The sequence below is a fragment of the Musca autumnalis genome, unplaced genomic scaffold (assembly GCF_047663935.1).
Source record: "Musca autumnalis isolate F117 unplaced genomic scaffold, ASM4766393v1 scaffold_2, whole genome shotgun sequence".
Taxonomy (NCBI): Eukaryota; Metazoa; Arthropoda; class Insecta; order Diptera; family Muscidae; genus Musca; species Musca autumnalis.
This window is the reverse complement of record NW_027411755.1, coordinates 155354097-155930812: the sequence shown is the minus strand read 5'-3', so window position 1 is coordinate 155930812 and position 576716 is coordinate 155354097. Positions and strand designations below refer to the sequence as shown.

The 576716-nt window shown below is 34.6% G+C and overlaps 2 protein-coding genes and 1 pseudogene across 8 annotated transcripts; all 3 read left to right on the top strand.

Moving 5' to 3' along the window:
* Positions 1 to 224573: 224573 nt before the first annotated feature.
* LOC141392435 (uncharacterized) lies at positions 224574 to 241485 on the top strand (annotated as a pseudogene).
* Positions 241486 to 252355: 10870 nt separating this feature from the next.
* Positions 252356 to 490835, top strand: LOC141394771 (uncharacterized). Of its 7 annotated transcripts, none has more exons than XM_073969652.1 (7): positions 252356 to 252365; positions 387474 to 387548; positions 457582 to 457812; positions 478025 to 478191; positions 478565 to 478701; positions 489444 to 489620; positions 490334 to 490835. In XM_073969652.1, exons 3-7 carry the CDS (start codon positions 457729 to 457731, stop codon positions 490444 to 490446), a joined length of 678 nt encoding a protein of 225 aa, XP_073825753.1. In that variant the 5' UTR covers positions 252356 to 252365; positions 387474 to 387548; positions 457582 to 457728; the 3' UTR covers positions 490447 to 490835. The 7 variants fall into 7 exon arrangements, with proteins under 7 accessions (XP_073825753.1, XP_073825751.1, XP_073825749.1 ...); XM_073969650.1 differs by lacking the exon at positions 252356 to 252365 and adding an exon at positions 401593 to 402349 and having other exon boundaries at positions 387016 to 387548; XM_073969651.1 differs by lacking the exon at positions 252356 to 252365 and adding an exon at positions 387260 to 387387 and having other exon boundaries at positions 387464 to 387548.
* LOC141394770 (uncharacterized) lies at positions 387290 to 426012 on the top strand. The gene is made up of 6 exons (XM_073969647.1): positions 387290 to 387380; positions 420948 to 421266; positions 421326 to 421688; positions 421746 to 421927; positions 424740 to 424977; positions 425031 to 426012. The coding sequence occupies exons 3-6, from the start codon at positions 421521 to 421523 to the stop codon at positions 425622 to 425624; spliced, it is 1182 nt and encodes a 393-aa protein (XP_073825748.1). The 5' UTR covers positions 387290 to 387380; positions 420948 to 421266; positions 421326 to 421520; the 3' UTR covers positions 425625 to 426012.
* Positions 490836 to 576716: the final 85881 nt, after the last annotated feature.

The window sequence follows — 576716 nt, the reverse complement described above, 5'->3', positions numbered from 1 at the left end:
ACTTTTTTACTTGTTTTATGACCAATACCAAAAAGTTATCTTGCATGACAAAGACATTTTTGTAGCAGGAAAGGAAAATTTAGTTCACACAAACTAAAATGTAATGAAACCCACTTATGTAGTACTACTACTTCCGTTGTTTAACCGCTACGTAATTGAAATTTTTACCAATTTCACACAAAAGTTTCAGACCATTTAACCCGCTAAGTATTATCTGATCTTCACGATGGTTTGTACGCTTCCTCTTCATCATAAACTCAAACTTTGTTTAAAATTTTGCGGGTTATTATTATGACCTACATAGCCGCTACAAAATTGGTTAAAATTTTGTTTTTGGTCCATTTCATTCCCTGAACATTTCACGATCTTCAGCAAAAACTAATCATTTCTATTCTGGCCCGAACCCAACCTCCTCAAAAAATTCTTTACAATCGGTCCATAATTGCGGCCTTAAGCTTGTTTACAATTTTTGATGGACGTACACACATCGCTAAATATGGGGTCTAGGACGAATATTTCGTGGTGTTACATAAACTGTTGGAGAGACAATATTTAGTATGGGATAAAAATGCGGTTCTCTACACAAACCCATTATATATTAGGCAGTAGGCCCGTTATCGAACAAACACTTTATTGCAATTTACATCAGAGGAAAGGTCAATATGTAGGCTACTTTGCGAAATAAATATGTCCTCAAGGAATTAAAATATCGACCAAAAATAAAATTTTTATATTTTTCATACAAAAGTAATGGTCCATTTCACCCGCTAAAAATATCAGATCATCATTCAAAATTGTAGGCATCTTTTTCGACCTATACTCTTACCCGGTGCAAAATTTCGTGACTATTGATGTATAATTGCGACTTCTAGCGAGTTTATTATTACACTACAAACAAATAACGGAATATATTAGGCTGTAACTCTGTTATCTGATCATGCACACCAACATAATTGGCATTAATTGAAAGGTCAAGCGTTCCACTTTCAAGTATATCTCACTTGTCCGGAATGTCACTTCCAGCAATTAAGATATAAGCTGTATATTAAAAATTTTCACAATTTTCACACAAAAGTTTTGGTCCATTTAACCCTCTAAATATTATCCGATCGCCATCTCAAATTGCAAGCTTCTCCTTTGTGATATACTCTTACCTTATTTAAAATTACGCGTTGATCGGACTATTATTGAGACCTACAGAGCCGCTAAAAAATTGGATAAATATTATGTTTTTGGTCCATTTCACCCGCTAAATATTTCACGATCATCACCAGTAAGAATAGGGATCTATTCTGATCTGAACCCGACCTCCATACAAAATTTCGTGACGATCGGTCCAGAAATGCGGCCTGGAGCGTGTTTACAATTTATAATGGACAGACGGACGGACGGACGGACGGACGGACTGACGGACGGACACACATCTCAAAATCGCTTTATCTCGTCGAGATATGAAGATTGGTATACCATATTGGGGGTCTCCGACGAATATTTCGCGGTGTTACATGAATTTTTACCAAAACAAACTTATAATACCCTTTTCCACATTGTGGTATAGGGTATAATAAAATTAGAATAATATGATTTTAATTTTTTCGTAATATTTTCTTCGTATTTTTGCAAATAACATGAATACTATAGCTCCGACCTTCACAACTTAGGTTTCATTTTATACCTCAAAATGTCTGGATGCTGTTATAATTTTTTTATATATTTTTCGTAACTATGAGCGCTATTGTTTCAAAAATATGTTTGTAAATACGTGAAATTATTTAACAAATTTGATTTTTCGCGAATCCATTGAGACTTTGCGATTATTTTTTGCATCATCGCAAAGGGTACGAATTCAGTTAACGATAATAGGATATAACAGCTAACTATATTAAGCCGCGATTTTTTTAGAATTTTTTCTAATTATCATAATTAAAACGGTCATATCTTTTGCGCGCAACGATCAAAGTTAGTAACGAAAACAGATTTGGAATGCTGATTTTTTTCTTAATCAATGTACCAAAAATCATTGATGTAGTATCAAAAAATTTTTTTGATTTTTTTAAAATGGAAAAGACAATTTTAGACATTTTTCCTGATATATTGTTACCGAATGTTGTCTGTTAACACAATTTGTTGACAGCTTTCTATGGAGAACTTGCAAGAGAAATTTCTGTAGCAAAAACTTGTAAGTGATCGGTAGATATCGGAATCCTGTGCAAATGCATATACGCTTAGGATGGTCATAGAGAAAATCTGATTAGTCAGAAACCAGTTTTATCGCAAAATAAAACAAATTAGCCACAGAAATTTTTGCGTAACCATATGCAAGAATTTGTGACTTCAATAGCCCACCAAAATGGTAAATTTGGTATTAACTCCACGTTTGGGGATATAACATTTTCCACCTGTAATTTGTCGGTATAGGTACATGCCTTCATATACGCATTCATATACAATACTTACCGATTTTCGGCATTTGGACGGTTGTGACTGTAGTTGTAGATTTCTCTATTTTAATGACTTGTCAATTCGGCCGGGCCCTCCACCACGAGTTGTATTGCAGTTTCTTTTCGTGTATGAAGAAGACTAAATGCCAAATTTCAGCAGTTTTGGTAAATTTCATTTCAGCAGTTCGATCAATATCCACAAATTTCTGGCGGAAAGAAGACTAAATACCAAATTTCCGATAATTCGGTAAGATAATGTGCCGAAATACCGAAAATCAAGAGGTACGCTTTTATGGGGGATATAGAAAGACGTGGACCTATACTGATATATCTCTTCTGGAATATTTTATAACCCCATGGAAGACTAAATAAATAATTTCAGTCATTTCAGTGGGATATTGACGTCACAACCTTCAAAAACCGAAACGTTCTATGGGGCTATATCGAAATGTGTACCTATACCGACAAATTTCAAAGGTGTTTACCTCCAACGTAGACTAAATATCAAATTTCAGCCATTTCGGTGGGTTGTTGGGGCCACAAACTTCAAAATACAGAAAATCGTGAGGTACCGTTCTAACGGGGCTGTATGAAGGCGTGGACCCGTAACGACAAACTTCTGGGGGAATGTTTTAAACACACAACGAAGACTAAATACCAAATTTGAGCTATTTCGGTGGAATATTGAGGCCGAAACCTTCAAAATACCGAAAATCGGGAGGTACCGTTCTAAGATATTATTGAAATATTTGTGGCATATGATAATTTATGCATTTTCCATATTTTTGCATATGTGATATGTTTCGGTTGCAACTTAATCAGAACCCACAAATATGCCCAGTCGTATCAAAAATAGCGATTGCATAAAATTCCGCTGTCTGGTGATCAGGCACACTTATGTATTTATTGAACATTTGCAAGTATTGTGGTGCGTATACTTATTGTTTTCTATGTAGGTAAGTTATACGACACCATAATGGCAAAGGTTAACAACAAGACAGACTGGAACTTCTTTTCAATGATTGTGAAAATTTAATTATCAAATATCAGAGATGAAATGTATATCACTTATGACCAAAACCAAAAAGTTATCTAGCTTGACAAAGACATTTTTGTAGCAGGAAAGGAAAATTTAGTTCACACAAACTAAAATGTAATGAAACCCACTTATGAAGTAGAGGTGGGCACGTGTCATCGCCGTGTTTGTGCGTGTCGTGCCGGAGTAAATTTTTGGCCGTGAGTGATCGTGCTTTTTTTAAAGGCACGATTTTGCACGACACGACCAAACACGATCTGCACTATGTGGCACGATCGTGCTAAATTCGTGGGCTCCTTTTAGAAGTCGTGCAAGAGACCATACTAATCACAAAAATCGAACAAGAATATAAAACCGACCAAAAAATTCACTAACTGTAGTTTACCAAAAATTATTTGCTTCGTTTTTGTAGTCTGGTACTTTTTGCCCTTTTGTTATGGAGAGGCCAGAACAAAAAGATGATGTTTGTTTGCCATTTGTTTTGTTCATGAGAGAGAATCAAATACAAAACAACTCAGCGGGTTAACGCAACATACTGTCTTTGAAAATCAGTTGTTTATCTTGCTAAATTTGATATTGAAGACAAGTTGTTTCGGATTTTAAAAGATTTAAACGTATACTTTGCGCTTGCCACAATTTGAACTTAGTTATGGATGATGTTGTTGAAAAAACCCCTTCCCGAATTGGGAAAACTAATTGACTGCTCAAAAAAGCTTGTAAGATATTTTAAACTCTCGGAGCTAAACAACAAATTGTCGAAAAAGTTAAAAAAAGATATAAGAACACTTTGGAATTCAACATATATTGTGCTTGAGAGCATATCCCAAGTCCGGAATGAGATTAAGAGTATTTTGCTAGAAAATAATGAGTTGGATCGTATTAAAGCTAGAACCTCTATTGAGTTTTCTCAAAATATGCAAAGAGTGTTCCGAAAAATAAAGCTCGGAAAAATACCCTACTATGCACATTTTTGCGCTTTAGTCTGAAACACTTTTGAAAGTTTGCACAATTGATACCATTGACTCTCAATTCATGAAAGATTTGAAAGCAATGGTTGTTTACATTGCTTAAACCAGCAATGACACATCTTATAGGGATGTTTTTATTTCCGAAATTTAAGGAGATGATTGTTTTATTAGAAGAAATAAGAAATGACGTAATAGCTAATGTAAAAGCAATGTTACTTGATATACTAAGTGAGAACATATAGTGTTCTAAGTATGAGCAGGAAATTATAATGCCACAATTACACGAATTTTCAGTGTTTTTGGATCCAAATTTTGCAAAAAGACGAAAACTGGACAAGTCTCTTATGACAAACAAATTGATACATATTTATCGAGTTCCGTATCTAGCCAGACTGATGTTTTAAACTTTTGGAAAGAGTATAATATAAAATTTTTAAAACAATTAGCCAGGAAAATTTTAGCTATACCCGTCAGCTCAGCAATGAGCGAGAGATTTTTTCCACATCTGGAAATAATGTTTTTAAATAAGAATATGTAAATATTAGTTTATAAGTAGTTTTGCAATATGTGTATTTTAGAAGTATATATAAATATTTTTTGAACAAATAATTGTACAACTATATGAATATCTCTTTTTTTGTAATTTCGTGCGTGAGTGTGCGTGTTCGTGCCTTCTTAAAAAACGCCGTGTTTGTGCGTGAATGTGCATAAAAATGTTGTTCCGTGTTCGTGCAAATTAGGCACGAGTCCATCTCTATTATGAAGTACTACTACTTCCGTTGTTTAACCGCTACGTTATTGAAATTTTTACCAATTTCACACAAAAGTTTCAGTCCATTTAACCCGCTAAGTATTATCTGATCTTCACGTTGGTTTGTACGCTTCTTCTTCATCATAAACTCAAACTTTGTTTAAAATTTTGCGGGTTATTATTTTGAACTACAGAGCCGCTACAAAATTGGGTAAACATTTTTTTGGTCCATTTCATCCCTTGAACATTTCACGATCATCACCAAAAACTAATCATTCCTATTCTGGCCCGAACCCAACCTCCTTTAAAAATTCGTTGATAGCGGTCCATAATTGCGGCCTGGAGCGTGTTTACAATTTATAATGGACAGACGGACGGACGTACGGACGGACAGACACACATCTCAAAATAGCTTTATCTCGTCGAGATATGAAGATTAGTATACCACATTGGGGGTCTCCGACGAATATTTCGCGGTGTTACATGAATTTTTACCAAAACAAACGGGCACTGGGGGCCCGTGCCCCCCCCGAAATGGTTTGGCTTCGACTACAATTTTTTGAGCTACTTATCAAATTATTACCATTTATGCTATAAAATATATTTTGTTTTTAAAATTTCAAATGATAACTGATATTGTTCTGAAGGTTCTGTACTGAAAATGTACTTTGTCATCAAGTTGTCTAAGAAATATTTAAAATTTTTTTGTTTGAATACTCTTTTTAGAGAAAGTTCCAGTGAAACTGGAACTGCCATGCCAGTGTTTTGGAGTTCTGTAATAAAGATTAAGGTCTTGAGGCTTTAAACTCATTTTGTATTCAAAATATTTACAAATTCAGTATTGTGCGGATTAAAAGTACATAAAATGAAATGTCTATTGGACAATATATACAACATATCAAAGGTTTTCCGTGGAGTATATCTCGATAAGCAGTTAGAACATTGTTTTACTGCCTTAATAAAAATGATGTATTCCTATTTTATATCAACTTGTTGCTAAACAGTGGGATAAAATAATGGAGAAAAATGTATTGTTGTGCATAATAAAGTGATAATATCTGCTATAAATAGCGTGCCCATCTGAATTTTTTCCTATCAGTAAAATTTGTAGCAGAAAACTACCATAAACGAAATTAATGCTCAACCTTTCGTTATATGGTTTTGTATTAAAATCTGCTGTTATTTGTATCGTATATTACGGTGCTCTTGAACCAACTTTAAATTAAAAAAGAAAATCAAAAAACAAAAAATTGCATTTTTAGGGTTTTTTAGGTTTTGACGGTTTTGCTGGGAAACCACAAGCCCTATCAAAATGGAACTAAAGAAAATGTTATAGCAGTACAAATTCTCTACAATATTGTTGATATATTGATAGGTATTTTCGTAGGTTTTACCATTTCTGAGATATAGAAGTTCAAATTTAAACAATTCACTGACTGTATCTCCTTATAAAAAAATTTCAGGACTATAATTTCCCAACTTAAGTTAAAAAAATGGTACAACCGAGTAAAAAAGTTACGAATCCCCATCTTGTAAAGAATTCGACAAGACTTACTGTTTTGAAGCAAATCGTGAAAACCTAACAAAAAACCCTTAAAATGTGACCTAAACTTCTATATCTCAAAAATGGTGAAACCTAGGAACAAATCAAACAAATTTTCAAAGTTACAACATTTTCTTTAGCCCCATTTCGATAGGAGTTGTGGTTTCCCAGCAAAATCGCGAAAACCTAAAATAAACCTAAAAATGTGAACTTATTTAAAAATCCCTCCATCGATTTTTTCTTGTTTTGGGATTTTTCTCATCTATGAACATTGCTGTTTCAGAATCCACAAAAACTTCCCAGTTGTAAGCTCCATTCATTTAACGTTGGTTGAAGAGCACCGTGATATTGAACCCGCAACCATTAGGCTAACGATAAAAATGTACCTCATCGAAATAATGTTCTTAGACTAATTTGGAGTAGATTTATCCCAGTTTGTCCGTCTGTCTGGCTCGGTCCCATTATAACTCTCGAACAGATCAACAGATTTGGTCCAAATTTTGGATCTCGCAATATTTTGTCCAACCTTCCTTTGGACATCAGACTTCAAAATGTTTCTCTAAAATCTTGAGCAAAATCCAATCCGATTTTTTCGAGACCTAGATTAGGTTCGAAAGTGGATTATATCGATTCACTCCTTCAGATACCTCCAACACAAAATTTCAATTATCCGATTTGACCGAAACATCCTAAATTCTGAAACTTCTTCGCTATACAATTCTTAGAAAAAAATTGGCTATCTTGCCCCTATTCGATCTGTCTATATATAAAAGTCTCAACTTACACAGGCTGAGGGTATATCTCTGTAGGCAAACCCGATTGTTACTTTTTACTTGTTTTACAGAAAACAAAAGTTATGAATTTTCATATGTTTGTCTCCGCTGTGCCGAAAGGAAAGTTGGAAAGTTTTTAAGGTCATCGAGTCCATAAACATCTAGTCATACAATTAAGATAGAAATGGAGAAATGGATGGAGTTTTTCGTCTTAAGCTATTTCTTCAGGATTTAGCTAAAATGTTGCCGATCTTTTTTGAGAGATATTTTTTCGACCATGTGTTTGCGTAGTCTCAAACAGTACTGCGAGTGGGATTCGGAGTCTATGAGTCGTAGATTGCATATCCCGGCTCCTGATATATTTTTCTTTTATTAATGTAATTTTCTGAATTATTAGTTGGCTTTCACGGACTCTATCACTTCTGGTAAAATAGTAAAGTTTTGGTGTTTTTATGCACTTAAAGAATATCATTTTCTTACAATAATACAAAACTTTTTTAATGGCACTGAAGTTAGTGTGTGATAAAGAAGAAACGGCGTTATGTTCAGATCGAACTGTTTATATCCTCCAAAAAATGTATATATCTATTCGACATATTCGCGAATGAAATCCCTGCGTTCGAACGTGGATATATTTTCACCACTTTTTGCATGGAAATCTCCCAACAAAATGATTTCCAAAATCCATATTACTGACGATATTTTTAAAAACTATGCCAATAGCCTCGAATATAGAAAATGTTTCGAAAGCTATTCGCTGCGGGATTTAGAACCCAAAATGTCAAATAAGAGCTAATGTGGTTGAAAATTCTGGGATACACCAAAACGTACATCTATATGGGTAATATCAAATTGAAAGATTGTTTAGTTATTACTTCAGTTCTGTTGGAGAATTTGGTTAAAAACTTTTGTAAGGAAACTATGCCGAACGTGGTCTGATATGGTTCATCCAAGGACTAATATATTATAATCAGTTCCAAATTTCAATCTTGTATCTAAAATATAGTGATCTCTCTCTTTCGAATGTATATATTTTGTGGCAATATTGAATATACTTAAAATCAATTAAAACCCCTTTAAAATACCTTTACGACACACAACATTTTTAATTTTCATGATTTTTGGTCAAGTTGGGCCCCCCCGAAATGAAATCCTGCGTACGTCCCTGGTAAACAAACCAACACATGGTCGTATGTCACACTGTTCTGAGTACGCTTAGGCTAAAAACTTTCAAACTTTCCAAAAAAAATGTCAAATGACACCTGGCGACACTGCGTGTTGCCCAGGCCAGAAGGTTTTCGAGTGACCCTCGTACCTTTTGAATTCCAACCGATTAAAAAACCTAGGATTCCTAATAGGTTTCACTCTTGCACTCATACCATAGATGGGGAAGATTGTCCCACAATAGTATTGGTGACAGGGAAAAATATTCTAATTTTCTTTGTGTTTTGATGGGGAGAGTGTAAAGTGATTTTCATTTACTTTATTGCCTTTTGAGTACTTGTAGAATTTTGGAACCTGACCGTACATATGTAGTGTTCCTGAAAACGGGATGAAAATATTACAGGTAGCATGTGAACCAAAGCTATCTGGAAAATGTATGTGCGAGTTGTACGGATGATATATACAAATATCAGGAAATGATTTTATGCAATAACAAAGCTTTTTATAAAAAATTTTTGGTCAGATTTGTGAACGTTTCTTGAGTATTCTCGTCACTTGGAATCGACGATAAAAAGGGAGATCCATCATCATTCATTGATATGAGCGCCCATGTCGTTCGAAAAAAAAGGAAGACTACTGTTGCTTTTTGTAAGAATATTTTTTCAGATTTGGATATAGATCCCATGCAAATTCTGTCCAACTTTGATAAATTTGGTATAAGTTTAATAAAGAAATAAGATTGCCAAATTAAATTGAAACGGGTTCAGATTTTGATATGGCGCCCATAAATATTTTCTGCCGATTTCTGGCATTTGACGCACAAAAAACTCTATATCTGTGTAATTTTGATGAAATATAGAAAATTTGACATAATTTAGCCTAAATTAAATATGAGGCAATATGGTCTAAAAAGTGGAAATCGTGGTTATATAGGGTCTCTTAAGGTCGGCCCTCCCGACTTTGATGTTTTCCTTACAGGAGTTAGTTTTATACAATGATTAAATTATTAAAGAACCCAAAGAACCCAAATTCTACAAAGCCTAAATAGGTGTTTTGTACGTCACCAGGCGACTAGCACATTATTAAAGATATTTCGTAACGAACAATTCTTATTTCACAGTATAGAGAATATTAAATTATAGTATTAATTTTAAAGACCCAGAATCTATATTTGGTAATTTAAATATTAATCTGTCAACATAAAGGAGGAAAGTTGTTTACTCTAATAAAACTCTCTGTAGTTTCTCTTGTTGTTTTCTTCAAATGTTATAATTGTCCGTAAACGAAAAAGTTTTTAAGCTATGCGACACGTGGCTGTTTTACATAAACACGTCTGTCTTTACACAAAATAATAATTTTTCATATAATTTAATTATCAATTTCTACATTGCATAGTCGCATTGTATAACTTAAGGCCATATTTCAGAGCACACAAAATAAAATACCTCAAACTACAAAAGCCAATTATTTGCGAAGATACTGTAACTTTAATGCAATGGTGGGCAAATTGCGAGAGACTCATGTATTTTTTACACTTTTGTGTATGAGGCCGAGCATTTCTGCCCAACAGTGCTTTAATGTAACTTTAATTTTGGTGCTTTACGATAATGAAAGCCAACATTGTAAATTTGAGTTCTTTGGCGAAAATTTTATTAAAATTAGAATCATAATAAAATCGCATGATATTTTACTGCGACAGTATACTTAGCAACGTAATGAAAGAATAATAACTTTCTTTGTTTTTAATTTGTATGAAAGAAATTGCAATAAAAAATCCTATGTAATTTTGCATTAATTTTCTGACTGCATAGGACAAGGCTGAATACAAATAAATTTCTTAAGGGATAAACATAAACAAATAAAATAAAGCAACATCATCGTCGTAAACCAACAATAACAGGGAGTTGTACTTATCTTAAATGAAAAAAGCACGGACAATTCCACGCGTTGTATGTAATGGAACGGCAGGAACAGAGGAGATGCTGAAACGTTTATAGAAGTTCCGCTGGACTCTCTACAAAAAAAAACACGATTGAGTTTGATGAATGATGCTGTAGATTTTTGGCAGTACCTTTGCCTGAAAAACACGGAAATGATCAGGTATCGTTATCGAAATTGCTACCTTTGTTTCTTCCGAGAACCGTTCCTGTACACCCTGTTGTCGTATTTCGTCAGCGGAGATCAATTTCCATTATTTTCTGTTTAGAAATTTGACTTAAAGTTGTTCTCTACATATTCGGCTTAAATTGGCTGTAATTTGTTTTGGTTATGTGGTCAAAAAATGTATTTAATAAAAAGTTTAGAATAAAAAATAATTAAAAGAATTAAGTTTCAGTGTTTTATTTATAAATGTACTTAAAACTAGAAACGAATTTGTCGCTTAGCCTCAGTAAGTATATTCTTCCTCATGATGGAATCTCTCAAATAAAACGCTTGCATTTAAATTAAAAATGGTGGCAAAATTAAACGGCAAGCATTTTATTTGAGAGATTCCATCATGAGGAAGAATATACTTATTGAGGCTAAGCTACAAATTATTTTCCAGTGTTAAGTGCATTTATAAATAAAACACTGAAACTTATTTTTTAATTTATGTTTCATTACTTGTTTCATCATAAGTTAATATTCCATGAAGAGATGACTATTCTGAAGCATAATGGGCAGTTTCACAAAGACGGATCGAATTCAAATTCGCTCGAACTACTACCAAACTTTTGTTTTTTTTTTTTTAAATATTTGATTCATTTTTGTTTTCGATCAAACTAACATTTTCTACAATAACAGGAGTTTGGTAGCAATTCGAACGAATTTGAATTCAAATCGTCTTATAGAAACAGGCCATAAACAAAAGTTTTTTTCTGTCGAATGACTGAACGGACTGGTGGAACAAACTACTTATTTGTTTTTCCCAAAATTCATGTAATATTGTTTGCGGTATACCATTTTTTACCATCCACCATAACATGAAGGGTATAATTGAGTTCGTCATTACCTTTGTAACACATCGAAATATGTATTCGTCGGAGACCCTATAAAGTATATGTGTATACACTTAATCAGCATAAAATTCTAGGTCGATATAACCATGTCCCTCCGTCTGTTGAAGCCAAGATATAGCTCGCAATATTTAATTTGGTGTAGAAGTTTCTAAGATGTTTGGTATTGAAAATGTTTTTTGAAGGATGTTGCCTGAATATCCCACCGAAATGACTTAAATTTGGCATTTAATCTTCTTCCGGTATTACAAAAATTTTCCAGAAATTTGTCATCATATGTCTAATAATTTGGCATATAGTCTTCTTTGTGGCTACAACATTCTCTTGCAGAAATTTGTCAGTAGAGGTCAGCGTTTTGATATAGGGTCCATAGTTCGGTACATCCCGGTTTTCAGTATTTTGTAGGTTTTATCTACATTATCCCACCGAAATGACTGACATTTGGTATTTAATCTCCTTTGAGGCTACAAAACGTTCCCTCAGAAATGTGTCAGTATAGGTCCACGTTTTGATATAGCCCCTATAGAACGCTATCTACCGATTTTATGTATTGTGAAGGTTTTAGCCATATTATCTTACCGAAATGTCTAAAATTTGGTATTTAGTCTCCTTTGAGGCTACAAAACTTTCTCCTATATATTTAACGTTTTGTTATAGCTCTCATTTAACGGTTCCAGGAATTTGTAAAATTTAAAAAAATAGTCATCGTTTGGCATATATAGCATTCCTGTAAAGAATTGACGAACAATAGAAGGGTACCCAAATGTCGGTATTTTCAAATATTTAGCCACATTATCCCACAGATATTGGTAAAATTCCAAGACCCATTGTTTAAAAGAAAACGTTATTCTTCATTTAGCGTGGCGGAATACCGTACTACTTTCATAAACAAAAGGGTACTAGGTATTTGTTCCATTTTACTTCAATACAACTCGTGGTGGAGGGTATAAAAAGATCGGTCTGTTTAAACTTAACGTCATTCTTACTTGTTTTTATATACAACTTAACCGGTTAAATAAATTAAATTATTCCAATTAACTTTTCGCCCTTTTTCATTTCATGTTTAAATAAAGTCATTTCACCCAGTTAATTGAAATAACATGACAAGAGACAAAAAATCTCGCAAGTGCTACCTGAACAACCTGAATGGTCAATGCCTTGCAATTCTTCCTTGACACAGACAGTGACTTTGACATTTAGATTTTCATTGAAAACCTCAAACTGTGTAGTTTCGTTTTTTTCTCGTTTACCATTTACATTCAGTTGCTTTGGTTGTACAATTGGTAGTTTTTGTTTATGTTCAACATATTCCTTTTCATCTAGGTTTTTGTTAACTCGTTGACAAAAAATTCTGTTTTACTACCATTTTTGTATTAGGTTGTTTAATACATATACATTCAATTCATGATCTTATATCTTGGCAGAAATTTGTAAAACCCTTTTAGTTGTGTATACGTGAATAGTGAACACACATATTTTTTTTTATGTTAAAGTTCATAAAACGACAATGTACCACCGTTTTTAAAGTTTGTGGAAAAATGTTTAAGTATATCAATGGGTAAGGCAAGGAAGACTATCTCTTTACAAATCCTCATAACCTCCTTATTGTTTGGTAAATCGTGCTACACCCTACATCACTTCATCGCACAGTGGTCGAAACCACTGATCTAGCGGCGCGAAATTAATAACTTGGAAACGAATGAAGATATCTTTCTGAAATTTTGCACAAACTCAATCTGTGTCTGTGGGTAATTATGGACTAAATATGAACAACATACCCCCCATACCATTGCTATCGCAAACGATTCGTTTTCGAATGTTTTTCGATAGTTTTGCGGGTATTTTGTTCGAAAACGGCACACGATAACGAATTGAAAACGATTCATTCGTCGATCAGTTTGTGGCAGGAAAACCTTCGAATTCGAATATCGTTAATAATATTATTAGCGAATGAAAGATGATAGTTTTTACGATAGTGCCGAAAAAGCATTTTTGGCGGACATGACATGTTTAACTTTATCTGACATCTCTTGATAGTTCTGTTATGTACCTTTTTTGTAATGTTTGCGATTCAATGTGTGTAACTGTTTATAAACATTGTTGTCTTGTATTTGTAACCTATCCATATGTTGGGTATATCATCACTTCTTGTTTATATTATACATAGCATTTATATCGAAAATATTTGAAAAAAGCAAATGGGAATTTTTCACGAACTACATAAAATTATTTTTTAAAACGTTAAAAATTTCCGAAGTAAAAAATGTTTCTCGAAACAATTTTTCTTGTGAAGAAAAAACATTCGCAAAATGTTCGAAAATGATATCGTTTTTAAACTTTTGACGAACAAAAGAACAACGTGCTTGTGTACACCCGAAAAACATTTGCCAATTCTTCGAATGTGATATCGCTTTCGAAAGTTGTGCCGAACATTCGAATAATATCCGCAATTGGTATGAGGGGTAGGCAAATATTTTGGTATAGCCCCCATATAACGGTACCTCCTGATATTCGATATTTTGAGGATTTAAGCCACCTTTTCCTTCCAAATTAGTTGTAATTTGGTACTTAGGGTTCCTAGTGATCACTAAACCTTTCCACCAAAAATTGTGGACATAGGTCCACGTTTGGGTATAGGCCCCTTTTAAGGTACCTCCCGACTTTCAGTAGTTTGGGGATTTAAAGCTACATTTTCCGACCAAATTAGGTGTAATTTGGTATTTGGGGTTCCCAGTGGACAGAAAAATTCTCCACCAAAAATTACGAACATAGGTTTACATTTTGATATAGCCCTCATATAACCGTACCGACAGATTTTGGGTATTTTGAGGATTTAAGCTATTTTTCAAGACCATTTATCATCAAGATTTGCAGCTAAATTTTGTTTATTCGGAATCTAGGGAGTCCAGTTTAATTATTAAAAAAATAACTGGACCGAACCTCGGTGGACCTTTGTAGTTACGCTCCATCCAACAAAAGTATATTGCACTAAAAACATACAAAAAATAATAATTTTTGAAAATTTATTGCTTTATAACTATGTAACTTTAGGCCCCAAACATTTTATTTTAATTTAACTTAAACCCTCCCCTATCAATAAAAAATAAACTTTGTTTAGTTTTATTACGAATTTATTTAACAATTAAACAAATATGAGATCAGGTTTTTAGCAACAATTTTATTAAAATCTGATCCGTCAAAATTTCTTGCACTTGACACTGAATAACTGAGTGAATATTTACAACAACAAAAAAGTAAAAACAAAATCTTAGTCAGCAGAGTGTCTGTAATCGATATAATGGAAAACATTTCGCAATTTTATACTTTGATTTTTTGACTTTCGCGCCGCTAGATCAATGATTTCGTCCTCTGTGCATCGGTGCAAAAGCTTTTTCTCTGGCAAACATTTATTTTAGGGAGATACTAAAGTCTTCAAACACCCTGGCTAAATAATACTAAAAAAATATGTGAATACGATCAACAGTCTACTTGTCACTTGTTGAAAGCTTTGCGGAAGAGAAGAAAAAGAGAAACAGATATATTTGATATTAAAATAAGTACTTCAAAATAATAAAATTGGGATAGCTATAGCTCACATGTCATTATCAACCTCTCCCCTTGGAATATGTTTAACAGAAGCAGAGATATCCACACTGGAAATTAAATTCCACAAAGGCACAGGTGGTATCAATTTAAAGTTGAGAATGTCTTGATTATTATAGGTAACTTTTTTTTGAAATGCACCCAACCAAATTGGAATATTCGTCGTTCTAAATCAAGTAAAAATATAGGTACGTCAACCTACTTTGCATCATTGAAAAGGTGATATTTTCTTCCTCCATTGGAATACCTTTTTTTTTGAATATCCTACTTTCTCGCCGGTGCTCCGATCAAACCCCAAAATTTGGTTACGATCCGACCAAAATTGCGAACCGGAGCGTGATTACAAAAAAAATGGATAATCGGGATTTATTATTGACTATTGAGATATTTCATTGTTTGACCACCACGCCAACGTACTTGCATCTTTGTACAAGTGAAATTTTCTTATTTTAGTGACAGCCATTGACGTAGTTTTTTGCGCATTCCGACCCCTGAATATTATCCCTCCTTCCCCACCAACACCCACAATTTCGTGAAGATCCGATACAAATAGCGATCTGTAACGTTAGTACAAGGTTTAGATGTCCTAGATGCTAGCTTTTTTGTAAACATAAGTGCCTTTTTATCGATTATTTTCCCTTATGCCAACTGACTAATTTTACAAGGCGATGAGCGCCTAAGTAGTCAGTATTGTCCAACGCCAGATAACTTTTCGACTGATTATAAACTAACTTTTTTTTGCCTAGTTGTAGTCAGTTTAAAACATAATGAGAAAAAAAACAATTTTTGTTTCTGTGTGTTTTTTATCTTTGACTGTTCATATTCTCTCTCTCCCTCTCTTTGTCTCTCTCTTTTTTGTTAGAGTAAAGAAGAGGCAAATTTTGTATATTTCCTTTGTGTTCCTTTTTAATTCCAGAATAATATGAGTAACATGTACGAATATGTTCACTCCATCAACACTGTATTCTATAATTGGATGCTGCATTTATACGAAGAATATTAAGAAAAAGCAAGTGTGAATTATTTATACATTTGTGCCTTATTTTTCGACAAACTCAAAAACTTTGCAGAAGGTACATGTTTTTGTTTTCAGAGTGGTTGATCTCTAGATAACTTTTCAACCAATATAAAGTTAGTTGAAAAGTAGTGCAGACATGGACAATTGTCGAAATTTTTTCTGTTCAAAGTGGTTGATCTCCAGATAACTTTTCTACCACTTTATAGTCAACCTACAAATAATCGATATATTATCAAACGAACATCAACTGGTTGATAAAAGTCCGACAGGGTGGACAGACAGACGGAAACACACACAGAGTCAGATCGACTCAGCTCGTCGAGACTTTCACTATGGTATATACTTATATATACCCTCCCCACATAGTGGTATACCCCACATTAAATTAAAAGTATACATAAATCGATATTCCACTGGACTGTATATATGAGTATATTTTTTAAGTGGTTGAAAACTAATTTAAATAGGAACCAATTTCATATTTTGTTCGACCTAACCTAATACAATATTCACCACCGAGAGTGTACTGAAACCAATTCATTTGTCAATTTGCTCAAATCTTAACATCAAGTGGTTGTTTTTTTTAATTTTCTTTTTAACATTTCATATTCAAGTATTTTTATCATTGGGCAAAAAAAGACGACAGTGCTGTCAAAGCAATGAGAAAAAACATCAGCAAAATAACTCGTTGAAATAGCAGACAAACAGATGTTAGAGGGGACAAAAGCCAATTTTCACTTAAAGAAGAGTAATCCAAATCTATTTTAGCTCAGAGGTAGGTTGCCTTACTTAACGACACCCTTGAAGAGATATTGAAGATAGCGGTAGTACTATGGAAACATAAGCCAACATTAAACTGATGTGTGCATTAGGGTTATGACTTGTTGAGCTTTTTTCTCAAAAAGGATTTCCTTTAGCGGAATGAATGAACTTTTGCTTTTTAATGACAAAATTAGCTTGCATTCTATTGAAGTATTAAAAATGATTACGCACTAATCACTATAAAAACTTTTTTTTAAATGGTATGAAATAAAAACTAGTTAGAACGGCGTTAAGTTCGGCCAGGCCGATCTTGTTATACCCTCCACGACGAGTTGTATTGAAGTAAACTGGAACAATTAATTTCATTTTGTTTATGAAGAAGACTAAATACCAAATTTGAGCAAGTTCGGTAAAACAATGTGGCTAACCTTCGGTAAAACAATGTGGCTACCGAAATTTGGAAGTACCGTTCCATGGGGCCTTATGAAGCGTGGGCCTATATCGACAAATTTCTGGGAGAAATCTTTATACCCCCAACGAAGACTAAGTACCAAATGTCAGCCATTTCGATGTGATAATGAGGCTAAAAACACCAAAATACCGAAAATCGGGTGGTATCGTTCTATGGGGGTAAATGAAGGCGTGGACCTATACCAACACATTTCATATGGAACGTTTAATACCCAAAATTATGACCAAATTCCAAATTTCAGCCATTTCGGTGGAATATTGAGGCCACAACCTTCAAACTACCGGAAATAGGGAGGTACCGTTCATATTTCATATGAAACGTTTTTACCCCAAATGAAGGCGAAATTCCAAATTTCAACCATTTCGGTGGAATATTGAGGCCACAACCTCCGAAATACCGGAAATAGTGTGAAACCGTTCTATTAGGGCTACACTAAGGCGTGGACCTGCACCGACAAGTTTATGGGAAAAGTTTTTTACTAAAGCTGAACCCGGTGCGCTTTGCTACCCCGACATAGATAAAATATAATGGAATGTTTTTTAATATTTTAACGTATAAATATAGGAGATATGAAGGTGTTCTCTACCCATTCAGGGCTGTTTTGGAGCTACTATGGTATTTTTGTATGTTTCAGGAGGTAACACTCCTCCTAAAGCCTTTTCGACTATAAATTAATTTGTCTTTATTTGTACAGATTGGATTTGGAGTGAATAAATTTATTTTATAAATTGGACTTATTATTTCCAGGTCATATACATATTAACATATTGTGATATCTTAAATTACTCTTAGGATAACTCCCACTCGTATTCACAATTTTTACTCAATATTGATTTAGTTATATCATATTATAACATTATTCTTAAGAAGTCTCTAAAAGATATAATATTTAAAGCTGTAGCGTTGGTCAATTCCTTCTCAACTATAAGTACTTGTGTATATAATGATGTCTTCTAAGTATCTTAAAAATTTCATTGTAATTGGACATACGTAACAAAAACATGAAAATATATATGGGAGCCATATTCCGATCTGAACAGATCTCTATATCATTTTGCACATTTATATTTACACCAAATCCCGTCTCACATTCCAAATTGCAATGAAATTGAACATACATGACGTGTTTGGTGCACAAAATGCAGGATATCGGCCGAAAATATATATGGGAGCTATATCCAATTATGAACCGATTTCGTTATAATTTGGCACATTTATGTCTAGACAAAACTGTGTTAGACATTCCAAATATTCGGCGAAATTTGACATACATAGTGTCCTTGGTGCATAAAATACAGGAAATGGGCCAAAAATATATATTGGAGCTATATTCAAATCTGAACCGATTGCGATATAATTTGGCACATTTATGTCTACACCAAATTCCGTCAGACGTTCCAAATTTCAACGAAATTGGACATACATAGCGTGTTTGGTGAATAAATTAAAGGAAATCGGCCGAAAATATATATAGGGACAATATCCAAATATGAACCGATTTGGATATAATTTGGCACATTCATTTCTAGACCAAATTCCGTCACACATTCCAAATTTCATTGAAATTGGACATACATAGCGTGTTTGGTGCATAAAATACAGCAAATCGGCCGAAAATATATATATATAGGGGCAATATCCAAATATGAACCGATTTCAATATAATTTCGCACATTTGTTTCTAGACTAAATTTCGTTACACATTCCAAATTCCAGCGAAATTGGACATATATAGCGTGTTTTGTGCATCAAATGCGGAAAATCGGCCGAAAATATATATGGGAGCTATATCCAAATCTGAACCGATTTCGATATAATTTGGCACATTTATTTCTAGACCAAGTTTTGTAACACATTCCAAATTTCAGCGAACTTGGACATATATAGCGTGTTTGGTGCATCAAATGCGGAAAATCGGCCGAAAATATATATGGGAGCTACATCCAAATCTGAACCGATTTCTATATAATTTGGCTCATGTATTTCTAGACCAAGTTCAGTCACACGTTCCAAATTTTATTGCAATTGGATATAAATAGCGTGTTTGGTGCCTAAAATACATGAAATCGGCAGTAAATATATATAGGAGCTATATCCAAATCTGAACCGATTTCGATATAAATTGGCAAATATATTTCTAGGCCAATATCCAACCAATCTCGATATAATTTGGCACATTTATTTCTAGAACAAATTCCGTCAGACATTCAAAATTTCAGAGAAATTGGACATATATAGCGTGTTTGGTACATAAAAAAAGGATGTCGGACGAAAATATATGTGTATGGGAGCTATATCCAAATCTGAACCGATTTTGATATAATTTGGCACGTTTATTTCCAGAACAAGTTCCGTCACACATTCCAAATTTTATTGGAATTGGACATAAATACCATGTTTGGTACATAAAATAAGGAAATCGGCCGAAAATATATGTATGTGGGAGCTATATCCAAATCTGAGCCGATTTGAATATAATTTGGTAAATTTATTTCTACATCAAATTCCATTACACATACAAAATTTGGAGATTGTATCAGTAACAATTCTAGAGATATTTGCATACAAAATCTAAATTTTTTGGAGGTACCTCCGGTTTTGATCCTATATCTCCAGATCAACGCGAAATTTCAAAAAATGATATAGCCTATTTTCATTCCAGGCCATGTAGCAATGTACCCTAAACATTTCAGTAAGATCTGTTCAGCGGTTTTCGAGTCTATGAGGCACAAACAAACAAACCAACAAACGTACAAACAAATTTCAATTTTATATATATAGATACCAAATTTCAACCATTCCAAAGGATTATTGAGGCCACAGCCTTCAAAACACTGAAAATCGGGAGGTACGTTAATTGGGGCTATATGAAGGCGTGGACCTATACCGACAAAGTTCATATGGAACGTTTAATACCCCAAACGAAGACCAAATAACAAATTTCTGCCATTTTGGTGGATTATTGTGGCCACAACCTTTAAAATACCGAAAATCGGGTGTTGCCGTTTTATGGGAGCTATATTAAAACGTGGACCGATATAGCCCATTTGCAATACCAAACATCCTAGGAGTAATAGAAACTTCAATACCAAATTACAAAGCTCTATCTTAAAAATTTCGAGCTGTATCTAGATTTAAACAGACGCACGGACGGACAGACGGACATGGTTATATCGACAAAGAATTTTACCCTGATTAAGAATATATATACTTTATAGGGTCTCCGATGCATATTTCGATGTGTTACAAATGACAAATTTAATTATACGCTCCATATTATGGTGGAGGGCATAGTAGAACAAAGAAGGTAAAGTAAATACTACAACAAATGCAACTCAACAAGAACCAAATAGAAATTTATTTAAATTAATTAAATTAATTAAAATCTCACAAATAATGGCATTCGCCCCTAAAAAGGCAAAAACCTAAAAATAAAAATTCAGCTGAGCTCGGCTGGGATTCGAACCTGGGTCGTCACCGACTAACAGACAATGTTGCTGACGTCTTAGCGTTCTAAACCACAATCCACTTAAAAAAATCTTTCGATGTGAAAGACATATACATTCTACGATGGAAAAACCCATGTAATATTGAAAAATTGATTTCTGGAATAGAAGGGGGACAAATGAGTCGTCTTTGGTAATAAAAAGCTTCAATTTGAATTTCACAAATGCAAACTTTCAATCTTGGATGTATAAATAGGGGCTCCAAATGGCGAAAATTGACTAGCAACAACAACATCTAATATGCCTGAGGATGTTAGCCTAACCAGCTAACGAAACGATCGTCGCAAAGCGGTTGATATGTGTTAGATATAAAATTTTCAATGTAATCTCCTTAGGTCATAGATCTCGATTAATTAAATTAATTAAAATCTCACAATTAATGGCCTTCTGCAAAAACTTAAAAAAAAAATTGTTTTTGTTTGTAACGTTAGTGTCACCGGTAAATTTAAACAAAACAGGGAAATGTCTATAAATTATTTGAATTTAAAAAACTAATATTTTTCACATTTAATTGCATATTTAAAAAAAACATGAATGAAAATTCGTTACATTTTCAATTTGAATCTTTCCATATAATTTCACATAATGCATAATTTCTCGCACAAAGTAGAATTCTTGCGAAACTGTTTGGTGTCGCTGAAAATTCATCGAAAAAGAGAAGCTGTTTGAATAGGATACATAATACGACAATATTATTGTCTAGGTGACGGTACTATCATGAAATTATGTGGTTTTAAGATTTGTAAGCATAAACATCTTTAGATAGGAAGTCCTGCAAGAATAGTTTTCAGGAAAAAGTCCTAATCAAAGGTTAGTTATGTTATGAACAATTAAAATAAAATAAATAAAAAGAGTTAAGTTTGGTTGGGCTCAACTTTTTATACCCTCCACAATGAAATATCACAAACTAAAGTGCAAGAATCAGTTTTCTTGCAGTGACGAAAGTGCCAATGCCCACAATCATAAATGTCAAATTGTAGTTAATTCGGTGTGCAAATGTGGGCAATAGCGTTGTATGGGGGCTATACCAAAACCCGGACCTATGCACATTATTTTGGTAGATAAGTTACTTGACTTATAGGGAACCATAATTACCAAAATATAGCTTATTCGGTCTGAAAATGTCACTAAAAACGTCAAAATACCGATATATGGAGGCTATACCAAAATCTGAACCTTAGTCCACCATTTTCGGTAGATGAGTTTTGTGGCCACTAGAACCCTCAAAATCAGGGTAAAAACGTCAAACTAAGACAAATCGAGGGGTACCGTAATTTTGTGGCATACTATAACGTGGACCGATAAGCCCATTTTCGAACTTGGACTGCCTGCAAATAAACAACGAATATTTCCAAATTTTCAGGGTCAAATTTATGTGGTTGCTAGATTTATTACCACGGAGGACAAACATAGATGGACTCAGAATTGTATCTACAAGTGGTGTTGTAAGACTCGTTGTTCGTTTACTTACGAGTATATAAAAAATGGATCCCTTATCATTGAGCTAATATGGATCTAGGGCATTCAGATGTTAAATAGCATTATTGGAAATAATTCATATTTTCTATTAAAGTGAAATAGCGAAAATTCCCACAAAGCTGAATTTTAGTGGAGAGCTAGGGTTTGCCATTAGAAGCAACGTCCTAAAAGTCCCCATCGATCCCATGTGTGCAAAAAAAATTATTCGGGGTCAAAGGTCAAAATTTAAGGGTTCGGATTTATTTTTTGAAAACTATTGATCTAATCAAAAAGTGACTAAAGTAAATATTGTAGACAGAAAAATTATCTACAAGTTTGACCCTTATAATTTTTTTCTTACAAGGAACCATTCTTGAGATATAGCTGTTCTAAAAAACACATGATTTTTATGCACTTATAAGGGAAATAAGCACATATTCAGACGAACCGGCTAAAATAAGCGAAGTAATTGGGTCTGTCCCCCAAAAAAATATACATTTTCTTGAAGAGCGAAATTATAGCTATCTTCTAAAAAAATTTCAACACAATCGGAGCGTGTTTAGTAGAGTTATTCAATGTTAGAGTCATTTTATGCAAAAATAGCCCATTTAACCCACATGTATAATCGAAAGCCCAACGGGAACGACCCCAACGAAAACTCTCCGATTTTTTTCAAGTTTTGTCCGAAGGTAGGGATTGTTGCGCTGATTACGGAAATGTATAATTTTCAACGGTTGCGGATCCGGTTCGCCGGTTATTCGACCAGAAAGGCCAAATTTAAAAACCGGGTTAGACCCGGTTCTACTGAACCGATTACTGCAAAGTGGATATCGTTTGAAAGCTTACGGAAGTATCTAACACATAGTGTCGTTACTTTAACCGGTTCGCCTCACAATGTACTTACGCGGCTAATTTTTTATTTGACCTTTAGATCGCGATATCTCGAAAATGGTAAGTCTTTTTTAAGAATCAAGACCGCTCTTGTAGAATCTACAACTTTTACTTTAGCCGGCTTTTGCTAAGTCTTACCGTTTTTGAGAAAAATTAAAAAAACTGAATAATGCCTCCAAAAATGACCTTTGACCCCGAATAACTTGTTTTGCACACATGGGATCGATGGGGACTTTTAGGACGTTGCTTCTAATGGCCAACCCTAGATCTCCACCAAAATTCAGCTTTGTGGGAATTTTTGCTATTTCCCCCTTATACGCATGTCTATTTTGACCGGAAAGCCTTGAAATATTACCCAAATAAAATTTTGATGCACATTTCTGGGCTTAAGTCACCCGTTTCATCTACCAGTATAGTAAATTGGAGAATGCAAATTTTTAAAAGATTTTGAACCTTTCTCTTTTCTTCTATTGCAGAGTTGTAAGTTAAGAGGATAACTCTTTCCTTATTAAACTTATGACCTAATGCCATTCTTTTACTAAGTGTTGGCCCGCAATACAACGGTACTAGTACATTTTATATTTAAATAACATCTTGCAACACTAAAAATGCAAGCGACTTCTAATATGCATTTTACATATTAAGACTACAAAAGCCCTCTCCTGTCAGATCCACCTCGGTTTAATGGCCTCATCTAAATCGGACCAAAAGTAAATTTTTCTGTATTTATCGGGACTTTATCTCAGAAACCAATAGGTATTTGCATATATTGCAGCGCTTAAAAGTATAACATACCTGTTAAATAGACTACATAAGAAAAACTCCATCTAGGCCATCAAAATCGGATATATATGGGGCCTATATAAAATCTAAACCGATATATCTCAGAATGTTGCAGGGATGGACAGAATGTTTTTACACATTTCGCTTCGGAAGAGATGTCCAATCAATGGCAATCAAGAGTCAAGGTGGCAATCAAAAGATATACTCTACAAAATATTAAGAATTTATATTTTTTATCAAATTTAAATTTGTAATTCTTGATAACGGTACTTTTCCCATGTCCAGTTGAAGTCAACTTATTGCACTATAATTTTATATCTGAAACGGATTTCGTCCAAACATACTTGGTGTCTAAAACCATTATTTCGATGAGACACATTTTGCCCGTATGGAAGTGTATATACCCTCGTTAGCATAAATGCTGAGGGTATAAAAATCGTAAAATTCGACAGGGACGAAATTTTTATACCCTGCACCGCAATAAAATTCTGAACCAAAGTGGAATCATTAGTTTTCTTTCTTGTCCACAATTTTAGGTGGAGATATTTTATAACAAATGCAAATTGCAAATGCATAACTTAGGTCAGAATATGTAACTATCAGCTAAACTATTGGGAGTTGAACCAATTGACCTTTTTCAAAAATTTTCCAAATAACGTTCGTAGCAAATTATCAGAACATTTTGAATCACGAAAATGCTTATTTCATGTTGTTTCAGCGGTATTTTTTATCATATCTTTCACAACGCGTATTTCAACACACATGTCGGAATATTCAGGAGTGGTCAACGCTTTGAGTGTTAGCCAAATCATTATTTGTTACGAATATCTAATGTCGCATACGCTTGCGATTAACCCAATTGAAGCGAATTACAAAAGATCTACATATGTACGATGAATTTGAGACAATTATACCAGTTTTACCACGATCTACATCTAAATAAAAGGAATCCTCGAAGGGAGCAACTTTTCTTTTCATAACAAGAAAACTGATACTTAATTGCAATTATATTCATTAATAGAATTAAAGTCTTTAATTTCAGTGTACAACAGACTGCGAGACGAAGTTCGCCGGGTCTTCTAGTATATATATATAAAAAAGAATGATGTTAGTTACTACGCTTATAACTCAAGAACGGCTGAACAGATTTTGACAATTCGCACCAATTTGGAATGGTCTCATGGCAGAAAAGGATAAAACCGAAAAAAATCGCGAAAATCTGCGAAAAATTTGCAAAAATATTTTTTGAAGAATGTGAATTTTTCCACACATTTCTCTCGAGCTTTTGCGTTCGGAGTATATCGTGTCACTTTTTTACAGGTTTTTGGCGAAAATGGTGTATGCAACACATGCTATTGACTTTTTAAAAGATCTCTATGTAAATTTTTAAAAGTTCTATAAAATCGTTTTATTTAATTTAATAAATTTGAGTTTTCATTTTATTCAAACAATTCTTTGTGCAAACAAATTGCGAAAAATAATTTAATAGATGTGAGTTTGGTCTTAATTTTAAGAGGTTATAAGCAGCTTCAATTGATGTTACCATTCTCTGGATTGTTATTTTTGAAAAATCTAATAGGAAGTACGCCAGCGTTCCAGCAGAATATAACGGATGTTTTCAAATGAATTCGAAGTTAATATTATTGAAGAACGCGGATTGAACCTGACATTTACTGGCCGTTCTCTTGATGTGGTTATTATTATTTATGTAACCCAAAATTGATTGTTGTGTTCGTTGTCATCGACCCCACATACCCACGGCCAAATTCACCATCGATTTGGATTTTTGTTAACACATTCTTATTTTCATCAACTCAACAACTTGCATTATTCACATCATTGCATAGAGTTCGTGCGTAATCAAGGGATCCATATCTATATATATAAAAAAAGGATGATGTTAGTTATTACGCTTATAACTCAAGAACGGCTGAACAGATTTTGACAATTCGCACCAATTCGGAATGGTCTCATGGCAGAAAAGGATAAAACCTTAAAAATAATCGCGAAAATTTGCGAACAATTTGCAAAAATATTTTTTCATGAAAGTCAATTTTTCCACAAATTTCTATCTAGATTCGAGTTTGGAGTACACCTTGAAACTTATTTGGACAATTTTGGCGAAAATTGTATATGCACCAAATGTGAGGGTCCATTGTACGCCTCTGTTTTGTCAATTTTTGAAAGTTGTTTAGAATTTTTTATTCACAATCAAATCGATTTTCATTTATTTCCAAGCGTCTTTTTAGGAAATTAACAGCGAAAAATGGTTAAAAGGAGAGGGCTTAGTTTAGATTTTGTAAAGATTAGTGGTGGTTTCGGTCAGATGCCGATTGAAAAGATGACGATGATAACGCTGAAAGTGGTTTCCACAGTTTTGAGGAAAAAAGTACAAATCCACAAAATTGGTGGGTTATTTGGAAAATCAAGAGCTCCGAGGTAATTTCATTGGAAGTGAGGTTGTGGCATATATGTATACTTTTAAACTGTAAGTAAAAACATCTTCGAAAGATCAACTTCCGATTTATGCGGTATAAAATTTACGCTGTACCAGATATGTATATATTGATACTGTTCAGATCCTGTCATGATACTAAAAAATTATATCCCTTTTCAATCAGTTTAGTTCCCGCAGAGCTGGAAGGCAATTACAAATGACCAAATACATACATGTATTACATCGTACATCGAAAAAGGATGATATTCAAAATTGGAAAGAAAAAAAAAACAAGTAATCGGAGGTACTGGAGATTTTTTTTGTTTTGGTCAAATTATCTGGCATATATTAATTTGATATTAATTTGACTATGTGCTATTTACGTCGAAATTAAATATAGGGTGACCAAGTAATCGACAACAGTCACGTGTTAGTGTGACAAGACTTCAAGCATCCGAAACACACAGAGAACGGCAACTAATAGAATAGCTCTGCTAACAAGGATCAATGTACCAAGTACTGGATAGTACAGTCTCAGTCAAAATTCAATTACCGCATTTGTCCGTGTTACCAGAGCCATTGCATCTAATTCGGAACTTGCAATGCAAGCAGAATTCGGGAGATCACGTTAACAGAGAAGTCAGAAAAAAGCTGACGAAGGTGGGTGATAACGATCGGATCTTTCTGCTCAAATTAGGTTAATTGATTAAAACGAAAACTTAAATAAACACTATATTCAGCATTAAATTCAAATTCCTACGATCGCATTCCTTCCTACGAATTCAATTACTTGAGTGAAATATCGTGTTCAGTGGTGAAAACAAGAATTGTAGAAAACCATCGATTATGAGACGAATAGGGGCGTTATGATATTATTTTGCTTCAACTATGCTACCGAATATTTTTATTTAAATCGCAAAATGTGTTATTTGCTTAAAAAATATATTTTTGTCCCGACTTACAGTTGCTAATTTTCTCGCAGCTATTGTCAGTTTATAGGAGAGAGAGTGGAAGAAACCAGAAACACTTTGCCTCTCAAACTGACAATTGTCGAAAGTACAATTATCTAATGTGCATCTGCTTCAAAGATCATCCTGCACAGTTCAAAACAAAGAAATATTTGCTACTGAACAAGGTGATAGCAACAATAGTATTATAGGTTTGAATCAAAGCCATCAAGTTCTGTACCTAACAAACTGCGAGACGAAGTTCGCCGGGTCTCCTAGTAAAGTCATAAACTAACTTTAAATTGTATTTTTCAACGATCAAAGTTTGTCCGAGTCTACTGGACAAGTTGCTTGCCGTCAACTTGGAACTCGGAAAAATGCGTCATACTCTTTTCGATAAAAAGTATGAAAAAGTATGAGCTGCAAATATAATAGGATGAGTTGAGAGACTACTTTTTTAGTACCTTCAGGAACTTTCTTCATATGTCGGCACGAAGTCTGATTGTATCATACCGTTATCAGATCTTTGCTTATAAACATTGAAGAAAAAATCGCGGTTTAGTTATTTGTTCTTCTAATCAATATCTTTTCTGGGTTTCACAACAACTGCTAACACAATTGTACTTGTGTGTTCTATAATTTATCATAAGTTTCTATAAATTCATGGCCAATACAAAACCATTTGAAGGAAACGTTGTCTCGACTCGACAATTTGACGCATGTGGCAATGACAATGACCATAAAATAGCATCGTCAATACTGCCTAGAAGAAACAAAAATAAATAATTAAATATGCAATTCTGTAAAATGTTTTTGCACATATTAGAGATCACACACACAGACATGCTGGAAAATTAGGATACATTAGGACGTATTAAAAAAAGAATAAGTAAAAATGTGCTCATGTTCATCATTATGTAAAACATTTTAATCAGAAACGAATTTAACATTAAAATGGCCATCAAAAAAACTTTTATATCTCTAAGAAACGCACAATAACGATGAGTAATTTTTTAAAGTTATAACCCTAATGTGTATATTTTTTATTTACAGTGTTCGACCTATTAAATTTTCTTTTGACACTTTAGATTACTATGCTGATTTTACACATAACATCAATCTCTTTGTTGCCATAGATGCATGTTCATAGTCACATGAGATAATGATAGTCTTTGGCTTAGAAAATTACGAAAACATACAAAATCATCAACAAGAAAAAATCCATGAACTTCAACAATATAGCCACAAGAATGAAAACGACTAAATAAAAGGGTAACTGTTTTTGTACGCTTAGTTCACGATGCAAGTGAATGTGCATCATCATTTGTTTTTGTACACAAGTCTTCCATGAAAAGCCGCATAACCTATAAACAAAACAAGTAAGAAAGTATCGGTCAGCTATGCTGACGGAGATGTACCCTCAAGCTACTTAATCATTGACATATCGTCGGTGTCATGCTTAAGTGTTCCATACGCCATTTGCCTGATTCGAGAAAAACGCAAGTTAATGTTTATGGCCATACAGGATAAAAATGGTGCAATAATCCAATACTTTAAGAGCTCAGTTCTACTTAACTAAACTCATAGAATATATCAGTAGTTTATTTTAGTCAGATATCTGTGATAGTCTAGAAGTTATGGCAATTTTTTATAATTGCAAAAAGTTGCTGAATTGTTCCATGGAATCTTTTTTTCATGTTTTTGGCAGTTTGTGTCACATGGAACACGTTTTGTCACATTTCAACCAAAACACTTTTTTAAATGGTTTTATTTAGGTCACCCCGTTTGTTTTATTATTTATTCTTGGGTCAAATTTAGTAATTCAAATTTGACCCTCTTCCTGTCAACCGATTAATCTGAAATTTTGTATACACTTTGGATTTTGGTGACAATACAATTATGTTATAAATTCATTATAAATTCAAGATGGCCGCCGCTACAAAATTGCGGATAACGTAGGTTTTATCAATCCCATCAATATGGGTATCAAATGAAAGGGCTCAACAAGCAGAATACAATATACTATAAAAAAATTGAAATCCAAGATGGCCGCCGCTACAAAACGGCGGATAACGTAGGTTTTATCAATCCCATCAATATGGATATCAAATGAAAGGGCTCAACAAGTAGAATACAATTTACTATGCAAAATTGAAATCTAAGATGGCCGCCGCTACCAAATGGCTGATAAAAATGTTTTATCAATCCCACCAATATGGGTATCAAATAAAAGGGCTTGACAAGAAGAATACAGTGCACTATAAAAATTGAAATCCAAGATGGCGGCCGCTACAAAATGGCCGGATAACGTAGGTTTCATCAATCCCATCAATATGGGTATCAAATTAAAGGGCTCAACAAGCAGAATACAATGTACTATAAAAATTGAAATCCAAGATGGCGGCCGCTACAAAATGTCGGATAACGTAGGTTTTATCAATCCCATCAATATTGGTATCAAAGCAACGAGGGCTCAACAAGCAGGATACAATATACTATAAAAAATTGAAATCCAAGATGACGGCCGCTACAAAATGGCGGATAACGTAGGTTTTATCAATCCCATCAATATGGGTATGAAATGAAAGTGTTCAACCAGTAGAATACAATGTACTATATAAAATTAAAATTCATGATGGCGGCCTCTACAAAATGGCGGATAACTTAGGTTTTATCAATCCCATCAACATGGGTATCAAATGAAAGGTCTCTAAAAGTAGAATACAATTTACTATGCAAAATTGAAATCTAAGATGGCCGCCGCTACCAAATGGCTGATAACAATTTTTTATCAATCCCACCAATATGGGTATCAAATAAAAGGGCTTGACAAGAAGAATACAGTGCACTATACAACCTCAATATTTAAGATGGGCGCAGCCACTAAATGGCGTATAATTAAGTTTTAAATTTAGAAATTGAATCTGTAATTTAGGTATCTGATTAATAGACTGCGGAATCCTATGCAAATGCATATTTGGTTAGGATGGTCGTAGAGAAAATCTGATTAGACAGAAATTCGTTTCATCACAAAATAAAACGAATTAGGCCCAGAAATTTTTGCATATTTTGCATATCGTGCATACTTTGACATATTTTGACATATCTGCATAAAATTGGCATATGCAAAACCATATGCAAAATTTTTCTGAGCCTTTTTTAGAGAACTTAATTTTTTTATGAAAATTTAATTTTTGTGGTCTTTCTAAGCATTTTTACCAAATAACTTTTTCCTCTATAACGTATAGCTTCCACTGAATCGGGACTTTCTCAAAAAAAATCATGCATTCATACGAAAATAACTTTTATCGTTATATATACTTTAAACCAAATCGAAAGATAAAATGTAGTTTGTTGTAAGTTGATTAAAATACGGACGAATTACATAAAGCTATTGGCCAAAATAAAAGACGAAACAATAGAAAACGTATATTACTTTAAAAAACGAATCAAGAATATTCGAAAATATCCGTGATTTTTTACCACATTTTGACGTCTTCGAAGAGGACAGATTTTTTAATCTAAAAGTCTCTTAATTTTACTAAATTTAATCATTTACATAAATGCTGAGCAAAATAATAAAAGAGTGTATTTAAGTGCCAAAAGTAAATTCTCAAATATCATTGAGTGTTTTTGTTAGTGCTGTATACGTAAATGGTAATGAGAATGAGTGAAAAAAACAAAACGGGTACAGAGAATGGTTTAAGAAAAAGTACGTACGTAAGCCAATGCTAAGTAAAATAAAAAATGAGAGTATTTAATGGAGAATCAATATTATAATAATTTGTTCTTTATGTTCCATAACTTTAATTTCTTAAAAACATAAATGTAGTCTAAATATTTTTCATAAGCAAATCAGAAAAGAAATAAAAGTGAACAAATTTGTCGTTTGCTATATGAAATATTTTTAGACAACATTTGTGTTTAAAAAATAAAGTAAATTAAGGAACATCAAGAACAGATTATTATATCTTCATTAAATACTCGCATTTATTATTTTGCTCAACTTCGGTTTACACCCGTACTTTTTCTTAAACCATTCTCTCAACCTGTTTTGTTGTTTCATTCACTCTCATTACTATTTATGTATGTATACATCACTAACAAAAACACTCAATTACATTTGACAATTTACTTTTTGCACTATTTCTGCATAGCAACAGCAAATTAATTTTTATGCAGGTTAGTTATTAAACTGCCTTTCATCAGAAAACGATCAAATAATCTGTTTTACGTTCGAACAAGTACAGAATAAGGCAATCGTATTATGTAACTATAATGAGACAAAATATAAAGCATGATTTAAACTACATATGATAAAATCGTCCAAAGAAAAAAAAACTAATATTTTATTAATGAACCAAATAACATTTTATCCAATAAGAAGTAAACATAAAAATTTAATATTTATAAAATAACATTATTCAACATGGTGTCAATAAGTCGTAGACGAATCTGGATTGAACAAGTACATAGAGGAGTATTTGAAATACATGAGAACTATGTACGCTGTATTATTTGTGATAAAATGGTAACTACAATTTTTGTATCATATAGACACCGGAATTTGCATATTTAAAAAAAATGAAATAGAAAAATTTTGACATTCTTATATTATTTTTCAACAGATTTTGCCATATTTGTACATCTTTTATAATATTATGTAGAAATATAAAAAAAAAAAAAAATTATTAAAAATAATTTCGAACAGTTTTATTTTATTATTAAACGTATGGAAGAAAAGGGCATGCCTTTAAATGAATATTTTAAACTATTTAATGATGCTGAGCATGTCATAGAAACAATATCCGGTGATTTGGGAGATGCACTACGTACAAAATTAAGTAAAATATTGGAAAGAAATCCCGATTTTCAGACAATTAAACATCTTAACAATATTATAAACAACAACTATGCTGCATTGGCTGATTTCGAAGATGTAAAAAAGGAAAATATTATGAAATACAAATTTGCACCAATGACTTCTTGTGATGTCGAACGAAGCTTTTCGGCTTACAAAATGATATTTTCAGAAAAACGGCGAAATTTAACCGTATACAATTTGGAAATGATCCTTGTTACATACTGCAATATCAATTATATTTCATAGTATTTTAATGAATAAAAAATAATTGCCTTTATGTAAATTTAAACTAGGTTTGATTTGTTTGAATTGAAGCTAGGTGGATTTTTAAAATTGAATCAAATTTGTAAGTACAACTAAAATGGTTGGAATCCTTTAGTTTTAAAATTATTTCCCATATATTTGGAGTAGAAACTAATTATCATATGTATTTTCAGTTAAATCATACATTTCTCTATTTTATTGATTTGTCTTATGAGAGTTTTAAACAGAAACATTTTATACCCAAACATTTTTTTTATCTATTATTGAAATATTTGTTGCATACGAAAACATGCAAAATGCATAAATTTTGCATATGCAAATTTTTATGCATTTTGCATAATTTTGCATATGTGATATGTTTCGATTGCAATGTAATCAGAAGCCAAAAATATGCCTAGTCCCAAAATTTGACATGAATCGGACCAAAAATAGGGGTTGCATAAAATTCCGCTGTCTACTGATTAATCCAGCCTGAATCCACCACCCAAGTCAAGATTTTTTATCGTGTTGAGGACTGTGTGGCGTTAGGGTGGATAAAAATGATATGTCGTTAGCGGTACACCACCCAAGATAAGGTGAAAGGTTAAAACGCGCCAAAAATTGTATGGCATTAGGGTGGATAAAAATGATATGTCGTTAGCGTTTTCCCCTCAAGACTTCCCTAAATGTCCATTACTCGTGGGAACAAGATGGCAAAAAAATATAAAAAATACAAATACAAATACAGTACTTTTTGCTTACCTGCACAATCAAAAATTGCACGACTTCTTGTGCAGCAATCCCCAAAATGCAGGAAGCTTAATTTCGCTTACCTGCCCAACAAGGCCGATATCTTCAATAATGCTTACGTGCATATGATGTGCAGCTATAAGCAATGTTGAAATAATAATGTGAGAGACATTTCAAGTTCGGGAGAGAAAACGTTACAATTTTTTACAATTCATTATCTCTTGTGTTGTATTTGTTTTGCGCACTTCTTATCAGTACAAAATCAGAGTGGTTGAATTTTATCCTTGTTTTGAGTTCGCAAAAAATTTAAAATTTTTTCTTGTGCAGATATATGTAAATTTGACAACAAAATTGAAGTAAAATCACCAAAGTTTTGATGCAGCTATGGAATGTGCACTAAATCATAATATATTGAACGGAATCTAGAGAATAGTTGCCTATAAACAGATTTTTGGTCAGGTAGCGCCAAAATGCAGCTATGAATAATGCAGGTAACCAGAAATTACTGTAAAACAGAAACTGCAACATAACGTAAACGAAGGCTTCAAAAAGCGAAAGAAAAGTATAAAGCAAAACGAGCTAAAGAAAGTGAAGGTGATAGAAATAGTCGATTACAGAAACGACGGGAACAATTAGCGTCAAAAACAACTGAGCAATATGAGGCCAGGTTAAAAAAGCAACGTCAGCGATATACACAAATGACGGCGTCAGAAACACCTAAAGAATATGAAGCCAGGTTAACAGAGCAACGTGAGTGATACACACAGATGATAGCGTCAGAAACACCTGAAGAATATGAAGCCAGGTTAACAAAGCAACGTGAGCGATACACACAGATATGTGTTGCCTTTAATACTATCATGGGATTCTACAATACATAAAATGCAGGGCAGCACTGTGGATCACGCAGTCGTATACTTAGGTGCGAAACTGTTTGAAGAAGGTCAAGCCTACGTGGCTCTTAGTAGAGTAAGATCTTTGCAGGGACTACGTATGGAGGAGTGGGACTGCAATAAACTAACGGGCAAGAAACCTTGCAATAATGAAGCACTAAATGAATTAAACAGAATGCGAAATAAAAACTAAAAACTAGATAATAAAAATAGGTAAAAAAAAACTTTTTAAGTTAAACGGTTTTATGTTAAACATACATTGCAATGTTTAAGATAAATGTACTAAAAACAAAAAAAATAATAAAATAGATACAGTCGTGGGAATTATAAACATATGCATAGACTAGACTAAAATAAAACCGTGGGGGACGTCAATTGTCTACAAATTATCGACTTATTGTGCGATAGAAGAATCGTTTAATTCGTCGTTAGGCAGTTGGCCCGCAGACGGTGAGGAAATTACTTACTATTTTCTTGCTCATGGAAATTCCAATAGTTATACACTCCATGTAAATAAAAGAGATGTTTCAACTAGTTTATCGTTGGACATTCACACTGCTGGCTGGCGAGGAATCGTTTCACTGCTCGTAGTTTGTCTTTAATCGACAAAGTACTACTCGCTCACCACTATGAAACCTTAAAACTCGCTTATAATCGAGCTTGCTAGCTTGTTTCCACATTCTAGCCCTACTTACAACACGTCCATCGTTGTCGGTTGAACAACTGCCTAATTATAGTGTAATATTACAAAACAAACATTTTAGTCAACGATTGTAAACAATTGACGTGCCCCACGGTTTTATTTTAGTCTAGTCTATGCATATGTTTATAATTCCCACGATTGTATCTATTTTATTATTTTTTTGTTTTTAATACATTTATCTTAAACATTGCAATGTATGTTTAACATAAAACCGTTTAACTTAAAAAGTTTTTTTACCTATTTTTATATCAATCGTGTTCCACCTCCCTTATATGAAGTGCTACTGTGGAGTTTAAAAATCAGGACTTTAAATGAAACATTTATTTTTCTCATATAAATACAATAAGGACCATTATTATAGGTTTCCTTAACATTTATTTAAGGAATTTCCTCCCCTTATCACTATTTTTTGTGATACAAATTTCGATCGGACAAAACAGATTGATATTTTGCATTTCTAAGGTAACATAAAACGTTTAAAGGCGGTTTTCTTATAATACCATTTTTGTAGTCGGTTAGCCTCAAGTCGAATGGACGTTTTTGCGTATAGTTTTGTGGACTTACATCAAAATTGTGTCTTTAAACTAGGGATTTTTTGTTTAAACGATTGCTAAATTTTCGTTGTCATATAACAATACAATATTCAAAAATATTTGGACTTAGAAACTATTATACTTCAGTTTTTAAACCAAGTCCTTTAAAACAATTTGTTCCATACGCCACACTTTTCCGTAACTTGGCTAAAATGGGCAATTTTTTGTTCCATCATTTTTGGTGCGGAACAATTCGTTTTTGTCTCTTTTTGTTCCATACGCCAAACGACATGGATATGGAACTAAAAAGTTTAAAGTTGTTTTGTTCCATACGCCAGGCTTTATGCATATGGAACAAAACTACAAGATTTTTTGTGTCACTTAAGCATGACACCGACGATATATCAAACATTTTATTAAGCAAACTTCTTGTCAATAGAGAACTCGGAATATTAAATTAAGTTAAACTAACTTTGGAAAACATTTTTGAAAACGTATTAAAGTTATCTTGCACTATAGCCATTTTAGTATGTGCCGGCAGGGTTTTTCGGAGGTTTTGGGTCATTATTTTAGGAAGTATGGACTTTATCCGAAACAAATTATACCGTTGTAAATGGGCCGCAAAGACAAAGCACTGAAAAAAGAATCAAAACAATCCGAGAAGATATCTTAAATATACATTTTTCCGAATTTTGTGTGGTAGGTACCCGCCGGAGTGGACTGATATAGTCCATATTCCAAGCTGATACATGACTGGATGAAATAGTACAATGTGCAAAATTTGGATCAATCAGAAACTCCCTGCTTGAATTATCTTGCGGATTTGCCATTTTGGTTGGTGACGGCAGGGTTTCTTAAAGCTTCTAGACCATTATCTCAGAAATTATGAACTTGCGCCCCAAAAAGGGGGCCACAAGGACAACCTGCTAAAAAAATTCAAAACAATCTGAGAGGTGCTCTTAAACTTCACTTTTTTCGAATTTTGTGTGGGAGGTACCTACCCGAAGTGGTGATTCATTTATTTATTTATTTAAAAACACGTGAGTAAAGGCTATAGTCGGGACGGGACTGACTATGCGATACCCTACACAACTTCTCCTGTACATAAGCTTTTCACTGGTAAACATTTCTTTTAGAGAGATACTAAAGTTTTCACCTACCTGGCTTTTATACCAAATGACTTAAGGCGAACTGAACCAAAATAATTAATATTTTATTTTAAATTTGAACCATAACCAACCTGACTTTGCTTCTCCCTCTCTGGGAGCCCTATTAACCACCAACATTTCGTGACGATCCTATCAAAACTGCGAACTGTAGCGTGATTACAAAAAATGAAAAAAAAAAAAAATGGAATGCATTACCGACTTTTGCGAAATTTCCGTTGTTTGAACACCTACCCAACACACTTTGCAACAATGTAAGGGAAATCTTATCTTCTTCCATTGACGGGCTTTCCTTTTGGAATTCGCCTACTAGAAGCGGAGATATTCGCATATAAATAAAACGCTGAATGTCCTCCACAAAAGTTTTTTGCACATTCCGTCCATCCATCCCAAAATCAATAGGCTACTTCCTCCATGGAAGATCTATTAACCCTCAAAATTTTGTGACGATTACATCTAAATTGGGATTAAAAAAAATGTGCGTGATTAAAAAAATGCAAAAATATGAGGTACCGACTATTGCGATATCACCGTTATTTGGCCACCTACGCCAACCTACTTTGAATCATTGTAAAGATATGATTTTTTACCTTTATAGTCAGACTTTGCTTTTGCAGGCCCCCAACCAAACTTGTGATATTTGTCATTGCAGTTAAAATGAAAAGTTTGGTTTTATTTGCGACTATTGTGAATCTTCGTTGTTTGACCACCTACGACAACCTACTTTACATCGTTACAAAGCAGATATTTTCTACATTCATTGTCAGGTTTTGCTTAGAAGCTTAGATAATCGCTTTGGAATAAAAAGTTGACTTTTTCTCCAAATAAGTTTTTTGGCCCATTTCGTCTCCTGAATATTATCCGACCATAACCAAACTCCATAGGCTTCATCCCTAGCGGGACCCCCATTATCCACCAAAATTTCGTGACTATCCGATCAAAATTGCGACCTGTAGCGTGATTACAAAGTTTAGATGGACGGACGGAGGGACAGACACACATAGCCAGATCGACTTAGGCCGTCGAGACATTCATTTGGTATGGGTCTACGACCATTATTTCGATGCGTTACTATCCTCCCCACATAGTGATTTAGGATATAATGAAATGATGATTAAAATATGTGGAAAAAAGTGGATTATAATATGTCATTCCCGTCCACAAAAACTTTAAAAATTTGTAAAGATGATTTCTTTTCACCTTTCATTTTGTATGATTTCCATAAATTGGATGTAACTTCGTCTATGATTGGTGCATACTCCTTAGTTATTTTTAATTAAAAAAATTTTAACAACTAGCGATGATTATATTGTCGACGCATGATTAAATTAAAAAGACAACATTTAGTATATGTAATACTCACGATGGGAAACAAATATATCAAGGGTACAAATTTTCCATTCCCAGCATGGCATATTTTGCATTGGTTCAAAGCAAGTCGTGAAAGATCCGATCTTTTCATTAGCATTTAAACCCATGCAAAGGAAGTCGTGAAAGATCCGGTCTTTTCGTCAGCATTTGAATCATTTGTACAGATCACTAGAAACAAACAAGTCGATTTGTACATCCCTACATGTAGCGACATCAAAACAAAAGAGTATACATTTCCAAAATTTTTGTTATAAAATTACAAAATTACAAATTAACTGTAGGTTCACGAACTAGAAATTCTTAAAGGAGTGCTGTTGGAGTCCATGTCGAAATCTGAACTGGTGATGAGAAAATAATAGAAAAGCTTTTGTAAGATGAAACAAAATCAGTGGCTGAGAGTGGACGAAGTAAACTCTGTTGCGGTGCAGCGGCGGTGATAAAATTGAAATTTTTGGTGTAAACTTTATGCTGATAAATTAGTTCGTTATTTCATGAATTTTGTTTGAATTAATAAAGAGTTTGGTTTGTCATGAAAATCATATTTCAATACAGAATTTTCCATTTTCCAAACAAGACATGAAAATGTCATGCCAAAGTGTAGGTGAAAATGACATGTCAAAGCATTGCTCAAAATGACATGCTTAGGATCCGACAATGAATGTCATCTTAAGATCCGAAAATGAATATCATCTTATGGTGGTCACGCTCATATAAAATTCATGAGTGAAAATGCTAAAAAGATGACATGCCAGATCACTTGCACCCATGATTCAATAGCATCCTTGGCATCGAAGATTTTGCTGGGTTGTAATTATTTATAACTATTCCAAGTTTGATAGAAATCTCTACATGTATCTATGTGTGTAGCTGTGTATCATAAGACAATTAATTTGATTAATGCTGTTTTCGCTTAATTTCAATCAAACTGTTAAAAGGAACCGACCCACCGATTTGAGATTGAATTAAATTAGAACGAAACAGAAGATAATGGAAATCTAATAGTGATTCATATTAAGACAATTAAATACATATTTTCATTTGTCTAAGGAAAGGGAATGAGGAAAATTCCCTTTGTCGTCTCCAACGAAACAAAGGACAAGATATTGATATTGAGACAAGATATTTATTACTTATTTTCAATGATTTTATTAATGATAAATGGTAAAAGAAGAAGAAGTGGTAAATTATTGTCTTGAGAAATTGAGTTATTGTTCATTGGGGATGGGAGTTAATCTATCATAGGAGTGACTTGAAAAGAAGTAATTCAATTCTGATTCTCAACGCGAAGTATATGCGTTTCAAAAATATCAAATTCTGTATTCTTTTTCTGATTTGCTCAAAATCATTATAGTAGTTTTTCTGGTACAATTGTTATTGCTATACCCTCCACCATATAAACGTTTGGCTACATTAATCTTTATATGTTGTATATTAAACAGGTTCGATAAATATTTAAGTAATCTGTTATGGCATAATCGGTCACTAAAATCGCATTCTCAACCACTGTGCGACGGAAAGATTAAATTTAATATGTAAATCAAAATCTGGTATCCAAAACGATGTGTAGAGACAAAGAAGAAATACGCCCCACTGACTTCCAATAAACCACACTGTGAAAACTAAATTTCGTAGAATAAGGATAACGAAATATTTCCACGAGTAAAGGCACCGGTACATAGCTGCATGGCATTCTGCTTAACCCAATCACAGCGGTGGTTCCATATGGAACCACTTTTAGCGTTTTGCGATTCAGCGAAAAAACACTACAAACATAATATTTTGATATTGTTGAAATTTTTTTCTAACAGTAAACACATGCAGCTAACTTTCTCTCTCTCACGATTCGGGCATTCGAGTTACAGGTGCAGTTCTAGAAGCAAGTTAAAAGTGTATAAAAAAGAATTGAACAAAAAAGTGAAAAAATTAGTTCTCGCAAGTGGCAAGTGAAAATTAAGCATATTTCTATATATTTTTCAAACAAAACATTAATACATAATGAAAGTAGACACAAAAGTCTAATATTTCTATTTTTTCGGGTTTTAAGTGTATAAAAAGTATTGTTCACATATTTTTTTGGACACTTATAAGGTTTTTATTAAGTTTTTATTTATTTTGGTTTATTTATGTATGACACTATATGATATTCAAGACTTTTTAGACTCTTTGAGCCCAAAGTCGAAAATCCAATATATCGCAGGTTCCATCGAAATAAATAAATATTCCGTCAAATATGCCAAACTTGAAGGACCAATTTAAATGGTCCAAGTCTGCATTTCATGCCTCGTGGCCTATTTTCCAGATGCAAGCTTTAGGGATTGCAGCCAGGAAGGTAATTTCTTATTTAAACAAAAGCGATTTGAACAAAAAGATGTCAAAACTAAAATTGCATACGTCGTTCACGTTCAACAAAATTTATTGAAAAACGTAATATTCGTTTTTTTCCTCTTTGTTTAATTTGAAAAATCGTTGAACTCAAACATTTGTACATAAACAATTTTTTTTATTTTATCAATAAAACTCTTTGATTTACGCAAACAAAATAAACATACATTTTATTTGAATCATTTTATAAGGAGTCCCTGCGGTGGTTCCATAACGGGTAAACGGATAACAATACAGCATTTTCATTGTGATTTTCGAATTAGGAGGTCAAAATTAGTTAATAAGAGAATAGTCACGAACAAAAATAAAAAAAAAAAAAGAAATTCTTCACAGGGATTTGGGTTAAGTTATTTCTGTAAAAAAACAGATGTGAACAAATGGTTTGCACAGAAAATGTAAATATATTGAAATTAATTATTTATTTCCTACAATAACAAATTCTAATCGCAGCAATTTATTTTATGTAAAATAGAACATGACCTTGTAAATAAATATTCCACATTTATAAACACGTTATTCAGGGAGCACAATGAATGAGATTAACAACACAGGGGATAATGAAAATTGTTGGCGTACCCATGGAATAAATATGTATTATTTATGCATGTTCAATATGTGAACACAATGGATTGTCAAAGTTTTCATATTTCCTATGTTGTAACACAGATTGTAATCACTTCCCAAAAATATTGAATTCGTATTGTCCACAACAATAAATCGATTGTCTATTCTAGTCACAAAGCATTGTTGTTGTCCTTGTTTATCAATAATAGCCTCTATCTGTGGTTAAATTATTTATAAAGATAGGCATTGTAGCTACAAACACACTCATCCACTGTTTGCTTTCCACAACAATAATATAAAACAATGTTTCCATTTCCAATATATATGGTAGAATGTTATCCAAGCATACCAAATTGACCACATGTGTCCTGATTGATTGTTATCGTTGATGGAATGTTTTAATTACATATCGTCTGCTCCGTCGGAAAAGGTCGTAAGTCCCTTTCAATAAATTTTTCAGGAGGAAGAAAAAACATTCCAGCGCTTTCGGTATTAAAGATTTTATTATGGTGGTAAAGGCAGTATTTTCGTTTATTTATTCCGCTGCAATTCCTGTACTTTATTTGATAAAATTCCGTCGCGTTTGGGAGATAATTGGATGTCTTGGACTTACGACCTTTTCCTTGTACAGTTTTGTTTTTTTGTAGGGACTTACGACCTTTTCCTACAATTTACGGACGTTTTTAAAATAAAATATTTATACTTTACAAAACAATGTGTAAAGGGTATTATAAGTTTGTTTTGTCCAATATTCGTGTAACATCGCGAAGTATTCGTCGTAGACCCCTTCCCTTGCCATTTTTTCATATCTTGACGAGATAAAGCGATCTAGCTATGTGTGTCCTCCCATCCATTAACAATTGTAATAAAACTACAAGCCTCAATTTTGGACCGATCGTCACGAAATTTTGTGGAGAGGTCGGGTTCCGACCTGAAGTGACCTTATTAGATGTTGGTTATGATCGAAAAGTGTGAAATGGACCAAACCCACAATTTTTACCCGACTTTGTAGCTGTTCTGTAGATCGCAGTAATATTCTGATCAGAGCGAAATTTTAAGAATGATTTGAGTTTAAGACAAATTATTAGCGGGTTTAATGGACCAAAACTTTTTTTGAAAATTTCAGAGAATATACAGGGAACAACCGAGGTGAAAATAGGCTTTATATATTTTGAATTTTTGGAGAGGGCGGGGGCAGGCCCTATTTTTCAAAAAACGCGTTTTTGTAAAAGTTATGAAAGTATGTCCCTTGGTGGAAGTAGGCTATATATTTTGTTGAATTTCGGAGGAGCGGGTTACATCTATGCCCTATGTTTTAAATGCGCTATATATAAAACTTACGAACGTTTCCCTTTCCCCAATCCTGGGTACATATTTTAGCAATAATACCCGACCAGAGTAAAATTCTAAGTCGGTATAGACATGACCGTCTGTCCGTCTTTTGAAATTAAGATACAGCTCGCAATTTTTAAGATAGATCTTCGTGATTTAGTATAGAAGTTTCTATTACTTCTAGGATGTTTGGTATTGACGTCATCAGAGCTTTCAGAATCACCCTGGAAACCATAGGGAACTAGACCCATGACACCATCGTCTAATTTCATTCCAAATTCATACTGATCTTTGTTAGCGAAAATCATGATGCGTTCTTAGTTTAATATTATTTCAATCAATTATTATTTTAGAATCATTTAATAATATAAACATTGCGCTTACCCGTCCGCTTTATTGAATTCAGAATACAAACTAATCACGTTATGTGAATAAATGTCCCTAGAGAAACCACAAATTACCAGTTGATAAAGTTAAGTAAGATATACGACAGTAAAAACAGTAAAAATTTTCATTTTTTTTTTACAAATTTTTCAATATATGAGGTATTTGAACACATACAGCATCCCAATTTGTATCAATGAAAAGGCCAGAAGTCCATCTTTCATAATTAGTTCGCTTATAGGGGAAAATAGATTTCAAATGTAAATTTTCGTTGCAATATAGAAATTATCACATTTTTGTTCAAAAGTTTGGTCCACAGGCTCCGCCAAAAATCATCCGATTATCATCCAAAGGTCTAGGCTAGTTCTTTACATTGTACCCCAACCATAGATGACGTTAAACATTATATCTGATCTACATTAGCTGTAGTATTCTTTCAAAGTTTACATATTCCTGTGGACTTACGACCTTTTCGTACTCAAATTTGTACGTTTTGTGGACTTACGACCTTTTCCGACATGGGCAAAACATATAGAAAAACGCGACATACTACCATTTTCTTTGTATCATACGACGTGTTTTGACTTGTACTATCATCCTGTAACAAAAACGCGATTTCCAAAAAAAGTGGACTTACGACCTTTTCCGACGGAGCAGACGATATATATTATTTTATATTATTTGTTTCGTCTGATATTCAGACATTGGGGTTGTTTTATGAATAAATCGTTAACAGAAATTTCAATAATTTCTCTTCACATTTATTCAAATTTCTAACAAACTTCGTGGGCCAAAAATAAGATCCGTATTGTATTTTGTTTATTGTGCGGTTTCCATTCTTTATATTGACAATTTGTTTTCTTTTGTTTGTTGGTCACTATGTACGACAGAGTCTGAGAAACATTTACTGGTCATTAACTATTTCATTCAATGTACTCGTAGCAGATAAAATATAACAAATGTATTTTTTATTGATAAATTAGTTCATCTAATCACAATAAATTGATTTACATATTTATATAAGAGTTAGTTGCAATGCATATCTTTTCTACTTAAACATATAAACGATCCGTATTTATACGAATATGTAACAATATTTTGGAGAAGTAAAAGAAATTAGTGTAAAGCATGATGCAAAACAGAGTGAGGCAGAGAGCATTTTTGGGTCTCTCTTGTGCTCTCAATGAGCGTAAATTTGTTGTTGTTCACAACGTGTTAGCATCTACACAGGCTGTGAGCGACAACAAATTTACGCTCACTTAGAGCACATGGGCTCTCTTGTGAGTCACAATGCCTCCTCCTGATGCAAAAAGATCTTCCGTGATTTTTTAGTACTTCTGCAACTAATTCAATAACAAATGACGAACCAGGAGGAAATTAAACATATTGTTACGCAATTAGGGTTTAACTTAATCACGTGTAGACATTGTTTAATTCCCCGATACGATTTGTACCAAATAAGACAGGGTTCGTTTTGGATTTCGATTCTACAATGCTTTATTGGCATTATTCACTTCAGTTATTCACGAAAGACTTTATTTCTTCTTTATTTCACAGCTAACTCTATTAACTAGTAAGCACACAGATTTACTTTATTCAGGTCACTTTTTTACTCTATAGATTACCCTGACGACTTAGTTTACGAATAGATTTATAACTAACTCTCCCACTCGCTACACACTCGTATTTATACCCGCTTGTGTATCTTAGACTGTTCAGCACCCTTCATCAAGGAGGTTCTTCAATGTTCAAATGAGATACATACTCGTATACAAACGGACGAATTAATGTAAACAACGCATCAGTCCGCCAGCGGCAATAAACACGAGAGAGTAAGAGGGGTTACACAGACGTCACAATATAGAACATTGATGTACATGCCTGTACGTTGTCGTAACAACAGAGAATAACGAAATCAAATGAGAGCCATGTCTGCCATTATTTAACAAAGGCACATTACTCTCCCAACAATTCTCTCTCATTTATTTTGGACATCATTGATATAGAAGCATAATTGAATAGTCAAAATGAATGAGAGAGAGAGAGAGAGAGAGTACAAAAGCAATTTAGCTAAGTTAAGTGTGTAAATAAGCATTCCGCTGCCCTTTACTCGCGAGCAAGCAAAAACAGCTTCTCTCTCTAACTCATTAAAACAACATGCACTGACACAGTGTTTGCTCAATTGCTATAAGTTGCCAATATTTCGAATACATTCACATTTTCTACGTTCTCTTTTTGGTCATGCCTGAACTAAATACTTAATAAAGATTTACGTTACAATTTATATTCTTAAATTAACTGAAATTCATCTAAATTTACTTAAGTCTACCAGTTATATTCGTAACTATATAACACCGGCTTGCGTATTAGGTATTTAATATGGTATCTGACAAAAAATATAGACGCCCTGATTTAACGCCCTACATTCATAGAACACAATGCCACCTCCCTACATATGGTTACATTAAAAAGGACACATCACCCAATTTATTTGAGTAAAATAAGTTTCGTATTTGGTCTTCGACCGGGTTTTAATTTAAGACTTTCACCCCTGGACGGATGTAAAGTTAGCTATGGGTATGGAATCTTCTTGACCCTATAATTAACTAAAAATCATCCACACGAAGTAAGTAGATGAAGTTTGGCCCACTGCAACTGAGAAGTCTTGAAGAACCCCCTCAGTTTTGTCATCATTAGATAGGTTGTGAAGGTTCAGGTTAGCTCTGATTTATACGGATTTTGATCGAAGCTTTGCATATGAATCTTTCTTGAACCCCCGTATCCCTTCCTGCACTGATAACCATGGGACCGCCAAATGAAACTGCCTATAGCACTGACTTGTGATAGCGACCTAATAACAATGAATAAGGCCAGTGTAAATGGTGTAGTAAAAGAACAAGAAATGAGCAACTCTTAAGCTGGGTACACATTGTCAGTTTTGGATGACAGCTTTGTTGTTGCTTGCTAGTGTGACCGTTAATTTTTGTCATTCATCATGCAACCACAAAATGTTTTGTGGTTGCTGGATGGTTTGACAGTTATCGATAATTGCGAAATATCGTCATTCAATTTAAGATCCCAACTTTTTTGCCTTCATTATTCCACCTGGGAACATAGGGCTTCCATAATACATTTTTTTACATATTAATTTTATTTGATCGAAAGATTAATTTACCTTGTGTAATTCGTTAGTAATGGTTCTCCTCCAAGTATTATCTGGAGTCTGGGTCGACGGCTACTCTGTGTGTTCCATTCCAAGGTAGTTTTGGTTGAAGTATTGAATATTTCTTTGTCTATACTTAGAGTCTGCAACAATATTAATCTTTGTAATGTAAAAGTGATTTATAGAGAAGAGGACCCGAACTCCCCAACCGACTAGTCCTAGTGAAAGATGGCTCCCGCAGTCCTAACTCTCTATAAATTCTAAGATGCACTCAAAAATCAAGCTCAGAATCACGAAATAATTCGTGGACTTTACAGAAAATTTATTTGAAAATTTTGCCTTTTTAGGCACATCGTGGTGGGTGTGTGGGTTCGAGTCGTCGGCTTTCTTTTCACTTGCATTATTGATCATTAAGCTTGATTCCAACGAGAAATTAATTAAAAAAATGTTTTTTGTTGTTGTATGTCTATCTTGACACTATTTCTTCTATGTGAGTGACATTAAACAGTGCCTAGCTATTCCACCTCTACACAAATTCTCCATCAATATTAGGAGCAAGGAAAGCGACATAAGTTACCTTGCCCGAAAAAGAATGTGTTTTCAAACACTTTCAACAATTGAATCGTGAATATTATTATTATTATTATTATTATTATTATTCTAATGGAGGCGAGCAACAGCATACTGCTGTACGGTTCGGAAATCTGGGCTACGGCTCTTAAAACTCATGTCAGGGCGAGTAAATTATTGTCGGAGTGGAGCGGTTTAGATTTCCAGTTTTCTATTGGTGGTTGTATATATGTTTGGCTTGTATTGGTATTATTTTTCAGGTTTAGTGGTGTGAGGTTGTCGTCGGCGCTTACGATGGCGTTATAGAGAGTTGATGTTGTGGCTTTCGTGTTGAAATATTTTGTTAAATTTAGGATTTGCCTATTGTGTAGGGTTTCAATATGTAAGAGTCTCTTCCTCCTAATTTTCGGGGTATTGTCAGCCTTTCCATACAGGCTTTGGGATGGTGGTGGTTGAATTTTGTGAGGGTTTTTCTGACTGTTCTGTCTAGATCAGCTAGGTCCGTGGGGGTCCAGGCTATTGTGCCAAATGTGTATGTTAATAGTGGTATTGCATACGTGTTGATGGCTTTGATTAGATTTCTGCCATTTAATTTGGTTTTGCAGATTGTGTATAACCTGTTGGTGAATTCCTTCTTTATTGCCTCCTTGTGGGCGATGTGATCGATTGTGATATTTTGTTTAATACCCAGATATTTGTAGTGCTCACCTCTAAGAAGTGGTGTAATTTGTTCACCATCGGACGTACTAAAAGTTTCTCCTGCGTTGTATTTACCCTTTGTTATATTTTGGGTCCTGCATTTATCGATTCCAAATGACATCTTTATATCTTTGGAGAATGTTTCTACTATTTGTAGTAGATGATTAAGATTGGGCTTAGTACTTGCGTATATCTTGAGATCATCCATGTAGAAACAGTGTGATACTCTGTACGAATCAGATTGTGTAAGTTTATAGCCGTATTGGCTTTGTCTTAGGAGTGAGGAAAGTGGGTTAAGTGCAATGCAGAATAGGAGTGGACTGAGGGAGATTTCTATTTGACCTGAAGTGATGTTCTCATTTCCGATGCAGAGGTTGAGGGTGGTTCTTCAATGTTTCATTATGTGGCCAATGCAGTTTACTATTGTTGGGTTAATTTTATAGATCTGTAAAGTTTCGAGAATCCAGGAGTGTGGGACCGAATCAAATGCTTTTTGGTAGTCTATAAATGCTGCATATAGGTTTTTCCGGTTTCGAATGGCTTGTTTTGTTATTGTGTTGTCTATGATTAGTTGGTCCTTGCATCCCTTGGTTCCCTGTCTGCATCCTTTTTGTTCTTCTGCTATAATGTTATGTAACTCGCAGTGGTTGGATATTTGCAGGCTGATGCAAGCTGTAAATATTTTGTATGCAGTATTTAGGCATGTGATGGGCCTGTACTGGGAGGGTGATACTGGGTTATCTGTTTTCGGTTTCAGGTATGTTATACCTGAGCACATGTTTTGTGGTATGTTTTGTGGGTTTGTAATGAATTGGTTGAATGTTTTGATGATGTGTGGATGTAATGTGGATAAGTATTTATAGTAGTAGTTGTGGATTTTATCAGGTCCAGGTTGTTTCCAGTTATGTAGTTTCTGTATAATTTTTTTGAATGAGGTCTCCGTGATGGCATGGCTGTCCATTACGCGGTTTGATATGGTTTCATCGTGTATTGTAGGCATCCAGTTAGCTGATGGGTTATGTTCTTCTTTATGACTCCAGATTGATTTCCAGAAGTTTTCTATATCTGTTATACTAGTGTTGGATTGTGTGTTGGTAATTGGGGGGGTGGTTAGAGAATTGTAGAATTGTTTCTGGTTTATTTGAAACAGTTTATTTTGTGTTTTTCTTTGATGGCTTTTCTTGTAGGTTCTGAGTCTACTTGTGTATTTAATTAGTTTTTGTTTTATAGTGTCGCGAATTTGTTCTATTGAGGAATTTGGTGGTTCGTATTGTGTGTGGTTCCTGTATTTTCTTTTTATGTTATTGATTTTATTGTTACATCTTCTACCAGTTTTTCCGTTAATATGGCTTGTAATGACGCCTATATCTCGACGGTACTCGTCTATTTTTCCTTGTATCCTTCTCTGCCACTGTGGAATTTTTGAGAATTGTTTCTTGGGTATTGTGTTTCTGTTTTGTACTGTGCCTGTTGTGTTTTCTCTGTTATGCGTTCTTGGCCGTCTTTCTGCATTCGGCTTTTGAATACCTTTAGTTAGGTGTGATATTGTGTATGCACTGCAGTAAATTAAGTCGTTTAGTTGGCTATAGTTTGGTTCTTGCACTATTTCATGCGGCAGGACTTGATTATTAAGGATTGAGGTGATTTTGCTTAATATTTTTGATTGGTGTGGCTTTGGAATGAATGGTCTATTTACGGGATTTGTTTCAGAAAATTTTATTCTTGCTTCGGCAAGGGTTTCTGCTATTTTTGTGGTTAGGTTGTGGGTTGTTGGTACATCAATAGATTGTGCCGGGGTTGGTGCAGGTATTTGTTCGTCTATTGTTTGTTGGTTATTGTTTGCCAAATGGTGTGGGTGCAGCGAGTTTATTTCTAGGTTTTCTGGTTGATGCTGAGTTGTGTTGTCGCGTTGTTCCTCTTGTTCGATACTTTGCTGTATGGTCTGTTGCACGGTGTTTGGTACAAGGTTATTCCTAATTATTGCAGCTCGTCTATCTGCGATATTTTGTTGTGTAAGATATGATAATTCAGGGTACTCCATAAGAAGGATTGAATGCATTTGCTGCCTATAACCTGTAAGGTTTCCGTCGCGTGTAGCTATATAGTAAGCCTTTAGGACTGACACGTTCATGTCTGTTGTCCATTTGATTCTGCGTCGCGGCAGCCCTGTAACAGCGGTCGTCTGTTCACGTGACACAGAAGAAGCGCGTGTTACAGGCGGACTTAAGGGGGTGGTTGTCCGTTGTTCGCTTGTGTTAGTTTGTTGATTTGTTATGTTGCTATTATTGTTACTTTGTGACTCCATATTTGTTTTTTGGGGTTTGGGTATTTTTGTTGACGTCTGCCTACCCGAAAGACGTGTGTTATACAGCCGCCCCTGACATGGGGAACAGACGCTGACCCGAGAGCCGCTCGATTCAAGGCAGACGCTCTGGGGATTCACATGGGGTCCGCGGGGTCGTTAAGCCCGTCATTCCTCTTGCGGCAAGGAATGCCCCTTATTATTATTATTATTATTATTATTATTATTATTATTATTATTATTATTATTATTATTATTATTATTATTATTATTATTATTATTATTATTATTATTATTATTATTATTATTATTATTATTATTATTATTATTATTATTATTATTATTATTATTATTATTATTATTATTATTATTATTATTATTATTATTATTATTATTATTATTATTATTATTATTATTATTATTATTATTATTATTATTATTATTATTATTATTATTATTATTATTATTATTATTATTATTATTATTATTATTATTATTATTATTATTATTATTATTATTATTATTATTATTATTATTATTATTATTATTATTATTATTATTATTATTATTATTATTATTATTATTATTATTATTATTATTATTATTATTATTATTATTATTATTATTATTATTATTATTATTATTATTATTATTATTATTATTATTATTATTATTATTATTATTATTATTATTATTATTATTATTATTATTATTATTATTATTATTATTATTATTATTATTATTATTATTATTATTATTATTATTATTATTATTATTATTATTATTATTATTATTATTATTATTATTATTATTATTATTATTATTATTATTATTATTATTATTATTATTATTATTATTATTATTATTATTATTATTATTATTATTATTATTATTATTATTATTATTATTATTATTATTATTATTATTATTATTATTATTATTATTATTATTATTATTATTATTATTATTATTATTATTATTATTATTATTATTATTATTATTATTATTATTATTATTATTATTATTATTATTATTATTATTATTATTATTATTATTATTATTATTATTATTATTATTATTATTATTATTATTATTATTATTATTATTATTATTATTATTATTATTATTATTATTATTATTATTATTATTATTATTATTATTATTATTATTATGATTATTATGATTATGATTATTATTATTATAATTATTGTTATTACTATGATTATTATTATTATTATTATTATTATAATTATTATTGTTATTACTATTATTATTATTATTAATATTATTATTATTATTATTATTATTATTATTATTATTATTATTATTAATATTATTATTGTTATTATTATTATTATATTAATTATATTAATATTTCTTAAAGTATTTGGTGACTATAACCATGATTTATTAAATAATTCTTTGTTGAAAGACTATCTATCAGGTTATATTCGAAGTTTTTTCACAATATTTCTTGAAAATCTATTAATTCTACAATTACAGGTCTCAAAGAACGAATCAGCCATCATGAAGACATATTGTTCCACGGTTTTTTTTTGGAATTTCATAAGCAACATTCGTTCGGTGTGTATTGCATTTGTATTAGAAATATGGCAACTTAAATTCTCTTCGAGAGCCAAAATGTGAAACTTTCCTTTTATTCTTTTGCACGCATTCACACACATAAACAAAAAAGATTTAAGAAAAAAACTAACAAACATGAAATTCTATTCCGCACCTATAGAAAGCTAAATTAGTATGTTCAGTTGTAATTTAAGTCGGTTCAAGTACAATCCTCGTTTAATTCACTTAATTTACATCGAATCAATTAAAATTAATAGGACTTTTTTTCAGGCCATTGACATAAAATAAACCCTATTTACTGGCCATAAATTGTAATAAATTAACAAAGTATGCAACATGCTTTAAAGGTGTGTGATGAAACTGTAATTATGAGAATGTGAAAATAATGTGAATAAACGTAATGTTTTCAATGTTTTGGCACGTGATTTCGCCGTCAACAAAGACTATTGATAAGATCATAAAATAGCTAGATGCATAAAAACTTTAAAAACTTGTAATTTTCGCTATAAGTTGTGTGCCATCAGACTCCGAAAATAAGCAGCTTCGCCTGCTTGCCTTGCTTTCTTCAATTCTCACATAATAAAAATAAAAGAATAAAGAATTCTTTTATCAGAAGCAAGCAAGGCAAGCAGGAGAGGCAGCGTATGCACCCAGGCCTTGAGGCGCCAAAAAGGACCGTGTTTTCCAAACCGTTAAGAATTTTGATTTACTAATGTTTACAAAACGCACTGACAGCCTGTAAAATTTACTGATCGCTACCAATATCACGATTTCATCCCGGCGAAGGGAATTATCAATTGGATTTTCAGTTTTTGAAATTATGATTTTTTAGTGAAAACCTGAACTCTTTAAGCATCGAGCATTCTCATGTTAATGAGAATGATGCTCACTTTTCGGCTTTCCCAAAAAAAAGCACCGGAACAAAATATTTGCAAACTGAAAATCCAATTAATAATTCCCTTCGCCTGGATGAAATCATGATATTGGTAGCGATCAGTAAATTTTGCAGGCTGTCAGTGCGTTTTGTAAACATTACTCTCAAAGGTAATGCTCAAGGAATACTCCAGACTTAAGCAATCATATGATTGAATCTTCAACTAAAACAAAACAAACAAATCAATTTTCTTTTTTGGTCTTCTAATATGAATATGGTTTCGTGTTGCACAATGCAATGTGACAAAAAGACCTTAGAAATACATAAAATCGAGCCGTACCATTATATTCTGTTACATTAAATTTAAGGAATTTCGATTCGATAATGTGGTAATATCCTTCAAAATACCGAAAATCAGTCGGTGCCGTTCTGACAGATTTTCGGTAAATCAAACGTTGCATTAAAACGTGGACCGATATAACCCATTTTTGAATACCAAAAATCTTAAGAGTTATGTAAACTTCTGTACAAACTTGTATGACACTATCTTAAATGATGCGAGCTTTTTCCTGATTTCAACATACAGATGGACTGATAGACAGACATCTTTATAGTTTCCGACGAATGTTTCCATGCGTTACAAACGGAATGACAAAGTTAGTATCTAATGGTGGAGAGTGTCCATTGTCTACCATAAGAATACAAGTAAAGCCAACGTTATGTTCGGCTTAGCCGAACAGACAATCGCAAATTATTAAATAGGCATAGAAATTAATATATCCACCATCCTGTAGATCTAAAGCCCATAATTTATCGTCTATTTGTTAAACATTTTTTCTTTCGGTCATTTCAGTTATAGCTCTACTATAAAACATACCTTTGCGCCTTCCTCAGCATAAATCTATTGACACATTTACCCCACACGCCTGATACGGCCATTACATTTAATCGAAAATTTATTTGATCTCTTCTCATCGAAGAACAAAAGGATTTCACATCGCATTCGAGTAGGCCCTTTCATAGAGAGATAAAAGGTCACGCAGGTTTTCTTACAGATGGCCACACTCTTCTGTTATATATAAAAAGCAGACTTCCTCATAAAAGACGCTTGGTTCTTCAGAAGAGCAATATTTCCTCATAACATATGAATAGGGTGTCTTTAGAAATGACAACAAGATCATCTTAAACAGACTGTAACTTTTCTCATACAAATTCAGCAAGAAGTTTAGAAGGATCAATGTCATTTCTATAAAAGTCCAGTTGCTCTTATGTATGATGTATCTAAAAGTACCCCAAGGTCTTTCTTAGAAGTCCGACAGGTCCTTTCACAGACGTCATTAATGACTTCTAATAGAAAACAAGGGGTGAAGACCAATGAGCCTTCTATGAGATGACCAGGAAATCTTCTGCTAGATCTTCCCCAAGAATATGTGGGATATGAAACCATTATTCCAAACTATATTGTCTATATAAATAAAAATCAAATGTCGTTCGTTGGTAATGGCATCGGTTGAAAACGGCTGGACCGATTTGGATAATTATTTTTTTTGAAATGTTTGTCATAAGCCAACTAATGTTTTTATGCAAAGAAAATTTGGCCACGACCAAGAAGCCTGTTGGTTTTGGGGAAGAAGCCTGTTGATTTTGGTGATGGTCGGATAATATTCAGGGGTCGGAATATCCAAAAAACTTATTTGGTGAAAAAGTTAACGTTTTTTCCAAAGCGAATATCTCCGCTTCTATTAGGAGTATTCCAAAAGAAAAACCTGATAATGAAAATGGAAAACTTAACCTTTACAACAACGCAATGTAGGTTGTTGAAGGTGGCCAAACAACAGAGATATCGCAATAGTCGCTAATCCAACCCATGTTTTCATTTTTGGAATTTCAGTTATAATGGCGAATATAACAGCTCTAGCTAGTGGTCTTTCAAAACCAAAGCCTGACTATGAAAGTAAAAAATCTAACTTTTTAATGATGCAATGTAGGTTGGCGTAAGTGGTCAAACAAAGGAAATATTGCAATAGTCGGTAATGCATCCCATTTTCCACTTTTTTTTGTAATCACTCGCTACAGGTCACAATTTTGATCGGATCTTCACGAACTTTTGAATTTGAAGATGGTCGGATAATATTCGGAGGTCGGATTGGGCAAAAAACGTATGTTCGGAAAAATACAATGTTTTATTCTAATGTGAATAGGGGCATTCAAAAAGCAAAACCTCTCAATGGAAGAATAAAATATCGCATTCCAAAAATCCTGTCAATGGAAAAAGAAAAGTACTCCGTCACAACTATGCTCAAACAATAGAGATGTCGTAATAGTTGGTATTACATCAGATGTTTTCATTTTTGGTAGTCACGCTACAGGTCGCAATTTTGATCGGATCGTAACAAGGTCGATCTTCCAAAACCAAAGTCTGACAATAGCTTTGCTATCACACTAGCAGCAGCGACCGGTATCGGATTATTTATGATCTGAATCGTAACATTTTTCTATGGCATCGATAGCTCAGCATCCACAGGACATGAATGCATAGTTTCTGATAGACAAGTTTCCCTTGTGGGTAAGAACAGATCACAATTTGACATAGTTTACAGGAAAACATTTTTCACAAAACAACGGGTTAGTTTTTATACCCTACACCACACTGTGGTAAGGGGTATTATGCCTTTGTGCATTTGGGGATATACATAGAATCACTTTCTGAGTCGATTTAGGCATGTCCGATTTCGATCAAACTTGGAGTTTGGAATTTAGAATGCTTGACGAAACTTGGTCTAGAAATAAATGTCCCAAATTATATCGAAATTGGCTCAGATTTAAAGATATATACATTCGCTCATTTACTCAAAGGATGTCATAACTCAGAAAATACGATTTTTGATTTACAAATTTCTATTTTTCTACGACTTCTACTTTAACTTTTGTCAATTTTTCATGTTCATATCACTTAAACTCAACGACTTACAGCTTAATTTTTAGGATTTTGGCATAAGTCAAGTTTAAAGTTTATTATACACTAAGCACTAAAGTACTGATATCTTGCTAACTCTTTACAAAAGATTATCAAAGTTATTATTAAATTTTTTGTGTAGTAATCTTTTTAAATTGATAAGTCAAATTTCAATCGCCAACTTAAAACACGTTTTCCTCTAAACTTGATTTTTTGAGATGTGTCACTCTTTGAGATAACGTGCGATATGTATATTTCCGACAAATTTGAGGAATTTGCTGCAGCGAACTCCCAATGTCCGCGCAATTTTGATGAAATTTGGAATGCATGACGGATTTTGGCCTAGAAATAAGTGTACCATACTTTACTGAAATCGATTCAGATTTAAATATATCTCTTATATATATTTTGCATATTCACAGGGCCCCGCCCGATGGAAAGGGTGTTTTTGCATTTCACTAGATCCGTCTACATCCATATACATGCTTCTCACAATCAATATAAAAAACTTATGTAAGACCGCTCACCGGATAATCCTCAGGCCTTGAAACAAAAACCGCAACGAAGCATTAGCAAGCATCCCATTTTTTCTATTCAACATTTGTTGTAATTTATTCCATAGTGTCCCGAATGATAAAAAAGATATGTTGGAATTATTTATTATACCTTCTTTTATAAACAAAAATATTTAAATTGGCTTAAATTTTTCTTCTTTATTCTTATACCGAAAAACACAAATTTCCAATTATCTTCTGTAAAGTTTTGGCATCCATAATCTTTTCCTTTTTACATGCACTTAAAACAAACTGGGTAGAGTTTTACTTCTAAGTTTATTTTCCTGTCCCTTCACTCTACATGAAGTCATTATTTGTTTTGTATTGTTTTAACTTATTGTCGCTTTATTGTCTCTCCATTTATTCTGTTTGTTTTTAATTTTGTTCGCCGGCATATCTTGGATTCACTTTCATTTATTTTCATATTTTTTGTTTTTGTGTTTTTTGCAGGTGTTGAGTGTACAACAACAGCAGGATGTATACTAATGTCCTTCGAAGGTAATGTCCGTTGTTTTTGTGGTTGTTTTACGTCATATTAAGCTTTACGCTTGTTAACAGAATTTTTTCAACTTCCTCCATTTTCCTCGGTATCCCAATGAGGCACTATGCGCCCACGATGTTGCGTAATAGCAACCCGCTTGGGCGATGGGCTAGTTCGGCATCGGAAACTCGTCGATTCTCAGCGTTACAGTAACTAGTTCCACTTCTGACCCCTCACAGTGCAATCAACTGTAAACTTTAACATGGGGATGTCATAGGAGGTAACCAATTGACACTCTATGCATTACCTGTAGGTGGTATTGTACTAGTTCCAGGTTTACAGTCATATACCAGTTTATTTATAAAAAAAAGTGGTGGGAAATAGTCACACAACTGACGCTTCGTCGTTTACTTGGGGATATATATGTGTCAATTGGTTCCCTTCGCATTACTTATGGGTCAATTGTGAACTAGTACCACTTACCTCTAGTTTAGGACTATTTAAATTGCGACAATTGGAATTTCTAGCGGGTAGAGAGAAGAAGAGGGCGATTTGCATATTTCCTTCGTATTCCTTTTTTATACCAGAACAATATGAATAATATGTACGAAGATATTCAGTCCATCAACACTAGCTTCTGTTATTGGATGCTTCATTTATATTAAAGTTATGAAGAAAATGTAAATGCGAATTATTTATACAATTCGTCGTTTAAGTTAAGTTAATTAAGTCGCAACTGACGCCTCCTCGTTTACTTGGGGATAAAAAGGTGACAATTGGTTCCCTTCGCATTACTTAGGGGCCAATATTTGTACTAGTACTGATTAGAACTAGTTCTGGACTACTTAAATTGCGACAATTGGAATTTTCGTCCCCACAGGGAATACATAATAAAATAAAAACCCAATGAGTGGTGCTCCAGTTCTTGTGTATGAATGAATGCGTGTCTGCGTGTTTGTGTAGATATACTTCTATTCTCATGTCTACATGTTTATTCCCAGCATGCATTTTCTATCGCACATTACCCGAAGCAGTCACTCCCAGGCGATAGAAACACACACCCGCGATCTTGCATTCTAATCGATGACGTCTAACCGTTAGGGAAGAAATGAACCACGTGCCCGGCACTACTTACAAATGCCGCTTTCGAGACTTTCTAGAAGTTCTTTTAGCGATAAAATTGGTGGGACGAAAAAAAAAATGTATTTTGTTTTTTATTTTTCTTTGTTGTTATTCTTTTAATTTTTATTATTTTTTTATTCAAATTATTTTTCCAAAGTACACAAGCTTTTAAAGAACTATTCTTATTTTAAATTGTCGACTACATTAATTTTGACATTTTAAAAATGTGATATTGCTTGGTCTGGGAATCAAACCCATGATATTAAGAATGCAAAGCGAACATGCTTACCACTGCACCACCGTACTATATAGTCATCAGATAGACTAATGTCTTATATTTGTTCAAGGTTGTACACGCTTTAAATGAACGCAAACAATCAAAGTGTCTTCATAGGCCAGAGAAAGGGTCTGCCCACGCAATAGTCGTAAGTAGTAGCATTGTTAGTTTCTGACAATAAGTAGTTATTCAAGAAGTTCAAAATGGGACAGCAATACATTTGTTATTGTAAAATGATAAAGGATCGCTATTTTATAAAAAAGAAGTACAGAATGCGATTGCTTCTGATATAGGAAGTGAGAAACTCACTCCCATATGCTGGCAGGGTTGTTAAGCTCATTGTCAAATAAATACTTCTGTTGTTTCCACGGACAAAGTTGATGCATCCATACACCCAGCCTTCTTGTTATTTTACGCCTTTGGACATAAAGAGGGTTTAACTAGAAGATCATATTACCTTCGACATTGCTTGTTATGTGTGGATACTAGATATAGAACGAATAATAATTGTATGTTAAAGTGGTTCGTGATCAAAAATTCGTCAAACTTTTTTTGTGCTGGTGTACTGGTAAACTGGTGTCTTTTATGACAACATATGCTGACTTCGTAAATACCACACGGCGCACAGTGTTGCCGCGTGGACAAAAATCAAAAAATGTGATGTTAACTTTTATATATGTTCATGTTTTTTTCTTACAGTAAAGCATCCGATACACCGAATCTGAAAGAAATTTGTTGATATGTGCATCCATAATGAAGTTATAGCTCTTTAAATATGAAAAATATTTCCCTGGTAAAGCGATAATCATATGAAAATTAGTCGACATTTAAAATAAAATTTTCTAAAAAAAGTTTTAGATGGGGATTTGATGGGTGGGCTATAAATATAAAATTTTAGTACAAAATTTGACATCAACTGCACATGGGCAAAGTACCGTTATCAAGAATAAAAAATTTAAATTTGATAGAAAAAATATAAATTCTTAATATGTCGGTGAGTATATCTCTTGATTGCCTATTGCCACCTTGGCTCTTGATTTCCGTTAATTGGACATATCTTCCGAAGCGAAATGTGTAAAAACATTCTGCCCATCCCTGCAATCTTCTGAGATATATCGGTTCAAATTTTCTCTAGCCCCCATATATATCTTTTCCCGATTTTGCTACAACTTGTTCAATTTTGATCGAATAGCCTTCAAATTTAATATGTGTTATTTTCTTAGGCCCCTGAATAGCTACACCGATTTTCACAAAAATCGGCTTAGATTTGGATATAGCCCCCATATATATCTTTCACCGATTTTGCTATAAGTCGGTCAATTTTAATCGAATAGCCTTCAAATTGTATATGTGACATTTTCTTAGACCCCTGAATAGATTCACTGATTTTCGTAAAAATCGGTTCAGATTTGGATATAGCCCCCATAAATATCTTCCCCCGATTTTGCTATAATTCGCTCAATTTTTGATGAATACCCTTCAAATTTAACATGGGATGTTCCTCAGGCCCCTGTTCAGTTTTACCGTTGACCTAGGTTGATGAATGTTTGCATAAGTACTTATGAGGGCACAGGCATGAAAAATATCAACTTTGGTCCATATCGGTTCAGTATTGAATATGACTTCCATATATAATTTCGCCCGATGTCACTCAATTACGGATAATTACATCATATTTTCCTAATTTAATAAATATCTCACATACATAGCGTGTTTAGTGCATCGAATACATAAAATCGGGCAAAATATTTGAGAACTATATCCAAATCTAAAACAATTTTTCTCAAAATCGGTGAAACTGAAAAAGGGCTTATGAAAACATTCCATGTTAAATTTGAAGGCAATTTTTTTCAAAAATTGTCGATTTATAGCAAAATCGGTGGAAGATATATGGAGGCTATATCCAAATCTGTATCGATTTTTGCGAAATCAAATCAAAAATCGGTAAAACTGAACAGTGGCCTGATGAAACATCCCATGTTAAATTTGAAGGCTATTCATCAAACATTGAGAGATTTATAGCAAGATCGGAGAAAGATATATATGGGAACTATATCCAAAACTGAAGCGATTTTAATGAAAATCGGTGAAACTACTCATGTGCCTAAGAAAATATCACATATAAAATTTGAAGGCTAGTCGATTCAAATCGACCGAGTTATAGCAAAATCGGTGAAAGATATATGGGGCTATATCCAAATCTGAACCGATATGGACCAAAGTTGAAATTTTTCATTCCTATGCCCTTACAAGTACTTGTGCAAAAATTCATCAACCTAAGTCAACTCCTGCTATTTTTGTCCACTTTTGTATGGAAGCGGCAACACTGTGCGACGCTGCTTAGTTTCTCACGATGTCGTTAGTATTTCTGTATATGCATCCTAAGTGCTGCCAGTTAAGGACATGGGACCTTGTACTACTTCTCATGTTGTCGCAGATGGGCAGTGTCATGAACATGATATCGAATGTGAACCCAAGTATCTTGGGATAGTAAGTAGTCGAAATTGTTCGTTCGTCAACCTGGATTTTCAGTGGCATTATCATCTATGCAGGTACATATATACTTTTAGGGCGGTAGAATCTATTAAATAGAGGTTCATCCTTTCACAACTAATTCGGCCATTCTTATTAGGGTTCGGGACTGACTTAATCATTGCTCACAATTTACGTGCTCCGGCTCCTGTGTTTCATTAATTATGTTCCCCACTTATGCAGACCGTCCAACCTGTTGACTTCTCTGTCACTTGCCTGAATTCTTTGTACTTATAAATCTTATGAATTCTTTGTACTTTTTTCAATAATTATTTCTATACTTTTAATGAAACATTCAGTTAAATTTTAGATTAGTTAATTAATGTCTGTAGTAAAGAAAGAAATATAAATATGTGACAATTTTACACCCAAACACAACTAGGCAGCCTACATCTCCCACAAAAATTTCTCAATAAGCCCAAAGAAGCAGAGACAGATTAACTTTTCGAAGGCGGACTTTTCCAATTAAAAACCCATATTAGTCAATTTCTGGAATTCTATGTAATTTAACTAAAGTTAAACGTGCAGTGAACGTGATTTTATTGCGCGTCGTAGTGACATTTACAAATTAAGGTCATTAAATTGCTCTTCTTTTGTCCTTCCTTTTGTTGTTTATGTTGCTGTTGTTATTGTGTCGTTAGTGGTTACTAGCAATCACCAATATGGTTGGCCACTAAAATGAACGAGAAGTGATGGTAAGGCGTAGAATATAACATAAAATATAAACCATGTTGAAATTTTGTTTAACTTTTTTATAGCATTGCCTTTTGTCTTTTCAATTTGTTAACGATAACATTGGCAGACATTTTTTGGGGGAGATTGTTAAAATAAAAGACTAATGACTTTTCCTTTTTAATTTTTGTATTTATTTATTTTTTTTGTGGACTACAAGCGCGGTTTGCTGGTTATTTCTCAATTTAAAATATGTAAATCGAAATACGTGCCTAAATTTGGTTTGTGGCATCAGTTTAACTTGCCGCCCAAGGGGTCATAAAAATTCTATTACTGGGTAATTTTTCCCAGTGTGGCTGGGCGAAGATGTGCTTAACAGCAATTTTATAGAGGATATTTCGGGAAGTAATTTTGTAATTTAAGTAAAATTTTTAATTTGGAAGTAATTGGTAATTTTATTGCCAGTGTTTTTACTGAAAACACTATCCGACATTTCGGTTCTAACTGCAATATAAATACATTTCTTGAAATTGTCTTTCCTTGGCTTATTTAGCAACATACTATGAAAGATTTTAAGTTTACTAAGTTTGCTACTATTCGCCAATTTTGGCTACTCTCAAAATTATGTTCACAATACAGGATAATGTCTGTTGGTGGCGAAAAAAGTGATTTTGTCTACATATATTTTCATTTCTGTTTATCATAGCCTTAACCAAATTAAATTTGTACAAGGACTTTTGTACCGAGCTTAGGTTAAGTTAGAATAAGAAAGGAGCGATGACGAACCCTTAAACCATAGTAGCCATGTTGTGCGCTCTGCTCTGGTGGAGGTTAGATGTAAATTGTTTTATTTTCAATCGCATACAAATTCTATGTCATAGTTTTTTCTCTGGCATGTTTCGTCAAATAATTTCTCTGAGAACCTCCTCTCAGGTACCTGTTTGCTGCATTTCCGATGATTCGGCCGGTAGACGTTTGGTATATGCTCCTGTTTCCTTGTTTTACTATAGTTGTTTAGGTATACACATATACACTCATATGTGTAAATGTATCACACAAGTAACCTTCTGTATAATTTTGTAATTTGAAATGTAATAAATTTGGTAAAACAGAACTCAAAATTTAAGATGCATTCATAACTTTACTTGATTGTTTGCATAGCTACATATTTTTACATCTTGCATTACATTCAAATGGATATTGTAATACTTCCTGGTGTTGTTTGCGGCAAAGGTTATTTGGAAGCATTTATATGAACGTTGTAATTTATTTATTTTTTACTATTTCAGACAGTAGGAGGAAATGATATGGTACGAGATGTAAGAAATGGAATAAATAATAGAGTGTGCAAATATTAAACTGTATGTATATTACCGAAACAAATGAAATTTTTCAAATAAGCGACATATGGGAACTTATACAATATATTGACGAAGAATAGAATTTGTAATTGGGAAGCTACTATTATTTCCATCGAAAATCTCCAAGAAGAATAAGGAAACTTCTCTCATATCAATGAGTGGAACCGTATTAAAATTTTTGCTCAATGATAATGGCGAGTGCGCTCGGCGCACATAAGGAAAATATGGGGTAAAATTTGTTCGAAATTCAAAATATTAAAATCTCGTTTCTGTCTCGTTTATTATACCCTATACCACAATGTGGAAAAGGGTATTATAAGTTTGTTTTGGTAAAAATTCATGTAACACCGCGAAATATTCGTCGGAGACCCCCAATGTGGTATACCAATCTTCATGTCTCGACGAGATAAAGCGATTTTGAGATGTGTGTCCGTCCGTCAGTCCGTCCGTCTGTCCATTATAAATTGTAAACACGCTCCAGGCCGCAATAATGGACCGATCATCACGAAATTTTGTATGGAGGTCGGGTTCAGATCAGAATAGATCCCTATTCTTATTGGTGATGATCGTGAAATATTTAGTGGGTGAAATGGACCAAAAACATAATATTTATCCAATTTTCTAGCGGCTCTGTAGGTCTCAATAATAGTCCGATCAACGCGTAATTTTAAATAAGGTAAGAGTATATCACAAAGGAGAAGCTTGTTATTTGAGATGGCGATAGGATAATATTTAGAGTGTTAAATGGACCAAAACTTTTGTGTGAAAATTGTGAAAATTTTTAATATACAGCTTATATCTTAATTCCTGGAAGTGACATTCCGGACAAGTGAGATATACTTGAAAGTGGAACTCTTGACCTTTCAATTGATGCCAATTATGTTGGTCTGCATGATCAGATAACAGATTTACAGCCCAATATATTCCGTTATTTGTTTGTGCTGCAATAATAAACTCGCTAGAAGTCGCAATTATACATCAATAGTCACGAAATTTTGCACCGGGTAAGAGTATAGGTCGAAAAAGATGCCTACAATTTTGAATGATGATCTGATATTCTTTAGCGGGTGAAATGGGCCATTACTTTTGTAAGAAATATATAAATATAAAAATTTTATTTTTGGTCGATTTTTAATTCCTTGAGGAAAAAACTACTGACCTATCCTCTGATGTAAATTGCAATAAAATGTTTGCTAGATTTTTATCCCATGCTACATATTGTCTCTCCAAAAGTTTATGTAACAACACGAAATATTCGTCCTAGACCCCATATTTGGTATGCCAAAATTCATATCTCGACGAGATAAAGCGATTAGCGATGTGTGTCCGTCCATTAAAAATTGTAAACAAACCTAAGGCCGCAATTATGGACCGATTGTAACGAATTTTTTAAGGAGGTTGGGTTCGGGCCAGAATAGAAATGATTAGTTTTTGGTGATGATCGTGAAATGTTCTGGGGATGAAATGGACCAAAAACAAAATTTTAACCTATTTTGTAGCGGCTCTGTAGGTCAAAATAATAACCCGCAAAATTTTGAACAAAGTTTGTGTTTATGATGAAGAAGAAGCGTACAAACCAACGTGAAGATCAGAGAATACTTAGCGGGTTAAATGGACTGAAACTTTTGTGTGAAATTGGTAAAAATTTCAATAACGTAGCGGTTAAATAACGGAAGTAGTAGTACTAAATAAGTGGGTTTCATTACATTTTAGTTTGTGTGAACTAAATTTCGTGTGGAGTTATTTTTTGTTCATTTTTTTTCTCCCATCGGACGCCTCCCCAGGTGGTGGATAGGGGAACGCTCATCAGATATGGCGGGTACCGCAAAAATAAAATATGCGGGGCGAACCAAAAAAAAAGGAAAACAAAGGCAGCGTCTGATCAACAGTTGGCGGCAGCAAACAGCGTCTGAATTCCAGGAGGAGCGGCTGAATTGAAGAAGGAAAACTACAAACCCTTTAGAAGGCAACGGGAAACCACTAAAGTAACATCCCTAGAAAATCATACAAATGCAATGGATATAAGAAATAACACACGGCCCTCAGTCTCCGGCCAATCGAGGGTGCTAAGAATCCCCGGAGGTAAAAATAAAACAAACATAAATATCGGAACTTGGAATGTAAGAAGTCTTTACGAACCAGGAAAACTAAACAATACCATACACGAAATGAAAAGAATGAAGATAGATATACTAGGAGTCAGTGAAACATGGTGGACCGAAAGTGGCGAATTTAGATCACAGAATACGAAAGTATATCATTCGGGAAACAACGAGGGTGTTCACAGGAGAGGTGTTGCAATCATTGTAGAGAATAAAATAGCCGATTGTGTAAATGGATACATCCCATTATCGGAAAGAGTGATGATGATAAAAATATGTGCCAAACCACTTAATATAAATATTATCCAGGTCTATGCACCTACGTGTGATGCAAATAACGATGAAATAGAAACATTTTACAACGATGTTGAACAACTTATGAAAATGACAAAGCCACATGAGATCACGATTATCCAAGGAGATTTCAACGCCAAAGTGGGACAAATAGAAACAACCGATGTTACGGGAAAATTCGGACTAGGCACCAGAAATGAAAGAGGGGACAGGCTTATACAATTTTGCCAAGAGCACAAAATGAAAATAGCCAATACTCTATTCTGCCATCACCAAAGACGACTGTATACATGGAGATCGCCACAAGACAGTAGAGAAAATCCTGTTAGAAATCAAATCGACTATATAATAATAAATCGACGATACTGTTCTTGTGTTTTGAAATGTTCCACATATCCCGGAGCTGACGTCCCCTCTGACCATAACCTCCTATTATGTAAAATTCGCATAAAGTTGGGAATGCCGAGAAAAAAGAACCAAAAAAGCAAACCTGATATAGAAAAACTGAAGGATCCATCAATAAAACAAAGGGTAAAAGAATATATGAACACCGAACTTAATAGTGTCAACAGAGAATACACTGAAGATTTGTGGGACAAAATGAAAACAATTTTTAAAACAACCACAAATATCCTAGGAACAAAAGCAAACCAAAAGGAAGAATCCTGGATCACAGCAGAGATTCTAGAACTCCGCGAAAAACGAAAAATATACAAAAACAGCAACTACGAAACTTATTGGGAAATAAACCAAGAAATTAAAAACGCCACAAGAGCTGCAAAGAACGCCCAGTTAAACAAACAATGCGAAGAAATTGAAAAGTTACAGAGATTACATGACGACTTCAACTTACACAAAAAATTAAAAGAAGAATCCGGAATATACCGGAAAACTCATCCCGCTCTACTCATAGATGAAAACAAAAAAGCTATTTTCGAGACGGAAGAAAGAAAGTGTGTTTGGTACAAATATATTAAAACGACATTTACTGATGATGAAAGACCAGAAAATAACAGTATCACCGAATCGGACATGACAGGAAACCCGATCACCGAAGACGAAATTAAATCGGCAATCCAATCAATGAAAGATAAAAAAGCCGCCGGCCCTGATGAAGTACCCGCTGAAATTCTGAAATTAATGGAAGATAACAACATTCAGCTACTGTTGAAACTCTGCAATCATATTTATGACACAGGACAATACCCAAATGACTGGCTAAAGTCCACGTTTATAGCTATACCAAAAAAAGCAAATGCCCGAACATGCGGTGATTACAGACTCATTAGTCTAATGTGCCATGTCCTAAAAATATTTATTAAAATACTACACAAAAGAATATACCCCAAGTGTGAGGCATATATGGGGAAGACACAATTCGGCTTTAAAGAAGGCATGGGAACGCGAGAAGCACTGTTAAGTATTCAAGTCCTTATCCAAAAATGCAGAGATGTCCAAAAAGATATTTTCTTATGTTTCGTCGACTACGAAAAAGCCTTCGACACGGTCAGGCATGAAAAATTGATGGAAATTTTGATTGATACCGGTATAGCAGAAAAGGAAATAAGATGCATAAAAAACCTTTATTGGCAGCAAACTGCAAATATTCAAGTCGATGGAGAACTTAGTGACACTGTATTAATATCCAAAGGCGTTAGACAAGGATGCATCCTTTCACCATTATTATTCAACATATATTCCAATAAAATATTTCAAGAAGCAGTAGAAAACGAACAATTTGGTATAAGGCTAAACTACTCTGAAGTAATAAATAATATACGATACGCTGACGACACAACATTAATTGCCAGTAGTCTACATGGCCTACAGAGACTAGTTACCTTACTCAATAAAAAAGCGAATTTTACGGTCTAAAAATAAATATTAAGAAGACGAAATATATGGTAATAAGTAGGAGAAATAACCAAAACAGCACATCGCTCATAATAAAAAATGATGAAATAGAACGGGTAAGGAACTTTAAATACCTCGGGGTCCTCATAAATGACCAATGGGATGCGTCAAAGGAAATAATGTGCCGAATTGAAGTAGCCAGACAAACTTTTTTCAAATGTTATAAAACATTAACAAGTCATGACATCAACATTGCAACGAAGATGCGATTTATTAAATGCTACATATGGTCCACTTTACTTTATGCTGCCGAAACATGGACATTAAAATCAACGGACGAAAATAAATTGAACGCGTTTGAAATATGGATTTATCGCAGAACTCTAAAAATTCCATGGACAGAGCGTGTACCAAATGAAGAAGTGCTACGAAGAATGCACACAGAACGACAGCTGCTTGCCACCATAAAAAACAGGAAAACATCTTATTTCGGACACATAATGAGAAACGAAAAATACTCAATCATCCAGAACATAATAAAATGCCAAATTGAGGGAAAAAGGCCAAGAGGAAGAAGAGAAATGTCATGGATAAAAAATATTCTAGATTGGACAAATACGCCAGATGAGAACAACCTTATAAATGCTGCGAGGAATAGAGAACTCACCATTGCAGAATAAATTTACACAATAGATATTAAATATACATCTAAAATATTCAATTTGTAATTGTATGATCGCCAAAATCCGAATACGGATCGGCAAATAAAGAAGAAGAAGAACAAAATTTTCCTTTCCTGCTACAAAAATGTCTTTGTCATTCTAGATAACTTTTTGGTTTTGGTCATAAGTATTATACATTACATCTGTGATATTTGATAATTAAATTTTCACAATCATTGAAAATAAGTTCCGTGGAGAGCGATTGTCCAGGGATAGTGGTATAGGGTATCCCATGGTCGGCTCCGTCTGACTATAGACTCTTCTTACTTGTTTTTTCTTATATTTGGTTATTTATATTCAGAATTTGCATATTGAAAATACTGAAAAATACAGCTTAGATTCAAAATACGTAAGATCGGAAGGTAACGTCATTTTGGATGTGTAACAAAAAACAATGGACGTGTGTTGATTATTTCGACGTGTAGGTTTTCTATCCATTGATAATCCGAATTATCAAGTTACACCCACTTTAATAGGAGAGTGCTACAACCAGGGGGGCCCGTGACCCCCCCCCCCCCCCCCCCCCCGAAATGGTTTGGCCGACTAAAATTTTTTGAGCTACTTATCAAATTATTACCATTTTTGCTATAAAATATATTTTGTTTTAAAAATTTCAAGTGATAACTGATATTTTTCTGAAGGTTCTGTACTGAAAATGTACTTTGTCATCAAGTTGTCTAAGAAATATTTAAAATTTTTTTGTTTGAATACTCTTTTTAGAGAAAGTTCCAGTGAAACTGGAACTGTCATGCCAGTGTTTTGGAGTTCTGTAATAAATATAAAGGTCTTGAGGCTTTAAACTCATTTTGTATTCAAAATATTTACAAATTCAGTATTGTGCGGATTAGAAGTACATAAAATGAAATGTCTATTGGACAATATATACGACATATCAAGGGTTTTCCGTGGAGTATATCTCGAAAAGCAGTTAGAAGATTGTTTTACTGCCTTAATAAAAACGTTGTATTCTTATTTTATATCAACTTGTTGCTAAACAGTGGGATAAAATAATGGAGAAAAATGTATTGCTGTGCATAATAAAGTATCAGTAACAAATTTGTAGCTGAAAACGACCGTAAACGACATTAATGCTCAAACTTTCGTTATATGGTATTGTATTAAAATCTGCTGTTATTTGTATTGTATATTACGGTGCTCTTGAACCAACTTTAAATGAAAGAAGAAAATCAAAAAACAAAAAATTCCATTTTTAGGGTTTTTTAGGTTTTGACGGTTTTGTTGGGAAACCACAAGCCCTATCAAAATGGAACTAAAGAAAATGTTATAGCAGTAAAAATTCTCTACAATATTGGTCTTATATGATATTTTCGTAGGTTTTACCATTTCTGAGATATAGAAGTTCAAATTTAGGGCCTGTTCATTGTCGATAAAAAAATGAATGCGCAAGAAAAACTACCAAATTTGAATGTGCTTTTCAAATTTGTTTTTTGTTTTGAAGGAAAAGCAAAGGAAAAAATATTTCCAAAACTAAAGTTTGGGTTGTTTCATGCGCACGCATTTTCTTTTCGAAATACATAAACTGGGGGTTAAACAATTCACTGACTGTATCGGCTCCTTATAAAACAATGTCAGGACTACAATTTCCCAACTTAAGCTCAAAAATGGTACAACCGAGTAAAAAAGTTACGAATCCCCATCTTGTAAAGAATTTTCACAGCTATACGATTTTCTGTAGTCCCATTTCGACAAGACTTACTGTTTTGAAGCAAATCGTGAAAACCTAACAAAAAACCCTAAAAATGTGACCTGAACTTCTATATCTCGAAAATGGTGAAACCTAGGAACAAATCAAACAAATTTTCAAAGTTACAACATTTTCTTTAGCCCCATTTCGATAGGAGTTGTGGTTTCCCAGCAAAATCGCGAAAACCTAAAATAAACCTAAAAATGTGAACTTATTTAAAATTCCCTCCATCGATTTTTTCTTGTTTTGGGATTTTTCTCATCTATGAACATTGCTGTTTCAGAATCCACAAAAACTTCCCAGTTAACGTTGGTTCAAGAGCACCGTGATATTGAACCCGCAACCATTAGGCTAACGATAAAAATGTACCTCATCTAAATAATGTTCTTAGACTAATCATATGTTTGGACGAAACACGCGTCAAACAATTTGGAGTCGATTTATCCCAGTTTGTCCGTCTGCTTGGCTCGTGCCCATTATAACTCTCGAACAGATCAACAGATTTGGTCCAAATTTTGGATCTCGCAATATTTTGTCCAACCTTCCTTTGGACACCAGACTTTAAATGTTTCCCTAAAATCATGAGCAAAGTCCAATCCGATTTTTTCGAGACCTAGAGTAGGTTCGAATGTGGATTATATCGATTCACTCCTTCAAATACCTCCAACACAAAATTTCAATTATCCGATTTGACCGAAACATCCTAAAATAACGTACATGTTAAATTCTGAAACTTCTTCGCTATACAATTCATAGGAAAAAATTGGCTATCTTGCCCGTATTCGATCTGTCTATATATAAAAGTCTCAACTCACACAGGCTGAGGGTATATGTCTGTAGGCAAACCCGATTGTTACTTTTTACTTGTTTTACAGAAAACAAAAGTTATGAATTTTCATAAGTTTGTCTCCGCTGTACCGACAGAAGTGATTGGTCGTTGGAAAGTTTTTAAGGTCATCGAGTCCATAAACATCTAGTCATACAATTAAGATAGAAATGGAGAAATGGACGGGGTTTTTCGTCTTAAGCTATTTTTTCAGGATTTAGCTAAAATGTTGCCGATCTTTTTTGAGAGATATTTTTTGGACCGTGTGTTTGCGTAGTCTCAAACAGTACTGCGAGTGGGATTCGGAGTCTATGAGTCGTAGATTGCATAGCCCGGCTCTTGATATTTTTTCTTTTATTAATGTCATTTTCTGAATTATTAGTTGGCTTTCACGGACTCTATCACTTCTTGTAAAATAGTAAAGTTTTGGTGTTTTTATGCACTTAAGGAATATCATTTTCATACAATAATACAAAACTTTTTTAATGGCACTGAAGTTAGTGTGTGATAAGGAAGAAACGGCGTTATGTTCAGATCGAACTGTTTATAACCTCCAAAAAATGTATATATCTATTCGACATATTCGCGAATGCAATCCCTGCGTTCGAACGTGGATCTATTTTCACCACTTTTTGCATGGAAATTTTCCCAACAAAATGATTTCCAAAATCCATATTACAGACGATATTTTTAAAAACTATGCCAATAGCCTCGAATATAGAAAATGTTTCGAAAGCTATTCGCTGCGGGATTTAGAACCCAAAATGTCAAATAAGAGATAATGTGGTTGAAAATTCTGGGATACACCAAAACGTATATCTATATGGGTAATATTAATTTGAAAGATTTTTTAGTTATTTCTTCAGTTCTGTTGGAGAATTTGGTTAAAAACTTTTGTAAGGAAACTAGGCCGAACGTGGTCTGATATGGTTCATCCAAGGACTAATATATTATAATCAGTTCCAAATTTCAATCTTGTATCTAAAATATTGTGATCTCTCTTTTGAATGTATATATTTTGTGGCAATATTGAATATACATAAAATCAATTAAAACGTAACGACACACAACATTTTTAATTTTTATGATTTTTGGTCAAGTTGGGCCCCCCGCCCCCCCGAAATGAAATTCTGCGTACGTCCCTGGCTACAACAACAACTGTAACTACTATAACAGAGCCATGATCTGCATTGAAAGTTTTTATTAAGAAAGTCTCAAAATTTCTTGAAATCAAATTTTCAATTAACAACGAATTCGTTAGAAAAATGTGTCTTAATCTTAAAATGTGGCTTAAATCGGATGCTATGCTTCTATGGGGGATAAACCAAACTGTGAACCTATATTTTCTACTCTACGGGAATACAAAATACCAATTTACAACTAATTTTTCCTGCGTCAAATCGGGTGATAGCATTATATGGGGGCTATAAAATATTATTTGGACGAAATCAGTTTCAGACAATTTGGAGTTGATTTATCCATGTCCGTCCGTCTGTCTGTCTGGCTGGCTGGATCGCACGATAACTCTCGAACGGATCAACCGATTCGGTCCAAAATTTGGCTTTCAAATTATTTTGTCCAAACTTAGTTTAAGTGCGAATATGGGTTATATCGGTCCTCTCCTTCCGGTACCTCCCCCACAAAAGTTCCAAAAGGTTCGGAAAATTTGTGCGGACGTAACTCTTGAAGGGAATAACCGATTTGGTCCATACTTTGAACATCGTGAAATTTCTATCACACTTAGATAAGGTTCCAATATGGACTCAATCGGACCACTCTTTCGGGTACTTCTCACAAAAAAACTCGGGAAAGTTGAGTTTAGTATCTGCTCTCGAATCGCTTTGATTTTTGTTGTAGCACCTTGTATTCACTGCCCCCCATACGATGGTACAAGTTTCATTAGGGTCAAGCCCACACTTCCTGAGAAAATAGTCTGAAAGTTGCAAAAAAAACCCTATAACAACGTGTGTAGTGGTTCGAGCTCATGATAACTCTCGAACGGTTTTGCCGATTTGGTCCAAAATTTGGCCTTCGTAATATTTTGTCCAAACGTAGTCTAAGTCCGAAGATAAGCCATACCGGTCCACTCCTTCAGGTCCCTCACCAACAAAAGTTCAAAAATGTTCGGAAAAATTGTGCGCACGATAACTCTTAAAGGGAATGACATATTTGGTCCATACATTTTACATTGTGGCATTTCTACCACACATAGATGAGGTTCCAATATGGATTCAATCGGACCACTCCTTGGGTTCCTCCTACACAAAATTTCGGAGAAGTTCAGTTTATGACCTGCTTGTGTTTTGCTGCCCCATTGTAACGGTACAAATTTTATAAGGGGCAAGTCCATACTTCCTGAGAAAATATTGCGAAAGTGCAAAAATTACCTATGGCAAAAATTTGGCCTTCGTATTATTTTGTCTAAACTTAGTTTAAGTTCGAAGATGGGCACTATCGTTGAATCTCCTAATATTTATCCCAAATGTAGTTTTACTTCAGAAATGATCTAAATCGGTCTTCTCCTTACGGTACCTCAGCCACAAAAATTCAACATTTTTGTTTATGTGCACTGTAGGATCAGTTCGAAGGTCCTTTTGATAATTTACCGATGTTACTCTTTGTGGTCCTGTTTAAGCGTTAATATATGTTTCCTGACATAATGTTTCAAAAGCTTTAAGTTATACGGTGACCAACTGAAATGACTGGTGGCCACAATATCTATCGAAGGGAATGACTACCAAAATAAGATCCGCTTCCAAAATGGACTATGTCGGTCCATTCTTTCAAGAACATCCTCCAAAAAAAAAACGCTTTTGAGTTCCAAATGAAAAAAGGGCCACAAAATCTGCGTAGCCTGTATTATATTGATGATTAAAGTTTCAACTCACACAGGCTGATGGTATACGTATTTTTTGAATATTTAAGCGTCAAAAACTATTGAACAATATAACCGAAGGCCTTATATCAACTTTTAAAAATGTGACTTTAAATAATTCCATCAATTCAAAATTTACGAAATTCCCCACCAAATACGTATACCGCTCTGTGATGAATATACATACATTTATGAGAATGACAATTTAATGACCGTTAAATACCAAAATAACCACAAAAAATTATTTAATATTCTTGGACGTTTTATGGGGTGTACTGCTTCTGCTATTTATCATGGAGGATAATAGAATTTTAAATGAAAATAATCTCAGTCTTTTTATATTCTATAATCATAAAACTGACAATCATTAATAAAGTTGGATCTAGTTTACCAGTGAATACCACCCAAATCCAAATAAATTTGAATGATTCTATCTTGTGTTCAAATGCAAATTATCATTCGTAAATTGTGCAGCAAATAAATAAATGTGAGTGCTATGTTGTGTTCCCTCCATTGTATTCATAGCTTTGTGGTAATTTAACAAAAAAAAGTTCTTCAGCTTAAACATTTAGTTTTTTTTTTTTTTTTTAATTTTACAGAAATTAAAGTTGTTAGAAGTATTTGAACAAATAAATGATGAAGTCTTGTAACCATTTTTATGGATGGCATGTAATTTGTATATTCCGAATATTCTTTAATTGTGATTGCAATGTTGCCTACTGTATAGTAAGGTGTTTAAATCGTTCGCATGGTCAGACGTGCGTGCGAAACTCAATACCATTGCTTGGTATCATTCGTTTCCTACTCTATATCGTTGTTAAAAACAATATCTGTAGAATATCTCCATTCTATGTCAAACAAACATTGTTCCAAACTTTCCCAAGAATTTCTGGTATTGTCACAATACAATATTTCGCTTGATTTGTGGTTTTCTTAATTTTGCTTTACAATTTTTCATGAAAAAACCTTTGGTTTTTTGATATGTACACTTAACAGGAAAAAGAGAACAACATAAAAAACTTTCAAGTTTATCCAGAAAAAGACAAAATGTTTTTCTTTCCAACACTTTTTGTTTGTGTTTCTTTACTAACTCAAACAAGTAAGCAGAGGCTATAGTCGGACGGGGCCGACCATGTGATATCCTACACCACAACCCGTAGGAATTAGCTACGTGCAATCGCCTTGCACGCTGAATGTCCGGGTTCGATTCAAATTGTCAACGGTGACAAAATAAACCTTAGTAATGTTGGCGATATTTCCTGAGTATTTCAGCCATGAAAAACGTCTCTACAAGTGGCAACTTAGGACACTCCGTTCGGACTCGGCGACAAAAACTAGGTCACATATCAATAACTTAATATGAATCCATTAATATAAGAGAAGCCTCCCTTGTCTTTACTAGGATGTTTGTGCAAAAATATATAAATTATACATTTCTGAAAAATATTCGAAAATTGGAAAATTCACATCTTCAAATTGTCTTTGAATATCAGGTTCCTTTTTGGAATACACCTAAATATATGTACCATGCAATTGGTATATTTGATAATTGGGAAAATTACGAGTTTACTGAAGATCTATCGTCCAAAATTGTGCACTTGTACCTCACATGTGCTTCGAAAATAATTCATTGTGGGCATATATTGTGAAATCTAAAATATATTTATACCGGTAGAAATAACTAACAATGAATAGAAATTCAAACATTTTGCATGCAAACAAATTCATAAATCCGAAAATTTTTCATATTCAATTACACAGCAAAGAAGATAGTATAAGTCAGCTGCACTAACGGTAATATATCCGCTGCCGTATAAAAATAAATTTATTTTGTAGCACGAGTTTGCTTCAACATACGTGGAATATGTAGGTATCGTAATATGGGGCTATACCAAATCAATTTTAGTAAGCTAACTTCTGAGTTTTGGAAAAGTTTGAGTATTATTTTTTCAGATTTGTAATTTTAGTTGGAGCCGGCTGGGGTTTTTGGAACTTCTGGGCTATTATCCCAGGAAGTACGACTTAACCCGGAAAAGGGATCAGAATAGCGACAGTGAAAAGAACCTTCTACAAAAAAAAAAAAAAAAATCAAATAAATCCGAATAAATAAACTGCACTTTTCCCAGATTTTGTGTGGGAAGTACTCGAAGGTGTGGCCCGATATAGTATTATCCGATCTATATCTAGGAGGAATAATAATATATGGAAAGTTTGGAGCAAATCGATTGCACACTTCGCCAGTTATCGTTCATACAATTTTTCGAAAATAATTTTGAACTTTTTTGGGGAAGTGTGGACGACATAGCCTACATTTAAACTTAAACAAAGTTTGGGCAAAATATTACGATGTATAAAATTTGTTTCTAATCGGTAGATCCGGTTGAGAGTTATCGTGCGCACCAGCCAGCTAGACATTAAGAGAGACAAATGAACGGACAGGGCTAAATAGACTCCAAATTGTCTGAAACGAATTTCGTCCAAATATACTTGAGGTCTAAAACCAATATTTCGATGAGACACATCTTTGGTCGTATTTTACCCTAAATCCTGAGGTATAAAATAGATGGCGAGGCGACCCCATGTTGCAATATTTGTTCTCTACACAAAACCCATTAAAAATTAAAATATGGACCAAAAATAAAATTTGTATATTTTTCATACAAAGGTAATAGTCTATGTCACCCGCTAAATAATATAAGATCATCACGCAAAATTATAGGCATTTTCTTCTACCTAAACTCTTACCTCGTGTAAAATTTCGTGACTATTGAGCTATAATTGCGACCTCTAGAGTGTTAATTGCTACACTACAAACAAAATCTGGATATATTAGGCTGTAGCTCTGTTATCACGTTATCATATTAGGCTGTAGCTCTGATCACGTACATCAACGTAATCGACATTAGTGCAAAGGTCAAGAGATCGTCTTCCAAATATAACCCACGAGGGAAGAATTTGTATTTCAGGAAGAAAGATATAATCTGTATATTAAAATTTTTCACAATTTTCACACAAGAGGTCTGGTCCATTTAACCCTCTAAATATTATCTGATCGGCATCTCAAATTGCATGCTAATTCTTTGTCATACACTCTTACCATATTTAAAATTTCGCGTTGATCGGACTATTATTGCGACCTACAGAGCCGCTACAAAATCGGATAAAAATTATGTTTTTGGTCCATTTCACCCCCTAAATATTTCACGATTATCTCCAACAAAAATAGGGATCTATTGTAGTCTGATCGCGACCTCCATGCAAAATTTCGTGACGATCGGTCCATAATTGAGGCCTGGAGTTTGATTACAATTTATAATGGACAGACGGACGGACGGACACACATCTCAAAATCGCTTTATCTCGTCGAGATATGTATGCATTTTTACCAAAACAAACTTATAATACCCTTTCCACATAGTGGTGTAGGGTATAATAACTTGGAAGTAAAACAGAGGACTAGATGATGAAATAGAAATAACTTCATATCAGTTGACAATAGTTTAGGGTCAATGTTGTATTTTGAAGGAGGAGGTAATAGCTTAATTACACCCTACACTGCTATGTGGAAAGGGTATTATAAGTTTCTTTTGGAAAAAAATCATGTAACACCGCGAAATATTCCTCGTAGACCCCCAATGTGGTATACCAATCTTCACATCTCGACGAGATAAAGCGATTTTAAGATGTGTGTCTGTCCGTCCGTCCGTCTGTCAATTATAAATTGTAATCAAACTCCAGGCCGCAATTATGGAGCGATCGTCACGAAATTTTGCATGGAGGTCGGGTTCAGACCAGAGTAGACGCCTATTGTTATTGGCGATGATCTTAAAATATTTAGCGTATGAAATGGATCAAAAACAAATTTTTCACAGATTTTGTAGCTGCTCCGTAGGTCGCAATAATAGCCCGATTGCCTCGAAATTTGAAATAAGGTAAGAGTATATTACAAAAAAGAAAGAACTACTGACTTTTCCCTGGATGCAAATTGCAATAATATGCCTGCTAGATAACAGGCCTGCTGCCTAATATATAATGGGTTTTGTGTAGAGAACCACATTTTCCTCCCATGCTACAAATTGTCCCTATCATGACAGAGAAAATCCAGGTTTTGCGTTATTGCAATTTAAGTGAAGGCACAGCGTATTAATTGTCTAATTGGATTTTTTTATACATTAATTGCAGCATGGGGTCGCTTCGCTTCTTTTAATTTTTCAGAATGTTCTCGATGTTGCTACCGTTAAAGTTTTATGTAGTATAAATTTTGGTGAAGGCAAAGGCAACCAATTTAATAAAATCTATCATTTTTTTTAAATTTTTGCAGTACCCCTTTCAGTCGTTCTAGTTGATGGATTTTCGCCATCTATGATTAATATGATCCGGAACTAAAACATCGCGGGGTACCAGTACACTGAAAGGAATATTATAAATACTATAGGACACGCCGTTCGTACGCGCCGATAAACCGTAGATCCCGTATCACTGAACCAATATGAATCGGGGTGCACTCATTGGTATGAGAGAAGAGTTTGTTCCACAAAGGAATTTTGATTTGGTGAAAGCTAATTCCCAGGGGCATTGGTGTAGGGTCGGTCCGACTATAGCCTTTGCTTACTTCTTTTTTTTAATTGTGTTTTAACGTATTGTGGAATTACTGTTAGCTGTATGTTTTCTTAGGGTATTTTGTAATGCCTATCATACGTACTTAAATTTGACCTCGGAAAACATTTTGCACTGAAGATCATGGGTTTAAGATTATACAGTATTAATATGAGCTGGCTTCTAGTGCCAGATTTTCAATTGTGTTTCGCGGACTAAAGCTACACTAGAATATGGTCTCTATGGTTATATTAAGGTATTATTCTGTTATCTGACCACGTACAAAATCGGCATCAATGGAAAGGTAAAATACGACTTAGGTCGGCGGTACGTGTCTTCCAGTAAAAAAGCTATAAAATCTATATTCAAAATTTTTACCAATTTTCAAACAAATATGTTGTTCTATTTGCATCAATACATAATCAGTGCTTTTTATCATGAACAAAAACAGGGTAAATGCACAAACGACCACGAAAAACAAAATCGATTTTTTTGTCAATTAGAGCCGTGCCTTAAATTTTCTGAGCGACATTTTTGCAGAACATTTCGAAGCTGAAAAACATCATATAGTAGTACTTTTATAGCGGCTCTTAAAATAAAGGGCGAAAAAGACATTGAAGGAAGCTAGTTAGAAGGTCGAAGTGGTCTACGAAAATAATCCTCATTCGATTTGACTGCAGACATGTCATCTCAAAAATAAGCTAAATCTACTGTGGACAAAGATATAACGATAATTCGTGATGCCTAACATAGTCCGGTCAAAATAGACATGCGTATAAGGGGGAAATAGCAAAAATTCCCACAAAGCTGAATTTTGGTGGAGAGCTAGGGTTAGCCATTAGAAGCAACGTCCTAAAAGTCCCCATCGATCCCATGTGTGCAAAACAAGTTATTCGGGGTCAAAGTTCATTTTTGGAGGCATTATTCAGTTTTTTTTAATTTTTCTCAAAAACGGTAAGACTTAGCAAAAGCCTGCTAAAGTAAAAGTTATAGATTCAATAATTGACTACAAGAGTGGTCTTTATGATTCTTAAAAAAGACTTACCATTTTCGAGATATCGCGATCTAAAGGTCAAATAAAGAATTAGCCGCGTAAGTACATTATGAGGCGAACCGGTTAAAGTAACGACACTATGTGTTAGATACTTCCGTAAGCTTTCAAACGATATCCACTCTGCAGTAATCGGTTCGGTAGAACCGGGTCTAACCCGGTTTTTAAATTTGGCCTTTCGGGTCGAATAACCGGCGAACCGGATCCGCAACCTTTGAAAATTATACATTTCCGTAATCAGCGCAACAAACCCTACCTTCGGATAAAACTTGAAAAAAGCGGAGAGTTTTCGTTAGGGTCGTTCCCGTTGGGCTTTCGATTATACATGTGGGTTAAATGGGCTATTTTCGCATAAAATAACTCTAACATTGAATAACTCTACTAAACACGCTCCGATTTTGTTGGATTATTTTTTAGAAGATAGCTGTAATTTCGCTCTTCAAGAAAATATATATTTTTTGGGAGACAGACCCGATTACTTCGCTTATTTTAGCCGGTTCGTCTGAATATGTGCATATTTCCCTTATAAGTGCATAAAAATCATGTGTTTTTTAGAACAGCTATATCTCAAGAATGGTTCCTCCTAGGAAAAACATTATAAAAGTCAAACTTGTAGATAATTTTCCTGTCTACAATATTTACTTTAGTCACTTTTTGATTAGATCAACCGTTTTCAAAAAATAAATCCGAAAACCTAAAAAACCCTTAAAATTTTACCTTTGACTCCGAATAATTTTTTTTTTTGCACACATGGGATCGATGGGGACTTTTAGGACGTTGCTTCTAATGGCAAACCCTAGCTCTCCACCAAAATTCAGCTCTGTGGAAATTTTTGCTATTTCAATGTCTATTTTGACCGGACTAACAGGGTCTCTAGCAAAAACTTCATCACGCCATAACGCGCAAGTTCGACTCACGGCGGATCTGTCCTTCGGGGTTCTTAATATACTCACCAAGGCCTTTCTTCCCCAAGATGCATTTTCCGTGCCCCAGACTTTTGCCATTTCCATTCAATTTTGTGGCACAGTGTTATGAAAAGACTTGCTTCTCAACACCAGGAATATTACCGGAAGCTACAGAGCTGGTGGTAAGAGTAATCTGTACAATTAAATAGACTTGTGACAAAGGAACTATATAGAATTATCTAGTTCACTTCGCAGTTCCAATGGCCCATATTTTTCCATGGAACACACTGCGTATACTTAATATCACACTTTTCATTTCACACGTTTTGTACCTAGTACAAGGAACAAGGAACTAGTTTACCCAACTCTACAATTAAACCCAGATAGTCAATTTGCCAAATATTGAGAATTATATGCGAAACAGATTAATATCAATTTATAAAAATATACTTGTTTTTAAATGTCATTCATTTAAATGTCATACTGTTCTTTTTACGTGGTAAACTACAGGAAATTGCTTTAGCAACAACATTTCATAGTTTAACAAAGAACAAGTGAAAGCGAGTTTCGAAAACTTTGAACATTGCTAAGTGTAAAATCCATTACTTGAGTAAATTTGGGCAAAGATTGTTGGTTTATGGCCAAATCTCTTCTAGTTATTCCTTTAATAAAATGAATTTTTTTCTTGAATGTGGATATTGCGCTAAAAGGAAAATTTTTCGTTTGCAACATAATTTACTTTGTTAAAAACCCATTAGTAGATGGTTTTCAAAAATAAGAAAGTTCAAGAATTTTTAAAGCAGCAAAATCCATGGATAAATTCTTTAAATTTCTTAATATTTCACACACTATGACATTGAAGAGAATGATTAAAATAGAATTCACAATAGTATATCAAGTAAAATAAATAAAAACAACGGGTCTGCAGTTGCTTGAGGCTCACAAATGATACGCTACGTTATTACTACGAGTACATCCAATTTTTTATTGTATTCAGCTCCAAGAGGATTTATATCTACGTATAGAAAAATATTAGTTTAATACAGGGAAGAGCAACCTAATGCGTCCACAAGATGTGATGGTGGAATATACAGAAAACATAATGGGTGTATGCAGGGTTTCGGAGTCGAGCAATTTTGTTGGAGTCGGAGACGAAAAAAATAACTCGACTCCGAATACGAAAAAAAAGTCCTACATTTATTAAAATTTTTCCTACATCCGTTTATTCATATAATAAAAAACAAATGAAAACATGTAGGCAAAACCTATATTATACTCAGTTAGAGAATGAGACATACGATATTTACTGTTATTTGAGCTCCACCTTAATCAATTTCTATGTCAATTTTGCCATGTCAGTATGTCTGTTAAATTTAGTAGAGAGTTTTAAGTTATATATTTTAAATTCATCACATAATTCTTATCAAGCTGAATTATTTGAATTTCAGAAATTGTTTCTTATAAAGGTCAATGTTTTTATATCCCCTTCAAACTGACTTATCATTTCAATGGGAAAAGTTCAGGATTTATATGCTAGTTTTGTAGTTGAGTATTATATTAGAACGAATGTTTCTCAAGAAATATCTAATGAAATACCCAACATATAGGAAAAAACTTGGAAACGTGTACATATGTATATTACTCATTTTGGGTGCTATTGAAAATTCCCTCGGAATCTGGGGTCGTAAAAAAGTCGACTCCAGAGTCGGAGTCGAACTAAAAATGGCTCGACTCCAAAACCCTGGTACCTATAAAAAGAAAATCTGTGAACAAACAGTATATACCGGGTAAACGCTATTAATATATGTAAGAGGATTGTTACACATACAAATTATTTATAATAAATATTGAGTGATGCATAACAGATCTGGTCTAAAGAAATCTCAGTTTTCTGACATATTAAAAGGAATCGGAGGTGGTAAACACAAATCGAGGACAGAAATTTTGCACAGGTTTCGTTTCGTTCGTGAATGAATAAAACAAAGAACACCATAAGTATGCTCTTCGCTAGACACAGTAATTCATTTCGTTAGTTGGTTCTTCCGCCAGGATTATTTTCATTTTCCGTTTTTGAAAATAAATGTGGTTTGTTTTCGACAATATTTCACAAATTACCGCTTAAATGAAATTTATATTGTTTTCGCCTGTTTTGTCCTTCTTCTTTCCAAATTACTTGTGTGTCTTTAAGTGTTAGTTTTCTTCCCCGAATAAGGATAATATCTTTTTTGTTTCTTCTACTTTAAATGTGCATGTTGTGGTAAATACGGAAATTGTTTAATACAGCACTTTCTTTGTCCGTTCTTATAACGAGCAATTAGTTAAATTTTGAACGCCTTAATGGGTGGAAATTTCATGCAAATCTTACTTTTTGAACAAGCTGTCTGTATAAGTTTCCTCTCTGGAAGTAATGTTTATTTAAAAAAGCGAATAAAGGAAGAATGAAATATGTCGGGATAAATAACGTATTTAAATTGTTATTTTTTTTCATTGTAAGGAACACAATATTCGTTGGAAAGAATAAAATCCGTATTCAAGCGAATTCATTGACATTAATCACTTACGATTATTTTACCCTCAAGAAAAGAGGAACGGATACTAATTAGTAATTCAAAAAAGGGATAAAGTTATTTGAGTTTTTATACGCTACACCACAATGTGAAAATGGTATTATTTTCTTCCCCGAATAAGGATAATATCTTTTTTGTTTCTTCTACTTTCATTCTTCTACCTAAAATTCATGTAACACTGCGAAATATTCTTCTAGACACCCCGGGTTCTGACAAGACTAGAAGCGATTAGTTTTTTGTAAAATATTTGTGGGTGAAATGGACCAAAAACAAATTTTTCGTCCGACTTTGAAGCGGCTCTGTAGGTCGCGATAATAGTCTGATTGCATCGAAATTTCAAGTAAATTTTGGGTTTACGACAAAGAAGAAGGTTGCAATTTAACATGACTAAATGGACTAAATTTTTGTGTAAAAATTGCGGAAATTTTTAGTGTAATGACTATATAATGACTTTATCTTTATTGCTGGAAGACATGTTCCATCCATAAATAGCAGAACTACTGTGGAACATTTATGTGGATTCCTTTAAAAACAAAAAAAAAAAAAACATTGTTCCACAACATCCCATACGGGACAAGGGAGACTTCTCTCATATCAATGAGTGCACCCCGATTCATATTTAGCTCAATGATATGGGACCTACTGTTTATCGCCGAGTCCGAACGGCGTGTCTTAAAACACTACATGTGAGAAGTGTTTCAAGGCTGCAATACTCAGGAAATGTCGCCAACATTACTGAGGGGTATTTTGCCACCGTTGAAAAATGTTTGAAAATATTCAATTCGAGAGTTATCATGTTAGCCTTTGGGTTATTATATCAGGAAATATGAATAATTTTCTCAAGAAAATTTTCCTCGCACTTAATGGAGAACTTTTGTAAGGGATACGCGAAGGATTAAAAATATGTTGAATATTTGTTCAAATCGCTTCCAGATTGCATGTAACGCAGGTTGTTATACCCTACACCACTATGTGGAAAGGGTATTATAAGTTTGTTTTGGTAAAAATTCATGTAACACCGCGAAATATTCGTCGGAGACCCCCAATGTGGTATACCAATCTTCATATCTCGGCGAGATAAAGCGATTGTGAGATATGTGTTTGTCCGTCCGTCCATTATAAATTTTAATCAAACTCTAGGCCGCAATTTTGGACCGATCGTCACGAAAATTGGTATGGAGGTCGGTTTCACATCACAGTAGATCGCTATTTTAATTGGTGATGATCGTGAAATTTTTAGCAGGTGAAATGGATCAAAAACATAATTAATAAGCAATAATAGTCAGATCGCCCCGAAATTTTAAATACGTTAAGAGTATATGACAAAGAAGTATCTTGCAATTTGAGATGGCGATCATATAATATTTAGAGGGTTAAATGGACCAAAACTTTTGTGTGAAAATTGTGAAAAATTTTAGTATACAGCTTATATCTTTATTCTTGGAAGAGACATTCCTGGCAAGTAAGCTATACTTGGAAGAGGAACGCTTGACCTTTCTATTGATGTCAATTGTTTTGGTCTACATGATAAGATAACAGAGTTACAACCTAATATACCCTGTTATTTGTGTGTAGTGTATTGATAAACACGCTAGAGGTCGCAATTATAGCCCAATAATCACGAAATTTTGCACGAGGTTGGGAGTTAGGTAGAGGAAGATGCCTACAATTTTGATTGATGATCTGATATTATTTAGCGGGTGAAATGGACCATTACTTTTTGAATAATAAAAAAAAAAATATTTTTGGTCTATATTTTATGTCCTGGAGGCAAAGAAGACTACATATGAAAATAGAACTTCTGATCTTCCCCCTGATGAAAATTGCAATAAAGTGTCTGCTAGATAACGGGCCAACTGCTTAATATAAAATGGGTTATGTGTAGAGAACCACATTTTCCCATTCCCAGTTGTTGCATTATTGCAAATTACATGGTGCCCTAACGTTTTAATTGTCCAACTGGATTTTTATACATACATTGCAGCATGGGTCGTTTTGCCACCTTTTTTCAAAACGATTCCCCAGGCAGGCAACAATCCACAAATTTATTTCTTACAATAAGTTTATTTGTTCCATAAAGAAATTTTGATATGTGGAGGGCTAATTCCCAGTGGTAAAGATGTAGGGTATTGCATGGTCGGCCCCGTCCGACTATAGCCTTGGCTTACTTGTTTTTTTTTTAAATTGATGCAATTTACAATGCTGTACGGGGTCTAAAGTTTGTGTACCTCCTTTGGTAAAAATCAATGCAATACCTTTGTATACATCAGCCTTTAGTCTAACAAGGCAAATATTCTTCTTCTTTATTTGCAAATCCGTTATCCGGATATAAGCGATCATACAATAGAATTTTAAATGTGTTAATATAATTTCATATTTATATTATAATGATTATTCAGGCATAAACAGCTCTCTATTTCTTGCAGCTGAAATCACATTTCCTTCATCTCGGCAGCCTGTCCAGTCTTGGATATTTTTCATCCAGTTCAGTTCTCTTCTACCTCTTCCTCTTTTTTCTTCTATTTTACCTTTTATAATGGTTTGCAGAAACTTATATTTGTCATTTCTCATGAGATGTTCTTAGAACCTCCTGGTTTGATACATGGTCGGTCCAGGGTATCTTTAAAATCCTTCGGTAGACCCATATTTCGAAGGATTCAAGCTTTTTCTCATCGGTAATTTTGATTGTCCACATCTCAACTGCGTAGAGTAGTACAGACCAGATATAGCATTTCACAAATCTGGCTTTTGTTGTGAGGCTTATGTCGTGGTTTGTTAATACTTTTTTATACTTGAAAAAGGCATCTCTGGCCATCTCTATACGTCGTTTTATTTCGTTTGACGAATCCCATTTTTCGTTTAATAATACCCCAAGATATGTAAAATTTGTGACTCGTTCAATATTATTATTTTTAATTTTTAGTGTGGTGTTATATTGATCGTTCTTCCTACTCACAAGCATGTATTTGGTTTTATTTAATGTTTATTTTTAGGCCATACATTTCGCTTCCACAAGTAACTTTGTCTATGAGGTTTTGTAGACCAGATATACTGTCAGCTATTATTGCAGTGTCATCTGCATAGCGTATGTTGTTGATATTACACCATGAACCATGAATAAATGTAGCTCTTAGCAAATGGAATTATGCGTAAGTATGTAAGTAGGCTTCTTGGATTCCGCTGAAGGTAAGTAAAAGGAGAACGGTAAGTAAACACAACTTCAACGAAATGACCAACAGATGAGAAGTGGACTGTATTTGGCGATTTAGCTTGATGAATTATTCCTCATAGGTAATGAGGAATAATTAGAGGAAAAGAGAAGAGATGAAATAAAACCAATTAGAAATTTTCTTAAAACGTTATAAAACGTACAACAATGGTTTTTATTAAATAGAGAGAATGAGGAGAGATGCTTACCAGTGCGAGTCGATCAAGAAAGTGATTTTATTACAATGATATTGGCACTTGGTAAGCTACGATTTCAAATTAGACAAGCTTCGTTAAAAAGAGAAGATGAGCGCAATAGAGACTTCCAATGGCTTCCTTAAATATTTTCTGGGAATAAATGAAGCGTTCAGAGCACACTTCGACTAACTCCATAAAACAAAAAGTTGAGAAAAGCAATGATGAAATGTATATTGTTTTTTAAAATTCCCCTGATAATATGGATTCAAATATATAATGTAGAATGCATAATAGCAGGTATAGCTTTCATCTAACGGTATATAAAATAAAATAAAAACAATAGTCAACAAACAATCGTTAGTAATGTTGTGGTAATGGTGGAGTTAATCGAAGTGTGCACTGAAAAAAGTAATAAAGTTAGGTTTTGAATTTTTTTATTAACGAAAAACTTAGTTTTATACACATATATTACAGATTTCACATAAAAATTAATGTTGGCAGTTCGGTTATAAAACAATATTTGTAATTAATTCATGTTAGCTTTATGTTAGCGTCATTCTTCATTGCTAGGTTTACGACGTTTTCGACGTATGTAATATACGTCAAAAATGTATGTTATATACGTCATAATTTTCTAAAGGCCATCTATGGTTTCAACAAAAGCCGAAAGAGTATTGCATGTACACGTTGCGAGCAGAGCTACATTTGAATGTGGAGTTAATCGAAGTGTGCACTGAAAAAAATTGCATATTATTCAGTGGTCAATAAAAACATGTTATTTAAAGGTGCTCATCTTTATTATTCAGGAAAAATATTATAATCATAAATAGATATGGCGATATCAAAGGCTTTGACACTAAAATCTCAAATATTTCAAAAAGTGGAGTTAGTCGAAGTGTGCACTGAGCGGCTCAAATGTTGAACAGCAAGGGGGACAATATGCATCCCTGTCTCACTCCTCTTGATATTTCAATTTCGTCTGTTGGTTCACTGTTTATCTCCATCCGAGCTTTTTGATTCTAATACAAGTTTTTTATGCATCTTATTTCTTTTTCCCCAACTCCAATGTCCTTCAATATTTTAATTAATTTGTCGTGCTGAACGGTGTCAAACGCCTTTTCGTAATCTATGAAGCAGAGGAAAGCATCTTTGTTGACATTTCTGCACCAGTATCAGCATGGACAGCAAAGCTTCTCTAGTCCCCATGCCTTCTTTGAACCCAAACTGTGAGTCTCCCATAGCTTTTTCACATGCAGGATATATTCTTGTGCGTATTATTCTCAGAAATATTTTAAGAATGTGGCACATAACGCTAATGAGCCTGTACTCACTGCATTTCCTTGCATTAGACTTCTTTGGTATTGCTACAAAGGTCGATAGTAACCAGTCATGTGGGTATTGACCAGTGTCATATATGTACATAATTAAAAAGTTTTACTACTATTGGTATATTGCGTTCCTCTACTAGTTTCAGCATTTCGGACGGGATTTGATCAGGTCCTGTTGATTTCTTGTCCTTTAGTGTTATAATTGCTTGTTCTACTTCAGACTCCGTTATTGGATTTCCAGCAATATCAATATTAATGTTTTCATTGCACGATCTGCTTTCATCAGTAAACAATTCTTTAATGTATTCTTTCCAATGGTTTTTTGTTTGTTCCATCTCAAAAATTGGCTGGTTGTTATTATGGAAAAGCGTCGTTTTGGTGGATTTTCTATAAATTCTGGCCGCTTCTTTCAATTTTTTATGAAGATTAAAATCATCATGCAAACTTTGTAGATGCTCAATTTCACGACATTTCCTATTTATAAGAGTATTTTTGGCAGCACGGGTTGCTGCTCGAATTTCTTTGTTGACTTCCCAGTAATTCTCATAATCGACATTTTTAAATTTACTGCGTTCTGCTCGAAGCTGCAAAATTTCATCCGTCATACATTCTTCATTATTTTCTCTAGCACAGTTTCCAAGCGAATTTTCTGTTATTTTGTATATTGTACCTTTCACATTATGCCAAAGAGTTTCCACATCGTTCAAGTCGATTCTCTCAAGTTCCTCATTTAAGTTATCCTTCACTTGGTTTTTAATCATTGGATCATTAAGTTTTTCACAATTAATTCGGAGCCGTTTCTTCTTTTTTTGAATTGTTGCAAGTTTTGTACGAATGTCTAGCATCAGAAGGTTGTGATCCGATGGCACATCTGCTCCCGGATATGTTGAGCATTTAGTCACGCATATCCTATATCTTTTATTAATCATAATATAGTCTATTTGATTACGCACTATATTATTTATGTTATCCTGCGGCGATTTCCACGTATAAAGCCTTCTAGGATGTAATTGGAATAATGTATTGGCGATAGTAAATCCATTTTCTTGACAGAATTGAATTAATCTGTCACCTCTTTCATTTCGTTCGCCGAGACCAAATCTTCCTGTAACTCTGCATACCTCTTGGCTTCCTACTTTGGCGTTGAAGTCACCTTGGATTATTGTAATTTCATGTGATTTCGTCATTTTTAGCAACTTATTGATTTCATCGTAGAATTTTTCAACCTCGTCTGTGTTTCCATCACATGTCGGAGCGTAAACTTGAATAATGTTTAAGTTAAGGCAAATATAAAACGAGCAAATATGTGCCTAATCGAAATAGCCCGAAATATGTTTGGAGGCTCTTAGTTCCAGACAATTTGGATTCGATTTAGCCCTGTCATCTGCCTGGCTGGCTGGTGCGCCCGATAACTCTTGAACGGTTCAACCAATTCCAACCTAATTTTGAACTTCGTAATATTTCCCCAAACTTAGTTTAAGTTCGAAGATGGACCATATCGGTCCACTCCTTCAGGTACCTCCAACACAAAAGTTAAAAAAATTTTCTGTAAAATGGTGTGAACGATAACTATCGAAGGGATCAATCGATTTGGTCCCAAATTAGCGCATCATATTATTCCTTCTAGATATAGATCGGATTCGAATAAGGACTACATCGGTCCACTACTTCGAATACCTTCCACACAAAATTCGGAGAAGATGAAGTTTAAGAGCTCCTCTCGGATCGTTTTGAATTTTTGTCAGCAGAATTTGCATGAGAAGTTTGCCTATTAAAAATTTTGGTATATGTCAGTGATTTGATATAGCTCCACATTACGGTACCTACAGATTCCACAAATTCAAATTTTAAAATAAGTCTCTCAAGACAATGTTCCTCGCAATTAATGTAGAACTTTTGTATGGGATACCCGAAGGATTGAAAAGATATATTCCATCACAGAACTTGATGTTGAAATATTTGTTCAAATCGCTTCCAGATTGTATGTAACGCAGGTTGTTATACCCTACACTACTATGTGGAAAGGGTATTATAAGTTTGTTTTGGTAAAAATTCATGTAACACCGCGAAATATTCGTCGGAGACCCCAATGTGGTATACCAATCTTCCTATCTCGGCGAGATAAAGCGATTGTGAGATGTGTGTCCGTCCGTCCGTCCGGCCGTGTATCCGTCTGTCCATTATAAATAGTAATCAAACTCCAGGCCGCAATTTTGGACCGATCGTCACGAAATTTGGTATGGAGGTCGGTTTCACATCAGAATAGATCGCTATTTTAATTGGTGATGATCATGAAAATTTTAGCGGGTGAAATGGACCAAAAACATAATTTTTATCCGATGTTGTATATGCTCTGTAGGTCGCAATAATAGTCAGATCGCCTCGAAATTTTAAATAAGGTAAGAGTATATGACAAAGAAGTAACTTGCAATTTGAGATGGCGATCAGATAATATTTAGAGTGTTAAATGGACCAAAACTTTTGTGTGAAAATTGTGAAAAATTTTAGTATACAGCTTATATCTTTATTCCTGGAAGAGACATTCCGGGCAAGTAAGCTATACTTGGAAGAGGAACGCTTGACCTTTCTATTGATGTCAACTGTGTTGGTGTACATGATAAGATAACAGAGTTACAGCCTAATATACCCTGTTATTTGTTTGTAGTGTAATGATAAACACACTAGAGGTCGCAATTATAGTTCAATAATGACGAAATTTTGCATGAGGTGAGAGTTTAGGTCGAAGAAGAGGCCTACAATTTTGGATGGTGATCTGATATTATTTAGCGGGGAAAATGGACCATTACATTTGTATGAAAACTACAAAAAAATATTTTTGGTCTAGTGGACAAAGTAGACTACATATGAAAATAGAACAACTGATCTTCCCCCCGATGAAAATTGCAATAAAGTGCCTGCTCGATAACGAGCCTACTGCTTAATATATAATGGGTTATGTGTAGAGAACCACATTTTCCCATTATCAGTTGTTGCATTGGTGCATATTACATGGTGCCCCAACGTTTTAATTGTCCAATTGGATTTTTGTACATACATTGCAGCATGATTCGCTTTGCCACCTTCTTTCAAAACGATTCCCCAGCCAGACAAAATCAAAATTTAAAACGGTTTTAATACGCGATGAGTTAATACATATATGTATTGGTGAAGGGTATCACATGGTCAGCCCGTCCAACTATAGCCCTCTCTTACTTGTCTTTAAATATGTTTGTGGAAAATAAAACCAATATTTCGATGAGTATGAGGGTATAACAATTAATGAATTGAAAAGAAAGACATATTTCGCTTTAGTTGATGATATGGACCTCAACGGCTATAATCGTTTTACATTTGTATATATAACACAATTTTTGTTATTTTCTTTTAAATCGTATTTATTTGTGTGTTATTTGACCTTTATTTATAAAGGGATAAATTTACTTTGTTCTCATTTAAATTTTTGGCACAAATACCTTGAAGTTAATACTATTAGACCATTTGTTCATAATAGCATTTGTAGTCTTGTTGTGTAATTTTAATAAAAACAGGAAATTCTAATGCCAGGTAATGCTCTCTACGTTACAAGGGCCAAACAACATCCCTTTGTTTATTTCATTTCAAATCAAATCACGTGTATTGGTTTTGGTTCTATAACAGTTAGCTATGTTTCTACTTCCTTCCTTGGTATAATACTGATTGAGTCTGTTTTTGGTTTTTCTTTGGGTTAGGAAATAATAAATAACATTTGGGGAAAACTCTTCATGCCATTTAATTGTTTTTTCTGCCATTTTGTGAAAAAGGCATACAATGTTTATCGATTTTAAATGAAATTATAAGTTCGAAGTAGAAGATAAAGAATCATAGGGAGTATTAGAAAATGTGTCCACATTGCTATCAATTAGCCTGTTTTTACAAAAACCCATATAGAAAAATATATATTTTTCTGTGCTTCGAAAATACTTTTGTCCGGTCACCAATAAAACAAATGCAATTTTTGTAACATAATAAAAATATTTTGTTATTCAAAGCAATAGTTTCGTAAACTTTCCATGTTTATAAGGAATTTTTGGAACAAATTCAATTCAAAAGATTTATAAATAAAGTCAGAAAATTTTTTAAAAAATTTCTTCACTTAGTATATCAAAGTGTGGACCTATGTTGACAATTTGTTGGTGGAGAAATTTTGTGACCACTGGGAACCTCAAATGTCAAATTACAGATAGTTTGGTCAGCATATGTAGCTAAACTCTTGACAATTGACGATTTTTTTTGGAGAAGTTGTGTGATGTATCAAATTACATATAGTTCATTAAACAGTAGTTCAAATTTGCAAAATACCTAAAATCGGGAAGTACCGTTATATGGGGGCTATACCAAAACATTGACCTATATTGACAACATTTCAGCGTAGACGTGGGACCACTAGGAACATCAAACGACAAATTACGGCAAGTTTAGTTAAACATTTTACCTAAAATAATCAAAATAACTAAAATCGGGAGGTACCGTTATACCTAAACATGGAGCTATGTTGACATTTTTTGGTGGAGAAGATTTGTGAGCACAGGGAACTTCAAATGTCAAATAAAAGGTAGTTCGGTCAAACAGTAGTTACAATTTTCAAAATGCCTATAATTAGGAGGTACCGTTATGAGGGTCAATACCAAAACATGGACCTATTTTCACATTTATTGGTGGCCACTGAGAATCTTAAATGGCAAATTACAGCTAGTTCGTTTAAAAATTTTAGCTAAAATCCTCAAACCTGGAGGTACCGTTATATGGGGGCTGAACCAAAACATGGGCTGTGTTGACAATTTTTGTGGAGAAGAATTGTGACCACTGGGAACCTCAAATGTCAAATAACAGGTAATTCGGCCAAAAAGTAGTTGAAATTCTCAAAATAAATAAAATCGGGAGGTGCCGTTATATTTGGGTCTAAACAAAAACATGAACCTATATTTAACATTTTAGTCGAGTAGTTTTGTGCTTACTGGAAACCTCAAACGTCAAATTTCAAGTACTTCCGTCAAAAAAGTTTCTGGGGGCCATACCAAAATATGGGCATATGATGAAAAATGTTTGTGGTGTATTTTTTTCACTACTAGGAATGGGCATATGATGAAAAATGTTTGTGGTGTATTTTTTTCACTACTAGGAACTTCAAAGGTTAAATGTAGCTATAACCCTCAAAACACCGAAAAAAGGTGCCGTTATATGGGGTATATACCAAAACATGGACCTATGTTGATAATTTTTGGTGGAGATATAAAAAATATAGTGTTCTACCTCAATTATTGCGGACGCTATATAGACTGCAATAGACGGCTGATAGGTCAACTCAGATTATTATTTCGATGAGTTACAAACAGAAAAGCAAACTTAATATACCCTCCTTCCCTTGAACTTCTGCGTGGCCGCCACCGGAAGGAGTGCACTGATATGGCCCACCTTCGAACGTAATCTAAGTTTCGACACAATTTTACGAGGACCAAATTTTTGATCAACACAGTTGATTCCAGACAGAAGGACATACAGTGTAAAATCGACTCCAAATTGTTCGAAATTAATGTCGTTGCTTAACCTAAACGATTAAGAAATGTATTATCCCTATTCCACTGCTGTTAAAAAAGATTCCGCACCGATTGCATACATGTTTTTCATTGCAGTTTTTTCTTATATGTTCTACATTAAAATAGCATACCGTTATTAAATAAGCTACTAAATATTGAAATTTGAATATAATCTTCAATATCGGAAATTTTTTTCTTTAACGCGCTTGTTTTAACATAAATAAAGCATATGTACGAGGGCAGTTCGGAAACTTCTTAGCCTAGCACAAAAAGCGCGGTATAAAAAGAAAAAAGTTAAGTGTTTTGGAAACTTCCATCTCTGATATGAACACATGTTAAACTAAAAATCTGGCAACTCTTTCATATAGAAACAGGTGTTCAAAAAAGACGCATCCGCAATTTTTTACAATGGAAAAATTAGAAATGCGTGCTGTCATTAAATATTTACATAAAAAAAGGTTTATCGGGACAAGAAATTCATAATGATATGGTGAATGTGTTAGGTGAAAGTGCTCCTTCATATGCAACAGTAAAAAATTGGGTTGCTGAATTTAAACGTGGTCGTACAAGCATTGAAGTTGAACCACGTAGTGGACGCCCAAAAACAGCAACAACAACAGAAGTTGTAGCCAAAGTGCATGATATGGTATTAAATGATCGACGAATAAAAGTGCGTGAAATTGCTATATCATGCGCATCTCAAATGATCGAGTCCATTTAATTTTGCATGAAGAACTACAGATGAAAAAGCTTTCTGTAAGATTGGTGCCGCATTTGTTAACAATCGATCAAAAACGCATAAGAATGAACATTTCTCAAGCTTGTTTGGATCGTTTTAAGCGAAATAAAATGGATTTTAAGCGTCGTTTCATAACTGTTGATGAGACATGGATCCACCACTATACTCCAGAGACAAAAGAACAATCCAAACAATGGACTGAAGCTGGAGGAAGTGCCCCAAAGAACAATTCAATCGGCTGGTAAGGTTATGGCAACGGTTTTTTGGGACTTCAAAGGTATTTATACCCTATACCACAATGTGGAAAAGGGTATTATAAGTTTGTTTTGGTAAAAATTCATGTAACACCGCGAAATATTCGTCGAAGACCCCCAATGTGGTATACCAATCTTCATATCTCGACGAGATAAAGCGATTTTGAGATGTGTGTCCGTTCGTCAGTCCGTCCGTCCGTCTGTCCATTATAAATTGTAAACTCGCTCCAGGCCGCAATTATGGACCGATCGTCACGAAATTTTGTATAGAGGTCGGGTTCAGATCAGAATAGATCCCTATTCTTATTGGTGATGATGGTGAAATATTTAGCGGGTGAAATGGACCAAAAACATAATATTTATCCAACCTACATATGGAAAAAAAACTACTGACCTTTCCTCTGATGTAAATTGCAATAAAGTGTTTGCTAGATAACGGGCCTACTGCCTAATATATAATGGGTTCTGTGTAGAGAACCACATTTTTATCCCATGCTACATATTGTCTCTCCAAAAGTTTATGTAACACCACGAAATATTCGTCCTAGACCCCTTATTTGGTATGCCAAAATTCATATCTCGACGAGATAAAGCGATTAAGCGATGTGTGTCCGTCTGTCCATTAAAAATTGTAAACAAGCTTAAGGCCGCAATTATGGACCGATTGTAACGAATTTTTTAAGGAGATTGGGTTCGGGCCAGAATAGAAATGATTAGTTTTTGGTGATGATGGTGAAATGTTCAGGGGATGAAATAGACCAAAAACAAAATTTTAATCAATTTTGTAGCGGCTCTGTAAGTCAAAATAATAACCCGCAAAATTTTAAACAAAGTTTGAGTTTATGATGAAGAAGAAGCGTACAAACCAACGTTTGTGTGAACTTATGGTTCTATCTTGTATTGCCACTAAACTTGAGTTGCGTTGTCAGTTGTCTGCGCGACTGAGACGAAATGTTGTACCATTAATGTCAACTCAACTGGGTGGTCGATAAACATGTTATCGGTCAGTGTTTTTTCAAACTTGTGACCTCTATTCGCAAAAAAGCATTTTAAAAATAATTGCGCTTTGGATAACTCTTTTTTGTGTTCTCTGGACAATATTTTAATATTTTGGCTGAGTTTTCGAGCAAATTTGGAAAACAACCCAAGATTGGAATATAACCTGCCCATTGAATCTTCGGATCGTCAAGTTTTATTTGCTGTCCCAAAAATTATAAGTTCGGTGGAATTATTTTTTGATGATGAAGAAAATGAACAGGACATTGCATCTATTAGAAGAAATTTGAGGGACAACTCGAATCCATTGGAATTGCCATCTGCACTGTAAGCTGATGATCATGTGGAAAGATCTGAAAATTATTTCAGGTTTAAGGCGTATTTTCGATGGCCAAACGATGCCGTAGTTTACGTTGTGGAAACGTTAAAGGATGACTTCAAAGTAAGTTACAGATCAACAGCAACACCCCCACTTTTAAAAGTGTGCGCAGCGTTGCGATTCTTGGAGGAAGGAAGTTTCCAAAAGTCCCATGGCAATGATTTCAACAATTGCATGGCTCAATCTACATTGTCGAGAGTATTGAAGGAAGTTGTCCACTTGATAGAGGACAAATTGTGCCAAAATTGGATCGTTTCGAAGTTGACAAAGGAGGAAAAAAGGCAAAATAAAACCATTTTTATTCAAAAACGAAATTCCCTGGTGTAGTTGGCTATATAGATGGAGGATGTTCGTCATTTGTACTTAAACTGAACCTACTGTATTTGTCACCAAATTCATTTGCAAAAGATTTGCTGCTGTCCGCTCCAAAGGCGATAAATTCACTTATTGTGATGGACCACCACCAGTGTCGTTTAAGTTTATTTTATTTTGAGGCATTTTCTTTTTCAACTTTGCTTTAAAGTGAATCCAGACTCTGCCACTCTTCAGGTGTTCGTGTTGGAGGTTCATGGCTGTTAAAACTGTCCGAAATGGACCTCCACGCTTCATCCGCTGTGGCTTTGGTTTCACCAAAACTCCCGAACTCCTCGGGCTAAGTTTGGATTTTCACTCAGTTTATCAATTAATATTTCGAACTGCTGCTTTGTCGTTATTTTCACCATATTGATACACAAAATTAATTAATGATGCAAAGAATCAATAATTGTTAACAAAATGTTTATTTTTCCTTCTATTTTACTTCTTGTTTCTTCGAAAATATTCACTGCAACTGGAAATAACTGGTTGCTGAAAAACAGTCGCTTCGTCAACTGAGATTCGCAACTTCAGTTGAGAGTTGCCATACGTGGATCAATTTTGACAACTAGCAACGCCACTCAACGATAATTGTTATCGATGATCGACCCCTAAATTTTCCTTTCCTGCTACAAAAATGTCTTTGTCATGCTAGATAACTTTTTGGTTTTGGTCATAAGTATTATACATTACATCTCTGATATTTGATAATTAAATTTTCACAATCATTGAAAAGAAGTTCCGTGGAGAGCGATTGTCCAGGGATAGTGGTATAGGGTATCCCATGGTCGGCTCCGTCCGACTATAGACTTTTCTTACTTGTTTATTAATTGACTATCTGCAAAAGGGTAAAGCAATAAATTCAGAGTACTATTGCAACCTTTTGAATCAATTAAATGTACAAATTCGAGAAAAACGTCCTGGCTTACAACAGAAAAAGATAATTTTTCATCAAGACAACGCACCAGCGCACAAGAGTGTTTTAACAATGGCTAGAATCAACGAATTAAAGTACGAGTTGCTTGACCACCCACCTTATTCTCCTGATTTGGCTCACAGTGACTTTTACTTGTTCCCAAATCTAAAAAAATTCCTTGCTGGCAAGCGCTTTACCTCAAATGAAGATGCAATTACAGTTGTAAAGCACTATTTTGAAGACCTTGAGGAAAACTATTTATATCAAGGGATAGAATTGCTAGAAAAGCGTTGGACTAAGTGTATTGAAGTTTCAGGAGATTATATTGAAAAATGAAAATATTTTTGAAAAACTAACTACTCTCTTTCATTGATAGGCTAAGAAGTTTCCGAACCGCCCTTGTAGTTTCTTAGTATTTTTGTTTGATACTGGCATTCCAACCAAAAGCACTGAGCGTCTATGAAGATTATTTATACCCTGATCATTTCTGCTAACGTGGGTATATCAAGCTTTTTGTAGAAAATTAACTTATGTTGAAACTGAGGTATGGGGTATTGTAACTCGCGATCAGTTTTACTATACCATAACTTTTGACCGCATTTCGGTAAAATAAACTGTTTTAGCCCGATTCACCGAGGGCTTTCATAAAATAAGAATTTGAGCGGAAGCTGTGGTCGTACTAATGTAAAACAAGTAAAAAAGCGTTAAGTTCGGCCGGGCCGAAATTTTCATACCCTCCACCATAAAATATTCTTAACTAAAATGGAATAATTAGTTTTTGTCCTGTCCCCAACTTTAAGTGGGTACCTTAAAATGGCAGATAATGTACATAAAATGCTTCATTCGGGAGTGACTATATCTAACTATGTATGTTGACAATTTTTGGTGGGCGAGAAATTGGGAAGTACCGTTATATAGGGGTTATAATAAAACATGGACCTATGTTGACAGTTTTTGATGGGAGCCTTTAATGTCAAATAACTCCTAATTCGGTTAAAAATTGTAGCTAGAATCCTCAAAATACCGAAAATCGGTACATAACGTGGGAACTTCAAATGTCATTAACAGCTATTTCGGAGGTATGTGGGCTATACGAAAATATGAACTTAAATGAAAAATTTTTTTGCAGAATTTTTGTTGGCTTTTAAATTTCAAATTACAGAAACTTCGTCCAAAAAATAAAGCTAAGGTACGGAAAATCGGGAGGTTTGTTTTGGGGCTATACCAAAACATGGATCTACGTGGTTAAACATTTTAAGTAAAACCCTCAACGTACCGAAAATCGAGAAGTATCGTTATATTGGGGCTAAGTTGAAAATTGTTGATGCAGATGTGTGGTGACCACTACAACCTTCAAATGTCAAATTACAGTTAGTTCGGTTAAAAATTGTAGATAAATTGCCAATTACTGAAAATTGGGAGGTACCGTTATATGGGGGCTATTACAAAACATGGACCTATGTCCACTAGTTATATAAGTTTATTGACATTTAAGAACTCTAAATGTCAATTGATAGCTAAATCGGTCTGAAAATGTAGATAAAAACGTCAAAATGACGTAAATCGGGGGTACCGTTATATGGGGGCAATACCAAAACGTGGACCTAGATCCACAACTTTTGTTATATAAGTTTAGTTACACTTAAGAACCCTAAATGTCAAATTATAGCTATATCGGTCTGAAAATGTAGCTAAAAACGTCAAAATACCGTAAATCGGGGGGTACCATTATATGGGGGCTATACCAAAACGTGGACCTATGTCCACAAGTTTTGTCACATAAGTTTATTGACATTTAAGAACTTCAAATGTCAAATTATAGCTTCATCGGTCTGAAAATGTAGCTAAAAACGTCAAAATACCGTAAATCGGGGGGTACCGTTATATGGGGGCTATACCAAAACGTGGACCTATGTCCACAACTTTTATTATATAAGTTTATTGATACTTAAGAACTCTAAATGTCAAATTATAGCTAAATCGGTCTGAAAATGTAGTTAAAAATGTCAAAATACCGTAAATCGGGGGGTACCGTTATATGGGGGCTATACCAATACGTGGACCTATGTCCACAACTTTTGTTATATAAGTTTATTGACTTTTAAGATCCCTAAATGTCAAATTATAGCTACATCGGTCTGAAAATGTAGCTAAAAACGTCAAAATACCGCAAATCGGGGGGTACCGTTATATGGGGGCTATACCAAAACGTGGACCTATGTCCACAACTTCTAGTATATAAGTTTATTAACACTTAAGAACCCTAAATGTCAAATTATAGCTGCATCGGTCTGATAATGTAGCTAAAAACGTCAAAATACCGTATATCGGGGGTACCGTTATATGGGGGCTATACTAAAACGTGGACCTATGTCCACAACTTTTGTTATATAAGTTTATTGACACTTAAGAACCCTAAATGTCAAATTATAGTCAAATCGGTCTGAAAATGTAGTTAAAAACGTCAAAAATACCGTAAATCGGGGGGTACCGTTATATGGGGGCTATACCAAAACGTGGACCGATATAGCCCATCATCGAACTTGACCTGCCTGCAAACAAAAGACGCATTTTCCCAAAATTTCAGCGTTCTATCTCCATTTTTGTGGATGCTAGAGTGATTACCACAGACGGACGGACGGACGGACGGACGGACGGACGGACGGACGTACGGACGGACGGACGTGCTCAGATCGACTTAGAATTTTACCCTGATCAAGAATATATATACTTTATAGGGTCGCAAATGAGTATTTCAATGCGTTACAAACGGAAAAACAAACTTAATATACCCTCCATACTATGGTGGAGGGTATAAAAAATTCAATAAATTCGTTCATTCCTCTTGAGCAACTTGAACTCTGTACATCAACCTCAGTGCTTCCTTAAGTAGTTGAAACTGATAGCAGAGCATCAACCGCAATATAGAGAGCGAATCAACCAAACAATCTACGAAAATCGTGATTGCTTTAAGTTTGTTTTTTTTCTGTTTGTAACACATCGAACTAATCATTTGCTACCATATTAAGTATACATATCAAGTTTTTTGTAGAAAATTTAGTTTTTTTAACGTTCTGAATGTAACAAGCCACGACGCGTACAAATCCACCCACTAGATCGGCGGATATGATACCCCTCAAATTTCGAAAATTTGCAAAAAATTATTTTGAAAATATCGCATATTAAAACGCGTTTTGGATGTGTCAGTTGTACTTAAATAAATAGATCGATACGCGTGTTTAAACTGCGCGAAAACAGATATTTAAAAACTCTCGTAAATCCAGAGATAAAATAGATTTTTTTCTAAAAATTGAGTGCGATGCTACATCCACGGTTCTTGATGGATCGCATTGAAACGGCATAGAATTATGTATTTTTTAATGGTGATTATTGAAATCGGATGCGCATAAAATGTAAATGAACTTCTCGGAAATTATGACCATTTTACTGTATTTTACTATTTACTAATTTACTAATATGCAGCAGATGCTACATCGTGGCCGCCAAATAGAATTTGACAAACTGTACATCAAATAAAAGGGATTGATTTGCTGTGTTGGAAAATCGTATGCGCATCATGTCATTTTCACAATTACGCGTTTTATATGAGCCTCAAATGTTGTAATATTCAATATATTTTACCGTTATTCCACAATTGGAATTCCTTGTGATTTAATATAAGGTTCTAATAATATTATCCAATAGGAAAACTATAAGCGAAAAATTTGTTACAACGGAATATCATCATTATTGCGTGACATTTTGACGAAAATGCCGAAGAACTCAAACATTTTTTCTCCAACTTTTCCTATAAAACCATAAAAAAATAAAATTAGAATAATATGATTTTAATTTTTTCGTAATATTTTCTTCGTATTTTTACAAATAACATGAATACTATAGCTCCAACCTTCACAACATAGGTTTCATTTTATTCCTCAAAATGTCTGGATGCTGTTATAATTTTTTTTATATATTTTTCGTAAATATGAGCGCTATTGTTTCAAAAATATGTTTGTAAATACGTGAAATTATTTAACAAATTTGATTTTTCGCGAATCCATCATCGCAAAGGTTCCGAATTCACTTAACGATAATACGATATAACAGCTAACTATATTTTTAGAATTTTTTCTAATTATCATAATTAAAACGGTCATATCTTTTGCGCGCAGCGACCAAAGTTAGTAACGAAAACAGATTTGGAATGCTGATTTTTTTCTTAATCTATGTACCAAAAATCATTGATGTAGTATCAAATTTCTTTTTTGATTTTTTTGTAATGGAAAAGACAATTTTAGACATTTTTCCTGATATACACTTTCATACGGACAAAATGTGTCTCATGGAAATAATGGTTTTAGACCCCAAGTATGTTTGGACGAAATCCGTTTCAGATTTAGCTATGTCCGTCCGTCTGTCTTTCTGGCTGGAGCGCACGATAACTCTCGAACGGAACAACCGATTCGGTCCAAAATTTTGCTTTCGTAATATTTTGTCCAGACTTAGTTCGAAGATGGGTTATATCAGTCCACTCCTTCCGGTACCTACCCCACAAAAGTTCGAAACTGGTTCATAATTTACACATCGTGAAGTTTCTTCCAGATTTAGATGAGGTTCCAATATTGATTCAATCGGTCCACTCCTTCGAGTACCTCCCTCACAAAAGATCAACATTTGTGTCTAAGTACAGTTTAGGGTCTGTTAGAAATTCCTTTGGAAACGTATACTGATGCTGTTCGTTGTGTCCTGTTGACAGCGATATTATGTTTTCCGTGGAAAAGTCCATACTTCCTGGCATACTGGTCCAAAAGTTATACGATGACCCACTGAAATGACTTCCCTAATGGACTATCAATTTCTTTAAGTAATTCCTCCGCAACACTTTTGAAGATTAATCCTAATTCACATTTTGGTCGGCAAGTTCAAATGTCCGAAAAGTGCCACCAAATTCTGAAAAGACTCTAAATACATTCGCTCTGTCCGTAGATGAATGTTTCAATTCATATAGGCTGAGGGATGCTAAAGTTATCGGTTTTCAGTCCGCAGAAACTAAAATAGAAAGAAGTGGCGGTAGAATCTGAGCAAAGAAACATAGACATATCTCAAATATTGTCAATTATTTCATATTCCATTTCAAAAAAGGATAATTTTTTTCGCGCTACATGAAAGATTTTTGGTATATAGGTAAAGAAAAAATGCCCAAGTTTGAATCTGCTCGCTTTATCTCGTCGAGATACGAAGATCGGTATACCACATCAGTTCGGTCAGTTTATGGGTTGTTTAAAATTGAACCGTATGTAGTTTTTGGGCCTCATAACAACGATAAAATTTTCTTGGTCGGAATTCCATGCTTCCTGACAACTCAAAAAAGCTTGCACATAGCTATATTTCGCTGAAATCAAATTCAAAGATGGATTTTACCAGGGAACTCCTTCGAGTATCTCCACCACAAAAAGTGAACATTTTAAGGATTACTCGAGGATTGCTTGGAAGTGTTTACTGAAAGTAGACCTTGTGGTAATTCTTTGAGTGATATGATATTTCTAAAGAGCAAGTCCACACTTCTTAAAAAATTACTTAAAAAGTTCTGGGAGACAACTGATTTCTGGAACTAAATTAAATAAAAAACACAGGAGTTTAAAAACAAAAGGGAAGAAATGAATTAAAAATTTAGACCTAACCTCCTCCAGAAAAATGCAGACTATAGCGCACAACAGACCACCACTAGATTAAGTGTACGTCCATACGGACATGTGGCGCTTTTACTAGCCGTCTTCTGAATCTAAACTATTTTCCCATTACAAAGTATGATGAGACGAGGAGACCATCGAAGTGTTTTCTATCTACCGGAACTTGTTTTTCTGTGAGTTGATCAGGTGATAGCCATCTGACCTTATGTTCATTGAGGAATTTAAATCGTGTCCTTCTAACACCGCAGTAGGATGTTTCGCGGTGAAGACTTCCAAAATCTCCTTCCAAAATCTCCTTGAGTAATTTTAATGTCTTGATCAGGCCATTGACCATATGCTCTTTCTAGGTAAAATATACACCAAGACCTCACTTTGCGTCGTTTCACTTTGCGTTGTTTTCGAAGTTGTGTCTTTGCCCAGTTAGTATATGGCGAAAACCAAAAATGTTTTGCAATCGATGAATCCGAGTTTCACCCATTCAGAATTCGCGAACTGTTAACATATTCTATATAGTATGATATACATTCTTTAAAATGAAGTGTTTTAGGAGGGATCCCATAATATCGACCATTAAAATTGATTTACGTGGAAGCTGTGTTAGCATCAATGTAGAACAAGTAAGAACGGCGTTAAGTTCGGCCGGGCCGAACTTGTTATACCCTCCACCACAAGTTGTATTGAAGTAAAATGGAATAATTAGTTTCCTTTCGTGTATGAAGAAGACTTAATACTAAATTTCAGCAATTTCGGTAAAACAATGTGAGGCACCATTCTATGGGGGCTATTTCAAAACGTCGATCTATACCGACAAATTTCTGACGGAAAGTTTTTAGGCTCAAAGAACACTAAATATCAAATTTCCTATATTTCGGTAAGAGAATCAAGAAGTACGCTTCTATGGGGATATAGGAAGAATATCTTATAACTCTTGGAAGACCAAATAACGAATTTCAGCCATTTCGGTTGGATATTGACGTAACACTCTTCAGTATTACGAAAATCGGGATGTACCGTTATATGGGGGCTATATCGAAACGTGGACCTATACCGACGAATTGCAGTCAGAAATGGGGCAATATGAAAGCGTGGACCTGTACAGACATATTTCTGGTGAACAGTTTTATATCACATTGAAGACTAAATACCAAATTTCAGCCATTTTATGTGGAATATTAAAGACACAACCTTCAAAATACGAAAAATCGGGATATACCTTTCCATGGGGGCTATATATAGGCGTGGACCGATACCGACAAATGTAAAGGGGAAGTTTGAGTACCCCCAACGAAGTCTAAATACCAAGTTTCAGACATTTCGGTGGAATATTCAGGTCACAACGTTCAAAATACCGAAAATCGGGAGGTACCTTCTATGGGGGCTATATGAAGGCATGGACCGATACCGAAAAAGTTCCGGGGGAAAGTTTTATACCACCAACGTAGAATAAGTGCCAAATTTCAGCCATTTCGGTGTGATAATGTAGCTAAAACCTTCAAAATACCGAAAATCGGGAGGTACCGTTCTATGGGGGCTATATGAAGGTGTGGACCGATACCGACGAAATTCTGGGGAATAGTTTTGTACACATAAAGAAGACTGCGTACCAAATTTCAGCCATTTTGGTAGGATAATTAAGCTAAAACCTTAAAAATACCGAAAATCGGGAGGTACCGTTCTATGGGGGCTATATGAAGGTGGGGACCGATACCGACAAAATTCTGGGGGAAAGTTTTATACCCCTAAAGAAGGATACGTACCAAATTTCAGCCATTTTGGTAGGATAATGAAGCTAAAACCTTAAAAATACCGAAAATCGGGAGGTACCGTTCTATGGGGGCTATATGAAGGTGTGGACCGATACCGACAAAATTCTGGGGAAAGTTGTATACCCCTAAAGAAGACTACGTACCAAATTTCAGCCATTTTGGTAGGATAATGAAGCTAAAACCTTAAAAATACCGAAAATCTGGAGGTACCGTTCTATGGGGGCTATATGAAGGTGTGGACCGATACCGACAAAATTCTGGGGGAAAGTTTTATACCCCTAAGGAAGACTACGTACCAAATTTCAGCCATTTTGGTAGGATAATGAGGCGAAAACCTTAAAAATACCGAAAATCGGGAGGTACCGTTCTATGGGGGCTATATCAAAACGTGGACCGATATATCCCATTTTCAATACCAACCATCCTGCAAGTAATAAAAACTTCTGTACCAAATTTTGACTCTCTATCTTTTAAATTGCGAGCTGTATCTTGATTTCAACAGACAGACAGACGGACGGACGGACGGACGGACAGACGGACATGGTCAAATCGACATAGAATTTTATGCTGATCAATAATATATATACTTTATAGGGTCTCCGACGAATATTTCGATGTGTTACAAACGGAATGACAAATTTAATTATACCCTCCATATGGTGGAGGGTATAAAAATAGGTAAAAATGTGTTGAAGCCAACAAGTTTTTTTATGCTCACTTCTGATTTCTGGCTTAACCTTACATTTTATAGACATATGCCAAAAGAAAAACTCAAAGATACTTCATGGGCAATATGATACTAGTGTATAGGGTTTTGGGTTTTCCCGGTTTTTGTCATTCCCGGGAAACGGGAATCAAAAAATCGCCTTTCCCGGGAATCCGGGATTTCCCGGGAAATTTTAAAATACGAGAGTGGATCAATATTTCCGTGATTTTTTTTATCTTCCCATAGTAACTTATATGAAATACAATATTTTCAAAGAGTGCGGGCTCAAAAATTAATGACACGTTTTCGCTCTATCGATTAAAAACGAAATAATATGGAAAAATGCACCATGTTGCCCGGATTTAGCCCACACTGACCATTTCCATTATCCAAAGCTAATGAAATCGCTCTATGGAAAGTGATTTGGCTCAAGTTATTGATCAGAAATTCCAATTTTATGGACCTCGAAAATCGTGTGTTTTATTCTTATGCTTAAGATTGCTTGAGACAAGTAAGAAAGTATCAGTCAGCTGTGCCGACAGAGATATACCCTAAGCCTCGGACCTAAAGAAGGAAGGAAGCAAACACAATACTTTAGACGGCTTCAGGGGCTTTTTTGAGTTTTTTAGCCAACTTCTAAGGAAGTATGGATTTGCCCCGAAAAAAAATTTGTAGCGTTTTAACTAGGGCCGCACACAAAACAAACTTTTAACTGCCAAACTTTTAAAAGAGAGAGTGTGGGAGATTTCTCCTTTCGACGGTTATCATAGGCAGGTTTTTTCAGATTTTGTGCTTTTACCTCAGGAAGAGTGGACTTGCCCTCCCAACAAAAGTTGCGCCGTCGTAACATGGCAATCAAGCAAGAACTTTTTGGAAAGAATTGCAAAACTATTCGAGATGAGTTGTTAAACTGCACTTTTCCTACATTTTGTGTTGGAGGTACCCGAAGGGCTGGACCGATATAGTCAATATTCCAACCAGATACATGACTAGATGAAATAATACGAAACTTCCTGCGGGAGTTATCTTGCCAATTTTTCATTTTAGTTGTTGCCGTCAAGGTTTCCTGTAGCTTTCAAGACATTATCAGGAAGTATAGACATGCCCCCGACAAATTTTGTACCGTCGTAAAGGGGGCCGTAAAGACAAATTGCTGAAAAAAATTCGAATCAATTCGAGAGGAGCTCTAAAACTTCACTTTTTCCGAATTTTGTGTGGAACCGGTTCTATGCCTGGAACTTATATTACCATATGCAAAATTATGACCGATTCGGTTATTCCCTTCGAGAGTTATCCTGTGCACCATTTTAGCGATAATTGTTGAACTTTTGTGGGGAAGGTACCGGAAGTAGTGGGCCACCGATATGGTCCATCTTCGAACTTAAAATAAGTTTGAAAAAAATCTCGAATTCCAAATTTTTGACCTGATTCGTTCGAAAGTTATCGTGCGCACAAGCCAGCAAGCCGGACCCTCTTTAGCCCAATGACTGAGGGTATAAAAATGGAACTTTAAAATAGAAACACACTTTTGAAAACACTTTTGTAGATCAAAGTTATTTCCAAATCTTGTCTAAATTATTGATTCTGTAAAATCTAATAGAATTCTGATTACATGGTATAAAAGTGATGGGTATAGTTTATTCATTCATTCAATGTTAGTGTGATAAATGTAAAAAGATATTTCCCGATTTGCCGGGAAATATGATTTTGTTTCCCGGGAAAATCCCGTAACCAAAAACCGAGAATTCCCGGGAATTCCCGGTGCGGGATTTCCCTACCCAAAACCCTACTAGTGTATCATGTTTCGATATATCCACTGCATCCACCTAAAATTGATACTGACATTTTGAAGCCGGAATTTCGGGGTTTTTTGAATTTTTTTAATAATTCGGACGCACAACAAGATAATATTCAAAACTCATAATAGGATTATAGAACTCGTGATTTTATGTCGTTTAATGCATATCTCATGAGTGTGCTCCTTGCAGCATCCTAGTAATTGGAGTCTAAAGGCCAATATTTGATGCGTGAATTTTTTTAAAAAACTTATTTTTTGCGTTTAAAATTTACAAGTGCCATTCAAATTTCCTTTGTAACCCGCGTGAATTTAGTTTTTTTACGCGACGGATCTAATGAGCCCATCCGCGATCGAATCCATCTACTAAAACCGCGGATATAGATACCCTGAAAATAGGAAAATAGGCAAAAATTTATTTTGACAAATCCGCGTACTAAACCGCGATTTTCTTTAAAAATTTTTACGTAAATGGAATCCTTTATACGCGACTACAATATTTGCGAAAACGCGTGTCATAAATTACAGAGATTCGCGAGTAATATGGGTTTTTTACCAAAAATTGAATGTGGTGGCACATCCGCGGTTCTTGAAGAATCTATTTGAAATATATATTGACGTATTTTTGATGGGTGCTACTGAAACCGGATGCGCATCAAAATCGTATGCAAATTGCGCGATTTTTACCCACTTAAATATTTTTTGCATTGTGTGATGCAACTGGTGGCACACTTTGACCGCAGAGTGAAACATTGAAATATGCATTGGTATTGAAAGAGATTGATTCGCTGTATCCAAAAACGGATGCGCATCAATTGATTTTAACTAATTCGCGAATAATAGGCTTTTTAATTTCCACATTTTTTGAATGATTGTAATTTCACTATTACTCTTAATTTCCTATCCTTATAAGTTATCACAGTAAGCAAATAAGCTTTCACGATGGTAAACAATATTTCTGGATGAAGTTTTAGCAGAACACATTAATTACTGTATGGGATTTTAGCCAAATAGTTAGAGAAATCCCAAATATTTTTTTCTAATTTTTCGAATGAAACCAAAAAATATATTTGCAACAATATTTTCCAACAATAAGTTTTTCTCTCTTGTTGTTGCTATAATATGCCATTTATGTACCCAATCTCTATAAATTTGGTGTCATATTTTTCTACGCATTGTCTAGATTCCGCATATATTTTTTAATTTAATTTTTGAGGGTTTGTACGGACACTGGGACAGAATAATTTGGATATTCTTCAAATTTTTTGTATTATTTGTTGATTTTCCGCGAAAATAATAATAAATTTAATAACTATTCAAACATCTACGAATAGATATGGAATGCTGTTAACGATTTGTACATACATTTTCTCATAACAACAAATAAGATATTTTTAAATATTTTTTCTTTATATGAGAATAAAAACCGCTATAACTTTTGCCCGCATCGTCCAATTTTGTGAACGCGAACAGATTTGAAACCAGAATTTTTTTCTTAACCTCTATTGCAAAAATTGTAGATGTGCTAGCAAAAAAAATTTTTAATTTTTTTCAAATGGAATTGCAAAGGATTTTTGTTTTTCGCCATATACAAATGTTCATTGTGCGTCGTTCGATATTCGATTTTGCGTTGTTTTGGGTTCGAAGCTACAATTTTGTTTTGAAAAACTTGTGATAAAATTATAAGTTTTCTTCCCAAATCGTATAAGTTGTAACCATCTTAAATGCATAGTGGCTAGCTGGCGCTAAGAAGATTCGTTCAATGGATATCTCTAAGGAACAATATTTTATCTCCAGACCTATTTTCAAAGACATGTGGACAGTGATAAATTTTAATAAATGCATTTTAGATTAGTTTTAATTTTTTATATGTTTAATCAAATTTTATAGTATAATTCTTTTAAAGATTACTATTTCAATTTTCTTTTCTAAAAAGGTAACGTACTGATTTCCGAAATTTTGCATTGTTGGTCAATGCGTAATGCAAAAACAACTTTCTCGTTGTTTTACCCCCGCTTATTGAAGCAACATTCCTATGTTCGTATTCTTTGCAAAGCAAAGACGACAAAAAACAGTGGTGGATATGAATTTCTTTAGTTCGACTCAAATTGTAGGGTAATCAGCTTTAGGGCCATACAGCAAATTTCTCATTTTGTTTAATTTGCTGGATGGGCTTATTGACCTGTTTATCGATACAGAGTCGGCGGAAAAGGGAACTAATGAAGTTGTTTGGTGACAATTGAAACTATGGTATTCCCTACCCTCCGCCCGCAACTAATCAATTTCATATCCACTGTAAAACATTTCAAAGGTTAAACCACTTTCAAATTATTTGTGAAAAAATACTATGAAATGAAAAAAAATTTTAAACTATTATTTTATGTTCCACCAATGAATGACCTTTTGCTTTTTTAAGACTAACATAAATTTTATTCCACTTTAATATTGAAAAAGGTCACGCAAACACCACTTTCAATTGATATGATATATGGAGTAAGGCTATATATGATATAAAATGTTATATATGTTATGATATGATGACAACATAAGTGAAAATCATAGGTTATGTCGTGTATCCTTAAAGATTGTTTGCATTGATATGTCTGCTTTCAGTGACTTCAAAGAATTGACCAAAGTTCTTAAAAATGAAAACTTTAAAAGCTTTTTGTACGGAAGCTTTTTTAAAGAATCACCTTATAATTTAGATTTGATCTAATGTTAGATAAAAGCTCATCAAAATATGATACTAGGTTATAAGGTTGTAAAAAAGTCATAACACTAGTGTACATTTGTGTGTGAAGAAATATGCTTGTATTTATTGGTATAACCCTCCTTATTAACCCGAACGGTACAATTGTCTTACCTTACCTGATCAAAATTGCCATCACCATGGCCACAATGTACCAAACAACGAAGCAAAAAATGAAAGTAATTATCGTTAGTCACACTTTCCCCTTTATATCCCATCAGAATGTCTAACACCTAACGAAACACTCAGCCACCACCGACCATCAATGATGCGTAGGTATGTATCATCATGGGTAAGGGTAAATATATAGCACACCATTTCTAATTTATATAAATGTGAATGTATGTTATGATAATTTGCAAAAGTAATAGAATATTCTTTGTGTTGTACTTATTCCCATGTTGTTGTTGAGAACCAACAACCATACAAAGACCGAAGAAGTTATTGGCGATTTAATTCAACAAGAAGGAGGAAATGGTTAAAAGTGCCACTTTTGTGTCGAAAAAAAAATACAATGCCCTAACAGGGACCCAAGTGTAAGTGTAAGAAGGCATCATTAGGTGTCAAACAGGGTATTCAGCTGACAACGACAACTCACTCTATGAATCATGGTGCTAAATTGCTTGGAAACCAGGACAGCAGCATGCTTATTAAAAACACCATTCATTATTTGCTTACGGAAAATGAGAAATGTTGCAAAAGAAGCACAGCTCAATTTGAATAACAAACAACTTAATATTTTACAGTAATAATGATATTGAGATTAATAAGATGAGATATAGTTGTTTATGTTTCTCCTCTCCTACCACCCTCTTGTACATGAAACGAACTATTATATTTTTTAAAGTTCATGCAGCTTGATTTTAATTAGACTTAAAGAAATAATTGTTAAGAACCCAGCTAGCAATTTTTGCCGAGGGCTCAGATATCAGATTTTTTCCGAAATTTTCTAACGTTTTTCCGATAATTTTCCGAGTAATCTGCACATACTCTAAAGGGAAATTTTGTGTTTGTTTTTTAATGTTGTGTTCAAAAACGAATGACAAGGGGAAATGGGTACACATTATTTAATAAGTTGTTTATAACAATTAATATTGTTAGTTCTCTTTTAGGTAAGTCTAATAAAAAACAACAGCGTGATGGCATACTGAGACTACGGTTATGTTTTATAAGTTTGTAGATATACAATGTCAGCGACAGCAGCAACGAATACTATTAAATCCACATTATAAAGTTTTACAAATAAATGAAGAAGTTAATTATTGACGTATTTACATCAAATCCCCAAAAAAAGATCTGTATTTCTGATTGAACATCCGATTTTTTCCCATTTTCCGATTTAAAATTCTGACCGAGTTTTTTTTTTGCGAATTCGTTTAGAATTCGGAAAGAAACTCTAATATTTCTACCGATTTTTTCCGACAAAACTTTTCGAATTCGTGGGCCCCTTCACACAATTTTGTTTCGATTTCGGAACGAATTTGGCATTAGATTCGGAAACTTGTGCAGAGTTACGTTCCGAATACGGAAAAAATGGTTAGCAAGGAAGGTAGTGGAGAGATAGTAATTTGATGATTCCAGCACGAAAGTTGTATTATTTATTTATCGTGGCTTCCATGTCATTTCATGTGGACTCATATCTTTCCGTAGTGTCATCTGGGGGGGCAATATCTAATTGATGTAAGCTAGCACATGCCTCGCGGTAACCCATAAGAAATATAGCAAACAACAAATAAAAGAGCGTTAAATTTTCTTTCTGTTACGAAACTGTCAACGCCAACAACTTTATGTGGAGAAGTTTTTGACCACCCCAAATAATTGTATTACGGTCAGTCACAGATGAAAAATAACGTGGGCCTATATACACAACATTGGGCAGAGAAGTTTTTTGGCCAATCGAAATTCTAAATGCTGAATTATAGCTAATTCGGGACGAAAACGTAGACCTATGTCTACAATTAGAGTAAATTCTGAAAAATAATGCAGATAAAATATTCGAGCCAGCAGAGTGGTACCGCTATCTGGGGCCTATACCACAACGTGAGCCTATGGCCACAACCTTTGGCGGGCACTTTTTTGAACATTACTGACCTTAAATGCTAAATTGCAGCCAATTTAGACCGAAATGAATACCTGAAATAAGTCAGTACCGGTTTATGGATACTATAGTTATATCCAAAATTTTAAATGGAATCCTCAATGCCAAATTACAGCCAATTTTGGCCGAAAATGTAGATAATAATTTCCAAATACCTGAAATCTGCGGTACCGTTATGTTTTGACCATTAGGAAACGTTTTATAACTACAGGGAAACTCGAAAGTTAAATTACGGGTAGACCCGTCAAACAATGTAGCTACGACCATCAAAATACCGAAATTTCGTGACCACTGAGAACATCAAATGCCAAATTACAGGAAGTTCGGTTAAAGATTGTAGCTTACTTACTTACTTACTTAGTTGGCCCATTACAGAACATATGTTCCATAGACCGAACTAAGAAAAGATCTCCAATTCTCTCTGTTTACTGCTTCCCTCTCTGGAATACCGCGCCTTGTCATCTCTTCATCCACTTGTTTGCGCCATCTATTCCTTGGCCTGCCAATTCTGCGTGCACCGCCATGTGGCTCGAATTTATACGCCTTTTTAGCGGGTTCATCATCGCTCATTCTTATGATATGGCCTAGCCAACGCAATCGCTGCATCTCGATACGTTTAACAATATTGATGTCGTTGTACAGCAGATACAGCTCGTGGTTCATACGACATCGATAGATATCAGTTACTTCTTTTACTGATCTTCCCATGATGTCTATATCATCAGCATAAGCAAGTAACATGTTACTATTGGTGTAGATTGTGTCACTTCTTTTGACGTTTGCCTCTCGTATAACCTTTTCCAGCATGATGTTGAATAGGTCACACGAAAGGCTGTCTCCTTGTCTGAAACCTCTTTTGGTACAAAATTCTTCGGAAAGGTTCTTTCCAATTTTAACTGAGGGCCCCGTATCAGTTAAAGTCATCTTACAAAGCCGGATGAGCTTTGCGGGGATACCAAATTCAGACATTGCGTGGAATACCTTTGATCGGAGGGGACTGTCGAATGCTGCTTTATAATCGACAAAAAGGTGAAATGTGTCGATCTGCATCTCTTGGGTCTTCTCGAGGATTTGCCGCAGGGTAAATATCTGGTCAATGGTGGACTTGCCAGGTCTAAAGCCACATTGGTATGGTCCAATTATTTCGTTGACCATTGGCGTTAGTCGTTCGCACAATATCCCTGACACTATCTTATAGGCAATAGGGAGAAGACTATGTCCCGTCCACAAGAAAGGAGATAAGACTGTATGCTCCAACTATAGGGGCATACTATAGTTGGAGCATACAGTCTTATCTCCTTTCTTGTGGACGGGACATAGGATGCTCAGGTTCCAATCGTCGGGTACGCGTTCTTCCTGCCAGATGGTGCTAACTAGCTGATGCATACACCTTATCAGCGCGTCGCCTCCGGTTTTAAACAGCTCGGCTGGTAAGCCATCGGCTCCTGTTGATTGCTGTTTTTACCTCATCTTGGCCGGGCGGTATACATTCTATACCATCTTCTGGGATTGGATCTGTGGTATCATCGTCTTCGCTACTATTGGGTACCAGCAGATTGGAGAAATGTTCCTTCCATATCCTGAGCACGCTGTCTGTATCTGTTACCAGATTACCTTGCTGGTCTCTACAGGAGGATGTGCCTGTACCAAAGCCATCTGTCTGATGTTTCACTCTTTGGTAGAATTTTCGGACTTCATTCTGGCTCCTGTACATCTCGATTTTTTCACACTCCCGCTTTTCCATTTCTCTCTTTTTCTTGCGGAAAAGACGTTTCTCTTCACTCCTTTTCTCCCGATATCTCTCTCGTGCGCTACGCGTTGCTACTGATTGTAAAGTAGCTCTATATGCCGCATTTTTCTCTTCGGTAGCAGCACGACACTCCTGGTCATACCATGAATTCCTTTGTGGAGGTCTTTGGAATCCAAGTATGGATTTTGCGGCTGTTTGCATGGAGTGGGCAATATGTTGCCATTGTGTTGTTATGTTATCGGGACAAGGAGTGCTCGCGTTAAGCAATTGGGCTAGTTGAGTGGAATATGCTGTGGCTATCTGTTGTGTTTGCAGCCTATCGATGTCCAACTTCCGCGTTGTGATTGTAGCTAAAACCCTCAAAATACCAAAAATCTGGAGGTACCGTCATATAGGGGTTATACCAAAACATGAACCTATGCCCATGATTTTTATACCCTACACCACTATGTGGGGTTTTGTCGGTTTTGGCCAAAAAAGTTTGTAACGCAACGAAATAATGGTAGTAGACCCATACTTATATATACCAAAATGAATGCCTTGACGATCTGGCTATGTGTGTCCGTCCGACTGTCGTCGCCAAATTTTGGGTGTTGATGAAGGTCCCGGAGGAGAAGAAGCTTATTGAGTTTGGTGATTCGGTACCGTTATACGGAGGATGTACCAAAACGTGGACCGATATAGGGCATCATGGAACTTGACCAGCCTGCAAACAAAATACGCATCTTTTCAAAATTTCAGCATCCTATCTCCATTTCTGCGGATGCTAGAGTGATTACCACAAACGGACGGACATGTATAGATTGACTCTGATCTATTTCAATGCGTTACAAACGATAAAACGATCTTTATATAGCTCAACGTGTGCCAATGTTCACAATTTTTGATAGAGAAGTGTTTAATCACTGAGAGCCGTAAATGCTAAAGGACATTCAATGCCTGAAATGTAGACAAAAACTAAAAAACTTGAAATCGTTTTATTGGGCCATACCAAGAAGTTGACATAAAATCGGGACGTACCGTTTTTTAGTATTCGGATCTGCACTTTGCTGCTGTTAGTATCGCTTACTTCAGTCGCCAGGCGCGTTAGATTGGTTTTGTCCAGAAAGCTGCTGATGATTGCAGCATACAGAGGAAAGAGTCAGGTTACTGTCTACCAACGGGTTTCGTTTTAATATTTTGAGTTTTGAGAAAATGTTGGCCTATTCATCTTGGTGAAATGGGCCATAAGTTAGTCATTTTAATTTTTTTTTTTTAACATTATAATTAGAGTATTCGATACTGTTACAGCAACATTAACAGTGAAAACCTACAGCAACATTACAGCAACATTAACAGTGAAATCCTCTGTTACTCATGGTCATTACAACAGAACGATAACAGCCGTAACCGCTTAACATTTCTGCATGGCTGCAAAAGGACAACTATCATCTGACTTCGCCAACAAACATTACCGCAATGTTAATTCACTGTTATGCTATGCAGAGTACAGATGAACTACTGAACAACAGAGAATTCACTGCATGACTGACTGAATGAATATTTGGTATAAACAAAGCTTATGTTAGAACACATGTTTTGGACTGATACCTCCTGAATGAGAGTGAGGAACATGCGTGTGTGTAAGGCTGACAACAATACAATATTAGAAATTATGTTCTACAGATGTTGTTCTTGTTATTGCTGTTGTTGTTTAAGATGTTGCGAGTAGTAGATTCCGAACTCTGTTTACTGATGTAAATCTCCTGTCGTACAATTCCATTCACAATTCAGTCACACGTGCATTTTTATGCGTTACACTACGAACACAAAACCTAAACAGAAAGTGAAACGCGCGAGAGAAAACAAAAAAGTGAAAGTAATTGTCAACACAAAGCAAAAGGCAAATTATTCCAGAAATGAAAAGCGAGAAAACTTGAAGCAAAAAATATAATCTAAGAAATATTAAAGTGGAAAATAAAGTGAAAGTGACGTTTTTTTTGTTGTTCACGTGTTTCTGTGTTTGCGTCTATTGGACCCATCAGATAAATATGGTTTAAAGCGTGAAAGTGACATTGAAATTAAGCCAGAAATCATAAAATCGAAAATTGGTAACATTATGCCAACATAATGATAAGTCACGCCATAGCTGTTTTTTAGATAATAAATATTAATCATACGCCTTTGTACCACAAGCACCAGTGGCTGTGGTAGTATTACTCTAAGAAATAACCAACAAAGAAAAGGAATTTAATTTAATTATAACCAATTTGCCTAAAAGGTTTTAAATTCATAAACATAGGCAGAAAAGGTAAAGTTTGCGATTCTCTCTACATATTTTTCTAATTTAAAGGTGAATTTTTGAATTTTAAATATTTGCAGCGTAACATTACCTTCCAAAATGTTAAAAGCAAATCCATTTGCTTCTTTGGTGTGGGATGATTCTTGTGATGTGTGTGTGAAATGTCTCATGTGACAAAATTATGCCTTTTTAATTTAAATAATGGAATATGTGTGCGTTTTTTTGATCTGTGAAAATAATTTCTCATAAGTGAAACGTAACAAACACAAACATCTAAGCCTAAGTGATGCAGAACTTTGTGTGCCCTAAATTGTTCAACAATCAATTTAAACACATTGATGGGGATTTAAGAATAAAAAGATTGAAACATATCATTAAGACATTTTTGTGATGAAGCACGCGTAAAAAATACGCACATAAATCTCGCAAATAGTGCTGCCAAATATATTTGTTATTATAAATCTCAGTGAAATGCGTATTACAAAATAATTTTTTTAATTATTTTAGATGTGCTTAATTCAATTTAATTTATTATATTTGTCAAATGTTCAAATTATCGGGTCATTTAATGTGTAGCTTCCTGATGTATTCAAAAATATTCAACAAAACAATATTTGGCTGCACAGCTCAGGACATTCAAAGAAGTAGTTTAATAAACAAGTAAGCAAAGGCTATAGTAGGACGGGGCCGACCATGTGATACCCTACACCACAACTTCTAGAAACTACTTATGTGCAACCACTTTGCACGCTGAATGTCCGGGTATGATTCCCACGCCTGGCCACATCAAATTTTCAACGGTAGCATAATACCCCTCTGTAATGCTGCCGACATTTCCTGAGTATTTCAGCCACGAAAAACTTCTCTACAAGCGGCAGCTTAGGACATGCCTTTTGGATTCGACGATAAAAAATACGTCACATATCAATGACATAACATGAATCCATTGGTATAAGATAAGCCTCCCTTGTCCCTACTGGGATATTTGTGGAACAATTATATAAATTATACATTTCTAAACAATATGCCAAAATTGGAAATTTCACATTGATTGTGGGTTTATTGAAGATCTATCGTCCTCTCATATGCTGGGTAATGCACGCAGTTTTGTGATTTTCATGCCATTTAGAAAATAGTTCATTGTGGTAAGATATTATAAGTCAGCTCCTCTAACGGTGATATACCATCTGACCAAAAAAGAAACAAACACAATAATTATGCCGTATAAAAAATATACATATTTTGTATTTGTAGGTATCGGAATGTAAGACTATACCAAATCAATTGTAGTAAGCTAACTTAAAAACTGAAAAAGTTTGAGAATATTTTTTTTGGAAATGTTGGACCATTATCTCAGGAAGTATGGACTTACTCCGGAAAAATTTACTCTTGCAATAGCTACCGTGAAAAGAATCTTCTTCAAAAAATTCAAATAGATCCGAGACTGGTCCTCAAACTGAACTTTTCCCAAATTTTGTGTAGGAGGAACTCAAAGTACGGGACCGATATAGTCTATATTCCAACCTGATACATTACTGGATGAATTAATGGGATGTGCAAAGTTTGGACCAATCAGAAAATCCCCTTGAGAGTTATCTTGCGGATTTGTCATTTTAGTTAGTTCCCTTGTTTGTTTTTCAGGGTTTCTTGGATCTTTTCGGCCATAATCTTTGGAGGTATGGACTTGCCCATGTAATTGTACCATCGTAAATGGCCCGCAAGGACAATCTGCTGAAAAAATTAAAACGATTCGATAGGACTCTTAAATTCACTTTTCCAAAGTTTGTGTGGGAGGTACTCGAAGGTGTGGACCGATATAGTCTTACCCGATCTATATCTGGAAGGAATAATAATATATGGAAATTTGGACCTAATCGATTTCGCGCTTCGAGAGTTATCGTTCACACAATTTTCACACAAATGTTGAACTTATGTGGGGGATGTGCCCCAAGGCAGTGAACCGATATAGCCCATATTCGAAATTAAACTAAGTTTGGGCAACAAATTACGTAGTGCAAAATTTTGTTCCAATCGGTAGATACGTTCGGGAGTTATTATGCGGACCAACCAGCTAGACAGTAAGAGAGACAGATGAACGGACAGGGCTAAATCGACTCCAAACTGTTAGAAACTAATTTCGTCCAAACATACTTGGGCTCTAAAACCATTTTTTCGATGGGCACATCATGGGTCGTATTTTGTATTAATCTAAAGGCTGAGGGTATAAAATAGGTGGCGAAGCGACCCATTCTGCAATATTTGTATAAAAGTTCAATTGGATAACTGAACTGAAAATTTCTCTGTCATGATTGAAACAATTTGTAGTATGAGAGGAAATTGTGGTTGTCTACACAAAACCCATTATATATTAGGCAGTAGGCCCGTTATCTAGCAGACACATTATTGCAATTTGCATCAGGGGAAATATCAGTATTTTTCCATATGTAGGCTATTTTGCCGGTATATGCCATGCATGAATAAAAATATGGACCAAAAATAGAATTTGTATATTTTCCATACAAAAGTAATGGTACATTTCACCCGCTAAATAATATCGGATCATCATCCAAAATTGTAGGCATCTTCTTCGACCTAAACCCTTACCTCGTGCAAAATTTCGTGACTATTGAGCTATATTTGCGACCTCTAGTGTGCTTATGATTACAATTCAAGCAAAAAACTGGATATATTAGGCTGTAACTCTGTTATCTGACAGCGTAAATCAATATAATTGGCATCAATGGAAAGGGCAAGAGTTGGTCTTCCAAATATTATTTACGTGGGTGGAATGTTTCTTCCAGGAATAAAGATATAACCGGTATATAGAAAATTTTCACAATTTTCACACAAAAGTTATCGTCCATTTAACCCTCTAAACATCATCCGATCACCATCTCAAATTGCAAGCATCTTCTTTGTCATATACTGTTACCTTGTTCGAATTCTCGAAGCCATCGGGCTATTATTGCGACCTACAGAGCAGCTACCAAATCGGATAAAAATTATGTTTTTGGTCCATTTCACCCGCTAAATATTTCACGATCATCACCAATTCGACACCTCCAAATAATAGTATGCTAAGTCTAAAAAGTGAGTTTTGCAGGAGAAGCTCTCAAAGTTTAGACATTTTTTTGAACTTCAGTATTATGCTAAGTCAATATTTGTTTATAACTTCTGTTCGGATTGACCGATCATTACCAAAATTAGACGGAATTTAAGTTAAAGGACGTTCGACACCTCCAAATAATAGTTTGCCAATTCTGAAAAGCGAGTTTTGCAGGACAAGCTCTAAAAGTTTGGAAAATTCTTTGACTTTCAGTACTATGCTAAGTAAATATTTGTTTATAACTTCTGTTCGGATTGTCCGATCTTTACCAAAATTTGACAGAATTTAAGTTAAAGGACGTTAAATATAAAAATGTAAAGAACTTGAAAACATGCTAAGTCGACTTAGCATACTATTGTTTGGAGGCGTCGAATTAAAATAGCGATCTATTCTGATGTGAGACCGACCTCCATACTAAATTTCGTGACGATCGGTCCATAATCGCGGCCTGGAGTTTGATTACAATTTATAATATACAGACGGACCGGACCAAAATTTTGGAAGTTCATGTTAGCAAAAATTTGTTATTTAATAATGATGTAAACCTTGTTTTAGACTTTTATTGCTTACGATGTATGACGATATTCATTAATTTTTTCTTGTTTTTAGAACACTATGCAAAATCATAAATCGATTTTAATTTATGAATGTTCAATTCAATAATAGTCACATATATTTTTGAGCATATCATTAATGACCGAAACTTAAGAAAGATAATGTAATCATAAAACCACATGAATATCTTAAAATATTTAAAATAATATTTTTTTGGCTTCGACATATTTATTTATTTGTGCATATTGAAATCGGTTCAGATTTGGATGTAATATATATGTTTTTTTATTGAAAGGCAGGATTCAGGAGTTATAAAAGTGATGGGAAACAATGATGAGACATCTTCTTTTTTATAACGCTGCGGTGTCAGAAAGTGGCTAAATTTCCATTACTCAAAAATTACACGCAGTGTTATTAGGGCTCCCACAGTAGGGCCTGTTATTATAAAACGTTCTTGCTTCAAGACAATTTCTGATTTCCAATCTTGTCTTTTAAGTAGACACATTCTGGTACATTAATAATTCTTAAAAGAATGATAGAAAATATGAAAATAAAAGAACTCTTAAGTCCTTGGACAAACAAAAGGGTTTCCTTGAAATAATTTCATGAAACCATGGGTTCCTAGGTCGTGTTCCATACTAGAGTATTATGATGAAGTTGCTGTAGTGGGGAACTCGATTTAAGACCACCTAAAAACTTTAATGAAACCACTATAGTGTGACCTTCGACCAAGCAATGTAAAGAATTCTTTTAGTAAAAACCAACGAACACAAATTTGCCCAATGTACATTTTTTTGACTTTTGAGGCACAATAATCTGTTTCAGCCATTTTTTCGTTTGTCTTCCCAAATTCCTATGCGTAAGAGACAATACGCACCTTGTTTTTGTTCAAAAGATAGGCCAAATGACATTTTAGCAGATAAAATACGGCTTACTCTTAAACGGATATACCTGGGAACTTATTCAAAATAAAGCATAGTTGGAGCAAGATACCAGTTTAAAATAATATCACTGTGTAACATTTTTAAGGTTATCTAGGGCAAACAATTCGAACTGAGAATTTTTTTAAAGTACAAAACCCAAACGACATGAAACCCTAGTTGAGTTTTGTTGTGTCAGATCCAGCTCGGATTTTATGGCCCCATCTAAACATGGTTAAATATTGAGTTTTAAAGAAATTCGGGGCTATATCTCTGAAACCAATGCCAATCTTCTTCTGACCTCTGAAGAAAATTTGTAGATAAGGACAAGAATAAAATATTTGGAGAAATAATGAACGCGAAAAACTACATTTATTGCCTCAAATTTCAAAATATATGCAAAAAATCCAAAATTTTATACATTTCGCACCGTATCTCCAAAACCGTTAATTGTTTCTGCCTGGAATGTAATACACAACTCTTCAGAACATGTAATTGTTGTAAAATGCCTCTATGCCGTTGTTTTCAGTACATTTTTCAACGACGATTTAATAAAAATTTCAGTAATGTAGTGAAATCCGAAATGTGAGAACAAACTGTTGGTGTGAACTGTGTTTAAAATACGTGTTGTAAAAGATATGATGCAAAATACCGCTGAAACAACATGAAGTAAGTTTCAGAATGTTCTAAAGAATTGTTGACAACTTTATTTGGAAGATTTTTGCAAACGGTTACTAGGTTCAACTCCCAATAGTTTAGCCGATACTGACCAGAATTTCAGCAATTATGTAAAATTTTCTATATTTTATAGATTTTGATGCCCTAGATGGAGTTTTTCTTGTGTGGTAAGTAAGTTAGTTCTATTAGTTTAGGGCTACAAGTTTTTGCAAAAGACCCTGTAAGCCATCATGAATTAGCATTATATCTTTGTTTGTTGTTTTTGTAGAGCACTTAGGCAACAGTGAACAAAGATATAACGCTAATTTCTGATGGCCCACAGGGTCTCCAAAAATTTTATCACGCCATAACGCGGAAGTTCGACTCACGGCGGATCTGTCTTTCGGGGTTCATAATATACTCACCAAGGCCTTTCTTCCCCAAGAGGAATTTTCCGTGCCCCAGACTTTCACCTCCATTTTGTTGCAAAGTGTTTTCTAATCTAATCTAAAATAAAGTGTTCAGCTAGGTGAAAGGTACCACCAACGGGGCTATATCAAAGAGTCAACCTATCTTTAAATTTTTTTTTTGGCGGAAAAGTTTTATATCTGCAGGGAACTTCAAGAGTCAAATTAAGGGTAGTTTCATCAAAACAATGTAGACCCTCAAAAATGGACCCATATTGACGAATTTTAGTGAAGAAATTTCGTGACCACTGAAAATTCCCGAAAATCGGGAGGTACAGTTATATGGGGGCATATACCAAAACAAGGACCTATATTGACGATTATTTTTGAATAGACAAAATTGTAGCTAAGATTCTCAAAATACCGATCATTACAGCTAGTTCGGTTAAAAATTGCAGCTTAAATTCTCAAAATACCGAAAATCGGGAGATACCGTTATATGGGGGCTATACCAAAACATTGACCTATGTTGACGATGTTTCGTTGGACATGTTTTATGACCACTGAGAACTTCAAATGTCAAATTACAGCTATTTCGGTTAAAAATTGTAGCTAAAATTCTCAAAATACCGAAAATCGGGAAGTACCGATATATGGGGGCTATACCAAAACATGGACCTATGTTGACTATGTTTCGTGGAGATGTTTCATGGCCACTGAGAACCTCAAATGTCAAATTACAGCTAGTTCGGTTATAAATGGTGGCTAAAATTCTCAAAATACCGAAAATCGGGAGGTACCGTTATATGGGGGCTATACCAAAACATGGACCTATGTTGACGATGTTTGGTGGAGATAATTCATGACCACTGAGAACCTCAAATGACAAATTACAGCAAGTTCGGTTAAAAATTGTAGCTAAAATTCTCAAAATACCGAAAATCGGGAGGTACCGATATATGGGGGCTATACCAAAACATGGACCTACGTTGAAGATGTTTCGTGGAGATGTTTCATGACCACTGAGAACCCCCAATGTCAAATTGCAGATAGTTCGCTTAAAAATTGTGGCTAACGGGAGGTACCGATATATGGGGACTATACCAAAACATGGACCTATGCCCATATCCTTTGGGGTATAAGTTTGTTGATCACTAGGAACCCCAAGTGCCAAATTATAGCTAATTCGGTCTGCAAATGTGGCGAAAAACGTCAAAATACCTCAAATCCGGAGGTACCGTTATATGGGGGCTATACCAAATAGTGGACCGATATAGCCCATCTTCGAACTTGACCTGCCTATGGAAAAAGACCCTCGGGTGCAAATTTCAGCACTATATCTCAATTATTGCGGGTGCTAGAGTGATTACAACAGACGGACAGACGGACGGACGGACAGACGGACATGGCTAGATCGTCTTAGAATTTTATCCTGATCAAGAATATATATTATAGGGTCGCAAATGATTAGTTCGATGTGTTACAAACGGAATGTCAAACTTAATATACCCTCCATACTATGGTGGAGGGTATAAAAATGTATTAAAGAAGTTATGAAAAATTTTAAACCGCAAATATTGACCAACTTTCTGCCACTGTTTGTTTTAACGCCACAAAAAGTGGTTGCAAAAATATACGTGAAACTCGGTTATTTTCACAATTTTTTGTGCTTTGTTTGCATTCTCTTTTAGTATTATCTCTTATCTGTCGGATTCTAAACAACTTAAAACATGACATCGACTATGCAGAAAATTACTTAAAAGGTCTAATTATTCATTATTTTTGGACAATTTATATATTTAGTAAAATTATCCTCTGTAATACTTCCCCATTTTTCTTGACAAAGTTAAAACAGTTAAAAATTTTACACTGTAATGAAAAAAATTTGTAGAATATGCTAATATCCTATGGAAACTAAAATCATTTCGGGACCGGCCCCCCCCCCCCCCTGGTTACGTAGTGTGCCAATTGTGGATCAAACCGGTTCAGGCGCATAGTCTAATACATACAGGTCGCATTTGTTGACCGATTTCGCTGAAAATTGGGGAATACCATTTTTTTAGCCATCGGAAGATCAAGTTCGAAGATGGGCTATATCGGTCCAAGTTTTGGTATAGCCCCCATATAACGGTACCTCCCGATTTAAGGTATTTTAAGGATCTTAGCCGCATTTGTTGCCCAAACCAGGTGAAATTTTACATTTGAGGTTCCCAATGGCCGCGAAATTGCTCCACTAAAAATTGTCAAGATAGGTCCACGGTTCGGTATAGTCCCCATATAACTATACCTCCCGATTTAAGGTATTTTATGGATCTTAGCCACATTTTTTGCCCAAACTAGCTGAAATTTTATATTTGAGGTTCTCAATGGCCGCGAAATTGCTCCACTAAAAATTGTCAAGATAGGTCCACGGTTCGGTATAGTCCCCATCCCGATTTAAGGTATTTTAGGGATCTTAGCCACATTTTTTGCTTGAACTAGCTGAAATTTTACATATGTGGTTCCCAGTGGCCACGAAATTTCACCACTTAAAATTGTTAAGATAGGTCCATGTTTTTTTGTAGCCCCATATAACGGTACCTCCCGATTTTAGGTATTTTAACGATTTTCCCCAAATATGGCTCCAATTTGCCGTTTGGAGTTTAATGAGTTCAAAAAATTTACTTTAATGTTTGTTTTGGGTTATTAAAAAACTTCTCCACCAAGAATTATGGACATAAATATGTCCACGTTTTGATATAGCCCCGAATTTTGGTATAGCTTCCATATTAAAGTACCGCTAGATTTTAGGCACCCTGCAGTTTTTATATACTTTTTATACCCTATATAAGCTAAGCATTTGCGTATTGGGATGTATACTAATTATTCCATTTTTACATATTTCGACTGGTGTAGGGTATTACATAGTCGGCCCGCCCGACTTTGGTCTTTTCCTACTGGTTTTAATTTGAAAATACCACGAAATACACCATTATGTGGAAATATAATACGATTTGTTGGGTTTGAATTACATTTGGAAGACGATCTCTCGACCTTTCCATTGATGCCAATTATGTTAATGTACGAGGTCAGATAACAGAGCTACAGCCTAATATAAACAGTTGTTTGTTTGTAGTGTAATCATAAAGACTCTAGAGTTCGCAATAATAGTTCATAGTCACGACATTTTGCACGAGGTAAGAGTTTGCCTACAATTTTCGACGATGATCTGATAATATTTAACTTGTTAAATGGACCAATACTTTTGTATGAAAGATATAAAAATTTTATTTTGGTCCATATTTTAATTCCTGAAGGGCATACGAGGGGCACTAAAAAAACTTCTGGCCTAGGCAACACGCAGTGTCGCCAGGCGTCATTTGACATTTGTTTTTGGAAAGTTTGTCTTTTTTTAGCATATGCGTACTTAGGACAGTTTGATATGCGATCATGTGTTGAGTTGGTTTTAGTGGCCTCTACAACGTGGTTTTCGAACGCTTTTACAGCATCTTCTGGAGACGAAAATCGTTGGTCATGCCTTTTTTTCTTGATGTGATGCAATCAAATGAAGTCATTGGACCCCCAGTCAGGGCTATACGGCGCATTTTTCTAATTTATCAGGAGACTTCAGGCAAACAAATTGTTGTGTAACACTCAGAATAAAACGTCCTACATATCTTTCTTTCTTGGGTCGCTTTCGAAGACCAAAATGGTCGATTCCTGTTTTGTTTCGGGCTCCTAAGCATAAATCCAAGATTCGTCGTCCGTGACGATCTTATAAATGTCGCTTGAAGCACCGCGATCGCTTTTATAATTATAATTGTTTCACAAACATGTCAGATGGGACAAGGGAGACTTATCTCAAATCAATGAGTGCACCCCGATTCATATTAGCTCAATGATATGGCGAGTCCGAACGGCGCACAGTGTTGCCGCGTGGACAAAAATCAAAAAATGTGATGTTAACTTTTACATATGTTTATGTTTTTTTCTTACAGTAAACACATCCGATAAAACGAATCTGAAAGAATTTTGTCGATATGTACATCCATAATGAAGTTATAGCTCTTTAAATATGAAAAATATTTCCCAGATAATCTAAAGCGATAATCATATGAAAATTAGACGACATTTAAAATAACATTTTCTGAAAAGTTTGTTGATAATATTAAAAGTTTTGGATGGGGATTTGAAGGGTGGGCTATAAATAAAAAATTCTAGTACAAACAGTTAACATCAACTGCACATGGGCAAAGTACCATTATCAAGAACTAAAAATTTAAATTTGATAAAAAAATATATAAATTCTTAATATTTCGTAGAGTAGATCTTTTGATTGCCACCTATTGCCACCTTGGCTCTTGCTTTCCGTTAATTGGACATCTCTTCCGAAGCGAAATGTGTAAAAACATTCTGCCCATCCCTGCAACCTTCTGAGATATATCGGTTCAGATTTTATATATCCCCCATATATATCTTTTCCCGATTTTGCTACAGCTTGTTCAATTTTGATCGAATAGCCTTGAAATTAAATATGTGTTATTTTCTTAGGCCCCTAAAAAGCTACACCGATTTTCACAAAAATCAGTTCAAATTTGGATATTGCCCCCATATATATTTTTCCCGATTTTGCTACAGCTTGATCAATTTTGATCATATAGCCTTGAAATTAAATATGTGTTATTTTCTTAGGCCTCTAAATAGCTACACCGATTTTCACAAAAATCGGTTCAGATTTGGATATAGCCCTCATATATATCTTTCTCCGATTTTGCTATAACTCGGTCAATTTTAATTGAATAGCCTTCAAATTTGATATGTGATATTTTCTTAGGTCCCGAGTTATAGCAAAATTGGGGAAAGATATATATGGGGGCTATATCTAAATCTGAACCGATTTTTGTGAAAATCGGTAGAGCCACTCAGGGGCCTAAGAAAATAATACGTATTAAATTTACAGGCTATTCGATTAAAATTGACCGAGTTATAGCAAAATCGGGGAAAGATATATATGGGGGCTATATCCAAATCTGAACCGATATGGACCAAAGTTGAAATTTTTTATTCCTATGCCCTTACAAGTACTTGTGCAAAAATTCATCAACCTAGGTCAACTCCTTCTATTTTTGTCCACTTTTGTATGGAAGCGGCAACACTGTGCGTGTCCTAAGGCACCACTTGTAGAGAAGTTTTATATGACTGAAATACTCAGGAAATGTCGCCAACATCACTGAGGGGTATTTTGCCACCGTTGAAAATTTGATGTTGCCTGGCCTGGGAATCGAACCCACGACCTTTAGCGTGCAAGGCGGGTGTGCCTACCATTGCACCACGGTGGCACCCAAACCGACCGTTTTTATACACAATTTTTTTTTTGCTCAAATCCACAAGAACCTTTTTTAAGCGATTGACCAATTTTGCTGGATCCAGCAAGAAAAATCCATTTTTGCGGCCAGGTGTTCTTGCAATATCAAATCTTAGTTGGTGGAAGAAATGCCCAAGGATGTCTCTATCTCACTGTATATAACATGGCGATCATGCATTATCCGTTCACGCACGGTTTAATTTTTTCTGCCGCCTGCGTGTTGCCTATGCCAGAAGGTTTTTTAGTGTCCCTCGTATACCGGCAAAGTTGACTACATATAAAAAAGGGCTACTGACGCTCCCCCTGATGCAAATTGCCATAAAGTTTCTGCTAGATAATGGGCCTACTCCCTAATACATAGTGAGTTTTTGTAGAGAAATACAGTTTCCCCATGGTATAAATTTTCTCTATCATGACAGAGAATTTCCCAGTTCTTGCATTATTGCAAATTACTTGGAGCTTCAGAGTGTTAATTGTCCAATTGGATTTTTATACATATATTGCAGCATGGGATCGCTTAGCCACTTTTTGCAAAATGTACTCGGTTTAGCTGTCGTTAAATTGAATACGACGTATAATTGAATACGAATTTTTCTGGCCAGGCAACATTAAATGTTTAATGGTGGCAAAATACCCCTCAGTAATGTTGGCAAAATTTCCTGAGTATTTCAGCCATGAAAAACTTCTTTACAAGTGGAGTCTTAGGGCACGGTAGAATCCACAAAGTTATTTCTTACAATAAGTTTATTTGTTAAATAAAGGAATTTTGATGTGCGAGTAGCTAATTGCAGGGGTAGTGGTGTAGGGTATCAAATGGTCGGCCCCGTCCGACTACAGCATTTGCTTACTTGTTTTATAAAAGCGTTTTGGGGTGCCAACTCGAAAACTAAATCGATTTTGAAAAAATATTAGATTTTACGTAAATGGTGGACAGAAAAAATCTAAATATTAATGTTTGGCTTAGACTGACGTTTTTGTCATAAAACGGGCCTACAAAATATGACAAATAAAATCGATCGATGAATTCCTTTCTAGATTTTAATAGAATCATCTAATAATTAAGATTTTATCTAATTTTATGTAAAAGCTCTTCAAAATAGACCTTTGTGAGAAGACCAGTAGGTCTTCTGGCAGAAGACTTGTAGAACTTTTACAGAAGACGTTAAATGCACAATTTTAATTCGAATGCATTTTGTAATCAAAATAGAGATGAAAAGATTTGACTTCAAAGGATAATAGATATCCTGTGAATCACCCTCTAACTTAGTATAATATACAGTTTGCTTAATTGTTTTCTTTTATTATTATACCCTACACCACTATGTGGAAAGGGTATTATAAGTTTGTTTTGGTAAAAATTCATGTAACACCGCGAAATATTCGTCGGAGACCCCCAATGTGGTATACCAATCTTCATATCTCGGCTAGATAAAGCGATTTTGAGATGTGTGTCCGTCCGTCAGTCCGTCCGTCCGTCTGTCCATTATAAATTGTAAACACGCTCCAGGCCGCAATTATGGACCGATCGTCACGAAATTTTGTATGGAGGTCGGGTTCAGATCAGAATAGATCGCTATTTTAAATGGTGATGATCGTGAAATGTTTAGCGGGTGAAATGGACCAAAAACAAAATTTTTATCCGATTTTGTATATGCTCTGTAAGTCGCAGTAATAGTCAGATCGCCTCGAAATTTTAAATAAGGTAAGAGTATATGAGAAAGAATTAGCTTGCAATTTGAGATGGCGATCAGATAATATTTAGAGGGTTAAATGGACCAAAACTTTTGTGTGCAAATTGTGAAAAATTTTAGTATACAGCTTATATCTTTATTCCTGGAAGAGACATTCTGGGCAAGTAAGCTATACTTGGAAGAGGGACGCGTGACCTTTCTATTGATGTCAATTGTGTTGGTGTGCATGATAAAATGACAGAGTTCCAGCCTAATATACATATACAGTTTTTTGTTTGTAGTGTAGTAATTAACACTCTAGTAGTCGCAATTATAACTCAATAGTTACAAAATTTTGCACGAGGTAAGAGTTTATGTAGAAGAAAATTCCTATAGTTTTGCATGATGATCTGATATTATTTAGCGGGTGACATAGACCATTACTTTTGTATGAAAAATATAAAAATTTTATTTTTGGTCCATATTTTAATTCCTGGAGGGCATATACCGGCAAAGTAGCCTACATATGGAATAATAACTACTGACCTTTCCTCTGATGCAAATTGCAAAAATGTGTCTGCTAGATAACGGGCCTACTGTCTAAAATATAATGGGTTTTGTGTAGAGAACCACAATTTCCTCCCATGCTACAAATTGTCTCTATGATGACAGAGAAATGTTCAGATCAGTTGTCAAATTGGAGTTTTTATACAAATATTGCAACATGGGGTCGCCTTGCCACCTATTTTATACCTCAGTATTCAGGATAAAGGGATACAAACAAAATACAACCAAAGATGTGTCTCATCGAAATATCGGTTTTATACCCCAAGTATGGTTGGACGAAATTCGTTTCAGACAATTTGGAGTCTACTTAGCCCTGTCCGTTCATCTGTCTCTCTTAATGTCTAGCTGGCTGGTGCGCACGATAACTCTCGAATGGATCTACCGATTAGAACCAAATTTTATACTTCGTAATATTTTGTCCAAAATTTGTTTAAGTTCGAATGTAGGCTATGTTGGTCCACACCTCCCCCAAAAAAGTTCAAAATTGTTTTTGAAAAATTGTGTAAACGATAACTGGCGAAGTGAGCAATCGATTTGCTCCAAACTTTCCATATATTATTATTCCTTACAGATATAGATCGGATAAGACTATATCGGTCCACACCTTTGGGTACCTCCCACACAAAATTCGGAAAAGGGAAATTTAAGAGTACTCTCGAATAGTTTTGAATTTTTTTCAGCAGATTGTACTTGCGCCGCAAATCCGCAAGATAACTCTCAAGGGGATTTTCTGATTGGTCGAAACTTTACACATCGTATTATTTCATCCAGTCATGTATCAGGTTGGAATATGGACTATATCGGTCCGTCCTTCGAGTACCCCCTCACAATATCAGTTCTATTTGATTATTATTATTATTATTATTATTATTATTATTATTATTATTATTATTATTATTTGTTTTGAAGAAGGTTCTTTTCACGGTCAATATTCTGGTCACTTTTCCGGGGTAAGTCATACTTCCTGAGATAATAGTTCAGAGGTTACAAAAACCCCGGCTCCAACTAAAATTACTAATCTGGAAAAATTATTCTCAAATTTTCCAAAACTCAGAAGTTAACTTACTACAATTGATTTGGTATAGCCCCACATTACGATACCTACAGATTCCACGTATTTTGAAGCAAACTCGTGTTACAAATAAATATATATTTATACGGCAGAGACTGAGGGTATATCACCGTTAGCGCAGCTGACTTATAATATCTTCTTTGGTGTGTCATTGAATATGAATAATTTTGGGATTTATAAATTTATTTGCATGCAAAATTTTTGAATTTCTATTCATTGTTAGTTATTTCTACGAGGTATATAATATATTTTTGATATCAAAATATATGCCCACAATGAACTATTTTCGAAGCATATATGAGGTACAAGTGCACAATTATTGGACGATATATCTTCAATAAACTCGCAATTTTCCCAATTATCAAATATACCAAATTGCATGGTATATATATTTATTTATTTTAGGTGTATTTCAAAAAGGAACCTGATATTCAAAGACAATTTGAAGATGTAGCAGGAGGGGCTAATCAATGTAAATTTTCCAATTTTCGAATATTTTTTAGAAATGTATAATTTATATATTTTTCCACAAACATCCCAGTAAAGACAGGCTTCTCTTATATCAATGGATTCGTATTAAGTTATTGATGGATTCATATTAAGTTATTTTTATCGCCGAATCCGAACGGCGCGTCCTAAGTTGCCACTTGTAGAGACGTTTTTCATGGCTGAAATACTCAGGAAATACCGCCAACATTACTAATACCGCCAACATTACTAATACATTACCAACATTACTAATACATTACAAAATACCCGCCACCGTTGACAATTTGATGGGAATTGAACCCGGACATTTAGCGTGCAAGGTGGTTGCACATAACTAATTCCTACAGGTTGTGGTGTAGGGTATCACATGGTCGGCCCCGTCCGACTATAGCCTTTGCTTACTTGTTTTTTAAATAAATAATGATTTTTTGAAAAAATTTTGGTGTCCCGAATTTAATGTTATATTTCTATAATGTAGAAAAAATTGCCCTGAGTCGGAGTCGAGTTATTGTTTTGGACTCAGACTCCGGCAAAATTGCTCGACTCCGACTCGTAGACACCGGCTCCGAACTGAAATTCATCGGTATAGCTCTATGTTTCGATATATCCCTCATAGAACGGTACCTCCCGGTTTTCGTAACTCTGAAGGTTGTGACGTCAATATCCCAGCAAAATTACTGAAATTAGTTATTTAGTCTTCCATGGGGTTATAAATATTCCAGAAGAGAATTATCAGTATAGGTCCACGTCTTACTATAACCCCCATAGAGGCGTATCTCTTGACTTTAGATATTTTTTAGGTTTTAGCCACATTATCTTACCGAAATATAGGAAATTTGGTATTTAGTATTCTTTGAGTCTAAAAATTTCCGCCAGAAATTTGTCGGTATAGATCGACGTTTTGTTGTAGCCCCCATAGAACGGTAACTCCCGTTTTACCGAAATTTATGAAATCTGACATTAAGTCTTCTTCATAAACGAAAGGAAACTAATAGTTTCATTTTACTTCAAGACAACTCGTGGTGGAGGGTACAACAAGTTCGGCCCGGCCGAACTTAACGCCGTTCTTACTTGTTAATAAATAATTTTTTCCTGTTATAAATATATTATTGACAGTTTCAAGGGATGCAGAAGCTAGTTTTTTATCTAAAAAACTCTATGAGAATGTCCATGTTGCCCTCCACCGTACCTATAAACTATGTCTACTAGGGTTATGACTTTTTTACAACCTCATATCCCTGTATCATAGCGTGATGAGTTTTGCCATAAGATTACATAAAATCTTAATTATAGGGTGATTCGGTGAAAAAACCTCACGCACAAAATGATTTTAATTTGAATTTATCAAAATTATGGACAATTTTTTGAAGTCACTGAAAACATATATATAATTGAAAATAAACTTTAGAGCCCCATGAGATAATTTATTTCTCACTATTTTTTTTTTTCAATTCTGAGAATCGTAAAAATGTCGTAAACGCTTTTATTCAAAAATATAATTTTTTAACAAAAAACAAAAAATACGTCCGAAGATTTGCTTTACCACCAATGAAACCAGGTAACGTAATTTGGTGACTATGTGGGTTCGAGTCCTTGGCTTTCCTTTTTCACTTGCAAATAATTTCAGATCATCAAGCTTAACTCTAAACGAGAAAATTAACAAAAAAAATTTTAAATTTTTTCAAAGTGACTTTTTTCGCGACTTTTTTAATATTTGAATGAAATAAACGTTATTATAGTTATTAGTAGGCTTATATTTATTCATTCCTGCAACAAAAAATAATTTTTTGAAAAAAAAAATTTTTTCCTTTCATATACATAGCGATCATGAATACTCACGTAGGGAGCTTCTCACGAGTGAGTTGCAGCTCACTTCTCACTTCTCGACCTATCATAAATGACAAGGGAGGAGCGAAAAAAGTGAAGAAGGGTTCACAAGTTGGAAAATTGAAAATAGTGCCGCATTTTGTGAACCCTTGAAAATATACAAATAATTTTGCAATAACTAAATTCGTAATTTTTTTATAAAACACTAATTTATTTTAATTTTATTTTAAATTAAATTAATATTTCTAAAACGAAAAATAATTTTTGTCAACAATCCACTATAAAAATACTTGGTAATTAATAAAAATTTTAAATGTTTGATATGTGGCAACATCTGTAACAACTGTTTTTTTGTTTTGACTGATATGTAAAAATTGTTTATTTACGCCCGAAGAATTTCTGCAATTTGCAAAAAAGTGAACAAATATCTTTTAAAGGTCATTAAATGGCAAAAAAATGAAAATGTTTAATATTGCATTTTGGATGATGGCCGAAACGACAAACGCTGAGGAATACAAAGAAAACCAAGCAAAATGTTGTGGAAGTTGTTCCATGCGATGTCAATGTCTCACTGGATCTTTTGTATTATTTCAAATGAAGTTGTGAAAGATCCCATCTTCAGCATTTGAAGGAATTTCAAGAATCTTTTCTCCAGCATTAGGACCAATTTTATGAACGCTATGTACAATTCCATTCCCTTCTTCATTTGGAACAATTTCATGAATTTTTAATACATTTTCAATAAGAATAATGTTATCTTTCTTTTTGTTATGTTTTTATTTATCATATTTTTATATTTTATTTACTTTATGAATTTAATACTTCCTATTTTGAATTCTTCTTGTTCGTGGCATATGACATGCCAAAGCGTTAGTGATGTCATGCCAAAGTTTTGATATAGGTGCGATGCCAAGGTGTTGGTTAAGATACCATTCCACTGGGTTATTGAAGATGTCATCCAAATTGATTAGGATCTTTTAGGGGTCAGTAATGTAAAAAGAATGGGCGAATGTGGTAAAAAGGTGACATGTCACTTGCACTCATGCTTGAATAGCATCTTTGGCTTCGAATATTTTGCTGGGAACCTTAGTGTGAACAAAGAACAATTCAAAGGCACTTACGATATGTCACTTATTATCTTGAGTTCCCGCAAAGTTTGTAAGTACCTACATATGTATGTACATTAAGTAATACGCACATTGTTCAGTCGAGGAACATCAATTGCAGAAAGGGGTTGCTCCTGATTGGGTCCTCTTCCATTCCTGTTGCCATCCTATGATTCTGAACCGCTTCCCATATCTGAAAAATATTGGCCAACTTCAACTCCGCCTCCAAATTAGGCCAAACACGATTGAGATCTTCCTTGCTTCATTAAAACACGGATGAACATGTACAGTTTCCAAAAGAATTTCTAATTGTTTTTTATTTGTTACTTTCAACGTAAAACACAAATAAATGCAATTAATTATCATTACAAATGCAAAATATTCGTTTTCGTCGATTTTTTTTCTATAAAAAATGTCCATATTTACATTTTTTGTTCAACTCACCTTGATTTCTGTAGTGAGAGAAAATTGCTTCACATTCTCACTTTTTTGACGTTTATGATAGCTACTTTTCTCACGAACGTGAGTTTTGTTCTCCCTTATGATGTTTATAATAAGGGAGGAGGCGAGATTGAGAAAACTCACGGTGAGATGATGTTTATGATTGGGCTGATATTTTTTCAAAAAATTATTTTTTTTAAAATCGATTTGTGCGTGAAATTTTTTTATATTTCAATGGAATAAACGATAGCATAGTGATTAATAGGCAAAAGTTCATTCATCCCTGCTGCAGGAAATCATTTTTGAGGAAAAATGTCAAAAAGTCATAACCCTAATGTCTACTATACTTTATACCTGCATTTATTAGAAAACATATGTGATACTTGTATCCGCTTCATACTGTTTTCTTTATGTGTAACATAAGTCAATATTTGAGCTTCTTATCGAATTCTCAGCCGTCTAAGTGTCTTCTCTTAGGGTTTAAATCACTGATGGGCAAATTGCGAGAGACCCATGTATTTTTTACACTTTTGTGTGTGAGGGAGAGCATTTCTGCCCATCAATGGTTTAAATATGCCTCATCCATTAGTATTTTACTCTCGGTCACATATTTTACTCCAAAAACAATTTCAATGTAATTTCTCCCTCTCTACGAAATTCTTTCGAATTTCGCAGTCAGTTAATTTTCCATTGCTATGATATCGTAACAACAAAACATATCTAAATATTTGCTTTCCTTGAAAGGGAATATATTAAAAAAGGATAATTGTCAGCATGTGTATGGGATGAAGATGACTTATCCTTTTACATGAAAAGCTGTTGTGGTAATCCTTTTTTTAGGCAACAAACAGATTGGACAGACAGGAATGGTATCCAGTGACAAATTAAAAGACATTTTAATTCAAGTCTTATTCGATATATCAAATAGGATGAAATATATATGTGAATGACAGGGGATAGAAGATTCACAAATCATTTAGCGAACACACGAAATGTTAAGAGTGTAATATTTATTTAAAAAATGTAATATACAAGTCCTTGATATTCTTCATTCATTCATGAGTGCTTAAATTACCGGCCTTTTTGCAATACAATGGGAATTGATGTATATTTATCTTCCCACCCATCATACCCGTTGCTGAAGTTTTTCGAATTTTCGCCACAAAAATTCGAAAGTTATATTATTTTCGAACAGTAGGCAGGCGTTTTTTCAATAGTGTAGGTATAAAATAAAAAATTTAGGAATTGTTGTCAAATTTGATTTTTTAAAATAAAAATCATTTTGAAAATGTTTTTTGTGAGTGCGTTTATTCAATTCAATTTAAAGATTTTCGTGAATTAATGAGTTGTGTAAATAATAATCGCGACACTTTATTGTGAGTTTGACATATCTTATAAAAGGAAAGGTAGAACTTATTTGTGTGAAGCGAAGCATGTAATCGAAAGTCTAATGATAGAAACACAATGACTTTTGTTGTTTGCTTCAAGCTCAATTTTATGTAAATGAATAAAGACCAAGTACTACCTAATTCAAATGCGATCCTGCATTTCTTTATTCTTTTACACAAATTGAGGCTTGGATAAGCATGAATTTCTCATTGTGTTCTCACCTTAAGTGCTGGACAAAAAATACGAGATGAAGGGACTTTAGATTAAGATGAGGAAATGTATGTTCCTGGAAGAAGTGGGAACATACTGACAGATGAATCCATTGAAGGTGAGTCTCCTGACGGTGAAGAGCATTTGGCGCGGGTTTACGTCCCTGGAAGTTGTGGGCACATATTGCCCAAAGTTTCGATTGATGTCGAGCCTTCAGACTTCGAAGAACGTTTAGCGAGTTGGGTTTCTGTGAACAATATTAATCAGGCTGCTAATAAGTTACTAATATTGCTGGCAGAAAAGATTCCCAATCTTCCAAAAGACGTACATGCATTAAAATCTACACCGCGTAAAGAGCTTCGTCCGACCAAATTCGCATTAACAATCTTGTATTTAATTTGAAAGGTCCTAATTCATTATATTAAGGGTTCCAACTATTAAATATATAAAATAATTAAAATAGAAAGCACCAATTCAAATTATATTATTCATAGCAAAGAAGTTGGAACGCAAGACTTTTTTCCCAACCAATAAAGTTATCCTTGATCGTTATATTTTGCACAACAACCATCCAGCTAGACCCAATAATGCAGCAATACTCTATTTTTAATTTCAGAAGTACTGGACGCCCTTCAGAGAGTAGTGGAAAACCAAAAAAGTATGGATAAGAAAAGTGATAGAATTACGACTGAATTAATCTCAACAAGAACAGAGTTATCTAATATAAAATGAAGAATATTGGGAAATACCACTACTGAAGCGATTATTGTGCCAAAAATTGCACTAAAAACAATGCAGGAGTACAAAATTTTTGAGCAAAATTTGGAAAATGAAGGAACATTCAAAACAATTGTAAGTAATTCGAAACTTCTAAAATAATTGGAAATTGAGAATATCGCTTAATCTTTTGAAAAATTTATTAGAAACTCGTGGAGGAAAATTTTTTCAGATGACCTGGCAGAAAAGTTTTCTTGGCGTGGAACAGCAACTAAAATTTGCATAAGAGGGTCAATTATAACGACCGCAATTCGGAGTAAGTATATTTATATTAAGTCTTTTTAAAATAATAATTTAAACACATATTTTTCTCTCATTTTAATGTGCGTTTAAGGAACGATTTCCCCTGGATGATTTGGATTTTGACCGGATATCGCAAAAACATTTTCAATACGCTCATGACAGGCTTGCGAAAGCCGCGAAATGGCAAATGAAAAAGCAAAAGATCAATGAATCTGAAAAAGAAGATGAAGAAATTTACTTTTTCCTCTCATAATTTTATTCGTTCTACTATTTAATATGTACTTTTAATTACTTGTTATGTTTTTTGTGTGCATTTCTAACACTGAATTATATTATTATTTTTTTCGCAATACAAAATTATACTATGATAGTTATGAAACGCATAATACGTTACTTAATAAAAATACATGCCTTAAATTTTATCGAAAATACCATTTTTATTATGGGGAACGGATGGAAAATGAAACACCAAAAACCATCGATTATAATAACATTAAAGAACTTCTATCGATATCTAAAATGAATCGTAAAAGTATGTCCAAATTATATGTTTCTGTATTGTTTTAGATTCGCTAATAATATCATTATCGATACTTCGAAAACGAAAGTTTTACTGCAACAAACTGAACGACCAGTGAATCGTTTTTGATTCATTCTCGTGTGTCGTTCTCGAATAAAATGTCCGCAAAACTATCGAAAAACATTTGATAGCAATGGTATGGTAGGCATGTACATTAGGGATATAACTTTTTGCACTTTTTTGCAAATATCAAAAATACCACCACATAGCCGTGTAGAGCATGAAAAACTATTATGAAAAAAGGTGTAATTTTTTCTCTATCGCGAAAAAAGTTTCCGCACCAAATGCATTGAAGTTCAGTAATGCATTTTTTAATTTTAGCTGTTATGACAACATATTTGCTTTTAATTAGATTTTTTTATTTTTTTGTAATCTAATTTAAAATCATTACCAAAGCGTTCTGGACCAATCTGTTCTCAAATCGCGCCATTTCGGAGCATTTTAGGAATTTTTGACACTATTGCAATTTTTGGTTTTTCTTTATAAACTCGTGAATTTCATGTTTATATTTATTGTACCTATCGGACAAGAGACTATGGTGCCATTTGCAACAAATTCGCGAAAGTTACAGACCGTTTTAATGACTTTGCCTGTGAGAATTGTATTTATTTTCTATAAATATTTATTCAAACAAAGCAAATTTAAAATTTTAAGTAGAAAAAATATCAAAAGGGTTTTAGTAATCACGGTCGGTGCGGAACCTTTTTTCACCGAATCGATCTTAGAAACGCGTTTTCGTTATTAGGACAAAATTCCCCACGTGGTACTGGTGTTGTATTTTTGTAAAAAACATATACGATTCTCACAGGCAAAGTCAACAAAAACAGCCTGTAACTTTCGCGACTTCGTTGCAAATGACCCCATATTCTTTTGTCCGGTAGGTACAAAAAATATAAACATAAAATTCACGAGTTTATAAAGAAAAAGTAAAAATTGCAATAGTATCAAAAGTTCCTAATATGCTCCGAAATGGCGCGATTTGAGAACAAATTGGTCCAGAACGCTTTGATAATGATTTTAAATTAGATTACAAAAAAATACAAATTTTAATTAAAAGCAAATATGTTGTCATAACAGCTAAAATTAAAAAATGCATTACTGAACTTCAATGCATTTGGTGCGGAAACTTTTTTCGCGATAGAGAAAAATTGACGCCGTATTTCATAATAGTTTTCCATGCTCTACACGGCTATGTGGTGGTATTTTTTTGGTTATAGCCCTAATGTACATAGCTATAACAGTTTTTACCTGTAGTTAAAATTATTTTCAATGTTTTACGTTAATTCTGTGCGTGTTCTTCATAGCTTAACATTATCATTGTATTCTGGTTTTCTCCTTCATATCATCAGTTTATAACGCAGATTATTCACACATATCAACAGATCGTTTAATCTTTGCAATATTTCTTCGGGCGAAATACCTAGGTAGGATCTTTGAATTTTAAAAAAGACTGACATTTATGCTATTTTCGTAGGTTTTAATTTTTTTGCGATATACTAGTTCCAATTGGGAGAATGCACTGACTGTATCGCTTCCTTATAAAACAATGTCATGCACGGTTGCCCTTAACCAACTTTAAATAATAACCGCTTACACCTGGAAAGTTTTGCGGATTCTAATACAGCAATGTTCAATGTGATGTGTCAAGTCTGGCCGAACTTTTTATATTATTTTTTTTTGAAGTTATATAATGAGAATAGTATTCATTTTCATTTAATTTTAACTAATTCGGTCATCTAAAAACTTGAAAATACCTGAAATCCGGGGGTAAAATTTCATGGGAGCTATACCGCGACAAATACAATGTCTAAAATTTTTGATGGAGACCTATGAGAAAATTGTTGGTCTATAAGTTACTTTGAGCATAAAATGTCAAATTATGGGTTCTTCCGTGTGAAAATGTAGCGAAAAACGTGAAATTATCTGAAATCGGACTGTATTCCAAAATATGGACCTACATATGTCCATAATTTTTGCTAGATAAGTTTCTTGAATGGTGCTAATGAAATGAAACGGAAGTATATGGGCGAAAGTGTGACAAAAACGAGAGAATTGGCAAAGCAACAATGACGCCACTAAATTATCAAAACAACATGAACGAGAGTACAAAAAAGCAATAGCAAAATAAACTGTAGAAATTTAGACTAAGCGATAAATTCATGACAGTGGAAAATTCTATAGAGTCATTCATATTCCTAAATTAACGAAAATTCATCTAAATTAACCTACATGTATCAGTTACATTCGTAACAATACGAATAATTAAACAAATCTCTCAGAGGCCATCAACAACCATTAAAAAAGCATAAAACCGACAAATCTATGCAAATGCCTTCGATACATACCACGGATACCTGTATACCAATATATGAAAATTAAAAAAAAAACATTAAATTTCCAGAAAAAATTAAAATGTTCATAGAAGTTTTGCAAAAAATTTTTGATATTGTGTTTAGAGTTGCGAAACCGAGTACTTTTCGTCAATATAAATCAATATTTAAGATATATTACTTAACAAAATGTACTTGGTGACCAGTTAGAATGATATTTTGGCATAATACCCCCACTAAACGTATAATTTTTTGCAAATACTTGTGTTTATATCAGACCCGATCAGCTTAAGTGATTATGCCGTACACCACTATGTGGAAAGGGTATTATAAGTTTGTTTTGGTAAAAATTTATGTAACACCGCGAAATATTCGTCGGAGACCCCAATGTGGTATACCAATCTCCAAATCTCGACGAGATAAAGCGATTTTGAGATGTGTGTCCGTCCGTACCTCCATCCTTCCGTCTGTCCATTATAAATTGTAGGTGCCCGGACATAACTCCCACTTACATAACTCCCAAAATGATTTTGTGCGTTATGTGCGCTGCGCTTTGCGGACATAGCTCCCAAAATTCGTTGGGAGTTATGTCCGTGAAGCAAAGTGGACATAACACCCAAAAAAATCGCGGATATAACTCCCAACGATTTTTTTTTTAATTTATAAATTATTTCTTTGCTTAATTTTGAAATTTATAGTTATATATTTTTTTAATTTTAGAGTAGAAGGTAGAATTTAAGCGGAATTATACATTTGAGAAGGGCTAAGTGCCAACCAATGCCGAAGTATCCACAAAATCCTCCTGATTTCATAAAAACGAAATTATGCCCGAAATTGTGTAAGTAGCAGTTAGGAGAAGTTATAAATTGTAAAAATATTTGTTATGAAAATCGCGCGATTTTTTTCAAAAATATTTTCGTGTTCGGCGCCTTTTGTTTTTCAGAAAGCATTTGAATACTTTTACAAACACTTTTATCTTCTTAAATTGTGAAAATATTTTTGTAAAAAATGTCGCGATTTTTTTTAAAAAATACTTTCGCCTGCGGCGCTTTCGTTTTTTCAGATTTTATTTTAATATCTTTACAAAAACTTTTAATTTTCTTAAATTGTAAAAATATTTTTTTAAAAAATCGAGCGATTTTTTAAATATTTTCGCCTGCTGCGCTTTTCGTTTTTCAGAAAGTATTTGAATATTTTTACAAAACCTTTTTATTTTCTTAAATTGTGAAAATATTTTTGTAAAAAATCGCGCGATTTTTTCAAAAATATTTTCGCCTGCGGCGCTTTCATTTTTCAGAATATATTTCAATATGTTTACAAGAACTTTTTATTTTCTTAAATTGTGAAAATCTTTTTGTAAAAAATTGCGAATAGCTTTACAAAAAATTTTTATCTTCTTAAATTGTGAAAATATTTTTGGAAAAAATAGCGCGAAATTCGACTGCGGCTCTTTTCGTTTTTCAGAAAGTATTTGAATATTTTTACCAAAACTTTTTAACGTCGCTATTTGTTTTGAAAATATTTTTTTCTTACTTTTTATTTTCCTGTAGGCAGAATTTTTCGTTTAAAATAGGTTTGAAGGCAACTTTTGTGATGGCAACTACTTATTTTGTACTTAATTTTCTTAAAATTTTTAAATCAATTATAATTTATTTTATGAAATGAAAAATGCATATGAACTTAAAGTTAATTTTTAATTTTTTCTTCTACATTTGAATTAAAAATTGTATTTAAATAAAAATCACTTAAATTTTAAAAACGGACATAACTCCCATTGGGATTTATGTACGTTAGGGTGGGTCGGACATAGCTCCCAAAAAATTTGGGAGTTATGTCCGTGAAATATTTAGCGGGTGAAATGGACCAAAAACATAATTTTTTCCAATTTTGTGGCGGCTCTGTAGGTCGCAATAATAGTCCGAAATATGGTAAGAGTATATGTCAAAGAAGAAGCTTGCTATTTGAGATGCCGATCAGATAATATTTGGAGGGTTAAATAGACCAGAACTTTTATGTGAAAATTGTGAAAAATTTTAATATACAGCTTATATCTTTCTTCCTGAAAGACACATTCTTCTCTCGTGAGTTATATTTGGAAGACGATCTCTTGACCTTTGCACTGATGTCGATAACGTTGATGTACGTATTCAGATAACAGAGTTACAGCCTAATATATCCAGTTTTTTGTTTGTAGTGTAGTAATTAACACTCTAAAGGTCGCAATTATAGCTCAATAGTCACGAAATTTTGCACGAGGTAAGAGATTAGGTAGAAGAAAATGCCTATAGTTTTGCATGATGATCTGATATTATTTAGCGGGTGACATAGACCATTACTTTTGTATGAAAAATATACAAATTTTATTTTTGGCCCATATTTTAATTCCTGGAGGGCATGTACCTGCACAGTAGTCTACATATGGAATAATAACTACTGACCTTTCCCCTGATTCAAATTGCAATAATGTGTCTCTATAGGAGACTCTACAAAGGCAACTAAAACACTGAAGAAAGAAAAAAAATTTAATTCATATCATTTCTTCTTTTCTTTTTCGCCAGCTAAGTTGGTTAATAACAACAAAACAAGAAACACGCGAGTTTGACGCATACATACATGCCACCAAAGCCCCCTTCTTCGCTTCTACGTCTTCTATTATACAATACACACAGCCGCGAGAGCACTGTTATTACTCTCGTTGACAAACATCCTCTCTCCACCCATGAAAAAAAATGTTCTAACATAAAAAATATGTTTTACCCAAACATATCATATTGAGATATGTTACAAAATGTTGCAAACATATATTTGTTTGCAACCGGTCCCAAACATATATTTGTTTGGATCCAAACATATATCTAACATAAATTTTTCTGCGTGTAGATAAAGGGCCTACTGCCTAATATATAATGGATTTTGTGTAGAGAACCACAATTTCCTCCCATGCTACAAATTGTCTCTATCATGACAGAGAAATTTTCAGTTCCGTTGTCAAATTGATTTTTTTATACAAATATTGGAACATGGGGTCGCCTCGCCACCTATTTTATACCTCAGGATTTAGGGTAAAGGGAATACAAACAAAATACAACCAAAGATGTGTCTTATCGAAATATTGGTTTTAGACCCCAAGTATGTTTGGACGAAATTCGTTTCGGTGCGCACGATAAATCTCGAACGGATCTACCGATTAGAACCAAATTTTATACTTCGTAATATTTTGCCCAAACTTTGTTTAAGTTCGAATGTAGGCTATGTTCGTCCACACCTTCCCCAAAAAAGTTCAAAATCTTTTTCGAAAAATTGTGTGAACGAAAACTGGCGAAGTGAGCAATCGATTTGCTCCAAACTTTTCATATATTATTATTCGGAAAAGAGAAATTTGGGAGTCCTCTCGAATCGTTTTGATTTTTTTTCAGCAGATTGTACTTGCGCTGCAAATCCGCAATATAACTCTCAAGGGGATTTTCGGATTGGTCGAAACTTTACACATTGTATTATTTCATCCAGTCATGTATCAGGTTGGAATATGGACTATATCGGCCCATACATCGAGTACCTCCCACAAAAAAAAAAAAAAAAAAAAAAAAATGGGATTTATGTGATTATTATTACTTTTTCTTTGAAGAAGTTTTTTTTCACGGTCCCTATGCTGGTCCCTTTTCCGGGGTAAGTCATACTTCCTGAGATAATAGTCCAGAAGTTCTAAAAACCCCTGCCGACTCCAACTAAAATTACAAATCTGAAAAAAATAATTCTCAATCTTTTCCAAAACACAGAAGTTAGCTTACTAAAATTAATTTGGTATAGCCCCATATTACGATACCTCCAGATTCCACGTATTTTGAAGCAAAGTCGTGTTACAAAATAAATATATTTTTATAGGGCAGAGGGTATATCACCGTTAGCGCATCTGACTTATACTATCTTCTTTAGTGTGTAATTGAATATGAATAATTGTGGAATTTATAAATTTGTTTGCATGCAAAATTTTTGAATTTCTGTTCATTGTTAGTTATTTCTACCGGTATAAAATATATTTTTGATATCACAATATATGCCCACAATGAACTACATATTTTCCCATTTATATATATACTAGCTGACCCGGTCCGCGTTGCTGGCCCGTTGTTTGGGTTCTCTGTGTAAACTTTAGTTATCTGTCCAGTATTGATGTCAATGTTTTGACATAAATTCCATGTAATGGTGTCTCCCAAATTTAAGATATAAAATCTTTTTATTATACCCTTCACCATAAATGGACAGTTTAAAGCGCTTTGTGACCCACATATAATGGTCGGTGCAGGTCAATTAACATTGCTATATATTGGTTTGTTGGTCTCGGTTGGGGTCATAAATATTACTGCAGAGAATTGTCAGTATAGGTCCACGTTTTGATATACATAGCTCCCATAGAACGGTACCGGCTGATTTTCACTATTTTTTTAGGATTTAACATCATTATCACACCAAAATGGCTGTAATCTGGTTTTAATATAATTTAAAGATGAGAGCATAAATATTCGGATCGACCGAAAGACACGCCTTTTTGTTTGCGCTCGGTATGCAACAGCTATAGGTTCACGTTTTGATATATCTCCCAAAAAACAGTACCTCCCGATTTTCGATAGTTCGGAGATATAGCCACTGTTGGGGGTCGTAAACAGTCTTGCAGAAAATTTTCAGTATACGTCCTCGTTTTGATATACATAGGTCCCATAGAACGGTGGCGACTAATTTTCGCTATTTTTGGTGGATTTAACCTCATTCAGCCCGATCGAACGTAACGCCTTTTTTCTTCGCGCTCTATTTTACCACTATTGCATGGTAAAATACCCCTCAGCGAAATGTATGTTCCTTCGGTATATGTATGGCACCATTTATATAATTCATAAAAAATTACTTCTATAAAGTATAAACTAAAATCAATGCTCATGAAGTTTCACTTCCCACATTTTGAGATTTTATCCGTAATTGTAATATTTTCAAAAATCGGACACTATCGCGGTATTCTGATTCTAATGATGATATTGTTTTGTATATCAATAACTTTGTCTGATGTCCAATCATTTTTCTGGAATTTCGGTCTAGTGACATCTCTAGTTATCGGGATTTCACTGTATTCCAAAATGTGGAGTTGATCGAGCTATCCCACTTATTGTTAAGTGTTCAGGGTTTGTAGCGTTTTTTATGCACACTTATGCACACACTTGAACATTTTGTGATGACCACGATATTTCACTTCCGCGAAGACCATTCAGGGTCAAGACAGTATTACAATAGTATTGCAAACAATCTGTAAACAATACGTTCAAAAATATCATGGACTTCAGTTTTTTTTTAAATTTTGAAGGAGGACCTCCGGTCACTACCTCCGGCCACTACCACTTGTTCAAGCTAGTGTTTATATCATTTTTGTGTCACGCTTACTAAAATTATGTATATTAATTGAAATAATACATTTTTGAAAACTTTGTGATGACCGCGATTTCAGATTTTATTAAAAACATTGTAGGGGAGGACCACCGGTCACTACTCTTAGTCGTATAAAAACAGCTTACGAACGTTCTAATTAATTGAAATAATACATTTTTGAAAATTTTGGGATGACCGCGATATGTCACTTCCGCGACGACCATTCAGGGTCAAGATACCATAGCATTGCAAACAATTTGTAAACAATATATTAAAAAGTATCTTGAATTTCGCGGTTTTCTTAAAAAAATTGTGGGGAGGACCACCGGTCACTACACTTAGCGGGTTAAATAAATAGATTACGACCTATTCTCAGACCTAAAAACTTCACATACAACATTTTATAAGATTTCCCAATCGATTTTTCGGAATTGCTTTATCATTACATCTCAAGTTATCGGGATTTTACTGTATTCCAATATATGGCGTTGACCGCGTTATCCCACACATAGAAGCCAGTGTTATAGCGGTTTTATAGTCACTCTTACTAAAATTTGCTATACTATCTGAAATAGTACATTTTTGAATAATTTAGGATGACTGCGATATTTCACTTCCGCGACGACCATTTAAGAAAATATATAGCCTATTTTCACTACCGGTGTTCCCAGTACATTATCGGAAATTTTCCAAAAAATCTATTTAGCCGTTTTTGAGTCTTTTCGTTTTTGAATAATTTGGAATGACCGCGATATTTCACTTCCGCGACGACCATTCAAGAAAATATATAGCCTATTTTCAGCACCGGTGTTCCCAGTACATTATCTGAAATTTTCAAGAAAATCTGTTCAGCCGTTTTTGAGTCTATTCGGAACATACAAACATAGTAACATACACACATTGTCTTTTATATATTAGACTAGCTGACCCGGTCCGCGTTGCTGGCCCGTTGTTTGGGTTCTCCGTGTAAACTTTAGTTATCTATCCAGTATTGATACACCCATAATTAGGCATCCCTCTAGAAACTTCAAAATATATAAATCAATGTTTTGATATAAATTCCATATAATGGTATCCCCCAAAATTTAAGATATAAAATCTCTTTTATTATACCCTTCACCATAAATCGACAGTTTAAAGCACTTTGTGACCCACATATAATCGTCGGTGCACGTCAATTAACATTGCTATATATTGGATTGTTGGTCTCGGTTGGGGTCGTAATTATTATTGCAAAGAATTGTTGGTATAGGTCCACGTTTTGATATAGCTCCCATAGAATGGTACCGGCTGATTTTCGCTATTTTTGAGGATTTAACATCATTATCACACCGAAATTGCTAAAATTTGGTTTTAATGTAATTTAAAGAGGAGAGCATAAGTATTCGTATCGACCGAAAGATACGCCTTTTTATTTGCGGTCGGTATGCAACAGTTATAGGTTTACGTTTTGATATAGCTCCCATAAAACAGTACCTCCCGATTTTCGATAGTTCAGAGATATAGCCACTGTTCAGTATACGTCCTCGTTTTGATATAACTCCAATAGAACGGTGGCGCCTGATTTTCGCTATTTTTGGTGGATTCAACCTCATTCAGGCCGATCAAACGTAACGCTTTTTTTCTTCGCGCTCTATATGCAATAGTGGTAAAATACCCCTCAGCGAAATGTATGTTCCTTCGGGATATGTATGGCAACATTTATATAATTCATAAAAAAATTACTTCTATAAATTGTAGTTGTTATTATCGAGATTTTGCTGTATTTAAAAAATGTATCTTTACCTAGCTATTCCAAGGACTGAAATAAATGCTCATGAAGTTTCACTTCCCACATTTTGAGATTTTATCCGTAATTATAATATTTTCAAAAATCGAATACGATCGCGGTATTCTGATTCAAATGATGATATTGTATTATATATCAATAACTGATTTCCAATGGATCTTTCTGGAATTTCGATCTTGTGACATCTCAAGTTATCCGGATTTTACTGTATTCCAAAATGTGGAGTTGATCGCGCTGTCCCACTTATTGTTTAGTGTTCAGCGTTTTTAGCGTTTTTTAGGCACGCTTACAAAATTATGTATATTATCTGAAATAATAAATGTTTGCAAATTTTGTGATGACCGCGATATTTCACTTCCGCGAAGACCATTCAGGGTCAAGACAGTAATTACAGTAGTATTGCAAACAATCTGTAAACAATACGTTCAAAAATATCATGGACTTCAGATTTAAAAAAAAAAAAAATTGAAGGAGAACCTCCAGTCACTACACTTAGCCGTATTAAAATAGCTCACGACCGCGCTATCCCACTTGTTCAAGCTAGTGTTTATATCATTTTTGTGTCACGCTTACTAAAATTATGTATATTAATTGAAATAATACATTTTTGAAAACTTTGTGATGACCGCGATCATTCAGGGAAAACAATCTGTAAACAATACGTTCAAAAATATCAAAGATTTCAGATTTTCTTAAAAACATTGTGGGGGAGGACCACCGGTCACTACTCCTAGCCGTATAAAAACAGCTTACGACAGTTCTAATTAATTGAAATAATACATTTTTGATAATTTTGGGATGACCGCGATTTTCACTTCCGCGACGACCATTCAGGGTCAAGACTGTTATTACCATAGCATTGCAAACAATTTGTAAACAATATATTAAAACGTATCCTGAATTTCGCGGTTTTCTTAAAAAAATTGTGGGGAGGACCACCGATCACTACACTTAGCGGGATAAAAAAATAGATTACGACCTATTCTCAGACCTAAAAACTCCACATACAAAATTTCATAAGATTGCCCAATCGAGTCATCGGGATTTTACTGTATTCCAAAATATGGCGTTGACCGCGTTATCCCACATATTGTAGCCGGTGTTTTAGCGGTTTTGTAGTCACGCTTACTAAAATATATATATATATATATATATATATATATATATATATATATAAAATATACCTATTATCTGAAATAATACATTTTTGAATAATTTGGGATGACCGCGATATCTCACTTCCGCGACGACCATTCAAAAAAATATATAGCCTATTTTCACCACCGGTGTTCCCAGTGCATTATCTGAAATTTTCAAGAAAATCTATTCAGCCGTTTTTGAGTCTATTCGGAACATACAAACATACAAAGCCAAAACGGCTAAAGCTAGGAGCTTGAAATTTTATCAGTGGGTCACTGTTGATGCAAATGTGCGAGATAAGGCCGGGTTTTAGAAAATTCGTCCTGGAACCACAAAAAATAACAACAACAAAAATCCTTATTTTTCATTACTATTACGGACTTATTCACTTAGTTGGCCCTCTGCAAGACATGTGTCAAATTAACAATGCTATCTTGATATCGTAAGAGATCACACATAATTTCAAATTTTGTAGTTTACTTCTAGGCGCACTTATTTTATCGTAAACCACTAAATAATAGAAAGACAAGACATTTGTTATCTTCCATTGCAAAAAAAGAATTTTATCGTATATGGAGATGTAACTATTTTCAATTTCAAAATCTGTAATTTGAAGAAATCGCTAAATAATTAATGAAATCAATAATAGGCCCCAGGAATATAGGAATTTGGTATGGAAATCAAGGTTGGGAAGTGGTGCTTCTAAAAGGAAATGGTTTGGAAAATTACCAATCATGTGTACGAAAAGTACTAAATGGTACTAAATTTAGTACAATTTAGATTTGGGTGAACGTAAAGAGCTGGAAACCTGAAATTTGGAATTAAGGTTACTGTTGTAGTGTAGGATTGAGATATGAGGGTAGTTTTGGAAATTCGTGCTTATGTGTACGAAAAGTACTAAATAGTACTAAATTTGGTACAATAGGGATTTGGGTGAACGGATAATAGCTGGAATCTCGAAATTTGGAATTGAGATTACAGTTGGAGTGTAGGATTGAAGAACTTTTGGAAATTCGTACTTATGTGTATGGAAAGTACTAAATGGTACTAAATTTGATACAATGGGAATTTGGGTGAACGGATAATAGCTGGAATCTCGAAATTTGGAATTGAGATTACTGGTGGGGTGTAGGATTGAGGTAGTTTTGAAAATTCGTACTTATGGGTACGAAAAGTACTAAATGGTACTAAATTTAGTACAATTTGGATTTGAATGAACGGATAGAGCTGGAAACCTGAAATTTGGAATTAATATTACTGTTGAAGTGTAGGATTGAGATATGAGGGTGGTTTTGGAAATTAGTATTTATGTGTACGGAAAGTACTAAATGGAACTAAATTTTGTATAATGGGGATTTGGGTGAACGGATAGCACTGGAATCTCTAAATTTGGAACTGAGATTACTGGTGAAGTTTAATATTGTGGAAGTTTTGGAAATTCGTACATAGGGTACGAAAAATACTAAATAGCACTAAATTTGGTACAGTTTCGATTGGGGTGAACGGATAGGGCTTGATTCCTCAAATTCGGACTGAGGATCACTGATGAAGAGTAAGAAAGATGCACCAAAGGGTTTTTGGAAATTTGAGTGTACGAAAAGTAATAATTGGTACTAAATTTAGTACAATTTGGATTTGAGTGAACGGATAGAGCTGGATTCCTGAAATTTGGAATTGATATTACTGTTGGAGTGTAGGACTGGGGAAGTTTTGGAAATTCTTACTTATGTGAATGAAAAGTACTAAATGGTACTAAATTTGGGACAATGGGGATTTGGGTGAACGGATATAGTTGGAATCTCGAAATTTGGAATTGAGATTACTGGTGGGGTGTAGAATTGAGGTAGTTTTGAAAATTCGTACTTATGGGTACGAAAAGTACTAAATGGTACTAAATTTAGTACAATTTGGATTTGGGTGAACGTATGTATGTAGCTGGAAACATGAAATTTGGAATTAAGATTACTGTGAAGTGTAGGACTGAGATATGAGGGTGGTTTTGGAAATTCGTACTTATGTGTTCGAAAAGTACTAAATTTGGTACAATAGGGATTCGACTGAACGGTCAGAGCTGGAATCCTGAAATTTGAAATTGAGATTACAGTTGAATCATAGGATTGGGGAAATTTTGGAAATTCGTATTTATGTGTAGGAAAAGTACTAAATGGTACTAAATTTATTACAATTTGGATTTGGGTGAACGGATAGAACTGGAATCCTGAATTTTAAGTATTTTAATTTTATTTATTTTAATTTAAAGTATGAATTTTTGTAAACGGGAAGAGTTAGAATTTGCAACCCGTTCGCGGTAGGCTATAGAGGTAGAATTTGGATTTGGGTGACGGATAGTGTTTGAGTCCTGAAATTTGAAATTAGGATTACTATTGGAGTGTTGGACTGAGGTAGTAAGGGTACGAAAAGTACTAAGTGGTACTACCTGTGGTACAATTTGGATTTGGGGGAACGGATAGAGCTGGAATCCTGGAATTTGGTCAGACTGCTGTTGGAGTATAGGATTGAGATGGAAGTAGTTTTTGAAATTCGTACTTATGGGTACGAAATGTACCAAATGGTACAACTTGGATTTGAGTGCACGGATAGCGCTGGAATCCTGTTATTTGGAATTATGGTTACTGTTGAAGTGAAGGATTAAGGTTGTTTTTGGAAAATCGAATTGTACAGAATTTGGTACAATTTGTTTTTGTGTAAAGGGGTTTTTGGAAATTCGTCGTAGAAAGGTACGAAAAGTGCTAAAGTGTACTAAATATGGAATCCATTGTATTAGGCAAACGCGAAGAGCTAGAAATCTGAAATTTTGAACGAGTGGTCATTGATGGAGAGTTAGGAAGATGTACCAAAGGGTATTTAGAAACTCGACCTATAAGTGTACGAAAAGTACTAAAAGTTTCTAAATTTGGTACCAATTGCATATTTTTAAGGGATAAAGCTAGAATCTTCAAATTTGGTATGGGAATCAAGGTTGGGAAATGACGTTGAAATAAGGAAATGGTTTTGGAAGTTCCTATTTATCATTACGAGCAGTACTAAATTTGGATTTGGGTGAACGGATAGAGCTGGAATCCTACAGTTTTGAATTAAGATTACTGTAGGGGTGTAGGATTGAGATAGTTTTAGAAATTCGTACCTTTGGGTACGAAAAGTACTAAATGGTACTAAATTTGGTACAATTTGGATTTGGATGAACGGATAAAGCTGGAACTCTGAAATTTGAAACTAAGATTACTGCCGGACAGTAGAATTGAGGTAGTTTTGGAAATTCGTACTTATGGGTACAGAAAGCACTAAATTTGGTACAATTTGAATTTTAGTAAACGGATAGTGTTGGAATTAGGAATTAAGATTACTGTAGGAGTGTAGTATTGAGGAAATTTTGAAAAGTCGTACGTATGGGTACGAGAAGTACTTAATGGTACTAAATATGGTACAGTGTGCATTTGGGTAAACGGGTAGAGCTGGAATCCTGAAATTTTTGTTTGGGAAAGAAATGGTACTAAATTTGACACAATTTGGATTCGGGTGAATTAATAGAGCTGGAATCCTGAAATTTGGAATTACAATTACAGTCGAAGAGTAGGATTCAGGTTGTTTTGAAAAAGCAAACTTATGGTTACGAAAAGCACTAAATGGTACTAAATTTAGTACAATTTGTATGTAAGTGAACGGATAGCGGTGGAATCCTGCAATTTGAAAGTATGATTATTGTAGCCCTGTTGCGTTGAGGAAGTTTTGAAAATTGGTACGAAAATTCTAAATTGTTCTAAATTTAGTACAATTTTAATTTGGTTTAACGGATAGAGTTTGAATCCTGAAATTTGGAAGTAAGATTACTACTAAAGTGAAGGATTGAGGTAGTTTTGGAAAATCTTACTTATGGGTACGAAGAGTTCGACTTGATACTAAGTTTGGTACAATTTGGAATTGGACGAACGGATACAGCTGGAATCTTGAGTGTGTATTGGTGTGCAACGTTGATCTCGCTGTTAATGTGTAAGGGTGAGATACGGCTGATCTTTTTTAAAAACGAACTTAAGGGGTACGTACAGTACTAAGATAAAAATAAATATTGATTAAAATTGGTATTAGTGCGACCAAATTTTCAGTGTTTGTCATTTCCATATTATATATTGTTTATTTGTTTTTTTATATCCTTTCCGCATACGAAGTAGCGGGCATTTTGCTAGTATATATATATATATATATATATATATATATATATATATATATATATATATATATATATATATATGCAGAGAATGGTCGGTATAGAACTACGATCATGGCCCTTAACATTTTTGTAGGAACGTCAACATTAGAGTGGTATTATTGTCTTTTCATATTAAAGTGTTTTTAGTAGGAGAGGTTTTTAATTTAAACTTTTTACAATGACATTAATTCTCTAAATTTTTCGCGGTTGATTATTAAACTCGAAGCCATTTCACTATCCCCAAATAAGATATTCTTCGCTGAAGGGGATGATAAACATAAACATACGGCTATAAGCTCAAAATTGTCACATAGAACGCAGTGGTACGCGCCAGTTTATATAAGGACTATCATAAATCGTTTGTGGGAATTTTTATTTTCTAAACTCAATAAATTCAAAAATTTTCCTTAACACAATATTCTAATATTTATACTCACCTTAATTAAAATATTACTTGTGCAGTAGTTATTGTTTCGGATTAGTCCAATATGTAAAAGTATGCAAATATTCTAACTAACATAGCTGTCAAAAAGGCAAAAAAAGGGGGGGGGATGTCATAGCTTTGGTACAGATTACGCCTCTATTTGGTGTGTGTGTATGTTATATGCAGAGTAGAAAAGCTTAAGCGAACATGGCGAATATTTAAATGAACCGTTATATTTAGACATGCCGCAATGAATGTTAGCTGTGCATGAGTGGCATTTTTCAGTTATGTTTATATACCCAAAAGTTTTAGACTTTTTACATTTAGCATTTGAATTAATAAAATTAGGACAAGGTGGTGGTTCTGGTATTTACTGCTATTGGATCATAGTGCGATGTAGGTTAAAGCATGGTAGGTAGCTCAGTTTATAATACTTCAAATGAAATGATGATTATATAAATGTTGAATATAATTCTAACATACCAGATAGGACTCGGAATGACTTTATCATATCAAAGAGGGCAACCCTCCATATCGCCGAATTCGAACGGTGATATGAAGGCTTTAACATATTGCCCCTTATCATAGTCATATACTCATTGATATAAATACAGCCTTCCTATTCTCTCCGGAAATATTGTGTTACATGTGTATGTATAAGTGAAATACTCATGCAAATGCCGTATTTTTGTGAGTGTTTTTTATGTAAACAAAAAACATTGTTCCACAACATCCGATACGGGACAAGGGAGACTTCTCTCATATCAATGAGTGCACCCCGATTCATATTAGCTCAATGATATGGGACCTACAGTTTATCGCCGAGTCCGAACGGCGTATCTAAGACACCACTTTTGTAGAGAAGTTTTACATGACTGAAATACTCAGGAAATGTCGCCAACATTACTGAGGGGTATTTTGCCCCCGTTGAAAATTTGATGTTGCCTAGTCGGGGAATCGAACCCACGACCTTCTGCGTGCAAGGCGGGTGTGCATACCATTGCACCACGGTGGCACCCAATGTTTTTATGTTTTTTATGTAATATTGTGAAAAGAAATAGACCTTAAGCACCTTGGATCCTCGCGGATCCTCACGTTATTTTTATTTAAATGTCCGTGGAAGTTTAGAAAAAAATTATCTCGTCTGCCGAAAGTTGCCGAGCGGCTTTCAGTTTTGATTATACTAAGTATATTCGGAGTTTTGTGAATGTTTAGTGTAAGGTTTTTGGGTGTTTTCAAGCAATCGTTGTTATTGTTTTGCATTTTGTTTCGATCTTATTTAATAAAAAAACTTATGTTTTTAGGATTACAGTATGAATGTGTATTTTCACATTAGTACCCAACAAAACTACTCATTACAAATTGACCTACTTTCTGGTTATTTTAACAAGGGCATGCCATAGGAAATCAGTACTTATTTTTAGGCCAATAAAAAGTTACGGTAAAGCACAGTGGCATTGTGTGGATAAATGTTAAGTTGCAATTTTTATAGAACATTCTTTGAATATGTAATGAATGGAATGCAATTCAACGTTAGCTTTTACATAAGGTCGGTGTCATGCTTAAGTGTTCCATACGCCGTTTTCCCGCTTTGAGATAATCGCATTTTAATGTTTGCTTCATAACCGCGTGGAGCTGACTAAACAAAATATTCATATTTTTACTTGAATTATTAATTGTAGTATATAGAACACATTTGTATAAATATAGAGGGATATCTGTTGAAATATAAACATTATAGAGATTTTTTTTCAAACCAGAATTTTTGTCGATTTATTCCATATCCACAAGTATGACACAAATGTAAAATTTTGTAAATCACATGGAATTCACATAAATTCAAAAATTCGAAAATCAATGGTCAGACTTTTTAAATGTGTTTTGAAATTTGTATGATATTAAAATGTTAATTTCATACCTGAGAAAAACTTAAGCTTTCGTGTCGAAACGTGGATATCTCGGAAACAAGAGCAGATGGGAGCAACGGACTAAAAATTCAGAAAGAGCATACGAAAAAACTCTATAAACCATCTACATCTCAAAAAGTCAAAAATGGCGTATCGAACACTTAAGCATGACACCGACAATATACCACAACGATTAAAACGGGAGTTGTAATAGGCAAACACCACCCCCACAGTGGATGTTTACACAACCAGCAGGATATCCGTATCGGTGGCGGTAGTATTGCAGCTTGCATTCAATACATGTCTACGAACAATGCACAAATAATTAATGTAAATATCCTTAATCTCTTATGGATCTAGAATTGAATGGGCGGAGAAGGAGAAACATGTGTATTAAAAACTATTACGATAAACGTAAGATGTCACAGGTCACGTTTATTACTACTGCTTTGCATGATGCAGCGTAGCATAGCACAAATGATGGCCTTGCCGTTCACATCACGTTTTAACTGTTTAATTATTGAATATTGAACGTAATGATTTCATTGAAATTACTCTATACTTGGGATGGAATGACTGTGTTAGGAAGGGACATATGGATGAACGAGTGGGTGATATGGAAATAAACATTAAGAACAGCATTAAGTTCTGCTAAGCAAAAAAAAAAAACAGATTTCGGTTGAATAATCTGACCATTCTCAGCGGCAATGTTTTGTAAACCCAAAGAAGACAAAATACCAAATTTTAGCCATTTTCTTTAGATAATGTGGCTAAAACCTTCAAAATACGGAAAAACGGGATTAGGTCTAATGGGGATGGAATCCAATCGAAGACCATATATGGAATTTCCCAATTTTTGTAAGACAATGCCGTTAAAATCCTGAAAATACCGCAAATCGGGAGTACGTTGCCAATATCAAAGTGTAGACCTGTACTGACAAATTTACAGGTACATGTTTTTTGGTCCGAAGACTAAATACCAAATGTCAGCCAATTCGTTGCAATACATATGTTCCCACAACAATGAGTGCACGCTGATTCATATTGCCTCAATTATACTTATTATCGCCGAGTCGTGGCTGGAAATGTAAACCAACATTACACAGAGGGGATTTGACACCATCGAAAATGATGATATTCTGATCGGAGATTGAAGACCTTCTGATTGCAAAGCGGACGTACTTGCACCTGCACACGGTGGCCTTTATTTGTGTGATAGTTATTCTAAGAACTTGAAAATACCGAACATCGGACGGTACCGTTCTATGCGGGTTATATCCTAACGTGAACCTGCACTAAACACTTTCTGGGTGAAGTTTTGTAGTCTTAGGGAAACTAAATAACAAATTTCAGCAATTTGGGTCTGATAATGAGGCTAATACCTTGAAAATACCAAAAATTGGGCGGTACCGTCCTATGTGGCCTATATCGGAACGTGGACATGCACTGACAAATTTAGAGGGAAATGTTTTGTGGTACCAAAAGAGGATAAATACCAACTTTCAGCCATTTCGGTGGGATATTGAGGCCACATCATTCAAAATATCCGATTGGGAGGTACAGCTCTATGGGGGCTACACCAACAAATTTCATTTGGAAAGTTTTAAACCACCTACACCAACAAATTTCATTTGGAAAGTTTTAAACCACCATCGAATACTAAATACCAAATTTCAGCCATTTCGGTGGGACATTGAGGGCACAACCTTCAAATACCGAAAATCTGGACGTACCGTTATATTGGGGTTATAGGAATGCGTGGACCTACCGACAAATTTCAGGTGGAATGTTTTATACTACTAAGAATGACCAAATACCAAATTTCAGTAATTTCGGTGGGATATTGAGGCCACAACCTTCAAAACACAGAAAATTGGGAGGTACCGTTCTGTGGGGGCTATATGAAGACGTGGACCTATACCGACAACTTTCAGCGAATACAAAATGCCAAATGTTTGTAATTTCGGTGCGATATTGAGGCCACAACTTTCAAAACACCGAAAATTGGGAGATACCGTAATATGGTGGTTCATCTACCCCCCGCTGACCTATATCAGCCAATTTCAGGTTGAAAATGTTATGCCACAACGAAGACCAAATACTAAATTTCAGTCATTTCGGTTAAATATTGAGACCACAACATTTAAAATACCGAAAACAGGCACGTACCGTTCTATAGCCATTTGCAATACCAAGCATCCTATGATTATCATTAACTTTCATATATAAATTACAGAACTCTATCTTAAAAATTTCAAGCGGCATCTTGATTTCAATAGACAGACGGAGGGACGGACGGGCAGACGGACATGGTTATATCGCCTTAAAATTTTATGATGATCAAGAATATATGGCGAAAACCAAAAATCTTTTGCAATTCCATTTGAAAAAAATTAAAAAAAATTTTTGCGAGCACATCTACAATTTTTGGCATAGAGGTTAAGAAAAAAATTCTGGTTTCAAATCTGTTCGCGTTCACAAAATTGGACGATGCGCGCAAAAGTTATAGCGGTTTTTATTCTCATATGAAAAAAACGTATTTAAAAATAGCTTATTTGTTGTTATGAGAAAATGTATGCATAAATCATTAACAGCATTCCATATCTATTCGTAGATGTTTAAATAGTTATTAAATTTATTATTATTTTCGCGGAAAATCAACAAATCATAAAAAAAAATTAGAAAATCCAAATTATCCTGTCCCAGAGTCCGTACAAACCCTCAAAAAAATAAATTAAAAAAATATACGGAATCTAGACAATGCGTAGAGAAATATGATTATAGAGATTGGGTACATAAATTGCATATTATAGCAACAACAAAAGAGAAAAACTTACAGCCTGTTCATGTATGTCGACCGAAAGGTTTCTTGCGCTTCGGAAGTGGAAAAAAATCATTTTCTGTTCATGTAAACACCTTCGAAACGAAAATCTATGCGACCGACAAGCCATACGAAATAACACGTAAACGTAGACTTTTCCATTAAATTTGGGTTTATGTATTTCGAAAGGACTGTCTCTTATAGAAAGAGAATGTCAAAATCACTCACTTGCTTTGTAGCTGCCGAGTAGAATGTAAACTCGCGAATAACACCGAAAATCTTAAAACAAATTTATGCAACACATTCTTGAAACAAAATAAAAATTTTACAGACACGTTTCAATGGCGGCTTCATTTATTATTTTGAAGAAATCAATTAAATAAATTAATAAAATAATTCAAAATACCGACACATTTTATTTTTCAAACAAAACAAATCACACATATTCCAATATTTGTATGTATATGTGGATTTTGTTTTCATTTCTCATTTGGCTCTCATTTATGGAACATAGTTGTACAAATGTACATTCAAATTAGTAGTTTTTTGGATAGGATACGTAACGGCAGTCGCACGATAGTTTGCGAAATACATGAACGCATTTTTAGACGGAAGCGAGCGACTGCTTTCCTTTCGTACAGGTTTCCGTGCGACATACATGAACAGGCGGTTATTGTTGGAAAATATTGTTGCAAATATATTTTTTGGTTTGATTCGAAAAATTAGAAAAAAATATTTGGGAGTTCTCCAACTATTTCGCTAAACTCCCATACAATAATTAATGTGTACTGCTAAAACTTCATCAAGAAATATGGTTTACCATCGTGACAGCTTATTTGCTTACTGTGATAACTTATAAGGATAGGAAATTAAGAGTAATATTGAAATTACAATCATTCAAAAAATGTGGAAATTAAAATGCCTATTATTCGCGAATTAGTTAAAATCACTTGATGCGCATTCGTTTTTGGATACAGCGAATCAGTCTCTTTCAATCTTCATGCATATTTCGATATTGCACTCAGCGGTCAAAGTGTGCCGCCAGTTGCATCACACAATGCAAAAAACCTTAAAGTAGGTAAAAATCGCGCAATTTGGATACGATTTTGATGCGCATCCGGTTTCAGTAGCACCCATCAGAAATACGTCTATATACACATATTTCTTCAAGAACCGCGGATGTGCCTCCACATTCTATTTTTGGTAAAAACCCATATTATTCGCGAGTCTCTGTAATTTATGACACGCGTTTTCGCAAATATTATAATCGCGTATAAAGGATTCCATTTACGAAAAAAATGTTAAAGAAAATCGCGGTTTAGTATGCGGATTTGTCAAAATAAATTTTTGCTGATTTTCCTATTTTCAGGGTATCTACTATATCCGCGGTTTTAGTGGATGGATTCGATCGCGAATGGGCTCATTAGATCCGTCGCGTAAAAAACTAAATTCACGCGGGGTACAAAGGAAATTGAATAGGACTTGTAAATTATAAAAGCAAAAAATAGGTTATTTTAAAAAAATTCACACATCAAATATTGGCCTTTAGACTTCAATACTAGGATGCTGTAAGGAGCACACTCATGAGATATGCATTAAACGACGTAAAATCACGAGTTCTATAACACTGTGCAACATTTTTAAGGCGATCTTGTGCAAACAATTCAAACTGAGGATATTTTGAAAGTACATACCCAAACGACCAGAACCTAGTTGGGTTTTGTTGTGTCAGATCCAGCTCGGATTTTATGGCCCCATCTAAAACATGGTTAAATATCGAGTTTTTAAAGAAATTCGGGGCTATATCTCTGGAAACCAATGCGAATCTTCTTCTGACCGCTGAAGCAAATTTGTAGATAAGGACAAGAATAAAATATTTGGAGAAATAATGAGCTCGAAAAACTACATTTATTGCCTCAAATTTCAAAAGAATGTAATCAATATTATGTTGAAAGTCAAACACAAACATTGCTGATTCATATTTTAACGCATTGTATGTAAATACTTTACTGCTTCGTACAAATTACTACCTCGTGCTCGAATTGTTCGTGTTGACTTCGTTTCGAGTATACTTTATGCATGCAACTAGCGAAAGAAAAACAATCGAAAACACATAAAAATCTAAACGCATCAAATGAATCACAGTTATGTCCGCCTATGTACGTTGTCGTAACACCAAAACAAACGCATTCTCTGTTTAGCTAACACAGTCTTTGTATAACACAATAACACACCTCTCTCATAATTCCCCATATTTGTAGACAGCTATGTTTAGACAACTTTGTTGTTTTTGTTTCAGTTCTCTCACACGTTATGCTATGTAGGATTATTACTCTCTATTAATGCGGTGGTTGTTTAATCATACAACGATCGCTCATTAGTAGTTCGTAGATCACACTCATTTATGAATGAATCAAACCGATTGTTTGAAATAAGAAATGCATTATTGTGGTAGTCATTGGCGTATGCTGATTTTTGGTAAAATGAATGATTTTTTACGAAATGATGCGATACACTACATAGTTGCGTTGATTCAACGCAGGCCTCTGGTGTGAACTGTGTTTGAAATACGTGTTGTAAAAGATATGATGCATAATACCGCTGAAACAACATGAAGTAAGCATTTTAGAGTTTCAGAATGTTCCAAAGAATTGTTGAGAACTTTATTTGGAAGATTTCTGCAAAAGGTTACTTGGTTCAACTCCTAATAGTTTAGCCGATACAGACCAGAATTTCAGCAATTATGTAAAATTTTCTATATTTTATAGATTTTGATGCCATAGATGGAGTTTTTCTTATGTGTTTTTTTCAAAAGATAAGTTCTACTAGTTTAGGGCTACAATATTGCTAAAGACAGCAAGGCCAAATTCCTATTCGTTTCTGAGATGATGCCATAAAATCCGAACTGGATCTGACAGGGCAAAACCCTACTAGGGTTTTTGTAGTCTAAATATGTACTTTCAAAAAATGCATTCTAGAAGTTGTTTGCATTTTCAGTGTCGCATCGTAATCCTATTATGAGTTTTGAATATTATGTTGTTGCGCGTCCGAATTATTAAAACAATTAAAAAAACCCCGAAATTCCGGCCTCAAAATGTCAGCATCAATTTAGGTGGATGCAGTCGATATATCATATATACAGTATCATATTGCCCATGAAGTATTCTTTCAGTCTTTCTTTGGGCATATGTCTATAAAATGTAAGGTGAAGCCAGAAATCGGAAGGGAGCATAAAAACACTTGTTGGCTTCAACCCATTTTTACCTATTTTTCTACATTGATGCCGACACAGCTTCCACGTAAATTAATTTTAATGGTCGATCTTATGGGATTCCTCCTAAAACACTTCATTTTAAAGAATGTCTATCATACTATATAGAATATGTTAACAGTTCGCGAATTCTGAATGGGTGAAACTCGGATTCATCGATTGTAAAACATTTTTGGTTTTCGCCATATACTTTAAAGAGTCTCAGACGAATATTTCGATGTGTTAAAGACGGAATGACAAACTTAGTTATACCCTACATATTATGGTGGAGGGTGTAACAGGTTAAAAAAGTAAATATAGTCCATTGTAATTAAAACCCTAAATTCTATATTTCAAATAGAGTCATGAGCAGGCTTAAAACTGAGTTTATCCGCGTTTTTATGCAAGAACATTTTTGTGCAACGATATCTAAACATTTGTATGTCCTCTTTATTAGCCTCTGCAGCTTCTACCCATAAATTACCAAAAATGCATTTTTAACTATCTGTGGGTAATTAAGCATTACTTTCAACCACGGCCACCCATTGTTGACCTATTAACTATTATACTAAGTTATCACTTTCATTCAAAAATCCATTTTATCGATCTACTCGCAAAATGTATAGCTTCTAAAGAATTTGAAAGCGTTAATATTTATTGAACATAGGCGAGTATTCTAGCGCGTATACACAATATTATTTTCCAAGCTCGTATATTATACGACCCCATAATACTACAAGTAAACAAAAAGACGGATTTATGTATGGTAGGTAACATGAGGCGGGTTCGCCCCTCGGGCGGAAACGCCAGCGCCGATTTTCTCACAAACTACAAGTGCTAGAAAAAAAAGTTGGCAGTTTTGTCATAGGTATGATAGCGGACGCACGTGGTTTTGTTTTTTCAGGGTATTGGGAAAAATAATTATGGTAAGTATATTTTGTGATATCTTCTTTACCTTTCGTGATATCAAAAATATATTTTATACCGTTATAATACAACTATTGAAGAATATAAATCCCAATAATTTGCTGTCATGTTTAACTTAAATTCTTTATGTCATAGATATACCACACTATAATGTGAATTTAAATTCGAATATTATGCTAAACGTATCTTATTAATATTTTCATTTTTGTATCCAAATTCAATGTACCTACTTCAATTAACTAGAATCTGTTTTTTGTTGTAAATTTTAGATTTATTATTCACTAGAAAACGTATTCATTTTTTGTTGATATTTAAGGAAGAAGTATGGTAAATTACAGTTGGTGAATGTCCCATATTGATGCCGAAGCTGACCCATGGGTGGGGTGGCTGAAAAAAAAACAATTTTTTGAGATTTTTTATTTTTAGTATAGTGTTTTTTATTTTACGTTTCGACTGAGGATATATTTATCTTATTACACGGTTCTGCAAATGAGTATAAAATGGAATTTTGTCCCAAGTATGTTGGGACAAAATTCGTTTCAGTCAATTTGTAGTCGATATGGCCCTGTCCATCCGTCTATCTGTCCGGCTGGGGCGCACGATAACTCTCGAACCGATTCGTCCGCCTGTCTGACTTGAGCGCACCGATTCGGTTTCGTAATATGTTGTCCAAACTTAGTTTAAGTTCCATACTTTTCGCTAAAATGGCACGTACCTAATATTTTGTCCAAATGTAGTTTAGCTTCGATCTTCTCCTTTGAGACCTCTCACGCAAAAGTTCAACATTTTTGTTTAAGCGCAGTTTAGGATCTGTTCGAAGATTCTTTGGACCATTGTAACGATGCTACTCCTTGTGGTCCTGTTTACAGCGATATTATGTTTTTCGTGGACAAGTTTATGCTTCCTGACATAGTGGTACAAAACCTCTAAGTTACACGGTGGCCAACTGAAATGTATCCTAAAACAAGTAAAAAAGTATCAGTCGGCTTTGCCGACAGAGATATACCCTTTGCCTGTGCAAATTGAAACACTTTTTTTTTAACAAAAAACGTATGTATTTAGGAGGTTTCAAAATTTTGGTCTCGTATGAACCGACAAAAATGTTGATTAGGATTAAAGTTCAACAATTTTGCTGAAAAGGTACTTAAAGGAATGGACCGACATAGACCATGGGGGTGCCATAGGGGGTTTTTACACCCTTCGGGCTGTTTTCTCAAGAAGTATGGACTTGCCCCTGAAACAACTTTTACCATCGTAATTGAGGCAGCGAATATAAGTTGCTTCAACAGAAATCAAAGTGATTCAATAGCAGGTCTTAAAGTGAACTTATCCATAATTTTGTGTGATAGGTACCCGAAGGAGTGGACAAATATAGTCCATATTCGAACCTGATCTATATCTGGTAGATATTATGAGAATGTGTAAAGTATGGACCAAATCGGTCACTCCCATCAAGAGTTATCGTGCCCACAATTTTTCCGAATATTTTTGAACTTTTGTGGCGTAGGTACCTAAAGGAGTGGACCGATATGGCTTATCTACGAACTTAAACTAAGTTTGGAAACAATATTACGAAGGCCAAATTTTGGCCGGAACCGGCATTTCCGTTCGAGAATTATCTTGCGCTTCCACGCATAAACACGGTGTCATAGGGTTTGTTTTTCAACTTTCAGGCTATTTTTTCAGGAAGTATGGACTTGCCCTTGAGGAAACTTGTACCTTCGTATAGGGGACAGTGAATACAAGATGGTACAACAAAAACCAAGGAGATTCGAGAACAGATCCTAAACTGAACTTTTCCGAAATAATGTGTGGGAGGTACTCGAAGGAGTTAACCGATTGAGTCCATATTGGAACCTCATCTAAGTCTGGTAGAAATATCATAATGTGCAAAGTATGGACTAAATCGGTTACTCCCTTCAAGAGTTATCGTACGCACAAATTTTCCGAACATTTTCGAACTTCTGTGGGGGAGGTACCGGCAGGAGTGGACCCATATAATTCATCTTTGAACTTGAACTAAGTTTGGACAAAATATTACGAAAGCCAAATTTTGGACCGAATCGGCAGATCCGTTCGAGAGTTATCTTGCGCTGTAACCACTACACACGGTATCATAGGGTTTTTTTGTAACTTTCAGGCTATTTTCTTAGGAAGTATGGACTTGCCCCTAATGAAACTTACAGCGTCGTATAGAGGACAGCGAATACAACTTGCATAAACAAAAATCAAAGCGATTCGAGACCAGGTCCCAAACTAAACTTTTCCGAAATTTTGTGTGGGAGGTACCCGAAGGAGTGGACCGATTAAGTCCATATTGGAACCTAATCTAAGTTTGGTAGAAAATTTTTGAAAATTTGTGGGGGAGGTACCTGAAGGAGTGGACCTATATGGCCCATCTTCGAACTTAAATCGAATCTGGACAAAATATTTCGATACCCAAAATTTGAACCGAATCGATTGATCCGTTCGAGATTTATCGTGCGCACCAGCCAGCCAGACAGACAGACGGACGGACATTGCTAGATCTACTCAAAATTGTCTGAAACGGATGTCGTACAAACATACTTGGGGTCTAAAACCATTATTTCGATGAGGCACATTTTTGTTCGTATCAAATTCAAATACCCTCTTTAGCCTAAAGGCAGAGGGTATAATAAGAACCACTTCCAAAATGGGCTGTGTCGATAAATTCCTTCAGGTACCTCCTGCGCATCACCTGCGAGCTTTAATCTAACTATGTTTTTGTCGGAAAGATCATACGTCCAAAAGGGACCACAATATCTGAAAAACCCTGATACATAATTATTGGCATGACATGGGAAAGTGTGACAAAAATACTTCTACATAATATATCGAACTGAAATTCTTATCAATGGGTCCTAGTGGGCTAAACATACACTAACAAAAATATTGTAATCCTAGGTCCAAATTTTTCGCGTGGTTCCCATGTAACGAATCATCCTGAATTAAAGTAGTTTACAATTACCAACACGTTGTTCAATCAATCAATATTTGCTGTAATCCGGTACCAAGATTTCTTATTGCATAGTAAACCTTCCCGCGAAAAAAATTTCGGTATTTTCCATGAGTTGATATACTCCCATATTATTTATATGTCGATTTATTTCGGCAGATGTTAACCAATTATTCAAACCCAATGGTTTTTACTAATAAACTCAGATTTTAGAAAACCACCTTATAGAGATATGTGATATCGGTCCACTTTTGACCACAACATCCATATAGGGTTACAATCCATTTTCGGTACTTTATAAGATTTAATCACCCTTTTCTGCAGAATTACCTGTAATAATATATTTTTGGTTTTCAATGCAAAAAAATTACCATGTTTTGGCGTGTTGCAACATTAGGGTGTCCCAAACAAGAAAATATATTTATTAAAGCGTGTACACCCAAAACCTTTTGGACAGTTTTTGGCAAAAATTGTATTTGTACCTACTGTGAGGGTCCATTGCACGCCTTTGTTTTGTCAATTTTTGAAAGTTGTATAGAATTTTTTATTCACAATCAAATCGATTTTCATTTATTTGCAAGCGTCTTTTTAGAAAATTAACAGCGAAAAATGGTGCTTAGTTTAGAGTTTGTAAAGATAAGTGATGGGTTCGGTCAGATACCGATTGAAAAGGCTAAGATGATAATGCCAAAAGTGGTTTCCACAGTTTTGAGGAAAAAGGTACAAATCCACAAAATTGGAGTGTTAATTGAAACATCAAGAGCTCAGAGGTAATTTCATTGGAGGTGAAGTTGTGGCATATATGTATACTTTTAAACCGTAGGTAAAAACATCTTCGAAAGATGTATGTGGTATAATATTTAAGCTGTACCAGATATATTTTGATACTGTTTAGATTTTGTCATGATACAAAAAAGGCAATTACAAACGGCCAAATACGTACATACATACATATGTATATTGGTACACTGTATGTATGTCATTCGAAAAAAGGGATGATATTCAAACTTGGAAAAAACAAGAAATCGGAGATACTGGAATTTTTTTGGTCGAATTATCTGACAAATATTCTTTATCGGCGACATAAGTAGGTATATAGGGTGACAAGACTTCAAGCATCCGAAACACACAAAGAACGGCAACTAATAGAATAGCTCTGTCTATGTTACCAGAGCCATTGCATCTAATACCGAATTTGCAGTGCATTCGGGAGATCACATTACATAGAGAAGTCAGAAAAAATAAGTAAAAAAGCGTTATGTTCGGCCGGGCCATACTTTTTATACCCTCCACCATAAAATATTCTGAACTAAAACGGAATAATTATATTCTTTCCTGTCCACAATTTTAGACGAAAATATTTTGTGACCTCTGATAGTTATATAGGGGGCTATACCTAAACATGGACCTATGTTTACAGTTTTTGGTGGAGATATTTTGTGATTACTAGAAATCTCAACAGTCAAATTGCAGGTATTTCGATTAAAATTTTTAGCCAAAATACCAAAAATCCGTAGGTACCGCTATATGGGGGCTATACCAAAACATGGGCCTTAACTGTTTTTAGTGGATATACTTTGGGAACCACTGGGAACCCCAAACCTGAAATTACAGATAGTTCGGTCAAGCAATGTAATTAAAATCCACAAAATACAGAAAATCGGGAGGTACCGTTATATAGGGGCTCTACCAAAACATGGACCTATGTTGACAGTTTTTGGTGGAGATGCTTTGTGATTACTAGGAACCTCAACTGTCAAATTCAAATTACAGGTAGTTCGGTCAAAACATGTAGTTAAAATCCCCAAAATACCGAAAATCGGGAGGTAGCGTTATATGGGGGCTATACCAAAAAGAGTTCCGATATTACCCATCTTCGAACTTGCCCTGCCTATGGAAAAAAGACTTTCTGGTGTAAAAATATACCGCTCTAGCTCAATTATTGCGAACGCTAGAGTGATTACAACAGACGGACAGATGGTCATGGCTAGATCGTCTTAGAATTTTATCCTGATCAAGAATATATGTGCAAATGATTAGTTCGATGTGTTACAAACAGAAAAACAAACTAAATATATCCTCCATACTATGGTGGAGGGTATAAAAACAGACGAAGGTGGTTTTACCTGATAACAATCGGATCAAAGTGGGTAAATAGGTTAAAATGGGTTAATTGATTAAAACGCAAATTTAAATAAGCACTATATTCAGCATTAACTTCAAATTCATACACAATTGCTTTAGTGAAATATCGTGTTCAGTGGTGGAAACAAGAATTGCAGAAAACCATCGATTATGAAACGAGTAGGGCGTTATTATATTATTTTGCTTCAACTGCGCTACCAAATATTTTTATTTACACCGCAAAACGTGTTATTTACTTAAAAAATATATCTTAGTCCCGATTTAGAGTTACCTAATTTTTTCGCGGCTATTATCAGTTTATACGAGAAGAGAGAGTCGAGGAAAATAGAAACACTTTGCCTCTCAGTACCTTCTCTCTTCGTCAAACTGACAATTGTCGAAAGTACAATTGTCTAATGTGCATCTGCTTCAAAGATCGTCCTAAACAGTTCAAAACAAAGAAATATTTGCCATTGAACAAGGTGATAGCAATAATAGTATTATAGGTTTGAACCAACGCCAAAAAGTTCTGTACCTAACAAACTGCGAGACGAAGTTCGCCGGGTCCCCTAGTATATATATATATATATATATATATATATATATATATATATATATATAAATTCAGCACCTAAAAACAGAGTTAAATTTTTGGCCATAACTTCCAAAACCGCAAATGTCCGCAAACAGTCTAAACAGTTTTGAAATCTACAGACCACTGACTACATTTTGGTACTAGTGGCGATACTTGCATATGCTTGGAAAGTAACTAAAACTTTAAGGAAATCGATACATCTACTATATTGCATATTTTAATTTTGCCCATTATTATAACCAAAATATGTGACAACCCCTGAAAATTAGAGGAATTGTTTTACGTAGAAAAAGTGAGCTTAGACAATCTCCTAAAATATTAGACTTAAGTTAAGGCGTGAATAATAGTCCTTTGTTTCAGAAACTCGATTTTAAAATAACAATTTTTTCTCATTATGCCCTACACCACTATGTGGAAAGGGTATTATAAGTTTGTTTTGGTAAAAATTCATGTAACACCGCGAAATATTCGCCGGAGACCCCCAATGTGGTATACCAATTTTCATATCTCGGCGAGATAAAGCGATTTTGAGATGTGTGTCCGTCCGTCCATTATAAATTGTAATAAAACTCCAGGCCGCAATTATGGACCGATCGTCACGAAATTTGGTATGGAGGTCGGTTTCACATCAAAATAGATCGCTATTTTAATTGGTGATGATCGTGAAATGTTTAGCGGGTGAAATGGACCAAAAACATAATTTTTATCTGATTTTGTAGCTTCTCTCTATGTCGCAATAATAGTCCGATCGCCTTGAAATTTTAAATAATGTAAGAGTATATGACAAAGAAGAAGCATGCAATTTGAGATGGCGATCCCATAATATTTAGAGGGTTAAATGTACCACAAGGTAGAAGAAGATGCTTAGAATTTTGGTTGATGATCTGATGTTGTTTAGCCGGTGAAATGGACCATTACTTTTGTATAAAAACACAAAAAATTATTTTTGGCCTATATTTTATTTCCTGGAGGGCATATGCCGGCAAAGTAGACTACATCTGGAAATAGAACTACTGATCTTCCTCCTGATGCAAATTGCAATCACTTATCTGCTAGATAAAGGGTCTACTGCTTTATATATAATGTGTTTTGTGTCGAGAACCACATTTTCCTCCCATGCTACAAATTGTCCCTATCATGACAGAAGTCCAGTTTTTGCATTATTGCATTTTTGTCAAAATATTCTCGATGTAGCTACCGTATAAGAGTATATGACAAAGAAGAATCATGCAATTTGAGATGGCGATCCCATAATATTTAGAGGGTTAAATGGACCACAACTTTTGTGTGAAAATTGTGAAAATTTTTAATATACAGCTTATATCTTTTTTCCTGGAAGAGATATTCCGGGCAAGTAAGCTATACTTGGAAGAGGAACGCTTGACCTTTCTATTGTTTTCAATTGTGTTGGTGTACATGATAAGATAACAGAGTTATAGCCTACTATACCCAGAAATTATAGCTCAATAATCACGAAATTTTGCACGAGGTAAAAGTTTAGGTAGAAGAAGATGCTTAGAATTTTGGATGATGATCTGATGTTGTTTAGCCGGTGAAATGGACCATTACTTTTGTATAAAAAACACAAAAAAATATTTTTGGCCTATATTTTATTTCCTGGAGGGCATATGCCGGCAAAGTAGACTACATATGGAAATAGAACTGCTGATCTTCCTCCTGATGCAAATTGCAATCACTTATCTGCTAGATAAAGGGCCTACTGCTTAATATATAATGTGTTTTGTGTAGAGAACCACATTTTCCTCCCATGCTACAAATTGTCCCTATCATGACAGAAGTCCAGTTTTTGAATTATTGCATTTTTGTCAAAATGTTCTCGATGTCGCTACCGTTAAAGTTGTTTTATACCCTCAGCATTTAAGCTAACGAGGGTATATACACTTTCACACGGGCAAAATGTGCCCCATCGAAATAATGGTTTTAGACCCCAAGTATGTTTGGACGAAATCCGACTCAGACAACTTGGAGTTGATTTAGCCATGTCCGTCCGTCTGTCAGTCTTGCTGGCTGGAGCGCACGATAACTCTCGAACGGGTCAACCGATTCGATCCAAAATTTGGCTTTCGTGATATTTTGTTCAAACTTAGTTTAAGTTCGAAGATGGGCTATATCGATCCACTCCTTCCGGTCCTCCCCCACAAAAGTTCGAAAATGTTCGGAAAATTTGTGAGCACGACAACTCTTGAAGGAAGTAACCGATTTGATCCATACTTTGCACATCGTGAAATTTCTACTAAACTTAGATGAGGTTCAAAATGGACTCAATTGGTCCACTCCTTCGGGTACCTCCCACACAAAATTTCGGATAAGTTCAGATTAGGACCTGCTCTCGAATAGCTTTTGTTTTTGTTTCAAAAACTTGTATTCATTGCCCATAAAAGGACGGTACAAGTTTCATCAGGGGCAAGTTCATACTTCCTGAGAAAATAGCCTGAAAGATGCAAAAAGCCCCTATAACACCGTGTGTAGTGGATGGAGCGCAAGATAACTTTAGAACGGATCTGCCGATTCGGTCCAAAATTTGGCCTTCGTAATATTTTGTTCAAGCACAGTTTAAATTCGAAGATAAGCCATATCGGTCCACTGCTTCAGGTACCTCCCCCCCCCAAAGTTCAAAAATGTTCGGAAAAATTGAGCGCTCGATGAATCTTGAAGGAAGTGACCGATGTAATCCATACTTTGCACATCCTAATTTATCCAGATATAGATCAGGTTCGAATATGGACTATATTTGTCTACTCCTTCTGGTACCTCTCACACACTATTTCGGATAAGTTCACTTTAAGGCCTGCTCTCAAATCGCTTTGATTTTTGTTGAAACGATTTGCATTAGCTACCTCCATTGCTACGGTAAAAGTTTTTTCAGGGGCAAGTCCATATTTCTTAGGAAAAAAGCCCGAAAGGTTCAAAAAATCCCTATGTCACCATATGTGGCGGTCGGAGAGCACGATAACTCTCGAACTGTTCAACCGAAAGTTCAAAAATGTTCGGAAAAATTGAGCGCTCGATGAATCTTGAAGGAAGTGACCGATGTAATCCATACTTTGCACATCCTAATTTATCCAGATATAGATCAGGTTCGAATATGGACTATATTTGTCTACTCCTTCTGGTACCTCTCACACACTATTTCGGATAAGTTCACTTTAAGGCCTGCTCTCAAATCGCTTTGATTTTTGTTGAAACGATTTGCATTAGCTACCTCCATTGCTACGGTAAAAGTTTTTTCAGGGGCAAGTCCATATTTCTTAGGAAAAAAGCCCGAAAGGTTCAAAAAATCCCTATGTCACCATATGTGGCGGTCGGAGAGCACGATAACTCTCGAACTGTTCAACCGATTTGGTCCAACATTTGGTCTTCGTCATATTATATCCAAACTAAATTTCATGGGGCAATACCGGTCCACAACTTCCGGTACTTTTCACCAATATTTAACAAATTTCACTAAAATGCTAGGACGATATCACTTGAATGGGGCAACCAATTTGGTCCAAACTTTGGGTCTCCTAATATTTTGTCAAAATTTAGTTTAACTTCTAAAATGGCCCATATCGGTCTTCCCTAAGGGTACCACCCCCACAAAGTTTCAACATTTGTGTCTTAGTGCAGTTAATTCCTAATCCACATTTTTGTCGGCAAGTTCAAATGTCCAAAAAGGGCCACAAAATTCTGAAGAGACCTTAAATACATTCGCTCTGTCCGTATGTGAGAGTTTCACTTCACATTGTCTGAGAGTATATATCTGTCGGCAAAGCCGACTGACACTTTTTTACTTGTTGAAGTACTAATTTTGGATGTACACTCACAACCAATTTTTGGGATAAATCGGATACAGCTTCCATACAGCTAAACTTTTTACAACTCTAATCTGCGATATTTTCAAAAACATGTTTCGCAATTTTTTTTTTAATTTTTGCAGTAGGCGTTTCCGCTGTTCTAGTGGATGGATTTTCACTCTATGATTGATTTATATGTTCCGGAACTAAAATATCGCGGGGTACCAGCACACTCAAAAGAATATTGTAAATAATCTACCCAAAAAATAGTTTATTTTAGAAAAAATATTGCACTAAATGTTGGCTTTAGGAGTAAATTACTGCGATGCGGTGTGGACTACATAGTCAATATGTTTTACATATTCTTATTCATTTACGCGGTCATAACTTCCACGCAATTAAATTTTATTGTCAAATTTTTGAGCTTTGTTCAAAAACACTTAATTTGATCAAGCAATAGTCATAGTTACTGGTAAATTACAATAGTTCGCGTATTATAATAGTGCAAACCTTGGCTTCATGGAAACTAAATTTTTTGTCTTTCACTCTATATAAGTTTATATCACAATGATATCACCCTGAAAAGCATGGCACAAGTGCACAATTTTTGGACGATAGATCATCAATAATTTCACAATTGTCCCTTTGACAATTTTTATATAGCATTTGTAGTGTTCAATAAATTGGAGGAGTTTCATTGTAACTGGGATATTTGTACTCCAAAAAGAAACCTGATGGTCAAAAAAATTGCACAAACATTTCCTGGCCAGGCAACATAAATTGTTCAACCCCTCAGTAATGTTGTCGACATTTTCTGAGTACTTCAGCCATTTATCTACAAGTGGTATCTTAGGACACGCCGTTCGTACTCGGCCATAAAGTGTAGGTCCCATATCATTGAACCAATATGAATCGGGGTGCACTCATTGCTATGAGAGGAGAGAATTTGTTCCATAAAGGAATTTTGATTTGTTGGGTATCACATGGTCGGCCCCGTCCGACTATAGCCTTTGCTTACTTGTTTTAAAATAATTTTTTTTTTCTACAAATTAGTTATGTTTGTAAGGCTTCTTTTCCTTAAGAACCGCGAAAAATGGAAAAACAAAGTTGTGCTTCGAAAAATTTGGAATATTTAGAAGCGATTGACATCCTTAAACTCTTAAAATGATGACATGATTTTTGTCATCCACTGTGCGTAGTAGGGCTATAACCAAAAAAATACCACCACATAGCCGTGTAGAGCATGAAAAACTATTATGAAATACGGTGTCAATTTTTCTCTACTGCGAAAAAAGTTTCCGCACCAAATGCATTGAAGTTCTGTAATGCATTTTTTAATTTTATCTGTCATAACAACATATTTGCTTTTCATTAAATTTTTTATTTTTTTGTAATCTAATTTAAAATCATTATCAAAGCGTTCTGGACCAATTTGTTCTCAAATCGCGCCATTTCGGACCATATTAGGATTTTTTTACACTATTGCAATTTTTTGATTTTTATACCCTCCACCATAATATGGAGGGTATATTAAGTTTGTTTTTCCGTTTGTAACGCATTGAAATACTCATTTGCGACCATATAAAGTATATATATTCTTGATCAGGGTAAAATTCTAAGTCGATCTGAGCACGTGCGTCCGTCCGTCCGTCCGTCCGTCTGTGGTAATCACTCTAGCATCCACAAAAATAGAGATAGGACGCTGAAATTTTGGGAAAATGCGTCTTTTGTTTGCAGGCAGGTCAAGTTCGATGATGGGCTATATCGGTCCACGTTTTGGTATAGCCCCCATATAACGGTACCCCCCGATTTACGGTATTTTGACGTTTTTAGCTACATTTTCAGACCGATTTGGCTATAATTTGACATTTAGGGTTCTTAAGTGTCAACAAACATACATAGCAAAACTTGTGGACATAGGTCCACGTTTTGGTATAGCCCCCATATAACGGTACCCCCCGATTTGCGGTATTTTAACGTTTTTAGCTACATTTTTAGACCGATTTAGCTATCATTTGAAATGTAGGGTTCTTAAGTATCAATAAACTTATATAACAAAAGTTGTGGACATAGGTCCACGTTTTGGTATAGCCCCCATATAACGGTACCCCCCGATTTGCGGTATTTTAACGTTTTTAGCTACATTTTTAGACCGATTTAGCTATCATTTGAAATGTAGGGTTCTTAAGTATCAATAAACTTATATAACAAAAGTTGTGGACATAGGTCCACGTTTTGGTATAGCCCCCATATAACGGTACCCCCCGATTTGCGGTATTTTGACGTTTTTAGCTACATTATCAGACCGATGTAGCTATAATTTGATATTTAGGGTTCTTAAGTGTTAATAAACTTATAAATTAGAAGTTGTGGACATATGTCCACGTTTTGGTATAGCCCCCATATAACGGTACCCCCCGATTTGCGGTATTTTGACGTCTTTAGCTACATTTTCAGACCGATGTAGCTATAATTTGACATTTGGGGTTCTTAAAAGTCAATAAACTTATATAACAAAAGTTGTGGACATAGGTCCACGTATTGGTATAGCCCCCATATAACGGTACCCCCCGATTTACGGTATTTTGACGGGTTTAGCTACATTTTCAGACCGATTTAGCTATAATTTGACATTTGGGGTTCTTAAAAGTCAATAAACTTATATAACAAAAGTAGTGGACATAGGTCCACGTATTGGTATAGCCCCCATATAACGGTACCCCCCGATTTACGGTATTTTGACGGGTTTAGCTACATTTTCAGACCGATTTAGCTATAATTTGACATTTAAGGTTCTTAAAAGTCAACAAACTTATATAACAAAAGTTGTGGACATAGGTCCACGTATTGGTATAGCCCCCATATAACGGTACCCCACGATTTACGGTATTTTAACGGGTTTAGCTACATTTTCAGACCGATGTAGCTATAATTTGACATTTGGGGTTCCTAAAAGTCAATAAACTTATATAACAAAAGTAGTGGACATAGGTCCACGTATTGGTATAGCCCCCATATAACGGTACCCCTCGATTTACGGTATTTTGACGGGTTTAGCTATATTTTCAGACCGATTTAGCTATAATTTGACATTTAAAGTTCTTAAATGTCAATAAACTTATGTGGCAAAACTTGTGGACATAGGTCCACGTTTTGGTATAGCCCCTATATAACGGTACCCCCCGATTTACGGTATTTTGACGTTTTTAGCTACATTTTTAGACCGATATAGCTATAATTTGACATTTAGGGTTCTTAAGTGTAACTAAACTTACATAACAAAAGTTGTGGACCTAGGTCCAAGTTTTGGTATAGCCCCTTTATAATGGTACCCCCGATTTACGGCATTTTGACGTCTTTATCTACATTTTCAGACCGATTTAGCTATCAATTGACATTTAGGGTTCTTAAATGTCAATAAACTTATATAACTAGTGGACATAGGTCCATGTTTTGGAATAGCCCCCATATAACGTTACCGCCCGATTTCAGGTATTTTGGGAATTTTACCAACAAGTTTTAACCGAATTATCTGTAATTTGAACATTTGACATTTGAAATTCTTAGTGGTCACCACACCTCTCCACCAAAATTGTCAAAAAAGCCCTCATATAACGGTACCTCCCGATTTTCAGTAATTTGATGATTTTAGCTACAATATTAAACCGAACTAGCAGTAATTTGACATTTGAAGTTCTTAGTGGTCACAACACCTCTCCATCAAAAATTGTCAACATAGGTCCATGTTCGGATATAGCTCCCATGTAACGGTACCTCCCAATTTTCAGTAATTTGGCAATTTTAGCTACAATTTTTAACAGAACTAACTGTAATTTGACATTTGAAGGTTGTAGTGGTCACCACACATCTGCATCAACAATTTTCAACATAGCCCCAATATAACGATACTTCCCTATTTTCGGTACTTTGAGGATTTTACTTAAAATGTTTAACCGAACGTAGGTCCATGTTTTTGTAAAGCCCCAAAACAAACCTCCCGATTTTCCGTACCTTAGCTTTATTTTTTTGACGAACTTTCTGTAATTTGAAATTTAAAAGTCAACAAAAATCTGCAATAAAAATTGTTCATTTAAGTTCATATTTTCGTATAGCCCAGATACCTCCGAACTAGCTGTTAATGACATTTGAAGTTCCCGCGTTATGTACCGATTTTCGATATTTTGAGGATTCTAGCTAAATTTTTTAACCGAATTAGGAGTTATTTGACATTAAAGGCTCCCATCAAAAACTGTCAACATAGGCCCATGTTTTATTATAACCCCTATATAACAGTACCTCCCAATTTCTAGCCCACCAAAAATTGTCAACAGTTAGTAGGCACCATAACAGTTAATAGGCACCATAAAAAAGGGCCTCCCGAATGAAGCATTTTATGTACATTATCTGACATTTTAACGTACTCACTTAAAGTTGGGGACAGGAATGAATATTTTATGGTGGAGGGTATGAAAAGTTCGACCCGGCCGAACTTAATGCTTTTTTACTTGTTCTTTATAAACTCGTGAATTTTATGTTTATATTTTTTTAACCTATCGGACAAGAGAATATGGGGTCATTTGCAACGAATTCGCGAAAGTTACAGGCTGTTTTTGTTGACTTTGCCTATGAGAATTGTATTTTTTTTCTATAAATATTTATTCAAACAAAGCAAATTTAAAATTATAAGTAGAAAAAGCATCAAAAGGGTTTTAGAAATCAAAGTTGGTGCGGAGACTTTTTTCCCCGAATCGATCTTAGAAACGCGTTTTCATTATTAGGACAAAATTCCCCACATGGTACTGGTGTTGTATTTTTTTAGAAAACAAATACGATTCTCACAAGCAAAGTCAACAAAATCAGCATGTAACTTTCGCGAATCCGTTGCAAATGACCCCATATTCTTTTGTCCGATAGGTTAAAAAAATATAAACTTAAAATTCACGAGTTTATAAAGAAAAATCAAAAAATTGCAATAGTGTAAAAAAATCCTAATATGGTCCGAAATGGCGCGATTTGAGAACAAATTGGTCCAGAACGCTTTGATAATGATTTTAAATTAGATTACAAAAATATAAAAAATTTAATGAAAAGCAAATATGTTGTTATGACAGATAAAATTAAAAAATGCATTACAGAACTTCAATGCATTTGGTGCGGAAACTTTTTTCGAGGTAGAGAAAAATTGACACCGTATTTTATAATAGTTTTTCATGCTCTACACGGCTATGTGGTGGTATTTCTTTGGTTATAGCCCTAATGTACATTACCGATTCAATGTAGCCTTATATTTTCTGGGTATTCCCCATGTTCCATAGTGGATTGAATAGTTAAGTATTTCTATATAGTTAAGCGTTTCTGCTATTGTTGTTGCAAGGTGTCTGAAATTAATCCATAAAATTTTATATTGTATACACAGATTCCTATAGAACTCCCAGTCTTAATATTAAAACAGATAAAGAGTTTCTTTCTTGAAATGCCATACTATAAAACTAGTAAGCAAAGGCTATAGTCGGACGGGGCCGACCATGTGATACCCTACACCACAACCTGTAGCAATTAGCTATATAATAAATAAATATATATACCATACAATTTGGTATATTTGATAATTGCGAGTTTATTGAAGATCTATCGTCCAACAGTTTTGCAATTGTACCTCACATATGCTTCGAAAATAGTTCATTGTTGGCATATATTGTGATATCAAAAATATATTTTATACCGGTAGAAATAACTAACAATGAATAGAAATTCAAAAATTTTGCATGCAAACAAATTTATAAATCCCAAAATTATTCATTCAATTATACAGCAAAGAAGATAGTATAAGTCAGCTGCACTAACGGTGATACACCTTCAAAAAATTTATTTATTTTGTAACACGAGTTTGCTTCAAAATACGTGGAATCTGTAGGTATCGTAATATGGGGCTATACCAAATCAATTTTAGTAAGCTAAATTCTGAGTTTTGAAAATATTTGAGAATTATTTTTTCAGATTTGTAATTTTAGTTGGGGCCGACAGGGGTTTTTGGAACTTTTGGACTATTATCTCAGTATAAGTATAAGTTACCCCGGGAAAGGGACCAGAATAGGGACAGTAAAAAGAACCTTCTTAAAAAAAAATAATCAAATAGATCCGATACGGGTCCTCAAACTGCACTTTTCCAAAATTTTGTGTGGGAGGTACTCGAAGGACGGACCGATATAGTCCATATTCCGACCTGACTCATGACTGGATGAAATAATACGATGTGTAAAGTTTGCACCAATCAGAAAATCACATATAGAGTTAACTTGCGGACTTGAAAAAAATTCAAAACGATTCGAGAGGACTCTTAAATTTCCCTTTTCCGAATTTTGTGTGGGAGTTACCCTAAGGACCGATGTAGTCTTATCCGATCTATATCTGGAAGGAATAATAATATATGGAAAGTTTGCAAATCGATTGCTCATTTCGCCAGTTATCGTTCACACAATTTTTCGAAAACAATTTTGAACTTTTTTGGGGGAGGTGTGGACCGACATAGCCTACATTCGAACTTAAACAAAGTTTGGTCAAAATATTACATTGTATAAAATTTGGTTCTAATCGATAGATCCGTTCGAAAGTTATCGTGCGCACCAGCCAGTTAGATATTAAGAGAGACAGATGAACGGACAGCGCTAAATAGACTCCAAATTGTCTGAAACGAATTTCGTCCAAATATACTTGGGATCTAAAACTAATATTTCGATGAGACACATCTTTGGTCGTATTTTGTTTGTATCCCCTTTACCCTAAATCCTGAGGTATAAAATAGGTGGCGAGGCGAACCCATGTTGCAATATTTGTATAAAAATCCAATTTGACAACTGAACTGAAAATTTCTCTGTCATGATAGAGACAATTTGTAGCATGGGAGGAAATTGTGGTTCTCTACACAAAACACATTATATATCAGGCAGTAGGTGCGTTATCTGGCAGACACATTATAGCAATTTGCATCAGGGGAAAGGTCAGTAGTTATTATTCCATATGTAGGCTACTTTGCCGGTATATGCCCTCCAGGAATGAAAATATGGACCAAAAATAAAATGTTTATATTTTTCATACAAAAGTAATGGTGTATGTCAACCGCTAAATAATATCAGATCATCATGCAAAATTATAGGCATTTTCTTCAACCTAAACTCTTACCTCGTGCAAAATTTCGTGACTATTGAGCTATAATTGCGACCTCTAGCGGGTTTATGACTACACTACGAGCAAAAAACTGGATATATTAGGCTATAACTCTGTTATCTGATCACGTACATCAACATAATTGACATCAATTGAAAGGTCAAGAGATCGTCTTCCAAATATAACTCACGAGTGGGGAATGTGTCTTTCAGGAACAAAGATATAAGCTGTTTATTAAAAATTTTCACAATTTTCACACAAAAGTTGTGGTCCATTTAACCATCTAAATATTATCTGATCGCCATTTCAAAATTCGAACTTCTTCCTTGTCATATACTCTTACCTTATTTAAAATAATCGAGACGATCGGACTATTATTGCGACCTACAGAGGAGCTACAAAATTGGATAAAAATTATGTTTTTGGTCCATTTCACTTGCTAAATATTTCACGATCATCACCAATTAAAATAGCGATCTATTCTGATGTGAAACCGACCTCCATACCAAATTTCGTGACGATCGGTCCATAATTGCGGTCTGGAGTTACAATTTATAATGGACAGACGGACACACGGACACACGGACGGACGGACGGACACACATCTCAAAATCGCTTTATCTCGCCGAGATATGAAGATTGGTATACCACATTGGGGGTCTCCGACGAATATTTCGCGGTGTTACATGAATTTTTCCCAAAACAAACGTATAATACCCTTTCCACATAGTGGTGTAGGGTATAAAAACACCTTCAGTAAATATATAAAAAATAATGTAACACAGATTGACATTTGATATTACTTTTCGCAGGGACTGTGGCACAATAAGTACCATGTCCTCCTTGAACCCTGAACGACTGGTTTCAATTCCCCCCAACAATTATAATTTTCTTTTCAAAATTAAAAAAAATATATATGTACATTATCGATTCAATGTTGCCTTATATTTTCTGGGTATTCCCCATGTTCCGTAGCGGATTGTATAGTAAAGTGTTTCTATATAGTTAAGCGTTTCCCCTATAGTTGTTGCAAGGTGTCTGCAATTTACCCATAAAATTTTATATTGTATAAACAGATTCCTATAGAACTCCCCGTCTCAATATTAAAACAGATAAACAGTTTTTCCTTGAAATGCCATCATATGAAAAACTAATTTCTATAATTGCTTTCATGGAAATAAATCGAACATCACTTTCATTATACATGCAATGACACAGTTAGCGTTTGTTTCATTTATTGTAACAAATGTAATATTTCCCTTAAACGTTTATATCAGCACGCGTCAACTGTAAATGTTCACATCATGTTTCTGTTTGTCCTTTCACAGCATTTAAAGATGTTAATCGCTTGCAAGTTTTGCGAAATTGATATTAAAAATTAATATTAATAGGTCAGCTGTAAAATTTTACGGTCATTAAATAATAGAACTTTCAAAGATATTAAGTGATAATTGTGTAGAGAGAAGAAGAAGCCATCATATTTATACACATTAATTATAATGTAATGATTATATTTATTGTGAAAAAGTAGTAAGAATAACACGAAAATGTCCTCGTATAGAACAAAGGAAGAATTAGTTGTATACTGTGATTAAGTTATTCAAGAAGCTAAAGATTATTTTAAATTCAAAAATTACTAATTCTAGAAGTGCTAAATAAGTATTTTGTACGTCACCAGGCGACTAGCATATTCTTAACGATATTTCATAACAAAACAAAAGAATATTATTTCACAGTATAGATAAAATTAAATTTTAGTATTATTTTAAAAGACCCGAAATCTATAACTGGAGGAAAGTTGTTTAATTTAATAAAACCCTCTGTAGTTTCTTCTGTTGTTCTCTCCAAAAGTTATAATATCCTGCAAACGAAAAAAGTTTTCAGGCTATACCACACGTGGCTGTTTTACAAAAGCACGTCTGTCTTTACACAAAATAATTTAAATATTAGTGTCCACATTGCCTAGTCACATTGTATAACTTAAGGCAATATTTCGGAACTCACAAAATAAAATATCTCAACATATTAAAGCCAATTATTTGCAAAGATACTGTAGAAATGTAACTTTAATTTTGCTGCATTACGACAATGGAAGGCAAAATTGTAAATTGGAATTCTTTAGGGAAAATGTTATTAAAATTGAAAACATAATAAAATCGCATAACATTCTACTGCGACAGTATACTTAGCAACGTAATGAAACAACAATAACCTTCTTTGTTTTTATTTGTATGCAATAAGATATCCTACATTAATTTTTTGAACGCATAGATCAAGGCTGAATACATATACATTTTTTGGATAAACAGGGAAGTAAGATAAAGCAACGTCACCGTTGTAAACGAAAAACAACAAGGAGTTGATTATACCACTATAAAGGAAAAATGCTCGGGCAATTCCACGTTTAACTATAACAACCAGGTAAAGTCATAGGTTTAGTTGTTGGGTAAGTAACCCCACCTGCCAAAGGACCATTTATACCCTCAATTAGTATGGTTATTATACGGTCTTGAAAACCACACCATTATAATGATTGTTGTTCTGTTGTGACCAATTGGCAATTATATTTAGCCATATGAATTGAGAAACCTCAAAAGATCTTCCATGTTGTCTAATCGAGATCATAACGGCCGCTTTAAAGCTTTAGCTGTGTATAATGAAACGACAGGAACAAAGGAGATGCTTAACAATTCATAGGAGTGCCGCTGGACTCTCTACAAAAACTCGATTGAGTTGAATGATGCTGTGGAAATACAAGCTTGGGCAGTACATCCACCGGAAGAACACTAGAATGATCAGGTATCGTTATCGAAATCGCTACATTCGCTTCTTCCGTGAACCGTCCCTCTACACCCAGATTTCTTAGGCTCACGTATCCAGCTTCAGATTCATTTGCATGACCATAGGCATCAATTTTGTTGGGTGATGATGTGTCAATCAGCTTTCCGGTATCGACGATGTAAATTGGATCGTTTTCTCTATTCGGATAAGACTGGGGTAAGGTTTAGACTGACCGAACTTGATGTATTTTTTACTTGTTTTATAATAGGAATTTATTTCATGTATGGATTACTACTCCGAAGCCTAAACAAAATGTTGTCTTATTGTAATGACTGAACATGTGTGGTAAAACAACTTATTTATACCCTATACCACTACGTGGATAGGTTATAATAAGTTTGTTTTTACTTAAATTCATATAACCTCACGAAATATTCGTCGTAGACCCTAAATACTCTCCATTATAATATGAAGGGTATAATCGAATTTGTTATTCCGTTTGTAACACATAGAAATATTCGTCGGAGACCCTAAAAAGTACATAAAATCTGGATCAACATTCTAAGTCAAAATAGCCATGCCCATCTGTTGAAACTCAGATATAGATTGCAATATCTACGATTGAGCTTAATAATTTGGTACAGAAGTTTCTATTAATCGTAGGATATTTGGTATTGAAAAGGGGCTTTATCGGTACACGTTTTCATGTAGCCCCCATAGAAATTTACCTCCTGATTATCCGTATTTTGAAGGTTGTGGCCTTAATATTACACCGAAATAGCTGAAATTTGGTATTTAGTCTTCTTTCGGGGTATTCCACCAGAAATTTTTCGGTATAGGTCCTCGCCTTCTCATAGCCCCCATAGAACGGTACCCTCCGATTTTCGGTAGTTTGAACGTTTCAGCCGTATTTATTCACCGAAATGGCTGAAATTTAGCATTAAGTCTTCTTTGCGTAGTGTTGATAGTTAAAAGTTTCGTCGTTAAATTTAGTCTTCTAAATAAATAAAATAAAGTAAAACAAAATAAAATAAAAACGACTGAAAAATTACCAATAGGATTGGTGTTTTGATTTATTTATTTGAAAAAAAGAATGATAAAATATTACAAAAAGTGACTTTTGAATACTTTCCTTCCATTTGCATACACAACATTTAAAAAAGGTGTTACATCAGAACCAGGGACGTAGCCAGGATTTAATTTGGGGGGGGGGGGGGGCCACCTGACCAAATTTTTGAAAGTTCATGTTAGCGAAAAAGTCTTATTTAGCAAAGATGTAAACCTTATTTTAGACTAATTTTACTGATGAAATACTATTACTATTTTTTAATTCAAATGGCGATTTGATCGAATTTTATCTTGTTTTTAGAACTTGTTTGAAAATATGTCACAGTTAGTATACATATGGTCAGAACAATGAATATATTAATAATCCCGTATATTTTGGGCGTATCATTTATCAAATAATTCACAACTATCACACTATCAAATTCAGTGACATCACTTCGGTAAGACCAAATGAACGCGAATACATACGCAAAACCTTAGAAATATCATACCATTTAATTTTCAAATATCTTAACATTACAATTTTCAAATATATACAAAAATCCGATGACTACTTATCACAAAGAATTTCTAAAGGCTGAAAACTAATGCTGAGCAATAGTTAGTCTATCCATCAAGAAATTCTAGCACCTAATCGCGTTTATGTAAATGACAAATTCTGTCGCCAATCGTCAATAGACTAATTTTGGCGTCTTCGGACTTCACTTATAGAAATTCTAGTTTCCGATCCTTGATCTTCTCATACATTGATCAGGAACAAAGAAAACTCTGGTCCAGTCTTAAATTCTTTTAAAATGAAATTATGTCGCCCAATTCAAGGTCTGTACCTGTATACATTCTTTTAGCAAAAATGCATAAACACAATTTTTCCCAATCTACATTTTTAATACCCTCAGCCTTTAGCCAAAATGTGCCTCATCGAAATAATGGCTTTAGGACCAAAGTGTGTTTGGAAGAAATCTGTTTCAGAAAACTTGGAGTCGACTTAGCTATGTCCGTTCGTCTGGGTAGCTGCCTGGAGAGCACGATAATTCTAAAACAGATAAACCGATTCGGTCCAACATTTGGCATTCGTGATATTTTGATCAACTTCGAAGATGGGCCAAATTGATCTACTCTTTCGGCAAACTACCGCAGAGTATTTCAAAAAATGTCAGCGAAGTGCAGTTGAAGACCTCCCTGGATTCGCTGTGTAAGCTTAAGACCTCAATGGTCATGACTTCACTTCCTTTATGCTAATAATTTAGTTATAAGTAAAAATATGAAGTAAAACTATTAAATTGTAACAAGTGTTCTCGGGGCCCCTATTACTACAGTACAAGTTTTTCAGAGGCAAGTCTACTACTCTACTTCCAGAGAAAATGGCCCGAGAGCGGTAAAGAACACCTAAGGCAATCATGTGTAGTGGCTAATGCGCACCACAACTTTCGAACCGGATACTGCGTTGGTCCACATTTTGTTTATCGCAATATTTCAGCGAACCTTATACATACAAAATTCGAAGATGGTGCTTTTCGATCTACTTCTTCTGGTACTTTCCTCCAACTTTCAAGAATTTTAGCTAAAGTGGTATGCGCGAGTTTTCTTGAACAGAGCAACAGATTTGGTCCAAACTTTGGATTTAGTAATATTTTTTCCAAACTTAGTTTTTGCTCGATCTTTAGAAATTTTTACTGAAGGTATTCCTTGTGTTTAGAGCGGTATTATGTTTTTCGTGGACAAGTCCATATTTCCTGACATTAGGTTCAAAAGTGAAAATTATACTGTGGTGAACTGAAATGACTGGTGGGCGCAATATCTTTTAATATGAATGATTCCCAAAATAAGATCTACTCCCAAAATGAACTATGTCGGTCCGGTCCATTTCTCCATGCCAACACTTGTGATATTTTGTTTGCAAGTTCATACGTCCGAAAATGGCTACAAATTTCTGAAAATCTCCTGATACATAGTTTTTGGGTTTAAGGATTTTTGCTGTGTAGCCGCTATTCGATCTGTCTATAGCTGAAAATTTAAATTCACTCAGGCTCAGGGTATATTCTTGTCCGCAAAGTCGAGTGGTACTTGTTGAGATTTTGACGAAGAAGAACCTGTTTCCGATCAGTTTGTAGATTTCGTTTGTCGTCACAAAGTCCTTTACCGAAGGAAGTACTTCCCAAAATAAATTGCTGTGGAATTCTATGACGTTTTCTTCTGGTTTTGTTCAAAGAGTAATATACAGAATAATCCCTGAAGATGAAATTCATTGTAATTTTGAAATATTGGAAATAATATGTAATAAATCAATATATATAAAGTAGAAAAATGTTTGTACGTTTGTTTGTTTGCAGTTTATGGACTCAAAAACCGCTGAACTGATCTTCCTGAAATTTTTAGAGTATATCACCACATGCCCTGAAAGTAACATAGGTTATAGCATCAGAATCGGAGGTACCTCCAAGAATAAAAATAAAAATATAAAACATGTGTTCAATTTGCCTTGCTATCGCCTATATAAAACTTTATTCCTGATCATTTTTTGGAAAAGAATCTACTCATTTTTACTATTTTTCTCGATAACATAAAGGAAAAATTGTTATCGTAGTAAAAATGTGTAGATTCTTGGCAGGCAATAACATTTAAAACAATATTGAAAAATTGTTGTTTTTTTCCTGAAGAAAATTCTAGTATTAAATCTTCTTTAAAAGAAAGCGTTATTCTTCATTTAGCGTGGTAGAAGAGCTTACTACTTTCATAAAAAGGATACTTACTGTTCCATTTTACTTCAATTCAACTCGTGGTGGAGGGTATAAAAAGTTCGGCCTGTTGAACATAACGCCGTTCTTACTTATTTACATATTATTTTGAAGTAAATGAAATCATACCATTTAACTTTTCACACTTTTTCATTTGGTGTTTAATTAAAGACATTTCACATATTTGTAAGAGCAATAATAACTTGACAACAGACGAAAGTATCTCAAGTGCCATCTAAATGACCTGCATTGTTAGTTATTACTTCAATACCGTGCAATTCTTCCTTGACACAGACAGTGACTTTGACATTTAGATTTTCTCTGAAAACCTAAAACTGTGTAGTTTCGTTTTTTTCTCGTTTACCATTTACATTCAGTTGTTTGACTGTACAATTGGCAGTTTTGTTTGCTCAACATAATGTCGGTGTCATGCTTAAGTGTTCCATATGCCATTTTTGACATTTTGAGATTAAAGTTGGTTACAAGGTTTTGAACCATTCTCTTTCAGATTTTTTGGTCGGTTTTTCTCTATCTTCTATAGTTTCTGAGATATTCAGATGCCAATATGTTCCATATCCGCTTTGCGACACCGACAAATTTGTCTTTTTGTTCCATATCCATAATGCCTGACGTATGGAACAAAACAACTTTGAACTTTTTAGTTTCACATCCATGTCGTTGGCGCAAACAAAAACGAATTGTTCCGCACCAAAAATGATGGCGTTGGAACACAAAATTGCCGAATTTTGTCAAGTCTAATTATTTTTGAATATTGTACAGTTATATGAAACTAACATATAAAATAAATTAAAAAAATTTCGATTCTTCAAAGTGACAAGAGGAAACCCCTTAAATAAATGTAAAGGAAACATATAAAAATGGAATCTTATGTATTTCATTTTCATAAAATTGTTTCATTTGCTCGTTTTTACTCGCGAGCGAAAAGTGTTTTCGAGTACGAGTACTTGAAGAGTACGAGTTTTGCAGCGAAAAACGAGTGGAAGTGAAAATGTTCGAAATAGAGTACGAGTTTACTCGAAGAATAAAATCGAGTAAACTCGAAATTTGTCGGTATAGGTTCACGCCTTTATAGAGCCCCCACAGAACGATACCTCCCGATTTTCTGTATTTTGAAGGTTATGGCCACAATAATTCATCGAAGTGGCTGAAATTTGGTATTTAGTCTTCGTTGGGTTACTTTCTAATTTTGTCGATATAAGTCCACGCCCATAGAACGGTACCTCCCGATTTTCGTAATTCTGAAGAATAAAATCGAGTAAACTCGAGTAGGAAAAATGTATTTAGTTTTTGACCGTTTGTGTGTTCGTGTGTGTGTGATAGCGAACAGTTTTTAATGTTGATGTGGACTGAAGGTAGAAAGGGCAAGTTGTTCGAAAGTTCGGATGTTCAGAGGAAAAGAGTTGGCATTGGTGGAAAAGAGTTGGCATTGTTCGCCAAGGGGTAAGGCCGTGAATACTATAGTTTCGATTCTCGCCACAGAATCTCATCAGTTCCCTTGTTTTTTGTTTGTGGATATTCTCCACCGAAGTTATTTTTCAATAACTTCTTCAACAAAAAACTTTTTATACCCAAACATCAATCGTCAGCTCGAAGTATAAAGGTAAGCAAAGAAAAAAGTTCAATGAGAAGTTTTTTCCTTGGCAACCTCACACAACTCCGACGAAAGTGTCTGCGAAAATAATTCAAACCTTTTCCACTAGTATGTGTCGTTGAATTATAACGAATGCACACACCAACATTTGGTTGGTCTGCTTTAGAGCAAAAACAACACACGTCGTAACAGTGTCTTCAATTAGAAACATTGTGGCGTGTTTAGTGTGAGTTGTGTGAGGTTGCCAAGGAAAAACTTTTAGGGTAAAAAAAATTGACACCCAAGACCTTCAACGCGCCCGACAAATTACGAAGGAGCTCTGAAGCAGGCATTTCCAGTAGTGAGTAGCACTTTCATCATGATTTTATAAACTTTTTTCACTTCGAGTCTTTAAATCTTACATTTTTCAGAAGAAATGTGGATATCCTGAGGGGTCAGCCATATTATACAGTGGAAAATATTCTCTTAAATATATGGGAATGACATATGCGTAAAATGTACGACTTTAGGGAACAGTATGCTTCCAAAAATAAACTTGTTGAAAGAAATACCCAAGCCTTGTTAGGCATTTCACTTGATTATAACAAGAATCCATGCCAAAGCAGGATATACGGGTTTATCCTTTAGCAGGAGAGATATACTTTTACTGAATATTGCTGAAAGCACTTAATTTTCAATGTAAAGTGACTATGCATCAATATTCTAATACAGTCTTTCTGTATACCCAAGTCTTAAGGGGGGTTCTATTCAAATGAGCCAAATTTTTTACTTCAATTTTTGACTTTATTTTGCTTACGTTGTAGAATGAATGAATGATGAAGTTTACTCCAAACACTTAAAACACAATATAATAAAACTCAAACACTTCATATCATGCATAAAACGGAAAAAAATGGACGTTGAAAAAATTTTGTAGGGGGTTCTACTCAAGAGAGCGGCAGTGTATATATGTATGAGGCATGTGTATCAACATAACAGAAACAAGTAAGAACGGCGGTAAGTTCGGCCAGGCAGAACTTGTTATACCCTCCACCACGAGTTGTATTGAAGTAAAACAATGTGTCTAACATTCAAAATACCGAATAGGCATGGGGGCTATATGAATGCGCCGATCTATACCTACAAAATTTGTGGCGGAAAGTTTTTAGACTCACAGGAGCTTAAATACTAAATTTCCGATATATCGGTAAAACCTTCAAAATACCGAAAATCAAGAGTACGCTTCTATAGGAACCAGCGGACTTATACTGATAATTCTCTTTAGAAATATTTTATAACCCCATGAAAAACTAAGTAACAAATTTCAGTCTTCCGGTGGGATATTGACGTCACAACCCTCAGAATTACGACAATCGGGAGGTACCGTTCTATGCGGGCTATATCGAAACGTGGACCTATACCGACAAATATCATATGGAACGTTTAATACCCCAAGCGAAGACCAAGTACCAAATTTCAGCCATTTCGGTGGGTTGCAGTTTCCACAACCTTCAAAATACCGAAAATCGGGAGGATCCGTTCTATGGGGGCTATTTAAAGGAGGAGTGGACATATACTGATAAATTTCTGGAAGAAAAACTTTCAAAATACGGAAAATCTGGTAGTACCGTTCATTGGGGCTATATGAAGGCGTGGGCTTATACCGACAAATTTCATATGGAATGTTTAATACCCTCCATATAACGGTACCGCCCGATTTCAGGTACATGGATGTCATTTGGCATTTAGGGTTCAAAGTGGTTAAAACACTTCCATAAAAATTGGCCATCTAAAATAGTGGTCTTTCCTGACAATTCCAGATTATTTCAATATGGAGGGTATCAAAAGTTCGGTTTGTTTTTAAAACAAGTAAGAAAAGCGTTAAGTTCGGTCGGGCCGAACTTTTTATACCCTCCACCATAAATTTCAGCCATTTCGGTAGATTAATGTGGCCACAACCTTCAAAATACCGAAATTCGGAAGGTACCGTTCTATGGGGGCTATATGATGGCGTGGACCTATACCTACAAATTTCTGGGGGAAAGTTTTATACGCCTAAAGAAGACTAAATACCAAATTTCAGCCATATCGGTGTGATAATGAGGCTAAAACGTTCAAAATATCGAAAATCGGGAGATATTATATTATGGGGGCTATATCAACACGTGGACCTATATAAACATTTTATGGTAGAAATGTTTCTTAGCCTCTGGAAACACAAAATACAAAGTTACAACCGATTCTTTGGTCAAATGGGTCTAATACATTCAAAATATATTAAAATGACGCGTACTTTATAAGGGGTCTTATGTGGGGACTATACCAAAACGTGGACCTATATAACCCAACTTTGGTAGGAATGTTTTCTGGCCTCTGAAGACACAAAATACCAAACTACACCCAATTCTGTGGTCAAATGGGTCTAATACATTCAAAATATATTAAAATGACGCGTACTTTATATGGGGCCTTATATGGGGGCTATACCAAAACGTGGACCTATATAACCCAACTTTAGTAGGAATATTTTTTGGCCTCTGGAGACATAAAGTACCAAATTACAACCAATTCGGTGGTAAAATGGGCCAAATATCTTAAAAATTCCTTAAAACGACGGCGCGTCACGCGTCATTTTGTATGGGGGCTATACGAAAGCGGGGACCTACATAGCCCGCTTTCAATACCAAAAGTCCTACGTAAATATAACATATTTTCCCAAAATTTCATCAACCTACGTCAATCCGTTCGGACGCTAGAGTGATTTCCACAGACGGACAGACAGAAAGACGGACAGACGGACGGACATGGCTATATCGATGTAGAATTGCACGCTGATCAAGAATATATATACTTTGTGGGGTCTACAATGATTATTTCGAGTAGTTACAAACTTAGTGACAAACTTAATATACCCCCATCCTATGGTGGAGGGTATAAAAATGATATTCGAACATTGTTGGCGTTTTTATTGGGATAGCAATTACACCCATTGTTGTTTTAATTTATTTTTATTAAAAACAAGTGAGCCAAGGCTATAGTCGGTTCGGGGCCGACTATGTGATACCCTACACCACTTCCCCTGTGCATAAGCTTTTGACTGGTAAAATTCAAAATATTAAAATTGGGATAGTTTAGCGCATTTGCTCTGAATGTCCAACCATCACTAAAATCAGTAGGCTTCTTCCTCTGTAGGACGCCCATTAACCCCCAAAATTTCGTGATGATCCGATCAAAATTGCGACCTGTAGCGTGATTACAAAAAAATGGAAAAATGGGATGTATTAACGACTATTGTGATATCTCCGTTATTTGGCCACCTACGCTAACCTACTTTGCATTATTGTAAAGACAGGATTTTCTACCTTCATAGCCAGGCTTTGTTTTTGAAAAGTTCCCAACAAAAGCGGTGTTATTCGTCATTAGAATTAAAATCGAATAAATGAAAAGTTGGGTTATATTAGCGACTATTGCGATATCTTCGTTGTTTGACCACCTACGACAACCTACTATACATCGTTGTAAAGGCGATAGTTTCTACTTTCACTAGCAGGTTTTGCTTCTGATATACCCCGTATAGAAGCGGAGATATTCGCTTTGAAATAAAACGTTGACTTTTTCTCCAAATAAGTTTTTTGCCCATTCCGACCCCTAAATATTATCCGACCATCACCAAAATAAACAGGCTTCTTTCCCTCCGGGACCCCCATCAACACCTAAAATTTGGTGACGATCCGATCAAAATTACGACCTGTAGCGTGATTTCTTTAAAAGTGGAAAAATGGGATGTATTACCGACTATTGTGATATCTCCGTTATTTGGCCACCTACGCTAACCTACTTTACATCATTGTAAAGACAGGATTTTCTACTTTCACAGCCAGGCTTTGTTTTTGGAAAGTCCTCAACAAAAGCTGTGTTATTCGTCATTAGCATTAAAATCGAATAAATGAAAAGTTGGGTTCTATTAGCGACTATTGTGATATCTTCGTTGCTTGACCACCTATACATCGTTGTAAAGGTGATATTTTCTGCTTTCATTAGCATGTTTTGCCTTTGATATACCCCTTATAGATAGGGAGATATTAGCTTTGAAATAAAACGTTGACTTTTTCCCCAAATAAGTTTTTTGCCCATTCCGACCCCAGAATATTATCCGACCATCACCAAAATCAATAGGCTTCTTCTCCTCCGGGACCCTCATCAACACCCAAAATTTGGTGACGATCCGATCAAAATTGCGACCTGTAGCGTGATTACAAGGTTTAGATGGACAGACGGACGGACGGACGGACTGACGGACGGACACACATAGCCAGATCGACTCAGCTCGTCGAGACATTCATTTTGATATATATAAGTATGGGTCTACGACCAATATTTCGATGCGTTACAAACTTTTTGGCCAAAACCAACTCATAATACCCTCCCCACATAGTGGTGTAGGGTATAAAAAAACAGGGGACCGAATGAGAGCCTGTGGCGAGGATCGAAATTTTAGTCTTCCCTGCCTCATCCCTTGGCGAACAATGTCTAATATTCTCCACTAATTAATGTGTTGTATTAAAATATTAAAATAAGAAAAGAATTTAAAAAATTAAGTTACAGTGTTTTATTTGCAAATGCACCATAAACTAGAAAATAATTTGTCTCATAGCCCCAATAGGTACATATATTATTCATGATGGGATCTCTCAAATAAAACGCTTACCGTTTACTGTCATATAATTTTGTCACTATTTTTAGTTTAAATACAAGCGATTTATTTGAGAGATCCCATCATGAAGAAGAATATACTAATTGCGCCTAAGGAAAAAATTATTTTCTACATTTTAGTGCATTTATAAAAAAGAACACTCTAACTTAATTATACCCTACACCACAATGTGGAAAGGGTATTATAAGTTTGTTTTGGTAAAAATTCATGTAACACCGCGAAATATTCGTCGAAATCTTCATATCTCGACGAGATAAAGCGATTTTGAGATGTGTGTCCGTCCGTCAGTCCGTCTGTCCATTATAAATTGTAATCAAACTCCAGGTCGCAATTATGGACCGATTGTCACGAAATTTTACATGGAGGTCGGGTTCAGACCAGAATATACACCTATTGTTATTGGTGATGATCGTGAAATATTTAGCGAGTGAAATGGACCAAATACATAATTTTTATCCGATTTTGTAGCTGTTATGTATTTCGCAAAAATGGTCCGATCGCCTCGAAATTTTAACTAAGGTAAGAGTATATGACAAAGAAGAAGCTTGCAATTTGAGATAGTGATCAGATAATATTTAGCGGGTTAAATGGACCACAACTTTTGTGTGAAAATTGTGAAAACAGCTTATATATGTATTCCTGGAAGATACACTCCGCCCACGTAAATAAAATTAGGAAGGCCATTTCTTGAACTTTCCATTGATGCCAATTATGTTGATTTACGTGCTCAGATAACAGATTTACAGCCTAATATATCCAGTTATTTGTTTGTAGTATAATCAGAAGCACGCTAGAGGTCGCAGTTATAAATCAATAGTCACGAGATTTTGCACGATGTAAGAGTTTAGGTCGAAGAACATACCTACAATTTTGGATGATAATCTCATATTATCTAGTGGGTTAAATGAAACATTACTTTTGCATGAAAAATATAAAAATTTAAAATTTGTTCCATATTTTACTTCCATGTACCAGAAAGTCAGCCTACATATGGAAAATTAACTACTGACCTTTCCCCTGATGCAAATTGGAATAATGAGCATCCTGGGTATCTAACGGGCTTACTGCCTAATATATAATAGGTTTCGTGTAGAATACAACATTTTCTTCCCATGCTACAATTTGTCTCTACCATGATAGATAAATTCCCAGCATTATGGCAAATTACGTAGAACCCTAGCCATAAATTCGTTTGCATGCAAATTGTTTGAATTTCTACTCATTATTAGTTGTTTTTTACCGGTTAAAATATATTTTTGATATCACAATATATGTATATCCACAATGAACTATTTTCGAAATACAGAAAATCGTGTGCATTTCCAAACAATATGTATGGTACAAGTGCACTTTTTTTGGACGATAGATCTTCAATAAACTCACAATGTTCCCTTTGAAAATTTGTATATAGCATTTACATTTGTCCAATAAAGTTCGAGCAATGTCCGTCTGTCGAGCAATGTCCGTCTGTCGAGCAATGTCCGTCTGGGTATATTTGCAGCGGCTTATATATTTATTTATATTAGGTGTATTCCAAAAAGGAACCTGATATTCAAAGTAAAATTTATAGATGTATCAGAAGAGGCTACCAATGTCAATTTTCTAATTTTGGAACTTTTATTAGAAATGTATAAAGATGTACATAATTGTTCCACAAACATCGTCTGTTCGATTCCTCGGCGAGGTAACATCGAACTTTCAACGGTGGCAAAATACACCTCAGTACTGTTGGCAACATTTTCTGAGTTTTTCAGCCATATAAAACTTCTCTAAAAGTGGTGTCTTAGGGCAAGCCCTTCGGACTCGGCGATAAACTGTAGGTCCCAAGCTTAATGTGATAAGGTGGCAGAATCCAAAAAAAGTATTTCTTACAATAAGCTTATTTGTTCCATAAAGGAATTTTTATTTGCTGAAAGCCAATTCCCAGGGACAGTGGTGTAGGGTATCACATGGTCGGCCCCGTCCGTTTTTTTAATTATTTTTTATTTTTGAGTAAATAAATTTTTTCTTTAACCCTGAAATATTCCCCCGTAAATAAATAGATTTTACTATTCTGAACAACCTCCTCCTAACAATTCCCACCGATCTTCCGAATAACCTGCTCTGAACTCCCCCTCTCAACTCTCAACCAAATTACAGCCAATTTAGGCAGAAATGTAGATAAAAACTTCAAAATACCTGAAATAGGGTGATATCTCCGTTAGGGTGGGGCGATTTGTGTGGAAGGAAAAAACCTTAATGAGCCCTTCGCGTTTCGAGCCTCCCGATTTTGACTTTAAGTTTTTTATTGACGTTTTTTGGATATTTTGGGATTTGAGATTTTCGATTCAACACAAAGACAAAAATTGTAGCCAATACAGTAATTGAAAACTCTCTAATACATCGCAAAAACATTGGAACGCTCCTTCAGGCAGTTTTGGCCTTGAGAAGGTGCAAACTTTTCGATAAATGACACTGTGCTACAAAACTTGACCAGAAAAATATTCAAATGTTCTGATGCAAAATTATATCGTGTTGTGATCCATGGACAACGACTATGCCTTTAGTCGTTGGGGTCACTTCGTTTTATTTTTTGTAACGGTGAAAGTAGTGAAAATCTGGGTTTCTTACATTTTCAAATTTAAACGTACATATCTTCTTTTTTTCACAACGGATTTCTAGTGATCATTCTTCCTTTTGAAGGGGTGAATAATATCTATAGAACAAGTTAATATTTGTTTAAATCGGTTAAAACCCCCTCAAAAAAACTATAACTGGGTCGATTTTTTAACTAAACGGACAAAAAAGCAAGTTTAAAAAAGCACTGTAACAACAACAATGATATTAAGCCAGACTGTTTTGTAAAAAAATGGTATTATTTATTCCTCTCATCAATTTTCTTTTGACCTTTTTGTATTAAAACCACTATTTTCGCAACAACTGGAAACGCAATTGTATTTGTGTGTTCTATAATTTATCATCAACTTCCACACATTCATGGTCAATAGAAAACCATTTGGAGGAAATGTTGGCAAAAACAAAAGTCACCAATTGGACACATGTGGCAATGACAATGACCATAAAATAGCATCGCCAACACATTCTAGAATGAATAGAAATAAATAGAAAACAACAAATAAATCAATAAAAATATAATTCTCTAAATTGTTTTTGCACATATTGGAGACCATGCAGACATGTCGGACAATTAAAATACATTAGGACGTATCACAAAAATAAAATAAACAAGTAAGAAAAGTCTATAGTCGGACAGAGCCGACCATGGGATACCCTATACCATTATCCCTGGACAATCACTCTCCACGGAACTTCTTTTCAATGATTGTGAAAATTTAATTATCAAACATCAGAGATGTAATGTATAATACTTATGAACAATACCAAAAAGTTATCTAGCATGACAAAGACATTTTTGTAGCAGGAAAGGAAAATTTAGTTCACACAAACTAAAATGTAATGAAACCCACTTGTGTAGTACTACTACTTCCGTTGTTTAGCCGCTACGTTATTGAAGTTTTTACTAATTTCACAAAAAAGTTTCAGTCCATTTAACCCGCTAAGTATTATCTGATCTTCACGTTGGTTTGTACACTTCATCTTCATCATAAACTCAAACTTTATTTAAAATTTTGCGGGTTATTATTTTGACCTATAGAGCCGCTACAAAATTGGTTAAAAATTTGTTTTTGGTCCATTTCATTCCCTGGACATTTCACGATCATCAGCAAAACTAATCATTTCTATTCTGGCCCGAACCCAACCTCCTTAAAAAATTCGTTACAATCGGTCCATAATTGCGACCTTGCTTACAATTTTTAATGGACGGACATACATCGCTAAATCGCTTTATCTCGTCGAGATATGAATTTTGGCATACCAAATAAGAGGTCTAGGACAAATATTTCGTGGTGTTACACAAGCTTTTGGAGAGACAATATGTTGCATGGGATAAAAAATTTGGTTCTCTACACAGAACCAATTATATATTAGGCAGTAGGCCCGTTATCAAACCCTTTGTTGCAATTTACATCAGAGGAAAGGTCAGTAGTTTTTCCCATATGTAGGCTACTTTGCGAAATATATATGTCCTTAAGGAATTAAAATATCGACCATAAATAAAATTTTATATTTTTCATACAAAAGTAATGGTCCATTTCACCCGCTAAAGAATATCAGATCATCATTCAAAATAGTAGGCATCTTTTTCGACCTATACTCTTACCCGGTGCAAAATTTCGTGACTATTGATGCATAATTGCGACTTCTAGCGAGTTTATTATTACACTACAAACAAATAACGGAATATATTAGGCTGTAACTCTGTTATCTGATCATGCACACCAACATAATTGGCATCAACTGAAAGGTCAAGCGTTCCACTTTCAAGTATATCTCACTTGTCCGGAATGTCACTTCCAGGAATTAAGATATAAGCTGTATATTAAAAATTTTCACAATTTTCACACAAAAGTTTTGGTCCATTTAACTCTCTAAATATTATCCGATCGCCATCTCAAATTGCAAGCTTCTCCTTTGTGATATACTCTTACCTTATTTAAAATTACGCGTTGATCGGACTATTATTGAGACCTACAGAGCCGCTAGAAAATTGGATAAATATTATGTTTTTGGTCCATTTCACCCGCTAAATATTTCACGATCATCACCAATAAGAATAGGGATCTATTCTGATCTGAACCCTACCTCCATACAAAATTTCGTGACGATCGGTCCATAATTGCGGCCTGGAGCGTGTTTACAATTTATAATGGACAGACGGACGGACGGACGGACGGACTGACGGACGGACACACATCTCAAAATCGCTTTATCTCGTCGAGATATGAAGATTGGTATACCACATTGGGGGTCTCCGACGAATATTTCGCGGTGTTACATGAATTTTTACCAAAACAAACTTATAATACCCTTTTCCACATTGTGGTATAGGGTATAAAAATTAAGATCGGTTCACCATTATTATGTAAAGCATTTTTATAAATTGTAAAGAATCCATTGCTTTCTTGTTTTTTTTCAGAGACGAGCTCAAAATTAAATTGGAAAACAGGAAACGTTTCTATCCCCAAAAACGTATAATAACGATGAGGAATTTAATTTTATTGCAGAGTAAAAATTGTTTTAAGGCCGGCAAATATCTAAGACAATAATTAAAACTGATGTAAATTGATTATTAGAATATGTTCCGATATTCCATTTCATTCTAATAACTAAAGATGGAAAATGGGTAAATACCTAAATAGTAAATACCCATTAAAATGTGTAAAATAGGTACAAATGGGTAAATACCCAGGTATTTACCCAATATGTGTATAAACTACAGAAACTAAAATCATCCAATTAGATGAGAAAACGCAGTGTTTTAACAAATTTAAACTGACTATGAATAAAATTAGCATTTTTTTGGATACGGGGCAAGTTAAAATATGACCAATTTTGGTCCATATATACGTACATCTCTCATATATTGTGACAGCATAATTATGATATTTGAGAGCTGTTAGAGCGGTTTCTTGTAGTTCTCCATGCAGAAAAACTTAAATGCTGGATCGAGATGGAACCTTTATCATATATCAGATTGATTAATCCACTATTTCAGTGGATAATGTTGAGATTTAAGTCCTCCTCGACAAAGCTATAATTTTAGCATTCTTCGTCAACTTTTTGGAACAAGCAATTCCAACGACCGATTTGACATATAAAATGTGTAGTGTTCAAACCGTTTTTCTGGTATTCTTTTTGATTTTCTGTCGGACAGAAAACAAAATTTTGAATTCAAAATAAAATTTTATTTACCCAAATATACACCGAAAAAAGAAATTTATCAGGTTATTTACCTGGTATTTACCCATGTTTTGGGTAAATACCGGGTAGAATCCCATCTATACTAATAACAGATATCATTAACCTTTGTACAAATGTCAATAACAAGTTTATATTTTATTAGAATACAAATGATTTTCTTATGAATTCCATTGTTTGCAAATAAGCTTTCGTTCCATTTTTAAGTTAAAAAATTTTACCTACTAACATTACTAGTATTTGCAGTATTGGACCCATTATTCGGACACTTCAGATTACTATGCATTTAATACATGCCATCTATATTTTTGTTGTCATAGTTGCATGTTCATAAACATACATAGCAACCAATGAAAGAAGCATCACCTCTACACACAAGATAATGACAGTCTCTAGCTTAGAAGGTTACGAAAAACATAACATCATCCACAAGAAAAAATCAACAATGTAGCCAAAAGAATGAAATTGGCTAAATAAATGGTTAATTGGTTTTAAGTCTTCCACGAAAACCCACACAACGTAATCGATGAACATCTTAATTTTTTAAGTGTCGGTGAGCATTTGAATAGAAAGTATTTTTTTTTTGTAAGGAACGTTAACAATTTTTAAGGAAAACTCGTGAGAAACAAAAGTTTATGTAGGAAAACTAATATAGGAAAATTAAAAAAAACTGCGATATGTTTATGCTGAATTGCTCTTTGGGTTCTTTTATTGTAAATGAAAATTGCCGACTGACCGACATAAGATTAAATTAAAGTACAACAAAGCTGGAGACAAGGGAAATGGTAATATATATAAAGACAATGTAAAAACAAGTTATAAAAATTCAATTGGACAATTAATACGCTAGGGCTTCAAGTAGTTTGCAATAATGCGAAAATTTAGAATCTCTCTGTTACGATAGAGGCAATTTGTGGCATGAGAGAACAATGTGGTTCTTTACTCAAAACCCATTATATATTAGGCAGTAGGCCCGTTATCTAGTAGACACTTTATTGCAATTTGCATCAGGGGAATGGTATGTAGTTCTTTTGCCATATGTAGGCTACTTTGACGGTATATGCCATTCAGAAATTAAAATATGGACTAAAAAATAAATTGTTTATAATTTTCATACAAAAGTAATGGTCCATTTCACCCGCTAAACCCAAACTCTTTCCTCGTGCAAAATTTTGTGAATATTGAGCTATAATTGCGACCTCTGGCGTGTTTATAATTACACTACAAACAAATAAATGGATGTATTAGGCTGTAACTCTGTTATCTGATCAGGAGCTCCTTCTCAATGTATAGCTTATATACCGGGAATGTGTCTTCCAGGAATAATGATATAAGCTGTATATTAAAAATTTTCACAACTGTCATACAAAAGTTTTGATCCAATTAACCTTATAAATATTATCCGATCACCAACTCAAAATTAAACTTCTCATTTGTCATATGCTCTTACCTTATATAAAATTTCGAAGCGATCGGACTATTATTGCGACCTACAGATCAGTTACAAAATCGGACAAAAATTATATTTTTGGTCCATTTCATGCGCTAAATATTTCACGAACATCACCAATAACAATAGGTGTCTATTCTGGTCTGAACTTGACCCCCATGCAAAATTTCGTGACGATCGGTCCATAATTACGGTCTGGAGTTTGATTACAGTTTATAATGGACAGACGGACGGACAAATATCTCAAAATCACTTTATCTCGTCGAGATATGAAGATTGGTATGGCACAATGGGGACCAGGACCAATATTGCGGGTTGTTACATGCATTTTTTCCAAAACTAACGTATGATACCCTTTCCACATAGTGGTGTAGGGTATAAAAATACATATATTCGTTTGTCTGAGGAAATAATGTGAGGTAAATTAATGTTGTATTTCCCGAAGAAATAAAAATGACAAGATATTGATTACTTATGATGAGTGATTTTATTAATGACCTCATCAATATTGCCATGAAAAATTTAGTTATTGTACATCGGGTATGGGGCATAATCAATCAAGGGGCGGACTTTAAGTTCTTTGAAAATAAGTAATTCAATCCTGATAAACAACAGTAAACGCTTTCATTTCTACAAATGGAAATAGAATATAACTTTCATTCCGCATTCGAAAAACGAGTTAAAAATGGCCATAATCAAATGGGGCCGGCATGTGATACCCTACACCACCAACTCTGGAGACTGGCTTTTATCGGAATTTTCATTATTGTAACATTTTGAGCACGTTGAAGTGACGAAGGAGCTTAGTACTTTCCTAAACTTCAATACAATTTATCGATTTTACTGTTTCAAAATATAATATTATTCGTCGTCCCTTTGCAATTATTTGTGCACAAGTTTTTTTTTTACACACAGATGTGAGCAAATGTTTTACACATAAAATGTAATCGTTGTCCGAACATATGGAAATTATGCATTTATATCCAACAATAACGAATTCCAATCACAACATTTCACATGACATGAAACAGCTCATAACCTTGGGAGTAAATATTCCACATTTGTTAATACAATAATATAATATTCCGAGAGGACAGGGATGGACGTAGCAATACAGGCGAATATGAAAACTCTTTATGGTGTACCCATGATATAAAGATGTATTATTTACGCATGTTCAATATGTGAACACAGTTGATTGTCAAAGTTTTCATATTTCCTATGTTGGTACACAGATTGAAATCACTTCCAAAAATATTTCATTCGTATTGTCCACACCGATAAATCGATTATATATTCTAGTCATAAAGCGTTGTTGTTGTGTTTGTTTATCAATAACAGCCTCAACCTCTAATTAAATTATTTATAAAGATAGGCACTCCACTCTTCCACCCTTTACTTTCCACAACAATAACATAAAACAATGATTCCATTTCTAATATATGTATGTATATGGTAGAATGTTAAACAAACATACAAATTTGAACACATGTGTCCCGATTGATTGTCGTCGTGCTAAAACTAATGGGCTAATTATATATTATTTTAGGTAAAGTGGAACCTCTTTTTTTGTTTCGTCTGACATTCAGATATTTAGGGTTGTTTTATGGTTGTTCAGTAATTATTCTCTGTATTTATTGAAATTTCTTACGATCTTCTTAGTCCAAAATGAAGTTCCACTGTTTGTTTATATGTATGTTCGCTGTGATATGGGATTTTGTTTATGAAGTGTGATAGGGTTTAGTCAAACTTAATTTCATTGAAGGTAATCCAGTCTGTGTGAGTATTTTGACAATTTCCTTTTGTTTGTTGGTCAATTTATACAACAGTGACATGTGCATATAGACGTCTGAATTACATTTACGGGCCATTAACCGTTTCATTCAATGTAGTAAATATCGTATAACAAATTAGTCTAAGGCATGACCAGTGATTAATTCAATAACAAATAATAAACTAGAAACAAACATATAACATGGGAGTTTTTGGATTCTGGCTTCTGACATAAAATGTAGGCGACCTGATATAACCCCTAAATTTATTAGGCTTAAAAAAGTTTTGTTGCGTTGCGGTCCTCGGCCAGGTACCCTTCCCCGTGAGAAAATATTTAAGCTTTAAACATTGTCAGCTTAAAAGGCTATATAATCGCTGGCCTATATAAGAAACAGTATGTAAAATTAAAAAAAAAATCGACTTGCTAAGAATTTTTATTTCCTTACTTACTTACTTAGCTGGCCCATTACAGAACATTTGTTCTATAGGCCGAACTAAGAAGAGATATCCATTCCTCTCTATTTGTTGCTTCGCACTCTGGAATACCGCGCCTTTTCATCTCATCATCCACTTGTTTGCGCCATCTATTCTTTGGCCTGCCAATTCTGCGTGCACCACCAAGCGGTCCGTATTTATACGCCTTTTTAGCGGGTTCATCATCGCTCATTCTTATGATATGGCCTAGCCAACGCAATCGCTGCATCTCGATACGTTTAACAATATTGATGTCGTTGTATAGCAGATACAGCTCGTAGTTCATGCGACGTCGATATTCACCGTCAACGCAGATTGGTCCGTAGATCTTTCGAAGAATTTTTCTCTCAAACACACCAAGCACTGCCATGTCTGCTTGCGCAAGTACCCAGGCTTCGGAGCCATACAACAGCAAGGGTAGTATCAGTGTTTTGTAGAGCGTTATTTTTGTTTGACGAGATGTGGCTTTGTTTTTAAACTGCTTACTTAAACCAAAGTAGCATCTGTTGGCCAGTACAATTCTTCTTTTTATTTCACAACTGATGTCGTTTGTTGTGTTTACGGAGGTGCCGAGGTAGGCGAAGTCTTTTACTACCTCAATATTATAGGAACCAACTTCCACAGTCGGTCCGAGCTCAATGGACGCATTGCGCGTCGACACCATCAACTTGGTCTTCTCACCGTTTACCGCCAGGCCCACTTTAGCAGATTCTCCTTCGACCTTTATAAAGGTATCAGTTACTTCTTTTACTGATCGGCCCATGATGTCTATATCATCAGCATAAGCAAGTAACATGTGACTATTGGTGTAGATTGTGCCACTTCTTTTGACGTTTGCCTCTCGTATAACCTTTTCTAGCAGGATGTTGAAGAGGTCACACGAAAGGCTGTCGCCTTGTCTGAAACCTCTTTTGGTACCAAACTCTTCGGAGAGGTTCTTTCCTATTTTAACTGAGGACCTTGTGTCAGTTAAAGTCATTTTACAAAGCCGGATGAGCTTTGCGGGGATACCAAATTCAGACAGGCTGTCGAAGGCTGCTTTATAATCGACAAAAAGGTGGTAGGTGTCGATCTGCATCTCTTTGGTCTTCTCCAGGATTCGCCGCAGGGTAAATATCTGGTCAATGGTGGACTTGTCAGGTCTAAAGCCGCATTGGTATGGTCCAATTATTTCACTGACCACAGGCTTTAGTCGTTCGCACAATATCCCTGACACGATCTTGCAATAGGGAGTAAACGTATGCCCCTATAGTTAGAGCATACAGTCTTATCTCCCTTCTTGTGGACGGGGCACAGGATACTCAGGTTCCAATCGCCGGGTACTCGTTCTTCCTGCCAGATGGTGCTAACTAGCTGATGAATACACCTTATCAGCGTGTCGCCTCCGGTTTTGAACAGCTCGGCTGGTAAGCCATCGGCCCCTGCTGCCTTATTATTCTTCAGCCTATTTATTGCTGTCTTTACCTCATCTTGGCTGGGCGGTATACATTCAATACCATCTTCTGGGAGTGGGACTGTGGTATCTTCGTCGTCTTCGCTGCTATTGGATACCAACAGATTTGAAAAATTTTCTTCCCATATCCTGAGTACACTATCTGTATCAGTTACCAAATTACTTTGCTGGTCTCTACAGAGCCATCAGTTTGATGCTTGACTTTTTGGTAGAATTTTCGGACTTCATTCTGGTTCCTGTAAATCTCGATTTTTTCACACTCCCGCTTTTCCATCTCTCTCTTTTTCCTGCGGAAAAGACGTTTTTCCTCTCTCCTTTTCTCCCTGTAGTTCTCTCGTGCGCTACGCGTTGCTACGGATTGTAAAGTAGCCCTATATGCCGCATTTTTCTCTTCGATGGCAGCACGACACTCCTGATCATACCATGGGTTCCTTGGTGGAGGTCTCTGGTATCCAAGTATGGATTTTGCGGCTGTTTGCATGGAGTGGGCAATGCTTTGCCATTGCGCTGATATGTTATCGGGATGAGGAGTGCTTTGATTAAGCAATTGGGCTATTTGAGTGGAATATGCTGTGGCTATCTGTTGTGATTGCAGCTTACCGATGTCTAACTTTCGTGTTGTGTCTGTTCGTACTTTGTTTGCTACGTTTAAACGGGTGCGTACCTTTGCTGCAACAAGGTAGTGGTCCGAATCAATGTTTGCGCCTCGGAACGATCGTACATCCAACACGCTCGATGAATGTCTTCCATCTATCACAACATGATCAATTTGGTTTCTTGTTTTCTGATCTGGAGACAGCCAGGTGCCCTTATGAATATCGAGATGATTAAATCTGGTACTGCTAACTACCATGTTTTTTGCAGCTGCAAAGTCTATCAGCCTCATACCATTGTCAGATGTTTCACTGTGGAGACTGAATTTCCCGACTGTTGGGCCAAAGATATTCTCCTTTCCAATTTTGGCATTAAAATCGCCTAGAATGATTTTAATGTCATGGGCAGGGCAACGGTCATATGTTTCTTCTAAGCGCTCGTAAAATATATCTTTGGTCTGTTCGTCCTTTTCTTCAGTGGGAGCATGAGCGCAAATAAAGCTGATGTTGAAGAATTTAGCTTTTATTCGAATTGCAGCAAGTCTTTCATTCACTGGTGAATGAACTTTTATTTCCATTGAGGATATTTCTGCTTCTGTTGTACATATTCCAAGGGCAAAGCTTGATAATAAAACTAGATCATCTGAGCTTTAAAACTAGACCATCTGAGCCTTATATGAGTTTTTACAAAAGGCGCTAAGCTCTCCCAATTTTACTATGTTGATGTTTTTATTTTAATGAGAGATATGTCTGCTTCTATTTGGTGTATTCGAAATATTTTCACTTCGCCCTAAGTTATTTAGTATAAAATCAGGGTGGCTGATAACTTTAGTATCTCCTTAAAAGAAATATTTAGCAGTGAAAAGCCTATTTTCATATTTTGTCCTAACTTAATTTCAGTTCCGCACTTCCACCCGATATTTAAAAAACGTTGGATCTTGTAAAATGGCACATATCGGTCTTCTGTATAAGGTACCTCCCCTACAAAAGTTCAACATTTGTGTCTTAAAGCAGTTAGGGTCTGTTCGAAGATCATTTGGGAATGTATACCGATGCTGTTCGTTGTGGTCCTGTTTACAGCGATATTATGTTTTCTGCGGACAATTCCATTCTTAATGGCGTACTGGTCTAAAAGTTATAGGATGGCCCACTGAAATGACTATGCCCCCTAAAATAAGATCCACTCACATAATGGTCTATGTCTGTCCCTTCCTCCAAGTACCTCCTCCGCAACACTTTGAACTTTAATCCTAACCCACAAGTGTCCAAAAAGGGCCATAAAATTCTGAAAAGACCTTAAATACATTCGATTGTCCGTAGATGAAAGTTTCAATTCATTTAGGCTGAGAATATATCTCTGTCGGCAAAGCCAACTGATAATTTTACTTGTTTTTTGTTTTACAAATACAGGGAATATATCTTCCTTTTGTGTAGGTTATACTAACTCTTTACATAGTTTTGTACCGTACTCGATACACCTACATAGATCCATGCGAATTACATCCTCTGTATAAAAACATGTATAACAAAGCTCACCGGATAACCCTCAGGCCTTTAAAAAAATCAACGAAGCATAAACAAATAACCCATTTTTTCTATCCAACCTTTGTTGTAATTTAATGTGACATAACTGAATCAGAATAACCCCTTCGTCTATTTCTACATTTTCTAGATTGAAGGATATATTGGAATTATTTATTATCCTTTTTCAGGAATAAAAATATTTAAATTGGCTAAGTTTTTTTCTTCTAGATTCTTATCCCAAAAAAAAAACGTATTTCCAATTTCCTTCTATAAAGTGTTGGCATCCATAAATTAGATAGAATTTTGCTTTGCATATTCTTTTGCTGTCCCTTCACGCTATATGAAGACGTTGTCGCTTTATTGCCTCTCCATTTATTCTGTTTGTTTTTAATTTTGTTCCCGGCATTTCTCGGATTCACTTTCATTTATTTCAATTTTTTTGTTTGATTATCTTTGTTGTTGTGTTTTTTACAGGTATTGAGTGTACAACAATAGCAGGGGATGTGTGCTAATGCCCGTTGTTGTCGAGGTTGTTTTACGTCATATTCAGCTTTACGCTTGTTAACAGCATTTTCCAAACTTCCTCAATTTCCTTGGGTATAACGAATGAGTGTTGGTTGCTCCAGTACTTTTGTATGAATGAATGTTTGTCATGATATATGTACATATGTGCTTTCTTTCTCATGTTTACCGTTAAGCTCATTGTTAACTTAATGGTTCTGTTGTTTACACGGGACATTGTTGATGCATCCTTATATCCACCTTTCTTGTTATACCCTCCACCATAGTATGGAGGGTATATTAAGTTTGTTTTTCCGTTTGTAACGCATTGAAATACTCATTTACGACCCTATAAAGTATATATATTCTTGATCAGGGTAAAATTCTAAGTCGATCTGAGCACGTCCGTCCGTCTGTGGTAATCACTCTAGCATCCACAAAAATGGAGATAGGACGAAATTTTGGGAAAATGCGTCTTTTGTTTGCAGGCAGGTCAAGTTCGATGATGGGCTATATCGGTCCACGTTTTGGTATAGCCCCCATATAACGGTACCCCCGATTTGCGGTATTTTCACGTTTTTAGCTACATTTTCAGACCGATGTAGCTATAATTTGACATTTAGGGTTCTTAAATGTCAATAAACTTATATAACAAAAGTTGTGGACATAGGTCCACGTTTTGGTATAGCCCCCATATAACGGTACCCCCCGATATACGGTATTTTGACTTTTTAGCTATATTATCAGACCGATGTAGCTATAATTTGACATTTAGGGTTCTTAAGTGTTAATAAACTTATATATTAGTAGTTGTGGGCATAGGTATAGCCCCCATATAACAGTACCCCCCGATTTGCGGTATTTTGACGTTTTTAGCTACATTTTCAGACCGATGTAGCTATAATTTGACATTTAGGGTTCTCAAATGACAATAAACATATATAGCTAAAAACGTGGACATAGGTCCACGTTTTGGTATAGCCCCCATATAACGGTACCCCCCGATATACGGTATTTTGACGTTTTTAGCTACGTTATCAGACCGATGTAGCTATAATTTGACATTTAGGGTTCTTAAGTGTTAATAAACTTATATATTAGAAGTTGTGGACATAGGTCCACGTTTTGGTATAGCCCCCATATAACGGTACCCCCCGATTTGCGGTATTTTGACGTTTTTAGCTACATTTTCAGACCGATGTAGCTATAATTTGACATTTACGGTTCTTAAATGTCAATAGACTTAAATAACAAAAGTTGTGGACATGTGTCCACGTTTCGGTATAGCCCCCATATAACGGTACCCCCCGATTTACGGTATTTTGACGTTTTTAGCTACATTTTCAGACCGATGAAGCTATAATTTGACATTTAGGGTTCTTAAGTGTAACTTAACTTATATAACAAAAGTTGTGGACTTAGGCCCACGTTTTGGTATAGCCCCCATATAACGGTACCCCCGATTTACGGAATTTTGACGTTTTTATCTACATTTTCAGACCGATTTAGCTATCAATTGACATTTAGGGTTCTTAAATATCAATAAACTTATATAACTTGTGGACATAGGTCCATGTTTTAGAATAGCCACCATATAACGTTACCGCCCGATTTCAGGTATTTTGAGAATTTTACCAACAAGTTTTAACCGAATTATCTGTAATTTGAACATTTGACATTTGAAATTCTTAGTGGTCACCACACCTCTCCACCAAAAATTGTCAAGAAAGCCCCCATATAACGGTAACTCCCGATTTTCAGTAATTTGATGATTTTAGCTGCAATATTAAACCGAACTAGCAGTAATTTGACATTTAAAGTTCTTAGTGGTCACAACACCTCTCCATCAAAAGTTGTCAACATAGCTCCATGTTCGGATATAGCTGCCATGTAACGGTACCTCCCAATTTTCAGTAATTTGGCAATTTTAGCTACAATTTTTAACAGAACTAACTGTAATTTGACATTTGAAGGTTGTAGTGGTCACCACACATCAGCATCAACAATTTGCAACATAGCCCCAATATAACGATACTTTCGATTTTCGGTACTTTGAGGATTTTATTTAAAATGTTTAACCGAACGTAGGTCCATGTTTTTGTATAGCCCCAAAACAAACCTCCCGATTTTCCGTACCTTAGCTTTATTTATTGGATGAACTTTCTGTAATTTGAAATTTAAAAGTCAAAAAAAATTCTGCAACAAAAATTGTTCATTTAAGTTCATATTTTCGTATAGCCCAGATACATCCGAACTAGCTGTTAATGGCATTTGAAGTTCCCACGTTATGAACCGATTTTCGATATTTTGAGGATACTAGCTAAATATTTTAACCGAATTAGGAGTTATTTGACATTAAAGGCTCCCATCAAAAACTGTCAACATAGGCCCATGTTTTATTATAACCCCTATATAACAGTACCTCCCAATTTCTAACCCACCAAAAATTGTCAACAGTTAGATATAGGCACCATAAAAAAGGGTCTCCCGAATGAAGCATTTTATATACATTATCTGACATTTTAACGTACTCACTTAAAGTTGGGGACAGGAATGAATATTTTATGGTGGAGGGTATGAAAAGTTCGGCCCGGCCGAACTTAATGCTTTTTTACTTGTTATTTTCTGCTTTTGGTCATAAAGGGGGTTAAAATAGAAGATCACATTACCTTCTACAATGCTGGTTACATGTGTCTACTAGAAATATGAACGAAGAATTGTATATAAAGTTGGGTTGTGATAAAAAATTCATCAAACAACATTTTTTGAGTTGATGTACTGGCAACTGACTTCATAAATGCCACACGGTGCGCCATGTGACATTGTGTTGCGTTCATAAATGCAGTATGTATTTTATTGACTACTCGTCACATTCACAATGCAGTACTGGGAGTCGTGTGGCGCAGATTTTGTCAAAGTTGTGCCGTGTTACCGTTTGTGTTGCGTTGCGATTGACAATTCTTAAGAATTATTTTAATAACCATCATGTGCGAAAAAAGCAAGAAAAATACAAAAAACATGACATTTCCTTTCGATAGGATTATCGGAAATGACTTTTTTACAGAAATGTTAATGTTACTTCTAATAAAAATGTCACCGGGCTGTGATCAGGAATTAGTTCTTCATGGCATATCATTCTACTAGTAAATACGAATTCCGTACTAAATATACTGCAAGTTTGTTATGTCATATTCAAGACCTACATATCTCGAGGCTTTACACTCATCCTGTATCCAAAAAATTATTGCGCGGGCTATATCTTGAAAGTCAATTAGAAAATTTTTTCAATGCATTCAACAAATGTTTGTTATTTGTTGCTAAACAGTAGGAGAAAATGATGAAGAAAAATTAATTTGTGAGCGTCAAAAATTGATAAAATCTGTTATATGTGGCATACCCACTTGAATGTTTTACACACTTTGATACGATACAAAATGATTTTTCCTCATCGAAATAATGATTTTAGTCTCCATATTCGAGCTATAATCAAAATAATACCACGTCAGTACCATGGGCGGAGTATTGTCCTGATAACAAAACCGCGAGTTTTAGTTTGATTTGGTGAAAAAGTTTCCGCACCGACTAAGATTTCTAAATGCCCTTTGAACATTTGTATAAAGAACATTTTTGATTTTGGTTTTTTGAACAAGCATTTATTTGTATACATATGCTATATTTTGTTAAAATAAACTCTTAAAATTTGGTGCCACCTTGGTGCAATGGTATGCACACCCGCCTTGCACGCTAATGGTCGGGGTTTGATTCCCCGGCCAGGCAACATCAAACATTTTTCAAGGTGGGCAAAATACCTGTCAGTTATGTTGGCGACATTTCCTGAGTCTTTAAGCCATGCAAAGCTTCTCTACAAGTGGTATCGTAGACACACCGTTCGGACTCCGCGATAAACAGTACGTCCCATATCATTGAGCTAATATGAATCGGGTTGCACTCATTGATATGAGAGAAGTCTCCCTTGTCCCTTCTGGGATGTTTGTGGAACAATTATATTATTATTAAACGCTTAAAATATCGCGATTTGACGAAATTTTTGTATTAGACGTACATATGTAGAATTTTCCGATATTGAAGATTATATTCAATTTCAATAATAAATAGCTTTCTTAGTAAAGATATTCTCTTATAATGAAAAACCTATAAGAAAAAACTGCAATGAAAAACTTGTATGCAATCGGTGCGGAACCTTTTAAAAGGTAGGAAAAGTGATAATAATTTTCTTGATATTTTTCCATGCTCCATACGGCTATGTGATAGTATTTTTGATATTTGCAAAAAAATGCAGAAAAGTTATAACCCTACTCCCACATATGTTTACAAAATTCGTTTCAGACAAGCTGGAATTACTTAACATTGTCCGTCCGTCTGTATCTCTGTTTGTCTGGCAGGCTGCATTTGGATATTTTGTCACAACAACAAAGTTCAAAAAAATTCGCTAAAATGGCTCATACGATATCTCTCGAAGGAAGTCGATCTAAACTTTGCACATCGCCATATTTCTTCCAGACATATGGATTATAGCGATCCACTCCTTCTAATAAAATTACTTCCAAACGTACATCAAGTTCCAAGAGAATATGTGTGGACAACATCTTTAGATACTTCCATCACAAAAGTTCAACATAAGTGCAATTTAAGGACTATTCGAGGACTTTTTTGACACTTGTAGTATACAGCGCACGTTGTGCCTGAACTGATTTTAAATGGAAGGAGCTCACTAATGGGAAATGTCTGCGGATACTGAAACAACAACGTTCATAGATGAGAAAAATCAAAAATCAAAAAAACAAGTAAGCAAAGGCTATAGTCGGACGGAGCCGACCATGTGATACCCTACACCACAACCTCTAGGAATTAGCTATGTGCAACCGCATTGCACGCTGGATGTCCGGGTATGATTCCCAGGCCTGGCCACATCAAAATTTTAAACGGTGGCATAATACCCCTTTGTAATGCTGCCGATATTTCCCGATTATTTCAGCTATGAAAAACTTCTCTACAAGTGGCAACTTGTACACGCCTTTCGGATTCGGCGATAAAAATACGTCACATATCAATGACATAACATGAATTCATTCCCTCCCCTTGTCCCTACTGGGATTTTGTGGAACAATTTTTTAAATTATACATTTCTAAACAATATGCCAAAATTGGAAAATTCACATTGATTGTGGGTTTATTGAAGACCTATCGTCCTCACATATGCTTGGTAATGGTGATTTCCTGGGCATTTCGATAATTGTTCATTGTGGTTATATACTTAAATATGTACCGATAAATATGTACCGATAGAAATAACTAATAATAATGAATAGAAATTCAAATAATTTGAATGCAAACAAATCTATAAATTCCAAAATTATTCATATTCAATTACACACTAAGTAAGATAGTACTTATAAGCCAGCTCCGCTAACGGTGATATACCCTCAGCATCTGATCAAAAAAAAAAGGAAACACAATAATTATGCCGAATAAAAATATATATTTTGTAGGTATCGTAATGTAAGGCTTTACCAAATCTAACTTCTGATTTTTGAAAAAGTTTGAGAATTATTTTTTGGAAATTTTGGACCATTATCTCAGGAAGTATGGACTTACTCCCGAAAAATTGTACCGCTGCAATAGGTACCGTGAAAAGAACCTTCTTCAAAAAATTCAAATAGATCCGAAACTGGTGCTTAAAGTGCACTTTTCCAAAATTTTGTGTAGGAGGTACTCGAAGAACGGGACCGATATAGTCCATATTCCAACCTGATACATGACTGAATGGATGTGCAAAGTTTGGACCAATCAGAAAATACCCTTGAGAGTTATATTCCGGATTTGCCATTTTAGTTAGGTTTCTTGCTTGTTTTTCAGGGTTTCTTGGACCTTTTCGGCCATAATCTCTGGAGGTATAGACTTGCCACTGCAATTGTATCATCGCAAAGGGGACCGCAAGGACAATCTGCTAAAGAAAATCAAAACGATTCGATAGGACTCTTAAATTTCACCTTTCTAAATTTTGTGTTGGAGATACTTGAAGTTGTGGAATGATATAATCTTACTGGTTCTATATCTGGAAGGAATACTAATATATGGAAAGTTTGGACCAAATCGATTTCGCACTTCTACAATTATCGTTCACACAATTTTTCAGACAAATTTTGAACTTTTGTGGGGGAGGTGTTGAAGGAGTGAACCGATGTGGCCCATATTCGAAATTAAACTAAGTTTGGGCAAAAATTACGAAGTGCAAAATTTGGTTCCAATTGGTACATCTGTTCGGGAGTTATCGTGCGCACCAGCCAGCTAGACAGTAAGAGAGACAGATGAACGAAACTGAAAATTTCTCTGTCATGATATAAGACATGGGAGGAAATTATGGTTCTCTACAGAAACCCCATTACATATTAGGCATTATTCCCGTTATCTGGCAGACACATTATTGCAATTTGCATCAGGGGAAGGGTCAGTAGTTATTATTCCATATGTAGGCTACTTTGCCGGTATATGCCTCCCAGAAATTAAAACATGGACCCAAAATAAAATCTGAATATTTTTCATACAAAATTAATGATCAATGTAACCCGCTAAATAATATCAGATCATCATTCAAAATTATAGGCACTTTCTTCTACCTAAACTCTTACCACGTGCAAAATTTCGTGACTATTGAACTATAATTGCGACCTCTAGCGGGTTTATAATTATACTACAAACAAAAAACTGGATATTAGGCTGTAACTCTGTTATCTGATCACGTACATCAACATAATTGACATCAATTGAAAGGTCAAGAGATCGTCTTCCAAATGTAACTCACGAGTGGGGAATGTGTCTTTCAGGAATAAAAATATAAGCTGTTTATAAAAAAATTTCACAATTTTCACACAAAAGTTGTGGTCCATTTAACCCTCTAAATATCATCTGATCGCCATCTCAAATCGCAAGCTTCTTCTTTGCCATATACTCTTATCTTATTTAAAATTTCGAGGCGATCGGACTATTATTGCGACCTACAGAGCAGCTACAAAATCGGATAAAAATTATGTTTTTGGTCCATTTAACCCGCTAAATATTTCACGATCATCACCAATTAAAATAGCGATCTATTCTGATGTGAAACCGACCTCCATACCAAATTTCGTGACGATCGGTCCATAATTGCGGCCTGGAGTTTGATTACAATTTATAATGGACAGACGGACACACGGACGGACGGACACACATCTCAAAATCGCTTTATCTCGCCGAGATATGAAGATTGGTATACCACATTGGGGGTCTCCGACGAATATTTCGCGGTGTTACATGAATTTTTCCCAAAACAAACTTATAATACCCTTTCTACATAGTAGTGTAGGGTATAATTACCGGAGGGTCCTTTAAATAAATCGAGTTCAAAGGTTATTTTTAGGATTAGATTTTCTTGGAAACCGCAAACCCTATGGAAATGGGACTAAAGAAAATATTGTAGCATAGGTTTCCAAGCAAAATCCTGAAAACCCTAAATACAAGGGTGACCAACCAAAATGGCGTGTGGGCCGCGGTAACTATGGTGCCTTGACATAACTCCCACTCCCAAAATCGTCTTGGGAGTTATATCCGCCTTTGTTTGGGGACATAAGTCCCAACATTTTTGGGAGCTATGTCTGACCACCCCTTGCGGACATAACTCCCAATAAGAGTTATGTTCGTTTTCAAAATTTAATTTTTTTAAATACAATTTTTATTTCGAATCTAGAAGAAAATTACAAAATAAATTTTATTTCGAAGATATTTTTTTCTTTCATGAAACAATTTATAATTGATTCAACATTTTTAAGAAAATTAAGTAGTAGCCAATACAAATCAACATTTCCAGCCGGATGTTATTAATTTTTTGTTTTTTAGTATCCAATAAGATGAATGGAGGCTTATGAAGTTATTTGGTGATCTGTCGGAAGTGGAAAAGCGCCGAAGAAAATATTAAAAAGAAAATCGTGCGATTTTTACCAAAATATTTGTTCATTATAAGAAAATGTAAAGTTATTTACAAATATTTAAAATTGGTATTTAATTCAATTACCATTTTTAAATTAAAACAGTAGCGCAGGCTAAATTTTTTGAAAAAAAAATCGAGCAATTTTTTATGGAGATATTTTCACTATTTAAGAAAATTAAATCGCGCGATTTTTAGAATTTAAGAAAATACAACATTTTTGTAAAAATATGATTTTTTTACTAATAATTAATAAAAGAATTAATAATGAATGTGATTACGAAATGTCTTAGTCGAATACCATAGTTTGGTAAAACTCTCCGAACTGATCTGATATAATTTCATAAATTAAGCCAAGAATATTTTTGTAATTAAAAAAATCGTTGGGAGTTATGTCCGTGAAGCAAAGCGGACATTTTTCGGAGTTATGTCCGTAAAGCAAAAGGGAGTTATGTCCGGGCACCGTAACAATCAAAAGGATTGACTCTCAAAATAAATGTAAATTTATTATTTATTTATTAGGAACGTCCACAATCGTTAAGATAAGTATCCCAAAAGTTTCGATGTCGGCAAAGGCGATTGATACTTTTTGACTTTTTTTGAGAAATCAAAATTCACAATTTGTTTAGTACGTTTCCAACCAAAAACTTCTACTCGTACAATTAAAAAATTAATAGAACTTCTTCTGTAACATTATACCAAAAGCAGAGAATGCAGCCGGAAAAACAATCATGAAATTTTTCGACTTATAGTATTTTGTAACGACTTAGCTAAGAATTTGCTGATTGGTTTCTGAGATATTTGTTCGACCATGCTTTGGCATAGCCCAAACAGGAGTAGTCTCAAACAGTACTGCGAGAAATGTTCGGAGCCTATGGGTCGTAGTCTGTTTCGTCTGGTTTTAATTTTCTGGAGTTTTTAATTTGTTTGCACAGACCACAGTCTATACAGTCGGACACTCAGCCCCTGACTATTTAATTTGCTGACAAATACATTATTGTGACATAAAATACAAAGGAAATCAAATCACAATAATGAAAAATCTATTGTTTTTTGTCAAATGTTGTTAACAGTACTCTGAATGGCCGACCTTCTGTAGGCCTTGGCACAGACTTTATCACTTCTGATAAATAAGTAAAGTTGGAGTTTCTTTGACATAAAAGAATGTTATATTCTTAGGTTATCGACACAATAGCTAGATGGAGAAGTCCAATCTGCATTCGCTGATTAGATTTATTCTTCTTTTCGAAGGTATTTAATTCATAGACGTTGTGAAATTTTTTCGATATGCCACCGTGGTGCAATGGTATGCACACCCGCCTTGCATGCAGAAGGTCGTGGGTTCGATCCCCCGGCCAGCCAACATCAAAACATTTTCAACGGTGGCAAAATACCCCTCAGTAATGTTGGCGCCATTTCCTGAGTATTTCAGCCATGTAAAACTTCTCTACAAGTGGTGTCTTAAGACACTCTGTTGGGACTCGGCGATAAGCAGTAGGTCCCATATCATTGGGCTAATATGAATCGGGGTGCACCCATTGATATGAGAGAAGTCTCCCTTGTCCTTCTGGGATGTTTGTGAAACAAATATTATAATTTAAAACAAGTAAGCAAAGGCTATAGTCGGAAGGAGCCGACCATGTGATACCCTACACCACAACCTGTAGGAATTAGCTATGTGCAACCGCATTGCACGCTGAATGTCCGGATATGATTCCCAGGCCTGGCCACATCAAATTATCAACGGCATAATACCCCTTTGTAATGCTGCCGATATTTCCTGATTATTTCAGCCATGAAAAACTTCTCTACATGTGGCAACTTGTACACGCCTTTCGGATTCGGCGATAAACATACGTCACATATCAATGACATAACATGAATTCATTCCCTCCCTTATCCCTACTGGGATTTTGTGGAACAATTTTTTAAATTATACATTTCTAAACAATATGCCAAAATTGGAAAATTCACATTGATTGTGGGTTTATTGAAGATCTATCGTCCTCACATATGCTTGGTAATGGTGATTTTCGAAAATTTTGTGTAGGAGGTACTCGAAGAACGGGACCGATATAGTCCATATTCCAACCTGATACATGACTAAATGAAATAATAGGATGTGAAAAGTTTGGACCAATCAGAAAATCCCCTTGATAATTATCTTGCGGATTTGCCATTTTAGTTAGGTTTCTTGCTTGTTTTTCAGGGTTTCATGGACCTTTTCGGCCATAATCTCTGGAGGTATGGACTTGCCACTGCAATTGTACCATCGCAAAGGGGACCGCAAGGACAATCTGCTGAAGAAAATCAAAACGATTCGATAGGACTCTTAAATTTCACCTTTCCAAATTTTGTGTGGGAGATACTTGAGTTGTGGAAAGATATTGTCTTACCGGATCTATACCTGGAAGGAATACTAATATATGGAAAGTTTGGACCAAATTGAGTTCGCACTTCGACAATTATCGTTCACACAATTTTTCAGACAAATTTTGAACTTTTGTGGGGGAGGTGTTGAAGGAGTGAACCGATGTTGCCCATATTCGAAATTAAACTAAGTTTGGGCAAAAATTACGAAGTGCAAAATTTGGTTCCAATCGGTAGATCTGTTCGGGAGTTATCGTGCGCACCAGCCAGCTAGACAGTAAGAGAGACAGATGAACGTAACTGGAAATGTCTCTGTCATGATATAAGACAATTGGTAGCATGGGAGGAAATTATGGTTCTCTACAGAAACCCCATTACATATTAGGCAGTATTCCCGTTATCTGGCAGACACATTATTACAATTTGCATCAGGGGAAAGGTCAGTAGTTATTATTCCATATGTAGGCTACTTTGCCGGTATATGCCTTCCAGAAATTAAAACATGGACTCAAAATAAAATCTGAATATTTTTCATACAAAATTAATGATCAATGTCACCCGCTAAATAATATCAGATCATCATTCAAAATTATAGGCATTTTCTTCTACCTAAACTCTTACCACGTGCAAAATTTCGTGACTATTGAACTATAATTGCGACCTCCAGCGGGTTTATAATTATACTACAAACAAAAAACTGGATATATTAGGCTTTAACTCTGTTATCTGATCACTTACATCAACATAATTGACATCAATTGAAAGGTCAAGAGATCGTCTTCCAAATGCAACTCACGAGTGGGGAATGTGTCTTTCAGGAATAAAGATATAAGCTGTTTATACAAAAATGTCACAATTTTCACACAAAAGTTGTGGTCCATTTAACCCTCTAAATATCATCTGATCGCCATCTCAAATCGCAGGCTTCTTCTTTGTCATATACTCTTATCTTATTTAAAATTTCGAGGCTATCGGAATATTATTGCGACATACAGAGCAACTACAAAATCGGATAAAAATTTAGTTTTTGGTCCATTTCACCCGCTAAATATTTCACGATCATCACCAATTAAAATAGCGATCTATTCTGATGTGAAACCGACCTCCATACCAAATTTCGTGACGATCGGTCCATAATTGCGGCCTGGAGTTTGATTACAATTTATAATGGACAGACGGACACACGGACGGACGGACGGACGGACGGATACACATCTCAAAATCGCTTTATCTCGCCGAGATATGAAGATTGGTATACCACATTGGGGGTCTCCGACGAATATTTCGCGGTGTTACATGAATTTTTCCCAAAACAAACTTATAATACCCTTTCTACATAGTAGTGTAGGGTATAAAAATTGTGCTATCTTCGGGTCGTACTCCAACACATTAAACATCTGTATAACTCAATCCATCCTACGAATAGATTTTTATAGTGCATGGAGGTTCTCCAACCAAAAGGAATCCCAAAATCTGTATTACAGCTGATATTCTACAAATTAGATTAAGATCTTCGAAATACTCAAAATCTTGCGGTAGAAAACACAATGGTAATTCTCTGTGCTTTTAAAATTCTGGGATATACCATAACGTGGGCCTATATGATTAAAAACTTCGAAAAACTGAAAAGAGGCGGAACTTTTATATGGCGACTATACCGAACGTGGTCCGTTATGGTTTCTTAATATCCGACGACTTATATTTTATACTCTGTAAAAAATTAAAATTATATCCCAAATATTGAGAGCTTTCTCTACTTAATTTATATACTTTATATACTTATATCATAAATAATGATAAAAATTTATATTGACAATTTTCTGCGTTGAGGTTTTCTACCCATTGAGATCCCAAAATACCAAGTACATCCACTTCAGAAGGAAAATGTAGCAAACCCCTTAAAGGACCTCAGATGGGGCGTCATCGTTGTTCTTTCCACAACATTGGCCAATATATATAATTGGTGCACGGACATACCTCCTAAAAAAATTTTTGGCGTTGTGTCCGCTTTGCTTTCGCTGAAATTTGGTACTTAGTCTTCGTTGGGAGTATAAAACTTTTCCCCAGAATTTTATAGGTTATATGGTTATAGGTCCACGCCTTCATATAGCCCCCATAAAACGGAACCTCCCGATTTCCGGTATTTTGAAGCGTGTGAGCTCAATATTCCAACCGAACTATATATTTAGACTACAAAAACCCTAGTAGTGTTTTGTCCTGTCAGGTCCAGTTCGGATTTTATGGCCTCATATAAACTGGACTAAAACTACAGTTTTTTGCATTTATAGGACCTTTATCCCAGAAACGATTAGGAATTTGGCCTTGTTGTCTGTGGCAATATTGTAGCCCTAAACTAGTAGAACTTATCTTTTGCTAAAACCACATAAGAAAAACTCCATCGAGGGCATCAAAACCTATAAAATATAAAACATTTTACATTTAAATTCTCAATTCTTTAGAACATTTTGAAACTCTAAAATGCTTACTTCATGTTGTTTCAGCGGTATTTTCATCATATCTTTTACAACACGTATTTCAAAAACAGTTCACACCAACAGTATATTTTCGCATTTCGGATTTCACTACATTTTTAACATTTTTATCAAACCGTCATTGAAAAATGCACTGAAAACAACGTGATAGAGGCATTTTACAACAATGAAATCTTAGGTAAATTTTTGTGGTTGACGGTATTCTTAATTCTTGGGCGGTTGCGTATCTTTAGACCAGAGTCGGAGAAAAAAGTATAAAAACTGGATATTTTCAAAAAATTTTTGCTATTTTTACCATTAAGAACCGTTCATAGACATTTCGCATATTCCAGAAAGTTGTTTATTGAAGCCTTTGCTACACTATTGTGGTTGATTGTTTTCTTGTATTTTGAACGGTTTAATATCTATGGAGCAGAATCCGAGAAAAGAGGATACAAATCGCAATTGTTTTGCTATTTTGACCATTAAGACCTGTTCCTTCAGGGTTCACATATTCTAGAAAGATGTTTATTGAGATCTGAGGTACATTTTTGTAGTTGGTTGTTTGCTTCAAATTTGATCAGTTTGAAATCTGTATAACAAAATTGAGACAAAAATTTAAAAGAAATTTGGCCATGGCGATTTTGACCTTGCAGATGAAGCTTGATGGATTATATGTGTTCACAATTTTTGTTCTTTAAGACAAGAGCTACAACTTTGCCTCCGAGATAAATTCAAATTTCCTACCGGTTTGAAGATATATTCCTGACTAAATGTCCTTTTCTACATCAAAGCCTCAAACATTTGGAGGCCTATAACCTCGAAAGTTGATGAGATAGGGAAAAACTGCGAGACACGTGTCTTCTCATTTTTGTTGTTCTATCACACTGCTGTGTCAGAATATGGTTAATAATTTTCGTGTTGCACAGTGTTATCATAAGTTGTTGGTATGTTTCAGTAGGAAAAATATACTGAAACATACGATCACACTTTTTTGTATAAATGTGTCAACTAATTCTTGAAATCAACTTGTGTGTATGACATTCTTTAAAAAATTCTCAAATTTAATTCGCTTTTAATCTCAACCAACTGATACTAAGCTTATTATGTATACGGATATGACAAGTATTCCCCATATTCCATGCTTGAACAAAGATATAATACGAGCTGTGGGTGAATGAGTGAGTGTGTTTTCATACACAGTTAACAAATTGTATGTCACATCCTCACTGTTTACCCTTTTCATAATTGCTATACCAGTTACGCCTTCAAACTTTGCAGCCATATTGTCTTCACTTTGGAATAAAAAAACAAACTTTATTATTCTTTCGCTATGCTTTTACTTTAACCACTAACAGAAGTAAGAGGATTGACATTTTTCAACTCTAAAAAACAAATACCATAGTGTAAAGGCTACCAACACATGGGGCGGATGCATGGTTTTTCTCTTGTTAGGAATCTACGAATTCAGGAGGAGTATAGCAGGTTTTGCCGACATAGATATACCCTCAGCCTGTGCAAATTAAAACACTTTTTTCACAAAAAACGTATGTATTTAGGGGGTTTTAGAGGGTACCATAGGGGGTTTTTTACACCCATCGGGCTGTTTTCGCAAGAAGTATGGACTTGCCCCTGAAACAACTTTGACCATCGTAATTGATGGTCTTAAAGTGAACGGAGGTACGGGATGGAGTGGACAAATATAGTCCATACTCGAACCTGATCTATATCTGGTAGATATTATGAGAATGTGTAAAGTATGAACCAAATCGGTCACTCCCATCAAGAGTTATCGTGCGCACAATTTTTCCGAATATTTTTGAACCTTTGTGGGGTAGGTACCTGAAGGAGTGGACCGATATGGCTTATCTACGAACTTAAACTAAGTTTGAAAACAATATTACGAATTCAAAATTTTGGCCGGAACCGGCATTTCCGAGAAGTATCTTGCGCTTCCACCCATAAACATGGTGTCATAGGGTTTGTTTTGCAACTTTCAGGCTATTTTTTCAGGAAGTATGGACTTGCCCCTGAGGAAACTTGTACCTTCGTATAGGGGACAGTGAATACAAGATGTTACAACAAAAACCAAGGCGATTCAAGGGCAGGTCCTAAACTGAACTTTTCCGAAATTCCATATTGGAACCTCATCTAAGTCTGGTAGAAATTTCATAATGTGCAAAGTATGGACCAAATCAGTTACTCCCTTCAAGAGTTATCGTACGCACAAATTTTCAGAACATTTTCGAACTTTTGTGGGGGAGGTACCGAAAAGAGTGGACCGATATAATCCATCTTTGAACTTGAACTAAGTTTGGACAAATTATTACAAAAGCCAAATTTTGGACCGAATCGGCAGATCCGTTCGAGAGTTATCTTGCGCCCCAACCACTACACACGGAGTTATAGGGTTTTTTGTAACTTTCAGGCTATTTTCTCAGGAAGTATGGACTTGTCCCTAATAAAACTTACAGCGTCGTATAGAGGACAGCGAATACAACTTGCGTAAGCAAAAATCAAAGCGATTCGAGACCAGGTCCTAAACTGAACTTTTCCGAAATTTTGTGTGGGAGGTACCCGAAGGAGTGGACCGGTTGAGTCCATATTGGAACCTCATCTAAGTTTGGTAGAAATTATACGATGTGCAAAGTATGGACCAAATCGGTTATTCTCTACAAGAGTTATCGTGCGCACAAGTTTTGTGACAATTTTTGAACATTTGTGGGGGAGGTACCTGAAGGAGTGGACCTATATGGCCCATCTTCGAACTTAAATCGAAAACAAAAAATTTCGATACCCAAAATTTTAACCGAATCGATTGATCCGTTCGAGAGTTATCGTGCGCACCAGCCAGACAGACCGACAGACAGACAGACAGACGGACGGACATTGCTAGATCTAAATTGTCTGAAACCTCAAAACGAAGCTACAACAGCGCCAAACAGATATATGGAGCTATTTGTCCAAGTATTATAGGGAAAAATCAAAAACTTCTTCGCGCGATATCTCAGAAACTTTACCTATGGCGAAAATTTCCTTTTGGGTTCTTAGTATACTCTTCAAGGGCTTTCATCTCCAAAGGAAAATTTCCAAACCCAGACTTTAAGTTCCACTTAGTGTCACAGTGTTATCAGGCAATGAACAAAAAACTTTTACTCTTTGTTAGCGTAAAAATCTCTACAAAAACACACATATTTCTCAAAAAAAGAAGCAACAAACATCTGTCACAAAATAGCATTTTTAATACAGTATGCGGGTGTGTGTGTCTGCTTTACAAATACAGATACAACGTCTATAATTTATAAAGAAAGTTTGTGTTCCCAGCAAACCAATCGTACCGATATCGTAACGAAATCGGAACAAATTTCGGACGTTACGTCCGATATCTGATCCGAAATCGTAACGATATCTTAACGAAAGTTGTATGAAGTGGTTGACATAATTTCGGAACGAAATGTCGGAGCGAAATCGGATCGATTTCGGTCAGAATTCGCAACGAAATCGGAAGAAAATCCTTGGGAAATTCGGAATTCGAATTTCTTCCTCCGAATTTTGGTACAGATTTCTGAACGATTTCGGAATAATGTCGTATGAAAATCTGAGGTACCTTCCGAACTTTCGAAAAGGTTTCTGAACAATTTTGGAATAATTTCGTATGATTATCTAAGGAAAAAATTTTTCTCTGTTGCCTCTTTTTTATTGATAAATTTTCTTTGTTATGTTTTTTTTATTGGAAGATTATAATTTCAAAGATATCTAATGATTTTCACTGTTGTTATCATTTTGTAGTTATAGTAGAACAATGTAAAATTTGTGTACGAATATATTGAGTCTATCAGCACTAGTTCGAATTATTATATGTTGCATTTATATTTAAAATATTTAAAAAATGTATATGCGAATTTTATAACCAATCATTTTGTTTTTCGACAACAAACTAAAATGTTGCTTGTTAGATATATACAAAAGGTGGTTGTTGTGCGAAGGGAAAATTGTTTCCGACATATCGATCCGAATTCGTAACGAAATCGGAAGAAAAACATTAGCAAATTCGAAGGGAAATTTACTTCCGACATTTTCTCCGAAATCGGAACGAAATCTGAACAAATTCCCCTAAGAAAAATCGTATAGAAATCGATACGAAATCTGAACGATTTTGCTTCCGAAATTGTTTCGATATGTCGGACATCCGACATTTGGTTTGCTGGGTTACTAGCATAGAACCATTGGAGATTGTGACACACCAACATGTGTGGTGTGTAAAATATTACCCACACATCCCTGAAATGAAGTGAAAATGTATAAACTTTGAATGGGAAGCCGGAAGTTGTAACCACACAAAAAATTGTTTATGAATAACTCGTGAAGACTAATTTTTAAATGCTTTACACAATTGTGTGGGATGGCATTGCAAATGGTTACAACGAAAAACATTATGAATAAAAAATAATTTGAAAAAATTAAGTTTCAGCGTTTTATTAAGAAATTCACTTAAAACTAGAAAATAATTTGTCGCTTAGCCTCAATAAATATATTCTTTCTCATGATGAAATCTCTCAAATAAAACGCTTGCCATTTAATTTTGTCACCATTTATGATTTAAATACAAGCGTTTTATTTGAGAGATTCCATCATCAGAAAGAATATATTTATTGAGGCTAAGCGACATATTATTTTCTAGTTTTAAGTGCATTTCTTAATAAAACGCTGAAACTTAATTTTTATACCCTCCACCATAGTATGGAGGGTATATTAAGTTTGTTTTTCCGTTTGTAACGCATTGAAATACTCATTTGCGACCCTCTAAATTATATATATTCTTGATCAGGGTAAAATTCTGAGTCGATCTGTGCACGTCCGTCCGTCCGTCTGTGGTAATCACTCTAGCATCCACAAAAATGGAGATAGAACGCTGAAATTTTGGGAAAGGGCGTCTTTTGTTTGCAGGCAGGTCAAGTTCGATGATGGGCTATATCGGTCCACGTTTTGGTATAGCCCCCATATAACGGTACCCCCCGATTTACGGTATTTTGAAGATTTAAGTCACATTTCTAGACCGAATTAGCTATAACTTGATACTTAGGGTTCTTATGTGTCAATAAACTTATATAACAAAAGTTTTGGACATTGGCCCACGTTTTGGTATAGCCCTCATATAACGGTACCCCCGATTTTAGTTATTTTGACGATTTAAGTCACATTTCTATACCGAATTAGCTATAACTTGATATTTAGGGTTCTTAGTGACGAAAAAACTTATATTCAAAAAAATTATGAACATAGGTACATGTTTTGGTATAGCCCCATATAACGGTACCTCCCGATTTTCGTTATTTTGAGATTTTTACCTACAAGTTTTTAACTGAATTAGCTGTAATTTTAATATTTGACATTTGAAGTTCTTAGTGGTCACCACACCTATTCACCAAAATTGTCTGAAATTTTGGGAAAATGCGTCTTTTGTTTGCAGGCAGGTCAAGTTCGATGATGGGCTATGTCGGTCCACATTTTGGTATAGCCCCCTTATAACGGTACTCCAGATTTACGGCATTTTGACGTTTTTAGCTACATTTTCAGTCCGATTTAGCTATAAATTGACATTTAGGGTTCCTAAGTGTCAATAAACTTATATAACAAAACTAGTGGACATAGGTCCATGTTTTGGAATAGCCCCCATATAACGTTACGGCCCGTTTGACGTTTTATGTCACATTTCTAGACCGAATTAGCTATAATTTGATATTTAGGGTTCTTAGTGACCAAAAAACATATATATGCGAAAAAATTATGAACATAGGTCCATGTTTTGGTATAACCCCATATAACGGTACCTCCCGATTTTCGGCTTTTTAAGAATTTTACCTACAAATTTTAACCGAATTATCTGTAATTTGAACATTTGACATTTGAAATTATTAGTGGTCACCACACCTCTCAACCAAAAATTGTCAAGAAAGGTCGATGTATTGATAAAGCCCCCATATAAAAGTACCTCCCGTTTTTCAGTAATTTGATGATTTTAGCTACAATATTAAACCGTCAACATAGGTTCATGTTCGGATATAGCTCCCTTATAACGGTACCTCCCAATTTTTAGTAATTTGACAATTTAAGCTACAAATTTTAACCAAACTAACAGTAATTTGACATTTAAAGGTTGTAGTGGTCACCACACATCTGCATCGACAATTTTCAACATAGCCCCAATATAACGATACTTCCATTTGCGATACTTTGAGGATTTTACTTAAAATGTTTAACAAACGTAGGTCCATGTTTTGGTATAGCCCCAAAACAAACCTCCCGATTTTCCGTACCTTAGCTTTATTTTTTGGACGAACTTTCTGTAATTTTAAATTTTAAAGCCAAAAAAATTCTGCAACAAAAATTGTTCATTTAAGTTCATATTTTCGTATAGCCCACATACCTTCGAACTATCTGTTAGTGACATTTGAAGTTCCCATGTTATGTACCGATTTTCGGTATTTTGAGGATTCTACCTACAATTTTTAACCGAATTGGGAGTTATTTGACATTAAAGGCTACCATCAAAAACTGTCAACATAGGTCCATGTTTTATTATAACCCCTATATAACGGTACCTCCCAATTTCAAGCCTACCAAAAATTGTCAACATACATAGTTAGATATAGGCACCATAAAAAGGGTCTCCCGAAGGAATCAATTTATGTACATTATCTGACATTTTAACGTACCCACTAAAAGTTGGGGACAGGAATGAAAACTAATTATTCCATTTTAGTTCAAAATATTTTATGGTGGAGGGTATGAAAAGTTCGGCCCGGCCGAACTTAACGCTTTTTTACTTGTTTTAAATTATTTTTTATACCCTCCACCATAGTATGGAGGGTATATTAAGTTTGTCATTCCGTTTGTAACACATCGAACTAATCATTTGCGACCCTATAAAGTATATATATTCTTGATCAGGATAAAATTCTAAGACGATCTAGCCATGTCCGTCTGTCCGTCTGTTGTAATCACTCTAGCGTCCGCAATAATTGAGATAGAGTGCTGAAATTTTGCACCCGAGGTTCTTCTTTCCATAGGTAGGTCAAGTTCGAAGATGGGCTATATCGGTCCACCCTTTGGTATAGCCCCCATATAACGGTACCTCCGGATTTGAGGTATTTTGACGTTCTCGCCACATTTGCGGTCCGAATTAGCTATAATTTGGCACTTAGGGTTCCTAGTGATCAACAAACTTATACCCCAAAGGACATGGGCATAGGTCCATGTTTGATATAGTCCCATATAACGGTACCTCCCGATTTTCGGTATTTTGAGAATTTTATCCACAATTTCTAACCGAACTATCTGCAATTTGACATTTGAGGTTCTCAGTGGTCATTAAACATATCCACGAAACATCGTCAACATAGGTCCATGTTTTGGTATAGCCCCCATATATCGGTACCTCCCGATTTTCGGTATTTTGAGACTTTTAGCTACAATTTGTAACCGAACTAGCTGTTATTTGACATTTGAGGTTCTCATGGGTCATGAAATGACTCCACCAAACATCGTCAACATAGGTCCATGTTTTGGTATAGCACCCATATAACGGTACCTCCCGATTTTCGGTATTTTGAGAATTTTAGACACAATTTGTAACCGAATTATCTGCAATTTGACATTTGAGGTTCTTAGTGGTCATGAAACATCTCCACCAAACATCGTCAACATAGGTCCATGTTTTGGCATGGCCCCCTGTAACCGTACCTCCCGATTTTCGGTATTTTGAGCATTTTATTTACAATTTTTAGCCGAACTAGCTGTAATTTAACATTTGAGGTTCTCAGTGGTCATGAAACATCTCCAAGAAACATCGTCAACATAGGTCCATGTTTTGGTATTGCCCTCATATATCGGTACTAGAGGTGGACGCGTGTCGTGCCGTGAGTAGTGCGTGTTCGTGCCTTCTCGAAAAACGCCGTGTTTGTGGCGTGTTGTGCCGGAATAAATTTTTGGCCGTGCGGGATAATCGATAATCGTACAAGAATATAAAACCGACCAAAATATTCCTAAAATTATTTGCTTCGTTTTTGTAGTCTGGTACTTACGAGTATTGCCAATTTTGTTGTGGTGAGGCCAGTGTATTAGCGAAAAAAGATGATGTTTGTTTGCCATTTGTTTTTGTTCATGGGAGAAGCAAATACAAAATCTACTCGGAGGGTAACGCAAATATACTCTTTTTGCAAAAGACGAAAAATGAAAAAGTCTCCAATTGATACATATTATCGAGTGCCGTATCTAGCCAGACTTATGTTTTAAACTTTTGGATACAGTCTAATCTAAAATATTTAAAACAATTAGCCAGGAAATTCTTGGCTATACTCGTCAGCTCAGCAACGAGCGAGAGATTTTTTCCGCATCTGAAAATATTCTCAACGAAAGACTAGACTTTTGAGTTCTAACTTGGACAAAATAATGTTTTTAAATAAGAATAGAAAAATTAGAAGCACACATGAATACTTTTTGCAAAAATAAATGTACACCTATATCGTTTTCTCTGCTTTTCCTTTTTGCCTTCTCGAAAAACGCCGTGTTTGTGCGTGAATGTGCATAAAAATTTTGGTCCGTGTCCGTGCATGTTCGTGCCTAATTTTTTAAGCACGCGCCCATCTCTAATCGGTAAGAATTTTAGCTAAAATTTTTAACCGAACTAGCTGTAATTTGCCATTTGAGGTTTTCTGTGGTCATGAAACATCTCCACCAAACATCGTCAACATAGGTCCATGTTTTGGTATAGCCCCCATATAAAGGTACCTCCCGATTTTCGGTATTTTGAGAATTTTAGCTGAACACATTTTTTTAGATTAGATTAGATTAGATAACACTGTGCAACAAAATGGAGGTGAAAGTCTGGGGCACGGGAAAATTCCTCTTAGGAAGAAAGGCCTTGGTGAGTATATTATGAACCCCGAAGGACAGATCCGCCGTGAGTCGAACGTCCGCGTTATGGCGTGATGAAATTTTTGTTAGAGACTCTGTGGGCCATCAGGAATTAGCGTTATATCTTTGTTCACTGTTGCTTAAGTGCTCTACAAAAACAACAAACAAAGATATAATGCTAATTCATGATGATAAAGGATATAACAAAACCTGGACCTATGTCCATAATTTTTAATGGGTATGTTTCTGTACCACTGGAAACCCTAGTTGTCAAAAAACAGCCTATACGGGCTTAAAATGACGATAAAATACCTTAAATCGAGTGGTACCGCTAGATGGGAGCTAGAGGAAAAAATGGACCATATTGGTTTTTGTTTCAAATTCATGTATTGTCATCCAAATCTGAAAAGTGTATAGAGTTTTGGTTCGATTGGTCAACTACAACTGTGTGAAAAATGAGTTACCAGATTTGAAAAGCAAATTAGATAAAACACTGTAAAACAGTGTAAAAATGGACCAATATTGGATTTGATTTCATATTCGTGTATTGTCATCCAAATCTGAAAAGTGTGCAAAGTTTTAGTTCGATTGGTCAACTGCAACCGTGTTAAAAATGAGTTACCAGATTTGAACTAAACACACACCAAGCAAGTTAAATAAAAATAAAACACTGTAATAAAAACACTTAAACCACATTTGGAATAAAGTGTCCGTGGAGGTTATTATACCCTCCACCATAGGATGGGGGTATATTAAGTTTGTCACTATGTTTGCAACTACTCGAAATAATCATTGTAGACCCCACAAAGTATATATATATATTCTTGATCAGCGTGCGATTCTACATCGATATAGCCATGTCCGTCCGTCTGTGGAAATCACTCTAGGGCCCGAACGGATTGACGTAGGTTGTTGAATTTTTGGGAAAATATGTTATTTTTACGTAGGACTTTTGGTATTGAAAGCGGGCTATGTAGGTCCACGCTTTCGTATAGCCCCCATACAAAATGACGTATCGTCGTTTTAAGGAATTTTTAAGATATTTGGCCCATTTTATCACCGAATTGGTTGTAATTTGGTACTTTGTGTCTCCAGAGGGCAAAAAATATTCCTACCAAAGTTGGTAGTAATTTGGTATTTTGTGTCTTCAGAGGCCAGAAAACATTCTTACCAAAGTTGGGTTATATAGGTCCACGTTTTGGTGTAGACCCCACATAAGGCCCCTTATAAAGTACACGTCATTTTAATATATTTTGAATGTATTAGACCCATTTGACCAAAGAATCGGTTGTAACTTTGTATTTTGTGTTTCCAGAGGCTAAGAAACATTTCTACCATAAAATATTTATATAGGCCCACAATACAATATCTCCCGATTTTCGATATTTTGACCTTTTAGCCTCATTATCACACCGAGATGGCTGAAATTTGGTATTTAGTCTTCTTTAGGCGTATAAAACTTTCCCCCAGAAATTTGTAGGTATAGGTCCACGCCATCATATAGCCCCCATAGAACGGTACCTTCCGAATTTCGGTATTTTGAAGGTTGTGGCCACATTAATCCACCGAAATGGCTGAAACTTGTAGTGGAGGGTATAAAAAGTTCGGCCCGTTCGGTGGGGTCGCTTTTCTTACTTGTTTTCTATTTAAAAAGTGGACCGCGTGCTACCTTTTGCTTTTGCATTCAACAAACTTGCTGAATGACTTCCATATATCAAAATTTAATTAATATAGTTTCATGTCTTTTGATCCAGTAAGTCACGTGGCCTTATGTCAAAAGGTCCTAACTACCACGTACTTGGCTCTGCTAAATCTATCATTCTTACGGAAATTATTGAGATCAAGTTTACAACTCCATTCAAAAAAATTTAAAACAAAATTTTTTGAGCACATCCGCATTTTTTAAATCAGTTTTGCTTAAGTATATCTTACATTAGTTTTTATTTTCGCGGAAATTTAAAAATAATCAAAACAAGTAAGAACGGTGTTAATTTCGACCGGGCCGAACGTGTTATACCCTCCACCACGACTTGTGCATGCAGTAAAATGGAACAATTAGTTTCCCTCCGTTTATGAGGAAGACTAAATACGAAATTTCAGCAATTTCGGTAAAACAATATGGCAAACCTTCAAAATACCAAAATTCTGGAGGTACCGTTCTATGGGGGCTAAATCACAACGTCGATCTATATCGAAAAAATTTTGGTGGAAAGAAGACTAAATACCAAATTTGCGATATTTCGGTAAGATAATGTACCTAAAACCTTCAAAATACCTAAAATCAAGATGTACGTTTTTAGGGGGGATATGGGAAGACGTGGACCTATACTGATAATTGTCTTCTGGAATATTTTTTAAACCTATGGAGGACTAAATAAAAAATTTTAGTCATTTCGATGCATATTGACGTCACAACCTTCAGAATTACTAAAACCGGAAGGCACCGGTCTATGGGGGCTATATCGAAACGTGTCATTATACCTACGAATTTCAATCGGAAAGGTTTTCACCTCCAACGTAGACTAAACACGAAATTTTAGCCATTTCGTTGGGTTGTTGGGGCCACAAACTTCAAAATACCGAAAATCGTGAGGCACCATTCTATGGGGGCTACATGAAATCGTGGACCCGTACCGACAAATTGCTGTGGAAAAGTTGCATACCCCCAGTAAACACTAAATACCAAATTTCAGCAATTTCTGTGTGTTGTTTGGGCTACAAACTTCAAAATGGCGAAAATCGGGAGGTACCGTTCTATGGGGGGCTATATTAAGGCGTGGACCTGTATAAAGGGAGACTATATGACAACGTGGACCTATACCTACAAATTAAGAGGGGAAAGTTGAATACCCCCAAAGAAGACTAAATTCCAACTTTCAGAAATTTCGGTAGGTTAGACCATGTTTATATTATAGCATTTTGCAGGGTTAACCTTCTTTATGAGAATTTATTTGAAATATCAAGAGGTAAAGTTCTATGTAAGATATGATAATTCTTTTCTTGAATATTTTATAACACCATGGAAGACTAAATAACAAATTTCCGTTCTTCGGTGGGATATTGACATCCAAACCTTCAGAATAACGAAAATCGGGAGGTACCGTTCTATGGAGGCTATATCAAAACGTGGACCAATACCGAAGAATTTCATTCAGAAAGGCTTTTAACTCCAACAAAGACGAAATACCAAATTTCAGCAATTTCGGTGGGTTGCTGTGGCCACAACCTTCAAAATACCGAAATTCGGATGATACCGTTCTACGGGGGCTTTATGAACGCGTGGGCCTATACCGACAAATTTCATATGGAACGTTTAATACCCCATATCAAGACCAAATATCAAGTTTCAGTCATTTCGGTGGAATAATGAGGCCACAACCTTCAAAATACCTAAACTTGGGAAGTACTGTTCTATGGGGGCTTTATAAATAGATACGTCTATACCAAATTACAAAGCTCTATCTTAAAAATTGCGAGCTGTATCTTGATTTCAACAAACGGACGGACATGGTTATATCGACTAAGAATTTTACTTTGATCAAGATAATATATACTTTATAGGGTCTCCTAAGAATATTTCGGCGATTTACAAACGGAATGACAAATTTAATTATACCCTCCATATTATGGGGAAGGTTATAATAACTAAGTACCTGTAACTAACGAATTCAAACTATACTTATGGACAAAACTTTTCAGGCAACAAAAGCAACCCATAGTCTATTTTATGTGATACTAGTAATGCCATGAGGGGAAAATTGGGCCCAACCTATGATAACCCCACTGTAAATTCACAAGTCTAAAGCACTGTGAGTAGATAGAAAGGTAACCAGTAAACAATCTGGAGCTACTGGGGTATTTGACATGAATGGAAGACCAGCCGGATCAAAAATATGGTTAGAATGTCAACTCGTATGTCCGCCTGTATGTATGGCAGATTTATTAATACAATAACTCGAAGGGAGTAACAGAATTGGTCTATACATTGTTATTTCTTCCAAACACGGTTATATTTTTCGTAAATCAAGTTCGTAAATCGACTATATCGGTATACTCCTTCGGTTACCTAAGAGAAACGTTCTAGATTTTTTTCGAAAGTTTGCCCTTGTGGTTTCGATTATAATGACGTAATTTTTTATGTCCATACTTCCTGATATAATGGCCCTGATGGTCCTACCAAAATTATTGTTGAGTACGATAACTTATGAATTGGACAGGTCAAAACGTTGAACATCTTAATATTAATTTCCAACGTAGTTCATATTTTATGAATGACTATACTTTTCCTCACTAAATTTCAAAGGTTTTGCTTATGTACAGTTGAAAGAATGTTTGTTGCTTTTTTGCCCTGATTACAATTTATTCTTAATCAAGTCCATGCTTCCTGACCTGGAAATTTTATCAGAAAACATATACTCGCCTACAACAGCTCTGGTCAGGTGGGCACAGCAATTACCGAAAGGAATAACTGACATTGACTCAAATTTTGCATACCGTAATATTTATCTCAAACTTAATTCAAGTTCGAGGATGGACTTTACCGGACAAATCTATCAAGTATCTCTTTACAAAAGCTCAGATTTTTCTCTTCAGTGCAACCCTAGGAATGTTCGAGAATAGTTTTAAAATTATTACCGACGATGGTCTTTCTTATTCACTTCTCGACAAGAAGGCCCGAAAGCTCTAAAAGTCCTATGGTGACCAACTTAAATGGTTGGAGGGTTCGATAACGATCGATATGACTAACTTCCATGATACATCCAGATTAAATTTGTAATTTTAATAGCGGGTTGTTCATAGGGAAAGCCCGTGAAATGTCCCAACATGTTGTCCACTCCGCCCAAAAATTCAGTTAATTCCATAGTTTTGCGACAGATTGTCTCCGTTATACGCAATAGTTTTATTCTCCACAATTATATACATCTCTCGATAATGGTGTTTTTGGGAATATATTAGGCATTACGGATTTTAATTTAACTGTACCATTGACAATACCATATTCTGGACCTACAAATTTTCATATTCAATTCTATCCAATCTTTGAAAGCTCTAACACTTTTTTGGCTACCGAAAATAATCGGTAAAATTATAATTTCGGTAAATAAAAAAAATTTTCGGTGAGTTAACGACCAGAATAATCATTCATAAATTTAACTATATCGATTTCTGTCGGCAACCAAAACATGAGTTGCAGAATTCCAGTAATAATCTATTTTTTCTCCCTTTTCAGTTGATTGTTGAAATAAATAGTCATGTGGTTTTGTTTCGTGACCTCCTAATACATGTGGGCCAAGCGAAAGACTGTTCAAAGTTACGAGAAAAAATACGAAAATTACGGCGAACATGTGTAGAAGCTTTCAAAAACACCGAACAGATATTATTGCCACAAGTGAAAAAGTAAGTAGTTATTATTATACCGTAAACCACCATTTGAATAGGTATTTGATGTTTGTTTTGCGCAAAATGCATGAAATGCCGCGAAATATTCGTTTTAAGCCCCCTTTTTGTATTCCAATCTTCAAATCTCGACGCGATAAAACGTCCGTCCATTTTAAATAGTAGATGGATTATGGTGTAGGGTATCACATTGTCCGACTATAGTATTTTCCTATTTGTTCTTTATATACAAATATATATTACTAGCAAAGTGCCCGCTACTTCGTATGCGTTAAATATATAAAACAAATGAACAATATATAATATAGAATGGTGGAAACATTTTGTGTACTAATACGTACCACTTTAGTTCGATTTTTGTCACGCCTACACATCAAGAACAATCCACATTTTTTGAGATATTTTAATTTAGGTTCTCAGCGCAAATACGGCCTAACCCAACAACCGCCATCCTCATTTCTAGCTCTATCTGTTCCCCCAATTATAGAACTATTTAGTACTTTACATGTAAATATATACATACGAACCTCCTCCTATTATTTCAAAATTCCCATTACACAATAACAAATTGTACCAAATCCTGTGCCATTCACAACTTTTTACGTATACATATTTATGGCACATATTTCTTAAATCGGACGTTATAAGCAAATGATAACAATAATCTTAATTCCAAATCTCACGAATCCAGATCTATCCGTTCATCCAATACAAAATTGTACCACAAAATGTACATTTTAGGATTCGAGCGCTATAATTTCACCTAAATCCTAATTGTACAAAATGTAGTACTTTTTGTAAGCATAAGTACGCATTTCTAAAACTACACGCAAAAAAAAAAATCGGCCTCTCTAACATATGTCCCAAACATATTTTGCAGCAAACATATATATGTTTGCAACAGTCCCAAACATAATATATGTTTGGGTCTGAGAACATATATATATTTGGGTGGAAACAAATATATGTTTGGGTGCAAACATATATATGTTTGGGTGCAAAGATATTTATGTTTGGGTGCAAAGATATATATGTTTGGGTGCAAACAAAGATATGTTTGGGTGGAAACAATTTTATGTTTGGGTGCAAACAATTTTATGTTTGGTTGCAAACATTTTATATGTTTGGGTGCAAAAACATACAAACCCAAAATGCACAAAAAAAAAGAAAAACACATGCGCCAGTGGGCGCTTACTGAGAGCAAGGGAGCGTAAAATTCAATGTAAAACACTTTAAAATGTGTGCTCACTTGCTCTCAGTAAGAGCTCACTGGCTATCTCTATAGTATACACACAAATGTTGTGGTTTTTTATTAAAAGGCAAAAGAACAACAAACACATAGGTACATACAAAATTCCAAAGAAATACATAACACACTTTAATAAAAGAAAAACTGATTGAAATAATTTGTAAATAGTTACACTTTTAAAAAGCAAAAATATATAGAAACGTAGTTGAACGCTCCTCCTTAGTTGTGAAATAAAACAAATTGCCCTCATAGTTGAAATCATCAGTGGGGAATCGGCATCTAGAATCAAATGATTATGTAATGTAATAAATAAATATGGATATGCCATATTTCAAATATATGTACATAAGTATGTATGTAATTACCAATATTAAATGCGATTTCTTCCTTGTCCAATAAAATAATTCCATTCAACTTTCCGATTCAATTATAAAATGTATTGGGCATTTAATTTACTAAAAACACAATTTCTTTAAGAAAAAACAAAACACTGATTTATTCACTCACTTTACCGTCTTGACTCTACAAAGGCAACTAAAACACTGAAGAAAGAAAAAAATATAATTCATATCATTTCTTCTTTTCTTCTTCGTTGGTTAACAGCAACAAAACAAGAAACACACGAGTTTGACGCATACATGCCACCAAAGCCCCCTTCTTCGCTTCTACGTCTTCTATTATACAATACACACAACTCTTTATTATAAAGCAGCATTCCACAGCCGCGAGAGCACTGTTATTACTCTCGTTGACAAACATCCTCTCTCCACCCATGAAAAAAATGTTCTAACATAAAAAGTATGTTTTACCCAAACATATCAAATTGAGATATGTTACAAAATGTTGCAAACATATATCTGTTTGGACCCAAACATATTATGTTTGGATCCAAACATATATTTGTTTGCAACCGGTCCAAAATATATATTTGTTTGGATCCAAACATATTTCTAACATAAATTTTTCTGCGTGTAAGTACGCATTTCCAAAATTAACCCCAACAGTAATATTAACTCCAAAATTCAAGATTCCAGCTCTAACCGTTCGCTCAAATCCAAGTTGTAGCATATCTCAATCCTACACTCCAACAGTAATATTAATTCCAAATTTCTTGATTCCAGCTCTACCCGTTCGCTCAAATCCAAGTTGTACCAAATTTAGTACCGTTTAGTACTTTTCGTACATATAAGTACGAATTTCCAAAACTTCATCAATCCTACACCCCAACAGTAATCTTAATTCCAAACTTCAAGATTCCAGCTCTAGCCGTTTGCTCAAATCCAAATTGTACCAAATTTAGTACTTTTCGCACTCATAAGTACGAATTTCAAAAACTACTACTATATCTCAATCCTACACTCCAACAATAATCTTAATTCCAAATTTCTTGATTCCAACTCTATCCTTTCGCTCAAATCCAAATTGTACCAAATTTAGTACTATTTAGTACTTTTCCTACCCATAACTAAAAATTTCCAAAATTTTATCAATCCTACAATTCAACAGGTATTTTAAATTCAAAATTGGGGATGGCAGCTACATCAGATCACCAAAATCCAAATTGTACCAAATTTAGTACCATTTAGTACTTTTCGTACCCATAAGTACAAATTTTCAAAACTACCTCAGTGCTATGTTCAAACGATAACTCAAATCCAAATTTGGTTCCATTTAGTACTATTCGTATCCATAGTACGAGTTTCTAAACCTACCTCTATCAACACTTCAACATCAATTTTAATTCCGAATTTCACGATTCCAAATGTATCCTATCACTGAAATCCAAATTGTACCAAATTTAGTACTATTTAGTACTTTTCCTACCCATAACTACACATTTCCAAAACTTTATCAATCCTACACTCAAACAGTACTCCTTATTCCAAATCTCGGGTTTCCAGCTATATCCGTTCACCCAAATGCAAATTGTACCAAATTTGGTACCATTTAGTACTTTCGTACCCATGAGTACGAATTTCTACAACTACCTCAATCCTACACGCCAACAGTAATCTTAATTCCAAATTTCAGGATTACAGCTGCATCCGATCACGGTAATCCAAATTGTACCAAATTTGATACCATTTAGTACTTTTCGTATCCAAAGTACGTACTTCCAAACCTTCCTCTTTCAACACTCCATCAGTAATCGTAATTCCGAATTTCAGGATTCCAAATGTATCCGATCACATAAATTAAAATTTGGTACCATTTAGTACTTTTCGTACCCATAAAAATAAAAATTTCAAAAACTTCATCAATACTACACACCAACAGCAATCCTTATTCCGAATCTCTGAATTCCAGTTCACCGTTCACCCAAATCTAAATTGTACCAGATTTGGTACCATTTAGTACTTTTCGTACACATAAGTACAAATTTTCAAAACTACCTCAGTGCTATGTTCAAACAATAAACTTAATTCCGAATTTCAGAATTCCAGATACATCCGATAACTCAAATCCAAATTTGGTACCATTTAGTACTATTCGTATCCAAAGTACGAATTTCCAAACCTACCTCTATGTCCCAATTTACATTGGGCGAGTTTACTTGCGGCAATTGTCATTTTGTTGGAGAGAGAGGTGAGGCATATGGTAACCCTTTGCCTCTCAGCACCCTCTCTCACCTACAAACTGCCAATTGCCGCAAGTAAACTCGCCTAATGTAAATTGGGACTATCAACACTCCAACAAAAATTTTTATTCCGAATTTCACGATTCCAAATGTATCCCATCATTGAAATCTAAATTTTACCAAATTTAGTACTATTTACACTCCAATAGTACTCCTTATTCCAAATCTCGGAATTTCAGCTATATCCGTTCACCCAAATCCAAATTGTACCAAATTTGGTACTATTTAGTACTATTCGTACCCAAGAGTACCAATATCCACAACTACCTCAATCCTACACGCGAACAGTAATCTTAATTCCAAATTTCAGAATTACAGCAGCATCAGACCACCATGTTCCAAATTGTACCAAATTTAGTACCATTTAGTACTTTTTGTTCCCATAGGTCCGAATTTCCAAACCTACTTCTATCCAACACTCCAAAAGTAATCTTACTTTCGAATTTCAGGATTCCAAATGTATCTGATCACCCAAATCCAAACTGTACAAAATTTGGTACCATTTAGTATTTTTCGTTGCCATAAGTACGAATTTCCAAAAGTATCCCAATCCCACACTCCAATAGTAATCTTAATTCCAAATTTCACTATTCCAGCTCTATCCGATCACTTAAATTCATGTTGTACCAAATTTGGTACCATTTAGTACTTTTCGTACCCAAAAGTACGAATTTCCAAAATACTTCTATCCTACACCCCGACAGTAATCCTAATTCTAAATTTCAGGATTCCAGCTCCATCCGTTCCCCCAAATCCAAATTGCACCTTATTTGGTACTATTTAGTACCTTTCGTACCCATATGTACGAACTTCGAAAACTACCTCCATATCTCTAACCTACACTCCAACAGTAATAGTAATTCACAAATTTCAGAATTCCAACTTTATCGGTTCGCCCTAATTCAAATTGTACCAAATTTAGTACCATTTAGTACTATTCGTACACATGAGTGCACATTTTCAAAACCACCTCCTTGTATCAACTCATCTTCCTAACCTTGATTTGCATTCCAAATTTCAAGATTTCAGCTCTATCCGTTTACGTAATACCAAAATATTCTATAAACAGGTCCTTAGTATTAGCAAGTAACGAACCGTAAACTTCGGCAGGGCCGAACTTTTTATACCCTCAACCATGAAATTTCTTCAATTTATGTTAAAGCATGGTGCTGAACACAAAGAAATATTGTAAATTTCGACCATACATTATAGTCTTAAGTATTTCTAGATATTATAAAAACTATGTAAAATTTTTATCGATTGTGTGAAAGACTCAAATCTTAATCTTAATCTCCACCATGGAACATTCTGAAGTAATATGGAATAATCAGTTTCCTTTCTGTAACGAATGTACCAATCCCCACAACTTTAGGAGACTTTTTTCACTACTTAGTTTGTCAACCAATAACATACTTAATTCTACCTAATTCGATCAGCTGAAAAAATGAAAATATGGTCATACGTCTACAATTGTTGTAGATACATTTTTTGACCACTGCAAAACCCTAAATTTCAAATTATAGCTAATTCTGTAGAAAATGTATCTACACAGTTAAAATCGCCTAAAATCGGACGCTACCGTTATGTGGATCTATGTCCATAGTTTTTGGAGGATACGTTTTTTTTTTCCACTTAGAACTTCAAATGCAAAATGGCTAACACTAGCTAATTCAGTCTAAAAATGTTGTTAAGAACGTCAAAATATCGGCACCGTTATATAGAGGCTATACCAAAATATAGACCGATATAGTCCGTCTTCGAACTTGACTCGCCTGCACGCAGAGAAAAAAAATATGATTGATCCAACAATATTCGAAGAGCAAAATATGTATTGTAAAGATATTGTTAAATTCCAAATGTAGTATTGTGATTCCAACAATTGGGTTTTGTTAAATCCAAAAATTGTTTTTGTCAACTGGACAATAGTTCTCTCTTTTCTTCGGCAATTTTTTCTCTTCTCTCGCTATTCGATGCCGTGTTGAAAAAAAAAAACAATTATGGTGAGTTTTGTTTGTATGACATAATGCCTTTATCTTTGTTTTTGTGTGTATGTATACCAACAAGGAGACTCTTGTTTTTATTTGTTTCTGTTTTGTTTCATTCTTCTATCTTCATTGTGTTTTGAGGTTTGGTGTTATACCGGAGTTTGTTATGGTGTTTAATTATTCCTTATGTTGTGGTGGGTGCTTGTGGCTTTTTGTTTGTCTTTGTTGTGAGCCAATGCAGCAAACCATGTATTGTGTTCATCAATGATTGCAATATTATACGCGACATTTATATCCAAGTTATGCGAAAAGTGTATATGAGAAGTATATACACTCAAATCAAAAATTCCTGGGCTGGTTTTCTGGGTTGACAATACTTTTTGTAAACAAAATTAGATTATGATAGTTCCTACAATCGGTATTGTTAACGATTTTTACAATATTGCAGAAATTCGAAAGTTGTTTTTGTTTTCTATGTTTGGAACAAAAGATGGTATTTTTGGATTTGGATTACAATGTTTGAACAAAACAAACACATTTTTGGAACTAAAAAAGATATTTTTGTTCCAACAAAAGCGAAAAATATTTTTTCTCTGCGTGTGCAAGCAAAGTACGCATCTTCCTAAAATTTCAGCGTCCTATTTCCAATTTTGTGGCTGGAGTGATTACCACAACCGGACAGACGGTTAGACGGACTCGCATAGATCAACTCAAAATTTTACCCTGATCAAGATTACCTATATATATCCATATTATGGTGGATGGTATTAGAAAAGGCTTTAAAAAAACTGTTTTCAAGATAGTGATCATAAGAATGTTGATATCTATCGCGATACTTTCAATAAATCCTTAAAAACAGGTTAAATCTTGTAATCAGCTAAGCAGTAAATAAGAAAAATTACATTCTAAGCCTTGACAAAGACATATATTTATTAAATTTATATTCTCTAATATTTCTTCCAATACTTAACATACGTTTGCATACTTTTTGTTTGTAAGCTGATATTCGATCATGACCAACGCCATAGTCGGGCCGGATCCTAGTTCCCTTCTATTATAATTCTGGTATTATACACACTGGACAGCCCTAAATTAAAACATCTTGTTATAACCCCTTATCATTACAGAATGTATAGTACGGTAGAACAAAGATTTTTTTATCCTTATGTTAGAAGGTATTCATATTTTGGTACCTACTAATTTTGTCATAACTTATACTTCCTGTTCGTTTCAGAAAATCGTGCTGGTCCCAGGAATATTGGTAATGTTATTAGCCAAATATTGGTCCGCAAACAAATAACACCGGATTTCAAAGAAGCAGAGCTATGTAATATTACAAAGGATTCACAGGATATCGCATTGTTACTATCGAAAATGCAGGAGTTCATGCCAAAACATGAAACACATCTGGGTATGTATATTTTAATTTAAGAAATTACATCGATTACAATGAGCAACACTGGTAATGCATTCAAATTCGGGTGGGCATTTTCAGAAAGTACACATTGAGACCGTTAAAACCCTAGACGGGTTTTGTGTAAACCGGGGAAAACGAGCCTTTTTTGCGTTGGTCGGGCTTTTATCTCAGAAACAAATGAGAATTTAGCTTTACAGTCTTCACCAGTATTGTAGTAGAACTTAAATGTCAAACAGACAAACTAGAAAAAGATGAAAATCTAGAGCACCAAAATCTTTAAAATATAGAAAAGTTTACATTATTTCTGGAAATCTGGTCATTAGATGCTAAGGTGTTGGGAGTTGGACCAAGTAACCTTTCGTAAAATTGTCCAAATAATGTGCCCTGCAATTATTCAGAACATTCTAAAACTCTAAAGTGCTTATTTCACGTGGTTTAAGCGCTAATTCATATCATACCTTCTACAAAGCATATTTGAAACAATGTTCGCACAGGCTGGTTATTCTTATATCGGAGATTTTAATACATTGTTGATATATTTAAAAATTGTCATTGAAAAATATGCTAGAAACAACACGGCAGAGGTATTTTACAGAAATAAAATGTTCTGCTGAGTTGTGTGTTACTTTCCAGCGAATACTTTCCCCACAGATCACATTAAGAAAAAAACTCGAAAGAGAATTAATTAAATATCACTATAAATGGCCTTCGCCTTAATAAGGCAAAAATAAACAAGTAAGAACAGACTATAGTCGGACGGGGCCGACCATGTGATACCCTATACCACTATCCCTGTGCACTAGCTTTCCGGGCTAGCTTTTGATAATTTAACAATTTTCACACAAAAGTTTTGATCAATTTAACCCGCTAAATATTATCCGATCATACCGTTGACTTGCACGCTACTTCTTCATCTCAAACCAAAACTACGTTTAAAATTTCGCGCCGATCGGACTATTATTGCGACCTACAGAGCGGCTACAAAATCGAGCAAAAATTTTGTTTTTGGTCCATTTCATCCCTTTAACATTTCACGATCATCGCCAAAAACTAATCAGTTCTATTCTGGTCCAAACCCGACCTCCATACTAAATTTCGTGACAATCGGTCCATAATTGCGGCCTCTAGCTTGATTACAATTTTTAATGGACGGACAGACGGACGGACGGACGGACACACATCGCTAAATCGCTTTATCTCGTCGAGATATGAAGTTTGGTATACCACATGAGGGGTCTACGACGAATATTTCGCGGCGTTACATGAATTTTTGGGAAAACAAACTTATTATACCCTTTTCCACATTGTGGTATAGGGTATAAAAATAATTTCAGCATGAGCCAGGCTGGGGTTCGAACCTGGGTCTCCGACAACTGAGTGTCAAGGTTGCCGGCGTCTTAGCGTTCTAAGCCACCATCAACTTGTCAAAACTTTAGTAGACAATAATTGATGATCAAATCAAAAATAAAATCTTCTGATATAGAAGTGCAATTACTAATGATGTAGGAATAAAACTTACCATAGTATTTGTGAACATTGAAAAAATAGGATTACCAAGCAGGACTATAGGAAAAGTATGGAGTTTCAATTAACTGACATAATTTCGCATATACTTTTATCTAATAAAGTGCGATATATATACTAGTTTCCAAGCTTTGCCTTCGTCTGCCACAACAACAACATCCTAATACACCTGAAGATCGGCTTTACCACCCTTGAAACGTAGTGTAATGGTTGGATGCGTGGGACTTCGGTAGACTCCTAATTTTTCTATGTATCTCTAAAGGCCTAACAGCTCAACTCGAAAGAGAATTAATTAAATATCACTATAAATGGCCTTTGCCTTAATAAGGCTAAAATAAAAAATAATTTCAGCATGAGTCAGGCTGGGATTCGAACCTGCGTCTCCGACAACTGAGTGTCAAGGTTGCCGGCGTCTTAGCGTTCTAAGCCACCATCAACTTGTCAAAACTTTAGTAGACAATAATTGATGATCAAATCAAAAATAAAATCTTCTGATATAGAAGAGCAATTACTAATGATGTAGGAATAAAACTTACTGGTTGGATGCGTGGGACTTCGGTAGACTCCTAATTTTTCTATGTATCTCTAAAGGCCTAACAGCTCAACTCGAAAGAGAATTAATTAAATATCACTATAAATGGCCTTCGCCTTAATAAGGCAAAAATAAAAAATAATTTCAGCATGAGCCAGGCTGGGATTCGAACCTGGGTCTCCGACAACGGAGTGTCAAGGTTGACGGCGTCTTAGCGTTCTAAGCCACCATCAACTTGTCAAAACTTTAGTAGACAATAATTGATGATCAAATCAAAAATAAAATCTTCTGATATAGAAGAGCAATTACTAATGATTCAGGAATAAAACTTACCATAGTATTTGTGAACATTGAAAAAATAGGATTACCAAGCAGGACTATAGGAAAAGTATGGAGTTTCAATTAACTGACATAATTTCGCATATACTTTTATCTAATAAAGTGCGATATATATACTAGTTTCCAAGCTTTGCCTTCGTCTGCCACAACAACAACATCCTAATACACCTGAAGATCGGCTTTACCACCCGTGAAACGTAGTGTAATGGTTGGATGCGTGGGACTTCGGTAGACTCCTAATTTTTCTATGTATCTCTAAAGGCCTAACAGCTCAACTCGAAAGAGAATTAATTAAATATCACTATAAATGGCCTTCGCCTTAATAAGGCAAAAATAAAAAATATTACAGTTTTGGAGACTCGCTACGGAATATATACAAATGATGGAGATTTTAGATATAAGAACAATAAGAACAGTTTTTCTAGTTCATTAACCACCAAATAATTTCTTCTTGTTCTTATCTACAAGTTTGCTGCAGCGGTCAAAACAAGATTCGTATTGGTTTCAGATATATATCCCAAATTTGCTTTAAAAGATCAATATTTAACCACGTTTAGATGAGGTCATAAAATCTGAACCCGATATAAGAAAACAAAACCCAAATAAGGTTTTCGTCTACTTGGTCTCTACTTTTATAAAATGCTCGGCAGAAGTTGTTTGCACACGATCAGCTCAAAAATGTTTCAGTGTTATTAAAATATATTCATATATAGGCAAAAAAATATTTTGTGGGCAATTTTAACTTGCTTAAGTGGGGAAAGAATTTAACAACGAAACCGTGAAAATAAGTTAGAAAATAATATAGAAAGGCTTGTATTTCAAAAGTTAATATCTTACGCTTTTTAAAGCAGGAGATAATATATAGTAAAACTGACAATATCGGGGGATTAATTTGGCCACTATTCCCCACAGGAGGAAATGGACCAACTGATGGTCAAGCCAAGCTTTAACTCTTCATTTACTGTGCAGCGCTAAATATGAATTTCTTTGGAAGTGAATATTGAAGCTCTTGGTTTGCTATATTTTCGATTTCAAAAAGAGTGACATGTAAAAATTATTTTTATACGGTCCAATGTACTAGTGGTGCTAATGCATATTTAGCGCTGCACAGTAAATGAAGAGTTAAAGGTTGGCTTGACATAGCCGTCTTGCGTCAATATAGATTGTGGAAAATAATTGTCGGTTACATTTTGGAAATTTAAAGAAATAATTATGTGGCAGCACTTTACAATAAATTAAAAGATTGCGTATGATAAAAGTACCAAACGTGTATGTACTCGTAATGATAATTTGTGAATTTCTACCTACGTGTAAAAAAAAATCACGCAAATCTGCAGAGTATGTTAGATATGAGTCTACCAACTATTTTAATTTAGTTTTTGTAACAAAAAAATATAGTTGATGTAATGATATAGCAACAACAATAAGCTTGTATTAAAATAACCTTTTTTTATACCATCGTTTATGAGTAGTTGTCTTTTAGTAGTAAGTAACCTTTAAAAAACTTTCTTAAAACGGTTCATTCTCGTTGCAATTCTTTGATTGTTTCTTTTCGTTCGATTTCTCTTGTAGAAAGCCATACCGCATTGGACGCCAATGGACCCAGGGCAAATAAAGGGTCGTCACAATTACATTTGCAAAAATATGAGTTTGCTCTGCTGCGTCTCTCGGCCGAATTATCTTTGAAAGTAAATTGTAAACCATCATCACCAGCAGCAGTAACATCACCACAAACAGCCACAATGTCCATCACCATTTCTCACATTTCTCTCTCAAACAAAAGATAACAACAAAAACTGAAGCAAATACAGACAAAATATAAAATAAGAAATGCATAGAAAAAAATTAACCAAAAAAAATTGAAAGGAACAAAAAATTAAATACGTAAAAAATTCATACGTACAATTTTGTTGATTTGTTACTCTTTAAAACTGTTACACATTTCTGAAAGTAATCAAAAAATTGTTATTTAAGTAAAAATCAAAAGAAACCACCATCCAACAACTGAATGCACCATTAGATTGATAGAAAAATGAAACTCATAATACAACATACCGGAAATGAAGGAATGACAAGGAAACACGTAATCTTGTTATGTTAACAAAAGCATCAATTATTTAACAGATTTAAGTATAGAATTAATTAAGATAAATATATTTTCATATACATATCTACTTATTGTAGGTATATATCAAAACACCATATTTTATAAACATACATATACATTCAATTAGAATATATTTTAATAAAAATAAAAAACTGAAATAAGATAATATTGAGAATTGTTACAAAATAATAAAAAATATATATTTTGTCAATTATACTAATAAAAAAATTAATAAAAACACAACATTTTGGGAACAGATGAAATCTTAAAGGTTATGCTAGGATGTAAGTAAAATATGATTATAATTAAGAAAATAACAAGTAAAAAAGCGTTAAGTTCGGCCGGGACGAACTTTTCATACCCTCCACCATAAAATATTCTGAACTAAAATGGAATAATTAGATTTCATTCCTGTCCCCAACTTTAAGTGGGTACGTTAAAATGTCAGATAATGTACATAAAATGCTTCATTCGGGAGCCCCTTTTTTATGGTGCCGATATCTAACTATGTATGTTGGCAATTTTTGGTGGGATAGAAATTGGGAGGTACCGTTATATAGGGGTGTTTTTGAGCCTTTAACGTCAATAACTCCTAATTCAATTAAAAAATGTTGCTAAAATCCTCAAAATGACGAAAATCAGTACATAACGTGAGAACTTCAAATGTCATTCACAGCTAGTTCGGAGGTACCCCTATATGTGGGCTATACGAAAATATGAACTTAAATAAACAATTTATGTTGCATAATTTTTGTTGGCTCTTAAATTTCAAATTACAGAAAGTTCGTCCAAAAATAAAGCTAAGATACGAAAATCGGGAGGTTTGTTATGGGGCTATACCAAAACATGGACCTACGTTCGGTTAAACATTTTAAGCCAAAATCCTCAAAGTATCGAAATCGGGAGGCATCGTTATATTGAGGCTATGTTGAAAATTGTTGATATAGATGTGTGGTGACCACTACAACCTTCAAATGTGAAATTACAGTTAGTTCGGTAAAAATTGTAGCTAAAATTGCCAAATTACTGAAAATCGGGAGGTACCATTATATGGGAGCTATATCCAAACATGGACCTTTCTTGACTATTTTGGTGGAGAGGTGTTGTGACTACTAAGAACTTCAAATGTCAAATTACTGCTAGTTCGGTTTAATATTGTAGCTAAAATCATCAAAGTACTGAAAATCGGAGGTACCGTTATATGGGGGCTTTATCCATACATGGACCTTCCTTGACTATTTTGGTGGAGAGGTGTGGTGACCACTAAGAACTTCAAATGTCAAATGTTCAAATTACAGCTAATTCGATTAAAACTTGTAGGTAAAATTCTAAAAATACCGAAAATCGGGAGGTACTGTTATATAGTGCTATAGCAAAACATGGACCTATGTTCATATTTTTCGAATATAAGTTTTTTGGTCACTAAGAACCCTAAATATCAAAATTATAGCTAATTCGGTCTAGAAATGTTACTTAAAACGTCATAATACCTGAAATCGGGCGGTAACGTTATATGGGGGCTATTCCAAAACGTGGACCTATGTCCACAACTTTTGTTATATAAGTTTATTGACACTTAAGAACTCTAAATGTCAAATTATAGCTAAATCGGTCTGAAAATGTAGCTAAAATCGTCAAAATACCGTAAATCGGGGGGTACCGTTATGTGGGGGCTATACCAAAACGTGGACCGATAAAGCCCATCATCGAGTTTGACCTGCCTGCAAACAAAAGACGCATTGTCCCAAAATTTCAGCGTTCTATATCCATTTTTGTGGTTGCTAGAGTGATTACCACAGACGGACGAATATGCACAGATCGACTCAGAATTTTACCCTGATCAAGAATATATATACTTTATAGTATTTGAGTATTTCAATGCGTTACAAACGGAAAAACAAACTTAATGTACCCTCCATACTATGGTGGAGGGTATAAAAATTCAAGGATGGTTTTAAACTGGCTTTAAGCTGCGTTGATATGACTCAACTACATAACCTGTCAAATATATATTTTTTTTTATTTTAGGGTATATCAGAAGTCGATCAAATCAAAATTAACTGAGATATGAGCTTTGGAAGAGAAAAAATCTTGCTTTGTATGTAACGAAAGTCAGTGCCCACACTAGTTTGAAACGAATAAACCTATATTCTTCCTAAAGGTGGACTCAATGGTTATAAAGCCCATTAATAATTTTGAGGGCTGCGACCGTTTATACCGCGGGCGTTACCGTGGGACGTCATCATCGATGAAGACGGATATTTTTATATTGCCAACATACCATTATGGGCCAATGACTGGTTATTGAGGCAACAAATCACTGGAAGCAGCTGGACCTTTTAAGTTTCGTTTCGATGTTTATAACACACATGTGCAAAATGTGGTAGGAATCGGTTCAGATATAGATATAGTTTTCCTATATATGTTTCATCCGATTTTATATTTAAATTTTGATACGGGAAGTCCTGAAAAATTTGGTTCTGAAAATTTGGTTCTGATCGGTTCAGATAAATATAAATCCGATCTGCCATGATTTTCGAAATAGAGCTCCTCTGAAATGGCTGGACCTAATTTGATAAAATTTTGTTCATAGATAAGGTCTGAGAATAGATCAATAGGTAGTTTTTATACCGAAAAATGGTGGAGGCTTAGCCAAACGCGAAATATCAGATATTATTAGACGTATTGGTATACAATAGTAATTGTGAATTCTATCATTAAGTGATGTTTTGGAAGTAGAATGCCGCGATGGTGTCCAATTTTTGAAAACGTTATCATTACGGGTAATATCTATAAATTAAGTAGGTGTTTGTACTCCCTATTACTAAATTTAGAGATCTTGAACATACAATCAATGCTTGGTATAACAGGGATAAGATTACTTTCAAATTTGGCGACTTGTTTCATATTTACAAGTCCCACTCCCAGCCCAGCTCAATACATAAAAATATTCAAATTTTAAAGTATCACTCTATCTATTAATAGGTTTCTATAAGTTTTGTGGACATCTTTCTTCTTCTTCTTTATTTCCACTTAACTCCTTGGGGAGCATAGGGCCTTTACAAAGTTTTTCCAAACTATTCTATCATTCGCAATACGTTTAATTTCATTCCAGCTACTGCCGCTGCTCTCCACTTCCTTCATCAGGCTTCTTCTCCAAGTGGTCTTTGGCCGACCCTTCCTTCTGTGCCCTTGGGGGTTCCAGTCTAGGGCTTGGCGACATATCTCATCTTGTTCTTTTCGCAATGTGTGACCAATCCATTGCCACTTCCTTCTTTTTATTATAACGGGAATAGGTTCTATATCACATTTTTTGTACAGATTTTCATTGCTTATTACATTTGGCCACCAGATTTTTAAAATAGATCGCAAGCATCTGTTTGTGAAGCTTTGCAATTTGTTGTTAAGGGTTGTTGTTGTTAACCATGATTCGCAACTATACAATAGTACTGACAGAACGTTTGATTTGAATATGTTGATTTTTGACTTCGTTAGTATAACCCTTGAGTTCCAGATGTTTCTTAATTGAAAGAAGGCGCTGTTGGCTTTACCAATTCTGAATTCAATGTCAGCCTGTGCACTGCTTTCGGTTGAGATCATGCTTCCCAGATAGCAAAATTTGTTTACGAACTCAATTTGTTCCTGTCCAATGACAAAATGATTGTTGTTTGATGCTTTTATTGCTAAAGCCTTTGTCTTTGCGGTGTTAATTCTTAATCCGACTTTCGCTGAGTGGGCAACTAAGTCATCGAGTTTAGACTGCATATCTGAGTGCTTGGTGGATAGTAGGCAAATGTCGTCTGCGTAGTCTAGATCCTCAAGATGGCTGCTTATAGTCCATTGGATACCACGACGGCTACCTGCGATTGTTTCCTTCATCACATTATCAATTACCAGAAGAAATAGTAGCGGCGACAGTAGGCAACCCTGCCTCACACCGGATTTTGGGCGAAATGGTTCCGATAAACGGCCATTGTGTAGGACCCGGCAATGGAATCCGTCATACTGAGCTTTAATAAGGCTTATGAGCTTCGATGGGATACCTGTTGTTTGTAGTAGCTCCCATATTTTGGACCGGAATACGCTATCAAAAGCAGTTGTATAGTCCACGAACGTCATATATATATTACTTTGCATTTCTATTGTTTGCTCAGCGATTATTCGGAGCGTATTTATATGGTCTACACATGACATATTTGCGCGAAACCCAGCTTGTTCTTTCCGAAGATTTGTTTCTACCGTGTAGTTGATTCTATTAAGAAGAATTCTTGTGAGTATTTTGGAAGGTATGGACAGAAGAGAAATCCCTCTATAGTTTTTACATTGGGAAAGGTCTCCCTTTTTCGGCAGTTTTAGTAGAATGCCTTGTAATAAGTCGTTGGGTAGTTTTTCTTCTCTCCAAATATCTTGGAATAGTGGGTAAAAAAGTCGTGATATTTTTGTAGGACAGCATTTTATTATTTCTGGGGGAATACGGTCGTATCCTGGAGCTTTGTTGTTTTTGAGCCTTTTAATAGCATTCTCTATTTCAATGAGGGATGGTGGTTCGGTGCTGAGTTGATTAGACGTAGGTATGGGTACGTCGGACATGATATTAAAGTTTGAAGGAGAGTTCGGAGTGTTATCTAATGTTTCCATAAAGTGCGTGCGCCAGCGAGAAATTTGTTCATCAATGTTTGTTAGAACAGTCCCATCCTTTGATTTGATGGGGCGGTCATGTGGTTTATGTCTCCCTGCTAGCCGTTTTGTTATATCATAGACCGCTTTAGTGTCGTTCCTATTTGCCGCTTCGTTTGCTTGCATCGCAAGTTCATCAGTGTATGCCCTTTTGTCTCTTCTACAAGCAGTTCTTACTTCCTTGTTTTTTGTTGTGTATAACTTTTCCAATTCAATTTTTTTATGCGACGATTTTTCATTGTTCTTTGATATTTTCAGATTTCTTCTTTCTTCTATTAAGCTCCAAGTTGATGGGCTCATCCATTCCTTTTTTCCGGGGGCATAGTGTCCAAGCACATTTTCGCACGTTTGTAAAAGATTATTTTTAATGTGTTCCCAGCGTTCTTCTATGCCTTCGTTTGGGACATTCTCCTGTTCTAACATCACATTTAAATCGTTTTCTACGGCTTCCTGATAACGAGGGTATTTTAATTTTTCTACGTCAAACTTCGATGACGTAAATTTTTGATGTGTATTTTTGATGGCGCTTACTTTCATTTGCACTATCGCGAGAAGTAGGTGGTGGTCAGAGCCAATGTCAGCACTACGTTTTACCCGTACATCACAAAGATTATGTTTCCATTTACGGCTAATGCAAAAGTGGTCAATCTGGTTTTCAGTTCTCCTATCTGGAGATATCCATGTCGTTTTGTGACTACGTTTGTGCTTGAAACAAGTACCACCTACTATGAGGCCATGTCTGCTACACGTTTCTAATAGAAGTTCTCCGTTCTCGTTTCGTACTCCTATTCCGTGCTTACCCATACAGTGTTTGTAGGTTGTATTGTCTTTTCCTACTTTAGAATTAAAGTCTCCCATACATATCAGTATATCTCCCTTAGGTGTTTTGGAGAGAACTTTATCTAATTCACTATAGAATTTCGTCTTAATGTCTGAGACTGAAGTCTCTGTCGGGGCATATACTTGGACAATGGTGATATTACGTATTCTGGAGTGGAATCTGGCTGTCAATATGCGTTCGTTTACTGGATTCCAGTTGATAAGGGATGTAGATGTGCTTCGGCTTAGGAGTAATGCAACACCGTCGCTATGTATATCCTTTTCATCCCGGCCAGAATAGATTAGAGTTTCACCTGATTGTAGTCGATGTAGTCCCGAGCCGTTCCATCTGCATTCACTTACACCCAAGATGTCAATACCCATTTTTTCACGTTCCTTTGCCAGTTGCGATAATTTTCCACATTCGTAGAGAGTTCTAACATTCCAGCACGCAATTTTGGTGCGTCTTTTAAATGCGAATGTTGATGTTAATTTAGTCTTTGTAGAGGTTTCTTTTATACTGTCTAAACATGAATTGCTCCCTCCCAGACCTGTGGAGCTTGCCGTCGAAACGGGGGGATTTGACATTTGCCTGTGACCCCCTGGGAGATGTGTGATATTCCTTCGTGTTGTATTCATGTTACTTTGACATTTTGTCAGGGTTTCTCCAATGCTTGTAAGGACAAAGAAGAGCTTAGTTGAGCCCGACACTCTTGAACGACTAAGCACGGGTGTAGGCTTCCTGGAAGCTTCCGCTTCCGCTACCATCCCTTTTACACAATCCGACCATAATTATGCAATTATCTGCCTGACCCTATTCCCCGACTATTTCGAGTTGGCTCATTGGCAGATGAGATATTGTTGTTTGGATGCTAATTTTAAGGACGGCATCTACTCGTCCTGACAATGAGGTGTTCGGGCTATGGAGCTTCCATACCCTATTCCTCATCCGCTGCTTGTTCGGGGTTGTTTATACAATATATTCACAACTGGCCCCAACTAGGGGCTGTGCACTATCCACAACCTGTGACCCGTCCGGTAGCTTGCAGCTCAGCTCTCACGGGTATCTCACTCCCGCGAACCGGATTTTTTTTGTGGACATACGCGGTTAATTTTGTACACATATAGTACTCACTATTACTTTCTACCACATATATAGTTTCGCGGATACGTCGCAATACCGAGAGTTCTACATATTCCAGACTACACAAAAAATACATCACATGCCTACACCTACAATTTCTTATCACATCTAACTTTTTTAATTCGTTAACATAATCTTAATTGGCACACCCTCCCACGTTTTTTCCATTTGAAAAACCCTTAATTATGTTAATGGCGTTTAATTGTCGAGCGAAATAATTTTGTTCCTCCTGTGACTAAGTTTTATAAAATTGTACAATATAAGATGTACTATCTTTGACAGCCCGGTATGCCATAATGAAGCGTTGCCAAATTGAAATATTTTTCTCTTCAAGTGGTCCAAAGTGTTAAGAATCTAATACTTTTTATCTCAGAAACTTGCCATTGGGCCCATCTATATATGGCGAAAAACAAAAATTTTTTACAATCGATGAATCCGAGTTTCACCCTTTCAGAATTCGCGAACTGTTAACATATTCTATATAGTATGATATACATTCTTTAAACTGAAGTGTTTTAGGAGGAATCCCATAAGGTCGACCATTAAAATTAATTTACGTGGAAGCTGTGTTGGCATCAATGTAGAAAAATAGGTAAAAATGGGTTGAAGCCAACAAGTTTTTTTATGCTCCCTTCCGATTTTAGGCTTAAGCTTACATTTTATAGACATATGCCCAAAGAAAGACTCAAAGAATACTTCATGGGCAATATGATACTAGTGTATTATTTTTCGATATATCCACTGCATCCACCTAAAATTGATGCTGACATTTTGAGGCCGGAATTTCAGGGTTTTTTGAATTGTTTTAATAATTCGGACGCGCAACAAGATAATATTCAAAACTCACATTAGGATTATAAAACTCCTGATTATACGTCGTTTAATGCATATCTCATGAGTGTGCTCCTTACAGCATCCTAGTAATTGGAGTCTAAAGGCAAATATTTGATGCGTGATTTTTTTAAAAAAACTTATTTTTTGGGTTTAAAATTTACAAGTGCCATTCAATTTCCTTTGTACCCCGCGTGAATTTAGTTGTTTTACGCGACGGATCTAATGAGACCTTCCGCGATCGAATCCATCCACTAAAACCGCGGATATAGATACCCTGCAAATAGGAAAAGCAGCAAGAAATTATTTCGACAAATCCGCGTACTAAACCGCGATTTTCTTGAAATTTTTTTACGTAAATGGAATCCTTTATACGCGATTATAATATTTGCGAAAACGCGTGGCATAAATTACAGAGATTCGCGTGTAATATTGGTTTTTCACCAAAAATAGAATGTGGAGGCACATCCGCGGTTCTTGAAGAATCTAATTAAAATTGGTATATTTGGACGTATTTTTGATAGGCGCTGACGAAACCGGATGCGCATCAAAATAGTATGCACATTGCGCGACTTTTACCAACTTTAAGGTTTTTTGCAGTGTATGATGCAACTGGTGGCACACAATGGCCCCTGAGTGAAACATCGAAATATGCATAAATTTTGACAGAGATTGATTCGCTGTATCCAAAAACGGATGCGCATCAACCGACTTTAACTAATTCGCGAATAACAGGCTTTTTAATTATAATATTAATTGAATGATTGTAATTTCAATATTACTCTTAATTTCCTACCCTTATAAGTTATCACAGTAATCAGTTAAACTCTCGCGATGGTAAACCATATGTTTTGATGAAGTTTTAACTGTATACATTCATTATTCTATGGGATTTTAGCAAAATAGTTTGAGAACTCCCAAATATTTTTTTTTCTAATTTTTAGAATCAAACCAAAAAAATATTTGCAACAATATTTTCCAACAATAAGTTTTTCTCTTTTGTTGTTGCTATAATATGCAATTTATGTACCCAATCTCTATTAATTTGGTATCATATTTTTCTACGCATTGTCTAGATTCCGCATATATTCTTTAATTTATTTTTTGAGGGTTTGTACGGATTCTGGGACAGGATAATTTGGATTTACTTCAAAATTGTTTTATTATTTGTTGACTTTCCGCGAAAATAATAATAAATTTAGTAACTATTTAAACATCTACGAATAGATATGGACTGCTGTTAAAGATTTATGCATACATTTTCTCATAACAACAAAAAAGATATTTTTAAATATTTTTTCTTTATATGAGAATAAAAACCGCTATAACTTTTGCGCGCATTGGCCAATTTCGTGAACGCGAGCAGATTTGAAACCGGATTTTTTTCCTTTACCTCTGTACCAAAAATCGTAAATGTGCTCGTAAAAAAATTTTTTAATTTTTTTCAAATGGAATTGTAAAGGAATTTTGTTATTCGCCATATATAAATGAGCTTGGTGATAAGTGATTGACTGACTGACTGACTCATCATCAACGCCCAGACAAAACGGCTAAAGCTAGGAGCTTGAAATTTTACCAGTGGGTCACTGTTGATGCAAATGTGCGAGATAAGGCCGGGTTTTAGAAAATTCGTCCTGGAACCACAAAAAATAACAACAACAAAAATCCTTATTTTTCATTACTATTACGTACTTATTCACTTAGTTGGCCCTCTGCAAGACATGTGTAAAATTAACAATGCCTTAACTTCTTGATATCGTAAGAGATCACACATAATTTCAAATTTTGTAGTTTACTTCTAGGCGCACTTATTTTATCGTAAACCACTAAATAATAGAAAGACAAGACATTTGTTATCTTCCATTGCAACAGATGTCGCAGTTGGTTATAATGGTGTATAAACATCAATTACGCAAATGAACAAATGAGTTGCTGTTGAAGACAACATTAGGGGAATAAATTCAGAAATCGGCCAGAAATAACAACAACTAAAAACTGTATGGACCTAACTTTTTGGTAATAACTAAATGTTTGCAAATCAATGAAAGTGCAATAGAATTGTGCATATTACCACGATTTATTTGCAATTAAGAATTTTATCGTATATGGAGATGTACAGTCATAACTATTCAATTTTCAATTTCAAAATCTGTAATTTGAATGAAATCAATAATAGGCCCCAGGAATATAGGAATTTGGTATGGAAATCAAGGTTGGGAAGTGGTGCTTCTAAAAGGAAATGGTTTGGAAAATTACCAACGATGTGTACGAAAAGTACTAAATTTAGTACAATTTAGATTTGGGTGAACGTAAAGAGCTGGAAACCTGAAATTTGGAATTAAGGTTACTGTTGTAGTGTAGGATTGAGATATGAGTGTAGTTTTGGAAATTCGTGCTTATGTGTACGAAAAGTACTAAATAGTACTAAATTTGGTACAATAGGGATTTGGGTGAACGGATAGAGCTGGAATCCTGATATTTGGAATTGAGATTACTGTTGGAGTGTAGGATTGAAGAACTTTTGGAAATTCGTACTTATGTGTATGAAAAGTACTAAATGGTACTAAATTTGATACAATGGGGATTTGGGTGAACGGATAATAGCTGGAATCTCGAAATTTGGAATTGAGATTACTGGTGGGGTGTAGGATTGAGGTAGTTTTGAAAATTCGTACTTATAGGTACGAAAAGTACTAAATGGTGCTAAATTTAGTACAATTTGGATTTGAATGAACGGATAGAGCTGGAAATCTGAAATTTGGAATTAATATTACTGTTGAAGTGTAGGATTGAGATATGAAGGTGGTTTTGGAAATTAGTACTTATGTGTACGGAAAGTACTAAATGGAACTAAATTTTGTATAATGGGGATTTGGGTGAACGGATAGCGCTGAAATCTCTAAATTTGGAACTGAGATTACTGGTGGAGTTTAATATTGTGGAAGTTTTGGAAATTCGTACATAGGGTACGAAAAATACTAAATAGCACTAAATTTGGTACAGTTTCGATTTGGGTGAACGGATAGGGCTTGATTCCTCAAATTTGGACTGAGGATCACTGATGAAGAGTAAGAAAGATGCACCAATGGGTTTTTGGAAACTTGAGTGTACGAAAAGTAATAATTGGTACTAAATTTAGTACAATTTGGATTTGAGTGAACGGATAGAGCTGGATTCCTGAAATTTGGAATTGATATTACTGTTGGAGTGTAGGACTGGGGAAGTTTTGGAAATTCTTACTTATGTGAATGAAAAGTACTAAATGGTACTAAATTTGGGACAATGGGGATTTGGGTGAACGGATATAGTTGGAATCTCGAAATTTGGAATGGAGATTACTGGTGGGGTGTAGAATTGAGGTAGTTTTGAAAATTCGTACTTATGGGTACGAAAAGTACTAAATGGTACTAAATGTAGTACAATTTGGATTTGGGTGAACGTATGTATGTAGCTGGAAACCTGAAATTTGGAATTAAGATTACTGTGAAGTGTAGGACTGAGATATGAGGGTGGTTTTGGAAATTCGTACTTATGTGTTCGAAAAGTACTAAATTTGGTACAATAGGGATTCGAGTGAACGGACAGAGCTGGAATCCTGAAATTTGAAATTGAGATTACTGTTGGATCATAGGATTGGGGAAATTTTGGAAATTCGTATTTATGTGTACGAAAAGTACTAAATGGTACTAAATTTATTACAATTTGGATTTGGGTGAACGGATAGAACTGGAATCCTGAATTTTAAGTATAAAGGTTGGGAAATGGCGTTGAAATAAGGAAATGGTTTTGGAAGTTCGTATTTATTATTACGAGCAGTACTAAATTTGGATTTGGGTGAACGGATAGAGCTGGAATCTCAAAGTTTTGAATTAAGATTACTGTAGGGGTGTAGGATTGAGATAGTTTTAGAAATTCGTACCTTTGAGTACGAAAAGTACTAAATGGTACTAAATTTGGTACAATTTGGAAGAACGGATAAAGCTGGAATTCTGAAATTTGGAACTAAGATTACTGTCGGACAGTAGAATTGAGGTAGTTTTGGAAATTCGTACTTATGGGTACAGAAATTCGGTACAATTTGAATTTTAGTAAACGGATAGTGTTGGAATTAGGAATTAAGATTACTGTAGGAGTGTAGTATTGAGGAAATTTTGAAAAGTCGTACGTGTGCGTACGAGAAGTACTAAATGGTACTAAATATGGTACAATGTGGATTTGGGTGAACGGGTAGAGCTGGAATCCTGAAATTTTTGTTTGGGAAAGAAATGGTACTAAATTTGATACAATTTGGATTCGGGTGAATTAATAGAGCTGGAATCCTGAAATTTGGAATTACGATTACAGTCGAAGAGTAGGATTCAGGTTGTTTTGAAAAAGCAAACTTATGGTTACGAAAAGCACTAAATGGTACTAAATTTAGAACAATTTGTATTTAGGTGAACGGATAGCGGTGGAATCCTGCAATTTGAAAGTATGATTATTGTAGCCCTGTTGCGTTGAGGAAGTTTTGAAAATTGGTACGAAAATTCTAAATTGTTCTAAATTTAGTACAATTTTAATTTGGTTTAACGGATAGAGTTTGAATCCTGAAATTTGGAAGTAAGAATACTACTAAAGTGAAGGATTGAGGTAGTTTTGGAAAATCTTTCTTATGGGTACGAAGAGTTCGACTTGATACTAAGTTTGGTACAATTTGGAATTGGACGAACGGATACAGCTGGAATCTTGAGATTTGGAATTACTGTAATTATTATGGAATTTACTGTAATTATTTTGTATTAATGTCCGTGTATGGCTGAGATATGTCGTCGAAATACGTACCATAAGTATACGAAAATTACTTAATGGTACTCAATTTGTTTTTGGGTGTAGGGACAGTGCTGGAATTTTTATTTTTTGGAGTTAGGGTGTGTATTGGTGTGCAACGTTGATCTCGCTGTTAATGTGTAAGGGTGAGATACGGCTGATCTTTTTTAAAAACGAACTTAAGGGGTACGTACAGTACTAAGATAAAAATAAATATTGATTAAAATTGGTATTAGTGCGACCAAATTTTCAGTGTTTGTCATTTCCATATTATATATTGTTTATTTGTTTTTTTATATCCTTTCCGCATACGAAGTAGCGGGCATTTTGCTAGTAGTACGTAAGAAGCATTTTACTACATCATCGAAAGTATATAAAATGTGGTATATAGTATTCGCTAAGCTGTTGCTACATTTTACTACTAAAGTGGGTGTAACTTTTTATTTCGGATTCCCAAAGAATGGGAAATCTGCATTCACAAAACGACCAATGGTTCGGCATATACCTCATTTAAGGGTAATTCATAATTTAAGGAATTTTTTCAAGGTTTTACAGTTTCGTATTTCATACTCTCATAGGGTAGAAAACATCGCGGTTACATTGTTAAAAAAAACTACTTTTCATCAGTTAACATATTCTACTCCTTCCACGAATAAGCATTGATGTTACAAAAGAGCTGAATATTTTCAGTATTTTAAGTCTTTAAAAAAATATATTTTAATAGCAGTTTTCCCTTCTATAAGTTTTTGAGTTTCCCTTCTATACGTTTTTTTATTCCAATTCACCATAGTATGGAGGGTATAAGAAAAACAAACCCCTCTAAAGTTGACGAACCCCGCAAACGTTTTAAGGACCATGATCTGCGAATCTGCACCTGGAATGTTCGCACTCTTTATAGAGAAGGTGCAGTCTTCGCATTGGCAGACGTACTTGAAAAGTACAAGACCGATATTACTGCCATACAGGAAATACGATGGATTGGGAAAGGCGTCACAACAACACCTAAAGGTGACGCACTGTATTATAGCTGCCATGACGTAAAGCATGAGTTTGGTTGTGGATTCGTAGTTAGTCGGAGACTAAAACATCTTGTATCCAGCTTCACTCCAGTGAATGAAAGACTTGCTGCAATTCGAATAAAAGCTAAATTCTTCAACATCAGCTTTATTTGCGCTCATGCTCCCACTGAAGAAAAGGATGAACAGACCAAAGATATATTTTACGAGCGCTTAGAAGAAACATATGACCGTTGCCCTGCCCATGACATTAAAATCATTCTAGGCGATTTTAATGCCAAAATTGGAAAGGAGAATATCTTTGGCCCAACAGTCGGGAAATTCAGTCTCCACAGTGAAACATCTGACAATGGTATGAGACTGATAGACTTTGCAGCTGCAAAAAACATGGTAGTTAGCAGTACCAGATTTAATCATCTCGATATTCATAAGGGCACCTGGCTGTCTCCAGATCAGAAAACAAGAAACCAAATTGATCATGTTGTGATAGATGGAAGACATTCATCGAGCGTGTTGGATGTACGATCGTTCCGAGGCGCAAACATTGATTCGGACCACTACCTTGTTGCAGCAAAGGTACGCACCCGCTTAAACGTAGCAAACAAAGTACGAACAGACACAACACGAAAGTTAGACATCGGTAAGCTGCAATCACAACAGATAGCCACAGCATATTCCACTCAACTAGCCCAATTGCTTAATCAAAGCCCTCCTCATCCCGATAACATATCAACGCAATGGCAAAGCATTGCCCACTCCATGCAAACAGCCGCAAAATCCATACTTGGATACCAGAGACCTCCACCAAGGAATCCATGGTATGATGAGGAGTGTCGTGCTGCCACCGAAGAGAAAAATGCGGCATATAAGGCTACTTTACAATCCGTAGCAACGCCCCAGTGGGAAAATGTAATCGATGGGAATCGAACGGGTAATACAGAGCCACTATGTTTTATTGATTACCGAATACATTATTCGTAACACGGTGCATGTCCTAGGAAAGTAATATATTCCTTTGTAGTATCCATAGAAAGCATCGTGTAATCAATGGGTATATTCTTTTATAGTTCTTTAGTAATATATAATGGAATTCATATACTGGAATGGATCGTATTATGTATGTATTCTATTTTTATAAATAATTTATTCCCCCGTATGCCTTAAGTAGTTTATTGGATTAAAATAGAAAACCATTTATTTTAATTCATTTTTTATTTATATTTAGAAATATAAGGATTTTATGTAGTTAAAACAGTATTCATAGAATACAAAAAAAGAATATTCATTCATTAAAAACAGAAATTAAAATAGTTCAAAACATTTCTTTTACAAAATTACGTCTTTATTGTTACACGACACAAATAAAACTGGTAAATTTATGCTGCGACTTAAAGGCGTCGGCAGATAACGGGATTACAAAAAAAGTACAAAAAGAGACATTGCATTCCCTTGTCGTATCCAGTGGGAATGTAAGAGGTAATTAATATGAATTTTTTGTCAAGTGGAATTACACGTTCGATTCTTTACGGTATATTATATAACGTATCTTCTATAATATATATAATAATTTAACTTTTTGTCCAATTATATTCTTTTCTCGATTCTTACGGACACGTTTTGGAACGTATTGCTTATAATGCGTTAATAAATATATTTTCAATGTAATATGTTCCCAATTTTCCCACTGGGGCGTAGCGCACGAGAGAGATACAGGGAGAAAAGGAGAGAGGAGAAACGTCTTTTCCGCAGGAAAAAGAGAGAGATGGAAAAGCGGGAGTGTGAAAAAATCGAGATGTACAGGAGCCAGAATGAAGTCCGAAAATTCTACCAAAGAGTCAAGCATCAAACTGATGGCTTTGGTACAGGCACATCCTCCTGTAGAGACCAGCAAGGTAATTTGGTAACTGATACAGATAGTGTACTCAGGATATGGAAAGAACATTTTTCAAATCTGTTGGTATCCAATAGCAGCGAAGACGACGAAGATACCACAGTCCCAATCCCAGAAGATGGTATTGAATGTATACCGCCCAGCCAAGATGAGGTAAAGACAGCAATAAATCGGCTGAAGAATAATAAGGCAGCAGGGGCCGATGGCTTACCAGCCGAGCTGTTCAAAACCGGAGGCGACACGCTGATAAGGTGTATTCATCAGCTAGTTAGCACCATCTGGCAGGAAGAACGAGTACCCGACGATTGGAACCTGAGTATCCTGTGCCCCGTCCACAAGAAGGGAGATAAGACTGTATGCTCTAACTATAGGGGCATAAGTCTACTCCCTATTGCCTACAAGATCGTGTCAGGGATATTGTGCGAACGACTAAAGCCAATGGTCAACGAGATTATTGGACCATACCAATGCGGCTTTAGACCTGGCAAGTCCACCATTGACCAGATATTTACCCTGCGGCAAATCCTGGAGAAGACCCAAGAGATGCAGATCGACACCTACCACCTTTTTGTCGATTATAAAGCAGCCTTCGACAGTCCGCTGCGCTCAAAGGTATTCCAAGCCATGTCTGAATTTGGTATTCCCGCAAAGCTCATCCGGCTTTGTAAAATGACTTTAACTGACACGAGGTCCTCAGTTAAAATAGGAAAGAACCTCTCCGAAGAGTTTGGTACCAAAAGAGGTTTCAGACAAGGAGACAGCCTTTCGTGTGACCTCTTCAACATCCTGCTAGAAAAGGTTATACGAGAGGCAAACGTCAAAAGAAGTGGCACAATCTACACCAATAGTCACATGTTACTTGCTTATGCTGATGATATAGACATCATGGGTCGATCAGTAAAAGAAGTAACTGATACCTTTATAAAAGTCGAAGGAGAATCTGCTAAAGTGGGTCTGGCGGTAAACGGTGAGAAGACCAAGTTGATGGTGTCGACGCGCAATGCGTCCATTGAGCTCGGACCGACTGTGGAAGTTGGTTCCTATAATATTGAGGTAGTAAAAGACTTCGTCTACCTCGGCACCTCCGTCAACACAACAAACGACATCAGTTGTGAAATAAAAAGAAGAATTGTATTGGCCAACAGATGCTACTTTGGATTAAGTAAGCAGTTTAAAAACAAAGCCACATCTCGTCAAACAAAAATAACGCTCTACAAAACACTGATACTACCCGTGCTGATGTATGGCTCCGAAGCCTGGGTACTTGGGCAAGCAGACATGGCAGTGCTTGGTGTGTTTGAGAGAAAAATTCTTCGAAAGATCTACGGACCAATCTGCGTTGACGGTGAATATCGACGTCGCATGAACCACGAGCTGTATCTGCTATACAACGACATCAATATTGTTAAACGTATCGAGATGCAGCGATTGCGTTGGCTAGGCCATATCAAAAGAATGAGCGATGATGAACCCACTAAAAAGGCGTATGAATACATGCCACATGGCGGTGGACGCAGAATTGGCAGGCCAAGGAATAGATGGCGCAAACAAGTGGATGATGAGATGACAAGGCGCGGTATTCCAGAGAGCAAAGCAACAAATAGAGAGGAATGGAGATCTCTTCTTAGTTCGGCCTATAGAACAAATGTTCTGTAATGGGCCAGCTAAGTAAGTAAGTAAGTATGGAGGGTATATTAAGTTTGTTTTTCCGTTTGTAATGCATTGAAATATTCATTTGCGACCCTATAAAGTATATATATTCTTGATCAGGGTAAAATTCTGAGTCGATCTGTGCACGTCCGTCCGTCCGTCTGTGGTAATCACTCTAGCATCCACAAAAATGGAGATAGAACGCTGAAATTTTGGGAAAATGCGTCTTTTGTTTGCAGGCAGGTCAAGTTCGATGATGGGCTATATCGGTCCACTTTTTGGTATAGCCCCCATATAACGGTACCCCCAATTTACGGTATTTTGCCGTTTTTAGCTACATTTTCAGACCGATTTAGCTATAATTTGACATTTAGGGTTCTTAAGTGTCAATAAACTTATATAACAAAAGTTGTGGACATAGGTCCACGTTTTGGTATAGCCGCCATATAACGGTACCCCCCGATTTACGGTATTTTGAAGTTTTTAGCTACAATTTAAGACCGATTTAGCTATAATTTGGCACTTAGGGCTCTTAGGTGTCAATAAACTTATATAACAAAACTTGTGGACATAGGTCCACGTTTTGGTATAGCCCCCATATAACGGTACCCCCCGATTTACGGTATTTTGACGTTTTTTGCTACATTTTCCGACCGATGTAGCTATAATTTGACATTTAGGGTTCTTAAGTGTCAATAAACTCATATAACAAAAGCTGTGGACATAGGTCCACGTTTTGGTAAAGCCCCGATAAAACTTATATTCGAAAAAATTATAAACATAGGTCCATGTTTTGGTATAGCCCCATATAACGGTACCACCCGATTTTCGGTATTTTGAGGATTTTACCAAAAAGCCAACAAAAATTCTGCAACAAAAATTGTTCATTTAAGTTTATATTTTCGTATTGCCCATATACCTCCGAACTAGCTGTTATTGACATTTGACGTTATGTATCGGTTTTCGGTATTTTGAGGATTCTAGCTACAATTTTTACTCGAATTAGGAGTTATTTGACATTAAAGGCTCCCATCAAAAACTGTCAACATAGGTCCATGTTATATTATAACCCCTATATAACGGTACCTCCCAATTTCGAGCCCACCAAAAATTGTCAACATACATAGTTAGATATAGGCACCATAAAAAAGGGCCTCCCGAATGAAGCATTTTATGTACAGAAATGAAAACTAATTATTCCATTTTAGTTCACAATATTTTATGGTGGAGGGTATGAAAAGTTCGGCCCTGCCGAACTTAACGCTTTTTTACTTGTTTTATTATAATCAGATACTACTTAGCTGACTAATAAGCTATATCCAATTTTCTATTTGCTGGATCACACATTCGGGCAAATAAAGTTTTATTCATATAAATCGAGGGTCTCTTGACATTTTTATAGTGGTGATTCTTTTTGTGTACATTTATCACGGATTTTTATAAAGAAGGAACTCTCAATACCATATTTCGACATTCACATAGTTAGTCGCAATTAATAAGTAGATGATATTAACCATAAGAGTACCACGGGAAAATTTAAAAACTTCATTCTTTCGCGATGAACGCACATTATTAAACTCCGTTTATAATTTTTTCCTACGTGTTTTTCATTGTCAATTGTATGTTATTCAAGTACTACAAAGTCGTTTTACTCTTTAATCCATATTTCGGGTTATGAGATAAGTAAGCACAATCACGGTGCTCTTGAAACAATTTTAAATGGAAGGTGCTTACACCTCAGAAGTTTTTGCGGATACTGAAACTACAATGTTTATAGATGAGAAAAATCAAAAAACAAAAAAAAAATCGCCGGAGCGCTTTTTAAATAAATCGCGATTTAAGTTGACATTTTTAGGGGTTGTTTTGGTTTTCACGATTTTGCTTAGAAACCGCAAGTCCTATCAAAATTGGACTAAAGAAAATGTTGTAGCTATGAAAATTCTCTACAAGAAAGACAATTCAAATTCAATTCAATTCTGTATCGCCCCATTATAAAAAAATGTCATGACTGTAAATTCCCAACATAAACTTATATATCAGGAAAAATGTCTAAAATTGTCTTTTTCATTTCAAAAAAATCAAAAAAATATTTTGATACTACATCAATGATTTTTGGCACATAGATTAAGAAAAAAAATCAGCATTCCAAATATGTTTTCGTTACTAACTTTGATCGTTGCCCGCAAAAGATATGACTGTTTTAATTATGATAATTAGAAAAAATTCTAAAAAATCGCGGCTTAATATTGTTAGCTGTTATATCCTATTATCGTGAACTGAATTCGTAACCTTTGCGATGATGCAAAAATATAATCGCAAAGTCTCAATGGATTCGCGAAAAATCAAATTTGTTAAATAATTTCACGTATTTACAAACATATTTTTGAAACAATAGCGCTCATACTTACGAAAAATATATAACAAAATTATAACAGCATCCAGACATTTTGAGGAGTAAAATGAAACCTAGGTTGTGAAGGTTGGAGCTATAGTATTCATGTTATTTGCAAAAATACGAAGAAAATATTACGAAAAAAATAAAATCATATTATTCTAATTTTATTTTTTTAGGGTTTTATAGGAAATGTTGGAGAAAAAAATGTTTGAGTTCTTCGGCATTTTCGTCAAAATTTCACGCAATAATGATGATATTCCGCTGTAACAAATTTTTCGCTTATAGTTTTCCTATTGGATAATATTATTAGAACCTTATATTAAATCACAAGGAATTCCAATTGTTGCATAACGTTAAAATAATATTATATTGAATATTACAACATTTGAGACGCATATAAACCGCGTAATTATGAAAATGACAAGATGCGCATCCGATTTTCCAACACAGCGAATCAATCCCTTTTATTTGATGTACAGTTTGTCAAATTCTATTTGGCGGCCACGATGTAGCATCTGCTGCATTTAAGGGCGCAAAATACAGTAAAATGGTCATAATTTCCGCGAAGTTCATTTACATTTTATGCGCATCCGATTTCAATAATCACCATTAAAAAACACGTCATTCTATGCCGTTTCAATGCGATCCATCAAGAACCGTAGATGTAGCATCGCACTCAATTTTTAGAAAAAATCGTTTATATATCTTGATTAGCGATAGTTTTGAAATATCTGTTTTCGCGCAGTTTAAACACGCGTATCGATCTATTTATTTAAGTAGAACTGACACATCCAAAACGCGTTTTAATATGCGATATTTTCAAAATAATTTTTTGCAAATTTTCGAAATTTGGGGGGTATCATATCCGCCGATCTAGTGGGTGGATTTTTACGCGTCGTGGCTTGTTAGATTCAGAACGTAAAAAAACTAAATTTACGCGGGTTTCCACGGATATCGAATGACGTTTGTAAATTTTAAACCAAAAAATAGGTTTTTGAGAAAAATTTACGCACAAAAATTTCGTGTTTAGGCGCAGATTACTGTGATCCTGTGAGGGCTACACCCTCATGTTATACATTAAAAAATGCGAAATCGCGAGTACTACTATCAAATAAAAAGCTTTTAGGGAAATCCTGCTGCGCGTCCCGATTAGAGCAAAAATTCAAAAAACCCCATTTTTCAGGTTTCAAAATGTCAGCATCCGTTTGAGGTAGATACAGTGGATATATTAAAAAATCATACATTATAATCTTCAACTCTGAAGTGTGCTCTTTATCTTCTCATTTGAGCATTAAGCTCTACATTGTGCTGTATAACCACTAATTGGAAAATAACATAATGAAACTCGTTTATTTCAACGATTTTTTCCGATTTTTTTTACATTAGCACGACCACAGCTTCCGCTCAAATTATTATTTTAAGAAACCCCTCGGTGAATCGGGCTAAAACAGTTTATTTTGCCGAAATGCGGTCAAAAGTTATGGTATAGTAAAACTGATCGCGAGTTACAATACCCCATACCTCAGTTTCAACATAAGTTAATTTTCTACAAAAAGCTTGATATGTCCTCAAGGAATTAAAATATCGACCAAAAATTAAATTTTTATATTTTTCATACAAAAGTAATGGTCCATTTCACCCGCTAAAGAATATCAGATCATCATTCAAAATTGTAGGCATCTTTTTCGACCTATACTCTTACCCGGTGCAAAATTTCGTGACTATTGATGTATAATTGCGACTTCTAGCGAGTTTATTATTACACTACAAACAAATAACGGAATATATTAGGCTGTAACTCTGTTATCTGATCATGCACACCAACATAATTGGCATCAATTGAAAGGTCAAGCGTTCCACTTTCAAGTATATCTCACCTGTCCGGAATATCACTTCCAGGAATTAAGATGTAAGCTGTATACTACAAATTTTCACACAAAAGTTTTGATCCATTTAACCCTCTAAATATTATCCGATCGCCATCTCAAATTGCAAGCTTATCCTTTGTGAAATACTCTTACCTTATTTAAAACAAGTAAAAAAGTATCAGTCGGCTTTGCCGACAGAGATATACCCTCAGCATGGGCAAATTGAAACACTTTTTTCACAAAAAACTTATGAAGTTAGGGGTTTCAAAATTTTGGTCGTATGAACCGACAAAAATGTTGATTAGGATTAAAGTTCAAAATTTTTGAGGAAAAGGTACTTAAAGGAATGGACCGACATAGACCATGGGGGTGCCATAGGGGGTTTTTACACCCTTCGGGCTGTTTTCTCAAGAAGTATGGACTTGCCCCTGAAATAACTTTTACCATCGTAATTGAGGCAGCGAATGTAAGTTGCTTCAACAAAAATCAAAGTGATTCAATGGCAGGTCTTAAAGTGAACTTATCCAAAATTTTGTGTGGGAGGTACGAGATGGAGTGGAAAAATATAGTCCATATTCGAACCTGATCTATATCTGGTAGATATTATGAGAATGTGTAAAGTATGGACCAAATCGGTCACTCCCATCAAGAGTTATCGTGCGCACAATTTTTCCGAATATTTTTGAACTTTTGTGGGGTAGGTACCTAAAGGAACTTAAACTAAGTTTGGAAACAATATTACGAAGGCCAAATTTTGGCCGGAACCGGCATTTCCGTTCGAGAATTATCTTGCGCTTCCACCCATAAACATTGTGTCATAGGGTTTGTTTTTCAACTTTCAGGCTATTTTTTCAGGAAGTATGGACTTCCCCCTGAGGAAACTTGTACCTTTGTATAGGGGACAGTGAATACAAGATAGTACAATAAAAACCAAGGCGATTCGAGAGCAGGTCCTAAACTGAACATTTCCGAAATTTTGTGTGGGAGGTACTCGAAGGGGTTTACCGATTGAGTCCATATTGGAACCTCATCTAAGTCTGGTAGAAATTTCATAATGTGCAAAGTATGGACCAAATCGGTTACTCCCTTCAAGAGTTATCGTACGCACAAATTTTCCGAACATTTTCGAACTTCTGGGGGGGAGGTACCGGAAGGAGTGGACCGATATAATCCATCGTTGAACCTGAACTTAGTTTGGACAAAATATTACAAAAGCCAAATTTTGGACCGAATCGGCAGATCCGTTCGAGAGTTATCTTGCGCTCCAACCACTACACACGGTGTCATAGGGTTTTTTGTAACTTTCAGGCTATTTTCTCAGGAAGTATGGACTTGCCCCTAATGAAACTTACAGCATCGTATAGATGACAGCGAATACAACTTGCGTAAACAAAAATCAAAGCGATTCGAGACCAGGTCCTAAACTGAACTTTTTCGAAATTTTGTGTGGGAGGTACCCGAAAGAGTGGACCGATTGAGTCCATATTGGAACCTAATCTAAGTTTGGTAGAAATTACACGATGTGCAAAGTATGGACCAAATCGGTTATTCACTACAAGAGTTACCGTGCGCACAAGTTTTGCGACAATTTTTGAACATTTGTGGGGGAGGTACCTGAAGGAGTGGACCTATATGGCCCATCCTCGAACTTAAATCGAATCTGGACAAAATATTTCGATACCCAAAATTTTAACCGAATCGATTGATCCGTTCGAGAGTTATCGTGCGCACCAGCCAGACAGACCGACAGACAGACAGACAGACGGACGGACATTGCTAGATCTACTCAAAATTGTCTGAAACGGATATCGTACAAACGTACTTGGGGTCTTAAACCATTATTTCGATGAGGCACATTTTTGGTCGTATCAAAGTGTAAATACCCTCTTTAGCCTAAATGCTGAGGATATAATTACGTGTTGATCGGACTATTATTGAGACCTACAGAGCCGCTAGAAAATTGGATAAATATTATGTTTTTGGTCCATTTCACCTGCTAAATATTTCACGATCATCACCAATAAGAATAGGGATCTATTCTGATCTGAAGCCGACCTCCATACAAAATTTCGTGGCGATCGGTCCATAATTGCGGCCTGGAGCGTGTTTACAATTTATAATGGACAGACGGACGGACACACATCTTAACATCGCTTTATCTCGTCGAGATATGAAGATTGGTATACCACATTGGGGGTCTCCGACGAATATTTCGCGGTGTTACATGAATTTTTACCAAAACAAACTTATAATACCCTATTCCACATTGTGGTATAGGGTATTAATAGTTGGATTTAGAAACTATTATTCTTCAGTTTTTAAACCAAGTCCTTTAAAACAATTTGTTCCATACGCCACATTATTCGTAACTTGGCAAAAATGGGAAATTTTTTGTTCCAAACGCCATCATTTTTGTTGCGGAACAATTCATTTTTTTCTCTTTTTGTTCCATACGCCAAACGACATGGAACTAAAAACTTCATAGTTGTTTTGTTCCATACGCCAGGCTTTATGGATATGGAACAAAACGACAAGATTTTTTTGAGTCACAAAGCGGATATGGAACATACTGGCATCTGTATATCTCAGAAACTATAAGAGATAGAGAAAGACCGACCAAAAAATCTGAAAGAGCATGTATCAAAACCTTGTAAGGTTCCCTTATCTCAAAATGTCAAAAATGGCGTATGGAACACTTAAGCATGACACCGACGATATGTCGAAGATCGGTTGGTGTAATATTTGAAATGCCGAGTATTATCGGTAAGTTAGCAACCAAAACAAACTTTAAACAAAAATTTTTATGTCTTACAAACGTAATGAAAACATCAGAAGGCGCGCGACACCCCCATAATATATTGTTGCCCTTTGTTAATTTAAACATGTTTATTATTATGCAACACACGTGGTTTGCCCAGAAAAATAGAATTCGGAACCTCTTTGAAGATAACGCCAGCATTGTACTTTTCAAGTACATATGCTAGGGCGTAAAGAAAGAGCATTCCACCTGCAGATTTGCAGTGAGTGCTCCTTTTGTGTGAGATGGGCTAAAAATAATATTAAATAATATGATTTTATGTTCATTTTTATTATGCTTGTGAAAACTTCCGACAATCTAATGCATAATTTATGTACATACTAAGCCATCATGAATGTTGTCCTAACTCTTAGGTAGAAAAAACTTCTTAAATGGTTACTGTCTACCTTTAGTCTGATAAAATTGTGCTATATGTGATCATGCATGTTCCTATTATAAAGTTAACAGTCTTTGTTTTTATTAAATTATTCGTTATGATGAAACAAAAATCAACAATAACCTTGATTATTCCCACAAGCATTCGCACGTCTGGTCAGTGTGTAATATGTTGGACAAAGTTTTTCATTTTCATTGCTTGGTGAAATGTCAATGTGAAAATCTCTCCAATTCCCTTCTTTCTTCATACCTACCGGACACTTTGACTGTAAATAATTTATGCAGTATTCATATTCTTAGAAATCCCTTTCTATTATTAATGTTACGCGAATAAAAATGAAGAAGTGGAGAATAAAACACCAAAATTTGTATTAATGCCCTGCCAAAATGACCTTGAGGCCAATTAAGTGAAAACGTGTACAAATTATTGTTGATAATTTGTATTTATTTATGAAATTTCAAACGGTAATGTGCATTTTATCATCATAACTGGCCGGGAACTGGTTTATTATTAAAGAGACATAAAAGTGACATGTACAACCACTTCGTAAGTATTAAATAGGCAAGTAGAGGCATGTCTAATAAGATTCACCAATGAACCAACTGCAGTTTTTTCTGGTTGGGTTTGCCAAAGCAAATCATTTTAACAAATGCAAAATGGACGAAAATAGCCTCTGAAAATGCACTATCAATACAGTGCCGTATCGTATTAATTGGTTTGTGGAATTGGCTTTTTCTAAGATCTATGTTTATGGTGCCTATTTGATTGAGCCTGTTTTACTTAGACGATTTGAATTTAAATTTGTTCCAACTACTACCAAACTTCTATTTTTTTTTTTTTTTTTGAAAAATATTCGATTTAATCAAACCAAAAAATTATAAAATAACATGAGTTTGGTTGTAATTCGAACGAATTTGAATTCGAACCGTGTTAAAGAAACATGCCACAAATGTTAGCCAAATAATTTTTACATAAAATTTCTATATAGGAAAACTTTTTTGTAAACCGGTTCTGTCCAATTAAAATATTTTAAGCATTATTTAACTCGTTATTGATCACACGTATTTGTAGCAACAATTTCGCTAGGTACAACTGTAGATAGTGATGCATAACAAATGATGCTTTGGATGCGTTGTGATGGTGGATGGATTTTCAGTTCATTTCCATTGAACCTATTATCTGGTTGTCCAACAAAATTACATTTGAGTGCACAGAATTAACCAACGTTCTAATTCACCGTTCTTAAATCTGATTGGTAAGCTCAGAATCTAAATTAAGGTGCACTTTACACAATTTAAACCTTTGCCTTTTCCGTCAGTTCAACAACAAATGGATGACATTAAATACAAATAAGTACACATACAAAAAGATAAACAACGCACAATTCATCCTACAAAGGACCACCATAAGTTTGGTCTAAAATGTAAAAACGGTGGGAGGTTGTTTGAGCAGTCAGGAGGTTGTTTATGGTCGAATGACTGCCGACAACAGCTACTACAAAGACGACCACGATGACGATGATGATGTGAACATAGCGAGCAAAATCAACATGTCACAACACAGTAGCAAAAGTCAAATTGTTTTTTACACCAGTTCATGCGGTTATAACATGTCGGTTATAACATGTTGTTGAGCTTTAGAATTTTTCCATGCAGCAATACTGGTTTAATATACAATCGTTTCGAACAACAAGGAAACAGTGGCTAGATAAAATAAAATGTGGTTAGATTTGAGAAATCATTGAGGAATCATAATGACCGAAGGATCGGTTGAGAATAAAAAGGAACTAAATTTTACGTTAATAGAAATAATAGACGAAATAAATAGAAATAATGAAGAAAGAACTAAACGTAGTTCCTTGTTAGCGACATGTGAACGGAAAAAATAGATAAATGTCATCCATGTATTTATTCTATTCTATTCATTCTATAAGTGAAACACAAACACCAAAGTGGAGTATAGTAGAAGTGAAGAAAAATTTAATATCCTTTTATTCCGTTAGATGTACTGTTGGACTAGGCTGCATTAACTTTCTACTTGTTAGTTTGTATATATGTATTCCGTATTTTCTACAAAATCTACTTTACTAACTGCCCTGTAGGGAGTTGTTTATTGTAATCGTCTGTAAATGTCATTTCAATTTGTAACTAAAGTGTGTTTGTGACAACGTTAAGTGATAATGAATTATATACAAGTATACCTTTTGGGGAATGCACATTCGCTAAGATTTCACTACAATGGCAAAAACATTGTTGTTTACACTAAAAACTAGTTTAATTTCGAAACAAAAGGGTGTGGCAGTTATGGGAATAGAGTTATGATTAACAACAAAAAGGAAATACACTGCCGTCCATTTTTTTGTTTTTAGATTTTTCTCATCTATGAAAATTGTAGTTTCAGAATCTGCAAAAACTTCCCAGATGCAAGCACCTCCATTTAAATTTGTTTCAAAAGCACCGTGTATATCTTTTGATTGCCACATTAGCTCTTGGTTTCTGTTAATTGGACATCTCTTAGGAAACAAAATGTGCAAAAACTCTCTGTCCATCCCTGCAACCTTCTGAGACATATCCATATTTAAATGAATGGTCAATTTGATATTAATAAAACAAGTAAGAAAAGTCTATTGTCGGACGGTGCCGACCGTGGGATACCCTATACCACTATCCCTGGACAATCGCTCTCCACGGAACTTCTTTGCAATGATTGTGAAAATTTAATTATCAAATATCAGAGATGTAATGTATAATACTTATGAACAAAACCAAAAAGTTAGTATGACAAAGACATTTTTGAAGCAGGAAAGGAAAATTTACTTCACACAAACTAAAATGTAATGAAACCCACCTATGTAGTACTACTACTTCCGTTGTTTAACCGCTACTTTATTAAAATTTTTACCAATTTTACACAAAAGTTTCAGTCCATTTAACCCGCTAAGTGTTATCTGATCCTCACGTTGGTTTGTACGCTTCTTATTCATCATAAATTCAAACTTTGTTTAAAATTTTGCGGGTTATTATTTTGACCTACAGAGCCGCTATAAAATTGGTTACAATTTTGTTTTTGGTCCATTTCATCCCCTGAACATTTCACGATCATCACCAAAAACTAATCATTTCTATTCTGGACCGAACACAACCTCCTTAAAAAATTCCTCACAATCGGTCCATAATTGCTTCCTTAAGCCTGTTTACAATTTTTACTGGACGGACACACATCGCTAAATCGCTTTATCTCGTCGAGATATGAAATTTGGCATACCAAATAAGGGGCCTAAGACGAATATTTCGTGGTGTTACATAAACTTTTGGAGAGACAATATGTAGCATGGGATAAAAATGCGGTTCTCTACACAGAACCCATTATATTTTAGGTAGTAGGCCCGTTATCTAGCAAACACTTTATTGCAATTTACATCAAAGGAAATGTCAGTATTTTTTTTTTTTTCATACGTAGGCTACTTTGCGAAATATATATGTCCTCAAGGAATTAAAATATCGACCAAAAATAAAATTTTTATATTTTTCATACAAAAGTAATGGTCCATTTCACCCGCTAAAGAATATCAGATCAACATTCAAAATTGTAGGCATCTTTTTCGTCCTATACTCTTCCCGGTGCAAAATTTCGTGACTATTGATGTATAATTTCGACTTCTAGCGAGTTTATTATTGCACTACAAACAAATAACGGAATATATTAGGCTGTAACTCTGTTATCTGATCATGCACACCAACATAATTGGCATCAATTGGAAGGTCAAGCGTTCCACTTTCAAGTATATCTCACTTGTCCGGAATGCCACATCCAGGAATTAAGATATAAACTGTATATTAAAAATTTTCACACAAAAGTTTTGGTCCATTTAACCCTCTAAATATTATCCGATCGCCTTCTCAAATTGCAAGCTTCTCCTTTGTGATATATGTACTCTTACCTTATTTAAAATTACGCGTTGATCGGACTATTATTGAGACCTACAGAGCCGCTAGAAATAAAATAAAATTGGATAAATATTATGTGTTTGGTCCATTTCACCCGCTAAATATTTTACGATCATCACCAATAGGGATCTATTCTGATCTGAACCCGACCTCCATACAAAATTTCGTGACGATCGGTCCGATAATTGCGGCCTGGAGCGTGTTTACAATTTATAATGGACAGACGGACGGACGGACACACATATCAAAATCGCTTTATCTAGTCGAGATATGAAAATTGGTATACCACATTGGGGGTCTCCGACGAATATTTCGCGGTGTTACATGAATTTTTACCAAAACAAACTTATAATACCCTTTTCCACATTGTGGTATAGGGTATAACAACTATATACATATTTTCTTTTATTTAATGACTGTGTTGCAGCTTCATTTTAAACTAGAAGACTTTGTTGAAGAACAAAAGTACAAGTACTTCAAAATTAATATTTTGTTCCATATCGATTCAGATTTGGATATAGCCCCCATATATATCTTTCTCCGATTTTGCTATAACTCGGAAAAATTTAATTGATGAGCCTTCAAATTTAATATGCGATATTTGCTTAGGCCTATGATCGGTTTTCCGATTTTAACAAAAATCGTTTCAGATTTGGATATAGCTCCCATATATATCGTTCGCCGATTATGCTATAAATCGGCCAGATTTTGAAGAATAGCCTTCAAATTTAACATGGGATATTTTCTCAGACCTATTCGTCTATTCGATTAAAATTTACCGAGGTAAAGCATAATCGGTGAAAGATATACATGTATGGGGGCAATATCCACATCTGGACCAATTTCTGTCAAAATCTGTCAGAGATCTAAGAAAATATCGTATATTAAATTTGAAGGTCATTCAATTAAAACTGAAAGAATTATAGCAAAATCGGTTATATCCAACTCTGAACCGATATGGGCCAAAATTAGAATTTTTCATTTCTATGCCCTCTTCAACCCTCATCAAACTCTTCAACTCCTTTTATTTTAAAATTAATTCAATTAAAACTGAACATGTTATAGCAAAATCAGTTATATCCAACTCTGAACCGATATGGACCAAAATTACAATTTTTTCATTTATATGCCCTCATCAACCCTCATCAACCTCGTCAACTCCTTCTATTTTAAAATGAAGCTACAACACCATTATTCAATAAAAGAAAATTTATTGTTCTTAAATAATACCAAATTGACCATTCATTAAAATATTGATATATATCTCAGAGGTTGCAGGGAAAACAAGAGCTTTACATTACCTGGTAAATATTCTTCATATTTAAAGCGCTATATCGTCATTATGGATGCACATATCGACAAAATTCTTTAAGATTCGTCGTACCTGATGTGTAAAAATGAAACGTAAACATATACAAACATCAATATTACATTTTTCGATTTTTGTCCACTGCGGCAACACTGTGCGGCGGGTATAAAATGCTGGGCCCGGCAGAACGTACCTCTGTTTTCACTTGGTTTTATTTCAGCAATAATAACGAATGTATAAAAATAGCGTTCAGTAGTGGGATTTTCTAGGGCATTTTTTAGTTACCGACAAAAATCGGTCAAATTATAACGCAAAATTGTGAATGAAAAGTTCAAATAAAGGTTGGCATCACTGTTGCTATCGTTAGAACTTTGCGAGGACTTGTTATTGGTCGCTAACTTACCGAATAATATTGTTAATTACCGAAATTATAAGCATTTTAATTTTAATGATTTTTGTCGATAACCAACAAATGCGTTATAGAATCCCACTACAGATATCCCAATTACCAATTTGCTGAAAACCGTAGTAGAATTCTGTAACTAATTTTTTGAGATACGGAGAAAAATTGGTCAAATTAAAACTCAAAATTATGAATGAAAAATATCAATAAAACTTGACAACATTGTTTTTATTTGTAGAAGTTAGCAACAATTTTTTTTGGTTGTTAACTTACCGAAAAATTTCGTTAATTACCGAAATTATACGCATTTTATCCGTTGTTTGTCGGTAACTCGAAAATGAGATACAGAATTCCACTACTGATACTGAAAGTGGACCACCGTCTGTACCTTAAATAACTGTGCCGAATATAGTATATGCTAAGTTCTCCTGATTTAAAAAGAACGGCCCAGCCTTCAGATTATATTAAATTTTAAAGTAATAATTAAGCTAATATTTTGAATGTTATACTTCAAGTTTTGCTTTCAAATGCGTTTATTCCTTCCTTTAGACTCTAACTAATAACAAAATAAAAATGACCCATACTCTCCTAACGTATCATGCCATCCCTTTAACGTGTCTATTACATTTATAGTTACGAGTATATATTTATTGCAAAATAATGACATTATCGCTCTCACTACATTTATTTACTTTATGCTGATGCTAATGTCAGCTTAATGTGTTGCTATTAGTTCCACATACAAAATGGAACATCAATAAACATCAAACAATCACAATTATAATGAATACAATATGGTAACTACGAACAATAGTCAGTCTTTCTATTGCTCAAAAACATCAACTAATGGGCTATAGTTAATTATTCCGAAAAGAAGGTGTAGAGTTGTAGTTGCAAACAATAACGTTTGTCGATTGAGATAATCACCATGATGACTTGTATTTTTGTGGGGTTGGTTGTTTTTTCAGATTAAATATCTGCTGCTGACTAAATTACTGAATTTTTGTGTGTTTTTTGTTGTCTTTGAAAGACACAAACTGTGCAATTAAATTTAAATTTGTGGTTCAGAAAGAAAAACAATAGAAATATTTATGTTTATATATCCTAGTAATAAAATATGTGTGATGTTAAACAAATAATGTGGTAAATATAGAATATTTAGTTAAAATAATAAAGATACTCGTAAATGCTAGTTTTAAAATAGCCCTCATATTAGTGGTACAACCGATTTTCGGCATTTTGTTTTTTTAAAGTTCCTGCTATTTTGAGGATTTTAGCTTTTTAATGGTCAGACAATTTCTAAGGAAAATTTGGCGCCATATGTCCACATTTTGGTGTTACCATTCACTGTTTCAACTTCTTTGAGGACTTAACTAAATTTTCCGTGCTCTAATTTAAAATTTAAGGTTTCTGTTTGTTAAAAAAATATCAATCTTAAATATGTATGCATACGTAAAGGTTCCTCCCCACCGGTGTTGCTATATTTTAAAGGATATTTCTATTGAAGTGGCTGTAATTTAGTATTTCAAAAGGTGTGGCCCAGAACATCTAGTTTAGTTTATATCCTTCTCGAATATTTCATAAAAATTAATATGACACTATTATGATATTATTACCTAAAAAGAGGGGGTTTTGCAAACATTAAACAAATCGACCTCTTTTAAAATCCTATAAAAGAATGGGTCATAACAGTTCATGCTACAGTAGGAAACTATTAGAGGTAAAGTAACCGTAACACAGGAGCGTAATGTTTTATAGCATCACCGTCACCTTTTTTGCCCCAAAAAGTTTCGTTTAAGAATTGTTCCGTTTGTTTTCAGGTAATGGCGTTCGTCCTTTGTAACATCTCATGTTTCCTCCTGCCATTGTTTATGATTGTCTCGGTTTGTTAACTTTTAATTTTGTATTCCACGCACAGCTCCGCGTCATTTCCTTGTGATAAATGTTCACTGTTGCCACGCTTTACTTTTTTGTATGTTTGTTGAGATGTTTTGGTTTTGTTCTTCTTGAAATGCGTAACTAATGTTGTTGAAATAATAACGAGAAAAGGACATACATACAATGTTTTTAACTTAGTTTTGTTGAAATCTTTCATAAAAGATAGATAGGTATAAATTGCGGTAACATATATTTTTTTGGGGGACAGAGCCGGTTCGCATAAATAAATTCTTTAGAAAAGGATTTATTGGGGTAGTCAGGGACAGGTAGTAAAAAATAAAAGCCGGAGGCGATACAGTTAGTGCATTCATTGTCTCAATTTGAAATTCTATATCTCAAAAACGGTAAAACCTACGAAAATATCATAAAGGCCAATCTTGTGGAGAATTTTCTCTGCTACAAAATTTTTTTTAGACCCATTTACATAGAACTCGCGGTTTCCAAGCTAAATCGTGAAAACCTAAAGAACCCCTAAAATGTGAACTTAAATGACGATTTATTTGAAAATCCCTCCGGCGATTTTTTTTTTTTTTGTTTCTTGATATTTCTCATCTATGAGCATTGTAGTTTCAGAATCAGCAAAAACTTCCGAGGTGTAAGCACCTTCCATTTAAATTTGTTAAGGCACACCGTGTCCTGTCAGATAGGCCACATTTCTTATTTCTTTTCTTTATTATTAGGTTTAAGTTAGGTTAAGTTTAGTTTGAAATTTAAACCAAATGAGACATGCTCTCTAAATATTGAAGTGTCGAGAGCAAACACGATTTACTTTTACCGTACAATAACAACATATCTTACACGTCAAGACAAGATAGATGCTGAATTTTTAAATATGTCATTAAAACAAAACATAATGGCTTTAAGTATTTCATATTATGTGTATTTTAAACTTGCATGGGATAAAAAAAACTCAATAAATTTGAAATTGAATGTGACTCAGGTTTTATTTCAGATTTAGAAATGTGGCTACTTTAAACAAACAAATCCTTTGGAAGGAGTTGATAAGGTTGGATTGAAAAGGCGTATGTTTTCCAAAGCTGCTGTCAATGCTTTCCAATAGAAATTTAACAAACTGAACCAGTTGATCTAAAACTACTTTGATTGGAAAGCAATTTAACACTGATGGGTTAGATACTCTCAGAACGGCATTGAAATGATAAAGTATATGACAACCTTACTTGATAGGTTTGTATAGTAGGACCAATACATTGTTAATCCCTTGTCACTCGCCTGGGAGATCCTCAGCACAATATGATATTTAAGATGAGTCCTTCCGTAAGCATCCACGAAATTCAGTTATTATGAACCATAGTCTAAAATACTGTGAAGGCAAAAAGGCGGTAATATCTATTAAATAGAAGTTCAAATATTCATAACTGACACCAAGAATTGAAAGATTATCCAAATTTTAAAGCTAGCTCAAATAATGTGACGTGTTTTACGGTATCAAAAACTTTTGATTGGTCAAAAGCCACCAACACTGGCCACAGCCTTTTCTCGTTAAGACCTCAACTGATGATCGACTTTATGATGTTTTTGTTATGGTCCAGATTGGTTTGTATTATTCACCTTCTTTGGCATCTTGCGTCCTTCATGAGATCAGTCTTTCTACTCAGGGTTCGAGACTAATTAAACATTGCTCACAATTTACTTGCTTTTAATGAAACAATTAGTCCAATTTAATTTTAGTTAATTAATGTCTGTAGTAATATATGCGGTAATTTTCAAACAGAACCACAACTAGACAGCCTTCATCTCGCCCAAAATAATTCACAAAAAGCGAAGAAACAGAAACAAACTAACAGTTTGAACCACGGTATATAAAAATAAGTGAGCCAAGGCTATAGTCGGGTCGGGACCGACTATGTGATACCCTACACGACTACTCCCGTGCATAAGCTTTTCACTGGTAAAATTCAAAATATTAAAATTGGGATAGCTTAGCGCCTTTGCTCTGAATGTCTTCATTAAAACAGATCAAACGCATTTAAGTACATCGTCAGTACATCTTAAATAAAAAAATGCAAGAGTGGGATGAACGCCAACCATCAACAGGCTTCTTTCTCTGTGAGACCCCCATCAACCCCAAAAATTTCTCGAGGATCCGATCAAAATTCCGCCCTGTATTGTGATTGCACAAAAAATGAAAAAAGGGATGCATTACCGACTATTGCGATATCTCTGTTGTTTGACCACCTATGACAACCTACTTCACATCGTTGTAAAGGTGATCTTTTCTACTTTTCTTGCCAGGTTTTGCTTTTGATATACCTCTTACAGAAAAGAGATATTCGCTTTGAAATAAAACGTTGGCATTTTTTCCAAATAAGTTTTTTCAAATTCCCAACCCTGAATAATATGCGACCATTACCAAAATCAGTAGGTTTTTTCCTCTGTGGGACCCCCTCAGGGACCTCCATCAACACCCAAGCTTTCGTGACGATCCGATCAAAATTGCGACCTGTAGCGTGATTTCAAAAAAAAAAAAATTGAAAAATGGGATGTATTACCGACTATTACAATATCTCCGTTATTTGGTCACCTACTCTGACCTAGTTTGCATCATTGTAAAGATGGGATCTTCTTTTTTCATAGCCAGGCTTTGCTTTTGAAAAGTCCCCAGCCAAAGCTGTGATATTTGTCATTATAATTAAAATCGGGCCTTGCTTTTGGTATACCCCATATAGAAGCTGAGATATTCGCTTTGGAAAAAAAAACGTTGTCTTTTTATCCACATAAGTTTTTTGCCCATTCCGACCCCTGAATATTATCCGACCATCACCAAAATTAATAGACTTCTTCCCCTCCGGGACTCTCATCAACACCCAAAATTTCGTGACGATCCGATTAAATTGCGACCTGTAGCGTGATTTCCCAAAAAATTTAAAAATTAGATGTATTACCGACTATTGCAATATCTCCGTTATTTGGTCACCTACGTCGACCTAGTTTACATCATTGTAAATATGGGATTTTCTACTTTCACAAAATCAATACGTTTATTCCTCTGTGGGACCCCCATTAACACCCAAAATTTCGTGACGATCCAATCAAAATTACGACGTGTAGCGTGATTACAAAAAATTAGAAAATAGGACGTATTACCAACTATTGCAATATCTCCGTTATTTGGTCACCTACGTCGACCTAGTTTACATCATTGTAAAGATGGGATTTTCTACTTTCATGGTCAGACTTTGTTTTTGGAAGGTCCGCAACCAAAGCTGTCATACTCGTCATTATTATTTAAATCGCAAAAATGAAAAGTTGTGTTCTATTAGCGGCTATTGCGATATCTTCGTTGTTTGACAACCTACTTTACATCGTTGCAAAGGCGATATTTTCTACTTTCATTAGCAGGTTTTGCTTTTGGCATACCCCCTATAGAAGCTGAGATATTCGGTTTGGAAAAAAACATTGTCTTTTTCTCCAAAAAAGTTTTTTTGCACATTTAAATATTATCCGACCATCACCAAAATAAATAGGCTTTTTCTTCTGCGGGACCCCCATCAACACCCAAAATTTGGTGACGATCCGATCAAAATTACGACCTGTAGCGTGATTTCTTTAAACGTGGAAAAATGGGATGTATTACCGACTATTGTGATATCTCCATTTTTTGGCCACCTACGCTAACCTACTTTGCATCATTGTAAAGACAGGATTTTCTACTTTCATAGCCAGGTTTTGTCGTTGGAAAGTATCCAACAAAAGCTGTGTTATTCGTCATTAGAATTAAAATCGAATAAATGAAAAGTTGGGTTCTATAAGCGACTATTGCGATATCTTCGTTGTTTGACCACCTACGGCAACCTACCATACATCGCTGTAAAGGTGATATTTTCTGCTTTCATTAGCAGGCTTTGCCTTTTATATACCTCTTATAGATACGGAGATATTCGCTTTGAAATAAAACGTTGACTTTTTCTGCAAATAAGTTTTTGCCCATTCCGACCCCTAAATATTATCCGACCATCACCAAAATCAATAGACTTCTTCCCTCCGGGACCCTCATCAACGTCCAAAATTTGGTGACGATCCGATCAAAATTGCGACCTGTAGCGTGATTACAAGATTTAGATGGACAGACGGAAAGACGGACGGGCGGACTGACGGACGGACACACATAGCCAGATCGACTCAGCTCGTCAAGACATTCATTTTGGTATATATAAGTATGGGTCTACGACCATTATTTCGATGCGTTACAAACTTTTTGGCCAAAACCAACTTATAATACCCTCCCCAGATAGTGGTGTATGGTATAATAAAGAGAGGATATGTGTGGTTTGTATATACTGTTTCGTATGTGGACGAGCATCAGCGACATAGACCCGCATAAACTTACTTTAATGAAACAATGAGTTCAATTTAACTTTAGTTAAATAATGTCTAAAGTAATTTACATATGTGGTAATTTTCAAACACAACTAGACACCTTCATTTCGTCAAAACTAATGCACAAAAAGCGAAAAACAAAAACAGATTAACATTTTGTAGGCGAGCATTTTTAATTAAAAAGCCATAATAGTCAACTTTTGGCATTGGAACCATTTTAGCTTAAACAAAACATAGACAAAAGAGACTATAAAAATTTAACTTCGACAAAATAACCTAATTAAGTGCAGTGCACGTGATTTTATTGCGCGACGTAGTGACATTTACAAATTAAGGCCACTAAATTGTTCTTCTCTTGTCCTTTTTTGGTTCTGTTGCTGGTGTTGGTGTGTGGTTAGTGGTTGATGACCCTCACCAATAGGGTTGACCACAAAAAAGAACGAGGAGTGTACAGGAGCGGAGAATACAATAGAACTTATAAAGCATGTTAAAATTTTGTTTAATTTTTTAATAGCTTTGACATTTGGAGGGTTTTCTATTTAATTTGTTACCTATAATTTTAGAAGCAATTTTTGGGGTAGAATATTTAATTCTTGTATTTATATTTTTTGGGGTGCTTTGCTTGTAATTTCTCAATTTAAACTATGTTAATCGAAATACATGCCCAAATATTATGACATTGTTTTGTGGCATCATTTTAAGATGTAACCAATGGGATAATAAAAATTATATTACTGCGTAATTTTTTTTCCAGTGTGTACTGGGCAAAACTGGACTTAACTGCAATTTTGTGTGGGTTATTTCGGGAAGTAATATTGTAATTTAAATTAAAATTATAAGTTGAAAGTTGTAGTTAATTGCACTGCCAATGTTTTCTATAAAAACTCTATTCGACATTTCGGTTCCACCTGCAATATAAATACATTTGTTTAAATAGTCTTTCCTTGGGTTATTTTTCAATGTCCTATGAAAGATTTTGAAATGTACTTTTTGTCAATTTTGGCTACTCTCGAGTTTGTGTTTACCATATAAATACAGTAGGTGGCGTAAAAATTATGTTATCTTGTTTTTTCATTGCTGTTTATGGTATGCTTAACCAATGTACTTTTACAAGGACTTTTGTACCGAGGTAAGGTTATGCTAGATTGAGAAATGGGCGATGAAAAATCACCCCATGTTCCTATGGGCAAACACTTAAGTAGGCCTGTTGTGCGCACTGCTCTGGAAGGGGTTAGATGTAAAATTATTTTATTAACTAGGTATATCAGTTAAAAATTCTGTGTAGTACTTTTTTCTCTGCAGATATGCAGACGTCCATTCAACAGATATGGTTGAAATTTGTTATATAGTCTTCGAGAGGGTTACAAAGTATTCATACGCAGAATTGCCACATTCTCCAAGCGAATTCACTGATATTCGGTATTTAGTATTCAATAGGGGTGTAAAACAATCCTACAGAGAATTGTGGGTAATTGTCCACGTTTTTGATATAAACCATTTGTGCTCAAAATATTTCTTCATTAGTAGTGGTAAGGGAACATTCCCATTGTTAAACCACGGTGTATGAAAATAAAGAGATAATATGTTTGGTTTGTTTATACTGTTTAGTATATGGGCGAGCATCATCGACATAGACCCTCATAAATTTACTTTAATGAAACAATGAGTTCAATTTAACTTTAAAATAATAATGTCTGAAGTAATATACATACATATGTGGTAATTTTCAAACACAACTAGACAGCCTTCATCTCGCCCAAACTAATGCGAAAAATGCGAAAAACGGAAACAGATTTACATTTTGAAGGCGGACATTTCCAATTAAAAGTCCGTATTAGTCAATTTCTGGCTTTGTAAGCAATTTAACTGAAATAAGACAAAGAGAACAGATACAATATAGAGAATGAACTTTAAATACAGAAACTTATAAGGTGTAGTGAACGTGATTTTATTGCGCGACGTAGTGACGTTAACAAATTAAGGCCATTAAATTGATCTTCTCTTCTCCTTTTTGTTGTTATTTCTATTGCTGGTGTTTTAAGTAGTTAATGGTTGCTAACCATCACCAGTGTGCTTAGCCACGAGGAGTGATGTTGGGATGGTGAATACGACAAACATATAAAGCATGTTGAAATTTTGTTTAACTTTTTTGTAGCTCTGCCATGTTAAGGAAAACATTGGCAGACATTTTTTGGGGGAGAATGTTAAAATAAAATGTTAATGATGTTTCCTTTTTATTTTTGTATTTAAATTTTTTGGAGTGGACTATTAGCGCGGCTTGCTGGTCATTTCTCAATTTAAAATATGTAAATCGAAATACGTGCTTAAATGTATGACATTGTTTTGTGGCATCACTTTTAGTTGTCACCCATGGGGTCATAAAAATTCTATTACTCAGTATTTTTTCCGGAGTGGATGAGCGAACTGAACTTAACCTCAATTTTATGTGGGATATTGCGGGAAGTAATGCTGTAAGTTAGGTACAAATTTTAAATTCAATGTTATAGTGAATGGCAATGCCAATGTTTTCTACAAAAAAATCTATTCGATATTTCGGTTGAAATTTTCGTTTTACTATGTCTGCTACTATTTGCCAATTTTGGCCGGTGAAATTGCCGAAATTTTGTTTACTATACAGGATAAAGAAATTGGCGAAATTGTGTTTACTATACAGGATAAAGTGGGTGAAGCACAGAGGGGAAACATAGGCCTAAAATTGCTCAAAACTCAAAATATGAAAATCCCTTTTTTTATGAAAAAAATGTTGATAAACGGCAACCAGACTCTTTTCTACATTTGCTATAACCATCCTCGACTTTGTAGGATTAACCAATCCAATGCAGCAGTCGATTGAACTCAGTCATACTGAAAACAAAAAGTACATTTTCGAAAACTAAGAAATTAGGTGTGGACATTAAAATGACATTATTTCCGCGAAAATTTATATTTTTCAAGATTTATTGTTTTTGTACAGTCTCAGAACAAGATTAGCATTTAAAATTTTCAGATTTATTTTACATCTTTGCTCTTTAATAATGGTGATACATATCCTCTTTATAACAATTTTTTATGATAATTTTTAAGATTACTACAATTTCAATAGTGAAAAAGTCTATTTCCCCGTCGTTTCCCGACCATAGTTTCTTCTAATGTTTTATGCGCTTGAGTCTCAAATATCAGATTCAATCATAAAAAATTGTGCATATTTTCGCCATTCCGAAAAGATCTAATTTTTCTCAACTTAAATATGAAATATTTTTATATGGAATTGCAAGATTTATTCACACAAAATTTTGTTCCGCCTTATAACCGGGACTCTTATTTATCAGACTAAACCAACACCTATCAAATATGTATGCATTATTCAGAAATATTCACGGCTTTTCTCAGGTGAATTGAGAAAAATTTAATTTAAGTAAGTTTCAAAAAATAAAAATTGGAATGAAATATATGTATGTGGGACTATAAATACATCTGTACCGATTTGTTTGAAAATTGGCTCAATGTTTTTTGTTGGCTAGTTCAGGTTGCATGTGTCAAATTTCAGTGATTTTGGTGCATTTTTATCTCATATCAGATGCGAGTATATATATGGAAGCTGCATCCAAACCTGGACCGATTTTCATTATTTTCTATAGGATTAATCCTTGTACAGAAGATATGCTTTGTGCAAAATTTTATATCAATCCGACTATAAATGAGCTTTCTAGGGCTTTTGATCAAATTTTACCACAAATTTCCCCTCTGTGTGACGTAGGGTATGGAAGATACCAAGGAACGGTCCTGACAGGCTTTAACATGGCAAAGCCCAGGATTTATCTTGGTCCCTCTTTCATCTCCAGTGGACACTGATCTCCCCGTGGTGTCACCTAGGGAACTGCCTTTAACACCCGTTAAAGGTAGTGAGCTAACATGTGCCGCGCTTTCACCCATAAGAACGTTAAAAACTTTCGCATTGGCAGATGTACTTGAAAAGTACAAGGCCGACATTAATGCCATACAGGAAATACGATGGAACGGGAAAGGCGTCACTGTATTATAGCTGCCATGACACAAAGCATGAGTTTAGTTGCGGATTTGTAGTTGGTCGGAGTTAAAACGTCTGATCTCCAGCTTAACCCCAGTGAATAAAAGACTCGCTGCAATTCGATTAGAAGCAAAATTCTTCAACATCAGCTTTATTTGCGCTCATGCTCCCACTGAAGACAAGGACGAACAGACCAAAGATATATTCTATGAGCGCTTAGAAGAAACTTACGACCGTTGCCCTGCCTATGACATTAAAAATATATTAGGCGATTTTAATGCCAAAATTGGAAAGCAGAATATCTTTGACCCAACAGTCGGGAAATTTAGTCTCCACAGTGAAACATCTGGCCCAACTGCTTAATCAAAGCACTCCTCGTCCCGATAACATATCAGGACAATGGCAAAACATGGCCTACTCCATGCAAACAGCCGCAAAATCAGTACTTGGATATGCGGCATATAGGGCTACTTTACAATCAGTAGCAACGGGTAGCGCACGAGAGAGGTATCGGGAGAAAAGGAGAGAGGAGAAAAAGAGAGAGATGGAAAAGCGAGAGTGTGAACAAGTCGAGATGTACAGGAGACAGAATGAAGTCCGACAATTCTACCAAAGAGTGAAACATCAAAATGGTGGCTTTGGAACGGGCACATCCTCCTGTAGCGACCAGCATGGTAATCTGGTAACTGATACAGATAGTGTGCTAAGGATATGGAAAGAGCGTTTTTCTAAACTGTTGGTATCCAATAGCAGCGAAGACGACGAAGATACCACAGTCCCAATCCCAGAAGATGGTATTGAATGTATACCGCCCAGCCAAGATTAGGTAAAGACAGCAATAAATCGGCTGAAGAATAATAAGGCAGCAGGGGCCGATGGCTTACCAGCCGAGCTGTTCAAAACCGGAGGCGACACGCTGATAAGGTGTATTCATCAGCTAGTTAGCACCATCTGGCAGGAAGAACGAGTACCCGACGATTGGAACCTGAGCATCCTGTGTCCCGTCCATAAGAAAGGAGATAAGACTTTATGCTCCAACTATAAGTCTTCTCCCTATTGCCTACCAAGATAGTGTCAGGGATATTGTGCGAACGACTAAAGCCCATGGTCAACGAAATAAATGGACCATACCAATGCGGCTTTAGACCTGGCAAGTCCACCATTGACCAGATATTTACCCTGCGGCAAATCCTGGAGAAGACCCAAGAGATGCAGATCGACACCTACCACCTTTTCGTCGATTATAAAGTAGCCTTCGACATCCCGCTACGTTCAAAAGTATTCCAAGCAACGTCTGAATTTGGTATCTCCGCAAAGCTCATTCGGCTTTGTAAAATGACTCTAACTGACACAAGATCTTCAGTTAAAATAGGAAAGAACCTCTCCAAAGAGTTTTGTACCAAAAGAATTTTCGGGAAAGGAGACATCCTTTCGTGTTATCTTTTCAACATCCTTCTAGAAAAGGTTATACGAGAGGCAAACGTCAAAAGAAGTGGCACAATCTACACCAATAGCTGATAATATCGACATCATGGGACGATCAGTAAAAGAAGTAACCGATCTGCTGATCTGCGAGAATCTGCTAAAATGGGTCTGGAAGTCAACGGCGAGAAGACCCAGTTGATGGTGTCGACGCGCAATGTGTTCAATGAGATCGGACCAACTGTTGAAGTTGGTTCCTATAACTTTGAGGTAGTAAACCTCGGCACCACAACAAACAACATCAGTTGTGAAATAAAAAGAAGAATTGTATTGGCCAACAGATGCTACTTTGGCTTAAGTAATCACTTTAAAAACAAAGCCACAACTCGTCAAACAAAAATAACGCTTTACAAAACACTGATACTACCCGTGCTGATGTATGGTTCCGAAGCCTGGGTACTTGCGCAAGCAGATAAGGCGATCTGCATTGACGGGGAATATGGACGTCGTATGAACCACGAGCTGTATCTGCTATACAACGACATCAATATAGTTAAACGTATCGAGATGAAGCGATTGCGTTAAGAATGAGCGATGATGAACCCGCTAAAAAGGCGTATAAATTCGGTCCGCATGGTGGTGCACGCAGAATTGGCAGGTCAAAGAATAGATGGCGCAAACAAGTGGAAGAAAGCGAAGCATAATGCAGAGAGAGTTGGAGATCTTTTCTTAGTTCGGCTTATGGAACAAATGTTCTGAAATGGGCCAGCTAAGTAAGTAAGTTTGGAATAATTCGGTTAGTCCCTTCTGGAACTATCGTGCGAATAATCGTAGCGAAAAATATTGAACTCTTGTGGGGGTAATTAACGGACCATATCGGTCTACCCCGATATGGTCCACCTTCGAACTTTAACCAAGTTTGGACCCAATTTAGGAGAATAGGGTTAATTCAGTTATAAATTAAATCAATTAAAAATTGTGTGAAATGGATTTCGTCCAAACATACTTGGGGTCTAAAATCATTATTTCGGTTATCTTGTTGGCCTAAATATTGAGGGTATAAACATCTATTAAAAGAATTTTAGAAATAGTTTTCGGTGATTTTTGTCGAATCGATCAATGAAAAAATATCAATATTTCAAGGTACTATTACATTACTTTTAACCAAAGGTATCAAAAATCTTCAAGACCCCGCACAGCATTGTAACTTGTAACAATTTAAAAACCTGGGAATCCTTATTTCATGATTTGAAAACTTTTCTTACATGATTGAGACAATTTGTAACATAAAACAATAAAAAAAAAACACTTACATGTTAGGCAGTTATCAGTTATTCAGTTATCTAACCGCTATATTCATGTTGATTTTTCCAGTTTATTTTCGTAGATTGCGAAATATGTCTCCTAGACCAAAAATTGAATTTTGATATTTTTCCCACAAAAGTTCACCCGCTAAGAAATATCCGCGTGGTTATGGTTAATATACACACAATTAAAACTGTGGAATTTCTGTATATACTAGGATGTAACTCTATTATCTGCGCACGTACGTACATCAACATAATTGGCATCTATGGAAAGGTCGAGAGATCGTCTTTCAAAAATAACTTACGGGGCCGGAATGTGTCCACCAGGAATAAAGATATAAGATATATATTAAATTTTTTTCCAATTTTCGGACAAAAGTTTCGGTCCATTTCACCCGCTAAAAACTACCTGATCATCACGTAAAATTGCAAGCTTCTTTTCTGTCATAGCACACTATTATTGAGCAGATACAAATTCGGATAAAAACTTTGTTTTTGGTCCATTTAACCCCCAAAATATTTCACGATCATCACCAATAATAATAGCGATCTATACTGATGTGAAACCGACCTCCATAGCAAATTTCGTGACGATTTGTCCATAATTGCGGCCTAGAGTTTGATTACAATTTATAATGGACAGACGGACAAACGGACGGAGGGACGGACGGGCACACATCGCTATATCGCTTTATCTCGTCGAGATATGAAAAATGTTATATAACATTGGGGGTCTACGACGAATATTTCGCGGTGTTATATGAATTTTTAGCAAAACAAACTTATAATACCTTTCTCACATTGTGGAGTAGGGTATAACAACTGTCCTCATAGATACATGTGTCGGTAGAGCTCCCATGTAACGGTATCTCCCGATTTTCGGTTTTTTGGATTTTAGCTACAATTTTTGATCCAAGTGTCTGCAATTCTACATTTGAGTTTCCCAGTGGTCACAAACCTTCTACACCAAAAACATAGGTCCACACTTTGATTTAGCCCCATATAAGCTTCCCGACCGAGTGAATATCAAACCGAAATCTCTGAAATGTTTATTTAGTCTTTGATATGGAAACAAACAAGTTTTAATATAGCCCCCCATTAAAGAGGCAAAACCGATTTTCGTCATTTTTGAGACTTTTGCTAGTTTATGTATTGAAGCTTATTTTTATCCCCTCAGCCTTTAGGCTAAAGAGGGTATTTACACTTTGATACGACCAAAAATGTGCCTCATCGAAATAATGGTTTTAGACCCCAAGTATGTTTGTACGATATCCGTTTCAGACAATTTTGAGTAGATCTAGCAATGTCCGTCCGTCTGTCTGTCTGTCTGTCTGTCTGGCAGGCTGGTGCGCACGATAACTCTTGAACGGAACAATCGATTCGGTTCAAATTTTGGCTATCAAACTATTTTGTCCAGATTCGATTTAAGTTCGAAGATGGGCCATATAGGTCCACTCCTTCTGGTACCTCCCCCACAAATGTTCAAAAATTGTGCGCACGATAACTCTTGTAGGGAATAACCGATTTGGTCCATACTTTGCACATCGTGTAATTTCTATCAAACTTAGATGAGGTTCCAATATGGACCCAATCGGTCCACTCCTTAGGGTACCTCCCACACAAAATTTCGGAAAAGTTCAATTTAGGAGCTGGTCTCGAATCGCTTTGATTTTTGCTTACGCAAGTTGTATTCGCCTCTATACGACGCTGTAAGTTTCATTAGGGGCAAGTCCATACTTCCTGACAAAATAGCCTGAAAGTTACAAAAAACCCTACGACACCGTGTCTAGTGGTTGGAGCGCAAGATAACTCTCGTACGGATCTGCCGATTCGGTCCAAAATTTGGCTTTCGTTATATTTTGTCCAAACTTAGTTCAAGTTCAAAGATGGATTATATCGGTCCACTCCCCACCAAAGTTCGAAGATGTTCGGAAACTTTGTGCGTACGATAACTCTTGAAGGGAGTAACCGATTTGGTTCATACTTTGCACATTATGAAATTTCTACCAGACTTAGATGAGGTTCCAATATGGACTCAATCGGTAAACTTCTTCGAGTACCTCCCACACAAAATTTAGGACCTGCTCTCGAATCGCCTTGGTTTCTGTTGTAACATCTTGTATTCACTGTCCCCTATACGAAGGTACAAGTTTCCTCAAGGGCAAGTCCATACTTCCTGGAAAAATAGCCTGAAAGTTAAAAAACAAACCCTATGACACAATGTTTATGGGTGGAAGCGCAAGATAATTCTCCAACGGAACTGCCGATTCCGGCCAAAATTTGGCCTTCGTAATATTGCTTCCAAACTTACTTTAAGTTCGTAGATAAGCCATATCGGTCCACTCCTTCAGGTACCTACCCCACAAAAGTTCAAAAATATTCGGAAAAATTGTGCGCACGATAACTCTTGATGGGAGTGACCGATTTGGTCCATACTTTACACATTCTCATAATATCTAGCAGATATAGATCAGGTTCGAATATGGACTATATTTGTCCACTCCATCCCGTACCTCCCACACAAAATTTTGGATAAGTTCACTTTAAGACCTGCTATTGAATCACTTTGATTTTTGTTGAAGCAACTTACATTCGCTGCCTCAATTACGATGGTAAAAGTTGTTTCAGGAGCAAGTCCATACTTCTTGAGAAAACAGCCCGAAGGGTGTAAAAACCCCCTATGGCACCCCCAAGGTCTATGTCGGTCCATTCCTTTAATAACCTTTCCGCAAAATTTTTGAACTTTCATCCTAATCAACATTTTTGTCGGTTCATACGACCAAAATTTTGAAACCCCCTAAATACATAAGTTTTTTGTGAAAAAAGTGTTTCAATTTGCACAGGCTGAGGGTATATCTCTGTCGGCAAAGCCGACTGATACTTTTTTACTTGTTCATACAAAAATACCGATAAGGTTCCAAATCTTCAGAAATTTTCTCTACGAAAATTTGTCATCAAATGTCCACATTTTAGTATTACTCCCATATCACGATACTTCACTATTTCACCTACTTTGAGGACTTAACTACATTTCTCGACCAAAATAGCTCTAATGCAATTTAAGCTTTCTATAGGTTAAAAAACTTCACTCCAAAAATTGTAGGGACACGTAACGATTCCTCCAGATTGATGTTGCGGTAATTTAGTATAGATTAGACGGTAAATGATACCGGCCGATGTAATTTGTTATTTCAAAAGAAGTGGCCAAAATAGTGTATATCCGTCTCGAACATTTCATAAAAATGTATATGATACTAATGCGATATTATTACCTAAAAAGGTGGCCTTAATTTTGCAAACATAAAACAAATCGAACTTTTAAAAAAAAATCCTATAAAAATTGGTCATAACAGTTTATGTTCCTTTTGTAATCTATTAGCAGTAAGGTAAACGTAACACAAGCGTGTAATATTTTACAGCATCACCGTCACCTTTTGTTGCTATTAAAAATTTCATGTAAAAATTGTTCAATTTATTTTCCTTGTTTTCCAGATAATGCCATTCATTCTTTGTAACATTTCATGTTCCTTCCTGCCATTGTTAATGACTGTCTCGGTCTGTTAACTTCTAATTTTGTATTCCACGCACAGCTTCGGGTCATTTCCTAGTGATAAATGTTCCCTGTTGCCACACATTTCTTCTCCTTATATTTGTTGTAAAGTTTTGGTTACACTCTTTCTGCAATGCGAGACGACGACATAAATGATTTTTACTCCGGTTTTGTAAGATGGGGCATACATTCTATAGAAAGGATTTATTGGGTTAGTCAGGGACTAGTAGTAAGCAATAAAAGTCGTCTCGCTGTATTACAGTTGCAATGAAACAGGCACAAGCTTGTTTTTAGCGTTAAGCTAAAACCTTTCGTCTATGATATAGTTGATCTTCAAATGCACTCCAAGTTTAGTGGGAACCTCGTTCCCTACATAAGGAGGTGCAGTTTATATCTTCTTTGTTTTCATAGTAAACTATTTTGTGGGCTAGAAAATTGCTATAGCAGTATGCACATTGTTCTGTCGAATGTGATTCAGATTTTATTTCAGATTTAAAAATGTGGCTAATTTAAGCAAACAAATCTTTTAGAAGAAGTTAATTAGGATGGATTGAAAAGTTACAGTTTGTCAAGCGGATGTTTTCTAAACTGTTTTCAATTCTTTCCAATAGAAATTTAACAGACTGAACCTGTTGGTCCAAAACTACTTTGAATTGTAAGCAATTTAACACTGATGGGCTAGATCCCAGCAAAAATAATCCTCCCAAAATAATGGGTTTTATAAGGGGTTTTTTGGCAGCCGTAACTACTTACAAATCCCTTACTAACCCATTATTTTAACAAGGGAATGTCGCACTGAATTACTAGTTATTCTATGACCACAAGAATAGCTAGTTATTCTATGGCCACTGGAAGTTGAAAATAAGCAATAAGCTAATTTTTTTTTCTCTTTTAGAAGGTGAAATTAATATTTTTATACCCTCCACCATAGTATGGAGGGTATATTAAGTTTGTTTTTCCGTTTGTAACGCATTGAAATACTCATTTGCGACCCTATAAAGTATATATATTCTTGATCAGGGTAATTCTGAGTCGATCTGTGCACGTCCGTTCGTCTGTGGTAATCACTCTAGCATCCACAAAAATGGAGATAGGACGCTGAAATTTTGGGCAGGTCAAGTTCGATGATGGGCTATATCGGTTCACGTTTTGGTATAGCCCCCATATAACGGTACCCCCCGATTTACGGTATTTTGACGTTTTTAGCTACATTTTCATACCGATTTAGCTATAATTTGACATTTAGGGTTCTTAAGTGTCACTTAACTTATATAACAAAAGTTGTGGACATAGGTCCACGTATTGGTATAGCCCCCATATAACGGTACCCCCCGATTTACGGTATTTTGACGGGTTTAGCTTAATTTTCAGACCGATTTAGCTATAATTTGACATTTGAAGTTCTTAAATGTCAATAAACTTATGTGATAAAACTTGTGGACCTAGGTCCACGTTTTGGTATAGCCCCCATATAACGGTACGCCCCTCGATTTTACGATATTTTGACGTTTTTAGCTACATTTTCAGACCGATATAGCTATAATTTGACATTTAGGGTTCTTAAGTGTAACTAAACTTATATAACAAAAGTTGTGGACCTAGGTCCAAGTTTTGGTATAGCCCCCATATAACGGTACCCCCGATTTACGGCATTTTGACGTTTTTATCTATATTTTCAGACCGATTTAGCTATCAATTGACATTTAGGGTTCTTAAATGTCAATAAACTTATATAAATAGTGGACATAGGTCCATATTTTGGAATAGCTCCCATATAACGTAACCGCCCGATTTCAGGTATTTTGAGAATTTTACCAACAAGTTTTAACCGAATTATCTGTAATTTGAACATCTGACATTTGAAATTCTTAGTGGTCACCACACCTCTCCACCAAAAATTTTCAAGAAAGCCCCCATATAACGGTACCTCCCGATTTTCAGTAATTTGATGATTTTAGCTACAATATTAAACCGAACAAACAGTAATTTGACATTTGAAGTTCTTAGTGGTCACAACACCTCTCCATCAAAAATTGTCAACATAGGTCCATGTTCGGATATAGCTCCCACGTAACGGTACCTCCCAATTTTCAGTAATTTGGCAATTTTAGCTACAATTTTTAACAGAACTAACTGTAATTTGACATTTGAAGGTTGTAGTGGTCACCACACATCTGCATCAACAATTTTCAACATAGCCCCAATATAACGATACTTCCCTATTTTCGGTACTTTGAGGATTTTACTTAAAATGTTTAACCGAACGTAGGTCCATGTTTTTGTATAGCCCCAAAACAAACCTCCCGATTTTCTGTACCTTAGCTTTATTTTTTGGACGAACTTTCTGTAATCTGAAATTTAAAAGTCAACAAAAATTCTGCAACAAAAATTTTTCATTTAAGTTCATATTTTCGTATAGCCCAGATACCTCCGAACTAGCTGTTAATGACATTTGAAGTTCCCACGTTATGTACCGATTTTCGATATTTTGAGGATTCTAGCTAAATTTTTTAACCGAATTAGGAGTTATTTGACATTAAAGGCTCCCATCAAAAACTGTCAACATAGGCCCATGTTTTATTATAACCCCTATATAACAGTACCTCCCAATTTCTAGCCCACCAAAAATTGTCAACAGTTAGATATAGGCACCATAAAAAAAGGGCCTCCCGAATGAAGCATTTTATGTACATTATCTGACATTTTAACGTACTCACTTAAAGTTGGGAACAGGAATGAATATTTTATGGTGGAGGGTATGAAAAGTTCGGCCCGGCCGAACTTAATGCTTTTTTACTTGTTTATTTTATGTTTTTATTTCGCCCCCTGCTGGATTTGATATTGCGAACTTCTGATTTGTCGACGAACACACTACTAAGGGTAGCTTAAGCACTTGCATGTTCATCACCAACTGTTCTTTGTTGTTTTGAACAAAAGTATTTGGTAGCGGTGAGCGTTGAACACACAATCCTCTGATTTGTAGTCGGACACACACGCTCTGTGCCACCGTACTCATAACTTAGTAAGGGGTAACATAAGTAATTATTTTGTTTACATCACTTTGTAATGGGTTACATTATGACTAACGGATCCGAATTTTTGCTGGGATACTCTTGAGACGTCATTGAAACGATGAAGTATATGTCAGCCTTGCTTGATAGGTTTGTATCGTTGGACACAGAAATAATTAATCCCTTGTTATTCGCCTGGAAGATCCTCTCCACCATATGCTATTTAAGATGAGTCCTACCGTAAGCAACCACGAAAACATGTTATTATGAATCTTAGTCTAAAATACTGTGAAGGCAAAAAGGCGGTAATATGTACTAAATAGAAGTTCACAGCTTTCACAGCTGTCATCAAGAATGGATCGACTGTACAAAGTTGTTAGCTAGGTCAGAGAAATGATTTGCTTTAAATAGCCTGACGTAGTTGACGGTATCCAAAATTCTGATTGATCAAAATCCACCGACATTGGTCACAGTCTGTTCTCGTTAAGGCCCCGACTGATGATCTACTTGATGATGTTTTGTTACTGGCCGAATTGTTCTGTATTATTCACCTTCCTTGATATCTTCGATTATGTATTAGAACCGCCGCTTAAATAACTTGAGCCCTTCATCGGGTCAGACTTTCTTCGCAGGGTTCGAGACTGACTAAAAATTGCTCACAATTTACTTACTTTTAATGAAATAATGAGTTCAATTTAACTTTAGTTATTTAATGTATGTAGTAATATATATGCTATTTTTAAACACAACTAGAAAGTATCCATCTTGTCCAAACTAATTCACAGACAGACACAGAAAACAGAAACAGATTCAAATTTGGAAGGCGGATGTTTTCCAATTAAGAATCCATATTAGTAAATTTGTGGCATTGTAAGCGATTTATCTGAAATAAAACATAGACTACAGAGACTATATAGAGAATGAACTTCAAAAACAGAAACTAATTAAGTGTAGAGAGCGTGATTTTATTTTGCGACGGAAGTGGCATTTACAAATTAAGGTCATTAAATTGGTCTGCTTTTGTCTTTTTTGTCGTTGTTCCTGGTTAGTGGTTGATGGCCCTCAACAATATGGTTGGCCACTGAAAAGAACGAGGAGTGATGACAGGGCGGTGAATACAACACACAAAACAAAAGATGTTGACATTTTTTAAGTTTTTTTATAGCTTTGCCATGTAGAGGGGTTTCTATTAAATTTGTTAACGACAACTTTGGTAGCAATTTTTTGAGGGAGAATGTTAAAATAAATGGGTAATGACATTCGCTTTTTATTTTCGTATTTATATTTTTGGTGTGGACTATTAGCGCGGTTTGCTGGTAATATCTCAATTTAAAATATGTAAATCGAAATACGTACCAAAATTTATGACATTGTTTTGTGGCATCAGTTTAACTTGCCGCCCAAGGGGTCATAAACAATCTATTACTGGGTAATTTTTTTCCAGTGTGGACTAGGCGAAGCTGGTCATTGCTTCAATTTAATGCAAATGTTGTAATTTATGTAAAATTATTAAATTGGTAGTTATTGTTAATGGTACTGCCAATGTTTTTACTAAAAGCACTTTTCGTCATTTCGGTTCTAATTGCAATACAAATACATTTTTTGAAACTGTCTTTCCTTGGGTTATTTACAATGTACTATCAAAGATTAAGTTTTACTACGTTTGCTACTATTCCCAAATTTTGGCCGCTCTCAAAATTATGTTGACAATACAGGATAATGTGTGTAGGTGGCGAAGCAAATTATTATTTCTTCTTCATGTATTTTCATTTCTTTTTATCATAGCCTTAATCAACGTACATTTTTACAAGGACTTTTGTAGCGAGGTTAGGTTAAGTTAGAATAAGAAAGCAGCGATGAAAACTCGTCCATGTCCGTATGGACAAACACTTAAACCATAATCCTCTTGTGCGCTCTGCTATGGTGAAGGTAAGATGTAAAATTGTTTTATTAACTCAATCGCATACAAATTCTGTGTTGTAGTTTTTTTTTCTGGCATGTTTTGTCAAAGAATTTCTCTGAGACCCTCCACTCAGGTACATGTTTGATGCAGTTCCGACGAATCCGCAGGCAGAAATACCGACGTTTGGTATGTGTTCCTGTGCCCTTGTTTTAGTATAGTTCAGTATATACAAATATCCTCCATAGTTCTGTACGGCATTTTTAAGTATTTCATTAAATTACCCAATCTCTTAAATTGTCGGTATAGGTCTACATTTTGATATTGCAGCCGTAGAACGAACGGCATAGCCAACCTTCCAACCGATATGGTTGAAATTTGGTATATGGTCTCCGCTAGGGGTATAGTGTATTCATACCTAGAATTTTCACATTATCCAAGCGATTTGCCTGAATTTTGGTATTTAGTCTTCAATAGGAATGTAAACAAGTAAAAAAACATTAAGTTCGGCCGGGCCGAACTGATGGGAGCCTTTAATGTCAAATAACTCCTAATTCGGTTAAAAAATTTAGCTAGAATCCTCAAAATATCGAAAATCGGTACATAACGTGGGAACTTTAAATGTCATTAACAGCTAGTTCGGAGGTATCTGGGCTATACGAAAATATGAACTTAAATGAACAATTTTTGTTGCAGAATTTTTGTTGACTTTTAAATTTCAAATTACAGAAAGTTCGTCCAAAAAATAAAGCTAAGGTACGAAAAATCGGGAGGTTTGTTTTGGGGCTATACAAAAACATGGACCTACGTTCGGTTAAACATTTTAAGTAAAATCCTCAAAGTACCGAAAATAGGGAAGTATCGTTATATTGGGGCTATGTTGAAAATTGTTGATACAGATGTGTGGTGACCACTACAACCTTCAAATGTCAAATTACAGTTAGTTCTGTTAAAAATTGTAGCTAAAATTGCCAAATTACTGAAAATTGGGAGGTACCGTTACATGGGAGCTATATCCGAACATGGACCTATGTTGACAATTTTTGATGGAGAGGTGTTGTGACCACTAAGAACTTCAAATGTCAAATTACTGCTTGTTCGGTTTAATATTGTAGCTAAAATCATCAAATTACTGAAAATCGGGAGGTACCGTTATATGGGGGCTTTCTTGACAACTTTTGGTGGAGAGGTGTGGTGACCACTAAGAATTTCAAATGTCAAATGTTCAAATTACAGATAATTCGGTTAAAACTTGTTGGTAAAATTCTCAAAATACCTGAAATCGGGCGGTAACGTTATATGGGGCTATTCCAAAACATGAACCTATGTCCACTAGTTATATAAGTTTATTGACATTTAAGAACCCTAAATGTCAAATGATAGCTAAATCGGTCTGAAATGTAGATAAAAACGTCAAAATGCCGTAAATCAGGGGTACCGTTATATGGGGGCTATACCAAAACTTGGACCTAGGTCCACAACTTTTGTTATATAAGTTTAGTTACACTTATAGCTATATCGGTCTGAAAATGTAGCTAAAAACGTCAAGATACCGTAAATCGGGGGTTCCATTATATGGGGGCTATATCAAAACGTGGACCTATGTCCACAAGTTTTGTTACATAAGTTTATTGACATTTAAGAACTTCAAATGTCAAATTATAGCTAAATCGGTCTGAAAATGTAGCTAAACCCATCAAAATACCGTAAATCGGGGGGTACCGTTATATGGGGGCTATACCAATACGTGGACCTATGTCCACAACTTTTGTTATATAAGTTTATTGACTTTTAAGAACCCTAAATGTCAAATTATAGCTAAATCGGTCTGAAAATGTAGCTAAACCCGTCAAAATACTGTAAATCGGGGGGTACCGTTATATGGGGGCTATACCAATACGTGGACCTATGTCCACAACTTTTGTTATATAAGTTTATTGACTTTTAAGAACCCCAAATGTCAAATTATAGCTACATCGGTCTGAAAATGTAGTTAAAAACGTCAAATTACCGCAAATCGGGGTGTACCGTTATATGGGGGCTATACCAAAACGTGGACCTATGTCCACAACTTCTAATTTGTAAGTTTATTAATACTTAAGAACCCTAAATGTCAAATTATAGCTACATCGGTCTGATAATGTAGCTAAAAACGTCAAAATACCGTATATCGGGGGGTACCGTTATATGGGGGCTGTACCAAAACGTGGACCTATGTCCATAACTTTTGTCATATAAGTTTATTGATACTTAAGAACCTTAAATTTCAAATTATAGCTAAATCGGTCTAAAAATGTAGCTAAAAACGTCAAAATACCGCAAATCGGGGGGTACCGTTATATGGGGGCTATACCAAAACGTGGACCGATATAGCCCATCATCGAACTTGACCTGCCTGCAAACAAAAGACGCATTTTCCCAAAATTGCAGCGTCCTATCTCTATTTTTGTGGATGCTAGAGTGATTACCACAGACGGACGGACGGACGGACGTGCTCAGATCGACTTAGAATTTTACCCTGATCAAGAATATATATACTTTATAGGGTCGCAAATGAGTATTTCAATGCGTTACAAAGAGAAAAACAAACTTAATATACCCTCCATACTATGGTGGAGGGTATAAAAATTCAACATAGAATTGTAGGTATATGTCCTAGGGATAGGTAATGGAAAGCAATAATAGATTTTTCGACTTTTCGATTTTGGTCTAAAACTAAAAATGCAATTTTTCGGTCTGGCTATTATTTCAGTTGTCTTAAAACTCGACTTCCGACTTTTTCATAACCGCAGAAAATCGATTATAATCGACAATTCGTCGATTTTCGAGTTTTCTTTTGAAACTGTAAAACCGCCAACAGTGTATAACAGCCAAGTCAACAAAATATGGGCAATCTCGAAAATCGATCACAAGATAATCGATTATGCGATTTTCCCTCCAGATAAAAGTCGACTACGATTTTTTAAACATTTGACTGCAAAAAGTCGATTAATCGAAAGTCGACCCTCATAGAAGTTGAATCTCCCGATTTTCGATATTTTGAAGCTTTTCATAGTAATGTTTTTGTTACTGTTGATTTTTGTGAAGTTTTTTACATCCAGTATTCTAGTTATAATTTTCTTTTGAATGAAAACACCAAATATTTTCTGTGCATAAAATTTAAATCAAAAGTAAGATTTAGTTATTGGTATCGCTAACTCATATTACCACAATTGTATAAACAAACCTGTCATACTTTTATTCCAAGGGCCAATTAAAATATCTGCAACATGTTGTGCATAACAAATGTAATTAATTTTCTACCAACTGACATCACTCACACATATGTGCAAATGTAGCACACAAGTAACCTTCTGTATAAGTTTCTAATTTGAAATGTAATAAATTTAGTAAAACAGAACTGAAGGTTTAATATGCATTCATAACTCTACTTGATTGTTTGCAAAGCTACATATTTTTACATCTTGCATTACATTCAAATGGATATTGTAATACTTTCTGGTCTTGTTTGCTGCAAAATGTTATGTGGATGCATTTTTATGAACGTTGTAATTTATTTACTTTTTACTATTTCAGAAAGTAGGAGGAAATCTTATGGTATAAGATGTATATAATGGAATATTTAATAGAGTGTGAAAATATTAAACTTTAATTACATTACCGAGGCAAATGAAATTATTTAAGTAGGGGACATATCGCTCATTTACTCAAAGAGTGACATAACTCAAAAATGCGTTTTTTGAGTTAGCAATTTATATTTTTTCTACGACTTCTACTTTATCTTGTGTCAAATTTTCCTGCTGACATATGTAAAACTTCGACGAGTTACAGCTCATTTACTACGAGTTTTGCATAATTCAACAGAAAAGGTTTTTGAGTTTATGAAGCACTAAAACACTTCAAATCATGCTTGAACTTGCACAGAAATTTAACACTGATAGTCTGGCTTAATCCCATTGTTGTTGTTTTAATATTTTAAAACAACTAGTTTATTAGTGGAAAAGATTTGGCATTGTTCGCCAAGGGGTAAGGCAGGAATACTATAGTTGCGATCCACGCCACTGGATCTCATCAGTTCCCTTGTTTCTTGTTTGTGGATATTCTCCACCGAAGTTATTTTTCAATAACTTCTTCAACAAGAAACTTTTTATACCCAAACATCAATCGTCAGCTCGAAGTATAAAGGTAAGCAAAGAAAAAAGTTCAATCAGAAGTTTTTCCTTGGCAACCTCACACAACTCCAACGAAAGTGTCTGCGAAAACAATTCAAGTGGAAGAGGTTTGAATTGTTTTCGCAGACACTGGTACGACGTGTGTTGTTTTTGCTGTAAAGCAGACCAACCAAATTTTGGTGTGTGCATTTGTTGAAATTCGACGACACATACTAGTGGAAGATGTTTGAATTGTTTTCGCAGACACTTTCGTCGGAGTTTTGTGAGGTTGCCAAGGAAAAACTTCTGATTGAACTTTTTTCTTTGCTTACCTTTATACTTCTAGCTGACGATTGATGTTTGGATATAAAAATTGTCTTGTTAAAGAAGTTATTGAAAAACAAGTGAGCAAAGGCTATAGTCGGGATGGGGCCGACTATGTGATACCCTACACCACTACCCCTGTGCATAAGCTTTTCACTGCTAAACATTTCTTTTAGGGAATATAATCCGACTACCACCAAAATTAATATGCCTCTTTCTCTCTGGGATCCCCATAAGCAACCAAAATTTCGTGACTATCCGATCAAAATTACGACCTGTAGCTTGATTGCAAAAAATGGAAGAATTCGATGCATTATCGACTATTGTGGTATCTCCCTTGTTTTACCACCTTCGCCAACCTGCTTTACACCAATGTAAAGGTAATATTTTCTTCTTCCATTTACAGGCTTTGCCGTTGGAATACCACTACTAGAAGCCGATATATTCACAAAGAATAAAACTTTGAATTTGTCTCCAAATGAGTTTTTCCCCGTTCCGAGCCCTAAATATTATCCGACTATCACCAAAATCAATAGGCTTCTTCCTCTGTGGGGCCCCCATCCACACTGGTCCCAACCTGCGACAAAAATCGAAAAATCGATATCAGCAAATCTCTGCGACAATTCAGCAAATTATCTCTAAACATATTATATTTTAATATTCCAGCACTGTTTTTGTAATTTATAACGGTATTTAACAAGACAAAACAGAAGAAGTTGGCATTTACATATGTTCTCTTAAAAACTTTAGAAACATCAGTAAGGTTGTGACATCTTACAATACAAGTAACTCAAAATTGAAAGGATGAAATTATTTTTTTTGAAATGGAAGTTTGAGTACACGGTTTTCTAATTACTTTTGCATAAAATTTTGTACACATTATTCGCATAAAATGTGCTGGAAATCAAATTTTTTATAATACTTTTTTGTGGATTTTTGTTTCCAAGTCCTAAAAATTGAAGTTGAGTTTTACTAACTTCGCCATCCTTCGCCACTCTCCAAATTTTTTGAAGAATGTTCGAAATAGTGTCAAGTTTACAAAAAATTTGGTTCCAGCTGCATACATTTGCGCTTCCGTGCGTGACATTAAAAATACTGACGATGCCACTGGTCGTTTCAGTGAATATGCCGTATTACTGTATGCTCAGTTTCTTCTTTGTTTTGTGTTTTAATTGTTTGTTTTGAGTTTTTCTTTAATAATTTAGACATTTTTGTTTTGGGATCTACTTATGAGTGTATTTTTTACATTTGTATATTTTTGATATACACTCCACGTCAGTAGAATAGAACACCTACATTTTTGTTAATGTTAACGTATTTATCACAAAACGAATGAATCTATTATTTTAATCTTGTAGGGATTTAATGCCTATGATGTTCCGTATCAATCACAGAAAGAATTATGTTTCTAGCTTTTCGCGTAATGATTTTCTGATCATTTTTCCGATAGTACTATGAAAAATAGGCATTTATTTTCGGCCAACAGGATAGAACAGTCATTTTATTTTCGTGAATTGTTGAGATATTCACGCCGAATTTTCTTTCAGTCGATAAAGCGGGGCTTTCTAATCATTTTTCACCAATAAAACCATATAATTAATTCCGCGGACGCCGAAATAACAGCGTAAACGGGTTTAAATTGACAGACAATAGAAACATCTCGGAATATCAATAAGAGTCGCGCAGCTATGTCATATTTCTTCACAATAAGATAGAATGTGACACAGACAAATTCGACGGATACAATCGAGTACTTCGGATGCTGAAAAGATGGAGCATTTTCAAAATAAGTATGAAAAACGTCTAAATTTCTTATAAAAACCTTTATTTTTCCTCAATAAAATGATTTTCCGCGAACAAGTCCGCCATTTAAAGGTTTGGACGTATACTCCACATTTAGAGGAAGATAATCTGATATGAAAACATCCGCTATTTTAATACACTGAGGGAAATTTTAGTACATTTTTCAAATTGACCACAGCCTTTGGACTTTGCATTTTATATGTGTTTTTATTTCGGCGTCCGCGATTGTTCTTAATAGTGTTATGTTCCAATAATAATGGACCAGGTTATGCTCTCCATTCCGGATTTTACGAATTAGTCGTTTTTTAACTGAACTCGCATATGTAAAAGCCCCGTTTTCGCGGGAAAACACAGTCATGGAAATCTTATCTTCCTCTAAATGCGGAGGATATGTCCCAACCTTTAAATGGCGGACTTGTTCGCGGAAAAATCATTTTATTGAAGAAAAAATCAAGGTTTTTATAAGAAATGTAGACGTTTTTCATACTTATTTTGAAAATGCTCCATCTTTTCAGCATCCGAAGCACTCGATTGTATCCGTCGAGGTTGTCTGTGTCACATTCTATCTTATTGTGAAGAAATATGACATAGCTGCGCGACTCTTATTGATATTCCGAGATGTTTCTATTATCTGTCAATTTAAACCCGTTTACGCTGTTATTTCGGCGTCCGCGGAATTAATTATATGGTTTTATTGATGAAAAATGATTAGAAAGCCCCGCTTTATCGACTGAAAGAAAATTCGGCGTTAATATCTCCACAATTCGCGAAAATAAAATGACTGTTCTATCCTGATGACCGAAAATAAATGCCTATTTTTCATAGTACTATCGGAAAAATGATCAGAAAATCATTTCGCGAACAGCTAGAAACATAATTTTTTCTGCGTTTGATACGGAACATCATAGGCTTTAAATCCCTACTAGATGAAAAACGTAGATTAATTCGCTTCGGGATCAATAAGCTAACATTAACAGAAATTTAGGTGTTCTATTCTACTGACGTGGAGTGTATGTATGATGCTTCATATGAAATGTAAAAATGTATAGTTCGGTCGCACCGAACTTTATTATATCCCCTACCATGAAATATTCAAATGGAATAATTTGTTTCCTTTCCTGTCCACGATACCAGTCGGAGACGTTTTTTGACCACTAAGAGCTCCAAATAGCAAATTAAAACCAATTTTAACCGAAAATGTTGATAAAATCTTCAAAATACCTGAAATCGGGAGGTACCGTAATATGAGGGCTATACCGAAACCTGGACCTAAGCGCACAATTTTTGGCGCAGAAGGTTTTTGACCATTGCGAACCCCAAATACCAAAAAACAGCCAATTAGGGCCGAAAATGTAGATAAAAGCTTCAAAATTCCTGAAATCGGGTGGTACCGCTACATGGGGGCTATAGGAAAAACTGGACCCATATTGATGATTTTTTGGCTAAAGTATTTTTTACTTATTTTTAGCATATACTGAAAAAATCAGATTGATCCGACGATTATAAATATTTTTGTCGCACCTTCCCATACAAATGGGACCACTGTGCCATCTACCCCCAAAATTTCGTCACTACGCGATCAAAATTCCAACTTGTAGCTTGATTACAAAAAATGGAAAATTGGGTTTATTACTGAATTTTGCAATATCTCGGTTTGCTCACTTACGCCAACATACTTTGCATCAATATAAACGAGATCTTTTCTTCTTCCATTGACGGGTATTCCTTTTGGAATACTCCAACCAGAAGCGGATATATTCGCAGAAGAAAAAAACGTTGACTTTTCTTCACATAAGCTTTTCGCTTATTCCGACTCATGAATATTATCCGACCATCACCAAACTAAATAGGCTTCTTCCTCTGTGGGAGGAAAAATTCGTGACGATCCGAACAAAATTGTGACTTGTAGCGTGACTACAAACAAATCTGAAAATGGGATGCATTACCGACTATTGCGATATCTCTGTTGTTTGAGCAGCTACGACAACCTACTTTACATCGTTGTAAAGGTGATATTTTCGTCTTTCTTTGCCAGGGTTTGCTTTTGATATACCTCTTAAAGAAACGGAGATATTGGCTTTGACATAAAACGTAGACCTTTTCTCCAAAAAAGTTTTTGCCCATTCCGACCCCTGAATATTATCCGACCATCATTAAAATCAGTAGGCTTCTTCCTCTGTGGGACCCCCACTAACCCCCAAAATTTCGTGACGATCCGATCAAAATTGCGACCTGTAGCGTGATTACAAAAAAATCGGAAAATGGGATGCATTATCGACTATTGCCATATCTCTGCTATTTGACCACCTACGACAACCTTCTTTACATCGTTGTAAAGGTGATATTTTGTAGTTTCCTTGCCTAGTTTTGCTTTTGATATACCTATTAAAGAAACAGAGATATTGGCTTTGAAATAAAATGTTGACTTTTCTCCAAATAAGTGTTTGCCCATTCCGACCCCTAAATATTATCCGACCATCACCAAAATCAATAGGCTTCTTCATCTGTGAGACCCCTATTAACCCTCAAATTTTTGTGACGATCCGATCAAAATTGCGACCTGTAGCGTGATTTCCACAGAAATAGAAAAATGGAATGTATTACCGGCTATAGCGATATTTCCGTCATTTGGTTACCTACGCCGACCTAGTTTGCATCATTGTAAAGACGGGATCTTCTACTTTCATAGTCGGGCTTTGCTTTTGGAAAGTTTACAACTAAAACTGTGATATTCGTCAATATAATTAAAATCACAAAAATGAAATTTGGGGTTTTATTTGCTACTATTGTGATATCTTCGTTCTTTGATCACGTACGAGCACCTACTTTACATCTTTAGAGAGGTGATATTTTCTGATTTAATTGTCAGGTTTTGCTTTTGGTATACCCCATATAGAAGCTGAGATATTCGCTTTGGAAAAAAACGTTGTCTTTTTATCCACCTAAGTTTTTTGCCCTTTCCGACCCCTAAATATTATCCGACCATCACCAAAATCAATAGGCTTCTTCCCCTCCGGTACCCCCACCAACATGCAAAATTTCGTGACGATCCGATCAAAATTGCGACCTGTAGCGTGATTACAAGGTTTAGATGGACAGACGGACAGACGGACGGACGGACGGACTGACGGACGGACACACATAGCCAGATCGACTCAGCTCGTCGAGACATTAATTTTGGTATATATAAGTATGGGTCTACGACCATTATTTCGATGCGTTACAAACTTTTTGGCCAAAACCAACTTATAATACCCTCCCCACATAGTGGTGTAGGGTATAATAACTTCGGTGGAAAATATCCACAAACAAGAAACAAGGGAACTGATGAGATCCAGTGGCGTGGATCGAAACTATATTATTCCCTCCCTTACCCCTTGGCGAACAATGCCAAATCTTTTCCACTAATAAACTAGTTGTTTTAAAATATTAATACAACAACAATGGGATTAAGCCCGACTATTTTGAAAAAACAAATTAGTTTATTTATATTCAGAATTTGCATATTTTCTGAAAATACAGCTTAGATTCAAAGTAAGTAAAATCGGATTATTTTCGGCGTGTAGATTTTCTATCTATTGATAACCCTATTTATCAACAACCTTCAAAATAAATCAGATCGGGAAATTTTGTTATGCCGTATCCACACTAAAACATGGTCCTGTGTTAATAATTTTCAGTTCTGAGCTTTACTAACTACTGAGAATCTGCAATACCAAATAACAGCAATCCCTGCCCAAAAATGTGACAACGAATCTCAAAAGACATGGGCAATAACGGTACTGTTATTTGGAGCTATAACAGAGCCATGATCTACATTAAACGTTTTTAGTAGGGAAGTTTTCAAACTTCTTGAAATCAAATGTTCAATTAACAAAGAATTCGTTAGGAAAAAGTGTCTTAATCTTAAAAATGTGGCTTAAATCGGATGATATGCTTCTATGGGAGATAAACCAAACGGTGGACCTATATTGTCTACTATTTTCTACTCTACGGGAATACAAAATACCAATTTACAACTAATTTTTCCTGCGTCAAATCGGGTGGTAGCATTATGTGGGGGCTATAAAAACATGTATCGATTTGTATTATTTATGAGAAATCTGGTGGAAATATATACGGTAGTTTTATCTAAATCTAAACCGATTTTCAGTATTTCAGACAGTGTTCTTCGGACCCCAACTATGTTTGGCCGAAATCCGTTTCAGACAATTTGCAATCGATTCAGCCCTATCCGTCAGTCTGATTTCTGGCCGGTTGGAGCGCATGATAACTCTCGAACCGATTGGATCAAACTTTGAACATTCTAATATTTTCACCAAACAAAGTTTAAGTTCGAAAAATTAAAAAAATTCTCACTAAAATGCTGGGAAAAATAACTCGCGAAGGAAGTAAAAAGTAATTCAGGATGGAGTTTCGACTATATCGGTCCACTACTTCAGATACCTCTCCCACAAAATTTCCTATTACGACGATACACTATATCTTGCGGGGAGCAAGGAAGTAATCGATCTGGGCCATCGCATTTTTCTTTAAAAAGTTAATCAGGATGGCATAGCGACTATATCGGTCCACTACTTCCACTACTACGATACACTGTGACTTGCGGGGAGCAAGTTCATACATCCTGAGATAATGAACCAATGCTGTAAAAAAAACGGTCAGCACCAATTAAAATGACTGATGAGCTCGATATTTTACGAAATGAGTATCCGACTTGGCCGAAACTTTGCACATCGTAAAATGTAAAAATATCATTCAAATGTACGTCAATCAACCCGAGGGTCTATATTGGATACCATCTTCCCTCAAAAAGTTTCGCTTAAGTACAGTTTAAGGGATGTCTCAAGATTGTTTTGAAATTTTTACAAAGGTACTTCTGATGAATCTGTTTTAGGAGTTATTATGCTTTTCGTGGGAAACTCAATCCTTCCTGACAATAATCTAATAGCTAAAAAGTTTGCGGTGATTAACTTAAATGGCTGATGTGCGTAATTAATAAATAGGAAATGGTTCTCACTTTTGTGCTTTAATCCAAATCAAAATTTTAGCAAAAGGTAAGTATTTATTCGGAACGTCCACACAAGACCACACGGTTTAGGGAAAAGCTATCGGTTGTTTAGTTGGTATTCGATTTTTCCATGGATGTTTCAATTCACACAGGCTGATGGTATATTGTTTAAACGTCAAAAACTATTGAACAATATAAACCAAGGCCTTGTATCAACTTTTAAAAATGTGACATTAAATAATTCCATCAATTCAAACTAAACTCAAAACAGCACTCTTAGAAGTAGTTAATTGGACTAAAAAATGGAGAATGCTCTTAAATGAAAGCAAGTCAATCCGTATGCTCTTCACTAACAAAACTATTTTTCAACCACAGCACATTTATATAAATGGTTTAAAAATCCCATTTGCCAATACAGCAAAATACCTCGGAATGACGCTTGATACGAAACTTAAATGGAAAGAACACGTTAAAAAAAAACGAAATTAAATTAAAAGTAAAGGAACTAAACTTTATTTTTGCTGCAAAATCAAATGTAAATGTAGCCAACAAATTACTCATATACAATCAAGTCATAAAACTAATCTGGACATATGGTTGTCCACTGTGGGGTTGCGCAAATCGTCGAGATATCAACAAAATCCAGAAACTTCAAAACAGAATACTTCGTGGTATAGTAAAAGCACCTTGGTATATACGAAACTCAGATCTGCATAGAGATCTACGTATAAAATTAGTCGAAGACGAAATAAAACAACAAGCCCAGAGGTATACTAATAAAATACGTCACCACAGCAACGCAGATGTGAAATTCATCTATTGTGAACACATTAACAGAAACGGCAGGAGACTTAGACGGACATCTCAAAGGACTTGGCCGCATAAGACTGGAAAGCCGCATATTTAGATTGTAATTAAAGAATTATTTACTCACCACAATCTCTCATTGTTAAATTTTGTACAAATTAATTATTGTAATATTGCTTGATGAGTTAATACTCAGTTGTAATAAAAATTCAAATAAAAAAGAAAACTTTTGTGCTTTAATCCAAATCAAAAGTTTAGCAAAAGGTAAGTATTTTTTCGGAACGTCCACACAAGAGCACACGGTTTAGGGAAAAGCTATCGGTTGTTTAGTCGGTATTCGATTTTTCCATGGATGTTTGTATGGCTGATGGTACATCTCTGTCGGCAAAACCGACTGATATTTTTTGATTGTTTAAACGTCAAAAACTATTGAACAATATAAACCAAGGCCTTATATCAACTTTTAAAAATGTGACATTAAATAATTCCATCAATTCAAAATTTACGAAATTCCCCATCAAATACGTATACCGCTCTATGATGAATATCCATACATTAATGAGAATTACAATTTAATGAACGTTTAATAGCAAAATATCCACAAACAAGTAAAAAAAGTATCAGTCGGCTTTGCCAACAGAGATATACCCTCAGCCTGTGTATATTGAAAACAAACGTACGTTTTTATGGGGGTTTTAAAATTTTGGACGTTTGAACCGACAAAAATATTGATTAGGATTAAAGATCAAAAGTTTTGCGCGGAAGTGGATATCCAGGCACTACATATTGTGCCTATGGGGATTTTACACCTTTCGGGCTGTTTGCTCAAGAGGTATGGACATGCCCCTGAAAAAACTTTAACCATAGTAATTGAGGCAGCGAATGCAAGTTGCTTCTCAGGAAGTATGGACTTGCCCCTAATGAAACTTGTACCGTCGTATGGGGGGCAGTGAATACAAGTTGCTGCAACCAAAATCAAAGCGATTCGAGAGATGGCCCTAAACTGAACTTTTCCAAAATTTTGTGTGGGAGGTACCCGAAGGAGTGGACCGATTGAGTCCATATTGAAACCTTATCTATGTCTGGTACACATTTCACGATGTGCAAAGTTAAACCAAATCGGTAACTCCCTAACAAATTTTCGAACATTTTCGAACTTTTGTGTGGGAGGTACAGGAAGGTGTGGACCGATATAGCCCATCTTCGATTTTAAACTAAGTTTGGGCATAATATTACGAAAGCCAAAATTTGAACCGAATTGGTTTATCCGTTCGAGAGATATCGTGCGCTCAGCCAGCCAGACAGACGGACGGAAATTGCTCAATCGACTCCAAATTGTCTGAAACACATTTCATCCAAACATACTTGGGGTCTAAAACCATTATTTCGATGAGGCACATTTTGCCCGTATGAAAGTGTATATACCCTCGTTAGCATAAGTGCTGAGGGTATAAAAATTATTTAATATTCTTGGTCGATTTATGGAGTGTACAGCTTCTGCTATTTATCATGGAGGATCATAAAATTTTAAATGAAAATAATCTCAGCTTTTTTTATTCTTTAATCATACAAAATACAATCATTAATAAAGTTGGATCTAGTTTACGAGTGAATAGCACCCAAATCCAAATAAATTTCAGTGTTTCTATTTGTCTTCAACTGCAAATCATCATACGTAAATTGTGCTGCAGATAAATATATGTGACTGCTATGTTGTGTTCCCTTCAATGTATTCATTGCTTTGTGGTAATTTAATATTGAGATTTCGCTGAAGGACAAAAAAGTTGTTCAACTTAAAGATTTTAGCAGGCCCATTACAGAACATTTGTTTATTTTTTTTAAATTTTATAGAAATTAAAGTTGTGAGAAGTAATTGAACAAATAAACGATGAAGTCTTATTACCATTTTTAGGGATGGCATTAAATTTGTACATTCCGAATATTCTTAAATTGTGATTGCAATGTTGCCTACTGTATAACAATAAGGTGTTTCAATTGTTCGCATGGTCGGACGTGCGTGCGAAATAAACCACTCAGTATAATTGCTTGGCATCATTCGTTTCCTACTCTATATCGTCTTTAAAAGCAATATCTGTTGGATTTCTCTTTTATATGTCAAGCAAACAATATTCTAAACTTTCACAAGAATTTCTGGTTCTGTTATAATGTGGGTTTTCTTAATTTTGCCTTACAATTTTTCATGAAAAACTTTTGGTTTTACTTAACAGAAAAGAAACTTTTAAGTTTATCCAGAAAAGGACAAAATGTGTTTCCTCCAACACTTTTTGTTTGTTTGTGTTTCTTTATTAACTCAAATAACTTGAAAGTAAAACAGAGGACTAGATGATGAAATAGAAATAAGTTATTATCAGTTGACAATAGTTAAGGGTCAATATTTCTTATAGATAATAACACACAAGGGATACCATTTCACAGTGGTTTCAAATTTTTAGTACAACTTCTGGCAACTCTGACAGTTATGAAATGGATATTTTTCAAAATGTGTTAGTTTCTGTTTCATTCGAGAGCGGTCTTCTAAGAATAGCTTCAAAATTTGAACATTTGACAAATATTTTTATACCCTCCACCATAGTATGGAGGGTATATTAAGTTTGTTTTTCCGTTTGTAACGCATTGAAATACTCATTTGCGACCCTATAAAGTATATATATTCTTGATCAGGCTAAAATTCTAAGTCGATCTGAGCACGTCCGTCCGTCCGTCCGTCCGTCTGTGGTAATCACTCTAGCATCCACAAAAATAGAGATAGGACGCTGAAATTTTGGGAAAATGCGTCTTTTGTTTGCAGGCAGGTCAAGTTCGATGATGGGCTATATCGGTCCACGTTTTGGTATAGCCCCCATATAACGGTACCCCCCGATTTACGGTATTTTGACGTTTCTAGCTACATTTTCAGACCGATTTGGCTATAAGTTGACATTTAGGGTTCTTAAGTGTCAACAAACATATACAACAAAACTTGTGGACATATGTCCACGTTTTGGTATAGACCCCATATAACGGTACCCCCCCGATTTGCGGTATTTTGACGTTTTTAGCTACATTTTTAGACCGATTTAGCTATAATTTGAAATTTAGGGTTCTTAAGTATCAATAAACTTATATAACAAAAGTTGTGGACATAGGTCCACGTTTAGGTATAGCCCCCAATATAACGGTACCCCCCGATATACGGTATTTTGACGTTTTTAGCTACATTATCAGACCGATGTAGCTATAATTTGACAGTTAGGGTTCTTAAGTGTTAATAAACTTATAAATTAGAAGTTGTGGACATAGGTCCACGTTTTGGTATAGCCCCCATATTACGGTACCCCCCGATTTGCGGTATTTTGACGTTTTTAGCTACATTTTCAGACCGATGTAGCTATAATTTGACATTTGGGGTTCTTAAAAGTCAATAAACATATATAACAAAAGTTGTGGACATAGGTCCACGTATTGGTATAGCCCCCATATAACGGTACCCCCCGATTTACGGTATTTTGACGGGTTTAGCTACATTTTCAGACCGATTTAGCTATAATTTGACATTTAGGGTTCTTAAAAGTCAATAAACTTATATAACAAAAGTTGTGGACATAGATCCACGTATTGGTATAGCCCCCATATAACGGTACCCCCCGATTTACGGTATTTTGACGGGTTTAGCTACATTTTCAGACCGATTATTTGACATTTGAAGTTCTTAAGTGTCAATAAACTTATGTGACAAAACTTGTGGACATAGGTCCACTTTTTGGTATAGCCCCCATATAACGGTACCCCCCGATTTACGGTATTTTGACGTTTTTAGCTACATTTTCAGACCGATATAGCTATAATTTGACATTTAGGGTTCTTAAGTGTAACTAAACTTATATAACAAAAGTTGTGGACCTAGGTCCAAGTTTTGGTATAGCCCCCATATAACGGTACCCCCGATTTACGGCATTTTGACGTTTTTATCTACATTTTCAGACCGATTTAGCTATCAATTGACATTTAGGGTTCTTAAATGTCAATAAACTTATATAACTAGTGGACATAGGTCCATGTTTTGGAATAGCCCCCATATAACGTTACCGCCCGATTTCAGGTATTTTGAGAATTTTACCAACAAGTTTTAATCGAATTATCTGTAATTTGAACATTTGAAATTCTTAGTGGTCACCACACCTCTCCACCAAAAATTGTCAAGAAAGCCCCCATATAACGGTACCTCCCGATTTTCAGTAATTTGATGATTTTAGCTACAATATTAAACCGAACAAGCAGTAATTTGACATTTGAAGTTCTTAGTGGTCACAACACCTCTCCATCAAAAATTGTCAACATAGGTCCATGTTCGGATATAGCTCCCATGTAACGGTACCTCCCAATTTTCAGTAATTTGGCAATTTTAGCTACAATTTTTAACAGAACTAACAGTAATTTGACATAGCCCCAATATAACGATACTTCCCTATTTTCGGTACTTTGTGGATTTTACTTGAAATGTTTAACCGAACGTAGGTCCATGTTTTTGTATAGCCCCAAAACAAACCTCCCGATTTTCCGTACCTTAGTTCATTTTTTGGACGAACTTTCTGTAATTTGAAATTTAAAAGTCAACAAAAATTCTGCAACAAAAATTGTTCATTTAAGTTCATATTTTCGTATAGCCCAGATACCTCCGAACTAGCTGTTAATGACATTTGAAGTTCCCACGTTATGTACCGATTTTCGATATTTTGAGGTTTCTAGCTAAATTTTTTAACCGATTTAGGAGTTATTTGACATTAAAGGCTCCCATCAAAAACTGTCAACATAGGCCCATGTTTTATTATAACCCCTATATAACAGTACCTCCCAATTTCTAGCCCACCAAAAATTGTCAACAGTTAGATATAGGCACCATAAAAAAGGGCCTCCCGAATGAAGCATTTTATGTACATTATCTGACATTTTAACGTACTCACTTAAAGTTGTGGACAGGAATGAATATTTTATGGTGGAGGGTATGAAAAGTTCGGCCCGGCCGAACTTAATGCTTTTTTACTTGTTGTATTTGTAGTGAGTAAAACTTACAATTTACGGGCATGTAAATATATTCAAAATATCTCGAAACTAATACGCATTGCAAAATATTATATTGGATTTTAAAGAAGGAAGTAATAGCTTATTTTTTTAATAGTGTTTTAACGTATTGAGGAATTACAGTTAGCTGTATGTTTTCTTAGGGTATTTTGTAGTGCCTATAAGACACACTTAAATTTGAACTCGGAAAACATTTAGGTCACGTAGGTCACGGATTTTAGATTATCCAAATTGACCATTACTTTGTATGAAAAATATAAACATTTTATAGTTGGTCCATATTTTAAACGACTGAGCTTTCCCCTGGTACAAATTGCAATAAAGAGTTTGGTAGATAACGGGGTTACTACCTAATATAAAATGAGTTTTCTGTTGAGAACCACGTTTCCCTCCCATGCTATAAATTGTCTCTATCATGACAGAGAAATTTCCAGTTTGTGCATTATAGCAAATTTCGTGGAGCCCAAGCGTATTAATTGTCCAATTGTATTTTTTTTAAACATGTCGCACCTGTTCTACAAAAGGGTAGTAACTAAAAATTTTAAGTTTTTTGTTTGTTTTGTTTATTGTTGAAGTTCAATCTCATTTTCGATTGTTTGAGTGGAGTATTCCCCCATTGGCTCAACTTTTTTTTAAGTTTTTATTAAATCTCATTTTCGATTGTTTGAGTGGAGTATTCCCCCATTGGCTCAACTTTTTTTTAAGTTTTTATTAAAAAAATGATGGGATGTTTGTGGAAGAATAGTTACATTATAATTTAAGCTTGATGTGATAAGATGGCAGAATCCATAAAGTTATTTTTAAATGGTTTTATTTAGCTCACCCCGTTTGTTTTATTATTTATTCTTGGGTCAAATTTAGTAATTCAAATTTCACCCTCTTCCTGTCAACCGATTAATATGAAATTTTGTATACACTTTGGATTTTGGTGACAATACAATTATATTTATTCATTATCATTATAAATTCAAGATGGCGGCCGCTACAAAATGGCGGATAACGTAGGTTTTATCAATCCCATCAATATGGGTATCAAATGAAAGGGCTCAACAAGCTCAACAACAATATACTATAAAAAATTGAAATCCAAGATGGCGGCCGCTACAAAATGGCGGATAACGTAGGTTTTATCAATCCCATCAATATGGGTATCAAATGAAAGTGCTCAGCAAGCAGAATACAATATACTATAAAAACTTGAAATCCAAGATGGCGGCCGCTACAAAATGGCGGATAACGTAGGTTTTATCAATCCCAACAATATGGGTATCTAATGAAAGGGCTCAACAAGCAGAACACAATATACTATAAAAAATTGAAATCCAAGATGGCGGATAAAGTAGGTTTTATCAATCCCATCAATATGGGTATCAAATGAAAGGGCTCAACACGCAGAATACAATATACTATAAAAAATTGAAATCCAAGATGGCGGCCGCTACACAATGGCGGATAACGTAGGTTTTATCAATCCCATCGATATGGGTATCAAATGAAAGGGCTCAACAAGCAGAATACAATATACTATAAAAAATTGAAATCCAAGATGGCGGCCGCTACAATCCCAACGATATGGGTATCTAATGAAAGGGCTCAACAAGCAGAACACAATATACTATAAAAAATTGAAATCCAAGATGGCGGATAAAGTAGGTTTTATCAATCCCATCAATATGGGTATCAAATGAAAGGGCTCAACAAGCTCAACAACAATATACTATAAAAAATTGAAATCCAAGATGGCGGCCGCTACAAAATGGCGGATAACGTAGGTTTTATCAATCCCATCAATATGGGTGTCAAATGAAAGTGCTCAACCAGTAGAATACAATGTACTATATAAAGTTAAAATCTAAGATGGCGGCCTCTACAAAATGGCGTATAACTTAGGTTTTATCAATCCCCTCAAAATGGGTATCAAATGAAAGGTCTCAACAAGTAGAATACAATTTAATATGCAAAATTGAAATCTAAGATGGCCGCCGCTACCAAATGGCTGATAACAATTTTTTATCAATCCCACCAATATGGGTATCAAATAAAAGGGCTTGACAAGAAGAATACAGTGCACTATACAGTACATCTTATACACCCGAAAGCCATACAGTTTCCAGCTAAGTACAATTACGGGACGGCTGAAAGAAGAATGTTGCCTTTAATACTATCATGGGCTTCTACTATACATAAAATGCAGGGCAGCACTGTGGATCACGCAGTCGTATACTTAGGTGCGAAACTATTTGAAGAAGGTCAAGCCTACGTGGCTCTTAGTAGAGTAAGATCTTTGCAGCGACTACGTATCGAGGAGTTGGACTGCAATAAACTAACGGACAAGAAACCTTGCAATAATGAAGCACTAAATGAATTAAACAGAATGCGAAATAAAAACTAAAAACTAGAAAATAAAAATAGGTAAAAAAACTTTTTAAGTTAAACGGTTTTATGTTAAACATACATTGCAATGTTTAAGATAAATGTACTAAAAACCAAAAAATAATAAAATAGATACAGTCGTGGGAATTATAAACACATGCATAGACTAGACTAAAATAAAACCGTGGGGCACGTCAATTGTCTACAAGTTATCGACTTAATGTGCGATAGAAGAATCGTTTAATTCGTCGTTAGGCAGTTGGCCCGCAGACGGTGAGGAAATTACTTACTATTTCTTGCTCATGGAAATTCCAATAGTTATACACTCCATGTAAATAAAAGAGATGTTTCAACTAGTTTATCGTTGGACATTCACACTGCTGCCTGGCGAGGAAGCGTTTCACTGCTCGTAGTTTGTCTTTAATCGACAAAGTACTACTCGCTCACCACTATGAAACACTAAAACTCGCTTATAATCGAGCTTGCTAGCTTGTTTCCACATTCTAGCCCTACTTATCAAACGTCCATCGTTGTCGGTTGAACAACTGCCTAATTATAGTGTAACATTACAAAACAAACATTTTAATCAACGATTGTAGACAATTGACGTGCCCCACGGTTTTATTTTAGTCTAGTCTATGCATATGTTTATAATTCCCACGACTGTATCTATTTTATTATTTTTTGGTTTTTAGTACATTTATCTTAAACATTGCAATGTATGTTTAACATAAAACCGTTTAACTTAAAAAGTATTTTTACCTATTTTTATTTACATTAAGTTTATTTGTTCCATAAAGGAATCTTGGTTTTCTGAAGGCTACTTCCCAGGTGTAGGGTATCATATATTCGGCCCCGTCCGACTATATCCTTTGCTTAATTGTTTTTTTTTAATAGTGTTTTAACGTATTGCGGATTTACAGTTAGCTATATGTTTTCTTATGGTATTAATATGACCTGACTAAATATGCACTAGAATATGGTTTCTATGTATATATTAGGGTATAACTCTGTTATCTAACCACGTACAGAAACATAATTGGCATCAATGGAAAGGTCAAGAATTTTTCATTCAAATACGTAGGCGTTACGTGTCTTCCAGGAAAAAAGGTATAAAATCTATATTCAAATTTCTTACCAATTTTCAAACAAATATGTTGTTCTATTTAACCCAATATATTGCTTGTTTTGTATGGTGTTTTGGAGATTGTTTATTTTCCCATGCCTATGTTTGCATCACCAGATCATCAGTGCTTTTTGCATGACATTTCGTATTAACAGCATAAAACAATTCATACCGTATACCGCCTCCTAGAGAGAAAGAGAGGAGAATGCTACGCTCATGGTTTCTTAAAATAATCTGCGCAGCAGCACAAAACTTTAAGCAGCGTATTAAGTTGCTCTTTGCACGGGACTATTTTTGGCCACTTTCTTTATACAAGTGGAAAGTCTCATTTATTGTATGTATGTACATATATTTAATTCCTATTATGAGAAGTAGGAACATTACTGGAAGTTACAGATCTGGTGGTAAGATTAATCTGTACAATTAAACCTTGAAAATTTTTATCTTGTTTGTTATTTTCAATATTTTCCAAATAGTCAATTTGCCAAATATTGAGAAATATATGCGAAATAACAGCTTTATATCAATCTATGAAAATATACTTGTCATACTGTTGCTTTTACACTGTAAACTACAGAAAGTTACTTTAGCAATAACATTTAATAGTTTACCAAAGAATAAGTGAAAGCGAGGTTCGAAAACTTTGAACATTGCTAAGTGTAAAATCCATTACTTTAGTAGATTTGGACATAGAGTGTTGGTTTACGGCCAAACTTCTTTTAGTTATTCCTTTAGTTTTCGTTTGCAACATAATTTACTTTGTTAAAAACCCATTAGGATGGTTTTCAAAAATGAGAAAGTTCAAGAATTTTTTAAGGTAGCAAAATCGATGGATAAAACCTTTAAATTTCTTAACATTTAAAATACTATGACATTGAAGAGAAAGATTAAAATAGAATTCACAATAGCATATCAAGTCTGTAGTTGATTGAGGCTGACAAATGATTCGCTACATTATTACTACTTCCGATTTTATTATTTTATTCAGCTCTAAGAGGATTTACATCTACATATAGAAAAATATTAGTTTAATACAGGGAAGAGCAACCGAATGCGTCCACAAGATGCGATAGTGGAATATCCAGAAAATATAGTTGGTGTTGGCAGGGTTTCGGAGTCGGAGTCTACGAGTCGCAGTCGAGCAATTTTCCTAAAAAATTGGGTTGCTGAATTTAAACGTGGTCGTACAAGCATTGGAGATGAACCACGTAGTGGACGTCCAAAAACAGCAACAACAACAGAAACTGTAGCCAAAGTGCATGATATGGTATTAAATGATCGACGAATAAAAGTGCGTGAAATTGCTCATATCATGGTCATCTCAAATGATCGAGTCCATTTAGTTTTGCATGAAGAACTACAGATGAAAAAGCTTTCTGCAAGATGGGTGCCGCATTTGTTAACAGTCGATCAAAAACGCATAAGAATGAACATTTCTCAAGCTTGTTTGGATCGTTTTAAGCGAAATAAAATGGATTTTAAGCGTCGTTTCATAACTGTTGATGAGACATGGATCCACCACTATACTCCAGAGACAAAAGAACAATCCAAACAATGGACTAAAGCTGGAGGAAGTGCTCCAAAGAAGGCAAAAACAATTCAATCGGCTGGTAAGGTTATGGCAACGGTTTTTTGGGACTTCAAAGGTATTTTATTGATTGACTATCTGCAAAAGGGTAAAACAATAAATTCAGAGTAGTATTGCAACCTTTTGGATCAATCAAATGTACAAATTCGAGAAAAACATCCTGGCTTACAAAACAAAAAAATAATTTTTCATCAAGACAACGCACCAGCGCACAAGAGTGTTTTAACATTGGCTAAAATCAACGAATTAAAGTACGAGTTGCTTGACCACCAACCTTATTCTCCTGATTTAGCTCCCAGAGACTTTTACTTGTTCCCAAATCTAAAAAAAATCCTTGCTGGCAAGCGTTTTACCTCAAATGAAGATGCAATTACAGTTGTAAACCACTATTTTGAAGACTCTGAGGAAAACTATTTTAATCAAGGGATAGAATTGCTAGAATAGCGTTGGACTAAGTGTATTGAAGTTTCAGGAGATTATATTGAAAAATAAAAATATTTTTCAAAACCTAACTATTATCTTTCATTGATAGGCTAAGAAGTTTCCGAACCGCCCTCGTATTTACCTGCACGAAAATTGCAAGTTATACTCACTGCAAAAATATATGTCAAATGTTTCGACTTTTGGAGCTATTCTTAAGAAGAACGCTTTCGAATGAAAAAGAAAAACTAATATATTTTTAGAAAGTTGTCAGATGTTGTACCAAAAATTTGACATTCAGTTTTTTTATTTTTGGCCAATGCACAGTGCGAAATATGAGCACTTTAGCGGAACTTTACTAATAACTTTTAAAGTAAAGGGCGTATATTCCTAAAATTTTGCAAAAATGTTTTTTATATTAGTGGATATTGTGGGGCTCAAACTGGGCCACATAGGCCCGCGGTTTCCCATAGCGTTCATGTAACGGCGGCTGTCGTTTTTACGTTTTACATTCATTTTTCAATCGATTTTGCTGCAAATTGGTATATTGAGTTTTCAGCGGATAGAAAACATATGTACAAAATATTTTCAATATAGGTTCGCGTTTTGGTATAGACCCCATTGAACGGTACCGGTCGATGGGACATATTTTAAATGTGACAGACACGTTTTGCAACGTATTTGGTTGTATTTTTATGTTCCTCGTAGATAGAAAACCTCTGTGCGAAATATTAACATCGTAGGTACGCGATGCAACAGATTTTGATGAAATGTAAATTTTAAGATGTTAGCGAATAAAAATCCTCCTCACATAAAAGCTGTCAACATAGGTCCACTTCTGGGTGAAGCCCCACAACCCTACACATCCATTAAGGAGTAAATGTCAATCATTTTTTGTTTTCATTTGTAGCTATAATGTTTATTGGTCTAATTACCAGGTCTGTACCATTAATTTTATGAACAATGTCTCTCAGATCAAGGTCAGGTTGGAACTGCATTACAATTTTTAACTTATATTGGTACTTGTACCAAAGCATCCAAAAATGTTTCACTATATATAAATCTCCAACATTTACAGGTTAAAACTATTAAAAATTGCGAGAGGATTCTTAATTTAGCAGAAATAATCATTTGTTAATATTAGTGAGTCCATTTCTTCAAAACACAGTCAACAACGGCGTTCATCGCCGCATTTACCTTCCACTTTCGAAAATGCAAATAAATGAAGTTTCCGAAGTCATTTTAAAAAACTTGAATTTCTCCGAAGACCGCACGTTACCGCAGCTGTTTTATGACTTTGCGAACAGAGGAGACCCCAATCTTTCAGATCATATATATCTTAAAACGTGAATGTACGGGAATCACTTTTGAAATATCCACGGAAAATAAAAAAAAATTATTTTGAAAAATTCAAAAAAGCACTTCTTTCCGATTAAAATTGCACGAAAACAATAAGAGTTTTTGCATTTTTTTAAGAGTAAAATATTATAATAGTTTTGTAGAATATTAAGAAAAATAAATCATGGCATACTGACCTACCATTTGTTCGCGCCACGCTATTTTTTTAATGAATCCAAATTATATTTTTTTAGAAAAAAAATTATGAAACGAAAGTGCAACTTTAGGTGCATTTTTAAGTCGTTTCGCGGAGTAAATCGCCAAACTCAGTATGGGTCATTTGCAGTGGAGTACTTAGCTAACGAATTCAATTAAAATTTTATTAATTTTATGTACTTCCAAAATCCCTTAAAATTCCTCTAAACTTCCCATATTTCGCACTGTGCAATGGCTGGAACCACTGCGTACTGGCTAAGTACGCTTTACTATTGCACACTTTTTCTAATTCGAACAACAGTCTTTTACATAATTTTTCGGGATATCGTTGCTATACCATTTTACAGATATTTTTTATTCCTGAAACTGCGTACAAAATGTCTATCAGAATTGGAACATGGAACGTATACGTTCTTTAATATCATGCATACGCTGCCGTGAATGAGTGTATGAATATTAGGGTTGTGCCAAATGAACAAGATTGAACGATCTACTAGTTCACTACGCACAATGTCGCGAGTTCATATTAACTGTGGCCAAAAATAGAAGGAGTTGTCGTAGGTGCATCAATTTTGGTACACATACCTATTATTGACTTACAATCTTCAGGACAAAAAATTGGAATGGTCGGTCCACGTTTTGATATAGCCCCCATAGAACCGTACCTCCCGATTTTCGATATTTTGAATGTTTTAGACACAATGACAATTCGAAAGTATTCACATTTTGCGGTTAGTCTTCGGCAGAGGTATCAAACATTCCAACAGAGAATTGTGGACTTAGGTCCACGTTTTGACATAGCCCCCATACAACGGCACCTCCCGATTATCGGTATTTTGAAGATTTTAGCCTCATTATTACACCGATAGAACCGTGCCTCCTCATTTTCGGTATTTTGAGTGTTGTGGTCTCAATATCCACCCGATATGACTGAAATTTGGTGTTTAGTCTTCATATTGTTTGTGAGCATATTGAATATATCAAACTCTTGTCTTTATATATGAGAAATTTCCTTTAAAAAATTTTTCTGACCGATCGAATTTTGTTTTTCGCTGTTCACAATTTTTTTAAAAATTGATATTTTTAGAATTCTCTCGTTTTTAAGCAAGATTATTAGGTACTTAATAAGCCCACAAAAATATATGATGATCAGTTCATTCGTTTTCGCGCTATAGCCAACATCGCAAAACGATTTGGATTTAAATCCTCATATAGCAAAAACTACTTCACGTATCAGTACCAAACTTCAGATTCTTCTTAATTAATATGTTTTCTATCACTCCCCATCAATAAATTTGTTCAACGAAGTATTTAGTTTTTACCATTTTTGGCCACGGTCGCACAGTGGTAGATTTGAAATATTTAGGCGGCCAAAAATATTTTTGGACATTAATGGCTTCGAAAGACAATATTTTAAAAACATATGTATTTATTTAAAAAAAAAAATGAAAAAAACATAATTTTATAATAAAAACACATTTTATTTTCATAAATCATAAATAAATAAAAATTATAAATAAATTAAATTGTCTTATTAAATGATGTTTCTATCTCGACTTCTTCGTGCTCAATACATGATTGTGTGTGGAGTTCGGCAGGTTCTAATAGTTCTATAACACTGTGCAACATTTTTGAGCCAATCCCGTGCAAACAACTTGTGTCCAGAATTTTATGAAAGTAGAGGACCAATAGGCAAAAACCATATTTGGGTTTTGTTTTCTTAGATCGGGTCCGTTTTTTATGGCCTCATCTAAACATGGTTAAAAATCGAATTTTAAAACAAATCAGGGCTGTATCTCTAAAACCAATACGAATCTTGTTTTGACATCTGCAGCAAATTGTAGATAAGAGCAAGAAGAAAATATTTGAAGGAATAGTGAACACGAAAAATTGCATTTATTGCCTCAAATTTTATAATATATCTTAAAAATTCTATAATTTGTGTATATTTCGCAGCGTATCTCCCAAAATGTTAAATTCTTCTTAATGTTACCTTTTGGGAAAATATTCTCTGGAATGCAATACACAACTCTTCAGAACATTATATTTTTGTAAAATGCCTCTATCGCCTTGTTTATAGCAAATTTTTCAACAAAAATTTGGTAAATATTTCAATACTTCATTGAAATCCCCAACATGAGAATAAACAGCCTGTGTGAACATTGTTTAAAATAAGTTTTGTAAAAGGTATGTTATGAAATACCCCTTAAACATTTTAGAGTTTCAGAATGTTCTGAAGAATTGATGGTCACCTTATTTGGAACACTTTTAGAATGGTTACTTGTTTCAACTCCCAACAGTTTAGTTGTTACTGACCAGAATTTCAGAAATGATGTAAACTTGTATATATTTTAACGAGTTTGATGCGCTAGATGCAGCTTTTCCTAGTTCATCTGTTTGACACATAAGTTCTACTACTTTATGGCTACAATATTGCTGAAGACTGCAAAGCAAAATTCTTATTAGTTTCGGAGATAAAGGTCCGATCACTGGAAAAAAGGCTCATTTTATGTCGGTTTAGATAGGCCATAAAATCTAAACCCGATCTAAGAACACAAAACCCAATTAAGGTTTTTATAGTCTCAATATGTACTTTCAGAAAATGCCCATTAGAAGTTGTTTGCATTTCCAGTGTTGCACAGTGTAACTTCACTGGAAAACATCTTGTGTGAAGTTTTCTTTAACGATCTTTCACTACTTATGAGTGGATCTGATGTAAGAAGCAATCTTTGATAAATGTCACGGTTGCATTCTTCCCTTGAAAATTTTCTTGAAAAATTCTGTCTGTATGACCGAAAATGTTTATTTCGAGCTTCTGCAGCCTCCTTGACAATTGGCCGATTGGCAGCAGTGCATTATCTATGATGGTCGCCCCATGTAATAGTAATTTATGCATTGTTGGAGTCATGGGATGCCAGTCGTATAATTCCACATACATTTGCGCGGTGTTGAAGGCATATTCTTCGAATTTTGTTGTATTTATTTTGTGTCCACTTGAAATCGCCTCTAATAAGATTTTAAATCTATGTATTTATTCGTGGTTAATGCCTATTATGTCTGCCGCTAATTCTGTGTTTTCAAAAAATCTCCTACTCGTATTGCCATCATTGGTATTACCAAAATTGGCTTTAGGGATGCCCACCAACAGCCCAGTTTCTAAGCGGAATCTTTCTTGGATTTCTTTTTTCTTCTTCTAAAACTTTCTCTTCCTGGGTCCTTTTCTTTCCATATTTCTTCACGGGCAATTTATATGCCAAATGCAGAATGCTTTCAAAAATACGTATTTTTGCGTGCAATACCGAAATTCCAAACTCAAGAACATCGGGACTTATCTCATTCTTTTTGCTTAAATTATTGAATTCTTTGGAAGTGGCGCCACATATATAGCATTGGTTAGTTGAGGTCGTGTTGTTTACAGCATTGCAAACTTTGCCATCAACCATGGTCATTTTTAAAATGTGATCTTAAGCAAATTCTTTTCCATCTATATTTACTTTTGTAGGAATGAGGTTCTTAATTTCATTTTGCACATAACTTATTTCCTCTTTTGTTATATCTGTAGTTTCTTTCGCATACCGAAATCTGATGGGGCGGCAAAATCGTGGTGATCATGGTGTTGGGTTTTGCCACAACACTTTATTGTTTTCTTTACCACAAATAATTTGAAGTGGGACAAAAGAACTCAAAAATATACTAGCATCGGATTCGGCGTCTTCCGAGAATTTTTGTTTGTACCGTGCTTGTTGTGACCCGTCACACCCCCATTTATAAATTATCGTTCTTTCAATTTTGTTAAGGATTGATAACACTTCTTCCAGATAGATTGATAACCGTTGAATAGTATGATCCATTAGGCATTGTAAATTAATTTCTGCGCAGGTAGCTGTTACTCGCAATGCCGTCTTTGGTGGGTAGCATTCTTGTTTTGCTTCCAACAAAAGGCCGTAACAAGGGTAATGCTTTGGGTTAGTTGCTCTTATTGTTTCATATTGTCGTCTTGTTAGATCAACTTCTACGAAGATTTTGAGTGCTTGGAACGGGGTCAAAGGAGCAATTGTTTCATTGGTCTTAGAATAAGCTTTTCTATATTTACTAGCCTTTGTTGGTGATTTTTCTATTTCTTTGAGCAATTTTGAGGCAGTTCTTTTTCCATTCGTTTGCAATACGACTTGTGCGGCATGTATAATCATTTCATCATCAACATTTGATCGAATTTCCTCAGTTTTTCTTCTCTTGCTTCGTTCACTCGAATCCGAAAATGATTTACTCGGTCGACCTGGTTGATTAAGTGAATGCACTGGTATTTCAAAAGTGCCTTCCAGCCACTTCTGGTTGTTTTTCATAAAAACTTCTTCAAATTTATGAGCTTTTAGCCATCTCCGTTTAAATTCGTGTTTGATGTAGGAAAATTTATGCTTAAGGTACTTTTTTCTTTTCAGAGTATCTCCGCAAGACAATAGTAAGTGGTTTTCTTAAAACTCCAATTTCTCATCCAAACTTGGTAAATTTTGTAGTTGTATTTGCACAAACAGACATTTACGGGTCACTAGTTTCACCCCCGAAGAACTAGGTAAAAAAAAAACATAAAATAAAAAAAATGTTTTTTTTTTTTAATTTTTTAACTAACTTTGAACTGCTGTATTTCGGCGGCTATTGTTTTTTTATAGAAAAGCTGAATGTCTAACGTATTTAATAAACAAAAAATATGACCCGGACGAATCCTGATCCATAACAAAATTGCTTTTGAAATTAAAAAAATTAAATTTTTTTCTGTGAAAAAGAGGTTATGTTCAGCTACCGAAAAATATAACGAAAGTTAAAAATAAAAGATAAAACTATTATTTATTTAATAGAAGCTTACTTGAGCTATAGGAATCACTATCACTTTCACTTCACTACACAACTTAAAATAAAAAAAATATATGCGTATTGCGAAATTTGATATAATTTGGGCGCCCAAATAGAAATACGTATCAAGTCAACGATCAAATTGCGTCTAACTGCACGGAAGCGGTGACGTATGGTTTAGAAAAAAAAGGTGGGTGGTAATTCGCGGAAGTGTTTACTATACTTAGAATTCAATATTTTGCGCCTAGCTAGTATTTAGAATTTTGGACTTTTGGCCGTCTAATTACTCGTGACACTGTGCTACGTAGTTCCAATCATCAACGTCATATAAAACAGTAAAATCTTATTACTTCTAATTTCGAATAATTGACCAAAAATAGGGTTTCAATACTTGTTTATGTTAAAGTTTTTTTTCACATTTTTTATTCATTTTGTGCGTGTATGCAAATTCAGCACTTTTAATACAGTTTCTTGGCAATGTTTTCATATTCCTAATAAAATATGTCAATATTACTGTCACGTTCACCGAGAATGAAATACATTTCAACAAAAACATAACGAAGAACCGCACGTTTTATTTTATTATTTCATGACAAGATGATGAAGGTCAATGAATGATATGCGAGATGTACATACATTAGGCCGGGGCGATTTGTATGGAAGGAAAAAAGTGCTATCGGGCGCCTGGAGTTTCTGATTCTTGGGATTGTACTGAGCAAAAAAGTCAACTAGACCATATGTCTACGGTGAAAATCGAGCCCCCGGATTTTGACTTGAAGTGTTTTTTCAAGGATTTTTGGTCATTTTGGCATATAACAACCAAACTACTGAGATTTTCGATCCAACACAAAGACAACAATTGTAGCCAAGACAATAATAAAGAACTCTATAGTACATCGCAAAAGCATTGGAACGCTCCTTCAGGTAGTTATGGCCTCGAGAAGGTGCACATTTTTCGGAAAATATCGATAAACGACACTGTGCTACAAAATGGAACTCAAAGTCAGTGGGTGGAAAATTTCTTTTGGAGATGAAAGCCCTTGGTGAGTGTACTGAGAACCCAAAAGGAAATTTTCGCCATAGGTCAAGTTTCCGAGATATTGCGTGATTAATGGTTTAATTTTAGTCCCTTAATTTGTGAACAAATAGCTTTATATCTCTCTAAAGCGTTATTGTAGCTTCATTTTGACATTACATGTCTTCAGTCAAATCGAATGGTGAATCTTTTTGTAGAATATTTCATCCCTCTAACTCAATTCCTTTCATGTCCTTTTCGTCCTTTATTTTTTTAACCGTAGTAAAAGTACCACAAGGCGAGATTTTACAGCATCCAAATATTCTACAAAAATGTTGTTCAGAAGATTTTAGGTACGGTTCTCATTGATGACCAATCGATATTTCCCCGTTTTCATGGTCCTTTTTGACATTTTACCGGTTTTTGTTCAGAAAACTATGTTTTGTTTTTATGTATATTCGTTATTGGTCTGCGGTGCTTCTGAAATACTTACCATAAATAGCACTTGTAATGACGAACACGTTAATAACAAATTTTATTGGAGGAAAGATCCGGTTATCTAAATTTTTGAACCGGATATTCTGATATTAAAACCGATTTTGGAACTGGTTTTAAGTATCCGATTAACCGTATATGTATATCATTAGAAAGCTAATAAAATGGTCAATCAAATGACAGCAAGTAGCTGATTACAACTTTGTTGGTTATTTTACATCATAATCGGTGATACATCATAACCAGTGATATTTTACATCATAATCGGTTTAAGAAGGCGGTTTTTTGTTCTAGCTTCGTAACCAACAAAGTTGTAATCAGCTACTTGCTGTCATTTGATTGACCATTTTATTAGCTTTCTAATGATATACATATACGATTAATCGGTTACTTAAAACCGGTTCCAAAATCGGTTTTGATATCAGAATATCCGGTTCAAAAATTTAGATACCCTATCTATCCTTCAATAAAATTTGTTATTAACGTGTTCGTCATTACAAGAGCTATTTATGGTAAGTATTTCAGATGCACCACAGACCAATAACGAATATACATAAAAACAAAACATAGTTTTCTCAACAAAATACGGGTAAATGTCAAAAAGGACCATGAAAACGGGGAAATATCGATTGGTCATCAATGAGAACCGTACCTAAAATCTTCTGAACAAAATTTTTGTAGAATATTTGGATGCTGTAAAATCTCGTCTTGTGGTACTTTTACTACGGTTCAAAAAATAAAGGACGAAAAGGACATGGAAGGAATTAGTTAGAGGGATGAAATATTCTACAAAAAGATTCACCACTCGATTTGACTGAAGACATGTAATGTCAAAATGAAGCTACAATAACGCTTTAGAGAGATATAAAGCTATTTTTTCACAAATTAAGGGGCCAAAATTAAACCATTAATCACGCAATATCTCGGAAACTTGACCTATGGCAAAAATTTCCTTTTGGGTTCTCAGTACACTCACCAAGGGCTTTCATCTCCAAAAGAAATTTTCCACCCACTGACTTCGAGTTCCATTTTGTAGCACAGTGTAGTTTATCGATATTTTCCGAAAAATGTGCACCTTCTCGAGGCCATAACTACCTGAAGGAGCGTTCCAATGTTCTTGCGATGTACTAGAGAGTTCTTTATTATTGTCTTGGCTACAATTGCTGTCCTTGTGTTGGATCGAAAATATCAGTGGTTTGGTTGTTATATGCCAAAATGTCCAAAAATCCTTGAAAAAACACTTCAAGTCAAAATCCGGGGGCTCGATTTTCACCGTAGACATATGGTCTAGTTGACTTTTTTGCTCAGTACAATCCCAAGAATCAGAAACTCCAGGCGCCCGTGATGGTGTTCAAATCGCCCCACTCTAACATACATACATATTTATGTATGTATCCTTTGGTGATTTTGAAACATACGAAGCAAACATTCTTCATAGACTAATGTCCTTGATATTGAGCGTTTGAGAAAAGATTGTAGAAAAGTCTATATGTGCTAAAAACGAAATTCTTTATTACTTTAAATACTTCATGTTGTCGATTCATTTTTTTTTTAATTTTGAAATAAAAAACCTTCATGTCAGTCAGATTATTATTGTCACTGAAAGATAGTTTACATTATGACCATTGTCAGTAGATGTCTAAAGGACAACTTCGCCTTCCTTTTAGGAACTTATTTTGTTCTTAATAACAAAAATTATATTTTTAGTAATCCCAGACAACATTCCGAGCCATAAACTGCAATTGCCGCTTCATATTTGGTGTAGATTTCTCCTTAAATTACTTATTAACCAATTTGGATTAGTCATTAGGCTGAAAATCCTATTTGAAAGATGAGTTATGGGGCATTTTTATGGCAACAATATACGACAATCTGGTCATTGGGATGCTGAACCAAATAAATCTGAATATTCGTGGTGCATTAACGGAAAATAAGACCAAAAGCACAATATTATAGATTATAATAATACTTCGGTCCTTTAAAGAACTTGCGGTAGGGGTAAAGCATGAAATCATCAGAATACTTTATTAACTAACTAAATACCAACAATTCCGGTATAAAAATGTGTTCCAATTAACGTTAAGTTGATTTTAGTAATAATGTCCCTAATTAGCCGGCCAGAATAATATGAACCATTTTTTGAAAAGTGGGATGTCCTTCCCCACATATGAGGAATCACAGAATCTCGGTTTTGAAATTTTTTTTCGGACCTCTTCAACAAACAACCAAATATTTTCATTTAAATGCACCGTAGATAAACCTAACTACGCCAATGTAATTTTATCGTGCGAAACTAAACTTGGCTGGGATAATGTACATAATGCTCGAAATATCTTGCAGCTGTAAACTAAAATGACTACGGAGAACAACAACCTTCAAAGTGTTTGATATAACATTTGCGCATCGTAATATGTATTCTGCACTGGTATACCAAACACTTATTGGCTCCAATAAACGTCTTCACTATACAAAATTTAGTAAGAATTTAACAGTTTCAAAATGTTGCTTAATTTCAAAAGAAACCTGGAAGAACTGAAATCAGAACTTGTTAGGATTTCTTTAAAACACTGTCTACAATGGCGTCCAATGCAGTTATATGAAATATTAAATTTCAATCTGAAATATTCCATATCCATGAAGACCATACGGTGTCCGATTTTTTTAACGCTGAGAATATGAACTTGTCTGCTTCTCTTCATCAACATAAACGAATTGACAATCCGGTTGTAAAAATATTTAATAAATAAGTGATTTTTGTTGTTTCGGGGTTTAATTGTTGACAAATAAAATATTATTAATTTTAAGTACTAAGAAGCCATCTTCAGACTCCCAATTCCAATATGTGGACCAAAACAATAAACGTTGTGTAGAAAACAGATATTGTTGCTCCAGCAATTTTACAAATTGTCACTTTTTGGCTTTCAATTGTGAAAAAAATTGCAATTTGGTATTTCGAGTTCCCAGTAATCAGAAAAAGTCACTCTAATTCATGGTATTTCATGGCGGTATAAAAATTTCGGCCTGCCAACTTAAATTTTTATTTGTTAACACTTAACACTTTTTTATACCCTCCACCATAGTATGGAGGGTATATTAAGTTTGTTTTTCCGTTTGTAACGCATTGAAATACTCATTTACGACCCTATAAAGTATATATATTCTTGATCACGGTAAAATTCTAAGTCGATCTGAGCACGTCCGTCCGTCCGTCCGTCCGTCTGTGGTAATCACTCTAGCATCCACAAAAATGGAGATAGGACGCTGAAATTTTGGGAAAATGCGTCTTTTGTTTGCAGGCAGGTCAAGTTCGATGATCGGTTATATCGGTCCACGTTTTGGTATAGCCCCCATATAACGGTACCCCCCGATTTACGGTATTTTGACGTTTTTAGCTACTTTTTCAGACCGATTTGGCTATAATTTGACATATAGGGCTCTTAAGTGTCAATAAACATATATAACAAAACTTGTGGACATAGGTCCACGTTTTGGTATAGCCCCCATATAACGGTACCCCCCGATTTGCGGTATTTTGACGTTTTTAACTACATTTTTAGACCGATTTAGCTTTAATTTGACGTTTAGGGTTCTTAAGTATCAATAAACTTATATAACAAAAGTTGTGGACATAGGTCCACGTTTTGGTATAGCCCCCATATAACGGTACCCCCCGATATACGGTATTTTGACGTTTTTAGCTACATTATCAGACCGATGTAGCTATAATTTGACATTTAGGGTTCTTATGTGTTAATAAACTTATATATTAGAAGTTGTGGACATAGGTCCACGTTTTGGTATAGCCCCCAAATAACGGTAGCCCCCGATTTACGGTATTTTGACGTTTTTAGCTACATTTTCAGACCGATTTTGCTATAATTTGACATTTAGGGTTGTTAAGTATCAATAAACTTATATAACAAAAGTTGTGGACATAGGTCCACGTTTTGGTATAGCCCCCATATAACGGTACCCCCCGATTTACGGTATTTTGACGTTTTTAGCTACATTTTCAGACCGATTTAGCTATCAATTGACATTTAGGGTTCTTAAGTGTAACTAAACTTATATAACAAAAGTTGTGGACCTAGGTCCACGTTTTGGTATAGCCCCCATATAACGGTACCCCCGATTTACGGCATTTTGACGTTTTTATCTACATTTTCCGACCGATTTAGCTATCAATTGACATTTAGGGTTCTTAAATGTCAATAAACCTTTATAACTAGTGGACATAGCTCCATGTTTTGGAATAGCCCCCATATAACGTTACCGCCCGATTTGCAGTAATTTGATGATTTTACCTACAATATAAAACCGATCTAGCAGTAATTTGACATTTGAAGTTCTTAGTGGTCACAACACCTCTCCATCAAAAATTGTCAACATAGGTCCATGTTCGGATATAGCTCCCATGTAACGGTACCTCCCAATTTTCAGTAATTTGGCAATTTTAGCTACAATTTTTAACAGAACTAACTGTAATTTGACAATTTGACATTTGAAGGTTGTAGTGGTCACCACACATCTGCATCAACAATTTTCAACATAGCCCCAATATAACGATACTTCCCGATTTTCGGTAATTTGAGGATTTTACTTAAAATGTTTAACCGAACGTAGGTCCATGTTTTTGTGTAGCCACAAATCAAACCTCCCGATTTGCAGTACCTTAGCTTTATTTTTTGGACGAACTTTCTGTAATTTGTTCATTTAAGTTCATATTTTCGTATAGCCCAGATACCTCCGAACTAGCTGTTAATGACATTTGAAGTTCCCACGTTATGTACCGATTTTCGATATTTTGAGGATTCTAGCTAAATTTATTAACCGAATTAGGAGCTATTTGACATTAAAGGCTCCCATCAAAAACTGTCAACATAGGCCCATGTTTTATTATAACCCCTATATAACAGTACCTCCCAATTTCTAGCCCACCAAAAATTGTCAACAGTTAGATATAGGCACCATAAAAAAGGGCCTCCCGAATGAAGCAAAGTTGTAATCAGCTACTTGCTGTCATTTGATTGACCATTTTATTAGCTTTCTAATGATATACATATACGATTAATCGGTTACTTAAAACCGGTTCCAAAATCGGTTTTGATATCAGAATATCCGGTTCAAAAATTTAGATACCCTATCTATCCTTCAATAAAATTTGTTATTAACGTGTTCGTCATTACAAGAGCTATTTATGGTAAGTATTTCAGATGCACCACAGACCAATAACGAATATACATAAAAACAAAACATAGTTTTCTCAACAAAATACGGGTAAATGTCAAAAAGGACCATGAAAACGGGGAAATATCGATTGGTCATCAATGAGAACCGTACCTAAAATCTTCTGAACAAAATTTTTGTAGAATATTTGGATGCTGTAAAATCTCGTCTTGTGGTACTTTTACTACGGTTCAAAAAATAAAGGACGAAAAGGACATGGAAGGAATTAGTTAGAGGGATGAAATATTCTACAAAAAGATTCACCACTCGATTTGACTGAAGACATGTAATGTCAAAATGAAGCTACAATAACGCTTTAGAGAGATATAAAGCTATTTTTTCACAAATTAAGGGGCCAAAATTAAACCATTAATCACGCAATATCTCGGAAACTTGACCTATGGCAAAAATTTCCTTTTGGGTTCTCAGTACACTCACCAAGGGCTTTCATCTCCAAAAGAAATTTTCCACCCACTGACTTCGAGTTCCATTTTGTAGCACAGTGTAGTTTATCGATATTTTCCGAAAAATGTGCACCTTCTCGAGGCCATAACTACCTGAAGGAGCGTTCCAATGTTCTTGCGATGTACTAGAGAGTTCTTTATTATTGTCTTGGCTACAATTGCTGTCCTTGTGTTGGATCGAAAATATCAGTGGTTTGGTTGTTATATGCCAAAATGTCCAAAAATCCTTGAAAAAACACTTCAAGTCAAAATCCGGGGGCTCGATTTTCACCGTAGACATATGGTCTAGTTGACTTTTTTGCTCAGTACAATCCCAAGAATCAGAAACTCCAGGCGCCCGTGATGGTGTTCAAATCGCCCCACTCTAACATACATACATATTTATGTATGTATCCTTTGGTGATTTTGAAACATACGAAGCAAACATTCTTCATAGACTAATGTCCTTGATATTGAGCGTTTGAGAAAAGATTGTAGAAAAGTCTATATGTGCTAAAAACGAAATTCTTTATTACTTTAAATACTTCATGTTGTCGATTCATTTTTTTTTTAATTTTGAAATAAAAAACCTTCATGTCAGTCAGATTATTATTGTCACTGAAAGATAGTTTACATTATGACCATTGTCAGTAGATGTCTAAAGGACAACTTCGCCTTCCTTTTAGGAACTTATTTTGTTCTTAATAACAAAAATTATATTTTTAGTAATCCCAGACAACATTCCGAGCCATAAACTGCAATTGCCGCTTCATATTTGGTGTAGATTTCTCCTTAAATTACTTATTAACCAATTTGGATTAGTCATTAGGCTGAAAATCCTATTTGAAAGATGAGTTATGGGGCATTTTTATGGCAACAATATACGACAATCTGGTCATTGGGATGCTGAACCAAATAAATCTGAATATTCGTGGTGCATTAACGGAAAATAAGACCAAAAGCACAATATTATAGATTATAATAATACTTCGGTCCTTTAAAGAACTTGCGGTAGGGGTAAAGCATGAAATCATCAGAATACTTTATTAACTAACTAAATACCAACAATTCCGGTATAAAAATGTGTTCCAATTAACGTTAAGTTGATTTTAGTAATAATGTCCCTAATTAGCCGGCCAGAATAATATGAACCATTTTTTGAAAAGTGGGATGTCCTTCCCCACATATGAGGAATCACAGAATCTCGGTTTTGAAATTTTTTTTCGGACCTCTTCAACAAACAACCAAATATTTTCATTTAAATGCACCGTAGATAAACCTAACTACGCCAATGTAATTTTATCGTGCGAAACTAAACTTGGCTGGGATAATGTACATAATGCTCGAAATATCTTGCAGCTGTAAACTAAAATGACTACGGAGAACAACAACCTTCAAAGTGTTTGATATAACATTTGCGCATCGTAATATGTATTCTGCACTGGTATACCAAACACTTATTGGCTCCAATAAACGTCTTCACTATACAAAATTTAGTAAGAATTTAACAGTTTCAAAATGTTGCTTAATTTCAAAAGAAACCTGGAAGAACTGAAATCAGAACTTGTTAGGATTTCTTTAAAACACTGTCTACAATGGCGTCCAATGCAGTTATATGAAATATTAAATTTCAATCTGAAATATTCCATATCCATGAAGACCATACGGTGTCCGATTTTTTTAACGCTGAGAATATGAACTTGTCTGCTTCTCTTCATCAACATAAACGAATTGACAATCCGGTTGTAAAAATATTTAATAAATAAGTGATTTTTGTTGTTTCGGGGTTTAATTGTTGACAAATAAAATATTATTAATTTTAAGTACTAAGAAGCCATCTTCAGACTCCCAATTCCAATATGTGGACCAAAACAATAAACGTTGTGTAGAAAACAGATATTGTTGCTCCAGCAATTTTACAAATTGTCACTTTTTGGCTTTCAATTGTGAAAAAAATTGCAATTTGGTATTTCGAGTTCCCAGTAATCAGAAAAAGTCACTCTAATTCATGGTATTTCATGGCGGTATAAAAATTTCGGCCTGCCAACTTAAATTTTTATTTGTTAACACTTAACACTTTTTTATACCCTCCACCATAGTATGGAGGGTATATTAAGTTTGTTTTTCCGTTTGTAACGCATTGAAATACTCATTTACGACCCTATAAAGTATATATATTCTTGATCACGGTAAAATTCTAAGTCGATCTGAGCACGTCCGTCCGTCCGTCCGTCCGTCTGTGGTAATCACTCTAGCATCCACAAAAATGGAGATAGGACGCTGAAATTTTGGGAAAATGCGTCTTTTGTTTGCAGGCAGGTCAAGTTCGATGATCGGTTATATCGGTCCACGTTTTGGTATAGCCCCCATATAACGGTACCCCCCGATTTACGGTATTTTGACGTTTTTAGCTACTTTTTCAGACCGATTTGGCTATAATTTGACATATAGGGCTCTTAAGTGTCAATAAACATATATAACAAAACTTGTGGACATAGGTCCACGTTTTGGTATAGCCCCCATATAACGGTACCCCCCGATTTGCGGTATTTTGACGTTTTTAACTACATTTTTAGACCGATTTAGCTTTAATTTGACGTTTAGGGTTCTTAAGTATCAATAAACTTATATAACAAAAGTTGTGGACATAGGTCCACGTTTTGGTATAGCCCCCATATAACGGTACCCCCCGATATACGGTATTTTGACGTTTTTAGCTACATTATCAGACCGATGTAGCTATAATTTGACATTTAGGGTTCTTATGTGTTAATAAACTTATATATTAGAAGTTGTGGACATAGGTCCACGTTTTGGTATAGCCCCCAAATAACGTTACCGCCCGATTTGCAGTAATTTGATGATTTTACCTACAATATAAAACCGATCTAGCAGTAATTTGACATTTGAAGTTCTTAGTGGTCACAACACCTCTCCATCAAAAATTGTCAACATAGGTCCATGTTCGGATATAGCTCCCATGTAACGGTACCTCCCAATTTTCAGTAATTTGGCAATTTTAGCTACAATTTTTAACAGAACTAACTGTAATTTGACAATTTGACATTTGAAGGTTGTAGTGGTCACCACACATCTGCATCAACAATTTTCAACATAGCCCCAATATAACGATACTTCCCGATTTTCGGTAATTTGAGGATTTTACTTAAAATGTTTAACCGAACGTAGGTCCATGTTTTTGTGTAGCCACAAATCAAACCTCCCGATTTGCAGTACCTTAGCTTTATTTTTTGGACGAACTTTCTGTAATTTGTTCATTTAAGTTCATATTTTCGTATAGCCCAGATACCTCCGAACTAGCTGTTAATGACATTTGAAGTTCCCACGTTATGTACCGATTTTCGATATTTTGAGGATTCTAGCTAAATTTATTAACCGAATTAGGAGCTATTTGACATTAAAGGCTCCCATCAAAAACTGTCAACATAGGCCCATGTTTTATTATAACCCCTATATAACAGTACCTCCCAATTTCTAGCCCACCAAAAATTGTCAACAGTTAGATATAGGCACCATAAAAAAGGGCCTCCCGAATGAAGCATTTTATGTATATTATCTGACATTTTAACGTACTCACTTAAAGTTGGGGACAGGAATGAATATTTTATGGTGGAGGGTATGAAAAGTTCGGCCTGGCCGAACTTAATGCTTTTTTACTTGTTTTATTTGTTTAAATGTTTAAGGATATACGTGTACTGAGTGTTGGATTAGTCGAAACGTCAACTAAATACTTATTAGACACTTTGTTATTTCAGAAAATTAGAAATTATGAAAATTAAAAATATGTATATCAAAATATATAATTTAACTTTAGAAAAACTATGTTTTAACTAGGGTCTGTTTCGATTTATTACATACATCCTTTAGGGATGATGTGACGTAGGGCATGAAAGATACCAAGTAACGATCCTGACCTGTTTCAACATGGCAAACCCAGGATTTGTCTTGGTCCCTCTTTCACCTCAAGTGGACACAGACCTCCCCAACACTTCGGGAGCTGCCTTTAACACCCGTTAAATGTAGTGAGCTAACATTTGCCGCGCGTTCACTCATAAGAACGTTGAAAACTTGGGGTTGGGCTTCGGGTTAGTAATCGCCCCCTAGAAAAAGTAGTATACTATGAAACAACAAAATAAACGAAAAACAATCCACTCTGAAGTTGACGACCCCCGCAAATGTTTTAAGGACCATGATCTGTGAATCTGGACCTGGAATGTTCTCACTCTTTATAGAGAAGGTGGGGTTTACACGCTGGCAGATGTACTTGCAGAGTACTGCCATACAGGAAATACGATGGATTGGGAAAGACGTCACAACACCTAAAGGTGAACCACTGTATTTAAGCTGCCATGGCACGAGTTTGGTTGCGGTTTTTCTAAGGAGGTTAAACATATGGTATCCAGCTGCACCCCAGTGAATGAAAGAGTAGCTACAATAAGGATAAGAGCAAAATTCTTCAACATTAGCTTTATCTGCCCTCATGCTCCAACCGAAGACCAGGACGAACATACCAAAGATATACAAGTATGTGATGAAAATCGATTTCGATTTCAAAACGAGTCGAAAACGACTGTAGGTGTGATGCATGTACATTTTTCGATATCGGTTTCATATTCCATTGTGTTCTATGGAAAATTTATCAAAAAAGAGTGTGATGCAATCCGACAATCGTTTATTTCTCTCGTTTTAAAAAAGGTCATATTTTTGTGGTCGATTTATAAACGATGTAATGAATTTTGAGAGACTATTACGAATAAAGGATTGAAATGTAAGCTTGGATAGAGAATAGATAAATTTAGATTTATTTTCCCTACTTTTGGCATATTTTGTTGAGAAAATTTTTGATATTTTGATAAAAAATCATAGAACAAAAAATGTACTTTTAACATCTTTGTTTTCTCCAAATTGGCGAAGGCCCAGCTTAATATGTTCTTATGCACTGTCACATCTAAATACGATTCACTCGTTTTTGGCAAATCGTTTTCATACCAAATCGATTCGGAATTCATCACATAACTGATATTCTACGACATTATTCTAGGCTATTTTAATGCCACAAAGTAGAATATATTTGGCCCAACAAACGGGAAATTCAGTCTCCACAGTGAAACATCTGACAACGGAGCATACTAATGCGGCTTTAGACCTAGAAAGTCCACCATTGACCAGATATTTACCCTGCGGCAAATCCTGGAGAAGACACAGAGATGCAGATCGACACGTACCACCTTTTTGTCGATTATAAGACTGCCTTCGACAGCCCCATGCGCCCAAAGGTATTCCAAGCCATGTCTGAATTTGGTATCCCCACAAAGTTCATTCAGCTTTGTAAGATGACTTTAACAGATACTAGGTCGCCAGTTAAAATAGTAATGAACCTCTCCAAACAATTCAGTACCAAAAGAGGTTTCAGACAAGGATACAGCCTTTCGTGTGACCTGTTAAACATCCTGCTGGACAAGGTTAAACGAGATGCAAATGTCAACAAAATGGCACAATCTACAGCAACAGCTTATGCTGATAACATTGACATCATGGGATGATCATTAAAGGAAGTAACTGATACCTTTAAGAAGGTCCGAAGGAGATTCAGCAAAACGGTGAAAAGACAAAGTTGATGGTGCCGACGCACAATGCGCCCGCAGAGCTGGGACCAACAGTGGAAGTTGGTTCCTCGGCACGGCCATAAATACTACAAACAACATCAGTTGTGAAATAAAAAGAATCAGTTTAAAAACAAAGCCACATATCATCAAACAAAAATAACGCTTTACAAAACACTGATACTTCGCGTGCTAATGTATGGTAACGAAGCCTGGGTACTTACGCAAGCAGACAAGACAGTGCTTGGTGTGTTGTAGAGAAAAATTCTTTGAAAGATCTACGGACCAATCTGCGTTGACGGTGAATATCGACGTCGTATGAACCACGAGCTGTATCAGCTACACAACGACATCATTATAGATAAACGTATCGAGATGCAACGATTGCGCTGTCTAGGCCATATCATAAGAATGACCGATTATGTACGCAGAATTGGCAGGCCAAGCCTTCGACGGAGCAAGCAAGGGGATAACTAGATGAAAAGGCGCGGTATTTCAGAAAGCGAAGTAACAAACAAAGGGAATTTGAGATCTTTTCTTAGTTCGGGCTATAGAACAAATGCTATGTAATTAGATAGCTAAGTAAGTAAGTCCTTAAGGGGTGACCCCCACTTGGAATTTTTAGAAAATCGAACAAATTTTCGATACAGTTTTCAAGTTCATCGGAAAAATATTACCTGAGATATGAGCGTTGGAAGGTATGTGGCATAGAATTTAAAAACGTGTTTTCTGGAAACTACATTTTGAAATCGGTTCCAATTTTAACTCGAAAACTAATGAACCGATTGTCATATATTTTGCGTGCTTATCAAGGGCATCCAAATCTAGTTCTTCATTGATCATTTTTATTAGGAGGGTTGGCGTTTTTTATTTGGGATGACGACTTCTATTTTGTTTTTCAAAATAGTCAGGCTTAATCCCATAGTCGTTGTTTTAATATTTTATTAAAAACAACTTTAATTTATTATTATGAGACCGTTGTAGCTATAATTTGACATTTAGGATTCTTAAGTGTCAATAAACTTATATAACAAAACTTGTGGACATAGGTCCACGTTTTGGTATCGCCCCCATATAACGGTACCCCCGATTTACGGTATTTTGACGTTTTTAGCTACATTTTCAGACCGATTTAATTCTAATTTGACATTTAGGGCTCTTAAGCGTCACTAAACTTATACAACAAAAGTTGTGGACATAAGTCCACGTTTTGCTATAGGCCCTATATTACGGTACCCCCCGATTTACGGTATTTTGACGTTTTTAGCTACATTTTCAGACCGATTTAGCTATAAATTAACATTTAGGGTTCTTAGTACGTGAATCAAAAACTCAACCAATTTACAACCGATTTGCTTCGCGTTTGTCTTAAAATGTTCGTATTTATCCAAGGAAGGATCTGACGTATTTCATTTTTGAGATATCGCGAAGAATCCGCGAAAATTTTGCAAAAATATATTTTAAAGAAAGTTAATTGTTTCCTTACGTTTCGTTGGAGGCTTTGGTTGTCGACTTATATATTTCCACCTTTTCTCAACTTTTTTTTGCGAAAAGCGTAAGTTTTTATTTAAAATATGATAGATATGCAATATACGGTTTTATAAATATATGAAAGTTCTAAAGAATTATTTTATTTACGACAATTAAATGTTTAGAAGAAATTAAAAGTATACAAATTGTCAACGTTTATTAGTGGTTTCGAGCAATTATTTTTGGTTTATGATTTGAGAAAGTAAATACATTCGTGTTTTATTGACCGTAAATAATGATAAAAGGCCTTTTATGTGGTTGTGTTATAAATTCTGTCAGATTCCAGTACCGCGAGTCAGAATCAGTGGTATATAAGTGATCAAGAATACCCAAAGCGCAGTGTTAAATCAGCCGTGTTTCGTGCTTCAAAACATTGATAAATATTTTTTCTGTAAGAAATGCTAGGAACACAAAATACCAACATTTTTTGAGGCTTAACTCCAAAAGTACCGCTATCGGGCGGTATCGTTCTATGGATGCTATGCCGAAAGGTGGAGCTTCGCCGAACATTTTTAGCAAGAAATGTTTGTACCTCGACCGCAGACCAAGATCAAAATTACATATGTTCTATTGCACAATGTGCTTAAAAACAACAAAATGTCGAAAATATGACAGTTTTCTACAACATAGTAGTATACATCTAATTTCCGAAATTCTCCTTTATCTGCCAATCCACAGTCGAATGTTCCCGATCATACAATTACAATTTAGTATTACTATAATTAACTTAACTAATTGTTAAAAATATTACTCAATTAAATTACATTTTTATTCTATTATCGAAAGGCTTTGGTTTCTGGCGGCTTTTAAATGACTTCGTTCTTCTTGCAGACCACTCCAAAGGAGTTATATAATTTTAAATAATTAAAAGCTCTATCAAAAATTTTAAGAGCTTTGCCTAATTTTCAACGGACGTGAAGACTGATGGAAATCGAATTGGCATTTTATGGAAGAATATGTATACTGGGGTCATACATTTGTTGTGTATTTTACAAACATCGAAAATACCACATATCAGCGTAAAAAAGCTCCCTCACCGACTGTCTGTTATTGTTATTTCTTTTATTTTGTCATTACGGCCGAAAGTCCTTCTAAAAAAATCAATTTTTTATTGAATTTGAATATCGGTTCAGATTTGGATATAGCTTTTCATATTCAATTTCAATGAAATTTGGAATGTGTGACAGAATTTGGTCTACAACGAAATGTACCAAAGTGTATAGAAATCGGTTCAGATTTGGATATAGCCCTCATATATTTTCGTCCGATTTCATGCATCTGGTGCTCCAAAGTCACTACATATGCCCAATTTCAATAATATTTAGAATGCGTGACGCAAGTTGGCCTCCAAATAAATGCGCGAAAATATTTCGAAATCGGTTCAGATTTGGATATAGCTCCCATATATATTTTCGTCTGATTTCACGTATTTGGAGCTCCAAACACGCTGTATATGCCCGATTTCAATTAAATTTTTTAATGCGCAACGGAAGTTGACCTTCAAATAAATGTGCCAAAATATATATATATAAATATATATAAATTTTTGACCGGTTTGAGGTATCTGACGCGCCAAACACCCTATATCTGTCCAACATTGGTGAAGAAAGAAATGTGTGACGGAATGTGATCTAGAAATAAGTTTGCCAAATTATATTGAAATCGGTTCAATGAAATTTTATTTGGTCTAGATATAAGTTTGAATCGGCGACTTTTAAGTCAGTACAAGTCATCATTATAGTACACGGAGAGGAATTAACAAAGGCTAAAATTATTAAATATCATATATCTGAGAGACTTCTTAACTGGGATGGGTGAAGGGTGTTTCCCCTTTACCTAAATTTATTTATGACATATTCTTATCATTATTGAAGTACAAATTGTCAATGCAAGTGGGAGTTATTAAAGAGGTTGGTATATGCACTTGGAAAAATTACTCCTATGAATAACATAAATTATAAGTATCCTCAAACTTAAGTTACTCAATTGTAGTGTTATTTAATTCTTTCCATTAAAAGGGCTCAGGTAGGCTCAATTTGTCGAAATTAAGAGTGTAAGAGTACATGAAATTTGTAAATGTCGCTCACGTAGGCGTACTTATAGTTAGAAAGGATTTAGAAGGAGTGTTACTTCCTGCAACTTACAAAAATACCATAGCATAAGCGCATAAGCTCCATACAAAGCCTTGAATGGGTAGAGAACGCCTTCATATCTCCTATATGTATGCATTAAAATATTTTTAAGAATCAAGCAATCGAAAATAATGCAAATATACTTATATCATTTCTTCATATTTTACCATAGTCAGGGTAGCGAAGCGCACCGGGTTTAGCTAGTAAACTTATATAACAAAACTAGTGGGCATATATCAATGGTTCGGAATAGCCCTATATAACGTTACCGCCCGATTTCAGGTATTTTGACGATTTAAGTCGCATTTCTAGACCGAATTAGCTATAATTTGATATTTAGGGTTCTTAGTGACCAAAAAACTTATATTCGAAAAAATTATGAACATAGGTATGAACATTAGCTTTATTTTTTGGACGAACTTTCTGTAATTTGAAATTAAAAAGACAACAAAAATTGTTCATTTAAGTTCATATTTTCGTATAGCCCACATACCTCCGAACTAGCTGTTAATGGCATTTGAAGTTCCCACGTTATGTACCAATTTTCGGTATTTTGAGGATTCTAGCTACAATTTTTAACCGAATTAGGAGTTATTTGACATTAAAGGCTCCCATCAAAAACTGTCAACATAGGTCCATGTTTTATTATAACCCCTATATAACGGTACCTCCCAATTTCTAGCCCACCAAAAATTGTCAACATCATAGTTAGATATAGGCACCATAAAACAGGGCCTACCGAATGAAACATTTTATGTACATTATCTGACATTTTAACGTACCCACTTAAAGTTGGGGACAGGAGTGAAAACTAATTATTAAATTTTAGTTCAAAATATTTTATGGTGGAGGGTATGAAAAGTTCGGCCCGGCCGAACTTAACGCTTTTTACTTGTTGTTGTTGACCTTTGGACTGTTTAAACTTATGCTTTTTTGTTTGGCTTTAGGTCAGAATAATTAAAAAACATTTTTGGATTTGTTTTTTATTTACTTTTTTATTGTTCCAATATTTCGACTCTCCTCGAAAGTCATCATCAACGATTTTTCACTTTTTGAAAGAAAAAACAAATAACAATTTTCTTGTAAATATATGAACATGAATATAAATATTGAGCGATAATTACATTTAGTTTTGATTTTGATTTGCAAAACAACGAACTATTCGACACATCTTATTTCTGGCTTGAGTATTTTCCAAGTAACCAAAGTTTTTTCTTATATTTCTTTACGGTGTTTCTGTAAATCTGTGCACAGTGTTCTGTGTCCATTTTATAATTGATTCGCTTCTCCACTGGCACATTAATTATATGGAGCATTTCCAGCATATATCTGCGTTTATAATTTCCTTCTTGAGTTAAAATTTCCACGTCCTTGAAATTTGGAGTATGCCCCGTAGTTGCACAATGTGCTGCAAGAGCAGTTTTCTACTCCAGGGGTTTGTTCTTCGCTTTTTGGTCAGACTTATGACCACTTATCCTAGTTTTTAATTTCGTCTTAGTTGTGCCAACATATACCTTGGGGCATATGTTGGACGAGTCACCATTACATTTAATTTTATATGCCACATTCGATTTTTCTTCAATTGGAACTTTTGTCTTTGTCCGACTGAAGAATACGTTGTTCGTATTATTGCTTTTGGGGGCCAATCGGTATTGCTCATTATTGTACATATTTGAATGTGAAAACCTTTCTGAGAATCCTGGGATGTATGTAAAACGTTTGTATATCTTTTCGACGTTTTGGTCTTTGTTGACAATACTCGGAGTGATTGCATGTTTGATCAATTCGTTGATCGTTCTGTTAAGGAAATCATTAAATAACAGAAAGGAAAGCCGATGGGTTCACCCATCTCACCTATAATTTCGGACATAATCATGGAAAAACTGTTAGATGAAACCATGGAAAAATTGCCGATAAAACCAAGACACTTAACAAAATATGTCGACGATATATTTTGTATAATAAAACAAGTAAGAAAAGTCCATAGTCGGACGGAGCCGACCATGGGATACCCTATACCACTATCCCTGGACAATCGCTCTCCACGGAACTTTTTTTCAATGATTGTGAAAATTTACTTCTGACCAAAACCAAAAAGTTATCTAGCATGACAAAGACATTTTTGTAGCAGGAAAGGAAAATTTAGTTCACACAAACTAAAATGTAATGAAACCCACTTATTTAATACTACTACTTCCGTTGTTTAACCGCTACGTTATTGAAACGGTTACCAACTTCACACAAAAGTTTCAGTCCATTTAACCCGCTAAGTATTATCTAATCTTCAGGTTGGTTTGTACCAGGGACGTAGCCAGGATTTCATTTCGGGGGGGGGCCCACCTGACCAAAATTTTGAAAGTTCATGTTAGCGAAAATGTCTTATTTAGCAAAGATGTTACCCTTATTTTAGACTTATTTTACTGATGAAATAAGTTTCAATACTACTTTTTAGTTCATATGGCGCAAGACTTCCTGGCCAATTTCATCTTGTTTTTAGAACTTTTTTGACAATATGTCACAGTTAATGCATATGTCAAAACAATGAATATATTAATAATCCCATATATTTTTGGGCGTAAATAATTCACAACTACAGTTAATGTTATGAAATTCAGTGATATCACTGCGTTAAGGCCAAAAGAAAGCGAATACAATGGAAAACCTTAGAAATATCATAACATTTAATTTTCAAATATCTTAACATCATAATTTTGAAAAATATGGAAAGATCCGATGTCTACATATCGCAAAGAATTTCTGAAGGCCGAGAACTAATGCTGAGCAATAGTTAGTCTATCCATCAAGAAATTCTAGCACCTAATCGTGGTTAATTGTGCATCTGTCAATAGACTAATCTTGGCGTCCAATCGTCGGACTTCACTTATAGAAATTCTGGATCTTCTCATAAATTTATCAGGAATAAGGGAATATCTGGAATCCAGTCTTAACTTCGTTTAAAATGAAATTATGTCGCCCAATCCAAACCTATACATGTATACATTCTTTTAGCAAAAATCCATAAACACAATTTTTCCCAATCTACATTTTTTGTACTCTCAGCCTTTAGCCAAAATGTGCCTCATCGAAATAATGGCTTTAGGGCCAAAGTGTGTTTGGAAGAAATATGATTCAGAAAACTTGGAGCTATGACCGTTCGTCTGGGTAGCCGCCTGGGGAGCACGATAATTCTCAAACAGATCAACCGATTCGGTCCAAAATTTGGCCTTCGTGATATTTTGATCTATCTACTCTTTCGGCAAACTTCCGCAGAGTATTTAAAAATTTTTCAGCGAAGTGCAGTTTAAGACCTCTCTGGATAAGCTGTGTAAGCTTAAGACCTCTTTGGTCATGGCTTCACTTCCTTTATGCTAATAATTAGTTATAAGTAAAAATATGATAGAAATAAATTAATAAATAAAAAACTCTCTGGAAACGCTTTGCTTTTTTGCAACAAGTGTTCTCGGGGCTCCTATTACTACCGTACAAGTTTTTTAGAGGCTAGTCTATACTTCCAGAGAAAATTTCCCAAAAGCCGTAAAGAACACCTAAGGCAATCATGTGTAGTGGCTAGTGCACACGACAACTTTCGAACCGGATACTGCGTTGGCCTTATATACATATACAAAATTCGAAGATGGTGCTTTTCGGTCTACTTCTACTGGTATTTTCCCCCAGATTTCAAGAATTTTAGCTAAAGTGGTATGCGCGGGTTTTCTTGAACGGAGCTACAGATTTGGTCCAAACTTTGGATTTAGTAATATTTTTCCAAACTTAGTTTTTTCTCGAAAATGGGCCATGCTGGGGTACCTCCCACACACACCTTCAAAATAGTTGTTTAAGTGCAGTTTAGAGCGGTATTAAGTTTTTCGTGGGCAAGTCCATATTTCCTGACATAAGAGTCAAAAGGTGAAAATTATACTGTGGCGAACTGAAATGACTGGTGGGCGCAATATCTTTTAAAAGGAATGACTCACAAAATAAGATCTACTCCAGAAATGAACTATGTCGGTCTGGTCCATTTCTCCATACCTCCTCCGCAACACTTGTGATCAATGATTGAATTTCTAAAAATCTTCTAATGCATAGTTTTTGGGTTTAAGGATTTTGGCTGTGTAGCCGCTATTCGATCCGTCTATAGATGAAAGTTCCAATTCACACAGGCTCAGGGTATATTCCTGTCCGCAAAGTCGAGTGGTACTTGTTGAGATTTTGACGAAGAAGAACCTGTTTCTGATCAATTTTTAGATTTCGTTTGTCGTCACAAGGTCCTTTACCGAAGCAGGAAAAATTAACATTTCTAGAAATGTGCATCCATTGAAAGTACTTCCCAAAATACAATTGCTGTGGACTTCTATGACGTATTCTGGTTTTATTCAAAGAGTAATCGACAGAAAAATCTCTGAAGATGAAATTCATTGTAATTTTGAAATATTGGAAATAATATGTAATAAATCAAGATATAAAAGGTAGAAAAATCTTTGTACGTTTGTTTGTTTGAAGTTTATGGACTAAAACCGCTGAACCGATCTTCCTGAAATTTTCAGAATATATCACTACATGGCCTGAAGGTAACATAGGCTATAAAAATTTCTGAAATTCCGTGTTGATCAGGAGATAAAGTATCAGAATCGGAGGTACCTCAAAAAATTTATATTTTTTATGCAAGTATCTATAGAATGGTAACAGATAATGTCTCCAAATTTTGGATGTGTGCAGGAATTTGGTCTAGAAATAAATCGGTCTAAAATGGTCTAGAATTGAAATCGGTTCAGATTTGGATATAGCGCCTATATATATTTTCGGCCGATTTCATGTATTTTATGCATTAAACACGCTATGTATGTCCAATTTCAATGACATTTGGAATGTGTGACGGAATTGGGTCTATAAATAAATTTTTCAAAATATATTGAAATCGGTTCAGATTTGGATATAGCTCCCATATATATTTTCGTCCAATTTCACGCTTTAATACACGATTTTAATGAAAGTTGCAATGAGTGAAATAAATTTGTCAAAATATATTTTACCTTATTCGGGGTAGCGAAGGGCAGCGGGTTCAGCTAGTAAAATATAAACATTTACCTCAAGCTAAATAATCTTGATTTTATTAACATTTGAAAGGTCGAACAAAACATAAAAATTTGACAGCAAAATCCTTTTGTCCAATAGACATTTACGACACTGCGTTGGAACAGAAATTATATCATAAAAATGGTTGATATACATAGTTTTTTATTGCAAATTTCAAACATAATAAAGAATTTGTAATTGTTATGAATTTCAAAGTGTTCATTATAAAAACGTGTTAGAGAAAATATACAAACACTAAAAACCACAAAGATTACGCAACGGTTTTAAATTTTATTGTTGAATTTCTCTTATAAAAAATTCCAAAGCAAAATATTGCAAAAATGTTTTTTCTGGATGTTGTTTATAAGCCAAAGTATTGGACCTAATATGTTACAAACGTTCAATAAATACAAATAAACGTATTGTTCTGAACTTAGTAACACAGTCGAATTAAACGCATAAACAACACCTTAAAACTTAGCAAGAACAATGCATAAAATTGCTCAAAAAGCCTAACTTGTTCACTATTTTTATATTTTCAAATATGTTGGACAATAAGTATACCAATGTAGTTAAATAATTCTCTGTAATGCTTCCAACTACTTTACATATTTCTTGAACAATTTAAAAAAGTTTGAAATTTTACTCAAAAATTAAAAAAAGTGTAACATAAGCTAATATCCTTGGGAACCCCCCCCCCCCCTGGCTACGTCGGTGGTTTGTACGCTTCTTCTTCATAATAAGCTCAAACTTTGTTTAAAATTTTGCGGGTTATTATTTTGACCTACAGAGCCGCTACAAAATTGGTTAAAATTTTGTTTTTGGACCATTTCATCCCCTGAACATTTCACGATCATCACCAAAAACTAATCATTTCTATTCTAGCCCGAACCCAACCCCCTTACAAATTCGTTACAATCGGTCCATAATTGCGGCCTTAAGCTTGTTTACAATTTTTAATGGACGAACCCACATCGCTAAATCGCTTTATCTCGTCGAGATATGTATTTTGGCATACCAAATAAGGGGTCTAGGACGAATATTTCCTGGTGTTACATAAACTTTTGGAGAGACAATATGTAGCATGGCATAAAAATGTGGTTCTCTACACAGAACCCATTATATATTAGGCAGTAGCAAACACTTTATTGCAATTTACATCAGAGGAAAGGTCAGTAGTTTTTTTTCCATATGTAGGCTACTTTGCGAAATATATAATCTCGACGAGATTAAGCGATTTTGAGATGTGTGTCCGTCCGTCTGTCCATTATAAATTGTAAACACGCTCCAGGCCGCAATTATGGACCGATCGTCACGAAATTTTGTATGAAGGTCGGGTTCAGATCAGAATAGATCCCTATTCTTATTGGTGATGATCGTGAAATGGACCAAAAAATTTTATAGCGGCTCTGAACAAAAAAAAAAACATTGTTCCACAACACCCCTACGGGACAAGGGAGACTTCTCTCATATCAATGAGTGCACCCCGATTCATATTAGCTCAATGATATGGGACCTACTGTTTATCGCCGAGTCCGAACGGCGTGTCTAACGACACCACTTGTAGAGAAGTTTTACAAGGCTGAAATACTCAGGAAATGTCGCCAACATTACTGAGGGGTATTTTGCCACCGTTGAAAAATGTTTGATGTTGCCTGGCCGGGGAATCGAACCACCGACCTTCTGCGTGCAAGGCGGGCGTGCATACCATTGCACCACGGTGGCACCCATATAGCGGCTCTGTAGGTCTCAATAATAGTCCGATCAACGCGTAATTTTAAATAAGGTAAGAGTATATTACAGAGGCGAAGCTTGCAATTTGAGATGGCTATCGGATAATATTTAGAGGGTTATATGGACCAAAACTTTTGTGTGAAAAATTTTAATACACAGCTTATATCTTAATTCCTGGAAGTGACATTCCGGACGAGTGAGATATACTTGAAAGTGGAACGCTTGATCTTTCAGTTGATGCCAATTATGTTGGTGTGCATGCTCAGATAACAGAGTTACAGCCTAATATATTCCGTTATTTGTTTGTAGTGTAATAATAAACTCGCTAGAAGTCGCAATTATACATCAATAGTCACGAAATTTTGCACCGGGTAAGAGTATAGGTCGAAAAAGATGCCAACAATTTTGAATGATGATCTGATATTCTTTAGCGGGTGAAATGGACCATTACTTTTGTATGAAAAATATAACAATTTTATTTTTGGTCGATATTTAAATTACTTGAGGACATATATATTTCGCAAAGTAGCCTACAGATGGAAAAAAAACTACTGACTTTTCTCTGATGTAAATTGCAATAAAGTGTTTGCTAGATAACGGGCCTACTGCCTAATATATAATGGGTTCTGTGTAGAGTACCACATTTTTATCCCATACTACATATTGTCTCTCCAAAAGTTTATGCAACACCACGAAATATTCGTCCTAGACTCCTTATTTGGTATGCCAAATTTCATATCTCGACGAGATAAAGCGATATAACGATGTGTGTCCGTCCATTAAAAATTGTAAACAGGCTTAAGGCCGCAATTATGGACCGATTGTAACGAATTTTTTAAGGAGGTTGGGCTCGGTCCAGAATAGAAATGATTAGTTTTTGGGGATGATCTTGAAATGTTCAGGGGATGAAATGGACCAAAAACAAAATTGTAACCAATTTTGTAGCGGCTCTGTAGGTCAAAATAATAACCCGCAAAATTTGAGTTTATGATGAAGAAGAAGCGTACAAACCAACGTGAAGATCAGATAATACTTAGGGGGTTAAATGGACTGAAACTTGTGTGTGAAATTGGTAAAAATTTCAATAACATAGCGGTTAAATAACGGAAGTAGTAGTACAACATAAGTGGATTTCATTACATATTAGTTTGTGTGAAATAAATTTTCCTTTGATGCTACAAAAATGTCTTTGTCATGCTAGATAACTTTTTGGTTTTGGTCATAAGTATTATACATTACATATTTGATAATTAAATTTTCAAATCATTGAAAAGAAGTTCCGTGGAGAGCGATTTCCAGGGATAGTGGTATAGGGTATCCCATGGTCGGCTCCGTCCGACTATAGACTTTTCTTATTTGTTCTTGTGGGCTTACGACCTTTTCGTACTCAAGTTTGTACGATTTGTGGACTTACGATCATTTCCGACAAAGGCAAAACCTATAGAAAAACGCGACTTTCTACCATTTTCTTTCTATCATACGACGTGTTTTGACTTGTACTATCATTCCGTAACAAAAACGCGATTTCCAAAAAAAAGTGGACTTACGAACTTTCCGGGAGTAGCTGACGATATTTTTCTGTATGGGCTTTTGTAAAAACAGACTGATTGATAGATTGCTTGTTATAAAGTTTGTGGTCAGCGGATAGCAATGTAGACACATTTTCTAATACTCCCTCATTGAAAAACTTTTCATAAAAATAAATGTATATTCTCTATGGTTGCATTTCTCCTACTTCGAACTTATAATTTTATTTAAAATCGGTTAACATTGTATGTTTTTTCACAAAATGGCAGAAAAAAAAAACAATTGAATGACCTGAAGATTTTATTCCAAAGGTTATTTATTATTTCATAACCCAAAGAAAAGCCAACAAAAGACTCAATCAGTATTACACCTAGAAGGAAGAAGAATCCCATCCAACTTTCCTATGACCAAAAATACTGCACGTGATTTGATTTGAAAAGAAATAACCAAAGCATTGTTATTTGGTTTTTGTAACGTAGAGAGCAGTACCTGGCATTAGGAAATTTCCTCTTTTTATTCAACTTACACAACTAGACTACAATTTCTATTATGAACAAATGGCCTAAAAGTATTAATTTCAAGGTATTTGTGCCCAAGAAATTAAAGGAGAACAAAATAAAGTTATCCGTTTATAAATAAAGGCCAAATAACACTCAAATAAATACGATTTAAAAGAAAATAACAAAAATTGGGTTAAATATATACAAATGTAAACGATTATAGCCGATGGGGTCCAGTAAGCGATTTTAACAAAATTTTTCACTCCAATTTGGGTGATAGAATATATCGGTTCAATCCTTCGGGTATCCCCCTACAAAAGTACAAAATTCTCTATGGAGTGTGGGTGTACATATTTAAATTTTCTTGAGTGGCTCATTCATATTTTCTGATATAACGACCCAAAACCTGATATGATAACCAATATGGTCGTGGGCTAGTCCATATTTCCTGAGATAATGACCCAAAAGCCCCAAAAATTATTTGTCGGTTCAGTACGATAACTCGTCACTTGGCGATATCGTAATATTTTTTGTAACGTAAGTCGCGCCTATAAAAAATATGACCGGTGACAGGAAAATATCTTTGGACCAATTGCGGGAAATTCAGTATCCACAATAAAACCTCTAGCTACGGTACGATGCCGATGTACTTCGGCAAAAAACATGGCAGCTTGCAGCACTAGATTTGAAATAAATAACAAAGGGCTATAGTCGGCCGACCATGTAATACCCTACCCCACTTCCCTGGCTATTAGTTTTCCACGGAATTTATTTTAAACTATTGCGACACGTTATATGTTATTTTAAAATGTGTAATCGTGGAATCTGTATGTACCGTAATGTCGGGCTATACCAAATCACTGATATACATATACCAAAAAATTTTATTAAGCAAACTTCTCAATCAAGCCCGCAGGAGAAAATCAAAACGATCCGAGAGGAGCCCTTAAACTTCACTTTTTCCGAATTTTGTGTGGAAGGTACTCGAAGTAATGGACCGATATAGTCCATATTCGAAACCGATCTATATCTAGAAAGAACAATATGATGTGTTCATTTGGGACCAAATCGATTGCCCCTTTCCACCATTTTACAGAATATGTTTTAACTGTTTATTTTTATAGTTGACCTTTGGACTGATTAAACTTATGCTTTTTTGTTTGGCTTTAGGTCAGAATAGTTAAAAAACATTTTTGGTTTTGTTTTTTATTTACTTTTTTATTGTTCCAATATTTCGACTTTTCTCGAAAGTCATCATCAGGGATTTTTCACTTTTTGAAAGAAAAAACAAATAACAATTTTATTGTAAATATATGAACATTAATATAAATATTGAGCGATAATTACATTTAATTTTGATTTTGATTTGCAAAACAACGAACAATTCGACACTTCTTCTTTCTGGCTTGAATATTTTCCAACTAACTAAAGTTTTTTCTTATATTTCTTTACGGTGTTTCTGTAAATCTGTGCACAGTGTTCTGTGTCCATTTTATAATTGATTCGCTTCTCCACTGGCATTTCCAGCATATATCTGCGTTTATAATTTCCTTCTTGAGTTAAAATTTCCACGTCCTTGAAATTTGGAGTATGCCCCGTAGTTGCACAATGTGCTGCAAGTGCAGTTTTCTGCTCCAGGGGTTTGTTCTTCGCTTTTTGGTCAGACTTATGACCACTTATCCTAGTTTTTAATTTCGTCTTAGTTGTGCCAACATATACCTTGGGGCATATGTTGGACGAGTCACCATTACATTTTTTATATAGCACATTCCGTTTTTCTTCAATTGGAACTTTTGTCTTTGTCCGACTGAAGAATACGTTGTTTGTATTATTGCTTTTGGGGGCCAATCGGTATTGCTCATTATTGTACATATTTGAATGTGAAAACCTTTCTGAGAATCCTGGGATGTATGTAAAACGTTTCTAATTATATCTTTTCGACGTTGTGGTCTTTGTTGACAATACTCGGAGTAATTGCATGTTTGATCAATTCGTTGATCGTTCTGTTAGGGAAATCATTAAGTTTAAGAATCTGCCTAATTTTCTTTTTGTTTTTTAAATGGTTTTATTTAGCTCACCCTGTTTGTTTTATTATTTATTCTTGGGTCAAATTTAGTAATTCAAATTTGACCCTCTTCCTGTCAACCGATTAATCTGAAATTTTGTATACACTTTGGATTTTGGTGACAATACAATTATGTTTATTCATTATCATTATAAATTCAAGATGACCGCCGCTACAAAATGGCGGATAACGTAGGTTTTATCAATCCCATCAATATGGGTATCAAATGAAAGGGCTCAACAAGCAGAATACAATATACTATAAAAAAATTGAAATCCAAGATGGCGGCCGCTACAAAATGGCGGATAACGTAGGTTTTATCAATCCCATCAATATGGGTATCAAATGAAAGTGCTCAACCAGTAGAATACAATGTACTATATAAAACTAAAATCCAAGATGGCGGCCTCTACAAAATGGCGGATAACATAGGTTTTATCAATCCCATCAATATGGGTATCAAATGAAAGGGCTCAACAAGCAGAATACAATATACTATAAAAAAATTGAAATCCAAGATGGCGGCCGCTACAAAATGTCGGATAACGTAGGTTTTATCAATCCCATCAATATGGGTATCAAATGAAAGTGCTCAACCAGTAGAATACAATGTACTATATAAAATTAAATGTCTCCAGCGTTTACAATTTTCTGAAGTCCCTAAATCTACATCATAAAATATAAATTGTATTTTTGTATATAAATATGTAAATATATCACCTTATTTCATACTCATATAATTAAGTAATTTTACATGTTAGCCGATAGCTTTTATTGCTAGTGCTTTTTGTAATATTTCTTTATTATAATTTATAACTATAATAAATATATTTAAATAAAATAAAATAAATAAATAAAATTGAAATCCAATATGGCGGCCTCTACAAAATGGCGGATAACATAGGTTTTATTAGTCCCATCAACATGGGTATCAAATGAAAGGTCTCAACAAGTAGAATACAATTTACTATGCAAAATTGAAATCTAAGATGGCCGCCGCCGCTACCAAATGGCTGATAACAATTTTTTATCAATCCCACCAATATGGGTATCAAATAAAAGGGCTTGACAAGAAGAATACAGTGCACTATACAACCTCAATATTTAAGATGGACGCAGCCACTAAATGGCGTATAATTATACCCTATACCACAATGTGGAAAAGGGTATTATAAGTTTGTTTTGGTAAAAATTCATGTAAAAAAATTTCAGATGTGTGTCCGTCCGTCAGTCAGTCCGTCCGTCCGTCCGTCCGTCTGTCCATTATAAATTGTAAACACGCTCCAGGCCGCAATTATGGACCGATCGTCACGAAATTTTGTATGGAGGTCGGGTTCAGATCAGAATAGATCCCTATTCTTATTGGTGATGATCGTGAAATATTTAGCGGGTGAAATGGACCAAAAACATAATATTTATCCAATTTTCTAGCGGCTTTGTAGGTCTCAATGTTAGTCCGATCAACGCGTAATTTTAAATAAGGTAAGAGTATATCACAAAGGAGAAGTTTGCAATTTGAGATGGCGATCGGATAATATTTAGAGGGTTAAATGGACCAAAACTTTTGTGTGAAAATTGTGAACATTTTTAATATACAGCTTATATCTTAATTCCTGGAAGTGACATTCCGGACAAGGGAAATATACTTGAAAGTGGAACGCTTGACCTTTCAATTGATGCCAATTATGTTGGTGTGTATGATCAGATAACAGAGTTACAGCCTAATATATTCCGTTATTTTTTTGTAGTGTAATAATAAACTCGCCAGAAGTCGCAATTATACATCAATAGTCACAAAATTTTGCACCGGGTAAGAGTATAGGTCGAAAAAGATGTCTACAATTTTGAATGATGATCGGATATTCTTTAGCGGGTGAAATGGACCATTACTTTTGTATGAAAAATATAAAAATTTCATTTTTGGTCGATATTTTAATTCCTTAAGGACATATATATTTCGCAAAGTAGCCTACATATGGACAAAAACTACTGACCTTTCCTCTGATGTAAATTGCAATAAAGTGTTTGCTATATAACGGGCCTACTGCCTAATATATAATGGGTTCTGTGTAGAGAACCACATTTTTATCCCATGCTACATATTGTCTCTCCAAAAGTTAATGTAACACCACGAAATATTCGTCCTAGAACCTTTATTTGGCATGCCAAAATTCATATCTCGACGAGAAAAAGCGATTTAGCGATGTGTGTCCGTCCATTAAAAATTGTAAACAAGCTTATGGCCGCAATTATGGTCCGATTGTAACGAATTTTTTAAGGAGGTTGGGTTCGGGCCAGAATAGAAATGACTAGTTTTTGGTGATGATCGTGAAATGTTCAGGGGATGAAATGGACCAAAAACAAAATTTTCACCAATTTTGTAGCGGCTCTGTAGGTCAAAATAATAACCCGCAAAATTTTAAACAAAGTTTGAGTTTATGATGAAGAAGAAGCGTACAAACCAACGTGAAGATCAGATAATACTTAGCGGGTTAAATGGACTGAAACTTTAGTTTGTGTGAACTAAATTTTCCTTTCCTGCTACCAAAATGTCTTTGTCATGCTAGATACCTTTTTGGTTTTGGTCATAAGTATTATACATTACATCTCTGATATTTGATAATTAAATTTTGACAATCATTGAAAAGAAGTTCCGTGGAGAACGATTGTCCAGGGATAGTGGTATAGGGTATCCCATGGTCGGCTCCGTCCGACTATAGACTTTTCTTACTTGTTAAGATTTAAATTTAGAAATTGAATCTGTAATTTAGGTACCTGATTAATCCAGCCTGAATCCACCACCCAAGTCAAGATTTTCGTGTTGAGGACTGTTTGTCGTTAGGGTGGCAAAAAATGATACGTCGTTAGCGGTACACCACCCAAGTTAAGGTGAAAAGTTAAAACGCGCCGAGAACTGTAGTGGATAAAAATGATATGTCCCCTCAAGACTCAGGCGCATCTTGTTGTACATAGCCTTGCCCCTTTATTGGACCTCTGGGGGGGTCGACCGTTTAAATATCCATTACTCGTGGGAACAAAATGGTAAAAAAGAAATATAAAAAATACAAACACAAATAAAACAGAAACTACAACGCAACGTAAAGGAAGTATTGAAAAAGCGAAGGAAAAGTATAAAGCAAAAGAAATTGAAGGTGATAGAAATAGTCGATTACAGAAACGACGGGAACAATTAGCGTCAAAAACACCTGAGCAATATGAGGCCAGCTTAGAATAGCAACGTCAGCGATATACACAAATGACGGCGTCAGAAACGCCTGAAGAATATGGGTTAACAAAGCAACGTGAGCGATACACACAGATGATAGCGTCAGAAACACCTGAAGAATATGAAGCCAGGTTAACAAAACAACGGGAGCGATACACACAGATGTGTGTTGCCTTTAATACTATCATGGGCTTCTACAATACATAAAATGCAGGGCAGCACTGTGGATCACGCAGTCGTATACTTAGGTGCGAAACTGTTTGAAGAAGGTCAAGCCTACGTGGCTCTTAGTAGAGTAAGATCTTTGCAGGGACTACGTATGGAGGAGTGGGACTGCAATAAACTAACGGGCAAGAAACCTTGCAATAATGAATCACTAAATGAATTAAACAGAATGCGAAATAAAAACTAAAAACTAGAAAATAAAAATAGGTAAAAAAACTTTTTAAGTTAAACGGTTTTATGTTAAACATACATTGCAATGTTTAAGATTAATGTACTAAAAACCAAAAAATAATAATACAGTCGTGGGAATTATAAACATATGCATAGACTAGACTAAAATAAAACCGTGGGGCACGTCAATTGTCTACAAATAATCGACTTAATGTGCGATAGAAGAATCGTTTAATTCGTCGTTAGGCAGTTGGCCCGCAGACGGTGAGGAAATTACTTACTATTTTCTTGCTCATGGAAATTCCAATAGTTATACACTCCCTGTAAATAAAAGATATGTTTCAGATGACTGGCGAATAATCGTTTCACTGCTCGTAGTTTGTCTTTAATCGACAAAGTACTACTCGCTCACCACTATGAAACCCTAAAACTCGCTTATAATCGAGCTTGCGGTGAGGAAAGTACTTACTATTTTCTTGCTCATGGAAATTCCAATAGTTATACACTCCATGTAAATAAAAGAGATGTTTCAACTAGTTTACCGTTGGACATTCACACTGCTGGCTGGCGAGGAATCGTTTCACTGCTCGTAGTTTGTCTTTAATCGACAAAGTACTACTCGCTCACCACTATGAAACCCTAAAACTCGCTTATAATCGAGCTTGCTAGCTTGTTTCCATATTCTAGCCCTACTTACCACACGTCCATCGTTGTCGGTTGAACAACTGCCTAATTATAGTGTAACATTACAAAACAAACATTTTAATCAACGATTGTAGACAATTGATGTGCCCCACGGTTTTATTTTAGTCTAGTCTATGCATATGTTTATAATTCCCACGACTGTATCTATTTTATTATTTTTTGGTTTTTAGTACATTAATTTTAAACATTGCAATGTATGTTTAACATAAAACCGTTTAACTTAAAGAGTTTTTTTACCTATTTATACCCTATACCACAATGTGGAAAAGGGTATTATAAGTTTGTTTTGGTAAAAATTCATGTAACACCGCGAAATATTCGTCGGAGACCCCCAATGCAGTATACCAATCTCCATATCTCGACGAGATAAAGCGATTTTGAGATGTGTGTCCGTCCGTCAGTCCGTCCGTCCGTCCGTCCGTCTGTCCATTATAAATTGTAAACACGCTCCAGGCCGCAATTATGGACCGATCGTCACGAAATTTTGTATGGAGGTCGGGTTCAGATCAGAATAGATCCCTATTCTTATTGGTGATGATCGTGAAATATTTAGTGGGTGAAATGGACCGAAAACATAATATTTATCCAATTTTCTAGCGGCTCTGTAGGTCTCAATAATAGTCCGATCAACGCGTAATTTTAAATGAGGTAAGAGTATATCCCAAAGGAGAAGCTTGCAATTTGAGATGGCGATCGGATAATATTTAGAGGGTGAAATGGACCAAAACTTTTGTGTGAAAATTGTGAAAATTTTTAATATACAGCTTATATCTTAATTCCTGGAAGTGACATTCCGGACAAGTGAGATATACTTGAAAGTGGAACGCTTGACCTATCAATTGATGCCAATTATGTTGGTGCGCATGATCAGATAACAGAGTTACAGCCTAATATATTCCGTTATTTGTTTGTAGTGTAATAATAAACTCGCTAGAAGTCGCAATTATACATCAATAGTCACGAAATTTTGCACCGGGTAAGAGTATAGGTCGAAAAAGATGCCTACAATTTTGAATGATGATCTGATATTCTTTAGCGGGTGAAATGGACCATTACTTTTGTATGAAAAATATAAAAATTTTATTTTTGGTAGATATTTTAATTCCTTGAGGACATATACATTTCGCAAAGAAGCCTACATATGGAAAAAAACTACTGACCTTTCCTCTGATGTAAATTGCAATAAAGTGTTTGCTAGATAACGGGCCTACTGCCTAAAATATAATGCGTTCTGTGTAGTGAACCACATTTTTATCCCATGCTACATATTGTCTCTCCAAAAGTTTATGTAACACCACGAAATATTCGTCCTAGACCCCTTATTTGGTATGCCATAATTCATATCTCGACGAGATAAAACGATTTAGCGATGTGTGTCCGTCCATTAAAAATTGTAAACAAGCTGAAGGCCGCAATTAAGGACCGATTGTAACGAATTTTTTAAGGAGGTTGGGTTCGGGCCAGAATATAAATGATTAGTTTTTGGTGATGATCGTGAAATGTTCATGGGATGAGATGGACCAAAAACAAAATTTTAACCAATTTTGTAGCGGCTTTGTAGGTCAAAATAATAACCCGCAAAATGTTAAACAAAGTTTGAGTTTATGATGAAGAAGAAGCGTACAAACCAACGTGAAGATCAGATAATACTTAGCGTGTTAAATGGACTGAAACTTTTGTGTGAAATTGGTAAAAATTTCAATTACGTAGCGGTTAAACAACGGAAGTAGTAGTACAACATAAGTGGGTTTAATTACATTTTAGTTTGTGTGAACTAAATTTTCCTTTCTTGCTACAAAAATGTCTTTGTCATGCTAAATAACTTTTTGGTTTTGGTCGTAAGTATTAAACATTCCATCTCTGATATTTGGTAATTAAATTTTCACAATCATTGAAAGAAGTTCCGTGGAGAGGTATTGTCCAGGGATAGTGGTATAGGGTATCCCATGGTCGGCTCCGTCCGACTATAGACTTTTCTTACTTGTTTTATTGTATGATATTGTTTGTCACTAATATTTAATACCCTTTTTATGAAATTTGATGCGGTGTTAATTTTGATACTTCGGGGATGTTTTGAATAATAATTTATTAATCTGGCCGAAGCTGTTGGTTTCTGGTACCAATCAAGAAATAGCATGTTCCCTTGTCTATGTATAATAGAGTCTAGGTAAGGTAAACAATTGTCTGTTTCCCGCTCCATGGTGAACTGTATTTTTTTATTGAATATATTCAAGAACTTTGGAGTTATGTCAACTAGGTCTTTTTATACCCTATACCACAATGTGGAAAAGGGTATTATAAGTTTGTTTTGCTAAAAATTCATGTAACACCGCGAAATATTCGTCGGAGACCCCCAATGTGGTATACCAATCTTCATATCTCGACGAGATAAAGCGATTTTGAGATGTGTGTTCGTCCGTCCGTCCTTCTGTCCATTATAAATTGTAAACACGCTCCAGGCCGCAATTATGGACCGATCGTCACAAAATTTTGTATAGAGGTCGGGTTCAGATCAGAATAGATCCCTATTCTTATTGGCGATGATCGTGAAATATTAGATCAAATTGAATGGATAAATAAAAAATTAACCTACTTAGTTCAACAATAATAACCAAAAGAATAATTAAAATGTAACGCAAGGCGCCAAGAACATTAATAAGGGTTCCAAAATACCCCATGTTCTCGGTAAATGTTAAAAAATCATGACATTTTATGAATTTTATTCCTAACAAGGATTAGTTACTAACAAGTATCAACAATATTAGGCATGGAATATCCCCACTAAGAGGGTTACCATATGGACCAAGGGGGTACCAGATCACATTGCATGTAAACTATGTCCTATAGGTCTCAAGCCGAGAATATCTAAAAACTAAGACGTTTTATGAGTTTTTTTGGTTTACCAAGGAGATCGACTAAAAAAAGGACCAGGTCTTATTAACAGTAAACGGGGCCACCTAGGCCCACAACCACGGCCTACAAGCGGTTTATTTAACTCTAAATTAATTATAAGATAAAAATATTTCATGAAACAGTCGAAAATAGCACATTTGGAGACTAATATTTCTTAGCAATGTGTGGAGTACAGATTCCTACAATTTTCGCAAATGCTTACTACGACCTACTGGATACATTTCGTCTACTGTTCGTGTAGACCTAGGGGTCGGTCTAGAAATTTATAGTTGAAGTTTAATAAAACAAGTGTTTTTCGAGCTTGAGGTCTTTTTCGTTATATTTATTTCATTTTCCGATATTTCGAAATTCTATGAATTTCATCTTCAGGGAAATGTTGTGTAAATACTAAAAAATAATAAACTTAAAAAACTACTGTAGTGTTACTACTCCGTCATTGTTTATTATTGCACAATGACGGAGTAGTAACACTACAGTAGTTTTTTAAGTTTATTATTTTTTAGTATTTACACAACATTTCCCTGAAGATGAAATTCATAGAATTTCGAAATATCGGAAAATGAAATAAATATAACGAAAAAGACCTCAAGCTCGAAAAACACTTGTTTTATTAACAATAAAAAGGTCGAAAAAACAAAATCAATCGTTGAAGTTTAACTGAAAGTGTAGGATGGTAAACATCTTCTGGCATTACAATAGGTAGGCATCTATTCAATGCAACATTGAGTGTAGATGAAAAGAGTAGATCTAAAGCCCGATCCTTTATGTTTAAAACATTGTTAACTTGGTAAAGACATTGACTAAAACTCAAATCCCAAAAATCGTCAATTCCAGTGCTAGTTGCAGGTATAAAATCTATTCTATTGTCCCCAGGGACCCATGAGATATGAGGAAGATTAAAATCACCCATACAAATTAATTCGGAGGTAGTAGACATTAAAGAAGAAACACTTTGAATTAAATTGGCATGTCTTAGATAAATGTCATTGCCCGAGTTTGGTGCAATATAAGAAACAGTTACAAAGATTATATTCCCAAGGTAATTCAGTTTTACACAAAGAAACTCATCAGAAGTTGTCACTGGTATTACAACTAATTCAGATGAAATAGAATTGTGAACTGCAATTAAAACACCACCACCAACCTTGTTTAATCTATCTTTCCTATGAACTTGAAAATTTTCGCAAAAGATTTCAGTGTCACTTATTTCAGGCTTTAACCATGTTTCAGTAAACACTACGACTTTATAATCACAATAAAAACTTTTTAAATATAAGCTACTGACTTTAGTTTTCAAACCTCTAACATTTTGATATAAAAATGGCAATGACTCTAGTTTTTTGGAAGAACAATCGGATTTATCGGAGTAGATCTTTCAGTGTAGATGAATTCTTTCACTGTAAGTCCCTCGGGCCAAAACTCGCTATCAACTATGTTATGGAATAAATCATTTGGAACCACGATCCTAAAAGATGAAATATCTCTTGGTTGAGGCGGATTAAATACCTTTAAAACATTATCATTTGAAATATTAATTCTAGATTTGACATAATTACGAATATGATCAGTTGAAGTATCAGGATGTAGTCGAGATACAAAAACAGTTTTCCGCAGCGCAACTACAATTAGTTGATCTAAGGGTAACGATCGATCTGGCAACCCTCCTGATTGAGTTCTGCTGTAGGTAATATTCATTGTAATTGATGGCAGTCCATCTTGGTAAACCAAAATACTCATAAAACGTCTTAGTTTTTAGATATTCTCGGCTTGAGACATATAGGACATTGTTTACATGCAATATGATCTGTTACCCCCTTGGTCCATATGGTAACCCTCTTAGTGGGGATATTCCATGCCTAATATTGTTGATACTTGTTAGTAACTAATACTTCTTAAGAATAAAATTCATAAGATGTCATGATTTTTTAACATTTAGCGAAAACATGGGGTATTTTGGAACCTTAATTATATTTACATAATCATAATATTTCGTAATGTAGTGTATTAAAAGTTCCGTCGTTATCTCTTTCTTACTTGCTGAATTTATGGTTAATGATGAAAAAGAATCCATGTTCCACGGATACCTAAACTAGCTAGACATGAATGATTTTAATTGATATTTGCAGATGCCAGTAGTTTTGTATTAGCATAACTTTCTCTCTTTATCTACACATTTCCATTTTACGAACATATTTTTTCATCAGCTACATGAAAAAAGTGTTGTTCTATTTGCATGCATTGCATATTTTAGCAGACAGAAACGCCATTCACATACCTGTTTGTCGAAATGCATTTTTGATGACATTTACATAAAGGTAGGACATGTACTAGTTTCTAAATATTTTTATTTGATACTGTAATTTCAACCACAAGCATTGAGTGCGTATTAGGCTAGGGCGATTTGTATGGAAGGAAAAAATCATAATGGGGGCTTTGAGTTTCTGGTTCGTGGGATTGTACTGAGCAAAAAAGTCAACTAGATATAAGGTGAAAATCGAGTTTCCCGATTTTGACTTGAAAAACTGGATCTTGAAAAGGATCTCTTTTCGTTGGCCAAAATAAAATATTACTATATACGGATTTAATATGTGGTTTTCCAAGCTTATAATGTCAAGATTACAATGCACTGTGGTCCCAATCTGCGACAAAAATCGAATAATCGATATCAGCAAATTTTAATGACAATTCAGAAATTTGTTTCTAAACATATCATAATATTCCAGCAAAATTTTTGTAATTTATACAGCACTTAACAAACCAAAACATAAGAAATTGACATTTAAGTAAGATATCTTAAAGATTTGAAAAAAGTCAGTGAGGTACTGAGAATATAAAAATATGTTCACTTTATTTGCATAAAATGTGTTGGAAATTACAAAATTACCCATATTGATGATTTTTTAGCTAAATGAGTTTTTACTTATTTTAGGCATTTACTGAAACGATTAGAAATATTTTAGTCGCACTTTCACTTATAATGGTCTTTGGATGAATGAAATCGGTGGAAAATTATAAAAGTTAGAAGCAAATCATTGAAAGTGCTTCTGAAATAAGGTGAATTATGTAATTATAGTTATACACCATATTGTTTAACTATTATACCATAAAAAATATTTTTTATAAATTATAGTTATACCACCTAGTGTATAACTACAATACCATAAACAAAATACTTTTTATAAATATTAGCACTTCTGCGGAACTTTACTTATAAATTTTAACAGAAAGGACGTAGGCTACCAACAATTTTGCAAAAATGTTTATTATGTTAATGGGTAGTGTGAGACTTAATAAGGGTCACATAGACCCGTTGTTTCCTGTAGCGCTCATGTAATGGCGGCAGCCATTTTTATACCCTCCACCATAGTATGGAGGGTATATTAAGTTTGTCATTCCGTTTGTAACACATCGAACTAATCATTTGCGTCCCTATAAAGTATATATATTCTTGATCAGGATAAAATTCTAAGACGATCTAGCAATGTCCGTCTGTCCGTCTGTCTGTCCGTCTGTCCGTCTGTTGTAATCACTCTAGCGTCCGCAATAATTGAGATAGAGTGCTGAAATTTTGCACCCGAGGGTCTTTTTTCCATAGGCAGGTCAAGTTCGAAGATGGGCTATATCGGTCCACTCTTTGGTATAGCCCCCATATAACGGTACCTCCGGATTTGAGGTATTTTGACGTTCTTCGCCACATTTGCCGACCGCATTAGCTATAATTTGGCACTTAGGGTTCCTAGTGATCAACAAACTTATATCCCTAAGAATATGAGCATAGGTCCATGTTTTGGTATAGTCCCCATATAACGGTACCTCCCGATTTTCGGTATTTTGAGAATTTTAGCCACAATTTCTAACCGAACTATCTGCAATTTGACATTTGAGGTTCTCAGTGGTCATGAAACATCTCCACGAAACATCGTCAACATAGGTCCATGTTTTGGTATAGCCCCCATATATCGGTACCTCCCGATTTTCGGTATTTTGAGAATTTTAGTCAGAATTTGTAACCGAACTATCTGCAATTTGACATTTGAGGTTCTCAGTGGTCATAAAACATCTCCACCAAACATGGTCAACATAGGTCCATGTTTTGGTATGGCCCCGTTATAACCGTACCGCCCGATTTTCGATATTTTGAGAATTTTAGCTACAATTTTTAACCGAACTAGTTGTAATTTGCCATTTGAGGTTCTATGTGGTCATGAAACATCTCCACCAAACATCGTCAACATAGGTCCATGTTTTGGTATAGCCCCCATATAACGGTACCTCCCGATTTTCGGTATTTTGAGAATTTTAACTACAGCTTTTAACCGAAATAGCTGTAGTTAGACATTTGAAGTTCTCAGTGGTCATAAAACATCTCCAACGAAACATCGTCAACATAGGTCCATGTTTTGGTATAGCCCCCATATAACGGTATCTCCGGATTTCCGGTATTTTGAGAATTTTAGCTGAACACATTTTTATACCCTACACCACTATGTGGGGAGGGTATTATAAGTTGGTTTTGCCCAAAAAGTTTGTAACGCATTGAAATAATGGTCGTAGACCCATACTTATATATACCAAAATGAATGTCTCGACGAGCTGAGTCGATCTGGCTATGTGTGTCCGTCCGTCAGTCCGTCCGTCCGTCTGTCCATCTAAACCTTGTAATCACGCTACAGGTCGCAATTTTGATCGGATCGTCACGAATTTGGGTGTTGATGAGGGTCCCGGAGGGGAAGAAGCCTATTGATTTTGGTGATGGTCGGATAATATTCAGGGGTCGGAATCGCCAAAAAACTTATGTGGATAAAAAGCTTCTATATGGGGTATACCAAAAGCGAGACCTGACAATGAAAGTAGAAAATATCACCTTTCTAATGATGTAAAGTAAGTTCTCGTAGGTGATCAAACAACGAAGATATTACAATAGTCGCAAATAAAACCCAAATTTTCATTCTTGCGATTTTAATTATAATGACGAATACCACAGCTTTGGTTGGGGATTTTCAAAAGGCAAAGCCTGACTATGAAAGTAGAAGATCCCATCTTTACAATGATGCAACCAAGTCGGCGTAGGTGACCAACTAACGGAGATATCGCAATACCGTTAATACATCCCATTTTCCATTTTTTTTTTGGAAATCACGCTACAGGTCGCAATTTTGATCGGATCGTCACAAAATTTTCGGTGTTGATGGGGGTCCCCGAGGGGAAGAAGCCTATTGAGTTTGGTGATGGTCGGATAATAATTAGGGGTCGGAATTAACAAAAAAGTTATTTGGAGAAAAAGTCTACATTTTATTCCAAAGCAAATATCTTAGCGTCTATAAGGGGTATATAAAAAGCAAAACTTGGCAATGAAAGTAGAAAATATTACCTTTGAAAAGATGTAACATAGGTTGTCGCAGGTGGTCACACAACGATGATATCGCAATAGTCGCTAATAGAACCCAACTTTTCATTTTTGCGATTTTAACAATAATGACGGATATCACACCTTTGTTTGGGGACCTTCTAAATGCAAAGCCTGACTAGGAAAGTAGAAAATCCCATCTTTAAAATTATGCAAATTAGGTTGGCGTAGGTGGTCAAATAATAGAGATATCGCAATAGTCGGTAATGCATCCTTTTTTCCACTTTTTCTGCAATCACACTACAAGTCGGAATTTTGATCGGATCATGACGCAATTTTCTCACAGAGATAGAAGCCTATTGATGTTGGTGATGTCGAGAGTAGTCAAATATAAAACTAAATATTAATTATTTTGGTTCAGTTCGCCTTAAGTCATTTGTAGACATCGGATTTTAGCATGTTTTTTATTTCTTATCCGATTGGACTCAAATTTTGGATCTAGGCGTTTTGAGGGTCAATTTTTCGATATTTGGGGTCATATCAAAAATATGCAAAAAATATGCAAAAAATATGCAAAATATATGCAAAAAATATGCAAAATATATGCAAAAAATATGCAAAATATGCAAAAAATATGCTAAATATGCAAGTGTTTTTTTTGACAAAAATCGTCAATTAAATTTAGAAAATCATAAAAAAAGCATTCTAAATTAAGTTTTTTGACGTTTAACATAGTTTTTTGCAGATTATTATGTTATTGAGACTCTCCAGATATTCCGCCACAACAATAAATCTAGACTAACAAGACTTAAATCAGTTTTCACAAGGTGAGAAAATGTCAAATAACCCAGCATTCCTATTACAACATAATTTGCCTTCTATACAAATGTAGATAGATAATGGAAAAATTTCAAAAACTCAATCAGAAATGTCGAAATCAACATGTCCAAATATGGTGATAGTCCAATCGGCCAAAATTGTCTAGCAAAAAAAAAGGAGCTAGAGTTAGTCATCGCTATTTTTCTTTAGATAAAAGCGCAATTTTTTCTAGTTTTTGGAAAAAGGGTTCGTTTTTTAGCGCAAAATGGGAAAAAGTACTAAAGTACCATTTACGATTCCAGGTTCTGGAATATAACTATAATTAGAAGTATACGTTTTGAATATCCACCTATTAGATTTTAATATATTTTATAGTGTTTAGTCCTATATTTGTGGTCAAAAAGTTTCTTTGAAAAAATGCTCTAACTGCAGCTTTAATATTGATGACATGGTTTTAGTTTAATGCACTAAAAATACATAATTTTATATGTATATTGTAAGTATACAACCGCTTAATGCAGAATTGGGAAATGTTCACTCCTCGGCGAAAAGTAATGCATTATTTTTAGATTCACTTTTGCCAGTTTTGTTGAGATGTGTATTTATTATTGTTGTAAAATAATTTCAGCTTAATCTCGGGTTTTGTTGTTTTCAAATTTTTAAAAACAACAAGTTTTATTTAAGTGGGATATAGTTAAAACTGATGCGAAGAACACCAAATGATTAGTGCAAAATGACATCACTCAGAAAAACCACACAATAGCGTGGTAGTGGTAAAATAAGTCAAATCCTTGGAATTATCTTTAACATGGCAAAACCACTCACATATTTCTGCTAGAAAAGCATTTGGAATGCTAAAGAAATATAGTTTTTTCATTTCTGCTACAGGAAAACAATTTTGATAACACAGTCGAAAAGAAAATATACAATTAATTAACTTATACCTGACCGTGTACTCGATAATTTGAACTAATTATTACAAATTTTTCGAATTTGGACAGTTGTTTAATGGAGAAGTTGGTAAAAAAATTGTTTCAGCAACATTTAGTAAAAATTATCGAGTACAAGGACAAACCTTTGATGACACATTAGTCTTGTTGTATAGGATATAAATAAATATATTAAGAAAATGTTCGCCGCAATATTGTCATTAAAGTTGCCAAAGGCACTATACACCTAAAAGGCAAAGATTTCAAGGAATCTTAATATTCAAACAAATGAAATTTCACACTTGTCCGTATTTTGCTTACATCCTGATGTATACTTTAAAAACGTCAAATTCCTAGCTCTACTTTCACAATCTGATTGGCGTTTTCTGTAATTTGGGAAATTGGTAAAAAGTAAGGAAAGGAACAAATACGGGCAATGCCAATAAAAATGTCCGGATTGTCGTATAGAAAAATCTCACTATTTTTAACACTTAGAGCACGTAGAGTATTATATAACTACCACGAGTTATTTAATCATAGAAAATAATTTATTTTCTTTAATCCGGACAATTTGATAATTCGGACGCCGCCAAAACCTGTGGTGTAGGGATTATCGAGATTATACTGTATATATGGGTGCAATATCCAAATCTGAATCGATTCTTACCAAAATAAACAGGGATCGCCCTTGGGCCAAAAAACTCCAATTTTTATGCGAATTGGTCTATAAATGTGACCTGTACTTTGTTTTCAAAAAGACCTGACCAGATGGATAAGTGCGAATCTATGCAGATCATCAAAAGGAACTGTGGGTCTATTTCGTTTCATTTTGCATGTTGCAAACTCATTCACTAAGACAAAATACCTTTAGGGTATTAAAATATAGTTATCAGTGCAATCATGAATAAAAATTCCGTGCATAATTTGTTACCTTTCCCAAATTTCACAATTTTTTTTTTCATATTTATACCCAAAAAGGGAATATTTTTGTCGATTCGTTTAGAATATGCCATCATGAAGCGAATCTAGTAGCTTTCAACTTTTAACAAATATTGATTTTAAAAGAGTTTCACTTTCTAAAATTATTTTCCGTGCGGAAAATTCGGACGGAAATATTCATGATTGCCCTGTATATGTTTTTATATGTTATATGTTTTTAGTAAAATATGAAAGATTTTATGTAATATTCAATATTGTCTTAGTCTAAATTTCTAGCTCATTTGTTATTCTGTCACACAATTTGGCCGAGCAGAAACTATCAACATATTTGGATACGTTCATTTTGACATTTCTGATTGAGTTTTTGAACAAATTTGTATTAGAAAGCAACTTATGTTGTAATAAGAAGGCTGGGTTATAGGAAATTTTCTAAGTCTTTTAGTCCAGATTTATTGCTGTGGCGGAATAATAATTAATAACATAATAATCTGTTAAGAAATCGACGTTTAACGACAATAAACTTAATTTAGAACACTTTTTGATGACTTTCCAAATTTAATTTGACGATTTTCGTCAAAAAAATTAGTTGCATATTTTGCATATTTTTTGCATATTTTGCATATTTTGCATATTTTGCATATTTTTTGCATATTTTGTGCATATGCAAAATATGCAAAAAAATAAAAAATATGAGCCTGTCATTGCATTCAGTTTTCTTCAAAACGAATTTTGGTCCAATCAGAATTTTCGTATCTTTATTAATAAAAAATATGCAAATATGCAAAATCCGATGTCTAGTCATTTGGTATAAAAGCCAGATAGGTGAAAACTTTCGTATCTCCGCAAAAGAAATGTTTTCGAGTGAAAAGATTATGCACAGGGGTAGTGGTGTAGGGTATCACATAGTCGGCCCCGTACCGACTATAGCCTTTTCTTACTTGTTATACCCTACACCACTATGTGGGGAGGGTATTATAAGTTGGTTTTGGCCAAAAAGTTTGTAACGCATCGAAATAATGGTCGTAGACCCATACTTATATATATCAAAATGAATGTCTCGACGAGCTGAGTCGATCTGGCTATGTGTGTCCGTCCGTCAGTCCGTCCGTCCGTCCGTCTGTCCGTCTGTCCGTCTGTCCATCTAAACCTTGTAATCACGCTACAGGCCGCAATTTTGATCGGAACGTCACGAAATTTTGGATGTTGATGGGGGTCCCGGAGGGGAAGAAGCCTATTGATTTTGGTGATGGTCGGATAATATTTAGGGGTCGGAAAGGGCAAAAAACTTAGGTGGATAAAATGACAACGTTTTTTTCTAAAGTCAATATCTCAGCTTCTACATGGGGTATACCAAAAGCAAAACCTGACAATGAAAGCAGAAAATATCACCTTTCTAATGATGTAAAGTAGGTGCTCGTAGGTGATCAAACAACGAAGATATCGCAATAGTAGCAAATAAAACCCCAATTTTCCTTTTTGCGATTTTAATTATATTGACAAATATCACAGCTTTGGTTGAACATTTTCCAAAAGCAAAGCCTGACTATGAAAGTAGAAGATCCCGTCTTTACAATGATGCAAACTAGGTCGGCGTAGGTAACCAAATAACGGAGATATCGCAATAGTCGGTAATACATCCCATTTTTCTATTTTTTTGGAAATCACGCTACAGGTCGCAATATTAATCGGATCGTCACGAAAATTTCAGGGTTTGTGGGGGTCTCACAGATGAAGAAGCATATTGATTTTGGTGATGGTCGAATAATATTTAGGGGTCGGAATGGGCAAACTCTTATTTGGAGAAAAGTCAACATTTTATTTCAAAGCCAATATCTCTGTTTCTTTAAGAGGTATATCAAAAGCAAAACCTGGAAAGAAAAGTAGAAAATATCACCTTTACAACATTGTAAAGCAGGTTGTCGTAGGTGGTCAAATAGCAAAGATATGGCAATAGCCGATAATGCATCCCATTTTCCGATTTTTTTGTAATCACGCTACAGGTCGCAATTTTGATCGGATGGTCACGAAATTTTGGGGGTTAATGTGGGTCCCAAAAGAAAGAAGCCTATTAATTTTGATGATGGTCGGATAATATTCAGGGGTCGGAATGGGCAAACACTTATTTGGAGAAAGGTCAACGTTTTATTTCAAAGCCAATATCTCTGTTTCTTTAAGAGGTATATCAAAAGCAAAATCTGACAAGGAAAGTAGAAAATATCACCTTTACAACGATGTAAATTAGGTTGTCATAGGTGGTCAAATAGCAGAGATATGGCAATAGTCGATAATGCATCCCATTTCCGATTTTTTTGTAATCACGCCACAGGTCGCAATATTAATCGGATCGTCACGAAAATTTCAGGGTTTGTGGGGGTCTCACAGATGAAGAAGCATATTGATTTTGGTGATGGTCGGATAATATTTAGGGGTCGGAATGGGCAAAAACTTATTTGGAGAAAAGGTCTACGTTTTATTTCAAAGCCAATATCTCTGTTTTTTTAAGAGGCATATCAAAAGCAAAACCTGGCAAGGAAAGTAGAAAATATCACCTTTACAACGATGTAAAGTAGGTTGTCGTAGCTGCTCAAACAACAGAGATATCGCAATAGTCGGTAATGCATCCCATTTTCCGATTTGTTTGTAATCACGCTACAGGTCTAATTTTAATCGGATCGTCACTAATTTTTTGGGAGTTGATGCGGGTCCCACATAGGAAGAAGCCTATTGATTTTGGTGATAGCCGGATAATATTTAGGGGTCGGAATGGGGAAAAACTCATTTGGAGACAAATTCAAAGTTTTATTCTTTGTGAATATATTGGCTTCTAGTAGGGGTATTCCAACGACAAAGCCTGTCAATGGAAGAAGAAAATATTACCTTTACATTCGTGTAAAGCAGGTTGGCGAAGGTGGTCAAACAAGGGAGATACCACAATAGAATGCATCCAATTCTTCCATTTTTTTGCAATGAAGCTACAGGTCGTAATTTTGATCGGATGGTCACGAAATTTTGGTTGCTTATGGGGGTCCCAGAGACAAAAAGGCATATTATTTTTGGTGGTAGTCGGTTTATATTCCCTAAAAGAAATGTTTACCAGTGAAAAGCTTATGCATAGGGGTAGTGGTGTAGGGTATCACATGGTCGGCCCCGTCCCGACTATAGCCTTTGCTCACTTGTTTTAGATTAGATTAGATAACACTGTGCAACAAAATGGAGGTGAAAGGAAAATTCCTCTTGGGGAAGAAAGGACTTGGTGAGTATATTATGAACCCCGAAGGACAGGTCCGCCGTGAGTCGAACTTCCGCGTAATGACGTGATGAAACTTTTGTTAGAGACCCTGTGGGCCATCAGGAATTAGCGTTATATCTTTGCTCACTGTTGCTTAAGTGCTCTACAAAAACAACAAACAAAGATATAATGCTAATTTATGATGGCTTACAGGGTCTCTTGCAAAAACTTCATCGCGCCATAACGCGGATGTTCGACTCACGGCGCATCTGACCTTCGGGGTTTTTATTATACACACACCAAGAGTTTTCATCCCCAAAAGGAATTATCTCTGCCTCAATATTTGTGTTCACAGTGTAATTTAAGCAATAGGGGGAGGCAGTAGGGGTCTATCCATTGTCGAAAAGTTGTTCCACCTAAAATTGTGAAAGGACCCTAATTATTCATTTTTAATTAAGACTATGGTGGTGGAGGGTATAAAAAGTTCGGCCCGGCCGAACTTAACGACTTTTTACTTGTTATGTTTTACATGCACCGGTGTGGATAAAATTCCAGAATTTCATAAATATGTATTGACAACAAAATAACAAATAAAGGATGAACAATGTTCAAAACTGTTTTTGCTTTGTAATAGAGAGTTCTAAATTATTGTCTTTTGTCAACATAGATCCATGTACTCGTATAGGTATAGCCCCCATATAACGGTACCTCCCAATTAACTGTATTTTAAGGATTTTAGCTTAAATTTTTAACCTATCTATGACATTGAGGTCAACATAGGTCCATGTTTATGTATAGCACCCATATATCGGTACCTCCCGATGTTCGGCAGTTTATGGGTTTGTCCTACATCTTTTTGACCAATCTACTTGTAATTTTATAATCCCTTCAGTCAAAAACTCCTTCACAGAAAATTGTCAACATAGGCCCATGTTTATGTACAGCACACATATAACAGTACCTCCCGATTTTGAGGATTTTAGCTTAAATTTTTAGCTAAATTTGCTGTAATCTGACATTTGAGTTTCTTAGAGGTCACAGCACTTCTCCATCAAAAATTGTTTATATAGGTTCATGTTTACGTATAGTCCCCGTATAACGGTACCTACCGACTACCCATAATGTGACATCTGGTGCTCCCTGCAGTCACGAAACTTATTCACCAAAATTGTCAACAAAGGTTCTAGTTTAGATATAACCCCGCATAAAACGGCACCTACCGATTTTAGGTATTTTGAACATTTTCTGAGAATTTGACATTTGAGGTTCCGCGCAGTCACGAAACTTCTTAGGACCATGTTTTTTTAAAGCACCCATACAACGGTTACTGTCAATTTTTGTCTTAATATTGGAAGTCTCAATGTATTGGCTGCCAAAATATACATGCCAAAATATCCAAAATCGGGAGGCTCGATTTTCACCGTTGACGTATGGTCCCGTGGACTTTTTTGCCCAGTACAATCCTAGGAATCATAAAAGCGAAGCACCCCTTAAGATGTTAAAATCGCCCCACCCTAGTGTCTATGAGGATTATTTTTATCTTCCAAAATCTGAAGTCAATGTCATTTCAAGCGGTAAATATCCTGCGTGCCCTGCATGTACGCCTAAAATTAATTAAAGGAATTAGTGAATAGCAGAGACAAGCAAACTAAAGACAGACTAAATGTCACTAAAAGAAACAGGGGTTTCACCCAACTAAAGTAGGAAAAATAGAGTATGAAAAATGTTGCAAATTTAAACATTTTGGGTCTACTAAAAGGCTTTAACTATTTTAAGGACAAGAAGTTTTATTTCTCCCAGGGGATACAGACAAATGTATTTGTCTGTTGCATTCATTTAAAATGCTAAATTATTGTGCAGATTCATAGTACCAGTGGAATGGTTAAAAGTTTATAATGACTGGTTTGCCCTTAGAGCGGAGTGCAGAAATTTGATTCGTTGAGAGAGTAAAAAGTAAGGCAAGTGTTTTCGTTTAATAAATATTTATTATTTTGTATCACGAGACGAAATATTTATAATTAATTCACCTATTTTCCTATTTAGAAAGTATAACGAAGAGTATTTATCCCAAAGCTACCGGTTTCTGTCCGCAAAGGAATGAGATTAAACGGGATTGAGAGGATTCTTCGACTGGAGACCTGGGCTGAACAGCCGATGGACGTTTCAAGGACAGCTAAGAACTCTATTCCTTAGAAGAATATGCAGAGAGTATCCACGGGATTCCTTGGGCTGATGTAACATTCCTTGTCATGTGATGAGTGTTCCAATATTAAACTAATAGGTAACAAGTAAAAGAAGTAACCGCCACCATAAATTGTATTATACTCAGATTTTAGCCTTTTCAGGTGGATACAACTTTGAAACTACCAACGATTGGGAGGTACAGTCCAGCCATTTCGGTGGAATAATGAGGCAAAAACCTACAAAACACCGAAAATCGAGTATCTAAGGGAGACCATATACTATTTGAGTAGGCAATTGTGGTTTAAAAAAACGACAGGTTCGGTTCTGTGAGGACCATTTCAAAACTATATTTGCAGTTCTTTGCAGAAACGTTTGACACACCCAACGAAACTTGAAAGTTGGGCGTTCCCGTTGTACGGAGACCTGTACCGACAATTTTTTGAAAAGCATTGTAGGCCCAGCGAAGACTAGACACCACATTTCATCCATTTCGGTGGGACTAAACCTTCATAATACCGAAAATCGGGAGGCGCTGTTCTATGGGGGCTATACTATAACGTGGACCGATATAATCCCTTTTCAATACCAAACATTCTAAGTGTAATATAAACTTCTGTATCAAATTATATTGCCTTATCTTAAATATTGAGAGCTTCTGTGTCATAGAAAACCGAAAAATTCTGATGTTGATGACGACTTGAATTCATGAGGGCGATCATGTGTCTTGTGCTGCTAGTAATGTGAATTAATTAATATGTCGAACGATTTTCCAAGTATTTCCAGTTTATTTTATTGTAATAGGAACTCTATTCAAGTGAAAGGCAGTATATGCTGTATGATGTTAATTTCAAATTTATTACAATCTTTCATTCTTTAATTTTTCATCTTTACCTGGAGCAAATTAAATATTTCTCACGCACACACGCATATGTCAGTATTAAATATGTATTTATAATAGTCATAAATGTTTAAGAATTAGCATAAAACCGATTATGTAAGCGTTAAGCTTCTCACATTACATAGAAGAAGAAGCTTATGCAAATAAATAAACTGTTAGTGTTTTCGTAATCGCTTGAAACGAATAACATATCTCTCATTTGCAAAAAGGGAGGTATAACTCAAAAAATGTGGAGGCTAAATTTTCCGAAAATTGGACCAAATACATACTTCTTTTCAAAATCACTTTGAGTAATTTTAATGTTTTGATCAGTACATTGACCATATCGATGCTTTACTTACTCAATCTCGTAACTTAGGAAAATTCGATTTTGACGTTTTCATATCAAACGATTGCAATTTTTTTTTATCTCAATATGTTGTCGCTAATCTGTAAAAATTAATAAAATATGTTCTCGTATCTCATTTAGACCTTTTTTTAATCAACCGATCTAGCTAGCTTTCATATAACGGTATCCCCGATTTTAGTTATTTTGGTGTTCAATGGTACATTTTCCGACCGAATTATATTGTTTAATATTGACAAATATAATTTGCTAATATTTAACAAAATAAACACCGTATGGAATTAATAACGAGATTTCGAGTTATTTTGGGATGTCTGCTGTCCGGTAAGTCAATACATTCAGACAAATTTGATAAATACGCACAAGAAACGTGTAAGGTTTTTTAGGTAATTATAGTTGGTATAATATGCCAGCCACTGTTCATAAGGTATTATTTCATAGAAAAGCTACAATAGAAGCATGTATACTTACTATTGGGCAACTATTGGAGAAGGCACGACTTAAGGATACACGTATATACCGCCAGAACTTTACGCGAAATATTTCCAGAAAGGCCACAAACGAAGACTTGGTACAACGACTTTTGGTATCATCTGAACCGTTTATTTGTAGTTTAAACAATAACTCAAAAACTGAAAAAATATAATTGAAACGGTGAAATAGCGTTAAAATGACTATTTTTTATGTTCTATTTTTGTTATAGTATAATTAATTGAATTATTTTATGCTGTTAAAACACAAGTCTGTGTTTGAGAATATAACGTTTTATGTTTCTATGTCTCCAAAACGTATTTTAAATAACTCTAAGAAATTATCAATTCTTATTTAAACGTATCTATATTACACAAACTTTAACATTTCGAAAAACCTTTTTTATTCAATAAAATTCTATAGGAGACGTTGACCGAAAGGCTTTTAGCTGCATGGAATAAAAGATCTATGTCTAATAAACATCTCCTCCAAATTTCATTGCTCTATCTTCATCCGTTTAGAAAATATAGATTTTTGACACAAAAAACCCATTTTGGACACACTGTGCGGCGTAAAAAATGCTAACATTTTCTTAAAATTGTATAATTTGAGTGACTGACTGGTGATTATCACCGAAGATATACGGCTGAACCTAGAATCTTAAAATTGTAGGTGAGGGTTTATGTGAACGAATAAAGCTAAAATCTTAAAAATTGTTATGCTTATGTCGGTTGGGATTGTTTGTTTATGTAAGAAGGTGACTTGGGCAGCCCTGCTTAGAACGGTGAGATGTTTCACAATGAATTCTATTTCGGTTTTTGCTGAAACAGAAATAAGTGAATATTATTAAATTTTTTTGTTTTAATTGTTAATTGTTTAATCAGGGAATCATTTTTGAGGACACTGAAGTGCAAAAATGGATGAAACGTCGAAAGAAACTTCAAAAAATCGTTCTTTCCCAATTCCTTTTAAATGGTGTTTTATTCACTTCCGTGTTAAAAAACACCGTTTTGAGCAGCCATGTACTAGGTTCCCTTTGTTGTGCAGACTTCAGAAAAGGAGATGGAAAATGTTACTATTAGTGAAAGTAGTTAATGGTACCACCGTGGTAGTAATGGGTGCCACCGTGGTGCAATGGAATGCAGATCCACCTTGCACGCTAAAGGTCGGGGGTTCGATTCCCAGGCCAGGCAACATCAAATTTTCTATGGTGGCAAAATACCTCTCAGTGATGTTGGCAACATTTCCCGAGTACTTCAGCCATGCAAAACTTATCTACAGGTGGCGTCTTAGGACACGCCGCTCGGACTCGGCAATAAACTGTAGGTCCCATATCATTGAGCTAATATGAATCGGGGTGCACTCATTGATATGAAAGAAGTCTCCCTTGTCCCATCTTAGATGTTTGTGGAACCATTAGTAAATGATACTAAATTTGGTATGAGCCGAAGTATAAAATAATCGAGAAGTCGTTTTCGGAATCTGTACCTATATGAGGAGTTAAAGGACTGAAAATTGTATTATGATTACTGTTGGTGCGTTGAGTTGAGCCAGCAGGTAGATTGTGGGCAGGAGATATGAAATTTAGTATTAAGGTTACTGTTGGCGTTCGGATAAGTAGGTGTTTTTGGAAATTCGACTTACGGTGGCGAGCAAAAATGAATACATGTTCACTAATTTTAACATATTTTCATATTCTGACACTGCAGCGTGATAGACGACTTAAAAGAGGTTCATAGCTTCCAACAAATTAAAAATTTCTATTCACTCTCAAAAGCAAACGAGTAGCTCTTGCCATAAAGAACAAACATTTTGAACATGTAGAATCCCTCAAACTCCATTTTAAAGGTCAAAATCGCCGAGGACACACTTGTTTCATTTTTGTTTTGTTTTGTCTATCGATACCAAACTGTTCAAAATGAATGAATGAATGAAACAACTAACTAAAAATTGACTAAAATATCAATAAACTTCTTCTACTTCTTTGCCTCAGAGTGCCAATTGATCCCTTTTGACATCTAGGACCCTAATCTTTGAAAGCTCATAACAGCAAAGATTCATTTGACAGAGACAAACGCCGAGACAAGTATCTCCTTTTTTTGTTCTTCAATCACGCTGCAGTGTCAGAATATGTTTAATTTGTGTTGTACGGTGTTATTATTTACGAAATAGGTTGAAATTAGTCCACATGTACTCAATTTTTAATATATTATTACTACTACTATGCATAGATGTACCCAATTCCCTAATAATTCCCTTTTACACTTTTAACCTTACAAAGATGTATCAAAAGATAAATCGTTTTTTGTCTCTCTTGAAAAGTTGTATTTTTTAAGATACGAGGTTGAGAAAATAAGGCATCGATATGGTGTTACTAGGTAAAATATAAACCAAGATCTCGCTTTGCGTCGTTCCACTTTGCGTTCCTTTCGAAGTTGTGTCGTTGCCCGATTATTACACATTTTCATTGTGCGTTGTTTTGGGTAAGAAGCTACAATTTTATTGTGAAAAACTTGTGATCAAATTATAAGCTTTCTTCCCGTATCGTACAAGTTTTAACCATTTTGAATCCATAGTGGCTGCCTGGCGCTAAGAATTTTCGTTTAATGGATATCTCTAAGGAACACTATTTAATCTCCAGACCTATTTTCAAAGCGATGCATTAATAAATGCATATTTAGTCTGCTAACCCTTGTCTCTGGTTTGGAAAATAATTTATCCGAAATGTCGATAGTTCTTCAGCCACAGGTCTGAATGTGGAGGCAAGATGTTTTAGCCTACGGCCAATTGCAAACATACAACAAAAATCTTGTCTTGTTTCAATGAAGCTATAATACAGAGCGTCACCTTTAGGTGCCACTTTCTGTAAGATGGTAATAGCTCATATTCATAGCGAGCAACATGCCTGGTAGAACATTCATCACAATTTATCGGTGTTCCGAGTTTCTGCTGAAGAATTATAATATTTGTTGTAAATAATATTTTTCCACATTTCCATAAATTATTCTTACAATTATGCTCTCTTCAATTTTGATGCCATATTATTAAAATGCCTTCTTTTTGCCTTAACATTCAACGTCCTGAATTTAAGAATATGTATTTTCCAAAAATTTAAATTAGTGTGTACATTAGGGTTATGACTTAATCACCTGTTTTCTCAAAAATGATTTCCAGTAGCAGGAATGAATGAACTATTGCCTATTAATGCGTAAAATAAGGATCGTTTCATTTAAGTATTAAAAAAGGTTCCGCACAAACCACTTTCAAATTATTTGTGAAAAAATACTTTGAAATTAGAAATTTGAAAAAAGTCACGTAAAAACCACTTTCAATTGATATGATATATAGAATAAAGCTATATATGATATAAAATGATATATATGTAATGATATAATGATAAAATAAGCTTTAAACAAATGTTATATAATTTTGGTTATATCGTGTAGCCCTAAAGTTTGTTTGCATTGATATGTCTGCTTGCCGTGACTTCAAACATTTGACCAAAGTTCTGAAAAATAAAAAAATTTAAAAGCTTTTTGTGTGGAAGCTTTTTATCGAATAACCTTATAATTAAGATTTTATCTAATGGATATGAGGTTGTAAAAAAGTCATAACCCTAGTGTACATTTGTGTGTGAAGAAATATGCTTGTATTTATTGGTATAATAACCCTCCTTGTTAACCCAAACGGTGCAATTGTCTTACCTTACCTGATCATTACTGTCATCACCATGGCCACAATGTAACAAACAACAAGGCAAGAGAAGAAAGTAATTATCGTTTGTCACACTTTCCTCTTAACATCCCAAGAAAATATCTAACACCTAACGAAACACTCACCCACTACCAACCATCTATCATACGTAGGTATGTATGTAGTTTCATGATTAAGTGTAAATATAATCGCACCATTTATAATTTATATAAATGTGAAAACATCTTATGTTAATTTGTAAAAGTAATAAAATGTTTTTTGTGCTGTCCTTATTCCCTCCTTATTGTACAAAACCAACAACCATGCAAACACCTTCCAAAGTATTGGGGATTTAATTCAACAAAAAGGAGGAAATGGTTAAAAGTACCACTTGTGTGTCAAGAAGAATTATAATGTTCCAACCCCGACCCAAGTGTAAGTGTATGAAGGCATTATTAGGTGTCAAACAGGGTATTCAGGGACAACAACGACAATTCACACTGGGAATCATGGTGCTAAATTGCTTGGGAACCAGAACAGCTGCAAGATTATTAAAACACTATTCATAATTTGCTTACGGGAAATGTGAAATGATGTAAAAGAAGGAGTGCTCAATTTGCATAACAAATAATCTAATATGTTGTAGCAATAATAATACTTTTAAAAGATTTGATATAGTTCTATTAATTTTGACCACCTTCACCACATGAATGAAACAAACTATTGTAATTTATGAAGTTAACGCAGCTTGATTTTAAGTAGACTTGCATAAATAGTTATTAAGACGATAGTGAAGAGATAGTAATTTAATGATTTCAGCACGAATGTTGTATTATTTATCGTGGATTCTCTTTCATCTCAAATGGACACATAACATTCCGTAATACCACCTGGGAAGCATCACCTAATGGTTGTAATCTAACAAATGCTGCACAGTCACCCATATGAAATATAACAAAACAGGAAAAACATGTAAAAAGCGTTAAGTTCGGCCGGATCGAATTTTTGTACTTTCCACCATGAAATATTCTGAACTAATGTGGAATGTGGAGAAGTGTGTTGACCACTCTGAATTCTAAATGCTTAATAATAGCTAATTCGGAACGAAAGCGTTGACCTATTTCTACAATTACAGACAATTCAGAAAAATAATGTAGATAAAATCTACAAGGTAATGTGGCGGCTATACCACAACATGGGCTAGAGATGGGCGCGTGCCTAGAAAATTAGGTACGAATATGCACGAACACGGAACAAAATTTTTATGCACATTCACGCACAAACGCGGCGTTTTTCAAGAAGGCACGAACACGCACACTCACGCACGAAATTACGAAAAAAGAGATATTCATATAGTTGTACAAAAAATATTCATATATACTTCTAAAATATACATATTGCAAAATGACTTATAAACTAATATTTACATATTCTTATTTAAAAACATTATTTCCAAATGTGGAAAAAATCACTCGCTCGTTGCTGAGCTGACGGGTATAGCCAACATTTTCCTGGTTGATTGTTTTAAAAATTTTAGATTATACTCTTTCCAATAGTTTAAAACATCAGTCTGGCTAGATACGGCACTCGCTAAATATGTATCAATTTCTTTATCAATTGGAGACTTTTCTATTTTTCGTCTTTTTTCCAAATTTTGATCCAAAAACTTTGAAAATTCGTGTAAATGTGGCTTTGTAGTTTCCTGCCAATACTTAGAACACTCTATGTTCTCACATTGTATGTCAAGTAACATTGCTTTTACATTAGCTATTACGTCATTTCTTTTTTCTTCTAATAAAAAAATCATCTCCTTAAATGCCGGGAGTAAAAACAGCCCAATAATATGTGCCATTGCTTGTACAAGGCGTTTAAGCAATGATTGTCAAATCTTTCATGAATTGAGAGTCAATGGTATAAATTGAGCAAACTTTCAAAAGTTTTTCAGACAAAATGGCAAAAATGTGCATAGTAGGGTATTTTTCCGGGCTTAATTTTTCGGAACTCTCTTTGAATATCTTGATAAAACCCAATAGAGGTTCTAGTAATGAAAACTTTAAGTCAGATATACGATCCAACTCATTCTTTTCTAGCAAAATACTCTTAATCTCATTCTGGACTTGGTGTATGCTATCAAGCATAATATGTGTTTAATTCCAACGTGTTTTTAAATGGTTTTATTTAGCTCACCCCGTTTGTTTTATTTATTATTTATTCTTGGGTCAAATTTAGTAATTCAAATTTCACCCTCTTCCTGTCAACCGATTAATCTGAAATTTTGTATACACTTTGGATTTTGGTGACAATACAATTATATTTATTCATTATCATTATAAATTCAAGATGGCGGCCGCTACAAAATGGCGGATAACGTAGGTTTTATCAATCCCATCAATATGGGTATCAAATGAAAGGGCTCAACAAGCTCAACAACAATATACTATAAAAAATTTAAATCCAAGATGGCGGCCGCTACAAAATGGCGGATATCGTAGGTTTTATCAATCCCATCAATATGGGTATCAAATGAAAGTGCTCAGCAAGCAGAATACAATATACTATAAAAAATTGAAATCCAAGATGGCGGCCGCTACAAAATGGCGGATAACGTAGGTTTTATCAATCCCATCAATATGGGTATCAAATGAAAGGGCTCAACAAGCAGAATACAATATACTATAAAAAATTGAAATCCAAGATGGCGGCCGCTACAAAATGGCGGATAACGTAGGTTTTATCAATACCATCAATATGGGTATCAAATGAAAGGGCTCAACAAGCAGAATACAATATACTATAAAAAATTGAAATCCAAGATGGCGGATAACGTAGGTTTTATCAATCCCATCAATATGGGTATCAAATGAAAGGGTTCAACAAGCAGAATACAATATACTATAAAGAATTGAAATCCAAGATGACGGATAACGTAGGTTTTATCAATCCCATCAATATGGGTATCAAATGAAAGGGCTCAACAAGCAGAATACAATATACTATAAAAATTGAAATCCAAGATGGCGGCCGCTACAAAATGGCGGATAACGTAGGTTTTATCAATCCCAACAATATGGGTAGCAAATGAAAGGGCTCAACAAGCAGAATACAATATACTATAAAAAATTGAAATCCAAGATGGCGGCCGCTACAAAATGGCGGATAACGTAGGTTTTATCAATCCCATTAATATGGGTATCAAATGAAAGGGCTCAACAAGCAGAATACAATATACTATAAAAATTGAAATCCAAGATGGCGGCCGCTACAAAATGGCGGATAACGTAGGTTTTATCAATCCCAACAATATGGGTATCAAATGAAAGGGCTCAACAAGCAGAATACAATATACTATAAAAAATTTAAATCCAAGATGGCGGCCGCTACAAAATGGCGGATAACGTAGGTTTTATCAATCCCATCAAAATGGGTATCAAATGAAAGGTCTCAACAAGTAGAATACAATTTACTATGCAAAATTGAAATCTAAGATGGCCGCCGCTACCAAATGGCTGATAGCAATTTTTTATCAATCCCACCAATATGGGTATCAAATAAAAGGGCTTGACAAGAAGAATATAGTGCATTATACAGTACATCTTATACACCCGAAAGCCATACAGTTTCCAGCTAAGTACAATTACGGTACGGCTGAAAGAAGAATGTTGCCTTTAATACTATCATGGGCTTCTACTATACATAAAATGCAGGGCAGCACTGTGGATCACGCAGTCGTATACTTAGGTGCGAAACTGTTTGAAGAAGATCAAGCCTACGTGGCTCTTAGTAGAGTAAGATCTTTACAGGGACTACGTATAGAGGAGTTGGACTGCAATAAACTAACGGGCAAGAAACCTTGCAATAATGAAGCACTAAAAGAATTAAACAGAACGCGAAATAAAAACTAAAAACTAGAAAATAAAAATATGGAAAAAAACCTTTTAAAGTTAAACGGTTTTATGTTAAACATACATTGCAATGTTTAAGATAAATGTACTAAAAACCAGAAAATAATAAAATAGATACAGTCATGGGAATTATAAACATATGCATAGACTAGACTAAAATAAAACCGTGGGGCACGTCAATTGTCTACAAATTATCGACTTAATGTGCGATAGAAGAATCGTTTAATTCGTCGTTAGGCAGTTGGCTCGCATTCGGTGAGGAAATTACTTACTATTTCTTGCTCATGGAAATTCCAATAGGTATACACTCCATGTAAATAAAAGAGATGTTTCAACTAGTTTATCGTTGGACATTCACACTGCTGCCTGGCGAGGAAGCGTTTCACTGCTCGTAGTTTGTCTTTAATCGACAAAGTACTACTCGCTCACCACTATGAAACCCCAAAACTCGCTTATAATCGAGCTTGCTAGCTTGTTTCCACATTCTAGCCCAACTTATCACACGTCCATCGTTGTCGGTTGAACAACTGCCTAATATAATGTAACATTACAAAACAAACATTTTAATCAACGATTGTAGACAATTGACGTTATTTTAGTCTAGTCTAATTCCCATGACTGTATCTATTTTATTATTTTTTGGTTTTTAGTACATTTATCTTAAACATTGCAATGTATGTTTAACATAAAACTTAAAAATGTATGTTTAACAGTAACTTAAAAAGTTTTTTTACCTATTTTTTTATATCTTGTTTTCAAGTATTCGACAATTTTTTGTATAGCTCCGAGTGTTTAAAATATCTTACAAGCTTTTTTGAGCAGTCAATCAGTTTTCCCAATTCGGGAAGAGGATGTCTTTCAATAACATCATCCATTACTAAGTTCAAATTGTGGCAAGCACAAGATATACATATGTACGTTTGAATCTTTTAAAAGCCAAAACAATGTTGGAACCATTGTCGGTTACAAATACAGAATTTCACAACTTGTCGTTAATATCAAAAGATAAAAGATAAACAACTGATTTTCAAAGACAGTACATTGCGTTAACCCACTGAGTTGTTTTTGTATTTGCTTCTCTCTCATGAACAAAACAAATGGCAAAGGAACATCATCTTTTTGTTCTGGCCTCTCCTTAACAAAACGGCAGAAAGTACCCGACTATAAAATCGAAGCAAATAATTTTAGGAAAACTACATTTGGTGATCTCTTTGGTCGGTTTTATATTCTTCTTCGATTTTTGTGTTTAGTATGGCCTCTTGCACGACCTTTTTAAGGGAGCCCAAAAATTTAGCACGATCGTGTTTGGCCGTGTCGTGCAAAATCGTGCCTTGAAAAAAGCACGATCACGCACGGCCAAAAATTTATTCCAGCACGACACGCACAAACACGGGGATTTTCGAGAAGGTACGAACACGCACTACTCACGGCACGACACGCACCCACCTCGAGTCCTGAGTAGGTTTATGCTACACGCTGTCAAACTATAAAATGGAAATGTCAAATGGCGCCTGACAATTCGCAGTGTCGCCTAGGCTAGGATGTTATCGTGCAGGATGGCTAGGATGTTATCGTACCAAATTACAGGCAATTTAGGCCTAAAATGAATTCATGCGGTGTCTTTTAAAGGGAACTACGGCAAAACGTTGACCTACGAGAAGTTTTTTTACTACTTTGAAACCAAATTAAAACAAATACACACAGAAACTGTAGATTAAATCTTCAAAATAACTTAAACCTGTTGGTACGGTTATAAGCGGCCTATACCAAAAGATGGACATTTGTCAGGAAATTTAAATGGCCAAGTTTTCGATCACTACAAACTCCAAATCCCAATTCACACTTAATTCATGGACTTGGACCACAACCCCTAATGCCAATTCGGTGCGAAAATGTAGCTAAAAACTTCAAAATACCAGAAATCGGGTGGTACAGTTAAGGGGTGACCCCCAGTTGTAAAGCCCAATTAAAGCCATTTTTCGTGATTTTTTTCCAAGAAAACTACGAAACTTTTTTAGTGCATGACTTTTTCATCTGATAGAGCGCATTTCAATCTTGTTGAAAAATATTACGTAGTTTTACGGCAATTGGCCGTCTACCAAATCCTGTTTTTATTAAAGCGTTTTACGGTGCCAACTCTAGCTCGAAAACTAATGAACCGATCGTCATATATTTATGTATGTTTATTTGGAACATAAAGATCTAGTCCTTCATCCATCGATTTTTTAAAAACATTAGGTTTTACGGAAATAGTGGACCCAAAAATTCAAAATTTAGATTTTTGGCTTAAAAAACTGACAATTTCTAGTCATAAAACGGACAAAAAAATTTTAAAAATAAAATTAATCGAGGAAGGACTAGCTTTTGATGTCCTTGATAAGTCCCCAAATGTTATGACAATCGATTTATTAGTTTTTGAGCTAGAGTTGGCACCGTTTTCAAAATGTCATTACGAGAAAAACACGTTTTAATAGTCTATGCTATATACAAATCACAATGAATTTTTCCCTTCCAACACTTGAAAGTTATTGCACATATTCTATGGTATTTATACTTTGAAAAAGCCAAAAATTTTTTCGATTTTCTAAAATTTAGAAGTGGGCTTCACCCTTTAAATACGGTCTATTCCCAAAATATAGCTTAAAATTTTAAAGTACAGAAATCAGAGGGTGCTGTTGTATGGGGGAATATACTAAATTATTGGCCGATAAAACCAATGTTCGTACTTGAACTACTTACAACAGACAAGTAAAAAGGTGCTAAGTTCGGCCTTTTTACATATATTCACCACAACAAATTATATTAAAACCAAATACCGAAAATCAAAACATACCGTTCTTTGGGGGTCAGACCAACCGTGGATCTGTTCTTTGTTGCTTGCAGTATCACTAGACAGCGGAATTTTATGCAACCCCTATTTTTGGTCCGATTCATATCAAATTTTGGGACTGGGCATATTTTTGGCTTCTGATTAAATTGCAATCGAAACATATGACATATGCAAAATTATGCAAAATGCATAAATTTTTGCATATGCAAAATATATGAATTTTACATATTTTCTTATGCAAAAAAAAAAAAAAAAAAATCTATAATAGGTACAAAAATGTTTGTATGTACAATTTTTCTGATTAAAATTCTTTTCAGACAAGTCAATAAAATAGAGAAATGTATAACCAAAGCCTCAACCTTCAAACCGAAAATCGGGAGGAATCGTTCTATGGGGGCTATATGTAGGCCTGAACCTAAACCGACACATTTAAGGTGGAAAGTTTCTTACCTCCAAGGAAGACTTAATACCAAATTTCAGCCATTTTGGCGGGATATTGAGGCCACAACCTTCAAAATACCGGAAATCGGGAGGTACCGTACTATGGGGGCTATATCGACAAATTTTAGGTGGAAAGTTTTATACCCCCAAGGAAGAATTTATACAAAATGTCAGCGATTTAAGTATAATGTTGAGGCCACAACCTTCAAAATACCAGACATCCGGAGGTACCGTTCTATGGGGGCTATATGAAGACGTGGACCTATATCGACAAATTGCAGGTGGAAAGTTTTATACTTCCAATGGAAGACTTAATACCCATTTTCAGCCATTTCGGCGGGATATTGAGGCCACAACTTTCAAAATACCGGAAATCGGTAGGTACCGTTCTATGGGTGCTATATGAAGTCGTGGACCTATACTGACAAATTTCAGGTGGAAAGTTTTATACCCCCAACGAAGAATTTATACAAAACTAGCTGACCCGGTCCGCGTTGCTGGCCCGTTGTTTGGGTTCTCCGTGTAAACTTTAGTTATCTATCCAGTATTGATACACCCATAATTAGGCATCCCTATAGAAACTTCATAATATAAATCAATGTTTTGACATAAATTCCATATAATGGTATCCCCCAAATTTAAGATATAAAATCTCTTTTATTATACCCTTCACCATAAATCGACAGTTTAAAGCACTTTGTGACCCACATATAATGGTCGGTGCACGTCAATTAACATTGCTATATATTGGATTGTTGGTCTCGGTTGGGGTCGTAATTATTATATTATTGATATAGCTCCCATAGAACTGTACCGGCTGATTTTCGCTATTTTTGAGGATTTAACATCATTATCACACCGAAATGGCTGAAATCAGGTTTTAATATATTTTAAAGAGGAGAGCATAAATATTCGTATCGACCGAAAGACACGCCTTTTTATTTGCGCTCGGTATGTAACAGTAATAGGTTCACGTTTTAATATAGCTCCCATAAAACAGTACCTCCCGATTTTCGATAGTTCAGAGATATAGCCACTGTTCAGTATACGTCCTCGTTTTGATATAGCTCCCATAGAACGGTGGCGCCTGATTTTCGCTGTTTTTGGTGGATTTAGCCTCATTCAGCCCGATCGAACTTAACGCTTTTTTCTTCGCGCTCTATATGCAATAGTGGTAAAATACCCCTCAGTGAAATGTATATTCCTTCGGGATATGTATGGCAACATTTATATAATTCATAAAAAAATTACTTCTATAAATTGTAGTTGTTATTATCGAGATTTTGCTGTATTTAAAAAATGTATCTTTACCTAGCTATTCCAAGGACTGAAATCAATGCTCATGAAGTTTCACTTCCCACATTTTGAGATTTTATCCGTAATTATAATATTTTCAAAAATCGAACACGATCGTGGAATTCTGATTCCAATGATGATATTGTATTGTATATCAATAACTTTGTCTGATTTCCAATGGATCTTTCTGGAATTTCGATCTTGTGACATCTCAAGTTATCCGGATTTTACTGTATTCCAAAATGTGGAGTTGATCGCGCTGTCCCACTTATTGTTTAGTGTTCAGCGTTTATAGCGTTTTTTAGGCACACTTACAAAATTATGTATATTATCTGAAATAATAAATGTTTGCACATTTTGTGATGACCGCGATATTTCACTTTTCGCGGTATTTCACTTCCGCGAAGACCATTCAGGGTCAAGACAGGAATTACAGTAGTATTGCAAACAATCTGTAAACAATACGTTCAAAAATATCATGGACTTCAGATTAAAAAAAAATTGAAGGGAAACCTCCGGTCACTACACTAAGCCGTATTAAAATAACTCACGACCGCGCTATCCCACTTGTTCAAGCTAGTGTTTATATTATTTTTGTGTCACGCTTACTAAAATTATGTAATTGAAATAATACATTTTTGAAAACTTTGTGATGACCGCGATCATTCAGGGAAAACAATTTGTAAACAATACGTTCAAAAATATCAAAGATTTCAGATTTTCTTAAAAACATTGTGGGGGAGGACAACCGGTCACTACTCCTAGCCGTATAAAAACAGCTTACGACAGTTCTAATTAATTGAAATAATACATTTTTGAAAATTTTGGGATGACCGCGTTTTTCACTTCCACGACGACCATTCAGGGTCAAGACTGTAATTACCATAGCATTGCAAACAATTTGTAAACAATATATTAAAACGTATCCTGAATTTCGCGGGTTTCTTAAAAAAATTGTGGGGAGGACCACTGGTCACTACACTTAGCGTGATAAAAAAATAGATTACGACATATTCTCAGACCTAAAAACTCCACATACAAAATTTCATAAGATTTCCCAATCGATTTTTCGGAATTTCTATATAGTGACATCTCAAGTCATCGGGATTTTACTGTATTCCAAAATATGGCGTTGACCGCGTTATCCCACATATTGAAGCCAGTGTTTTAGCGGTTTTGTAGTCACGCTTACTAAAATAGGGTATATTATCTGAAATTATACATTTTTGAATAATTTGGGATGACCGCGATATTTCACTTCCGCGACGACCATTCAAAAAATATATAGCCTATTTTCACCACCGGTGTTCCCAGTACATTATCTGAAATTTTCAAGAAAATCTATGCAGCCGTTTTTGAGTCTATTCGGAACATACAAACATACAAACATACTAACATACACACATTGCCTGTTATATATTAGATAGATAGATTGTTAAAAAGGGTTTTGTTTTTGCGTACTTCCCATTTAATATTTATATTAACTTATCTACTCTAACATTGTTACATTTTAAAATAATTATAAAGTAGAAAAGGAATTATAAATTCCTAACCTCTTGTCTATATATATGTATTATTTCTAAGCCATATTAATATTACACGCAATAAAGAAAGAATTGAAATTGAAAAAAAAAAAAAATATTAGATAGATGTCAGCCATTTAAGTACGATGTTGAGGCCACAACCTTCAAAATAACGGAAATCGGGAGGTACCGTTCTATGGGGGCTGTATGAAGACGTGGACCAATGCGGACAAATTTTAAGGTGTGTAGTTTTATACCCTAACGAAGACTTAACACTTCAATTCAGCCATTTCGGTGGGATTTTTAGACCACAAATCCTTGTATATATTTTTGCATATGGTTTTGCATATGCTCATTTTATGCAAATATGTCAAAATATGCACGATATATAAAATATGCAAAATATGAAAAAATTTCTGGGCCTAATTCGTTTTATTTTGTGATAAAACGAGTTTCTGTCTAATCCGATTTTCTCTACGACCATCCTAACCATATATGCATTTGCATAGGATTCCGCTGTCTAAGTATCACGTACTTCAAACGCCAGGTACGTTAGATTGGTTTACCCCAGAAAACTGCGGATGGTTGTAGCATACGAGGAAAAGAGTCAGGTTACTATTTAATAACAGGTTTCTTTTTTAAACCCGATTTTACAATTTTGATTTTGAGCAAATGTTGGAATATGTTTCCATATGTGCGTCTTAGAGAAACGGACCATAAGTAAGTGATTTTCATATTTCTTTAAAACAGTCTAGTTAGTGTGTTCGATACTGTTACAGCAACATTAACAGTGGAAACCAACAACTGATTTTCAGTTACCAATGGTTATCACAACAGAACGATAACAGACGTGGACATTTAACATGTCTGCATGGCTGCAAAAGGACAACTGTTAATTATAAATTGACTTCTCCATCAGACATTACTGCAATGTTAATTCACTGTTTATGTTAAGCAGAGTACAAAGGAACTGCTAAACTAGAGAACAATCAATGCATGTAATGCATGGTGTAAATAAAGCTTATGTTAAAACAGATGTTTTGCACTGATACCAACTGATTGAGGGTAAGGAATATGCGCGGGTGTAAGTCTGCTAACAAAACAAAATTAGAGATTTTTTCTACGAATGTAGTTCTTGTTGTTGCTGCTGTTGTTTAACATGTTGCGAGAAGTAGATCCCTAGCTCTGTTTACTGATGTAAATCTCCTATCGTACAATTCCATTCACAATTCAGTCACACGTGTACTTTCAAGCGTTATACTACGAACACAAAACCTAGACGGAACGTTAAACTAGCGAGTGTTTAGTGACAAAAGAGAAGAAGGGAAGAGTAGACAAACAAGTAAAAGTGATTGTCAACACAAATCCTCTAGTGAAGAAAATGAAGAAATTTAAAGCAAAAAATATCAACAAAGAAATATTAAAGTGAATGGAAGTACCCAACATTAAAACAAAAAATAAAATAAAGTGAAAGTGATTTTTTTTCTGTTGTTTATATGTTTCTGTGTTTGCGTGTGTGCATCTATTAAAACCATCAAATGAAGATGGTAAAAGTGATGAAAGTAAAATTAAGCAAAAATCGTGAAATCGAAAATTGGTATAAAGTTAAAATGTTCCAAGTCTGATCATAGCTCTTTTTTTTATAAAATAAATATTAATTATACGCCTTTTGTACCACAGGACCGGACAGCTGTGAAAGGAATTTAATTGAGTTATAACCAATTTGCCCAAAGGGCTTTAAATACATAAAAATAGGCAAAAGAAGGTACCATAATCCATGTTCTTATAATCCAATGATACATTTTTGAATTTTAAATATTGTCTTTGTAACATGACTGCCCAAAATGCTAAAAGCAAAACCATTTGTTTCTTTGGTGTGCGATCCTTCTTGTGGTATGTGTGATATGTTTCATGTGACAAACGGTTGCCTTTTTAATTTTAATAACAGACTATGTGGGTTGTTTGATCTGTGAAAATAATTTCTCATAAGTGAACCCAAACTAATAAAAACGTCTTAATTTAAGATATGGAGAACTTTGTGTACCCAAAAGGAATTAGTTTATATACATTGACTGGATTTTTAACAAAACAAAATTTGAAACATTATTTGTAGAAATTATTGTGATGAAACACGAAATAAGCACGTAAAAAATGCGTACTAAAATTTCGCAGATGGAGCTCCCAAAAATATTAATAGGCTACCTCTATATCATAATTTATAAATCTCTGTGAAATGTCAATAGTAAAATTTTTTTTTCAGAACATTGATGGTGACGTTTTTATTAGGGTATTTGTAGCATTTTTTTTTTTTCAAAATAGTCTGGCTTAATCCCATCGTTGCTTTTTTAATATTTTAAGGCACTATAGTTCCGATCCTCGCCACAGGATTTCAGTTCCCTTTCTATACCCTGTACCACAATGTGGAAAGGGTATTATAAGTTTGTTTTTCCAAAAATTCATGAAATATTTTCTTCGCAGACCATATGGTATACCAAAATTCATATATCGACGAGATAAAGCGATTTTTAGATGTGTGTCAGTCCGTCTGTCCATTAAAACTTGTAATTAAACTCCATGCCGCAATTATGAACCAATCGTCTTGAAATTATATGCGGAGGTCAGCTTCTGATCAAAATAGACACCTATAGTTGTTGGTGATGATCACGAAATATTTAGGGAGTGAAATGAACTAAAAGTTTTGTGTGAAAATGAGCAAAATTTGTAATGTAATCAATATATCTTTATTGCATGAAGATATGTTCCACCCACGTTTGTTATACTTAGAAAAGGAATTATTGACTTTTCCATCGATGCCAATTATGTTGATGTAAGTGGTCAGGCAAATATGTAGATGGATCCCAGAGTTTTAATTGTGTGTAGTGCAATACTGATAAATTCTTGAATTCTGGGGTGAAATTACGAATACGAAACTTGAACACCACCTTTTGACCTCTCCTTTGATGCAAAATAATATAACGTGTCACAATCATATAAAATAAATTTCGCGGGAAAAAATGTTCATAGGATGTGATGTAGTGTGTTCGTCACAAGGTCGGCCCCGTCCGACTTTAGTCCTCTTTTAATTGTTTTTTGTTTGTGGATTTTCTTCACCGATGTTAGTTTTCAATAACTTGTTAAACAAAAAATGTGCATGTCTAAACATCAATCGTGTTTGTTCAACGAAAGTGTTTGAAAAACAAGACAATCCTTCTCTGATAATAATAATAATAATAATAATAATAATAATAATAATAATAATAATAATAATAATAATAATAATAATAATAATAATAATAATAATAATAATAATAATAATAATAGTAATAATAATAATAACAATAATAATAATAATAATAATAATAATAATAATAATAATAATAATAATAATAATAATAATAATAATAATAATAATAATAATAATAATAATAATAATAATAATAATAATAATAATAATAATAGTAATAATAATAATAATAAGAATAATAATAATAATAATAATAATAAAAATAATAATAATAACAATAATAATAATAATAATAATAATAATAATAATAATAATAATAATAATAATAATAATAATAATAATAATAATAATAATAATAATAATAATAATAATAATAATAATAATAATAATAATAATGATAATAATAATAATAATAAAAATAAAAATAATAATAGTAATAATAATAATAATAATAATAATAATAATAATAATAATAATAATAATAATAGTAATAATAATAATAATAATAATAATAATAATAATAATAATAATAATAATAATAATAATAATAATAATAATAATAATAATAATAATAATAATAATAATAATAATAATAATAATAATAATAATAATAATAATAATAATAATAATAATAATAATAATAATAATAATAATAATAATAATAATAATAATAATAATAATAATAATAATAATAATAATAATAATAATAATAATAATAATAATAATAATAATAATAATAATAATAATAATAATAATAATAATAATAATAATAATAATAATAATAATAATAATAATAATAATAATAATAATAATAATAATAATAATAATAATAATAATAATAATAATAATAATAATAATAATAATAATAATAATAATAATAATAATAATAATAATAATAATAATAATAATAATAATAATAATAATAATAATAATAATAATAATAATAATAATAATAATAATAATAATAATAATAATAATAATAATAATAATAATAATAATAATAATAATAATAATAATAATAATAACAAGTAAAAAAGCGTTAAGTTCGGCCGGGGGGCCGAACTTTTCATACCCTCCACCATAAAATATTCTGAACTAAAATGGAATAATTAGTTTTCATTCCTGTCCCCAACTTTAAGTGGGTACGTTAAAATGTCAGATAATGTACATAAAATGCTTCATTCGGGAGGCTCTTTTTTATAGTGTCTATATCTAACTATGTATGTTGACAATTTTTGGTGGGCTAAAAATTGGGAGGTACTGTTATGTAGGGGTTATAATAAAACATGGACCTATATTGACAGTTTTTGATTGGAGCCTTTAATGTCAAATAACTCCTAATTCGGTTAAATATTGCAGCTAGAATCCTCAAAATACCGAAAATCGGTACATAACTTGGGAACTTCAAATGTCATAAACATCTAGTTTGGAGGTATGTGGGCTATACGAAAATATGAACACTTTTTATTGCAGAATTTTTGTTGGCTTTTAAATTTCAAATTACAGAAAGTTCGTCCAAAAAATAAAGCTAAGGTACGGAAAATCGGTAGGCTTGTTTTAGGGCTATACCAAAACATGAACCTACGTGGTTAAACATTTTAAGTAAAATCCTCAAAGCACCGAAAATCGGGAAGTATCGTTATATTGGGGCTATTTTGAAAATTGTTGATGCAGATGTGTGGTGACCACTACAACCTTCAAATGTCAAATTACAGTTAGTTCGATTAAAAATTGTAGCTAAAATTGCCAAAACTCGGACCTACGTTCACAATTATTTCGAATATAAGTTTTTTGGTCACTAAGAACCCTAAATATCAAATTATAGCTAATTCGGTCAAGAAATGTAAATTTAAACGTCAAAATACCTGAAATCGGGCGTTTATATGGGGGCTATTCCAAAACATGGACCTATGTCCACTAGTTATATAAGTTTATTGACATTTAAGAACCCTAAATGTCAAATTATAGCTACATCGGTCTGAAAATGTAGCTAAAAACGTCAAAATACCGCAAATCGGGGATACCGTTATATGGGGTCTATACCAATACGTGGACCGATATAGCCCATCATCGAACTTGACCTGCCTGCAAACCAAAGACGTATTTTCCCAAAATTTCAGACAATTTAGGTGGAGAGGTGTGGTGACCACTAAGAACTTCAAATGTCAAATGTTCAAATTACAGTTAATTCGGTTAAAACTTGTAGGTAAAAATCTCAAAATACCGAAAATCAGGAGATACCGTTATATGGAGCTATACCAAAACATGTACCTATGTTCATAATTTTTTCGAATATAATTTTTTTGGTCACTAAGAACTCTAAATATCAAATTATAGCTAATTCGGTCTAGAAATGCGACATAAATCGTCAAAATACCTGAAATCGGGTGGTAACGTTATATAGGGGCTATTCCAAAACATTGATCTACGTCCACTAATTTTGTTATATAAGTCTATTGACACTTAAGAACCCTGAATGTCAATTTATAGCTAAATCGGTCTGAAAATGTAGCTAAAAACGTCAAAATACCGTAAATCAGGGGGTACCGTTATATAGGGGCTATACCAAAACGTGGACCTATATCCACAACTTTTGTTATATCACTTTATTGACACTTAGGAACCCTAAATGTCACATTATAGATAAATCGGTCTGAAAATGTAGCTAAAAACGTCAAAATACCGTAAGTCGGGGGTACCGTTATATGGGGGCTATACCAAAACGTGGACCTATGTCCACAACTTTTGTTATATAAGTTTATTGACACTTAAGTACCCTAAATGTCAAATTATAGCCACATCGATCTGAAAATGGAGCTAAAAATGTCAAAATACCGTAAATCGGGGGGTACCGTTATATGGGGGCTATACCAAAACGTGGACCTATGTCCACAACTTCTGTTATATAGGTTTATTGACACTTAAGAACCACAAATGTCAAATTATAGCTAAATCGGTCTGAAAATGTAGCTAAAAACGGCAAAATACCGTAAATCGGGGGGTACCGTTATATGGGGGCTATACCAAAACGTGGACTTATGTCGACAACTTTTGTTATATAAGTTTACTGACCCTTAAGAACCCTAAATGTCAAATTATAGCTACATCGGTCTGAAAATGTAGCTAAAAACGTCAAAATAACGTAAATCGGGGGGTACCGTTATATGGGGGCTATACCAAAACGTGGACCTATGTCCACAACTTTTGTTATATAAGTTTATTGACACTTAAGAACCCTAAATGTCAAATTATAGCTAAATCGGTCTGAAAATGTAGCTAAAAACGGCAAAATACCGTAAATCGGGGGGTACCGTTATATGGGGGCTATACCAAAACGTGGACCTATGTCCACAACTTTTGTTATATAAGTTTATTGACCCTTAAGAACCCTAAATGTCAAATTATAGCTACATCGGTCTGAAAATGTAGCTAAAAACGGCAAAATACCGTAAATCGGGGGGTACCGTTATATGGGGGCTATACCAAAACGTGGACCTATGTCCACAACTTTTGTTATATAAGTTTATTGACCCCTAAGAACCCTAAATGTCAAATTATAGCTACATCGGTCTGAAAATGTAGCTAAAAACGTCAAAATACCGTAAATCGGGGGGTACCGTTATATGGGGGCTATACCAAAACGTGGACCGATATAGCCCATCATCGAACTTGACCTGCCTGCAAACAAAAGACGCATTTTCCTAAAATTTCAGCGTTCTATCTCCATTTTTGTGGATGCTAGAGTGATTACCACAGACGGACGGACGGACGGACGGACGGACGGACGTGCACAGATCGACTCAGAATTTTACTCTGATCAAGAATATATATACTTTATAGGGTCGCAAATGAGTATTTCAATGCGTTACAAACGGAAAAACAAACTTAATATACCCTCCATACTATGGTGGAGGGTATAATAATAATAATAATAATAATAATAATAATAATAATAATAATAATAATAATAATAATAATAATAATAATAATAATAATAATAATAATAATAATAATAATAATAATAATAATAATAATAATAATAATAATAATAATAATAATAATAATAATAATAATAATAATAATAATAATAATAATAATAATAATAATAATAATAATAATAATAATAATAATAATAATAATAATAATAATAATAATAATAATAATAATAATAATAATAATAATAATAATAATAATAATAATAATAATAATAATAATAATAATAATAATAATAATAATAATAATAATAATAATAATAATAATAATAATAATAATAATAATAATAATAATAATAATAATAATAATAATAATAATAATAATAATAATAATAATAATAATAATAATAATAATAATAATAATAATAATAATAATAATAATAATAATAATAATAATAATAATAATAATAATAATAATAATAATAATAATAATAATAATAATAATAATAATAATAATAATAATAATAATAATGATAATAATAATTAATAATAATAATAATAATAATAATAATAATAATAATAATAATAATAATAATAATAATAATAATAATAATAATAATAATAATAATAATAATAATAATAATAATAATAATAATAATAATAATAATAATAATAATAATAATAATAATAATAATAATAATAATAATAATAATAATAATAATAATAATAATAATAATAATAATAATAATAATAATAATAATAATAATAATAATAATAATAATAATAATAATAATAATAATAATAATAATAATAATAATAATAATAATAATAATAATAATAATAATAATAATAATAATAATAATAATAATAATAATAATAATAATAATAATAATAATAATAATAATAATAATAATAATAATAATAATAATAATAATAATAATAATAATAATAATAATAATAATAATAATAATAATAATAATAATAATAATAATAATAATAATAATAATAATAATAATAATAATAATAATAATAATAATAATAATAATAATAATAATAATAATAATAATAATAATAATAATAATAATAATAATAATAATAATAATAATAATAATAATAATAATAATAATAATAATAATAATAATAATAATAATAATAATAATAATAATAATAATAATAATAATAATAATAATAATAATAATAATAATAATAATAATAATAATAATAATAATAATAATAATAATAATAATAATAATAATAATAATAATAATAATAATAATAATAATAATAATAATAATAATAATAATAATAATAATAATAATAATAATAATAATAATAATAATAATAATAATAATAATAATAATAATAATAATAATAATAATAATAATAATAATAATAATAATAATAATAATAATAATAATAATAATAATAATAATAATAATAATAATAATAATAATAATAATAATAATAATAATAATAATAATAATAATAATAATAATAATAATAATAATAATAATAATAATAATAATAATAATAATAATAATAATAATAATAATAATAATAATAATAATAATAATAATAATAATAATAATAATAATAATAATAATAATAATAATAATAATAATAATAATAATAATAATAATAATAATAATAATAATAATAATAATAATAATAATAATAATAATAATAATAATAATAATAATAATAATAATAATAATAATAATAATAATAATAATAATAATAATAATAATAATAATAATAATAATAATAATAATAATAATAATAATAATAATAATAATAATAATAATAATAATAATAATAATAATAATAATAATAATAATAATAATAATAATAATAATAATAATAATAATAATAATAATAATAATAATAATAATAATAATAATAATAATAATAATAATAATAATAATAATAATAATAATAATAATAATAATAATAATAATAATAATAATAATAATAATAATAATAATAATAATAATAACAATGATCCCACAACTTTAATTGTTTTTATTTTAACCATAATCTCACTGGAGGTCGCAGGTATATTTCAATATTGACAATATCGGGGTAAGAGTTTTTGGTAAATAAGATGCCAATAATTTTTGAAAATCATCAGATAGTGTTTACCTTGTGAAATTGACCATAACTTTTGTGAAAAAATATCAAAATTTAAGTGTTTGTCCATATTTTAATTTCTGGGAGATATTCCGGCAAATTACGAAAGCCATTAATGAAAACAATCTGTTGACCTCTCCCTTGATGCAAATTACATCAATGTATAGCTTTTTTATTTATTTTGCTCTCTGTTGAATTTGATCATGCGAACTTCTGATTTGTAGCCGAACACGCTACACACTATGTCACGCGAATGGACATTAAGGGTTGTTTGAACGCTTACATGTGCACCACCATCTTTTCTTTAGTTTGTTAACGCACGTGCCGACGGTGAGGTTTGTTTATTTATATTACTTTGTAATGGGCTACATAATGACTAACCGATCAGAATTTTTACTGGAAAAGGATATCTAATTGATATACAACTCCTCCAAATTTCATAGCTCTCTCTTCATACGTTTAGAAAATATATTTTTGACACAAAAAAAAACCTACTTTGGACACATTGTACATTCTAAGAGTAATTGAAACTTCAGAAACAAATTATAAAGCTCTCTCTTAAATATTGCTAGCTGTATCTGACAAACGAACACTTCGCTGTTATTGATAAAAGTAAAAAAAGTTTTTGCACAGCCTAACTATCTGCCCAGAGGAAACCAATTTTTAGTAATATACGCCACTTCGGGTTTTTAATCCGAAGAATATTTACATTTGATAATTAAAACAAAACACGTTTGATTCAAGCTTACAATGATAATAATGACTTTTTCTCGTTTTAATTTGGGTGTTTCAAACATAAATACATTAAGCAACGTATTGCCCTGTTTAGGGTATGAAAAACAAAACTCAGTTTAGTACTTGATGTTTTAGTGTGAGAGTGTTTGTATCAAAAAAGCGTTCATAAGGCTATATTTTGTTCAATAAATAAAAAATGTCCATGCTCAAAGATTTAACTATTTGCTAAGAAAAAAGGGGAAACAACAACACCATTTTTATTGGTCCTTTGAGACATGTGGTTCAATCGATGTAAGTAATGTGATAAAATTGGGGGATGTAAAAGAAATCCTCAATCATCCACATTCTTTGATAAATACATAGAAAAAGAGTAATAATTTAAAGATGCTCTCCGCTATTAAAGTTGTGAGTGTTACTTTTTTGAAAAATGAATGGTTTATATAGCGTTTTAATAAATAAGACCTGCCGATTATCAATATGTTATTGACTATTTTAAGGGGTGCAAAAACTGGTTGTTTTATCTAAAATACTCTAATGAGAATGTCCATATTTCACTTAAATGTTTGAATGAAGTAACAGTTTTCATATCCATAACCCATGGCTACTATACCTTATATTTGCATTTATTAGAAACATACTAAGTGATACTTTTATCAGTTTCTTATTGTTTTTTATGTGTAGGTTAGGTTAAAATACGCGCGGCTGTTATAATATACAGCCGCTCCAGTCGGAGACTTTATGGTCAATTGTGTTCAGAATTCTTCTTTTTGTGTAACAACATATTTGTATGTGATTTCACAACTGAACTCACCATTTGAACTGCTTATCGAATTCTCAGCCGTCTATATGTCTTCTATTAAGGTTTAAATATCCCTCACCCATTAGTATTTAGCTTTCGGTCACATATTGTACTCCAAAAACAACTTCAATGTAATCGTCCCTCTCTAAGAAAATCTTTCGAATTTAATAGTCAGTTTATTTTCCATTGTTATGATGTCGTAATTTCGTACCACAACCAACATAATAAACTTTTTGTTAAACATTCGTTTGTCTTGAATAGGAATATATTGAAAAGGAATAATTTTCAACGTGTACATGGCATGAAAATGGTTTATTTTTTTCACATGAGAAGCTGCTTTGCTAATCCTTTTGTTAGACAACAAACATATGGGACAAGCAGGAATGGTATCCAGTGACAAATAAGAAGACATCTTCAATTCAAGTGTTATTCAAAAGATGAAATCTAACATTAAATCTAATATGCGAATGGCATGGGATAGAATGTTCAAAACATCCTGGTTTCATTCTTTTTGTGCATTCTCGCTACAAAAATGTTTGAAATCAAAAGAACACAAAGGTCTAAATTTGCTTTCTGGGTAACCTTACTAAATGAACCTTGGGTGTAATATTTACTTGAAAAATATAAAATACATGTAATTGTTGTTCATCAATTGACAAGGTGTGCGTGCATAAATCGCTGTTCATTGTGTAAGCCAATAAACAGTAATGTATATTTATTTCGCACGAGGCCATAATAGAAAATTTGACCTGTAATTAAAATACTCCTCCAAACTCCATTTCGAGGTGTTTTTCTTCACTTGACTTAATTTCATATGATGGCATTCCCCTTCCCTTCCCATTCCCTTTATCTACCACAACGTTAACCCATTTCATTTCACTTTTATCAAAAAAATATTTTTGGATGACATATAACAGCCATCGAACACGAGGACAAAAATTGTAGCCAAGGCAGTAGTTAATAACTCTCTAATACATCGCAAAAGCATTGGAAAGCTCCTTTAGGCAGTTTTGGCCTTGAGAAGGTGCAAACTTTTCGAAAAATTTCGATAAATGACACTGTTCTACAAAAGTTGACCAGAAAAAATTCAAGCGTTCTGATGCAAAATTCTATAGTGCTGGGATCCATGGAGAACGAAAATACCTTTAGTTCGTTTGGGTCTCTTCGTATTATGTTTTTATAACGGTAAACGCAGTAAACATCTGTGTTTCTTAGACTTTCAAATTTAAACGGGCTTATCTTCTTTTTTCTACTGATCCTTCTTCCTTTTGAAAGGGTGAATTATCTCTTTCGAACAAGTTTTTATTTTTTTAAATCGGTTAACAAATGGCTAAGTTATAGTGGTTTATATCTGAAAACCCCTGCAAAAACATATATTTGAATTTCTCATAATTTTCAAAAATATAACGTCTTTAAATGGTTTTTTAAATGGTTTTATTTAGCTCACCCCGTTTGTTTATTTATTATTTATTCTTGGGTCAAATTTAGTAATTCAAATTTCACCCTCTTCCTGTCAACCTATTAATCTGAAATTTTGTATACACTTTGGATTTTGGTGACAATACAATTATGTTTATTCATTATCATTATAAATTCAAGATGGCCGCCGCTACAAAATGTCGGATAACGTAGGTTTTATCAATCCCATCAATATGGGTATCTAATGAAAGGGATTAACAAGCAGAATACAATATACTATACAAAATTTAAATCCAAGATGGCGGCCGCTACAAAATGGCGGATAACTTAGGTTTTATCAATCCCATAAACATGGGTATCAAATGAAAGTGCTCAACCAGTAGAATACAATGTACTATATAAAATTAAAATCCAAGATGGCGGCCTCTACAAAATGGCGGATAACTTAGGTTTTATCAATCCCATCAACATGGGTATCAAATGAAAGGTCTAACAAGTAGAATACAATTTACTATGCAAAATTGAAATCTATGATGGCCGCCGCTACCAAATGGCTGATAACAATTTTTTATCAATCCCACCAATATGGGTATCAAATAAAAGTGCTTGACAAGAAGAATATAGTGCACTATACAACCTCAATATTTAAGATGGGCGCAGCCACTAAATGGCGTATAATTAAGATTTAAATTTAGAAATTGAACCTGTAATTTAGGTATATGATTAATCCAGCCTGAATCCACCACCCAAGTCAAGATTTTTTATTGTGTTGAGGACTGTGTGGCGTTAGGGTGGCTAAAAATGATACGTCGTTAGCGGTACACCACCCAAGTTAAGGTGAAAGGTTAAAACGCGCCGAGAACTGTATGGCATTAGGGTGGATAAAAATGATATGTCGTTAGCGTTTTCCCCTCAAGACTCAGGCGCATCTTGTTGTACATAGCATTGCCCCTTTATTGGACCTCTGGGGGGGTCGACCGTTTAAATGTCCATTAATCGTGGGAACAAAATGGTAAAAAATATATATAAAATACAAACACAAATAAAACAGAAACTGCAACACAACGTAAACGAAGGCTTCAAAAAGCGAAAGAAAAGTATAAAGCAAAACGAGCTAAAGAAAGTGAAGGTGATAGAAATAGTCGATTACAGAAACGACGTGAACAATTAGCGTCAAAAACACCTGAGCAATATGAAGCCAAGTTAAAAAAGCAACGTCAGCGATATACACAAATGACGGCGTCAGAAACGCCTGAAGAATATGAAGCCAGGTTAACAAAGCAATGTGAGCGATACACACAGATGATATCGTCAGAAACGCCTGAAGAATATGAAGCCAGGTTAACAAAACAACGGGAGCAATACACACAGATGTGTGTTGCCTTTAATACTATCAATACATAAAATGCAGGGCAGCACTGTGAATCACGCAGTCGTATACTTAGGTGCGAAACTGTTTGACTCTTAGTAGAGTAAGATCTTTGCAGGGACTACGTATAGAGGAGTTGGACTGCAATAAACTAACGGGCAAGAAACCTTGCAATAATGAAGCACTAAATGACTTAAACAGAATGCGAAACAAAAACTAAAAACTAGAAAATAAAAATAGGTAAAAAAAACTTTTTAAGTTAAACGGTTTTATGTTAATCATACATTGCAATGTTTAAGATAAATGTACTAAAAACCAAAAAATAATAAAATAGATACAGTCGTGGGAATTATAAACATATGCATAGACTAGACTAAAATAAAACCGTGGGTCACGCCAATTGTCTACAAATTATCGACTTAATGTGCGATAGAAGAATCGTTTAATTCGTCGTTAGGCAGTTGGCCCGCAGACGGTGAGGAAATTACTTACTATTTCTTGCTCATGGAAATTCCAATAGTTATACACTCCATGTAAATAAAAGAGATGTTTCAACAAGTTTATCGTTGGACATTCACACTGCTGGCTGGCGAGGAATCGTTTCACTGCTCGTAGTTTGTCTTTAATCGACAAAGTACTACTCGCTCACCACTATGAAACCCTAAAACTCGCTTATAATCGAGCTTGCTAGCTTGTTTGCACATTCTAGCCCTACTTATCGCACGTCCATGGTTGTCGGTTGAACAACTGCCTAATTATAGTGTAACATTACAAAACAAACATTTTAATCAACGATTGTAGACAATTGACGTGCCCCACGGTTTTATTTTAGTCTAGTCTATGCATACGTTTATAATTCCCACGACTGTATCTATTTTATTATTTTTTGGTTTTTAGTACATTTATCTTAAACATTGCAATGTATGTTTAACATAAAACCGTTTAACTTAAAAAGTTTTTTTACCTATTTTTTTTTTATTTTGTTTAATATTTATTTAGAAAATCCTGAGAAATTCATTTATAGATATTTTCTTGGTTTTTTTAGACTTAAACCACTATAATTTAGCCATTTGTTAACCGATTTAAAACAATAATAACTTGTTCGAAAGATATAATTCACCCCTTTAAAAGGAAACAAACATCGTTTAATTTTGAAGATTAGCCATATTGGCCCACTCCTTCAGGTACCTCCCCCACAAAAGTCCAAAAAAGTTCGGAAAAATTGTTCACTCGATAACTCTTGAAGGGAACGACCGATTTGGTCCATTTTGGTTTTTGGTTCCACATCCTAATATACCTACCAGATATAGATCAGGTTTGATTATGGACAATTTTTGTTAACCCCTTCGGGTACCTATCACACAAAATTTCGGATAAGTTCACTTTAAGACCTGCTCTCGAATCACTTTGTTTTTTGATGAAGCAACTTGCATTCGCTGCCTCAATTACCAAGTGAAAGTTTTTTCAGGCTAAAGTGCATACTTCTTGAGAAAACAACCCGAAAGGTGCAAAAAAACCCCTATGGCAGGATATGTTGCGGCTGGAGAGCACGGTAACCCTCAAACTGATCAACCGATTTGGTCCAAAATTTGGCCTTCTTCATATTTGCACGATATCTCTTGAACAAATCTGGTCCAAACTTTGGATCTCCTAATATTTTGTCCAAATTTAGTTGAACTTCGAAAATGGAAATACCTTAGGGTACCTCCCCCCAACATTTGTGTCTAAGTGCAGTTTAAGGACTGTTCAAAGATTACTGATGTTTACTGATGCTGATCGTTGTGTTCCTGTTTACAGCGATATTATGTTTTCCGTGCACAATTCCATGCTTGCTGGCATACTGGTCCAAACGTTATACGATGACTCACTGAAATGATTAGTAGGAGCGATATTGTAGTGTGTTTGATATGTTCACGTTGCCATACCTTCAGTATGCAACGTATGATACCTAATATGACATATTTGTCGAACTAGCATACCTTCTGTATGCAACTAATGGTATCAAGTTATCATACCTCCAGTATGTAACTTTACACTTTCAATACCTAGATTTGAGTTATCCACACTACGCTAAGACAGCAAGCATGTATTATGCTTACTGTGCTTTTTCCCACGTTTAGTTTGTACTTCCATAGCTTAAGATAGTTGTAGAAATACTGTTAAGATTCATTCTAAATAAAGCTGTCCAAAACAACTCAACGCGTTTTACCACATGGCGATCCTGCCAGATATGAAAAAACGTAAAAAGTTTTGCGGGTCGAAAGTGACAACAACCAAAAGTAAATTTAAAAAAAAAATATCCTCAAATAAAAATTGAAAAAACCATCACAAAGTAATTTCCCTCAAATAAAAAAGTGAAAAAAACACCACAAAGTGAAAAAAAACCGCAACATTAATAACCAATAATAACAATAAAATAACCAAAAATAACTTTTATCGATAAAAACATTAACCAGTTGAAAAAAGTTGTAAATCAAAGACGTTCCTAGCCTTGCATTGAAAAAAGTTAAAAACTATTAAAAATAAACAGTTGACACAACTACCATAAAAAACAAAACACCAAATAGTTCAAGTGTCAAAAATTAAAAAAAAAAGAAAAAAAAACAAACAAATTGCAAATTAAATGTTTTTGTCTATCGTCATGTTCAACTATAAGGGACATGAGAGTGTTGTGAGTTCTCTAGAACTACCTAAAACTAGAATGGAAGCGTGTGTGCGGTTGTGTGTTGTAAACGTACAAATTTTTAAATAACTTTGAAGAAACAACCAAAACAAAAAACAACAAGCAGAGCGGGGCGATTTAATCAGTAAAACTCTGGAAAAAGCAAAGAATATCAATGAGATGAAGGAAGAAATTAAGCATGCCAAAGAATCGCTTAAGGAATTGGAGAATGGAAGTGTGGAAAATCTATTTCAAAACTGACACGTTATACGGAAGGTAAAAAGCAAATAAAATAAGAAATAAATGTTAATTTAAATATTACTTATTATATAATAATTAATTTAATTTTATGTATAATATTGTGAAATTAATTTTATAAACAAAATGGGCGGTACTAATTCAAAAATCGAAAAACCTAATGCAAATGTTGTTAATGACATCGTCGTTAAATTAGAGTATCCTACAATTTATTTAATCATTATAATATGTTTGATAGCAGGGCAGTTGTTAGTTACACTGTACCAACTTCATAAGATATCCTTAAGAAAATCCTACGCTAGAACCGCTTCATTAGCCATGAATATAGACAAGGTTTAAACTGTTATGTATTCATAAATTAAAATTTTTTATGTATTCATAAATTATTCATAAAAGATACATGAATTACAACAAATAATTTTTCAAACACAACGTTATTGAAAATACAACATTATTGAAAATACAACATTATTGAAAAAAAATATATTTCATGATATGGTTTCAACAAATATTTCTAGGAAAAAATTAAAAACAAAAAAAAAAAGTTTTAAATATTAAATATATTGGCCAAATGGCTTTGGGATTGGATATATATTACCTTATGTTTTTTTATTATTAATCATGACTGGGGAGTTAATTATAATTTTTTTAGAATTAAGGTTCTATTTGGGAAGTTTGTATACTGTTAATACTATAGTTTGGTCTAAGCGGCTTTAGTATTATTTAATGGAATTAATAATAATAAATAATAATCCTCCTCAAAATAGTTTTTTACATTTTATTACATGTTAACGATGACAAATTTTCGTATATATTTTTTATTTTAAATTGCTTAACTAAAATAAAATACGCTCGACGTATTTCGGCAGTACAGTAACTTCTGGTTACCTGTATCGTTCATACCTGAAATTTGGCATTTCCTGACCAAAAATCATTTAGTGTACATTCAATAGCTGCATTTTGGCATAGCTACATCAATATTTTGGTGATTTTACATATTGAGAACTCAAAATAATAAAATAAATTCATGTTGTGTCCCACTTTTATAATTGCAAACGCTTTGGGAATACGGACGTATTTGCATTGGTCTTATGATTGCTTTTTTTCATTGAAAACTGAATTTGAGTTGAAGTTCATATGGAATGGGAACTAATAATAAGTAGAGCGAGATTGATTAGGGAAGAATTTTTGAAATCTCACAAGTGTTTAAATACTGATAGGGAAACTAAACAAGTAACTATCAATAAACACATAAACAATCTCTTCTACCGATTGGAGCAAGTAAGGGTACTTTTGAATGCCAATTACGAAAGGCTCTCAAAAGGTCATAAGGCAGCTGCGAATGCATTTTTCATTGAATTACGTGAAAAATTGATATCCGTATGCTCCAGAAAAAAAATTGCCATATCAATCCCTGAGACATTGCATGAACGTATAATTAGTCCAAAATTAACTGAAGAAGAACAGACGGAGAGCATTCCTGAATCTTCTTATAAAAGTTTAGTTCCTCCAAAAGAACAGAAAGAAGAAACAAAAATGGCAAACCCAAGACTTGAATTTCTGCATGTTGCCACCAGCATACTTCCTGAGTTTGACGGAAGTGCAGTAAACCTTGAACGCTTCCTTGACGCTATAAATTTGGTGGATTCCGTAAAGGAATCGTATGAGGAAGTAGCCGTAAACTTAGTTAAAACCAAGTTATGCGGCACAGCTAGAAATTTGATTTCAAAGGAATCAACTCTAGCTGAAATAGTGGCCACTCTCAAATCATCAGTTAAAGGCGAAAGTGTTGACGTCCTAAATGCCAAGCTCATGAGCGTTAAGCAAGCAGGCAAGGAAGTCAATACTTATGCCAGGGAAACGGAGGAATTATCAAAAAAATTGGAAACCGCATATTTAAATGATGGTTTACCAAATGACACTGCAAAGAAGTATACAACAAATTCAGTAGTAAAGGCAATAATAAAAAATACGCCAATAGAAAAAGTCAAAACTGTTATGGAATCAGGACAATTCCGTAACATGAATGAGGTAATATCCACATTCATAAATAGCTGTACTGAAGCCACCGGTCAGCAAAACTGTGTTTTGACATTTGGCAAGCAAAAGCCTAAAAATAATTTTCAAAAAAACCGCGGAGGTAGACGTGGGTACAATAACAGATACAACAATGGTATGTATCGAAACAATAATTACAATGATGATTCTCGTGGAAACTATAACGACAGACGAGGTCATAGTAATAATTATAACGGCTACGGAAATTATAACAGGGGCAAAAATGTTAGGGTTCTCAACGAAGAAAACCCGGGAAACTCCCAGGATCCCCTAATACCTCCACAGTAAATGTATATCATCTAAACTTATCCCTCTATAGTTACATTTCCATAAAAACATCTTTAAATGGACAGAGGTCAACCTTTTTAGTCGACACGGGTGCCGATATATCTGTAATAAAGGTCGGTAAAGTTATAAATGAACGTATTGATGAGGATAAAACAACAAAAATTAGTGGTGTTGGTCATGGTTTGGTACGAACCATTGGAAAAGTTGCAGCAGATCTAATTGCTGAAGATTTGCTCATAGGACATGAATTTCATGTTGTCCATGACAACTTTCCAATTCCATCTGATGGAATTATTGGTATGGATTTCGTAAGGAAATATGATTGTCTTCTTGATTATCAAGAAGATAATGACTGGATTGTCCTACGGAATTCTGATTATCCTAGACATATTGCCATAAAAATGTGTCAAGGGCCAAAACCTAATTCCATATCTCTTCCAGCTAGGTCTGAAGTCATACGACTTATAAACATTAAGACCACTGAAAACGAAGTGTTAATACCTAACCAATTGATACAAACTGGTGTATACATTGGAAGTACTATAACATCAAGTTCATTGCCTATGGTAAAAATTATGAACATGACAAATAATGATATTGTCATTACGGATCCAAAAATTAAATTTGAAAAATTAAGTGACTATGAAATAGTACAAAAGAGCAATAAAAATGAAAATGATAAAGAAAAACTGAAAAGACTTTCAAAAAATTTTCCAAAATTTGTTGAGAACAAACTCAAAAATTTATGCTCTGAATTCATAGATATATTTGGTTTGGAATCCGAAAAAATAACAACAAATAATTTTTACATGGAAAAAAACTAAGATTGGTAGACAATGATCCCGTATACATAAAAAATTATAGAACACCACATTCTCATAAAGAGGAAGTGAATAGGCAGGTCAATAAACTGGTAAATGATGAAATAGTAGAACCTTCAGCATCGGCATACAATAGTCCAATTTTGTTGGTTCCAAAGAAATCGTTGCCAGGATCTGACCAGAAAAGATGGAGATTAGTCGTGGATTATCGAGGAATAAATAAGAAACTTATAGCCGACAAATTTCCACTTCCTCGCATAGATGACATTTTAGATCAGTTAGGCAGAGCCAAATATTTTTCTTGTCTAGATCTTGTATCTGGATTTCACCAGATCGAACTAGAAGAAGAATCAAGAGATGTGACATCCTTTTCCACAGATAATGGTTCTTTCAGATTTAAGAGATTACCATATGGTATTAAAATTGCTCCAAATTCATTCCAACGAATGATGACCTTAGCTTTTTCTGGACTTTCACCAGCCCAGGCTTTCTTATACATGGACGATCTTGTAGTGATCGGTTGCTCGGAACAGCATATGTTGAAAAATTTAAGAGACGTATTTGGCATGTGCCGGAAACACAATCTTAAATTACACCCTGAAAAATGTACATTTTTCTGTCGAGAAGTGACATTTTTAGGTCACAAATGTACGGACAAAGGAATTTTGCCCGATGATAGTAAATATTCGATAATTCAAAATTATCCCACACCAAAAAATGGTGATGAAGCTAAACGCTTCGTTGCATTTTGTAATTATTACAGACGGTTCATTCCAAATTTCGCCGAATTATCTAGACACCTCAATAGACTGACTAGGAAAAACGTCGCTTTTGAGTGGACCGATGAATGCAACAAAAGCTTTGAAAATCTTAGAAATCAACTACTCAGTCCAAGGATTTTACAATACCCAGATTTTCAAAAACAATTTTGTATCACAACAGATGCAAGTAAACATGCATGTGGTGCCGTGTTAAGTCAAGACCACAATGGTATTCAATTACCAATTGCATATGCATCTAGATCATTTACTAAGGGAGAGAGCAATAAGTCTACAATAGAACAAGAATTAGCAGCCATACATTGGGCCATTCAATATTTTAGGCCTTATATATATGGGAAGAAATTCTTGATAAGGACAGATCACAGGCCACTAACATACCTGTTCTCTATGAAAAATCCGTCGTCGAAATTATCTAGGATGAGACTTGACTTAGAGGAATACGACTTTACAGTCGAATATATTAGGGGAAAAGAAAACAATGGTGCAGATGCACTATCGCGCATTGAATTCAATGATATTAAAAATATTGAAGTCAACTCGATTATGAAGGTGACTACGAGACTTCAGTCGAATCTAGGCAATTCAAATGAGATAAAAAAGAATCCATTGCTTAAAGAATTGGAAAAAATAAAAGTGTATGAGGCAGTAAATGCCCAGGAGCACAGAAAAATGCCAAAATTGCATTTTTCAAAGGATAATGTAGTTATCCAAATGGGAAAGGTTATCCTTTCTAAATTCAAGTTGAAGGACATTGTTATTAATAGAAATGTAGATCTAGATCACCTCTTTCTAAAGCTTGAAAAAATAGCTTATAACATGGGTCTGACAACCATAACACTATCAATCGATGATAGCATAACAAAAAACCTAGGAACAAATGTAGAAACATTTAAAACTATAGGAAATAAAATCTTGCAAGATTCCAGTTTAACAATTGTGCTCACTCCTAAACTTACAGAAGTTACATCCAATTCAGAAAAAATAAAAATTATTCAAAAATATCATGACGATCCCATAACGGGCGGACATCCAGGGATCTCAAGAATGATAAAGAATATAAGACTCAAGTATCATTGGAAAGGTATGGTTAAAGACATAACTAAACATGTCAAACAATGCCGAAAATGCCAAATCTGCAAACATTCCATTAAAAACAAAGAGCCGTTAATAATAACGCCAACTCCACAAAAAGCATTTGACAGGGTTATAATCGACACTATTGGACCTCTACCTAGGTCGAATTCACAGAATGAATATGCTGTGACAATTATGTGCGATTTAACTAAATATCTAGTGGCTATACCAATTTCAAATAAATCCGCTAAAAATGTTGCGAAAGCCATTATGGAGAATTTTATTTTGATATATGGTCCTATGACTTCAATATTGACTGACATGGGTACGGAATACATAAATCAGGTACTCATAGAACTATGTCAACTGATGAAAGTTGAAAAATTAAATTCAACCCCATACCACCATGAGACACTCGGTACTGTTGAGCGATCTCACAGAACCTTTAATGAATACTTAAGATCTTATATTTCATCAGATAAATCCGATTGGGATACTTGGTTAAAATTTTTCCTCTACTGTTATAATATGACTCCGTCTACAGCACATGGATATTGTCCATTTGAATTAGTATTCGGAAAAATACCAAAATCCTTAGATTTCACGCAGCAAGAGCGCATAGATCCTGTTTATAATATTGATTCGTATGAGAAAGAAATAAAGTTCAGGCTACAAGTAGCCCAACGTAGAGCCGCTAGTCTCATTGAAAATGCTAAATTGATTAGACAAAAAGTCTCCATTGAGAAAGCTAATGCAGCTGAAATAGCATTGAATGATTTTGTTTGGGTCCGTAATGAAAGTGGTCATAAATTAGACCCACTCTATAAAGGACCATATAAGGTTATCAGAATTGATAACCGTAATAATGTCGATCTTTTGGACGAAAATGGAAAAGTATTTAAAGTCCATAAGGACCGAACGAAAGTGTGTAAATAACTATTTATAACTAATTATATATTTATATTGACTTTCTTGGTAATAAGATAATACGTACTATTTTCAATTTTTCCTTTAATTTTTCTGATCGGATCCCATATTTTTTTTTTACAACTAATTTATAATAAACCTAATGTAAATCTATTTAAAACCTAAATTGATTTCTACAAAAGAAACCGAAATATAGTTTCCGGAGTATTTACCAATTTAGCACACATTTGCATAAGGTTATCGGTTTTGTATGTAAAAGAATACATAATAGTTTTAAATATTCAATAATTTTGTTTAATTTCAATATTAGAAACCAAAAGATTCAAAAAATAAAACTAAATCAAATTCAAAAATATATATACATATGTATATATACAATAGATATAATGAAAAATATTATAAATAATACTTATATAATGTAATAATAATATTATGAAAAATATATAAATAAAGCTAAGAATAATCAATTAAAATCATTGATTATTCTTCGTAAAAAGGGAGGTGTAGTGTGTTTGATATGTTCACGTTGCCATACCTTCAGTATGCAACGTATGATACCTAATATGACATATTTGTCGAACTAGCATACCTTCTGTATGCAACTAATGGTATCAAGTTATCATACCTCCAGTATGTAACTTTACACTTTCAATACCTAGATTTGAGTTATCCACACTACGCTAAGACAGCAAGCATGTATTATGCTTACTGTGCTTTTTCCCACGTTTAGTTTGTACTTCCATAGCTTAAGATAGTTGTAGAAATACTGTTAAGATTCATTCTAAATAAAGCTGTCCAAAACAACTCAACGCGTTTTACCACAATATCTATCGAAAAGTTATGACTTCCAACATAATATCCACTTCCATAATGGACTATGTTGGTCCATTTCTTTAAGTACCTCCTTTGCAACACTTTTGAAATTTAATGCTAAACCACATTTTCGTCGGCGGTTCAAATGTCCAAAAAAGGCCACAAAATACTGAAAAGACCGTAAATGCATACAATCTGTCCATAGATGAAAGCTTCAATTCACATAGGCTGAGAGTATATATCTGTCGGCAAAGCCGACTGGTACTTTTTTACTTGTTTTAACCTCATTTTGATAGTACTTGCTGTTTCCAAGCAAAATTCTGAAAACCTAAAAAAACCCTTATAATGTGACCTTTGACCTCGATTTATGTCATTTTCTTTAATCCCCACAAAGCAATTCATTAAATTTGATTTAATACAAAATCTGTACATCAGCAAGGACGCAGATAAAAGTTTTTTTGTGACTTTATATATTTTAAAAAAAAATTATAATTTTCCTGTTTTTGATTCTGCTATATACCCCTCATTAAGGTAGACATTGCTGATCTATGTGTGTGCGTTTTTGCAAACGTGACGACGGTGTTAATAATGAATGCATTAACACTTTATAGAGGTAATAATAATGATGACTGGAGCTCATCAGTAGCAACACAGTCTGCGATGATAGCACTAATGGTGACAATAACTGCCATGTCATAATCATTTTTGCGTGGGACAATAACCAACCAAATAACATTTCTTGTATCCTGTAGATAACGCAACATGTTCCTGTCATTAGAATTAAATTGACAACAAAATTTAGGATAAAGTGGGTATTTCAATGTTAGTAATATCCGGCAAATGTAGTAGTAATAGTAATATCAAAGAAATCTGTGGTTTTCATAGATAACGATTTGTGTTAGAGCTTGCCAAAAACAATTAGGAATAAAAAATTTTAAATTTTATATACAATTTTTTTTATACCTTCCACCATAATATAGAGGGTATAACTTAACGGCTAGCTGATCTTGCTTCTGTTTGAGAAAGAGTTTTTAGCTCCACCGTGAAACCGCAATACCAAGCTAAGCACAGTACACACTGACCAAGAAAACTGACAGTCATATAGGTATATTTCGTTAATATCAATGTATGGCTGGATAATTACTTTCCTAATCTCTAAATAATACTTTATATATTGTATTTCAAACACTTTTAGTTAAACAAAAGTTTTCATTTGCAAGAATACTGTCGTAAAAGTACGTTGACTGTGAGTTTTAAATAATAGTGTATACTCCCCTTTCGATAGCTACCCATTTAAGGTACATGTTGACCTATGTACATTATTTTTTGAATGGGGTATAACAATCTTAAGCTTACGTCAGTTTCCGCTGGAAAATATGTGGGAAAATCTTCTGAAAGCATAACACCGGTAGTGTCCTTTCATGGCAACAACTTCAGAACGTATACAATATGTCAATTTTTTACACCACTTATACACCCATTAGACACAAGGGTGTACTTTTTGGGATACTTAGATCAATTTGCTATATTTATTATATGTAGACGAATTAAATTTTGTGCTGAAATGTATATTTTTAATATTTTTCGAGTAGTAGTAGTAGGATATAGAAGCATCTTTCTGTTAGAACTAAAAACAAAATTGGCCTGCATGCAACCTTATAAAATATTTTCGAAATGTTTGTGGGTGGAGCGTGAAAACAATTTAGCCCTTTTGTACATGTTATGTTTTAGATAGACAGTGGCAGTGTAATGACATATTCCATGATCTACGTAAAAAGCTATAATAATATTTCTACAATTTTCCACATAATTGTCCCAAATCATTCACTTATCCCATCAAACATCGTCAAATGAATTTCCTATCAAAATTAAGAAATTGAAATTATGGTTTTCCTTGTCAGAAAAACGTCTAAACAAATTAACCTAGTAAAATGAACCTGACAATGTCTCATCAACATTTTATGGCTAACTTATGGGTGAAGGAATTTCAACGCATTAATTGTTTGGGTGGGAGTTGGGAAAAACATTACATGAGGTCCATTAACTAGAAATGACCAATAGTGGCTGTTGGTGACCGTCCCTAATTACTGTGTAATGTTGCATATAAATTCTGTTAGTTTAATTGACCACACGCCAACAACAACAACCAATAACAAGAAGAGCAATAAACTTACTTTAGTTTTTGTTTTTTTGTTTCAAAACATAATTTCCTTGATTTCGCTATTAATTATTATCGTCGTGTGTGTTGTCCCTGTATTCCCACAGAAATCCCTTAGGTATTGAAATGTACAACAATAACTTTATTGGGTTGTATATATTTTGTTCATCATTATACCCTGCACCACTATGTGGAAAGGGTATTATAAGTTTGTTTTGGGAAAAATTCATGTAACACCGCGAAATATTCGTCGGAGACCCCCAATGTGGTATACCAATCTTCATATCTCGGAGAGATAAAGCGATCTTGAGGTGTGTGTCCGTCCGTCCGTCCGTGTGTCCGTCTGTCCATTGTAAACTGTAATCAAACTCCAGGCCGCAATTATGGACCGATCGTCACGAAATTTGGTATGGAGGTCGGTTTCACATCAGAATAGATCGCTATTTTAATTGGTGATGATCGTGAAATATTTAGCGGGTGAAATGGACCAAAAACATAATTTTTATCCGATTTTGCAGCTGCTCTGTAGGTCGCAATAATAGTCTGATCGCCTCGAAATTTTAAATAAGGTAAGAGTATATGACAAAGAAGAAGTTTGCAATTTGAGATGGCGATCAGATAATATTTAGAGGGTTAAATGAACCATAACTTTTGTGTGAAAATTGTGAAAATTTTTAATAAACAGCTTATATCTTTGTTCCTGAAAGACATATTCCCCGCTCGTGAGTTATATTTGGAAGACGATCTTTTGACCTTTCCATTGATGTCAATTATGTTGATGTACGTAATCAGATAACAGAGTTACAGCCTAATATATCCAGTTTTTTGTTTGTAGTGTAATCATAAGCCCGCTAGAGGTCGCAATTATAGCTCAATAGTCACGAAATTTTGCACGAGGTAAGAGTTTAGGTTGAAGAAAATGCCATTAATTTTGCATGGTGATCTGATATTATTTAGCGGTTGACATACACCATTACTTTTGTATGAAAAATATAAAAATTTTATCTTTGGTCCATATTTTCATTCCTGGAAGGCATATACCGGCAAAGTAGCCTACATATCGAATCATGACTACTGACCTTTCCCCTGATCAAATTGCAATAATGTGTCTGCTAGATAACGCACCTATTGCCTGATATATAACGTGTTTTGTGTAGAGAACCACAATTTCCTCCCATGCTACAAATTGTCTCTATCATGACAGAGAAATTTTCAGTTCAGTTGTCAAATTGGATTTTTATACAAATATTGCAACATGGGGTCGCCTCTCCACCTATTTTATACCCCAGGATTTAGGGTAAAGGGTATACAAACAAAATACGACCAAAGATGTGTCTCATCGAAATATTGGTTTTAGACCCCAAGTATATTTGGACGAAATTAGTTTCAGACAATTTGGAGTCTGTTTAGCGCTGTCCGTTCATCTGTCCCTCTTAATGTCTAACTGGCTGGTGCGCACGATAACTCTCGAACGGATCTACCGATTAGAACCAAAGTTTATACAACGTAATATTTTGCCCAAACTTTGTTTAAGTTCGAATGTAGGCTATGTCGGTCCACACCTCCCCCAAAAAAGTTAAAAATTGTGTGAACGATAACTGGTGAAGTGAGCAAGCGATTTGCTCCAAGCTTTCCATATATTATTCCTTCCAGATATAGATCGGGTAAGACTATATCGGTCCTTAAGGTACCTCACACACAAAATTCGGAAAAGGTACATTTAAGAGTCCTTTCGAATCGTTTTGAATTTTTTTCAGCAGATTGTACTTGCGCCGCAAATCCGCAAGTTAACTCTCAAGGGGATTTTATGATTGGTCGAAACTTTACACATCGTATTATTTCATCCAGTCATGTGTCAGGTCGGAATATGGACTATATCGGTCCGTCCTTCGAGTACCTCCCACACAAAATTTGGAAAAAGTGCAGTTTGAGGACCCGTATCGGATCTATTTGATTATTATTATTATTTTTTTGAAGAAGGTTCTTTTTACGGTCCCTATTCTGGTCCCTTTCCCGGGGTAAGTCATACTTCCTGAGATAATAGTCAAGAAGTTCCAAAAACCCCTGCGGGCTCTAACTAAAATTACAAATCTGAAAAAATAATTCTCAAATATTTCCAGAATTTAGCTTACTAAAATTGATTTGGTATAGCCCCATATTACGATATCTACAGATTCCACGTATTTTGTTGCAAACCCGTGTTACAAAATAAATATATTTTTAGAGGCTGAAGGTATATCACCGTTAGCGCTGCTGACATATACTATCTTCTTTGCGGTATAATTGAATATGAATAATTTTGGGATTTATAAATTTGTTTGCATGCAAAATTTTTGAATTTCTATTCATTGTTAGTATTTTCTACCTGTATAAAATATATTTTTGATATCACAAAATATGCCCACAATGAACTATTTTCGAAGCATATGTGAGGTACAAGTGCACAATTTCTGGACGATAGATCTTCAATAAACACGCAATTTTCCCAATTATCAAATATACCAAATTACATGGTATATATATATATTTATTTATTTTAGGGGTATTCCAAAAAGGAACCTAATATTCTAAGACAATGTGAAGATGTAGCAGGAGGGGCTAACCAATTTTCGAATATCTTTAGAAATGTATAATTTATATAATTGTTCCACATTTATCCCAGTAGGGACAAGGGAAGCCACCCTTATATAAATGTATTCATATTAAATTATTGATATGAGACCTAGTTTTTATCGCCGAGTCCGAACGGCGTGTCCTAAGTTGCCACTTGTAGAGACGTTTTTCTTGGCTGAAATACTCAGGAAATGTCGCCAACATTACTAAGGAGTATTTTGCCACCGTAGACAATTTGATGGGAATCGAACCCGGAAATTCAGCGTGCAATGCGGTTGCACATAGCTTATTCCTACAGGTTGTGGTGTAGGGTATCACATGGTCGGCCCCGTCCGACTATAGCCTTTGCTTACTTGTTTTTAGTTCTTCTTTTGTCAACATTTTATTTTTATTTAACGCAATTAAATATTTTCAATACTTAATAATCTAACGTAAACAATTACAAATTGTTGGTAAGAAAAATAAGAACACCCTTTACCACACTGTGATATAAATATCTTTTCATCATATTGCCTAAATATTATAATTACAGACACAATAAATAATGAAAAAATATCCTAAGTAAACGGACGTACGATTCCTTAAAATATCGGCCCTTCTCCAATGATATACCAATTGACTAGAAATGCAATAGATAATTCTGTTGATCTTGATGAAAATAAAAACACAAATAAAAGTAAAACAAGTATGAATGGCGTTAAGTTCGGCCTCCACCACGATTTGTATTGCAGTAAAATGGAACAATTACTTTTCCTTCGTTTATTAAGAAATCTTAATACCAAATTTCAGAAATTCGGTAAGATAATAAACCTAAAACTTTCAAAATACCTAAAGCTATGGGGGATATAGGAAGACGTGTACCTATACTGATAATTCTCTTCTGAAATATTATATAAACCCATAAATAATTAATTTCAGTCATTTCGATGGGATATTGACGTCACAACCTTCAGAATTACGAAAATCGGGAGGTACCGTTTTGTGGTGGAATATTGAGGCCAAAACCTTCAAAATACAGTCGAAATCGCTTATAACGTCGTCGTTTATAACGTCATATCGCTTGTAACGACGAAATCCGAAAGTCCCGAATTTCTGCCCTTTATATTCCACACAAATAAATATCGCTTATAACGTCATCTCTTATTACGTCATATCGGTTGTAACGTCGGTTTTTTGTGAAATATTCGAATTTTGCCATCGGTTACAACGTCGAACCACACAAAGAAAAAAAAAATTATCTAAATATTTTGTTGTATGTTTTATTTTCAAACTCAAACAACACGAATATACTTAACATATGGACAACATGTTCGATGGTGGGATTGGACAACTGAATTACGATTCACATGTAGGCGGTCTCAAGTCAATTAAGCTTGAATTTTTTGCCACCCAATGACACATTCGTTTTACAACCATGGACCAAGGTGTAATAAAATCATTAAAATCGCATTGCCGGAAACCGTTAGTGCCAGAGGCGTGTTTAGCTGAAGAAACTCTTCAAAAATTAATTTACTCAAAAGATGTTACAAGCAAAGAATGTGTTTTGGAAACCCTTTCAGACCTGTGTTAAATTTAAAACTTATGTTGGAATTCAAAAGCCTAAACTAAAATAACATACCATTTTATATAGAACAATATCCAATATTAATGTAAAATATCTGCTGCAGATTTAATTTAATATCGTTATTTTTATACCCTCCACCATAGTATGGAGGGTATATTAAGTTTGTTTTTCCGTTTGTAACGCATTGAAATACTCATTTGCGACCCTATAAAGTATATATATTCTTGATCAGGGTAAAATTCTAAGTCGATCTGAGCACGTCCGTCCGTCCGTCCGTCTGTGGTAATCACTCTAGCATCCACAAAAATGGAGATAGGACGCTGAAATTTTGGGAAAGTACGTCTTTTATTTGCAGGCAGGTCAAGTTCGATGATGGACTATATCGGTCCACGTTTTGGTATAGCCCCCATATAACGGTACCCCCCGATTTGCGGTATTTTGACGTTTTTAGCTACATTTTTAAACCGATTTAGCTATAATTTGACATCTAGGGTTCTTAAGTATCAATAAACTTATATAACAAAAGTTGTGGACATAGGTCCACGGTTTGGTATAGCCCCCATATAACGGTACCCCCCGATTTACGGTATTTTGACGTTTTTAGCTACATTATCAGACCGATGTAGCTATAATTTGACATTTAGGGTTCTTAAGTGTAAATAAACTTATATATTAGAAGTTGTGGACATAGGTCTACGTTTTGGTATAGCCCCCATATAACGGTACCCCCCGATTTACGGTATTTTGACTTTTGTAGCTACATTTTCAGACAGATTTAGCTAAAATTTGACATTTAGGGTTCTTAAGTGTCAATAAACTTATATAAGAAAACTTGTGGACATAGGTCCACGTTTTGGTATAGCCCCCATATAACGGTACCCCCCGATTTACGGTATTTTGACTTTTGTAGCTACATTTTCAGACAGATTTAGCTAAAATTTGACATTTAGGGTTCTTAAGTGTCAATAAACTTATATAAGAAAACTTGTGGACATAGGTCCACGTTTTGGTATAGCCCCCATATAACGGTACCCCCCGATTTACGGTATTTTGACTTTTGTAGCTACATTTTCAGACCGATTTAGCTAAAATTTGACATTTAGGGTTCTTAAGTGTCAATAAACTTATATATCAAAAGTTGTGGACATAGGTCCACGTTTTGGTATAGCCCCCATATAACGGTACCCCCCGATTTGCGGTATTTTGACGTTTTTAGCTACATTTTCAGACCGATGTAGCTATAATTTGACATTTGGGGTTCTTAAATGTCAATAAACTTATATAACAAAAGTTGTGGACATAGGTCCACGTTTTGGTATAGCCCCCATATAACGGTACCCCCCGATTTACGGTATTTTGACGGTTTTAGCTAAATTTTTAGACCGATTTGGCTATAATTTGACATTTAGGGTTCTTAAGTATCAATAAACATATATAACAAAAGTTGTGGACATAGGTCCACGTTTTGGTATTGCCCCCATATAACGGTACCTTCCGATTTTCAGTAATTTGATGATTTTACCTACAATATAAAACCGAACTAGCAGTAATTTGACATTTGAAGTTCTTAGTGGTCACAACACCTCTCCATCAAAAATTGTCAACATAGGTCCATGTTCGGATATAGCTCCCATGTAACGGTACCTCCCAATTTTCAGTAATTTGGCAATTTTAGCTACAATTTTTAACAGAACTAACTGTAATTTTGACATTTGAAGGTTGTAGTGGTCACCACACATCTGCATCAACAATTTTCAACATAGCATTATTACAAAGATTTCCCGATTTTCGGTACTTTGAGGATTTTACTTAAAATGTTTAACCGAACGTAGGTCCATGTTTATCTATAGCCCCACAACAAACCTCCCGATTTTCCGTGCCTTAGCTTTATTTTTTGGACGAACTTTCTGTAATTTGAAATTTAAAAGTCAACAAAAATTCTGCAACAAAAATTGTTCATTTAAGTTCATATTCTCATATAGCCCAGATACTCCGAACTAGCTGTTAATGACATTTGAAGTTCCCACGTTATGTACCGATTTTCGATATTTTGAGGATTCTAGCCAAATTTTTTAACCGAATTAGGAGTTATTAGGGGCTCCCATCAAAAACTGTCAACATAGGCCCATGTTTTATTATAACCCCTATATAACAGTACCTCCTAATTTCTAGCCCACCAAAAATTGTCAACAGTTAGATATAGGCACCATAAAAAAGGGCCTCCCGAATGAAGCATTTTATGTACATTATCTGACATTTTAACGTACTCACTTAAAGTTGGGGACGGGAATGAATATTTTATGGTGGAGGGTATAAAAAGTTCGGCCCGGCCGAACTTAATGCTTTTTTACTTGTTATTATTTTGTTTTTAAGACATTTGAATTGAAGTTTTTATTTACCTAATAAAACAACCTATCTATACCCAAAAGTCACTATACATAATATAATTTCACATCTTTTATAAATATTGTTTATAACGACTATCGCTTACAGCGTCCGATTTTGGTCGGTCCCTTGACTGACGCTTTAAGCGATTGCGACTGTACAGCGAATCGAAATGTACCATTCTATGGGGCATATAAAGGCGTGTACCTATACCAACAAATTTAGAGGGAAAAATTTTATACCCACAAAGAAGACTAAATACCAAATTTCAGCCACTTAGGTGCAATATTGAGAACAAAACCTTAAAAATACCGGGAATCGGGAGGTACCATTCTATGACGGCTATATGAACGAGTGGACCTGTACCGATCAATTTCTGGTTGAAAGTTTTATACCCCCAACGATTACTAAGTACCAAATTTCAGCCATTTCGGTGGAAATTGAAGCTACAACCTTCGAAAAATCGGGAGGCCCACTCCTATAGAGACGAAGGCGTAGACCTATACCTACAAATTTCAGGTGGAAAGATTAGTACGCCCATCGAAGATTAAATATCAAATTTCAACCATTTCGGTAGAATATGGAGACCATAACCTTCAATATACCGACAATTGAGAGGTACCGTCTATGGGGGATATATGAAGACGTGAACATATACCGACAAATTTCAGGGGAAAAGTTTTATACTCCCAACGAAGTCTAAGTTCCTAATTTCAGCCATCTCGGTGTGATAATAGCCAGCCTTCCAAATACCGAAAATCGGGTGGTACCGTTCTATGGACTATGGACATATACCTACAAATTTCAAGTAGAAAGTTTTAAAAGCCCAACAAAGATTAAATACCAAATTTTAAAACACCGAAAATCGAAAGGTACCGTTCTATTTGGGCTATATTACAACTTGGACCGATATATCCCGTTTGCCATACCAAACACCCAAAGAGTAATAGAAACTTCTTGGTACAGCACAAAGCTCTATTTTAAAAAATTGCGAGCTGTATCTTGATTTCAACAGGCGGACATGGTTATATCTACTTAGAATTGTATCCTGATCAAGAATGTATATACTTTATAGGGTCTCCGATGGATATTTCGATGTGATATAAAAGGGATGACAAATTTAATTATACCCTCCATAATATGGTGGAGGTATAATAAAGAAGTGGAGAATTTTGTTGATCGGCCTGGCCTACCCGTTCCATTATAAAATATTATGGACAAAAATTAAATAATTAGGAAGTTTTCTAATAGCTGAGAACCGTAATTACTTATTACAGCGAATTTGGGCCGATAATATATATATTTAAAGTTCAAAATACCTGAATTCGACCGGTGCGGTTTTATGTGGGCTTATTCTATGTCCACATTTTTAGGTGGAGAATATTATAGATCACTGAAAATCTCAAGTACCAAGTAATATCTAACTTGGTCGGAAAACTTCACGATACCTAAAATCGATAGGTACCGTTATTTCGTAGCCCTATATCCACAATTTTTGGGGCAGGCGTTTTCGAAACACTCGGAACCATAACTGTCAAAGATAAAACTTTAATGTTCACAATTTGCGCTGGAGAAGTTTTTTGGACGCTAGGACCCAAATTTCAGGCAATAAAAAGTAGACAAAAACTTCAAAATACCTGAAAACGGGCGGTACCGACATATATGATGATATTCCAAAACGTGAACCACAGGATTCCTATATGCTAAATTGCATCTATTTGGGTCTGCAAATGTATTCATACTCATTCACATTATGTGGGAGATGCAAAGTCACTTTTCTAATAATGGTCAGTTAAATAGGGTAGGTAGTAGTAAAATCAATTTAAGCATTATCTAAAACTTTTTTGTAAGAATTTAAGATTATTAGTTAGTGGAATCAACTGATTTCATGGTACCAAAGTATTACTGTTATCACAAAGAATGTGTTTTAGGAATTATTTCCATTAATACGTGCTCTGGGATATTTTACTTAAAAATGCTTCCATTTACATTAATAACTCACGGGAACATACTTGTTTTTTGGACATATCAATATTTGAAATTAAAATTAAATTTTAAAAATTTGTACTAGAAATACTTATTAATATTTCTAGTACAAATTTTTAAAACTTAATTTTAATTTCAAATTGTGATCCCAAATATTGGTATGTCCAGTATGATTTCAGCCGAAAAACATGTTCATTTGTTAAAATTAAATGCCGATCCAACAAATCCATATTCAAATATACGTGCGGCGTACTGGGACGAAACATGCCGTCTTTACTTTTAAACCCTAACTTACATGGGGCTTTTTCTCCAAATCCATCAAAATGTTGAACAGATATTGACATACAAATAATGGAGCTCTACGGAGGATTTCATGTTCGAATGCGTTTCATTCAACCATAAGTAACAATATTTTGCCAACAACTAACAAGTGATGTAGCTAAAATAAAGGCGTACAGAAATAAGGCCCCAAGAAATATCGCCCCAAATGGGAATGAAAATGGGCCCCAATTTTTGGGGTGTTTTTACAATTTGAAAAATTACCCCAATACAAAAAGGCCCCAAACTAGGAAATTTGGCCCCAAAAAAATATTTCGATTATGCCCCAAAATTTCATTGGGGCCAAAATGCATTTTTGAAAATGGGGTGCATTTGCAAAATGCATTATCACCCCAAACAACGAAAATGCAATTAGGCCCCAAAGTATGCATTTACGCCCCCAAAATATTTTTTCACTTAAATTTGGGGTGTAAATGAAGCCCTAAATTTGGGGTGTAATTTCAAAAAAGATTTTTAAAGATATTCATTCAATAGTTTGTAATATTTAACTAATTGATGACTGTACTTTTTATGATTGTAACATGTTAAAGCCACCTGGAAACAAGCTCTTCTTTTGAAGTGTACTTACATTAAAATACTACAAGCAGGCGTCTATGAATGTGATAATGGTCAACGTGCATAAAAACGATACGCACAATTCAGAATAACTTTCGCAACATCGTATTGATAGACTGTTCACTGTACCATTGTTCAAATCATACTTGATCAGGTAGTTCATTTGAAGTTTGTCGCTTGAAACAAGCAGTGTTAATTAAATTGTAAGAATTATTTCGAAAGTGATTGGAAATGCAGTGTGAAATTATTACAGGAAAAAAAAATCAACGCAAGCCTATTGTATATTCCGGATGAAAAAATGCTGTATAAAAAGAAATCTAAATATAATTGTGTAATTAAATATGTGTGCTACAATAAAAAATGCAAATCTCGTGTTAATTTACTACCTGATGGGAAATGTGAAAGGGCAAAGCATTATATTGATCACAACCACCCAAATTTAGAAGAGGAATATAAAAAATTAAAATTTTAAATAAAATTAAAGACGATTGTGTAGGAATCGCAAAATCTTTGGGAAGTGGATCGTCAGTATCAAGTACCGTTCGTGATGTTTTTCAAAAACATTGTGATAAGTGAGTATTTCTGTACCAATTTAAAAACTCAATTTCTTTATACATATATATTTTTATAGTTTTCAGCAAGAATCACAAAATATAAATTTTAACAAAATACAAAGAAATTTGCATCACATCGTTAGCAAAAATTTTGTGCCGGCTCCAAAAACTCCCCAACAAATAGTTGAAGCATTCATGATGAAAATGTGTGGAAAAATTTCGGTCTGACCAAAGACCATACAAACCCAAGACATTTCTTTACAGCTTGCATAATGGAAGCAGACTTTAACTACTGCATATTTTCTTCAAGAAAATCAATCGACATTATTAAGGAGAACATTCCATTTGGACGCACATACCTCGTTGATGCAACATTTTCGATTGTACCTCAAGGTTGTTTCAAGCAGACATTAGTTATATATATACAATACTTCGATGACGTGAGTACTAGCATTTTTAATGATAAATTTATAGTTCTTACTATTATGTATTTATAGATAATTCCAATATTTTTTATACTCATGGACAAAAAAAGTAAAGCTGCATATATTCACTTATTTGATTACATTACAAATAATGTTTTCGATTTGCAACCGGAAACCTTTATTTCGGATTATGAACCAGCCTTACGGCATTCTATTTCAACAGTTTTTGAAGGTGTTAAATTAATTGGCTGCTGGTAAGTGTAAATATTTACTTGTTTTTGATTTTATTTCTATCACAAGCACGTGCGAAATGCTTTTTTATTTTTCTATTTGTGTTTGAATTGATTTGGAGGGAAAACGTATTGAAAAATCGCGCGATTTTAGGGGAAAATGGAGAGTAGCTGAAGAAAAATATATTTAAAAAATCGCGCGATTTTTTAATATATTTTTCTTCAGCTACGATTTAAAAATCGCGCGATTTTTTAAATATATTTTTCTTCAGCTACTCTCCATTTCTTTCTAATTCTGTTTGACTTGATTTGGAGATTTGGAGAGAAAAAATATATTAAAAAAATCGCGCGATTTTTTAAATATATTATTTCTCTCCAAATCAGTTCAAACAGAATTAGAAAAAAATTGAGAGTAGCTGAAGGAAAATATATTAAAAAATCGCGCGATTTTTTAAATATATTTTTCTTCAGCTACTCTCCATTTCTTTCTAATTCTGTTAGATTTTTTAAATTATGTTTTAAATATATTTTTCTTCAGCTACTCTCCATTTCTTTCTAATTTTGTTTGACTTGATTTGGAGATTTGGAGAGAAAAATATATTAAAACAAGTAAGAAAAGTCTATAGTCGGACGGAGCCGACCATGGGATACCCTATACCACTATCCCTGGACAATCGCTCTCCACGGAACTTATTTTCAATGATTGTGAAAATTTAATTATCAAATATCAGAGATGTAATCTATAATACTTATGACCAAAACCAAAAAGTTATCTAGCATGACAAAGACATTTTTGTAGCAGGAAAGGAAAATTTAGTTCACACAAACTAAAATGTAATGAAACCCACTTATGTAGTACTACTACTTCCGTTGTTTAACCGCTACGTTATTGAAATTTTTACCAACTTCACACAAAAGTTTCAGTCCATTTAACCCGCTAAGTATTATCTGATCTTGACGTTGGTTTGTACGCTTCTTCTTCATCATAAACTCAAACTTTGTTCAAAATTTTGCGGGTTATTATTTTGACCTACAGAGCCGTTACAGAATTGGTTAAAATTTTGTTTTTGCTCCATTTCATCCCCTGAATATTTCACGATCATCACCAAAAACTCATCATTTCTATTCCCGCCAAAAACAAACCTCCTTAAAAAATTCGTTACAATCAGTCAATAATTGCGGCCTAAAGCTTGTTTACAATTTTTAATGGACGAACACACATCGCTAAATCGCTTTATCTCGTCAAGATATGAATTTTGGCATACCAAATATGGGGTCTAGGACGAATATTTCGTGTTGTTACATACACTTTTGGAGAGACAATATGTAGCATGGGATAAAAATGTGGTTTTCTACACAGAACCCATTATATATTAGGCAGTAGGCCCGTTATCTAGCAAACACTTTATTGCAATTTACATCAGAGGATAGGTCAGTAGTTTTTTTCCATATGTAGGCTACTTTGCGAAATATATATGTCCTCAAGGAATTAAAATATCGACCAAAAATAAAATTTTTATATTTCTTACAAAAGTAATTTTCCATTTCACCCGCTAAAGAATATCAGATCATCATTCAAAATTGAAGGCATCTTGTTCGACCTATACTCTTACCCGGTGCAAAATTTCGTGACTATTGATGTATAATTGCGACTTCTAGCGAGTTTATTATTACACTACAAACAAATAACGGAATATATTAGGCTGCAACTCTGTTATCTGATCATGCACACCAACATAATTGGCATCAATTGAAAGGTCAAGCGTTCCACTTTCAAGTATATCTCACTTGTCCGGAATGTCACTTCCAGGAATTAAGATATAAGCTGTATATTGAAATTTTTCACAATTTTCACACAAAAGTTTTGGTCCATTTAACCCTCTAAATATTATCCTATCGCCATCTCAAATTGCAAGCTTCTCCTTTGTGATATACTCTTACCTTATTTAAAATTACGCGTTGATCGGACTATTATTGAGACCTACAGAGCCGCTAGAAAATTGGATAAATATTATGTTTTTGGTCCATTTCACCCGCTAAATATTTCACGATCATCACCAATAAGAATAGGGATCTATTCTGATCTGAACCCGACCTCCATACAAAATTTCGTGATGATCGGTCCATAATTGCGGCCTGGAGCGTGTTTACAATTTATAATGGACAGACGGACGGACGGACGGACGGACGGACACACATCTCAAAATCGCTTTATCTCGTCGAGATATGAAGATTGGTATACCACATTGGGGGTCTCCGACGAATATTTCGCGGTGTTACATGAATTTTTACCAAAACAAACTTATAATACCCTTTTCCACATTGTGGTATAGGGTATAAAAATCGCGCGATTTTTTAATATATTTTTCTTCAGCTACTCTCAATTTTTTTCTAATTCTGTTTGAACTGATTTGGAGAGAAAAAATATATTTAAAAAATCGCGCGATTTTTTTAATATATTTTTTCTCTCCAAATCTCCAAATCAAGTCAAGTCTCCAAAAAATCCCGCGATTTTTTTAATATATTTTTTCTCTCCAATTCAAGTCAAACAGAATTAGAAAGAAATGGAGAGTAGCTGAAGAAAAATATATTTAAAAAATCGCGCGATTTTTTTAAATATATTTTTCTTCAGCTACTCTTAATTTTTTCTAATTAGAACTAGGAAAATTAACAAGCATTTTGTATATGATTTGTAATAAATATATATATGTGTTATTAGTATTTCTATTATTAGTATTATTTGAACTGATTTGGTCTTCTTCATCTGCTTTTCAAACCCTTATTTTATAACGTTTTTCAAATTTTAGTTTTAATTTTAAAACATTTTTATCAATAGGTTTCACTTTTGTCAAGCGGTAAGGCGCAATGTCATGAGCAAAAGATTACTATATAATTGTATTAAGAAGTCTAAACCAATGACTGTGGAATATCACAAACTATTAGCACTGCCTTTATTGCCTCCTGTGTTAATATGTAGTGCATTCCAAGAAATAAAAAACAAATTGCTTTTAATGGATGGTGAATGCAAGCTAAGTTCATTTCTGAAATATTATGAAAAACACTGGTTGCAAAAGGTATAAATTTAACTAACGTTATCCTAAACCCCATTAATTTTGTTTTTTTACAGATTGGACCTGAAAACATAAGCGTGTATAATCAATGCACCAGAACAACGTCTTCTGTGGAAGCCTATAATGGGTTCCTTGGAAAGCTAATTGCCAAGAGTGGAAATTTTTTCAAATTTGTTGGCTCCCTTCGGAAGGAAGAATTTTTTAAAAGCAGGCATTTTGAAATACTTGCGGAAAGTGGAGGATCCTCTGTAAAAAGGAGAAGGAGAAGCACAAAAGAAGCGCGTATTGCCGAAGCGGCTAATCTCCTCGAAAAAGGAAAAATAAATGCCTTAGCATTTTTAAATAGGATGGTGTTTGAAGAAAACGCTATATGCACAAATATGCTCCCAATGGAAAATGAGGTATACGACGAAGCCGATGAAGACAAAAAAGATGAAGATGAGGTTGAGCAAAAAGAGGAGTCCAATGTACGCATATGTGTGGTGTGCTACGACAAAATGCCTAAAATTGTTTTACTACCATGTAGACATTTGGTAGTGTGTGTTGAATGCCATTTGAAACTGCAGGCAGTTGCCCTGGAAAATAATTCCGACACATTTAACTGTCCCTACTGTCGCGCCGTTGTTCAAGAAACGTTACAAATATATTAATATATGTATTATATAACATAAATTATTTGTACAATGCAATTTATACTAAAATTATATAAACTAAACATTGTTAATAGGTGTATCTTTTTACTTACTTAATGTTGCTGAAACATTTTTTTCATCAGCTTTTCCTTTACACAACTGTCAAAATCTGCAACATTAGTAATAATTATTACCAATTATCACGTAAAAAGACACAGTTTATATTTGATTACTTATCATATAATTTTTTGAATTCTATGAAATAAGTCTTTATTTTGCTTATTATTACTGAAAATTATTGTTATTTTGATTCCTTTATTTTTTCGTTTTTTTAAATAAAGTTTTCGAAATTGCACCCCATTTTTTGTTCATATCTTAATAAAAACTTTAGAAAATGCACCCCAAATTCTTGTTTCTGTTAAACACTAAAATATATTTAGGCCCTAATGAAAAACTCAATTAGGCCCCAATATTATTTAGACCCCAATTTGATTTTCAATTTTTTGATTTATTTGTTGTGAAGACAATTTAGCCCCAACAGTTGAATGAAAAAAGGTCCCAAAAAGACGAAATTAGACCCCAAAAGTTTTGTTGTTGTTTTCCATATACCTGTTTGGGGCCTATTTTCATTTTAAGTTTGGGGTGTTATTTCCTGGGGCCTTATTTCTGTACGCCTAAAATAAACATTAAGCCTAAACAAGTTGCAAAAGTTTTCCATAAAAATGTAAACATCAATGAATGTTTATGTATTTGTTTTCAGTGTATAACATTATAGTGAATAGCGGAAGGTGTGCTAAGTGGAGGAGACCAAGAAATCACAACACGAACAATATATATTTGACCTAAACGACGGACAAAGGCCACAAAAAGATGGACAAAACTGTCATATTCATTATTTTCTTGTTTTTCTTCATCAGCTTCATATTTCCATAATAATCACAATGCTTGTGATTTTTTATGCCTATATATTAAAAATAAATTGAATAAACCGTAGGGTATTAAGTGGTGAAAGTTAAAAGTTTACACAATTTTAGCATAAATTGGCAGTTTGGATGGTTTGTCAATTTGTTGGAGTTTAAAAGAAACAGACATACCTGTAAAGTTTTCATTTATTTCTACTTTCTTATAATTACAGTTTCATTATTTTATAGGCAAGAGATTATAAGATTCAATTAAGATAAAGACGTTAACTAAGAAAGGAGATAGAATAGCTATGGATATATTTGCTTCAACACAAGTGTGTATTTTAATTCGGCAGTTTTTAGAAAGGGAAAAGAAAACGGATTTTAAGGACTTCAAATATTCAATATGTGAAACTATTTTATAATCTCGTAAGGAAAGGGTAAATAAAAGCAAATAGAAAGGAGTAAAAATAAATTAAAAACCTAAAACATTACATTGAATCCATATCGAGCGACTATGAAATCGTATTCATCTAAGATAACATATTTCGAATGTTATTGAAAATATTTTACAATAACCCTATACACGTTGCTCTTGAAGCAATTTTAAGTAGAAGGTGCTTACACCTGGGAAGTTTTTGTGGATTCTGAAACTACAATGTTCATAGATGAGAAAAATCAAAAAAAACAAAAAAGTCGCCGGAGCGCTTTTTAGATTAATCGCGACTTAAGGGCTTTTTATATTTTCACGATTTTCGAGATACGCAAGCCAATCTTGTAGAGAATTTTCACAGCTATAACATTCCGATAGGACTAGGTTAACCAGTGTGTCATCCTAGGACTAGGTTAATCAGTGTGTCATTCTAAATTGAATTCCAATTTTGAGATAGGGGTTGACCAACATCTGTCAGCTTTGTTGGCCCTTTCCTGTCATTCTATTTGTATTTCTTATCAGGGATTATTATCACGTATTTAACTTTATTAGAAATATTTATTGTTTTGACGTTGTTGAAAGCGCCTTTTATGCCGATTCAAACAGCGTTGCCCATTTTCTGTCCTTGTGCTGGCGTATGACTTCATTCAGAATCCCCAATCTTTTCAGAATATTCAGTGGAGGAGATTATGCTCTTCGTGTTTTATCAACCCCCCCTCCCTCCCGTGTGGCTCACATCCAATTAATTCTCAGGACAGTATTCTCTAAGTGGGTCTTAACGAGGTATACGTACGATTGATTCGAGGAGCAAACTTCTTAATGAAATTACATTCTGATAATATTTATCAAGGAATCCATGGTACTACCAATGGTACAACAACATAAGTTACTCTGAAATTAGTAGCTCACAGGAGAAAAAAAATTGTCAGGAGAAAGAGTTATTTTCCATGCCTTTTGGTATCCGGTAGTAGCGATGATGACGACAATGCCACTGAAGTAAAGGAACTCGGCCCACCTACACTTTAAATTATTTTTGTTGAGAATCGCAATGATACCCAGCAAAATGTTCGATGCCAATGATGGCATTCAATCATGGGTGCAAGTGATCTGTCATGTCATATTTTTAGCATCTTCATCGATGAATTTTATATGAGCATGGACCCCAAAGATGCTATTCATTTTTGGATCCAAAGCATGTCACTTACACCAATGCTTTGACATGTCATTTTCACCAATGCTTTGGACTGTCATTTCCACCAATGCTTTGGCCTGTCATTTTCACCAATCCCTTGCAATGACGTTACGACGAGAGTTTAAACAACGTTGGTCGTGATTTCGAGTCTCCGACAACATCAAGCCTATTGTAAATAATTAAACTTATATGTTTAGAAAAATGTGTATAAGTTACAAGTGAGAAAAGGCTATAGTCGGTACGGGACCGACTATGTGATACCCTACACCACTACCTCTGTGCATAGTCTTTTCACTCGAAAACATTTCTTTTATGCAGATACCAAATGACTTAAGGCGAACTGAACCAAAATAATTAATATTTAATTTTATATCGACATCACCAACATCAATAGGCTTCTACCTCTGTGAGAAAATTTCGTGATGATCCGATCAAAATTCCGACCTGTAGTTTAATTGCAGAAAAAGTGGAAAAAAGGGAAGCATTAACGACTATTTCGATATCTCTATTATTTGACTACCTACGCCAACCTACTTTGCATAATTTTAAAGATGGGATTTTCTACTTTCTTAGTCAGGCTTTGCTTTTAGAAGGTCACCACCCAAAGGTGTGATATCCGTCATTATTATTAAAATCGCAAAAATTAAAAGTTGGGTTCTATTAGCGACTTTTACGATATCTTCGTTGTTTGACAACCTACGACAACCTACGTTACATCGTTGTAAAGGTGATATTTCTTTCATTGCCAGGTTTTGCTTTTTGTATACCCCTTATAGACGCTGAGATATTTGCTTTGGAATAAAATGTTGACTTTTTGTCCAAATAAAGTTTTTGCTCATTCCGACCCCTAAAAACACGTTGTATTTTTATTCACATAAGTGTTTTGCCCATTCCGACCCCTAAATATTATCCGACCATCACCAGAATCAATAGACTTCTTCCCCTCCGATCAAAACAGCGACCTGTAGCGTGATTACAAGGTTTATATGGACAGACGGACAGATGGACGGACGGACACACATAGCCAGATCGACTCAGCTCGTCGAGACATTCATTTTGGAATATATAAGTATGGGTCTACGACCATTATTTCGATGCGTTACAAACTTTTTGGCCAAAACCAACTTATAATACCCTCCCCACATAGTGGTGTAGGGTATAAAAACTTAATACCAAATTTCAAAATACCGAAAATTAAGAGGTACGTTTCAATAGGGGATATAGTAAGACGTGGGTGGACCTATACTGATAATTCTCTTCTGGAATATTTTATAACCCCATGGATGACTAAAAACTTCATTTCAGTCATTTCGATGGGATATTGACTTCCCAACCTTCAGAATTACGAAAAACGGGAGGTACCGTTCTGTGGTGGAATATTGAGGCCATAACCTTCAAAATACAGCGAATCGAAATGTGCCATTCTATGGGGGCTATATGAAGGCGGACCTAAACCAACAAATTAAGAGGGAAACATTTTATACCCACAAAGAAGACTAGATACCAAATTTCAGTCACTTCGGTGGAATATTGAGAACAAAACCTTCAAAATACCGGGAATAGGGAGTTAACATTCTATGACGGCTATATGAAGGAGTGGACCTGTACTGATCAATTTCTGATTGAAAGTTTTATACCCCAACGATTACTAAGTACCAAATTTCAGCCATTTCGGTGGAAATTGAAGCTAAAACCTTCGAAATACCAAAAATCGGGAGGTCACGTTCTATAGAAGCTATACGAGGCATAGACCTATACCTACAAATTTCAGGTGGAAAGATTAATACGCCCATCGAAGGCTAAATATCAAATTTCAACCATTTCGGTAGAATATGGAGGCCATAACCTTCAATATACCGAAAATAGAGAGGTACCGTTCTATGGGGGATATATGAAGACGTGAACATATACCGACAAATTTCAGGGGAATACTTTTATACTCCCAACGAAGTCTAAGTTCCTAATTTCAGCCATCTCGGTGTGATAGTGAGGCTAAAACCTTCCAAATACCGAAAATCGGGTGGTACCGTTCTATGGGGGCTATATGAAGGCGTGCACCTATGCCGACAAATTTCAGGCGGAAAATTTAATACCCCTAACGATTACTAAGTACCGAATTTCAGCCATATCCGTGAAATATTGAAGCCACAACCTTTAAAATACCGAAAATCGGGAGGTAACGTTTTATGGGGGCTATACGAAGGCGTGGACCTATACCTACAAATTTCAAGTAGAAAGTTTTAAAAGCCCAACGAAGATTAAATACCAAATTTTAAAACACCGAAAATCGGGAGGTACCGTTCTATTGGGGCTATATTATAACTTGGACCGATATATCCCGTTTGCCATACCAAACACCCAAAGAGTAATAGAAACTTCTTGGTACAGCACAAAGCTCTATTTTAAAAATTGCGAGCTGTATCTTGATTTCAACAGGCGGACATGGTTATATCGACTTAGAATTGTACCCTGATCAAGAATGTATATACTTTATAGGGTCTCCGATGGATATTTCGATGTGATATAAATGGGATGACAAATTTAATTATACCCTCCATAATATGGTGGAGGTATAATAAAGAAGTGGAGAATTTTGTTGATCGGCCTGGCCTACCCGTTCCATTATGAAATATTATGGACAAAAATTAAATAATTAGGAAGTTTTCTAATAGCTGAGAACCGTAATTACTTATTACAGCGAATTTGGGCCGAAAATATATATTTAAAGTTCAAAATACCTGAACTCGACCGTTGCGGTTTTATGTGGGCTTATTCTATGTCTACATTTTTAGGTGGAGAATATTATTGATCACTGAAAATCTCAAGTACCAAGTAATATCTAACTTGGTCGGAAAACTTAACGATACTTGAAATCGATAGGTACCGTTATTTCGTAGCCCTATGTCCACAATTTTTGGGGCAAGCGTTTTCGAATCACTCGGAACCATAACTGTCAAATTACAGTCAACTTAGATGAAAAGATAAAACTTTAATGTTCACAATTTGCGCTGGAGAAGTTTTTTGGACGCTAGGACCCAAATTTCAGCAAATAAAAACTAGACAAAAACTTCAAAATACCTGAAAACGGGCGGTACCGATATATGATGCTATTCCAAAACGTGAACCACAGGATTCCTATATGCTTAATTACATCTAATTCGGTCTGCAAATGTATTCATACTCATTCACATTATGTGGGAGATGCAAAGCCACTTTTCTAATAACGGTCAGTTAAATAGGGTAGGTAGTAGTAAAATCAATTTAAGCATTATATAAAACTTGTTTGTAAGAATTTAAGATTATTAGTTAGTGGAATCAACTGATTTCATGGTACCAAAGTATTACTGTTATCACAAGAATGTGTTTTAGGAATTATTTCCATTAATACGTGCTCTGGGATATTTTACTTAAAAATGCTTCCATTTACATTAATAACTCACGGGAACATACTTGTTTTTTGGACATATCAATATTTGAAATTATAATTAAATTTTAAAAATTTGTACTAGAAATACTTATTAATATTTCTAGTACAAATTTTAAAACTTAATTTTAATTTCAAATTGTGATCCCAAATATTGTTAAAATTAAATGCTGATCCAACAAATCCATATTCAAATATACGTGCGGCGTACTGGGACGAAACATGCCGCCTTTACTTTTAAACCCTAACTTACTTGGGGCTTTTTCTCCAAATCCATCAAAATGTTCAACAGATATTGACATACAAATAATGGAGCTCTACGGAGGATTTCATGTTCGAATGTGTTTCATTCAACCATAAGTAACAATATTTTGCCAACAACTAACAAGTGATGTAGCTAAAATAAACATTAAGCCTAAACAAGTTGCAAAAGTTTTCCATAAAAATGTAAACATCAATGAATGTTTATCGTCGGTGTCATGCTTAAGTGTTCCATACGCCATTTGCCTGATTCGAGAAAAACTCAAGTTAATGTTTAAGGTCATACAGGATAAAAATGGTGCAATAATCCAATATTTTAAGAGCTCAGTTCTACTTAACTAAACTCATGGAATATATCAGTAGTTTATTTTAGTCAGATATCTGTGATAGTCTAGAAGTTATGGCCAATTTTTATAATTGCAAAAAGTTACTGAATTGTTCCATGGAATCTTTTTTTCATGTTTTTGGCAGTTTGTGTCACATGGAACACGTTTTGTCACATTTCAACCAAAACACTTTTTATCAATCGTGTTCCACCTCCCTTATATGAAGTGCTACTGTGGAGTTGAAAAATCAGGACGTTAAATGAAACATTTATTTTTCTCATATAAATACAATAAGGACCATTATTATAGGTTTCCTTAACATTTATTTAAGGGATTGCCTCCACTTACCACTATTTTTTGTGGTAAAATCGGACAAAACGGATTGATATTTTGCATTTCTAAGGTAACATTAAAAATTTAAACGCGTTTTTCTTATAATACCATTTTTTTAGTCGGTGTCACACTAGCATCAAGTCGAATGAACGTTTTTGCGTATATTTTTGTGGACTTACATCAAAATTTTGTCTTTAAACTATGGATTTTTTGTTTAAACGATTTTTGTTTAAACGTATTCGTTTTCATATAACAATACAATATTCAAAAATATTTGGATTTAGAAACTATTATTCTTCAGTTTTTAAACCAAGTCCTTTAAAACAATTTGTTCCATACGCCACATTATTCGTAACTTGGCAAAAATTGGCAATTTTTTGTTCCAAACGCCATCATTTTTGGTGCGGAACAATTCGTTTTTGTCCCTTTTTGTTCCATACGCCAAACGACATGGATATGGAACTAAAAAGTTCAAAGGATGGATATGGAACAAAACGACAAGATATTTTGGGTCACAAAGCGGATATGGAACATTCTGGCATCTGAATATCTCAGAAACTATAAGAGATAGAGAAAAACCGACCAAAAAATCTGAAAGAGCATGGTCCAAAACCTTATAAGGTACCTTTATCTCAAAATGTCAAAAATGGCGTATGGAACACTTAAGCATGACACCGACGTTATGTATTTGTTTTCAGTGTATAACATTATAGTGAATAGCGGAAGGTGTGCTAAGTGGAGGAGACCAAGAAATCACAACACGAACAATATATATAAATTGTACGACGGACAAATGCCACAAAAAGGTAAACAACACAGCCATGTCATATTCATTATTTTCTACGTCGTCTTGTTTTTCTTCATCAGCTTCATATTTCCATAATAATCACAATGCTTTGTGACAGACAGGATAGGACAAAGCTTTTGGACAGTATTTTTTATGCCTATATATTAAAAATAAATTGAATGAACCGTAGGGTATTAAGTGGTGGAAGTTAAAAGTTTACACAATTTTAGCATAAATTGGCAGTTTGGATAGTGTGTCAATTTGTTGGAGTTTAAAAGAAACAGACATACCTGTAAAGTTTTCATTTATTTCTACTTTCTTATAATTACAGTTTCATTATTTTATAGGCAAAGAGATTATAAATACCTTAAGATTCAATTAAGATAAAGACGTTAACTAAGAAAGGAGATAGAATAGTTATGGATATATTTGCTTCAACACAAGTGTGTATTTTAATTCGGCAGGTTTTAGAAAGGGAAAAGAAAACTGATTTTAAGGACTTCAAATATTCAATATGTGAAACTATTTTATAATCTCGTAAGGGAAGGGTAATTAAAAGCAAATAGAAAGGAGTAAAAATAAATTAAAAACCTAAAACTTTACATTGAATCCATATCGAGCGACTATGAAATCGTATTCATCTAAGATAACATATTTCGAATGTTATTGAAAATATTTTTCAATAATCCTATACACGTTGCTCTTGAAGCAATTTTAAGTAGAAGGTGCTTACACCTGGGAAGTTTTTGTGGATTCTGAAACTACAATGTTCATAGATGAGAAAACTCAAAAAACATAAAAGTCGCCGGAGCGCTTTTTAGATTAATCGCTACTTAACCCTTTCGGCCCCAACGTTGCTTATAAGCAACTTCGATTTTAACGTCGTTTTATTTAAAACTAACGGAATTTTTTCCTCAAAGAACACATTGCTTTGGCTAATTGTAGTCCTAAGAATGGAAAAATCGATGTGTACAGTCCAAATTATTTAAATCGTTTCTAAATCAAAATGTATGAGCTTTATGTTAAACTTTAGTTTTGATTCTTCAAAAGTAAGGTCAGAGGTATACTTCTATACGATTATAACATTTATATTTACATAATTGCACAAAATAATGAGCAAATAAATTTTAGATAAAATGTACTGTATCTTCCGAAATAGGTGGGGTAACGCCCACCAATTTATGTTATGTCTTAGTTTTGACTTATACTTTAATTCTATATGGTTAAAGTAACTACTGATGCGAGGAAAAAAGTTCGGGGCCGAAAGGGTTAAGGGCTTTTTATATTTTCACGATTTTCGAGATACGCAAGCCAATCTTGTAGAGAATTTTCACAGCTATACAATTTTTTTGCCCCATTCCGATAGGACTAGGTTAACCAGTGTGATCCTAAATTGAATTCCAATTTTGAGATAGAGGTTGACCAACATCTGTGAGCTTTGTTGGCCCTTTCCTGTCATTCTATTTGTATTTCTTATCAGGGATTATTATCACGTATTTAACTTTATTAGAAATATGTATTGTTTTTAAGTTGTTGAAAGCGCCTTTTATGCCGATTCAAACAGCGTTGCCCATTTTCTGTCCTTGTGCTGCCGTATGACTTCTTTCAGAATCCCCAATCTTTTCAGAATATTCAGTGGAGGAGATTATGGTCTTCGTGTTTTATCCCCCCCCCCCCCACCCACCTCCCGTGTCGCTCGCAGCCAATTAATTCTCAGAACAGTATTCTCTGAGTGGGTCTTAACGAGGTATATTGATTCGAGGATTCGAGGAGCAAACTTCTACTCGGATCACTACCTTTATTCTTATATTTGCTTAATGAAATTACATTCTGATAATATTTATCAAGGAATCCATGGTACAACAACATAAGTTACTCTGAAATTAGTAGCCCACAGGAGAAGAAAAACGTTTTGTCAGCAGAAAAATAAGAGAAATGGGAGCCAAATGAAACAATATTTTTTTACTTTTGTGCAGGTACATTCTCTTGTAAATATCAGATTCTCTGGTAGCACATATAGTTTGTGTGATTAGGTTATGGTAAGAGTTATTTTACATGCCTTTTGGTATTCGGTAGTAGCGAAGATGACGACAATGTCACTGAAGTAAAGGAACTCGGCCTACCTACACTCTAAATTATTTTTGTTGAAAATCGCAATGGTAACACTGTGCAACATTTTTTAGCCAATCGCGTGCAAACAACTTCTGTCCAGAATTTTATGCAAGTAGAGGACCAATAGGCAAAAACCATATTTGGGTTTTGTTTTCTTAGATCGGGTTCGGTTTTTATGGCCCCATCTAAACATGGTTAAATATCGAATTTTTAAAACAAATCGGGGCTGTATCTCTGAAACCAATACGAATCTTGTTTTGACATCTGCAGCAAACTTGTAGATAAGAGCAAGAAGAAAATATTTGGAGGAATAGTGAACTCGAAAAACTGCATTTATTGCCTCAAATTTTATAATATATCTAAAAATTCTATAATTTGTGTATATTTCGCAGCGTATCTCCCAAAATGTTAAATTATTCTTAATGTTGCCTTTTGGGAAAATATTCTCTGGAATGTAATACACAACTCTTCAGAACATTATATTTTTGTAAAATGCCTCTATCGCCTTGTTTATAGCAAACTTTTCAACAACAATTTGGTAAATATTTCAATACCCAGCAAAATGTTCGATGCCAAAGATGCAATTCAAGAATGGGTGCAAGTGAAATGGAATGTCATTTTTTCAGCATCTTCACTCATTCTTTTTACAAGAGCGTGACCCCCAAAAGATGCAATTCATTTTCAGATCCTAAGCATGTCATCTCCACTAACTCGGTGGAATGGCACTTCAACAATTCTTTGGCATGGCATCTTAATTAATTCCCTAGAAGAGCATTTTCGCTAATCTTTGGCATGTCATTTTCACCAACCTTTTGGCATGAATTTTTCACGTCTTGTTCGGAAAATGCTGTATTGAAATATGATTTTCATGGTTTTTTTATTTATTCAAAGCTATTTATGAAATAACTATAACTTAATTATAATTGCAGTTTGTTGTTGTAACAGTAGTTTATATGTTCATTTTTCTGCTTAATGAATGTGGCTACATATTGAAGTTTGTTAGTAGATTTAAACTGCAGTACCATCCCGAGCGTATTGAGCCAAAAGTACTCTGCTTTGTCCTGACAGCTGACGCTCCTCAGCTGAGATAAATGGTCGACATTCTCCAAGGACCGCATGCAGACGATAGACAGTTGTTTATTGGATCTGCGACTGCATTCATGTGAATACTTCTTAAACCTGCTTGATAGGCTTGTTGATCCTGGTTCTGCTCCCAGCGACCATGACATTCAACTCTATTGTTCTCAACTCTGCCGCCTAGGTGGTGAACAAAGTGGCCGTAGATTTATTGGCTGATATTTGTATATTCCTCGAGTGGAAAAGGGTGGTAAGATCAGACAAAACTGAGTTCAGCCATTCACAAATTTCATCAGGGAAGGCACCTGACACCAAGATCGTACAATCATCCGCATACGTTATAGGTTAGACAGTTCCTGCAATATCACCTCGGACAACTCCAAGTTTCACTCTACGGGTCTCGGACATCTTGATCCTAAATTCTACGCACGACAGGCGTCCAAACATATAATTTATTATCCAAAGTTTCAAACTTGGCCGGAGCGTAGTCTGCTCGATCAACTCAAACAGCGTGGAGTGCTTGACAATCTCAAAGGGTTACTATCACTACTATCACTGTTCTATCGCACGGCTTACTTTGATTTGGCCCTCAACTAATATGAGTAGAGATGGCGTGTAGCGCAGTTTTTGTGCTGCTTGCGGATCTCATGTTATTGATCGGCAACTAGACAGTTATTTCTGATGCTGGGGTCTTTGTTACGGGCGACTAAAGCGAAATTGGTCTGCACGATTTACCTTTGCTGGCACACTTTCTAGGCTTCAGTAGCTAGTATATTTTCCAGACTTCGGGAACGATGTATGTGGCTAGCGACAAGTTGAGAACTTTATTGAGATACTTGACATTCGGCCGTCCAGCTGTTGCAGTTTAAGCACCGCCGCTACTCGCAATATAGTTTCATTCCTCCGCAACTGATTGATTGATTCATCTTACAAAATGTTTTTCAGTTCCCACCACCAGTACAGATTTCGTGAATTTTATTTTACGAACATATTGGAAATATAGGGATCTACCAATCGACTTGTAGAGCAGGGCTCTCTAGAGCAGACAAGGAAAATTTTATAATACCAAAGGTTGCAGTCCGACTCTATTTTTTGCTCAATGATTGGGACTTCCTAGCGTAATAAATCTTACATAGCTTTAATAAATCTTAGATAAGTAAAAGAAAAATATAGACATGTGTATAAATAAAAGCACAAAATTCATCTCTATTGGATCGATGGAATGGGTTCAAATGCTGATGAAAAGATCGGATCTATCACGACTTCCTTTGAATGGGTTCAAATGCTGATGAATAGATCGGATCTTTCATGACTTCATTTGAACCAATGCAAAAAATCCAGTGAAATCATGGCATCTCATGGAACCACTTCCATAAAATTTTGCTGGGTAATTAATTGAAATCCCCAACATGAGAATAAACAGCCTGTATGAACAATGTTTTAAATAAGTTTTGTAAAAGGTATGTTATGAAATACCCCTTAAACAACGTGAAATTACAATTTTAGAGTTTCGGAATGTTCTGAAGAATTGATGGTCATATTATTTGGAACATTTTTAGAATGGCTACAAGTTTCAAATTCCAACGGTTTAGTTGTTACTGACCAGAATTTCAGAAATTATGTAAACTTTTCTATATTTTAACGAGTTTGATGCGCTAGATGCAGCTTTTCCTAGTTCATCTGTTTGACACATAAGTTCTACTACTTTAGGGCTACAATATTGCTGAAGACTGCAAAGCAAAATTCTTATTAGCTTCGGAGAAAAAGGTCCGATCATTGGAAAAAAGGCTCATTTTAGGTCGTTTTAGATGAGGCCATAAAATCTAAACCCGATCTAAGAACACAAAACCCAATTAAGGTGTTTGTAGTCTCAATATGTACTTTCAGAAAATGCCCATTAGAAGTTGTTTGCATTTCCAGTGTTGCACAGTGTAATCATAGGCAACGGGATGCCGCACAAATTTGCGTAATTTTCAACGTGTTTGTTGTTGTAAGATTTTTAGTCAGAATGTGCTTAAAATTGCACACATTTGAGTTGCGATTTTAAACAACAATTCGTTGTGATTTTACACAAGAATTTTGGTTGTAAATGCAATAGAAATTAAACAAATTTGTGCGTAATTTATTAATTTATCCAATGAAAATGTATTTTTGTTGAAAGGAGAACGAAAAGTATTTTATTTTCCTAAAAAATTAACATATTTCATTGCGAATGTGAATCCAAGAAAACAAATTAGTTATTAGCTTAGAAATTAGAAAAAAAATTGGTAGAATAAGAATAAAATTTATTAGAACATTAAGTTAATTCATTTCATCAAGTTTTTTATCAGAGTTATTATTCGTTTCATATTATTTATATTTTTCTTTTTGCCTCTAACTTGCACTGGATAAAATTAAAAAAATGCCGCTCATATAATAATAACACAGTATATGCAAGATTAAAGTAATTGTGTCACAATTTGGTTCTATGTATGTCATTTCCCCTTCTAACCAAATGTATGCAGTAGATTCTCTGTTACTCTCCTCCTCAGCAGATGAAGTATCTGCAATTGTTAAAATTAAATATGTTTACTATCTTTTACATATACATATATGGCAATAACTTACAAATTATAGAAGCCCATGGAGTGGCCGTTACGTTTTCCCGCTTAACCTCATCTATTGTGGTGCCGAACTAAAACAAACAAAATAAAATGAAGCTCATTAGTTACATGTTATAGTTTACAAATGCATAGTTCAAAATAGTACCTTATATTTTTTAAAAAGCATTGTGTCTTTCTTGCATTTTGGAAACAAACAATGAAATACACCGTTCTTTTCTTTTTAAGCGTACACAAATGCAAATTATATTCATCAATATTTTCAAGCACTTTCTTACATATATTGCAAACATACATTTTTATACCCTCAGCGTTTAGGCTAAAGAGGGTATTTACACTTTGATACGGCCAAAAATGTGCCTCATCGAAATAATGGTTTTAGACCCAAAGTATGTTTGTACGATATCCGTTTCAGACAATTTTGAGTCGATCTAGCAATGTCCGTCCGTCTGTCTGTCTGTCTGTCTCTCTGGCTGGCTGGTGCGCACGATAACTCTCGAACGGATTAATCGATTCGGTTCAAATTTTGGGTATCGAAATATTTTGTCCAGATTTGATTTAAGTTCCAAGATGGGCCATATCGGTCCACTCCTTCAGGTACCTCCCCCACAAAAGTTCAAAAATGTTCGGAAAATTTGTCAGCACGATAACTCTTGAAGGGAGTAACCGAATTAGTCCATACTTTGCACATCGTGACATTTCTACCAGACATAGATGAGGTTCCAATATGGGCCCTATTGGTTCACTCTTTCTGGTACCTCCCACACAAAATTTTGCTTAAGTGCAGTTTAAGGCCTGCTCTCGAATCGCTTTGATTTTTGTTGCAGCCACTTGTATTCACTACCCCCATTACGACGATATAATTTTTTTCAGGAGCAAGTCCATATATCCTCAGAAATCAGCACGAAAACTGCAAACAACCCATATAATACCATGTGTCGTAGTTGGAGTCCACGATAACTCTCGAACGGATCAACATATTTGGTTAAAATTTTGGGTCTTTCAATATTTTGTCCAAACTTAGTTTAAATTCGAATATAGACCATATTGGTCCACTCCTTCCGGTACCTCCCCCACAAAGGTTCAACATTTTTCGCCAAGATTGTGGGCATGATAACTCTAGGAGGGATTAACCGAATTGAGCCAAACTTTGCTAGTGGTAATATTACTTTCAGGCATAGATCGAGTTCTAATATGGACTATATCGGTCCACTCATTTGAGTACCTCCCATACAAAATTTGGGAAAAGTATAGTTTAACAACTCCTCTCTGATCTTATTAATTTGTGACGCAGCAGGTTTCACTCGCAGCAGGTTGCACCCCCTGTTACGACGTTGTAATTTTTTTTCGTGGGAAGTCCATACTTCCTGAGATAATGACCCAAAAAGGTCCAGAAAATCCTACCGGCACCACCTAAACTGGCTAATGTGTACAATAACCCTTTATGAGAGAAATCGATTTAGCTCAAACTTTGTAAATTGAAAAGTAAAATTGTAATATATTTAAATTCAGAAAATTAAGTACAACATATTTAATTATATAGTCTGTACGGAAAATATCCATAGACTAAAAAAGAAAAAAAAATATTTCCTACAGATTTGTATTAGGTCCGAATATGTACTACATCGGATCACTCCTATGGGTACACCCTACCCAAAGTTTGGAAAAATGCACTCGTCTTGGATCATTCTGAATTTTGTTGCAACATGTCGTTTTTTGTGGCCCTTTCCATCCTGGAAAATTTTCCCAACAGCTAAAAAACCTACAGAAGTATTGTGTTAACTTTTTTTCTTCGGGTACGTGGCTGAGGGTATATATCTGTCGGCTCAGCTGACTGATACTTTCTTGCTTGTTGTTATTTATTTTATTTAACAAAGTAAAATATTTCACAAACAAATAGAATGCCGTCTACACAATGCAAAGAACCACAAACAACTGAGCTTCAGCACGTGATTTTTTCTCGTTGTTGTTTTTGTTGAATTTTAAACATTTTTTGTTGTAAAAGTGAGAAATTACTACAGTTTGTGTTTCCTTTTACGCATTTTTTATCTTAGTTGCAGTTTTTGCACTACTTCATGCTTAAAACCACCCTTATTTTTTATTTTTCTCCAAATTACACGATTATTTGGTGATTATTACTCACCTCTTAAAAAATCACAATGATTAACACTGTAATTTTTGGAAAAAAATTTAGAGTGTAGATTGAGCATAAAAAATGGGTAAAATATTCGCTGGCATGTAACACACTACTTTTCAGAATATTCCATTGTCGTAAAATACCTTTGTCACGTTGTTTCACATTGCAGTGAAATCCCAAGTATTAGAATAAACTGGCAAATTTCCCATTCGTTTCTGAGATAAAGGTCCGATAAATACAAAAATATAAAAACATAAAATCCGAACTGGATCTGACAAAACCCAGCCAAAGTTTGAACTTATAAAAATGCATACTAGAGGTTGTTTGCATTTTCAGTGTTGCACAGTGTAATTCAAATAAACTGCCGACCTAGATATAATAGAGTTTTGCAATAGTAAATTCCATTGCTTGATATCCGTAGCCGTACTACTACTTATATGTAATTTTCTTCAATGACACTTATTTCCATCACCACCCTCTTAAACATACTATTGTACCTATAGAAATCAAAAGAACTACTAACACGGTGCTCTTGAAACAATTTTAAATGAAAGGTGCTTACACCTTGGAAGTTTTTGCGGATTCTGAAACTACAATGTTCATAGATGAGAAAAATCAAAAAACAAAAAAATCGCCGGAGCGCTTTTTAAATAAATCGCGATTTAAGTTGACATTTTTAGGGGTTGTTTAGGTTTTCACGATTTTGCTTAGAAACAACGAGTCCTTTCAAAATGGGACTATAAAAATGTTGTAACTATGAAAATTCTCTACAAGATTGACCTTTGTGATAATTTCGTAGGTTTTACCGTTATTGAGATATAAAAGCTCAAATAGGGACAATGCATTGACTGTATCGTCACCTTATAAAACAATGTCATGAAGGGTGCGCCTTAACTAACTTTTGATGAAAACCGCTTACACAGGGAAAGTTTTTGTGAATTCTGAAACAGCAGTGTTCATAATTGACAAAAATCCAAAAACAAGAAAAAATCGCTGTAGGGATTTTAAAATAAATCGCGGTCAAAATTCACATTTTTAGGTATTTTTTAGGTTTTCACGATTTTGCTTGGAAACCGCAAGTCCAATCGAAATGGAGCTAAAGAAAATGTTGTAGCTGTGAAAATTCTCTAGAGGATTGACGTTAATTATTTGTTCCCAGCCTGTACCATTTTTGAGATAAAGAAGCTCAGTTTACATTTTTAGGTTTTTTTGTTAGGGTTTCGCGATTTTGCTTGAATACGGCAAGTCTTATCGATATGGGACCTGAGAAAAGCTTAAAGCTGTCAAAATTCTCTACAAGACTGGCTTAAGTAACTTATCCTAAGTTGTAACATTTTTGAGATATATAAATTTAAGTTGGGAATTTGCAGCCATGACATTAATTTATAAGGAGGCGATACATAATTGAATTGAATTTGAATTGTCCCAATTTGAACTTCTATATCTCAAAAACGGTAAAACCGACGAGAATACCATACAGGTCAATCTTGTAGAGAATTTTCATAGCTACAACATTTTCTTTAATCCCATTTTGGTAGGACATGCGATTTCTAAGCAAAATCGTGAAAACCTTAACAACCCCTAAAAATGTCAATTTAAATCGCGATTTATTTAAAAAGCGCTCCGGCGATTTTTTTTTTGTTTTTTGATTTTTCTCATCTATAAACATTGTAGTTTCAGAATCCGCAAAAACTTCCGAGGTGTAAGTACCTTCCATTTAAAATTGTTTCAAGAGCACCGTGCTAAATCTGCTACCCACATCCTTTACTATATTTGAGACATACTTTTCTTAATTTTTAATTATTTTAGAAAGAAATACAGACACTCGAATTACAACATCAAAGCAGTTTTACGCTAAAGGAAAAAAAATACTTCAACGATTTTCATCCTGTACCGCAGAAACTGCAAGCCAAATTAGACAAGGCAACAGCTAACAGCAAGTATTATAACAAATTAAATTTCAGCAGCGGAAGTAAAATATTAAGATGTGAATAAAAGCTTTCACTTTACAAAAATTCCCTGCCTACTTGTTTCTTGACAATATCTATATATATAAAAGAGTAGTGAGGTGAGTGACTGATTGACTGACTGATTCATCAGCGCCAAGACGAAACCGCTGAAGCTAGAAAGTTGAAATTTTGGATGTAGGTTGCTGTTGGTGTGTAGGGGTGAGATAAGGCTGGGTTTTTGGAAATTCGACCTAGAAGTGTACGAAAAGTACTAAAAGGTACTAAATATGGTACCCTTTGTATTAGGCAAACGGTAAAAGCTAGAATTCTGAAATTTGGAATGAGTGTAACTGATGGAGAGCTAGAAAGATGTACCAAAGGGTTTTTGGAAATTCCAACTACAAGGGTACGAAATGTACTAAATGGTACTAAATTTAGTACAATTTTGATTTGGGTGAACGGCTTGAGCTGGAATAATGACAATCGGAATGAGGGTCACTGATGAAGAGTCACAATGAAAGGTTTTTGTAAATTCGAACTATAAGGGTACGAAAAGTACTAAATGGTACTAAATTTAGTACAACTCGGATTTGGGTGAACGAATAGAGCAGGAATCCTGGAATTTGTAATGAGGACAGTAGCAAATAAAGGATTTTAGAAATTCGAACCATAAGTGCACGAAAAGTACTAAATGGTACTAAATTTAGTACAATTCGGATTTGGGTGAACGGATAGAACTGGAATACAGGCATTTGGAATAAGGGTAACTGATGAAGAGTAACAATGAAAGGTTTTTGGAAATTCGAACCGTAAGGGTACGAAAAGTACTAAATGGTACTAAATGGTACTAAATTTAGTACAATTTTGATTTGGGTGAACGGATTGAGCTGGAATACAGACATTTGGAATGAGGGTCACTGATAGAGAGTAAAAAAGAAAGGTTTTTGGAAATTCGAATTACAAGGGTACGAAAAGTACTAAATGGTACTAAATTTAGTACAATTTGGATTTGGGTGAACGGATTGAGCTGGAATCCTGAAATTTGTAATGAGGAGAGTAGCAAATAAAGGATTTTAGAAATTCGAACCATAAGTGCACGAAAAGTACTAAATGGTACTAAATTTAGTACAATTCGGATTTGGGTGAACGGATAGAACTGGAATACAGGCATTTGGAATAAGGGTAACTGATGAAGAGTAACAATGAAAGGTTTTTGGAAATTCGAACCGTAAGGGTACGAAAAGTACTAAATGGTACTAAATTTAGTACAATTTTGATTTGGGTGAACGGATTGAGCTGGAATACAGACGTTTGGAGTGAAGGTCACTGATAGAGAGTAAAAAAGAAAGGTTTTTGTAAATTCGAATTACAAGGGTACGAAAAGTACTAAATGGTACTAAATTTAGTACAATTTGGATTTGGGTGAACGGATTGAGCTGGAATCCTGAAATTTGTAATGAGGACAGTAGCAAATAAAGGATTTTAGAAATTCGAACCATAAGTGCACGAAAAGTACTAAATGGTACTAAATTTAGTACAATTCGGATTTGGGTGAACGGATAGAACTAGATACAGGCATTTGGAATAAAGGTAACTGATGAAGAGTAACAATGAAAGGTTTTTGGAAATTCGAACCGTAAGGGTACGAAAAGTACTAAATGGTACTAAATTTAGTACAATTTTGATTTGGGTGAACGGATTGAGCTGGAATACAGACATTTGGAATGAGGGTCACTGATGAAGAGTAACAATGAAAGGTTTTTGTAAATTCGAACTATAAGGGTACGAAATGGTACTAAATTTAGTACAATTTGGATTTGGGTGAACGGACAGAGCTGGAATACAGGCATTTGGAATGAGGGTCACTGATGAAAAGTAGCAATGAAATGTTTTTGGAAATTCGAACTGTAAGGGTACGAAAAGTATTAAATGGTACTAAATTTAGTACAATTTTGATTTGGGTGAACGGATTGATCTGGAATGCAGACATTTGGAATGAGGGTCACTGATGAAGAGTAACAATGAAAGGTTTTTGTAAATTCGAACTATAAGGATGCGAAAAGTACTAAATGGTACTAAATTTAGTACAATTTGGATTTGGGTGAGCGGATGGCACTAGAATCCTGAAATTTGAAATTAGGGTCACTGGTGGAGATTAACAAAAAAGGTTTTTGGAAACTTCAACTATAAGTGCACGGAAAGTTCTAAATGGTACTAAATTTAGTACAGTTTGGATTTGGGTGAACGGATTGAGCTGGAATCCTGAAATTTGTAATGAGGGTCACTGATGGAGAGTAGCAAAGAAAGGTTTTTAGAAATTCGAACCATAAGTGCACGAAAAGTACTAAATGGTATTAAATTTAGTACACTTCGGATTTGGGTGAACGGATAGAGCTGGAATCCTGAAATTTGGAATGAGGATCACTGATGAAGAGTAAAAATGAAAGGTTTTTGAAATTCGAACTATAATATACGAAAAGTAATAAATGGTACTAAATTTAGTACAATTTGGGTTTGGGTGAACGAATAGAGCTGGAATCCTGAAATTTGGAATGAAGGTCACTGATGGAGAGTAAAAAAGGAAGGTTTTTGGAAATTCGAATTACAAGGGTACGCAAAGTACTAAATGGTACTAAATTTAGTACAATTTTGATTTGGGTGAACGGATTGAGCTGGAATACAGACATTAGGAATGAGAGTCACTGATGAAGAGTAACAATGAAAGGTTTTTGTAAATACGAAAAGTACTAAATGGTACTAAATTTAGTACAATTTAGATTTGGGTGAACGAATAGAGCTGGAATCTTGAAATTTGGAATGAAGGTCACTGATGGAGAGTAAAAAAGAAAGGTCCTAAATGAATAAAAGAAAAGTCCTAAATGAAGAGCTGAAATCCTGAAATTTGGAATTAAGATTACTGTTGGAATATAGAATTGAGATATGGAGGTAGCTTTGGGAAATCGTACTAATGTGCACGAAGTAGTACTAAATGGTACGAAATTCGCTATAATTTGTATTTGCGTGAACAGATTATTGTTGGATTGTAGGATTGAGGTAGTTTTGGAAATTCGTACTTATAGAAAAGTGCTAAATGGAACTACATTGGCTATAAAGTGGGTTTAGGTGTACGGATAGAGCTGAGATATGAAAGTACATTTTGGAAAATCGTGTACGAAAAGTGCTAAATGGTACAAAATTTGGTAACTTTTGGTACCTTTTGGTATTTGCTATATGGTATAGAATTTTGTACAATTTGTGATTTTGTAAAGGTTAGAACTGGATTTTGAAATTCGGTATTAGATTAGCAATTGGTGTTTAGAGTGGAGGTAGGGAGGAGGTTTTGAAAATTCGTACTTATTTATACAAAAACTACTAAATAGTCCCCAAATGGGTTTCAGGGGAACTGGTAAAACTGGAAAAGTGAATTGGGGTTAGGATATATGTTGAATATAAGGAAGTAATTTTTAAAACGTACCAAAACCATTTTAAATAGTTAAGGTACTAAATTTGGTGTTGGGTGTAGGAACAAACTGGGATTATATAATTTGGAAATACCCTATTTGTACAAAAAATACGAAATGGAAAAATATTTGTTATGAAGATCGCTCTAAAATTTGAGACAAAGTTCTGAGTTTGAAAAATTGTACTGAATATTGTTCCATTGATTTGATGTTAACGCCAAGGAGTTTAAAAATAATGTACTGAAATTAAGTAGTCAAACGTGAAGTATCTTTTCAAAAAATGTTTTTTGTTCTGACCGCTTTGGCATGTAAATTTGAAAACGTGGTCCAATGCGACAATTTTGTTAACTAGAAAGTATTTGCCCCCTGATATTAAAAAGTCCTAAATAAAAATGCCTTCAAAAATTTTTCCGTTATAAACGGTTGACATACCCGTGCACATTAAGTACAATTTTCTGTAAAGAAGTTTTCTAACCTTTCATGCCACAAATTCCGAATTTTGAGAAGATTTTCAAAATACTCTAAATCTTCAAAATATCTCTTCTAATAAACGTGGATTGAAGTGGAGAGTTTTTAAATTAAACTTTTATATCCTCTGAATATTCAAGGTCCAAATTTAAAGAAAATTGAAAAATATACATTTGTTATTCTTTTAAAATACACTTAGTCGAGAGGTACCGTTATATGGGGATATCCGAAAACGTGGATTTTTATGGCCATTTTGAATGCCGAAAATTTAACGGACCTATTCGGGTTCTGGGCGAAACCGCTAAAGCTAGAACCTTGAATTGTGAATGTGCGTGATTGTTGTTGTGAAGGGGTGAGATAAAGTTAAGTGTTTGGAAATTCGTACTGGAAGGGAATGCTGTGTTAGTGAAGGGGTAAAACCAGGAGTCAAATCTGAAATTTGCAATATGATACGTAGTTTTGGAAATTCGCAATAAAAAATATGGTAGCTGTGTAGGGATGCGATACGGCAGATATTTTTTTTTTTTAAATTCTGACTACAATCGAAAAAATATTGGTAATAAAAATAGGTCTTAGTACAACAGAATCTCCAGTATTCACCATTCCCGTATTAAATATTGTTTATATATATTTCGTTTCCTTTCCGCATACGAAGTAGCGGGCATTTGCTAGTAATATATAAACACGCATTCACACAATTCTCTGTTTGCAATTCAGCAAGTGTGCGATAATGATGTTGGGTAGTGAAATGTAGGGAAGGACTGCTAACACACAACACTATAAAAATAGGTAAAAAAACCTTTTAAGTTAAACGGTTTTATGTTAAACATACATTGCAATGTTTAAGATAAATGTACTAAAAACCAAAAAATAATAAAATATACAGTCGTGGGAATTATAAACATATGCATAGACTAGACTAAAATAAAACCGTGGGGCACGTCAATTGTCTACAATCGTTGATTAAAATGTTTTTTTTGTAATGTTACACTATAATTAGGCAGATGTTCAACCGACAACGATGGACCTGTGATAAGTAGGGCTAGAATGTGGAAACAAGCTAGCAAGCTCGATTATAAGCTAGTTTTAAGGTTTCATAGTGGTGAGCGAGTAGTACTTTGTGGATTAAAGACAGACTACGAGCAGTGAAACGCTTCTTCGCCAGGCAGCAGTGTGAATGTCCAACGATAAACTAGTTGAAACATCTCTTTTATTTACATGGAGTGTATAACTATTGGAATTTCCATAAGCAAGAAAATAGTAAGTAATTTCCTCAGCGTTTGCGGGCCAACTGCCTAACGACGAATTAAACGGTTCTTCTATCGCACATTAAGTCGATAATTTGTAGACAATTGACATGCCCCACGGTTTTATTTTAGTCTAGTCTATGCATATGTTTACAATTCCCACGACTGTATCTATTTTATTATTTTTTGGTTTTTAGTACATTTATCTTAAACATTGCAATGTATGTTTAACATAAAACCGTTTAACTTAAAAAGTTTTCTTTAGCTATTTTTTTTTTTAGTTTTTAGTTTTTATTTCGCATTCTGTTAAATTCATTTAGTGCTTCATTATTGCAAGGTTTCTTGCCCGTTAGTTTATTGCAGTCCAACTCCTCTATACGTAGTCCCTGCAAAGATCTTACTCTACTAAGAGCCACGTAGGCTTGACCTTCTTCAAACAGTTTCGCACCTAAGTATACGACTGCGTGATCCACAGTGCAGCCCTGCATTTTATGTATTGTAGAAGCCCATGATAGTATTAAAGGCAACATTCTTCTTTAAGCCGTCCCGTAATTGTACTTAGCTAGAAACTGTATGGCTTTCGGGTGTATAAGATGTACTGTATAGTGCACTGTATTCTTCTTGTCAAGCCCTTTTATTTGATACCCATATTGGTGGGATAAAAAATTGTTATCAGCCATTTGGTAGCGGCGGCCATCTTAGATTTCAATTTTGCATAGTAAATTGTATTCTACTTGTTGAGACCTTTCATTTGATACCCATGTTGATGGGATTGATAAAACCTAAGTTATCCGCCATTTTGTAGAGGCCGCCATCTTGGATTTTAATTTTATATAGTACATTGTATTCTGCTGGTTGAGCACTTTCATTTGATACCCATATTGATGGGATTGATAAAACCTACGTTATCTGCGATTTTGTAGCGGCCGCCATTTTGGATTTCAATTTTTTATAGTATATTGTATTCTGCTTCTTGAGCCGTTTCATTTGATACCCATATTAATGGGATTGATAAAACCTACGTTATCCGCCATTTTGTAGCGGCCGCCATCTTGGATTTCAATTTTTTATAGTATATTGTATTCTGCTTGTTGAGCCCTTTCATTTGATACCCATATTGATGGGATTGATACAACCTACGTTATCCGCCATTTTGTAGAGGCCGCCATCTTGGATTTTAATTTTATATAGTACATTGTATTCTACTGGTTGAGCACTTTCATTTGATACCCATGTTGATGGGATTGATAAAACCTACGTTATCCGTCATTTTGTATCGGCCGCCATCTTGAATTTATAATGATAATGAATAAACATAATTGTATTGTCACCAAAATCCAAAGTGTATACAAAATTTCAGATTAATCGGTTGACAGGAAGAGGGTGAAATTTGAATTACTAAATTTGACCCAAGAATAAATAAAACAAACGGGGTGAGCTAAATAAAACCTTTTAATAAGTTTGATATTATGCGCTTACTTAATGAATGTCATCCATAACACACAATTAAAAAGAAAACCAGTAAGGAAAGGATCAAAGTCGGGCGGGACCGACTATATGATACCCTACACCACTGTGAATATGTAAAATATAAATCGGAGCTATATCCAGATCTTAACCGATTTTGATATAATTTGGCACATTTATTTCCAGACCGAATTCAGTCACACATTCCAAATATCATTGAAATCGGACTTACATATATATCGTGTTTGGAGCAGAAAATACACTAAATCGGCCGAAAATATATATGGGTGCTATATCCAAATCTGAACCGATTTTGATATAATTTGGCACATTTATTTCTAGACTGAATTCAGTCATACATTCCAAATTTCATCGAAATCGGAAATATATAGCGTGTTTGGTACAGAAAATACGTGAAATCGGCCCAAAATATATATGGGAGCTATATCCAAATCTGAACCGATTTCTATATAATTTGGCACATTTATTTCTAGACTGAATTCAGTCAAACATTCCAAATTTCATCAAAATCGGACGTATATAGAGTGTTTGGTGCAGCAAATACGTGAAATCGGGCGAACATATATATGGGAGCTATATCCAAATCTGAACCGATTTCGATATAATTTGGCTCATTTATTTCTAGATTGAATTCAGTCACACATTCCAAATTTCATCGAAATCTGACATATATAGCGTGTGTGGTACAGGAAATACGTGAAATCGGCCTAAAATATATATGGGAGCTATATCCAAATCTGAACCGATTTTCACCAAAAGCAATAGCGTTCTTCCTATGGCTAAAAAAGTTGTAGTCCCCAATTTTCAGCTGAATCGGTCAAAAAATGCGACCTGTATGTTGCGAACAAAAATACATGGACAGACGGACAGACAGACAGACGGACGGACACGCATAAATCGACTCAGAAAGTGATTATATGTATATCCCCAAAAGGAACTGTGGGTCTATTTCGTTTCCTTTTGTATGTTACATACAAATGCACAAAGACATAATACCCCTTACCACTGTGTGGTGTAGGGTATAAACACTTTTATATTCTTAACGCACATCCGTTTGTAAAGAACAAATAGCCACACTCATACCATACATACACTAATTTTCGCACAAAAAAGTATTTTAAAAAAAGTGAATGAAAAAAGCTTAATAACGGCAGATTGATATACTGACATGAATATTGTTTCCGACTACATTTGTGTCCACATATATACATATGTACATGAAAATGTGTGAAATGGTATTGTATTTAGATGTCTTGAATAGATGTCATTAAATGGAAAGGCAGGCATTTTATAGCATCAACAATAAGAATGAACAAATTGTTGCGATTTGTACGAAGATGTACCTTTTGATGTTATTGTTTGTAAATTTTTGTACGAAAATCAAATACGAATGTAGTGTTTTGGAGACAAAAAACAATAAAGATAGGCAGGAAAATGTTTTAGTTTTAAGTAATATTCTGATTTCAATAGACTGATTATTCGAAATTCTATGAATACGATATGTACCACGAATAAACGTTTCCTCGAAATATCGTTCAATCCTTCACCAATTAAGAATGACATTGATTGATCAAAAATGCAATTTACAGAAAATTTTTCAGATAGATTATAATTAATTTTGCCGGGAATTTAGATACTTTGAAACATTTCTTTCTCTCGAAAACATTTTGGGCAAACACATGCATTTTTTAATTTGTTCGTGATTGCATTTTGTGTATTTCCTGCAAAAATCATATTTGCAATTCAAATGAAATGCCAGCACTTTGATGGCATGAAATAACAAAACCATTTCAAATACCACAAGCGAATTTATTCCCAAATGGTTTTAGTCGGTATTTCAGCACTCAAAGGTAGGTTGTCCAAAGGCGCTATGTTGAATGTTTAAAAATATGGATTGGAAATTTGAGTGCGGATCCTCGGTGTGTAGTGTAGTAGGATGTGCATCAATTTCAATTTTTAGACCTACACATGTTGCTCAGAAATGTATGTATGTGTATATACTGGGAAATAATCCTAAGTGTGATCGTAAATGTTCTTTCATTGTGGTTTTAAAGGCACGTCATCGAATTTAACGATGTATATGAAGGGCTTGTACTGTAGCATATATTTCATCTAAACAGATACTAAGAGAAATAGCAATAAGCAAAATACAGAACAGAATGCTTAACGGATTTCCTGCATAACAGATTTCCAGGAATTTGTCAGTTTATTAATCACATTTGGATAATTTATCAAAAATCTTCAATTAACATGTGAAATATATAAGAAGATTAAGATGATGTGGTAGTTTCTATGTACACTAAATTTTAAGTATAGATCTGGGAAATATAGGGAAGGATTTCATCAGTTAAGATATTTTTCTCCTCCAAGCATGGTGGAGGATATAAAAAGTTCGGCACGAACTAAACGCCGTTGTTATTTGTTTTATTTATATCCACAGAATAGCCCCAAACTTTTGCATAAACAAGTATATACGTAGCATCAACAAAACGCCACGATAAGTGTTCTTTCCAGTCAGCAAAAGACAAAACCTATTTGTGTCCCTGTCACTTGTTTACTTGCCTTCAGGCAAATTAAGTTAGTCGTCTATGTTATGAGGAATGTGTAATAACAGAAGTAGCAACAGTATTTCTTATTGTTGACGAAAAGCTGTATCTTTGTGGTTGCATATAGAAATAATATGCTGCGAATGCAAGTAGCAATAGCATCATACATGTATTGTTGGATTTGTTTTAAATAATGCATGCTGGTTTATATCGAATATTTGGATTAAAAACAGTTTGCATTATAGAGAAATTCTCCTACATAAATATACCACAGGATGTTTTGGAAGTTATTTTTTTATAACCCGAAGACGTATAAAGAATGTGGTTAGTAAATGTACAAATATATATACAGACACCATATGTAAAAATTTAATTAATAGGTTTTTTCCTAAGAGCACCTTGAACTTTATATATTTACAACGACAATACGTTAACATGGGACAAGGAATTCCAATCAGGGTTACATTTTCTTTCAGAAAAATTGTTCTAATCGAATTCAATATATACATTATAATAGTCTGTAAAGTCGCCATCGTAGGATAGTTTGCTGGAAAATGTTCGACTTATTAATATTACCTAAGTGTTCTTCAGAGCATTACTTTTGACTTGCCGCATTTTAAAAAGGCAATCTATATTTAATACAGTATCCAATTGATGCCAAGAGCATTATACAATCACTCGTAGCGTTGAACCTACGATGTCGATCTTATCTTACCTGCGTTCTGCGGGGATAAAAAACTCATACTCAGGCATTGAGCTATGCCACTCGAAGACTTTACCTTAAAAAATTATAATGATACTAGCAAAATGCCCGCTACTTCGTATGCGGAAAGGATATAAAAAACAAATAAACAATATATAATATGGAAATGACAAACACTGAAAATTTGGTCGCACTAATACCAATTTTAATCAATATTTATTTTTATCTTAGTACTGTACGTACCCCTTAAGTTCGATTTTCAAAAAGATCAGCCGTATCTCACCCTTACACATTAACAGCGAGATCAACGTTGCACACCAATACACACCCTAACTCCAAACAATAAAAAGTCCAGCACTGTCCCTACACCCAAAAACAAATTGAGTACCATTAAGTAATTTTCGTATACTTATGGTACGTATTTCGACGACATATCTCAGCCATACACGGACATTAATACAAAATAATTACAGTAAATTCCATAATAATTACAGTAATTCCAAATCTCAAGATTCCAGCTGTATCCGTTCGTCCAATTCCAAATTGTACCAAACTTAGTATCAAGTCGAACTCATACCCATAAGTAAGATTTTCCAAAACTACCTCAATCCTTCACTTTAGTAGTAATCTTAGTTCCAAATTTCAGGATTCAAACTCTATCCGTTAAACCAAATTAATATTGTACTAAATTTAGAACAATTTAGAATTTTCGTACCAATTTTCAAAACTTCCTCAATGCAACAGGGCTACAATAATCATACTTTCAAATTGCGGGATTCCACCGCTATCCGTTCACCTACATACAAATTGTACTAAATTTAGTACCATTTAGTGCTTTTCGTAACCATAAGTTTGCTTTTTCAAAACAACCTGAATCCTACTCTTCGACTGTAATCGTAATTCCAAATTTCAGGATTCCAGCTCTATTAATTCACCCGAACCTAATTTGTATCAAATTTAGTACCATTTCTTTCCCAAACAAAAATTTTAGGATTCCAGCTCTACCCGTTCACCCAAATCCATGTTGTACCATATTTAGTACCATTTAGTACTTCTCGTACCCATACGTACGACTTTTCAAAATTTCCTCAATACTACACTCCTACAGTAATCTTAATTCCTAATTCCAACACTATCCGTTTACTAAAATTCAAATTGTACCAAATTTAGTGCTTTCTGTACCCATAAGTACGAATTTCCAAAACTACCTCAATTCTACTGTCCGGCAGTAATCTTAGTTCCAAATTTCAGAATTCCAGCTCTATCCGTTCATCCAAATTGTACCAAATTTAGTACTATTTAGTACTTTTCGTACCCAAAGGTACGAATTTCCAAAGCTATCTCAATCCTACACCCCTACAGTAATCTTAATTCAAAACTTTAGGATTCCAGCTCTATCCGTTCACCCAAACCCAAATTTAGTACTGCTCGTAATCATAAATACGAACTTCCAAAACCATTTCCTTATTTCAACGCCATTTCCCAACCTTGATTCCCATACCAAATTTGAAGATTCTAGCTTTATCCATTAAAAATATGCAATTGGTACCAAATTTAGAAACTTTTAGTACTTTTTGTACACTTATAGGTCGAGTTTCTAAATACCCTTTGGTACATCTTCCTAACTCTCCATCAATGACCACTCGTTCAAAATTTCAGATTTCTAGCTCTTCGCGTTTGCCTAATACAATGGATTCCATATTTAGTACACTTTAGCACTTTTCGTACCTTTCTACGACGAATTTCCAAAAACCCCTTTACACAAAAACAAATTGTACCAAATTCTGTACAATTCGATTTTCCAAAACGAACACATAAGTACGAATTTCCAAAACCACCCTCATATCTCAGTCCTACACTTCACAGTAATCTTAATTCCAAATTTCCAGCTACATACATACGTTCACCCAAATCCAAATTGTACTAAATTTAGTACCATTTAGTACTTTTCGTACCCATAAGTACGAATTTTCAAAACTACCTCAATTCTACACCCCACCAGTAATCTCAATTCCAAATTTCGAGATTCCAACTATATCCGTTCACCCAAATCCCCATTGTCCCAAATTTAGTACCATTTAGTACTTTTCATTCACATAAGTAAGAATTTCCAAAACTGTCCCAGTCCTACACTCCAACAGTAATATCAATTCCAAATTTCAGGAATCCAGCTCTATCCGTTCACCCAAATCCAAATTGTACTAAATTTAGTACCATTTAGTACTTTTCGTACACTCAAGTTTCCAAAAACCCTTTGGTGCATCTTTCTTACTCTTCATTAGTGATCCTCAGTCCAAATTTGAGGAATCAAGCTCTATCCGTTCACCCAAATCGAAACTGTACCAAATTTAGTGCTTTTTAGTATTTTTCGTACCCTATGTACGAATTTCCAAAACTTCCACAATACTAAACTCCACCAGTAATCTCAGTTCCAAATTTAGAGATTCCAGCGCTATCCGTTCACCCAAATCCCCCTTATACAAAATTTAGTTCCATTTAGTACTTTCCGTACACATAAGTACTAATTTCCAAAACCACCCTCATATCTCAATCCTACACTTCAACAGTAATATTAATTCCAAATTTCGGGTTTCCAGCTCTATCCGTTCATTCAAATCCAAATTGTACTAAATTTAGTACCATTTAGTACTTTTCGTACCCATAAGTACGAATTTTCAAAACTACCTCAATCCTACACCCCACCAGTAATTTCAATTCCAAATTTCGAGATTCCAGCTATTATCCGTTCACCCAAATCCCCATTGTATCAAATTTAGTACCATTTAGTACTTTTCATACACATAAGTACGAATTTCCAAAAGTTCTTCAATCCTACACTCCAACAGTAATCTCAATTCCAAATATCAGGATTCCAGCTCTATCCGTTCACCCAAATCCCTATTGTACCAAATTTAGTACTATTTAGTACTTTTCGTACACATAAGCACGAATTTCCAAAACTACCCTCATATCTCAATCCTACACTACAACAGTAACCTTAATTCCAAATTCCAGGTTTCCAGCTCTTTACGTTCACCCAAATCTAAATTGTACTAAATTTAGTACCATTTAGTACTTTTCGTACACATGATTGGTAATTTTCCAAACCATTTCCTTTTAGAAGCACCACTTCCCAACCTTGATTTCCATACCAAATTCCTATATTCCTGGGGCCTATTATTGATTTCATTAATTATTTAGCGATTTCTTCAAATTACAGATTTTGAAATTGAATAGTTATAACTGTACATCTCCATGTACGATAAAATTCTTAATTGCAAATAAATCGTGGTAATATGCACAATTTTATTGCACTTTCATTGATTTGCAAACATTTAGTTATTACCAAAAAGTGAGGTTCATACAGTTTTTAGTTGTTGTTATTTCTGGCCGATTTCTGAATTTATTCCCCTAATGTTGTCTTCAACAGCAACTCATTTGTTCAACAAAGCCAACATCATTTATTGAAAGAATTTTTGTTTTAATTTTAAATTGAAAATCAAAATTTTTACAAATGCATCGTTTGTAATCATCTTTTCTAACTGTATTTTAACGAATGAAAATCTTTTGTGCGACACCTGTTATGTGAAAATTAAATCAGGATCGGTTTGTATTTTTCGCGTAATTGATGTTTATACCATTATCACCAACTGCGACATCTGTTGCAATGGAAGATAACACATGTCTTGTCTTTCTATTATTTAGTGGTTTACGATAAAATAAGTGCGCCTAGAAGTAAACTACAAAATTTGAAATTATGTGTGATCGTTTACGGTATCATGAAGTTATAGCATAGTTAATTTGACACATGTCTTGCAGAGGGCCAACTAAGTGAATAAGTACGTAATAATAATGAAAAATAAGGATTTTTGTTGTTGTTATTTTTTGTGGTTCCAGGACGAATTTTCTAAATCCCGGCCTTATCTCGCACATTTGCATCAACAGTGACCCACTGGTAAAATTCCAAGCTCCTAGCTTTAGCCGTTTTGGCTGGGCGTTGATGATGAGTCAGTCAGTCAGTCACTTATCACCAAGCTCATTTATATATATAGATAACTACAATGGAGGTTATTTTCTTCCTTCTGAAAAATGTTCTTGTGCGAATAAAAAATCCTCTAGCCAAATTTGAACTAGGTCACCACTTTTTTCTATTACCAGAAATGACTTAAGCACGAATATTATGCTGCAAAATGCATATTTCAGAGATATACAACAAATATTTCAAGATGCTGTGCATGTTATGACAAAAGACTCACTCTTTCAATCTATGAATATTATTATCATTATTATCTGCTAGTATATAAAATCCCCTTAGGGTAGCCTTGGTTTTTTAATTCTGATAAATGGAAAATGAAATATTACCCTAATGGCTTAAATTTATCCTTACTCTCTATAACAGAGACATTTTAGTGAGAAAGTTGTCAACAACAAAATATCTTTTTTTATCTCAAGATTAGAAAGTTTAGAAGCACTGACATATTAAATTAAGTTTTGCTTTAATCTAACATCTGTATTTTGTCTATTTGCAGTTTGTTGTCTGGGATCACAAGAAAACTTACATTTCTTTATTTTCGTCTGACATCAGTATGTACCTTTATTGGTATAATTGAAGGATATTTCCATCTAAATTAAATTGAAAATTCAGCACGTCATCATCATTATCAACAACAACCACAATGCTGACCACACATCATTTACCACATCTGCATCATCGTGGCAGTACGGCAGTTGAATTGGATAAAATCACAAATTTAAATACGGTAAGCGAATATTAATTTACGTTATTGATAGCACAATCACTTTTCAGACAAGTCTTTGATGGTCCAGACTGGTAAGATTATTACAACCATGGGGAAACAGTTTTTTTTTTCTGGGAAACAAGATTATTTAATTTGAAAAAATCAATCACTGTCACGTAATAAATGGTTGACGTGAAAACCGAACTTTTATTGAGAAATATTAATCACAAAAAAAGAACCATGATATGATAAAGATATATTGAGTAAGCCCTTTTTTATCAATGATATTTACAGTCATTGATTGCTGCTTTTTTTAAAAAATTAATTTTCTTAAATTTTGGTAACAATTCCAGAAAGTAATTCCTTGTCATATATTTTTGGGAAGAATTTAAGATTCCTTATTTTCTTGTGTGTGGAATTTAAATTTATAGCATTGCCATTTCCTGCTGTCTGTGGTCATTGTTTTCGTTTTATTGAAATCCTATTAGAGAAAAGTCATTAATTTTAATTTTGTTCTGCAATCCAAAAGATAAAAACAGACAAACAGAAAACGCCATTGATTTTTTAACGGAAGATTTTACTGTTTTCTGTTTACTTCTAATTTAATTCCATGCTTAAGAGCATCCGACATCAAAAGAGACTGACCATTAAAAGAAAATAAGATTATTATCCATTACACTTTTTATTATTTAATATTTTAAATGAGAGCAAGTAAAAGAAGGCTATAGACGGACGGGACCGACCATGTGATACACCACCACTTTCCCTGGGCACTAGTTTTCCAAGGAATTTATCTTAAATGATAGCGACACGTTATGTCTTATTTTCTTTACTTTATAATGGACAGACGGACCGTTTTGGCTACATTTACAAACATATCTCTTTAAAAAGTTCAAATTTATAGTAGGAAGCAATTGGTATATTGGCCAAAAAAAGCGTTCGCTGATTTTTACCGAATCGATCAATGAACAAATACGAATACTCCCAGGTATTACATTATATTTTACCAAAAGTAGCACAATGCATTAAGACCTCGTAAAAAATTTTAATTTGCATTAATTAAAAAACTTGGCATTTCTCTCATGATTTGAAAACTTTTTATCATGATTGCGACATTTTGTATCATAGGAAGTAAATGTAGCCGAAACAATAAAGGAACCCATTTAAATATTAGATAGTAGTTCCGTTATCTAACATTTATATAATTTGTATCAAGGGAGAAGTCGTTTTCATGTTTCGTTTTCGTAATTTGTCGGAATATGCCTCACAGAATTTCAAAAAATTAAACAAAAACGGGCCAATATGACCCGCTAAATACTATTCCATCATTATCCATAATTTTTGGCATTTTCTTTGAGCAAGCGTCTTAACAAGCGCAAAAAATTTGCTAGTATTTAGTTATTACTGCGACCTCTAGCTTGATTACGTTTAGACTATACACAATTAAAACTGTAGGATCCCTGCAGATACGAAGGCTGCACGAAAACTATCTGGCCTGTGCAACACCGCGTGTTGTCAGGTGCCATTTGAATTTTTTGGAAAGTTTCACAGTTTTTAGCCTAATTATACTCAGGACAGTGTTTCATACGACCATGTGTTGAGTAGTTTAGAGTGACCTGAAAAAATCACTTTGCAAAAAAAAAAAATGAAATTTACTTTTTGAACATTTCCGTCCGATCATTTTTCACCGTCAGATCATTTTTCGATAAAGGACCATTCTATAGCACTATGAAAAACTGGTTTAATGAATTCAATCGTGACCGACACTAGCCAGAAAACGAAGGTCGTGCGGGCCGTCTAAAAACAGCCGTTGTGCAAGAAAAACTAAGCCGTGTGTGAACGGATAATGCAAGATCGTCATCTTATATACCGTGAGATGGAGGCATCCTTGGGCATTTTTTCACCAACTAACATTTGATATTGCATGAAAACATGGCCGCAAAAACGACTTTATCTCGTTAGAGCCGGCAAAATTAGACAATCGCTCCAACAAAGGCTTTTGTGGATTGGGGTATTTCTTTATTATTTCTTTGAATAAATAGGATTGTGGTGCTTCAAACGACGTTAATAATTATGTCACAGACGAATCTTGGATCTATGCTAAGGAGCTCGAAACAAAACAGAAATCGACCGTTAAGGTCCTCGAAAGCGAGCCAAATCCAACGAAAGTTGTTACTTCGAAACAAATGGTCGCCTGTTTCTTCTGCAAAATTGACCGTGTGGCGAAAATACGGCTTGAGAAATGTAGGACGCTTAATTCTGATGGTACACTGTAATTTGTTTGCCTAAAGTCTCCTGAGAAACTCGAAAAATTAACAAGAGAAGACGAATTATTCTGCATCATGACAATGCGAGCTCTCATGCATCGATTCAAAGCAGCTGACTGGACAAAACGTGGAATTGATGGGTCATCCGCCGTACAGCCCTGACTGGGGATCCAATGACTTTATTTGACATTATTTGAAAAAAAAGCGTGGTCAACGATTTTCGTCGCCAGATGATGCTGTTGAAGCGTTCAAAAACCATGTTTTGGAAGTGTCTCAATCCCAGTGGGAAAAGTTCTTCAACAATTGTTTTGGGCGCATGAAAAAGTGTATAAATCGTTCTGGAGACTGCTTAGGTAAACACTAAAACTATTTTTGATGGTAAATATTCTCGTTTTCATTGGCTGTGTCATCTGGAGCTTACACCTGGGAAATTTTTTGCGGATTCTGAAAAAAATCGCCGAAGCGCATTTTAAATAAATCGCCGTTAACGTTCACATTTTTAGGGGGTTTTCTACGTTTTCACGATTTTGTTGGAAAACCACTAGCCCTATCAAAATGGAACTATAAAGAATGTTCTAGCAGTAGAAATTCTCTACAATTTTTTGTAATTGTAATTTATGATATTTTCGTAGGTTTTACCATTTTTGAGATATAAAAGTTCAATGTGGGACAATTCACTGAATTCACGGTGCGTCTTAAATAACTTTACATAAAAACCGCTTACACCTGGGAAGTTTTTGCGGATTCTGAAATAGCAATGTTCATAGATGAAAAAATCAAAAAACAAGAAAAAATCGCTGAAGGGATTTGTAAATAAATCGCGGTCAAAGTTCACATTGGATGAAATTTCTTATTTGATCTTCCATGTGGGTGTAAAATATTATAGAAGGAAAAATATCAGTAGAGGTCCACGTCTTCATATAGCCCGCGTAGACGCGTACCTCACGATTTTCGGTATTTTGAAGGTTGTGACTTTATATCTAAAAATTTCCCCTAGGATTTTTTTCGGTATTGCTTCACATCTTCATATAGCCCCCAAATAATGGTTCCTCCTCCTCCCTGACCGAAATGCGTGAAATTTGGTATTTGGTTTTCGTTGGGTGCATAAAACTTTCCTCCCAGAAATGTCTCGGTACAGGTTAACGTTATATGCAGACTCCATATAACGGTACTCCCAAGTTTCGTTATGTTGGAAGTCTTAGCCACATTATTAAACCGGAATAACTGAAATTTTGTGTTTGTCTTCGCGAAATGTACAAAACGAAAATACAGGTACAAACATCCCTTGTAAAAAATCAAACAGTACTGATCCACGTTTGGTGTAGCCCTGGCATAAGGGTAATATTTATTTAAGAGTTTTTGAAACAAAAAACTATGCATGTGAATATTTCCAGGTTTTAGTCTACCCCCTTAAACCGGTATGGACCAATTTTATATATTTCGAGGGTTTTTTCAAAGGGATTATCATCAGTCAAGATATTATGTTTCTGCAAGGAATAAGAGTAGGAGCTAAGTACTTTTGTCAATAATTTACTTCAACACAGTTCGTGGTTGAGGGTATAAAAAGTTCGGCCAGACTTAACGTCATTCATACTTGTTATTTGGTTACGTTGGTTTTAATTATATCATGCTTCATGCCAGTCAAATCCAATTTTGTGAATATGTTGTTTGTCACGGTGCGCCTTAACTAACTTTAAATGAAAAGTGCACTAATCTCCTATGTCATCCATATATCATATTTACTTTACATAAATCTAGGTAGTGATTTATTGCTATAGTGACCCATTGTTTAAGTAAATCTTACTTTATTTAAATTATCGCATAATTTACTCAAATTTGCTTTTATTTTGCGATAAACCTTAATAGACCATAGTCATGTGAACACATGGACATTCTTCTTAATGTTGTGTCTATATTAACTTTTATAATACATGTTTGTTTGTAATACAAGAAGATAAAATAAATAAAATATAATTGTCTATAGATAGTTTTATCCACCGAACACAAAAACACACACACCAGCACACCTCATTCTGCCGAGAGCAATCAAGAGATGTGAGATATGGTCTCACACAACATTATTTATGAATTGACAATGTGACAATACCCCAGTGGCCGTAGCCTGCATTCCCAGTGACAGAGTTGGTACTTTTTGTTTTGTGCAAACCCCACAGGCCTTAGCAAATATCTATCCTTAATATCAATATTTGTAGGAACATATACTATGTTTCCATGTTTTCATAGTCATTTTTCCATTTCAACAACTATCGTTGCCACTCAGATGGCTATCCAGCATCATCTGAGTGCTCTAATAATGAACTGTCCTTATGTTTATTAAACAAGTAAGAACAGCGTTACGTTTGACGGTGCCGAACTTTTTATACCCTCCACCATGAACTGTATTGAAGTAAATAGTTAGGGATTATTCCTTGTAGCAGCAGAATATCTTAATTAATGATAATCACATTATATTAAACATTTTCTGTGCGGATGTTTTCTCCCATTGTACTATAGGTAATTTGGCCTATTTTTGAGGCAAAAACTAATAGCGGTGGACTTATGGGCTTTTTATACATTTTTAATGCTTTATATGCAAAAGTAAGCTAAAACAAAGAATTACACATTAGAATTCGGATATAGCGAAAATCGGTTATAAGAAACTACATTTATAACGAACAAAGTTTTGTGTTCCCAAAGATTTTTTCTTAACATTTGTACAGACATTCAACTTCTTAAAATGATCACGATTATAACGAACAAAAATTGTCACCCCGCGAGTAGAATTTCTTACAATTTGCTAGGAGTTACAGGCCAGTTTTTAAGTACAATCGGATAGTGACGAATTTAAACACCGTTTTAAATTTTTTAATATATGATATTTAAAATAAAGCTTTAATAAGAGTATTACAGACGAAAACAGTTTTAACGAACGGCGGATATAACGAACAAATTTTGTTGTACTTATCCCCTATTTTAATTTTACCTATTTTATTCTTCCAACCCAATAAATGCGGTTAAAACCATAAAAAGGGTTATAATAAATTAAAATATTGATCCGCCAAAACGTTTTTATAAACATTGATATGTTTAAAATATTGGTTCGCGGATAGATCTTTATAAATATTATTTTTTTAAAAGGACCAGATAAACCACGCAATCATGATCCATAGGTAGAACGTATTACATATATAATTAACAAAAATATTGACGACTACACCTCAGTAAATTTTTACAACACGTGGTGAATATATCTTTAAAGAAAATGTATTTTTAGTTCAAATCGGATGCTTTTTCGTGTTTAATATTTTCTTCACCAAATAAAAAATTAAAAAAGAAATATTTTTTCTGCAAGTAGGGCACCTTCAAAAAAGTCATATAACTCAAAAAACGCAAAAAATCGCACCTTGGTATATTATGTAGTTGATTCAGAACCCTTTTCTGAAGGCATTTCCGGTGTCAGAATTTCAGACAAAGTTGGACAATTTTGTATAAGTCTATAATAAAAAACTATAATTTTGTTTTCTTAGGTTGTATCCTATATGCCGTTTTTTTCCACTGTAACAAACATTTTGAAGAAAATTATTTTATAACACAGAAAGTACACACCGCCACCATTCCACTGAATATCATATCCATGTATTTGATTATTATCAAACTCTTACAAATTGCGTTTAAATTCTGCTCTGAGTTTTGATATTTTTTATTTTGTTTTCGAATTTTTTTTTATATATATATACTAGCAAGTGCCCGCTACTTCGTTAGCGGAGAATTCACAAGAATATAAAGGAGGATAATAAATAAATTAAAATGCAGAGTATAGTTTCACCCGTTCCTATTTACAAATTCTTTAACCAGTAAAGTACGGCAGTTTAAGGTATTACCACATATATATAAATGGACTCAGAATGTGATGCTATGTAGATCATCGAAAGGAACCATTGGACCTATTTCGTTTCCTTTTGCATGTTACATACAAATGCACAAATTGATAATACCCCTTAACACAGTGTGGTGTAGGGTATAACAAATCGACAATCTTTATCATAAGAAGATTTATGGCCAGTTTCATTAATACGATACATATACAAATTGGTTCAAACTACTACCAAACTTTTTTTTTGAAAAATATATAAAAATTTATGAGTCATGTTTGTTTTCAGTCAAACAAATATTTTCTACGACAACAGGAGTTTGGTTGGTAGTAATTCGAACGGATTTGATTTCGAATCATCTTAAAGAAACAGGCCATTAATTAATTATTTTGTCTTAAAATATTCAGCGTTAATAGAAATCTACTATACTATAATCATTCAATAACCATTATTCAAAAACGCAGATTTTTGCAGAGCAAAAATGTATTTATTTTCGTTGTAATGTTAAATATGTAATGGATACTTTACACGATATGTTTTTACATATGTGTTGAAACTTTGCATATACATTTTGTATGTACATATTTAGGGTTGGTCGACTTTTGTCATTCTTTTTCACATGAACATTGAGGATGTCCGAAGAAAGTATTCTGCGAAAAATGTATACATTTGACTGTTTTAGTTATCTAAATGTTATTTGTATAACATTTATCGTATCGGGACTTTCAGGAAAAGTTGGTCTTAATATAACGTATACCTACTTTGCGTATCAATTACAGCTTGTAAACTCCTGGGACAAAGGACTGTTCTCACCAATTTTATTAACATTGAGTTTGTTGACAGAACAACTGAATTTAAAATACAATTGTAATCAGAGTTTGTTCAAACAAAAACTGTATGTGGTTAGTTTTTGACGAAATCTACATCCTCAGATAAATGTATAAATGAAAATATTGCATTTTTTTTAAATCGCCTTCGAAAACCGTTGAGTATTTTTGTTTGGGTCGGTTAACAGCATATAACATGATGCGGTGCTCTTGAACCAACATTAAATGAAAGGAGCTTACACCTGGGAATAAAAAAATCGCCTAAGCGGTTTTTAAATAAATCACGGTTAAAGTTCACATTTTTTGGGGGTTTTAGGTTTTCACGCCCTATCAAAATGGAATAAAGAAATTGTTGTAGCATCGAAAATTCTATACAAAATTATCCTTTATGATATTTTTGTAGGTTTTACCATTTTTATACCCTCCACCATAGAATGGGGGTATATTAATAACTCTAGCGTCCGAACGGATTGACGTAGGTTGATGAAATTTTGGGAAAATATGTTATATTTACGTAGGACTTTTGGTATTGAAAGCGGGCTATATTGGTCCACGCTTTCGTATAGCCCCCATACAAAATGACGCGTGACGCGTCGTCGTTTTAAGGAATTTTTTAGATATTTGGCCCATTTTACAACCGAAATGGTTGTAATTTGGTACTTTGTGTCTCCAGAGGCCAAAAAATATTCCTACCAAAGTTGGGTTATATAGGTCCACGTTTTGGTATAGCCCCCATATAAGGCCCCATATAAAGTACGCGTCATTTTAATATATTTTGAATGTATCAGACCCATTTGACCACAGAATTGGTTGTAATTTGGTATTTTGTGTCTTCAGAGGCCAAAAAACATTCCTACCAAAGTTGGGTTATATACGTTTCACGTTTTGGTATAGCCCCCACATAAGGCCCCCTTATAAAGTACGCGTCATTTTAATATATTTTGAATGTATTAGACCCATTTTAACAAAAGAATCGGTTGTAACATTGTTATTTGTGTTTCCAGAGGCTAAGAACATTTCTACCATAAAATGTTTATATAGGTCCATGTGTTGCTATAGCCCCCATAATACAATATCTCCCGATTTTCGATATTTTGAACGTTTTTAGCCTCATTATCACACAGAGATGGCGGAAATTTTGGTATTTAGTCTTCTTTAGGCGCATAAAACTTTTCCCCAGAAATTTGTAGGTATAGGTACACGCCATCATATAGCCCCCATAGAACGGTACCTTCCGAATTTCGGTATTTTGAAGGTTGTGGCCACATTAATCCACCGAAATGGCTGAAATTTGTGGTGGAGGGTATAAAAAGTTCGGACGACCGAACTTAACGCTTTTCTTACTTGTTAAGATATAGATGTTCAGATTAGGACAATTCACTGACTGTATCGTCTCCATATGAAACAATGTCATGACTTGCAATTTCCCTACTTTCACTTATATATCGCAAAAATGGTACAACCCAGGAAAAATTACGAAATTTTCACAGCTATAAGTCCCATTTTGATAATACTTGCCGTTTTCAAGCAAACTCGCGAAACCTAACAAAAAACCTAAAACTGTGATCTGAACTTCTAAATCTCAAAAATGGTAAAACCTAGGAACAAATCGAATGAGTAATCCTTTGTCTATACGATTCATTTGTTACCATCGATTTTGTTTTCAGAACAACTCAATTAAAAACACAATTTAAAAACATTTTGTTCTAACAAAAACTGTATGGGGTTAGTTTTTGACGAAATCTACATACTCGACCACAAACGACCACGAAAACGCGACAAAATCGATTTGTTGTCAAAGAGAGCCGTACTTAAAATTTTCTGGCCGACATTTTTGCAGAACATTTTCGAAGCGGAAAAACGTCATCTTGTGGTACTTTTATAGCGGCTCTTAAATTAAAGGACGAAAAGGACATTGAAGGAAGATAGTTAGAAGGTCGAAGTGCTCTACGAAAATAATCCTCATTCGATTTGACTGGAGACAAGTCATCTCAAAAATAAGCTAAAGCAACAGCGAACAAAGATATAACGCTAATTCCTGATGGCTTACAGGGTCTCTAGCAGAAATTTCATCACGCCATATCGCGAAAGTTCGACTCACGGCGAATCTGTCCTTCGGGGTTCTGTATATACTCACCAAGGGTTTTTATCTCCAATGGGAATTTTCCACCCCCAAAATTTCGGTTCACAGTGTTATTTAGCAATTTCTTCAAATTACAGATTTTGAAATTTAAAATTGAATAGTTATGACTGTACATCTCCATATACGATAAAATTCTTAATTGCAAATAAATCGTTGTAATATGCACAATTTTATTGCACTTTCATTGATTTGCAAACATTTAGTTATTACCAAAAAGTCAGGTCCATACAGTTTTTAGTAGTTGTTATTTCTGGCCGATTTCTGAATTTATTCCCCTAATGTTGTCTTCAACATCAACTCATTTGTTCAACAAACCCAACATTATTTATTGAAAGAATTTTTGTTTTAATTTTAAATTGAAAATCAAAATTTTTACAAATGCATCGTTTGTAATCATTTTTTCTAACTGGACTTTAACGAATGAAAATCTTTTATGCGACACCTGTTATGTGAAAACAAAATCAGGATCGGTTTGTATTTTTTGCGTAATTGTCTTTCATGGCAGAACTACCAGGTAGTGGTATCACACCAGCTGATCGAATATGAAAAGTCAAATCCCTTTATAAAAAAATATTTTTGTTGTAATTTCCACAACAACATAAAGAAAGTTTTGACATAACATATTCAAAATTTTACGATGCCACTACCTGGGTAATTGTGCCATGTTGTCTTTCTATTATTTAGTGGTTTACGATAAAATAAGTGCGCCTAGAAGTAAACTACAAAATTTTAAATTATGTGTGATCTCTTACGATATCAAGAAGTTATAGCATTGTTAATTTGACACATGTCTTGCAGAGGGCCAACTAAGTGAATAAGTACGTAATAGTAATGAAAAATAAGGATTTTTGTTGTTGTTATTTTTTGTGGTTCCAGAAAGAATTTTCTAAAACCCGGCCTTATCTCGCACATTTGCATCAACAGTGACCCACTGGTAAAATTTCAAGCTCCTAGCTTTAGCCGTTTTGGCTGGGCGTTGATGATGAGTCAGTCAGTCACTTATCACCAAGCTCATTTATATATATAGATAGTCACGAAATTTTGCACCGGGTAAGAGTATAGGTCGAAAAAGATGCCTACAATTTTGAATGATGATCTGATATTCTTTAGCGGGTGAAATGGACCATTACTTTTGTATGAAAAATATAACAAATTTATTTTTGGTCGATAGATAACGGGCCTACTGCCTAATATATAATGGGTTATCCCATGCTACATATCGTCTCTCCAAAAAGTTTAACACCACGAAATATTCGTCCTAGACCCCTTATTTGGTATGCCAAAATTCATATCTCGTCGAGATAAAGCGATTTAGCGATGTGTGTTCGTCCATTAAAAATTGTAAACAGGCTTAAGGCCGCAATTATGGACCGATTGTAACGAATTTTTTAAGGAGGTTGGGTTCGGGCCAGAATGGAAGTGATTAGTTTTTGGTGATGATCGTGAAATGTTCAGGGGATGAAATGGACCAAAAGCAAAATTTTAAGCAATTTTGTAGTGGCTCTGTAGGTCAGAATAATAACCCGCAAAATTTTGAACAAAGTTTGAGTTTATGATGAAGAAGAAGCGTACAAACCAACGTGAAGATCAGATAATACTTAGCGGGTTAAATGGACTGAAACTTTTGTGTGAAATTGGTAAAAATTTCAATAACGAAGCGGTTAAACAACGGAAGTAGTAGTACTACATAAGTGGGTTTCATTACATTTTAGTTTGTGTGAACAAAGTTTTCCTTTCCTGCAACAAAAATGTCTTTGTCATGCTAGATAACTTTTTGGTTTTGGTCATAAGTATTATACATTACATCTCTGATATTTGATAATTAAAATTTCACAATCATTGAAAAGAAGTTCCGTGGAGCGCGATTGTCCAGGGATAGTGCTATAGGGTATCCCATGGTGGGCACCGTCCGACAATAGACTTTTCTTACTTGTTTTTTTATTATTTTCTCTTCATTCCAAGAAATAAGAATAAATATAAAATTGTTTATGAAACTTCTATGAAGGACCGGATAAAGGAGACGAATGACGAAAATTAAATTAATTTATATCCTCTCGAATATTTGATATTATTGGATTATCTTATAATGAAATGTTCATGTGCAAGGTCTTTCTTCATAGTATAAATTCGCCACAATCTATGAATTTCTTGCTATAGCCTAATTTTGTTTTCCAAACTGGTCACATATTTTATGTGAAGTTCTTTTGTGATTTTATTTGATAGAATGTTATTTCGATTTATTAAATAATTAAGTCAGCTTACATGAAATGTACTGTTTGCTGTTTGTGACCATTTAATGTCTACATGGCACCAAGGGCGGTCACCCCAAATTATTTTGAAGGGTAAACTAGGGTAACCTATATACAAATCATTGAATTAAACAAAAAGTATGACTGTTATTCATTGCTAGTAACCCAAACAAATTTATTGTGACCCCGCTTATTTCGAATTCCATAAACGAAAAGTCAATTTATATTTATTGTGCGTTTCTTTCGTTTTCCACCATGCCAACCAACTAATCAACCTTTCTGCTATTTTTGTTCGACCATTATTGAATTTATCTGGAAAAAGTTCATTTGCCGGCAAGTGATTGTTTTAAACTGTGGTGAAGGTTGATTATGGAAACCTCAATAAAATATGGCATTACATTTCAATCAACTTAATATTTTTGTAAAACAGGGAAATATAAAAAACGAAAAACTAACTGCACACATAGGCATTGATTTCTAATTAAGGCAAGGCAATTTGAATTTATTGGGTAGGAACAAGAAAAATATTTTAATTTATGGAGAACTATATTGGGAGAATATACCTGCATTAAATATACACATATGAAGGGGGCTAAATAAGGTACGTACATTTTTTAAACCTATTTTAAGGACCATCTTCGATTTTGTAGAAATGTTCTTAAGGACCAACGTTGATTTTTTAAAATATTTTTAAGGACGAATGTGGATTTTTTAAGCATATTTTTAAGGACCATCGTGGATTTTTTCTAAATATTTTTAAGGACTAGCGTGGATTTTTTAGGAATATAACAGAACATAATCCAGACAACACGGTAATCCGGACTATAGAATTTTTTACATTGAGACTCTGCAATCTGGACATCTCATATTTTTCGTACCTCGATAATCCGGACATCAATATTTTTTCCTATCTTGAACATTAGATTCTTATTTATTTCATAGACGTTTTTGTTCTTAGCAATAGCAATTGGTGTATTAATAAGAAAAATTAAATTTTTCAAAGTTTTCGGTCCACATCTCGTATTTCTATCTAGCCATTGTCGACTCAGTTATAAAGTCAATTACACTGCACCCCGGTTAACTACCTTTCATAAAATTCCAAAAAATTGAGGCAGTTATGCAGGAAAGGCAGTTACGAAAATCCCACATAACTACCTCATGTGGGTAGTTACAAGAGAATTATCAGTATAAACCCGTTTCTTCAAATAACCCCATAGAAGCGTACTTTCCTATTTTCGGTATTTTAATGTTGTGTCATCAATATCCCATCGAAACGTTTGAAATTTAATATTTAATCGCTGTTGGTGGTATAAAACTTGCCACCTGAAAATTTCCGAAAATTCGTTCGATGTTTTTATATACCCCCCGTAGAAAGATCCCTCCCAATTTTCTGTATTTTGAAAGTTTTAGCCACAATATTCAATGAAAACTGACTGAAAACTAACTGAAATGTAGTATTTAGTATTCGCTAGAGTTACAAAACTTTCCTCCAGAAATTTATCGGTACAGGTTAACGTTTTATACAGCCTCCATAGAACGGCGCTCCCGATGTTGTTAACTATCCAAAATCCAGAATAGCCAGGTTTAGGTCTAGTCGGTTTTGTCCAATTTTTTGTATTTCGCTCAATTCGGAAAATTGTAAATATTGGTCCATTTTTTGGAAAGAACAAAAATGTCGTCCCATATTAACTGTTTTGAAGGGAGTATTATCAGTTGAGATATATGTACTACTCCTGCAATAAAAGGAAGAGTTTCGTACTTTCATAAACGAAATAAAACTAAATGTTCCTATTCACTTCAATACAGTTCGTGGTGGAGGGTATAAAAAGTTCGGCCCGGCCGAACTTAACGCTTTTCTTACTTGTTTATTTCTTTCTCTTTTCAAAATAGTCTGGCTTTTTTTCTTTCAATGAAAATAAAGGTTTCATTCAATTTGGAAAAGGTTTCAGTTGATTTAGAAAAGGTTTCATTTAATTTGCAAAAGGTTTCATTCAATTTGGAAAAGGTTTCATTCAGTTTGGAAAAGGTTTCATTCCATTTGGAAAAGGTTTCATTTGGGTAAACATAATCAATAGTTTGAAAAGGATTAGAGACAATAGATTGAGCTTAATACAAACAAGTAAAAAAGTATCAGTCGGCTTTGCCGACAGAGATATACCCTCAGCCTTATATATTGAAATAATTTTCCCAAAAAACGTATGTATTTAGGGGTTTTTAAAAAAATTGGGAATTTGAACCGACAAAAATGTTCATTAGGATTAGATATCAAAAGTTTTGCGGAGGAGATACTAAAAGGAATGGATTTACATTGACCATTATGGAAGTGGATTTCCAGCCACTACATATGGTGCCATAGGGGGCTTTTACACCCTTCGGGATGTTTGCTCAAGAAGTATGGACTTGTCCCTGAAAAAACGTTTACCATCGCAATAGAGGCAGCGAATGCAAGTTGCTTCAACAAAAATCAAAGTGATTCGATAGCAGGTCTTAAAGTGAACTTATCCGAAATTTTGTGTGGGAGGTACCGGATGGAGTGGACAAATATAGTTCATATTTGAACTTGATCTATATCTAGTAGATATATTAGGATGTGTAAAGTATGGACCAAATCGGTTACTCCCTTCAAGAGTTATCGTGCCCACAAATTTTCCGAAAATTTTCGAACTTTTGTGGGGGAGGTACCGGAAGGAGTGGACCGATATGGCTTATCTTCAAACGTAAACTATGTTTGGACAAAATGTTACTAACGCCAAATTGTGGACCGAATCGGCAGATCCCTTCTAGAGTTATCTTGCGCTCCAACCACCTCACAAGGTGTCATATGGATTTTTTGCACCTTTCAGGCTATTTTCTCAGGAAGTATGGACATGCCCCTAATGAAACTTATACCGTCGTATGGAGGGCGGTGAATACAAGTTGCTAAAACAAAAATCAGAGCGATTCGAGAGATGGCCCTAAACTGAACTTTTCCCAAATTTTGTGTGGGAGGTACTTGAAGGAGTGGGCCGCTTGAGTCCATATTGAAACATTATCTAAGTCTTATGCACACTTTACGATAGGCAAAGTATGGACCAAATCGGTTACTCCCTTCAAGAGTTATCGTGCGCACAAATTTTCCGAACATTTCCGAACTTTTGTGGGGGAGGTACCGGAAGGAGTGGACCGATATAGCCCATCTTCGAACTTAAACTAAGTTTGGGCAAAATATTACGAAAGCCAAAATTTGAACCGAATAGGTTCAACCGTTCGAGAGTTATCGTGCGCTCCAGCCAGCCAGACAGACAGACAGACGGACGGACATTGCTCAATCGACTCTAAAGTGTCTGAAACACATTTGGTCCAAACATACTTGGGGTATAAAGTCATTATTTCGATGAGGCACATTTTGTCCGTATGAAAGTGTATATACCCTCGTTAGCATAAATGCTGAGGGTATAAAAATAGTGAACACGAAATTCAGAAATATTTTTTAGGTCCAAAAAAACCTAAACCGCATTGAAGATTTATTGAAATACGAAACAAATGTCAGATAATGGAAATAACAAAATGATAAAACATATGTGGTATCTTAGTCCTGAACTTGTTGGCCTGGCATTGTTTGATCTGATAGTTCAAACCACCGTAAAGAGCCAAATGCTACAAAAATCTTAACAAAGCAAGCAGAAGAAGATGAAAAAAAACCAAACTAACAAAAGAACAACTGCAGAAATTCCTAGAAAAAGTCTACCAGACGTAATTGCAGGGGATAGTCACTTGTTGTTCAAGAGATTAAGCATTAACTCCGAATTTCATAAAAAGATCCTGCAACTTGGCCACAGAACATCAATTACCAGGAGGGGTAAAGGATGGTAAACAACTTGAAGCATTGTGGCGTTTTTTTTTATTGGGATAGCGTTTGCAATTTTGTTTTTTCAAAATAGTCTGGCTTAATCCCATTGTTGTTGTTTTAATATTTTAAAACAACTATTTTATTAGTGGAAAAGATTTGGCATTGTTCGCCAAAGGGGTAAGGCAGGGAATACTATAGTTTCGATCCACGCCACTGGATCTCATCAGTTCCCTTGTTTCTTGTTTGTGGATATTCTCCACCGAAGTTATTTTTCAATAACTTCTTCAACAAGAAACTTTTTATACCCAAACATCAATCGTCAGCTCTAAGTATAAAGGTAAGCAAAGAAAAAGTTCAATGAGAAGCTTTTCCTTGGCAACCTCATACAACTCCGACGAAAATGTCTGCGAAAACAATTCAAACCTCTTCCACTTGTATGTGTCGTCGAATTTCGACAAATGCACACACCAAAATTTGGTTGGTCTGCTTTACAGCAAAAACAACACACGTCGTGCCAGTGTCTTCAATTTGAAGCATTGTGGCGTTTTTTTTATTGGGATAGCGTTTGCAATTTTGTTTTTTCAAAATAGTCTGGCTTAATCCCATTGTTGTTGTTTTAATATTTTAAAACAACTATTTTATTAGTGGAAAAGATTTGGCATTGTTCGCCAAAGGGGTAAGGCAGGGAATACTATAGTTTCGATCCACGCCACTGGATCTCATCAGTTCCCTTGTTTCTTGTTTGTGGATATTCTCCACCGAAGTTATTTTTCAATAACTTCTTCAACAAGAAACTTTTTATACCCAAACATCAATCGTCAGCTCTAAGTATAAAGGTAAGCAAAGAAAAAGTTCAATGAGAAGCTTTTCCTTTATACTTAGAGCTGACGATTGATGTTTGGGTATAAAAAGTTTCTTGTTGAAGAAGTTATTGAAAAATAACTTCGGTGGAGAATATCCACAAACAAGAAACAAGGGAACTGATGAGATCCAGTGGCGTGGATCGAAACTATAGTATTCCCTGCCTTACCCCTTTGGCGAACAATGCCAAATCTTTTCCACTAATAAAATAGTTGTTTTAAAATATTAAAACAACAACAATGGGATTAAGCCAGACTATTTTGAAAAAACAAAATTGCAAACGCTATCCCAATAAAAAAAAAAAAACGCCACAATGCTTCAAATTGAAGACACTGGCACGACGTGTGTTGTTTTTGCTGTAAAGCAGACCAACCAAATTTTGGTGTGTGCATTTGTCGAAATTCGACGACACATACAAGTGGAAGAGGTTTGAATTGTTTTCGCAGACATTTTCGTCGGAGTTGTATGAGGTTGCCAAGGAAAAGCTTCTCATTGAACTTTTTCTTTGCTTACCTTTATACTTAGAGCTGACGATTGATGTTTGGGTATAAAAAGTTTCTTGTTGAAGAAGTTATTGAAAAATAACTTCGGTGGAGAATATCCACAAACAAGAAACAAGGGAACTGATGAGATCCAGTGGCGTGGATCGAAACTATAGTATTCCCTGCCTTACCCCTTTGGCGAACAATGCCAAATCTTTTCCACTAATAAAATAGTTGTTTTAAAATATTAAAACAACAACAATGGGATTAAGCCAGACTATTTTGAAAAAACAAAAGATGGTAAACAACTTGAAAGTTGCGAACGACATAGCAGAGCACGTAGTCGATTTTATCACCAAGTAGTCATCTTAAGGAGATGGCTCCAAAACAAAATTATGTCAGTCCCTTATTTAAATTTAAATATGAACAAAATGTAAAAGCCATTTGTTTTCATTCCCAAAAATGTATAATATGGGAAGAAATAAAAAATAATTTAAAAATTAAGTTTCAATGTTTTATTTATAAATGCACTTAAAGCTACAAAATAATTTTTAATGTTGGATTCTCTCAAATAAAACGCTTGCCGTTTAATATTGTCACAATTTTTAATTCATATTTGAGAGATTGCATCATTAAAATTTATTTTCTAGTTTTAAGCGCATTTATGAATAAAACACTGTAACTTAATTCTTTCAATTATTTTTTATTTTTATCTTTTCAGCAATTAATTTTGTTGAGGCCGAAAATGTAGATAAAAACTTTAAAATACCTGAAATCGTGTTGTACCGTTATATAGGGGCTACACCAAGACCTTGACCTGAGTCCAACATTTTTGGTGAGGAAGTTTCTGTACTATTGGGAACCCCAAATGGCATGTTACAGTCACTTCGGCCTAAAAATGAAGATAAAATCCTTAAAACACTTGAAATCAGGTGGTACCGATACATGGGGGCTCTAATAAAATGGAGCCATATTGGTTTTGGTTTCATATTCATGTATTGTCATCAAAGTCTGAAAAGTTTGCAAAGTTTTAGTCTGATTGGTCAACTGCAACCGTGTTAAAAATTAGTTACCAGATTTGAAAAGCAAATTAGATAAAACACTGTAAATCAGTGTAAAAATGGACCAATATTGGTTTTGATTTCATATTCATGTATTGTCATCCAAATCTGAAAAGTGTGCAAAGTTTTAGTTCGATTGGTCAACTACAACTGTGTGAAAAATGAGTTACCAGATTTGAAATATAATTTAAATAAAACAAATGTTAACAAATGACTTTTCCCATCTTAGTATATTTACATCTTTGTTCAAACCTATTTAAAATTAAAAATTCTGCCTGCAGGAAAATATAATTTTTTTTAAATTTGCTTATACTTTCTGAAAAATGAAAAGGGCAGCAGGCGGAAATATTTTTTAAAAACGTCGTGCGATTTTTACAAAAATGTGTTCACTATTTAAGAAAATAAAAAGTTTTTGTTATAATTTGAAAACACTTTCTGAAAAACAAAAAGCGACGCAGGCGAAAATATTAAAAACACGCGCGAATTTTTACAAAAATATTTTCACAATTTGAAAAGATAAAAGTTTTTGTAAAACTCTTCAAATACTTTCAGAAAAACTAAAAGCGCTGCAGTCGAAAATATTTTTAAAAAAATCGCGCGATTGTATTAACTTGTAACTATATTGAAAAATTTAAATAATTATGATGTATACAAAATGTCTTCGTCGAATATCGTAGTATGGTAAAAATTTTCTGAACTGCTACTGACATAATTTCGTTTTCAAATAATTTTATGGAATCAGGAGAATTTTGTGTATACTTCGGCATTGGTTGGCACTTAGACCTTTTCAAATGTATAATTCCGCTTACATTCTAACTTTTACCCTAGAATTTATAAGAATTTTTATAATCATTAATTTCAAAATTAAGCAAAGAAATAATTTTGAAATTAAGAAAAAAAATCGTTGGGAGTTATGTCCGCAATTTTTTGGGAGTTATGTCCGCTTAGCTTCAAGGACATAACTCCCAACGAATTTTGGGAGTTATGTCCGGGCAACTTCGTTAGCGACGGTTGCGATATACTCGTTGTTTGACCACCTACGAAAATCTATTTTACATCGTTAGAAAGGTGATATTTCCTACTTTCATTGACAGGTTTTGCCTTTGGTATGCCCCTTATAGACGCTGAGATAATTGCTTTGGAATAAAACCTTGAATTTTTCTCCAAATAAGTTGTTTACCCATTCCGACCCCTGAATACTATCCGGCCATCACAAAAATCAGTAATCTGCTTTCCCCAAAGGACCCCCAATAAACACCAAAATTTCTTAACGTGAATGCCGTTTAAAATTACTCCTTACATTCTTTGCAATATTCTTACTACGAAGTTAGCTGCAGAATGACTAAGACTCAGACATCAAACATTCAGAGCCAATGAAATCAAATTTTCGCTTTCTTCAACATCAGCAATGTCTTCACGTTTAATTTTATTTGCTTGCTTTTGCCCTAGCTAGGCAAAGGTCAGTGAAGTGGTACGTGATATATTGAGTTCATGATTTTCAAATGTTTACACAACCTCATCACATCTGTGATACAATAACCATAATCATGTTTCTGCCTTAGCGGCTATGTCAAGGCAACACTGTTTTTCCTTTTTGTCCTCGAAATAATGTTGTTAAATGCCTTGAACTCTGAGGAAGCTAGGTGGGTAACCTAATGTCTGTCTCATTTGCTAGGCCCTAAAAGGTCAATAAAATTAAGTATTTTTATTGTAACTTTTTGTGAATCTAATAAAATTAGAATATGCCGGCAGGTGTCTTTGTTTATCTTAATTTTCTGAAGGAGTACAGAAACGTTTTTTGTGTTGTCTTAAAGGCTTAATGTAATGACAAAAAAATGCGACAGTGTATCATATTACATAATTTAGATACATAACATAAATGACAGAGGTGAAAAAACGATGACAGCCCAGCCAAAATATTGAATTAAACTATTTGAGGTAATCGAAACTGCGGATAAAATTATATAATAAGCCACTATGGTGGAGATCGAAGTTATAATTCAATTTGACCGTATGACGCTATGGCTGGTTAACACAATAACTCTCGAAGGGCGTGGGATACGGTCCAAACTTTCTACCAGGATTTTGGAGTCGAGCTATTTACAATTTGATTTCAAATCTTATTACTTTTTCCAAAAGCGCATCAATTTCAAAGAAGGAAAAGTCCTTCGGGCTTCCATAAGAGTAGTTTAGTTCAGTTCGAGTATAGTTTTGAAATCTTAGTGAAGGTACAAGATATAATTTCTTTTAGGTACAAGCCGATATCAGACAACCCTTTGGTTTTAAAATTTTCAGCTTATGTGTTTCCTAAGGACTTGTTAAGGGTCGTTTTGAAATATACCGAAGGTAATTCTTGGGTTTCTGATTTCATCGATATAGTTTTTCGTTTGGAAGTCCACGCTTCCGGACATAATGGATCTAAGAAATCCTACGGTAACCAACCAAAATGGTTGAAAGACACTATAACTATGGAAAGCATTGGCCGACAAAGGTCGACATTTTGAACATCGTAAAATTTATATCAAGCTATCGTTACTCGGTTGGAATTTTTGTTATACCCGTTTATTCTACTATTGTATGAACTATTTGATTTAATTCTATACAGTCTGATCTATTTTTCTCTCTCTTTTATCTTTTTTCAGTTAATCGTTGAAATAAATAGTCATGTGGCTTTATTTCGCGACCTCCTAATACATGTGGGCCAAGCGAAAGATTGTCCGGAGTTACGAGAACGAATACGAAAATTACGGCGAATATGTGTAGAAGCTTTCAAACACATCGAACAAATATTAATGCCACAAGTGAAGAAGTAAGCTGTTTTATTATGCGGTAAACCACTATTTGTATAGAGTATCATAAATTTGTTTTGCCCAAAATGCATGTCACAACTCGAAATATTCGACCTAGATCCCTTTAGGTATACGGATCACATTTTCCGACTATAGTCTTTCCTTATTTGTTTTTATATAAAAAATTCTTTATAATTATAAGTTATTGTAATCGCTTCATTCGTCTTGGTTGGAAACAACAACACTTTAAAACTAAAAATTTTTTATTGTTTTTCCCTTTTCTATGTTACAATTGCCACTGCTATTGTTTGTTGCCGATATTGCATTACATCAACTGCCAACTGTCGTTGCCTTGGCTTCCCTTGTTACTGTTACCGCTTATTCTCTTTGCAGTTCTACTGCCGATGGCGTTCTAACCGACAATCCACATCTTGTGCTGTTATTTTATATGGCTCAACTATTCTTACGCGAATTAGTAAAGAGCTATCGTCTAATACAAGTGGTGCCAATGGATATGTCAGGATATTATGGTAAGTTCACATCTGCAATTTATCCATTATCCTTAATCGTTCTGCTCATTCGTCAGAGAAGTCTTTTGTTCTGCGTCCCCCACGTATTTCATTATTTTTGGTACACTCAGTGTGCGTTCAGCATATAAACGTTACAGGGAAAAGCACATATTTCCACAAATTGTTTAAATAGAAAAAAATATTTTTATTTATACTGAAACAAATATTTGTATTTTAGGTGTAGGCACAAATGTAGATATAGAGCTGTAGAAAGAATAAATTCAGCAAAATAATAGCTTCTTCCAAGAAATAATTTAAATATGGGAATTTGGCTGTTATGATAAAGATGAAAGGATAAACAAGTAAGAACGAAATTAAGTTCGGCCGGGCCGAGTTATATTGAAGTAAAATAAAACAATTAGTATTAGTAACAACATGAAATGTAACGTGTGATGTTAAGTATACGCAGTTTGTTCGAAGAAAAAATGTGGGCTATTGGAACTGCGAAGTGAACGAGATAGTTCCATATAGTTCCTTTGGCACAACTCTACCGAAGAGACCTTAACAAATAAAAAGAGAAATGTGCAAACCTATTCAGATGAGCGGGGGTGTATTACTGAAAGATATAGATACATAAAGATTAAAAAACTGAATTGTTAACATTTGTCAATAGATGGAGTTAATCTCTGTTGGTACGATATCATAACAACATTCTGTTAAGTAGTTAACCTTTCCAGGCGATTTTAACCGCTATGTTCATACCCAATGAACTGGAAACTGCTACGGAATACAATCCTGAGTCCAAATTTTTGCTTTCCTACACTTTCTATAAGCCTAATTGCGCTTTATTGGGGTTTTTAACATTAACATATCCCTGTTATATACTTTGTCTCATAAACATTTTTGCATTATGCATATTTTCTAGTATTTATAGTTGTATGGCTTTGTATTATACGTAGCATTTATATCGAAATTATTTGAAGAAAATGGGAATTTTCTACAAACAACATAAAATTATTTTTTGAAACAAAAAAATTTCCAAATTAGAAAATGTTTCTCGAAACAAATTTTCTTGTGAAGAAAAAACATTTATCAAATGTTCGAAAAATATCAGCAACTGGTGTGGTGGGAAAAATAAATTCAGCAAAATAATAACTTGTTCCAAGAAAAAAAATTAAATATGGAAATTTGGCTGTTATGATAAAGATGAAAAGTTAAAAAAACTCTTACGAAAACCAAACACAAAATATCGTTGTAAAGATTTCATAATCGGAGAGAAGTGTTATTTTAGATGCCAAGCAAACGACCAAATTATATTAATCATGACGAAGTCGAAAACATAATTTATATATCTCAGATTGAAGCGTTTGGATATACACAAAACTTACTTGCTGTTAGCGTACTACACGCCAGCAACCTGCTTGATCTTGTTGTGTGCAGAGTTTCTAAAAAAACACAACAGTTTTCACACAAGGAAAAAAATCTATAGACTGACCGTGAAAACAGATAACTACAGATATTCAAAGAAAAAGAGCGCAGGCTAGGTCATGATTTTAGAATGAAAGGAAACATTCCTGCTAGGATGAGAAAGCTGAAAGACTGTATGTTCCATAATTTTCACCTCAATATGTAGCCAAAATATATGCACATTTATAATGGCCTTCCTGCTAAGATATTATGTATAAGTTCTACGTTTACGTATAGGCTTCAATGTAAGGCTCTTATATCCTTAACCTCCAAATGCAAGGGTTGTAAAAGTATACTATTGCATTCAAACAAACTATTTTTACCACTTTTTATACCCTCAGCATTTATGCTAACGAGGGTATATCGCCCTTTTTGTAGAAATTTTACTTATGTTGAAACTGAGGTATGGGGTACTGTAACTCGCGAATTGTTGCAATATACCATAACTTTTGAACGCATTTAGGTAAAATAAACTGTTTTAGCACGATTCACCGATGGATTTCTTAAAATTATAATTAGAGCAAAAGCTGTGGTCATATTAAGTTGAAAAAAATAGGAAAAATCGTTGAAGGAAACGTGTTTTTTGAAGTCAATTTTCAATTAGTGGCTTTACAATACAATGTAGAGTATAATGTTCAAAGAAGAAGTTGAAGAATACACTTCAGAGATGAAGTTTCTAATGTATGATTTTTTAATATAACCACTGCATCAATCTCAAATGGATGCTGACATTTTGAAGACTGAAAAATTGGGTTTTCTGAATTTTTGCTTTAATCGGGACGCGCAATCGTACTCTTTTAAAAACTTATTATGAGATTGTAGTACTCGCGATTACGCATTTTTTGATGTATAACTCGGGCGTGTAGCCTTCAAAGGTTCACAACAATCTCAGCTTAAAGTCGAAATTTTTATGCGTAAATTTTTATAAAAAACCTGTTTTTTTTATTCAAAATTTGCAACTGCCATTATTTGTAATCCGCGTGAACTTAGTTTTTTTACGTTCTGAATCTAATAAGCCATGACGCGTCCAAATCCGTCCACTAGATCGGCGGATATGAACCCCTCAAATTTCGAAAATCTACAAAAAATGTTTTTGAGAATTGCGCGCATTGAAACGCGTTTTGGAAGTGTAATTTTTGCTGAAATGAATAGAGCTATATGCCTGTTTAAAATGTGCGAAAACATATATTTCAAAACTATCGCTAATCCGGAGACACAATTGATTTTTTCTAAAAATTAAGTGCGATGCTACATCCACGGTTCTTGATGTATCACAATGAAACGACATCAAATTATGTATTTTTTAAAGGTTATCATCGAAATCGGATGCGCATAAAATGTAAATGAACTTCGTGGAAATTATGACCATCTAACTGTATTTTGCGCCCTAATATGCAACAGACGCTACATCGTGGCCGCCAAATAGAATTTCACAAAATGTACACCAAATAAAAGGGATTTATTCGCTGTGTTGGAAAATCGAATGCGCATCATGTCATTTTCACTATTACGCGGTTTATATGCGTTTCAAATGTTGCAATATTCAATATAATATTGTTTTAATGTTATGCCACAATTGGAATTCCTTGTGATTTAATATAATGTTCTAAAAATATTCTCTGATAGGAAAACTATAAGCGAAAAATTTGTTGTAACGGAATATCTTCATTTGTAACGAAAATGACGAAGAACTCAAACATTTTTTCTTCAACCTTTCCTATAAAACCATAAAAAAAAAATAAAATTAGAATAACATCATTTTTATTTTTTGCGTCATATTTTCTTTTTATTTTTGCAAATAACATGAATACTATAGCTCCAAACTTCACGACTAAGGTTTCATTTTATTCCCCACAATGTCGTGATGCTGATTTAATTTTTTATATATATATTTTTGTAAGTATAAGCGCTATTGTTTCAAAAATATGTTTGTTAATACGTGAAATTATTTAACAAATTTTATTTTTCGCGAATCCATTGAAACTTTTCGATTTTTTTTTTTTGCATCATCGCAAAGGATGCGAATTCAGTTAACGATAATAGGATATAACAGCTTACTATATTATGCCGCGATTTTTTTAGAATTTTTTCTAATTAGCATAATTAAAACGGTCATATCTTTTGCGCGCAACGATCAAAGTTCGTAACGAAAACAGATTTGGAATGATGATTTTTTTCTTAATCTATGTACCAAAAATCATTGATGTAGTATCAAAAATTTTTTTGATTTTTTTGAAATGGAAAAGACGATTTTAGACATTTTTTCTGATATACACTTTCATACGAGCAAAATGTGCCTTATCGAAAATGGTTTAAGACCCCAAGTATGTTTGGACGAAATGTGTTTCAGATAATTTGGAGTCGATTAAGCTTTCGCAATATTTTGTCCAAACTTAGTTTAAGTTCGAAGATGGGTTATATCTGTCCACTCCTTCCGGTACCTCCCACACAAATTTGTGCGCACCATAGCTCTTGAAGGGAGTAACAGATTTGTCCCATACTTTGCACATAGTGAAATTTCTACCAAATTAGATGAGGTTCCAATATGGACTCATTCGGTCCACGCCATCGGTTACCTCCCACACAAAATTTCGGAAAAGTTCAGTTAAGGACCTGCTCTCGAATCCTTTTGATTTTTGTAACAACTTCTATTCACGGCCCCTCATACGGTGGTACCAGTTCCATCAGAGGCAGAACCATACTTCCTGAGAAAATAGCCTGAAAGGTTCAAAAAAGCCCTATGACGTAGTGTGTAGTGGTTGAAGCGCAAGATAACTCTCGAACGGATCTGCCGATTCGATCCAAAATTTGGCCTTCATAATATTTTTCCAAACTTAGTTTAAGTTGGAAGATAAGCCATATCGGTTCACTCCTTCTGGTACCTCCCCGACAAAAGTTCAAAAATGTTCGGAAAAGTTGTGAGCATGTCCATTCCTTCAGGTACCTCCCATACACAATTTCGGATAAGTTCACTTTAAGACGTACTCTTGACTACCTTTGATTTCTGTTGAAGCAACTGGCAAACGCTGTCTCAATTACGGCTGTAAAAGTTTTTTCAGTGGCAAGTCCATACTTCTTGGGAAAGCAGCCCGAAAGTTGTAAAAATTCCTATGGCACAATATGTAGTAGCTGGAGAGCACAATAATTCTCGAACTGATAAACCGATTTGGTCCAAAATTCGACCTTCGTCATATTTTGTCCAAACTTAGTTTATCTTCAAAAATGGCCCATATCGGTCCTCTCCTTAAGATACCTCGCCCACAAAAGTTCAACATTTGTGTCTAAGTGCAGTTTAAGGTCTGTTCGGAAATCGATTTTGCAACTTTTAATTAAAATAAGTTTTTAGTTGGCATTGAAAAAAGAACATGTCAACATTTATTAATACAAATGATATTTTTCAAAATAGCGTCATTATCGCTGTTTAAATTGCCGTCAAAGTGAGAATTTCGTAGAAATACTAAAAAATATATGCATATTATAAGGCATATTTCAATGTATTTAAAACGGCGGAAAAATATACCAAATATAAATTTATGTAAAATGGAATATATTGGCAATTGCGAGAGGAATTTATTTAATATATAATATAGCTTAAAGATTTTGGGTAGCGGCCAAAAAACACAACCAGTCATAAAAATAAATATTTTATTTTTCTTAAACTCACTTCATATAGACTTATACTAAATTGGCCGCGTTTGGCCGTGATTTTGCCACCTAAAACACATTACTGAAGTCTTCTGCATTGGTATTACTAGGTTTCAAAACCCGATTTTGCCCTTTTTTGATATTTTTCAGATTTTATAAGGTTACTTCTCAATAAAAAGTCTTAAAATTATGTATGTTTGGTTGGAGGAAATCGTTATATCAGGAATATTGTCAATTATTTCATATTCCATTTCAGAAAAAAAGGATAAATTTTTTTCGCGCTACATCAACGATTTTTGATACGTAGGTTAAGAAAAAAATTCCCAGTACGAATCTGGTCGCGAGCCAATTTTTGGTTGTTGCGGACAAAAGTTATGGCGCTTTTATTTCGCTTTTTAAGAAAGAAAATATTATAAAAACGCTAATTATTTTAATGAGCACAATTGTTACTAAAAAGTTCTCTCGAAGTGACTTCAGCGAGTAGATTTCATAATACCTACAAAATGTTACACAGAATTCGCGGAATGTACATAAAATTGCTAAATAATTGAATATAAGTCTACTTTTTTCAAAATTAAAGCCCATTTAGTGGTCATATAATTACATAAAAAATTGTTGTGGATCCAAACTTCACGGCGTATCAAATGAGACTGCAATCATACATATTGGTGTTATAGTTTCGATGTTACAGCCAAAATAAGGACATATTTTGGTCAAAAAATATTTTTTTGTTTCAAAAAGTATTTTTTTCACATGCATTATGTAGTAGAAAATATTGTCAAAATTTATAGGAATACTTCCTTCATTTTGCTTAAATCTCCTAACAAAATAGACGGATTTTGCTTTATTGACATTCATATTAAAGCTTTCCCATTAGGGAAGCTAATTGGGTTAATGAGGATATATTTCAAAGCTTCTGAAATGGAAATAGAGGTCAAATTACCCATTTTTATTTATATGCATTTTAAAATACGTGTTAATCGCTTATTTATCAAAATCATTTTGTCCGCATGTGATTTTCATGTACAGCAAGACCATATCTGTTAATTTGTATATATTTTTCGAAATTTAATTTGGAGGCTAAGATGTAGCATCAGGTGCATCTTAGCATTAAAATACCTATAAAATATCGCTAATTTGCGCAAAGTGCATACAATTTTTGTCCGCATCCGATTTCAATGTCCACCATGAAAATCTACATCGATGTATATCTATTTCAAGGCGATCAATTAAGAACCGTGGATGTAGCATCACACACCATTTTTTGGGATAAAATGAATGTAGCTCCCTTATCAGTGAAGTTTTCGAAACTTTGTCTTCGCTAAAACGAAGATGCTGTATTAGTTGTTTCATTGCAGTGAAAACGAACCACAGAAAACGCGATAAAATACGCGATATTTCCAAAAACAATTTTAGGCGATTTTTCCACTTTGGACTTTCTTCTAACTCGCGTTTTAGTGGATGGATTTTCACGGGGAATGATTTATTAGATCCGGAACGTAAAAAACTAAAATGTGTAATCAAGTACGAGGAAATCGAATGACAATTGTAAAAATTAGGCCCGAAAAATATGATTTTTAGAAAATCGTTCGCACAAAATTTCCGTATTTGGATGCAGATTTCTATGAAGCTGTGTAGACTACATTCACGACACATATATCAAATAAATCAGAATCGCGAGTTCTACAATCCTATATACGATTTTTTGTAAAACCTGTTTGCGGAATGAAATTATAAGAAAAATGTCAAAAAACACTGTAAAACTGGCTTCAAAATGTCAGCATCATTTAATGGTAGAAGCAGTTAAAATTTTGAAAAGTAATATATTAGTGAGATTATCCTTATTTAGTTTGCTTCTACTTTTACTTTGACAGGAAAATCGAGAGAAGTGTGGTTTACTCACAAATCGAGAGAAAACAAAAAAAGTCACGTTGACTTCAACCCATTTTTTAACACAAATATAGCCACAGCCTCCACACAAATTATCTTTTAAGGCCAATATTTTTTGCCACGTCCAACAACATTTCATTTTATCCAAAAATATTTAATTTGTATAATATAGAACCACAAGTCGCGTTTCCTAAAAGGGTAAACCTTGGCTTCAGCTATGTTAATTTTTCAAAAATATTGGTGATATATAAAACTCAATTGTCGTTTTTTGGTAATTGAATCAGTTGAAAACGGCTGGAGCGATTTGGATAATTTTTTGTGGAAAAGTTAGTCATAGTCCAGTTAAGGTTTTTATGCAAAGAAAAATTGGCCACGCCCACTTTTCCGTCACTTTTATAAATATGTTATATCTACGAAACTACTCAACAGATTTTCCTGAAATTTTCAGGGAACGTAGAGTGATGGCCCCCTGTTGAAATAGGCTACGTATATGGTTGAATTTCGGATCGGGCGGGGTACCTCCCCTATGCCCTATTTTTGTAAAAATGCAATATTTGCAACAATTACAAATGTATCGCTTTGAAAATTAATTTCCGAGTCAATGGCGATTGTGTCTCCGACCTTGCTTGCTTATTTGGGGCATTAAGACTGGACAACGCCCACTTTTGTAAATATGTTATATCTACGAAACTACTGAAACGTTTTCCTGAAACTTTCAGCGAATGTACAGGGTTAGTCCCCGATAAAAATAGGCTACATATTTGTTGACTTTCGGATCGGGCGGGAGGTACCCTGCCCTATTTTTGTAAAAATGCAATATTTGCAACAAATACGAATGTATCGGTTTCGGAATTTATTTGCGAGTCAAAGGCGATTGTGTCTCCAACCTTACGTACTTATTTTGGGACTTAAGATCCGACCACGCTCACTTTCTAATTAGGTTATATCTACAAAACTACTGAAGGGATTTTCAAGGTAATCGCAATTTGTCGAAACTTTTAAATCTTTAAAAATAAAAATCAAATGTCGTTCGTTGGTCATGGCATCAGTTGAGAACGGCTGGACCGATTTCGATATTTATGCAAATTTTTATCATTTCTACAAAAACTACTGAACCGATTTTCCGGAAATTGCCAGGGAATGTACAAGGATGGCCCCCGCTTAAAATAGCCTACAAATTCAGTTGAATTTCGGAAGGGGCGGGGTACTTCCCCTATACCCTACTTTTTTAAAAATGTTATATTTACAATAATTACGAATGTATCTATTTCGGAAGACCTAACCGTTTTTTTAGGATCCAATGACTTGACCACACCCACTTTTTAAAATATGTTACATCTAGAAAACTACTGAACCGATTTTCCTGAAAATGTCAGGGAATATACGGACATATTTGCTTGAATTTTGAAGGGGGCATATTTGAAAAAAACGCCTTACCTTTATGAATAAAAATCAAATGCTGTCATAACCCAACTTAGGTTTTTTGGAAAGAAAAGTTTACCACACCCCCCGAAAACAGGTTACATATTTTATTGAATTCCAGAGGGAGCGGGGTACCTCCCCTATGTGATATTTATAAAAAACGTTATATTTGCAAAAATTATGCATGTATCGGATTAAAAATTTACGGATTAATCTACAATCTAGGTACTTCTTTAGGGCCTATAGGCCCGGCCACGCCTCTTTTTTTTAATATGTCATAACTCCAATACTACTGAAGGGATTTCCATAAAATTTGCGACAAAAGCTCAATCTTTGCCGTTGTTATGTATATTTTATGAATTTCGGAAGAGGTGGAGTACCTTCCCCATGCCTTTCTGTTAAACGCTATATATAAGCCAAACGTACGGTTTCATCATACATTTTGGTAGGCAATGAAGTTGTGTGCACCCTAGGTACATATTTGGAGCCAAAATACCCGACCAGGCCTACTTTTTTTTTAATATGTTATATCTTGAAAACTGATGACCACGCCCACTCTTTTCAAAACATTATTTTTCCAAAACTACTGAACCTAATATTCAGAAAATGTTCAGGAATGTCCCGATGTCCAAAATGCTATATATTTGTATACGAATTTCGGGGCCTATTATTTTATAATCGCTATATTTGCTAAACTTATGAGTGCATCGGGACGATAATAAATCCTAAATAGCATAAATTGGCGAAAAAAATCCTTCACGGTTTGACAATGGACCGAAGAAGTGAGGTAGAAAATACCTATTTTTGAATTGTCAAGCATAAAGTCGATAAAAAGTTGTCATAAAAACTCTTTACGACGGGCCAGCAACGCGGACCGGGGTCTGCTAGTAATTAATAAATGTAAAAATATTGTTGTTTACAATTTCATTGCAAGTAAAATAAGTAATGGCGAAAATTGTTCGTTATATCCGTGGTTTTCTATAAACGGTGCGGCAGCAGTAAGCTTTATTTTATCTCTCTTTTTCATATTAAGCATATATACGGCTTAAAGGAGTACTAAACTCGCCTTTATTAACGTATGTTCAAAAAATATACGAAATGGTAATAACAATTCGTTTGAAAATCTACTCGCGGGGATAAAATTTTTGTAACTTACTACTGTGATCGTTTTCAACTTTGTATAAGAAAACTAATGAAAATGGCATTGGAAGAAATAGCTTTGTTCGTTATATACGTAGCTGCTTATAACCGTTGTTCGTTATATCCGAATTTATCTGTAGAAATCTTTGTTTTATCTCACTTTTACACATAAATAATTTAAAAATCTTTTAATTCCGCTTTATTAATTTTTGCCTCGAAAACAGCTCAAATTACCTATATACGTCAAAACAAGATTCGTATTGGTTTCTGAGATACAGCCCCGATTTTTTTAAAAAATCGATATTTAACCATGATTAGATGAGGCCATAAAATCCGAATCCGATCTAAGAAAACAAAACCCCAATATAGTTTTTGCCTATTGGTCCTGTACTTTCATTAAATTCTGGACAGAAATTGTTTCCACGCGATTGGCTCAAAAATGTTGCACAGTGCAATATTAAAATAATAAGAGAGAAAGAGAATAAAAATGGATGATAGTGAGGAACAACGTTTATGTGAGGTATGTTCAGTGTATGCTACAGTGATGTCACTGTAGCGTTTTTCACATAAACAAATGCAAAATCGCCTGAAATTGGGTGGTAACGCTATATGGAGGCTACAAAAACATAGATCAATGCCCATAATTTTGAAAGATACGTTTTTGACCACTAGGAACTTCAAATGGCAAATTGTATCTAATTCAGTCTGAAAATGTGGTTAAAAACGACATAATACCTTAAATAGGGCGTTACTGTTATAAGGCCATACAACAAAGAAAACTAAAAAAGGGGCTTAACAAACTGCTTTGAAGATAGTCAGAAAGATAGCCAATGAATGTTGATATCTGTCGCGATACGTTCAATTAAAACAGCGTAAATATTGGCAACAATTAAGCAGAAAATAACTATAAATTACATTCCATGCCTTGACAACGAGATATATGTTTTTTAAATTTATGTTCTGTAATACTTCTTCCAAAACGTATCATATTTTGCATAAATTGTTTGTATGCTGATATCCGATGGTGACCAAATCCATAGTTGGGCCGGGACCTAGTACCCTTCTATTATTCATAATTCAGGCATTGTACACACTGTATCGCACGATAGAACAAAGTTATTTTTATCTTTATGTTAGAAGATATTCATATTATGGTACTTACTTATTCTGTAATCTCTTAAATTTCCTGATAATTTCAGAAAATCGTGCAGGTCCCAGGAATATTGGTAATGTTATTAGCCAAATATTGCTATGCAAACAAATATCACCGGATTTCAAGGAAGAAGAGCTGTGTAGTATTACAAAGGATTCACAGGATATCGCATTGTTACTATCGGAAATTCAAGAGTTTATGCCAAAACATGAAACATATCTGGGTATGTATATTTCAATTTTTGAAATTAGATTATAATATGTATTATTAAAATATAGACATAGGCAGCAAAAAAATTCCGTAGGCAAATTTTAGTAGCGTAAGTGGAGATGGAATTTAACAATAAACAAGTAAGAGAGGGCTATAGTCTGATGGGGCCGACCATGTGATACCCTACACCACTTCCTCTGTTCACTAGTTTTCCGCGCAATTTATTTTATTATTGATATAATTTGCATCAAAGGAGAGATTCCTATAACCTGAAACTACATACGTAGTTAAACGTATCGAGTTACCACCAGGACACATTTCTGTTTCTATGAAAATGTGAAATGAAATCTTTTATAAAGGAAAAATGGAAAAAAAAAACAAAGGAAATATTTTTCATTTAGAATTTAGCCTCAGGTTAGTTCGGTTGTAAATATGTATACAATTGGACACATTGTTCTACATAGTGCTTGTATTGGAAATAATAGAAAATATTTGTCGGCAACATTCTTAAAATTTACAAAGTGTGGAGTATGTACGATTTGGTAGACTCATATCTAACATACTATTTAAATTTACCTTTTATTATTAACCTTTTTTAATAACTTCGTTGTATTTCTTTCTGATTATTTCCACTTTTTTAGTTGTAATCTTTAAAAATCGTTCTTAAATCCGTTTTCTCTCGTTGTGATTCTTTGTGTGTTTCTTTTCGTTTGATTTCTCTTATAGAAAGCCATACTGCACTGGAGACCAATGGACCCTGGACAAATAAGGGACGCCACAATTACATTTGCAAAAATATGAGTTTACTCTGCTGCGTCTCTCGACCTAATTATCTTTGAAAGTAAATTGTAACCATCATCAGCAGTAGCAGTACCATCACCACAAACAGCCACAATGACCATCATGATACAATTTTTATACATTTCTTCTACAAATAAAAGCTATAACAAAAACTGAAACAAATGTAGGAACAAATATAAAATAAGAAATACGTAGTAAGAGTACAAGTTAACCAAAAACTTTGAAAGGATCAACAAATTTAATATATACTTAACAACGGTTATGAAATATGAAATATTTACATATTTTTTTACTTTGTCGATTTTTTGCTCTTTACAACTGTTACACATTTCAGAATGTAATGAAACCATAATTTTTTAAAGTAATTTAAGTAAAAATCAAAACAACCAACCAACATACGAATGCACCAATTAGAATGTTAGAAAAATCAAAATCATACAAGTAAAAAATGATCAGTCGGCTTTGCCGACAGAGATATACCCTCAGCATATGTGAATTGGAACTTTCATCTACGTTCAGATCGAATGTATTTATGGTATTTTCGTTATTTTGTGGCCTTTTTGGTCATTTGAACTTGCCGACGAAAATATGGATTAGGATTAAAGATCAAAAGTGTTGCACAGGAAGTACTTAAAGGAATAGACCGACATAGTCCATTGTGGAAGTGGATCTTATTTTGGGATATATCGCCCACTAGTCATTTCAGTGGGTCATCGTATAACTTATGTATAACTTATAATACCGTTGTAAGCAGGACAACAACGAACAGCATCGACATATATTTTCAAAAAATCTTCGAACAGAACCTTAAACTGCACTTAGACACAGATGTTGAATTATCGTGGAGGGGGTACCCTCCATTTTAGAATTTAAACTAAATTTAGACAAAATGTTAGGAGATTCAAAGTTTCGACCAAATTTGTTCAAGAGATGTCGTGCATACCATTTAAGTGACATTTTGAAATATCACTATGCAACACTAAAAATGCAAACAACTTCTAGTATCAATTTTTTGAAAGTACATATTTAGACTACAAAAACCCTAGTTGGGTTTTGCCCTGTCAGATCCAGTTCGGATTTTATGGCCTCATCTAAACCAGGCTAAATCTACACTTTTTTGCATTTATCAGTCCTTTATCTCAGGAACGAATAGGAATTTGGCCTTGTTGTCTTTAGCAATATTGTAGCCCAGTTGAATTTATCTTTTGAAGAAACCACATAAGAAAAACTCCATCTGGGGCATCAAAATCTAAAAAATATAGAAAATTTTACATAATTGCTTAAATTCTGGTCAGTATCGGTTAAACTATTGGGAGTTGAACCAAGTAACCTTTTGCAAAAATCTTCCAAATAAAGTTCTCAACAATTCTTTAGAACATTCTGAAACTCTAAAATGCTTACTTCATGTTGTTTCAGCGGTATTTTGCATCATATCTTTTACAACACATATTTCAAACACAGTTCACACCAACAGTTTATTTTCGCATTTCGGATTTCACTACATTATTGACATTTTTATTAAATCGTCGTTGAAAAATGTACTGAAAAGATGCATTTTAGAACAATGACGTGTTCTGAAGAGTTGTGTATTACATTCCAGGGAATATTTTTTCAAAAGAAAAGAAAAAATTAACGGTTTTGGAGATACGGTGCGAAATGTATAAAAATTTGTGGAATTTTTGCATATATTTTGAAATTTGGGGCAATAAATGTAGTTTTTTCGAGTTTATTAGTTCTCCAATTACTTTATTCTTGTCGTTATCTACAAATTTGCTTCAGATGTCAGAAGAAGATTCGCATTGGTTTCAGAGATATTGCCCCGAATTTCTTTAAAAACTCAATATTTAACCATATTTAGATGGGGCCATAAAATCCGAGCTGGATCTGATACAACAAAACCCAAATAGGGTGTCTTGTCGTTTGGGTCTGTACTTTCAAAAAATCCACAGTTCGAAGTGTTTGCACAAGATCACCTCAAAAATGTTGCACAGTGTATTCAAGGGAACTACCGGAAGTTGTGGGCCGCTATTATCTATCTTCGAACTGAAAGTATGACAAAATATCAGGAAGGCCAAATTTTGGACCAAATCGGTTAGTTCGAGAGTTACCGTGCTCTCCAGCCACTACATATGTTGCCATAGGGTTATTTTACACGTTTCGGGCTGTTTTCTCATGAAGTATGGACTTGCCCCTGAAAAAACTTTTACCGTCGTAATTGAGGCAGCAAATGCAAGTTGCTTCAAAAAAATCAAAGTGATTCGAGAGCTGGTCTTAATGTGAACGTATCCTTAATTTTGTGTGATAGGTACCCGAAGGAGTGCACAAACATAGTGCATATTCGAACCTGATCTAAATCTGGTAGACATATTAGGATGTGTAAAGTATGGACTAAATCGGTCACTCCCTTCAATAGTTATCGTGCGAACAATTTTTCCGAACATTTTTGAACTTTTGTGAGGGAGGTACCTGAAGAGTGAACCGATATAGCTTATAATCCATCTTAAACTATGTTTGGACAAAATATTACGAAGGCTGAATTTTGGACCAAATCGGTGGATCCGTTCGAGAGTTGTCTTGCGCTCCAACCACTACACACGGTGTCATAGGAGTATTTGCAATTTTCAGGCTATTTTCTCAGGAAGTATGGACTTGTCCCTAATGAGACATGTACCGTCGTAAGCGGGGCTGTGAATACAAGTTCTTATAACAAAAATCAAAGAGATTCGAAAACAGGTCCTAAACTGAACTTTTCCGACATTTTGTGTGGTATGTACCCGAAGGAGTGAACCGATTGAGTTAATACTAGAACCTCATCTAAATCTGGTAGAAATTTCACGATGTGCAAAGTCTGGTCCGAATCGGTTACTCCCTTCAAGAGTTAGAGTGCTCAAAATTTTCCGAACATTTTCGAGATTTTGTGGGGTAGGTACCGGAAGGAGTGGACCGATATAACCCATCTTCGAACTTAAACTAAGTATGGACAAAATATTACGAAAGCCAAACACGGTGCTCTTGAAACCATTTTAAATGGAAGGTGCATCTAAGTCTGGTAGAAATTTCACGATGTGCAAAGTCTGGTCCGAATCGGTTACTCCCTTCAAGAGTTAGAGTGCTCACAAATTTTCCGAATATTTTCGAGATTTTGTGGGGGAGGTACCGGAAGGAGTGGACCGATATAACCCATCTTCGAACTTAAACTAAGTTTGGACAAAATATTACGAAAGCCAAACACGGTGCTCTAGAAACCATTTTAAATGGAAGGTGCTTACACCTCGGAAGTTTTTGTGGATTCTGAAACTACAATGTTCATAGATGAGAAAAATCAAAAAACAAAAAAAAAAAATCGCCGGAGCGCTTTTTAAATAAATCGCGATTTAAATTGACATTTTTAGGGGTTGTTTAGGTTTTCACGAGTTTGCTTAGAAACCGCAAGTCCTATCAAAATGGGACTAAACAAAATGTTGTAGCTATGAAAATACTCTCTAAGATCGACTTTTATGGTATTTTCGTAGTTTTTACCATTTTTGAGATATAGAAGTTCAAATTGGGACAATGCACTGACTGTATCGCCCCCTTATAAAACAACGTCATGAAGAGTGCGCCTTAACTAACTTTTGATGAAAAATCCAAAAACAAGAAAAATAGCTGTTGGGATTTTTAAAAAAATCGCGGTCAAAATTCAAATTTTTAGGTGTTTTTTTATGTTTTCACGGTTTTGCCTGGAAACCACAAGTCCAATCGAAATGGAGCTAAAGAACATTTTGTAGCTGTGAAAATTCTCTAGAGGATTGACGTTTACCAGTTGTTCCCAGCCTGTACCATTTTTGAGATAAAGAAGCTCAGTTTACAGTTTTAAGTTTTTTTGTTAGGGTTTCGCGATTTTGCTTGAATACGGTAAGTCTTATCGATATGGGATCTAAGAAAATATTAAAGCTGTGAAAATTCTCTACAATACTGGCTTAAGTAACTTATCCTAAGTTATAACATTTTTTAGATATATAAGTTTAAGTTGGGAATTTGCAGTCATGACATTGTTTTATAAGGGGGCGATACAGAATTGAATTGAGTTTGAATTGTCCCAATTTGAACTTCTATATTTCAAAAACGGTAAAACTGACGAGAATGCTGTACAGGTAAATCCTGTAGAGAATTTTCATAGCTAAAACATATTCTTTGGTCCTATTTTGATAGGACTTGCCGTTTCTAAGCAATGTGGTGAAAACCTAAAAAACCCCTAAAAATGTTAACTTAAATCGCGATTTATTTAAAAAGCGCTCCGGCGATTTTTTTTTTGTTTTTGATTGTTTTCATCTATAAACATTGTAGTTTCAGAATCCGCAAAAACTTCCGAGGTGTAAGCACCTTCCATTTAAACTTGTTTCAAGAGCACCGTGCAAATTTTTGAAAGTGTATATAGGAAATGTTGCCAATTATTTCATATTTTTATTTGAAAATTTTGCCTATTAGGCGAAGGTCATTTTTTATTAATTTTTTTAATTAATTTCTCTTTAGAGACGAGCTTACTGACCAAGATGCTTTTATCATATTCCATTTCCAAAAAATTTAATTTTTTCTTTTCGCGCTACATCAAAGATTTTTGGTACATAGGTTAAGAAAAAATTCCCCAGTACAAATCCGCTCGCGAGCAAATTTTTGGTTGTTGCGGACAAATGTTATCGCGGTTTTACTTCTGCTTTTAAGAAAAAATTATTATAAAAACGATAATTATTTTATTCAGCACTATTGTCACTAAAAAGTTATCACGAAATGACGTCATTAAGTAGATTGCATAATATTTGTAAAATGTTACTCAGCATTCGCGGAATTTACAAAAAATTGACAAAATTTTAAATGTAATCCGAATTTTTTTCAAAATATCAAAAAAAATATCAAAATATCAAAAATTACAAAAAAAAAACAGATTTAAATAAAGACTCCACGGGGAATCAAATGAGACCAAACTTATAATCATCGAGATAGTAGTTAGGATATTATAGCCAAAATAAGAACATATTTGTGTTACAAGAAACAATTTTTGGTTTGGAATAATAGTTTTCACATGCATTCTAGAGTTGAAAATATTGGAAAAATCTATAGGAGTACTTTTTTTATTTTTCCTGACACTCCCAAGAAAATGGGCGAATTTTGCTTTATCTACATTCACATAGAAGGTTTCCCATTGAGGAAAGTTATCGGGTTGTTGAAATAAATCATTAGACTTCTTAAAAAACATCTCCAATTGGCGCAATGTACATGAAATTTTGTTCCGCATTCGGTTTCAGGGTCAGCACGAAAGTCTACATCGATATATATCTATTTCAAGGCGATCAATCAGGAACCGTGGATGTAGCATCACACACATTTTTTGGGATAAAATTGATTAATTAATCAGTGAAGTTTTTAAATCTCTGTTTCCGCAAAAACGAAGATGCTGCACTAGTTTTTTCATTGCAGTGGAAACGGCCCCCAGAATACCCGATGGGCGATATTTTCGAAAACAATTTTAGGTGATTTCCATACCTTGGAATTTCTCGTATCTCGCGTTTCAGTAGCTGGAATTTCACGAGTAAGGATTTATTAGATCGAATTATTAAATTATTATTAAATCGAATGACAATTGTAAAAATTAGGCCCGAAAAATATGATTTTTAGAAAAATGTTCGCACAAAATTTTCGTATTTGGATGCAGATTTCTGTGAAGCTGTATAGGCTACATTCACGACACATATATCAAATAACTCAGAATCGCGAGTTCTACAATCCCATATACGATTTTTTGAAAAACCTGTTTGCGGAACAAAATTAGAAGAAAATTTCAAAAAACACTTAAAATCTGGCTTCAAAATGTCAGCATCATTTAATGGTAGACGCAGACCAAATTTTGAGAAGATATATACTAGTGAGATGATCCGTATTTAGTTGCCTTCTGCTTTTACTTTGACGGGAAAATCGTGAAAAGTGTGGTTTAATCACAAATCGAGAGAAAACATAAAAATACACGTTGGCTTCAACCCATTTTTACCCATTATTTAACATAAATGTAGCCACAGATTCCACGCAAATTAACTTTTAAGGCCAATATTTTTTGCCAAGTCTAAAAACATTTCATTTTATCCGAAAGCATTTAACTTGTATAATATTCAACCATATTTCGCGAGTTATTAAAGGCTTAACCTTGACTTCAACTATGTTAAATTTTCAAAAATTTTGCCCATATACCCCACGGCGCTCTTGAAACAATTTTAAATGGAAGGTGCTTACACCTCGGAAGTTTTTGCGGATTCTGAAACTACAATGTTTATAGATGAGAAAAATCAAAAAACAAAAAAAATCGCCGGAGCGCTTTTTAAATAAATTGCGATTTAAGTTGACATTTTTAGGGGTTGTTTAGGTTTTCAAGATTTTGCTTAGAAACCGCAAGTCCTATCAAAATGGAACTAAAAACAATGTTGTAGCTATGAAAATTCTCTACAAGATTGTCCATTATGGTATTCTCATCGGTTTTACCGTTTTTGAGATATAGAAGTTCAAATTGGGACAATTCAAATTCAATTAACTTCTGTATCGCCCCCTTATAAAACAATGTCATGACTGCAAATTCCCAACTTAAACCTATATATCTAAAAACATGTTACAACTTAGGATAAGTTACTTAAGCCAGTCTTGTAGAGAATTTTCACAGCTTTAAGATTTTCTCAGGTATTCAAGCAAAATCGCGAAACCCTAACAAAAAAACCTAAAAATGTAAACTGAGCTTCATTATATCAAAAATAGTACAGGCTGGGAACAAATGATAAACGTCAATCCATAAGAGAATTTTCACAGCTACAACATTTTCTTTAGCTCCATTTCGATTGGACTTGCGGTTTCCAAGCAAAATCGTGAGAACCAAAAAAACCACCTAAAAATGTGAATTTTGACCGCGATTTATTCAAAAATCCCTACAGCGATTTTTTCTTGTTTTTGGATTTTTCTCATCTATGAACACTGCTGTTTTAGAATTCACAAAAACTTTCCCTGTGTAAGCGGTTTTCATCAAAAGTTAGTTAAGGCGCACCCTTCATGACATTGTTTTGTAAGGGGGCGATACAGTCAGTGCATTGTCCCAATTTGAACTTCTATAACTCAAAAATGGTAAAAACTACGAAAATACTATAAACGTCGATCTGGTAGAGAATTTTCATAGCTACAACATTTTCTTTAGTCCCATTTTGATAGGACTTGCGGTTTCTAAACAAGATCGTGAAAACCTAAACAACCCTTAAAAATGTTAACTTAAATCGCGATTTATTTAAAAAGCGCTCCGGCGATTTTTTTTGTTTTTGGATTTTTCTTATCTATGAACATTGTAGTTTCAGAATCCGCAAAAACTTTCAAGGTGTAAGCACCTTCCATTTAAAATTGTTTCAAGAGCACCGTGACCCTTGTTAGCATATGTATATGCTGAGGGTATAAAAATCAACATACCGGAAATTAAGGAATGGAAAAGAAACACGTAATCTTGTTACGTTAAAAAAACATCAACTACACTGTGTGTAAGTTTTTGAGTCATGGTTTATAAACCATATTCTGACACCGCAGCGTGATAGAAGGCCAAAAATTAGAAGACACGTGTCCCGGCGTTTTTCCCTATCTCTTCAAAGACCTGATGTCATATGATCATCATTTGTGGGGCTCATATCTTATAAATTGCTGAGAATTTGGGTTTACTCGTGGAGCAAAGTTGTAGCTCACGTCGTAAGGAATAACAATTGTAAACACATAAAATCTATACAATATCACCTTCAAGGTCAAAATCGCCAAGGTCAAATTTTCCTTATAATTTTTTCTCCGATTTTAGGCTACAGATATCAAATCGATCAGCAAACAACCATCTACAATAATGTACCTTAGATCTCAATAATCAATCAATCAATATACGAACTCTGTAGCTACGGTTCTTAATGGCAAAAATAGCAATACAATTACGATTTGTATCCTCTTTTCTCGGTTTCTGCTCCATTGATAATAAACCGTTGCAAATTCAAGAAAAGAATTAACCACATTAACGTAGCTAGAATATCAGTAAACAACTTTCGGAAACAAACGAACTGTCTATGAACACTCCTTAATGGCGAAAATAGCGAAAAACTATTGAAGGTTTGAAAATACTCGATTTTTGTACTTTTTTCATCCGATTCTGGTCCACAGATAGCGAACAGTCAAAAAATTAAGAATACAGTCAACTACAAAAATGTGCCTAAGATCTCTAAAACAACTCCCTAGAACATATGAATATTGTAGAAACGTTCCTTCAAGCCCATAATTCTATAATATTTATACCCTCCACCATAGTATGGAGGGTATATTAAGTTTGTCATTCCGGTTGTAACACATCGAACTAATCATTTGCGACCCTATAGAGTATATATATTCTTGATCAGGATAAAATTCTAAGACGATCTGGTCATGTCCGTCTGTCTGTCCGTCTGTTGTAATCACTCTAGCGTCCGCAATAATTGAGATAGAGCGCTGAAATTTGCACCCGAGGGTCTTTTTACCATAGGCAGGTCAAGTTCGAAGATGGGCTATATCGGTCCACTCTTTGGTATAGCCCCCATATAACGGTACCTCCGGATTTAAGGTATTTTGACGTTCTTCGCCACATTTGCAGACCGAATTAGCTATAATTTGGCACTTAGGGTTCCTAGTGATCAACAAACTTATATCCCAAAGGATATGGGCATAGGTCCATGTTTTGGTATAGTCCCCATATAACGGTACCTCCCGATTTTCGGTATTTTGAGAATTTTAGCCACAATTTTTAACCGAACGATCTGCAATTTGACATTTAAGGTTCTCAGTGGTCATGAAACATCTACACGAAACATCGTCAACATAGGTCCATGTTTTGGTATGGCCCCCTTATAACCGTACCTCCCGATTTTCGGTTTTTTTAACATTTTAGTTACAATTTTGAACCGAACTAGCTGTAATTTGACATTTGAGGTTCTTAGTGGTCATGAAATATCTCCACCAAACATCGTCAATATAGGTCCATGTTTTGGTATAGCCCCCATATATCGGTACCTCCCGATTTTCGGTATTTTGAGAATTTTAGCTACAATTTTTAACCGAACTAGCTGTAATGTGCCATTTGAGGTTCTCAGTGGTCATAAAACATCTCCAACGATACATCGTCAACATAGGTCCATGTTTTGGTATAGCCCCCATATAACGGTACCTCCCGATTTTCGGTATTTTGAGAATTTTAGCTACAGTTTTTAACCGTAATAGCTGTAACTTGACATTTAAAGTTCTCAGTGGACATAAAACATCTCCAACGAAACATCGTCAACATAGGTCCATGTTTTGGTATAGCCCCCATATAACGGTGTCTCCCGATTTTCGGTGTTTTGAGAATTTTAGCTGCAATTTTTAACCGAACTATCTGTAATGATCGGTATTTTGAGAATTTTAGCTACAATTTTATCTATTCAAAAATAATCGTCAATATAGGTCCATGTTTTGGTATATCCCCCCATATAACTTTACCTCCCGATTTTCGGGAATTTTCAGTGGTCACGAAATTTCTTCACTAAAATTCGTCAACATGGGTCCATTTTTGAGAGTCTACATTGTTTTGATGAAACTACCCTCAATTTGACTCTTGAAGTTCCCTGCAGCTATAAAACTTTTCCGCCAAAAAAATGTAAAGATAGGTTGACTCTTTGATATAGCCCCGTAGGTGGTACCTTTCAACCTAGCTGCAAAAACTTCATCACGCCATAACGCGGAAGTTCGACTCACTGCGCATCTGTCCTTTGGGGTTTTTAATATACTCACCGTTGTCGAAAAGTTGTTACACCTAAAATTGTGAAAGGACCCTAACTATTCCATTTTAATTAAGACTTTTTTATGGTGGAGGGTTATAAAAAGTTCGGCCCGGCCGAACTTAACGACTTTTTACTTGTTGATTATTCTTTCGTGTTCAGGTCCGCAAATAACAAACCTTTAAAATTTCCTTGAGTTTTTTTATTTCCAGACCTGAATGTGAAGTTCAACTTAAACAATAATTCCTAGAATCTTAATATGTTCTAAAAAGTTGTTCATTGAAATCTTAGGTAAATTTTTGTAGTTGACGGTATCCTTAAATCTTGGACCAGAATCGGAAAAAAGTACAAAAATCGAATACATATTTTCAAAAGTTTTTTTTTTCGCTATTTTCGCCATTAAGGAGCGTTCATAGACAGTTCGTATAGTTTCAGAAAGTTGTTTACTGATATTTTTGCTACGTTGATGTGGTTAATTCTTTTTTGAATTTTCAACGGTTAAGTATCTACGGAGCAGAAACCAAGAAAAGAGGATATAAATCGCCATTGTATTGCTATTTTGGCCATTAAGAACCGTATCTACAGAGTTCGTATATTCTAGAAATTTGTTTTAAATATCTAAGGTACAATTTTGTAGATGATTGTTTGCTTCAATTCTGATCGATTTGATATCTGTAGCCTAAAATCTGAGAAAAAATCATAAATGAAATTAGACCTTGATGATTTTGACCTTAAAGATGAGGTTTAATGGATTTTATGTGTTCACAATTATTATTCTTTAAGACGAGAGCTATAAGTTTGCTTCTACGAGTAAACTCAAATTCTTAGCGATTTCAAAGATATGAGCCTGATAGTGTGATCCCTTTTGATATCAAGGCCTCAGGTTTCGGGGCCCATAACCGCGAAAGTGAAAATGATAGGGAAAAACGCCGGGACACGTGTCTTCTTATTTTTGGTGTTCCATCACGATGCGGTGTCAGAATATGATTAATAATTTTTCGTGTTGCATAGTGTTATTTTACAGACTTAAGTATAGAATATATGTAGTTAAGATAAAGATATTTTCATATACATATCTATTTATTGTATGTATACATAAAAACACCATATTTTATACACATACATATACAATCAATTAGAATATTTTTTAATAAAAAAATAAGACATGAAGTAAGATAATATTGAAAGTTGTAACGAAATAATAAAACAATAAGTTGGTCTAATTATAGAAATAAAAAATTAATAAAAACACAGCTTTTTGGTAAGTAAAAGATGATTATAATTACGAAAATAAAAACTCAGAGATGGTTTAAAGTTGGCCTTAAGCTGCGTTTTTTTTTTTTTTTTTATTTTAAGGTAATCGCGAAGAATATTTACCAAAAATCAGAAGTCGATCGAATCAAAATTGACTGAGATATGAGCTTTGGAAGAGAAAAATTATTGGTTTTGTATGTAACAACCCAGCAAAATTTGAAGGATGGGGTTCTATGCGATGGCGTGACTTCATGTCATATTTTGCATTGCTTCAAACGAAGTCGTGAAAGATCCGATCTTTTCATTAGCATTTTAACCCACGCAATGGAAGCCGTGAAAGATCCGATCTTTTCATCAGCATTTGAACCCATTCCTTCGATCCAATAAAGATGATGTTTGTGTTTTTTATTTACACGCCTTCATATTTTCTTTTATTTATCTAAATATGTTTTAAGCTATATAAGGTTTATTATTTACAATAGGCTTGATGTTGTCGGAGACTCGAAATCACGACCAAAGTTGTTAAAACTCTGGTAATAAATTCTTACATTTCCTGTATATCATACAAGTACGACTTCTAAACAATTGGTGTTGTACCTAGATCGAAGCGTCCTTCAGACACTGCAATAAAAAGGATGTCCCAATTATCGAGCTAACAATAGAATCGGACTGCACTCTTTGGTATTATAAACATTCTCTTATCTGTTCTAAATCTGGCATAGAATGAAATCAATCAAATCTCGATTATAGAAATTTGAACAAAAAGTCCGAAAGAAAAGGAACAAGAATCTGAAAAGAAAGAAGTAACGACTTTTGGAAAGAATATGTTTTAACTTATATTTATAAAGGTCTGGATGCATAAGTTGCCTCGCCTGCTTGCCTTGTTCCCCGTTTCATTTCTTACATAACAAAAATATAAGAATAAAGATGGCCGAGCCAATTTCGAACAAGGTTGACCTTTTCTTTTTATTCTTTTATCAGAAGCAAGCAGGCGAAGCAGCTCCTATACTCAGAGTGGGTTCATAAGCTGCCTTGCCTGATTGGCTTGCTTTCCTGCTTCATTTCTGACATAATAAAAATAAAAGAATAAAGAAGGCCGACCAAATTTCGAACTGTGTTGCCCTTTTCTTTTTTATTCTTTTAATAGAAGCAAACAAGGCAAGTAGGCAAGGCAGCTTGCATAAATGCTATTTTCTGAAAAGTCCCTCCTCTTCTTTCGTTACATATACAAATACAGCATTTTTCATTTTCCAAACAAGACATAAAAATTGCATGCCAAAGCATTGGTGAAAATCACATGTCAATGCATTGCACAGTGGATCCACTTGTATGGAGAAAGTGGCCAAAAATATTTAGAGTGTAAAAACCAAGCCAATACGCCGGTTACACCTTTGTGCTCTTGCGAAGAATGATTTAAGAAACCACGAGCGTAACATTCTCCCCCCTTTCCCCTCTGGAGGGGGTATACGGTAAGAATTGTTTTATGCTGTTAATACAAAATGACATGAACAAAGGACCGGATTATCTTATTATGCAAAAATAAGCTTGGGGAAACAAAACAATCTCCAAAACAACATAAAATCCAACCAATTTAGCGGTTAAAAAAATCAACATTTTTGTCTGAAAATTGGTAAAATATTTAATATAGGTCTTATAGCGCTTTTCCTGGAAGGCACGTACCGCCAACGTAAGACAAATGTGGAAGAAGATTTCATCATCTTGCAGCTGATACCAATTATGTTAATGTGCGTGGTCAGATAACAGAGTTACACGCTAACATATCCATAGAAATCCTATTCTAGGGCAGCTTTAGTCAGCAGCCCACCATTTATAGTCTGGCACTAGATGGCAGCTGATTTTAATACTGAATAATTTTAAACCCATGAACTACTTTGGAAAATTATTCCCGAGGTGGGCACTGGTGGGCATCATGACTAAAACCTTATGTCACATTTAAGTATATGATCGAGTTGGCATTACAAAATACACTAAGAAACTATGCAGCTAACTAGAATTCCACAACACGCTAAAACACTATTTTTTAACGAAAATTAAGCTATTACCTCCTCCTTCAAAATCCAATATAATATTTTGCTATACGTATTAGTTTCGCGATATTTTGAATATATTTACTTGCACTTAAAATATAGGTTGTACTCACAACAAAAAATATTATTCAAATGTTCCGACTTTTGAAGCTATTCTTGTGAAGATCGCTTTCGAATGAAACCAAAATTAATATATTTTTAAAAAGGTCCATGTCATAGCTGTCAGATTTGCCAGACGTTGTACCAAAATTTTGACATTCATTTTTTTTATTTTTGGCCAATGGGTGGATCCACTGTGCACTGATTAAAATGACATGTCAAAGCATTGTTTAAAATGACATGAATAGGATCCATAAAAGAACGTCATCTTTTGGAGGTCACGCTTATATAAAATTCATGAGTGAAAATGACAAAAAGATGACATGCCAGATCACTTGCACCCATGATTCAACTCATGATTTGTCATCGAACATTTTGCTGGGAAAGTCAGAATTAACCTATATTCATAAAATTTTGTGGTCATAACGGTATATTCATATATTTTGTGGGCCTAACGGTGGACTCGATGGTTATAAAGCTCATTAATAATTTTGGAGGCTATGACCGTTCAGATCGCGGCCAAAAGGGCCTTTCACTATGGGCGTTATGAGAGACGTCATCATTGATGGCGACAGATATTTTAATATCGCCCACATAGAACTGTGTCGACTGATTTTTGATATTTTGAAGGATTTTACTACATCGTAAATTTAAGGAATTTTTTCATGGTTTACAACTGTTGCACATTTCAGGAAGTAATCAAAACATATTTATTTGATTAATTTAAGTTAAAAAAAAAAAACAACCAAGATATAAGTGCACCAATTAGAATGCTAGAAAAATTAAAATCACAATACAACATACCGCAAATAAAGGAATGAAAGGGAAACTCATAATCTTGTAATGTTAACAGAGACATTAATTATGTTGCAGACTTAAGTATAGAATATAGCTAAGACATAGATATGTTCATATACATATTTATTTATTTATTGTGGGTATATATCAAAACACCATATTTTATAATCATACATATACACTCAATTAGAATATATTTTAATAAAACAGCACTCAACTCTGAGCGAGATTTTTAAAATTGCAAAAAAGATGAATTTGCCATCGTACAAAAATCCGTGGCAAACACATCCCCCATAGGCTTTGAACATGAACAACTTTGAAGACTCCTTAACAAATATTACGTGGCTTTATCAAGAGATATATTTGAAAGATACAAACAAACTGTATGGATAATACTGTATACAGACCCAGCAAAATTTGAAGGAAGGGGTTCTATGCGATGACATGATTTCATGGCATATTTTGCATTGGTTCAAAGCAAGTCGTGAAAGATCCGATCCCTTCATTAGCAATTCAACCCATGCAAAGGAAGTCGTGAAAGATCCGATCTTTTCATCAGCATTTGAATCATTTGTACAGATCACTATACAAACAAACAAGTCGATTTGTACATCCCTACAAGTAGCGACATCAAAACAAAAGAGTATACGAGTACATTTCCAAAACTTTTGTTATAAAATTACAAAAAAAAGTCGTAAACGATTTTCATATAAACTTTGTGTACGGGAACGCAAAATGTGTAAAAGTGGTAAAAATTGTAAAAACTTTTTAGTTGTGGAACAGAGCTTATGTTGCGGTGCAGCGGCGGTGATTCAATTGAAATTTTGGGTGTAAACTTTATGCTGATAAATTAGTTCTAGTTATTTCACGAATTAGTTTGAATTAATAAAGAGTTTGGTTTGTCATGAAAATCATATTTCAATACAGAATTTTCCATTTTGCTGGGCAGCAAAATGTTCGATGCCAAGGACGCTATTGAATCATGGGTGCAAGTGATCTGGCATGTCATCTTTTTAGCATTTTCACTCATGAATTTTATATGAGCGTGACCACCATGACATTCATTTTCGGATGTTAAGATGACATTCATTGTCGGATCCTAAGCATGTCATTTTGACCAATGCTTTGACATGTCATTTTCACCAACCCTTTGGCATGACATTTTCATGTCTTGTTTGGAAAATGGAAAATTCTGTATTGAAATATGATTTTCATGACAAACAAAACTCTTTATTAATTCAAACTAATTCATGAAATAACTAGGACTAATTTATCAGCATAAAGTTTACACCCAAAATTTCAATTTAATCACCGCCGCTGCACCGCAACAGAGTTTACTTCATCCACTCTCAGCCACTGATTTTGTTTCATCTTACAAAAGCTTTTCTATTATCTTCTCATCACCAGTTCAGACTTTGACATGGACTCCAACAGCACTCGTGAACCTACATTTAATTTGTAATTATGTAACTTTATAACAAAAATTTTGGAAATGTATACTCTTTTGTTTTGATGACGCTACTTCTAGGGATGTACAAATCGACTTGTTTTTTTGTAGTGATCTGTACAAATGATTCAAATGCTGATGAAAAGATCGGAACTTTCACGACTTCCTAGAACCCCTTCCTTCAAATTTTGCTGGGTGGGGACAGACCCAGCCAAATTGGTAGGAAGGTGTTCCATGCGATGACGTGATTTCATGGCATCTTTTGCATTGCACAGTGGATCCACTTGTATGGAGAAAGTGGCCAAAAATATTGAGAGTGTAAAAATCATGCCAATGCGCCAGTTACAGCTTTGTGCTGCTGCAAAGAGTGTTTTAAGAAACCACGAGCGTAGCATTCTCCCCCCTTTCCCCTCTGGAGGGGGTATACGGTAAGAATTGTTTTGTGCTGTTAATACAAAATGACATAAACAAAGGTCCCGATTAACTTTTGATGCAAAAATAGGCTTGGGGAAACAAAACCGTCTCCAAAACAACAAAAAATCCAACCAATTTAGTGGATTAAAAAAATCAAAATTTTTGTCTGAAAACTGGTAAAATGTTTAATATAGATCTTATAGCGTTCTTCCTGGAATGCACGTACCGCCAACGTAAGACAAGTTTGGAAGAAGATATCTTCATCTTGCCACTGATGCCAATTATTTTAATGTACGTGGTCTGATAACACAGTTATACGCTAATATATCCATAGAGACCCTATTCTAAGGCAGCTTTAGTGAGCGACCCACCATTTATAGTCTGGCACTAGATGGCAGCTGATTTTAATACTAAATAATCTTAAACCCATGACCTACGCTACTTTGGAAAATTATTCCCGAGGTGGGCACTGGTGGGCATCATGACTAAAACCTTAGGTCAAATTTAAGTATATGATCGAATTGGCATTACAAAATACACTAAGAAAATATGCAGCTAACTAGAATTTCACAACACGCTATAACACTATTTTTTAATGAAAATTAAGCTATTACCTCCTCCTTCAAAATCCACCATAATATTTTGCTATACGTATTAGTTTCGCGATATTTTGAATATATTTACTTGCACTTAAAATTTAGGTTGTATTCACAACAAAGAAATATTACTCAAATGTTATGACTTTTGAAGCTTCCTTGAGAAGTTCGCGTTCGAATGAAACAAAAACTAATATATATTTAAAAAGGTCCATGTCATAGCTGTCAGAGGTGCCAGATGTTGTACCAAAATTTCGACATTAATTTTTTTATTTTTGGCCAATGGGTGGATCCACTGTGCATTGGTTGGTTGCATTGGAAGTCGTGAAAGATCCGATCTTTTCAACAGCATTTGAAATAATATATAAGATTAATTATTTACAATAGGCTTGATGTTGACGGAGACTCGAAATCACAACCAACGTCGTTAAAACTCTCGTCGTAATGATAATGTCACTGCAAAGGGTTGGTGAAAATGACATGCCAACGCATTGGTGAAAATGACATGTCAAAGCATTGGTATAAATGACATGCTTTTGATCCAAAAAAATTCATCGATTAAGATGCTAAGAAGATGACATGCCAGATCACTTGCTCCCATGATTGAATGGCATCTTTGGCATCGAACATTTTGCTGGGGATCTAAATCTGAGCTTAACTCAAATCCACTGGCTATTCTAAAAGCTATCGATATATGCAAGACACGTTGAACTAAAACACTAATTTGTACAGATAGCAGATCGGTATTTTCTTCATGCAAAAATGGCTGGGACAAAAACGAAAATGTTACTTCAATACAACAGTAAATGGTAAAAATGAAATCCAAAGTTAAACTGATGTGGATTGCCAGTCATGTTGGAATATGTGAAAACGAAAAAGCAGATTTAGCCGCTAAATTTGTCAAACAGTTATTTCCAACATATGCATTTATACCACCCACAAAACGGAATGTAAAGCTGAAAACAGTTTTACAAATAAGAAAGTTCAATGAATTGGGACAGAATACAATCATATTTACAAAAGTATTAATCCATAAAGTAAGCCATTATTATTACCTACAACTACAAACATATATCGAAATAAATGTTATACCCGGCTAAGGCGTTCACACTGTAAACTAACACACTCATATATTCTCAAAAAAGAATCCCAACCTATATGCGATTACTGAGAACGCTGTAATTTATCAAGCTATCATTTAGTCTTTGAATCCCCGTTATTTCAGAATTTACAAGCGAAATGTTTTTCACCAATGAGCTCATTGGATGCGCTAAAAATCGTTTCTCATGACAACATCACCAATATATACCTACAAATTTTTAAAATACCTATGTTTAGGTTCATTAAATATAATTAAGATTACTTATTAATTACATTTTATATTTTTCTAACCTAACATAATCATATTTAAGCCGATGACCTTTGTTGCTAGTGCTTTGTAATTATAATTTTACTATAATTTTTTATTTTAATAAGCATTTAAATAAATAAAATAAAAACATTTTAATAAAAAAATAAAAGCTGAAATTAGATGATAATGAGAATTGTTACGAAATAATAAAAAATAATAATTTTGTCAATTATACTAATAAAAAAATTAATAAATACACAGCATTTCGAAACAAATTGAATTTTAAAGGTTATACTAGTAAGTAAGTAAAATAATTAAATTAAATAATAATTTAAATTTATTAAATAATTAAATAATAATTATAATTACGAAAAGAAATCTGAGATGGTTTTAATTTGGCCTTAAGCCGCGTTGTTTTTATACTCTACGAGTACACCATTATGTGGGGAGGGTATTTTAAGTTGGTTTTTGCCAAAATGTTTGTAACGCATTGAAATAATGGTGGTGGACCCATACTTATACATACCAAAATGAATGTCTCGATGAGCTGATTCGATCTGGCTATGTGTATCCGTCCGTCTGTCCATCTAAACCTTGTAATCACGCTACAGTTCGCAATTTTGATCGGATCGTCACCAAATGTTGGGTGTTGATGAGGGTCTCGGAGAGGAAGAAGCCTATTGATTTTGGTGATGGTCGGATAATATTCAGGGGTCGGAATGGGCAAAAAACTTATTTGGAGAAAAAGGAGATGCTTATTATGTTTGGTGGTAGTCGGATTATATTCCCTAAAAAAAATGTTTACCAGTGAAATGCTTATGCACAGGGGTAGTGGTGTACGGTATCACATGGTCGGCCCCGTCCAGATTATAGCCTTTGCTCACTTGTTTTATTTTAAGGTAATCGCGATTAATATATACCAAAAATCAGAAGTCGAATGGGCAAACAACTTATTTGGAGAAAAAACGTTTTTTTTTAAAGCGAATATTTCAGCTTCAATCAGAAGTTAGTATACTTCTTACTGAAGCTGAACCTGACAACGAAAATATAAAATATCAGCTTTCTAACGATGCAAAGTAGGTTGTCGTAGGTGGCCAAACAACAAAGACATTGCAATAGTCGTAAATAAAATAAAAATGTTAATTTTTGCGATTTTATTTATAATGACGATTATCACAGTTTTGGTTTGGGGATTTTCCAGAAACAAATCCAGACTAGGAAAGTAAAAAAACTTTATCTTTACAATGATGCAAAGTAGGTTGGCGTATATGGCCAAATAACGGAGATATCGCAATAGTCGTTAATACATCCCATTTTTCCATTTTTTTTTTTTTTAAATCACATAACAGGTCGCAATTTTGATCGGATCGTCATGAAATGGTGGTTAATGAGAGGGTCGGATTGAACAAAAAATTTTTGGAGAAAAAGTCAACGCAAATACCTCAGCGTCTATAGGGGGTATACCAAAAGCAAAAACCTGGCAATGAAAGTAGAAAATATCACCTCTCTATCGATGTAAAGAAGGTTGTCGTTGGTGGTCAAACAACAAATATATGGCAATAGTCGCTAATGAAAGCCAACTTTTCATTTTTGCGATTTTAATTATAATGGCGTATATCACAGCTTTGGTTGCGCAGTTTTCAAAAATAGAGCCTGACAATGGAAGTAGAAACATTCCATTTTTACAATGATGCAAAGTAGGTTGGCGTAAGTTGCCAAATAACGGAGATATCGCAATAGTGGCTAATACATGCAATTTTTCCATTTTTTTTTTATTACGCTACAGGTAGCAGTTTTGATCGGATCCTCACTAAGTTTTGAAAATTAATAGGGGTCTATAGAGGAAGAAGACAATTGAATTTGGTGATGGTCGGATAATATTCAGGGGTCGGAATGGGCAAAAAAATTATATGGAGAGCATGTAACGTTTTATTCATATGTGCTTCTACACCATTTTCAACAGTTATTCAGAAAATACCAGTTGTAATTCAGGCATTTTATTTGAAATTCAGATGTTTTATTTGTAATTCAGACATTATATTTGTAATTCAGATATTCCGTTTCAAATTCAGAATACTTCATTTGAATTTCAGATTTTCCATTTGAAATTCAGAAATTCCATTTGAAATTCAGAATATTGCAATTGAAATTCAGATATTCCATTTGAAATTCGGAATTTCCATTTGATATTCAGAACTTTTCTATTGAAATTCCGAATTTCCATTTGAAATTCAGGAATTCCATTTAAAATTCAGATATTCCATTTTAAATTCAGAACACGTCAATTGAAATTAAGATTTTTCATTTGAAATTCAGAAATTCCATTTGAAATTCAGAATACATCAATTGAAATACAGAAATTTTGAATTGAAATTCAGAAATATTCAATCGAAATTCTGAAAATAATCTATTTAATAGATTTATTATACCCTCAGCCTTTAGGCTAAAGAGGGTATTTACACTTTGATACGACCAAAAATGTGCCTCATCGAGATAATGGTTTAAGACCCCAAGTATGTTTGTACGATATCCGTTTCAGACAATTTTGAGTAGATCTATGTAGCAATGTCCGTCTGTCTGTCTGTCTGGCTGGTGCGCACGATAACTCTCGAACGGATCAATCGATTCGGTTTAAATTTTGGGTATCGAAATATTTTGTCCAGATTTGATTTAAGTTCGAAGATGGGTTATATCGGCCCACTCCTTCCGGTACCTCCCCCACAAATGTTCAAAAATTGTCGCAAAACTTGTGCGCACGATAACTCTTGAAGGGAATAACCGATTTGGTCCATACTTTGCACATCGTGCAATTTCTACCAAACTTAGATGAGGTTCCAATATGGACTCAATCGGTTGACTCCTTCGGGTACCTCCCACACAAAATTTCATATTCAGTAACTTTTTAACAACATTACTCATTGTTTATTTTGAGAAAATAGCCTGAAAGTTACAAAAAAAACCCTATGACACCGTGTGTAGTGGTTGGAGCGCATGTTAACTTTCGAACGGATCTGCCGATTCTGTCCAAAATTTGGCTTTCGTAATATTTTGTCCAAACTTAGTTCAAGTTCAAAGATGGATTATATCGGTCCACTCCTTCCGGTACCTCCCCCACAAAAGTTCGAAAATGTTGGGAAAATTTGTGCGTTCGATAATTCTTGAAGGAAGTAACCGACTTGGTCCATACTTTGCACGTTATGAAATTTCTACCAGACATAGATGAGGTTCCAATATGGACTCAATCGGTAACCTCCTTCGTGTACCTCCCACACAAAATTTAGGAAAAGTTCAGTTTAGGACCTGCTCTTGAATCGCTTTGGTTTTTGTTGTAACATCTTGTATTCACTGTCCCCTATACGAAGGTACAAGTTTCTTCAGGGGCAAGTCCATACTTCCTGAGAAAATAGCCTGAAAGTTGAAAAACAAGCCCTATGACACCATGTTTATGGCTGGAAGCGCAAGATAATTCTCGAACGGATATGCCGATTCCGGCCAAAATTTGGCCTTCGTAATATTGTTTCCAAACTTAGTTTAAGTCCGTAGATAAGCCATATCGGTCCACTACTTCAGTTACCTACCCCACAAATGTTCAAAAATGTTCGGAAAAATTGTGCGCACGATTACTCTTGATGGGAGTGACCGATTTGGTCCATACTTTACACATTCTCATAATATCTACCAGATACAGATCAGGTTCGAATATGGACTATATTTGTCCACTCCATCCGGTACCTCCCACACAAAATTTTGGATAAGTTCACTTTAAGACCTACTATTGAATCACTTTGATTTTTTGTTGAAGCAACTTATATTCGCTGCCTTAATTACGATGGTAAAAGTTGTTTCAGGGGCAAGTCCATACCTCTTGAGAAAACAGCCCGAAGGGTGTAAAAAACCCCCTATGGCACCACCATGGTCTATGTCAGTCTATTCCTTTAAGTACCTTTTCTGTAAAATTTTTGAACTTTGATCGTAATCAACATTTTTGTCGGTTCATACGACCAACATTTTGAAACACCCTAAATACATACGTTTTTTGTGAAAAAAGTGTTTTAATTTGCACAGGCTTTGCCGACTGATACTTTTTTACTTGTTTTTAATAATGTATTGAGTTTTATTTACATTAACAAAAAAAAACAGCGAGCGACTAAAGTGATGATAGGATTGTAAATAAAATATAATAAAATAAACAGGGAATATCTGAATTTCAAATGAAAATTCTGAATTTCAATTGACGTGTTCTGAATTTAAAATGGATATTCTGAATTTCAACTGATATTTTCTGAATTTAAAGTGGAAACTCCGAATTTCAATTGAAATATTCTGAATTTCAAATGGAATATCTGAATTTCAAATGGAATATATGAATTTCAATTGAAATTTTCTGAAATTTAAATGAATTATCTGAATTTAAAATGGAATTTCTGAATTTAAATTGACGAGTTCCGAATTTCAAATACAATTTCTGAATTTCAAATGGAATATCTGAATTACAAATAAAACATCTGAATTTCAAATAAAATGTCTGAATTACAACTGGTATTTTCTGAATTACAGTTGAAAATGGTGTAGTAGGTTGGTTCACATCCGTTTTTCCCATTTTGTTTATTTGAATTGTACTGAAGAATATCTCAGCTTTGGTTGGATGCATTTCAATAAAATAGACAGTCTGAGCTTTAAAATGTTCCCAATTGCGTTACCAAAATTAGTGAAATGCTTGTTATGTTGAAAACGACTCTATAATCTTTTATTACGCCTATAATCTTTTCTTACGTGTTTTTCACTGTCAATTGTATGCCAGTCAATTGACTCCAAATGGCAAATTGCAGCCATATTTGGGGAAAATCGTTAAAATACCTAAAATCGGGAGGTACCGTTATATGGGGGCTACAAAAAACATGGACCTATCTTAACAATTTTATGTGGCGAAATTTCGTGGCCACTGGGAACCACATATGTAAAATTTCAGCTAGTTCAATCAAAAAATGTGGCTAAGATCCCTAAAATACCATAAATCAGGAGGTATCGTTATATGGGGACTATACCGTACCGTGGACCTATCTTGACAATTTTAAGTGGAGCAATTTCGCGGCCATTGAGAACCTCAAATGTACAATTTCAGCTAGTTTGGGCAAAAAATGTGGCTAAGATCCATAAAATACATTAAATCGAGAGGTATCGTTATATGGGGCCTATACCGAACCGTGGACCTATCTTGACAATTTTTAGTGGAGCAATTTCGCGGCCATTGGGAACCTCAAATGTAAAATTTCAGCTGGTTTGGGCAACAAATGCGGCTAAGATCCCTAAAATACCTTAAATCGGGAGGTACCGTTATATGGGGGCTATACCAAAACTTGGACCGATATAGCCCATCTTCGAACTTGATCTTCCGACGGCTAAAAAAATGGTATTCCCCAATTTTCAGCGAAATCGGTCAACAAATGCGAACTGTATGTTGCGAACGGACGGACGGACGGACATGCATAAATCGACTCAGAAAGTGATTCTATGTATATCCCTAGAAGGAACTATGGGTCTATCTCGCTTCCTTTTGTATGTTACATACAAATGCACTAACACATAATACCCCTTACCACATAGTGGTGTAGGGTATAATAACAATAATTAAACAAATGGCCGCAATGAGTGTTACAACAAAAAGTAATGCAACTGATTGCATTGATGATATACAAGAAAAGTGGCAGGAAGTGTCACTTTAGGTAATTCGCCAAAAAGGAAGCAAGTGGTTGATGACAACCAGCCGTCCACATCCAATAGATTTAGTGTATTATCAACTATGGAAAATGAAAACAACATCGATGAAGCAGATCAAGCCGAACCGAATCAACCACAACCAAATCAAGATGTACCAAAACCGCCACCAATTTTTATTCCGGACGTCAAGAATGTTACTAAAATGTTGGATGGCATAAATAAAATTATTCCAGTTGAAGATTTTAACTTTAAATCTCTTCTAAAAGGTGAAGTTCTTCTAATGATAAAAAAATGTTGATTCGTCCAGAAAAGTAATTAAGCACTTTGATAGTAACAAAATATGCTATCATACTTATCAACTGAAAACGGAAAGAGCTTACAGGGTAGTAATTAAAAATTTACACTACACCACCGATGTATCTGATATAAAAGCCTTTTTAATGAGCAAGGGTCACGATGTAAGGAGCGTACGTAACATAATTAGCAGAAAACCCAAGGAGCATTTACCCATGTTCTTCGTTGATTTGGACCCCAAAAGTAACAATAAAGAGATTTATAATATTACTGGTATATTCAATAACATTGTTACTATTGAACCCCCAAGAAAATTTGACGACTTAGTGCAATGTTTTAGATGTCAAGAATTTGGACACACCAAATCATACTGCCATGAACCTTTTAGGTGCGTTAAATGTGGTTTAGGTCATCCCACATTAGAATGTAATAAACCAGAGAATACCGCACCTAAATGTTTGCACTGCTTGAACACCCATACAGCTAGTTACAAAGGATGTCCGATTTACCAAAAACTGGTTCAAAATAAGTCTGCTCCCGGGTATTCTAGACGTAACTAATGATGATAACACCATGCCCAACCAGACTTCAGATAACTTTGGTTCATATGCCCAAGCCGTAAAAGGTCAAAGCACGGGAGAAATAAATTTGTTAAGCAAGATATAATCCTTGCTAACAAAACAAATAGAAATGACAAATTATTTGTATGTTCCGAATAGACTCAAAAATGGCTGAATAGATTTTCTTGAAAATTTCAGATAATGTACTGGGAACACCAGTGGTGAAAATAGGCTATATATTTTTTTTGAATGGTCGTCGCGGAAGTGAAATATCGCGGTCATCCCAAATTATTCAAAAATGTATTATTTCAGATAATATACCTAATTTTAGTAAGCGTGACTACAAAACCGCTATAACACTGGCTTCAATATGTGGGATAACGTGGTCAACGCCATATTTTGGAATACAGTAAAAGCCCGATGACTTGATATGTCACTATATAGAAATTCCGAAAAATCGATTGGGAAATCTTATGAAATTTTGTATGTGGAGTTTTTGGGTCTAAGAATAGGTCATAATCTATTTTTTTATCCCGCTAAGTGTAGTGACCGGTAATCCTCCCCACAAATTTTTTAAGAAAACGGCGAAATTCAAGATACTTTTTAATATATTGTTTACAATGCTATGGTAATTACTGTCTTGACCCTGAATGGTCTTCGCTGAAGTCAAATATCGCGGTCATCCCAAAATTTTGAAACATGTATTATTTCAATTAGTATACATAATTTTAGTAAGCGTGACACAAAAATGATATAAACACTAGCTTCACCAAGTGGGATAGCGCGGTCGTGAGTTATTTTAATACGGCGAAGTGTAGTGACAGGCGGTTCTCCTTCAAAAATTTTTTTTTTTTTTAAACTGAAGTCCATGATTTTTTTTTTTGTTTGTTTACAGATTTTTGTCTTTACCCTGAATGGTCTTCGCGGAAGTGAAAAATCGCCAAAAGTGAAATATCGCGGTCGTCACAAAATGTTCAAACATTTATTATTTCAGATAATATATATAATTTTGTAAGCGTGCCTAAAAACCCTATAAACGCTGAACACTAAACAATAAACAATAAGGATAGCGCGATCAACTCCACATTTTGGAATACAGTAAAATTCCGATAACTTGAGACGTCACTAGATCGAAATTCCAGAAAAATCGATTGGAAATCAGACAAAGTTATTGATATACAATACAATATCATCATTGGAATCAGAATACCGCGATCGTGTCCGATTTTTGAAAATATTATAATTACGGATAAAATCTCAAAATATGGGCATTGATTTTAATCCTTGGAATAGCTAGATAAAGATACATTTTTAATGTATGAGGTTAAATCCACCAAAAATAGCGAAAATCTGGCGCCACCGTTCTATGGGAGCTATATCAAAACGAGGACGTATACTGAAAATTCTATGCAAGACTGTTTACGACCCCCAATAGTGGCTATATCTCCGAACTATCGAAAATCGGGAGGTACTGTTTTATGGGAGCTATATCAAAACGCGAACCTATAACTGTTGCATACCGAGCGCATATAAAAAGGCGTGTCTTTTGGTCGATCCGAATATTTATGCTCCCCTCTTTGAATTATATTAAAACCAGATTTCAGCCATTTCGGTGTTAAATCCTCAAAAATAGCGAAAATCAGCCGGTACCGTTCTATGGGAGCTATATCAAAACGTGGACCTATACTGACTATTCTCTGCAGTAATATTTACGGCCCCAACAATCCAATGTATAGCAATGTTAATTGACGTGCAACGACCATTATATGTGGGTCACAAAGTGCTTTAAACTGTCCATTTATGGTGAAGGGTATAATAAAAGAGATTTTATATCTTAAATTTGGGGGATACCATTACATGGAATTTATGTCAAAACATTGATTTATATTATGAAGTTTCTAGAGGGATGCCTAATTATGGCTGTATCAATACTGGATAGATAACTAAAGTTTACACGGAGAACCCAAACAACGGGCCTGCAACGCGGACCGGGTCAGCTACTTATTTCTGAAACTCATTTTACAAGCAAATCATACTTCAGAATAAAAGATTATGACATTATAACAGTGAATCATCCAGATAACCGAGCCCATGGAGGTGCAGCTATAATTATTAAATCTAAAATTATATACGAAGAAGCGGAGCCAATCTTAGAATCTTTTATGCAGGCAGCTGGTGTTAATATAATATGCGAAAATTCAAACGTATCTATTTACTCCATCTGTATTCCTCCTCGATTTAATTTAAAATGTATACAATATGAAAATTTCTTCAAAAATCTTGGAAACAAATTCAACGTCGGTGGCGATTTCAATGCCAAACATACTTGGTGGGGATCTCGGCTATCAAACCCCAAAGGAAAAGAACTGTATAAGTGCATCGCTTTAAATCATTACGAAGTTTTGTCGACTGGCAGTCCTACATATTGGCCTGCAGACCCAAATAAAATTTCCGATCTAATAGATATTTTCATCTACTCACGATTATGCCAGTCAATTCTAAGTATAAACGCATGTTATGACTTAGACTCAGATCACAGTCCAATTATTCTTAACTTTAGTACAAGAAATGTTCATAAACATAAACATAAAACATTAATTACATCAAAAACCAACATACCTATGGTACAACATCACATTGAACAACACCTAAATTTAAATAGCCCGATTAAATCCGGAAAGGAATTGGAAAATGCTGTAGAACATTTAACACAAGTCATACACAATGCTACAAATCTATACAGTACCTATAAAATTGATTTAAATTCCACAAACTTTTATGTTTCGGCTGTAATACGATCAATGATAAGAGAAAAGAGACGATTGCGCAGAATTTGGCAAAATTCGAGACACCCAATGGACAAAACAAATTTAAGCAGAGCTTCAAATCGGCTTAAAACCCTTCAAAAATCAATCAATTGGAAGCTTCTTAAGTAATTTAAGTAATTTATGGAGAGCAACAAAGTATCTTAAGAGACCTCAAAAGAGAAATGTGCCTTTAAAACATTCAAATGGAAATTGGTGTAGATCAAACAAGGATAAAGTTGAGGCGTTTAAAGACCATTTGGAGAATTCTTTTACACCTTTTGATTTATGTAGTCCACAGCAAAAAAAATTAATTTGAGATTTTTTGGATGTTCCATGCCAAATGAGTCGCCCTATTAAACATTCTACGCTTAGTGAAGTGTGTAAGGAAATTAAAAATCTAAAGAAAAGAAGTAAAAAAAGCGTTAAGTTCGGCCTGGCCGAACTTTTCATACCCTCCAACATAAAATATTCTGAACTAAAATGGAATGATTAATTCTCATTCCTGTCCCCAACTTTAAGTGGGTACGTTAAAATGTCAGATAATGTACATAAAATGTTTCATTCGGTAGGCCCTATGTATGCTGACAATTTTTGGTGGGCTAGAAATTGGTAGGTACCGTTATATAGGGGTTATAATAAAATATGGACCTATGTTGACAGTTTTTGATGGGAGCCTTTAATGTCAAATAACTCCTAATTCGGTTAAAAATTGTAGCTAGAATCCTCAAAATACCGAAAATCGGTACATAACGTGGGAACTTCAAATGTCATCAACAGCTTGTTCGGAGGTATGTGGGCTATAAGAAAATATGAACTTAAATTAACAATTTTTGTTGGCTTTTAAATTTCAAAGCTAAGGTACGGAAAATCGGTAGGTTTGTTTTGGAGCTATACCAAAACATGGACCTACGTTTGGTTAAACATTTTAAGTAAAGTCCTCAAAATACCGAAAATCGGGAAGTATTGTTATATTGTGGCTATGTTGAAAATTGTTGATGCCGATGTGTGGTGACCACTACAACCTTCAAATGTCAAATTACGTTAGTTCGTTTAAAAATTTTAGCTAAAATTGCCAATTACTGAAAATTGGGAGGTACCGTTATGTGCTATATCCGAACATGGACCTATGTTGACAATTTTTTATGGAGAGGTGTTGTGACCACTAAGAACTTCAAATGTCAAACTACTGCTAGTTCGGTTTAATATTGTAGTTAAAATCATCAAATTACTGAAAATCGGGAGGTACTTTTATATGAGAACTTTTGGTCACTAAGAACCCTAAATATAAAATTATAGCTAATTCGGTCTAGAAATGTGAATTTAAACTTCAAAATACCTGAAATCTGGCGGTACCGTTATATGGGGGACCTATGTCCACAAGTTTTGTTATATAAGTTTATTGACATTTAAGAACCCTAAATGTCAAATAATAGCTCCATCGGTCTGAAAATGTAGCTAAAAAACCGTAAATCGGGGGTACCGTTAAATGGGGGGCTATACCAAAACGTGGACCGATATAGCCCATCACCGAACTTGACCTGCCTGCAAACAAAAAAAGCATTTTCCCAAAATTTCAGACAATTTTAGTGGAGAGGTGTGGTGACCACTAAGAACTTCAAATATCAAATGTTCAAATTACAGCTAATTCGGTTAAAACTTGTAGGTAAAAATCTCAAAATACCGAAAATCAGGAGGTACCGTTATATGGGGCTATACCCAAACATGTACCTATGTTCATAATTTTTTCGAATATAACTTTTTTGGTCATTAAGAACCCTAAATATCAAATTATAGCTATTTCCGTCTAGAAATGCGACTTAAATCGTCAAAATACCTGAAATCGGGAGGTAACGTTATATGGGGGCTATTCCAAAACATTGATATATGTCCACTGGTTTTGTTATATACGTTTATTGAAACGTAAGAACCCTAAATGTCAAATTATAGCTAAATCGGTCTGAAAATTAAGCTAAAAACGTCAAAATACCGTAAATCGGGGGTACCGTTATATGGGGGCTATACCAAAACGTGGACCTATGTCGACAACTTTCGTTATATAAGTTTATTGACACTAAATAACCCTAAATGTCACATTATAGATCAATCGGTCTGAAAATGTAATCGGTCTGAAAATGTAGCTAAAAACGTCAAAATACCGTAAATCGGCGGGTACCGTTATATGGGGGCTATACCAAAACGTGGACCTATGTCCACAATTTTTGTTATATAAGTTTAGTGACGCTTAAGAGCCCTAAGTGTCAAATTATAGCTAAATCGGTCTGAAAATGTAGCTAAAAACGTCAAAATACCGTAAATCGGGGGGTACCGTTATATGGGGGCTATACCAAAACGTGGACCTATGTCCACAATTTTTGTTATATAAGTTTAGTGACGCTTAAGAGCCCTAAGTGTCAAATTATAGCTAAATCGGTCTGAAAATGTAGCTAAAAACGTCAAAATACCGTAAATCGGCGGGTACCGTTATATGGGGGCTATACCAAAACGTGGACCTATGTCCACAATTTTTGTTATATAAGTTTAGTGTCGCTTAAGAGCCCTAAATGTCAAATTATAGCTAAATCGGTCTGAAAATGTAGCTAAAAACGTCAAAATACCGTAAATCGAGGGGTACCGTTTTATGGGGGCTATACCAAAACGTGGACCTATGTCCACAACTTTTGTTGTATAAGTTTATTGACACTTAAGAACCCTAAATGTCAAATTATAGCTAAATCGGTCCGAAAATGTAGCTAAAACGTCAAAATACCGTAAATCGGGGGTACCGTTATATGGGGGCTATACCAAAACGTGGACCTATGTTCACAAGTTTTGTTAAATAAGTTTATTGACACTTAAGAACCCTAAATGTCAAATTATAGCTAAATCGGTCTGAAAATGTAGCTAAAAACGTCAAAATACCGTAAATCGGGGGTTACCATTATATGGGGGCTATACCAAAGCGTGGACCGATATAGCCCATCATCGAACTTGACCTGCCTGCAAACAAAAAAAGCATTTTCCCAAAATTTCAGACAATTTTAGTGGAGAGGTGTAGTGACCACTAAGAACTTCAAATGTCAAATGTTCAAATTATAGCTAATTCGGTTAAAACTTGTAGGTAAAAATCTCAAAATACCGAAAATCAGGAGGTACCGTTATATGGGGCTATACCAAAACATGTACCTATGTTCATAATTTTTTCGAATATAACTTTTTTGGTCATTAAGAACAATAAATATCAAATTATAGCTAATTCCGTCTAGAAATGCGACTTAAATCGTCAAAATACCTGAAATCGGGAGGTAACGTTATATGGGGGCTATTTCAAAACATTGATATATGTCCACTGGTTTTGTTATATACATTTATTGAAACTTAAGAACCCTAAATGTCAAATTATAGCTAAATCGGTCTGAAAATTTAGCTAAAAACGGCAAAATACCGTAAATCGGGGGGTACCGTTATATGGGGGCTATACCAAAACGTGGACCTATGTCCACAACTTTTGTTGTATAAGTTTATTGACACTTAAGAACCCTAAATGTCAAATTATAGCTAAATCGGTCCGAAAATGTAGCTAAAACGTCAAAATACCGTAAATCGGGGGTACCGTTATATGGGGGCTATACCAAAGCGTGGACCTATGTTCACAAGTTTTGTTAAATAAGTTTATTGACACTTAAGAACCCTAAATGTCAAATTATAGCTAAATAGGTCTGAAAATGTAGCTAAAAACGTCAAAATACCGTAAATCGGGGGTTACCATTATATGGGGGCTATACGAAAGCGTGGACCGATATAGCTCATCATCGAACTTGACCTGCCTGCAAACAAAAGACGCATTTTCCTATCGTCCATTTCACAATTTTTGTAGATGCTAGAGTGATTACCACAGACGGACGGACGGACGGACGTGCACAGATCGACTCAGAATTTTACCCTGATCAAGAATATATATACTTTTTATATACAACTATAGGGAACAGCCAGCAATTCTAATATTGAGATACTTCAACGATATCAATCAAAGACGCTTAGATTGATTACGGGTGCTCCTTGGTTTCTTAATAATAACGCGATTCATAGAGATTTAAACATAAATAAAATTACAGATGAAGTTAAAAAAAAATAGTACTACGTATCTTAACAGATTAAGTAACCATTCGAATGTCTTAGCAATTAATCTATTAGATGACACAGATGAAATTAGAAGACTAAAACGAAGACATGTTTTAGACCTCCCATTTATTTAATGAGTTTCATAAAATATGTAATCTGAAATTAAAATTGTAATTTGTATTTATTATTAAATGGGGTTTAACAATTCTGTTATATTGTAGTAATTAATAAATTTGCTGAATGTTTCTTGTAAATAGATTGCAAATAAAAATAATAAATAAAAACAAGAAAGAACAGTCTATAGTCGGACGGAGACGACCATGGGATACCCTATACCACTATCCCTGGACAATCGCTCTCCACGGAACTTCTTTTCAATGATTGTGAAAATTTAATTATCAAATATCAGTGATGTAATGTATAATACTATGACCAAAACCAAAAAGTTATCTAGCATGATAAAGACATTTTTGTAGCAGGAAAGGAAAATTTAGTTCACACAAACTAAAATGTAATGAAACCCCCTTATGTAATACTACTACTTCCGTTGTTTAACTGCTACGTTATTGAAATTTTTACCAAGTTCACACAAAAGTTTCAGTCCATTTAATCCGCTAAGTATTATCTGATCTTCACGCTGGTTTGTACGCTCCTTCTTCAGCATAAACTCAAACTTTGTTTAAAATTTGCGGGTTGCTATTTTGACTAACAGAGCCGCAACAAAATTGGTTAAAATTTTGTTTTTGGTCCATTTCATTCCCTAAACATTTCACGATCACCAGCAAAAACTAATCATTTCGACTCTGACCCGAACCCAACCTTCTTAAAAAAATTCGTTACAATCGGTCCGTAATTGCGGCCTTAAACTTGTTTACAATTTTTAATGGACACACACATCGCTAAATCGCTTTATCTCGTCGATATATGAATTTTGGCATACCAAATAAGGGGTCTAGGACGAATATTTCGTGGTGTTACATAAACTTTTGGAGAGACAATATGTAGCATGGGATAAAAATGTGGTTCTCTACACAGAACCCATTATATATTAGGCAGTAGGCCCGTTATCTGGCAAACACTTTATTGCAATTTACATTAGAGGAACGGTCAGTAGTTTTTTCCCATATGTAGGCTACTTTGCGAAATATATATGTCCTCAAGGAATTAAAATATTGACCAAAAATAAAATTTTTATATTTTTCATATAAAAGTAACGGTCCTTTTCACCCGCTAAAGAATAGATCATCATTCAAAATTGTAGGCATCTTTTTCGACCTATACTCTTACCCGGTGCAAAATTTCATGACTATTGATGTATAATTGCGACTTCTAGCGAGTTTATTATTACACTACAAACAAATAACTGTAACTCTGTTATCTGATCATGCACACCAACATAATTGGCATCAATTGAAAGGTCAAGCGTTCCACTTTCAAGTATATATCACTTGTCCGGAATGTCACTTCAAGGAATTAAGATATAAGCAGTATATTAAAAATTTTCACACAAAAGTTGTGGTCCATTTAACCCTCTAAATATTATCCGATCGCCATCTCAAATTGCAAGCTTCTCCTTTGTGATATACTCTTACCGTATTTAAAATTACGCGTTGATCGGACTATTATTGAGACCTACAGAGCCGCTAGAAAATTGGATAAATATTATGTTTTTGGTCCATTTCACCCGCTAAATATTTCACGATCATCACCAATAAGCATAGGGATCAATTCTGATCTGAACCCGACCTACATACAAAATTTCGTGACGATCGGTCCATAATTTCGGCCTGGAGCGTGTTTACAATTTATAATGGACAGACGGAAGGACAGACATCTCAAAATCGCTTTATCTCGTCGAGATATGAAGATTGGTATACCACATTGGGGGTCTCCGACGAATATTTCGGGGTGTTACATGAATTTTTACCAAAACAAACTTATAATACCCTTTTCCACATTGTGGTATAGGGTATAAAAATATACAAAACTGTAGTAACAATTCATGTAAAATTTACTCGCGGGGACAACATTTTTGTTACTTTACCGTGATCGATTTCAACAGTTTGTTGTGTATAAGAAAACAAATGAAAATTGCATTGGAAAAAATAGCTTTGTTCGTTATATACGTAGTTGCTTATAACCGTTGTTCGTTATATCCGAATTTAACTGTAAAAATCTTTGTTTTATCTCACTTTTACACATAAATAATTTAAAAAGTTAAAAAATCCTTTAATTCCGCTGTTATTAATTTTTGTCTCAAAAATATGGCAAATTACCTATAGTGCCCATGAACTGGTGTAAAAAAGTATTTGACTTATGCAACTATGTTGTGACATGTTGATTTCGCTCCCTATATTCACATCAACATTGTGGTCGCCTTTGTAGTAGTTGTTGGCAGCAGTCAAACAGCAAACATGAACGTTCCACCTTTGTTAAATTTTAGACCTTTGTAGGATGAACTGTGCGCTGTTTATGTTTTAACTGTACTTATTTGGATTTGATGTCATCCATTTGTTGTTGAACAGACGGAAAAATGAAATGTTAAGATTGTGTGAAGTGGGACTTAGCGTACCATTCAGATTTAAGAACGGCGAATGAAAAAGTTGTTAAATTCTGAAAATATGTTCAATGGCAATAAACTGGGAAAAGTTTGAGCCTATATTTAAACAAGTTTCGTTCCAGCAAACATTACTTAAATATTTGTTTTAAGGGAAATACAACAGTCAAGTTTTCCGAGTATTTGCTGTAAGACATGGTTTCAGAGCTCAATTAATTCAAATTATTAAATACTTAATTCAACTTATATATTTGGGTGGCTAGATACTGAGTATTTGTACCATAAGTATCACTAAAAATTTATATCAAACGCGTGTTACCCATTATATTCCGCTTTAAAATCACACTATGTGATCTCATGGGTGATTTGTTCCTAAATCGACGTCATGACCTTCTGGCTTCTTTATACCATCACAGCGCATCCAAAGCAACATTTGTTATGCATATACATAACGAGTTAAATAATGGTTAAAATAGTTTAAATTGGACAGAACCGGTTTACAAAAAAAAGTTTTCCTATATTGAAATTGTTTCATTAACACGGTTCGAATTCAAATTCGTTCGACCAAACCAAACTCATGTTACGTTTGCTTGATTAAATCGAATATTTTTCCAAAAGCAGATGTTTGGTAGTATTTCGAACAAATTTGAATTCGAATCGAACAGTAAACATAGATCTTTGAAAAGGCCCAATTCCACAAACCATTAAATACGATACGGCACTGTGTTGATAGTGCATTTTCAGAGACTATTTTCGTCTATATAGGTAAATTTTAAATAATTTTATAAATTTCTTCTACTTTGCCCAATTTGCATTTGTTAAAATGATTTGTTTTGGCAAAAACAACCAGACACAAGTAAAACAAGTAAGAAAAGTCTATAGTCGGACGGAGCCGACCATGGGATACCCTATACCACTATCCCTGGACAATCGCTGTCCACGGAACTTCTTTGCAATGATTGTGAAAATTTAATTATCAAATATCAGTGATGTAATGTATAGTACTTATGACCAAAACCAAAAAGTTATCTAGCATGACAAAGACATTTTTGTAGCAGGAAAGGAAAATTTAGTTCACACAAACTAAAATGTAATGAAACCCACTTATGTAGTACTACTACTTCCGTTGTTTAACCGCAACGTTATTGAAATTTTTACCAATTTCACCCAAAAGTTTCAGTCCATTTAACCCGCTAAGTATTATTTGATCTTCGCGTTGGTTTGTTCGCTTCTTCTTCATCATAAACTCAAACTTTGTTTAAAATTTTGCGGGTTATTATTTTGACCTACAGAGCCGCTACAAAATTGGTTAAAATTTTGTTTTTGGTCCATTTCATTCCCGGAACATTTCACGATCATCAGCAAAAACTAATCATTTCTATACTGGCCCGAACCCAACCTCCTTAAAAAATTCGTTACAATCGGTCCATAATTGCGGCCTTAAGCTTGTTTACAATTTTAATGGACGGACACACATAGCTAAATCGCTTTATAAGGGGTCTAGGACGAATATTTCGTGGTGTTACATAAACTTTTGGAGAGACAATATTTAGCATGGGATAAAAATGTGGTTCTCTACACAGAACCCATTATATATAAGGCAGTAGGCCCGTTATCTAGCAAACACTTTATTGCAATTTACCTCAGAGGAAAGGTCAGTAGTTTTTTTCCATATGTAGGCTACTTTGCGAAATATATATGTCCTCAAGGAATTAAAATATCGACCAAAAATAAAATTTTTATATTTTTCACACAAAAGTAATGGTCCATTTCACCCGCTAAAGAATATCAGATCATCATTCAAAATTGTAGGCATCTTTTTCGACCTATACTCTTACCCGGTGCAAAATTTCGTGACTATTGATGTATAATTGCGACTTCTATCGAGTTTATTATTACACTACAAACAAATAACGGGATATATTAAGCTGTAACTCTGTTATCTGATCATGAACACCAACATAATTGGCATCAATTGAAAGGTCAAGCGTTCCACTTTCAAGTATATCTCACTTGTCCGGAATGTCACTTCCAGGAATTAAGATATAAGCTGTATATTAAAAATTTTCACAATTTTCACACAAAAGTTTTGGTCCATTTAACCCTCTTAATATTATCCGATCGCCATCTCAAATTGCAAGCTTCTCCTTTGTGATATACTCTTACCTTATTTAAAATTACGCGTTGATCGGACTATAATTGAGACCTACAGGGCCGATAGAAAATTGGATTAATATTATGTTTTTGGTCCATTTCACCCGCTAAATATTTCACGATCATCACCAATAAGAATAGGGATCTATTCTGATCTGAATCCGACCTCCATACAAAATTTCGTGATCTGTCCATGATTGCGGCCTGGAGCGTGTTTACAATTTATAATGGACAGTCGAATGGACGGACGGACACACATCTCAAAATCGCTTTATCGAGATATGAAGATTGGTATACCACATTGGGGGTCTCCGACGAATATTTCGCGGGGTTACATGCATTTTTTACAAAGTGTTTAACTTTTTTTTAGCACAATGTGCCACAAAAGTTTTATACTAGTTCCATCAACATTTAAAACATTTAAATCATAACATTATTTGCACTTTCTTCCTTTTTGTGTTATTGTATTTGAGAACCTTAATTACATTTTGTTTAGAACACAAAGTTTTTTATTGTTGAACTTCTTTATGCTCTTAATAATGCAACTAAAACTTATTAAATTTTTACAGTTTTAGATTTCCTGAAAATGTTGAACAAACAAGCAAAAACAAGTAAAAAAGCATTAAGTTCGGCCGGGCCGAACTTTTCATACCCTCCACCATAAAATATTCATTCCTGTCCCCAACTTTAAGTGAGTACGTTAAAATGTCAGATAATGTACATGAAATGCTTCATTCGGGAGGCCCTTTTTTATGGTGCCTATATCTAACTGTTGACAATTTTTGGTGGGCTAGAAATTGGGAGGTACTGTTATATAGGGGTTATAATAAAACATGGGCCTATGTTGACAGTTTTTGATGGGAGCTTTTAATGTCAAATAACACCTAATTCGGTTTAAAAAATTTAGCTGGAATCCTCAAAATATCGAAAATTGGTACATAACGTGGGAACTTCAAATGTCATTAACAGCTAGTTCGAAAGTATCTGGGCTATACGAAAATATGAACTTAAACGAACAATTTTTGTTGCAGAATTTTTGTTGACTTTTAAATTTCAAATTACAGAAAGTTTGTCCAAAAAAAATCCTTAGAAAATCGGGATGTTTGTTTTGGGGCTATACAAAAACATGGACCTACGTTCGGTTGAACATTTTAAGTAAAATCCTCAAAGTACCGAAAATCGGGAAGTATCGTTATATTGGGGCTATGTTGAAAATTGTTGATGCAGATGTGTGGTGACCACTACAACCTTCACATGCCAAATTACAGTTAGTTCTGTTAAAAATTGTAGCTAAAATTGCCAAATTACTGAAAATTGGGAGGTACTGTTATATGGGGCTTTCTGACAATTTTTGGTGGAGAGGTGTGGTGACCACTAAGAATTTCAAATGTCAAATGTTCAAATTACAGATAATTCGGTTAAAACTTGTTGGTAAAATTCTCAAAATACCTGAAATCGGGCGGTAACGTTATATGGGGGCTATTCCAAAACATGGACCTATGTCCACTAGTTATATAAGTTTATTGATATTTAAGAACCCTAAATGTCAATTGATAGCTAAATAAGTCTGAAAATGTAGATGAAAGCGTCAAAATGCCGTAAATCGGTCCACAACTTTTGTTATATAAGTTTAGTTACACTTAAGAACACTAAATGTCAAATTATAGCTATATCGGTCTGAAAATGTAGATAAAAACGTAAAAATACCGTAAATCGGGGGGTACCGTTATATGGGGGCTATACCAAAACGTGGACCTATGTCCACAACTTTTGTTATATAAGTTTATTGACATTTAGGAACCCTAAATGTCAAATTATAGCTACATCGGTCTGAAAATGTAGCTAAAAACGTCAAAATACCGTAAATCGGGGGCTACCGTTATATGGGGCCTATACCAAAACGTGGACCTATGTCCACAAGTTTTGTCACATAAGTTTATTGATATTTAAGAACTTCAAATGTCAAATTATAGCTTCATCGGTCTGAAAATGTAGCTAAAAACGTCAAAATACCGTAAATCTGGGGGTACCGTTATATGGGGGCTATACCAAAACGTGGACCTATGTCCACAGCTTTTGTTATATAAGTTTATTGAGACTTAAGAACCCTAAATGTCAAATTATAGCTAAATCGGTCTAAAAATGTAGCTAAAACGTCAAAATACCGCAAATCGGGGGTACCGTTATATGGGGGCTATACCAAAACGTGGACCTATGTCCACAAGTTTTGTTATATATGTTTATTGACACATAAGAACCCTAAATGTCAAATTATAGCCAAATCGGTCTGAAAATGTAGCTAAAACCGTCAAAATACCGTTAATCGGGGGGTACCGTTATATGGGGGCTATACCAAAACGTGGACCTATGTCCACAACTTTTGTTATATAAGTTTATTGACATTCAAGAACCCTAAATGTCAAATTATAGCTACATCGGTCTGAAAATGTAGCTAAAAACGTCAAAATACCGCAAATCGGGGGTACCGTTATATGGGGGCTATACCAAAACGTGGACCTATGTCCACAACTTTTGTTATATAAGTTAATTGATACTTAAGAACCCTAAATTTCAAATTATAGCTAAATCGGTCTAAAAATGTAGCTAAAAACTTCAAAATACCGCAAATCGGGGGGTACCGTTATATGGGGGCTATACCAAAACGTGGACCTAAGTCCACAAGTTTTGTTATATATGTTTATTGACACTTAAGAACCCTAAATGTCAAATTATAGCCAAATCTGTCTGAAAATGTAGTTAAAAACGTCAAAATACCGTAAATCGGGGGGGTACCGTTATATGGGGGCTATACCAAAACGTGGACCTATGTCCACAACTTTTGTTATATAAGTTTATTGACATTTAGGAACCCTAAATGTCAAATTATAGCTACATCGGTCTGAAAATGTAGCTAAAAACGTCAAAATACCGTAAATCGGGGGCTACCGTTATATGGGGCCTATACCAAAACGTGGACCTATGTCCACAAGTTTTGTCACATAAGTTTATTGATATTTAAGAACTTCAAATGTCAAATTATAGCTTCATCGGTCTGAAAATGTAGCTAAAAACGTCAAAATACCGTAAATCTGGGGGTACCGTTATATGGGGGCTATACCAAAACGTGGACCTATGTCCACAGCTTTTGTTATATAAGTTTATTGATACTTAAGAACCCTAAATGTCAAATTATAGCTAAATCGGTCTAAAAATGTAGCTAAAAACGTCAAAATACCGCAAATCGGGGGTACCGTTATATGGGGGCTATACCAAAACGTGGACCTATGTCCACAAGTTTTGTTATATATGTTTATTGACACATTAAGAACCCTAAATGTCAAATTATAGCCAAATCGGTCTGAAAATGTAGCTAAAACCGTCAAAATACCGTTAATCGGGGGGTACCGTTATATGGGGGCTATACCAAAACGTGGACCTATGTCCACAACTTTTGTTATATAAGTTTATTGACATTCAAGAACCCTAAATGTCAAATTATAGCTACATCGGTCTGAAAATGTAGCTAAAAACGTCAAAATACCGCAAATCGGGGGTACCGTTATATGGGGGCTATACCAAAACGTGGACCTATGTCCACAACTTTTGTTATATAAGTTAATTGATACTTAAGAACCCTAAATTTCAAATTATAGCTAAATCGGTCTAAAAATGTAGCTAAAAACTTCAAAATACCGCAAATCGGGGGTACCGTTATATGGGGGCTATACCAAAACGTGGACCTAAGTCCACAAGTTTTGTTATATATGTTTATTGACACTTAAGGAACCCTAAATGTCAAATTATAGCCAAATCTGTCTGAAAATGTAGTTAAAAACGTCAAAATACCGTAAATCGGGGGGGTACCGTTATATGGGGGGCTATACCAAAACGTGGACCGATATAGCCCATCATCGAACTTGACCTGCCTGCAAGCAAAGGACGCATTTTCCCAAATTTTCAGCGTCCTATCTCCATTTTTGTGGATGCTAGAGTGATTACCACAGACGGACGGACGGACGGACGTGCTCAGATCGACTTAGAATTTTACCCTGATCAAGAATATATATACTTTATAGGGTCGCAAATGAGTATTTCAATGCGTTACAAACGGAAAAACAAACTTAATATACCCTCCATACTATGGTGGAGGGTATAAAAATAGTTCAATCAACAATATTGAAGCGCTGTTTGCTTTAATGAATACTGACTAATTAGCATTAAGAATTGGTTAGAGAACAAATATAAATTTTAATTTTCTCTGTTTATTCACACTTTATTCTCCGAAATTGAAATACATCGCACATAGTGCGAATGAGTATTGAAAAGTATATTAATATATTAACCATACGACACGACGCTCCGGACAATTTACAAATAAAGAAATACTACCATTTTTTTGCAAGAGACTACTATTTTTAAAATTTGTGGAATTTTTTTTTCAATTTGTCTAAAAAATCAAATATAGTAGATTCTTGCAGGTTCTGGAGCAGAGCATAAAACAACACAAAAAATGAAAAATATTTTTAAAAGTACACCTGAACATTTGTAAATTTTTTTATGTTGGCTAGTACGTAAGTGTGACAGAGAGCGAAAATAGAAATAAGTAAAATACAAAAATCAAGTGCAAAGAATTTCAATAATTTTCAAAACAGTTAGTTCAAGTTTCAATTATTTTTGCTATAAGTTAAGCACATAATCATTAATAGTTAAGTGAATACATATATTAAATATTTACAAGAAATCATAATAATAAAAAACATATAACTAATATTTTTCAAAAAATAAATGCGAGGTTTTGAATTACATGGAATGCAATAAAGTAAGTAGAATACATTCTCTTCCTGCCTACAAATTTAGACATATTTTTCAATAGAACAAAAAATTTAATTGAAACGATCGTCGCATAGTGGTTGATGTGTGTGTAGGACTTCGCTAGATATCAATTTTTCAATGTAATCTCCTTAGGTCATAAAAAGCTCGATTAATTAAATTAATTAAATCTCACAAATAATAGCCTTGGCCCCTAAAAAGGCAAAAACTTAAAAATAAAACATTCAGCTGAGCCCGGCTGGGATTCGAACCTGGGTCGTCGCCAACTAACAGACAATGTTGCTGACGTCTTAGCGTCCTAAACCACAATCCATTTAAAAAATCTTTCGATGTGAAAGACATATATCCCCAATATTTATGAAAATTTAACATAGCTGAAGCCAAGGTTTACCCTTTTAGAACACGCGACTTGTGATTGTATATTATACAAATTAAATATTTTTGGATAAAATGAAATGTTTTTGGACGTGGCAAAAAATATTGGCCTTAAAAGATAATATGCGTGGAAGCTGTGTCTATATTTATGTTAAACAAGTAAAAAAGTATCAGTCGGCTTGGCCGACAGAGATATACCCTCAGCCTGTGTATATTGAAACAATTTTTCCCAAAAAAACGCATGTATTTAGGGAATTTTGGGCGTTTGAACTGACAAAAATGTTGATTAGGATTAGAGATCAAAAGTTTTGCGGAGGAGATACTAAAAAGAATGGATCTCCAGCCACTACATATGGTACCATTGGGGTTTTTTACAACTTCAGGGATGTTTGCTCAAGAAGTTTTGTGGAGGAGAAACTAAAAAGAATGGATCTCCAGCCACTACATATGGTACCATAGGGGTTTTTTACAACTTCAGGGATGTTTGCTCAAGAAGTATGGACTTGCCCCTGAAACAACTTTTACCATCGCAATTGAGGCAGCGAATGCGAGTGGCTTCAACAAAATCAAAGTGATTCGAAAGCAGGTCTTAAAGTGAACATGTATCCGAAATTTGTGTGGGAGGTACCGGATGGAGTGGACAAATATTGTCCATATTTGAACCTGATCTATACTGGTAGATATATTAAGATGTCTAAAGTATGGTCCAATTCGGCCACTCTCTTCAAGAGTTATCGTACGCACAATTTTACCGAACATTTTTGAACTTTTGTGGGGGAGGTACCTGAAGGAGTGGACCGATATGGCTTATCTTCGAACTTAAACTATGTTTGGACAAAATATTACTAAGACCAAACTTTGGACCGAATCGGCAGACCTGTTCGAGAGTTATTTTGCCCTCCAACCTCCTCACCGGGTGTCATAGGGGTTTTTTGCAACTTTCAGGCTATTTTCTCAGGAAGTATGGACTTGCCCCTGATGAAACTTATACCGTCGTATGGAGGGCAGTGAATACAAGTTGCTAAAGCAAAAATCAAAGCGATTCGAGAGATGGTCCTAAACTGAACTTTCCAAATTTTTGTGTGGGAGGTACCAGACGGAGTGGACCAATTGAGTCCATATTAAAACCTGATCTAAGTCTGGTACACGCTCCACGATGGGCAAAGTATGGACCATATCGGTTACTCCCTTCAAGAGTTATCGTGCGCACAAATTTTCCGAACATTTTCGAACTTTTGTGGGGGAGGTACCGGAAGGAGTGGACCGATATAGCTCATCTTTGGAACTTAAACTAAGTTTGGGCAAAATATTACGAAAGCCAAAATTTGAACCGAATCGGTTCATCCGTTCGAGAGTTATCGTGCGCTCCAGCCAGCCAGACAGACAGACAGACAGACAGACGGACGGACATTGCTCAATCGACTCCAAATTGTCTGAAACACATTTCGTCCAAACATACTTGGGGTCTAAAACCATTATTTCGATGAGGCACATTTTGCCCGTATGAAAGTGTATATGGTAATATTCAAAAAAGTTTTACAATCGTTGAAGTTGAGGTTCACCATTTAATAAGTAGCGAACTGTTAATATATTTTATAAAATATGAACACATTTATATATATTGAAGTGTTTTAGCTACGATCTCATAATATGGACCATAACAAATAATTTTCGTGGAAGCTGCGCTGGTGGTAATATAAAAAAATGGGAAAAATGTGTTGAAGTTTACAGGTTTTTTTGTGTTCTTTCTTGATTTCTGACCAAACCACGGAAAATTCAAACCTGTGCTCAAAGAAAGAACTAAAGAATACCCCTTAGGCAATATGGTTCTAGTGTATGACTTTTCGATATATACGCTGCATCCCGCTAAAATCGATGCTGACATTTTGAAGTTTTGATTTCAGTGTTTTTCGAATTTTTCTTATAATTAGATGGTGCAACTAGATAATAATTCGAAACTAGTTTATAGGATTGTAGAACTCGCGATTCCACGTCGTTCGATGTATATCTCATGAGTGTGCTCCATACAGCTTCCTAGTAATAGGAGTCCAAAGGCGAAAATTTGGTGCGTAAATTTTCTGAAAAAACCTATTTTTTGGCTTTAAAATTTACAACAGTCGTACAGGTACCCCTGAACCCCGCGTGATTTTAGTTTTTTTACGTGCCGGATCTAATAAGCCCTTCCGCGTTTGAATCCATCCACTATAACGCCGGATATAGATACCTTGAAAGTAGGAAAATCTGCAAAAATATATTTTGACAATTCCGCGAATTTAACCGCGATTTTCTTTGATTATTTTTGCATAAATGTAATCCTTTATACGCGATTATAATGTTTGCCAAAAGGTGTGTCACAAAATACAAAGATTCAGGAGTAATATCCCTATTTATCCCAAAATAGAATGTGGTGGCACATCCGCAGTTCTTGACGAATCTGTCTAAAATAATTTATATTGACGTATTTTTAATAGGCGGCCATTGAAATCGGATGCACCTTATAATCATATGCACATCGCGTAATTTTTGCCCACTTGAAGGTTTTTTGAATAGTAAGATGTAACTGATGGCACACTTTGGCCGCTGAATGAAACATGGGAAAATCCATGCATATTAATAGACTTGGACTCCCTGTATCCGAAAAGCACATGCACCTCAACTGATTTAAACCAATTCGCGAAATATACTGTTTTTAACTTCTATGTTTTTTCTTTGAGTGTAATTTTAATATTACTCTCTACTTCTTATTTCTATTGCTTATCACAGAAAGCAAATATTCTTTCACGATGACTAATTACTTTTCTTGTAGAAGTTTAAGCAAAATACTTCAGGATTTGGATGGAAATTTAGCGAAATAATAGAATAACTCCCAACATTATTTTTCAAATTTTTCGTATTTAACCAAAAATATATTTTTGAAATAATTTCCAACAATAAGTTTCCGTTGTTTTTTGTTGCTGTAATATGCAAGTTATAAACACGATTATTATAATTTTGGTCCCACATTTTTCTACGCGTTGTCTAGATTCTGCACGTATTTTTAAATTATTTTTTATAGAGATTTTTTGGACTCTGAGGTAGAATAAATAAAATTTAATCCAAGATTTCTTCCATATTGCTTGATTTTCCGCGAAAATAAAAATAAATTTAGCAACTATTTTAGCATCTACGGATAGATATCAAATGCTGTTAACGATTCATATATACATGTTCTTATTACAACACAATAGGAATTTTTAAATATTTTTTCTTTATAAGAAAGTAAAACCCCATATAACTTTGAGTGCAGCATCCAATTTTGTGAACTGCGAACAGATTTGAAACCACAATTTTTTTCGTAAACCATGTACCAAAAATGGCGGATGTGCTCGCCAAAAAAGTTTTTAATTTTTTTTTCTATGTAATTGTAAAGGAAATTTGAAATTTACCATATACCCTTCATAGCCTAAAGGCTGAGGGTATAAAAATGGGTAAAAATGGGTTGAAGCCACCATGTCTTTTTTTGTTTTCTCTCGATTTGTGAGTAAACCACACTTCTCTCGATTCTCCTGTCAAAGTAAAAGTAGAAGCAAACTAAATAAGGATCATCTCACTTATGTATTACTTTTCAAAATTATAACTGCTTCTACCATTAAATGATGCTGAAACTTTGATGCCAGATTTACAGTGTTTTTTTGAAATTTTCTTCTAATTTCATTCCGCGAACAGGTTTTTCAAAAAATATATATAGGATTGTAGTACTTGCTATTCTGAGTTATTTGATACGTATATTGTGAATGTAGTCTGCACAGCTTCATAGAAATCTGCATCCAAATCCGGAAATTTTGTGCGAACATTTTTCAAAAATCATATTTGTCGGGTCTAATATTTGCAATTGTCTCTAGAATACATCGTACTATATTGCACATTTTAGTTTTTTACGTTCCGGATCCAATAAATCATTCCTCGTGAAAATTCATCTACTAAAACGCGAGTTACGAGAAATTCCAAAGTATAAAAACCACCTAAAATTGTTTTTGAAAATATCGCGTGTTTTATCGCGTTTTCTGCGGATCGTTTCCACTGCAATGAAAAAACTTGTGCAGCATCTTCGTTTTAGCGGAAACAGAGATTTAAAAACTTCACTGATAAGGAAGCTACCTTAATTTTATCCACGGTTCTTGATTGATTGCCTTCAAATAGATATATATCGATGTAGATTTTCATGGTGAACACTGAAATCGGATGCGGACAAAAATTGTATGCACTTTGCGCAAATTAGCGATATTTTATAAGTTTTTTTAGTGCTAAGATGCAGCCGATGCTACATCTTATAGTCCAAATTATATTTCGAAAAATATATACAACTTAATAGATATGGCCTTGCTGTACATGAAAATCACATGCGGACAAAATGATTTTGATAATTACGCGATTTACACGTATTTTAAAATGCATATAAATTAAAATGGGTTATTTGACCTCTATTTCAATTTCAGAAGCTTTGAGATATATCCTCATCAACCCAATTACCTTCCCTAATGGGAAAGCTTTAATATGAATGTCAATAAAGCAAAATCCATCTATTTTATTGGGAGATTTAAGCAAAATGAAGGAAGTATTCCTACAGATTTTTACAATATTTTCTACTACATAATGCATGTGAAAAAATATTTTTTCAAACAAAAAATTATTTTTTGACCAAAATATGTGTTTATTTTGGCTGTAACATCGAAATTATAACACCAATCTGTATGATTGTAGTCTCATTCGATTCGCCGTGAAGTTTTGATCCACAACAAATTTTTATGTAATTTTATGACCACTAAATGGACCTTAATTTTGAAAACAGTTGACTTATATTAAATAATTTATCAATTTTTTTGTACATTCCGCGAAGTCTGTGTAACATTTTGCAGGTATTATGCAATCTACTCGCTGAAGTCACTTCGAGGGAACTTTTTTGTAACAACTGTGCTCATTAAAATAATTAGCGTTTTTATATTTTCTTTCTTAAAAAGCGAAATAAAAGCGCCATAACTTTTGTCCGCAACAAGCAAGAATTGGCTCGCGAGCAGATTCGTACTGGGAATTTTTTTCTTAACCTACATATCAAAAATCGTTGATGTAGGGCAAAAAAAATGTATCCTTTTTTTCTGAAATGGAATATGAAATAATTGACAACATTCGTGATATACAGTCTACGATGGAAAAAAGCCATCGACTTAAATATGAATGCAACATTGAAAAAATTGATTTCTGGAATAGAAGGGGGACAAATGAGTCGTCTTTGGAAATAAAAAGCTTCAATTTGAACTTCACAAATACAAAATTGCAATCTTGGATGTATAAATAGGAGCTCCAAATGGCGAAAATTGTCTAGCAACAACAACGACATCTAATATGCCTGATGATGTTAGCCTAACCAGCTAACGAAACGATCGTCGCATAGTGGTTGATGTGTGTGTGTAGGACTTCGCTAGATATCAATTTTTCAATGTAATCTCCTTAGGTCATAAAAAGCTCGATTAATTAAATTAAGTAATTGCTTGTCTTTATTATAATTTTCTCAATTTTGAGGTTTTTATACATCTTCAAGTATAGAAAAAAATGTTCTTAGATGTCAGTTCTAAGTATTGGATATTTTCAATTCAATTTTCAATTCAATGATTCAAAATATGTGTTTATTTTGGCTGTAACATCGAAATTATAACACCAATCTGTATGATTGTAGTCTCATTCGATTCGCCGTGAAGTTTTGATCCACAACAAATTTTTATGTAATTTTATGACCACTAAATGGACCTTAATTTTGAAAACAGTTGACTTATATTAAATAATTTATCAATTTTTTTGTACATTCCGCGAAGTCTGTGTAACATTTTGCAGGTATTATGCAATCTACTCGCTGAAGTCACTTCGAGGGAACTTTTTTGTAACAACTGTGCTCATTAAAATAATTAGCGTTTTTATATTTTCTTTCTTAAAAAGCGAAATAAAAGCGCCATAACTTTTGTCCGCAACAAGCAAGAATTGGCTCGCGAGCAGATTCGTACTGGGAATTTTTTTCTTAACCTACATATCAAAAATCGTTGATGTAGGGCAAAAAAAATGTATCCTTTTTTTCTGAAATGGAATATGAAATAATTGACAACATTCGTGATATACAGTCTACGATGGAAAAAAGCCATCGACTTAAATATGAATGCAACATTGAAAAAATTGATTTCTGGAATAGAAGGGGGACAAATGAGTCGTCTTTGGAAATAAAAAGCTTCAATTTGAACTTCACAAATACAAAATTGCAATCTTGGATGTATAAATAGGAGCTCCAAATGGCGAAAATTGTCTAGCAACAACAACGACATCTAATATGCCTGATGATGTTAGCCTAACCAGCTAACGAAACGATCGTCGCATAGTGGTTGATGTGTGTGTGTAGGACTTCGCTAGATATCAATTTTTCAATGTAATCTCCTTAGGTCATAAAAAGCTCGATTAATTAAATTAAGTAATTGCTTGTCTTTATTATAATTTTCTCAATTTTGAGGTTTTTATACATCTTCAAGTATAGAAAAAAATGTTCTTAGATGTCAGTTCTAAGTATTGGATATTTTCAATTCAATTTTCAATTCAATGATTCTTTATTTGATTTTTAATCTAATATATAAAAGGCAATGTGTGTATGTTAGTATGTTTGTTTGTTTGTATGTTTGTATGTTTGTATGTTCCGAATAGACTCAAAAACGGCTGAATAGATTTTCTTGAAAATTTCAGATAATGTACTGGGAACACCGGTGGTGAAAATAGGCTATATATTTTTTTGAATGGTCGTCGCGGAAGTGAAATATCGCGGTCATCCCAAATTATTCAAAAATGTATTATTTCAGATAATATACTTAATTTTAGTAAGCGTGACTAGAAAACCGCTAAAACACTGGCTTCAATATGTGGGATAACGCGGTCAACGCCATATTTTGGAATGCAGTAAAATCCCGATGACTTGAGATGTCACTATATAGAAATTCCGAAAAATCGACTGGGAAATCTTATGAAATTTTGTATGTGGAGTTTTTAGGTCTGAGAATAGGTCGTAATCTATTTTTTTATCCCGCTAAGTGTAGTGACCGGTGGCCCTCCCCACAATTTTTTTTAAGAAAACCGCGAAATTCAAGATACCTTTTAATATATTGTTTACAAATTGTTTGTATTGCTATGGTAATTACAGTCTTGACCCTGAATTGTCGTCGCGGAAGTGAAAATCGCGGTCATCCCAAAATTTTCAAAAATGTGTTGTTTCAATTAATTAGAACTGTCGTAGGCTGTTTTTATACGGCTAAGAGTAGTGACCGGTGGTCCTCCCCCACAATGTTTTTAAGAAAATCTGAAATCTTTGATATTTTTGAACGTATTCTTTAGAGATTGTTTCCCTGAATGATCGCGGTCATCACAAAGTTTTCAAAAATGTATTATTATTTCAATTAATATACATAATTTTAGTAAGCGTGACACAAAAATGATATAAACACTAGCTTGAACAAGTGGGATAGCGCGGTCGTGAGCTATTTTAATACGGCTACGTGTAGTGACCGGAGGTTCTCCTTCAATTTTTTTTTTAAATCTGAAGTCCATGGTATTTTTGAACGTATTGTTTACAGATTGTTTGCAATACTACTGTAATTACTGTCTTGACCCTGAGTGGTCTTCGCGGAAGTGAAATATCGCGGTCATCACAAAATTTGCAAACATTTATTATTTCAGATAATATACATAATTTTGTAAGCGTGCGTAAAAAACGCTATAAACGCTGAACACTAAACAATAAGTGGGATAGCGCGATCAACTCCACATTTTGAAATACAGTAAAATCCCGATAACTTGTGATGTCACAAGATCGAAATTCCAGAAAGATCGTTTGGAAATCAGACAAAGTTATTGATATACAATACAATATCATCATTGGAATCGGAATACCGCGATCGTGTTCGATTTTTGAAAATATTATAATTACGGATAAAATCTCAAAATGTGGGAAGTGAAACTTCATGAGCATTGATTTCAATCCTTGGAATAGCTAGATAAAGATACATTTTTTAAATGCAGTAAAATCTCGATAATAACAACTAGAATTTATAGAAGTAATTTTTTATGAACTATTTAAATGTTGCCATACATATCCCGAAGGAACATACATTTCGCTGAGGGGTATTTTACCACTATTGCGAAGAAAAAAAGCGTTATGTTCGATCGGGCTGAATGAGGTTAAATCCACCAAAAATAGCGAAAATCAGGCGCCACAGTTCTATGGGAGCTATATCAAAACGAGGACGTATACTGATATTTTTCTGCAAGGCTGTTTACGACCCCCAACAGTGGCTATATCTCTGAACTATCGAAAATCGGGAGGTACTGTTTTATGGGAGCTATATCAAAACGTGAACGCATTACTGTTACATACCGAGCGCAAATAAAAAGGCGTGTCTTTCGGTCGATCCGAATATTTATGCTCTCCTCTTTAAAATATATTAAAACCAGATTTCAGCCATTTCGGTGTTAAATCCTCAAAAATAGCGAAAATCAGCCGCTATAGTTCTATGGGAGCTATATCAAAACGTGGACCTATACCAACAATTTTTTGCAGTAATAATTACGACCCCAAGCGAGACCAACAATCCAATATATAGCAATGTTAATTGACGTGCACCGACCATTATATGTGGGTCACAAAGTGCTTTAAACTGTCGATTTATGGTAAAGGGTATAATAAAAGAAATTTTATATCTTAAATTTGGGGGATACCATTACATCGAATTTATTTTATTTTATTTTATATTATTTTATATTATGAAGTTTCTAGAGGGATGCCTAATTATGGGTGTATCAATACTGGATAGATAACTAAAGTTTACACGGAGAACGCAAACAACGGGCCAGCAACGCGGACCGGGTCAGCTAGTATCATTATAAAATATTGTTTATAAATAAACTAGCTGACCCGGTCCGCGTTGCTGGCCCGTTGTTTGCGTTCTCCGTGTAAACTTTAGTTATCTATCCAGTATTGATACACCCATAATTAGGCATCCCTCTAGAAACTTCATAATATAAAATAATATAAAATAAAATAAAATAAATTCGATGTAATGGTATCCCCCAAATTTAAGATATAAAATTTCTTTTATTATACCCTTTACCATAAATCGACAGTTTAAAGCACTTTGTGACCCACATATAATGGTCGGTGCACGTCAATTAACATTGCTATATATTGGATTGTTGGTCTCGCTTGGGGTCGTAATTATTACTGCAAAAAATTGTTGGTATAGGTCCACGTTTTGATATAGCTCCCATAGAACTATAGCGGCTGATTTTCGCTATTTTTGAGGATTTAACACCGAAATGGCTGAAATCTGGTTTTAATATATTTTAAAGAGGAGAGCATAAATATTCGGATCGACCGAAAGACACGCCTTTTTATTTGCGCTCGGTATGTAACAGTAATGCGTTCACGTTTTGATATAGCTCCCATAAAACAGTACCTCCCGATTTTCGATAGTTCAGAGATATAGCCACTGTTGGGGGTCGTAAACAGCCTTGCAGAAAAATATCAGTATACGTCCTCGTTTTGATATAGCTCCCATAGAACTGTGGCGCCTGATTTTCGCTATTTTTGGTGGATTTAACCTCATTCAGCCCGATCGAACATAACGCTTTTTTTCTTCGCAATAGTGGTAAAATACCCCTCAGCGAAATGTATGTTCCTTCGGGATATGTATGGCAACATTTAAATAGTTCATAAAAAATTACTTCTATAAATTCTAGTTGTTATTATCGAGATTTTACTGCATTTAAAAAATGTATCTTTATCTAGCTATTCCAAGGATTGAAATCAATGCTCATGAAGTTTCACTTCCCACATTTTGAGATTTTATCCGTAATTATAATATTTTCAAAAATCGAACACGATCGCGGTATTCCGATTCCAATGATGATATTGTATTGTATATCAATAACTTTGTCTGATTTCCAAACGATCTTTCTGGAATTTCGATCTTGTGACATCACAAGTTATCGGGATTTTACTGTATTTCAAAATGTGGAGTTGATCGCGCTATCCCACTTATTGTTTAGTGTTCAGCGTTTATAGCGTTTTTTACGCACGCTTACAAAATTATGTATATTATCTGAAATAATAAATGTTTGCAAATTTTGTGATGACCGCGATATTTCACTTCCGCGAAGACCACTCAGGGTCAAGACAGTAATTACAGTAGTATTGCAAACAATCTGTAAACAATACGTTCAAAAATACCATGGACTTCAGATTTAAAAAAAAAATTGAAGGAGAACCTCCGGTCACTACACGTAGCCGTATTAAAATAGCTCACGACCGCGCTATCCCACTTGTTCAAGCTAGTGTTTATATCATTTTTGTGTCACGCTTACTAAAATTATGTATATTAATTGAAATAATAATACATTTTTGAAAACTTTGTGATGACCGCGATCATTCAGGGAAACAATCTCTAAAGAATACGTTCAAAAATATCAAAGATTTCAGATTTTCTTAAAAACATTGTGGGGGAGGACCACCGGTCACTACTCTTAGCCGTATAAAAACAGCCTACGACAGTTCTAATTAATTGAAACAACACATTTTTGAAAATTTTGGGATGACCGCGATTTTCACTTCCGCGACGACAATTCAGGGTCAAGACTGTAATTACCATAGCAATACAAACAATTTGTAAACAATATATTAAAAGGTATCTTGAATTTCGCGGTTTTCTTAAAAAAAATTGTGGGGAGGGCCACCGGTCACTACACTTAGCGGGATAAAAAAATAGATTACGACCTATTCTCAGACCTAAAAACTCCACATACAAAATTTCATAAGATTTCCCAGTCGATTTTTCGGAATTTCTATATAGTGACATCTCAAGTCATCGGGATTTTACTGCATTCCAAAATATGGCGTTGACCGCGTTATCCCACATATTGAAGCCAGTGTTTTAGCGGTTTTCTAGTCACGCTTACTAAAATTAAGTATATTATCTGAAATAATACATTTTTGAATAATTTGGGATGACCGCGATATTTCACTTCCGCGACGACCATTCAAAAAAATATATAGCCTATTTTCACCACCGGTGTTCCCAGTACATTATCTGAAATTTTCAAGAAAATCTATTCAGCCGTTTTTGAGTCTATTCGGAACATACAAACATACAAACATACAAACAAACAAACATACTAACATACACACATTGCCTTTTATATATTAGATAAATCTTATGTTAAATAAAGAATATTTACAGCATGGTTTTATGAACCGTCTGCTGGATAGTTGAGTGTTTATTTGACAATATATAACAAGTGTTGTGTTAATAATTGAATTCTTCAATTTTTCTAAATTTCCATGATTCTTTCAAAAATTTATATAACTGAAGCCAGCAAAATTCTTCACCACCATTTAATATACTAATAATTTCAAGGTTTGACAATAAGGGCTTTTGTAAATGCCTTACACGCATATTTTTTAAAACTGGACAACGTCCGATAAAGTGTTCTACTGTTTCTGCATCCCCAGTATTGCATAAGGAGCATCGTTGTTCCTCCTCAGTTCGCCATGTATTACAGTTTAGCCGTAGTAAGCCACCTCTAGCCTTCATTATTAATGAGATTTGTTCTTGGCTGTACTTATCATTACAATAAAGAGGTCCAACATTAAAGTTCAGATATTTATATATTCGACTTTCACTAGCTTCAGTATGTTCAATTATATTTTTGGATTTCAACTCCGTCAACAATTTCTGCACTGCATTCATCCAATAAATCTTATTTGTCATTATATTAGCGTGATCAATGTCATTTTCTAACAGTTTTTGCTTGAAATCCTTAAACCAGGATATGTTTTTGGTGGCCAATTTCCTTCCGAGTATGTGAGGTAATCTGTGACTCTTTAAATCAAATACGACTTTCGACAAATATTGTAGGTGCAGAGAGTACGTATATATGTACCCAGGTTCGTATCCTGTTTCAAGTGAGATCACGTAATTGTGCGTAGACTCCGGTAGACTCAATATCTTCTTGATAAAGAAACGATACATCTTTTCCACTTCGCCAAAGTAGGCATTACCCCAGATTTGCGCCCCGTAACTAAAAATTGATCGACATACAGCCAAGAACATCTTCCATTTTGCCTTGACATTCACCGAGGGTTTTGAAATAAAATGTTTCCAGGTGGATAGCAGAGACAGTTTTGTTGCTTCCTCTTTTTATACCCTCCACCATAGTATGGAGGGTATATTAAGTTTGTTTTTCCGTTTGTAACGCATTGAAATACTCTTTTGCGACCCTATAAAGTATATATATATTCTTGATCAGGGTAAAATTCTAAGTCGATCTGAGCACGTCCGTCCGTCCGTCCGTCTGTGGTAATCACTCTAGCATCCACAAAAATGGAAATAGGACGCTGAAATTTTGGGAAAATGCGTCTTTTGTTTGCAGGCAGGTCAAGTTCGATGATGGGCTATATCGGTCCACGTTTTGGTATAGCCCCCATATAACGGTACCCCCCGATTTACGGTATTTTGACGTTTTTAGCTAAATTTTCAGACCGATTTGGTTATAATTTGACATTTAGGGTTCTTAAGTGTCAATAAACATATATAACAAAAGTGGTGGACATAGGTCCACGTTTTGGTATAGCCCCCATATAACGGTACCCCCCGATTTGCGGTATTTTGACGTTTTTAGCTACATTTTTTGACCGTTTTAGCTATAATTTGACATTTAGGGTTCTTAAGTATCAATAAACTTATATAACAAAAGTTGTGGACATAGGTCCACGTTTTGGTATAGCCCCCATATAACGGTACCCCCCGATATACGGTATTTTGACGTTTTTAGCTACATTATCAGACCGATGTAGCTATAATTTGACATTTAGGGTTCTTAAGTGTTAATAAACTTATATATTAGAAGTTGTGGACATAGGTCCACGTTTTGGTATAGCCCCCATATAACGGTACCCCCCGATTTGCGGTATTTTGACGTTTTTAGCTACATTTTCAGACCGATGTGGCTATAATTTGACATTTAGGGTTCTTAAATGTCAGTAAACTTATATAACAAAAGTTGTGGACATAGGTCCACGTTTTGGTATACCCTCCATATAACGGTACCCCCCGATTTACGGTATTTTGACGGTTTTAGCTACATTTTCAGACCGATTTAGCAATAATTTGACATTAAGGGTTCTTAAGTATCAATAAACTTATATAACAAAAGTTGTGGACATGGTCCACGTTTTCGTATAGCCTCCATATAACGGTACCCCCCGATTTACGGTAGGTATTTTGACGGTTTTAGCTACATTTTCAGACCGATTTAGCTATAATTTGACATTTAGGGTTCTTAGGTGTCAATAAACATATATAACAAAACTTGTGGACATAGGTCCACGTTTTGGTATAGCCCCCATATAACGGTACCCCCGATTTGCGGTATTTTGACGTTTTTAGCTACATTTGCAGACCGATATAGCTATTATTTGACATTTAGGGTTCTTAAGTGTAACTAAACTTATATAACAAAAGTTGTGGACCTAGGTCCACGTTTTGGTATAGCCCGCATATAACGGTACCCCCGATTTGCGGTATTTTGACGTTTTTAGCTACATTTTCAGACCGATTTAGCTATAATTTGACATTTAGGGTTCTTAAGTGTCAATAAACTTATATAACAAAATTTGTGGACATAGGTCAACGTTTTGGTATAGTCCCCATATAACGGTAGCCCCCGATTTACGGTACTTTGACGTTTTTAGCTACATTTTCAGACCGATGTAGCTATAATTTGACATTTAGGGTTCTTAAATGTCAGTAAACTTATATAACAAAAGTTGTGGACATAGGTCCACGTTTTGGTATACCCTCCATATAACCGTACCCCCCGATTTACGGTATTTTGACGGTTTTAGCTACATTTTCAGACCGATTTAGCTATAATTTGACATTAAGGGTTCTTAAGTATCAATAAACTTATATAACAAAAGTTGTGGACGTAGGTCCACGTTTTGGTATAGCCCCCATATAACGGTACCCCCCGATTTGCGGTATTTTGACGTTTGTAGCTACATTTTCAGACCGATTTAGCTATAATTTGACATTTAGGGTTCTTAAATGTCAATAAACTTATATAACTGGTGGACATAGGTCCATGTTTTGGAATAGCCCCAATATAACGTTACCGCCCGATTTCAGGTATTTTGAGAATTTTACCAACAAGTTTTAACCGAATTATCTGTAATTTGAACATTTGACATTTAAAGTTCTTAGTGGTCACCACACCTCTCCACCAAAAATTGTCAAGAAAACCCCCATATAACGGTACCTCCCGATTTTCAGTAATTTGATGATTTAAGCTACAATAATAAACCGAACTAGCAGTAATTTGACATTTGAAGTTCTTAGTGGTCACAACACGTCTCCATCAAAAATTGTCAACATAGGTCCATGTTCGGATATAGCTCCCATGAACGGGACCTCCCAATTTTCAGTAATTTGGCAATTTTAGCTACAATTTTTAACAGAACTAACTGTAATTTGACATTTGAAGGTTGTAGTGGTCACCACACATCTGCATCAACAATTTTCAACATAGCCCCAATATAACGATACTTCCCGATTTTCGGTACTTTGAGGATTTTACTTAAAATGTTTAACCGAACGTAGGTCCATGTTTTTGTATAGCCCCAAAACAAACCTCCCGATTTTCCGTACCTTAGTTTTATTTTTTGGACGAACTTTCTGTAATTTGAAATTTAAAAGTCAACAAAAATTCTGCAACAAAAATTTTTCATTTAAGTTCATATTTTCGTATAGCCCAGATACCTCCGAACTAGCTGTTAATGACATTTGAAGTTCCCACGTTATGTACCGATTTTCGGTACATTATCTGACATTTTAACGTACTCACTTAAAGTTGGGGACAGGAATGAATATTTTATGGTGGAGGGTATGAAAAGTTCGGCCCGGCCGAACTTAATGCTTTTTTACTTGTTTCTGTATGTGTTTAGTAAAGGCGAATTTCGGTGTTAGCAGTATTCCCAAATATTTGTATTCATTAACTATTCGGATTTGTTCGTTTTTGTATACCCACTGCTCGCTTGATGATAGTTTGCCTCCTTTCCTAAACACCATTATCTCGGACTTTGTCTGATTTACTTCCATTCCCCATAACGTACAATACGATTCTAATCTGTTGATCATTTGCTGCATTATTGATGCATTATCGGCCAGAATGACTATGTCGTCCGCGTACATTAGTACGCGGATGTTTGTTTCGTCTATATAAATTCCTCCTTTCAGATACTCATGCAGATCGTTGAGGTAAATAGCGAACAGAATTGGGGATAGCAAGCATCCTTGTTTTACTCCAGAACGGGTTTCAAAATAATCTGATAAATCTTGACCTGACCAAACTGCAGACATTGTATTTTCGTAAATTTTTTGAATAAAATTAACGACTTTTGTAGACATCCCAATCTCATACAATTTATATATTAACATATCTCTTGGTACTCTATCAAAAGCAGCCTTGAAGTCTACGAAAAAAGCGTAAACCTTCTTACCCTCGTTTATTTTTAACTTAGTTATCGCTGCCAGGTTAAATATATTGTCCACCGTCGAATAACCTTTTCTAAAACCAGCTTGAAACTCGTTTAAAATGTTCTTTCTCTCCACCCATTCAGTTATTCTCTGGTTTATCAATCCGATCATTAATTTGCCAACGCTGTTCATAAATGTAATTCCTCGATAGTTGGTAACATCATTTACATCTCCCTTTTTGTGGATTGGGAAAATAATGCCAGAACGAAACGTTTCAAAATCGTCAAAACCATTTAGAATATTGTTGAAACTATTGCATAACTTTTTTAGAAAGTCGTCTGTTGCGTGTATAAAAAACTCATAGGGAACTCGATCTTCACCTGGTGCTTTATTTGTTTTTACTTTCTTTAATTGTTCTTTTAGTTCTTCGATGGTAAATGCACTACCCATGAGCAAATCATTCGATATATTGGGTGCGAAAAGAATTGATGAAATATTGCAAACGGGGTTTAGGAGGTCCTCGAAGTATACTTTAAGTGCTTCTGCTGAGATACAGCAGCTACTTCCCTCATCTATCTGCCTGATTTCCTTTGCCAACGACCACCACGTTTTACTATCAGTTATTGTGTCCAACCTTCGTTCTATAATATTATAGTAGTCCCTTTTTTTAGACTTACATAAACTTTCATATGTTTTTTTCTTTTCAATATAACCGAGTCTGTCGCAGCATTCCCCAGTCCTTCTGAATTTATTGAGAAGGTTCATTGTTTTTTGTCTCTCACTAAAGCATTCTGCATCAAACCATTTGTTTTTAAATATTCTATTTTCTTATTTGTGCTTTTTGGATATGACTCTTGTATGATTCTGGTAAAGTCTCTCAATTTCGGTTGTGGTGGCAAATAATCGATATTCTGGTTTAGGAGGTTTTGGTATGTAAGTTTTTTGCCATCCTTCCACAATAGTTTTGGTAAAAGATTATGATTATATGGCACTTTTGGCCCTGATGAGGGTATGGATAGCGTTAAGTTAATAGGGAAATGATCAGACCAAATTTGGTATTCTACATTGAAGGACTTGATAAAACGTAGTGTATCTACCGAGACTGCGCATAAGTCGATAACAGAGTTGCCATTTTTATTCGCGAAGGTGTACTTCCCTTCTTCATCTCCCGACATTCTTCCATTTAAAACTATGAGACCATTATTATTACAGAATCTAATATATAAAAGGCAATGTGTGTATGTTAGTATGTTTGTTTGTTTGTATGTTTGTTTGTTTGTATGTTTGTATGTTTGTATGTTCCGAATAGACTCAAAAACGGCTGAATAGATTTTCTTGAAAATTTCAGATAATGTACTGGGAACACCGGTGGTGAAAATAGGCTGTATATTTTCTTGAATGGTCGTCGCGGAAGTGAAATATCGCGGTCATCCCAAATTATTCAAAAATGCATTATTTCAGATAATATACCTAATTTTAGGAAGAGTGACGACAAAACCGCTAAAACACTGGCTTCAATATGTAGGATAACGCGGTCAACGCCATATTTTGGAATACAGTAAAATCCCGATGACTTGAGATGTCACTATATAGAAATTCCGAAAAATCGATTGGGAAATCTTATGAAATTTTGTATGTGGAGTTTTTAGGTCTGAGAATAGGTCGTAATCTATTTTTTTATCCCGCTAAGTGTAGTGACCGGTGGTCCTCCCCACAATTTTTTTAAGAAAACCGCGAAATTCAGGATACGTTTTAATATATTGTTTAAAAATTGTTTGCAATGCTATGGTAATTACAGTCTTGACCCTGAATGGTCGTCGCGGAAGTGAAAATCGCTGTCATCCCAAAATTTTCAAAAATGTATTATTTCAATTAATTAGAACTGTCGTAAGCTGTTTTTATACGGCTAGGAGCAGTGACCGGTGGTCCTCCCCCACAATGTTTTTAAGAAAATCTGAAATCTTTGATATTTTTGAACGTATTGTTTACAGATTGTTTTCCCTGAATGATCGCGGTCATTAAAAAGTTTTCAAAATGTATTATTTCAATTAATATACATAATTTTAGTAAGCGTGACACAAAAATGATATAAACACTAGCTTGAACAAGTGGGATAGCGCGGTCGTGAGCTATTTTAATACGGCTAAGTGTAGTGACCGGATGTTCTCCTTCATTTTTTTTTAAATCTGAAGTCCATGATATTTTTGAATGTATTGTTTACAGATTGTTTGCAATACTACTGTAATTACTGTCTTGACCCTGATTGGTCTTCGCGGAAGTGAAATATCGCGGGCATCACAAAATTTGCAAACATGTATTATTTCAGATAATATACAAAATTTGGTAAGCGTGCCTAAAAAAGGCTATAAACGCTGAACACTAAACAATAAGTGGGACAGCGCGATCAACTCCACATTTTGGAATACAGTAAAATCCGGATAACTTTAGATGTCACTAGATCGAAATTCCAAAAATATCCATTGGAAATCAGACAAAGTTATTGATATACAATATCATCATTGGAATCAGAATACCGCGATCGTGTTCGATTTTTGAAAATATTATAATTACGGATAAAATCTGTAAAAATGGGAAGTGAAACTTCATGAGCATTGATTTCAGTCCTTGGAATAGCTAGGTAAAGATACATTTTTTAAATACAGCAAAATCTCGATAATAACAACTACAATTTATAGAAGTAATTTTTTTTATGAATTATATAAATGTTGCCATACATATCCCGAAGGAACATACATTTCGCTGAGGGGTATTTTACCACTATTGCATATAGAGCGCGAAGGAAAAGCATTACGTTCGATCGGCCTGAATAAGGTTAAATCCACCAAAAATAGCGAAAATCAGGCGCCACCGTTCTATGGGAGCTATATCAAAACGAGGACGTATACTGAACAGTGGCTATATCTCAGAACTATCGAAAATCGGGAGGTACTGTTTTATGGGAGCTATATCAAAACGTGAACCTATTACTGTTACATACCGAGCGCAAATAAAAAGGCGTGTCTTTCGGTCGATAAGAATATTTGTGCTCTCCTCTTTAAAATATATTAAAACCAGATTTCAGCCATTTCGGTGTGATAATGATGTTAAATCCTCAAAAATAGCGAAAATCAGCCGGTACCGTTCTATGGGAGGTATATCAAAACGTGGACCTATACCAACAATTCTTTGCAGTAATAATTACGATCCCAACCGAGACCAACAATTCAATATATAGCAATGTTAATTGACGTGCACCGACCATTATATGTGGATCACAAAGTGCTTTAAACTGTCGATTTATGGTGAAGGGTATAATAAAAGAGATTTTATATCTTAAATTTGGGGGATACCATTATATGGAATTTATGTCAAAACATTGATTTATATTATGAAGTTTCTAGAGGGATGCTTAATTATGGGTGTATCAATACTGGATAGATAACTAAAGTTTACACGGAAAACCCAAACAACGGGCCAGCAACGCGGACCGGGTCAGCTAGTCTAATATATAAAAGGCAATGTGTGTATGTTAGTATGTTTGTTTGTTTGTATGTTTGTATGTTCCGAATAGACTCAAAAACGGCTAAATAGATTTTCTTGAAAATTTCAGATAATGTACTGGGAACACCGGTGGTGAAAATAGGCTATATATTTTTTTGAATGGTCGTCGCGGAAGCGAAATATCGCGGTCATCCCAAAATATTCAAAAAAGTATTATTTCAGATAATATACCTAATTTTAGTAAGCGTGACTACAAAACCGCTATAACACTGGCTTCAATATGTGGGATAACGCGGTCAACGCCATATTTTGGAATACAGTAAAATCCCGATGACTTGAGATGTCACTATATAGAAATTCCGAAAAATCGATTGGGAAATCTTATGAAATTTTGTATGTGGAGTTTTTAGGTCTGAGAATAGGTCGTAATCTAATTTTTTATCCCGCAAAGTGTAGTGACCGGTGGTCCTCCCCACAATTTTTTTAAGAAAACCGCGAAATTCAAGATACGTTTTAATATATTGTTTACAAATTGTTTGCAATGCCTATGGTAATTACAGTCTTGACCCTGAATGGCCATCGCGGAAGTGAAAATGGCGGTCATCCCAAAATTTTCAAAAATGTATTATTTCAATTAATTATAACTGTCGTAAGCTGTTTTTATACGGATAGGAGTAGTGACCGGTGGACCTCCCCCACAATGTTTTTAAGAAAATCTGAAATCTTTGATATTTTGAACGTATTGTTTACAGATTGTTTTCCCTGACTGATCGCGGTCATCACAAAGTTTTAAAAAATGTATTATTTCAATTAATATACATAATTTTAGTAAGCGTGACACAAAAATGATATAAACACTAGCTTGAACAAGTGGGATAGCGCGGTCGCGAGCTATTTTAATACGGCTAAGTGTAGTGACCGGAGGTTCTCCTTCAAATTTTTTTTTTTTTTTTTTTAATCTGAAGTCCATGATATTTTTGAACGTATTGTTTACAGATTGTTTGCAATACTACTGTAATTACTGTCTTGACCCTGAATGGTCTTCGCGGAAGTGAAATATCGCGAAAAGTGAAATATCGCGGTCATCACAAAATTTGCAAACATTTATTATTTCAGATAATATACATAATTTTGTAAGCGTGCCTAAAAAACGCTATAAACGCTGAACACTAAACAATAAGTGGGACAGCGCGATCAACTCCACATTTTGGTATACAGTAAAATCCGGATAACTTGAGATGTCACAAGATCGAAATTCCAGAAAGATCCATTGGAAATCAGACAAAGTTATTGATATACAATACAATATCATCATTGGAATCAGAATACCGCGATCGTGTTCGATTTTTGAAAATATTATAATTACGGATAAAATCTCAAAATGTGGGAAGTGAAACTTCATGAGCATTGATTTCAGTCCTTGGAATAGCTAGGTAAAGATACATTTTTTAAATACAGCAAAATCTCGATAATAACAACTACAATTTATAGAAGTAATTTTTTTTTATGAATTATATAAATGTTGCCATACATATCCCGAAGGAACATACATTTCGCTGAGGGGTATTTTACCACTATTGCATATAGAGCGCGAAGGAAAAGCGTTACGTTCGATCGGCCTGAATGAGGTTAAATCCACCAAAAATAGCGAAAATCATGCGCCACCGTTCTATGGGAGCTATATCAACGAGGACGTATACTGAACAGTGGCTATATCTCTGAACTATCGAAAATCGGAAGGTACTGTTTTATGGGAGCTATATCAAAACGTGAACCTATTACTGTTACATACCGAGCGCAAATAAAAAGGCGTGTCTTTCGGTCGATAAGAATATTTGTGCTCTCCTCTTTAAAATATATTAAAACCAGATTTCAGCCATTTCGGTGTGATAATGATGTTAAATCCTCAAAAATAGCGAAAATCAGCCGGTACCGTTCTATGGGAGCTATATCAAAACGTGGACCTATACCAACAATTCTTTGCAGTAATAATTACGAACCCAACCGAGACCAACAATCCAATATATAGCAATGTTAATTGACGTGCACCGACCATTATATGTGGGTCACAAAGTGCTTTAAACCGTCGATTTATGGTGAAGGGTATAATAAAAGAGATTTTATATCTAAAATTTGGGGGATACCATTATATGGAATTTATGTCAAAACATTGATTTATATTATTAACTTTCTAGAGGGATGCCTAATTATGGGTGTATCAATACTGGATAGATAACTAAAGTTTACACGGAGAACCCAAACAACGGGCCAGCAACGCGGACCGGGTCAGCTAGTTATGTATATTATCTGAAATAATAAATGTTTGCAAATTTTGTGATGACCGCGATATTTCACTTTTCGCGATATTTCACTTCCGCGAAGACCATTCAGGGTCAAGACAGTAATTACAGTAGTATTGCAAACAATCTGTAAACAATACGTTCAAAAATATCATGGACTTCAGATTAAAAAAAAAAAAAAAATTTGAAGGAGAACCTCCGGTCACTACACTTAGCCGTATTAAAATAGCTCGCGACCGCGCTATCCCACTTGTTCAAGCTAGTGTTTATATCATTTTTGTGTCACGCTTACTAAAATTATGTATATTAATTGAAATAATACATTTTTTAAAACTTTGTGATGACCGCGATCAGTCAGGGAAAACAATCTGTAAACAATACGTTCAAAATATCAAAGATTTCAGATTTTCTTAAAAACATTGTGGGGGAGGTCCACCGGTCACTACTCCTATCCGTATAAAAACAGCTTACGACAGTTATAATTAATTGAAATAATACATTTTTGATAATTTTGGGATGACCGCCATTTTCACTTCCGCGATGGCCATTCAGGGTCAAGACTGTAATTACCATAGGCATTGCAAACAATTTGTAAACAATATATTAAAACGTATCTTGAATTTCGCGGTTTTCTTAAAAAAATTGTGGGGAGGACCACCGGTCACTACACTTTGCGGGATAATAAATTAGATTACGACCTATTCTCAGACCTAAAAACTCCACATACAAAATTTCATAAGATTTCCCAATCGATTTTTCGGAATTTCTATATAGTGACATCTCAAGTCATCGGGATTTTACTGTATTCCAAAATATGGCGTTGACCGCGTTATCCCACATATTGAAGCCAGTGTTATAGCGGTTTTGTAGTCACGCTTACTAAAATTAGGTATATTATCTGAAATAATACTTTTTTGAATATTTTGGGATGACCGCGATATTTCGCTTCCGCGACGACCATTCAAAAAAATATATAGCCTATTTTCACCACCGGTGTTCCCAGTACATTATCTGAAATTTTCAAGAAAATCTATTTAGCCGTTTTTGAGTCTATTCGGAACATACAAACATACAAACATACAAACAAACAAACATACTAACATACACACATTGCCTTTTATATATTAGACTAGCTGACCCGGTCCGCGTTGCTGGCCCGTTGTTTGGGTTCTCCGTGTAAACTTTAGTTATCTATCCACTATTGATACAGATATAATTAGGCATCCCTATAGAAACTTCATAATATAAATCTATGTTTTGACATAAATTCCATGTAAAGATATAAAATCTCTTTTATTATACCCTTCACTATAAATCGACAGTTTAAAGCACTTTGTGACCCACATATAATGGTCGGTGGACGTCAATTAACATTGCTATATATTGGATTGTTGGTCTCGGTTGGGGTCGTAATTATTACTGCAGAGAATTGTCAGTATAGGTCCACGTTTTGATATAGCTCTCACAGAACGGTACCGGCTGATTTTCGCTATTTTTGAGGATTTAACATCATTATCACACCGAAATGGCTGAAATCTGGTTTTAATATATTTTAAAGAGGAGAGCATAAATATTCGGATCGACCGAAAGACACGCCTTTTCATTTGCGCTCGGTATGTAACAGTTATAGGTTCACGTTTTGATATAGCTCCCATAAAACAGTACTTCCCGACTTTCGATAGTTCAGAGATATAGCCACTGTTGGGGGTCGTAAACAGTCTTGCAGAGAATTTTCAGTATACGTCCTCGTTTTGATATAGCTCCCATAGAACGGTGGCGCCTGATTTTCGTTATTTTTGGTGGATTTAACTTCATTCAGCCCGATCGAACGTAACGCCTTTTTTCTTGGCGCTCTATATGCAATAGTGGTAAAATACCCCTCAGCGAAATGTATGTTCCTTCGGGATATGTATGGCAACATTTATATAATTCATAAAAAAATTACTTCTATAAATTGTAGTTGTTATTATCGAGATTTTGTGGTATTTAAAAAATGTATCTTTATCTAGCTATTCCAAGGATTGAAATCAATGCTTATGAAGTTTCACTTCCCACATTTTGAGATTTTATCCGTAATTATAATATTTTCAAAAATCGAACACGATCGCGGTATTCTGATTCCAATGAGGAAATTGTATTGTATATCAATAACTTTGTCTGATTTCCAATCGATCTTTCTGGAATTTCGATCTAGTGACATCTCAAGTTATCGGGATTTTACTGTATTCCAAAATGTGGAGTTTATCGCGCTATCCCACTTATTGTTTAGTGTTCAGCGTTAATAGCGTTTTATAGGCACGCTTACAAAATTGTGTATATTATCTGATATAATAAATGTTTGCAAATTTTGTGATAGTCGCGATATTTCACTTTTCGCGATATTTCATTTCCGCGAAGACCATTCAGGGTCAAGACAGTAATTACAGTAGTATTGCAAACAATCTGTAAACAATACGTTCAAAAATATCAAAGATTCAGATTTTCTTAAAAACATTGTGGGGGAGGACCACTGGTCGCTACTCTTAGCCGTATAAAAACATCTTTTGAAATTTTTGGGATGACCGCGATATTTCACTTCCGCGACGACCATTCAGGGTCACGACTGTAATTACCATAGCATTGCAAACAATTTGTAAACAATATATTAAAACGTAACTTGAATTTCGCGATTTTCTTAAAAAAATTGTGGGGAGGACCACCGGTCACTACACTTAGCGAGATAAAAAAATAGATGACGACCTTTTCTCAGACCTAAAAACTCCACATACAAAATTTCATAAGATTTCCCAATCGATTTTTCGGAATTTCTATATAGTGACATTTCAAGTTATGGCGTTGACCGCGTTATTCCACATATTGAAGCCAGTGTTATAGCGGTTTTGTAGTCACGCTTACTAAAATTAGGTATATTATCTGAAATAATACATTTTTGAATAATTTGGGATGACCACGACATTTCACTTCCGCGACGACCATTCCAAAAAATATATAGCCTATTTTCACCGCCGGTGTTCCCAGTACATTATCTGAAATTTTCAAGAAAATCTATTCAGCCGTTTTTGATTCTATTCGGAACATACAAACATACAAACAAACAAACATACTAACATACACACATTGCCTTTTATATATTAGATAGTGGTAAAATACCCCTCAGCGAAATGTATGTTCCTTCGGGATATGTATGGCAACATTTATATAATTCATAAAAAAAAATTACTTCTATAAATTGTAATTGTTATTATCGAGATTTTGCTGTATTTAAAAAATGTATCTTTACCTAGCTATTCCAAGGACTGAAATCAATGCTCATGAAGTTTCACTTCCCACATTTTGAGATTTTATCCGTAATTATAATATTTTCAAAAATCGAACACGATCGCGGTATTCTGATTCCAATGATGATTTTGTATTGTATATCAATAACTTTGTCTGATTTCCAATGGATCTTTCTGGAATTTCGATCTAGTGGCATCTAAAGTTATCCGGATTTTCCTGTATTCCAAAATGTGGAGTTGATCGCGCTGTCCCACTTATTGTTTAGTGTTCAGCGTTTATAGCGTTTTTAGGCATGCTTACAAAATTATGTATATTATCTGAAATAATAAATGTTTGCAAATTTTGTCATGACCGCGATATTTCACTTTTCGCGATATTTCACTTCCGCGGAGACCATTCAGGGTCAAGACAGTAATTACAGTAGTATTGCAAACAATCTGTAAACAATACGTTCAAAAATATCATGGACTTCAGATTAAAACAAAAAAAAAAAAATGAAGGAGAACCTCCGGTCACTACACTTAGCCGTATTAAAATAGCTCACGACCGCGCTATCCCACTTGTTCAAGCTAGTGTTTATATCATTTTTGTGTCACGCTTACTAAAATTATGTATATTAATTGAAATAATACATTTTTGAAAACTTTGTGATGACCGCGATCATTCAGGGAAAACAATCTGTAAACAATACGTTCAAAATATCAAAGATTTCTGATTTTCTTAAAAACATTGTGGGGGAGGACCACCGGTCACTATAAAAACAGCTTACGACAGTTCTAATTAATTGAAATAATACATTTTTAAAAATTTTGGGATGACCGCGATTTTCACTTCCGCGACGACCATTCAGGGTCAAGACTGTAATTACCATAGCATTGCAAACAATTTGTAAACAATATATTAAAACGTATCTTGAATTTCGCGGTTTTCTTAAGAAAATTGTGGGGAGGACCACCGGTCACTACACTTAGCGGGATAAAAAAATAGATTACGACCTATTCTCAGACCTAACAACTCCACATACAAAATTTCATAAGATTTCCCAATCGATTTTTCGGAATTTCTATATAGTGACATCTCAAGTCATCGGGATTTTACTGTATTCCAAAATATAGCGTTGACCGCGTTATCCCACATATTGAAGCCAGTGTTTTAGCGGTTTTGTAGTCACGCTTACTAAAATTAGGTATATTATCTGAAATAATACATTTTTGAATAATTTGGGATGACCGCGATATTTCACTTCCGCGACGACCATTCAAAAAAATATATAGCCTATTTTCACCACCGGTGTTCCCAGTACATTATCTGAAATTTTCAAGAAAATCTATTCAGCCGTTTTTGAGTCTATTCGGAACATACAAACATACAAACAAACAAACATACTAACATACACACATTGCCTTTTATATATTAGACTAGCTGACCCGGTCCGCGTTGCTGGCCCGTTGTTTGCGTTCTCCGTGTAAACTTTAGTTATCTATCCAGTGTTGATACACCCATAATTAGGCATCCCTCTAGAAACTTCATAATATAAAATAATATAAAATAAAATAAAATAAATTCGATGTAATGGTATCCCCCAAATTTAAGATATAAAATCTCTTTTATTATACCCTTCACCATAAATCGACAGTTTAAAGCACTTTGTGACCCACATATAATGGTCGGTGCACGTCAATTAACATTGCTATATATTGGATTGTTGGTCTCGCTTGGGGTCGTAATTATTACTGCAAAAAATTGTTGGTATAGGTCCACGTTTTGATATAGCTCCCATAGAACTATAGCGGCTGATTTTCGCTATTTTTGAGGATTTAACACCGAAATGGCTGAAATCTGGTTTTAATATATTTTAAAGAGGAGAGCATAAATATTCGGATCGACCGAAAGACACGCCTTTTTATTTGCGCTCGGTATGTAACAGTAATGCGTTCACGTTTTGATATAGCTCCCATAAAACAGTACCTCCCGATTTTCGATAGTTCAGAGATATAGCCACTGTTGGGGGTCGTAAACAGCCTTGCAGAAAAATATCAGTATACGTCCTCGTTTTGATATAGCTCCCATAGAACTGTGGCGCCTGATTTTCGCTATTTTTGGTGGATTTAACCTCATTCAGCCCGATCGAACATAACGCTTTTTTTCTTCGCAATAGTGGTAAAATACCCCTCAGCGAAATGTATGTTCCTTCGGGATATGTATGGCAACATTTAAATAGTTCATAAAAAATTACTTCTATAAATTCTAGTTGTTATTATCGAGATTTTACTGCATTTAAAAAATGTATCTTTATCTTGCTATTCCAAGGATTGAAATCAATGCTCATGAAGTTTCACTTCCCACATTTTGAGATTTTATCCGTAATTATAATATTTTCAAAAATCGAACACGATCGCGGTATTCCGATTCCAATGATGATATTGTATTGTATATCAATAACTTTGTCTGATTTCCAAACGATCTTTCTGGAATTTCGATCTTGTGACATCACAAGTTATCGGGATTTTACTGTATTTCAAAATGTGGAGTTGATCGCGCTATCCCACTTATTGTTTAGTGTTCAGCGTTTATAGCGTTTTTTACGCACGCTTACAAAATTATGTATATTATCTGAAATAATAAATGTTTGCAAATTTTGTGATGACCGCGATAATTCACTTCCGCGAAGACCACTCAGGGTCAAGACAGTAATTACAGTAGTATTGCAAACAATCTGTAAACAATACGTTCAAAAATACCATGGACTTCAGATTTAAAAAAAAAAATTGAAGGAGAACCTCCGGTCACTACACGTAGCCGTATTAAAATAGCTCACGACCGCGCTATCCCACTTGTTCAAGCTAGTGTTTATATCATTTTTGTGTCACGCTTACTAAAATTATGTATATTAATTGAAATAATAATACATTTTTGAAAACTTTGTGATGACCGCGATCATTCAGGGAAACAATCTCTAAAGAATACGTTCAAAAATATCAAAGATTTCAGATTTTCTTAAAAACATTGTGGGGGAGGACCACCGGTCACTACTCTTAGCCGTATAAAAACAGCCTACGACAGCTCTAATTAATTGAAATAATACATTTTTGAAAATGTTGGGATGGCCGCGATATTTCACTTCCGCGACGACAATTCAGGGTCAAGACTGTAATTACCATAGCAATACAAACAATTTGTAAACAATATATTAAAAGGTATCTTGAATTTCGCGGTTTTCTTAAAAAAAATTGTGGGGAGGGCCACCGGTCACTACACTTAGCGGGATAAAAAAATAGATTACGACCTTTTCTCAGACCTAAAAACTCCACATACAAAATTTCATAAGATTTCCCAATCGATTTTTCGGAATTTCTATATAGTGACATCTCAAGTCATCGGGATTTCACTGTATTCCAAAATATGGCGTTGACCGCGTTATCCCACATATTGAAGCCAGTGTTATAGCGGTTTTGTAGTCACGCTTACTAAAATTAGGTATATTATCTGAAATAATACATTTTTGAGTAGTTTGAAATGACCGCGATATTTCACTTCTGCGACGACCATTCAAAAAAATATATAGCCTATTTTCACCACCGGTGTTCCCGGTACATTATCTGAAATTTTCAAGAAAATCTATTCAGCCGTTTTTGAGTCTATTCGGAACATACAAACACACAAACAAACAAAAATACTAACATACACACATTGCCTTTTATATATTAGATAAATGTTGCCATACATATCCCGAAGGAACATACATTTCGCTGAGGGGTATTTTACCACTATTGCATATAGAGCGCGAAGGAAAAGCGTTACGTTCGATCGGCCTGAATGAGGTTAAATCCACCAAAAATAGCGAAAATCAGGCGCCACCGTTCTATGGGAGCTATATCAAAACGAGGACGTATACTGAACAGTGGCTATATCTCAGAACTATCGAAAATCGGGAGGTACTGTTTTATGGGAGCTATATCAAAACGTGAACCCATTACTGTTACATACCGAGCGCAAATAAAAAGGCGTGTCTTTCGGTCGATAAGAATATTTGTGCTCTCCTCTTTAAAATATATTAAAACCAGATTTCAGCCATTTCGGTGTGATAATGATGTTAAATCCTCAAAAATAGCGAAAATCAGCCGGTACCGTTCTATGGGAGGTATATCAAAACGTGGACCTATACCAACAATTCTTTGCAGTAATAATTACGATCCCAACCGAGACCAACAATTCAATATATAGCAATGTTAATTGACGTGCACCGACCATTATATGTGGATCACAAAGTGCTTTAAACTGTCGATTTATGGTGAAGGGTATAATAAAAGAGATTTTATATCTTAAATTTGGGGGATACCATTATATGGAATTTATGTCAAAACATTGATTTATATTATGAAGTTTCTAGAGGGATGCTTAATTATGGGTGTATCAATACTGGATAGATAACTAAAGTTTACACGGAAAACCCAAACAACGGGCCAGCAACGCGGACCGGGTCAGCTAGTTCTATATATTTTCTTCCATTTGCATTAATAGTTTTGTCCTTCGAAACTCTATTTGTCGGACAATTTTTATAGATTTCTGTGGGCAATTCCTGTTCCTCACCAATGCGGATATTGTGATCTCCTATTACGATCTTGGTACTTTCATGATTTTCCACTGCATATTTTAAGTTTTCGAAGTCTTCGCTCCAAGATGCACCCATTAAGTAAACTGGTATGATTTCAAAACGAAAAGAGTTCAACTCACATTGAATTATGTATTGGTTGCCGATATTGGTAATTGAATGTCTGAAGCCAGTCTGTTCCAAGTCTCTGCGCACTCCATATAACTCTCCTCCGATGCCTCTTCCTCTTGTACTTGTTCTTGAATCAGCGTTCCAATGAATATTAAAGTTTTTAAATTTGTTTGCAAAATGATTTTCTTGTTTAGCTTCGATATGCGTTTCAGAAAGAACAAATATATCAGATTTATTTAAGTAATCAAAAAAAAGGATGGTGAAGACTTTTACTGCCTAAACCGTGAATATTATATGCCACAATGTTTAATATATAGTTTTGATTTTTATTATATTCTGAATTATATTCTTCGTATCTACTTTTATTTGATTTTGTACTTTTTGTGATTAATTTGTTAGCTTTTAGAATTTTTTTGAGATCAGCTTATTAACTAAATCATCATAATTAATGTTTATATTTTGTATGCAATCGCCAAAAACATTACCCAGGACCTCAACACCGCAACTACTACCACACATAAGTTTGTTTTCCGCATTCCAGTGAAAAGTTCTTCCTTCCATCAACAATTGTTCTTCTCTTATTCCAATCCTTTTGTCTTTTCTTACTTTTAGTAATTCCTTCTTTAAAAGTAAGTAAGTATTGGATATTGGACAAAAAAATATAAGAAAAAACTAAGTCTCATGGGATGTTCTTGTCACTCTAAGCCCAAAACAGCTTTTAAAATGTCCAACGCAAAGTGTTTACAAGAAAACTGTCAAAAATATTTATTATTCTTACAATATCGAAAAAGGGGTGATGTTGATTGACAGCTAACAAAACAATTCAATTCGCTGTTATTGAGGTAAATACTTAACCCTTATTGGCAAATATTACATTCTGTTATAAAACTTGAAATATTAAAAACTCTGAAATTAATTTTTTATACTTTAATCGCACTAACAAAACAATTAGTTTTTATTTGACTTATAATATTCAGCAACATGATTGCAATTTTACGACACGTTTGAACAAAAGTCATCAAGTTGAATGCCTAAGAAACTACGAGACGAAGTTCCTTCGGTCCACGAGTACTAATCTATTTACAATTTTCCCAATGAAAATTTTTGGAAGCCCAAATACTTATCTGGTTTGTTTCGTGTTGCAGTTGTGAGCACGTCCACCTTTCACTCAGGAGTTCTGCGGTTCAAGGCCCGATCAGAACATCAAAATGTTTCGCGCTGGCAAATACCATCAGTTTCTTGTTGGCTTACATTTCCTGATTATTTCAGCCATGAAAAACTTCTTTACTGGTTGTATCGTAAGACATGCCGTTCGGAGTCGGCGATAATAATTCGGCCCTATCTCATTGAGGCAATGTGAGTCGCTGTGCACTCATTAATATGAGGGAAGCCTCCCTTGTCACTTCGGAAATGTTGTGGGAACATGTGTATGTAACCAGAATATATGTACTCCTCAATGGGAAACCTTTTATATGAATGTAGATACATTGTGCTCATTAAAATAACTAGCGTTTTTATCACACCCAAAATTGAAAAATTTTCAAAATTCAAATTCAGAAGTTTAAGGCCAGCTCTCTATTTTTAATTTGCTAAGAGCCCTAGAGCCCATATTACGGCGGTGCATGGGCATGTCATTACTTCCTAAGATAATGATCCAAAGGCCTGAGATAATGACCAAGATAACCTACGATATGAGTATCTGATTTGGCCGAAACATTGTACATGGTAAAATTTCTTCCAAACGAACACCAGGTTCTAAAAAGGTACTGATGCATCCAACACAAAAGTTCACATTTTTTGTTTAAGTGCAGCTTATGGCTTGTTCGAATTTGTCAAAAGTACTCCTTGTTAATTGAATTTCATTTTAGGAAATCGAAAGGAATCTTTTATTAATTGTTTTGTTGGACATCACTTTCCAGGCATTGATTATGAAAATACATTGATTTCGAAAGTGCGACTAATTAAGTAGTTATTTTGGTTAAATTTTCCCTACGTCACCTGGTGTTGAAAATGGAAATCAATTGTTTACTACATTTTGAATATTTACTCATATGCAGGGAGCATATGCGCTACGTTTTGTTTGATAGAGACGGCATGGTTAGGTGAATTCCTTCTGAAACACATTATTATCAATGACATACCCTCTTTCTTCTAAATTGTTTGTCAATTTAATCCTAATGACAGGAGTTTGTGCATAATCTACAGGATACCAGAAATGTTTGTTGGTTACTGGCTGACGCAAAAATGACTGTGACAATAAGTGTCATCATTGTCACTCTTAGACCGTGTTCACACTGATGACCTCCAGTTGTTATCATTATTACCCCTATTAAGTGTTATTGCATTCATCGTTAACACTGTCGTCGCCATTGCAAACCAGTAAGGAACGGATCAAAGTCGGGCGGGGCCGACTATATGGTACCCTACACCACTGTGAAAAATATGTATATGTATATGGCAGGTATATATAAATCTGAACTAATTTCGATATAATATTGTTACGAATGTAACTGATAGATTTATGTTAAATTAGTTTAATCTCCGTTAATTTAAAAATTTGAATTGTAACGTAAAGTTTTTTATTACGCAGGTACTTTATTTAACCAACAACAACAACTACCATGTAGAATTCTCTCCATAATTCTAATTCTTAATTTACCTTTTATTAATGTGATTTTGTTTGTTCTCCATAATCATGTAATCATCGTTTAGTTGCCATTTCTTATTTCTTGCATTTGTTTGTTGTTGTAACTACGTCATTAGTGTGCTTGTCCACTTGCAATTATCTTCCCCCATGTATGTGAGTATGGTTGTTCGCTTAGTTCGAATGTGCGTCTGTGTGTTCGCTGCACAGATTCGATGTGTTGCCAGATGTTCTGGACAATTCTAGACCAATGAGATTTTGGGAATAAATACAGGTTGGAACGGCAACATTGAGTTAGTTGTGTTTTAAGCGTTGAACTGAACAGATCGGTTAAAGATACAAACTGTGTGCTTAGTAATTAAAGTCGGTTCCGAATAAGTGTAATAAAGTGAATAAAGCATTGTGGAAACGTAATCTAAAACGAACCCTGTTTTATTTGGTACAAATCGTACTGGGAAATAAAACAACGTCTACACGGAGATTAATTAAATCTAATTCCGTAACAATATAGTACAGTTATTGCTAGACTAAATTCCGCCACACATTCCAAATTTCATCAACTGACGTCGTTTGTTGTGTTTACGGAGGTGCCGAGGTAGACGAAGTCTTTTACTACCTCAATATTATAGGAACCAACTTCCACAGTCGGTCCGAGCTCAATGGACGCATTGCGCGTCGACACCATCAACTTGATCTTCTCACCGTTTACCGCCAGACCCACTTTAGCAGATTCTCCTTAGACCTTTATAAAGGTATCAGTTACTTCTTTTACTGATCGGCCCATGATGTCTATATCATCAGCATAAGGAAGTCACATGTGACTATTGGTGTAGATTGTGCCACTTCTTTTGACGTTTGCCTCTCGTATAACCTTTTCTAGCAGGATGTTGAAGAGGTCACACGAAAGGCTGTCTCCTTGTCTGAAACCTCTTTTGGTACCAAACTCTTCGGAGAGGTTCTTTCCTATTTTAACTCAGGACCTCGTGTCAGTTAAAGTCATTTTACAAAGCCGGATGAGCTTTGCGGGGATACCAATTTCAGACATGGCTTGGAATACCTTTGAACGCAGCGGGCTGGCGAAGGCTGCTTTATAATAGACAAAAAAGGTGGTAGGTGTCGATCTGCATCTCTTGGGTCTTCTCCAGGATTTGCCGCAGGGTAAATATCTGGTCAATGGTGGACTTGCCAGGTCTAAAGCCGCATTGGTATGGTCCAATTATCTCGTTGACCCTGATACGATCTTGTAGGCAATAGGGAGTAGACTTATGCCCCTATAGTTAGAGCATACAGTCTTATCTCCCTTCTTGTGGACGGGGCACAGGATACTCAGGCTCCAATCGTCGGGTACTCGTTCTTTCTGCCAGATGGTGCTAACTAGCTGATGAATACACCTTATCAGCGTGTCGTCTCCGGTTTTTAATAGCTCAGCTGGTAAGCCATCGGACCCTGCCGCCTTATTATTCTTCAGCCGATTTATTGCTGTCTTTACCTTATCTTGGCTGGGCGGTATACATTCAATACCATCTTCAGGGATTGGGACTGTGGTATCTTCGTCGTCTTCGCTGCTATTGGATACCAACAGATTTGAAAAATGTCCTTTCCATATCCTGAGTACACTATCTGTATCAGTTACCAAATTACCTTGCTGGTCTCTACAGGACGATGTGCCTGTACCAAAGCCATCAGTTTGATGCTTGACTCTTTGGTAGAATTTTCGGACTTCATTCTGGCTCCTGTACATCTCGATTTTTTTCGCACTCCCTCTTTTATATCTCTCTCTTTTTCATGCGGAAAATACGTTTCTCCTCTCTCCTTTTCTCCCAGTATCTCTCTCGTGCGCTACGTTGCTACGGATTGTAAAGTAGCCCTATATGTCTCATTTTTCTCTTCGGTGGCAGCACGACACTCCTGATCATACCATGGATTCCTTGGTGGAGGTCTTTGGTATCCAAGTATGGATTTTGCGGCTGTTTGCATGGAGTGGGCAATGCTTTGCCATTGCGCTGATATGTTATCGGGATGAGGAGTGCTTTGATTAAGCAATTGGGCTAGTTGAGTGGAATATGCTGTGGATATCTGTTTTGATTGCAGCTTACCGATGTCTAACTTTCGTGTTGTGTCTGTTCGTACTTTGTTTGCTACGTTTAAGCGGGTGCGTACCTGTGCTGCAACAAGGTAGTGGTACGAATCAATGTTTGCGTCTCGGAACGATCGTACATCCAACACGCTCGATGAATGTCTTCCATCTATCACAACATGATCAATTTGGTTTCTTGTTTTCTGATCTGGAGACAGCCAGGTGCCCTTATGAATATCGAGATGATTAAATCTGGTACTGCTAACTACCATGTTTTTTGCAGCTGCAAATTCTATCAGCCTCATACCATTGTCAGATGCTTCACTGTGGAGACTGAATTTTTCTACTGTTGGGCCAAAGATATTCTCCTTTCCAATTTTGGCATTAAAATCTCCTAGAATGATTTTAATGTCATGGGCAGGGCAACGGTCATATGTTTCTTCTAAGCGCTCGTAAAATATATCTTTGGTCTGTTCGTCCTTTTCTTCAGTGGAAGCATGAGCGCAAATAAAGCTGATGTTAAAGAATTTAGCTTTTATTCGAATTGCAGCAAGTCTTTCATTCGCTGGGATGAAGCTGGATACCAGCTGTTTTAGTCTCCGACTAACTACGAATCCACAACCAAACTCATGCTTTACGTCATGGCAGCTATAATACAGTGCGTCAGCTTTAGGTGTTGTTGTAACGCCTTTCCCCATCCATCGTATTTCATGTATGGCAGTAATATCGGTCTTGTACTTTTCAAGTACGTCTGCCAATGCGAAGACTGCACCTTCTCTATAAAGAGTGCGAACATTCCAGGTGCAGATTCGCAGATCATGGTCCTTAAAACGTTTGCGGGGTTCGTCAACTTTAGAGGGGTTTGTTTTTCTTTTCTTCGTTTTTTCATAGTAGGCTGTTTTTTCTAGGGGAGGGTTACTAACCCGACGCCCAAACCCAAATTTTTAACGTTCCTATTATGGGTGAACGCGCGGCACATGTTAGCTCACGACCTTTAACGGGTGTTAAGGCAGTTCCCCAGGTGACACCACGGGGAGGTCAGTGTCCACTTGGGATGAAAGAGGGACCAAGATAAATCCTGGGCTTTGCCATGTTAAAACCGGTCAGGACCGTTGCTTGGTATCTTCCATCCCCTACGTCACTACGTGGTACTTTTATTGCGGCTCATAAAATAAAGGACGAAATGGACATTGAAGGAAGCGAGTTAGAAGGTCGAAGTGCTGTATAAAAATAATAATCATTCGATTTGACTGCAGACATGTCATCTCAAAAATAAGCTAAAGCAACAGTGAACAAAGATATAACGCAAATTCCTGATGGCTCACAGGGTCACTAGACAAAAATTACATCACGCTATAACGCGGAAGTTCGACTCACTTCGGATCTGTCCTTCGGGGTTCTTAATATACGCCTACTATATACACTACATGTTCACAAAAATTTAATTTCCAATTCCTCTCCTATCGTTAGATATAACGGTATTTGTAGGCAAAATTGGTTTGTTCTATTCTGATTAACCAGAGTGTATACTAGGGCGTAAAGAATCTGTACATTCCGGCTGCAGATTTGTGGTCCTTAAAACTTTGTGGGATTAATCAATGTGTTTTTGTGTGAGATGGGCTAAAAATCATATTAAATCATGTGAATTTACCCAGCAAAATAAATTGGAAGTAGTGCAATGTAGACTACTTCTTTCACGGCATGTTTTTATGCAGTTCATACGGAGTCGTGAAAGAGGCACTCCAATTCCTCACAATTTAACAGCATCCGGATGCAGTGCAAACAGAGTCGTGAAAAAGGCACTCCGTTCACTACATTTAATAGCAGTTGTTAGAGATCCCTACATGTACATAAATCATTTTGTACATCTCTACAGGCAGCGGAATACATTTCCAAAAAGAGATAATCGTGATAACATTTCCAAACATTTGTTAATACAAACTAAATAATATTTAATTTGTGAAAATTTTTCCGGTAATTCACGAGAAGAAAATTTCCCAATGGAGTGCTGTTGGAGTACATGTCGAAATCTTAACTAGTGATGGGAAGACAATATCAAACCCATTTAGCAGATGAAGCAAAAGCACTTAAGCTTGGATTAAATGAAGAGCGGAGGAAACACACATGTTTGCGATTGAATTCAATAGAGAATTTTCATAATTTGTGTTAATTTAATAGTTATTAATATTTTTGTTTTACACAAATAATAAATGCATTTTATTTTGTTATTCAAAACACGTACTCTGGACTGCCTCCTATTCTACCCCAAAGGGTCAGTTAAAATGCAATGCCAAAGGGTCAGTTAAAATGAAGTGCCAAAGGTTCAGTTAAAATGCAATGCCAAAGGGTCAGTTAAAATGCGGTGCAATGGAGTGCCTCTTTCCGGGGTTACTCCCTTGTAAAAATCATGAGTGAAAATGCATAATTTGATGCACTTCCAAATCACTTGAACATATCATTTAACTGCATCTTTGGAGGCAAACTTTTCGCTGGGTATGTTCATATTCATTATACATACTTGTGAAACCTTAAGACAGTCTAATGCATAATTTATGTACATACTTCACAAGTATGAATGTTGTCCTAACTCTTAGGCAGTAAAAACTTCCTAAATGGTTACTGTCTACCTTTAGTCTGAGAAATTTGTGCTATATATGAGCCTGCATCTTACTATTACAAAGTTACAAGTCTTCGTTTTTATTAAATTATTCATTATGATAAAAAAAGGCAACAATAACCTTGATTATTCTCACAAGCACTCGCCTGTATGGTTAGCGTTTAATATATTGGACAAAGTTCTTCATTTTCATTGCTTGGTAAAATGTCAATGAGAAAATCCCTCCAATTCCCTTCCTTCTTCATACCTACCGGACACTTTGAATGTAAATAATTTATGCAATACTCATATTCTAAGCTAAAGTGTTATTTATCAGAAATCCCTTTCTATAATTAATGTTACGCGAATAAAAACGAAAAAGTAGAGAATAAACATTTTTATAGATACTCTGCCATTATATGAGGCCTTGAGGCCAATTAAGTGATATTTTGTATTTATTTATGAAATGTCAAACGCTAATGTGCATTTTATCATCATAACCGGCCAGGAACAGGTTTGTTATTAAAGAGACATGACAGTGACATGTAAAACCACTTCGTAAATATTAAAAGTTATAGCGGTTTCAATTCTGATAATAAGAACAAATCTTAAAAAAGCGCTACTCATTGTATTGGGAAACATTGTAAATTAATGGCTTCCTACATACTATATGATTACTGGGTAAAAAATATGTAAATTTTCGCGGAAAATAAGAAAGAATTAACAAAATTTATAGTTTGCAACATGTTTTAATAAAATTCAAGCTGTTTATGCATCTTAAATATATTTAAAAAATATATACGTAATCTAAACATCGCGAAGATTCAAATGAAACCAACACTTTACAAATCTGTTTAGCGGTATTATAGCAACAACAAAAAAAAAATATATTGAGCAAATTTAAACAAAACGTTTGTAAGAAAAAAATATTTTTCAAGTTTATTTTGTGAGTTGAAGAAAATGTAGGAAAACTAGGTCGATGTTATTCATCTATTTTAGGTAAAATTCACACGAAAACGAACATTTATCATTGTAATCACTTCTCGAATACACGCTAACATCTTGAGAAAGATAGGGAAGATGTTCATAAAAATTTTGGGTACCTTTCAATGGGGAATAACTTTGAAGGAAAACTGTATCGGGTAATATACATTTTGAAATGCGTGCAAATCGCGAAATCCTTAAAGTCACTTGATGCGCATGCGGTTTCCCAATACAACGAATTGTTTTCTTTTCATTTGTAAACATTCACCAAGATTAATATTGACGGCGGCGATGTAGCATCATCTGCAGTTTAGTGTGCAAAAATTTGTATAACGCTAATAACGTGCACAAAGTGCACAAATTTTTTATGAGCTGTGACGCCGGAAGTCGCTGGCTCGTTTCAGCCTACACAAACTGGTACTATGGGGTGGTACTTTATTGATATTTTAATAGGGTTAAGTGTTGAATTTCAAATGAATCTATATATATAAAAAAGAATGATGTTAGTTACTACACTTATAACTCAAGAACGGCTGAACAGATTTTAACAATTCGCATCAATTCGGAATGGTCTCATGGCAGAAAAGGATAAAACCTAAAAAAATCGCGAAAATCTGCGAAAAATTTGCAAAAATATTTTTTGAAGGATGTCAATTTTTCCTCACATTTCTCTCGAGCTTTTGCGTTCGGAGTATATCGTGTCACTTTTTTACAGTCTTTTTGCGAAAATGGTGTATGCATCACATGCTATTGACTTCTTAAAATATCTCTATGTTAAATTTAAAAGTTCTATAAAATTGTTTTCATTTTATTCAAACAATTCTTTGTGTAAATTAATTGCGAAAAATAATTTAAAAGTCGTGAGTTTGGTCTTAATTTTAAGAGGATATTAGCAGCTTCAGTTGATGTTACCATTCTCTGGATTGTTATTTTTGGAAAGTCTAATAGGATGTACGCTGGAACGCTGGAACGCTGGCAGAATATAACGGATGTTTTCAAATGACTTCGAAGTTAATAATGTTGAAGAACGCGGATTAAATCTGACATTAACTGCCCGTTCTATTGATGTGGTTACTATTTATGTAACCCAAAATTGATTGCTGTTTTCGTTGTCATCGACCCCACATACCCACGCCCAAATTCACCATCGAATTCAATCTTTGTTACACATTCTTATTTTCATCAACTCAACAACTTGCATTATTCACAGCATTGCATAGAGTTCGTGCGTAATCAAGGGATCTATATTTAATATGAATAACGAGATGCGAAACCGAGGTGGTTATGAAGACAGATAATAAATGCAACAATTTTGTTGAAGGTTTGTCGATTCTGTGATCGTATGTTTTTGAGAAAACCGTCCAATGTACATCTGTTTCCAAAGCTTTTGATTAGACCATTGCTCGCCTCAAATTCTCTTCATTGTGGTACTTTAAACCAAAAGAAGCAAGTTCGGCTGGGACGAATTTTTTATACCCACCACCACGAGTTGTACCTTAGTAAAACGGAACCATTACTTTCTGTTCGATTTTGGAAATACTAAACTCTACGGCTTATTCCCAGGAGCCGTGGAATATGCTAACTGCAAACTTTCTTTTAAACCAGGTTTAATACGAATGAGACATCAATATTTTCTACGCATTCTGAATCCGAAATACCATGTTACGTTCATTACATTTGGACGATGCGCGTACAACCTTCAAAGGTCATAAAAACTGGAGGTTCCTTCAGTTGGGATATATACAAAAATATGAGAATCCGAAATACCAAGTTACCGTCACTACAAGAGAAAAATGTTCTAAAAAATTTAACATCGACCGGCATGGTTGTACCTTCCAATCTGACAACCCACAATACCAAATTACTGCACTTTTGGTCAGAAGAAAATATGGACCAATGTCTACAATTTTTGCCGATAGGTTTTTTAAACACTAGCCTCCTTAAATGGCAAATTAGATCAGGATGTACTGTTATGTTTGGGGTATACCGAAATGGGGATGTATGCCAAAAATTTTTCATGGAGTTTTCTAACCATTGGAAACTTTAAATGTGAGATTAAAGCTAACTCAGTTAGAAAATTATCTTAGGATTAAAAATTACTAAATAAAATTTAATTCGTTGTGAGTTCTATGTTCATTTCATCTGACATGTTGTAATGAATAAATAAACGGAATGGCGAACATCTTATGGTGGAGGGTATTAAAATGAATAATGTTTGCCGAAAGCTTCAATATCGAATGTACCTCTTCTATGGGGCCTATATTAAAGAGTACACAACCTATACCTACAATTCTCGGTATGAACTGTTACCCATATCGAATACTAAATACTTTTTAAAATACTGAAAATCGGGAGGTACCTTCTATGGGAGCTATATCAAAACGTGGATCTATACTGAAAAATTTATGGGGAAACATTATGTAGGTCCAAAGAAGACTTAAGACTGAAAAATGTAACTAAAACCCTTAAAAACATCTAAAATCGGGAGGTGACGTTCTATGAGGGCTACTTCAAAACATGGATCGATATAGCCTAGGAGTAATATAAACTTCTGTACCAAAATAAAAGCTCTGCGAGCTGTTTCTTGATTTCAACAGGCTATATCGACTAAGAATTTTATGCTGATGAATAATATATACTTTATACGGTCTCCGAAGAATATTTCGAAGTGTTACAAACGGAATACAACTTTAATTATACCCTCCATTGTGCTTGAAGATATAAAAACACTTTATACATACATAACAACTAATATAAAATGTGTTCGAATTTAAGTAGTTTCATTTCAAATTCGTCTCGCAATAGCCATGACAATAAATGAATTGCAAGGCAATTGATCAACTTCAATGTACCTTTAATGACTGCGAGACGAAGTTCGCCGGGTCCACTAGTATTTTATAATATAAGTGTACATATATTGAATTAACGAAATACCATGTTTCTCTAAATTGTTCAAATGGCTCTCGAAGTTGTTTTCGTCCTCTAAGGATCAAAACAACCTACCGCTGCGTAGGTTTTTTTTTTTAAACAACGCCCAACGATATTCAAATGAGTTGATCGTTGTAAACAACTAGCAACAAAACGGGTGATGCATTCCGACTTCACTTGGTTGTAAACAACCAACAACACGATGCATGCACGGAGAACCTTTGTGCATTCCCGCGAAGTGAACAACGAGCAACAACATGCAAGTGGATAATGTAGTTGGGGGTGTTTACATCGCACTATAAAAGGACGTGGCGAAATTAGGACAGGGATCAGTTCGCGAATTCAGTACGTGGAGTCTGCGTCAGCAGGAGTCTAACATCGAGTGAGAAAGGCAATCCGAGAAACCAGGTGAGTAGAGTGATCACCAACTGTGAACTTCGAACGACTACCGACTGGGGACATTTTCGCTACACGGGACACCACAAGTGAGTACCTCCTAGTGAGTTGGATTAGGCCACTAGGATCGAAGGGTGAGTTGAAACGCCACCTCCAACCACATCGAGTAGCCGTTTGCTGGCCCAGTCAGTTGTCTCACGCCACTGGAACCCATACCCGTCCCGATTCTGAGCAGGAAGTCTGGTGAGTTGTTACACGCCACCAGGAAATCATTGTAACGCCACGGAGCAGGAAGCCAGTGAGTTGTCACATGCCACCAGAAAATCATCGTAACGCCACAGAGCCGCGAGTGAAAAGTCTGGTGAGTTGTCACACGCCACCAGAAGAGCGTTGTCCACCAGGAAATCCCGGCAACGCCACAGAGCTGGGAATCATTGTCCGGGAATACAACACGCAGAGCGGGTTTGGGAAGCCGCCCGACGACCACTGAGTTGTCCAGCGCCACTGGTTGACAAGTCCGTCCCGATTCTGTGTAGGTCTACCGACGCACAGTGCGAAATATGAGCACTTTAGTGGAACTTTACTAATATCTTCTAAAGTAAAGGACGTAGGATACCAAAATTTTGCAAATTTGTTTCTTATATAAGTGGGTAGCATGGGGCTAAATATGGGTCAGATAGATCCGCGGTTTCCGGTAGCGCTCATGTAACGGTGGCGACCGTTTTTTGTATTCAACGGATTTCGCTGCAAATTAGTATATTAAGGTTTCAGAGGATATTAAACATATGCACAAACTATTATCAATATATGTTCGCGTTTTGGTGTAGCCCCATTGAACTGTACCGCTCGGTATGACGTATTTTAAGTAACAGTTTCCAACCTATTTGATTACACATTCCCATTTAATGTTCTTTGTACATAGACTACCTCTATGTGAAATATTATCGAGGTAGGCCCAAGGTTCGATATAGCCCCCATAGTGGAGGTCACAAAATTTAAGTTATTTCGTAGTTTACTTAGAGGTAGTTTACACTATCTATCAATGTCATATGACACGAAAAAAAGCATTCCATATCTACACAGGAAGGCAATGTGGAGACGAAGTTTTTTTACATTTTTGCTGGTGTGGGCCCACAGAGTAAATGGCGTAAGGAAAATCTCCAATATTACACATATTAGCGAATATATAACGATGGAAAATTTCATATCATATGACATTTACATATAGTGTAAACGTTTCAGGATTGATATTAAGTCCGCAATTTAAACACTCTAACACCACTTGAAAGCGCTTAATTAAGTGGAAATTTACACCAGTGATTTCAGATGACTTTTCAGCATTTCTAAAAAATTTTCTCGCCATTATTAGAGTTTCCAGACTGATGTTTAGGCATATCCACGATTAAACCAAGTTCCTCCTTTAATTTTTGTTGGACGTATTTTTTTCTGTCAGCAACTTTTTGTTTCTTTTCTGGTCCTCGAGCTTGCCATGACTTGTATTATATATGTAAAATACATTCGAAAAATCGAATCCAGGCATGGAGGGGTGATAACCCTAGCGATAAGTAACATTCATTTATATTCTTCTTGGCTATTTCACTTATATTATTCATCTCACTAGGTTTAGCGCCACATAAGTTGCATGTTACATTCAGCGGAAACTTCGGTTATTGTGACGTTCTCTGGATAGCAAGAACTGTTTGCCTCTCTTACCAAATAATAAGGCGGATAGAAGTTGCAATCGTTCTCTTTTGCTTGATTTCGGACAACGTTGTATTGATTGGATGACAAGTTTGCATCAATAATAAGTGCTAACTCCTGGTCTGGATCTAATTTTGCTGAACTTTTCGAACAAGAAGTTAGAGCCTTTTTAATTTTATTACCTCTTTCTGGAGAACAGAGCGCCAGTTCCTTGATGATCGTTGCCGAACTTCTTTTTCCAGATTGGTATAGTTTGCTTGAAGTGGCATTGCCTAACTCCTCCTGAGTGCAAGACTTCACAAGGTTATGAACTTTTCTCATTTGCACTTTTGGATGACAATCCTTAAATTCCTGGTGGCATTCGCTACATTATCAACTGTCTTTGGAAACGGAACCTTGTGTTTAAGCCAACTAGAATTTTTCATCCGAAATGTCGTTAAGTTTCGCGAAGATTTAATCCACCGTATCTTTATTCTATAAACCAAACTAGTAATAGTTGACCTTATAGTACGTAGTTCATCATTTGTTAACACTGGCGAGCCCATTTTTTCCAAGAAATAAAATAAAATTTTGTCAATTTTCGGTTCTTGTTTCCACTTTTGGAAAATGAAATTAAAAGAAATTTCCGAAGTCATTTTGAAAGAACATGAATATCTCCGAAAACCGCGCGTTCCCGTATCTGTTTTATAGCTTTCCGAACAGAGGAGGATCCAATATTTCAGATTATATATATCATAACACGTGAATGTACGTAAATCACGTTTGAAATGTCCACGGAAAACCAAATAAAATTATTTGAAAACTTAAAAAAATCACTTCTTTCCGATTAAAACTGCGGAAAAACAACAAGATTTTTTTTGCATTTCTTAAAGAGTAAAATCTCATAATTGCTTTCTAAAATTTTAAGAAAAAGAAATCATGGCATACTGAGATACCGTTTGCCCACACCAAATCATTATATTTACTGAATCAAAAATCTATTTCTTAGAAAAAAACTATGAAACAAAAGTGCAACTTTTAAGTGCATTTCGAAGCCGTTTCGCGAAATAAATCGCGAAACTGAGTTTGGGCCATTTACGGTGGGATACTTAGCTAACGATTGCAATACAAAAATAATGAATTTTATGTACTTCCAAATTTCCTTAAAGTTCCACTAAAGTGCTCATATTTCGCAGTGTGCGACGGACGGACATCTAGAGTTACCACACTAAAGCCGCTGTGACAGAGAATATCATTGGTCTACACGAGGACCGACCCAGGTCTCAGAAACTAAATTGCGACGCGACGTAATAAAATTCTACAAATAAAGCTGGATAGCCCTTCTTTAAAAATACCCTTGTATGTTTCCTTACTCCTGTCACTAACAGAAATAAATTTCTGTGACGAACTGTGGAGACCGCGAGCTAACCTCAGCAAACGGGGCCTTAGGTGTCGTTACAGAGTATCCGATTTTATTATCAACCGTGAAAAAATACATCGATCTAAACCTATTTCTATTGAAGTTTCTATACTGCTTAACTTTTTAAACCTCTGTTTCCGCAAAACGCGAGGGATGTTTCGATTTCTTAACTGAAACAAAAGATCCACAGAAAACTTGAATTAATCCGCAATATTTTCAAAAACATTTTTCGCAAATTTTTCAATTTTTGCAGTAGCCGTTTTCGCCGATCTAGTGGATGAATTTTTACGATCTATGATTTATATGATCCGGACCGCCGAAAAACTAAAATATCGCGGGGTACCAGCACACTCAAAAAATATTGTAAATACTGTACCCAAAAAATAGGTGTTTTTGAAAGAAATATCGCACTAAATTTTGGCCTTTGGCAATATGCACATCAAATTATGTGCAATCGCGAGTACTTTAATCCTGTGATTGTTTTTTTGAAATACCCGAGTGCGTGTCCAAGTTAAATCAAAAATACAAAAAACACCTAAAATCCGGCTTCAAGATGTCAGCATCCATAAAAGGTGGATGCAGTGGAAATTTTGAGAAGTGATACATTAGAAGTGTAATCTTCATTTTGTATTCTTCTACTTTTACTTTGGGCAGATGTCCGTTATTTTAATGGTTTAACCAGCAATCGAATAGCAATGTAAAAAACCTCGATAGCTTCAACGTGTTTTTGCTTTTTACTTCTACGCAAATTATTATTTTTTTTTTTTTGCTAAATTTTCGAGCTTTGGTAAAAAACACTTAATCTGATCCAGTAATAGTCACAGTTGCAGGTAAACTATAATTGTTCGCGTATTATAATAGTACACACCTTGGCTTCCACCGTGGGGGGCCACCGTGGTGCAATGGTTAGCACGTCCGCCTTGCACTCAGAAGGTTTGCGGTTCGAATGCCAGGCCAAGC

Coding starts and splice junctions, on each gene's coding strand:
- LOC141394770 (XM_073969647.1), top strand. CDS start 421,521: ATGGAAGCAGACTTTAACTACTGCATATTTTCTTCAAGAAAATCAATC. Junction 421,689..421,745: donor ATATACAATACTTCGATGAC/GTGAGTACTAGC, acceptor ATGTATTTATAG/ATAATTCCAATATTTTTTAT. Junction 424,978..425,030: donor AAAAACACTGGTTGCAAAAG/GTATAAATTTAA, acceptor GTTTTTTTACAG/ATTGGACCTGAAAACATAAG.
- LOC141394771 (XM_073969652.1), top strand. CDS start 457,729: ATGCTGACCACACATCATTTACCACATCTGCATCATCGTGGCAGTACG. Junction 478,192..478,564: donor TTAATGCCACAAGTGAAGAA/GTAAGCTGTTTT, acceptor TTCTCTTTGCAG/TTCTACTGCCGATGGCGTTC. Junction 478,702..489,443: donor GGATATGTCAGGATATTATG/GTAAGTTCACAT, acceptor TGATAATTTCAG/AAAATCGTGCAGGTCCCAGG.